The sequence below is a fragment of the Amblyomma mixtum genome, chromosome 3 (assembly GCF_055824585.1).
Source record: "Amblyomma mixtum isolate Tamu chromosome 3, ASM5582458v1, whole genome shotgun sequence".
Lineage (NCBI taxonomy): Eukaryota > Metazoa > Arthropoda > Arachnida > Ixodida > Ixodidae > Amblyomma > Amblyomma mixtum.
Genome location: NC_143014.1, coordinates 5,019,917 through 5,596,632, shown reverse-complemented (window position 1 = coordinate 5,596,632; position 576,716 = coordinate 5,019,917). Strand labels below are relative to the sequence as shown.

The 576,716-nt window shown below is 45.8% G+C and overlaps 7 protein-coding genes, 3 long non-coding RNA genes and 1 pseudogene across 25 annotated transcripts in view; 6 read left to right on the top strand and 5 right to left on the bottom strand.

Annotated features, from left to right (window-relative positions):
- The first annotated feature begins 56,618 nt into the window (after positions 1-56,618).
- On the top strand, positions 56,619-67,317 carry LOC149349142 (uncharacterized; annotated as a pseudogene).
- Positions 67,318-77,037: 9,720 nt separating this feature from the next.
- Positions 77,038-80,435, top strand: LOC149349141 (uncharacterized). 3 transcript variants are annotated; one of them, XR_016289965.1, is made up of 4 exons: positions 77,451-77,915; positions 78,399-78,515; positions 79,146-79,335; positions 79,390-80,435. It is a non-coding gene; the product is annotated as an uncharacterized LOC149349141 (long non-coding RNA). The 3 variants fall into 3 exon arrangements; XR_016289966.1 differs by lacking the exon at positions 77,451-77,915 and adding an exon at positions 77,038-77,277 and having other exon boundaries at positions 79,146-80,435; XR_016289967.1 differs by having other exon boundaries at positions 77,444-77,911; positions 79,146-80,435.
- An 8,526-nt stretch (positions 80,436-88,961) lies between these two features.
- Positions 88,962-95,622, bottom strand: LOC149349140 (uncharacterized). Its single transcript, XM_089578102.1, has 3 exons — positions 93,907-95,622; positions 91,630-91,746; positions 88,962-90,994 (listed from the first exon to the last, which is right to left on the bottom strand). Exon 1 carries the CDS (start codon positions 95,264-95,266, stop codon positions 94,433-94,435), a length of 834 nt encoding a protein of 277 aa, XP_089434228.1. The 5' UTR covers positions 95,267-95,622; the 3' UTR covers positions 88,962-90,994; positions 91,630-91,746; positions 93,907-94,432.
- A 17,701-nt stretch (positions 95,623-113,323) lies between these two features.
- Positions 113,324-114,358, top strand: LOC149349139 (V-type proton ATPase subunit e 1-like). Its single transcript, XM_089578103.1, has 4 exons — positions 113,324-113,563; positions 113,631-113,678; positions 113,743-113,864; positions 114,226-114,358. Exons 1-3 carry the CDS (start codon positions 113,466-113,468, stop codon positions 113,855-113,857), a joined length of 261 nt encoding a protein of 86 aa, XP_089434229.1. The 5' UTR covers positions 113,324-113,465; the 3' UTR covers positions 113,858-113,864; positions 114,226-114,358.
- On the bottom strand, positions 114,140-220,502 carry PAPLA1 (Phosphatidic Acid Phospholipase A1). Of its 3 annotated transcripts, XM_089578089.1 has the most exons (11): positions 220,219-220,501; positions 219,832-219,957; positions 196,168-197,387; positions 178,716-178,802; positions 171,831-171,937; positions 165,642-165,777; positions 165,528-165,539; positions 165,376-165,466; positions 150,429-150,602; positions 141,852-141,993; positions 114,140-114,758 (listed from the first exon to the last, which is right to left on the bottom strand). In XM_089578089.1, exons 1-11 carry the CDS (start codon positions 220,355-220,357, stop codon positions 114,590-114,592), a joined length of 2,403 nt encoding a protein of 800 aa, XP_089434215.1. In that variant the 5' UTR covers positions 220,358-220,501; the 3' UTR covers positions 114,140-114,589. The 3 variants fall into 3 exon arrangements, with proteins under 3 accessions (XP_089434215.1, XP_089434213.1, XP_089434216.1); XM_089578087.1 differs by having other exon boundaries at positions 165,528-165,777; XM_089578090.1 differs by lacking the exon at positions 150,429-150,602 and having other exon boundaries at positions 165,528-165,777; positions 220,219-220,502.
- Positions 220,503-220,818: 316 nt separating this feature from the next.
- On the top strand, positions 220,819-265,086 carry Dhpr (dihydropteridine reductase). 2 transcript variants are annotated; one of them, XM_089578100.1, is made up of 5 exons: positions 220,819-221,089; positions 221,283-221,472; positions 234,984-235,124; positions 239,558-239,750; positions 255,621-265,086. In XM_089578100.1, exons 1-5 carry the CDS (start codon positions 221,003-221,005, stop codon positions 255,886-255,888), a joined length of 879 nt encoding a protein of 292 aa, XP_089434226.1. In that variant the 5' UTR covers positions 220,819-221,002; the 3' UTR covers positions 255,889-265,086. The 2 variants fall into 2 exon arrangements, with proteins under 2 accessions (XP_089434226.1, XP_089434227.1); XM_089578101.1 differs by lacking the exon at positions 255,621-265,086 and adding an exon at positions 245,180-245,345 and having other exon boundaries at positions 220,822-221,089.
- On the bottom strand, positions 245,758-475,539 carry LOC149349136 (protein SERAC1-like). 9 transcript variants are annotated; one of them, XM_089578093.1, is made up of 14 exons: positions 474,736-475,539; positions 474,583-474,677; positions 474,382-474,522; positions 470,745-470,869; positions 297,248-297,373; positions 293,054-293,309; positions 281,680-281,833; positions 279,809-279,968; positions 279,655-279,755; positions 279,501-279,598; positions 278,583-278,759; positions 273,896-274,039; positions 251,683-251,736; positions 245,758-246,069 (listed from the first exon to the last, which is right to left on the bottom strand). In XM_089578093.1, exons 1-14 carry the CDS (start codon positions 474,783-474,785, stop codon positions 245,852-245,854), a joined length of 1,899 nt encoding a protein of 632 aa, XP_089434219.1. In that variant the 5' UTR covers positions 474,786-475,539; the 3' UTR covers positions 245,758-245,851. The 9 variants fall into 9 exon arrangements, with proteins under 9 accessions (XP_089434219.1, XP_089434218.1, XP_089434224.1 ...); XM_089578092.1 differs by having other exon boundaries at positions 279,809-280,019; positions 474,736-475,537; XM_089578097.1 differs by lacking the exon at positions 251,683-251,736 and adding an exon at positions 259,655-259,692 and having other exon boundaries at positions 245,905-246,069; positions 279,809-280,019; positions 474,736-475,536.
- A 192-nt stretch (positions 475,540-475,731) lies between these two features.
- Positions 475,732-481,613, top strand: LOC149349135 (uncharacterized). The gene is made up of 2 exons (XR_016289968.1): positions 475,732-475,926; positions 479,981-481,613. It is a non-coding gene; the product is annotated as an uncharacterized LOC149349135 (long non-coding RNA).
- Positions 481,614-490,984: 9,371 nt separating this feature from the next.
- On the bottom strand, positions 490,985-496,634 carry LOC149349134 (uncharacterized). The gene is made up of 3 exons (XR_016289969.1): positions 495,170-496,634; positions 494,461-494,625; positions 490,985-491,879 (listed from the first exon to the last, which is right to left on the bottom strand). It is a non-coding gene; the product is annotated as an uncharacterized LOC149349134 (long non-coding RNA).
- A 1,907-nt stretch (positions 496,635-498,541) lies between these two features.
- Positions 498,542-538,021, top strand: Phb1 (prohibitin 1). 3 transcript variants are annotated; one of them, XM_089578084.1, is made up of 6 exons: positions 498,542-498,695; positions 503,283-503,380; positions 527,284-527,445; positions 536,524-536,666; positions 536,733-536,849; positions 537,677-538,021. In XM_089578084.1, exons 2-6 carry the CDS (start codon positions 503,293-503,295, stop codon positions 537,983-537,985), a joined length of 819 nt encoding a protein of 272 aa, XP_089434210.1. In that variant the 5' UTR covers positions 498,542-498,695; positions 503,283-503,292; the 3' UTR covers positions 537,986-538,021. The 3 variants fall into 3 exon arrangements, with proteins under 3 accessions (XP_089434210.1, XP_089434211.1, XP_089434212.1); XM_089578085.1 differs by lacking the exon at positions 498,542-498,695 and adding an exon at positions 498,771-498,884; XM_089578086.1 differs by lacking the exons at positions 498,542-498,695; positions 503,283-503,380 and having other exon boundaries at positions 527,334-527,467.
- Positions 538,022-576,126: 38,105 nt separating this feature from the next.
- Positions 576,127-576,716, bottom strand: part of LOC149349132 (uncharacterized) — a 2,611-nt gene continuing 2,021 nt past the window's right edge. The window contains exons 1-2 of the mRNA XM_089575412.1: positions 576,199-576,716; positions 576,127-576,157 (exon numbers count right to left, since the gene is read on the bottom strand). The exon at positions 576,199-576,716 is cut by the window's right edge and continues 2,021 nt beyond it. Of these exons, the coding sequence (XP_089431538.1) occupies positions 576,127-576,157; positions 576,199-576,716 (549 nt within the window). The remainder of the gene's footprint in view (positions 576,158-576,198) is intronic.

The window sequence follows — 576,716 nt, the reverse complement described above, 5'->3', positions numbered from 1 at the left end:
GATGTGTGATGTCAGTGTTCCGTTCGGTGTTCAATAAGGAAATTCGTCAGTGTACTGAGTGCGTTGAAAGAGCTCTTTTTATGCAAATGTGTTGAAAACTGTAGAAAAAATCCTTATCCTGGTCGCGACGAAGCAAAGGAATACTCTGTACAGCTGCCTTTACATCATATGAATTCTCTCTAGGTTGCTTACATCATCAAGTCCCATACAAGGTGATAGTACGTTGCATGAGAGAAGAGCAATTTATGCGCAAGTTCCATAGATTAAACCCAGGTCGTCATCACAATGCCATCGAAAGTGCAAAAGCTATCATGAATATTTCTCACACCACTTTCAACAATCGCTGTCTTATTAGCATGCTGCTAGCTGACCTTCGCCTTGTCAGGGTATAGTTACTGTCTGAAATATAATGTATTTAGTTGCAAAGCTTCTGTGCCAAATAGAATGCCTAAACGCTTACGCGTAAACAACTACATGCGGCCAACTTCGCTGTGCACCTATGAGCTGGCTTGTTCAGACAGCGCGCGATGCGCCAAGGAACAAACGAAACCTTTTTGCAGCTGCTTTCCTTGGTGCACGATTCTCGGGCACAGTCCGCGTATATATTTGGGCCACAACTCTCGTATGCATTTGTGGCTTCGCTTGAATGCAAGCATTGTGTCTGAAACGCAGTACCTTGGATTTCATTCGTTAGCGTATGGGCGCCCGCTTCAGCACTATGAACGAGCGGGCTCTCCACTGTATATGTAAAAAAATTTTCAGGCAAATAATTGTCGCAGCACCGTCGAAGAGACCTCTACTACGTGCTTCCGCAGGCACCGCCGTGCTTGCTCTGTGCTCGGCGGTGAGCTAGATTTCTGACCGGCACGAAATTCGTTTCTAGCGAGCACAACGAACATTCATAGCAATGTGAACATACCTTCTGGATCGTATCCTACTTCGATGACGACTTCGGCCCACGCTTTTTTTCTCCGGTGCTTGTAGTCAGACCTCGAAGAGCCACAGCCCTTATCAAGCGGTCGCTGTACGCCTTGGAGGACATTGGCGCGCGAAGCTCAGCAACACACGCGAAGACAGATGGGCTGCTGGCCGCTTCTGTCGGACACCGAGCGTCGTGTTCGGGCGAAAATCTACGACTGGCCGCCACGCTCCTTGTATCCCGGGCTTTGGGGTGCACGTGAAGAACGCCACAACGAGAAAGGCTCCGGTGTATAGGAAATAGCTTTCTTGAGCAATGTGATCAGCCAAGCGGGAATTCGCCCGAACCAAGTGTTAGTAGTCTACAAGTATTGTAGAAAGTTCGGCCAGTTGGTTATACATTTGTATACTTGGAACCAGCGTAAGTAAAAGACTAAGTCACCGAAGAGGCATGTTGATGCTGAGGACAAAGGTCGGTTCATTTCTGACGCTGCTGACTTCGTTTCATGCCATCATAAAAAGAAAAGCGGAACAAGGATGTAATTTCTGCTATCGAGCATCTTCGCAATAATGACTTATCCCTGCTGGCCAGCGACAACGAAGGAGGGTTGGCAGTGATGCCCACTTATTTATAGCGGAAAGGGCAGAACAGGCTATGACAAAGAATTTTGCTTGCTTTAATTCCTTCAGGAAAAAAGCGAAGACGACGGCGTCTCGTCTATGTGAAGGTTTGACTTCAGGGAAATTGCGCAAACGCATCTCAGCAGCAAAAACAGATGGGTCGCATGTCTTTTTTTCTGCAAAAAACTACAAGAAAAAGCTGCTTTTTCGTGCCATTGTGACGGAAAGAAACTCCCGCCAATGTGTGTTATCCAGGTCTTCGCAGAAGTATCTATGCTCGCTAAATTTCAAAGATCTGTTTATGGTACGAAGATCATCGGAGGTCATAATAACCTTCCTAAAAGAAAAGGAACAAACGTCTGAGAACGTGTGTGCTTTTTTTGGATGTGGTGGATTTGGTGTATTCAATCCCACTACCATAAAATACCGCATGCTGTGGTATCGCGTGGTATCATATAGGATGTGGAGGTCCTCGGAAAACTGAGTTGTAGCGACCACACAATGGCAAGGTCTCGAATTAGCTTAGACCTGAGAAGGGAACGGAATAAATTAGTGAAGCGGAAGCCAATCAACGAGTTAGGGGTAAGAGGGAAAGCAGAGGAATCTCATGATATCGCTGCAGAACAGATATTCGTCTCTGACTGCGGAAGACGATCTTAATGTTGAAAGAATGAACGATAATCTCACAGCTATCATTACGGAGTGCGCTGTAGAAGTAAGCGGTAGGGTGGTTCGACAGGACACCGGCAAGTGATCTCAGGAGACTAAAAATATGATTAAAAACACACCAAAGCATGAAAGAGTCTAACCCTACGGAGAAAATAGAACTTGCGGAGTTATAAAAGTTAATAAATAAACGAAAGGTCGCCGACATAAGGAAGCTTAACATGTAGAAAATCGAACGTGCTCTAAAGAACGGAGGTAGCCTAAAAGCAGTGAAAACTAGGTATAGGTAAAAACCAGATGTGTGCGGTAAGAGACGAAGATGACAATGTCGTTAGCAATATGGATAAGATAAAGTAGCTGAAGAGTTTTACACAAATCTACACAGTAGCGAATGTCATCAGAACGTTAATGAGAGAAGAAGTAGAGCCGAGCAATGGAAGGAAGTAAAGAAGATCTTACGAGAAATGCAAAGGGGGAAAGCAGCTGAGGAGGATCAGGTAACAGCAGATCTGTTGAAGGACGGAGGGAGATTGTGCTAGAGGGACTAGCCACCCTGTATGCGCAATGCCTTGTGACCTCGAGTGTACCAGAAGCTTGGAAGAACGCTAACATTATTTTAATTCATAAGAAAGGAGACGTCAAGGACTTGAAAAATTGCAGGCCGATCAGCTTGCTGTCTGTTGCCTACGGTATTTACTACGGTAATCGCAGTTAAAATCAGGACAACCCTACACTTCAATCAGCCCACTGATCAGATAGGCATTAATAAAGGGTACTCGGCAATAGACCATATTCACATTGTCAATCAGGTGATAGAGAAATACGCAGAATGCAACCGACCCCTATATATGGGGTTCATTGGTTACGAGAAAGCATTTGACTTAGCTCGCACCTCAGCAGCCATGCAGGCATTGCGAAATCAGGGTCTACAGGAGTCTTATGTTAAAATACTGGATTATATCCTTAGCTACCACAGTGCTTCATAAATTCAGCAATAAAACTGCAATAAGGAAGAGTGTCAGGCAGGAAGACACGATCTCGAAAATGCTATTCACCGCCTCTTCACAGGAGGTGTTACGAGGCATGGATTGGGAACAGTTGGGATAACAGTTAATGAAGAATACCTAAGTAATTTGCGATTTTCTGACGACATCTCCTTGCTAAGTCGCTCAGGAGGTGAGCTGCAAGGCATGATCAATGAGTTAGACAGGCAGAGCAAAACGGTAGGTCTTAAAATGAACATGCAGAAGTCCAAAAAAAATATTCATCAGTCTCGCAAGGGAACAGCAGTTCGCAATTGGTAGCGAGGTGCTGGAAGTAGTAAGAGCATATGTCTACTTAGAGTAGGTAGCTACCACTGATCGGATCATGAGAGGGAAATAACTAGAAGCATAAGAATGGGGTGGAGCGCATATGGTAGCTTCTCTCAGGTCATGAGTAGCAGTTTACTAATATCCCTCAAGAGATAAGTATAAGATAGCTGTGTATTACCGGTACTTACCTACAGAGCAGAAACGTGGAGGCTAAGGAAAAGGGTTCAGCTTAAGTTAAGGACAACGCAGCGAGCTATGGAAAGAAAAATGATAAGTGTAACGTTTAGAGGCCGGAAGTGGGCAGACTGGGTGAGGAACAAACGTGGGTTGATGACATCCTAGTAGAAATCAAGAGGAAAAAAATTGGAGGCTTATCAAGGTTAAGCCTAGTGGATGCGAAGCATGTTAAGCAGCTGCCTCAATGTGGATGGGGCTAAGTAACGGAGACGTGGTTTTAGGTTAATCGTCGTACTTTATTCTTTGCAGCCCGACAAACACACTCTTATGGTCCGTAAATGCATGACTCTTCCTCCGCCGGGCGACGTCCGACGGCGCGATATGAGGCCCCATTTGCAGCCGGTGTGACGTCATCACGTGACGTCACATCATGTGATCTCACTTCAAGGTCAATGCTGGCCACCGCCGGGCGTCGCGCGAAGGCCCGAAACCTACGTTAATATGCTTCACATAAAAATGGGCTTGGGCAGGGCATGCAACGCGAAGGCATGATAACCGGTGGTACCTAAGGGTAACGAAGAAATTCCAAGAGAAGGGAGGCGTATACAGAGGGCGTTAACACTTCTTCTTGGGCGAGTTGGTGCATACTTGATTTGAAGAAAATAGCGCCAGAGCATGCAAACCACGAAAAGACAAGGACGAGACACAAAGCGCTAACTCACAACTCAGTTGTGAGTTGTGAGTTAGCGCTTTGTGTCTCGTCCTTGTCTTTTCGTGGTTTGCATGCTCTGGCGCTATTTTCTTCAAATCAAATACAGAGGGCGGCAGAAAATTATTTGGTCGTAGGAGATTAAGAAGTTTGGGGGGATACAGAGGGCCGCCGCTGGCAAAGGACAGTGCTAATTGAAGAAACATGGGAGCTGCCTTTGCCCTGCAGTGGCCATGGTAAAGCTGATGATGATGATGATGATGACGATGCAAGAGATGTTATTAAAAATTCAGGTGCAGTGGCTTTCCAAAACACCACGAGTTTAGCTATTGAAAACTTCTGAGAAGTGCTTACATTTTATCTTTCATCAACTTTTGTCATTTTAATGGACAGACCTTTCTTCAAAAAGAAATAATATGCATCGGTGCCTGCCTTGCGCCAATTTTAAGTGACGTCTTTTTTAGCCCATTGCGACAGACGCATAAGCGACGGGCTTTATAAATGCGTCGTTGATAAAGTGTTGAGGTATGTGGGCGATTACCTTGTGCTCATGAAATCGGTGGAAGGAAGTCAGGGTATTATTTATGTAAAAAAATGTGATTCAGGTGTTTGAGCCATGTGCCCATGGTCTAAAGTCCACCTGTGAAGATCTTGTCAATGGAAAGCTGCACTACCTCGATGTTTCTTTGAATCTGGAGGAAGGATTTGCTGGGTGTACCAGCCTTGAACCGAAAAAGACATTTTGAAATATGATTCGGCCCACTCTTAGATAGTAAATTGAGGATTGTCCTGAACTGCATACGAGAGGCCCTCAACAAGTCGTGTGAGCACCAGTCTCGGCTAGTGTACACATTACAGGTACAGCGCCTGAAAACAGAGGTTTTTGCCACTGGAAACCATTGCTTCTGTTGTGGAAAGCCTCGTGAAAGTGGCCAACGCCGAAACGCGCGTAGAAAAGGCTACCCAGACAAGGCGGTCATACCATCCATACACAACGTGTAGCACCGGCTTAAAAAGGTAGGCTGAAAAGTGCGGGCACCCGTCGTATTTCCAGCGCCCAATAAGCTCTCGCAAATGTAGCGAGCTATGAACGAGGCAAATGATCAGCATGGGTGCACAATGAAGCATACCGCTCGTTTCACTGCATGTGTTACACGAGTGGTTTACGAGATTTCTCTCCCGTGCAAAAAATCGTACGTCGGCGAAACAGGCAGGTGCTTAAATGGAAGGTTGTGGAAGAAAGACGTGCAGTGCAAGCTGTAGCTACGAATGGTCACGTGGCAGAACACTGTAAAACGAGAAAAAAATGCAAAGCAAGTAAGAGAGAGAGAAACCATTTAATGAAAAACAGAAAATTTAGCCGGTGTTTAAAAATCACTGGCATGCTACTCTGCATGGAGCAGGGAATTTGGGAGAAAAAGTCTGAAGGAGAGCGGTGCAGTAAAGGTAAAATAAAAGAAATAGTTAGGGGAGGAGTCAAAATTCGAATTTTATTAGTTCTTTGAGACATACAGTAGTCTCAAGTGCTGTGGCAAAAGGCAATATCTCTTGCCTGACAAAGGCCACAACACCCGAAGCATTTCTACACTTTCCAGAGAAACAAAAAGTGAATAAAGAAGGAAAGGAAACAACAGCACAGCTAGCAGCAATTTCATTCAAAAAAATGGAGAGAAAAACAGGATAAACAGCATCTGAGAACGCAGTGATATAACAATTTAAAAAAAAAGACGAAAGTCTTTGTCAAACCCTTTTATGGAAAATAAAACTACACATACGACGATATCGTGTAGAAATATTTTGCAAAAAAATAATTCTCACACATTTTTTAGAACTCGCGATAGAATGAAATGTTTCCAGCTTCTCTAGGGCGCTCGGGTCATAGTTTCGATATGGTAGGTATTTGAAAATTCAAAGCCTGTGTTCTGTAGTGAGTGCGTATTGCGAAAGTCTTGCTAAGGTGCTCTTTGGTGGTCTGTCTGAGACGAAATGCTTACAGCGATAATTTATGCAATAGGCAGTCTATAGTAAGTATTCAAAGATTATTAAAAAACGGCGTGATGTGCGCAATGAAGCTGAGGTTACAAATGGATCTTACCGTTTTTGCAGCCTAAAAAGTGACTCGAGGTTTGTTTTTGTGGTAGTGCCCGAGACCAAAAGCGAATATTGCAGACGTGAATGTATTAGACAGTAATACAGTTGCTTTTTCAGTGTCAATGGAATAAAGTGCTTCAACAGGCTTATCATTCTTATAGCTCTGCGAATATCTGTTTGGAAGAATTCAACATGACTCGACCAATAAAGATTCTCATTAAACCATACGCCCAAAATTTTAATGCAGGTAGTATTTTCAATAACATTATCCTCGAATTTCAAATCGTAGTTGCACGTCAACTGCGCTTAGGTCTAAATATAACACACTTTGTTTTATTACAGCTTAATTGCAATTTGTTTGCGTTTGACCAGCTTTTGAGGTGGCCCATCCAAGGTATTGGCTGCGTTCAAGGCATCTTTGATGTTTTGCTCAGAGAATAATGCGCTTGTGTCGTCAGCATATAACACTATGTACGGTGTATTTGGGATGTTCACTATGTCACTGATGTAAAGAAGAAATAATGTTGGACACAGAACTGACCCTTGAGGAACTCCACAGTTTAAGATGAGACACTCCGAGCGAAATCCATGCAGGGAAACGAACTGCTTTCGAGTGCCGAGGTACATTTTAATTAACGTATGCGCAACACCTCTAGTACCATACCAGAGTAGCTACTTGAGCAAGACATCGCGATCAATTGAATCAAAAGCTTTCCTAAAGTCCAAGAATGCTCTAACTGTGGTTTTCTAAATTCAGAATTATGTGGGCTTTGGCATGCAAAAGTGCCTGCTCTGTAGATTTTTGTTTCTGGAAACCAAATTGCTCGGGAACAATTGCCTTGTTCTTCGCCAGGTGTCCAACTAATCTGTTATTTACCACACGTTCAGGTATTTTATAGATTATAGGAAGGACTGAAATGGGTCTTGAGGTTGTCATCCGCACCATTCTTATGGACTGCTTCAACTTTCGCGGTTTTCATAAGCAAAGTAAACTCACCAGTACATAAAATGAGGTTTCAGATATGTGAAAGGGGGCGATATATAACTTGTGCTACATTTTTTATCGATTTTGTGCTTATCTCGTCTGCTCTGCATGCGCACCGTTAAATCCGGGCAAAAAAAAATGCGGGCGTTAAATCCGTATTCAGGTGCGTCGGCGAGTAATGATGTAACGTATGAAATGATGAAGTGCATAGTTCGACAAATGGGCTAATTTCACTGCGTGAAGAATGAGTGAAGGTAACATGCGAGGTGAAATTAGAGCTTTCAACATGTCCAATATCATTGAGATATGCAAGAAATTTCGTTGCATGTGTTTGTTGCCTAAGGCAGGCTAAGGGACCTAAAATGCTGTTCATTGTTAGAGGCACTGGGAAGAGCTTCTTCATGCAATGTTCATGGCGCGCATGCTTGTCAGCATACGCAGGACACTCAAGCAAGATATGCTCCACAGTTTCGACCGAGCCACAGTTGTCACAAAGCGGACTGTTCATTTGTCCAAAACGGTATCGCAAACCGTTTGTAAATGCAGCGTTGCGACGGCGATAAAGTGTTTCCAGATGGCGAGGAATTCTGGCTGAGAGTCTTGATCCGAGGTGTGGGCGATGGAGTAAAGAAACTGATAGTGATGTGTCGACAAGCTCCAGAGCCGACATGTTTCTTCAGGAACAAACCTTTTAGCCATTTGAGATGCATCAAATTTCATGAAGAAAGTCCGCATGTATCTACGATGTTGGTGGCATTTACAGGCGTTTCATCTTTTTCATTGGACTGAATCCCGCAGTATGCTGGTAACCACTGAAATGTTATACAGTGGCCTGCGGCAATAGCCAAATGATGTAGATACCCGATGTGAAGGGAAACGGCCTGATGATTGGTTTTGTTCGACAGGATCTGCAGAGATGCTTTGGGTTAGGTAAAGATATCCCATCTGCCGTGAGATCGGTGCAGGATATAGGAAACAGCTTCTTTAATGCCGTAAAGCTCAGCTGTCGCAGAGGGTGTCTTGCGCAGCAGTCGGTAAGAGGGGACATAAAGCACGTGAAGGATGTGGGTATGCTGCATATATTTCTCGGTTAAGTACGCCAGAGTAGCGCTGCCTGTGGCATGCGGCTCTTTGCACTCACGCCTGGAACTGCTTCACCTTTAGAGGCGAGAGTGCCCAGGGGAGAAAGGTCAGAGCTTCTGTGGCTGATTAACAGTAGAGAGGGTCAGGAGCTGCACAGCTTGGCCAAAGCCACAGTTGGCGCGGTGTAGGAAATGCTTCTTCCCTTGGCGAACATGGCGTAGATAGGTACGCATAGTTTCCTGGGCGGCAATCACGCCTAGCGGGAGACAGCCTGCTTCCGCTACTGCTCCTGATGCAGAGGAACCCTTTGGGAGGCATGTCCGCAGGCAGTTCCGCACGGCCTTGAGCATCTTTGAGGCACCGGCACACCACAGTAGCACAAGGCTCCTTCGATGTAGGCTTTTTCAAGCAGAACCATTGATTGGCCGCTGCTGCTCCACGGTGCTCCCGCCACGAACCTGAAAGCTTGCGATGCTGCAGTGATCCTCTAACAGAGTTTTTTTGGCCTGAGGTGACCACGAAATATTACTGTCTATCACAATACCTAGAAATCGCCGAGTTCGTACATAACGTAGCCACCGTCCAGCTAAGAGGAGCGGATATCGAGACATCGTTTCTGTTGTAAAAGCCATGGCAATACTTTATTCTGGCGCGTGACGAAGGCGTCGGGGAGCTAGGTACATCGAAATGTGCAGTAACGCTCTCTGAAGACGTTCCTGGGTAGTATAGCGCGAACATGACACGCTCCAGATGCAGATACCAGCTGCATAAATCGTTATGTGTATTCCTCGCGGAAGGTTTCTTGTTATATGTGTAAGGGTAATATCGAACAAAAGAAGGCTGAGCATCGCTCCCTGAGGTACGCCCCTCTCCACTGCGCGAAAGTTTCTTGGGCCGTTTGGAGTGGTGATAAAAATTTGTCATTCTTTTAAATAGTGTCCAATTCAGTTGTGCAGCTTTCCTCTGAGGCCTAGACTGGCCAAGGCTGCGAGAATTGCATGGTGAAAAACCGAGTCAAAAGCGGCCTTGATGTCAAGGAAAATGGTTGTCGGGATACACCCAGTATGAAGGTACTCTTCGAGTGGTGAGACGAGGGCTATGCATTATCCATCGCAGGCCTATTTTGACGGAACCCGTAAATTTCTTGTGGTACTCATTGCGGCTTTTGAGGAACCAAATGATGCGTTTCCAGATCATTCGCTCCATAAGTTTGCCCACGCAGCAAAAGGATGCGCAGCTTTGTCTGCTTACATGGTTTCAGAACAGGCACAACTTTCGCCAGCTTCCATTCCGTAGGGTCCTCCCCAGTCATCCAGGGAGAACTGTAATATTCCAGGAGTCGAAGACGAGATTTGTGGGGTAGCATTGCGATGGCGTCATAGGTCACTTCATCGTGACTCGGAGACACGCTTCTGTTCGATTCCGCAACAGCTGTGGATCGCTCTAATTGAGAAAGGCACGTCCAACGCCCGCACTGCCGCCTGTGGGATGCCTGATTAACCATCTGCGGAGAGTGTGGAAGGCCCTGTCCCCGCTGACAGTAGTCTGCAGTATTCTTCTGAGACTTCTTTTAGGGATTTTTGTTCATGGAGAGACAGTGCAGTGAAGGGATGAAGCTGTTGGAGTGGAGTGCGCATGCCTCTAACAATCAGCCAAATTTTGGTTACTGGTTGGGGCACATCCAACGTAGAATAAAAGTCACGCCATCTTTGCCGACTGAGTTCATCCAGGTAGCGCCTAATGTGACGATGCGCCCGTAGGCAGGCACGAAGGTCTTCAAGGTCTTTTGTGAGCAGAGCTTTTCCTTTCAGATCGCCTGCGAATAGCGCACATATTTTGAAATGCCTCATCATTTGAAGGTTTCCTATCGTTTTTAGCTGTAATTCATGTACTTCCTCTAAGGCAATGAGCCACTGACGATACTCATTCCTCATTCCGTGTTGCGGCACTAATTCCTTTGTTTGCAGCGTCCTTGCATGCATCCCACTCAGTAGATTTTATAAGCATTTTCTTTGGCGCTCTCTGCGCATGGATAGCTGATACGTTTCCAAATCGGTGCACCAGTCAAAGTGGTGGGCCACTGAACTTGTTACAAAGGTCACGTCGATGCTGCTGGCCGTCGTCAGGCCTCGCACGTAGGTTGTTCTGCCATCATTTAGTGGCTCAATTGAATGTGTTGAGAGAAGTTCTGCAAGCATGGCACCTCAGGCGCATGTTGGTGAGCTGTCCCACATTTCATTGTGAGCATTGAAGTCGCCATAAATAATATGCGGAGAGGGCGTCCTTCCTGTCAAGTTTTCAAGCCTTGGAGCGTCGAATGGCCTGCCTGGCTGAAAGTATACTTGAAGGATTGTGTATTGTTGTCGGCCGACTACTGTAACGGCGCACACGAATTCGTTGTCACTCTGAGGCGGAACATAAGCAAGGAAGCCGGGATATCCTTGCGAGAGCCTATGAGCAATCTGCTGACGTCAAGTGGTCGTTGCAAATAATGAAAATAGTATCCGTTCAGTTGAAAATTTTCCCCGACGCATGATTCAGAGATGACTATGAAAGGGAAGTGGTACGCTCGCACGAGCTGCCGGAAATCTGAGAGTTTCGAGCGCAAACCGCGAGCGTTCCACTGGAAAATGGTCCATGTGCGAAAGTGTTGTGGATGGTCAGCTGAGGTCATGCTGTCGCTCTTGAAGCCATGATTATTATGTCTGGTATTACGCCCCTCCAGAGCGTAGGGGGCCGACACCAACCGCTCCATTGCAAGGACAGCTTCTACTTCTGGGAGACCTCGGGACGAGGGGTTGACGCGCACAAGAGCTTCCGTGGCTGCTGCAAACAGCATCGCATTCAGTGGTGTCTTAGTGTCATAATAAAACATACATTCGCCAAAGATGGTTTTTAAAACATGACGTTTCGGGACCCCTACGGGTTCCTTGTTCACAATGAAAGATGGACGGAATGGCCGCTTGTTATATGCACACTTGACAGCGCAGTGAGTGGGCGCACTTATCCGGGAGATTACCCTTCGTCCTGTTAATGACATGATCCGTGGTCTGTATATAAAAAGATTCCAAAAGCAGTCGGGACGATAAGGGTTTCATGGTATCTAAGATTGTGGCGTTCTCCCAGTCAATGGTGTGGTTCATTTCAAGAGCACGCTCTGCCAGCGGGTTGGATGACTTGCGACATTTGTTGACGTCGTTCTTGTGTTCTCTTAATCTTCTTTTGAAATCGCCTGACTCGCCAATGTATGAGGCATCGCAGTTTTTGCAGGGGATTTTGTACACGACTCCGGGGTAACGTGGGCGCTCCCGGCGGTCTTTTACGTGACAGAGCTGCTGTTCCAGCTTGCTGGACGGCACGTGCGCAATGCGCACGTCGTATTTTGCAAATATTCGTGCCAGAGCCTCACTTGTCCCCCGGGCGTAAGGAACGCTCGCGCGCTTCCGTTGTCCGATGAGTCTGGGCTCGGCAGGTTGCGGAGAGCGACGTTGCCCGTTTTGCAGCAGTTGTCGAAGATAGCCATTCTTCTCGAGGTCGACGCGGACTTTTTTCTGCTCGGAACAGCGCAGACCGGGACTGGAGAAATGAGGAGCTGCGCGGTTATATAGAGCGGACGCGACGGAACTTTTGTTGCCAATGGGGCGGGCAGATTGAAAATCCAAGTACTTCCCAGTGTGCGTCGGTTTCCGGAACACAGTAGTGGCAAGACCATCGGGAGTGCGGAGAACAAGGACGTCAAGAAAAGCAATCCTTTCGGAGACTTCTTCTTTCATTGTGAATTGAACTTTCGGTTGAAAAGAATTTAGATGGTCGAGAAACGGTTTGGCGTCCTTGCGCGGAGTTACACAGACGCCAAACCAAGAACGCCAACGACGACAAACCGTATCTGGGCCATCTAAATTCTTTTCAACCGAAAGTTCAATTCACAATGGAAGAAGAAGTTTCCGAAAGTATTGCTTTTCTTGACGTCCTTGTTCTCCGCACTCACGATGATCTTGCCACTACTGTTTTCCGGAAACCGACACACACTGGGAAATACTTGCATTTTCAATCTGCCCACCCCATTGGCAACAAAAGTTCCGTCGCGTGCGCTCTATATAACCGCGCAGCTCCTCTTTTCTCCAGTCCCGGTCTGCGCTGTTCCGAGCAGAAAAACGTTCGCGTCGACCTCGAGAAGAATGGCTATCCTCGACAACTGCTGCAAAACGGACAACGTCGCTCTCCGCAACCTGCCGAGCCCAGACTCATCGGACAACGGAAGCGCGCGAGCGTTCCTTACGCCCGGGGGACAAGTGAGGCTCTGGCACAGATATTTGCAAAATATGACGTGTGCATTGCGCACGTGCCGTCCAGCAAGCTGGAACAGCAGCACTGTCACGTAAAAGACCGCCGGGAGCGCCCACGTTACCCCGGAGTCGTGTACAAAATCCCCTGCAAAAACTACGATGCCTCATACATTGGCGAGTCCGACGATTTCAAAAGAAGATTAAGAGAACACAAGAACGACGTCAACAAACGTCGCACGTTTTCCAACCCGCTGGCAGAGCATGCTCAAGAAATGAACCACACCATTGACTGGAAGAACGCCACAATCTTAGATACCATGAAACCCTTATCGTCACGACTGCTTTTAGAATCTTTTTATATAGAGACCACGGATCATGTCATTAACAGGATGAAGGGTAATCTCCCGGATAAGTACGCCCACTCACTGCGCTGTGAAGTGCGCATATAACAAGCGGCCCATTCCGTCCATCTTTCATTGTGAACAAGGAACCCGTAGGGGTCCCGAAACGTCATGTGTTAAAAACCATCGAGTGTATGTTTTATTTTGACGCTATGCTTCCCCCTCGCCAGACAGGATTCTGTCGAACCCTTGACTTCAGTGATGTCTTGTTCGGTGCTTTCGTTTTGTCGCCTTTCGCTGATCGCCCTGTCCCGTTGCGGCGCCTTAAACTGAGAGCAAAAGAGGCTGTTTGCAGGATCTTGTGCGAAGTGTTGCGGTAGCTTTGAAGGAGAAGAACCGATGGACCTTCCTCACTTCTTTTTGACCGCAGCTGCATGTGTGTCATGAGCTGTTTTTTCGCGCTGCGTTGACTTAATTTGGGTGAGTTCTGACGTATTCGTGAAAACCACGTCGGTGTTAGGTGGGGAATCATGGCGCTTGGGTGGTTTTCCTTGTGCTTGCTCCATCGTGCGAGCAAGTGTAGCAGCTTTCTTTTTAAAACACCCTCCATGTGAAGCAGGGTGTGAGCCACCGCACTTTTCGCATTTAGGTTGCGCTCTCGAGGTGCATTCTTTGTGCGAATGGGGGCCAGCACACACTTTGCATCGGGCGGGGCCGGTATGATTTCTAGATATACGGCCATATGTGTCGCTGCTCCGACGTATTCAGTTACAGCAAAATACAGAACCCAAGTGTAACTCGTTTGGGCAATGGTGCGTCTTTGGCGAATTCCAAAATAACAGAGCGACAACAGACGTCTTTGACTTTACCTGACCTGACCTGATCCGACTTGAATTTGACTGGCGAAAAATGAAATGAACGGCGGCGCAACAAGAAGAGCACAACAAGAGAGGGGACACCACATGCGCACACTACCAACTGTTTATTGCATGGAAAGGTGGCATATTTAAACATACAGCTCAGGCATGACACTCATCGCATTATCGCACAGACCCAACACGTGGAAAAGAAACAGCAACATCAGGATAAAAGACAAGAACCCTTAACCTCTGCAGAAAAAACTAAAAGATTTTGATAACAGAACTTTAAGCAGGCCATCTCGTAGCAAAAGCAGAGTCAACAATCGTAGCAAAAGCAGAGTCAAACAAGAGAAGCAAAAACAGTAAAAAAAAATACAATCGTAGCAAAGGCAGCGTCAAACGTATAAAGCAAAAGCAGTCAGAACCCGAGAAACAACAAAACGAAAAAAAACAGTAACAAAGTTAACAACCCGCCTAAAACAAACAACAGACGGCCGCTAGAAATGCAGGGCTGAAAAGATGCACAGCACATGGCGTTACAAAAAACTGTCAAGAAAGGACACTTCATTTCTACGGAGGGATACAGAAGAGTCGCTAACACAAGTGCTTCCCTTCTTATTGATCATAAAAGCCTCAAGAATTTCGCGTGCCACCTGATCGCGACTCCTGCCGAGAATCCTTATTCCGTTAAGCACTGGCTCACACTTGCAATCTTTACAATGTAGGGGCAAATTCGACCCTCCTCCGTTTTCTAACGACTTTTCGTGTTCCCGTGTTCTGTCGTTAATGCAGCGACCTGTCTGGCCTATATAGACCCCCCCGCAGGTCAGTGGGATTTCGTACACCACTCCGACGGCACAAGAAACGAAATGCTTGCCGTGCCTCTTTCCGCACATGGCTTTCTTCTCTTCGCTGATCCGCGAGCATAACCCGCTCAGCTTTCTTGGCGCAGAGAAAACGACAGGAACGTCGTACCGGCCAGCAACTTTCTTCAAGTTGTGCGCCACACGGTGTATATAAGGGACCACTTGTGGTCGCTTTGATCCCGGCTTAGCATGGAATTTTTTCTTCTTTCCTTTCATTTTTTGAAGGAGGGTCTCCGCTACGCTACAAACAACAGAACACGGGAAGCCAGCCATTTGAAGCCTTTCGATCTGATTATTAAAGCTAGCCTCAGCCATGTGAGCACAGGACTTAAGCAATGCGGACTCGAGGCAAAGTGAAGCGATCGCCCTTTTTACTGTCTTAGAGTGCGCTGATCCGTACGGAAGAAGTTCCTTTTTTGCTCGTGGGGAATACATCCAACAAACACGTCCTTCTAAAAACTTGATATTAATATCTAAAAACTGCAAGCTGTTGTTGTCAGGAAGTTCGTGAGTAAAAGCCAGCCCTTTTCCCTGTTGTCTGAAAACGGATAAGATTCTTTCCACTGTGCTGGGGAGCGTCAATGCAGAGTTAGTACTTTTTAGTATTACCAAGAAGTCGTCCACGTATCTAAAAATTCGCAGGACTGGGCCACTGTCAAGGGAAGAAGCTAAAGCACGGTCAATAGTTGATAAAAATATATTACACAATGCAGGGGCGACACAGGAACCGATGCAGATGCCCCTTCTCTGCAAGTACATTTCAGTTTCAAAGGAAACAAACGTAGACCTTAGGTAAAATTCTAGAAGTGATAAAAAATTGTCAACACTTAGTCCAGCTGAGTTCTGAAATGCGATGGCCCCATTAGATTCAATGCACTCCCGTACGGATTTGAAAAGGTCACTATGAGGAACTGAGTAAAATAAATCTTCCACATCAACAGAAAACAAGTATCCAATAGAAGACTGGTCTTTTAAAAAAGCTGTCACATCTGCAGAATTCTTGGCAGCGAAGGGATCGTCTACTGCATTTCCTGTTGACTGGCGCATCGCTGACGCAAATAACGCCTGACTATGTTACTTTAAAACCTTCCAAGATTTCACGTTCAATCAGCGGTTTGCCTCGGCTGATGATGTTCACATTGCTGAGCAAGGAAGTACATGGTCACAAAATTGCGCTTTTGAAAAAGGCTTGGAACAACACAGGGACGACACTAACACTGGTGCGCAAACTGTCAACTGAAGGTTTTATTGCGATGAGCACACATATATCAGCTTCACATGTCATAACATAAATCACCAAAAAACGCAGTTAAGCCGCCATTTTGCAGTCATGTCAACAAGCATCAAAAAAAGATTTTATCACAGCTGATTGGATAACATTTGTTAATACTCATCCAAGAGTTGCATTTCCTGTTTGGAAAGCAAAACTGAGGGGTCACTTTCCCGATTTCCTTTTTCCCGATTCCATGCAGTAAGCTTTCCACAGCTCCCTGGTTACCTTATCTCTGGAGTTAAGAAGAACTGTAGTCTGTTGGAAGTGGGGTTTTCAGCTATCGCACCTGGCGCAATGTGCCGCCAGATTTCCAGGTGAGTTAATCTGGCGACAGTTGCGGTTATGCTCTCTTAGTCTTTCATTTAGAAATCTGCCCGTCTGACCCACATATGCTCGGCCGCAAGATAGCGGAATCTTGTAAACCACCCCTTCACAGCACTCGACGAACCTGTTTGTGTGCCTGACGCCACAAGATTGCTCTTCTCTAGAACTGGTTTCTTCGTTCACCTTCACGCACATTCCTTTTAATTTTCTCGGTGCGGAAAAAGCAAGAAAACAAAAGCCCTGTGGTACTTCCGTACATTCATGCCCTTTCCCACAAATTGAAAAAAGTTGCTCAAAGGCATGAGGTACAAGTAGTTTTTTCCGCACTGAGAAAATTAAAAGGAATGTGCGCGAAGGGGAACGAAGGAACTAGTTCTAGAGAAGAGCAATCTTGGGGCGTCAGGCACACAAACAGGTCCGTCGAGTGCTGTGAAGGGGTGGTTTACAAGATACCGCTTTCTTGCGGCCGAGCATATGTGGGCCAGACGGGCAGATGCCTAAATGAAAGACTAAGGGAGCACAACCGCAACTGTCGCCAGATTAACTCACCTGGAAATCTGGCGGCGCACTGCGCCAGGTGCGATAGCTGAAAACCCCACTTCCAACAGACCACAGTTCTGCTGAAATCCAGAGATAAGTTGTATGTACGAATTGCGCACAAAAGACAAACACAGGAAGAAACACGAGGGAGACTGAAAGAGCGCAAACTATCAACTGGTGTTTATTCGATTTAGTGCCGCTTTATAGGCAGTGTGCACACGTGCCGACAAAGAGCGGATAGAGAGAATAAGGAGGCAAATCAAACCCTGCGTGACAATCCATCAAAAACGCTCAAAAAATTCTTTTCCGCGTTGTACAATGAAACGTAGGTGTCACTCACACAGTTATCGCATCTTGCCTTGATGTGGTATGCTTCTAAAAGTTCACGGGAAACTTTCTCATTGCTCCTGCCCAGAATTCTGATATTTTTACGCAGTGGCTCACAACGTCAGCTCAACTTGTCGCGCCAGGTATCTTGCCTTTCGCCTGCGCAAGGGACTCATACCCGAAGATGTAAGTTCTATGTTCGGCATCCTCAAACCGCGAGTGGGCCTTTTAAAACGCATATGCAGGTACTTCAGATCAGATCAGAACTCTGGCGTCAAGTGCACAGGTTCCAAGATCTTTTGGGAACGCTTTGCTGTGCCCTAGACCAGGCCTGGCTAGCTGAAATCAAGCTAAGCGCTGCCAGAAGATTTGCTTCTCAGTTGACTGAATTTAGGTGGGCTCAGTGTCTTCCCCAAGTCCGGGCTCATGATAGAACTTCGTCCAAGTCAATCCAGGGAAGAGGTCTTCAAGTCCTGTCACGACTTCAAGTCACAACTTGCTAGCACTTAACCGGCGTGTCTCAAGCAAGGTTGAACAAGAAGATCGTGAAAGGTGCCTCCTGGAAGGAGTAGAAGCTCTAGCAAGAACAGTGAACACCAAACACACCAAAGACCCGACCAGAAGTGTTGTTTCTTTCTTCAGGAAAAACAATCTGCGGTTGCTACAGGCTGATAAGACTGGAGAGTTCGTCGTTTTACGAGAAGAAGCTTTCAACGAAAAGGCTAGCCAAGCGATCGCTAAGAACTTTGTACGCGTGAAGCCCAGTGCAACAAGAATCAAGAGCAGGGCCGCGGCTCTGTGCAGTGATCTTGATTTAACTAAGCTGGCAAGATCGATAACTGATTGCAGAAAGAGAGCGCTATCGGTTTCCTTCACCGCAAAGACCCACAAGGACTCAGTGCCGTTCAGAACGATTGTTAGTGAGAAGGGAGCGTGGCAGTTCCTAATAAGCCAGTATTTGCAGAAGCATCTGAGTGCGTTACAAGTTGAGGACCCATTTGCCACAAAAACCTCCGGTGATGTTGTGCGTTTCTTGAAATCCAACGCTCCTATTGGCTACGCTTTCTCTGTAGATGTGGAGGATTTGCTTTATTCAGTGCCTCATGATGAATTGTTCGTCGCCGTCAGACAATGTATCGAAAGGAAACTCAGCCGGTGTGGCAGCAGACAGCTTCATTTCCTTGCAAGAATTTTATTTGCAAGCCACTTTTATTTCTTTTAACGATGAGTTTTACATTCAATGACAAGGCATTTGCATTGGATCCTGTGTCGCACCGACCCTTTGCAATATATCTTTAGCCGCTATTGACCGATCCCTGAATCACGTGTTTAGTAACCAGGGTGTACTTAAGGCATTTAGATACGTTGACGATTTTCTAATTGTTTTATTTAAACAAAAACTTGACCCCCACTCGTTCAGTGGATAGCATTTTAACTCTTTTTAAACGTTATGGGAGGGGTTTGAATTTTACGCACGAACTTCCGACCAACGGTTCGCTGCAATTTTTAGACCTCAACTTAGAGTTTGGTTTGCATCACATCTGCTGGCACTACGCACCACGAGCGCAGAAAGGGCTTCTTCCCTATGATTCTGCCCATTAGAAGATAGTTAAGAGAGCCATAGTTAGCTCGTGCTTGGAATCTTCTCTGACGAAGTCATGCCCACATGCAATGCACACCAGCTTTCATAATCACATAAACAGGCTGCTTTCAGCCGGCTTCCCCTGCGAGGTCATCTCAGCTGTGGCCGAGAACCTTCTTAAGAAGGTAAAAAAAGGAAACCGCGCCAACAACAAGGAGCGATTGCCGCGAAGAAAGACGACGGTCGTCCCGTATATGCACAAGGTGGCCCACAACATTAAAAAAAATGGCTGAGGCTTAACTTGGTTAAGCCTGGAGAATGCGAAGCATCATCGTGTCGCGTAATTTGGAGGCGCACAACCACAGCGACGGCGCGAGGTGGGCCCCCGTTTCTCCACTGTCATGACGTCATCAAGTCACGTGGTGTGACGTCATGTATCACGTGATTTGGAGGCGCACAACCACAGCGACGGCGCGAGGTGGGCCCCCGTTTCTCCACTGTCGTGACTTCATCGTGTCACGTGGTGTGACGTCATGTATCACGTGATTTGGAGGCGCACAACCACAGCGACGGCGCGAGGTGGGCCCCCGTTTCTCCACTGTCATGACGTCATCGTGTCACGTGGTGTGGCATCATCGTGTCACGTGATTTCGAGGCGCACAACCACAGCGACGGCGTGAGGTGGGCCCCCGTTTCTCCACTGTCGTGACGTCATCGTGTCACGTGGTGTGACGTCATGTATCACGTGATTTGGAGGCGCACAACCACAGCGACGGCGCGAGGTGGGCCCCCGTTTCTCTACGGTCGTGACGTCATCGTGTCACGTGGTGTGACGTCATGTATCACGTGATTTGGAGGCGCATAACCACGGTGAAGGGCTGAAGTGGTAGCTAAAGTAGTATGCTTCGCATAAAAAGTGGCAAATAGGCATGGCATTCCTGTGGTGTTTTCGGCGCCACGCAAGCTCGCCGGGTCGTGCCCAAGGATCAGCGAGGAAGGCGCTCGACGAAGAGCATGCGAGTTAAAGCATGCGGAAAAATTTGTCAAATGTGCCACGGGCGTTGTATATCTGATTCCACTCAAGTGTGGTCGCGTTTATGTGGGCCAGACAGGACGCTGAGTGAATGAATGCGCAGGGAGCATCAGCGTTCAATTAGGAACAGATAAGGAGCAAATTTGCCTGCTCATTGCGTTGCATGCACCGGTTGTGAGCCACTGCTAAATAATATCAGAATTCTGGGCTGGAGCAATGAAAAAGTTTCCCGTGAACTTTTAGAAGCATACCACATCAAGGCAAGAGGCGATAACTGTGCGAGTGACACCTCCGTTTCATTGTACAACGCGGAAAAGAATTTTTTGAGCGTTTTTGGTGGATTGTCACGCAGGGTTTGATTTGCCTCCTTATTCTCTCTGTCCCCTCTTTGTAGGCACGTGTGCACACTGCCTATAAAGCGGCACTGAATCTAATAAACACCAGTTGATAGTTTGCGCTCTTTCAGTCTCCCTCGTGTTTCTTCCTGTGTTTGTCTTTTGTGCGCAATTCGTACCTACAACAGTATGCACCAACTCGCCCAACAAGAGGTTCTTCTTAACTCCAGAGATAAGGCAATCAGGGAGCTGTGGGAAGCTTGCTGCATGGAATCGGGAAACGGAACTTGTGTAAGTGACCCCTCAGTCTTGCTTTCCAAACAGGAAATGCAATTCTTGGATCAGTATATACAAATGTTATCCAATCAGCTGTGATAAAATCTTTTTTTGATGCTTGTTGGCGTGATTGCAGAATTGCTGCTTAACTGCGTTTTTTGGTGATTTCTGTTATGACATGTGAAGCTGATATATGTGTGCTCATCGCAATAAAAACTTCAGTCGACAGTTTGCGCACCAGAGTTGGTGTCGTCCCTGTGTTGTTCCAAGACTTTTTCAAAAGCGCCATTATGTGGGACCATGTTAACTACGAACTAGCCCATTGAAGAAGGATGGATAGCTGGGCGAGTTTGTAATAATATATCGTGGGAGGGAATAGCGCGAACAAAACGACAGACGAAGCAAGAGGACACAAAGACGAGCGCTGACTCGAAACTGAATTTTTTTTTGAAAAAAAAGTATATATGTTTTCTTTTTTCAATAAAAAATTCAGTTTCGAGTCAGCGCTCGTCTTTGTGTCCTCTTGCTTCGTCTGTCGTTTTGTTCGCGCTGTTCCCTCCCACGAACTAGCCCAACTTGAAACCCTCTGAAGGGAGTATAGTTTTAACAATTTTTGCAATGTTTTGGGAGGTTGGCCGTATTATAAACGTTGGTTTTACATTTGGTAAACATCGTTTGGCGCTCGACTTGACAGTCTTTTTGGGATCTTCGCAAAAATACGGGCAAATAATGAGGGAAGTTTCGTGGGTGCTGAAAACTCAACGTCCACACCGTATTTCATTGCCACCTTTTTAATACTATGCGAGACTTTCTGCACATAGAGAATAACAGCAGGCCTCAATTCCTGACGCGACGCTTCTTCGTTGGGAGGTGCGTGCTGTAACCAAAGCTTACGTGACGTAATTCAGCAACTGAGGCTAAGGCCCGTTCGGGGTAACCGGCTGACCGCAGATGACCAGCTTGTTCAAAGAAACTTTCTGCATGATGTGAGGGCAGCTTTTTACAGCGCCAGCGTCATTCGTGTGAATGTCTTATCTTGTGTACGCGTCCTGTTTTGCTGGTTTATCTACTCAGACTCAGAGATTCGTGGTTCTTTGGGAATTTTGTAATCGCATTCCTACTTGCGAGACTGGGCAGTGGCAGCGATACCTGAATTTCATTTCTTGCTCTTTTCTACCTTACCAGAGCTTTGTTTTCAGTAAGAGTAGTCTTTTTGTGGTTAGGAGAAAGTATGAAATCGATAAAACCTAACTCCCATTTACCCTTAGTTTCCCTTTAAAAGAGCCGCAGGGCCACCTCTGTATCCAATTCACTTTCTACCGCAGTCTCTTGAGCAGCCACAATGTGTAGCCGACCGCTCGAAAACAATCTGGACAAGTGTACCTTCTTCTGCCCAGACCCGAGCCCAGAGATGCTGAGCGTGGCGAGGATCACCTGCTTTACGTTCGCCATGGTGAACAACGTGCATATGAGTCATGCATCCGAGATGTCTGGCCCCAATCCGAAAGACTCCCCTAGAGCTGGAACCCTTTCTCCTCGAACTGGAGTGCCGAGATTTCTTGCTCTTTGACTTTCTACGGCGGGACCTGCTGTTCTTGGAGGGCGCGCTGTCCTTTTGAGAGGAGGCAGAACTCGGCGATACGTGAAGTGACATTTCGACTTGACTCATTCGCACCACAGTTGCCGCCAGGGAGTGAAATTTCAGGCTAACGACTAGGTGCCCGTACGGCACGTCCGGCAATGTTGTCAGTCAGCGACACCACCACTCTTTTCTTCCTCCGACCCGCGCACTGCGCAGGCACGCTGTATTACCGGTGTGCGTTCCGCCAGGCAATGACGCTCGACATCTGGAGACAGCTGATCCATACGGGTGCACGCTCATGCTGCACATCAGGGGCCAGTAGTCGCTGATTCAATGTGTGCAACGGCTCACACATCCAAAACCTCTGTTGCATCCATCAAATGCTGCCGCGAATCGCCCATGGCACAGGTGCCGTTGCGGCGCTTATCAGCATACGCACTCCTGTGTAGCATGGCTGAAATGCCGACAGTCATCACACCGCGGAGTACTGCAGTGACGACGTATGCGCCACATGTGTCACATGTATATTCCCAACCTTGTGGCAACTGAGGCACAAGGGTGGCCTTACTGGAACTAAAACCAGGCGGTGTAGACGAGGAACTCAAATGAGGGGGCACGTCGTTGGCAGTGACGCCATCAGCAAAGGTCAAGGCAATGTCTCGATTCAAAGTACGCATCCGCTCCATTTCCGAAACATTCAGTGTTGCGCTGTGACGTAAATTACGCCAGTCGTAGTGCCGCTGTCTTTGATTGGCAATCTCGATTGGCAAAATTCCAGAGTAGCACAAAAATTCACAAACACATTAAATACACTGAGTCAGAAGAAAGGAGAATAAAAATCTAGAATATACGTTTTATGCGTTATTTTCTTCGAAATTGGTATTAAACGATACAGACCTCAGCATACTAAAATTTCTAAGCAGTTGAAAAACCCGGTTGCTTGCGTAGAGTGCTTAAGACACTGCTGGTGGCTAGGAATCGTCCAGGACATGTCCGGTACGCTCGGACCACAACGAATGGCCTTGGCAATGGCAGAAACGAAGCTTACAGACGGGCGCCTGTCGATAGTATGAGCTTAGCGGAGAATTCATCCTTGTTTGAAATAAATTTAAACAAACGCAAACGGAAATCATCTTTTCACACAAAGCTGTCTTTTGCATCGACAAATTCGAGTGGCAATGCCTCGGAACTGCGAGAATATCGCCATTGCTGAGCAAGGCCACTGCGAGACAAAGCTGCCACCTTGGATTGCCAATGATTGCTCTGAGTTGACTGCATTTGCGGGAAGTTTAAAAATAGTTCTTCATAAAATAGTTCTTCAATAGTTCTTCCAGGCTTGACTACGCCCACTGCAGGGCAAAGGCCTCTCCCATGTCTCTCCAATTAACTCTTTCCTTGCGCTCGTATCCCCGCAAACTTAAGCTGCCGCCCCCTTCCACGCTTGTCTTGTCTCGGAATCCACTCCGTTACCCTTGAGGACCAGCGGTTATCTTGCATTCGCATTACATATGCCCTGCCCAAGTACATTTCTCCCTCTTGGTTTCGACTAGGATTCATTAACCCGCGTTTGTTCCCTCACCCACTCTGCCCCGGTCTCTTAGCGTTACACCTCTCTTTTTCTTTCCATAGCTCGCTGCGTTGTCCTTAAGTTAACTTAAACCCTTTTCGTCAGCCTCCACGTTTCTGCCCCATAGTTGAGTGCCGGTAAGATACATCTATTTTATACTTTTTTTCCTGAGAGATAACGGTAAACTGGCATTCATGATCTGAGAGAACGTGCCATATGCGCTCCATCGCATTCTTATCCTTCTAGTTATTTCCCTGTCAAGGCCCGGACCAGTGGTCACTACCTGCCCTAAGTAGACGTATTTCTTTACTTTTCATACGCCCTTTACCCTTAGCCTCCATACGGCTGACAAAAAATCTGATTGCGAAACTGAAGTAAGCTCTTTTGCAACATACCGCATGGCATTAGTTGTCTGATGTGGCCTTGGCCAATCTGAGTAGGGTGTAGCATTTCACAGTAAGTAGTGAGGTTTGGGAAGATGTCAGTCCGTATGTTTAAGCCGAGTTGTTAGAAAAGAACAAGCAGTTATATAGAAGCAAATAAAGAGAATAAAAATGGGTTTCAACCCTTTTGGAAGGCAGTGTAAAGCTGCCAACACCAGCTTACGGATACACTCCCCAGACAAAAATGCGCAACACTTTAACCTTGCAAGAGCTAACTTCTAGGCTGAGAGGCTAAGAAGAAGCATGAAATTTCACTCAGAACAGCACACAGTGAGCTCTGCGGAGAAAAACAGTAACGCCTAAATGGCTCAGAAAGCAATCGTAACTGACAGTAAGACGAAAAACTCAAGTTGGCCGTATTAGGAGAGCAGACAGCCGGCGGTCCCTGATGGCAACCGAGCGGTTTTCAAGGCGATGGAAGTGTAACGGGGAGCAGCACTGGAATATTCCGGTCGGTGATCCGGAGCACCTTTTCTTGGTCTGCAAACCGAAAAGCGCATTTAAATGGGCGATTTGGATTCGGATCGTGAGTTTTTATCGCCTGACACGGATTGTGTTCCCCTTCCCGGATTCAGGACTGTGCCGATTGAAATGCACCGTAGGATACTTGCTGCTGTGGCTGGTGCAGAACGGGGGCGCGCAGCCTTGGGAAAGGAACGCCAGGCAACTGCTTGCGACAAGATTCGGTTACCAGATATGGCCATGGAAGAACTAGATTGGCAGGCTGCACATGCAAAAGAGAATGCAACAAACAACTCACAGGCGTTGCGCGCCCATACGGCTGGCCACAGGACGAGCAGCAGCAACGAGAGGCGGGAGGGCGGCATCGGAGAGGCTGCGTCGTCCCGAAGCTGTCTGTCCGCCACTCGACACCGGACGCTGCCTGCTGCCACCGCCGTAGGCGCGGCGCTCAGTCCTGACGGAAGGAGACACGTGCGCAAGGTGAATGGAATTACATCTCTCTCTTTCTTTCTTTGTACCTTCGTCAATCTGCAGGGCGCGGGGAATGAGAGCTGCCGAGACGCCACATGGCACAGAAAGACGTCAAGCGCCCCGGCCACTCGGTCGGGATTAAAAGCCGACTCCACAATTCGGACTCCTTGAGGCTGCAACAAGGGCGACGCAACCTCGGTCTTCCCATGGCAACTGAGACCGGGCTCGGTCAGGGGAGAAAGAAACCCCGGAGAGTGCCCAGCCTTGTGTGTGTCGCTGCCCTCTCCACCTAGCCAAAGAAATGACGTCAGCGTGCGTCGTCGATTGTTCGAGAAATTCTCTTCAATGCTGACTCAAAGGGCGTAGCCTTGAGTGGTGCCATGGACACCCCTGTCGTTTAATTCATGGCGACGTGTTCGAGGTCGCCGAGGATTGGCTCGAGATCTTCGAGCGTATTGCCCGTTACAACGGCTGGAGCGAGCGAATTACCAGTAATTAACGCACACGATATCACCTGGTGATACCACAATAGGTGAAAGGCCCTAAATAGTTCATTTTTAAATTTCCTTGCTTATTTGAGATATATTGTGCACGCAGTGTTCAGTAGGCAGAGAGTGAATTTCGTTTTGAGAATGCAAATATTTGAGGAGAAAAAACTACGAAAGATGTGGCAGAGGCAGCGTTCTCGTGCACAATATAGTTTAGCAACTTTTCGACGATATACGAATTGACATTATGCTAAAAGTAAAGGCAAGAAAGAGTACTAGTCAGGCTTGTTTCCGCCATTATGACGAAGGTATAGCTTCCTAGAAACTTTTTTTAAAGCGACAAGTGTGAATTGAAGCCGGAAACGGCCAATTTGAAGGTGGTGTGCATAAAAAATTTACTTATACATTTCAAAAATCAAATTTTGCTTTTTTGCAGCACAACACGATGTAGCTAAAATAGCTCTTTTTAATGACGTAAAGAAAGTAGCAGGATCTGTATGCGTATGGAAAAAAAAGAGTTGGTAAAATTTGAGACTCACACAAAACTTCTCAATATTAAATATACTCAGTCTGTAATTGGGAGAATAAAAAATCTAGAATATACGTTTTATGCGTTACTGTGTCAAAAAAAGAGTATTCAAAGTTACAAAAGCCTTCTTGCTAAACTTTCCAATCAGACAAAAAAAAAAGCAGTTGATTATGCAAAGCACTTTAGGCTTCTCTACAGTGCATTGCCAAGCTCGATTCCGGGCTGCCTTGAAGAAAACTTGACGAACACGCTCGATACCTTCAGAGAAGCTTGGCAAACAATGAATCTCCTCGGAAACAGCGAAAATGAAAGTTACAGACGTGCACCTGTCGATAGTCCAAGCTGGGTGGGGTAGTAATCTTAGTCTGAACTAAAACCAGATGAACCGACATCATTTCAAACAAAGCTGTCACTGGCATCTACAAAGTAAAGCGTCAATGCTGTGGAATCGCGAGAACACCACTGTTTTTTAGCAGCTTCGGCGTGTACCGAGGATGCCACCTTGAGCAGTGCTTGCTGTCACATTTCAGTAGAAGTTAAAAAATACTCCGCTGACAAAAAAACCTTATCCAAAATAAAATACAGTTCTTTTGCAACAAACTGGACAGCGTTACTTGCTCAAAAGCGGCCAGAATCACGTAGAATGGGCCATTTTGTGCCATAGTTGAAATTGAACACTATGAATATGGATGGTAAGGAAAGAGTTCAGGATTTCTTTCCCTGTGACTGTAAGGCGCACGTCTGAGTGATAAAAAAAGTTTGCAGGCTTTCATTGTTACATAAGAAAGAACACAAAAATATTGCACCAAATCTGCCATTTTTAAATACAGTAGTCCTTTTCAAAAATCAAAGAAAAAAAACGCATCCTTAATTTTTCCTAAAGGTGCTCGAACGAGTCTCCAGCAGATGGAAAAGAATGCGTAAGAACAGTTCGCATTATTGTCATGAAAGCTCGCAGCTCTCACTTATGAAGCATGGGCGAATGCTCCTAAATGAAGGTTTGAAAGCTGTAAGTATGCCATCCGCTGCTCAAATTTTTCCTGAATGTCAATTTCGAGACACTTCCGGTCACCTTGGTGGACAGCCTAAATGTGAAATATTTTTCAAAATACAAAGCCAGAGTTACGACCTCCAAAACAAAATAGCAGGAATTGAAACACGAAACCATGAACATAAGTATCCAGCAGAAGACCCAGATCTTCACATGGGTGATTTGTCCTTTCAACCAACCCGTGTAATAATTGCACCTGATTTGTTTCCAATCAGCAGTTTCTGAATTTTGATTATCTTCTCTTTTCCATAGCTTACAGTTAACACCTGCCGTGTGACATAAACTGACAAAGATTTGTTGCATTTTCTCCTGCTGCACAAACAGTCAAGTAGGCTTGAAAGGAATTTAAAATGGTTTCATTTTTTCAGGTGTGGTCGCAGCCGTTTTGGTTACAGACAAAACCTTATTGGCACCTGTCGTGCCTTATGCATGCAGCTATACCTTCCTTGAGTGGACTCCCATTACCCTTTGCAAGTCTTTTTCCCGCTAGTTCTGGATTTCATTTGCAGGTGCGGGGCAACTTCTGCGTTTCTCACCCTTCCTGATAGCCGCCGCGGTGGCCCAGTGGTTATGGTGCTCGGCTGCTGACCCGAAATACGCGGGTTCGATCCCGGCCGCGGCGGCTAGAATTTCTTTGGAGGAGAAATTCTAGAGGCCCGTGTACTGTGCGATGTCAGTGCACGTTAAAGAACCCCAGGTGGTCGAAATTTCCGGAGCCCTCCACTACGGCGTCTCTCATAGCCTTAGTCGCTTTGGGACGTTAAACCCTATAAACCAAACCAAACCCTTCCTGATAGGTGCGAAACCATTTCTTTTAAAGCGAAAAGCTTCACTAGGCTCGTCAACACCGCGCTTCGCGTGAGCCACCCCCGGGCGCCGCCGTGGCGCGCCCTTTCTCCTCCTCGCCACCCCCTTCCGTTCTCCTCCTCGCCACCGGTTTACCCTTCGCCGCTGCCGCGCGGTCTCCGCCGCCGTCCGATGAGGAGAAGGTTCTTTCGCAAGGCGTTGCGATAACGCGTGAGCGGCGACGGCGGCGGCCATAAAAGACGCCGCGCGCCGCGGCGCACGCTCCATCGCCACTTCTCCTCCTCGCCACCGATTTACCCCTTGCCGCTGCTGCGCGGTCTCCGCCACCGTCCCAAGAGAAGGTTCCTTTGCAGGGCGTTGCGAGAACGCACGTGTGAGCGGCGGCGGCGGCCGTAGAAGAGGCGCAGGCATTCGCGATGGAAGGAAGAAGACCCAGAAGTGGTAGCGAGGGAGTTGGCTCATAATCTACACAGCTATCGTGGTGCTCCCAGGGCATTGTGCGCGAAATGCGACAGCCATGACGTCAAACAAAGCATAACTGCAGCTTTTCGCTTGTATATCCAGGCTTAACCAGAGCTAAGCCACTGCCAATTTTTTTAATGTATTTTCCCTTCCTACTCCTGTTTGGGTCTAAATAATTTAAGGTCTGCACTAATGTGGAATTAATAAAATAAATAAAACTGCACATGCTTACATTATCACAGCCGTGCTGTCTACACCAAGATCCTTACGGGATGTCTGGTGTTTTACCAAACCCCCTAGTACTGTTGCAGGAGTTTTTCCTATGCCCTGTAGCAGAGAACAGCTGATGTATGCATCCACAGTTCTTGTGCACAGTCCGTTAAGTTTATAGCAGTTCTTGAAATAACTTGGCCACCCCGCCACTTACACACATGACGTCATTTTGGAAAGCTCTTGGTTCGGTGGTGAATATTGCCTATGCGAAGGATGCATGTGCTGCGTCATGGTTCATGCTATCTGATCACAGCAAAACTTTGTGCTGAATTTTTTGCAGTGACAACACAGATGAAAACAGACACCTGCTTTCTGTGCCAATGATATGACTGTACCTCGTTGTGCAATATTGCAGTCCAGCTTTCTGCAAATGTTACAGTGCAACACGAGGTATCTATGCTTTTCCGACTGTTTTGAGCCGTGCATAGCGCGGACATCAGCCTTACTTAGGGATATATTCGTGGGAAATTGAATTGGTGATCAACCTGCACAGCTCTTGTACAAAGGCAGCCGACTGTGCCACCTTTCTGACAGTCTCCATCTTACCATGCCTCATGCATGACCTCGATTTCTTCAGATACTCCCAAAGTTGTGACGATAAACCTTATTCCTTTGGGCGCAAGTTTCAATCACCAGACCAGAATCTTGCTGGTGGCGAGCTGCATAGACCTATTTCAACACATCAAGTGTGTAGGCATCATCATCATCAGCTTTACTGCGGCCATTGCACGATAAAGGCATAGGTTCGGCAAAAAGAGCTGGTGGTGAAGTTTTACGTCAACTTCACGACGAACAGTGAATTTACATACTCGCAAGTGAATTTAGACGAGCGCCCCTCCTCCAGTCGGTATGCGGACGGTTCATGCCTCGGCAGTTCTTTTCAGCTCCAAAATCATAACACAGCTGTCCCTGCTTAGCCAGCTGCCTGATTTTGGTGTAGTTACTGATAGCAAAGCCATGCTCCTTTTCCCCATATTGCTCCATGTATATCTTGGACTGAACTTACTTCTGCGTCAGCCGCTGGCGCAAATTCTTCATTGGATCTGTGGAGAAGCACCGATTTGGGAGGCCAATTATGTTTCTTTTTCAAGGCTGCTAACCACGAAGTGGCCTGGCTGGTAAGATTTCTGTCCCATAGCATGCAGCGTACAGCGTGCCCAAATAGTTGACTACGACTATGCGCAGGTCATGTCATCTACTTCGTGGTCGGCTGGACACACCCTGGTAAGGCACTCGGCAAGTAAAGAGGTTTTGTTTTACACTATGTTTCGATCAGCTACTTGCCTGCACAGGTGAGAATTTATTGAAAGTCTGCATTATATGCAGTTATGTCGGACCTAGGCAGGTGGTTTCACAACAGCTGTGCCTGCAGTGCTATCTCTTCCCCAAAAGGTTGGGGAGCGCTCCTTATTTTACGTCTCACGTTTATCTTGTCACTGCAGCTTCTTTGATTTTCTCTGAACAATGCGATGCTTGATATTAGCTAAGTCCACCTTTGGTCATCTGCTACTCTATAGGTGTCACTGTGAAGTGTCGCTCATAGGGAGCTTGACCTAAAGGCTCCATGACACCTATGGCTACATTAGAAGCGAAAAGCTTCACTAGGCTCGTCACCACCACGCTTCGCGTGAGCCACCCCCGGGCGCCGCCGCGGCGCGCCCTTCCTCCTCCTCGCCACCCCCTCCCTTCTCATCCAAAGCCACCTAGACACTTCTCATCCTCGCCACCGGTTTACCCTTCGCCGCTGCCGCGCGGTCTCCGCCGCCGTCCCAAGAGGAGAAGGTTCTTGCGCGATAACGCGTGAGCGGCGACGGCGGCGGCCATAAAAGAGGCCGCGCGCCGCGGCGCACGCTCCATCGCCACTTCTCCTCCTCGCCACCGATTTACCCCTTGCTGCTGCTGCGCGGTCTCCGCCACCGTCCCAAGAGAAGGTTCTTTCGCAATGCGTTGCGAGAACGAACGCGTGAGCGGCGGCGGCGGCCGTAGAAGAGGCGTAGACATTCGCCATGGAAGGAAGTAAAGAAGACCCAGAAGTGGTAGTGAGGGAGTTGGCTCATAATCTACACAGCTATCGTGGTGCTCCCAGTGCATTGTGCGCGAAATGCGACAGCCATGACGTCAAACAAAGCATAACTGCAGCTTTTCGCTTGTATATCCAGGCTTAACCAGAGCTAAGCCACTGCCAATTTTTTTGTTAGGCCATGGCATGGATTCAAACCTGAGTTGACGAGTGATTGTTCCCGGTTGGTGCTCAGTGGAAGTGAACTGACGCCTTGACGGTTGATAGTTCAGTGCCTAGCAGTAGCATGTTGCAGGAACAAAGGAAGCATTGTTCTTGAGACAGTGTGTGCAGTACATTTACAGAACCTAAAAATCGCCCACGGCAGCTCCTACTCTGCCACAGTAGAGCTCACATATAAAGAGCCCCTGTTTACTCTACTATATGAGCTCAGCTCAGCTGTTTACTCACCGATTGGACCACAGTTAGTGTCAAGCCCAGAACGCCCAGTGACTGTCATTCTTCTCTTAACTAGGTTCTCACTCATTCCCTTTTTGGGAAAGTATGCAATGAAATCGTTTCCGTGCGAACCTTGCATGTTGGGCGCGCCATGTGTTCCAGTGTTTGGGTTGCTGAGTTAAGCAAGGCTTCATGGGAAATAGGAGAAGGAAAATACAAAGGAAACAAACATGCTGCACTGGTGGCACACTGCCTCTGAGCAGGCTTTTCCCAATGCATACAGTTGCTGTTTCGTGAAACTTAAACAATTTTGCAAAAAAAAAACTACTGACAGCTCATCAAAGAGGTCGATGTTGTTCTAAGCCTTCATGGGCTACAGGTGCAGTATTTGCAGGCTGACTGTGAACATCAGCAGAGATGGCATCAACGACTATTCCTAGACACTGCTACTAATGGATGAAGTGACAGACTTAGCACGGTCATAATGCGAAAGCGTTGCTGCCTCATTACAAGATTACAAGAGAAGCTGGCGGCGGATGTGTGTGTACTCACGCATATAGCAGAAAGCAAGAAAAATACATGAAAAATAGGGTGACGTCATTAAGCGGCTATATGATCCAGTCGGGCACCGCCACTTCAGACAATCCTATACATGCCAATCGTCTACATATACTCGCCCCTGGCCGACCTCCATGCGGTGCCAGTTTTTCCAGACATTTGTACCAAAATTACGATGCAACCGTTTGTCTGCATTCTGGGTTGTGCCATGCGTGTGTGTGTGTGCAGGTGGCGTTATACTTGGAAAAATAAAAAAACATCGCCTGAAATAAACTCAGTTCGCAAACTGCAAGCAAACGTTTACATCTTGCGTCCAAAATATGCTTTCACATTACCACATGTAAGCAGTCTGAAGTGTCACTGCCGAATTTTTTAAGATGCTCGCCGCTGTCTTGTTTGATGAGCGTTCTTGAGCAAATTTGCTTCTGTGCAACAATGTTGCTGCCTAAGTGGATGAAATTAATTACCCAAATGTTCACTATGCAATTGGCAGTAATAATCACACTGCGCACGTCATTCCACTCTATATAGATATTGTTAAAATTTTGAATCTGAACAAGTGATGAGATGCCAAGTTTCTGCAATTTCCGCACTATGCCAGCGTTATAACCAGAGTTCTCACTGAATTTGTTGGAAGTGTCCCTACTGGTGATGCCATCACAGCAGTGAGTGGTTACTCCTACCTAAGGTCCTCGTAGCGTTGCTTCAGTGCCAACTGAGCAAAGAGAATGTGCCGAGTAGCCAGAGATTGCAAACCACAACGTTTAATTTGAAACGGTCTCTTACGTGTGCTCAACGAAATAGAGCAACGAAATAGCTTGTTCATCTACAACAAATTCTGCTTCTGCTCTAGTTCCGTAAGGCAGATCTGATAGGCTAAGAGGACAATGCAGAGTAAACTGACTTTCCATGCACTTGTGATGTGTTATTCACCTTATGTCAAGCACTGCTGTGCCATGTGTCTGTAACCTGCCACAGTAGAATTGGCATTCGTCTGCTTATCCCCAGGTCACGGGTTCAGCCCCCCCCCGGCCACAGCCATGGTGGCCGCATTTTGATGGAGTGTTGTCAGCACCGGTACTCACCTATGGGGCAGAAACGTGGAGGCTAACAAAGAGGGTTCAGCTGAAGTTAAAAACAACGCAGCGAGCTATGGAAAGGAAAATGATAGGTGTAACGTTAAGAGATCGGAAGAGGGCGGAGTGGGTGAGGGAACAAACGCGGGTTAATGAAATCCTATTTGAAATCAAGAGGAAGAAATAGGCTTGGGAAGGGCATGTAATGCGAAGGCAAGATAACCGCTGGTCCTTAAGGGTAACGGAGTGGATTCCAAGAGAAAGCAAGCGTAGCAGGGGACGGCAGAAAGGTGGGCGGATGAGATTAAGAAGTTTGCGGGGATACAGTGGCGGCAACTGACAAAGGACAGGGTTAATTGGAGAGACATGGGAGAGGCCTTCGCCCTGCAGTGGGTGTAGTCAGGCTGATGATGATGATGATGATGATGATGATGTCAGCACACGTTAAAAACCCAATTATTCCACAGCCCCTCACTAGAATGCCCTTCACAGTTCGTGTTGCTTCGGGATGTTAAACGCCAGAAATTGCAATTTACAAATGTACAGCGTCGTCCACTCTAAGTACAAACACGGCGCAGCGTGGCTGCGCTCCGCGGGGCGCGAGCGCATCCGGCGCGGTCGCGCATCGAAGCTCTGCGGCGCAGGCGCACACGGGCCTGGAGGCGGTGCTTCGCGTCGTCTGCTACACCGCCGGTGCGCGCAGTGCTTGCTCTGCGGTGAAGCGCACCTAACTTTCTGCATGACTACAGCGCTCGTGTGCACCGAGAGAGCACTGCAGGAAAGCCCAATAACTACAGCGCGTTGTCAATGGTTGCGCGTACGGCAACTCAGCAGCCTCTCTTCTCAATGCCACAATCTCGATGAAATGCAAGTATTGCTGCAGCGGCCCCGTTTCAGTGAAGGCGAAACGCAAGGCACCCGTGTACTGTGGGATGTCAGCGCAAGTTAAAAACCACCATGTGGTCAACAATTATCTGAGGTCCTCGACTATGACGTCCCTTGTAGTCTGTCGCTTTGGGACATTAAATCCCATAAACCAAATCAATTCAAACCTGAAATGACAAGTTTGCAGCAATACATGCATATCACCGAGATCGTGGCACCGCGACGAGAGGCCGCTGAGTTGTCGTACGTGCAACCAGCGACAACGCGCTGTAGTTAGTGTGTTTTCCCGCAGTGGTGTCTCGGTGCCCACAAGCGCTGCAGTCATGCAGAAAGTTAGGCGCGCTTCACCGCAGAGCAAGCACTGTGCGCACCCGCGCTGTAGCAGACGACACTAAGCGCCGCCTCCAGGCCCGTGTGCGCCTGCAAGCAGAGCTTCGATGCGCGACCGCGCCGGATGCGCTCGCGCCCCGCGGCCACGCTGCGCCGTGTTCGTACTTAGAGTGGACGACACTGTACATGTTAGCCAACACTATCCCTCTATTCCCAAAGTACAGTGCTGTAAGCTGTGCTTGCCGCACCTATTTAATGCTGATGTTCACCAACTTTTAGAGTTACCTCTGCCATTACAATCTGCCCCCACTAACAATTCTTTCACATAAGCTTCATGTTTGTTTCCGTAGTGACCCAATGTTGTCACAATGCAATATAAGTAAAAAAACAGACTGTCATCTTTTCTCTCAATATCCCGAAATTTGTCTTCATCAGCAGTATACAAGATAAGATTTGGCCATATAAAACAGAAGTTCGAAAATATTTAAAATTTGTATTGCATTGCTTTCCCCTGACTGGATGCCTCTTGTACGGTCCCCAGTTTGTCTGTTTGATACTCACATTTCTCTGAGACACATCGCACCCATGCCTTCTTTGCTTCACTAATCTTTTGTTCTGCTGGGTGCCATGGTGTGTTGTGCACTGTAGCCTTTGTAGACGCTAGCTTGTGATGGTGGGAGTCCAGCTTGTAGGGATCTCCACCTGGTACGAGCCAACAAAGTGGGCCGAGTCTGCAACAAAGGGGTGCTGCAAGTTCAGGGTTCTAACACACCATTGCACAATGCCTCTGTAGACTTCATAGGCAGCTCGGAATATTCTAATTTACCACCGTGCATTTTCCACATGGAAACCTGTATGAGGCATGCACAATGCCGACAAACATTTTTTGAATATGACATAAAAAGCGATCATATGCAACATGGCTTACGAAATAATGACTGGGATGCAGTTTGAACAGTGATCAAATATGCAATCGATGACAGGTACACTAACCGAGATAACAGCAAATCTGAATGAGCAATTCTTTTAATAAGTTCTACTATATGTTGGAGACTGAGAAGAGAACGAAGAGGATGGAAGAGGCCTGTGGCAAAGAGCTTAGTGGTAGAGGTAGTGATAGGGAGGTTGAGAGCTGCCTTGTAGAGGCCCACAAGGGCAGTCTCGAGAGCGTTAAGTTGAGTCTGAGTGAAGGAAGCGTAGGGTGCAAAGTACAAGACCTTGTTGAGGGCCAGCGCGTGGGCAACTCGGCACGCGTGAGCCTCGTGGAGACCTGAGCGTCGAGTGACCACGCGCCGCAGGAGGTGAGTTACAGAGTGGCAGGTGGTGACAGCGCGGTGAAGGGATTGCACATTCTTAGCCGCATGCAAAGGGAAGCCAAGAACTTTGCAATGTGTGACGACAGGAATGGGAGAGCCAGAAAGGTGGAGAGAGACGAAGTGGTTGTGTGAGCGCTGGTAGGAGGAATGATTGAGAAGGAGAAGCTCGGATTTCTCAGGAGCAGGAGAGAGGCCAGCGGCGGTGAGAAAGGAGTCGATGAGATCTAGGCCACGTTGCAGGGTGTCCTGTACGTGACTGGGAGAGCCAGATGAACACCAGAGAGTGATGTCATCGGCGTAAAATATATGATGCAGGTCGGGAATTTCAGCTAGCTGGGAGGCGAGAGGGGCCATAGCGAGATTGAAAAGGGTAGGAGAGAGAACAGCACCTTGAGGAGTGCCATGGGTGAGGTGGTGTGGGTTAGACAAGTGGGTATCTACTCGAAAGCGAGCCACACGTTTAGAGAGGAATGAGCGGATATAGGAGTACATGCGGGAGCCACAATCCAAAGAGGCGAGTTGAGAAAGGATGTGATCGTGGCAAACACCGTCAAAGGCCTTGCGAACATCGACGGTCACAAGTGCGTAAATTTGACTAGGTGTAGGGAACAGGAACGTTTGCTGGAGAATCAGAAACATGTCCTGTGCACAGACGCGGCGTCGGAAGCCAATGAGAGAATGGGGGAAGAACTCCCGTGCCTCAAGAAAATCAGAGAGGCGAGTCAGAGCCATTCGCTCAAGGGTCTTACCAACGCACGACGTCAGGGTGACTCGCAGCTTGCCCGGCTTTCCCTTACCCGTCAGGGTCAGTGGTTATTGACTCAAGCGGGTATCTCGCCCATTCCAATCTCCCCGTTAACCTCTTCTATTCCCACCCCCGCTCCCAATCTTCGTATCCTTCCCCTCCCGACCAACATGTCCCCCGTCCTGCACGCCGGACGTCGTCATGCGGCCGCACAGCACCATTCCCCTCTCTTTGATACCCAGGGTGTAGCTTACACGGATGCCTCCTTCGTGGCTCCTCGAGGTTCCTGCGGCTACGCCCTGTACCATCCACACCTCCCTGCTCCTGAAACCCACACCAGCGGGCCGTATCTACACCCTCCAGACGCATTGTCCCTCGAGGTCCTCGCCATTGCGCATGCCCTCCAGTCATTTTCCCTCCTTCCCTCTCTCCAAGAGTACACAGTCTATTCGGACTCACAAGCCGGTATACACCACATACAGAAACGCACCCTGACCCCTTCTCTCCAACAGGAGGTCGAACGAGCGGTCTCCGCACTGCAGCCTTCCATCGTTTTCCTCCGCTGGGTCCCTGGGCATTCAGGGATTGACGGCAATGAGCTGGCCCATCAGCTCGCCCGCGACACACTTTTCCGGGCAGGAGAGCTTTCAAGGGAAAACAAACCTTGCAAGGAAGGTGGCTTGCAGATTTCCCCAAGTGGTTCATAACATCTGCAGTAGTAGTGTCTTTGCAAGATGCGATGCAGTTCTGTTCCAACCTCCCCATGACGATGCAGGAAAGAAGATGGAAAAAATAGCTAGACAGGAAGGAGTGGGAGCTGGCACATGGGACAATTCACGAAGTAACTTAGTACAAACCTAATGATGGCATGCTGCATCTAGTTTATACTGCTTTCAGGTTGGGCTGATCATCGATTCTGAGCAACCATGGCTGTGTTGCAGTCCCGACGGCAGTGTGACATCGGGCGGCACATTTCAACTTATTAAAATTAAGTGCCCTTACAGTCAAAGAAACAAGTGCCTGATTGACCCAGACAAATCAGCTATGTGACTTTCATTATGCGAATGGGCACTTACAATTTCGTAAAACCCATTCGTACTACACGCAGATAATGATAATGCTGTATGTCATGAGAATTGACACTGCTTTACTTTATGTGTATTCTCCTCAGAGGAGCATAGCTCTAACAATCACCCCGCCGAGGTGGCTCAGTAGTTACGGCGCTCGGCTGCTGAGCCAAAAGACGCGAGTTCGATCCCGGCCGCGGCGGCTGAATTTCGATGAAGGCGAAATTATAGAGGCCCGTGTACTGTGCGATGTCAGTGCACGTTAAAGAACCCCAGGTGGTCGTGATTCCCGGAGCCCTTCACTACGGCGTCCTTCATAGCCTGAGTTGCTCGGGGACGTTAAACCCCAATAAAACCAAAAACCAAGCTCTAACAATCAAAAAGGACGAAGCATTTCTTGACGAGTATATACCAAAGTTAGAGGACTTTTATTTCAGCTATTTCCTGAAAGCACTGATTAAATGAATGCCTAGCGGCATTTTGCAAATAATGCACAAAGCTCCCCCTGTCCTTTCATGCTATCGCTACCGCTGACTATCGCCGTCTGCAAACTGAACGAGAGTTGCATCCACCTTTTGCCCCACGGCCACCCTGGATCGAGCGCGTGGCGCGCGCGCGTGATCGAGCCGGCCGTGTTTGCCCCCACCTTTCGCCCCCGCTGTTAACAAGATGGCGCCACGCGCTCTCCCCAAACTGCAGCTCCTTTCAAATGTGCACTGCGCACGGCTGCGGCGATAGGTTAAACAGCTGCTCGCTTAGCTCTGGCGTTTTCATTCTCTCTTCGAAACCGCTCGACGTCTCCCGAAGTACCATCGGGGACAAAATTTTGCGAGACGCCGGAGCGCCGTTCCGAAGCTGCCTCTGGGACACTAGAGGGCGCGGTGCGTGCGTCGAGGCTGCGCTGTGCCGTGGCTAGGCGCATGCGCGTCCTATATGCGTCCGCTTGCCGTCTTCCGCGCTTCGGCGCCGGTAGTCGCTTTTCACCGTGCTTTCCACTGCTCGCGCTGCTCGAGTCTTGCGGCTGACGTGCTCCGCGCGCAGCTAGTCGACAGCGATAACAGCACGTATTGATAGCGAGGCAGCCGTATTTATAACACATTTTTTAGAAAAGAGGAGCACAGCTTCCTTTCTCTAATCTCATCTCTCTTCTGACATGCAACGGAGGCCTTTTTCCTCCAAACTACCCGTTGCGATGAAAACTTCTCGACGAAGGCTCGTATCCTTCAACCTCGAGAGTCTGCGTGCATCGCAACTAAATCATATTTATCGTGCCGTCCGGCTCAAAGTAAAAAACAGGCAAAGAATCCTTAGGCAACATATTTATTGTCTCGAAACTCAAAACTGAGAACAACAACCCAGGCATCACTGTCAAAGGAGCAATTCCTAATACTTGGAGAAATTACCATCAGCAGCGATAACGCTAGCCAAACGGCGCGGCATGGATTCGTACAGTGAACGGATCACGTCTGTGTCGGCGCGGAGCCTTTCTCATTCTGCTTTTATGGCTTCCCACAGCTTGTCTGCGTTGGCATTTATTTTATTTATTTATTTATTTATTTATTTATTTATTTATTTATTTATTTATTTATTTATTTATTTATTTGAAAATACTGTTGGCCGTGGGGCCGTTACAGTGGTGGGGCGTGACACTTGAAAAGCAAAAAGGTTTCGTCGTTTATACAAAAATAGAAAGTGAATCTTCATCTATACAATCATTTCTTACCGCGTAATGTTTCACTTTTTATACAGAAGCAGTGTTATAAATATTAACTTGAAAAACAGTTATTTCACACAGAAAAGAAAAAAATAACAAAAATTTCTACATTCCCGGCCTTCACCTTGGTGAGTTGATTAGGCGTATGACACACACACAAAAAAAAGGAAAAAAACTTTTAGTGCGAAGTTGAGATAGCTTTTTCGAAAGTTGTTAATGTACTGGACTGTAAGAGAGATGCTGGTAAATTATTCCATTCTGCTATCGTCTTCGGAAAATAAGAATTAGTGTGAGACCTCATTAAATTGACTTTCATTAGGCCCCAGACATTTTCAATGGGGTTCATGTCAGCTCCCATTGGAGGCCATGGCAGCTGCCGCACGCCACGAGCATCTAGAAGAGCGCTCACTCTTCTAGATGTGTGTACAGGACTCCTATCCTGTTGGAAGAAGTAGAACCCATCCGGGAAGGGTTCGTGAAAGACGTATGGAAGGAAGACATTCTCGATGATGTCGACATAGGAGTTCGAGGTGAACGATCCGTCGATTCTCACCAAAGGACCTAATCCATTCCTTGACATGGCGCCCTAGACAGCCACGGAGCAGCGACCGCTCGAGAACACGCTCTGCACGTATGATGGGACATACCTGTATAAGAGAGGAAATCGGTAAGAGATCATAATTTGGGTCTTATGGATCAGCTGTAGCGCGAATGAAAACTATCCTTTCAGTGTACCAAGGTTTAGTCACAAGTGTGAAATATTTCATAATATTACTAATTACGCCACTAAGATACAAAAGTCGTCTCTAAAGAGCAATAATCTTCAAGGACTTGCGGCTTCGGCACGATGAAGGATGAGGTTGTGGGGCCCTTCTAGGAGGGGCGGTTCTATCAGAATGATGAGTTTCTTTTGCAGTATTTGTCGTTTGGAACCACGCAGGTTGCCCGTTCCGACAAATCCCAGCCTTCTTCGTGTTCTTCATACAGAATGATAAGGATTTACATATACCCCCCCCCCCCCCCCGCCTTAAAAAAAAAGTTATCCATACCTGCAATTCACTGGTCTCCAAACACGGCACTTCTGGTCCCACCGGGTTGAAAATGTGGACTCGTCCGAGAATATAACCTCGGACCACTCGCCCACAGTCCACTCTTTCAGAGAGTTGGCGAACTCTAGCCGTTCTTAGCTCTGTTTGGCAGTAAGGTGGGGCTTCTGTGCAGCCATGCAGGATTGGAGGCCAATTTCCTTCAGGCGTCGCTTGACAGTCTTTGTAGATATCTTTAGCGTGAGTTCCTTGCGGATTTGTCGAGCAGTCATGAAGGGGTCGGCCAACGATGCAGCTATGATGAGGAGGTCATCACTTTCACGTGTGACTCTCGGTCGACCTGAGCGCTTGGAATCAGCCAGGCTGCCTCCATTGCGGAAAACGCGAATGGTGCGGGCCACAGCCGATTTCGAACGGCCAGTCCGACGAGCTATTTCCCTCTGGAGAACCCCTTCCACGAACAGGCGCACAATTAGTCTCCTGTCGTCGATCGGCACCCTCGGAGGCATTTTGCATCAGGAAAAATTTGGGCTGAAGTTATATAGCTTTTCCTCGATACCACTAGCCAATCATAAACCGAGTGACATCGACAACTAAGCAGAAAATAGAGGCGTTCTGCGGAAACAGTGCTCGCGCTGTCTCCCTTATCTGTGATCAAGCTACGCAAGCGCGTGCTCGTCAGCACGCCGGCGACCGAAGGCGTAAAGAGCACTGTCATACTTGGTAGTGTAATATTTCAGCTGTTTTGGTTTTGTAGCAGTGCTTGAGTTATGACGGAAATCAGAGGCGGGACCAGGAGCTTCCACGCGCAAAACGTGTTCGACAGCGGGCACTTGCTGTTTCGTCACTGTGTGGGGCGCCATATCTAGGAACAGGCCTGGGCCTCTGGTGAGAATCCACGGGCCTTTCGTCGAGAAGTTTTACGCCGGTATCGTCGAGAACATGTTCTTGTCATACGTCCTTAATGAACCATTACCGGACGGATTCTACCTGATTCAACACAATAGGGGTCCCGTACTCACATCTCGAAGAGTGAGCGCCTTTTCCGACGCTCACAGGGGTGCGGCAGCTTCCATGGCCTCCAAAGCGAGCCGACAGGAACCTCATTGAAAATGTGTGGGGCCTAATAAAAGCTAATCTGTTGAGCTCCCACTTTGGGAACGCCAGGGCATACACACTGCAGGAAACCATCAAAGGGCTTCGCGCCGACACAGATGTGCTCTGTTCTCTGTACGGATAGATATCACGTCATTTGGCAAGCGTTATCGCTGCTAATGGAGATTTCTTCTAGTGCTAAGAATTGTCCCTTGACAGTGATGCCTGGATCGTGGTTTTTTCTTACTCTCAGTTTCATATTTCGAAACAAGAAATGCGTTGCTTAAGGATTCTTTCTCTCTTTTTCGATTTGAATCTGTCGGCACGATAGTATGAATGGGCTGCGATGCACTCAAAAGCTCGAAGTTGAAGCACACGGGCCGAGTTTCTTTGTCGAGAAGACGTATAAATCGCAACGGGCAGTTTGCAGAAACTCGGCCTCGTTCGCATGCAAGAAAATAGAAATGATTAGCCAAAGAAAAAAAAACTGTCCGTGCTCATGTGCACTTGTTTTTCTAAAAAAACGCGATTTAGATGCGGTGCGCCCCGCCGACGCGCTCTGTTATCGCTGTCGACTGGCTGCGCGCGGAGCACGACAGCCGCATGACTCGAGCAGCGCGAGCAGTGGAAAGCACGGTGAAAAGCGACTATCGGCGCCCAAGCGTGGAATAAGCAGCGCTCCACGCAAATCGAATTGCTAAGGAATAAGACCTTTCCAAAAAGGGCTCCCTGGGCGCTGCCATATTGTTCCCTGGACTGCAGTGGGCACCTCGCGCTAGCACGGTGGAAGCAAGGTAGATATAGCATGGTAGCGAAGGCTCCATAGACGCCCATTGGTCCAAACAATGGCGGCTCATGGGAGCACCCCAGCGCCACTATTTTGGGGGGCAACCTACGTATGAATGACGTTGAATGACGTCACGCATACGTATCTTTTGGCGCGAATTATAAAGTGGCCTTTCTATAGAACCCGCATTTTCGAGCCGGTATCACTTCAAGGTTGCCTTTCAGTGCGCACCAACCTTTGCCAGTCAAATGTGCTCGAGTTCCTGCTAGTTATGGCCTTGTTAATGTGCAATTGGGAACCCAATGAAAGTGACTGGCAAAGAAGGTAGCATAGAAAGGCTGCAACACTTTCAGACGGTGGCTAAGCATGCATGATTCGTAGTGGAAACCTTGGTGAAAATACTGGTGCTAGTACCGTTGAGTATATCAAGGTACGATGCACAAAGCACAGGCTCAAGTGCACAGTTTGCAATACAGTGTACAGCAATGGTTTTCATATTCATGGTTTATTACAGCAACCAAAGAAATACAGTGATAAAGCACACCAACGAAAAAGGCGCGTCACAGGCAGCTGAAGCAGTAGTTTTTTTAAGCTGGCTATTTATCTCAATGGTCACAGTGCGGATAGGAAAAAGCCCTGAAGTTCCACGAACGTTGCCAGGTAGGAAATTGAAAAGTATAGAAAACAATGCTACGACAGCTTCCATTGCGGCAAACATGACATGACATAAGTAGGAGCATCAACACATTGACCATGCAGCACACAGGGATTACTCTTCACATTTCATTTCTTCAACTGAAAGAATATAGCAGCTATGTATACACCTGCATGACAATATTAAAAACAAGTTTTAGCATCAACAAATCTGCTCAACGCTAGAGCATTACACCATACATAGGGCCTGCGCACAACCTCGAGACCTCCTTGTCGCTAACCGAAGAAATTTGAAGCAATTCTAATCAAACTAAAATATACATGAAGTGCAGTTTAAAGAGAAGTGCAAGGACATTCAATACAGCCACTCCTTCCTCGAGTAGGCACAGCATCGAGACGCAGCCATCCTGGCCGCAGATACAGAAACAGGTCGAAGTGCTTGGAAGAAACCCTCAGGTCTCGCAGCTGGCACGGCGTCTTCTGCAGGCTGAGGTTGCGGCGGACTGCACCCACGTTTTGCACCTGGACATGAAGCAGCGTCCACGTTATACAACTGCACCCAAATGAATACCATATACTCCAAACGTCAATACGCCAAGATTCCTTTAACTTAAATGCAGTACGTTATAACTATGCCAGAAAATGCTCGCGCCAAGCCTCCGCGCCTCAGAGTGCGGTTACGCTCGCCTGATACTACGCGGCTAGCTGCTTTTCTATGCTCAAAGAGTGACGAGAGCGATGCAGCGAAATGAGTTTAAAACTACATTGACGGTCATGTATACGTAGAACGGCAATAACTATTGCTGGCCGAATTCAGTTAAGGCACAGTCAATGCGGCGCACATACACATGGTTGAGTTTCGATACTGTCAGTTGCGAGGGGATCCTCAAATTGGCTTCAGGGTGCTGCAAAACCCATTAATGTCATGCTCAGAGCTGTTAGGCAGCGCAGTTGGTTTTAAATTGACCATGCGGCAAGTAGAGGGCACGTGGTTGCTCATGAGAGCCCGGTATCAATTTCACGTTGGTGAGAGTTGGCTGCACGAAACTAGCTATAAATAAGACAAATGATTTGTATCTTTTGCACATCTGATGACTGCAAGTGCGTGCCCTGCAATTTACTAAAATATCCCGATAACATGAAGCCAAGTGCGTATGAAACAGTTACAGCTACAATAGGCGCGGAAAGCCCGACAAAAGCATATCTAGAGCAGACGACAAAGGCAAAAGCTCACCTGCGAAAGTCCAGAGGGAAGCGGTGTAGACTTGGTAAGACACCCACTGTACAACCCACGCTGTCAGAATGTGCCACGGAGCAAGGCTTCTTCACATGCCGCAACCTCATCTTGAAATGCAGAGCTAAGCGCTTGAAACGATGAGCGCGAAGCCTCGGGAAAAGGTTTCGCACTGGCCGTACACCGAAGGAAACGCTGCAGCGGTGCAGCGGGGTGCAGATCCTGCCTAACGGCGACAGAGAAGCGACGAGAAAGGACGACAAAAACTTCTTAAAGGGGCCATTTTGAGACCAGCGAGCTTAATTTCCACGCTTTCCAAGGCGCGCCGTAGCAAGCAGCTGGAGATAAGAAATCGCTTCGTAAGCTGCGGCCGGGTACCGTAACAAGGCCTGCAAAGTCGCGCTGCAAATGCACCGCATACTCATCAACGGAGGGCGCAACAAGAGCGTTGCAAAAAATTACAAAATTCAGCGTAATGTTTTGCAGAAATAGTTTACCTATTTTATAAACGTGGCAATAAAATATTCATTTCTTTTGGTTGTTTTGTAGCATTTTATCTGTGCTTTTGAATTTCATGTTTCGGCCGCCCAAAGTGGCTGTGCTGCAGTCGCGCTAAACCGTTTTTGGGCCCAGCCTTCGCCACCATTCTACACCCACCTTGGTGGAAGCGGCGAAACGCCTCCTCTCTGGACTGCTAGAAACCGGTTCCGCCACCGGAAACAATATGGCAGCGCCCAGGTTGGAAAGAGCGAAGCCTCGACTAGGGTGCCTCGATGCCAGCGCCGCCGTCCAGGGTGGTGACACGCTTTGGCATGCATCGCGCCGCCGTTTTCTCCGCGCTCGCCATCTTGGGGCAAGTCGCTCTTTGTGCCGCTGCTGGGGAGGGTTCGAAGCTGTGTTTTGCGCTGGATTCTGAGCTGATGAACTGCTTTAATTCACGAAAAATAGCATGCCAGGGTGTTGTGTTCCATTGTGTGCCGGCTCGGCGAAGAAAGGAGCGCGACGTTTTCTTTTTCCACGGGATGAGGGACGGAGAAAAATATGGGAAGCGAAAGTGAAGCGTGAGAACTGGAAGGCGAATGACAACGCGAAGATCTGCGCGGCAAGCCACAATATCTGTGCTGTTTTTATGCATCATTAAAACTTCTTTTTTTGGCTAGTTTGTTCATATAGATAATGTAAAAAATTTAGCGCGAGCATACACAGACCACGAGGAAGATGAGAGACACACACACACACAAGCGCTTGTGTTTGTGTACCGTCTTTCTCTTGGTCGTTGTCTGCGCTAAAGATTTTAGAACTTTTTCTAAATTTCGCTAGCAGTTATGTGCTTTCAGTAGGAATAACATTATACCACACCGCTCCGCCCATCCGCTTGTAAGCACTGACTTTGTGCGGTTTGAATATATGTTTTTGCCTTGTTCGCCAAACTCGCACTGTGCGCAACAAGAATTTTTGTGTGCCTTCAAAGCTGCAGCTCGAAGCCTAGTTAGAAACGTGAGTACACCACGTGTTGCATCGTATTGCCTGGCATTGGAAGTAGCGCGCTTTGTTTTTGAGGCGGAACATTTTGAATTACCAGTTATGTGAAGGCTTACAAGCTAAATATATTAATCATTGCGTCTTTTCACTTTCAGTGAGCTACACTCATTCCGTATCATTCACAGAGTGTCTCACGATGATCTTTACTCTCTCGCGATCGCACATTTTTTTTGTTCAGAGCCGCGGTGAAAACACGTGAAGCAGGTGGAGCCCGGTATTTGTCGAAGGAATGCGCCATTGTACTCTTTCAACAGCTGCCCTTTACACTCGATCTTGCGAGGCTTCCGGTTCACGCAGATTAAGGAGCATTCCCCTCTCTCCTTTTCAAAAAAGAATATAATAGAGGCTGACGGGTGAACCTCCCACGTGCTACCTACCCACTTTTCTGGCCAGAGTAGGAAGTGAAAATGCAGTCTATGAACAGGGAGTTTTGGTTGCAAAAACCTGCCTACGAGTCAGCCGTCCTGGAATTTTGCAAGTGGTCTTTTCGCAAGTGCTAAATTCTGCGCAGCACAAATAATAAGCCCCTTCACCTTCCTTTTCTCAAATTATTCGCGGGAATAATTTTTCTAGGTATTTGCGATTCGCAACGAACGCAAACGTTAGGCCCTCGCAAAAATTAAGTCGGTTACAGTATATGGCTGGCAATCCGACAAGTCGCGAAGAAACTTCTATTGTGAACTGGCCGTCGCTTTAAGAAAGCGGTCGCGAGGAAGCAAGGTGCCCGCGCAGTACAGAAGTTCATCCCGAATACAGCTCTTTCTTCTCCATGTAATGACACATCGCGAGGCGAAGTGCACCGTTGTCAAACGCGGAAATACCGGTCCGAGGTTAAGCCAAATTTAAGTGAAGTTAAATTTGCCCGTCCGACACCCGAATTAGTGCTGTCGCTTGGTTGGCGTCCACAGAAATACTTCGTGATCCTGTGCTTATAATATCGCACAGCTTCCTTAACGCTTTTTTATTATCTAATTTGTTTGCGTGCACACGACCAGAGGCGCGAAATGACAGTTTCATCGTCTCTCTCATTTTAGCGCCACTTCGAGGAAGATCAGTTTGAGAGAAACAATGGATGCACGGCGGCTCCTCAAGTCAACGGCTGTCCCGACGTTGTTTGATTTTAGACGTGTTTGCCCACATTCGGCTTGCTAGCCTAGTATCCGCATCAGATAATCTGAGGAGCACTAGAGCCTCGGATATGTTTGGGTACTGATGAATTAATTTCTTTCTTGCGCAAACAGCGCAGCCGAAGCGAAGCCAGCCGCCTGCACCGCGGCTTTTTCCTGGTAGTTCAACACCTGACGCCACAAAAGGCTCTTCGCCAACCCCTGAGACGCCACCTGACCAGGAAGAGACCCGAGCCGACTGCGATGCAAAATATTTTTGATATGCGCGGCTGACTAAAACGTCAACTAGTTGTTCATCTGCATCAACAGACGCAGTTAAAGCCTTTTGCATGTCATGCACCTTATAAACTCCGTCATGCTCTGGCAGTACAAAACGCATTGCTCTGTAAAGCAGTCACTGCAGTTAAAATAACCGCTTTGAGCATCTGAGACGGCCAAAAAGTAAGTGCTGTCCTAGCTGCACAGTGGTCATTTGCTCTAAAAGCTGCGCTTGTAAGCACAGGCTAGCTCTTTTCTCATTTATATCACTAAGCAAAAAGTGCTCAGAACTGTGAGCATATATGAGAAACCTTATACAGCTCAGCCTGCTAGCGAAAGCACGTTCTAAAGAAGGATACCGGCCGACGCTCCGTAGGCCCGCATTTCAGCGCTTGCCCCAAGATGGCGCCCACGAAGGTCGTGTCTCCACCCTGTACGGCGCAGCGCTGGGCATCGAGGCACCCTAGCCTCGACGCACGCACCGCGCCGTCTAGTGTCCCAGAGGCAGCTTCGGAACGGCGCTCCGGCGTCTCGCAAAATTTTGTCCCCGATGGTACAGACTTCGCTCACCTGGCCACTCTCAGTTGACGCAGCCAAACGCCGCAATTCAGCGTCCCTTTGCGGCCGTTTAGCAGGGCGTGCCTCTCGTGCTTCTGGTGTTTCAGCCGCTTGTCGAGCCTTGCACTTTTCATATGCTCGCTGCTTTTCAGCCAGCTCCCTCGCTATCACTTCTGGGTCTTCTTTTCTTCCTTCCATGGCGAAGGTCTGCGCCTCTTCTACGGCCGCTGCCGCCGCTCACGCGTTCTCGCAACGCCTTGGAAAAGAACCTTCTCTTGGAACGGCGGCGTTGACTGCGCGGCAGCGGCGAGGGGTAAGCCGGTAGCGAGAAGTGGCGACGTAGCGCGCGCCGCGACGGCGCCCAGGGTGGCTCACGCGAAGCGCGGTGTCGACGAGGCGTCTTTCCGTTTGCCCGAAAGTGCAGCAGCGGAAGTTCCGGTTACGTCACTTCAAACATAAATAGTAAGAAAACAAAAGTTACATCCTATATGTTTGTTAAAACGTATTGAAATTATGTTAAAACGTGTTGTAATTATATATAAACCAAAAAAATTTCGTTTAGAAAATGTTCTTGCTGCAATAAAACTTGCTCCCAGCAATCGACTTCCCACATCGGCTGCGTTTGTCGCGCCGCCTTTACTGCGTTGAAAAATAAAAGAAAAGCAGCAAGCAACTCGCGCGCGTTGTGGTGTGATTCACAAGGTTGGACCTTCTGTTGACAAAAAAGTTACTTTTACTATTCCTAGGGCATTTTCAGAATAAAGGTGGGAACAGCAGGCAGTGTTTGCAAACATCATAGGGGGCGTTCTAGAGTTGTCACTCTGTCGTCTGCTGCGGTACGCGTTTCGCTTTCGACCGCGCCATTTGTGAACTTTTCGCGTATAGCTGTGTAGGTTGTCTAATTTGAATGATTGCATTAGCGAGTAAACCTGGCATACGCGGCAGCACTGGCAGCACGTCGGACTTTGAGAAGTTTGTGCAACACCCTGCAGGTGGAGGCGCCTGTTGGGAGCATGCCCGCAATCGCCACACATTCATCGTGACGTTTTAAAAAAAGATAGCTTCTAAATTTATTTATGTATTTATTTATTTATTTATTTATTTATTTATTTATTTATTATACCTCAAATGCCTCAGTTGGGGTATTACATGAGGGATCGGCTCATTACAGGCGTTATGTTATTCTTTCGATGAATGACTTGAAGCGGTCTGGATGGATGTGGCGAACTGCTTGGGCAGGAAGGTGATTCCAGTCCTTTGCTGTCTGAACGAAAAAAGCGTTCAGATGCGCAGTGGTATGTGCTGATGGCGGGTAGACTGCTTTGCCGTGGTTAAGGCGGTGAGAGGCTCGATGTGCAGGGACGATGGCACAGCTTCCAAGTGATGAGTGGTAAAACTTGTGAAAAAGGCATAGTCTGGCTATTTTACGTCGCGAATCGAGGGATGGAAGATTAGATTGCAACTTCATATTAGTGACACTTGAATGATAGGAGTAGTTCGAATGAATGAATCTTGCTGCACGATTTTGAATGGATTCGAGGGCGAGAGAAAGATTTGTCTGATGAGGGTCCCAAACTGCACATGCGTGCTCCAATTTGGGGCGGACGAGTGTTACGTAGGTAAGCTGTTTTATAGAAGGAGGTGCTAGACGCAGGTTACGACGTAAAAAACCGAGCACGCGGTTGGCGTAATGTTAGAAATGTGGGACGCCCAGTTCAGGGAATTAGAAATGGTGACACCAAGGTATTTATAAGATTCAACAGCGGAAATTACGGAGCCAGAGATATAGTAATTTGGTGAAACAAAGGACTGCCTGCGATGAAATGTAATCAAAGATGTTTTATTAGTGTTTAAAGACATGAGCCATTTGTTGCACCAAGATTCGATGTAGTCCAGGTCTGCTTGCAATATTTCGGGATCGCTGGTGTTAGTGATAGGCCGGTAGATTACGCAGTCATCTGCAAACAATCGCATGTTAGAAGTGATACCAGTAGGCAAGTCATTAATGTAGATTAAGAAAAGCAAAGGGCCGAGTACTGTGCCTTGTGGCACACCAGAAACAATGGGGTGCAAGGGGGAGGAGTGTCCATTAGCATGTACGAACTGTTGACGGTTAGTGAGGAAGCTTCGTATCCAATCAAGAATGAGAGGGTTAAGGTTCAGTCGTGAAAGTTTAAGAAAAAGCCGTCTATGGGGAACTTTGTCGAAAGCTTTCTCAAAATCCAAAAATAATGCATCCACTGGTATGTTAAGGTCTAGGTTAGTACTAACGTCATTAATGAAGAGAGCTAGTTGAGTGTCACATGACATACCTTTTCGGAAACCGTGCTGACAAGGATGAAAGAAATTTACTGATATAAGGAAATTGACGATGTGAGAGTAAATTGCATGTTCCATTAACTTCGAACAAATGCTTGTGAGGGATATGGGACGATAGCTCTTGCATGAAGATGGCAAACCTTTTTTTGGTACTGGAATCACCTTGCCTACCTTCCATTCCTGTGGCACCACTCCAGATGATAATGATTGCTGAAATATGTACGAGAGTATTAGGCTTGTAATATTTTTTGTGTTCTTGAGTAGTTTGGAGTTGATCCCGTCGACACCGGCTGAGGATGAGACCTTAAGGTTGTCTATTAAATTCTCGATGCCAATAGCGTCAAAGGTAATGGCAGGCATGACTGGGTGATTGTATTGCGGGAAATCTGGGAGGTTATCATCAGGCTCATTAGTAAATACAGATGAAAATACGGAATTTAGAGCTTGAGGCACTGCCGGATCAGGAATAGGATTGTTGTGTTCGTCGAGAAGAGATAAGGGATTGGATTGGGTTGGGTTAATAATTTTCCAGAATTGTCTAGGATTTGTGAGTAGCATATTAGGCAATGTATTTGAATAGAAGGCGCGCTTAGTTCTAGTGATCAGTGATTGAAGCGTTTTGTCAGTGGTGTAGTATTTTTCCCAAGCGGAAGGGGTGTTTAAGCGTTTAGCTGTTCGATATTGTCTTTTCTTTTTGTTGCTTAGGCGCTTTAATGTAGTGTTGAACCAGGGGGACATTGATCTTTCGGTTACGGTTATAGTAGGAACATGTGCATCGATGAGTTCGTGCATTTTGTGCTTGAAAAGCGACCAGTTGGTTTCAATGGAACGAGTGGTGAAATCTGCTAGATACGACGTGCTAAACTCAGATAACTTATCATTTAATTTTGCGTAATCCCCTTTATGATAAAGTGTTAGTTTCTTCTTAGCTTTTTTGGTATGAGGTAGCTGGCAGTAGATCGAGGCTTGTATTATATTGTGATCACTAATGCCACGTAGATACGTAAGGGAAGATATGTTGTCGGGGTGGGAAGTGAGCACTAAGTCTAGTATGTTCGCGGAATGGTTATCTTCTCTAGTAGGGATGGAAACAAGCTGGGATAACCCGAATGTAAGGCATGCATTGACGAAATCGCTTTCGGCGTTATTTTTAGCTGTTGTTAATGTGACGTCAGACCATGTGATAGCAGGAAAGTTAAAATCACCAAACAGGAAAATGGAGGCTTAACGGTATGACGATGTTAAAAAGTGAACGGCGTTGTAGAAGTGTTCAGAAAACGAGGGATCTGCGTCTGGGGCTCGATAGAAGGTTCCGATAATAATGGGTGGGTATGAGATGTTGCATATTACAAGCACGGCTTCTAAAGAAGAAGTGATGTTAATTAGAGTGCAGTGGAGGGAGTGGTGGGTAGCTATGAGTACACCACCGCCGCGCCTATTTTCCCGATCACGCGGGAAGATATTGAATTCAGGAAGAAATGAAAGAATTTCTGTGTCGTGGATGGTTGAGTTTAACCATGTTTCAGTTAATATGATAAGCTTGCTTTCCGTCGTGCCGATTAGGCTACGAAGTGTGTCAAGCTTGGGTAGTAAACTTCTTATGTTAGTGTACAGAAATGATACGGCATTCGTATTATGAGTCGTGCTGGTGTTGCGGTCTAGCTACGGGGTTATTGGGACGACTTTCTGCATAGTATGGTTAAATACGTATGCTTTGTTGTTGATAATGAGTTTGTTATGACGCAGCTTAAATGTTTTCGGTTGTGCCTTTCCATATTCGACGAGATGTTTCCGTGCGGTACGGGTTTTCAGTGAGTAGTCCTGGCTTATACGGTAGTCCGTGTTCTTCAGCTTGTTTGCGTTTGAAAGTATCTGTTCTTTAGTCTTGAAGCGTGCGAATTTTACTACAATAGGCCTAGTTTTGTTAGAATCAAATTTTCCCAGCCGGTGCGCCCGTTCGATGTCCGTAGGTGTAATTTCAATGTTCAGTTTAGTACTACAGAAATTTACGACTGAGTCCTCAGACTCCGACCACGTTTCTTGTTCTTCATCGGTTAGTACAAAGAACAAAAGGTTAGAACGACGTGCCCTGTCCTCCTGATCGTCAAGCCTGCTTGTTATGGATGATATTTCATGCGCGTTCTCCTCAACGAGCGCCTGGATGTTTTCGACTTGAGATTTTAGTGCTGGTATTGAAGAAAACTCGCTTTCAATTTTGGATAGCCTCTGCCTGATTTCGTCAAGTACTTCATCGTTCCGGGAGAGTTTAGTTTTCATCGATTTCATTTCGTTTAGTATAGAGGTTTGCCCTTCTCGGATTTGATTGAGTGCCGCCATTATGTCATCAGACGCTTCAGTTGAGGATGTACGCGTGTTAGGGCCGGGATTCAGTTCTACGTCGCCAGCTAGTGCTAGCAATTCGAACAATACATGTGCACAGTCGCGAACAATATCAATGCAACAACAGGGGCTCGGCAGCACTAACAAAGCAGAATAGCGGGTACGCCGTGCGTACAGAGAATGCTGGTTAATTACCTGAAAGGTGAGAAGATTGCCGGTGTAAGACGACCGCATTGCAGTTGTGCTGCCGAGCCCACTGAAGGGTGCGATGTTGTTGTTGTTGTGACTGAGAGAAGGATGAAGAGGAAATTGCATGGGCCTGCTACTGGCTCGAGCCAAGCCACCACCGCTGCCACGTGCAGATAGAGCAGAGTTAAAAGATCAGAGAAAAGAGAAAGAGAAAAGAAAAGACGCGCGTCGCAGCAACAACTGCGTCCGCCGGAGCGGACGCTGCTCAAAAAGAAGCGGCCGAAGCCGCGCTCGCCGAAGCGAGAACAGATACTCCTTTCATCTCCTATGACAAGCTGAAGGGTGCGATGGAATGGGGGGCGTTTTTAAAGGGTCTGGGTGATGTCGCTCTCGATGCGGAGGCCGGGTTGTGACAGGCGGATGGCGACAAGCTCGGCGTCGATGTGTCCAAGAGCGCCACGGGGCAGCGGTGCAAGGAACTCTGTCCGCTGGATGGTTCGAATGAGGGACTGCATGACGAGGCAAGAACTTCCGCACGGGTAGCGCACCGATCAGTCCATGGCGCAGAAGCAGCAACACCGAAACTGCCGGTATCGCTCGGTGATGGCGATAGGGCCAGAAAAAGCACCTGAAAGGTGAGAAGATTGCCGGTGTAAGACGACCGCATTGCAGTTGTGCTGCCGAGCCCAAATGACGTTACATACTCCGTAAAACTTTTCTCCAAAGCACTCGCCAACTGCTAACGAACGAGCGCCTTGATAGGTAGGGTGTGAAATGAGAAAAATATCCCTGCAAGTTTTGTCTAAATGCGTCGCACTCCCGCCCGGTACCTCCTGCCAAAGCTGACTGCCGGGTACCGCTGTTTTAAAAATACATGCCAATGAAAATGAAGTTTCATCCCAAGCAACCACAGATATCCGTCGGACGTACGAGCTAGATCCGAACGTCCTTTGCCGAGATCGGACGTCCATCGGACGTACGAACACAATCCGATTTCGGATATCCGTATTCGTACATCCGCCGGACGTACGGACAGTGTCCACTTTTGTATATCCGCATGAAAGACGAGGTGGACGTCCGAAGGATGTAAGGTCGAGTATTTTCCCAGGCCATGAGTATGGACGTTTTTTATTTCACAGAAAATTCGAGTCTTTCGTGTATGTATACTGTTTTATTTGCATCAGTTGGAGGGTTTGACGCGAAGACGTTTGTAAATTGGTACGATTCCACTCCTACCTGCAGTGCAAGAGCCGCCAACGAGCTAAATTTATCTAAGAGGAGAAGCAGGTGTTGCAGAATTTTGCAAGAACTCAATATTTATAAAACTTCTTCAAATTAAAGGAGTTGCGCGACATGTCCACTGTATTGCTAGCTAAGCTTGCCATTGAAACCATTCGTAAGCATCAAAACTCCCGTGCATTCTGCTATCACCATCATCATAGATGTCAGTTCGCGGTCAGACCAATCCAATCCATTAGTACGGCTCCGTAGCGCTGTTGTTGATATGTCGCGTAGTGTTGTCGCGCAGATCTTTATAGCTCTGTTATTATAAAATGTGGCTTTGTTCGGTCTGTGGACGAAAGTTGTATGTAACTTAAGCAATTCGAAAGATACGGGAAGCGCCTGAAGCTCTTCTGGAACACCGGAATCCCGTACTGCGTCGACCTTGGGTGTAAAGAAGGCTTAGTGCACATGTGATTGCCTACGAAGGTATGTATCCAGTGAACTTCTTGGAACTTTGCTTCTAGGACAATGCAGCATGCTCATATAACATCCGTTCACAGGACAGTGGGAGCAGTAAGCGCGAGGAGATGGCTTCCCCAAATGTGTGCTGTTCTCACACTTTCGGGAGCCTACATCACACAGCTGCGGGAGCCCTCAACTCGCGCGACTAATTCCCACTCCTCTTCAAAGTTGCGGGACGGAGTGTTTTCGCATCTTGTTAATTTTTAAGGCATCGCTATGTTCACTGTGCCTATATAAAGAGTGACAACGCGCGAAAGGCAGACCATAGGAAGCACGTGAGGTCGCAGTGGTTCGCAACGGAAGTTTTGCGGCTTTCTGTGCACAGTCGCGTACAGTGCTGCGCAGGTTAGTGCCCTAAGGCCCACGAAAATAAAGAACAGATACATTGTCAAATATGGTGTGGAAAAGTGAGAGCTGTTATTGCCTGATATTTATTGTGGTGTTTGATAAAGTGCATTGTCTGTTATACTTGCAGCATTAAACACTTCTATTAATTGGTTCCAATGTTTTTACTTGGGCTACTGCATTGTGCCATTTGTTTCACATGACTGATGTTTGCCGCGTTCTTTTTTATTTCAGAAATCCTGTGGGTGGGAACATATTACGGATGTGTGTCCCAAGCTTGCCACATTTGAAGAGTCACATTTAAGAAATTTTCCGAATGTAACCCATTGCTCTGCTGATGTATCATCAACCACAATAAAATATGCGTGCTATGCATCAAATTGTTTTTGGTTTTATTGCATTGCGCGGAGTGAAAAAAGCACGCATGCACCATATATGCGAATATTCGAGAAAGATCCGCCAATGGACGTACTCAACTGGACGTCCGTCGGCGGGCGAACCGTATACCTTTGGCCACCTTTCGGACGGCCGACGGACGTCTACCGGCTGTTTGCGGATGTTCAGCGGACGTACAGAACATCCGAAATAGACCTCTGTCGGCCGTCCGAAGGATATCGGTGGTTGCTTGGGATATTTTCACGTTCATGTGCACTCGGGAGCGCTGTAAACATTTCTGAAAGCAGTACGTACCTTGTTGCATGTTTTCGATGCACTCGTGCAGGCAGGGCGCATGCATCGCCCATAACATTATTTTTCTGTGTCAATGTGATCACAGAATCGCTCAGGTATAGCCTACCTGACAAATGATAATTTCCAACCATGCTAGAAATTTAGCATAAGTAACCGCTGTGTTTTGCGTTGCAATAAGCCAACCACTGTGTTCCTATACATATGCACAAAACGAAATTTTTCTTTTTAGGCAGAGGAGGAGGAGGATTTATTGACGGGAAAGGCAGAGAGGTTGGCCGGAAAAATGAATATCTGGCCTGCTACTCAAGATGAATGAATGAATGAATGAATGAATGAATGAATGAATGAATGAATGAATGAATGAATGAATGAATTCCAGAAGAGGGCAAATAAGGGGTTGGTTGGTACATGTTTTACGAATTGGAAAAACAGCGCAATCAAAGACGAGACACAAGAGAACGACAATCAATCGTCTTTGATTGCGCTGTTTTTCCAATTCGTAAAAATGAATGAATGAATGAATGCTCCCGATGAAGACCTATAGCTTCGGTTGACAATGCCTCCGGGATGTTTCTGCTTCGACAACGGCCACTGTCGTTTTGCGAAGCGACATTCCCAGCGAAGAAGGGGCCTCGGAGTGGGTGAAATGTTACAGCGGTGCTACGAACACATCATGGATCATCTGCAGCGCCCAAAAGGAGGGAAAATGTCAAAAGTAGGTCTGCATTGTTTACTCCGCGCTTTCTGCAGTTTGGCACATATTTAAAAAAAAAAATCTCTTTAGGAGTTCATGAAAATCCTCTAAGGTAACAAACTGCCAGGCAATTTAATTATTGCTCTCTGCAAATTATTTTAGTCAACGTTAACTGTCCAATCCAAACATAGAGTTTCTTACTATTACCTAGAGGGAAAGCTGGCGGCGCTGCCCTTCAGCCACCATGGACGCTCAAAGCATCATGGGGCGGTGAGCTACTTGTTGCGGAACAGTCGTAGTTTTTCGGGAACACGGAGTGGCACTACTAAGATGTTTCATTCCGAAAACGCTGTTCGTGTGTGCGCAGACGACTTTCGCGCGAACGCAGTGTGCAAAAACCATAGTAGTAAAAACGCATAGACACACGACGCCAATAAAGGTTTCACTTTTTCGAAATGTCATTAAAAAACTTCCTGAAGTATCTAAGCAACAACATTTTTTTTAAAAACATATTTACTTTTAAAAATGGGCCTGTTAATTACGAAATATTAGTTTTTATAGTGTTCATTACTTGGCCAATAGGAGAGCGAGTCGTCTCTTATTTTGGGCAAACTTTGCACTTAAATGCTTTTCTGCTCGTTTGTTGCAATCATTAGACAAGATATTGAATGTTATGACGTTTGTAGTTATCAAACAGCTTTATTTTTCTATCATTTTTTGGCCAAAAGTTGCAGTTCCGCAACAAGTAGCTCACCGCCCCATGATGCTTTGAGCGCCCATGGTGGCTGAAGTGGTCTCGAGGGGTCGCCATGCAAACTCCCATAGACGGGCTGCCAGCTTTCCCTCTAGGTAATAGTAAGAAACTCTATGAATCCAAACCTGAACAGTTAGCTAGAATCTAAATGTGCTACCTTGCCCCCCCCCCCCTCCCAAGGTGGGGGGCATCGAACCGCAAGGTAGTTTGTATACACACTGCACATTTGTGGGCGAGCTGCAGCTTTGCAGGAAAACAAGCTTGAAGTGACGAAATATGGTCTAAACAGCAGTAGTTCACGAGCACGAGCTACCTTTCCCACAATTATTTCCCCATCTTGGTCGAATAGCATCTCAAGAGGTGCATTCCATAACTTCAAGGTACTTTTTGTTCAAAGTAAGTTCTCGCGACACGAAATCACGGTTAACATGCGATGCAGGAAAGCTACCTTATCTGGAACGAAAGTGCTGTTCAGAAAGAGGTTAATTATAACGTGGCCATTAGCATAAATTTGTTGCAGGCTAGACTTCAAACATGATTAATGATTTGTAGTTATATTCTTTTGACTAGTTTTTTGTGTACTATAATTTAAGTTTGGAGAAAGTCACATGCATTGCCAGAGCGGTGTGGCAGGATACATACAAAAATAGCTTACACGATGCAGTTTTCAACAATGCTAGTGAAATATGCACACCTAACGTTAGTTTAGTCCACTGTATATCAATGTGCAGATTAGAAAATTGAAGAAAGCGGTGTGTTATAGGATGAACATGTGTCCTTTGCAGAATGGTGTGTCACAAAGTTTGGAGGTGCCACCTCCATCACCTCAACAAGAAAAAATCCTCCAAGCGAACAACAAACCGCAGGGCAATGATCGACATAAAGATAAAAAAAGTCAACTATAACACGCAGAAGAATGATGCATATCTGTGAAGAGACCTCCCGTTGTGTGCAGTGATCAAGTTGCACACTCTGCACAATTACGCAACACCAAGTGCAGCTGCTCTTCGCCTTCTGCGATGCAGTGAAGGCAACAAACAACTTTTCCATCAGTACTTCGCCGATGGACTTACCCCGGCTGATGCGATACGCCTTCACGAAGCATCTCTGTGTGTTGAAGGTGACACTGGAAGCCTGCTGAAACTTGCCAGTGGTGCACTTAACCAACCAAAAGGGTTCTTTACCGTATGTACGAGAGCTGGCGACAGGAGCATTACGGCACAGTTTCCGAACCACTGGGGAGGCTGCAGGAGAAAATTCCCGAGTATGCTGAACAAGGTAAGCGAAAACAGGAGGAGGTCCTGATAATAGATATCTCAGTACAAACCTTTGTACAAGGTGTTAAAGGAAACCCTTTCCTTGGAGGCCACTTGCCGGTGGGAATAAAATGCTGCTGCTTCGGGAAGTTTACTTCTGACCCTCCACAAGGGTTCCTTTCTGTATATCACCCTGTGGCTAACAAGCAGCCATGTCAGTATGAAGGCTGAACTGATTTTGTAAGTTTCCAGTTTTGTTGCTTTGCTCAGTGACCACACCACAGCACGGGAGCATCCATGCACGATGCTGCTAAACTAGCAATACAGCAGGACCTCTTGACTCTCATCACTAAAAGCAGGCTGAGTTGTGATGTCCTCCAGCAGTCTCTTATTCTGTGCCACTTCAACACAAACTGGCGCACTCAGCACAAGTGCAGAGCTGAACTGAGAATCAATAATTATGGACACAACATTAGACCATATGAGAACAAGAGAGAAGGTCGTCACTTTTGCCAGGTTGTGTTGTTGTAAGCAGACACATACTTAAAGCTAAATGCATTATTACTGCCCTGGAAGAAGTGAAACAAGTTCAAATATGTGTCTCATTAGCCTACTGAATGTACTGATGAGAGTGGACAATTAACAGCAACAATGTAGTAAGCATGATCGCTTTCTCGATTGCGACACATAGATACTGCTTAGCAATACCCCAGCTGGGAATTAAAAGCACCTATTAATAAATAAGAGAAAAATTTTCCAGCTCTTACCTTGTTTACACAAAGATGCCAAAAATGTTGCCTACCATAGTGCACCTTTAGCAATCTATTTAATGCCAAAAATTTATTCAGGCCTGTAATGTCAGGAGATAGCTTTCTTTAACACAAGTTAGAGACAAATATTTGTTCTGTGCACTACAAAAGCAATATGCCCTAAACTTTTGCAGCCAATTATTGTGCTTAGAGAAAACTACAATGTAGCACATCCACCTAGCAGGCAGTGAGCATAAATATGTGAACAAGCATATCTGGCTTGCATGGCTGAAGGCCCGACTGAAAACGAGTCCTTTCATAAAATGCTAGGATGACCTAATACAGCATGAAAATTTTGTTAGGGAAGTGGCCAGAAAATTTTAATACATGAGGAATGTTTTTGATGCCAAAAATGCAGTCTTGATTATAGGTGATACAGCCATCACTTGAGCAGAGGCCACGGAAATGGCAACTTTAAAAAATATTTGCGCTGGAAAGGAATATTGCACGGCCACCAAACTTAGAGAACATACAGTACAAGTATGTTTTTTGTAAAAAAAAAAATTAGGAGTTAACAGTGGAGTATTTTTTGAGCATTTTGACAAAAACTTGCATCGGTGCTGATGACAATGTGTTGAGGGTTCTTTTAGTTTTATTTTGCACATTCAGCTGTCTTATTTTCCAGGTGAGATGAAAGTGGACAGCTAGTAGCGATACAAAAAATTAGATTATTCAGGCACCTAACCCTTTGTTCTACAGAACAAAAAATCTCACCAGACAATACCCATCTCTCATTTTATTGTCCTTCCTACCACATACCTATTTTGTTTTCATTGAAAATATGCTCTACGTCCACATAAGAGTAATCCATTGATGCAGGAAAACTTCAATTTTCTCTCAGTGTCTCAAAAAGGTGATAATTTGTTTCGCAACACCAACTATGCTTTCATGTTATGCCATACTAACCGTCAAAACCCGCTTTTTATGCAGGAGTTGGTGTGAAGGTGCACTCAGAGGGAGGGGCAGGAAGCTGGGCAGTTCTCCTGGTAACTGCAATCATGAGGCGTGCCCAGCTGCTTGAATCATCCTCTGAAGTCATCTTCATTGATTCCACGGCGTCATGCGACTCAACAAGCAGCAGCGTGACAGTTATGCTGACAGCGACATCAGCTGGTGCTGTACCCATAGCGGTCATTGTGCACAGCAGCCAGACTACTGAGGGCTACTCAGCTGGCTTCGAGCTCCTGAAGCACAATTACCCCTTTTGCTTTGGAGGCTGCGAGGTGGGCACAGGAAAATTGCAAATTATACTTACTGCATGTTGTTTGAAAGAATGCCAGGTAATGGTAGATTACATGAGTTAGGCAACATTGGTTCAAAATATGGGTCTGCTCCAGCCTGTACTTTCTGCAAGCTCCAAGAGGCACTGCTTAACAATATCAGCATTGGCTACAAGCCATGCCTACAACTTTTAAGCTTCAACAGTTTGCTGCAAGAGGCGGTGTGACACTCTGCAAACCTTAAAATCTTGGACTTTTCATCTTGTTTGATAAAACAGCCCATACCAATGCTGCCTAAACTCCTGCTTGCCCAACCTGTCAGGTCAGTAGCATGTCAGCTGAAGTGTCTGACATGTGAACTACACTGTGTAAATGTCACCTCTGCATTTAAATATCAAGCTGGATATAGATTATGCATGCACAGAGTTAGGACCCTTTCAGTAATGCCATCAAAACCGAAGTGAAAAATATCATCATAGCAACACAGGGTAATGTAGCAAGGTTATCTGGTTATCAACTTATCCGGCACACGCATATATCTGTCATGGGAATGACTTAGCTGTTGCACAGCTGTCAGTATGTGGCTATTTCTTGTCTGCAGGCACCAGAGACTTTCATGACTGACAACAGTGCTGCTGAGAAAGCAGCAATTCTTGACAACTGGCCAGAAGCCAGGCAGCTCCTATGCCACTTTCATGTGGCACAGGCTGAGTGGCGGTAGCTGACGCTTGCCACGCATGGTGTCAGCCCAAGTGAAAGGAAGTCATTGATGGCCATTTTTCAAAAGGTATGGAATTTATTCATAATCAGTGATATAAAATTTGAAGGCATACAGAAACAGCAGTGAGTGACTGATTCAGAAGAAAAAGTTTTATGGTTTTATGGGGGTTTAATGTCCCAAAGTGACTCAGACTATAAGGGACGACACAGTGAAAGGCTCTGAAAATTTCGGCCACCTGGGGTTCTTTAACATGCACTGACATTGAACAGCACACGGGCCTCTAGAATTTTGCCTCCATCTAAATTCGGCCACCGCGGACGGGATCGAACCCACATCTGATGGTTGGGTCAGCAGCCGAGCACCGTAACCGGTGAGCCACAGCGGTGGCAAGGCCAGGTACTGTGCCACTGATACTACGTCACCGGACGATGTCTCACAGTCGCATAGTGCATGCATGCTGTGCAGGCCTATGGTATTTGGTTGAAGAATGGGTGCTATAGCATGTCCAGCCAATGCATTGACCACTTGTGTTTCAGTTTGTAGGCATCATACACACACTAAGTAATTGCAAAAGGTACAGCCAAACACAGCAGAGCTTTTGCCTCTCAATTCAGCATATGAAAGATGCAATAAAAAAATTGTAGGGCTACTTATGCAGCACAGTAGCGGCAGCATAAGTATCAGTGACAAGCAAGCATAACAGGGACCATTTGCAGCTGTGGCGAGAGACAATACTGGTCAGGTAAGGAGCTGCACTACACAACCTCATGATCGTAGACAGCGGTATACAGTCGAGCCCACTTATAATGAACTTGATGGTCATGTGGATTGGGTTCATTGTATCCAAAGTTTGTAGTCAGTGGACTTACCCCATTACAGCGCAAAAATACAGCCAGAGAAAAGTGATGGTTATTTCTTTAAAAGGTCTGCTGTGCATGCCTGTTTCTTCGAAGCAGACCCCATCAAACCGCTTTCTAAGCTCTCCAGAACGGTCATGTGCTCGTGGCCAAGCCCTAAGCAGCAGACGAGCTGTTTCAACGACGTGGTAATACCGTTAGTAAATGAGGCGCTCATGGCAATTGGTGAAAGCCCTCGTCTTCAATCCTCAAAAACGTTGTCAGGGTGCAGCGACAAAGCTACTGCAGCGCATGAGCACTCATAATGTACAGTATACATGACCCTTCTGTAAAGCTCTCAAGTAACGCATAGAGCTCCAAATAAAGCTATAGCTTGCCGTGACTACTAGGGTCTTGAAGCAATCTTTCCACCAGAATACAGTCGAATAGGCCTATAAACCAGATGGGAAATAACACCTTACCAAAAAACAATCGCTACTACTTTCAATCATACGGTGCACATTGTTCGAAAGCTCTAAACAAGGGTGACACAAGCTATCTGCTGTCTATGAATTGCCTGGACTCGGCAGCCGCGCAGAGAGCAAAAATCCAACTGGATAGGTGATGAATCACATGACTGGGCGGGCCTGCAAGGCATACCTCGTGACTGGTATTCAAGCTTCTCAAATCGCTGTCATTGACTAGGCACCGGCTGTGTGCAGCAGTTTGCTTCCAACACTGCCCCTGTCTAGAGCTTACCATGCTTCTGTTTCCACTTTAAATGCTTTACCCAACAGGCGTGCACGCAAGCACTGACTGACCCTGTAGCCTGTTGGAGCACACCTGGCCGGTAGTTTAAGTTTCAAATCCACTTTTTTTATTTATTTATTTGGGGGGGGGGAGAGACAGCTACATTTTCTTTGGGAGATCACAATAGCTGGGAGGCTGTGGGAGTAGTGAGCTTACAGTGCCTCCTTGTTAGTTATAACAGAGTTATATAGCCAAGGTTGTTCGTTTTATCTAAGATGCAATGTCATAGCCCTAATGGATTTTTTGACGGTAGCTCTACCTCATTTGTAATAACTGTTAGTTATAAGTGGACTAGATTGTATTCATGATTTGTGAATTAATAGAAAACTTGAACAGATGGCTGCCATCAAATTATCCATAAAAACCAGTAAATTTGGAAAAGGGAGCCTTGAAATGATTCAGTAGGCCTGTTAGGGTTATGTCTCCAGGTGCTGCAAAATGGCACAGTAGCAGGTGGAACTGATACTTTGTCCTTCTGGTGTCAGCTTTTTTTTTACACAATCCCACCGATGCCAAGGAAAGTCCTGAACATGCACTTGACTTTACACTTGTCTTACCATTCTTGGCAAGTATGGACTCTGCCCAGAGAAGATGGCTGGTTTCTCTCAGGGTCATAAATGTAACACCAGGTAGCCCCAGCAGTGACCTGGAACAAAAAGTTTGTACATTTATGACAACCCTATGTAGCTCCATGCAGATGTCAATGCACTCCCTCCCAGTTCTGAAGAGTGGCCAGAATCTGGATCACAAATATGGCAATAAATGACCCATAACAAGAGTTAAAATCTGCTGCCGTGCTTGCAACCAATTCAAGAAGTTGAATTTTGGTAACAGCGTTTCGTAGAGGTCTTGCAATCCCGCATGAATGCTTGCTCAATCATTGCCAAGGCCTTCATGAAACTTTTCCTAATGTGTGCCCAAAATTAACGCACCTGCTCGTTCTTCCTGGGATCTGTAGGCCAAATTGACAAACTCAACATACGTTTGAATAATTGTAGTGTAAGATGGGTACTGGGATGGTTAGAGGTGCTGGGCGCCGGCGGTAGACACAGGCCTCGTAGACACAGAGGTCGAGCACCGAGAGCACACACACAAAGCGATGGCAATGCCGCTCAACACAACGGTCAGAAGTTCGTCGTCGTCTTCGCCTGAACAGGAACTTCCTTGTCGTTACAACTGCCCCCCGGGGAGGAGAGGAGCCATCCTGGCGACTTACGGCGTAGGTGAGATGGCCGGGTCATAATACAGCTTTAGGCGCTGCACGTGAACAGTCTTGCGTCCACGCCGGCAAAGATCAGGAGACGGCATCAGCGGTTCCACCACGTAATTAACAGGCGAGGTGCGTTCCACAACTCGGTAGGGGCCGTGAAACTTTGCAAGAAGTTTCGAGGAGAGGCCCGCAGTACTGGACGGAATCCAGAGCCACACGAGGCTACCAGAAGAAAAGTGCGGGGCGTGTGATGGCTGTCGTGGCGGGATTTCCGACGGTATTGGGCCTCAGTTGTGAGAGAACGGGCAATTTGGCGACACTCTTCTGCGTGTCGTGCAGCTTGCGAAATAGGAGTACACTCAGATGCGTCAGGCTGGTATGGGAGAATGGTATCGAGTGGAGCAGAAGGGTGACGGCCGTAAAGAAGATAGAACGGGGAGAAGCCGGTAGCCGACTGCGTTGCGGTGTTGTTGGCGTATGTCACATACGGAAGGACGAGATCCCAATTTGAATGGTCTGATGAGACGTATATAGAGAGCATACCGCCGAGGGTACGGTTAAATCTTTCTGTAAGGCCGTTAGTTTGCGGGTGATATACAGAGCTTGTTCAGTGAATGATGTTGCACCTGCGGAGCAAGGCTTTGACAACTTCCGATAAGAAAACGCGGCCTCTGTCACTCAGCAGTTCGCGCGGTGCGCCGTGGTGACGAATGAACCGTCGCAAAATGAAGGAGGCTACGTCAGACGCTGAGGCGGATAGAAGGACGGCGGTTTCTGCATACCTCGTCAAGTAGTCAACTGCGACGATAGCCCAACGGTTACCGGCTGCAGTGTGGGGAAGAGTGTAGGGAAGAGGTAGGTGACCACTGTGAAAAGTCGGAGCTGCTGGATAGGAGTTGTGTTAAAGGGGCAGCAATCGATGCAAAGTTTCGAATAAATCTTCGAAAGTAGGAACACAGGCCAAGGAAGCTGCGCAGTTCTTTGACAGATGTAGGCTTGGGAAAAGCAGCGACCGCACGAAGTTTGGCTGGGTCTGGAGAAACGCCTTCCTTGGAGACAACGTGCCCTAAGATAGTGAGTGTACGAGCGGCAAAACGGCATTTCTTCAAGTTTAGCTGCAAACCGGCGTCAGAAAGGCAGGTCAAGATGTGCCTCAGGCGATGGAGGTGGGTGTCAAAATCCGCAGAAAAGACGACGATGTCGTCGAGGTAGCAGAGGCATACCTTCCATTTTAATCCCCGCAAAATGGTGTCCATCATCCTCTCAAATGTTGCAGGCGCATTACAAAGGCCGAATGGCATAGCTGTAAATTCGTATACGCCGTCGGGGGTTACAAAAGTGGTTTTGGGGCTATCGGCCGCTTCCATGGGGACCTGCCAATATCCGGAACGAAGATCGAGGGAAGAAAATAGTTCGGCCCCTTGCAAACAGTCCAAAGCGTCATCGATGCGCGGAAGAGGGTAGACATCCTTCGGCGTAATCTTATTAAGGCGGCGGTAGTCGACACAAAATCGTATGGAGCCGTCTTTCTTCTTGACCAGCACAACAGGCGAAGCCCAAGGGCTACTGGAGGGCCGGATCACGCCGTCTTGGAGCATTTTATCAACTTGCTCTTCGATAGCATGACGCTCGGTGGCAGATACACGATAGGGGCGCTGCCGCACTGGTGCGTGGTTGCCGGTGTCGACACGATGGGTGACCGTGGAAGTTTGGCCCAAGGAACTCCGATGACAGTCGAAGGAGGAGCAGAACTGGTGAAGGAGGTTAAGAAGCTGCGTCCGTTGCGGGGAAGGAAGATCGGTGTCGATAGAGCGAAGGAAGAGGTCTGTAGCGGATGAATCAGGCGCAGAAGATGGAGGGCTGAGCGCAGTCATGGCTAGATGAGGCGAATCGGTGGGGTCCTCACAGGTGAGAATGGACGCAACAGATTGTATACTGTCGAGACAGGAGGCCAAAGACACGTCCACAAAGACACGAGGCCACAACACCAACAACTATTCAGAGGCCTCGATTAGGGTCCTGAAAGACATAATCCTGCATAGAACTAAAGCATTTAATGTTGTGGCCCTAGCTGAGTTCCTCTCTGTTGTGTGGGAAAAGTATTTCTTGCACAGAATACTTGACCATGCACATGCTGCAATATGAGAGGCTTCTGAAGAAACTGCCAGAAGGTACCAAAAACAACATCAGGTGTGACGGAGATGGGCATTATGTCGTCCCAAGTGGCAGTCCAGAGAGCAAGTTTTACACGGTGTACTCTGACATCGGCCTGTGCACCTGCCGCTCTGGACAGCAGGGTGCATTTTGTAAACACCAGGCACTCGTGCACAAAGTGACTGGTGTGATCTTCCCAAATGCACCTCTGCTGACTAGAGAAGGTCGCTACAACCTTGGAAAGCTTGCGCTCGGAGACAACTGCCCCGGCCTTGATTTCTTCGAAGGCCTCCATGAGAAGACACAAGCGCTGCAAAATGCTGTGTGCGGCGAGGCTCCCACCGATGTTCTTGGAACACTCCCTCCACCTCAACAGCTGCAACTACCCAGTACAGCCCTCCAGAAAGTAGGGAAACCTCCAGTGCTCAACCACTGAACCAGGTTTGCTATGGCGCTATGCATTTGCAAGACAAATTACGGCAACTCTATGATAGCCGGAGTCATTATAAACCATAGTCATTGATGACAAGTGACTACATTTTTTGTGGTGGAGAATTTAAAATTCTGTGAACTCATAAAGAAAAATGTGTAACATTTTGCCAGGAACATAACACACAAAATAAATGCACGCTTATTTCTGAAACAACCCTCGTACTTCAAATGTACCTTCAGTAAAATAGCATGTGCTGGTTGTAGTTCACCATCAACCTGGTATTCCCTCCACTTGAAGAATGGTGCTTGTTTGACAAAACGTCTCCCAGTGACTGATTTACTTCTCTGCCATGGTGCACAATCCTACACATGCTGTTGTGGCCTCGGACTTCCCTCACTCATCAATGTACAGCCTGGTACCACAGAAGATAAAAAAAAAAACAAGAATGGATGTTGAGTCGAAACTGGAAACTTTTTGCCACCACCATTAATGCTTCTTTCGAGAGATGACAGTATCATGACTTTTCCTATACAGGACTGTGAACGCGTTGCCACTACAGCCGCCAAGCTTGACACGTTCACTTCCTTATGTATATGCAGAGGTCTAGCATGTCACAGCATCATCAAACTGTGCAACAATATGCCGGCTTTCACGGGAATTAAAAAAAAACAGTCACATTTTTATTATTCTCTCGCTCCGATTGGTGTCTGCAATAACAAAAACGAAATTGTGGTTACTAACAAGAATTCTGCAGAAATTCTCAATTATGAAATTTTCCCCCCAAAGCAAGCGGACCTAACAACAGTTCATGCCCATGGAGGAAGCAAATTTAAATTTAGTGGAGAGGCCCAGATGCCACTGTTTGTGAAGCCACCCCACGATCAGACGATGTGCTTGCACCATCTGCATGGCACATCATTCCCCTCTCACATGCCTCTCTGTTGCCCACAGCAGCAACAGCCTGCAAACGCCGAATGGCATGCTGCCTCTTAGCAACCATGATTCTGTTGCTACTGGCACCATAAAGAAGGTTTATGAATAATACGTTACTTCTACCACATATGCATCACAGAACTTCGCTCATTTTTCAATGGAAGAAAGCTTAACAAACCGTGTCATGCCAGTATCTTTGACAAGTATCAGAATCACACAGCTCAGCTTCCTCTTTGCATGCAAAAGATTATAACAATCAGCCCATTGGTAGGCAAACAGCAGCCTTTAAGCAAAAAATGTTTGGTTTTTTTGTGTGTGTTTCAGGAACTGGAGGAAGACCCTTTTGAAGCCCTCATAGAAGCCTTTCGGCACCTAAAGGCTGAAGTTAACAACGACCCGACATGCATGAAGCACACAGCCAGACTTGCGAAAAAACTGAAAAGCCTTCCAAACAAGCAGAGCTTTGTCACAGCACTAATAAACATGTCAGCTGCAGTCTGCAGGGTTTCAAGGTGCCGAGGCAAGATAAGTGTGCAGCCAACAAGCATCGCAAGGAGACGACCTGGCCTGCACAAAGGCTCGAAACGTGTCCCACCAGGCAGGCCATCAAAGAAGGCCAAGCGCTGTCATTCGCTGTGTCGCAGACAACGTCCCAGCTGCAAAGTGACTGTCGACTGCTACGTCCGTCTGAGTGTGCCTGTGCGTGTGTCACATATATTAGGAAATTGGAAATAGAAGTATGAACTAAAATCTGGAAAAGAAGAATGGGATGACGATAAGCATGACGTGTATTAATCCAAGAATAAAGAAGATGAAGAAGAAGTACTCGGTGAGGTGGGAAGAGTTGATTGGTGGAGAAGATTTGATTTGATTTATTGGGGTTTAACGTCGCAAAGCGACTGAGGCTATGAGAGACGCCGTAGTGAAGGGCTCCGGAAATTTCGACCACCTGGGGTTCTTTAACGTGCACTGACATCGCACAGCACGCGGGCCTCTAGAATTTTGCCTCCATCGAGATTCGACCGCCGCAGCCAGGATCGAACCCACGTCTTTCGGGTCAGCAGCCGAGCGCCGTAACCACTGAGACATCGCGGCAGGTATTGGTGGAGAAGAGAAGATGATGACGTGTACCAACGACAAGGCTATAAAAGCGCGAGGGATAGCGTGGCACGGGAGGGAAGAACAGAGAAGTGGAGGCTCCAGCGGGTCAGGAACACCTTAGCTGGAAGAGAGCAACACCGGCTACTGCTCCGGTGATCTCGACTTCTACGGCGTAGACTTCCTGCCATTCCTAAGCTCACTTCGGGGAGTCAACGGCTGACGGAACAGAGTGCCTCCAGCACTGTTGCCACCCATCCGGGTGGTGCCCTCCATCGCTAGCAATGCCTCCATGGGCACTTCGACCGGGAGCTCGTACGACGCCACCAACGCCGCCAGCTTGAGCACTTCGAACGCTGCCTCGACGCCAGCTATCTAGATGCCACTGACTGGACCCATGCAACGCATCAGCAGCACCAAACCGTGAGCACATACGCCAAACACTAGTAGACTGGCTGTTCCCGGGTCATGTGTAGTGGTAGTCTTTATGTTTTGTGTTAGCTTTGATAGTTAGGTTTGGTTTGGTTTATGGGGTTTAACGTCCCAAAGCGACTAAGGCTATGAGAGACGCCGTAGTGGAGGGCTCCGCAAATTTCGACCACCTGGGGTTCTATAACGTGCACTGTATGGGGTCACCCGCGAGCAGCCGGCCGGGAAGGCGCGCTTCCGTGCCAGCTATGCGCGGGCGTTCTCGTGTCCCCAACCCGTGGCGCAGAGTCACAGCCACGGCGGGTTCGGACGAAGTAGGCAACGAACAGAGTACGCTAGGAAACCGTTTATTAACCTAGCGCAAGGCAAAGCACACTGCGGAAGAATGTTCTATCCGATAATAGATGGTTCAGCAGCTTACCAGGTCGTCGTCGACCGGCGTTGAATAATCCGGGAGGGCACGGGCAGGACGGGGGTCGGCAGGGTCAGAGCGGCAGTAACACCGCGGCGAGAAGAGAGGGCGAGTCCCCTCTTCCCGCGCGAACTTCGCCTTTTAACCCCTACGACATTACCTCCCTCTTGAGCAACTTGTTGCAATCAAGAGGGGTCGTTCACCCGTCCCTAAGACGCCAGAGCGTAGGCGTGACGTCACGTCCGAGCTGAGGGTGAGGAGAGTTGCCGGGTGCCCTCCTCTCCCCATTCCCTGTGGCGGGCGCTCTCGTCTCGTGACTCGGCGCGGGGCGGCGAGGGATATCTTATATCCCACATCCTCCCCTCCTTAAGAAGCCTCCCGGACAGAGAAGCGGGCGCAACGTTACTTAATCTTCTCCGTCATCCAGGGATCGAAGTTCTTCGGCTCCCGCTGGTACACTTGTTGATGTCCGCGCCACGCCCGCACCGATCAGCTGGTCCGAAGGCTTGACCACCCGCGAGATGCCGACGTCGAAAGGTGGCTTGTTACCGGTCGCCGTCTTCCGAGTACGCGCGGCTGCGCCGCTCCGGTGAATATGGTCGACCGCCTCCTTGGCCCCGGCTTCCGATTGCTTGGAGGCCAGGTTCGTGGCTGCGCCACCCTCAGAGACAGGGTCAGGTGGCTTCAGAGGCGAGGGCCGCGGCGCTTCCAACGTAGATGCCGGGCGGTTGGGCTGCCCTGGCATGCCCGGTTAGCTGGCGAGGGCCCAGGGTTGAGGTGGTAAAGGGGGCCGCGGCTGCTCTTTCTTCGTTTGGACAGCTTGCTCTTGGGTAGGCGGGTGCGGCGGCGTACAGTCGGCAGGCGTTAGGCAGGCGGTTGGCTCCGATGCGGCGTGGCAGGTAGCAGGGGCGCCTGGCTGCTGCAGGGAGGCGGCTTCAGGTCGCGGGCTGGGCGTAGCGGCGGGCCATGGGCGCGGCGCGTTGCCGAAGCTGGATGGTGGCTCTAGTTGGTAGTGGCGAACGATGTCGTTCTGATGCGCCCTGCTTCTTTTCCATCTGCGCTGAAAAGGTCAACACAGAAGTAACCAACTCCCGCAGCGCGTGCTGCGTAGCTGTTCGGCCCTCACGAGAGTCATGAGGGCTAATGCAAGTAAGTCTCACGTAACATTGATCGGCATGAGCGGCCCGTACGTTCATGCATTCAACGAGACTGCTTGTCGGCCTGCGCCCTCGCTCTAGTCCGCGCAGGCAGATTTTATTTCTGCCTACGGCGCAAGTTATAGCGGGACGCGGAGGTCGCCGGCTGATCGCAGCGCTCGTTCTCCGACTGCGGCGCGGGTCGGGCTGTGTCCTGAACCCACTCATCTCGCTGCACGTAACGTTTCAGGTCGCATACGTGCACCGGTCCGCCTGTCGGTTTCGACTGCAAGTCCTCGAGCCTGAAAACGAGCGAGGAAAGCTTCTCTCGCACGCGAAACGGCCCGATCCATTTCGGCGCCAACGAGGCCGCGAACTGTCTGCTAGCATCGCTGAGAACGTGTTGGCGCCGAAGCACCAGATCGCCCACTTCGTAGTGAACATCCCGGTGCGAGCGGTCGTACTGTGCTTTCTGCTGCGCCCTAGCGGTGCTCAGGTTTCGGCGAGCCTTGTGTAAGGCCTCCGTCATCTTAGCGCGCAGCTGCGTCGCGTATTCAGCTCGTGCTGACGAAGCGACTGGCGTCTTCCTTTAGAACCCGGTCCATCGGATTTAGCAGCTCTCTACCCAGATTGAGAGAAGACGGCGCATACCCAGTCGAGCGGTTAACGGTCGAACGCAAAGCGAACGCGATCTCTGGCAGATAGGAGTCCCAATCTTTGTGCCTCTCAGAGTACGCGACAAGCATGTGCTTGATGTTGCGGTTGACTCGTTCCGTGGGGTTCGACTGAGCATGATAGGTGGTCGTTTTCTTGTGCTTAATGCCGAGTGCAGCGCACGAATCTACGAACACCTTCGCAGTGAAGTAGGACGCGTTGTCCGTTATCAGCTGCTCTGGGAAACCGAACCTGGTGAATACGTCCATCAGCTTCTCCGTGATCACTCGTGCCGTCAGCTTTCTAAGGGGGAAAAGTTCAACCCACTTGCTGAAGTGATCCGTGACCACCAACAAGAATTTGTTCCGGCTTGGTGTCGTGGGATACGGTCCCATGATGTCACACGCCGCGATTTGCCAGGGAGTCTGGCTGTTAATCGGCTGCATGAGGCCGGGCGGTCGTCCACCCCGGGGCTTCACACTTTGGCACACATGACATGAGCGGGCGTAGCGTGTTACGTCCCTTTTCATGCCAAGCCAGGTAGCAAAGCGACACAACTTAATGTAAGTCTTGGGGCCGCTTGCATGCCCAGCGATGCACGAGTCGTGAAAGTAACGTAACAGTGCCGCTCTCAACACTCGCGGTATCACCACCTTGAACGCCTCACTTGTGTCGTTCTCGGAGGGGATATACCTCAGCAGGACGCCGTCGGAATCCAGCAGATAAGAATCCAGCGCGCTCACAGCATTACCAGCTGTTTCCAAGCGCTCCGCACCGACAGCAAAACCAGCTGTCCCCGTGTGCGCGGCGGCCCGGCCGCCCGGCTGCCTGAGCCCGTCGAACACTTTTCGACAAAATGAATCCATCTGCTGAGCTTCGAGCAGCTCCTTTCTGCTGAACGCGATCCCCACGGAACTCGCGTAGTCCACGTGGTTCACGCTCTCGCCTGGGGTCAACGGTCGGTCCGCGTCCCTTACATCGGCTACGGCTGGGGACAAACCCTCACTCTCTCTCTCTGTCGGGTGGTCGGTCGCGTGACCTTCCTCGCTCTGGACAGGCGCTCGCGAGAGTGCGTCAGCCACGGCGTTGTTCTTCCCTTTTCGGTAGCGTACGGTAAAGTCGTAACGCTGCAGCAACAGGGCCCAACGCGCCAGGCGGCCGCTCGGCTCGCTGAGTCGTCTCAGCCAGGTGAGCGCCATGTGATCCGTCTCGATCACAAATGCCACCCCGTCGACGTAGTAGTCGAACTTCCGCAGAGCAAAAACTATCGCGAGACATTCCTTCTCTGTCACCGAGTAGTTCCTCTCTGCCGGCGTCAGTGAGCGGCTCGCGAACGCTACCGGTCGGAGGACGCCTTCATGCTCCTGAAGCAACACTGCTCCTAAGCCCAGGTCGCTTGCGTCGGTTTGAATCACAAACTCCCTGTTTAGGTCGGGTAGCTGCAACTCAGCCGTGTCCGCGAGCACCTTAACGAGGTTGCGCAGTGCAGCCTCTTGCTCGGGACCCCAACTCCAGCGCTCTCCCTTCTTCAAAAGCTTTGTCAAAGGTGCCTGCAGCGCTGCGCAATCTGGGATGAACTGGCGATAAAAGTTCGCCATTCCCAAAAAGCGTCTGAGACCAGCTAGATCTGACGGCGACGGAAACTTAAGCAAAGCCTCGAGTTTATCCTCGCACGGCAGAATGCGGCCTTTGTCGATCGTGAACCCCAACAGTGTTATTCGGGTCGCGGCGATCTGCGCCTTCTTCGGGTTCAAAGTGATTCCCGCGGACCTCAGCCTCTCTAGGATGTCCCTCAAGTGGCGCAGGTGTTCCTCGAACGTTTTCGAGTACACCACGATGTCGTCTAGGTATGCGAGCGCGTGGTGCCACTTCGCATCTCCCAGAACACGGTCCATTAGGCGCTGATAAGTAGCGGGTGCTCCTACCAAGCCAAAAGACATTCTCTTGAATTGGAAAAGACCTCTGTGACAAGTGAAAGCAGTCTTCTCCTTATCACGCTCATCCATTTCAACCTGAAAGTATCCGCGGCTAGCATCGAGCGTAGTAAAGTACTTCGCCCCACCTAGGTTGGACACTAGAGAAGAAATGGTTGGTAGAGGGTACGCATCCTTCCTCGTAACCTCATTCAGTCTGCGGTAGTCCACGCAAAGCCGATATGTATCGTCTTTCTTTGGGACTAAGACTACCGGGAAGCCCCAAGGGCTGTCAGACCTCTCAACAACGCCAGTATCGATAAGTTCGTCTAAGGCGCCGTCCAGTGCTTTTCTCTTAGCCAAGCTGATTGGTCTAGGATTGCACTTCCAAGGCAATGCATCACCCGTGTCTATTCTGTGCCTTACTAGTGTAGTCAGGCCAGGCCGGTCTGTGAATGTCGCGTTGAATTCGTAGAGGAGAGATGACAAACGTGCCTTCTCCCTTTCCGATACGCTGTTCACCTCCGACAACAAAGGGTGCATTGCCCTCACTGGCACGGTAGAACAGCTTTCTACCGCGACAACATTCTCTGTGGGCCCTCTCTCAGCGGCGACTGTCCGCCCGCATGCTTGTTTCCGGGCCGGCGGGGGTGATTTTCCACGGTCACTCCCCGCTAGCTCCGCGTTCGGAGCCGTAATTGACTGCGAGGCCGCGGGCGCTTTTGCAAAAAGCTTCAAGGCGCCGGTGGTGCGCTCTCGATAGCCTCCGCTGGCTATGTCTATCACAATACCTGTCTTGGCTAGGAAGTCTCGCCCAAGAATTACAGGAACGGATAAACAGGGAAGATGAACGAGGCGTTGTCGCCGCACGCGTCTTTCCCAGCGAACCACTATCCTAGCTGCACCGCTGGATTGCGCTGTGCCGCTCGCGAGGCGAAAAGTGGTATCGCACTCTCTCAACCGGATTTTGTTCTGGCGGAGATGGTTTAGCACTTCGTCACCGAACAAAGAAGCGCTTGCCCCTGTGTCGAGCAACGCGGTGAATTTCTTTCGAGCTATCGTTAGCTCGATGAACGGCGCTGGCAAGTCAACAGAACTTCCTACGCGACATGCCAAAGGCGCTAATAAACCGGGGTTCTCTGTGTAAGCCGCGCGGGATCGAAGGTCGATCACCGGCGGCTGTAGCCGTTTCCCGACTGTGTTTGGTCACGGGCGGGGAGGCGGCCACAGTCGCGGGCGAAGTGGCCCGGTTGGTCACACCTGTAGCAGCGGTTGCTCGGGCTCCGACGGGCTAGGCGCTGGTCGCCACGTTCCGGTCGGTCGTTTCGATCTCGATCTCGCGGTGCGGACGGTGGGGGCCGCTCGTGCGGCCGCGTGTAGGCCTCGCGATCTCGGCTACAGGTGTTCCGCTCTGCGGCAGCGTGTGCTGTTCGCAGCGCGTAGCTGAATGGGTCCAAAGCGCGGTCGGACAATTCCCAACCCCTCGGGACACTCTCGTCAGCAAACTGTGCTGTCGCTTCAGCTCTAGACGGACTACGCGCTGAGCTGCCATTCCACGCGCAGCGAGGCTCAAGTGACTGCGATGCAGGTGGCGGCGGCCGATACGCTCGCGCAGAGAGGATGTCTCCCTGAATGCGCTTCGCCTCAGCTGCTAGCTCGTCCAGGTCTCTAAACCTGCCTCCTCTCAGGTAGGCCGCGAAAGTCGGGTGCGCTTGTCGTGTGACACGCTCAACTTTCTCCGTGTTTGTGGCGCGAGGGTCAGCGAGGCGATACAGTTCGTCCATCGCTCGGACGTACTCTAACAAAGACTCGTCAGGGTGCTGGGTGCGGAGTTCCAGCTCTCTCCTCAAACGCCACTCGTAGTTTGCGGGGAGGAATTCGTCGCGGAAGCTTGCGCTAAACTCCTCCATTGTCCTCGCTCGGTTACCGGTTAGTCGGTACCAGCGGGCCGCTTGCTCCGTCAAAGAGACAGGCACAACACGCGCGAGCAGTTCGGCGTCTGCAATTCCTGTCGCTTGCTGATAATGCAGCAGACGGTCGAGGTACTCATTAGCCCCTGTTCTGTCGTGGTACCCCGTGTAGGTAGGTACGTCTATCCTAAGACGGGGTGCCTGGGCCGGGGCTTGCAAATTGTTTTGCAACATACCCGCTAAGCTCTGCATAACTTGCATCGCGTTCTGCAAGAGTACCTCGGATGACTGCGGACTAACGCCCCCGGAGTTGGGCGCAGCCGCTGATGGCGTCGAACAATGAGGCGTAGGTGCCCTATTGTTTGCACCACGGAGCGGCGAGGTGCCCGATGTGGTGCCCTCCGTACCAGGCCTAAGTCCTCCCGACGCGCCCGGGAATGCAACTCGGCTATTCCGCGTGGAACACTCAAGATTTACGCCTTCCAAAGGCAAGTCAAGTAGGGAGCCCTGGCTCTGTGCCGCTAGCTCTGACAGCATGAACAAAGACTGGAAGTCAGGCCTATCAGCTGCCATCCTTTGTTAGCGCGTCGAAAGTCGTTCGCTCCAACAAAGTACACTGCTCACTGCCTAGTTCGCCCCACGTTCGGGTGCCAAGATATGGGGTCACCCGCGAGCAGCCGGCCGGGAAGGCGCGCTTCCGTGCCAGCTATGCGCGGGCGTTCTCGTGTCCCCAACCCGTGGCGCAGAGTCACAGCCACGGCGGGTTCGGACGAAGTAGGCAACGAACAGAGTACGCTAGGAAACCGTTTATTAACCTAGCGCAAGGCAAAGCACACTGCGGAAGAATGTTCTATCCGATAATAGATGGTTCAGCAGCTTACCAGGTCGTCGTCGACCGGCGTTGAATAATCCGGGAGGGCACGGGCAGGACGGGGGTCGGCAGGGTCAGAGCGGCAGTAACACCGCGGCGAGAAGAGAGGGCGAGTCCCCTCTTCCCGCGCGAACTTCGCCTTTTAACCCCTACGACATTACCTCCCTCTTGAGCAACTTGTTGCAATCAAGAGGGGTCGTTCACCCGTCCCTAAGACGCCAGAGCGTAGGCGTGACGTCACGTCCGAGCTGAGGGTGAGGAGAGTTGCCGGGTGCCCTCCTCTCCCCATTCCCTGTGGCGGGCGCTCTCGTCTCGTGACTCGGTGCGGGGCGGCGAGGGATATCTTATATCCCACAACTGACATCGCACAGTACACAGGCCTCGAATTTCTCCTCCAAAGAAATTCAACCGCCGCGGCCGGGATCGAACCCGCGTCTTTCGGGACAGCAGCCGAGCACCATAGCCACTGAGCCACCGCGGCGGCTAGCTTTGATAGTTAGTTTTGTGTGCTACGGTTTGTGTTGCGTAGGGTGTATTAAATGTGCGTCTGTGTAGGTAACCTGTCGCCTAGTCCATTCTTTCGGCCCGAGCGTTCTCGGGGAGATCCGTGACAGTGTGCCCATGGCAGAATCGTGTATACTGAAACCATACGACACAATATATATACGAGCGGGAAACAACAAACAACCTGCAGCGCGAGCTATATCTTGATCACGGATTAATCAAACCATCAAGCACATCCACAGTAGCAAGCAACAGTGCCCTTCCGTGGTGGCGAAAGCTACCGCCCGGTACAAAGGCTGGCAATTTCCTCGCTGGCGTCCCAGAACCCTCCTCGCAGTGCCGCCCCTCCTCCTCCTTTTTTTCTCCCTTCTCTTTTTTTCTTTCACGGCTGTTGCGCTCTTCGGTCTATTGATAGTATTTCTAGGGACCCTACTATTGACTCTATTCCTCAGGCGAGTCTGCCTCCGCGCACCGCCGCCGCGAATCTGCGCGTCTTCTGGACCACGCGGTCTGTGTTCTTTAATATTTTTCATGTTTTATAGTTTAATTTCTTTAATATTTTGTTTCTTTTCATATTTGCATTTTTTATTTGTTTTATTTCACTCACGAAACCCGTGCGTTCACTAGATGTGCCTTTTCGCGTTTTATGATCTAATTTCATATATTTTTGTTTATTTTCATACTCTCAATTTTTTTCATTTGTTTTATTTCACTCACGAAACCCGCGTGTTCATTAGATCTGCCTTTATTCTTGCTCAAACCGTGTTCGTGGCGGAATGGCAGCGACTACGCTTGAAGTGCCAAACGCCCCAGCTGGTTCGATTCCCAGTCTCAATAAAGTTTTTTTTTCTTCGCCGGAACTCGAACACACTTGCTAGCATTCCCTGCTCACGACAGTATGAGGCATTAAAGGCTTTCGCCTTAATAAAGCGATTCTGCTCGTATTTTCTTTCACACCTGTTCTGCTGCTGGCGAGCTTCTAGGGCGGCCGGCTCGCGGAGCCATTTGTGTGGCCGGCACGTTCCTCGCGCAAAGAAGGCGACTGCGCACGTACTTAAAATGGCGTTAAAGGGCGATTCACACGACGGTCCGTTAGCCCGCGGCCCGCGCACTCTCCTTCCGTGATATTCTCTCGTATTACCGAGACAAACGAAGGGAATACGCACCCCCCGCTCCGTCCCTCACCATAGCGCATGCTGCACATTGGCGACAACTACAAACCCGGGGCCCTATTCTCGATATTCACATTCGCCTGTCGGCGCCATATTGCCTCTCTGATTGGCTGTCAGAAGTGTCAATCGCCGTCAATGGGCGTGTCAATCAGGGTCGGTTACGCGAGCACTTTTCGCGGTGACGTCGATTTGACGTGGCATTGAAAATGCATTTTCGTAGCGCTATTCTTGGTGCCCGGCTGGTACATATATGTGATTGTGAAGGGAAAAGAAACTACAAGCGGTCCGTGCGAGAGCACTTGCGCTCGACTTGCCAATTCGGAGAAAATAGCTGCACACCGGAAATGGCAACTTCCTAAAATCTGATTGGTTGGAACAATATCACGTAAATCACGTGATAGGCACACATTTTGGAGTGATGTCAGAATGACGTTTCATCACGTTTACGTTGTGCCGCCATTGCAAAAAATGGCTGAAATTCGCCGCCATCATTTCGCCCGGCGAAAGGTACCCGAATCATGCAAATGAGTTAGTGAAATGCTGATTTATACGGCGTTAGGTAGCCGCATTTTAACGGGTATTTATTTCAAGACAAAACTAAGCTTACAAAAGTCTTGTTTTGATTGCACAATGTAATGATATCGCGTTGTAAGAGCTCATCTGAAAAAAGCAACCCTCGAGAGCGTTAATAGTGAAGGCTTAAGCGTACAGCCGCATGGGGGCGCTAACTGCTCTCCCGTTGCAAACCCTTCGCTCGCGGTGAGAAATCATCCGTCCGTGCGGTTAGTGAAGCGCGAAAATTGCTCGAATGGCGGTGCCGGCGCTGCGATTTGCTGCTCCTTGCATTCATTCGTCGTTTGTTAAACCCTAGAAGTGGGTAAGGTGAGCGACTTTCGAGGTCACCGCGATGCTTTCGAGTTGTCTCTGACTAGACAGCTCGTCTGTGCAATCATCTGACGAGGCATATATGTGGTGGCTATGCAAGGATGCATTGCGGCGAGAAGCAGTGCCGAACTGTCGAGCTCTGAGGGACGATCGCCAGCTGTGAAACGTCGCTGAACGGATGGGCTTTGCCTCGCGTGATGAGCGGATGACACGAGAGGTGTTCGCGCGGCCGAGCAACAAACTCCAGGAATGTGTCGGGCTTCTTGACGAGACATCCGTGTGTGTGTAGCATCATTCTCATTCCTTTCGCATCCATGCTGGAGATGACTTTAAAACAAGAATCCGAAATTTGTATTCGGCACTTCGCGTTGCTTTTTTCATACTGTGTTTCAGTTTTTGCACACAGCGCCAAGTTGAGAAAACAAAGCCTAGCATGCTAGTACGTTGATCGATTTCTTTGTGTTTGGTGTTGATGAATGTGAAAGGCAGCATCGGTGAAATCAGCTGAAAGGCGTCGTTTCCTTAAGTGTGAAAAAAAAAAAAAAATGCGTGACATTGTAAAAGAATACTATAACCTGTCTTAAGCATTATTAATGAAGCACACTAAAGTGATTTCGCTATTCAAGCTGAAATTTTCATAACAGTGTTACATCATCAGTTACGCAGCAGTCACGTGGAAATTACCGTAGGAGGGTGGAAAAAATTATTTCTCTAAGGGCACACGGAAAACAAATATATATGAGTCTTGTACATTTTATTTACAGGTGTGGTGTTCCTGCCGGTGAAGGTTCCAGCTCACAAGAATCTGTGCGGGATCCATCCATGACCCATTTATGTGCAGTCTCTCTCCATGTGCTGCCCGCATGGAAATCGTTAAACTGGTGAGCACGTGCTTAGTGTGTTGTGGCAGGCATGAAGGGATAGCATGTTTGCCTGCAGTAAGATTGCGTGCGGCTAATGATATCTGTCTGCATTTATATATAGTTTATTGAGCAAGGAAGTGTAAATAGAACCACATGTAAATTAATCATGTCTGTACTTTTCAGGTGACAGTGGAGATAGGTGTAGGTGACACGCAGTGTTGTTCTCTGGCTTTGGATTTCTCTTAGTGACCGCAATGTCAAGGTAGCCTCATTTCAATTGGTGCAAAATGAAAAAGCATGCATATACTAAAAAACTCATGGTAGTCATAAACAGTTGAACTTGTGCCCTTCCTTGCAGTGCATTCTGTGGTGGTTTTCTTGAGTATAAAAAGTGTGTATTAATTATTTGTATCCGTCAGTTTGGGAAATGTGTCATCAAGTACCTCTAGCTATATGGCAACACTTCGTTTTGATACTAATGATTGATTTTGCAGTCAGCGTATTTTACATTTGTGCGTAAAACTAGACAATAGTTGAACTTGAGGCTTCAACAATTTCTCATATTTGGAAACGCAATGTCTAGCTCGTTGGAAGATTTCAGTGCACAGCGTTGATTAATGTGCAGGTGATGGTTTGCATCTTATGCAGATGTGGTGGACTACTCTCACCGTGGGGTCTCGTGTGCTCGGGAGCCATGATGCCAGATTCATCTTCGCTCACCCCTCGGCTGGACTGGCTGCCTAGCTGGGTGGTGATACCGGGTTCCTGAACGATTACATGAGGTGTCTGCAAAGGTGTCATGGTCATGGTACGCCATGGTCAAGAGTTCTCTGCAAAGGTCAGCGGAGCTTGCACTGTGCAACACAACATATTCATCCACACTCAGCTGCAGGACCATGACACCACTGGCAGGTGGTGATAACAGAAGGAGCACCAACATCTACAGCAGGGAGGAGGACACAGCACCATTTGGATTCTACCTGACAGACAGGAAGTGCATGATCAGCAGCTGCTTTCGAGAATTGCACTCACTGCCGTGATTGTCATGTGTAGCTATGCCACAAGTAATCAGCATACATTTGCTCTGCTTCAAGTTTGATAGCATACTGCCAGGAAGCTGATGAAGTCTTCATCATTTTGGTGCTGTTCTTTGAATAGGACCATATTGGTGATATCCATGACAGTAGAAATCATTTTTGTCTGGTGCTGCAGTTTTGTGTGAGTCAGGAAGTGCCCCAAGTGTTTTCAGCCTACCGTCTGCCAACTTGCTGAGTGCATGCTTCAACACATGCTTTGGTGATTGTGAAGAAGTGCCATCCCTTCGTGTTGTGCCTCCCTACGTGTTCTGCTTGTACACAACGCACATTTTATTTGGTGCTTAAGTTCAGTGAAGGACAGGAAAGCACCAAAATGTTTTCCTTCCAGCACCTGGGTGTTGACTGGACATGCTTTCACCAATGCATTGTTTGCTTTGGTGTTTGTTGAGAGCCAGCAGTCCACAACATGCTCAACATACAGCATGGTCGCTGTGTCTCTAGTCATTTACAACATCTGTTCTTCAGGGTGCAATACGTCTTGTGTGGCACTGTTTGTGTGATGAGATCACAACATGCTTTGCCTCATGGCATTTGGTTGCCTCTGTCTGCTTGCTTTTGACTGCTTCTTTCACATGCTGCACGTAGTTATACAGCAGTGAACTATTTTTCCTGAAGGAAAAGTCATGTAATTGTTTCACGGTCAATTTCCCAGATGAAAATGCAAGGCCTGGCCAGCGTTCTGACACGTGTACCCATTCCCATCTTCTAGCTGAAATTTGTACCCCTGACGAAAACCTACAAATTGTACATTAATTCAGTTGAAGGTAACTGGAAGTATAAATTATGCAGCTGGACATAATTTGTGTTTCAATAATAAAGCTCTAAGCGCTGGCATTTTGTCCTTCTTTTGTGTTGTCTTTCACTGCGCTGTTTTTCCAATTCGTAAAACATGTATCAACCAGCCCATATTTGCCCTCTTCTGGAACTCCAAATGGCATTTTGTAGCTCGAAGGGCATGATTCGGTTCAATAAGTTAGCTGGAAATGGATCATAATAGTAGTAGTAGTAGTAAACGCTATTGATTTTTCTGGGTTACACAGCCGGTCTTCCCAGGTTCGGGATCTTTTTGTCTTTCCAGGATTTGAGGTCCAAGATCTTTTTCTGTGCTGGGCTATCAACCTTGAATGCAACCTTGAATGGAAGGTCACTGCCCACCTGTCCTCCCAGTGAAACTGTGTTAGATCCCATTTTCATTGACTCATCCCCTTGCACTTTTCACTCATATAAGTTGGGGTTGCTGTTTGGTCATTTTAAGACAAATCCTAGACAACCTGTTTACCCTCTGCACCCTTAGTGTGACTGGACCGTATCAGTGTCCGTGCTGCCATTTTTCTGTTTAGCAAAGGTGACTACTTCAGCTGGCTACTTAAGTTTGCAAACTAGGCAACACTAATGTGCATGTACACCACTGTCAAACGGTTATGAAAGATGAGTCTGTCCCAAAAAAATTCTTATCTTTGTAGACGAGACATATTCGTCAATGTGTATTGTTGCACTAGGTAATGATTCGCAGTTAGGCTGCATAATGATTTCTAGGATGCATGAAGTTCAGTGATGGAAATAAATTATTTTGCCAATAATGGCTTCCACAAACTTCTCACTCTGCATGTAAAAGACACCTCACTTTTTTTGAGCAAATTGCAACACCTAAGAGGCAATGCAACTTGTCTCGCTCCCCAAAAATGTAGGGGCACACTTAAGCTCAGCATTCATGGGTATCACACAACAGTGTTCATGGCTCCCTGCAGCGGTTTCTCTTCACACACACAGTCACTGTTCTTCATTCATGTTCACACATTTATCAGAGTTGCCTCAGCACAGGTTCCCAATTCTTGTCTTTGAACTCTTCCACACTGCAGTTCACCTATGTAATGTTATTGTAATTAGTTTCTCACTAATTGGCACATCTCTAGTTCACTGCAGTAATTACATTGCTAGGCTTCAAATTAAGCCAACAGCACCCACACATCACTCCCCCCCCTTTGTACCTCAGCAAAGTCAATGTGCCTACACGGTCTAGTTGGTAGCGTGCCTGGCTGGCGATCCAGGGGTCATGGGTTTCAAGGCAGAAAGAAATTTATTAATTTTCTGTACGTAAAATCTATTATTTTATAAAGTGAAGTAGTTTCAGACGTGTGCTGACGTTTGATTCAGATTACAAATCCTCTTTTCAGTGACTTTCACTGTGGACATCCACGCGTGAAGCTTGTCTTTTGACGCAATGCCGGCTGGATAACACTGGGTTTTCTGCTGAATGGCAGCCTCTCTTCTTGACAGTGGTGTGTGCAGGCTTTCCGTACCTTTCTTTTCTGGCTGCACATGGCACCCAATAACTTCTTAGCACTAATTGCGATGCCATCACACACCATACAGCACTAATAATATTACCTGGTGGTAGTCGGAAAAAATAATTATTCTTATAGTGTGAAAAAAGAATAGCAGCCTGTTTCCACCTGACTTGGTTTGGTTTCATACTTCTGCTAGAACTTTCAGAGAAATTAGCCAGCAAAGCTGTACAAGACGGTAATTTTTCAGGGAGCTTAAATTTTATGCACAGGCACTTGCAATGACTCCAATTTTATCAACATTTTGCAACCTGTTCTATCATTATATTGGTGGTGAATAGCTTCTGTTCATTTATTTAACACTCTCCTCGTGGAAACTCTGAATCAGACTTGCTTACCATTTTTCAAGCTGCCTTAATCATGCTCAGAAAAACAATTTACCCTCCATGTGCACACACCACTAGGCATTTTAAGTGTTCTGTTTTTTTTTTTCATGCAGTGGAGTGTAATACATACATAGAGGGGAGAAATCTCCAACCTGTCACTTATGCTCGAGCACCAGAGCGGATTTTAAACGCTCATATCAGGCTTGCCCAAACAAACCGAAACCTCCTTTCCAAGGGGTGGAATCACAGGAGTGATGGGAGGCTTCTCTGCGCAGCTCACAGGCAGAGCTTCAGCTTTGCATCATGGCCTGGGCCTTGAAGGTTGCTGCAGCCAAACAGTGCCTGGTCACCTAAAGTGGCCTGAGGGCCGTCGCCGACCTCTTCAACAACCCTTCACTAACCCTCACCTGATCCACTGAAGTGGGACTAATAAAGTTATTACCAACCAAGGGCTGTAATAGCCTTCCTGCCAACGCACTTCACCATGGTAATTTTGAACTGCTTCTTTGAACAAATAATCTCTGAGCTGTACACAAGCTTTGTTCTCAGTACAGGTAGGCCCTTTGTTATTGGAATGTGGTAATCTACTGTTGCAGAGCAACTTCGATTAGTCCTCAGTGTCCTTTCAGACATTTGCCGACATTTCAGCACCTACATCTGGTATGGTGCCCTTCACTGAACTGTAGATATCATATTTTGAGTGTACATAGAGGGTTGTCTATTTTAGTTCACAGTAAAGGAAGGTACTTTGAGAGTGAACGCATTTCATTGAGCATTACTCTCCTGCAGTGCGCAATAGTGGCATCACAGGGTCTTTATTGCATCAGTGTATGGTGTAAATGTTGCCTAACGGCATTGTGATCCACCCCTCAAAGAAAACCAACAATGGCCCTGATATGTATGTGGTCAGGAGTGTGCACAGAGGGAAAGTCATGCACTTGCACATCAGGCTAGAAACATGACTGAGGCCTCTTGTAGATTGCTCGTGGCGTGCACAGGGCTTGCCAAAACCAATCCACATCATCCAATGTTATCATGCTGCATTAAGAGACCTTTTGCTAGAATACCACTGCTTGTCTGTGATGCTGCCTCCCTCAAATACTGTGGGTCATGTTAGCCTTGCATTTATTGCCCCCTTTGTGTGTTATCTTGCTGCTGTGCATGCTTGTGCTTTTCTTGTTGTGTTGCTGTTCTTCCTTCTTAACTCACCGTTGTTTTTATTATCCTTCAGCTCCTTGACCTGACCCAGAGCCATGTTCAGGCTTAATATGACATGCGCACTAGATAATACGCGTGTATGTGCATGATATGATAATAACTTGCATGCACGTTAAAGAACCCCAGGTGGTCGAAATTTCCGGAGCCCTTCACAACGGCGTCTCTCATAGCCTAGGCTGAGTCGCTTTGGGACGTTAAACCCCAATAAACCAAACCGATAACTTGCATGAAGCAAATAAAGCAAGTGTCTTGCACACTGCATTACCTGTTTGTGATGTGGCATCACACTCCACCTTCATTATCCCCCTCTATATTCGTCCCGTTCCCCAATGTTGAGTAGCATATGTGAAGATATCTTTTTCCAGCCGACTTCACCTTTCTTGACATCACACATTGCCCTCTTACAAGGAATCTTGCTGCATTGAAAGGAGCTGCCTGGTGCTGCTGTGGATGCATTACTGTTGTCCTACAGCAAAGGAATTGTAGGGATGGGCATGACAAATTTTGTTTCACCTCTCACATTTTGGTGCGTACTTGCATCACACGAGTGGTGTACCTGCCTATATGCCCTTGGTAAGTGCTGTGTGCTCATTGTTAGACAGAATTAACGAGATTGAGGGCCTTTTCAAACATTGAAATCAAATAGCATTATTGAAAGCCTTTTTTTATTTGAATGAAATTATGTACCTGCCACTCTATGCCATGCATTCGTGAGGTGCTTTTATATAAAGTCCGTGAAGTCTGCTTGCAGGCAGGCTTAGTTAATGTTCACAAAGCAAAAGATGAGTGCCATGTCCTATTGAGATTAAGTGAAACGCCAACACTGTGAAATACATGCTTCTGTTGACAGTGGACTTTTAGCTTTGTCTGTTTTTCTTTAAGTACTGGCGGGAAACAATATCTCCCTATTTTGCTTTCGCATTTGATGCTTTTGATAATAAGACGTACGCGCTCATAGCGTTGCACTTGACGCGATTCGCAGTCGCGTTTCGTGCGCGGCCGCTTGCAAACGTAACCAAGGGTAGCTAGTGTTAAGGTCTATGCACCTGAAGAAGTGACACGGTGAGGTAAAGCTTTCCAACGCCACTGACGCGTTGAGATTACGATCGAGAGCCAGCCGTTTCTCCGCCAATTCCTCTCCCCGTGACGCTGATCGCATCTCACAAGTACGGAGACGCGACACGCTACGCGATGGCTTCGGGCAATAAGCGTTCGCTTCATGCAGCACAATTACCGCTAAACTCTTATTTCCGTGACGACCGGCCACAGGGTCTTTAGCGTCGCATTCAGCACCATCACTGTGCGGCGAGTACGCCGAGACCGCCGCCGCAACGCAATTCACCGTCCATCTCTACGGCGCTACTTTGCTAACTCACCTTCGCCCCTTCGCGCCGCAACTCAGCGGTGTTTTTTGTACTTGGCGCCAAGTAGCAGACGACACCGTTTATTTTTTTGTCATACTTTTTTCTTTATTCTTCAATGTCGTCATTACATTCTGCTGTTACGCATTTTCGGACCGCCCCGATTCACACGTCACGGGTACGCCCCGCTCATGGCGGATTGGCGAATATCGAGAATCGGGCGCCTGGGGTTCTTCAGGGGCCCGATTCTCGATATTCGCCAATCCGCCATGAGCGGGGCGTACCCGTGACGTGTAAATCGGGGCGGTCCGAAAATGCGTAACAGCAGAATGTAATGACGACATTGAAGAATAAAGAAAAAAGTATGACAAAAAAATAAACGGTGTCGTCTGCTACTTGGCGCCAAGTACAAAAAACACCGCCGAGTTGCGGCGCGAAGGGGAGTTAGCAAAGTAGCGCCGTAGAGATGGACGGTGAATTGCGTTGCGGCGGCGGTCTCGGCGTACTCGCCGCACAGTGATGGTGCTGAATGCGACGCTAAAGACCCTGTGGCCGGTCGTCACGGAAATAAGAGTTTAGCCGTAATTGTGCTGCATGAAGCGAACGCTTATTGCCCGAAGCCATCGCGTAGCGTGTCGCGTCTCCGTACTTGTGAGATGCGATCAGCGTCACGGGGAGAGGAATTGGCGGAGAAACGGCTGGCTCTCGATCGTAATCTCAACGCGTCAGTGGCGTTGGAAAGCTTTACCTCACCGTGTCACTTCTTCAGGTGCATAGACCTTAACACTACCCTTGGTTACGTTTGCAAGCGGCCGCGCACGAAACGCGACTGCGAATCGCGTCAAGTGCAACGCTATGAGCGCGTACGTCTTATTATCAAAAGCGTCAAATGCGAAAGCAAAATAGGGAGATATTGTTTCCCGCCAGTACTTAAAGAAAAACAGACAAAGCTAAAAGTCCACTGTCAACAGAAGCATGTATTTCACAGTGTTGGCGTTTCACTTAATCTCAATAGGACATGGCACTCATCTTTTGCTTTGTGGACATTAACTAAGCCTGCCTGCAAGCAGACTTCACGGACTTTATATAAAAGCACCTCACGAATGCATGGCATAGAGTGCCAGGTACATAATTTCATTCAAATAAAAAAAGGCTTTCAATAATGCTATTTGATTTCAATGTTTGAAAAGGCCCTCAATCTCGTTAATTCTGTCTAACAATGAGCACACAGCACTTACCAAGGGCATATAGGCAGGTACACCACTCGTGTGATGCAAGTACGCACCAAAATGTGAGAGGTGAAACAAAATTTGTCATGCCCATCCCTACAATTCCTTTGCTGTAGGACAACAGTAATGCATCCACAGCAGCACCAGGCAGCTCCTTTCAATGCAGCAAGATTCCTTGTAAGAGGGCAACGTGTGATGTCAAGAAAGGTGAAGTCGGCTGGAAAAAGATATCTTCACATATGCTACTCAACATTGGGGAACGGGACGAATATAGAGGGGGATAATGAAGGTGGAGTGTGATGCCACATCACAAACAGGTAATGCAGTGTGCAAGACACTTGCTTTATTTGCTTCATGCAAGTTATCGGTTTGGTTTATTGGGGTTTAACGTCCCAAAGCGACTCAGCCTAGGCTATGAGAGACGCCGTTGTGAAGGGCTCCGGAAATTTCGACCACCTGGGGTTCTTTAACGTGCATGCAAGTTATTATCATATCATGCACATACACGCATATTATCTAGTGCGCATGTCATATTAAGCCTGAACATGGCTCTGGGTCAGGTCAAGGAGCTGAAGGATAATAAAAACAACGGTGAGTTAAGAAGGAAGAACAGCAACACAACAAGAAAAGCACAAGCATGCACAGCAGCAAGATAACACACAAAGGGGGCAATAAATGCAAGGCTAACATGACCCACAGTATTTGAGGGAGGCAGCATCACAGACAAGCAGTGGTATTCTAGCAAAAGGTCTCTTAATGCAGCATGATAACATTGGATGATGTGGATTGGTTTTGGCAAGCCCTGTGCACGCCACGAGCAATCTACAAGAGGCCTCAGTCATGTTTCTAGCCTGATGTGCAAGTGCATGACTTTCCCTCTGTGCACACTCCTGACCACATACATATCAGGGCCATTGTTGGTTTTCTTTGAGGGGTGGATCACAATGCCGTTAGGCAACATTTACACCATACACTGATGCAATAAAGACCCTGTGATGCCACTATTGCGCACTGCAGGAGAGTAATGCTCAATGAAATGCGTTCACTCTCAAAGTACCTTCCTTTACTGTGAACTAAAAAAGACAACCCTCTATGTACACTCAAAATATGATATCTACAGTTCAGTTAAGGGCACCATACCAGATGTAGGTGCTGAAATGTCGGCAAATGTCTGAAAGGACACTGAGGACTAATCGAAGTTGCTCTGCAACAGTAGATTACCACATTCCAATAACAAAGGGCCTACCTGTACTGAGAACAAAGCTTGTGTACAGCTCAGAGATTATTTGTTCAAAGAAGCAGTTCAAAATTACCATGGTGAAGTGCGTTGGCAGGAAGGCTATTACAGCCCTTGGTTGGTAATAACTTTATTAGTCCCACTTCAGTGGATCAGGTGAGGGTTAGTGAAGGGGTGTTGAAGAGGTCGGCGACGGCCCTCAGGCCACTTTAGGTGACCAGGCACTGTTTGGCTGCAGCAACCTTCAAGGCCCAGGCCATGATGCAAAGCTGAAGCTCTGCCTGTGAGCTGCGCAGAGAAGCCTCCCATCGCTCCTGTGATTCCACCCCTTGGAAAGGAGGTTTCGGTTTGTTTGGGCAAGCCTGATATGAGCGTTTAAAATCCGCTCTGGTGCTCGAGCATAAGTGACAGGTTGGAGATTTCTCCCCTCTATGTATGTATTACACTCCACTGCATGAAAAAAAAAAAACAGAACACTTAAAATGCCTAGTGGTGTGTGCACATGGAGGGTAAATTGTTTTTTTGAGCATGATTAAGGCAGCTTGAAAAATGGTAAGCAAGTCTGATTCAGAGTTTCCACGAGGAGAGTGTTAAATAAATGAACACAAGCTATTCACCACCAATATAATGATAGAACAGGTTGCAAAATGTTGATGAAATTGGAGTCATTGCAAGTGCCTGTGCATAAAATTTAAGCTCCCTGAAAAATTACCGTCTTGTACAGCTTTGCTGGCTAATTTCTCTGAAAGTTCTAGCAGAAGTATGAAACCAAACCAAGTCAGGTGGAAACAGGCTGCTATTCTTTTTTCACACTATAAGAATAATTTTTTTTTCCGACTACCACCAGGTAATATTATTAGTGCTGTATGGTATGTGATGGCATCGCAATTAGTGCTAAGAAGTTATTGGGTGCCATGTGCAGCCAGAAAAGAAAGGTACGGAAAGCCTGCACACACCACTGTCAAGGAGAGAGGCTGCCATTCAGCAGAAAACCCAGTGTTATCCAGCCGGCATTGCGTCAAAAGACAAGCTTCACGCGTGGATGTCCACAGTGAAAGTCACTGAAAAGAGGATTTGTAATCTGAATCAAACGTCAGCACACGTCTGAAACTACTTCACTTTATAAAATAATAGATTTTACGTACAGAAAATTAATAAATTTCTTTCTGCCTTGAAACCCATGACCCCTGGATCGCCAGCCAGGCACGCTACCAACTAGACCGTGTACGCACATTGACTTTGCTGAGGTACAAAGGGGGGGGAGTGATGTGTGGGTGCTGTTGGCTTAATTTGAAGCCTAGCAATGTAATTACTGCAGTGAACTAGAGATGTGCCAATTAGTGAGAAACTAATTACAATAACATTACATAGGTGAACTGCAGTGTGGAAGAGTTCAAAGACAAGAATTGGGAACCTGTGCTAAGGCAACTCTGATAAATGTGTGAACATGAATGAAGAACAGTGACTGTGTGTGTGAAGAGAAACCGCTGCAGGGAGCCATGAACACTGTTGTGTGATACCCATGAATGCTGAGCTTAAGTGTGCCCCTACATTTTTGGGGAGCGAGACAAGTTGCATTGCCTCTTAGGTGTTGCAATTTGCTCAAAAAAAGTGAGGTGTCTTTTACATGCAGAGTGAAAAGTTTGTGGAAGCCATTATTGGCAAAATAATTTATTTCCATCACTGAACTTCATGCATCCTAGAATTCATTATGCAGCCTAACTGCGAATCATTACCTAGTGCAACAATACACATTGACGAATATGTCTCGTCTACAAAGATAAGAATTTTTTTGGGACAGACTCATCTTTCATAACCGTTTGACAGTGGTGTACATGCACATTAGTGTTGCCTAGTTTGCAAACTTAAGTAGCCAGCTGAAGTAGCCACCTTTGCTAAACAGAAAAATGGCAGCACGGACACTGATACGGTCCAGTCACACTAAGGGTGCAGAGGGTAAACAGGTTGTCTAGGATTTGTCTTAAAATGACCAAACAGCAACCCCAACTTATATGAATGAAAAGTGCAAGGGGATGAGTCAATGAAAATGGGATCTAACACAGTTTCACTGGGAGGACAGGTGGGCAGTGACCTTCCATTCAAGGTTGCATTCAAGGTTAATAGCCCAGCACAGAAAAAGATCTTGGACCTCAAATCCTGGAAAGAGAAAAAGATCCCGAACCTGGGAAGACCGGCTGTGTAACCCAGAAAAATCAATAGCGTTTACTACTACTACTACTATTATGATCCATTTCCAGCTAACTTATTGAACCGAATCATGCCCTTCCAGCTACAAAATGCCATTTGGAGTTCCAGAAGAGGGCAAATATGGGCTGGTTGATACATGTTTTACGAATTGGAAAAACAGCGCAGTGAAAGACAACACAAAAGAAGGACAAAATGCCAGCGCTTAGAGCTTTATTATTGAAACACAAATTATGTCCAGCTGCATAATTTATACTTCCAGTTACCTTCAACTGAATTAATGTACAATTTGTAGGTTTTCGTCAGGGGTACAAATTTCAGCTAGAAGATGGGAATGGGTACACGTGTCAGAACGCTGGCCAGGCCTTGCATTTTCATCTGGGAAATTGACCGTGAAACAATTACATGACTTTTCCTTCAGGCAAAATAGTTCACTGCTGTATAACTACGTGCAGCATGTGAAAGAAGCAGTCAAAAGCAAGCAGACAGAGGCAACCAAATACCATGAGGCAAAGCATGTTGTGATCTCATCACACAAACAGTGCCACACAAGACGTATTGCACCCTGAAGAACAGATGTTGTAAATGACTAGAGACACAGCGACCATGCTGTATGTTGAGCATGTTGTGGACTGCTGGCTCTCAACAAACACCAAAGCAAACAATGCATTGGTGAAAGCATGTCCAGTCAACACCCAGGTGCTGGAAGGAAAACATTTTGGTGCTTTCCTGTCCTTCACTGAACTTAAGCACCAAATAAAATGTGCGTTGTGTACAAGCAGAACACGTAGGGAGGCACAACACGAAGGGATGGCACTTCTTCACAATCACCAAAGCATGTGTTGAAGCATGCACTCAGCAAGTTGGCAGACGGTAGGCTGAAAACACTTGGGGCACTTCCTGACTCACACAAAACTGCAGCACCAGACAAAAATGATTTCTACTGTCATGGATATCACCAATATGGTCCTATTCAAAGAACAGCACCAAAATGATGAAGACTTCATCAGCTTCCTGGCAGTATGCTATCAAACTTGAAGCAGAGCAAATGTATGCTGATTACTTGTGGCATAGCTACACATGACAATCACGGCAGTGAGTGCAATTCTCGAAAGCAGCTGCTGATCATGCACTTCCTGTCTGTCAGGTAGAATCCAAATGGTGCTTTGTCCTCCTCCCTGCTGTAGATGTTGGTGCTCCTTCTGTTATCACCACCTGCCAGTGGTGTCATGGTCCTGCAGCTGAGTGTGGATGAATATGTTGTGTTGCACAGTGCAAGCTCCGCTGACCTTTGCAGAGAACTCTTGACCATGGCGTACCATGACCATGACACCTTTGCAGACACCTCATGTAATCGTTCAGGAACCCGGTATCACCACCCAGCTAGGCAGCCAGTCCAGCCGAGGGGTGAGCGAAGATGAATCTGGCATCATGGCTCCCGAGCACACGAGACCCCACGGTGAGAGTAGTCCACCACATCTGCATAAGATGCAAACCATCACCTGCACATTAATCAACGCTGTGCACTGAAATCTTCCAACGAGCTAGACATTGCGTTTCCAAATATGAGAAATTGTTGAAGCCTCAAGTTCAACTATTGTCTAGTTTTACGCACAAATGTAAAATACGCTGACTGCAAAATCAATCATTAGTATCAAAACGAAGTGTTGCCATATAGCTAGAGGTACTTGATGACACATTTCCCAAACTGATGGATACAAATAATTAATACACACTTTTTATACTCAAGAAAACCACCACAGAATGCACTGCTAGGAAGGGCACAAGTTCAACTGTTTATGACTACCATGAGTTTTTTAGTATATGCATGCTTTTTCATTTTGCACCAATTGAAATGAGGCTACCTTGACATTGCGGTCACTAAGAGAAATCCAAAGCCAGAGAACAACACTGCGTGTCACCCACACCTATCTCCACTGTCACCTGAAAAGTACAGACATGATTAATTTACATGTGGTTCTATTTACACTGTTCTTCCTTGCTCAATAAACTATATATAAATGCAGACAGATATCATTAGCCGCATGCAATCTTACTGCAGGCAAACATGCTATCCCTTCATGCCTGCCACAACACACTAAGCACGTGCTCACCAGTTTAACGATTTCCATGCGGGCAGCACATGGAGAGAGACTGCACATAAATGGGTCATGGATGGATCCCGCACAGATTCTTGTGAGCTGGAACCTTCACCGGCAGGAACACCACACCTGTAAATAAAATGTACAAGACTCATATATATTTGTTTTCCGTGTGCCCTTAGAGAAATAATTTTTTCCACCCTCCTACGGTAATTTCCACGTGACTGCTGCGTAACTGATGATGTAACACTGTTATGAAAATTTCAGCTTGAATAGCGAAATCACTTTAGTGTGCTTCATTAATAATGCTTAAGACAGGTTATAGTATTCTTTTACAATGTCACGCATTTTTTTTTTTTTCACACTTAAGGAAACGACGCCTTTCAGCTGATTTCACCGATGCTGCCTTTCACATTCATCAACACCAAACACAAAGAAATCGATCAACGTACTAGCATGCTAGGCTTTGTTTTCTCAACTTGGCGCTGTGTGCAAAAACTGAAACACAGTATGAAAAAAGCAACGCGAAGTGCCGAATACAAATTTCGGATTCTTGTTTTAAAGTCATCTCCAGCATGGATGCGAAAGGAATGAGAATGATGCTACACACACACGGATGTCTCGTCAAGAAGCCCGACACATTCCTGGAGTTTGTTGCTCGGCCGCGCGAACACCTCTCGTGTCATCCGCTCATCACGCGAGGCAAAGCCCATCCGTTCAGCGACGTTTCACAGCTGGCGATCGTCCCTCAGAGCTCGACAGTTCGGCACTCCTTCTCGCCGCAATGCATCCTTGCATAGCCACCACATATATGCTTCGTCAGATGATTGCACAGACGAGCTGTCTAGTCAGAGACAACTCGAAAGCATCGCGGTGACCTCGAAAGTCGCTCACCTTTCCCACTTCTAGGGTTTAACAAACGACGAATGAATGCAAGGAGCAGCAAATCGCAGCGCCGGCACCGCCATTCGAGCAATTTTCGCGCTTCACTAACCGCACGGACGGATGATTTCTCACCGCGAGCGAAGGGTTTGCAACGGGAGAGCAGGTAGCGCCCCCATGCGGCTGTACGCTTAAGCCTTCACTATTAACGCTCTCGAGGGTTGCTTATTTCAGATGAGCTCTTACAACGCGATATCATTACATTGTGCAATCAAAACAAGACTTTTGTAAGCTTAGTTTTGTCTTGAAATAAATACCCATTAAAATGCGGCTACCTAACGCCGTATAAATCAGCATTTCACTAACTCATTTGCATGATTCGGGTACCTTCGCCGGGCGAAATGATGGCGGCGAATTTCAGCCATTTTTTGCAATGGCGGCACAACGTAAACGTGATGAAACGTCATTCTGACATCACTCCAAAATGTGTGCCTATCACGTGATTTACGTGATATTGTTCCAACCAATCAGATTTTAGGAAGTTGCCATTTCCGGTGTGCAGCTATTTTCTCCGAATTGGCAAGTCGAGCGCAAGTGCTCTCGCACGGACCGCTTGTAGCTTCTTTTCCCTTCACAATCACATATATGTACCAGCCGGGCACCAAGAATAGCGCTACGAAAATGCATTTTCAATGCCACGTCAAATCGACGTCACCGCGAAAAGTGCTCGCGTAACCGACCCTGATTGACACGCCCATTGACGGCGATTGACACTTCTGACAGCCAATCAGAGAGGCAATATGGCGCCGACAGGCGAATGTGAATATCGAGAATAGGGCCCCAGGCCGCGGTCCAGAAGACGCGCAGATTCGCGGCGGCGGTGCGCGGAGGCAGACTCGCCGGAGGAATAGACCGAAGAGCACAACAGCCGTGAAAGAAAAAAAGAGAACAAGGAAGAAAGAGAACAGGAGGAGGGGAGCGGAGGAGGAAGGGCGGCGCTGCGAGGAGGGTTCTGGGACGCCAGCGAGGAAATTGCCCAAAGGCTAAAGCCATTATCATCCATCCATCCATGTGCCCAGTGTCGAAGGTACTGCTACGCCCCGTTTCTATCGTTGTTCCAATGAGAACGAAGCTCCCAACATCTCAACCTTTAAATTAGCTCATTTAAGGCCAGTGCTTCCACTCTTTCGTTTCCATCCTATCCGCGACCAAACGACTGCCACAGCTAGTGCTTCGACATCGTATTTGTGGCGTGCAAGTTCAGACTGTCGCACTTAGTTGGCACCCATAGTTGAAGAGACACCGTATATTTTAAGCGTTTAACATCATAAGAAACGCTGCCCAGTTTGCAGGAAATTCAATGCTTTAGATTTTCACACGGCTGTGTTGGGTTTTCTGACAGGCTACCTTTTCGCTGGTTGGTTATCGCCGTACCCTTGTCCCCAGACGCGTACACTTGAGTTGGACATGAACTGTGGTTTGAGGAAGCTGTCGTGGCGTCCCGGCGATGACGCTCACATGTCGTTCGAAGCGAAAAACTACGCTTCGTTCCGGGCATCTCTTGTGGTGGCGGGGCTCTTCGCTGCACGGAGGATGGAGTCCTCTGTGTGGGGCACATCGAGCCTACGTAGCTCGACTCGCTGATCGCAGTCGCCGAGGGTCAAACCGTGGTAAGCGTAAGTGTTTCATTAACTTACACAGCGTAACTTTGAAACAATAAAGACGGAAATAAATTAATTTTGCAGCGAACTTAAACTGACACTGCAAAACGCCAATACAATTCCACGATCGGATCGGATTGGATTGAATACATTCGATTGGATTGGATTGGACTTGGGGCTTATCCCTTTGTAACGGGCGGACATTACACGAACGTCCTAGCCAACTTTGTGACGCTACGGCGAAGACTGTCCCGCCGTGTTATCACCACCACCTAACGCTTCAATCCACTCCAATTTTCAAGGCGGCGCTTTGTTGTTTCGACCGCCCTGGTCTTGGTAATGGCTTCCTGGTTGTTCATTTCACTGTCGCCCGCACCGCCCTCTGCCGGTTGCCCTGTGTCAAAACCTAGCGCCTGCGGAAGGGTACATCCACTCGGTTGGCAGGGGTGGAGCGATCGACATGACAGCACCACATGCTCGATCGTCTCCTCTTCCTGTCCACACATCGTGCACAAGAAGACCGCATTGTCCTGGCCGGCAATCCGGGCTTGCCACTTCTTAGTGCGCAGCACTCCCGCCCGAGCCTCGAAGAGTAGGGCACTGCCAAGGGAGTTGTCGTAGAAGCGCTCCTGCGCAATCTCTCGCTTGTGCGCAGAATACAATCCGAGAGCTGGCTTGGCTTCTGCATTGGTCTGCCACAGCGCTGTCTCCGTCGCCACTACACGTTGCCGCACCTTCCCTTTTCTCCAGCAGGTGCCCTCGGTGTCTGTGATCGTAGGTAGTGGCACACCGTATTTGCTCCCCAACGCTCGTACCCTCCTCTTCCAGCGCGTGCACATACCAGAGTACAGCAGACACCGCTGTACTTTATGGGCCCAGCGTTCTTCCCCAAGCGTCCACGAGCGCATCTCGAAATTGAGCTTCGCCGTCGCCTCCCGTGCCTCGAAGGTGGACCACCCCACGTCTCCCTGCACGGCCTCGTTTGGGGACGTACGGTGGGCACCCAGAGCCCGCCGTCCCACCTCTCTCTGTCGTCGCTCCAGAAATTCACGGGTCCCCGATGAGACACATAGCACCGCGTTCGCATAAGTCAGTCCCGGCACCATCACCGCCTTCCAAATGGTGCGCAGTATTTCCAGTCTGTTGAGTGACCATAGCGCCTTGGCTCTCAGGACACATTGGTTCCGAAGCGCCTTCGCGCGGAGGCCACTCTCATACAGCTCCAGGTACGCCCGCTGTGTCGTGAGCTCTATTCCAAGGTATCTGTAGGAATGCGCCCACGGTAGCTCACGTCCCTGTAGCAACAGCTTCGGCTCCACGCCCGTCGGGGCACGGGACCAGCACAGCACTGCGCTCTCCCGTGCACTGAATTGGAGACCCAGCTGCCCTGCATGTGCGGTGCAGATATCCAGCAGCTTCTGGAGGCCTGGTTCCGAGCCCGCCACCAGCACGATGTCGTCAGCGTACAACAGGCCTGGGAGGACCTGTCGCACCACAAGCGTTTGCGGGACGGCAGGCTGGAAACGCTGATTGGTCAAAAAAATATGACGTCATACGCGTGACGTCATAGGTCACGTGACATTTAATGACGTCATGTCCGGTTGGGGACAGGCATGTTTTCCCTAGATTTTCCCCCGCCACCGCTCGTCAGCGGACGGGGCTGCTCGCGAGGAGCCGAGAGGCGAGGAGGCAGCGTGCACTGCAGCGTTGCCTCCTCGGCGTGTCCCCGTCATGTCTTTCGACCCGCCGCGGTGGCTCAGTGGCTATGGCGCTCGGCCGCTGATCCGAAAGACGCGGGTTCGATCCCGGTCGGGGTGGTCGAATTACGATGGAGGCTAAATTCTAGAGGCCCGTGTACTGTGCGATGTCAGTGCACGTTAAAGAACCCCAGGTGGTCGAAATTTCCGAACCCCTTTCACTACGGCGTCCCTCATAGCCTGACTCGTTTTGCGACGTTAAAACCCCAATAAACCATAAACCCATGTTCTTCAGTGCGCGCGCGAGATTAAAAAGCGCACCTGTCGCGCTGCGCTGTCACACTGCATGCCTGCTTCCGTGCATTTCTTGCGGACTCCTTTCAGTCATACTTAGCTATACTTTGACCAAAAGGCTTCTTAAACAGTTATTTCAAGTTTTATTGCTATGTATAAAGAATATGTTTGTAGCAGGTGCGTGAGCCCGAACAAAAGAAAACTGTTTTTATTCCCCTTCAGTATTCCTGCTTATCGAGACTTAAGTATTTATATGTTGCAGTACATCTTTTTTCAGGCATCACAACTGATGTTTCGATGTGTTTGGTAATTGACTTCATTGTAGCTTCATACTTGCACCATTTAAACTCTGCACATAGCTCTTTTTTCACAAAAGGAAATGTGATTAGGTTTCTGAATAGAGCTGTGCACGGGCCGCAATTTCGAACCCGCGCCCGGCCCGGGACTTAACCTACCGACAGGAAGCCCGGCCCGACACTGAAGGACCCTGAGCACGCTCGTGCTCGGCCCGACCTGCAAAGCGGCGACGACACAAAAAGAGAATTTCAGGAAAATGAGTTTATTTCAATGACATTCAAATTTTGACCTCGCATTCCAGATCACAGTTTGGGATTATACACAAGACACAACGCATAAAGGTATAGATTTATCACTCTAAATATGCAAGTTGTTCATTGATGATGGCTTGATCGAAACAAGAGCGGCGCTCTTTCATTACGAATCCTGCGGCGCTGAAATTTTTCTCGCTGCTTGAATTGGTGGCCGCAACGGCTAATACTTCCATAGCAAGAGAAACGCTTGAAGTATGAAGGGGAATGACAGACGTGGTGTCGTAAGCCATGGATGGTGTGCCACAACAGGAAGACTTTTTGACTTGTTAGAGGATAAGCGAGCAAATAAGCGACAGGGCGGCGCTATACTGCGAATGCCGATGTGGCCGCGACGTCCCTGCTTGTACTATTCACGGGAAGGCACGGCGCTGTGTTCACTTTGCTGACAAGCGATTACGGCGAAACGCAGCACTGCGCCAGAATAGTACAAGCTGAGCCGTAGTGGAGGCGCCAGTGACATTCTTCTAATGCCCTTCATGTGGTGGCCCCCCCCCCCCCCCCTCCTTCGCTCTCGCCCGCGACTATTGTCCGTCTCCCCGGCCGGAACCTGCCGGGTAGGCGGACAAGAGAGAAGGCTGCCGGCTCTGCGGTGCGCTGCGAGTGGCGAGTGGAAGAATTTAACCTTTTCCCGATGTGCTGCTGCAGCGCTACTCCGTGACCCCGCGACCTCGCGTGCGCCGTACGCAGCCCTGCCTCCGCTTCCCAGAACCATCCTTTCTTCTTACAAGGCGCCCAAAACTGGTTGCTTTGCCCCAACGTTGGTACTTGCTAGAACGAAAAATGCGTTTCTAGCCCCAGCTAGCTTTTTTTTTTTTAGCGTTTGTACTATCCTCCCGTCCTTGTACATGCCCTCCTGGATGGTCTAGACACAAATCACTTCCTGCTGTGCATGCAAGACGCCCAGCGCACCACAGCCATATTCGCACTTCCACATATATGATACATGCTTTGCCCAACTTAGAGACTTGGGCGTTTGGTTGTGAGTAACACCGTATGGCGCGTAATGCATTCCCATCAGGCAGAATTAAAATATGAGAAAATTCATCGCAAGATATATTTCCTTGTATTCTCCAAGTAAATTACTTCTATACTAACTCCTCCCTTCTGAAGTGACCAAAAGATAAAACAACTCAGCGTGTAAAAAAGGTGAATGCAAAAATACACTACTTTTGTGCAAAATTCACAGGAAGTGCACTTAAATTGCCACAAGTGCATGGCCAATTAAGGAAAAAAAAAACAAGGGCAAAGGACGGAGACGCACAACAGGAACACAGGACGACGCTGTGTTCTGTGTTCCTGTATTCTGTGTTCCGAGTTCTGTGTCCCCGTCTTTTGCGCTGGTTTTCTTTCTACAATCGTGAACCAATTAACTCGCCCAGCTCTCCACTCTACTGGACCAATAAGGCATCAAGCTTCACAGTGCATTAGTGTTATATCTTACGCTACATATTTTCGAATTGTTTTTGCTCGGCATACACGTCTTTCATTTGCTTAGGAAGAAAGCAGCGCAGTCAAGAAAGTTACTCTCTCCTGCCAGCGAAAATTAAAAAAATGCGGGTTTTTCAGCGCCAGTATAAAATCTTTGCATGCTGACGGCATGTTGAAATTTTCGTTAATGCACCGTAATAATTATCTCATGAAGCCCCAGCTCTTGTGGCCCAGGACGAAGAGTACGATGATTTATGGCAATATTTGAGGTGCATTTATGAGCCAAGTTCTTATTGCTCTAACGTTCTCCTAAGCAAATAAAACTGAAAATTGTGATAATTTTGATAATGCTTTATGGAGCTAACACTACCAGGACGTGGTAAATAAACAAAAAATAAATTGTTTGATAAAGGCATGTACGCTGCACTTGTGCTGCTCATTTATTTCATGCTGTCCATTTTCTCAGTGCAGTGTCTTCTTTGATATGCATATTTCTGGGTCATTACATACTTTGCTTCGGTTCACAATTCTTCTTTTAGCTATATTTCATCCACTTTCCTGCCATAATCTCTATTCAAACGTAATTTGTGTAATTTTGCTTTGTCCGGGCTCCTGCAATGTTCTAGTATATATGAATGATGTGAAGACCTGTTTCAAGCTGTTGCACTATAATTCAGTCTAACCTCCTCGATCACGATCACCTAAGCCTTTCCTTATCTGTTGCCATACTTTTTTATGGAAACACTTAAAAACAAAGCACCATGATCTATTTCAGTATTGTTTTATTTGCCGATCTAATTTTTTCGAAGATAACATGGGATACCAACTCCCCTTTAATGTCCCCGTTCTCGTCTCGAAGTCGCGAATTTTTAGATGTGCGCTCAGTATTCTTGTTAGTGCATTTGTGCTCACAAGGGACTATAACAGCCAACGCGGCTAATACGCTAGATTTAATCCTGACAAATCGATCTGACATAGTCTCACCTATTACATACCTGCCAGGCATCAGCGACCACTTGCTAATGCACTATGACATTAATCTAGCCACTCCGAACACTAACAAAAAGAAAAAAAATAATAATACGAGACTACAATGGAGCAAATTTTCAGGCGATAAATAATGAACTATTTTTTTTTATCGATGCTTTCCCATAGCTTTGGTGTCCGCAGCATTCAAACCAACTGGAGCATGTTCACAGCTATAATCACCCAACTCACAGAACAATACACTCCTGAACGCACTGCTACCACCCACTCAATAGCTCCCTAGTGTAATAATCACATTAAACGTTTATCTAACAAAAAGAAAGCCTCTACCGCATCGCAAAGTTCTCGCCAACTAGTGAGCGATCGGACTTCGTATTCAGCGGCTTCCAACATGTATGTTCAGGCGCTCAAAAGCGCTAAAAGCACTTCCACTCACATGTAACCACCAATGTCAAAAATTCTGGCGGGTCATTAATCCTTCCACCGACGATAGTTTTGCGTTATCTGACCCGTTAGGCGACCTCATCCCTTCCGACGTTCGCGTCACGATTCTTAACCGCGTAATCACTGACAACTTTACACCCATATCTGATGTATACATATGCCTACAACTCACCACTTCAACTATGTTTTCATGCCACCTATAACTGTTGCTCCTACTGGTGTGAATAAGCTTATTGATGGACTCAGTGTTCATTCCGCTCCGGGTTATGACTGCGTTACTTAAAAAGCACTGCAGCTTATTCGCCCATTATACTAACCAAACTTTTCCAGCATTGACCAGTCAACGCTGCTACTGAGTGGAAGATCGGAAAGGTGGTTACAGTCTACAAATCCGGCAGCAAAGCATCCCCTATTAATTATCGTCCCATATCCCTTACCAATACTTGACCCAAAATGTTCAAACATATAATATTCACCAACCTTGTTAACTTCCTTTCATTGAACAACTTTTTATGTCAGCGCAACATTGTTTTCGAAAACTTTACTCTTGCGAAACACAGTTAATATAGTTTACACATGCATTGCACTGTATTCTAGACCTATCATCACTAACTGGCTGTATATTTCTGAATTTTTCCAAAGGCTTTCGACGATGTATGTCACAACCTTTTGGCTCACAAACTAAAACATCTTAATATTGACTGTAACTTATTGAAATGGATTGAATGTCTACTTAATCGCTCACAATTAGTTATTGCTTACGGTTATAACACCTGTTTTACAGAGGTGTCTTCCGGAGTTCCACAAGGTTCAGTTCTTGGACCCTAGCTACTGTTCCTGATCTAACATTAATGATCCCCGCTCTCTTATGGATTCTCATATTCACCTATTCGCTGATGTTTGCGTCATTTTTAGAGAAATAACCAACACTAACAACCTTACATTACTTCAGTCAGTGGCGGTCACAGAGAGTGGTTTTAGGGGGAGCGGACAGACTGCTGTATATAAAAAAAGAAAAAAATAGAAACAACGATTTTTCATTTTATTTGCACAAAATTTTTTTTGCGCTTTGTTATTGAAAAATAAATGGCGAAAGGTATAGACGTTATACCATTACTCAATCTTTGAATGTTAACGTTTACGCGAGCAATATTCATTTCGATACCAGGGGAAACGAGTCGACGTCTGAGATAATTGCCACGACATGTCCACTAAGGTCAAAGCACCTGCCCGGACATTTCACCAATGGGGTTAGCGGCCTTCATTTATCAGTTCTGAGAAGTGGCTTAATTTGTTCTGCCCTCAGTCCCCAAGGCGGCTGGTCGGCGCTCCTTGTCAAGCCAGAAAGGGATGGTCCCCTCGCTTGCGTCGCTGTGTCCCTGGTGGGATAAAGACATGAATGGGTGGCTCCCCCCCCCCCTCCCGCCGACGAGGTTGTTGGCCACCGCAACCGCAGGTAAATGGCACCGCCGTCGCCGCCGCGCCGGCGGCATGGCAAGACAACGGTGGCGGGAACTTGATTACTTTTGTATTTTGTAAATAGTGTACAAAGCTCTCCCCTGTCCTTTCTTGCTGTCGCTCCCCTCTATACTTCTCCTTACTATCCTCTCCCTTTCCCTGTCGTTTCCGCCGGCTGCAGCTCGGGTGCTTAAGATATTAGATAGCAATTGCCGCAGCCGGCAACACTCTTTTGCTTCCTTTTTTTTTAAAAAATAAACCACTACCGCCAAGGCAGGAACACGATACCTATCAACGTGTAGAACGTGGAATTGTGTGAAATAAGACAGCCGCTAACAAGGTGAACGTACAAAGCAGGGGACTACTTGACGAGACCGCCACTGACTTCAGTGCGAAGAATGGTGAATGCAGCTATATATGAACAAATGCAAAGTCATGCGTGTATCTAGAAAAACTTCCGTCCCACCTCACTACTACATAGGTAACATTTCGTTGGAATCAGCCTCATCATATAAGTGCATCGGCGTCCACATTACTTATTATCTTAACTGGTCTCTTCATACCGAGAACATAATTGAAAATGCTAATCGCATGCTTTGCTACTTACGTCGCAACTTCTTTAACGTTCCTTCCAATTTGAAACTACTGCTTTATCAAACACTAATACGATAAAAACTCGAGCATGCAACACGTGTATGGCACCCTGCTCATGACTTCATTAATGATCTTGAGCTGGTGCAAAATAACTCTGTGCGTTTAATCCTTGTTAACTACAACCGCACAGCTATGAAGTCTAATATCTGCCTCCCATAACTGACATCGCGTAGAAAAGTGTTTCGTATCACCCTGTTCCACAAGCTGTACCATCATCCCGCTCTTCGTGATCACCTCATCTCCCGTAAAATTTCTGTATCCCGCCGCATTGATCATGATCACAAAGTTGGAAGTATGTCATGCAACAGAAAATGCTGCTCGCAGTCATTCCTGCCGCGAACCTCATGCGACTGGAACCACCTTACCGCAGAAGTTGCCGGCACTGAAAATTACGAGCAGTTCCGCGTAGCACTAGCTAACATTGTATATTCAGGCGCTGTTTAATGTTCATGTAATCAACTGTATTTTTCTCTCAGTTTTAGTATATTTACCATTCCCCCTGTGTAATGCCACTAGCCCGTTGTGCTCTAAGCGGTGCGGGCCGGGCTCTATTATTTTACTTTCCTTTTAGACTAGCCCACCCTAACATCTGTGTAATGCCACTGGCCTTGAGGGGTAAATAAATAAATAAACAAACAGAGTAATATGCAAGCCTCTCACACAACATTCACTAATATTTCTTTCTTTCTGTAATAACAATTTGTAGACAGCCTAAAGGCTCATATTTCACTGACGTGAAGGTTCATTTTTCAGTCACAGTTCCATACTGTAGAGCGCAGGATAGCGCTTGTGCTGCATAGTTATTCTTCTGTGTGTGTCATTGTAGGCGCTATTGTTTGTTTTCTCAAGTACTATGCACCGTGTATCCCAAACTGAAGTTCTTCTAAATCTTCTTTGATATTAGCAGTTGCAAATTCAAGCCTTCTGCAGGATTTGAAGGAGGCCCAAGGAGACGAGGACTAATTTTATGCATATGCAAATGTAAACAGCTAATCTATCTGTACTATTGTAACTTGCATTCTCTTTTTTGCTTTATGTGCTGTTCTTATATTTCGTGCCATAATGCTGAATGTCGTGATTTTTGTATGTATTATAGTGTAAATTGATACTGTATGTCTGCTGTCAAAGTGTTTTCTTTTTCTTTACTGTAATGCGCGATTGTAATGTTTATCTCTTATATTGTTTGGTGTACTTTCCATGTTCTTTTAAAGTACCAACTTGTTTTTTCTACGTTCAAAACTGTCATCTAATGGTCCCCTGGGCCTTGTCAAGCTGTGTGCACAGCTTTTAGCCCAGGTTGACCAGCCAGATTTTTCTGGTAAATAAAGTGCATTGACTGATTTATTAATTCATTGATATGCAACTTACAAATGATTGGAAATGAGGGGAACATGTGCACAAGGCGGAAAGCGCGTGGTCTGCCAGGAAACACTGAGGTGGCCCCGAGAAGGGCCTTTAGTAAGGACGACATCCGTTTTGTGCCTCTTCACTAAGCAGCGACGACACGGCGTGCGCAGTCCTCGTTTTGCACGAGCTGTCGAAGCAATCCTTGGTAAAAAAAAAACACGAGGGAACAAAGTCGTGCTGTGTATGCAGATGCGATCGCCTCGTGGTTCCATTCACGGCGAACAACCATCCGGCAAGCCTGGCTCTTTCGACGGATTCAGGAAACGACTGAAAAGAACAAAAGTAAGGAGCGAAGAAAGGTGCACTGCTTACAGGTTAGAACACAAAAACAAAGCTAGGCGCTGCACTCGGTTAACCCATTCAACGAGGCGTGGCGTGAGCTTTAAATCCGATTTCGACAAGGCGTGAGAAGTCGCTAAAGAAGCAAAGGCACACTGCACTGAATGAATGATATAGATAGACTAAGCGCAAGTCATAACTTCTCTAAAGCCACACTGCACTCGTTTAACCCTGCAACGAGGCCTAGCGCGGGTTCTGATGTCTGGCGCCGATTTCGACAAAGAGAGGGAACACGGCCGCGAGATTGATGCCCGCAATCTTCCAGGAAGCAATGAAGCGGCCCTGAAAAGGGCCGTTTGGAGCAGCTCTTCAACGTCAACCTACAGCGGCGTGGCGGCGAGCAGTAGGCCCAGCGTCCGCGGCGAACAATGACATCGGCTTCCGAGAAGCATATCCAGGGAACGACGCTGCAAAAAAAAAAAAAAGTTTCGTTACAAGCACCGCAATTTGGTGAGTCCTCAATGCACGAGGAAACTTGCGACAATGTAGTTCAGTCCTTACCTCAGGGTTGAGAATGCGCACCCCCGACAAGCGCGTCAGCGTAGCTGTCAAACGGCGGTCCTCAAAGCGCGCCTGATGCGGATCCTTGTAGTGCCGCGGCAAAAACTTTAAATACGAGCACGACACTAGCCACGTGCTCCTGGGGAAACGGCGAAAGCCGCAAGCAAAAACTGCACAGAAATTTCAGCTGGCTGTCGCCGCCGAGCGCACCACGCACGAACGCCATAGCTGCACACGCCTCGAAACGAGCGCGCCGAGGATCACGAAACGAATGCGGCATGCCCGCTCACCACGCACGCGCGGCGCGGCGGGTGCACCTAGCGATTCCCCAGGCGCTCTAGGGAGAGGTCGAGAAAGGCGCGCTGACGCCACGTCCGGTTGAGAACGAGGGCGAAGTCAAAAAACGTCACGGAGAAGCGCATCCCATCGACCAATCAGCGTTTCCAGCCTGCCGTCCCGCAAACGCTTCTGTCGCACCACCCGCCCATCGCTCATGTAGAATTCTGACTTGATGGCAATCACGATGTTGCTGCCTCGCCAATTCCGTGATCGACGGAAAACTGGCACTAATCGTAATCCTATTTGTTCTACAGTTTTGCGAACTACTTTATTTTATACTTATTTTACAAGATGCACTAGTTTGCGTGCATTTTTTGAAAAAAATTGTTCCAAAACTGCTTGTGTTATTACAGACCTTGCTTTGTTGGTTGGCCTGTTGGTGGAAGATGGCTGCCTCCGGGGTGGAAGATGCATTATGCACATTGCTCAATGGCACATTGCTTGGCTGCACCTTCGCAGTCTTTCAGCAGCGATTTCTAGCAGTTCCCTTTGTAATATGACGAGGCGTTTCTTCTTAATGTGTGAAGTCAGCCCCCGCAAATGCTTTCGTTGTGCAGGCGCTTCATCGCATAGATTTTGTGTATTTCTGGAGGCATTGCGATTTCAGCGATACAGTCCGCCGCTGCTGGTCTGTCATTGCTTTATTTTTTACCCTCCAGTAGCAAACCTATTGTGTGCTCTACTTCTGGTATTTGGCGACTTCTCATCACGACCTACTCTTCTCTGTATCCCTCATTAGATATCCACTGCAAAACACTACCGTCGTGATGTGGTGGCACGTAGTGGAAGCTGTGACGCCAAATAAGGTTTAGTGGACCATTGTCGAGGTGGATTAAATTTTGGTGTTGTTACATTGTCAGGACATGCTCAAGTGCCTAGCACGTGCATTGTGGTGAGATATTGGTACCGACTTCAAATTGGAGAACCGCAAAATGCTTTGGTCACCTTGTGCTGAAGAACGTGCTGTTTGGCTTGGTCGGATTTTTGCTGTGCTGTGGGCACGCAGTATGCAATACAAACGTCTTCTGGTTGTTTATCGCCAATTTATAAGCGTGTATGCTTTGAAATCTATGCCACTCAGTAAACAAGTTGAAATGAGTTACCTGTCTGTGTTGCATATGTGCCTTCCCACTGTAGTTTTTCCTAACACTGGCACACTATGCATTCGACCAAATAAATGTTAGTGTACCAACCTCAAGAATGCGCACTTCACGAGAATCAAGTGTGTGTTAACTAAACACACACTTGATTCTCGTGAAGTGCACATTCTTCATGAACAGTATTATTTCGTGACTAAACTATGAACACTACAGATAGCAAAAACTTTCCTTGTTAAAGGGCATATGGGGTACTCATGCAAGCTGTCATCCAAAAAGCTGTGGCTATCCCATCTTTCAGCACAAGTTATAGGAAACACACAAAACTGCAATATTTCAGCATTGCGAGCTCAAAATAAAATTTTGGCTCATAACAGCATGAACAGCTCATGACAAATGCAATAACAGGAGGACTGACATGTCCAGATGTGAGTTGCAGGTAGTGTAAGGTCTGCCGAGGGGTGTGTTCAGAGTTCACTTTGAAGCTCAGTAGTTGCATTATATTTCAATTCCTAACAGGCAACCTGTGATGAAGCCTACTGCGTTGATTGCAGTGCCGCAACACAGCCTAGCGAGAGGGGCAAGCATTTTGTAGGTGCACCTGTGGTGCTTTTATAGGCATGTGTGCTCTGTTGAAGCCACATGCAATGTATGCCAGCTGACTGCGCTAAGATGAGAGCATCTAGGCAAGGGATGTTTTCAGCCAAACATACATATCTAATCATTCATAATGTGGTTGCTGCCAAAGCAGCTGACAGCAGCAGGCTTTAGATGCACATTTAAACAATCTTCCTTTTTCATGAGATGTGTCACCTTACAGGGAGGGCGTCGTCTGCCACCCATAAAAATTTGTTGAAAACAAATGCACGTAGGTGCATTTGATTCCACAAGGTGCCAACTATGCCTGCGCCTGTCTAACACCGCTGGAGGTTTGTTTCCAACCTGTGAAGCAGCTCAAGATGCACGTGCGCAGAGCGGCCATGAACACAACGTTGACGCTGAATGCACCCATTTCACCGAAGCGGTGGCCTTGTGGTAAAGCATCCGCGTCACATTCGGGAGTTGCGGGGTTCGATCCCCAGTGCCGCCGGGTACCCACCGGTTTCTTTGACGAGTACAAGATTTCCCCTGGCCTGGTGCTCAGCGCATGTGGGGTAAGATGCGTGGAAAAAGGGTCTAGGCCACAGCTGCCTTGACGGATCAGAGATAAGTTCCCCCGTCAAGCAACCCTAAATCCGCCTCGTGTGGTAGAAGCCCGACTTGTGGCCCTTTTCTCATGAATGTGACCAAGTTCTCTGCCTTTGACAAAGTTTGCTTTGTACCTGTCTTCAAGCCCACAGTGACGGGATCTGAAGGCGCAGGCTCCTTTCCCAAGCAATGCAACCCTAGGAAGCCGAGCACCAGGCCGGGGCATGACTTGCACCCATTTTGAGAAAACTGGTGGGTACCCAGCCGGCAGCAGGGGTTGAACCTACCACCTCCCAAAGCCGAGGCGGGTGCTATGCCACGAGGCCATGGCCGCATCAACCACAAAATAATGCTAGCTAAGCTCAAGCACTGGGGTTTCCGTGGGCAGTTTCTTGGCATAATTCAGTCTTACTTGAGTAAAAATAAACAATGACTTATCTGATACTAGGCACATCGTTTCAGGTGTACCGCAAAGTAGTATCTTGGGGCCATTGCTGTTTATTCTCTATGTTAATGACATTGTCTGTATTAGTAGACTTCCAATTTTCGTCATTTATGCTGACGACACCACTTTATTCTTTAGAGCTTCACAGTTGCCGTATCTCGAAAAACAAGGCACAAAGTGTTTGCAGTTGCTCCTAGAATGGTCTGAAAATAATTTATTAAATATAAACACTGCCAAAACGAAGGCTGTGCTTTTCAGGCCTTGTAATAAGTTGACAAATATGCCACCACTCAAGATTGGTTAGTCACTTTATAGAAACAGTCCCTGCGGTAAAAAGCTTTGGTGCTATTTTTAATGAAAACTTGAACTGGAATGATCACGTTGACGTGGTGGTGAACAAGCTTTCAAATGTTGTCGGTATTTTGTGTCGACTGAAATCTTTCATGCCGAAGATTAAGAAAATGTTGTACAGTGCGTTGTTTTCTTCTGTTGTAAATTATTGCTTTTTGGTATGGGGTGCCACGTCTTTTACGAATATTAACCGCTTGTACCTCCTTCAAAAGAAAGCTTTTCGAAATGTAATGAATGCTCCTCGGCTAGAACACTCCGAACCGATTTTCAATGAACTTAGACTTACACGTTTGCCACAGCTGTATGAAACTTTACTTCTACGGCAGTATAAAGCCAGTGTTGATAAAACTAATTGTCCAACGCTAAAGCTGTCAGCCTTGCAATGCGGAAAACAAAAATACCCTACGTGAGCGACATTAAAATGGTACGTACCAAGGATACCAATAAATTATGGTTGTCAAATGTTGAGCTGCACTCTCCCATGGAATTTAAGTAAGGAGTCCAAAATTATTAACACCTAATACCAGATTTGTTATTTCTGTTTCTTTTGTTTTCCAAAAGTGCCATGTTATGTACGACTGCAATGCCTCTGTAGGGCGTGTCGGCCTCATCAAGCTTTTCCATTGGCTTTTTGTCGGCACACCCAACATCGTCATGATGTTAAATAAAATAATTCTGATTTCAAGTGTTTGCCAATGCAACTTTCAAGTCACCTCCAAAAGTAAATTATTGAGGTCGCTTAATTATTTTCATAAAGCAGTTAAAAGTATAAGAATAATTGCAGTATAGGTATTTGGAAGAAATTCCTCACCAATATTAATTACGATGATTTTTATGCATCAACGCAGCATCATGAAGAGTGCTTCACTGTTTCACGCTTTGTGCTCAGCGTTGGTATGCAATGACACACTACTTCATAGTGGTGCAAGTAGCTTCTTTACACAGTCATTGCTATATGGACATCAAACGCTCTCCTAGTTACCTTCTCTGTCATTGGTCTCCTTGCCATGTCCGCTTCGTTTAATGAAACGTGAATGGGCCTGTGTGGTAATGCAGTGGCAAAACCATTCTGTTGCACGAACCAGGATATAGGTTTGATTCCTGGTCTCACATACATATTTGCATACATTTTTGCCCCCATCCTTTTTTGATATCTCTGTTTCAGCAAATATTCCCTATCCTTTCTATTTCCGCTGGTCACAGCCAAGCCATAGCTGAAGATAGCACATATAGCAATTGCTGCTGCAGGCATACATATTTTCCTGCACTTTAACAACAACAGACTTGACTCCATTTTAGGGTGCTACATTAGGGACTGGGATCGACAAGATATAGGACATTGCAGCAGGCACAAAAGTGTGATGGGCAGAATATGGCGGCAATATGGTATGGCTATGATAGTGGTACGGATTTCTCTTGCAGACTAAGTACGAAAATCCCAGTCTGCACATAATTTTAAAGCACACCGAACAACTCCAGGTGAGAACATTGAGAGCAGCATAAACTGCATTGACTCTCTAAGCGTGCTGAAAGCACTCCACTCCAAAAAATTCAGTAAAATTGTTATTAGAAGATACCAAGCACCACACAGCAACAGCCACAACACATGGAAAACAATAAAATTATGCTGAGTCCCGAGCCAAGTCAGCATATGCAGTAGCAAAAGAGCTGAAGGGAGTGCTGCATGAGCATATGACGAGAAACTAGAAAAAGTAAATATTCCGCATAGATTGCTTGAAGCTGGTGGATAGTAAGCTACAAAAGAAATAGCGGACCACTTCAGATAATGCAATCAACAATAAGGTACACCTGGTAAAGCAGAACCTCGGGCAAATCAAAGTCACGTCGAAACCAAAGAATGCTTTATTGAACTTATGCCACCTCACATCAGACGTATGCGCCTTACACATAACTTCAGGCCACCGTGGTGGCTCAGTGGCTATGGTGCTCGGCTGCTGACCCGAAAGACGCAGTTTCCATACTGGTCGCAGCGGTTGCATTTCGATGGAGGCTAAATTCTAGAGGCCTGTGTACTGTCCTATGTCAGTGCACGTTAAAGATCCCCAGGTGGTCGAAATTATTCCTGATACCTCCACTACGGCGCCCCTCATAGCGTGAGTCGCTTTGGGATGTTAAACCCCATGAACCACAACCCACATAACTTCATGCTAATAAAACAAGGAAAACCTGTTTGTGAATTAAATGCAAAATTGGTTACGGTAAGACATATTTTTTTATGCAGAAAGCCCGAAGAAGTAAAAAAAAGCATTTTACAATTTCTACATAAAAATATCTGTTTGAATCATAATTTACTGTTAGCAAAGATTGCCACAGCAGATTTACAGTGAGTTAAGTTCCTAAAAGAAGGAAATATCATAAACAAACTGCAGCACATTAAAAGCTAATGGTCTCTGACCGAAGCAACCACTTTTCAACCCTGTGCTTGGCACATGGATAGCCTTAGTTTCTAATGCTCCATAAATCCGAAAACACACATTAACACGAATCCAAGGTGCTGCGCTGCACCATGCCTCATTGCCTGCTCTGCACTGGCATGTTTCACCCCATAATTTCAATATATGCCAGACTCTGCATACATTTTGAGTGTATGTGTCTGTTAAGATATTTTTAATTAAAAAAACATATTCTGTGTGTGTGTGTGTGTGTGCGTGCGTGCGTGCGCGTAAACAGCTCTTGTCAGAGCTGCCTGTCGATGAGGGCACCGGGGTGAAAGCAGTTCGCTTTTTAACTCCGCGCTGAATATTAGGGAAGTTCTCGCAGTTTTTTCAGTACACCGTACACCGACAATGGTGCTGCAGAGTTTCGTTGCCATACATTGCAGATGTAATATGCGGTATTATTTGGTGGGTTTACAAGACTGTTAGGGAGCGTGTAGTATGCTTTTCAATAGAGAGTCTGCTATCATCTTTGTATGCAGGCTTCATGAGGTGGAAAACTGAGTGTAGTACTCCCAGAACAGTGCCTTCACTTCACTGCTGTGTGCAGCTAGGGCATCAGCACTTTAAACTGGGCAATTGTGCTCGTGCTCGGTGCCTCGGCTCTTGACATCATAAAGAGAATGAGGCTAAGCAAACGAAAGTGTCATTCATTTTTGGTGCTTTTGTTCATCTTCTTGGCCTCAACTTGCACTTAGTGTTGCGTCAGCTCACCACCTTGTTCGAGTCAGCAAGGTGACATCGCTTTCACGGCACAGCAACCTGCCCGAGAGAAGCAAAAGAAAAATTTAAGATCTCACTTACATTTTGTACCACCTCTATAAGAAAACTAGCTGTGCTCACCGTTGACGCCGGTTTTGTGGCCGCGATACTCGGCCGAAGAAATCTCGAGCCTTCGGGTACTCCGGACGTGCGCGCCGGGTTTCGACAAGCGCGCCCAGCCAAGGAGCGCCGGCGGCTGGCGTAGAGATGGCGCTACGCACGCAGGCGATTTATACCGTGTTCTGCAACTTTATCGGCACAGGTTTGAAAAATTCTCCCGCCACAACCGTTGGCTCGTTTGTGGTGAAACCGCGCACAAAGCTTCCTTATTGTTGTCCGTTGTAAGGCATAGTAAGTATAAAAGTGTTACTTACTAGGTTTGGTCACGCGAGATGCGAAACAAGAAGCACCCGTGTTGAGATCGAGCCGCCGTCATCGAATTTCTGCCGAAAGATACTTGTGGCGTCATCTGGCATCGCTGAAGGAAAGCGCCGCGAAAGCAGACGGCAGAAATACGACGAGACAATGGAGAACATATCTTTTATTGGTAAATCACCGTCAAGTCATTTAATTTGTTTACGATAGTTTTCAAAATGCGTTGGCCGAAAAATATTTCACGCGCTTAAGCAGACGACATGGCCCGAACGACGCATTCAAAGCAAGCCGCCGCGCTCGTTGCAGCGCTCGCCTCGGCGCTTCCGTCGCGGCGCTTTCCTTCAGCGATGCCAGATGGCGCCACAAGTATCTTTCGGCAGAAATTCGATGACGGCGGCTCGATCTCAACACGGGTGCTTCTTGTTTCGCATCTCGCGTGACCAAACCTAGCAAGTTCCACTTTTATACTTACTATGCCTTAAAACGGACAACAATAAGGAAGCTTTGTGCGCGGTTTCACCACAAACGAGCCAACGGTTGCGGCGGGAGAATTTTTCAAACCTGTGCCGATAAAGTTGCAGAACACGGTATAGTGCATTGCTCGGAGTAAGCGTTCATGAAGAAAAATATTTTAATAGCGAAGCGTTTTAGTTTATACACTACACTACATACTCTAAGAAACATAAGCGCGTAGTGCGTTTTGTTTTCTTACTATTTTTGTTTAGAGTGACGTAACCAGAACTTCCGCTGCTGCACTTTCGGGTGTTCGGAACACTCATGGAGGAAAAAAACTAAGGAGGGAGCATGACGTCACGCGGCCAGCGTTCGCAAGCCGAGTGTTTTGAAGTCGTTTTCTCCCTCAGTTTTTCGCTCTCCGAGCCGGTCCTTTATGTTTTGATTCCGGTATGTTTTAGTGCGCGCGTATGCGCGATCGGCGGCGCGAGCGTCTAAAGCAAGGAAGTTGATCTACAGTTAGTCTGCCGCGCCAACCGGCGCATGCGCGCGCGCAGCGGGGCTAGACTTTACCGCACGCTATCACGTGCTGCGATCACGGGGGGACACACTCTCTTTTTTTTGCTATGTCTTTACTTGTTAAGACTAGGCTTCAAGGTTGTCGCCGGACGCTCCCTCCTCAGTTTTTTTTCCTCCATGGGAACACTGATCTCCACTAGGTGGCTGGATGCCGCATTCCCGCTTTCCGAGACGAGCGCGAGTGAAGCCACCGGAAGTTGGACCGCTTGTCCCGGAAGTCGGGTGTCTGCTGTGTATTTCAATGGAAAAAGTCGTGTCTTTCGCCCGTTCGTTCTCAGTTTTTTGCGTTGTTTTCGTGTGATGTCTGCTGTTTTATGAAAGGAACAAGCAAGCTGAACGCGAGAAATGTGAGCATTGTGTGCAGAACCCTGTAATTTCTGCGAAAGCGAAGAAAACAGGCATACAGGTCTCACCCTGCCTCGGCAAAGGGGTACGTGCATTAAACACTATGTTCTTGCCTGGTTCTTGTATTCCGAGCGTAAAGGAGAAGTAGTGGAATGACGATGACCTTAAAACCGAATTTTCGTGCAGTAAAGAAAAGGCACAGCGCGAGAGGAACGACTGACAAGAAAGGCGAATGGTGCAGTGCGCGTGAGAAGCGCTGTTAGAAGTCAACTGCACCAAGCACCACGAATTAAAGACCATTCAGGCTTAACTTGCAACAACACGAAACAGTACATGACACGCTCCGTCGAAAAAGCAGTACCATACCTTTTGGAGGCGCTAATATGAACCAACCGAACACCGTCGACACCTCACAAGATAGTAACCTAGCCCTCGCTCCGCTTCGGTCTAAATATAATTCGGTAAAATGGTCGCTGCAAAGTAAGCTGCCTGGGGAATGTTTCAACCTATTCTTTCTTATATTTATCCCCCATTGATAGCATAACTTGGGCTTGAGCGTGGGAACAAGCATCGCAGTAAAGAGCAGAGTTGGCGAAGCTAGGCAAACGAGACGACACCGAGCCGAGTAGACGAGGCTCCATACTTGCTGTGTGTAGCGACGTCCTGTCGTCTGCTAGTGTCGCCCCATTGAAATGCAATGGGCCCTTATTTTTGAAACGTCCTTCCCGAAGACTTCGCTGGTCTCCTCGCTCGGTTGGCGGCGCAAATGGTGGGCATTGTCATGGAAAAAGACGAGAAGGGCGAAAAAACGAAATGCTAAGTGGGAAAACAAAACTGGAACTGAAAAACCGTGCTGAGGTCCGATTTCATGCACTGCCAAAGGCTGACTTCCGGGACAAGGCCGCTTACTTCCGGTGGCTTCACTTTCGGGCGTCCGATGCGGCATCCAGCTCCCCTAGTGGAGATCAGTGGTTCGGAAGGACGCCACCCGGTCACAGGTCAGTTTCCGGCCGGCTCTCCGGCGGGCACGGGCGCCGCAAACTGGGCGCACGGGCGGTGGAGACAGAGGAGCAGCTCTCACCACAAGGCTCAAGGATGGGAGCAGACGTAGCCGCCGTCTCCATTGTAAGCGTCTTCTGGGTGGTCGTTGGCGCTGTCGTGCCATGGTTCGTCCGGAAAGGCTCGCATCGCAGGTGAGTTGCAGGCTCGGCTCGGCGGTTTATGTCCGTATGACGCCCATAATATCGTTTTTCTTCGCAGCCTTATCCAGGCCATGATAGTCACCACGTCAATATGCTGCTACCTCTTGTAAGTCCAGTCGCCGGCCCCAGTCATGTGACTGGCGTCGTAAAGCGGCGCGCTCCTCTCGCAGCTGGCTGTGCACCTACATGTCCCAGATGTACCCCATGGTGGGCCCGACGCTGAGCAACAGCACCGTGGTGCTCGTGGACGCCTACTGGGCACGCGGCAACGCGTCCAGGGTGTGACCACACGGTACGAGTTTCAAATACAGCATTTTAATGAAAGCGTTATGTGCCAAGCAGCTTTTTTCTCCAGTAGATATTTATTTTCAAACGGCGCACCAGAAATGATGCATATTAGCTCAGTGTCTTCTCGTCTAATTGTACAAACACATGCAAATTTCGTTGAGCTCTACTTCGTAGTTAAGCGTAACCGCCAAAACGTGACCCGGCAGTATGGTACTGTGTCACCAGGCCTCCACGGATAGTTTTTTTTCTTTCAACAAACTTGACACAAGTAGGCAGGTCTAACAAAAGTATTGTTTTATGCATTGCACTAATACCAACAGTGCACACCATTGAATTGTAAATGCATCCACCTCTTATGCTTGCAGACCCAGGCGACTCAAGATGGTCATTCAGACAAGAACAAGTGCAGCGTGCTCTTCCATTTACATGGCGACCTTTAAAGTGCCTTGTTTACCTTGTTAGAATAGTGAAGTGGCAAATAAACACATGTGCAGTTTATTGATTGACTGCAGCCTTGCTTACAGCAACACACCCTATTTAAAAACTTTTCACAGTGCTATGTTGAAAATGCCATTGCAAACACCACATATATGTACAAGCCATAAGAATAACCTTGCATGCAGGCCCCCTACGCTGTACCATTCACAAATGCCACTTGACATAGCATTGGCAATAGCTGGCAGCACTATACAGGAGCAGACAGTCCTTGGATAACACCGGCTTCTATCTTTACACTCCCTGTGGAGGACCTCCATCAGAGTCACTGAGTGGTGGCGGCACAAACCCCTGCAAGGGGGGTGCAGCACCGTTCTCCTGCGTCCTGGTGGGCAGCTGCGGGGCAATGCCCTGCAGGGCATACAGTTCCTTCAGCATCAGCAGCACCGTGTCCTCAGACTCCCTGCGAGGTGGTGAGAAATGAAAAACATCACCTCAAGTTTGTGTGATCAAAAAATGCACTCACAAAAGTTTATTTTTTGGCTGAAGAAAACTGAAATTCGGGCGTGGTGTGCATTTTCCAAACATTTCCAAAACTAAGCCCACCGCTCGATGCTCAGAGTGGTTTTGTGCAGACCCTACAGAGCTTGCTGCCGCCAAAATCCCAGCAGTTGTGGGCGATGATGAATGCAGGCACTATAATAATAGAGCAGTGCGTAACAGCGCTATTACTGTCAACTGTTCATTTCTTGCCACAGGAACCACAGCATGAAATGGGAAAGAAAGAGCGATCAAGTCAGCTGATACAAGCCTTTCACTGGTTGCCATTGATTTAGAAAAGCGAGCTCTTCTGCTGATAGTGCCAGTGACTTGCTGCGTGAAATGATCAGAGCCTCAATAGTCTCTCTAACATGCTCGTCATTGTGGCGGTTTGGCTCCTTCCAAACAGGGGCATGCACAGCTTTGGACGGCCCCGTTCCTTAGAATGGATCTTGCAGTGGCGGCTGAGGTGGCCCAATTAGCTCTCATCCCTGTCTGTCCAGTACACTCATGGCCACAAGACACGACACCTTCTTCACAGCAGACAAATTTTTCTCTTGGTTACCGCACGGATTTGTCTTTTTGCAAAGCATAAACAGTTTTATGGGCGCTGAAAATATAACTTCAACACCTGCTCGTTTTCCTATTCTCTTCAGGTTGTGAGAGGTCTCATGAATATAAGGGATGACAGCTACTTTCTTGCGATCCTGTTCATTGCTACCGTCATGCTTTTTTAAATTTTTGGAACAGGACTTCAGCCACAGAAACCAATAGTGGCCCAGGATACCCAGAATCGGAGAGCCGTCTAATCTTCACCAAGCATTCTTGCATCATGTGCTTGCATGAGCTTTGTAGTGCCTTTATCAGGCAGTACTTGATAATGCCTCTCTTTACCAGCTTCGAATACACTGATACCGCTGGTAGTAGGCCTTTTTTTTGCACCAGGTTCATAACCCCAACAGATACGGTTAGTCTGAGATCTAAAACTTGACAGATTCTTGTCAGGAAGCTCACGCATCAGAATTAATGGGGTTAAAGGTGTCAAGCACATTCGCAGCGTCCGCATAAAAATCTCCCTTAGAGCTGTCAATGATGTTAAAAAAAAATCGTCCACAAATCTAAAAATTTTCACAACTTTGGAGCCACTTTCTCTAGGATCCCATCATGCTTTGCAAGAAAGAGGTCACTGAGAAGAGGCGCACACCCTTGTCCCAGGTAGCCATCATCCAGCAGTGCTAAACACCCACTCACACTACAGAACTGTTCTGCAAGGAAACAGCTCCAAGTGCGTCTAGACTAGCCTGTCCAACACACAACAGCAATTGATGCTGTGGCAAGGAGTCTTTGATGTCTATTGAAAAAGCCAATACATTTGCATTTTTATGCTGGCACAGATAGTCGACAAGCCATGCACAAGTTTTTACAGAGTAGGGGTCATCAATTTCGAGCAACACTAAGTTCCTTTGCAAGAACCTAGCTAAACATTTTTGCCATGTCTCTCTCTCTCAGATTATTGCACGCAGCGGGCACTGTTCTTTGTGTGTTTTAGAAGAAAAGAACACGTCTAAGGAAAATTTGACTGTCCTGAATTTGCTTGGCAAGACTATGCAGGCCTAACCGTAACCAAGAGAAAAAAAGATGTGTAATTAACCATCAGGAAGGATTTGTCTACTGTGAAGAGGGTGTCGTCTACCGTGTACCGTTGTCTTGTGGCCATGAGTATACTGGACAGACAGGGAGATGTTAATGAGAGCAAATTGGGCCACCTCGGCTGCCACTGCAAGATCCATTCTAAGGAACGGGGCCGTCCAAAGCTGTGCATGCCCCTGTTTGGAAGGAGCCAAACCGCCACAATGACGAGCATGTTAGAGAGATTATTGAGGCTCTGATCATTTCACGCAGCAAGTCACTGGCACTATCAGCAGAAGAGCTCGCTTTTCTAAATCAATGGCAACCAGTGAAAGGCTTGTATCAGCTGACTTGATCGCTCTTTCTTTCCCATTTCATGCTGTGGTTCCTGTGGCAAGAAATGAACAGTTGACAGTAATAGCGCTCGTGGCATTCCTCCTTTGGTCCTGCTCTATTATTATGGACCACCAACGCTGCAGGCACTATGTTTTGTTTCCACATATAGACAGCAAAGAAATCTCTATGCTGCCACCCAGTGATCTGTGGCGACTTTAAATGAAACCACCAGCCATGTGCACACAGACATAAAAACTCTGGCTGTCCTCCTCCCACTTCTGTCATGGAGTGGCTGCATCTGTCCTTTCTTCACGGCCATTTTTATGGTGTCTACGCTTACACTATCTCATAACGAACAAAGCAACCAACCCAGGCAGATGGGACTGGGCAGTACACGAGAAGACTCATGGGAGGGTGTGAACCACAGTAGAGTATAGCGCACAGTTTTCGAAGAAATGTACAGCTTGTGCTGAAGTGACACCAGTTCGCTCTCTAGTAAGCTTTGCAAAGCTTGAGGATCTTTGTAGTGAATGAAGCACAGGAGAGCGTGGAGACCATCTGCTGGGCACAGCAGAGTGGTTGGAGGCAACAAGAGCGGCACCCCTTCCACAAAAGGTGACAGTGCCACTCCTCCCACACAGGGGAGTTGGTCCTTCCTTGCCATGCAACAAAGGAAAAAGTGGGCAGCTGGTGGATGAGCGTTTGACAGGGCTGAAGGGAGCATGGGCTGAAAACAGAGCAGGTTTTCTCATTTTTACACCTTTCGATTTAAAGAATCTATGCTCTAGTGGAATAGCCAGGTCTGTGGAAATGAGCCGGGAACGCCTCTTTCCAGAGCACGCACTGAGCATCCCGGCCCTTGTTGGTAGAGTCGTTCTTCGCTCTTTCTAATTCACATGTTTGCCAAGAGCAGACTAGGAAAAAGAACCCTGAGCAAAAGGTCAGCAGGTTATGAAAGGAGGCAGACCCCATTCTGGCCTAGCCTTGCACACAGCTCCCAAACTGGGGCAGGAACAACAGTGGATCCACTGAGACCGACTACAGAGTGGAACTGCACAGCCCACTGCTGCAGGCATTTCCTACACTATCACTTTGATAACTTTTGCCCAAATGAACAAAAAGCTGGAAAATTTGACAGAGATGTGCATTAAAAGCCAAGTAATTGCACAAAAGAAGTTTCAGCAAAATCACACCAGCACTTCGAATGCTGCCTTTTTTACGGGGGGTTGCGGCTTTCGCAATTTTTTTGTGTGTTGATGTATTTACATCAAATTTTTTTAGCATATAGAAATAATTTTATGACTACTCTGGCAAAATTTTGCTCCAGAAATGAACACATTTCGAGCTAGTTGGTCGTTTACCTAGGATGGAAGACCACTCGGAGGGCACAAAATAGCAAGATGAGACACAGAGCCTAACTAAAAACTCAGGTTTATCGTTGTGAAGGTGTTTTACCCAAGACAATTTTTACAATTGAAAAAAAAAAAAGGCTCTTTGAGTTAGCACTTTTTTCGGCATAGCATTGTCAGCGGTGTAGCACATCACAGTTCAGCTAAGACGTGCTGACTGGCAGGCTGGTTAACTAATGCTCAACAGTTAACTTTTTAACCATCACTGGTAGGCTCCTTAATTACTGAGAGGCATGCAGCCCACCGTAAGCAATGCCCACATCAGCTGTTAGAACTTTGACAATGCAGTTACCCTCGTGGCCCCAATGGGTTTCAATGAGTGAGGTGCACTGGAGGGGTTGCTTTGCCTGCAAGCTTCTCGAAAGCGCATGTGGTATCTCCACAGAGGGCTGCGCAACGGGCGACAGTGGTGGCTGGAATCAAGACAGCCAGTGCACAAACCAGACGGGTCGAAGAGACCATTCCTAATGAGAGATTTCAGGTTGCATAGACGCAGCACAGGGAGCACTCGTCTCGCCTTCCCGAGTCCTCCTCTGTGTGGTTTTCGCTGTTTTCCATCCCAGAAAATTGTTTTCAAATATATATTTTTCCTCTGAACCTTATGAAAAAGCTGCAGAGTTAAAGGAGTATGGGCACCTGATTTTTGTGCGTAAGGCATGATGAGAATGCATGGATTACAACGTGGCACCTGTCTATGATTTACAATCGGACTTATCTCTCGTGCTGTTTCAGTTGACCAATGGCAGTGACATCTCATCTGCGCACAGGTCGTGCATGAAGAAACTGCGATATAATTGCATCTTCGTCGTTTTCATTTACTACAACGCTAAAGCCAGCCCGCATCAAGAGCCAGAATTATAACAAATTAATAATCGATTGCATATTGCAATTTTTCCACATCTCATGAGAACTACACGAAACTTTGACGTCATAGAGCTGTTGAAACTGAAACAGCACGAGAGAAAAATTTGATAACTTATTCAGTGGTTGTAGGTGAATACCACATGATGACCCATGTATATAATATCTTACAAATCACTGCAAAGAATAGAACATTCCAATAAAATTAGGTGTCTATACTCCTTTAAGAAAATATGTCAGAAGGCTGGTGTCCTACAGGTCAACACAGTCTTTAATTTTGGCTTTCAATTTTTCCGATGCAATGTCCGTTGACCTGGCTAGAGTGAGAAAAAAAATTCCATACAAGAAATTTAAAATTCGCACATTTGAAAAACGAAGAATGGTTTGACCTGCAGTGTGGTAGTAGTGAAGAAATCTGCTTCACAAGGTGGGTACCTGGGCAGAAAACTGAAATGCAGAGCCACCGTGGGTCTCCATTTCAGCAATGAAACTTCGGTACAGCATAAGAATGAGAGGAATACAACAATCATTAAAATACTGCACTAAACTTTAGGTGATGTAGTTTTGTGCACCAATGAAAAATGGCGTTCTTAAGTCGGCCGAAACTTGACCAAAGCTAGTGGAAAGCACTTTTCCCTTCTGGGAGTTCCCTGAAAGCCCAGCCACCCTCTGCAGCGGCACATTCCTCTCTGAAAGGTGCCAAATATGGGCACAGGCTTCATGACTGAGGCCATTTTGTTGATGGCAACTAGAAAAAAAATCCTCATTTGAAATGACTGCCCTCACAAGAAGTAGCAAAGCAAATAAAGGACGGTGTCGAGGCTGTTCATACAGTGCTAAAAAAAACAACAACCGCATAACTCGAAGCACACCACAAAGTGGCTAACAAAAAACAATTGCAGACTTTCATTAGCTGACAAGACAGGGGAATTCACTGTCATAACAAAGGAAGACTACGGAACCAAAGCCACGTGAAAGAATTTTCAGGAGGACAAAAGAGGCAAAGAGCCTGTAGTCAGGCCCTAACGGAGTTGGCCAAGAAGTGGATGAGGAGCAAGCTAACACCATTCTTCAGTGCACAGAAATGGACTGCAAAAGGAACTGTACCTGCAAAGCCACTGTGGTGTTCTGCCCACTGAAGACCCGTACCCGGTTCACAATACTTGGTCAAAAAGAAGTGTCCAAAAGGCAGCATCTTACTGGACGTGTTAAGGAGTAGCAACAGCATCGATTCATGCAGGATTCCAGAATGAAGCCCAGCCAGTTTTCTTGACAGCACGATGGGAAAGCGTGCACCAGCCCAAAGGCCATGCCTGGCCAGAGGAGGGAACTGAGCCAGGACGATGTCAGCAAGGCGCTTCCAAGGAGCTCAGCCCAACAGCTTCTCACTACCGGAAAGAACAACCTCAGTTAACAGCATCCACAAAACCCAAGGGAACAAAGCCCTCAAAAGAAGACAGTAGCCAAGTATATGTCCGATAGACGGGCCGATGCGTAAGCGAAAAGAAACAACAGCACATGGGATACGATCGGCACAAGAAAAAGGAAAGCCTAACACACGGCATCTAGTGCGTGCACTGGTGGCCCTCAGCATGGCATGATTAGTGCAGATACTGCATGCAGCTTCTGTACACCACCCTTCAAGATGACTATTCGTTTCAAGTGGCCACGTCTACCTTTCTGAAATAAGCCAGTTGTTAGTCTGCACGTTTTTCCTAATCCTTTTTGCCCTGTACAGTGATACTACCGGTAAAATGCAACTGGGAGCAATTTTTGCAGCATTTGGAGCAAAATAACATCCGACTTAGAAGCACTTTTCAGCTTTTAGTTTTAGGTAGGGAAACAATACTGGAAAACGATGTAAAGTGTGAGTAGGTTAGTCATTATTGGCATGCAGAAGTACCAGACAGGTCGCCAATTCTAAGCTTTATGCCGTACATTTGAAGAGGAGGCCATACAATGTTCACTGAGCATATACTCAATGTGTGGCACTTGATTCAGTCTCCTCCAAATTATTCATTTATGTCACCCACTTCTATCATATTTTCTTCCAATCAGACTCGGCCTCCTCCATATCCTTGTGAGCTAGGCCAGTCTTGATCGTTGTTACTGGCTTGCACATAGGCTGCACAATCTTCATTTTTTTAAACGAATGGTGGAGTCCCCATGTTGCACAAATGCAAAGTGCAAACACAGCTCATTTATAAGAGTACGAAGGAGACTGATGCGGCAGATATCCTCAGACAGTGGAGGCCGTGCTCAGCTGCATCAGAAGCCCGGGAAAGTGCTGTATCTTCAACGCAAACATACTACCACGATGAACCGTTTATGGGACGCAAGTGTGCGGGGAAAAAAATTTATTTCGGCGCAGTAACGGAATCCAGACGCTTGAAATATGTCAAGGTATAAAGGGAGCTCTACCTGCTGGTAACAATACCATGTGACTGAGTCACGAGGCAGAGCTACAGTAAACTTTTTTCCAAGAACACGTGCCGTGTAAAATTTTGACCACAATATATGCACGTATGTGACAAAAGGCAGGAAAACAGCATTGATACGGAGTGAAGCTTCTTGTACTTCCCCACCCGCAGAGCAGAACAAGTGACACCCTGTGCTAGGGGCACACAGCTGAGAGTGCCCCTGACTGAGGGGTGGCTACTATGCCCCAAGGGTAGAATGGGAGGGTAGAATGCGAAGGTGCATCCGTTAAGGCCATCAGGGTTGGTTGCAGCCAAAAAGGCGAAACGGAGGAGCTCTTGGCGACCTATAAGATCAGCCTGGGCACAGTAACTAGTCATGGTTGAGTCACGTTTCTTTACTGAAGGTTTGCATTAATCAGTGCAAAACAGAACAAACTAGCAGATCGTCTCCTTGTATCTCCAAACAAGCAGAACCGCACACGATCGCTGCCTGCCTCCAGGATGATTGATCGAGATTTGATTACTAGGGAGGATGGTGAATTAGATGGCTGGGAGCCCCCACTTCAACGCCTCCATGGTGTGGGTAGGGGTGGCCTCCAGGCAGAGTGTTGTGGCCCGCCGGGTAAGTTTTTTTTATCTATGTCAAGACTGCCAGTGCTAAGTGTTTGTCACACTATTGTGGGCGGCTTGATGTTCGGTTGGCGCCGAAATTATAATTAACCGGGCCAACCTGCCCACCACTGGACTCTCCGTAAGTTTGGAGGGGGAGGAGCGACAAACTTCTCCACCCCGCGTGCAAAAGATGAGGATCGACTGCTGACCGGCGATAGGGGCCACGCCTGATTAGCCGTTGACCGGAGGCATGAGGAGGCATAGGCAAGTTTCTTTAGAGACCCCTCTTTACTTCGGTAAACAACGACGATAAAAGGTTACAAAACAAGCCCAACAAAATAGCGTCAATACACGAATAAACACAATGAGAACACAATCAACTATAAACAAGAAGAGGTAAACATAAGGGCGAGAACTATCGAACAATGTTACACGATTAAAGCAATGTACAAAAGAACAGGACGAGAAAGAACGACAGGACAAAGGAAAGAGTAAAAGAAACGATGGCTTAGATGCGTAGTGGCACGGTCCGGTCGCAGGGAGCGTCAGGGCTGATGGGGGGTTGCGGATACGGGCGAACCTGGGCCACGCATCTTCGGGGCCGCCGTCGTCGCGCCCTACGCGTCAGACACGTGCCTTAGCTCGCTTGCTGACCACTTCCCTGGCTGACCTCACACACGTCCGTACGCACCGAAATCTCCAAGCCAACTGCCCGCCACCACGTTCTCGTGACAAACAACAACAACAAAAAAAAAAAACAAAAAACAAATTTTCAAGGCCCAGTGCGCCAACGATTCGCAGATGTGGAAAACGGGGGGCAAGAAACGCGAGGAAACTGAAGGGGACGCGAGGGAAATGTACGGTCCTAACGAGGAGCGATGCTAACTTGCCAAGGTCAGGGAACGGGGTGCCTTAAACCCTTCCCGGCGATAATCCCGGGGAGGGGGCGGCGTAGCCTTGACCGCCCCCCAGCGTCGCGAGCGGTCAACTGCCCCCACGAGGGGGTGCAAAATCGTTGCCGCCGCATTGCGACCTGGTCTGCAAAACTGAGGCGCCTTGCCTCACAAAAGAAAAAAGAAAGACAAGGCATGTGACATGGAGGGAAAGTCAGAAAAATGAATGCATGTTGCAATGCTAAGGTAAGCAGGGCTTTGCCAAATGCCAAAAGCTGGGATGGTTCACGACGGTCTCACTTTTGACCACCAATTTCAATTCAGCAAGCTGAGCCCCAGCAGTGCTGGAGCACATCAAATCACAGAGCTGTGTTGAGGGCGTTCCTTGCTCGGGCTGTCAGACATGGTGCCCAACTTCACACTGTTTGCTTGGCAGAGGACCACCTGAGTGCTCACGTCTGTATGTTGCGGCGTGAACCCGATACCATCGGCGCGGGTCTTTATTTTGCGGACCATGAAAAATGAGTGTTTAAAATGAACAGACACCAATACGAATATATAAAACTCAGAGATGAAAAATAAAATGGAGGCGCTTTATTTCAAGCTTAGGAAGAGGAATAATTTCGCGAGCATTGCGGCAGCAGTTATCACCCTAGTTGTTCAATTAAAACCAAAGCGCCACCGAGTCGCTACCTGGAAGAAAGCAGTTGTCTCCCTGAAAATGCACACGACCATCGATGCTTTCTGCCATGATGTTCCGGGGACAACATGTGAGTCAGATGGGAGGTCCCGAAAAGGAGCAAACAAATGCTTCCACGCACCATCGATGCCAGTCCGTGGCGTGGCTTTGATTTTGTGAACGAAACGTGCAAGGTGGGAGGAGGCACACCTTGGGGACAGGAATTGGGGCATTAATTCATAAAAGTACGAATTGGCAGAGGGCCAAGCAAGAATGCAAGGAACACTTATGGCCAAAAGCAAACACTCTTGGGCTTTGCATACCTGCGCTCATGCCAAAGAGGACCCCGGAGGAGAGATGGGTGCACAGATATCGGAAGCATGTTTTAGCTGTATGCGACAGCAGTGCACTCGGCGATCTACTATGTCACATAGGATGCACGATAGGCTAGGGGTAATGGCTTCAGGCGTCAAGGCAGTGATCACGAACGTATCAATCTGAGCTTCAGAAGAGAAGCCAATACAGGAACGAGGCAGGATGAACAAATCCTTTACTCAGAAAAGGAATTGGAAGCAGCAACCAAACTGAGGAAATAATTTCTGAGGATACTAAAACAGAATAGACTTATACAAATTTAACTTGACTGTTTGAGGTAGAGTTTGCTATTTTTCTTTTTTGAGTGAAATAACAGTGCTGAAAAAAGGCACTCGCAAAAAGGCCTAAAAAGATAAGGACACGTGCTAACTCTCATCTGTCTTTATTTCCAGCCAGGCCAGCAAATATGTAAGGAAAACTTGAACACAAGGTATATGCAGTACTCCATAACAAACAATGGCAAGCCACGAAAAATTAATTCATTCAAAAAATTTGATTTCCACCTTCACTAGCTTGACGGACGCAACTATCTCTCGGGATGTGACAAGAAGCTTCCAACAGCTCACGTGCCAATTTATTGCGACCTCTGCCCGGGACCCTTATCTCATTCAGCCGTGGCTCACACACTCTGCAAAATTTGTGCCTCCACCCCTTAACACCCGCAAATGCACGGTCATTTCCACTTCTTTCCCGCCAACCTCTTCTTCCCTAACATGGCATTCTTGGTCTTATGAAGAAGGTGCTTCTAAAGCACCTAATAGCGAATGCTATTGTTGACGCTAGGTGCTATGATATTACTATGTTTTTCACGGCAAAAACCCATAAGGTCAGTGGTTAATGAAAAGGTTACTTGGCAGCATGTTCTGAGCAAGTACCTTCAGAAGCACCTCAATTCACTGCAGGTTCAAGACTCATTCTCAACCAAGAACTCGAAATATGTGGTGGGTTTCCTCGAGGGTAATTCTTCTGTTGGATATATGTTCTCTGTAGATGTGGAGGATTTGTTTTATGATAGTTTTATGATAGCCCCATGATAGTCTGTTTGTTGCAGTTAGGGATGCAATCGAGAAAAACGGGGTTTTAAATTTTCACAACTCATGCGGTCTATCAGTCTGCGATTTTATGCGTGTTCTTGAGTTTTATCGTCATCTCTTGATTTTATCATCAGAAACAAGGGGTCTGCAATGGATCCTGCTTGGCCCTGTCCTTTGTTTTTAGCCTTTTTTAGACTGCACCCTTGAACAAAGTTTCAATGGGAAGGCTGTGCTGAAAGTTGATGATTGTTGTTAACGATTTGACGTACACTGGTTTGGTGGTTTAGAGAGCTTTGAGCAGAACGGGTTTACAGACGAACTGCCTTCACAGGGTTCGTTGCAGTTTTTAGATATTAACATTACGTCTGTTGCGAGTACTCTTCTCCGTGGAGCTCTTGCCCTATACAACTAAGCATTGGGCAGCATGCTCATCGGCCAAACAAACGGTTACTAGAGCATAAAGCTAAGGATAAAAGGCCCGGTAATTTGTCCATCCACTGCTGCGACTGCCGACGCGTCTCCCCGAAGGACACAGAAATTCTGGCAAAGAGTCAACTGACCCAAAAGATCATTGAGAAAGAGTGTTCATTCCTCTCTGCCGCCTAGAAGAGTGCAGTGAGGGGCTAGTTGGTACGACATTATGCCTCTGCCTCTATGCGCATTCTTTTGGTTTTAACCTGTGATGTTTTGTTCGCGTCCACTTTTAACAATGTTTCCCATCTTAAAATTTTCTGCAAAAACTTCTCTGTTATCTCATCATAGGTTTTATCGCCATCATGTTTTCATACTTCATTGCTCCCTTTTAGGATCTGTTGTCTGTTCAATTTCATTTACGTGACCAGCGTTCCCTTCTTGTCTTCATTCTCACTGGCTTCTCCAGTTTTTTGTCTTTATCAGTTTTAATACTTTTAATTCCATTATCTTTTAGCCGTGCCATTTTTTTTTTACTTATTCCACAGGCTTTTCCTGCGCCTCTTCTTCGGCCTGCCATATGCGCTCCACCCCATTCTTATTCTTCTATAGTTATTTCCCTCTCACGATCCAGATCAGCGGTCACTACTTCCAGCACCTCGCTACCAATTGCTAACTGCTGCTCTCTTGTTAGAATGTTGAATATTAATTTGGTTTTTTGCATGTTAATCTTCAGCCCCACCGTTCTGCTCTGCCTGTCCAACTCATTGATCATGCTTTGCAGTTCTTGTCCTGAGTGGCTTAGCAAGGCAATGTCATCAGCGAATCGAAAATTACTCAGGTATTCTCCACTAACTCTTATCCCCAACTGTTCCCATTTTAGGCCCCGGAATACCTCCTGTAAACAGGCAGTGAAGAGCACTGGCGAGATCGAGTCTCCCTGCGTGACAACTTTCCGTAATAGAATTTTATTGCTGACTTTATGGAGCACTATGGTAGCTGTGCAGTCATTATAAATATCTTCCAATATTTTCACATAACACGCCCTGATTCCGCAATGCCTGCATGACAGCTGAGGTTTCCACTGAGTCATATGCTTTCTAGTAATCAATGAAGGCTATATACAGGGTGTCTCAGCTAACTTGGACCACAATTTTAAAAAAACCTAAGTGTTCTTCAGAACTGAAATTGTATGGATGTTGTTAGGATTTATCTAAAGTTACAGCACCATTTTTTTGCTTGACCTACTTGAATAATTATTCGAGATAAATTGATTAACTTTTTAAGTATAGCTTGAAACGTTCAGACGTCAATAGGAAAGTTGTGGAGCTCCACAAATATTGTCCAACGCAGGCACTTCCAACGAGACAGACTTAGCGTGGTCGTTTTTATTCGAGAAAAATGAAAGCCTGCGGAGTTTAAAAAATACCACGCGACAGCGCATTCTATGCGCCCGAATGCGCCGCATTTACAGCACCCCCATTCGTGCTTTGTGAAAAACATTGTTCGCTCCGCTCCTTTCGTGGCGCCCAAGACAGGGCTTGGCGTAGCGCTTGGTTCCAAGATAAGCGCCAGTTGAAAGAAAGCGTGGCTCCTGTTTCTGCGGCGATAATTGCACTCTTCAGCGACATTGGCTGCTGACCATCACCACCCGCTGTCAGAGCCAAGCAAAGGTCGAAGCCCTTTCTCGTAAGCGAAGAGAAGGCACAGCGCGGGCGATGTTTTCAAAAAGCACAGGCGCTGTAAATGCGGCGCAATCGGACACACAAAGCGAGCTGTCACGTGGTATTTTTTAACTGCGCTCGTTTTTCCCGAATAAAAACGACCACGCTAAGTCTATCTCGTTGGAAGTGCCCGGGCTGCACAATATTTGTGGAGCTCCACAACTTTCCTGTTGGTGCCTGAACGTTTCAAGCTATATTTAAAAAGTTAATTAATTTATCTCGAGCAATTATTTAAGTAGGTCAAGCAAAAAATTGTACTGCAACTTTAGATAACCCCTAACAACATCCACGCAATTTCAGTTCTGAAGAACAATTAAGTTAAAATCTTGGTCCAAGTTAGCTGGGACACCCTGTATAGGGGTTGGTTATATTCTGCTAATTTCTCTGTCACCTGATTGATAGTATGAATATGGTATATTGTCAAGTATCCTTTACGAAAGCCTGCCTGAGCATTTGATTGACTGAAGTCTAAGGTTGTCCTGACCCTATTAGCGATTACCTTAGTAAATACCTTGTAGGCAACAGACAATGAGCTGATCGGTCTGTAATTCTCCAAGTCCTTGACGTCTCCTTTCTTACGAATTAAGACAAGGCTAGCGTCCTTCCAAGCTTCTGGTACGCTCGAGGTCACAAGGCATTGCGTATACAGGGTGGCTAGCTTTTGTAGCACAATCTCTCCTCCGTCCTTCAGCAAATCTGCTGTTACGTGATCCCCACCAGCTGCTTTCCCTTTTTGCATTGCTCCTAAGGCTTTCTTTACTTCCTCCTTCGTTACTGGCAGGATGTCCCATTGCTGTGCTCGACTGCCTCTCTCAGTAACATTCTGATTGCAATCGCTACTGCATAGATTTGTGCGTTACGTTTTCTTGAAAGACACTGCCTTTTGTACAATTTGCTGTCGCAGTTTTGTGACGCTCTGGCAACACTGATACCATTGGCATTTCTGTCTTCTGTGATGGAGAGTATAAAATTAATGCGCCTTTAAACCAGAGCGATACAATTCTAATTGCTGCAAAAACTAATATTTTACTGCTTGCATTAAAGCCGTTGTGGTGGCTCAGTGGTTGTGGTGCTCGGCTGCTGACCCAGAGAGGCGTGGGTTCGATCCCGGCCATGGCGGCCGAAATTCTAGAGGCGATGTCAGTGCACGCTAAAGAACCCCAGGTGGTCGAAACTTCCGGAGCCCTTCACTACGGTGTCCCTCATAGCGGGAAAAAATAATGCCTGAAACGTACCAAAAACTAATTTTTTCGGTGGTAACGAAAGGTGCTCTTCACTAGTGCTTTAAATAGTCCGGTTCTCGTTCAAATGACATAGTAAGGCTTTACGACGGGTTATTTGGTACACTATCTAAATAGCCTGCGCTGAAAATGACCAACACAGGAAGAAACAAGAGAGACAATAGCGCTTCTGCCCTGTCGTCTCTTCCTGTGTTCCTCATTTCAACACATGCTGTTTATTGAAAGGTCATTCAATGACATGACGCTTCCCAGCTGAAACGCAACCCACGCTTGTCAGCCCCACAGATGTCCTACACCTCTGCTAACAAGACTATGTTGTCTGCATCCAGAGCAAATTTTGCTCGCTGCACGAAAGTCCCCCCATAATTACTCGGCCGCCGTTTCCGGTTTGACACACTGCTCCGTCTACTAGCAAGCTGCGCTGTACAGAAAACATGGCTGTGAGGAGGCATTTCAAGGAGGCAACAGTCTGCAGGGCCAGAGCCAACTCTGCTGGTGCACATTTGGCTAGCTCTTTTTCTCACGCAGCTTCAGCCGGGCACACTCGTAACCAGTGGTGTAGCCAGAAAATTTTTCGGGGGGTGTTATCCGCTACCAGTAAAAAAATAAAAAGAAAGAAAACCTGCGCCCAAAATATCGTAGTCACTTTTTCTGCTGTAACCAAGCTGGAGAGTTAGTTGTTTCGTTCACTGTAATATCTAGATAATACAAGTGCACACACTACTCCGAGGACTTGATTCGTAAGGAACATTTATTTTCTCACAAAAATATATTCGTACAAAAAAATCGCGGACATTTGAAATATTTCCACACAGTATACAACAACACAAAAGCTTCTGCTCTACAACAAAGCCAGCAACTGCGAATGAATGGCATTTGTCAAAACTTCTACCCCATGCCTGTCAACCTGCGCCCGTGCACAGAGGCACTTTAAAAGAAATTCACTTTTTATTTTCACGACAGTTTACGGTCATTTGAGGACAGTGCAAAGGAAGAAAAAGTAGGCTGACATGAAAAGCTATGCTTTACTGGGTGAACGGTGCCTACAGTTTAAAAGGAGTGCCATACGTTGTGCAATAACAAAGCAGGCTGGCTGTCTTCTGCAATAACTTCCGCTTCCCAGGAACTATTTCTCTCAACAAACCGACACTTGTCTTGTTTACATTTGTACAGCTTAATATATTGATGCGGCGTGAACAGCACGGGCAAAACAAAGGCCGAAAGGAGGGGGAATGCAGAAAATTTTGGGGGGTGTTCTGACCCCCCCCGCTGCTCGTAACCATCCTTGCATAAAACCTTGCATACCTGACCTTCACGGCCGGTGTTCAGCATGTTCTCACCGCAATTTGCCGGGCAATCACGCCATGACACAGCACACAAAGTAAACGATGCTAAACACCTGCAATGCGCACGTGCCTGACTACATGCTTCTGTTGATGACGGACGGGCGGACGTATGATATGAAATTTCAACTCTGCCCCAAAAAATTGTTGACACTTTTTTTCTCACGTAATGAACCTTCTCCTCAAATTGATGTCAACTTTTCTGGAAAAAAAAAAATCTCTGCCTCTCCCGTAACCGAGAGTAGAGTAAGCATGAAAAGTTTACGGGCCTCCTTCAGGCGCTGTTCTTCTAGCTGGGCAGTGCGCCGTGTCTCTCTGGCGTCTTTTGCTGCCTGTCGTGCTGCCGCCTTGAACCGCTTTTCTTCTTCCAACAGGGCAGCGCGCTCAGCGTCTTCATGGCGTTGTCGGCAGGGGCGAGCATTCTTCTGCTGTGGCGTATCAGTCGCAAAGCGATCGCTTTCCGCAAGGCGCTTCGTACCTCTCCTTTCGTCAGGCTCCATTGCTCGGCTTAAGCAGCTGTGTACGCGGGCACGACGAGACGCAGGCCTGACAAGAATGTACAGGGTGGTCCACTCTAAGTGCGAACACAGCTCCGCGGAGCGCCAGCGGATCCGGCTCGTTTGCGCATCGAAGCAAAGCCGCGCAGGCGCACAGGGGCCCGGGGCAGGAGCTTCGTGTTGTCTGCTACAGCGCTGCGTGCACCTCAAGCGAGGTGCAAGCGAGGTGCGCACCAGCGCGGTAGCAGACGACACGAAGCTCCTCCCCCGGGCCCCTGTGCGCCTTTGCTTCGATGCGCGAAGCCCCTAACAGATCACGTATGACAATGAAGTGTATCATGGCATTTATGTGCTTTTCGCACGCGTTATTAGAAATCGGAAATTATAATTCCGTGCATTATCAAATGCACAGCTCGAGTGATATCTTGATGAACACTGAGAAGACACTGGCAGCAGTTATTTTTTGTGACTCGTTTGGAGAGCAACCGGCGCTTGTATGCCGGTCCCGTAGGAGGGCTTAGAGAGTCTCGTTGAAACTCGTTAAATCTCGTACGGTGCCCGGATGTTCTCGTTTCAGAGCCCGGATGAGTGGGATTCAGTGCCCGGATGAGTGGGATTCAGTGCCCGGATGAGTGGGATTCAGTGCCCAGATGAGTGGGATTCAGTGCCCAGATGAGTGGGATTCAGTGCCCAGATGAGTGGGATTCAGTGCCCGGATGAGTGGGATTCAGTGCCCGGATGAGTGGGATTCAGTGCCCGGATTCAGTGCCCGGATGAGTGGGATTCAGTGCCCGGATGAGTGGAATTCAGTGCCCGGATGAGTGGAATTCAGCGCCCGGATGAGTGGAATTCAGTGCCCGGATGAGTGGAATTCAGCGCCCGGATGAGTGGAATTCAGCGCCCGGATGAGTGGAATTCAGCGCCCGGATGAGTGAAATTCATTGCCCGGATGAGTGGAATTCAGTGCCCGGATGAGTGGGATTCAGTGCCCGGATGAGTGGGATTCAGTGCCCGGATGAGTGGAATTCAGTGCCCGGATGAGTGGGATTCAGTGCCCGGATGAGTGGAATTCAGTGCCCAGATGAGTGGAATTCAGTGCCCGGATGAGTGGGATTCAGTGCCCGGATGAGTGGAATTCAGTGCCCGGATGAGTGGAATTCAGTGCCCGGATGAGTGGAATTCATTGCCCGGATGAGTGGAATTCAGTGCCCGGATGAGTGGAATTCAGTGCCCGGATGAGTGGAATTCAGTGCCCCGATGAGTGGAATTCAGCGCCCGGATGAGTGGAATTCAGTGCCCGGATGAGTGGAATTCAGTGCCTGGATGAGTGGAATTCAGTGCCCGGATGAGTGGAATTCAGCGCCCGGATGAGTGGAATTCAGTGCCCGGATGAGTGGAATTCAGTGCCCGGATGAGTGGAATTCAGTGCCCGGATGAGTGGAATTCAGCGCCCGGATGAGTGGAATTCAGTGCCCGGATGAGTGGAATTCAGTGCCCGGATGAGTGGAATTCAGCGCCCGGATGAGTGGAATTCAGCGCCCGGATGAGTGGAATTCAGTGCCCGGATGAGTGGAATTCAGTGCCCCGATGAGTGGAATTCAGCGCCCGGATGAGTGGAATTCAGTGCCCGGATGAGTGGAATTCAGTGCCTGGATGAGTGGAATTCAGTGCCCGGATGAGTGGAATTCAGCGCCCGGATGAGTGGAATTCAGTGCCCGGATGAGTGGAATTCAGTGCCCCGATGAGTGGAATTCAGCGCCCGGATGAGTGGAATTCAGTGCCCGGATGAGTGGAATTCAGTGCCTGGATGAGTGGAATTCAGTGCCCGGATGAGTGGAATTCAGCGCCCGGATGAGTGGAATTCAGTGCCCGGATGAGTGGAATTCAGTGCCCGGATGAGTGGGATTCAGAGCCCGGATGTTGGCTCTCGGTCTCGGCGTGACCTCACCACACTGCCGACAAGGGGAGCTAAGAGCATTTCATGCTTAAAAATGTGGTTTCATTATGCAAGTATACAGGGTAATTTCCCGGTATCAAGGCAATTGTGCACAACTGATTTCTGAGGTATGCTGCACAAGGAAGCATCAGTTCTCTATGACAGGTGTGTATGCCACTGTACTTCGCAAAGGTCTACACGCCGCCAGATGATGGCTAGCTAATGAATGATTCATTTTTTTGACATCCCTTCCTTACTGCGTGATGCTTTCTTCTTTTTTTGTTTCGGGATATACAGTTAAACATGTATATAATGAAGTTGAAAAAAGTCAGGAATTTTTCATTACACCCAGGTTTTCGTTACATGCAGTTTTCGCGAGAACGGAAACCAAAATAAGAAATAAATGTAGGTGAAATCAGCTTGAAAATGTTTACAGGAAACCCCATTATTCGATGTCTCATAGCATGGCTGTCACCTCTGCCGCGGCTTGCGTATGTTCGGAATGTATGGAGTGTTTTTACGCCTGCAAGTCGCCAGAGGGTGAAGCGGTGGCTGAAGTGCAGAAAGCCTGCCACCATGGCCGAGTGACTGGGCCACGGAAGTGTTGAAAACAAACACTACCATGAAAAGCGAATGTGTCCAGGACAACTGCAGCCGGTGGCGTCCGCGGCTGCTGAGCAGGCGTCCAAAGGTACGTGGTGGCATGCATTCAAGCACGCAAATCTTTATAGATACTTCTGCGCGCATGCTAAAGCAAGTACATTGGTGCTGAGGTGAACACTTTCGTGATTTTAACAGAAGAGTCAGCGCACAGACCTAATTCCTCAGTGGTATTTGCCACCTGTTGATTGTAACTGCTTTCGCATCGAGGGATACGCGGCAGCACGCCGCCGCTTCTTCGCTCCGTGTATATCTCCAGCCGTGCGTCACACCGCCACGATGTTTTCTCCCACGCAAATGTCATAGAAAAAAACACCTGGCAACCTCTGCGTGTAGCCACATAGTACTGTTGTGTGAGCTACACTGCCCACAGTCTCGCCGTTCTTGCACAACCGCATGCACGAGGAGCGAGCGGTGTGCAACTTGGCGCAAATATGACATTCCTCTGCTCATTGGAGTCATGCGTTTTATTTTCAGCTATACCTGGTAAAGTTCTAGGGTAATTATAATTAACACCCTCGTCAAGTCACCCTTGGTCTTGAAAGTGCGGAAATTGTTTATGCCAGCATGTTCCCAAAGCCCTGTTCTCTATGATGGTGATATTACTTTTTTTTTTTTAGATTCTCAGTACTTATGCATGCATAGTCACATGAAAATTTTTCTTATAAAAATAACTAACATATACTACTGCTCCTGTAGGAAAAAAATGGAGAGATTTATTGCACTCCTCAACGTCTCTGGAATCGTTGGCGACAAATAGAATCATTCTATTTCCATTCGTTCCAAATTTACGAAGGGGGGAATGGCCTCTTCGCTTTGGCCAAAGAAATGCGGCAGCGCAATCAACGAAACCTCTGATCCCTCTTCGCAGTGATGTCGCCGGAAACCCACAGAGTTCGCGACGTGCCAGGACCAACGAAACCCCTCACAATTTTTGACGAACAATGATGTAAAAACTGTAACTTTATGAATTTCTACTGAACATTTTGCTGCAATTTTTCGTCACCAAACAGAAGACCCAGCTGGGGCTAGGAAAGAATTTCAGGAATCCAAACGTTTCACCAAATTGACCAGTTTAAGAAGGGGAGAAGTCAGCCTGGCTGGTGCCTGATATGACGGCTAAAAACAACGGTTACGCGAGACAGATGAGATCGGGGACACGATCGACGCTGTCCCCACTTTTCGCACTGCGCGACACGTGTCAACAGACGGTGAGTGCACATCGGCTGTGCCGAAAAAACGCCAGTGCTTCCCTCACTACTGTCCCGAGGTAAAATCGTTCTGCCCAGTGCAGAGTGTCAAAAACTTCTTTTATTCAATGCCTACGGTAGAAACCAACGGGAGAAACGCTTTCTAGCCATAATACAATACACTGTGGCAAAATACGCCGTACATGGCCAACGCGAGCCCGTGTACTTCGAGCAATACTAAGTTGAAAGCATCAACCATTGCTACGATTCTCAGAAACTCAAAACGCGCCTACAAGCCGGATAATCTACCAAATGCTTTTTTACGTATGTATGCGGAACAGATACAGTAGAACCTCGTTAATTCGAAGTCCGTCGGACCGCGAAAAATCATCGAATTAACCGGGTTTTCGAATTATCAAAAATCGACGAAAAATTAGAAAATAAACGTACGAAACATGGCTGCATCAACACTGCACCTTTATTTTGCCTGAAAAACGGTCACTTGAAGTAGTCATCGATGCACGACTGCTCGGCGCAGGGTGCGTACATACTCCGATGTTCTCGGCGCGCGGGCGAGAGCCAGTTGTGGTCGGATACGTCAGATCGGCGACGCTACGCCAGGCGCTCCGACGCGACTGCTACTTGTGGCTACGGGTACGCTCGCTCTTCTGCCAACCTTTGATTGGGGGCACTGCTTGGAGCGGAGCTCCAGCGAGCGCAGAACGTTCTTCATTCGACACGCCGCCTGGGAGAGGAGGCGAAGGGAGTAGAGGGGAGGAGTGGCGCGGGAGGCGTGCGCAGTGCATTCAGGGTGGGCGGCTTCGGCGCGCTCGGCGCGAAATAGAGACATGCTCCACGGTGCGGTCAGAGTGCGCCGAAGCCGCCGGACACGTCCGCGGTCATAGCCGTGGCGTGCGAGCGCTCGCTACGTCGGAGTATAAACGCGCCTGACCACAGAACACGTTTGATCGCAGCACCGAACAATCAAAACACTACGAACAGCGTCTGCCACTAGCTAGACAAACAACGGAAACGGAGCCAGAAAAATTGTGACCTAGCGGCACTTGGTTGTTGCTTTGTCAACTAAAGCTAGCCTCCGAGACTGGTAGTCGACTGTGCAGATCGCTGAGGCACAACAAACCACCGGAAACCGAAAATTGATTTACAGTGCCGCCTGGCTGCCACTCTGGCAACTCAACTATACTGGCCTCAGAGACTGGCAACGCATTTTTCTTTTCGCGAATCACGGAGGCCATGGTTTAAACCTACGTATTATCCGGAGAGGGGCGCGCTGGCTGTTCAAATTATCCGGCAAATTTTGCATGGAAACTGTTGGGACCGCCGAAAACCTTCGAATTACACGGGATTTCGAATAAACCGAGTTCGAATTAACGAGGTATTACTGTATGCGTTTTTTAACTGACTTTTTTAAATTATCATTTCAATTAGGAGAAATGCCATCTAACTGGCATACCGCAAGAGTTGTTCCAATTCATAAAAATGGTGACCATCTGACAGTATCCAATTATCGTCCCATTTCTATAACAAACACTTGCAGTAAATTATTAGAGCACATTGTCGCAGGCTTTATTCGTCAGTTTTTGACAGACCATAATGTCCTCTCTCCATGACAACATGGGTTTCGAAAGGGACAATCAACAACAACCCAACTTGAGTCAGTTGTTCATGAAATCTCTCAGATGCTTGACGCGTCCGGGCAAGTCGATATGCTCTTTTTTGATTTTAGTAAAGCGTTCAATAAGGTTCCCCATGGAAAATTACTTCACAAACTGGAGCGCATTGGTCTTCCTACAAAAATTCAGGGGGGCACTTTTAAAGTGTGGTGAAGCGGAAGCCTTAAGCGCTGTGTTGCTGCTTGTGTCACTCATGTGATTAAAACGTTAAGCTTCGCCTCTAAGAGTGGAATGTGACAGCGTCTTGTGCCAGGGAGTCCACAGAACGTCATCGCCCGTTCGGCTCTACACCTTGCTCGTCGGCAAATTAGTTTTTGAGGAAAGGAAATGTATCTGTCTCGCATATCTCGGTGGACACCTGAACCTCGCCGTAAGAGAAGGAAGGAAGACGGGAGTGAACGAACACACCGTATTCACTAGACGCGCCTTTGTTCATTCCAAACCATCGAGCTGGCATGGCGGAGTGGATAGCGTGCTCGTCTCGCACTCCGGAGACCCTGGTTCGATTCCCCAACTCGACACATTTCCTACTCTGTTTTATTTATCCTTCTGGTCCGACTAGAAAGGTTAATTAGGTTAATTGGTTAATGGGTAAATGGGACTAATGCAGTCCCACTTACTTGGAGTATCACTACACCATCCCTTTAATTGGTTGCATGGTTACTAGCCAACATACAATTGGCCGCGTTTGAAATTCGCGCACTCTGACATCATGACCATTTCGACCAATTGAAAAGCGTGACATTTCTGTCCCCATTAGGTTAATTGGTTAATTGAAGTAAGTGGGACTAACACAGTCCCACTTACTTAGAGCATCACTATACCATCCCTTTATTTGGTTGCATGGTTACTAGCCAACGTACAATTGGCCGCGTTTGAAATTCGCGCACTCTGACGTCATGACCATTTCGACCAATTGAAAAGCGCGACATTTCTGTCCTCATTAGGTTAATTGGTTAATTGAAGTAAGTGGGACTAACACAGTCCCATTTACTTAGAGCATCACTATACCATACCTTTAATTGGTTGCATGGCTACTAGCCAAAGTACAATTGGCCGCGTTTGAAATTCGCACACTGTGACGTCATGACCATTTTGACCAATTGAAAAGTGTGACATTTCTGTCGACAACTCCTGCTTACAACGATGAGGCATTAAAGGCTTCCGCCTTAATATTATAACATGGATCCAGGCCTATCTCCGTCACAGGCAGCAATTCGTAGAAATAAACAAATGTTCTTCCAATATCCGTCAGGTAACTTCTGGTGTATCGCAAGGCAGCGTATTAGGACCACTTTTATTTTTCATCTGTATTAATGATATATAGTCGACGTAATTCCTGATGATGTCCATGTTAATTTATTTGCAGATGACTGTGTCATTTTTAGAAAAATTGTTTCCAGGAACGACAAAAAATACTTACATTTGTGACGGAACAGTGCAAAACACCGGGACAAGAGACAAGCGCTGTCTCTTGTCCCGGTGTTTTGCGCTGTTCCGTCACAAATGAGTAACCAACATGCCCAAGCTGCAGTCCTGGCTGAAATACTTACAGCAATCAGTTAATGTTATCCGTGATTGGTGTGAACTTTGGAGCATGGAAATCAATGTAAACAAAACAGTTTGGTTGCGAGTCACACGGAAAAAAGAACCTAGTGTATTTTCTTATGTACTTAACAACACAATAATATCTGAGGTTGAAAAATACAAGTACTTGGGTGTCACATTCAATAATAAACTCTCTAGGTCAAACCATATTTCCATTACATGTTCAGCAGCGTTGCGCAAGTTGTGGTTCCTGAAAAGGAAACTTGCGTTGAATTCCAATGGCATAGCGCTCGGCCGGATCACAAACCCCACTCCGGCGGAGTACACTGCCTCCTAGTTTGCAAATGGAAGCGCTTAGTGCAGGAAAAGCTCTTCCGGGGGATACAGACGACCTGAGCGTTTTGTGCTGAAATGGACCACCCAGCCATGGCTACCCGATGATCCCCTGCAGACGGGAAGCGCCCAGTCCTGAGAGGAAGTAGACGCAAGCACCCGTCACGCGGTTACCTAATCGGCCAATTTCGGTGGAGCAAATCTTGATCGCCACTGGAATAGATTTGCTCCCACCAGAGCAGAAAAACTTGATCTGGATCTGCCATCGGAATTCAACATTAGACACGCACCTGTAAATACCAAAATGTTAGCATAGAACACATTTGTCCGTTCCAAATTGGAGTATGCAGCAGTTGTATGGGATCCTCATACTAAAAAGAATACAGTGGAACCTCGATTATACGAAACCGCGCGAAACCGTCGTATAATCCGGGTGTCGTATAATCGAAAATCAAAGAATGCGGCCAGTGGCGCTCGGCCTTTCGCCGAAAACTGTTGACCGACTTCAAGCCCGCGGCAAGTACGGCAATCAGATTAAAAAAGACAAAACCCAGCATTTGTTTGAAACAGATTTGCAAAAAAATCTTTATTACCGTTTAAAAAAAATCGGTAATTTTTTTTTTTTTGCACCTTTGCCCAACCTCGGCGCATCAACTTTCTTTCAAGGGCTGCCACGTCCCCGGCAGTAGGTCGCCAACATCGTCGCGCGCAAGCAAAGCGCCGGATGTTGTCCACGCTCTGCAACACGTCCGCGTAACTAGGAATGGGAGCGAGCGCAAACCTCTGCATCGTTGTCCACTTCCTCTTCGTCGGAAGTTTTATCGTGGGGCACAAGCATCCATTACTTCCATTACAAAAAGCGCCGTGGACGCCGCTGTCCTCGCTTGGGCGAGCGCGGCCTCGTCCGCTTATCTGTTTTTTCATCAGCGTCGGCTCCTGCGGACGCATCTGTTGCTGCCACGCGCGTCTTATCTTTTCTCTTTATCTTTCCTCTGATCTTTTAACTCTCCTCGGCAGCGGTGGTGGCTTGGCTCACGCCAGTAGGCGGGCCCGTGCGCTTTCCTTTTCATCCTTCTCTCAGTCGCAACAACAACACGCAGGCCGCGCCTCCTTGGGACTCCGACTGCACAGGCTCGACGAAAAAGAGAGCAATTGCACTTGGCGGCCTCGGCAACGCTCTCTTCCGCGCAAAAACGGGGGTGCTTAGATTCGCATGCAAAGTTTTTTTTTTCAGAAATTTTTTTCCGAAAATAGGGGGGGGTGCTTAGAATCGTGAAAATACGGTACATCCCGGCCTGCGTTTGCTGACGACCTTTTTTGACGGACGGTACGAGCCAGCCGTCGTACGAAGCGGGGTCCTTCTAAAATTTGCGTCGTATAACCGAGGTTTTTAATGCATTGTCTCTATGGCGGTTTTGCCGGGACCGCACAAATTCGTCGTAAAATGCGGGTCGTCACATGACCGGGGGACGTATAATCGAGGTTCCACTGTATAATGAATTTAGAGCGTGTTCAAAGAAAGGCTATCAGATTCATCTTTGGTAAATATAAAAGACAGGATTCCCCGTCTTTAATAATGCTTATAAATAAAATCAGTACGCTGGAAAACACAATTTTTACACAACATTATAAATGGAAAAAGCGCACTTCAGCGGCCTCACTGCTTAAAACCTCTATGTTCACGCCAGACAAGACATAACCTTTCACTGATGCAAATATTTTCTAAAACAAAATCCCAAGTGAATAGTTTTTTTCCATGTACTATACACGAATGGAATTCCATACCTGACAAGGTATTGCAATCACAAAACTTTGCAGAAGAGCTGGAAAAACATTTTTCTTCTATAAACTAATACCCGTGACACACGCGCAAAAGAAATGACAGTAAATGCTTAAGGCCTTAAGTTTGTTAATGCCATTATTTTCGGAGTTGGTGCTACACGTCCACTTTTAATGCCATTATCGAAAGTGACGATGACGATAACGCTTGCAAGGTAGTCAAAAGTTTCATCTTAATATAAACATTCCTAATGAGCAGAATATATCGGGAATGGTGTTCAAATGTAATGTAAAAACGATTTTGCAGAAAATACGGCTGTTCCTGCTTTACAAGTCGAAAAAGTAGCCATAAACTCGCATGTCAGCACATAAGTCGAGAGTACCAGTCAATAAGGCTGGTTAAAATGGCGCTCTTCGCATCGAAAATGCGGTTTAGGTGCCTCATCTGGCTGAAAGTTAAGAATTAACCATTCTATAGTGGGCTAGGCAGTTGTAACTGACAAAGCTGCATGCTTTTCTGCGTGTCGAATGGGAACGAGAGTACACATTGCACGGGCAAATGAGTTGTGGCGAACTCAGTAGGTCGCGAATGGCAGTAAGGCTAATGCCATTAAATTTATGCATGTGGCACCACACGAATGCCATTAAAACTTAAGGCAGTAAGCACTTAACGGCATTAAATCTGTCCGTGTGGCACGGGTATAAAGCAGTGTTTGCAACCTACTATGTTTTCCTAATTTCTTCACCCGTGATGCCTTTTTTTTCCCCAAAGACAGCTCTGTTGTTTTGAGTAAAAACTGCCCGCCTGTTTGTAATTTCACCTGTGCGGCTCTTCATGTTTTGTTAGTTATTGTGCTGGTGCCAGAATGTACTTGTTTGAGTAACACTGTTACACCCAGCATTATTTCTCGTTAGTGTTTATTGTTGTTTTGCATTGTCACACCTTTTACTGTATTGCCCCTCCTGCTAGGGCCAGTTTTTTGGCCTGCAGTATCAATAAATAAATAAATAAATAAAGCCTTGAAAACCGGCGCTGCACCACCTCAACTGGACGCCACTCCCTGGCCTCTTGCCTACCGTGAGCCCGCTAGCGACTGCAGCGCCACCTCGCTTGTTTGCAAACATGGAGGAGGTCTATAAGCACGAGCCCGCTGACCCAGGGAGCCATTATGCGCACTTCCTTTCCTTAAAATGATCGGAGTGCCAAACGTTGTCAAAGCCAACGCCAGTGAATGCAACGAACGCCGGCGGCCTTCAGCGCCTGGCTGTCAGTGCCTCCCCTCTCGTTCAGGTGTGTGGACACCTGCCAATTTTATGTGCACCACAAACCACACATCAGGAGAGAGACGGGGTGTGACGTCACCCGCTTCCCAGAGCTCCGCAACCCGGCTTGTCAAGCAACAGAGATGCGCTCTTGTCAGTTCGTGCTTTACTTTTCAGCCAAATTACGCAACTCAGCACAAGCTTACAGACAGTCGGCCTAGCGAGTTCATTACAGCAAGGCCAACCGCCGCTAGGCGTTCGTTACATGGAGGTCTCAAATACACGCGCTACAATAGGGAAGTGGAAAACCTTGTTATATCGTGGAATTCACTATATGGAGGTTCATTACATACAGGTTTAAATGTATCACATATGTGAAAAAAATCAACAACTAAACTCTATGCAAGATGAAAGCTGTGTAAAAAATGCTTGAGATCAGTTCAAAAACTGGGCTCATCCAAACGACTCCTGTTTGATTAAAGGGCAGGCTAGTTTCAGATACGACGTGTGTGCGTGCAAGTACCTTGTTCACTTGTACATCTGTATTTGATGCACTATGAAAAGCAAGAAGCATTCGACCAAATGAGCACACTGCAAGCAAGTTTTTCTACGGATAATGACAAAACAAAACAGCTCTCAGCTTGCCAATAAAACCATCAGTGGATGCATGTGGACGCACATCAAATCTAGCAGAATCTCCTCCTCCATGCCAATGTCTTGTGAGCGAGCAACACACAGGAGGCGCTTACCCGCCGCTGTGCGTGCCTTTCGCGGACCTCATTATCTGTAATGAAGGTGTTACAAGCAAGTGCATAAAGTAGCACAGGTGAATGATTGTCACAGTAATGCGCATGGTCCAAGACTGAGCCTGGTGGTACCATGCAGAGAAGACCCCTGCACACTCTATGGGGCAAAGTACAAGAAGAGCTGCATCTGCACCTTGCAGCAAGAGATTCTCAATGCATAAAATAATTGCTGCAGCACGAAAAAAATATATGAAACAATGTGTCACCGTGTTGCTGCAAATTTGGTTTTCTTTTCAGCGCTTGGCTAACAGGTTTCCCCTAGGCTGGCTTTGTTCCTTGCCTTCACTGCCATAGACTGGTTGAGCAACTGTCGCAGGAAACAGGCGTTCCGAGAGTGACTCACCAGTAGCAGGCATGACTGGCCAGAGCGAACAGGTACTCGTTGAAGCTCTCGATGGGCTTCTCCTGGAGGACATAGTCAATGCGCCGCCCTCCGTTCAGCCGGCCCACCCCAATGTCGTCCACGCCCGGCAAGTCCGACGACCCTGAACACAAACAGCAGCGACATCATTAACTTGCCTGCAAACGATAATGCCACACCATGATGCGCTTGCGGCATGCTTGCAGTTTACTAAAAGCTCTCAAATCTGACCAGGCAGGCAATTCGGCCAAAATGTTGTTTTCAAATCTACCGTACACTACCGATTATAAGTCGACATTTTTTTCCAAAAAATGACCTTCCAAAGGCGGGGGGTCGACTTATAGACTGACTTGTACAGTCGACCTATGTGCAGGGTCAAAAGTAGTTTTGATCGAGCCGCAGATATCACGCCTCATGCACGCATAATTACGTAATAGTAGTGTCGTGACCGTACTTCTAGCCACGTGGGCCCGACCAGCAGCAACTGTGAACAATCGACGAGGCCGACAACCTCGCGACGGCGGTGGTGAAGTGGGGTGCTTGGAATGCCGCCCTCCGAGCCTAAATGGATTAGTGTAGCGGAGTGCAGGTGACCGCGGCAGCAGCGGTGAAGGCAGGAGCCAATGTCAGCAGCAACCTCAGTGGAAGCGGAGTGCAGGTGACTGTGGCAGCAGTGACGAAGGCAGGAGATGCGCAGGGGCTATTGTCAGAGCAACCACAGCGAAGCGGAGGCGACGTGGCGGCGCCAGTCACGCTGGCTGTTAATTGAAGTCTGCTGTGTTCCCGACTCGAGTTCTGGACAACAGGCGGGGAGGCAGGTTCATTCACCTGCTGGAAGACTGCGGGAGATTCCTTTCCAGCCGGACTGGATGAGTCAGCATCTCCCCCTTCCCATCGACCCAGCTGCGAGAGAGCCCAGCACCGCCCCCGGCTGTGGGTGGTAACACCAGCCTCTACTTCGGTCCATCTGATTGGACAGTGCTCTTCGAACATTGTTCCCCAGCCAGGGATCTGGGGAATCCGAACCATATTTAACTCGGCTGTGAGTGTGGCCGGGAGAGGCCTGCTAGCTCCAGTCAACTACGGTTGACGAAGACGTTCCCCTTCCACTGAGAGCCATTCTCAGTTTCGCTCTATGTGAATAATGTAAATAAGTGTATAAAGTTTTTCGTTACCTTCCTCCTCTAAACCCTATCTCCCATCCTCCTCGTTCCATCACCGGTCTCCGGCCATGCTACCCGGGTCGCAACAGTAGTCAGACACGGTGTAAAAGCGAGCCTGCTTGAAAAAAATTGACAATTTGAACAGGAATGTGCAGCTCAAAGCAATAAATGCGGAAAGCCAGCAGTCGGAGACCACCAGGAGATGTGAGCCGGCTGACTGGCAGCAAACAGAAGGGTCTTCCCAATCCTCTGGGTGGTCTGACACAGCCCAGCATTTTGTTTTCTCTCTAAAATTAGTGCACGAGCAAAGACCAGCCACACGCAGTGCTTTTGCACGCCTTTCTGCATCTCACTCTGCCGAGGTGCCAAGAATGCAGGGCAGCTTTCAAGCGATCCTCCACCAAAAGTGCACGAGGGAATGTGTGTGTACACGACTACGGCGAACACTGCCCAGGGGTGAAGCGAACTGACGGCAGGACACGGCAATGGCGTGTGGTTTAGCTCGCTTTGAGCGCGCGCTGTTTAATTTCACTCGTACCATGCTGTTAAGTAGTGACAGCAGTGAGCAGGAACTTTGTTGACAGGGAATTTGACGAAGCTATGGCGATAAGAAGAACTGATTCCCACTGTTTTGCGCCAGGCTGCCGCACCGGCTATCCGGGCGCGCCGAAAGCATCGTTGTTTGCCGCACCAATATATGTCGGATAGCTTCTGTTGAGCATCATTGCATTGGGCAAATTTAAGTCTTAATTAGCTGCCAATAAAAAGTTACTTGTGATTCGGTACTGAACTTCATGCTGCAGTTTCAAGACACATATCGATGGATAGCTTATTTCGAGTACGATTGAGCTATGCTAATTGCAGGTCCTAATTAAGTTCCATTAGTTAATTATGACTAAAACAAATCCGCGATACAGCAGCAACTCATATCGTTTAAAAGGCTCAACGGGTAGAATCCAAAAACAAACGATAAACCATGCAAAACCGAGCTATCTCGGTTGAACCATGATTAAACCTCTGCCACTTTGTTGTTCAGCTAAATCTTGTATTAACGTGAACGGTTCTTAGCTGTACATGCATCTCATTGTAAGATTGCTCTTGCAGGATTCATGGTGTTATTCAAGTCATGACATCACGCTTTCCAGCTGAAGCATTGCCTCCTCTGCATCAGCCGAGAAGTCAGAGTGGGAGCGCCGCACAAATGGGCAGCGGGGCTTTCGAAGTCAGTGCGCAGTAACTGGACTGCGTGTAACACTATGCAGTACCTGTTGAAGTAGTCAAGTAGACAAGCCAAGACCCCGTGGAACATCTTTTTGCAGGCAGTCATCAGGATGCAATACTCATCCTACACTTCAGCAACCTTGCGCACTCTGTGTCAAGAGGAAACTGCGAGCCCGCTAAGTTCACTCTTGAATGCAGATGCTGCAGTGAGCAGGACACTTGCTCTGGGAGGGAGAAACTGACTGACAGATTTCTCGATGCCAAAGCTCTCACAAAAGCTGTGCCTGACCATTCTTCCGTTGTTGTGGCATCAAGCGACAGCAGGCTAACCTTTTAAATTGCTGGTTACGTCACGCGAAGTTCGTTGCTTGGATGCCCCGAGCACGCTCAAACCATAGCTGCAGAAATAACTCGTCTGCATTTCTTCACGAAGAGCATTAACGGAGCCAGCGACACACACCGCGTCAAAGCACCTTAAATTGAGTAGGTGCTGAACAAGTCAATGGCAGGGAAGTTGTGGATTTTCGCAAACAAGATTTTTTTCTTATCATTTCTGCACTGAAGTCAGTTGCAAATAAAAGATTCATATGGTGTTCATGTGTACATAGCTGTGACATCAATTTTATAATTATTACTAAATCAACAACACCACCAACCAAAACTCACATCATAGCAGTAAATAGATCATATCTACAAGCGCATTGACTTCTCTAAAACATATATGAGCTCAAAATGCAGCATAAAATTTAGCTTAAACGGTTTACTTCTGAAAGTGTGTGAGCAATAAATGACGGTTGGTACACACTCTAAATGGCATTGCTTTCGGGTTTTGATCTTCAAACCTCAGTAATGGTCGCGCAAATAATCTGCTCCGCATGTGATGCTGAGCGCTTGGCATTCTGCGATAGCGTTTTGCGCCAGAAAATCACTCCTCGCTTAATTACGTGGTTTTCGGACACGCGTTTTAATCCTTACCAAGGCTAGTCATTGTAACTAACAGGTGGAGAACAGCAAGAAAGAATAAATGAGCGATTCTAATAAGTAAATGAGCTGAAAAACGCAAGATAACAGACAAACTTTTCAACGCTCCGCGAATTCCCGTGCCTAGGAAAAGTCGCGGTGGCGCCATCTGATGGCGTCTGTTGGAAAATGGCTTGCCTGCGCCTCGCCACTAGAGAGTATTCTAGTACACTATACACACGACCCAAGTCTGTTGAGGGGGCAGTTGGAAACTGGGTTCACGACCAAAGGAGCCTATGACTGTCATGGAGAAGAAGATGTGCATCCTGCACACTGAAATGGGCGACAAATATCATGACATGGAACAGCCTGAGCCTAAGGCGATGCACAACCGTCTGTTTCTACGCTGCGTGATTAACCTGAGGGCAAAACATTATTGCTGTTATAACACCATTGGTCCCAAGGAAAGATGTAGGTGACAGGTAGGTCTTCTGTCGCCACCTTCTTAGGTTGAGCCCTAATTACAGGGCCCCAGTCCACACAAGTGTCGAGCCAAGCCACCATCTTCTGCCATGGCGGCTACAGTCTGCACTTGGTTGATGTGCAAATGGAAGGGACTTATTCCACGATGCAGCTGAACCTGACCAATCTGCCGTTGATCATTTTCCATTTTTGCTCTGTCTTCAGGTGCCCCGCTCACGGTCCTGGCAGAGGAGGGGTACAATAGTACTCACCCGACAGGAAATTCCACCAAGCGCATACCGATAGCAGCAGAGAAAAACAAACAAACGCAAAGAAACGAATTCAGTTCGATGTTATGTGGCTTTAGGCTAGGAGGGACACACCGTAGTGAAGCGCTCCAAGGAAATGATGTTGCAACATTACCTCACTGCGAGAAGGTAAGGCATTCCATTCGGATGCAGTTCGGCAAGCTATTATATCTGTGCCAGTGAGTGTTCCTGTCCGGCCTGTACAATGAGCAGGCCGTTTTGTTCTGTGTGTGCCCTTCCTGTCTGGTGGACGTCCATGGCATTCCCTCATGGCATTAAGACTCAGGGCAAAGAATCGTGAATGCTACGCCGACTTTACTTGCAGACAAAATTGGTCGACCAGCAGTGCACTTTCCTGCAGAGAGGCCCCGCTTCAACAAGTGAAGCTCTGCACACATTCAGGGCAACTAAACAGAATTCATCCGCAACAAAAAAAAAAAAAGAAAATATAGTACATTGCTCAAGACTTTCAAGTCCCTTTAACAAGAAGCAAATCACAAGGCAAAATTACTCTGGATTTTTCTTTTACGTAGTGCCTCGATGGGGTAGAGACACAGCTCCAGCTGGCTATATGTTGGGTCCTGGTGGCTGGAGACAGATTGCAGTTAACAGACAGTGTGGTTGTTCAAACAGCTCTTTTCCTTGGTTCCAACCAGCTTTGGCGGAAGTGAGGAAGGCACCTTTGATAGCAAACCCTGTTGACTGAATGACCAAAGGATAGCACTTCCTATTGGGACAAACGCAGCATTGGCTACGGTGCTGCTCAGGGTGTTCTTGTGTGGATAACAAATGCTGCGTGACAAGTCTCTGGCGGCTGACAGATAACGAGTTTGGCTAGGAATGGCTTTGCTCCAAGTGAGATTAAATACCCCTGCTGAGTCCGCAAACATTTTTGCCACATGGGACTCTCTAAGGAATGGAAAGGAAGATGGCAGGGATTCCAAAACCTCCAAGAAGTACTTCACCAGTTTGAAGCCAGTGCTTTCCTTTCCGCAATCACTGCCCAAGTTCTGAGACTGAAGTGAGCCCATGGTTGGATACAGAAAGCCAACTTTGTCAGATTTCTCAGGGAATCAGTCATTTTTTCTCCTTCCTTGCTTCTTTGGCTCGTGTTGAAAAAAAAAAAATCTTCTGACGAATTTTGTCCCCAAATAACATGACTTGCCGACTACAAATCAGCCATCGCATTGCATAATCAACCTACCCCTATTTAACATTATGCAGAAGAAAACCCAACTATGTGCATGATTTTTGTGCTGAACAAGCCACTAAAGCCGGTATCACAATGCGGAAACACAACAGTGACATCAACCAAATACCGTATAAATGCGTGTAAGGGCCGCACCCCGTTTTCCCGAAGGAAATGTTAACAAAAAAATTAATTCGTGTAAGGGCCACACCCGAACTTTCCATGACAGGAATAGCCTTCTAAATGCACGCATGCGCACATGAGCTTCCACGTGCTGTTCATGGATGGCACCCGATCATCGTCAACTTTTTTCTCCGCTGCAACCTCCCGTTATCCACATCGGCATCACTATCACCAGCTCCTGCCTTTTCTGGCGTGCTGCACCGTGCATTCACCGTAGTAGTTGTGGCATTCGCGTGCTGCCGCCGAGTGTTGCAGTTTTAGCACGATGGGCTTAATAGCCACACGGCTGGGATGCAAAAAGCGCGCTTTCCGAGGCAAGCCGTGTGAGTTTCCCAAACTGGAAGAAGGAGAGCTGCTCTGCTATGTGATGGATGTGCGGAACAATGGCTACGCACTGACAATGCTGCGTGGATTCCTTTGGGATGAGCGTGCACACCAGAGCAGAGCACCAGCTCAAGACAACTGAACATAGAAAAAATGTCGCTCATTCCCCGATTAGTGTGTTTTTACTTTTTTCTTTTCATAGATTGCATGCATGCGCCGCACCAAAAAAATTGGCCCTCGAATCTGGAAAAAAAAGTGCGGCTCTTACACGCGTTCATACGGTACGTTCACCAGTGAGCCGTCAACAAGTTGCCGAGCCAACTCATTCCACTACATCTTGTCACACTGCACAAATAGCAGAGACACAAAACAAGCTGCTGTGGTGTTGCCTTGGTATGACAGCTTTCGGGAACCAGAATTATAAACAAACAGTGTTCCTCAACAGGGTGTGGCCTGTTCGCCAGCCGGGCGAATTTCTTGGCAAAAACACACACATGCACTTTGTGGTGTCGTGCCTTTCCTGATTGCAAACATCGTTTCCTTTCTTGCAGGTGGCTGCCTTGGTCCCACCTCCGCGGAGGAGCACCGTCTTGTGCACAAATCAGCGTACACTCCTCATGACTTTCACAGGGCGCAGTGCCAACGGGAGAGCGACTCTGCCGGCCGACAAGGTGCCCAAGAAAGTGAGTGTTGGTCATGTGGGACATAACAGAGGAGGCACAAAAATAGATCATTACAAGAGATCACTAAAAAGTTGTGATCACATTTCACAGGTGAGCACAAGTTATTTGTCCGGGTGTCTTGAAAACTGAGTTGTTTCTTTGAGGGGATTTTGTTTGGAAGTGAGACAGTGCAGACGCAGTTTCTGTCATATCTATCAATGGCGCAAAGACTACTGCTGCAGCATCTTTGCTGCTGTCAAATGCACGGGCAGCGGAGAGGCACGTGATCTCTGATACTACGTGTTGCTGGGCATGTCTCCAATGGGTTCGTGTTTATGTGCTGTGACAGGGTTGGCAACACCAACATTGCATTGGCAAACCAAGTTTGCAGTCTGACTAGGCCTTAAGAACAAATCGACAAAATTAACCGCACAAAACATTAAAGGTGCACTGAAGAGAAATCTGAACTCGTCTTTTTGCCGCGGGAACTCGATCTACACATTCCGAGCATTCGTAGAAACTTCGATTTATTGCCCTGTGTGGCCGATTTCCCCAATTAAATCGAATTAACGTCCGGTTCCTGCCTTTTTTTTTTAAAATTCTCCCCGTACGGTGGGCAGAGTCGACCAACGCGTGGAGTGCCTTTCAGCAAGCTCCGTGGAGGCTTTGCTTTCGCTTTATTTTGTTTTTTAGGTTTCCGTGAATAAAGTTTCATTCGCGGACAATATAGCTGCAAAATAAGCCCGTAGAAATAAAAATATGTGCGGACTATTTGCTTCTACGGATTGCTACGTATTACTTCACCGATGCCAGAGCGGCAAGCCGCCACGGGACTGGGTGAAAGGCACTCCACGCTTTGGTCGACTCCGCCCACCATATGGGGGAGAATTAAATAAAAAAAGGCGGGAGCCGGACGTTAATTTGATTTAATTAGGGGAATCGGCCACACAGGGCAATAAATCCAAGTTTCTATGGATGCCAGGAACGTGTAGATGGAGTCCCCGCGGCAAAAAGACGAGTTCAGATTCCTCTTCACGGCACCTTTAACTGCGCAGAGACAGAACTGGCCTTGTGAACAGTCATTACGTTTGGACAACAAGGGCTGTATAATCCTGCGCAACTCTTTATAGAGCGAATACGAAGGCCAGCAGCAGCAGCAGCACACAGTATTTCAGTCACACAGAACGAGACCTGGGCTGCCACAAGGAGAAAATGGCAGCATGGGGTGGTACTCCTCACCATGGGTTGGCTCTTGTTTTGATTTTAGCTTCGCTTGGTTATTTCTACCCGCTTAAAATCTACTTTTCCCTCACTGTCTCTAGTGCTCTGAATAAGTCAGCCCCGCTGCTTTCAACAGTAGGGTGAAGCCCCAAACAGGAAAGTATCAAGTGTTGAGCCGTTTGCTCCTCCTCCACACACACCGCATAACGTGTCCATCTCACGGTACCTGACTCAATATCCGCAATACTCCTGTCCTGGTCTCAAACAACAAAGAGCTTCCCCTATGCTTATTGTAGATATTTTCTTTGGCAATTTCTTGCTTGAACATTCGGTATGTTGCCAGAGCATCCCTGTTTTCCATAGAGCCCCATTTACTGTAGCAAAGCAGACATTTGGGCTAGTTTTTTCCCACCATGAGCCGCCCTGTTTTCTTGACCGACAATTCTTGCACTTCCCCCAACTGCTGCACAGATATTTGCTCGTCAGTTCTCCATTCCTCATGCACAAACTTTCCTAGCCTGCTGCTTGTCCCCCGTTTCTCTCCTCAAATTCTGGCTACTAGCTTCTCGGCTCCTGGACGAGAGCAGAGAGCCTATCTCTCAGACTGTTTTGTTAATGCATCTGATTCACTCATTTTGTAGCTAGGCAGTTGTGCGATTCCTAGACACCCAACCCTTTTCCGACGGAAGTATCAGAGGCCCCTGATAATCCTGCCTCCTCAATTCTCCTTGTGTTGCCCACTTCTTCTCCTAAGCAGCCCCAGCGGTCAGTGAGTGGAGGCACCTGCAACGCCTAGTGTTTTTGCTCAGCCTGCGCTGCTGGCATCTCAGCATGTAGCAGGTCAGCCCTGCAAATGCCACACTTGCCCTCCAGCTGGCGGCTGATCTCTTCCTGGAGGACGCGGTCCACCTCGGCCTCCACTTGCACGGGGGAGCGGTGGGCACGGGCAAACTCATGGAGCGAATTCCAGGTGTACCGGAGTGAATCCATAAACCGCTGCTTCAGATCTGAGCCCATACGGCTCAGGCTCTCCTTGAGCTCTGCAAGGCATCGGAAACAGAGCACTAAATACGCATGCATGCTGTCCAGGAAAAACGCTCTTTCCATGTCTTGAACCTGCTACCAAAAATGAACAAGCATCCAGTATGCTTCTTCTACAGCGCACACCACCCCACCACCCCTCTCGCCCTCTGACGTGAACTCTGACCACCAGACGTAGTTCAATCGTGGTGCTGCTGCTTCTTTTCTTAAGAGCAGCAGTCGCATTTCAGCTCATCTCAGGGGCCAATCATGTTGCATTTTATGGAGCGGTTTCATTTGGTGCTTCAAGGTAGCGTACTGCCAAGATATTTTACCATATGTGCCAGGAAATTTTTGATTATGATGATGTCAAGGAAGCCCACGCCCCCCATAGAACCAACCCATTCACGACCAACCGGGAAAAAAAATGGAAAAGTAGAAACTACAAGCTCTGCTATAAAAAAAACAACAACACAACAGTGAGAAAGTGTCCAACTTGAAACTGCCCAACTTGAAACACCACAGAAAGTGCAGTGTATTACGTAAGTCCGCAGCTGAAAATCGCAGAGAACATGTGCAACATTTTGTATATTATATAGTTTTTTGTAATCGATTTCTGGCTGGAGCAGCTTATTTTTGTTTGGCTTGTATTTTTTTGTGTGTTACCAGCATATTTAACCAATAAATTTTTAAAAACTTTTCCACACACAACTCTGGCATTTCTTTCGTTTGCAACTATAATCAGTAAGCTACAGTTTGATGCATTACAATGTGCATTGCATTTAGCACTTCTCAAAGCAATAATTTTTACTTTAAAGCACTCAAAATCAGCCATTTAAGCATAGTAAGGAAAGAGTTAAGCATACATGAAACCACCACACCATGGCACGAGTTAATGCATACAGTCAAAACAGACTATAGCTAACTCAGATCAAATTATCCTTTATATCGAATAATTTCTGAACACCGCAAAGATGCAACGTGAATGTATAGAAAATAATATGCCTACATCACACAAAAATTAGCTGTCCCATCCAATCAACTTTGGGCAACACCAGGCCACAGCTTTCCCGCATGGACTGTGGGTGCTACTGGTGCTATGATGCATACCCAGCCGAAACACCTCCCCTTTTCTATGGCAGCGAGGTGAAAAGCGTTCTCAGAAGCATGCTGAGCCCCTCTTCAAGGCACAACCAAGAAGATGCTGGCAGAATGACCTGCAAACTCTCTGCCAATGGCTGGTGACAGTGGTTCCGACTGAGCCACTCCTGCAGCACTGGAAGAGACCTAGAAATCCACTCGTGGAACAGCATCCACAACTGCCACTTTCTTGGAGAAGATGAGTGCTTCGATGTGTGCTCAGCATGGTGCGTCGCTATTGCACATCGATAACACTGAAAAGATGATCCACCCAGTAACCTGCGCACAGTTAGTGGGATGCACATTTTTTCCCCGTCTCAATGTGTTTGTATGCTGCTAAATTTACTGCTACTTTTATATCAAACTCGTAGGCTAGGAGAGGTTGGAGGTTTCCCAGGTTTAAGAAATGGTGCAATATTGGCTTTTCTCCAGGCCTCGGGTATCTTCCCCAATACCTAAACTTTGTTAAAGAATCTTAGAACTGCCTCTGTGGCAGGCTGGGAAAGATTTGCTAGCACTGCATAGTGTATATGTTTGGGTCCTGGAACAGTTTTTTGGCCGGCAGACTGATTTCTTGGAGGGACTATTGCATTTTTCATTTTGCTTTTCAGCTGAAAATGACAGTGTGAAGAACTTGAAACTGCAGCGAAGTTGTGCTGTTGAAAGGGGGCTTGCGAAGGGTGAGTAGCTGCCAGTTAATTTTCTTACCCGGCTGCTTATGGATGAGACATAACTTTGCCTCTCGGCACTACGACGGATATACCGAGCTTTTGCTGTCACCTTTTTAATGTTCTCATGAGTTGGATATCTACGAAAAATGCCCCAGGCTTTGTTTTGTTTCTTTTTGCATCTTTACATTCTTTTGTGTACCAGTAGTTGCGATTTTGTTTGACTATTCCAGAGGATTGAGGAATAGCTAAATGTGCAGCAGCTAAGATACAATTTGTGAATTTTTCATTGATCTCATTGATGTCAAGGTTTTCTATAACTATTTTTTCTAATGTGGCTTCTGCTCTAAAAAGTTGCCAGTCAGCTAAATGCAGCTTCCAACGCCATGGTTTTGTGGGAACGACTGTTGGTGAGGATGAGAAACTTATTATGACACGGAGATGATCGCTTCCATATGGATTGTCTAAAACACTCCAGTTAAAATCGCTAAAAACAGAGGGTGAAGTAAAACACTCATTCCACGAGGTTGGGGAGCAGTACGTGGGTTTACCCGAGTTCAGTAAACAGACGTTATTGCATAAAATAAAATCCTCTATAAGATGGCCTCTAGAGTCAGTTTTCTCGCTTCCCCAAAAACATGAATGTGCATTAAAGTCTCAAACTACCAGGTATGGCTCTGGTAGTTGGTCTAAAAGAACCTCTAAGTCATGAAGTGTTAACTTAAAGGGATACTGAGGCGGTTTTCGAATACGCTAATTTTTTAGGGTTTTGAAGTAGTGTCATTGCTGATCACGTCTATGAAATTTTTTTTTTCGATGTTGGCTAAAACAGTGGCGCAATCACCAATTAAAAATGTGATGTTTAAATCTCCCGCGCTGGGGAGGAGAACAGCGGAGAGGGAAACCTCGTCCGTGTCGGCCAACGGGACGTCACATTGAGGAGCCGGGGATACTTCGGCGCACCCGAGCGAGCTTTCAGCGCGCGTTGTTTCTCGTGCTGCATGCGTTGTTCCTCGTACTGCGTGCGTTGTGACGTACAAAGCGTGCCAGCCGACCTTGAAAATCAGATTCAACACGAGGTACTACTCTGTGGTCATATCCACGAACAACTACGGCCGCGACTGTGTCGTCTTCCACTGTTTTCCGCAAGATCATAAGCTCGCAGCGCAAGCGCTTGCTGCTGCGACGATGAATTCAAGCCGCCCAAAGCAAGCCTACTCTGCTCGAAGCACTTTCGTAAGAGCGGCTACATGCCGAGCTTGTCCCTAATGTGATCTCTGGAGATTTCTGTCGAAAAGGCGCGGCTGGACTATGACACAGTTCCTTCGATTTTCTCGTGCATGAGAGGCGTCACCATTCCCAAGAAGCGCCTCTTCTAAAAGTAGAAACATGCCCACTTAGCCCCTGCAGAAACCTTATAGAGGCTCAAGCATGTATCGCTCTCCTCAGCTTAGGTGCGGCCAGACCACCTGAGGCGTGCTCAGCAAGGCTTGGTTAGTGATTTTATACTCGGTTCGACTTGTCCCAGCAAGCAAGCAAGCAAGCAATGAAAAGCACAATAAAGCAAAGCAAGCAAGCATCGAAGTTCTTCATATGCGGCATCTCGTTTAATCGTAGCTAAGCGATTAAAATGAAAGCGTTCTACGTTCTGATTTCTGATGCAAATTTAAGAGAGAAATGAATGCCAACCAAGTTTTTGCCAAAAAAACACCATGTTTTGCAACCTTACTCGGTTTCTTCATCAAGCTGTGGCAGCGGGCCAGTTGCAGCTAGCTTGGCTTTTTAAACACACATGTAGTTGGCCGGTACTTCACTGAACATAAACTGCAAATCTAGGAAGGGCGAACGTTTCCGAGGCAGCGATTAATATTTTCTGGCATCTGCTGAACGCGGCACGAGTGAAGCAGCAGCCTTGTACGCGTATTTGGCTTGGTTTCCAGCGCACAATGATTGCGTCACTATCCTGTGGTCACATTCCTCGCAACGCTTGGCCACTGCGCTTCGCTCATTTTGACATCAACTTGGTGCTGCTTCATCGTTTCTTTGAAATACTTTCTTGCCCCAACCTACAACGCCGGGTACTGAGAACAGGATTTTTTGTACACAGCGCTTTGGGCCTTTTCTTTAGGATGACGCTCGTTCGGGCGAGCCAGGCGGCGTCCGGTGGTGGTAATTGACTCGAGTATTGTTCGCACCCCTTTCCTTCCGAGAATACGAGCCGAGGTCGTGCTGGCACCCTTTACGCATGGTCTGCATACGCGTCTTTCACGCTGGCGTATGCTTGTGCTAGGCGTAGATTTTTTTGCTTGTGTGTTTTTTGCTTTCAGGTGACACGTGGAATGAACAAACTGTAGTACCCTTTTCTTTGGAGGTCAGTAAAAAAAAAAAAAAAAAATAGACCCCACATTCGCTTTTACGACACGGAAAGCTGCGATCTGCATTCAACGCAGCGCCGGATCCGCATCGGCTGCTTCTCAAAGTGACGTCACGACCTCTCTCGACCAATCACAGGCGCCGCCGCGGTGGCTCAGTAGCTATGGTGCTCGGCTGCTGGCCCAAAAGACGCGGGTTCGATCCCGGCCGCGGCGGCTAGAATTTCTTTGGAGGAGAAATTCTAGAGGCCCGTGTGCTGTGCGATGCCAGTGCACGTTAAAGAACCCCAGGTGGTCGAAATTTCCGGAGCCCTTCACTACGGCGTCTCTCATAGCCTTAGTCGCTTTGGGACGTTAAACCCCACAAAACCAAACCACTCACAGGCGGCGGCGCATCGCACGGCGTGTTCCGCGGCACAGGCCGCATATTTCTGCTAAAAAAGGCAATTCGCGCTTGTTTTTGCCTTATTTGGATGCGATATTCCAGTATACAGCATGAAAAACTATAGGACGATGCTGCCAGCCTGATTTTCAAATAAAGTGTTCAGTCTCCCTTTAAGGTGCAGATCGATACCGTATTTACTCGCATAATAGGCGCACTTTTTTTCCAGAAAATCCGGCTCAAAGTTCGGGGTTACGCGGGGTAAAATTTCCGGAAATTTTTCGACTCTCAAAATTGAACACACCGCGTAAACGCACTCGTGTACGGGCCGCACCCCGTTTTCCCGAAGAAAATATAAAAAAAAAAAGATCCGTGTAAAGGCCGCACCGAAACTTTCCACGACCCACGCAGGAATAGACCTTATGCAAAATTGCTGCCATCTATCGGAGAAAAGAAGAATCAGTGGAAAGCCACCATGTTGGAGGATGGCAGAAGCTCGCTCCGCCTCTGCTGTCTGGATTTAGGCGTGCCCTGCGTAGCTTCCTTACTGCCGTGCTGGCTCGAAAATCTTATTTACTGTCACTTGAGCCTGTAAGCATGACTGAATGGTCAGTCGACGTGTTTCTGCTGCCCATGTTTTTAAGTGGCTTCGCAGACACTTACTACGCGTCCAAACTACTTTCCGAACGCCACCGAGTACGAAGCTACAAGTTTTTCACGGAGTCCTACGTCAGTTTACCAACGCTGAACAGCAAGAAATGTACGAAGCAAGTGTAATTTTCGTTTATGGCTAAAAATGTGCGCATTTCGGTCTAGTCTGAGTCAGTTTTTATTTGGTTCGATACTTTTTGCGGACGGGCGTGCCGCTTGAATTGCTGTTGTTGTGGTTGCGTTTTCTGTGTGTTGCGTCGGCGCCGAAAGCAAACGATAGTAAACTTCACGCTCATGTTGGTAGTGTCGAAAAAAGTGGCCTCTCAACATGCGACGCTTTTCATTTTCCTTGAAAAATTCATACAGCATTTGTTTGTTTGCCCTAGTGCTCTAGAGTCCCTAGTTTGCCCTGGTGCCCTAGACAGAGAGAGAAAACATATTATTAGCGGGCACATAGACCCCTAGGTCCCCGCACGACCCCACTGCCCAAGTGCTTACCATTCTTGGACTATCGCCGTTAAAACACGTAGCCCGTGAATGCAGCAGTGTCTATGGTTTTACCACGACGAGCAAGCAGTTGTGCACTGATATTTTTGGAGGATTCTACACGCGTTATGCATTCCCGCTACTAGTTGGAACTATGGTACCGCTTGAGCGACTTCCCGTATGGTCTTTTTTTTTTTTTTTTTGCGCAACACATGGTTTCGTGGAAACCGGCCGGTTAAGTGAAATCACTACACGCATACAAGCCATTGCTCCACAAAATAGGCACCTTTCCCTGGTCTAACAGAAACGATTGACTGACTTGCAGAGCGCAAACGTTCCGTGCCGCGGGCACTTGACCCTTGCTAGTGTTTCCGTTGAAACAAATATTCGCACTAAAAACTAACACGTGTAACCGCTGCGGCGGATAACGCTAGAAGCGACGGTTCTCACAAAGCGCGACCCGTACCACTGAACAGCTGATCACGATTACTCTCTTGCGAGACCGATAATCGCAGCACTTCACGGGCAAACGCAGGAGAAAAACAGCTTTTGTATGATATTTTCTTCGTGCCTACAAAGCTTATTTATAATTTCATTCGCTACATGGCGATAACGAAATGTGTTGCACGATGCCTCGACATGTAGCGACGGTTCTGCAACATTTGTGTCACGGATGTCGGCGATCGCAGTTTAAAAATAGAAATGCGCTCAAATCAAGCGCTCTTGCCCCTTTTCCCTGGGCGTCTTCGTGACCCTTCTGCGTACAGCAAGGCACTGAGAAATATGTGGGCATATTGAAGACGGTGAAACTCGAGCGCGCGCGACGAGCATGTACCAGTACGTACTGTTAATCCGACGGCTATCCTCCAACATGGCGGATCGCGCGCGGCGACCGCTAGATGGCAGTGCATTTCGCATAAGGTCTATAGCCTTCGGAATGCACGCGCCGAGGCCTCTGCGATCGGCTCCGGCTGCGCGCAACGGGCGCTTGATCGTGAAGGCCACACACGCGCACAGGAGCTTCCAGACGCCACCCACGGAGGGCGCCCGAGGTAGAGTTTATCATCATCATCAACGTTTTCCTCCGCCGCGAGCTTTCGCTATCCATATCGCCATCAGCATCTCCAGCTCGTTTTTTTTTTTGTTTTTTTTTGTTGCTGTCGAGTGCCGGGATCTGCGGTAGTGCGATAGTTCATCGTGGTTTCTGGCTTTGCCGCGGAGTGTTGCTGTTTTAGCTCGACGGCCAAGCACCTTAACAGCTACACGGCTGGGAGTTTGCTCTCGAACACGGCTAGCGTGCGGCAGGTCGGAAAATACGACGCGGCCGAGAAATGGGGCAGTTGCGACCGCGGCGTCCCTAAATTTTCGTACGCGACTCCAAGCGCCGAGGTTTTCGTGGGCCTAAGTCGGGAACGTTTCAGGCTGGAGATGAAGCTTTCCAAACAGACGTTTAAAGTGAGCATCCATGAAACTGTGTGCGGCTGTTCTACGCGATGTCGTTGTACGTGCTGTGGGTCCGCAGCAGCACTAGTGAGGACTAGTAGTCAGTTCAGCAAAAACTTTGTTAAAATAAAGATTGGGGAGCGGGGGGTGGCGAGGTGTCGGCTTGCAATCGTGTAAATACAGTATTGATCACAGTGCCAAGTTCGGGGTGTGCCTTTTATGCGCGGAAATAAAAAAAATCTGATTTTTCGCGCCCGAACTAGGGGTGCGCCTATTATGCGAGTAAATACGGTATATAGAGAGCCCACTGTAATGGTTTTATGTGCAACCAGAGTGGCTGCGACAGCTCCGAGTCTTGTTTTTAGCTTAAGCTCTAGAGCCGGGACACCGTTTTTCACTATGATGGCTACGCCTCCAGACAGTCTGCTAGCCCGCTCGCCTGCTCTCGATCGCGGTGGAAAACAGTAGAATTCTTAAGTTATTTTTTTGGGAACCTAAATTATTTTTCTTGTAGACATAAGGCAACAGGAGCATGTGCTCCTAGTATGTCTTTTATGTCACTGTAGCTGTTTAGAAGTCCTCGGGGCCTGTCTTTTTTTTGACCGATCCAGGGAGCTCTGCCGACGTGGACGGCACGGGGCTGCCCTGGGTCGTGTCCTCTGCAGAGGCGCTGGACGACCGTGCAGAGACCAGGGTCTGCTTTGGAGTTGCTGGAACAGCGTTGGCTACTCCACCTGGGGAGGACAGGCCCCAGAGCCTGGTGTGGTGCACCACAAGTTGGGTTTTGTCATGAAGGAGAATGAGTTGGTGAAATTTGTCCCATTATGTTGTTTGTATGTGCAACAGTATATGCAATGTGTTTGTGTTCGTTTTTTTAATCTTTTGTGATTACAGCTGGGAGGCACACACTTTGTTCTTTTGTTTCTAAGGTTCATATTGTATCTGTACCACTGTGGGCTGTGTAGGGTCAGAGGCCTCGTCAGGCACCATTAGCCTTTAGCTTCTGTCCCTGCATCAGGCTCTGTGTTTCGTCTGAAGCTGAAATAAAGAAAGAAATAGTAAATGAAATGTTTTCCTTAGTCTTTATGGTGATTATCTCTTTTTCTTTCTTCCAGGACGGACACGCCCTAGAGTATGCTGCATGGTCTCCTTCACAGTTTGCACAGCGCGAGCCTGCGTCACATTCATCAGAAGGGTGATCCTTCTTAGGCGCATTTCGCACAAGTTTTGCGACCGTGGCAACTTTGTGAGCCATGGCCGAACCTTTGACAATTGAAACATCGCCGAGTGTTGTGGGTATGTATGATCTTACATTAACTTTCAGATATCCCACTTGGATGGTGTCGGGCAGTGTGCTGGTGCTGAATGTGAGGATCATGAGTTTTGTGTCTGTTGCCTTATTATCCTTCCGAATCTTGATTCGGTGAATGTCTATGACGTCTTGGTCACTCAGACCTTCGAGCATCTCCTTTTCAGTGATGTGGACAAAATAATTTTTGGATATTACGCCTCAGACAGTGTTTAGAGATCGATGTGATGTAACGGAGACAGGAATCTCCCCTATGGACACGAGGTTTGGGAGTTTAGAGTACTGGACGCTGACACTCAGTTCGAGCAGTAAGTCACCACTGGCCATTTTTGATACGTTGTAGCCAATGCCCAAGGCTTCTGCCAAACACTTTGATACTAGGAAGGGTGATAGGATTCTTGCTTGCTTATCCTGTACTTCACTATGGATGACGTGGTATTTAGGAAAAGTGACTTTTCTTTTTTGGAAAAAATCCTCTGCATCTCTTGAGACACGTTTGGAAAGAGCCCAACAAGGGGGCGAGCAAGTCCCGCCCACAGCTGTAACCAAATATGGGGCAACTCAGGGTGGTTGGCCACACCAGGCCGCCTGTGAAAAGAGCCGGAGGTGCCGTCCACCTACAGGAAACTGGGGCCAAAGTGGTGTGTTGCCTCCGCTGAGGGGCCTTAAAGGGTCAGTCTACTCACGGAGATGAGTGTATAAATAATGGCATATTCTGGTAGTTGGCACCCTACAACGTCAATAACGAGGGAACTGCTCCCGGTTTAGGCAGGAATTTATATTTTAATTTGGCGTTAAAAGTCGCATAAAAATGCACGGTGGCGGCTCCAAACCTTCTTTTTGTTGCAGCAGGTGGTAGACTTTTTTTTTGTAGAAGCATAAGTGAATGTACTACATACCGTTAGCATGCCCCAATGTCACAGAAACGTACGTTTTCTTCCAGTAAACTGTAGAAGGCGTACTGCTCGCTTTTTCTGTAAATCACGAGTATTTATAGTTATACAAGCGCTAAACGCACGCGCATTCCTACTTTTAGTATGCTAGCAGAAACGCAAAAATAAACTCAGCCTATAGTGGCAACATCTGGTTGTCAGGACAGGAACCATTACTGTAAACAAACGACTCTCCTGTTAACTAGAAGCGGCAGAATCGTCACTCTAATCTAAAAAATAAAGCAAATTTATCACTTATACGTTTTCTTATAGGTGAGGTGAGACGAAGCGAAAGACCGGTGCCCCATTCATGGCCAGTGAACGCACTGAAAAAGGCAGCAACAACGGGAATTCTGTCCGAAGCGAGAGGTCCGGCTTCGAAGGGCACCACCATGTTTGTCGCCGCGCAGCGGAAATCATCAGGATCGTCGCTACTCTCGTCATCCCTTCGGCTGTTGACCAAGGTTTGGAAGAATACCTTCCACATAAATAACCAATGTCCTTTCAGTGCCAATAGCTTTTAATCATCTCAGCACTTGAAAATTGCACTTCATAAATTGCTATGACGTTTGTATTTTCATGGTTGCCAGATAAGTCTACCATCTCATACAGGTGTGTTCCCACATCAATAAATTCTATTTTAAAATGTTCTACTGCACTTCCTGGCACCACACCTGGCTAAACTGTAATTTGGGTAAAGAGCTATCGATTGCAGCAAAGAGAATATGGCCGATAAAATTCAGTAGACTGACCCTTTAAAGGTCCCAACGCTCGGCATTGGCTCAACCACCAGGATCCCCTTTCCCCGGGTGACGCACTGCTCACCATCATCCCCCTGCGGGGATGCTCGGGTTAACCCCGTGGTGTCCCAACATCTGCATGAATCAGCCGCCCCTGCAGGGAGTTTATGAACTTGCTCCCACATTTATTTGGATGAACTGTTTATGGATGATATACAGCTTTGCCATGAACTTTCCTCTTCACTGCGACGAATATGTCACACTTTTGCTCTCGCCTTTTTAAAACTGGCGTGGCGAACCAATGATGGCATTCCACTGCTGACGTAAAGAGTGCCACATGACGCAATGCGCATGGATTCGGGCGAAAGCTCGGCACCGCTGGTCGCCGCGAGACACGGACGCGGGAGTTCTTAAAAATGTATTGTAAATTATCAGCTCGCTTTTGAGGTCTGGTACGTGGCATTAACGCTCGGTGGCCTACACTCTACATAACGCATACCCTTTGAGGATCGGTGCGCAGTGACTGAGATGGGTTTCCCCAAACAACACTATGCTGAACAGTCTGGAATACTGGGCAAGACCTTTCAGTTCTAGTAAGAAGTCACCCCCAGGCATTTTTTTTAGCTTGCAGCCCGTGCCAAAAGCATCGGTCAAACTTTTTCCTACCAAGAATGACGATATTGTTCGGGCAGTCTATTCGCTGTGCAGAACATGCAATTTTGGGAAAGTTTCTTTCAATTTCTGGAAGTATTGAAAAGTCACCTCAGTCCACCCTCTTTTGTGAGGGCGATCATTTTGTGCACGAGATGGAGCCATAAATATGTGTACTGTTCAGCCAGGGAAATAAGCGATGACGTAGAGGTAGAGCATCCGCCCCGCGTGCAAGAGATCCAGGGTTCGAATCCCGGTGCCACGCAATTCTCCTCCGGATTAAAAAAAAAAAAACTCCACGTGTTGATGGAATTGCATAACCAGGCCCAGAGTACGGCCTGATTTCCGTGACCAGAACCGGCAACGCACCTCACCAGAACAGGATTTGGACACCCTGGTGTAGTAGTTGGCCGCAACCTTCTATGAACAAACCAATTAACCCTCGGCCCCCAGCAGCTGCGGAGCAACTCACCAAGGCGGCGGTCTGATCTGCGACGCAGCGAAGGGTGCTAAGAGTCTCTGGCTCTGGACAGGCCGCCATTGGAAACTGAAGCAGGCAACGTTTAACGCTAGAACCTTATCAAGTGAGGCTAGCTTAGCACTGCTATTGGAGGAATTAGCCGGTATTAAATGGGATGTCATAGGGCTTAGTGAGGTTAGGAGGACAGATGAGGCGTATACAGTACTAAAGGGCGGGCAAGTACTGTGTTGTCGTGGATTAGCAGACAGATTAGGTGTGGGGTTACTCATCAATCAGGATTTAGCTGGCAACATAGAGGAGTTTTATAGTGTTAACGAGAGGGTGGCAGCTATCGTAATTAGGCTTAATAAGAGGTACAAGCTGAAGGTGGTGCAGGCCTACGCGCCTGCACCAAGCCATGATGACCAGATAGTTGAAAGCTTCTATGAGGATGTGGAATCGGCAATGACCAAAGTAAAATCACAGTACACTGTTCTGATGGGCGACTTCAATGCGAAGGCAGGCAAGAAGCAGGCTGGAGACCAGGCAGTAGGTGACTATGGCATAGGTTCTAGGAATGGCAGGGGAGAGTTATTAGTAGAGTTCGCAGATAGAAATAATTTACGGATCATGAATACCTTCTTCCGCAAACGAGCAAACAGGAAGTGGACGTGGAAGAGCCCCAATGGTGAGACTAAAAATGAAATAGACTTCATACTGTGTGCACACCCTGGCATCGTAGAGGATGTGGAGGTCCTCGGTAAGGTCCGTTGTAGCGACCACAGAATGGTAAGGTCTCGTGTTAGCTTAGATTTGAAGAGGGAACGGAAGAAACTAGTGAAGCGGAAGGCTATTAACGAGTTAGCATTAAGAGGGAAGGTAGAGGAATTCAGAATGTCGCTGCAGAACAGGTTTTCCACTTTAACTGAAGAAGACGACCGTAGTGTTGAAACAATGAATGATAATCTCACAGCTATCGTTACAGAGCGCGCCGCAGAAGTAGGTGGTAGGATGGTTCGACAGGACACCGGAAACCTATCTCAGGAGACTAAAAGATCTGATTAAGAAACTCCAAAGCATGAGGACGTCCAACTCCACAGACAGGATAGAACTAGCAGAGTTGTCGAAGGTAATAAACTTGCGCAAGGTAGCCGACATAAGGAAGTTTAACACGGAGAAAATTGAGCATGCTCTAAACAACCGAGGTAGCCTAAAAGCAGTGAAAAGAAAGCAAGGTATAGGTAAAAACCAGATGTATGCGCTAAGAGACAAAGAGGGCAGTTTCATTAGCAATATTGATAAGATAGCTAAAGTAGCTGAAGAGTTTTACACAAATCTATAGAGTAGCGAATGTAATCAGAACGTTACTGAAGGAGGCAGTCGAGCACAGCAATGGACATTCCGCCAGTAACGAAGGATGAAGTAAAGAAAGCCTTAGGTGCAATGCAAAAAGGGAAAGCAGCTGGTGAGGATCAGATAACAGCAGATTTGTTGAACGACGCAGGAGAGACTGTGCTAGAAAAACTAGCCACCCTGTATACGCAATGCCTTGTGACCTTAAGCGTACCAGGAGCTTGGAATAGTGCTGACATTATCTTAATTCACAAGAAAGGAGATGTCAAGGACTTGAAGAATTACAGACTGATTAGCTACTGTCAGTTGCCTACAAGGTATTTACTAAGGTAATCGCTAATAGAGTCAGGACAACCCTAGACTTCAATCAACCAAATGATCAAGCAGGCTTTCGTAAAGGATATTCGACAATAGATCACATTTATGCTATCAATCAGGTGGTAAGAGAAATGCGCAGAATATAACCAGCCCCTATATATAGCGTTCACTGATCACAAGAAAGCATTTTACTCAGTGGAAACCTCAGCTGTCATGCAGGCATTGCGGAATCAGGGTGCAGAATAGTGTTATGTGAAAATATTGAAAGGTATTTATAACAACTGCACAGCTACCATAGTCCTCCATAAAGTCAGCAATAAGATTCCAATAAGGAGAAGTGTCAGGCAGGGAGACACGATCTTGCTAATGCTATTCACCGCCTCTTTGCAGGAGGTATTCTGAGGCCTGAAATGGGAACAGCTGGGGATAAGAATTAATGGAGAATACCCAAGTAATTTGTGATTCGCTGATGACACTGCCTTGCTAAGTCACTCAGGACATGAACTGCAAAGCATGATCAATGAGCTAGGCAGGCAGAGCAGAACGGTGGGGTTAAAAATTAACATGCAAAAAACCAAAGTAATGTTCAATAGTCTAGCAAGGGAACAGCAGTTCGCAATTGGTAGTGAGGTGCTGGAAGTAGTAAGAGAATATGTCTACTTAGGGCAGGTAGTGACCGCTGATCTGGATCATGAGAGGGAAATAACTAGAAGAATAAGAATGAGGTGGAACGCATATGGCAGGTTCTCTCAGATCATGAATGGCAGTTTGCCAATATCCCTCTAGACAAAAGTCTACAACGGCTGTATCTTACCGGTATTCATCTATGGGGGGCAGATAACAAAGAGGGTTCAGGTTAATTTAAGGACAATGCAGATGAAGGACAAGAGAAGAATGATAGGTCGGAAGTGGGTGAGGGAACAAACGCAGGTTAATGACAGCCTAGTCGAAATCAAGAGCTTGGGCAGGGCATGTAATGCAAAGGCAAGATAACCAGTGGTTCTTAAGGGTAACCGAATGGATTCCAAGAGAAGGCAAATGTAGCAGGGGGCAGCAGAAAGTTAGGTGGGCAGATGAGATCAAGAAGTTTGCAGGGATATGGTGGCCGCAACTGGCAAAGGACAGGGTGCACAGCAGAGACATGGGAGAGGCCTTTGGCCTGCAGTGGGCGTAGTCAGGCTGATGATGATGATGATGACTGTTCAGCCGCCCGCCACGGAGCCCAACGAGGGGACGGGACAGGAACTTGAAAGGAAGTCCTGCCCACGCGAGCTGTACACCACTGCTATATGGTGTCACTCAGGGTAGTTCACCAGACACCCTAGCTGCCAGGAACAAAAGGAAGAACCTAGAAGGAGGCAGTACAGTTGTGAGAAAAAGATAGGAAAGACAGAGAAAACGGCCTGCATTGGCTCAACCACCATCCCCCTGCAGACGGTGCTCGGGATACCCCTGGTGGTGGTGTCACATGACCCCCTGCGGGGATGTGTGAGGCGCTTCCCTTTCCCAGGGAAACCTGGTGGCTGTACAAGCCACGCCAAGGCAACAAATCTGCGTCCTTTTCTTGTGTCGTCCATGTTGCTACTGCACTGCAGTATGCACAATCAACTGGCTAGCCAATGTTAGCCACTAGTTAGCCTATATTTAGCACTAGTCCTGTGTGGTCCTCTCTTGTGCATGTCTTGGTTGTGCTACAGTTCTTTTCTTACAACATGCACCATGTAGCCCAACAAAAAAAGTTCTTCTAAAGCCATTATGTAATACAAACATTTTGTCGCCTATTTAAGAAAGTTGCAAAGTTGAAATTTTCCCACTGTGCTATATATAAGATATGCTAGTTGAACCGTGCCCACAACCAAGGCGCTGGATTCGCCAGACAGCCACTCACCCAGGTGCATTCGCTTGCGGCCCTTGTGGTGTGGAATCAAGACGGGAGGGGCCGCAAAGTGGGGATCAATGAGGCTCTCCATGCGGTAGGCCTGAGAGAGAGAGAGCGAGCTGTGACGGCGGTGGCACCGGCGGCGAGAAAGGGCCACTTACCACGGGGTCAAACTGCACCCGGTCCGGAGGAGGGGGAGGACGCATGAAAGAGAAGAAGAAGAGAGCACCTGCAGCCTCCCCCGTGAAACAGAGAGAGAGAGAAGTGACCTTTACCGGGTGGAAGATGTTGAAGAAAGCCGGGCAGGTGGGCAGCCTGAAGTCCTCGCCCAGGGCCTCGTTGCCCCGCACCACAAGAAACATGGCAATGGGAGATCCCAGGGCGAAGAAGCAGCTGGGGTGGAAGCTGATTCTGCAGCAACAAACACACTTTCTTCCATGCCTTTCAGCTGACGATTTATTAAAAGGTCTGGAGCGCTCGCACTGGTGCCACTGCTTTCCATGCTCTGTACTGAATTAATTATGGGGGTCTGACGTCCCAAAAGGCTATGAGGGATGCCATAGTGAAGGGCTCCGGAAATTTCGGCCTGTTATTTTTTGTTCGTTTCTTTGCTCAACCCTCCAAAATTTCAAGCCAAAATGGACTATAAACATCCTGTGAAACAAAATCTGCTGCATAAATTTCTATATTTTTTGTTCAATAGACTCTCCGTTGTATTTTTTTAGGTACTGGATTCACATTCATATCCATATTCATATTTGATAAATTGATATTCAAGAATTTTTTAATACATTCAAGATCCAATTATTCAAACATTTTTTAATGTTCGGCAGCGATCGAATACAATGGGGACTTTCAAAGATGGAGTGTGCGCTAAAATCTCCGACCATCAAGACCGGTCCTGGTAGTTGGTCTAAAAGATCTTCTAAGTCATAGATGGTTATTTTAACATGTGAGTCGTGACATACACAGCACACTGTAATCGTTTTAAATGCGTGCAGGATGGCCGCTGCGGCTTCCAATCTAGTTTTAAGCTTGTGTTCGCGAGCTGCGACTCCATTTTTAACTACCATGGCAATGCCACCGGAAAGCCGGCTCGCCTGCTCTCGGTCGCGGCGGAAGACCTGATAGTGTTTGAGAATGCTTTTGTGCGGCTAGTATGTCACTCAGGTTGTGTCCCCTGCAATGTGCCCTTCGGGTGCCCTGATTCAGGGCTTCTCTGTCCACCTAAGGAGGGCTCCTGCACCAACGAGTGCTGATGTTTCCTTTGACTTTGAGCAGTTGGGTTCAGCCTCACACTTTTCAGGGGGATGGTCGTGAGAAGCACATTTGGCACTTGAAGCATCAGGATGGATTGGGTATATATTGTCTGAGTTTTACCTTTACGTAACCTACCTTCACAGAATCTGGAAGTATACTAGAGGCAAAGGCGAAAACAAGCGTGTTTTTTAGGTGTTTCCATGCTGTCGCATCTTATCTTTATCCTGTAGACATTAGTAACATTTTGGTCTTTCACTCCTTCTAGTAGTTCAGACTCGCTTAGGTATTTAAGGTCATTAACGAAGGTCAAGATTAACGAAAATAAAACAAAAGCAGTTGTCTTCCGGCCGAAAAATAAACCTGTTCCTCCTCATGCTGATATTGTTTTAAACTCTCATCCTGTTGACATTGTTGACCATTTCAAATGTCTTGGTGTGATATTCACTGCCAATATGTCCTGGGAATCTCATGTGAATTTTGTATTAGTGAAACTTGCTCGAATAACCGGTGTAGTTGGTCGTCTCCGATATATGCTTTCTACTAAAACAAAAATATTGGTCTATAATTCTCTTTTCTGTTCACACGTCAACTACTGCCAGCTTGTGTGGGGCACAACTACATTCTCTAACACACAAAAAATATTCCATATGCAAAAACGGTATCTACGTCACGTGTACAATGCTGGCTACAATGCAACTACTGCAGAATTTTTTCACAGTGCTCATGTTATCACAGCCCACAAGCTATACCGTTACCGTTTGAGTGCTCGGTTTAAATATGAAGTGAAAAAAAATATTCACAGCCTGGATGCCTTGGCACATTTAGAAGGAAATGCTAAATGTTATCAGACTAGACATGGAGAAAACTGGAAGGTTGCTGTACCACGCTTGAATTCTGGTATGGAGCGATTGTGTTATTCTTTGCCATCTCTGTTAAACTACTATCAGTCACTGAATTTTGATTTATTTAGTTGTTCCACTCTTAAACTTAGAGACATGTTTGCCGATTGACTAACCTGATTTTATCTATTCTGATGTTTGTTTTACCTAGCTCAGGACTTTTTTCCTTTGTTCTGCACTGATGAAGTGTCTTGATATGTTTATTGTTTTTTCATTATCTGGTGCTGTCTACACGCTGCCTTATATTTGGGGCTGCGGACTCGTCAAGTTGCCAAGTGGCAGCTTTTTTTCCGTAGCCCTCCATCTGTAGCCCCGATGGAAATAAAGATTTGATTTGATTTGATCATCTGAGATCACTCCATGAACAGTGTTGAGTGATTGGTGTGGGCTGATTGTTAATGAAATTTCTCAAAATGATGTCGTACCTGACAGTTTTTGATGCTGGTGCTTATACAGAATTTCCAAAAGCAGATCTCCAATTGCTAGCTTTTTGATTTTGTAACCTTGCCCTATGACGTCAGTTAGGGTTCTTGAAACGAGACAGGGTGAGACACGTCTAGCAGTTTTTTCAGGGTCTTCGCTGAGCACTACATGGTAGTTGTCTTGCTGCCAAAGAACTGAGCAGTCACTTCGGTGCGCCCTCTTTTTGGAGGACGATCGGTGGAAAGTAAGAAATGAGCCATGAAATAGATTGGAGCCACGGTGCCAGCCGCCCACCATGGAGCCCAACTAGGGACAGGCACTAAGTCCTGGCCACACACCACCAGGGAGAGAGGACAGGGAAAGGTTTCCCCCGGTCGGGTCAGGCCGTCCACCTAGAGGAAGCTGGGGCCAAAGTGGTGTGTTGCCTCTGCCATTGGCTCAACCACCAGGATCCCCTTTTCCCCGGACACGGCGATGCCATGCACGGCTAAGCGCGGGTGCTCGGCTCACCATCATCCCCTGCGGGGAGGAACTGTGACCTCGGGTGGTTGAGCTTTTGCTCTAAAAATGTCCGCCACAATCGTTCTAAACGGCGTGCAGCTTGGCTGGCTGACTAATAAGCGCAGCCGATAGCCGCTAAGGCATGGTGGAGAAGCTTTGAAAACGAAACTACCCGGCCAGACTCTCTATCGCCAGGGGCCTATAGATCATCAAAACGCAGCTGCGCACGTCAGAGGGTCAGCGGAAGCATTGTAGCATGCAGTTCAGCCTGGGGCAGAATATTTGGGCAATCAGTTTGTAGCGGGAGAGCGTGTCCGTATCGATCGATGCCAGCACCTGAGCATCCAAATAAACAAGCTCCTGAGATGGGCGTTGGACGGGAGTTGATGAGTAGCAATCACTTAGTTTGGCCGAATTAACAACTGTTACACAACGTGTGAAGACAGGTCACACGATACTCTGCACACCAAATTATTTCCACCTGATCTGTGCATGCGTCAAGGAACGCACTCCGCCGGACACTCTTTTTGTGCAAGTGCCCCCGCCTTACACGATCTTCATCAATAAGGTTTATGCTGATTCGGCACATAGCCCGACATCACCATGGCACTGTGCTTGCACTGCAGTGCCTCCAGCACCGTCATGCTCACGGGAGCGGCCGGATGATCGCCACAGCACAATGTTCTTTCCCTATTTCCCCCAGCAGCGGCCTTGTGCCTTCCTCAATAAATCAGCACAAGCACTGCAAAAGTCTTCCCGCGCTGTTTAACAATGAATCAGAACCAACTCACCCAAATCGCGGCCTTAATTAATAATGTTTCCATGTATAATGTTCCAGCTACTAGAGCTAATTTCACTGTATTCCTTTCTCGTGCCGTCGCAAGGTACTACCAACAGTGGTGTGGGTTTTTTTCTTTATAAAATTTCAAACATTTTTCGCAAATAAAATTAATTTTCCGTAAAATCATAATGTACTGTGCCATGGCATGTTCCTACGCACTACGACATGCAGATGTCCTGTGCACAATTCTGTGAATGATAACCTCTAAAGGTAAATTTAGTGAAGCAAGAAACCTCACAGTGTCTGCCTGCAGCAATACTTTTGGCCACAGAGGACCATAGTCGGACACAACCCTCAAGTCTACAGCGAAGCTCCACCCACATTCAGGACTGCCGCACAGAATTTCTCCACGACAAAAAACTAGTCCGAAGTGAAAAATTTTCTAGTTGGCTAAAAAATGAAGGCAATGACAGGAAAAAAATTTTAAGCTCTAGAATTTTGATATCTGGCTTGTTTAATATAGTCAAACATCAAAAATCTGAATTCGCGTACTTGTGGTGGTTGGCCAGCAGAATAATACAGGACGCCGCAGACCATGGCGAAGTGTTAACAACTGCTGTTTTTTAAAGTTGTATCCTATGATAATTTCAAAATATAGTGTTCTCGTTTTGTTTGTTTCTTGTTCTGTGTTTATTCTTTTAGTAAGGAAGAGTGGTATAAATATATGTGAGGTGTAATATCCCGAAACCACACGTGGACTGTGAGGGATGCTGTAGCGAAAGGAATTGGAACATCCAAAGTTCTTAACGTGCACACTGCGAGAATGCTTTTGCATTTCGCTTGCGTCGAAATGAGGCTGAATTTGATCCCACAACTTTAGCACTCTGGGATCAGTGCCCATGGGCGCCTGTTTGTGCTGTGTCCGGGGGCTTTGGAAGCTGTGTGTTGGCGCTTCTGTTGAAGGGGGCGTGCCACCCTCTCTGTTCCGTGTGGTGAAAGCCACCAAGAGGGTCATTTCCGCAAGTCCCCGAGTGCACAACAAAAAAGAGCGAGACCTAGCATTGTCTAACTGGGAAGAAACCGAACATCAACCACTCAGTGCAGTTGCCACTTTTTTTATGCCCAATGACAAAGGCTGGATAAAACAGCGCAATGGAAGACGAGACAAGAAACAGCGCTGGTGTTTGTCCTTCTCTTGTCTCGTCTGCAAAAATGTACCAGCCAGGCCGTATTGGCCCTCTTCTGACAAAGGCTACAAAGCATATATTGCGTCGACATTACCTGCAGTGCAGTAGTTTGAAAAGTTAGCATCTAATAGTGATGGTTCAACAGCGCAAACACACACAGACCAAGAAGGAGACAAGACACACACAGCGCTGAACTTACAACTGATTTTTTATTAGGAAGAAGCATGTCATAATATACACACACGAAAACAACACACATGAAAAAAAAACAGCGCACATGCGCAATGTCAGCAATCTCATAGTACTAAAAAGGTAAAAACCGCTTTACAAGCAGAGATGCTTGCAACATCAATCATGTGACAAGATATGTTCCCTGTAAGACTGGCATAGTTTATCAGATCCCCTTGTCCTGCGGCTTAACCTACATCGGCCAGACTGGCCGCTGTATTAACGTGCGGCTCATGGAGCACGCTAATTCTTTAAAAAACAAGGAAACAAACTTAGCAAAGCATTGTTTCGCATGCAAATGCACGCCGTTTTTTGGTGATACTGATGTGTTGTTTCGTCATTCTGACCAGCGCACTAGAGAAATTGCTGAAGCCTTTCACATTAACAGGAAGGATAAAGGGTGCGTGAGTGCGCCATCTGTAACATTATCTGTAAGGGAAATGAAAATGCTACACAGTGGGTAGTGGATCTGTGGATACACACGTGCTTGTAAAGCGGTTTTTACCTTTTTAGTACTATGAGATTGCTGACTTTGCGCATGTGCGCTGTTTTTTCATGTGTGTTGTTTTCGTGTGTGTATATTATGACATGCTTCTTCCTAATAAAAAATCAGTTGTAAGTTCAGCGCTGTGTGTGTCTTGTCTCCTTCTTGGTCTGTGTGTGTTTGCGCTGTTGAACCATCACTATGAATCTACACCAACTAGCCCAATCTGCAGTTCTTCTTAGCATCTAAAACTGTACATTTTTTAAAACCTATGTCTCATTAACATGAGTTTATTCTCGATATTGTTGTCTTACTGCTAGTGTGGCAATCAAGTGAAAACAAACGCTATAGCTGCTTTGCAAAGTGTTGGACAGTGATGCTATTATACACTACGTTTATGCCACATCACAGTGCTTCCAAAACGAGAGAGCTGGAGGCGATCATTTCCTTCCCACCCTGTTGCTCAGGCTGTGGTAATAATTTCATACCGTTTTGTCCCAACCCTTGAGGCTTCTGCACTGGCATGGCAAGAACTGCTATCAGCAGCACAACATGCATAGCTGGTGCTCCGTGGCACACGGTGGTTGGGAGTATTCGACACTGGCCTGACAGCACATGCAGCACATATGCGCTGTTGGGAAGCCTGAGAGACTGCAATCAACTGTGCTTGGGGGGGTTCAACGCCCCAAAGCGAAGCCCACCTGGGGTAGCCCACCGACAGCTGGCCAGTGCCGGCCTCCTCGCCCAGGGCGTAGCTGACCACGCTCTCCCTGCGCCCCCGGCCCAGCTGGGGTGCCCGGGCTGCCTCCTGCAAGGGGGAACAACACTTCACTCAACGGGAGATGCCCCTCATTTACGCAACTGCTAAAATACCACACAGGTCTAACTTAACGATACTGGACATACTAAGGTCTGCTCATGACCTGGAAATTTTTTCCAATGTGGACACCAAAACAGAGAAAGATGTGCATTCAATATGTGCGCACGAAGCATCGTAGTGCTCAAATGTAAGAAACCGAAACTTGAAAGAAGGCAGCTGCAGCCATAGTCCCTCAATTCATGAAACTTCTCCGTCACGCTATGGGAGAGCTGCATATGTTGGCCACTCCTTCCGCAAGGGTCCTGTGGGGGCAACGACGCGAGGAAGTGAGCGTCTCTACGGCCGCGAGTCTACTGGCGGTGCGGCAGCAGCTGTTTTCTCTTTTCACTTTGCCTTCGTTCACAAAATAAGTACACTGCATGACGGGTTGCAGCTCCGGAGGTACGCAGGAAAAGGCCTCGCTGTTCTGTCTGCTGAGCAATGCCGAACAGCACAAAACATGGAAGCGGGCGATACCCCGACAGGAAAGCAGTGGCTTTAGCTTCGACTCCAAGCATGTCCGTGTCTGCGGGAGGCATTTTGCCCAACGGATTTAAATCATCCTCACGAGTTCGTGATCAACGGAGAAGCAGTGTTGCCGCAACGCAACAAGTCAGGCCCGCCGCCGTCCCACGGATATTCTAAGGCCTACCAGCGTACCTGAGCATGAACCTGTGACGATGTTGCATTTAAGACAGCTGTACTCTTCAATGTGCTCATGGCTTTTGGTGTGGAAGCACTGCTTCTCGGGGTCAAACCCAACCAAGAATCCTGGGGCGTCCCTGACTTTGAGGGTGCAGAAATAAAATAAATATTGCCGCAAGTGCACATCGCACCCCCAGCGGCCACTGTGCGAGAGCACTGTGCTATAGCAGCAGCCGATCATGCCTCGTGTTGTTGTTGCCTCAAAAACGATGGCACATACCCACGGTGGGAGATTGGCCAGGGTTTCGTGCAGACCCAAACAGGAAAAAACTAAACTGCAACACACTCTCACGCGCTGCGCCCGCTTTGTACACTACCATCTTCATCAGTGTCCACCTTCGGAACGAACACATCAGACCAGCTTAACCTTGATCAGAGCTTAAAGGGTCAGTCTACTGGATTTTATCCTCCATATTTTCATTGCTGCAACCAATATAGCTCTTTACTCAAATTACCATTTAGCCAGCTGTGGTGCCAAGGAGTGCGGTAGAACATTTTAAAATAGAATTTATTAATGTGGGAACACATCTGTATGAGATGGTAGTCTCATCTGGCAACCATCTAGATTTCCGCCGCGCGGCGACAAACATGGCGGCGCCCATTGAAGCCGGACCTCTCGCTTCGGACTGAATTCTCGTTGTTGCTGCCTTTTGGGGCGCCTGTCTTTCGCTTCGTCTCATCTCGCCTATAAGAAAACATGTAAGAGATAAATTTGCTTTATTTTAATAATTACAGTGACGATTCTGCCGCTCCCAGGCTTAAGTGGAGAGTCTGTTTGTTTACAGCAATGGTTCCCGTCCTGACGACCAGATGGCGCCACTATAGGCTGAGTTTATTTTTGAGTCTCTGCTAGCATACGCTGAACTAAAAGTGGGAATGTGCCTGCATTTTGCGTACGTGTAACTATAAATATTCATGTGATTTACAGAAAAAGTGAGCGGTATGCCTTCTACAGTTTACTAGAACAAAAAATGCGTTTAACATTGGGGCATACAAATGGTACGTAGCATATTCACATATGCTTCTACAAAAAAAGACTACCACTTTCTTGAACAAAATGAACGTTTGGAGTCGCCACCACGTTTTTTTACACGACTTTTAATGCCGAAATAAAATATAAATTCCTGCCTAAACCGGGCGCAGACCCCTCGTTATTGATGTTATAGGGTGCCAACTACCAGAATATGTCATTATTTATACACTCATGTCAGTGAGTAGACTGACCCTTTAACTTTGTCTAATATCGTCGCCAGATGCGCCAACGACCCAACAAAGCAAAACCATGAGCCAAAAAGGCTAAAAACATGCGTTAGCATATCTGCTCGATTTAACCACGTTAAACCCCTAGCGCTTTTTTATTTCATTGCTCATTTACTGCGTGGCTGCTCTCTTATTTTGGTGGCCAGCGCGTGAGCAATGAAGCTCACCTTGCACTCGCCTCCGTAGTCACAGCGTGACAAAGTGCAAATAAGTGGCTTATGTAGCCTTCAGCAGCTGGCTTTGCCACCTCCGAAAGTGCCACCAAACGGCCGGTGCATTCGTCATGTGATCACTTTTGTAGCCCGCACTCCACTTCTCAAAATGCCGCCATAACGTCTTGTTTTCAGCACTAGCGAGCTTGCAGTATTTCTCACAAGGTAAACGCCAGCTGTAAGCAGTATTATGCACTTAGATGAAAGCGAGGACTCGGCCGAGACAGCTGCAACCCAGACACATCTGGATGTGTTACTGATCGCTACACTAGATCTTCCAGAATGACGTTGTAGGCAAGTTGCGGTAAAAATTGTAGGCAAGTTGTGGTAAAAATTGATGCGAAGGCTGGACCAATGTACAAAAATCGCTTTTTTGTCAAAAGCAATGAGAGAAAGTAAGCGCGTTAATTGTTTCCTAGAAAACAGCCGCTAACAAGGTTTACTAGTCGCGATCGCACAGGGTTTTTAGTGTCTCAATGCTGGCGCCAAGCTTTCAGGTGATAACCATTAAAGTAGCGTCCATCCTAAGCCCGAATGCCGATCCCCAGAAGGCACAAATACCAAGTGATTATGAGCCCATTGGCCGGAAAACAGTCGCACCACTAGCGACGCACGCTGTCCCTATATGAAACTTTGGCCGGAGTTTCGTGACGAGAAAAACATTGAAAGACTATGGCTGCGCTTATCAGGCAGCCAGCTGAGCTACACACAATTTAGAACGGCAATTGTGTTCTCGGTGACTTTTTTTTTAACTGCTGCTCCACCAATGCTCTGAAACGAATGCGTGCTTACCTCGATTTCAGTCAGCCAGCCAAGCTACACGCTGTTTAGAACGACGATTGCATTGTGGCGGACATTTTTAGCTCTACCACCCGAGGTCATAGTTCCTCCCCGCAGGGACATGAGACAAACGTTCCTGTACGCAGCTTTACCGCGAGCGGTTGAGGAGGAAAAGGTTTTCACAGGTCTTCACGATAAAGATGCACATTCTTTTTCCATGTGGCTTTCACAAAGGCCACAGGTATTTTTCAAGCTACTTTTTTTAGCTTTTGGCCTGTGGCCTATTTTGAACATGTACGCACATTTGGAAATAAAGCGGCATGGTCTTCGTAAAGCAAGGTGAGTTTTGAAGCATTATTTGCACTTCACGGAATTTAAAATGTTTCGCAGCAGAAAGTTAGGGGCCTTAATTACCAATACTAAAAAAATTGGCACATTTGGTATGTTTTTTGAGAATTATGTGATGGTTAAATAGTTAAAGGGGCCCAGCAACACAAATCAAGCATGTGGTTTTCATTATTTGTATGCATAGAATGGGCAATGTGATGTCTGAAAGCCCCAAGAGATCGCTCAAACCTTAAAGGAGCCGCGAAACACATTCTCAGTGCATTGTTTTGCCAGTTGGTTGCATAGAATGAGTTATAGTGATGTTATTAGCATTGGTGGTACTGTGCATATTCCGGTTATTAATATTTTAGTTAGCTCGAAAAAACAAATTCATGGCGCTGATGGTGTCACAACACAGTGGTGGTTTTAAGCAGTCAATGTGACATCACTGGGCGGGAGCTTGATGATTGGACAAACAGTGAATATGCTGCAAACTGTGTTCATAAATGAATATATATTATGCCATGTTTTGGGGTTTTGTATTAGATCAACAAAACCAACCCGTTTGCCTCACGCAAGAACACTTCAAAGGAAGCAAAACAAAAGAAAAAAAACACCACCAGAGGCTCTGGCTATTGTTCTGCATCAAAGTACTTTGCAGCACCTCTCTGTACACATCTATAAAATCTGAGAACAGCTTGGCGCAATCGACCTGATTGAACCATGCCATTCTACAAGCGTTTGTTTCGGTCCGAAGGAAGGATACAAAGAAAAGAGACATTCGTTTCTCCTCTGCCAGTGCGCATCACAAGCCTGAGGAGGATCACCGGGCGTGGGATGGCGCCACGTCACCAGTGGCTGGGCCAGCTGGGCCAGTTGTAACCACGGAAACGACACTGGCACAAGAAGAGAGCTTGTTTTGATTGGGCCACTCCAATATCGAGTTGATGGCAGCACTTTGAAATTCCTTCTTTGAATAACTCCCGTTCCTATGCATCGATTCCTGCAATTCTATTTGAGCCAGCACCTGTGTGACATAATGAATACACCTCAAGTATAGCCGGCATTCCTCCAAGCAGTGTTTTGCAGCCCCCTTAAAGGGCCACTAAGAAGAAACTAATGGTGGCTTGTATCGACAGAATACCAGCTCTTGTAAGGTATAAAATGAGGGTATTGCCACCACAGACCACTCTCGCAAGAGCAAGTGTGATGACGAAATAGGAGAAAAACACCATACATCTCTGAGGATGACAAACATGTATGAAGATTACGCGAGGTATATATATTTTGTTTTGAAACCACTAGTGCACTTTTATCAAGACAAAAAAAAATGTGTGACTGGCAGCGCAATAGGGCTATGCATTTTGGTTTCATTATGTGCCTCCAAGTCCTCCGTGGACGAAGTTCGCGCAACAGCATGATGAGGAAAAAGAGCTGTGCACGTTGCGCTTCGTCAACGAACCAATACGCTGGGCTGCATAACCAGCCCTACAAGGACTACTAAAACAGAAGTGTCCCAGTCTCTACACATCAGTCGTGAGAGTGCAGCACCGGTGCCAGGACTGCCACCTCAAAAGCACTGCACGCCATGTGGAACTCAAGTGCAGTTCATTGATTTGCTGTCGGAATAGGGATCCATCACAGCATTGGCGCAAACATAAATCAAGTGACAATGGCTGACCTTCATCATCTGGCCTGCAGTAGTTTTCCCTTCAGCTGCTGCTAGGCGCAAGAGGAGCTCTAGCCACAAGCAATCATGGAGTCCCCGCCATTTTACATCACTTTTCTCCTATTTCGTCAGCAGAGAGTTTAAATCAGAGCGGTGGGAAAAAGATTTGACAGCTTGGAATCTGTCACAGACCAGTGGAACGTGTCTCGTCAGGAATTCTCTCGGGGCTCGGCCATCGGAGGAGTGGAAAGTTCTAGAGCGGTGGTACGGGTGCGCTGTTTTTTTTAAAAGTGGAGAGTGCAGGCATAGCCGACTCGGCGACGCCTGCCACGGAAGACCTTTTGCGTTCCTCCTGCTCTCTCGAGGGAACTTCGCGGGTTAATGCGTCCCCTCTGCCCCGATTATGAGGGAAGAAGTATGCTATCTGCCGGCCCGTCCAGGTTGCAGCGAGCGGTTGGGACAGTCGGGACGAAATAGGCAGCGGAAGAGGTTGGGTGCTGTGTCTGCAGGCGTGGAGGGCTGATTTACCGCGCCGAGGCACGCGTTCCATCTCGCAAGGCCCGCCGCCGTCGAGCCATCGTCGCATCCACAACCACCCGAACCAGAGTCATCGGCGCGGCCCCCGTATGTGAATTGTCCGTCGGACTTTCTCCTTTTTCTAGCTCTAACTTTTTTGTATATTACTTCCTTTCATGCCCTGTACGCCTTCTTGTTCTCTGTAGTTGGATTTGTGTGTTTTTTGTATTGTCTGTCTCCTACTTGTCGCGTTTCGTGTTTTGTACAGTTTTTCGGATACTCCTCTGTTCGTTTTTACCTGTTTTTTGTGTTCTCCTGCATGCGAGTAAATATTTGTTTTAACCCATCAACCCCTTGAGTTCCTTTGGAGGACCGACGCACGTGCACCACGCACGGGCTAACCGACCTCCACAAATAAATGTTGCACAACGCTCGCTTTCAGGCCACAGGGGAGCGTAAAGCGGCCCCTCAGCACCAGGCAGCCGGTTGACGGGCGACAGTTGAGACAGAATCTCTTAGCCCCGTTAATATTTTGATCTCCTCCAGAGGGGGCGAAGACTGCCCCAGTGGGTCAGCGGTGGTGTGTCTGCCACCACTGTCAGAATGCGTGGCTGCCCTGGCAACAAGTTTCAGCTGCAGTTGTCACTGGAAGAGTGATCTGCATTTTTATTTTGGGTGGAATAACTTCTGTTTGCATGTTCCAATTTAATCATTATCTTTGCAGTGATGCCTGGAACAGGAATCCCTGCCACAGCGCGGCTTTAAAAACAACAAACACTAAGGCAGGAGCACATCACATCATGAGGCAGGTCACGATGCCAGACACGATCACCTCGTAACTTCACCTAGACATGTTCAAGAGCACCGCTGATTTTGCCTGAGCTGGCTGAACCCAAGTGGACTGGATTGTGGCAGATTTTGTGCACAGGGGTGAATTACAACTGCCACAACATCACAAGTGGCAGCACACATCCTACTATGCACTGTTTTCTCGAAATATTTTATTACTCTTAGAAAGGCAGCAAATGCAACCACAAAACATTCCGACTGCCAGAAAACGAAACAATTTTTTTAGTGATGTGCAATTACTGACGTTGTTAGATATCCACCATCATATGCATTGACAACAGCTAGAGAAAAATAAACAAACGAAACATATGTGCCACATGGCTGCTTGTAGACAGGGACAAACGTGTCCCTCTTCCCATCAGCTCAGCAGAGCATCAGTACTAGCCTAATCCATGCCAACACCACTTGCCTGTTTCTCATGGAGGTAGGCGAGCAGCTTCTTGCGTGGTCCCATGGGCAGTCCCATTTCTCGCAGGTCCCCCTCAGAGCACATTTTCTGGACAAAAATTCACGGTAAGCCACAGCACATGCATTCAGGCAAGTAAAAAACAGCAAAGCCACGTTCACCCCAGACAGATGCACTAACAACAAATTATGGTTGTATATGCGACCAACATGTGCATATATACAAGCGGGCCGAATATGGGAGCATGAGCTGGAATGTACTGGTAGCCACCTGCCACAGTGGCTTCCCTGCGGTGGTGTGCTGCAAGAGGGCAAAGCACGGAAACGCCAGTGGGGATACCAGGAGAAACATACTGGCTTTTACACAGAGCCTACGCACTAGAAGTTCATTCCGTGCTTAAGACAAATGCGGACCCAATTCTGTGAGCACTAGATAAGGAGCTGTTCAGATCTCTAAGAAGTGAAATTATCACAGTGCTGGAAATGGCCAACAGGGTGGTTCCACGTAAGATCGAACAAAGAGTGGCTGGTCACCTTCTTCAATTTATTTGAAATTTTCATATATTGTTGCCTAATCATTGCAAAGAAGCGATCCGCAATTAGATCCCCCCCCCCCCCCCCTGCCCCCCTAATTTTTTCAAATCATGCGAATTTATTAACGACTGAGAAGACGAATTCCACACTTCAGTGCTTGCTGTTCTGGCCAACTGTGGTTATGAATTACATAAAATATATTAAAGTACCTGAAAATCGTTTGAGTAAATATATGGATGTTTTTATTCGTGCTCCGTTATTTTTGGCGGTCTGCAAGCTATAGATGTTTTCATAAAATTTGTCAAAATCCGCACAAAGAACGTTTTTGTATCTAGTTTGCAGGTCGTTATATCAAAAATGGCTAGCAGCAGAGTAGCAGTAATTGTGCATTATCATCTATGCAAACAGATCTATCAAACTACTGAAGTTCATGTTTGTATGTCTTTTCTATACAGATGTGATGGAGCTAACTTCAAGAAAACAGAACAATGAAAACTAACGGCAATTTAAAACAAAAAAAAACATTTTCATATGTTTTAAACTGTGTCCACATATTCTCCTTTATGTCAGATTTCACAATCAATAAAAATATGTTGCATAATTTTGTTTCTCTAGTAGTTACGCCCCCTTCAATGAGACCCTTGAGTGGCAAATTATGTATATTTGACTTCTTGCCAGCCATGTGTATAGAATGCAGGAAGGAATGGCTTGGTTTGGCTTAACGTCGTCCCAAAGCAACTCAGGCCATGAGGGACGCCGTAGTGGAGGGCTCCGTAAACTTGGACCACCTGGGGTTTATCTTTGACGTGCACTGACATCGCACAGCACATGGGCCTCTGGAATTTCGACTCCATCGAAATTCAACCGCCACGGCCGGGTGCAGGAAGGATTGGATCTCGGTGATCTCAACAGATCACCAAGGGCGTCAGTAGTGACGAGAGGGCTCTGCCATGAGAGCGGGGCTACTGTGCAACCCTCGTTTTCGTGTCCTTGGGCAGGGAAAACCGGCAGAAACTGGTCCTTAGTCCCCACACATGGGGATAATGCATGCTCACCCGCCACCGAACCAAGGCCTTTTATGCTCAATGGTCAGTGCGACATCCTTTTTGGTTGACAATGGCCACACTGTGACACGGCCCAGCACTATGATAGGAGCGGGTCCTCTCCAGGAGGTCCATTAAGGCAGACCTTGGGAGCAATGTTCATCAAGCTGGCAGAGCGTGCACCAGCCACGCTGTGCTGGCTGATTCCAGAGGAGACTTGCTGGCGCCACAGTGGCTAAGCTGAACGCGTTCTAATGCCCTTGGGTGGAGGGGCATAGCACTCCCTGTCGGTTTTCGGGTGTTCACTTCCCCTGCAGATGAGCGAGAGGCGTTTTTCTCTTCAGCGTACGCTGCTCACGTGCGTCTCATGGTCACAGTTCTGACCGACTGTTTTGTGCAGATTACCTTTCCAAGCACAAGAAGCTCATTCCGAAAAAGCAAAATTTTCGCAGCGTCACTGATCTACACATCACCGTTTTGAAGCAACTTCCAATATCCGAAAGACCTGTGAATGTCAGTGAGACGGACTACTTGTGCTACCCGTGCCTTCACTACTTGTGCAATGAAATATGGAAATGAAAATTTGGAGACAGTGATTGTCCCAATACCCAATGGATATTCTCAGCAACCAGACACGGGAAAAACGCGTGCGACGGTGTTGGAGGTCCCGTCAAGCACCAAGCAACTCTCAGCAACCTGAGAACAAACCCCGAAAGCGCCATTCAGGCAGCCGGAGACTTTGTAAGTGTTTTATCGAAGAAACTGAGAGGTGTGCATCTAATACATCTGGAAGTAAAAGAGGTTGTTGCCTTCTGCGTGTGGAAATAAGGAAGAGTGGATGACAGTGCGCGCCTTCCATGGCATTCAGTCGGGGCATGCGTGGCAGCTATCCAGGTCGCCCACAGAAGCATCCCCTGACTTGTACGTGGCACACACAGCCGGGTCTGCATGGAAGAAACTAAGGGTACCAGAGTGAAGACACTGGGCGTTGTCGAATAAACAACCACAGCCCAGAAACACATTGTTTTTACTGTGAAATATGCTGCTCGCTTATTTGACTTTAACCTCTCTGTGTGCACACCGAATCCTGAATGCATTTTGGTGGAGGCCGCAGCACATCAGCCCCTCATCTGAGACATAAATCCCACCACCAATAGGCTCTCCAGACCTGCATGGTGTGCTCAACCTTGCACAAGGGTCTCACTGGAAGGGCCACGAACAAAATTATGCACAAAGTTTTTTAATGATTCCAAAATCTGATATAAAGGAGAACATGTGGACAAAGTTTAAAAAATACGTTGTTTTTTTTAATTGTCACAAGTTTCCACTGTTCTGCGTATTCTTGAAGTTAGCGCCATCATATCTCTTTATAATGATAGACTATATATAGACTAGACAAACTGCACGTTGGAAAAAAGTGTTTTACTTACAACCCCACCACTGACATGGTGATGGAATGTATGGCATGTGATAGCAAATGACGCGCAACAAATCATGCTCCTAACAGACGTCATAACTCGACACCCATATTGCATTCACCAACATAAGGAGCGTAATTCCAAAGCGTGACCAGCTGCTTAGCTTCATCAACGACATTGACGCGCACATTATCATTCTAACTTAAACCTGGTTAACTGAGGATATCCTCGATAACCAAGTGCTTCCCGCAAATCGCAGCAATCGTAGAGGGGGTGGTGTTCTAATAGCTGTAAAAAATACTTTGTCGTCATCCTTAGTGTACCACGACAATGTACTCGAATTATCAGGGGTTTGCGTTCATGCCTCAACTGTGAACGCTATAATTGGCATTTGTTACCGGCCACCCGATTATGGTCCATCTTTCAGCAACCCACTCTACCGTAGTTTAGCATATATTACAGATAACTTCCCCAACTCACCTATTTTTCTATATTTCCCCTTAGCATACCTGGTAAATCGTGAGCCCAAGCAATTCCTCAATCTAACCCTTGATTTCAGTCTTCACTTGCAACGTCCCTTGACCTCCTGCTGACATGCAGCCCTGAAGACAGGCTTCCCCTGGAGACAGTGTCCTTCTACACATTTCCATACCACTACTGCTGAAGGTTAGAAAAGATAATCTTCAGTTACAATAAAGCGAACTTCAATGCCATCAACGTGGAACTTACACGGCTTTATGAGCATTTTTGCGAGTGTTATCTATCAAGAACAGTTAATCATAACTGAGAATTATACAAAACAACAATGATAAACCTCAGAAACAAATACATCCCAAAAATAAATATTAGGTCCGATCATAACAACGAGTGGTTTACCATAAGCCTGAAATGCCTCCTAAACAGGAAAAAGCACCCCTATCAATCAGCAAAGAAATCTAACTCCCCTACTACATGGGACCGATATTATCAGTGTACAAAAACATATATTGAAAGCCTAGCTTTTCCATCAATCTAGTTAGAATCCTATAGTCGAACCCCAACAAATTCTGGCGCATCCTATACCCCAGGTCTCGCCTGAACCAAATAGCGCTAAATTCAAACCAGATCAGTGTGCCAGCGTTTTGAACCGCTATTTCGTCTCGGTCCATAACTTGACCAGAATCCTGCCCCGTTATGATGCCTATGATCCAGGTTGATGCCAATGGCATCAGTAACCTCTAAATTTGTGTTTGTGAGCAGGCTGTGACCATATCAATATTAAACTACTAAAAAACACATCAGAGACCTTAGCTCAGATACAACAATCAGTCTTTACAATCAGAGAAAGTTCTGGATGATTGGAAAAATACCCAAATCATCCCAGTCTTTAAACCCGGTGAGCGCAAATCAACCTCTAACTACCGTCCTATTTCTCTAACCAGTGTGCGATCAAAACTACTTAAACACCTAATGACACATCTTCCATATAACGACTTCTTTTATCCACACCAGCATGGTTGTAGGAAACACCTTTCATGTGAAACCCAGCTTGCCGAGTTCATAAATGATTTGCTATATTCCTCGATTACTCCAAAGCATTTGATCGGGTCCCCCACAATCATTTACTTCAAAAGCTTTCATCACTAGGAATTCCCGCCAACCCTTTTCTTTCAGGGCGCAAGGCCCATGAATGATAGCCGCTCTCCTCTTTCCAGTGTAACATCGGGAGTCCTGTCACCACTACTATTCCCAATTTACATTAATCACCATATAAAACCAGAATTACGGCTTTTTGCATCATATACAGATTAGGGTGACCACCGCTCTCCTCTTGGTGTGAAAAATCCCTCCTCTCCTTAAACAAATGCAAATCCCTGTCGTTCACAGAAAACACACAATCAATCAGCATCAATACAGTATTGGCTCATTTTCCATTGACCCCACATTATCCTACAGATATCTTGGCCTCCATCCAACACCATCACTATCATGGGCATCTTGAAGGCCGCATCCCCTGACATACTAGAATATGCGTCACCCATTTGGCACCATCACAAGCATACCTCACCACTGACCTTGACAGAATCGCGCCATCCAATTTATAACATGTTACTATTCAAGAAACCGTCCCTTTCCATTCCACCACACGAGTCACGCCACATCATATCTCACCTCTGCCTTCTTCTTCATTTCTATTATCACCCACGCACAGGACGTCTAGCCACCTAAGCCATGTCCATAGCATTGCACGCATCAACTATCGCACCTTAGAACTAAACTCGTCATTTTTTCCAGGACGCGATAGCACTATTGAATGGCCTACCAAATCCCATCGCACCATGCACTAACCGCAAATCATTGCGGGAAAAACTAAACGACCATTTTTCATGAGGGCAAAAAGTTCCCGCCATATTCACTTCGGCACTTTGAACAGAACAGCTGTTTGCTCTAGCTTTTCTATATCATGCCTTTTGCACTGTATTTTTCTCTTGTACTGATTGAGCGTTACATATATATATTTTCTTCTTGTTTCAGTTTGGTTGGTTTTGTGGGGTTTAACGTCCCAAAGCGACTAAGGCTATGAGAGACGCCGTAGTGGAGGGCTCCGGAAATTTCTACCACCTGGGGTTCTTTAACGTGCACTGACATCGCACAGTACACGGGCCTCTAGAATTTCTCCTCCAAAGAAATTCTAGCCGCCGCGGCCGGAATCGAACCCGCATCTTTTGGGTCAGCAGCCGAGCACCATAGCCGCTGAGCCACCGCGGCGGCTTTCTTGTTTCGATGCCGTGCATGCCACTTAGCACTGTATATGCGTCACAATATCATTTAAAGGCCTACTTGACCGAAATTTTTCAAACCGTAAAAAGGTTACTTTTTCATAGTACACATCCGTATTATGCTACCCACAAAACATTACGTTCCAGTTTCAAGCATTTAGGGTGCCAACGGCACGCAAAAGTCAGAGTTTTCAATACCAAAACTGGAAAAACGGGCGCCATTGCCGCCCGCCGGAAGTGACGCATGTTTGAGACAGGAGTCCGGACAGGTTCGGAGCGTCTGCTCATTGCGGCTCGAGCAAAGCGCTGGTACCGGTAGCGCGTGCAGCAATTTGCGCAATAAATACTGGTTATATATGAAAACACACATCTTAAATCGGATGAAACGCCCCAGAAAGTTTTAAACTTGTTTTATTTGCTGTAGAAGACGAGACAACTCCTCGCTCAACCTCAGCGAAGATGATCGCGCCGCAATGCTAGTGACCGTTGTTTGCCTGGCAGTAATCGATTACAGCTTTTGCAAAGTTCGGACATCTCGAAGGAATGAAGCATATTCAAATAAAGGCCCAGTAAAAAAAATCTTTTATTATCAAGTCGGCTTTTATGAGCGGGCAAGCGCGTGCCAACAGCACATGTGGGCTCTGTTGTGCGTGCAATATGGTTACTGTCTTGATAAAAAAAAATGACCTGCCTTCTCCTTTGCCTTCTCATTTTTCTCCCCCGTCGAAAGATATTCCTGCCTGTGCATAGGAATTTGGAACCGGTCCCGTGAACGCGAGGTAAATCAATAAAAACAGCTGGGTGTCAAAAAAGGAAGCTCTAGACAATTAAGCGCTGTGTTAAGTGAAAGAATATACCAGAAGCAAAATAGTTGTTGCAAAATAAATATATATCTTTCTCTTCGAGGACCGTGGCATCAATGCGGTGCCGATGGTGGGCTGGTTCATCTTTGCGCGCCTCGGTCGGGCAAACCACTGCGCGTTGCACAATAGATGCCGGTTCAAATGAACAAAGACATGCGCTGCGTTCATTACTGTATTTAAATAGAACCACTTAAAACCCGTGTACTGCAGGGACAGAAAAGTTTTTCTAATCTTTTCAAACCACACAGTTGGACAGAACGACGTGGTTGCAGGACCCCAGTCAGCCGTATACGCCTACCAGGCAGATTGCCGGAAGGCAGTGTATCTGTATCGACTGAGTAATAATGCAGAACATGTAATCAAAATTATGTACGTGTTGCCTTGCTTTACCGGCATTATTCAAACAACATGCGTTCAGGTCCCTGAGGTCTTGGAGAAGCGCCTGGGATGGTAATGCTGAAGCTTCCTGTAATCGACCTCAAGTATGAACGGCGTGAAGCAGTAAGAAACTCGACGTTTTCAATAACGCACGTGTGACCTTCCAGGATTCTCAGCCCGGCCTGCAAGTCTTCGCGGCAGCAGATACACTCGGTGCATGACGACATTATTGCGCATTGGGCAGAACTGTACCTGTAATAAGCGCATGCATGTTGATTCCTTTTCAGACGAAGCAGACCTCTCCTCTGCCTCGTGTAAACAATGTGACGTCAAAAGGGCGTTGCTCGATAAGCAAAGCCGCCTACTTCAGCTTCTGAACCGCATAAGCTAGCTTGTGACGAGCATCCCCCGTCCTCTTTATTCTCCCATTAGAGACGTCTCAAAGCCCTTCGTCTACCAGTTATAACCCTCTCGGTTCGTGGCATGCTTTGCCGATCGGGCCAGAAACACGTACGTAGACCGGGAGAGGACAAAGCCCAACCCACAAAAGGGGTTAGCGTAGCGCGAGGGAGAAGCGTCAGTGGGAATTGACGTCAAAACCTGAGCTCCAGACACCAGCTTTCGAGATCGGGTGTGAAGGGCAGTGGTGCTTTCCGCATTCCTCGTATTCCTTTTTCCGGCCACGCATTCCCTCAACATGATGCCAGCAGTTAATTTTACTCGGAGACCATCGAGCTTCGCGGTGAAAACAGCCAGAAACACGCCAGAAGAAGAGCTCACAAGGGGGCGCGCACTCACTTCCGAACGGCTGAAACTGGCCATGCCGATGTCTCAATGGTGCGTCATTCCGGGTCAGGTTTGTTAGTTGTCCAACACACCTCTAGGGGACTGCATCATCTGCTGCAGAGGTTTTTGAACGCTTCTAAAATACTGGACGCTAAACAGCCCTAATATTAAAAATAAACACTGTTCAAAACATGCACACTATATAGAGCGTAAAATTAGCCGTAGTAAACTTTCGGTCAAGTAGGCCTTTAACTGCTGCATACTGTTTTTTTCTCTCTTTTTTTTTTGTTGTTCTCTTTTATCCAATTATTCTTCCTCTGTTTTGACATGTTCTTGTCACAAAAATCTTGATTTTACTCCCCCTTAAGCAATGCCTTCGGGCCTTTAAGGAACAAAATAAATGAAATGAAAAAGACATATAAATATGAACTTAAGCAGTTTGACATGTCTGTTCACATAGATTATAATGCACAATTACTGCCCCTCTGCTACAAGCCGTTTTTGATATAACAACCTGCAAACTAGATGGAACATTGTTCTTAGTGTGGATTTTAACAAATTTTATAAAAACATCTATAGCTCGTAGACAGATATAAGTAACAAAGCACAAATAAAAACATCCATATATTTACTCAAGTGATATTCAGGTACCTAACTTTAATATATTTTAAGTAATTCATAACCAAAGTTGGCCAAAACAGCAGAGCACTTGGGTGCGTAACTCCCCTTCTCCGTCACTAATAATTTGGGGGGCCAATTGCGGATGGCTTCTGTCGCGAGGCAAAAGACACCCTCAGCTGCAGTCGGCACTCTGGAGCAGCAGCAGCATGCTACGGATTAAAAAATGACTAAAACCTGAGTGGTGCAGGAAGCCTTCTTGGTCAGCTCTGTATGTATTGTTCTGAAATGAAGTGCAACAAATGAAAATGCGCAAAATTTGTGTTCTCAGCAATAGTTGTTCTGCACAGGAAAAGCACCCATTTCAGTTGTTTTCTGTAATACCACAGTATTACCCCACAGTTAGGCGGTCACAAGGGAGATGTTCTTCCTCCACTTGTGAGCTGTATCTTTTTCAAAACTTGGAAAGAAAAAAAAGAACCTGCAAGTTGAGCAGCTGCGATCCCAGAGGAGGGAGGCCTCTCATGTTTATGACACGTACCTCCTCACACAACAACTGTGTGTTGACACCGTTCTGCTCAAAAGCCCCACAATGTTTTCTGTGCATTGGGATCCACCTTTCTCGACACACATCAGGGGAAAGAGCGGCTGTTGGGGTGGCCCCCCTCTTGGTTACTGGAATAGTATTTTGGCACAAATAATTTGTAGCAGCATGGAGGCGCCTTCCTAAAATTCACGTCTGTTTTGTTTTTTGTCCCTTCACACCCTCGGCAAAGGAGGCAGGTGCCTTCTGGCTCACACCAACCTGCCTCACATAGTATTATTCAGCAAACGACGCCGTAGCAGGGACAGCGTTTTCGCACACAGCTCAATTTAGAAACTTTGCAATGGCGAAAGAATCGAGATATTACTAAGAGAAAGCATATCTCAGGCTTATTTCCGCCGCTGTGAGGAAGTCCTACAAGAAATTTACAAAATGGCACAAGAACCAATTTTTTTTTCCCTCAAATGTAGCGAACATCTTCAAATCTGCCCAATAGATAAGCCGCCAAGTGCTATTTTATTCTTACATAAAATAGGGAAGAAACATCAAAGGAGGAGGAGGAGAGAAAGGACAGGGAAGCATTACATTGTTTCCACCAAGCACCAGCAGGGGAGCCAACACTGTCATCAAGAGAGGATCACATTTTTATGGACTGATCTGTGCCTTGAGCAGGATTCAGTTTCAGTTAGTTGAGGGTGATAAAAGCATCTGGGCCCTTAGCAAGCTGCTCGTTGTGGCCCATGCAATAACCAGGCGTCAGCATAAGAAAGTGTACATTTTATATGCATATAAGATGTTACACAAAACTACAATCAACTGAAGCAAGCATATGCAACCTATGAAATGAAGGAAAAGACAACAGAGGACATCCATTACAAACAATGAATAATACATAAATACAGATTCAAGAGTATTAGATGATTCTATACAAACCAAGTAATACACTTTTTAGTAGACTACATTTCTGCTAGAGATTGAAAGTTATTGTTATAGATAATGTCCTTTACCAAGAGAGAGAAATTTGGGCTTTTTTAACCATTACTGGAAGAGCGCTCCAGATTTTTGTACCAGTATATGTTAATAATCGCCTGCTGTATGTGTTGTAAATGGCGGGTAAGTTAAAATTATAATGATCCTCGCTTCGTGTGTGCCTTTTTGGAGGTATAAAGATGGTGGGAGAAATTTTATGCACAGCACAAGCTGTTTTGTAATCACGTGCGACTGTGAATGGCATAATCTGCAGTTCAGAAAATAGTGCTGCATTGTGTTCTTTGTAACCTGAAAAGGTTAGAATGCGCAGAGCACGTTTCTGCAGAATGGTGAGAGTTTCTAGATATGAAGGATAGGTATAGCCCCATGATTCAATACAGTATGTGAGATGAGAGTGAAAAATTGCCAAGTATATTGCTCTGAGTGTTTTGAGGGGAAAGTATTGTCGTGCTTGAAAAAGTACAAAACATCCATGGCTTAGTTTCTTGCAGACGTTACTGATGTGCTCCTTAAAATGCAATGACAAATCCAGCGTGACACCTAGGTATCGGCATGATTCAACTTGATCAATGTCTTTCTGACCAATCCTTAGGTTAATAGAACCTTTGTTTTTGCCGCCTGAAGATGTGAAAATTACGTACTTTGTTTTTGTGTAGTTCACCGTTAATTTATCAGCAGTAAACCATTCAGCTATATTATTTAATTCTTTATTAGCAATTTCTTCTAGTCTATTAATATCTTTACCGGAAATGAGTACAGCTGTATCATCGGCGTATATTACGGCACCACCACCTTTAAAGCAGTTGAGGAAATCATTTATGTGTAAGGAAAACAGAATTGGCCCTCATAGCGATCCTTGTGGTACCCCATGTGAGACTGGCAAAAAGTCGGACGTGTCTGCTTCTGTGCATGCTCTTTGCTGTCGGTTGTTTGTGAGATAGCTTCGAAAGAAGTTTAACGCTACGTCGCGGAACCCATAGAAAGCTAATTTCATCAGTAATAATTCATGATCAACTGTATCGAAAGCTTTCTTTAAGTCCAGAAATATGCCAATAACTGTTTCTCTATAATGTAAACTATTATATATATTTACAATGGCTGTAACGGCTGTGCTTGTTGATTTGTTGGGTCGGAATCCGTGCTGATTAGATACAATGAGATTGTATTTTAATAAAAAGCTTAACACTCGTTTTGTCATAAGTTTCTCAAATAATGTATTAATTGTAGATAGGACTGATACAGGCCGGTAGTTTTCTAACAGATTCCCCCACTTGAACGCAGGACACACCCTTGCCTTTTTAAGAATATCAGGGCCAGAGTGAAAGGCGGTGGTATTAAATATCTCTTCTGGGAATGCATAAAGTATGTCTATAGTATTCGATTTTACAAACTGTGCGGTTATAGCATCACAACCGGTACCAGTGGGTAGTTACAACAACAAGGACCTTATTTCGGTGGATGTTATATCAAAAAATACAAAGGACTGAACAGAGCCGGCAGGCAATCGGAAAAAAATAATTTGAGGGATTTGTAGAGCTAGGTTACGACCAACATTAGTGAAATATTCATTAAAGCTACTTGCCAGCTTCAGCTTTGAAAATTCATACAGGGAGCTTCAGTAGGTCCACTTGCCCCTTGATAACCGAGTTAATTACCTGCCATAGCTTTTTTGAGTTTTCTTGGTTTTCCAAAATAATTCGACTGTAGTATGCTTTCTTGCAACCGCGTAACATTCCAACCAGCTTGAAGCAGTTTTCTTTGTGCTGCCTATGCTTTTTGTACCAGCAAACTTTGCTGCAGGAAAGTTCCAAAGCATTGCGTGTTATCCATGGCTGAACCGGTTGCTCAAAACACTTCTTTCCAATGGGTGTAGTTATTACAGATAGTCAAAGCAAGCGTACATTCTGTTCACGTCACTGCCGCACAGAATCTTATCTCCAACTGCAGTGATATTTTCGAGCAGTAAGTTGCTGTCAAAACGGGGATTTGGGTACGTTAGACGGGAAAGAGGCTAGCAGGAACGTAGGAAAATGATTGGTGATGATTCGGTAGCGACACTATCACCAGGTGTGGGTAACAACTAAGGGTGCTGCCAATAGGAACGCATGTAAACAAAAGCTTTCAATGCACCTTTCTCAATACCACATCGACACTGGTGGCCATGCCCTTCTGCGTCAGCGCCCATATCGTGTCTCCGCCACTCAGCATCAAATTATTCAAGCATAGGTTAGCACCATGCTTCATGATTCAGGCCTCACACAATCCATGGTCAAGAAGAAAGATCGCTCTATTCATTTTTTGCATTGACTACCACACAAAAGGATGTTTGCACTCTTCCCCATGCTGATGATACTGCCTACAAGGAGTGGAACTCTTCTCTCGATTTACGCTACGGACACTGGCAGGTCCCCATGGCAGCCAAAGATCCCCCTGATGGATGGAAATGGCTTCTCATCATTCCCCGACATGTACGGCCTCAAATATGCACCTGTTTCCACACTGACCCACAATGCGGCCACACGGGAGTCTCCCGTACTACTGGCACGGCATGTATAGCATAATTCTCAGGTCCTTCTGCTCCTGCCCGGCCTGCCACTGCACCACAGCCGTGTTGGCATCAATTTTTACAGCCCTCTGCCGCACACTACTACTGCTGGCTGCTACAGCGTCCTTCATTTTGCAGCGCTTCACCATGGTGCTCCTCGTGAACCCCTCAGTGACAGAGCACTGGTCTTCTTGTCTGACAACGTTAAAGCTCTACTCGCCAAGTGCAGTATAATTCATCGGACAGCCTACCATCCGCAAACAAATCGTCTAATCGAACAATTTAACCGCACTCTGGGCGAGATGTCGGCCATGTACGTTGCTGCCAACCCCATGAACTGGGGCCCCGTTCTACCCCGTATGCCTACCACACAGCCTGCTCCCACTGGCTCCCCTGCCTCATGCCCACGACAGGCAGGTGTGCCAAAAACACCGCCCTGCTGGATCCCCTCCGGCCGAGAGACCCCGTGGTGCCCAGCTGCATCCCCCCCCCCCCTGTTCAGGGAGTGAGTTTGAACCCAGGCACACAGCGGTCAGGATCCCAAACCTCCAGATGGTCTCGTATGCCTTCTCCATATCACAGACACAGTGTTGTTTGCATATTAACGCTTCTCGTACCGTATTTTCAAGGCAGACAAGATGATCAATAGTTGAGGATCCTTTTTAAAATCCACACTGGTGGATGTCAACAAGTTCATGGGATTTTACGATTAGCCTATTATTTAACACATTTTCTAAGGATGTGGAGAGGCAACTCGTGAGTACTATGAGCCTGTAACTACCAGGGGAAGTTGGCGGCTTCTCAGGTTTCACTGATGGCACAATAATTGCTTTTTCCATGCCTCCAACGGATACACCTTGCTTTGGCTCTCACCTTTTAGAAATTTATAAGGTTTTCATGTGTGGGGTACCTGCAAAATTGCTTCTTTAAATTCTAGTGAGCATGACGTCTTATGACTTTGTCGTACCACTCCTGAAGACCGAGGAATTGCTAGGTGTGCAACAGTATAATTATACAGGTTTCCGCCAGACTGGCTTTTTCTTCATGGCACAGCGCCCAGGCGTAACTTCCACTGACAAATGAATGATCACTTCCATGTGGGTCGTCCAAAAATGCATCCCATTTTCCCGCTTAGGGAGCAGCTTTCCTGCATTCAGACATTGCTGGACAAAATGAAATCTTCTAACCCCAAAAAGACGAGTGGGCATTGAAATCTCTGACCAAAAAAAGATATGGCTCTGGTAGTTGTCTTAAAAATGCTTCCACACTCAAGTGTTACTGTGGGATGTGGTTCAATATCATTCAGCGAACACTTTCAAAAATTTTCAAAACTAGTTCAACTAGGCTTTTCAGGGTAAAAATATGGCTTTTGCGGCATAATATTACCAGTGTTGGTGGACACCAGAAAACCGGTGAATCGTCTTAAGTAGTAAGCTGGTTAACTAATTTTTAATAATTAACTTTTTACCTGACAGAGTTAGGCACCTAGTTGCAATTAGTGATTTGTAGCCACATCAGCTTTTAGAGTTTCGAAAATGCAATTACCCTCGTCGATGTCGCCCGACAAAACCTGGCTGCATCGTGCGAAAATGCATGTGCTTTTGAAAGCATGCAGGCAAAGCGTAGGCAAGTGTACTCGAAAAAGCCAAATTTTGTTGAGGCACAGCACCAAGGGTAATCGTGTTTTCGAAATTCTAAAAACTACTGGATATATTACCAAAAGCCGGCTACGAATATGTAATTGCAACTACGCGCCTAACTCTACTAGTTAAAAAGTTAATTATTAAGAATTAGTTAACCAGCTTACTACTTGAGATGATTCACCTGTTTTCTGGTGTCTGCCAACACTGCTAATACTATGCCGCAAAACGCATATTTTTACCCCAAAAAGCCTATTTCTGAAAAATTTTGAAAGATTCGCTGAAACACCCGGTATATGGAAGATATTGCAATAGTTTTAAAATGAACAAAGTGAATGCAACAGTGTAACATTCAGCCTGTAGTTTGACGCTGCAATCCCACTCTGAATAACAATAGCAGCACTTCCAGAGCTCCAACAAAAGACTTTGTATTTCTTTAAAATGTTCTTGTGTTGAGGCCCCAGGTTTACTTCATTTAAGCATAAAGCCACCGGGGAAAGTGAATTTAAAGTTAAAGGTGCACTGAAGAGGAATCTGAACTCGTCTTTTTGCCGCAGGAACTCAATCTACACGTTCTGAATATTCTCAGAAACCTCGATTTATTGCCCTGTGTGGCTGATTTTCCTAATTAAATCGAATTAACGTCCGGCTCCCGCCTTTTTTTTTTAATTCTCCCTCGTACGATGGGCGGAGTCGACAACGCGTGGAACGCCTTGCAGCCAGCTCCGTGGAGGCTTTGCTTTCACTTTATTTTGTTTTTTAAGTTTCCATGAATAAATAGTTTCATTCGCAGATAATATAGCCCCAAAATAAGCCCGCAGAAATAAAAATATGCGCGGACTATTTGCATCTACGGACTACTACGTATTACTCCGCCGATGGCAGAGCGGCAAGCCGCCGCGGGACTGGCTGAAAGGCACTCCACGCGTTGGTCGACTCCGCCCACCGTACGAGGGAGAATTAAAAAAAAAAGGCGGGAGCCGGACGTTAATTCGATTTAAATAGGAAAATCAGCCACACAGGGCAATAAATCGAAGTTTCTAAGAATGCTAGGAACGTGTAGATCGAGTTCCCGTGGCAAAAAGACAAGTTCAGAATCCTCTTCAGTGCACCTTTAACGACCGATTTTACGGACCCTCCAGGGACCGTGAAAACGACGGAAAACATCGGGCAGTCCGGAAAATAAAATTTACAGAAAAAAAATCTTGAACTTACTGCCAATATGGCGGAGAAAAGGGAGGAAGTTCTGTACGCAATCTGAAGCTCCTCATGACTAAATTTCGCCGCGCATCATGTGCACAGATGATGGATGGTGAGAGCTTTCACGAGCTTGGCTTAGCATGTCGCCGATGAACGCAACCAAGTCTAGACAAGAAAGCGAACACGCTGCTGCGGGAAATGTGCTGCGTCCGCAGTACGAAGGGCCTGGAACAAGAACACGAATGTAGCAAAACGATAAGATAAACGGCCGAAGCAAGCGCTCCTTTGGCCTCCGTAATTAGGCCCAGTGACTAGTGCCAAAATCGGCATTTTATCCGGCGATATGCACTCTGCGGTGGCTAATGAGAGGCATCTCATTGAAGCTCCACTTGTTTACAGTTGTACCATAGAAAAGCTTTGAAATGCACCACCATTTTCTTCCGTGAGGCCTCCTCCAGATGCCCACTGTTTGTGCAGCGTTCAAGAACAGCACTAATTCGCCTTCATTTTGGTTGATTAAGTCGTGCGTTTTGAATGAATGAGGTTCCACTGTGCACATTATATGGCGGCCTGAGCATGGGCAGCAAGTGTGAACAAGGTACACTCTATGGGCCATGTCGCGGTGCTGCAAACAAGTCCGAATAATCAAGCACGTCTGAAAAAATCAGGCATCCCAATTTTCGGTCGTCAACTAATAGATCTGTCATATCAGAGTAGTTTTTTAAAAGCCCTGGCAGTTTCAATGAACTGGATGTTAAAAGGGTGCCATTACCAGAGCCTTTTTCGCTCAAGTGAGCTGTGGCGCCACAGCAGCTCAGAACTGCGTCCATGGCTTGTAGGCCTCTCCCGACTGGGCAGGCACCCAAGTCCAGTGCAACGCCCCGTCGCGCCCCCGGATGAATCACTGACAAGCTTCTTGGAAACTGTCTTTGTGGCCTCCTTTCCTTCTCCAGGTCGTACAGAAGTAGGCAGGATGGTTAGTTTGTGCACAGTGGTGCAGCGTTGCCGTTCTCGAATTCATGATCATGTTATGAACATTTGGCACAGGTCTTGTGGCCGTGACAACTCTAGGAGCCACGGCCAAATTTTTGGCAGTTGAAGCAGTGTCCACAATTTGGGATGAAGTGTCCTACAGTTATTTTCATATACTATCCTACTTCTATGGATTCTGGGAGCTGGCTCGAGGCAAAAGGAAGGACTCGGGTGAGAGTGAGGAAATCATCTTCAGCCTTTGGCAGTGTCGAGGGATGTCACGCATCTAGAGGAGTAGGTGTCGCTGTTGGCTGTCTCAGAGACAAGGCATCAGACAGAGAACTATGACAGGAGATATTTTCCTGGCTGGTTTGTGAGCGTCTTTACAGTGCACCACATGACATTTTGGGAATACTTTTCCTGTTTTCTGCAAGAACTGAGCAGTTGCTTCGGTCCTTCAGAACGCGATCATTTTGCACAGGAGATGGAGCCATAGAATATGTTTTATGTTCGATCACAGTGCCCACCACGGAGCCCAACGAGGGGACGAGACAGGAACTCACAAGCAAGTCCTGCCCACGGCATCTGTACAACCTAACTATATCCAAATATGACAAAATGCAGGGTAGTTGGCCACTCCAGCTGCCTGGAAAAAAGAAAAAAACCAAGAAGGGAGACAGGAGAGTTGTAAGAAAGAGATAGAAAAGTGAAAGATAGAAGGGAGGATAGGCAACTGCCAATTTCCCCCAGTCGGGTCAGGCCAGAGGTGCCTCCAATGAGGGGGGTTTCAATGCTCAGCATCAGTTCAGCCATCAGGATCCCCTTTTCCCCGGACGGCTAAGCTTGGGTGCACTGCTCACCAACATCTCCCTGCGCATGCTCAGGAAGTAAAATCGCTTTAGTATTTTATAAACTCCGGTAATAAATTAGGGATGCGCAAGTCTACATGGCAGCACTATGCGAGCAGAGATGGTGGCAGCTGCTCGTGTGATTGCAAAATGTTTCTGTGTCAATGACTTGAAGTAACGGGGTTTATTGTGAATATTTCCAATGAAATTTCACACAAATTTGTTTTTGCTTCCGCGGTGCATTTTCCCTCTGAGCAATCACACAAAAACTGTACGTGATGAAACCGGGTTTCACTCTTGCGAGAGAGAGAAGCTCACCAGGGTTTCCATGTCGATCTGCTCCTCCCTGATTTTGGAGAGGTAGTCGCCCAGCATGAGCTCCCTGAACAGGGACTCCACCGAGGGATCCTCGGCGGGGCTCTGCTGCTCCTGTCCCTGGTGGGAGAGGATGTCGTACAGGATGAGGGAGCCCAGGCTGTGGCCGGCCAGGGCAATGGTGCCGCTGAAGCCCGGGTTGCGCTCCATGAACCGGCTGTGCAGCCGGTTCATCTCGGAGCCCACCGTGTCCACAATGGTCTGGCAGTAGACGGGGCTGGTGTAGAAGAGGATGTCCAGCAGGGTGTCGTTGGTGAAGTGGCGCAGCTTGGGGATGCTGCGCAGGGTGATGTGCCGCAGGGCCTGGTCGATGCCCGTGGCGTCACTGTGCAGCGTCGAGTGCCACGAGACGGGCAGGAACTCCACGCGGCCCAGGCGGCCCTCCCGCAGGGGTCCCCCAAAGTGGCTGCGGATGAGCCCCAGGGCAATGTGCCGGATGTCGTCCAGGCACTCTTCGACCGAGCGGAAGCGAAAGTCACACACGGAGCCCACGCCGTGCACGACAAAGACCAGGTGGTCGATCTGGCTGGGCTCCCCTTCCTCGATGGTGTCCACCTCGGTGACGCCACGCTTGACCACCCGGGGCCGGCTCTGGCCCTCACTGACGTTGCCCCACTCGTCTGGGTGGCTGGACGGGAGGAAGTGCACCATCACGCTCGAGTTGTGCATCACCACTGTCTGGCTGCCCGGGAGCTCCAGCCTCTGGTGCCAGCTGCCCGTGGCCATCGACTGGCGGTAGTGGTCCTCGAGGAGAGAGGCCACCTGCTCCTCGTAGGGCACAAAGCGGTTCTGCCCTTCCAGCTTGTAGAACCAGGTGCAGCGGCGCACCTGGCTGGGCGGTTCCTCCCAGTAGACGGGGCGGCGCAGGCGGGCGCCCACCTGCACGTCATACCTGCCGCCATCGGTGGTCACCACCGAGTCGGCCGAGGCCTCCTCCAGGCGGGCCGAGTCCAGCAGCGAGAAGGGCATCCAGACCAGCTTGTGCTCAACCTCCCGGCTGTAGAACCAGTGGGGCTGCACCGGAGCGTACTCACCGGGGGCAGACAGCTGGGGGGGCTGCTCAAACATCAGAGGAGGGTGCGGCTGGTCGGGGCCCGGCAGGGCCTGGCGCAGGAGGGATGCGTGCGTCAGTGGGCTCTGCCGACGGAAGTTGATGGGCGGACCTGCAGGCAACAGGGTCCCCTCTTTCACAAGCAACGCCTTTGGCTTTCTTTACGCAGCTAATCAAAACATTTGCTACCACAAAGGTGGTTGTGTCCAAATTTTATTCCACTGAAAAGCTAGACTGCACGGTACATGGTAGCCACCACAGTGCCTAGACTATCAGACCCCCTAGTTTCAGGTGGGCCCATGCTGCCCCTGGCTGCATTTCCCTCCATTACATTTTCGATGCACATACTTCTCAATGAGAGGAAAGGTGCAGCAATTAATCCAGACACGAATACTGCCCAGCAGAGGAAGGCCTTCCACGACTCCTGCGAGCCCTCTTTCAACAATAATCCAGCTCCCCTAGCACATCGGAGGTTACTCCAGTTTTCTCCGTCCCAACCTCCTGTGGTGAAGAACTGCCTAGTTATACAACCTAACTAAAGATATCAGGCACACTTCCTGCCATGACCCTATTGGGCAACGTCAGCAACTCCTTTTTCTTCCTTACCAACAGCAATTAAATGAACAAGTGGCATTACAGGGCCCCTCCAGTGATCTCGCAGAATTTCTGTTACATAACGCTTAACCCATCCTGAAAGGAGTCGAGACATCAAATTTCTTTTTTTTTCTTTCGAGTGATGCACTGGATAATGGTGTACATAAGTCATGATATGAAGTTGACCTACAGCAGCTGAAAATTTTATTACTGAATTTTTTTCGCACATCGCTTCACCTACAGCAGCTGTGACATGCATTAAGGTCGCGTGAGGTATGCAAAATACCGAGATGTAATTGCTGCTTGTTCACTTTTTGTCATTTCAACCCTTCAGCAGGCTTGCGTAAGAGTTGATGTGAAAAAAAAAAAAACAAGAAAGCAGCAACCATACTAGAGTTTTTGTATTTCTCATATGACCTGAATGTCTCGTATGCGTCACAGCCACTATTTGGCGGTTAAAAGCAAACCCGAAACAGCATGAGAGAAAAAAGTCCAACAATAAATTATTTATTGCTTGCTGGAGCATTCCATGTGGCCTTCTATATTTTCTAATGTGATGCACATCGTTCCAAAGAGAGAAAAAAACCACAAAAATTTGGTGTGTCTAGTCCACGGTGCAAGAAAATATTTAGGTGCCGACACTGCGCCCAGCAGCGCGACCAGATTGTGTTTGCTCCTCCTTGCGCTTCTCTCGAATGCGAACAGATGGCGCCAGGCTATGGGGTCTTGTCTGGCCATAATGCAGCTGTTGCGCTTTGTTAAGTTTGCCAAGGAGCAGGAGGATTGACGCCGACAGTGAATAATTTGAAGCTATTTCGTGTTTAACCTGATGGGACTGCATGAATGGGTGGAACAGAAGCGAGGATGCGGCGCTGTGATCCTCAGGAATATAGAAGCCGCGCTCTTGTGGTACGTCGCGCAATGCCTCCAGCATTATACGAATGAGCGCAGGGACTGAAAGGAAACCAAGTGTGCATTTACAAAGTTTTAATGGCTAGTGCAGTGCACTTTTAGCTATGCAACACCAATGATGCTGAGGTGTTCTCTCCCTCAAGGAAAGACCGGTGTGCACGCGCAGTGCAAAATATTTACAAGACTCTAAACTGGGATTGGCGGATGTCAGTTGAGAACAACTGCAGCAACTTGTTGACCTCATTAATACTGGGCCACGAAAATCTCCATCGAGTGTTCAAGGGTACTGCAAATTATGCAGCTGCATATTTGTTATAAACATTACCGGCATGTCTTCATTACCGGCGTGTCTTCTGCCTTCATGCGGGTGGAAACTCGCCACAAGATCACCGAAGGAAATTAAATGCTCCGCTGCCACGGCATGTCACATCTAGTGTGTCTCTGTAGATGCTTCTTCAAAAAGTGGCTTCCTCCACAAAGAAACAGAGAGACCGCCATTAGTAGCTTCAATTATTTCATTCGCTTACCTCGTGACCTCCAGAATTTTAGGCCCGAGGATACCTGAACGACCAGGAAGCTTGACTACTGAGCCGGAGAACTAGGGTTGAATGTCGGCTGTCGCGGCAGCAAAACAACGCAAAAGGTTCCCATGTGCCGTGTGATGTGAAGAATCCGATGTGGTCTAAATTTGGAGCCCTCCAATGCGACATCCATTAATAGCCATGTGTCGCTTCCGGAAGTTAAACAGTTGGCATTATTAGTTCAATTGAGGCCTGAATAGCCATTCTGTGGAACAAATTTATTACTACAAGTATGTCCTTTCTGAGAGATATGATTGCGTATTTTCACTAGATTATGCACAAAACACAACCACAACTTGCTGGGCTACTTTTGTGTATTCTAGAGGCAAGACCATGACAGCAATCTTGATCACTGCAACCGTCTGTTTGGACGATGCATTGAGTCATGGAACCTCCACCATCTAGGTTGAACACAGCTTGGCCTGTTTCTTCTTTCCTTCGTGCATTCGTGTGCTTGCAGTGCTGCCCCATACGGACGTAATAGTGGTGAAGATGTGCGGCTACTTCTTCCTTGTACATGGGGAAGTCAGCGTGTATGTATCAATCACTGCGTCTATGGTGTCCCAGTACACTATGTGGACCGCCGCCGCGGTGGCTCAGCGGTTATGGTGCTCGGCTGCTGACCCAAAAGACGCGGGTTCGATCCCGGCCGCGGCGGCTAGAATTTCTTTGGAGGAGAAATTCTAGAGGCCCGTGTACTGTGCGATGTCAGTGCACGTTAAAGAACCCCAGGTGGTCGAAATTTCCGGAGCCCTCCACTACGGCGTCTCTCATAGCCTTAGTCGCTTTGGGACGTTAAACCCTATAAAACCAAACCAAGTACACTATGTGGCAGTCTGCATATTCAACAGAAAGCCTCTCTGTTTGCTTCAGAAGATAAAATATGTTGAAGTTAGGATGAGTAAGACCTCCTCTGGTCTTCACATTTGTGAGAGCTGCTTCAGCAAAAGAATCAATTTTTACGCTGATGGCCAATAACAAAGTAGAGCAACTTTTCGCATTTTGTTGCCAAGGCAACACTCCGAAATCCAAAGCGATGGTTACGCTTGCCTTGTTTCAATTGGTCGAAATGGTGGTGGCCTCGCAGTGGTGGTGGTGTAAAACATTTATTTCTACTATATACAAGAGAGGTATTGCTTGGACCATGCCTGAAGGGCCCAGCCCTCACAATCACTAGGAGGGATCCCTAGTCCGGGACCCCTGTGGCCTCCGCGGCGGCCCGGGCTCTTGTCACCAGGGCTCGTTGGTCCTGGAGAGTTGAGCAGCCGAGCAGGGCAGCCTCCCAGTCCTCTCGGGTGGGGTGGGAAAGCAGGATTGGCAGGGCATGCCCACACCATGTGATACGTGTCTGCAAACACTTCCCCACAGTGTGGACACTCGCCGGAAAAGGCCGAAATGAAATGTTTGAGCACTGCCGGGCACAGTACCGTGTTGGTGTAGAGGCGAAGTAGCCAACGCTCCTCTGCCTTCTTGAGGCCTTTGCAGGGGGGTGGGTATCGGCCGTGAGCGTTTTGATACAGGAGAGAGATCTCCCGAAAAGTAATCGCCGGATTAAAATCAGTAGCCGGATCAGGCGGCGAGAGAGGCGATGCCCGGTGGTTAAGCGCGCGGGCGGTAGTGTCCGCTATGTGCGCGAATTTCAAACGGGGCCAATTGGACTTAGGCCAGTAACCATGCAACCAATTAAAGGGATCGTATAGTGATGCTCCAAGTGGGACTCAGTTTAGTCAATTGCTTAATTAACCAGCTAACCTAATTAACCTTTCTAGTCAGACCAGATAAATAAATAAAACCGAGTAGGAAATTGATCGAGTTGGGGAATCTAACCAGGGACTCCGGAGTGCGAGACGAGCACGCTAACAACTCCGCCATGCCAGCTCGATGGTTTGGAACGAACAAAGGCGCGTGTAGTGAATACGGTGTCTTCGTTCACTACCATCTTCCTCCCTTCCCGTTACAGCGAGGTTCAGGTGTCCACCGAGATATGTGAGACAGATACATTTCCTTTCCTCAAAAACCAATTTACCGACGAGCAAGGCGTAGAGCCAAACGAGCGATGGCGTTCTGTGGACTCCCTGGCACCGTTGCAAGACGCTGTCATGTTCCACCCTACAGGAGGCGAAGCTTAACATCTTAACCACACATAAGTGACAAGCAGCAACATCGCGCTTAATGCTTTCACCTCAGTGCACTTTAGGTCAACAAAGCGCGCCCCCCCCCCCCCCCCTGCATTTTTTTTTGCACAAAAAAAAAAAAAAAACGGTGACATAGTAAAGAGTGCAGTCCCTAACTTGCCCCCTGTCCGATTCGGAACGGAAAACACTGAAAAACACAGTCTAAAACGGCACCGAAAGCTGCGTCGGCCGCTCCGCAAGCAAATGAACCCTGCTCTGCAGCGCCCCCGCAGGCGGTCAGTGTCAACACCTAAACTATTCTTACACCATGGTCTAGTCCTTCAAGATGACAGCATCAGAGATGCTCCCACGTGCAAGTACTCCTTCTCTGTCACCTAGGTTCTCCCTACATGCCCACATATGCGGTCTTTCTCAACTTTACATTCATAGACCACTGGGAGTCCTCGTTCCACTCCTGGCACAGCAGTCAAACACAGCCATTGGTGGTGTCTGTGAGACCTAAGCAACAGCTGCCTGCCACACGGTGGGCAGTACAATCCAGTGGCCAGGTTGTGATGACACCACTGGGTCACATTATCTAGGTGCGCCACTTGCTTTTCCGTTTACAACACCACCACCGGCAGAACGGACGCCTTAAAGGGGCCATGACAGCCTCTTTTCACGTATACCCTGCTTATTGCACATAATTCCCAACACGTTAAACTACAATTCACCCAAGTTTCAGTTGATCCTGCGTGGTAGGTGTTTTAAAATGAATTTTTTTCGTTTCTCTAGCGAGCTGCTAGCTGGCCTGGCAACAACACAAGTAAGCTAAACTGGGCTAGTCGGAGCAGTTGCATCTTCGAAATACGCAGCGCGAAAAACAAGACACAGGCAAGGTGAAGACAGGACACGAGCGCTTCTCACGACTGAGAAGCGCTTCAGTCGTGAGAAGCGCTCGTGTCCTGTCTTCACCTTGCCTGTGTCTTGCTTTTCGCGCTACGTATTTCGAAAATGGTCTGGCAACCTCTGATCGCTGACGTCACAAGGGCTGCCGGCTGCCGACCTTCAACACACTTGTTCTGCAGACCGGGTCACATCGGCACTTCTCCCTTAATGTACGGGCGTCCTGCGATGTAGGCAGTCGTCGCTTTGAAGTCACTGTAGCCAAAACTATGCTCGACGGCTATTTGCATGCGCTAAGAGCTGTGAATTCACTCTCCGCAATCGCCGAAATCGCACACACGAATTGTGCAGACTCGCTAGACCTAGTCACAAAATAGGCAAGGGGCCGGCGGTCTGCAGTCCACCGAAATTTAAGAATCTGGGAAAAGTTCACCAAAGCTCATTCTTTACACTACTACGATATGCAGTCGTTGGTCGTACTGGTGTCGTTGTCGGTTCTAGCGTGACATACCGATGCGTCAGCGACGGCATCTGCATACCGTCCAGCCGTCAATCGGCGTCGAATCGGCCTAGTGTGACCGGACCCTACAGGCAAATTACCATTTTTGCGCCACTAGTCACTCACATATGAGGGACAGCTGCTACTGCGATCGCCCGTGAAAGTACAGGGGACAACTGAGACCACGCTGCCCGCATTGCGTCAATGACAGCAGACGATGTTGCTCCGTGTATGCCCTAGTGACATCACTAGAGCATTCAATATGGTGGCCGCTGCCGGTGGGAGGAGCTTCCTGGTCTCAATTTCGATCACATTTTTTCAAATATAGTGCACCCTGGGCAGCCAAATTTTGGAAATTGAGTCAGAGGCTCTTGTATTAACTGCTGAAGTACAAAATTGCACTATGAAGAACAACCCTGTCATGGCCCCTTTACGGTTCATGATCATCAGCCTGACTACACCCACTGAAAGGCCTCTCCCATGTCTCTCCAACTGACCCTTTCCTGTGCCAGCTCTGAAACACCTTCCACCATCAACTCACTCAATCCCTGCATTGTGTTGCCATAATAACAGCTGAGCCAAATGCATGCAGCAGGGACGGCATCTGTTTCACGCTCACACACACGCTGAGAGGTGGGGCCGGCAGGGGAGCAGCGCAAGAACTGACGAGAGGAAAGGGCAAGGTGCGTTAAAACTTTGCTTCTACAAAGCACAAAATTCTACCTGGACAATGTCCATGACGCGGCGTGCTCTAACATACCAAGCACATCGCAACTTTAGTAGAGCCCCTTTAATTTCATCCGCCCACCTAACTTTCTGTCGCTATGCTTGCCTTCTCTTGAAATAGACTCCGTTACCCTTAAGGACCAGCAGTTATCCTGCCTTCGCATTACATGCCCTGCCCAAGCCCATTTCTTCTTCATTTCAACTAGGATGTCCTTAACCCACGTTTGTTCCCTCACCCACTCCGCCCTCTTCCGATCTCTTAACATTACACACCTATCATTTTTCTTTCCGTACCTCGCTGCGTTGTCCTTAACTTAAACTGAACCCTCTTTGTTAGCCTCCACGTTTCTGCCCCATAGGTGAGTACCGGTAAGATACAACTGTTGCATACTTTTCTCTTGAGGGATATTGGTAAACTACCATTCATGATCTGAGAGAACCTACCATATACCCTCCACCCCATTCTTATCCCTCTAGTTCTTTCCCTCTCATGATCTGGACTGGTGGTCACTACCTGCCCTAAGTAGACATATTCCCTTACTATGTCCAGCCCCTCACTACCAATAGCAAACTGCTGTTCCCTTGCTCGACTACTGAACATCACTTTGGTTTTCTGCATATTAATTTTTAGACCCACTGTTCTGCTATGCCTCTCTAACTCACTCATCATGCTTTGCAGTTCATCTTTTGAATTACTCAGCAAGGCAATGTCATCAGCAAATCGCAGATTATTTATGTATTCTCCATTAACTCTTATCCACAACAGTTTCCAATCCAGATCTTGGAATACCCCCTGTAAGCAGGCAGTGAATAGCATTGGCGAGATCGTGTCTTCCTGCCCGACACCCTTCCTTATTGGAATTTTATTGCCGACTTTATGGAGGACTATGGTAGCTGTGCAGTCGCTATAGATATCTTCCATCATTTTCACCTAAGGCTCCTCTACACCCTGATTCTGTAATGCCTGCATGACTGCTGAGGTTTCCGCTGAGTCAAATGCTTTCTCGTAATTGATGAAGGCTATATATAGGGGTTGGTTATATTATGCGCGTTTCTCTATCACCTGATTGATAGTGTGAATATGATCTATTGTGGAATATCCTTTACGAAAGCCTGCCTGAGCATTTGATTGATTAAAGTCAAAGGTTGCCCCGACTCTATTAGCGATTACCTTAGTAAATACCTTGTAGGCAACTGACAGTAAGCTGATCAGTCTGTAATTCTTCAAGTCCTTGACATCTCCTTTCTTGTGAATTAAGATAATGCTAGCGTCCTTCCAAGCTTCTGGTACCCTTGAGGTCACAAGGCATTGCATATACAGGGTGGCTAGTTTTTGTAGCACAATCTCTCCTCCGTCCTTCAACAGATCTGCTGTTATCTGATCCTCACCAGCTGCTTTTCCCCTTTGCATTGCTCCTCAGGCTTTCTTTACTTCCTCTTTCGTTACTGACGGGATGACTCATTGCTGTGTGCTAATGTCGCTCTCATTAACGTTCGGATTACAATGACTACTGTATAGATTTGTGCAGAACTCTTCGGCTACTTTAACTATCTTATCTATATTACTAATGGCACTGCCCTCCTTGTCTCTTAACGCATGCACCAAGTTTTTACCTATACCTAGTTTCCTCTCACCACTTTTAGGCTACCTCCATTCTTTAGAGCATGCTTGATTCTCTCCATGTTGAACTTCCTTATGTCGGCTACCTTGCACTTATTTATTAACTTGGATAGCTCTGCTAGCTCTATTCTGTACATAGGGTTAGACGCCCTCATGCTTCACTGCTTCTCAATCAGATCTTTCGTATGATGAGATACCTTGCTGGTATCCTGTCGAATCATCCTACCACCTACTTCTGCGGCGCACTCTGTAGCGATAGCTGTGAGATTATCATTCATTGTTTAAACACTACGGTCGTCTTCTTCAGTTAAAGCGGAAAATCTGTTCTACAGCGGGATAGTGAATTCCTCTACTTACCCTTTTATCGCTAATTAGTTAATGGGCTTCACTTCACTAGTTTCTTCCGTTCCCTCTTCAAATGTAAGCTAATACGAGACCTTACCATTCTGTGGTTGCTACAACGCTCCTTTCCAAGGACCTTCACATCCTGCATGACGCCACAGCAAGCGCGTAGTATATGGATGGGAAAACTTTATTTTCGTCAGAGAGCATGTGTGGACAGATGGCCATCAACCCATGGCTGACGGTGACCTGGGTGGCCCACTCCCTGGTCTGGACGACCGGGTCTGAGCTGGCCTCCCACTGCTCGAGGGAAGGATCAGTGGCGGTGCTATGCTGCAGCTCCATAATATGTGGTCATAGGTTGCCAATTCCTGACACCGTTTGCACTTCGGCTGAATGTCCGGGTAGATTTTACTCAACATGTATGGGTTGAAGAAGCATCTAGTCTGCAATCGTCGCCAGACGCATTCCTGTGCCTTCACCAATTGCTTGTCCGGGAGTGGGTAAATCCTCCACTCAAGTCTGAAATGGTTAATAATGTCATGAAAGGATACCAGCCCATCTCTCGTGGACCTTCCCGGGACGTCCGGCTCACCTACTCGGCTGACGAAACCTCGAGCATTACTGTGAGCCGTCTCGTTCCCAGGGTTCCCAGAGTGTGCAGGTACCCAGACAATTTCCACCTCCGTAGTCCCTCGCCCCGTGGCCCGATTCAGCAATCGCGCCGCTGTGACAGATATTCTGCCCCTCACCAAATTTCGGATGGCTGTTTTTGAATCGCTGAAGATCAGGTCAGCATTACTACTGTTATAGCTAGTGCTATTGCCGCTTCCTCTGCAGTTTCTGGGGAGCGGGTTTGGACTGATCCAGAGGCGATCAAGCGTCCCCGACCATCCACCACCGCAATGGCAAATGCGTCCTTGTCCTTATACTCGGCGACATCTACATAGACTGCCCCGTTGTACTTCCCGTACTTAGCATGTAAAGCTTTGGCTCTTGCCTTCCTGCGGTCCTCGTGATGTATTGGATGCATGTTCTCGGGCAAAGGTTTTATGTACGAGCCCTTGTGCATTTCCCGCCTCATCTGAATTTTCGTGTCACCGGCTGGAACGTCAACTCCAATGCCGATCCTTTCCAATATGTCCCTTCCTGCTTTTGTTTTTGAAAGCCTACCGAGCTGCATCACCAAGTGTGCCTCCCGTAGTTCTTCGAGGGTGTTGTGCACCCCTAATCTCAGCAGCCTTTCGGTAGACGCATTCTGAGGCAACCCAAGGGCCGCTTTGTACGCCTGCCTAATCATAGCCTCCACCTTGCCTTTTTCCGTCGCGTCCAACTTCAAATAAGGCGTCGCATACCCAATTCTACTGAGCACAAACGCCTGCATTAGCTTACACAAGTCCTTTTCCTTAACACCTCTCTTACGATTGGCGATTCTCCTGATTAGCCGCACACGGTAGCATTGACCGTGTTTTTAAGCCTTTGCAAGGACTCGGTATTCTTCCTGTTAGTCTGCAGATACATACCCAGGATCCTGATCGTTTGGACCTCAGCGACCGGTACTCCCCCCACTTTCACCTCTAAAAGTGGTGGCGGCATGTAGTGCCTCGCATGTATCCCTCTTGGTTTATCCCTCAGCACAAAAAGCTCGGACTTGGGCTGAGAGCACGAGAGTCCTGCTTCCCCTGCTAGCTCCTCCACAATATCCACCGCCTGCTGTAGACTTTCTTCCAATTGTGCGTCACTGCCTCTTGTTACCATAGAGTAATGTCATCCGCATAAAATGTATGTTTATGTCCCGATATCCCTTGCAGCCTGGGTGGTATCTTGATCAAGGAGAGATTAAATAGGAAGGGCGATAATACCGACCCTTGCGGTGTCCCCCTGCCCCCCAATGGGAAGGGATCCGATTTCATTTCTCCGACTACAATCTCCGCAGTCCTACCCTCCAGAAACGATCTGATGTACCGGAAGGTTCTACCCCCCGGTCCCATGTCCGATAGGTTCCTCAATATTGCCTCATGGGTAACATTGTCAAAGGCCTTAGTTAGCTCGAGCCCCAAGATAGCCTTGGCGCCCGTGCCGTACCCAGGATCAACCACGTCTTTTTTTAGCTCTATCATGACGTCCTGCGTTGATAAATTAGCCCTGAAGCCAATCATTGTTTCAGGTATCAGCTCCTTGTCCTCTACATAACCCTGAAGTAATGTAGAAGAACTTCTTGCTGGGCGAGTTGGTGCATGGCTTTCTTGGGATGGCGTTGCGCACACGAACAAACGTACACAGGAAGAGGCAGAAGACAGAAAGAGCGCAAACTATCAACTAGATTTATTGCTTTCGCAACAGAATATATATGCAGCATACACACGTGCAAAACAGAATAGGGAGAGGGAAAAAAAAGGACAAGGGGGAAGGGGATATCAAGTCAGGCCTGCATAGGTCAGCGAAAGCTACGGATAAAATTCCTTTCCCTATCATATAAGGTGACCGAGGTATCACTAATACAATTTCCGCCTTTTTCTCTGATGTGGAAAGCTTCTAAAAGTGATGTGGAAAGCTATCGCTAAGAACTTCGTACGCGTCAAGCCAAGTGCCACTAGGATCAAAAGCAAGGCTTCAGCGCTGTGCAAAGATCTAGATTTGTGTAAGCTTGCAAGCTCGATTATCAACTGCAAAAAGAAAGCGCTGTCAGTTTTCTTCACGGCAAAAACACACAAGGACTCTGTGCCGTTTAGGACTATTGTAAGCGAGAAGGGTTCTTGGCAGATGTTAATTAGCCAGTTTCTGCAAAAACATCTTTGTGCTTTACAGATTGTTGACCCTTTTTCGACAAAAAACTCCGGTGAATTAGTAGGTTTCTTGGATTCCACTGCCAATATTGGCTACGCCTTTTCCATTGATGTGGAAGATTTATTTTAATCAGTGCCTCACAATGAATTGTTCGCGGCTGTCAAAGAATGCATTGAGTGTTCTGGTGAAATAGGGTTCCAAAAATCAGCTGGGGTTTCTGTAGATAGCTTCATGTCCCTGTTGGAATTTTATTTGCAAGCCACCTTTACCTCTTTTAAAGACAGTTTTTACATTCAAAGACAAGGCATTTGCATTGGATCCTGTGTCGCCCCGATCCTCTGCGAAATATTTTTAGCTGCTATTGACCGTTCCTTGAATGTAGAGCTTACTAACCACGGTATTCTTAAGTGTTTTAGATATGTTGACGATTTTTTAATTGTTTTTTCGAAACAAAAAACGCTGACCTACACTGATTCAGTTAGCAGTGTTTTAACTCTTTTTGGACAACATGGCAAAGGCTTGGTTTTCACGCACGAACTCCCAACCAACGGTTCATTGCAGTTTTTAGACATAAAAATGCAGGTTGGCTCGCATCATGTCTGTTGGAAATATGCTCCTCGAGCACAGAAAGCACTACTTCCATTTGATTCTGCACATTCAAAGATTGTGAAAAGAGCAATTGCAAACTCGTGCCTAGAATCATCCTTAACCAAATCATGCGAGCATGAAATGCATTCCAGCTTCCATAATCAGATCACCAGGCTGCTTTCAGCCGGAAATCCCCTGCTCGCTCATCACAGCGGTAGCCGAGAACCTTCTCCAGAAGACAAAGAAAGGCAAGCATAGCTGTGACCTTGAGCGCTTGCGGATTGCTAAGCCGACGGTGCTTCCTTACATGCACTAAGTCGCCCACAATTTAAAGAAAGTGGCAAACAGGCATGGTGTTCCGGTGGTTTTTTCGGCTCCAAAAAAGCTTGCTGGGTTATGCCCCAGGATCGCCGAGGAAGGAGCCCCACGGAGCGCATGTACAATAAAACATGCGGAACAATATGTCAAATGTGCCACGGGCGTGATGTATCAAATCCCGCTCAAGTGTGGACGCGTGTACGTCGGCCAAACTGGACGCTGCATAAATGAGCGCGCAGGGGAGCATGCTCTATCTGTAAGAAAAAGAGACGGGGCTAACTTGCCTGCCCATTGCATTTCATGCTCTGGTTGTGAGCCGATGCTCAATTACATCAAGATTCTGGGCAAGAGCAAAAGCAAAATAGCCCGCGAACTTTTAGAAGCTTTCCACATCAGAGAAAAAGGCGGAAATTGTATTAGCGATACCTCGGTCACCTTATATGATAGGGAAAGGAATTTTATCCGTAGCTTTCGCTGACCTATGCAGGCCTGACTTGATATCCCCTTCCCCCTTGTCCTTTTTTTTCCCTCTCCCTATTCTGTTTTGCACGTGTGTATGCTGCATATATATTCTGTTGCGAAAGCAATAAATCTAGTTGATAGTTTGCGCTCTTTCTGTCTTCTGCCTCTTCCTGTGTACGTTTGTTCGTGTGCGCAACGCCATCCCAAGAAAGATAACCCTGAAGCCTGTTCAGGACCACATGCTCCATCAATTTGGCCAAGCACGACGTTAGCAAGATGGGACGCAGATTCTCAATGCAGAGCTTCTTCCCTGCTTTAGGAATAAATGTAATCCTAGCATGCTTCCACTCTGGCGGAATCTCCCCAGTTGCCCAATATTCATTCATCAAAGTGCCCCCACTGACTTGAAATCCAGGTTCCTCAGCATTTTATTAGTAACCCCGTCCGGACCCGCTGCTGACGTGGTACGAAGCTGGCCCACTGCAAACTCCACCTCCGTAAAGTCTGCATCCAATTCAAGGTTTTCCTCTCCCGAGTAATCCGGCAAGCAACCGGCCGCCTCTCTGTTTATGTAACGACTTCGGAGTTCATGTATAAATTCCCCAATCGTGCCCAGATACCGATGCACTAACCTAGCCATTTGCCCCTTCTGCACAGATTTGGTTGCCGCCGGGTCTGAAAGGTGCCTCAACAACTGCCATGTTTTTTTGCATCCGAATTGCCCATTCATCCGGTCACAAATCTGCCCCCACTGTTTGCACTGCAACTCCAATGTGTAGGTTTTGATTTCTCGTTCTAGCTTGGCCATCTTCCTACAGAGGACACCATTGTGCCTTTGTTTCCTCCACCGCCGAAGGATCCCACATGTGTAACAATCTAGAGTCAGCCGTAAAGCCCTCCTCCTCCGTCGTGAGTGTCTCAACCCAGGCTCCCAAGTCCTCGATTTTCCCATTCACTGTGTCATTCCTGAATTTCCGAAATCGGTCCCAGTCCGTCACTCGAGTTCTTTTCACCGTGTCTTTGTGCTTAGCAGCACTAAATATCGTGGAAAGGATATAGTGATCACTTCCCACTGGCGTAGTATAAAATCTATTTCATTTTTAGTCTCACCATTGGGGCTCTTCCACGTCCACTTCCTGTTCTCTCATTTGCAGAAGACAGTATTCATGATCTGTAAATTATTTCTATCTGCTAACTCTTCCAATCACTCTCCCCTGCTATCTCTAAAACCTATGCCATTGTCACCTACCGCCTGGTCTCCAGGCCGCTTCTTGCCTACCTTCGCATTGAAGTTGCCCATCAGTAGAGTGCACAGTGATTTTACTTTCTTAATTACCGATTCTGCGTCTTCACAGAAGATTTCAACGATCGGGTCATCATGGCTCGATGTAGGTGGGTAGTCCTGCACCACCTTCAGCTTTTACCTCTTATTAAGCCTAACTATGACAGCTGCCACCCTCTTGTTAATACTATAAATCTCCTATATGTTGCCAGGTATCTCCTAATTGGCGAGCAATCCGACGCCTAGTTCTCTTCTGTCCGTTAATCCACGACAGACAGTATGTGCCTGTCCTTCAGTGCTGTATGCGCCTCATCTGTCCTCCTAACCTCACTAAGCCCTGTGACATCCCATTTAACACCCGCTAGTTCCTCGAACAGCACTGCTAACCTAGCCTCAATGAATAAGGTTCTACTGTTAAACGTTGCCAGGTTCAGTTTGCAATAGAGCAACTCACCTGACCGCCGCCATGGTGAGTTGCTCCGCAGCCACTGGGGCCTGAGGGCCGAGGGTTAATTGATTTGTTCATAGAAGGTTGCGGCCAAGTACGACACCAGGGTGGCCAAATCCTGTTCTAGTGAGGGAGTGCGTTGTCGGTTCTGGTGACCGAGATCAGACCGCACCCCAGGCCTGGTAATGCAATTTGATCGATACATGGAGGGTTTTTTTTTAAAGCCTGCAGTTGCGCGGCACCAGGATTGGAACCAAGGTCCTCTTGCACACGAGGTGGATGCTCTACCTCTACACCGTCGCCGATAAGGTTGATTGGTTTGTTCATAGAAGGTTGTGGCCAAGTACTGCACCAGGGTGGCCAAATCCTGTTCTAGTGAGGGAGTGCGTTGTCGGTTCTCGTCACCGAGATCAGGCCGCACCCCAGGCCTGGTTACTGATTTGATTTATTGGCATTTAACGTCCTAAAGTGACTAAGGCTATGAGGGACGCTGCAGTGAAGAACTGCGGAAATTTCGACCACCTGGGGTTCTTTAACGTGCCCTGACATCGCACAGTACACGGGCCTCTAGAATTTCGCCTCCATCGAAATTCACATGCCGTGACCGGGACCCATCCTGGTTATGTAATTTGATCGATACATGGAGGACTTTTTTTTAAGCCCACTATTGTGCAGCACCAGGATTCGAACCAAGGTCCTCTTAAACACGAGGTGGATGCTCTACCTCTAAGCCATCGCCGATAAGGTTGATTGATTTGTTCATAGAAGGTTGCGGCCAAGTACTGCACCAGGGTGGCCAAATACTGTTCTAGTGAGGGAGTGCGTTGTCGGTTCTGGTGACCAAGATCTGACCGCACCTCAGGCATGGTTGTGCAATTTGATCGATACATGGAGGATTTTTTTTTTAAAGCCTGCAGTTGCGCGGCACCAGCATTCGAACCAAGGTCCTCTTGCACACGAGGTGGATGCTCTACCTCTACGCCATCGCCAACAAGGTTGATTGGTTTGTTCATAGAAGGTTGTAGCCAAGTACTGCACCAGGGTGTCCAAATCCTGTTCTAGTGAGGGAGTACGTTGTCGGTTCTCGTCACCGAGATCGGACCGCACCTCAGGCCTGGTTACTGATTTGATTTATTGGGGTTTAACGTCCCAAAGCGACTAAGGCTATGAGGGACGCCGTAGTGAAGAACTGTGGAAATTTCGACCACCTGGGGTTCTTTAAAAGGGCCCCGCGATGATTTCCTCAGTACCAGTTAATATCATTAAATAGATTCGTCACGCTTTTCAGAGATCAGAGCAAAAAGAATTATTGAAATCGGAGCATGCGAACGAAAGTTATTCCACTCTGAAAATTCGAAATGAAAAGCTCAGACTAAAACGCACTTCACTCGCCCATTTCACTCACCCAGTACCGAGATTGGGCGCTACCAATCAGAACCGTACCTAGCGCACACGCAGCGGAAGCGTGCATGCAGTTGTTGCTTTGTCGGGGCTGCAGACAGCCGCGCATTTTGACGGCGTCTTCTCCCTGTGTACGCGGCGCCGTAGTCAGGGCAGGGGTGACTAACAACAAAGGAAGCTCCCCGAAGTTTCTTTTTTAGTCGGACTGGAAGGCTGTGAACAGTAGCCCCCCTCCCCCCCAAACTCGACTCCCGTGTCCTGTCCGGCCTTTCTCTTCCCAATTCTGGGCGAGGTGTGTCGACTGGCTTTTTTTTTTTTGCTGCCGTCTTGGTATGGTCACGGCCGGTCTCGACGCGCGCGCTTTCCTGTTTTGAGCCAACGTTTTTTGAACAGCGCTGGCCGCCACGAAGGTTTGAAGCGGAATGGAAAGTGTCGCCCCTAGCTGTATTCTAGTTAGTTTTCGTTTGCTTTCCCTGCTTCTTTCCAGTTTTTGTGGCATGCGAAAAGCTTTGAGTGCTCAGAGGCATAATATTTTGGATTCATTTCGCAAGTATAAAGGAACAATATGCAAACTGGACGCCCAACCAATGAGAAATGCAGCGCCCTATCTGGATGCCACCTCATTTCCGCTGCCGCAAATGGCCGCCGCGTTGCTACACCATCGGCTCGAAACAAGCATTTCTAGTGAAGATTAAAATATCAAATATTATGATTTCGGTGACCTCATTGCGCATTCGGGACTCACAATGTCCCTTACTCTGCATACAAAGAATAAAGACCCCATGCTTTATCTACGTCGCAGGGCACCTTTAACGTGCTCCCACATCGCACAGTATATGGGCCTCTAGAATTTTGCCTCCATTGAAATTCACATGCCATGACCGGGACCAGGCCTGGTTATGTAATTTGATCGATACATGGAGGGTTTTTTTTTTTAAGCCCGCTGTTGCGCGGCACCAGGATTCGAACCAAGGTCCTCTTGCACACGAAGTGGATGCTCTACCTCTACGCCATCACCGACAAGGTTGATTGGTTTGTTCATAGAAGGTTGTGGCCAAGTACTGCACCAGGGTGGCCAAATCCTGTTCTAGTGAGGGAGTGCATTGTCGGTTCTCGTCACCGAGATCAGGCTGCAGCCAAGGCCTGGTTTGCAAACCTTAAGCCTATGACATTGATACTACGCTATGTACAGCACGCTGCTGGCAGCATATTTATATAGTAAGTGCACTGTTAAAATGTTAAGAATGCCAACTGTCAGAACAATGTTTGGCTGCATGAGCCCTTTTGATATACTTCCAAGAAGGGATGCATGAAAAAGGCACTGGGAAGACACCCAAGGTGGCCATGTTGATTACCACCATCTAGCAGTGGCCGGCGGACCTGCTCGATTCTGCCTCTCATGAAAGCTCTCTGTTCAGTGAACATGTTAGCACAGTAGTCCAGTGATACAAGCCAACCTCATTTGTCCAGTTATACTTCCTGAAGGAAACAAGCAGCACATACCCGGACAAGCACATTCACTCTGAACTGAAAACAACCAGTACAATGGGACTACTGGTTCATTATTAACTGAACTGGGGCCGTGCTAAAGATGGGAAGCACACTGCTGAAGCTCTACATAATTGACTCTCTGGGGACTGTGCTTTCTTGGATTTCCAGAAGGCATCTGACCACATGTTTTATTAAAGGTGCACTAAAGAGGAATCTGAACTCGTCTTTTCACCGCGGGAACTTGATCTACATGTTCCAAGCATCCTTAGAAACTTCGAATTATTGTCCTGTGCGGCCAATTTCCCTAATTTAAATCGGGCTGCCATGGTGGCTCAGTGGTTATGGTGCTCAACAGCTGACCCAAAATGCGCGGGTTCGATCCCGGAGGCGGCGGTTGAATTTTGATGGAGGCAAAATTCTAGAGGCCCGTGTACTGTACGATGTCAGTGCACATTAAAGAACTCCAGGTGGTCGAAATTTCCAGAGCCCTTGACTGTAGAATTCCTTATAGCCTGAGTCGCTTTGGGACGTTAAACGCCCATAAACCAACCAATTTAAATCGGATTAAGTGTCCTTTTTTTGAACTTGATGCAGACAGTAGGACGAGTCACCTAACGCGTGGAGTGCCTTTCAGGCAGTCGCGTGGCGGCTTCGCTTTCGATTTTATTTTGGTTTTCAGGTTTCCGTGAATAAATAGGTCCAGTCAGGGACTACATGGTTGCAAATTAGGCCCACGGAGATAAAAATATACGTGGACTCTTTGCTTTCGCCAATCACTACATATCACTCCGCCGATGGCAGAGCAGCAATCCGCCACAGGACTGGATGAAAGGTTGGCTGACTCCTCCTACCGTCTGCGGCGAGTTCAAAAAAAGGTGGGAGCCAGGACGTTTAATCCGATTTAAATTAGGGAAATCGGTCACACAGGACAATAATTAAAAGTTTCCAAGAATGCCTGGAACGTGTAGATCGAAAGCATAGCTTTTTGGACTTGTTGGTGCATGATCATAGCGAGAGAATATAGCACAGAGTAGGACAGGACACAAGAAGACACGAACAACACAAGCGCTAACTTCAAACAAATTTTATTTCACACGCGCAACATATTTGTACACCAAAAACCCGTCCTCACTTGTGCTAACAGTAACGTTGCTTGAGAAACGTGAGTTCTTCATCACATAAAACGATAGAGGGAGTGCTTACACGTCTCTCCCGAAGAATTTATCCTTTCAGCTTCAATTATTAATCGCGTGGTCATGTCCCTACTTTTTGCAAGCACAGCAGTTTTTTCAAAAAATGGTTTGCACGTTTTAGATTCGCGTGAACGAATGTGGTCAACAAGTGATTTCTCTTCTTGGAAGAGCTGCTGTGCTGCACATGGCAGAAAACTTTTTTCATGTGAAAAAAGTTCCCAGAAAAGTTGAACCTTTTAGGGTATGACGATTCTTCTGCTGTTAAGAATTCTGGTGAAATCATAGAGTTTGTCCGGAACTGGCGTGGTGACAATATTAACGCGTTTTCAGTGGATATTAAGGATCTATATTATTCGCTGCCAAATGACAAGGAACGTTGCTGTGTTGAGGATTACATTGAAGATTTCGGGTACATTTCCTTCCAAAACTCGGCAGGTATATCAGTGGGCAACTTCCTAGAGCTTTTAGCATTTTACTTGAAATCAATGTTTATAAACTGGAAAGGAAAACCGCACCTTCAAAAGGATGGAATATGTATCGCATCATGCTTCGCCTCGGTTTTAAGTAACCTGTTTTTATCCCAACTTGACAAGACTGTCATTAGTAGCCTTGGTGGTATGAATGTTGTGAAAACCTTCAGATTTGTTGAAGATTTCCTAATCCTTGTTAGCAGTGATTCTGGCTCACTAAAGTCAAAAGCCGTATACATTTTAACTATCATGAAGGATTGTTTTGACCCACCTGTTTTAACCACTGAATTGCCAGTACATGACTCTATCAGGTTTTTAGACCTCAACTTCACCTTTCACCCTATGAGGATCCATAGCGCACAAAATTGAAGGGACACAACACAAGCGCTAAACTTCCACTGAACGATCTTTATTAAGATCACATAAGGTACAGGTACAGATGACTAACAACAATTAATTATCTTGTCAAGTTCATGACGTGTCAGGAATGAGAAAAAGAACACAATGCAAGCCACCAATCAGTGAGCACGTTTCGCACTATCGCCCGCTGCCTTGAATCTAAGAAAGCTAAGTCTTTCCTTGATCATAACACCGAAGGATCACTAACGCAATTTTCCAATCCCTCTTTTTCCATCGCCGCAGCTTCAGTTATCGCCCTCATTTTTTGATCACTATTTTTCCCTACCACTCATCGAACTTAGGCGCGCACTTGTGACCCCGGCAGTGATGAGCCAAATTACCTGGCCCCTCATCTCTGACGTTTCTGTAGTGCTCGCTGAGTCTCTCATTCAGGCACCGGCCTGTCTGTCCAATATACAACTTGCAAGTGGCAACCTGTGTACAACGTTATCGGTGCAACTACAGAAACGTCAGAGATGAAGGGCCAGGTACTTTGGCTCGTCACTGCCGGGGTCACAAGTTCGAGGAGTGCTCAGTGGTAGGAAAAAATAGTGATGAAAAAACGAGGGAGATAATTGAAGCTGCGGCGATGGAAAAAGAGGGATTGGAAAATTGCATTCGTGATCCTTCAGTGTCATGATCAAAAAAGGACTCAGCTTTCTGGGATTCAAGGCAGCGGGCGATAGTGTGAAACGTGCTCACTGATTGGTGGCTTGCATTGTGTTCTTTTTCTCATTCCTGACACGTCATGAACTTGACAAGATAATCGTTGTTAGTCATCTATACCTGCACCTTACATGATCTTTATACATGTTGACTACCCACTAGCCCAAACCCTGACCCTTCTAAGTTATCTTTCACCCTAATCACATTTGTTGGGCCTACAAGCCTTGTAGTAACAAGCGTGCATTACCATATCATTCTGCACATTCCAAACTCGTAAAAAGAACCATCGTCATTGTGTGTTTTCAGAACTCCCCGAGAAAATCTTGTACACACAGGATGCATGAAAGTTTTAAGGAGCAGACCAAAAGGCAGACTGATGCTGGGTACCCCGGCGATGTCCAGGTGTCCATTGCCGAGAAGCTTTAAGAAAACTGAATGAAGATCAATGTCAACAGCCCCCCATGCAAGGTGAAAGGAAGCGTTTTAATCTATTGCCATATCTGCACAAGATTTCTCATAACCTGAAAAGAATTGGACAGCGGGCAAACGCAACTGTCGTATTTTCGGCACCAAAGAAACTTGCTTCGTTGTGCAAGATTGGGAAAACCAACAGCAACAGAACACGTGGATCCACGACTCGTCATCGGAAACCGTACGTGCCATGCATTGAAGGTGTCGTATATAAAATACTGTTATCATGCGGGGGCCATTACATCGGCCAGACGGGGAGATGCCTCAATCAGCGATTGATGGAACACGCACGCGACGTCAAAAACGGGAAAGAGAAATCACTTATTGACCACATTCGTTCATGAGAATCTAAAACGTGCAAACCATTTTTTGAAAAAACTACTGTGCTTGCAAAAAGTAGGGACATGACCCCGCGATTAATAATTGAAGCGGAAAGGATAAATTCAGGAGAGACATATGTAAGCACTCCATCTATCTTTTTATGTGATAAAGAACTCTCGTTTCTCAGGCAGCGTTACTGTTAGCACAAGTGATGACGGGTTTTTGGTGTATAAATATGTTGCATGTGTGAAATAAAATTTGTTGGAAGTTAGCGCTCGTGTTGTTCGTGTCTTCTTGTGTCCTGTCCTACTCTGCGCTATATTGTCTCGCTGTGTAGATCGAGTTCCCGTGGTAAAAATACGAGTTCAGATTCCTCTTTAGTGTACCCTCAAATGCAGAACTTGCAGCGAGTTGGATAACATCATATCTCACATCACAAATGCAGTCTGTCATTGTTAACGGGGCTCAATCTCGAATCACAAGTGTCACGTCTAGTGTACCTCAAGGATCTGTATTGGGTTGACAAATATTTTTATTATGCATATCAGTGATATAACTGATGGCATCCAATCTCAAATGCGTTTATGTCCTGATGTTTGAATACTATACAGGGATATAAAAGGCGCAGATGATGTGCACATTCTTCAACAAAACCTATACAGAATCAGCGAATGGTGCTAAAAATGCTATACGAGCTGAAATTTAAATAAAAGAGGTTTCATGACATTTACCACGAAGAAGAATCCACACGAGTAGCTATAATCTGAATACAGTGAAAGCTCGTTAATTCAACCACCGCTAATTCCGAAATCCGGATAATTTGAATTGCCTGCTTGCTCTCAGCCAATGCCCATGTAAATCTGTGGCTTCGCACCCTTGCTAATTCGGGATTCCGCACCAGTTAATTTGAACAGGCTCCCGAAGGGAGGGCGTATCCAGGTATGACCAGCGCGGTAAGAGATCACTACAATAACCCTACTTAGAACCTGAATTCCATGGTGCAGAGTCACCTCTGGCAACGGCAGACGACAAGTGGACGGCCCCATCTCCTAGAACAGTTCTACGACTTAGTTGTGGTTTCACTTTTCAGAGTTCCGTGCAATGGCTGTTCAACCGCCAGCATCAGCCATCAGCATCATTGGCACATCACTAGCATTTCCTCCATGTCTACCCCTTAGATTCTTCGCCGAGCGTTCCCTTCGCTTCCATCCGCATGGCTCCGTTCTTCCAGTGCACTGAAACTGCACGCTTGTCACAAGCCAGTTCATACAGCCTCCTCACACACCATGGCCCCAGTCGCGAGGGGTGTGAAGCTCCACAGTGAAGGATGCCCTTACAATTCTGCACCAGTTCTGCTTCAACGACAGTATAAAATAGCACTGATGGAAACGTCACTGCCGTGCCTCAAAAGCAGGCACCCACTTTCACCAAATAAACTTACTGTGATGCAAGACAATTTTTGGGGGGCGTCATTTTCGGATAACTCTAACTTTTTTTCAGTCCCTTGAATTTTGAGTTAACAAGCTTTTACTATAGTATAAATTTAAAACAAGTTTAAAGTCCAAATACCCAGGACATGAGCTAAGGTGGCAGAGGCCTATGCTGCAGCGAGAGCTGGGAAAGCTTCGGGCTTTCTGCGTCACTTTTGCTTTACCTACCAAAGAAGCACTGTATACAACCAATCTTAGTCCATTCTTGAACAGTTTGGGACCCTCCAGTGAGACAAAGAGAAATCGTCCAGAATTTAGCTCCTTGGTTTGTGTTAGGGATTTACAGCAGAGATATTGATATATGAAAAGACTGCACTCTGAGCACTTGGAAAACTAGTGACGTAAGTTGAGTTATTTCATGTGGTTCGTGATATCGGTACTGAAAAGTCAAATTATTTACTCACACCGCACAGGCCACACATGCAAGGCATTTCAATCCACGAAACGATGTTTTCTTTCTATCAGAACGCTCACCCACGGGTGGAGGCGCAAGCACCGGCTGCTGTGGCGGAGGGCCCTCCAAAGGGGCTAGTGGCGGCCGCAGCGGCTGTTGCAGCTGAGAGAAGGGCCCTTCGGGAGGTTGGCTCGGCTCCTGGCCTCCTGCAGAGCAGGTGGAACCACTCAGTGCGAGCAGGTCTGCCGAATACGCGCCAACGTATCTGCACATGTGGCAGCAACTTCAAAAGGCACATTTCACGCCGGTGCCCACGGTTTTTCGCCTCCCTCCACACACTTCAAAAGAGAACATCTGGATGTCACGAAGGCTGCTTCCACTAAACATCTGCAATGTGGTCAGACATCCACAAATCGGCTCAGACATTACAAACTGCCCCAAAGCGTCGTCAATATGTTAGATCATACCTTCGGTGACAGGTTCTGTTTGAGACACTGGCATCAGAATATTCCCACTGGGCGCATCGTTCCACGAGAAGCTTGAGTTGGGTGGCTGCAGTAAAAGAGAAGTCAGCTTGTTTGGATCGTTTCTTCCTAGGCCAGCCATGTTGACAAGTTTATCCTGAACATCTATCGACACGGAAAACAGCAGAAAGCCGGTGGCGACAGCACGCGATCAGAGCTAGCTAGGCTACGGCATCATGTTATCGTGTACCGCTGAGCCAGGGTTGCCGTTGGAGACATTTTGAAAGGAGCCAAAAGTTGAGCTGAATGTAGCCAAAAGTAGCCATACCATTCAATCTTGGCGCCAAATTTGATAGAACGGAAGTCATAAAATACAAATGCCGTGTCTTCTGACACACGTGTGTCAGAAGCGAGGCAGAAAGGGGAGGGGAGGGGGGGTTAGATCACGTGATCGGACACAACTAACACCAACAAATTGAATTGACATAGAAACAAAAACAGAACAGGTTTTTATAAAATTCATAAGCTCTGTATTGCAATCTTATCAAGAATCTTTATTTAAAGTGTACAAACAACACAAACAAATGCTCAGAGACGGGACCGGAGCTGACAAAAAAAAAGACGGGTTCGTTGCTTTCCCTAGACGCTTCGCGCCGCAATTGCTGCAATCAAGGTCTTTCCATCGGCCGTCCAGTCGCGGGCAGTCGTCCGGAGAGTACGGCAAGTGTGTGCACGTCCTCGCCTGCATCGTGCACTGAGCAATTAACTCGACATTCCTGACGAAACGATGGCAACGGCAGGGCGAGTGGTTGTCTACGGTGGGAAAGGAGCGCTTGGAAGCGCAATTGTCTCTTTTTTCAGGCAGAAGCAGTGGGTGAGCAATGCATAGTTGTTTCAGCCTTTGCTAAGTATCGCATTTCTTTCGCCGGTCGGTCTTATCAGCTGCGTCTAGACATTGCAAGGCCTTTTTCAGGTCGCCTGTGTGAGGCATTTAGTGACTGCTTAAGAGAGATTTTGCAGCAACAGGTGTCTTGGAAAGTTACTAATGTTCTCGAGTGGTCTTCCAGTGGGTTGCATCTGTGGACCATTTCCCCAACGAAGAAGCCGACGCCAATGTGGTGGTGCAGTCGTGCGACACGTGGGCCAGTCAGCACGAGCTCGTCCTCGAGGGGGTCGACAAAGTTCTCCAGGATGGCAAGATCGATGCGCTCATCTGCGTGGCTGGCGGATGGGCTGGGGGCAACGCAGCCTCTGTCGGTGAGCTCTGCTAACCTGCGAGAGCAATGCTAAAGCAGCGCATCGGGAGAAACATTGTAGTTGCAAAAAAAGAAAAAACTTCGACGCTAGGTGCTCAGAAGACGTCCGGCGTTGGACAGCTCCGAGCGCCGCCTCCCGCTGCTCGAAAATTGGCGGAGGAAATGCGATAACTCCAGTTCGCGTTTTTGAGCTGTATGTGAGAAACAGCCTGAGGATTCCATTCAATCACTTTTTACGGGACACTCGCGTTATGGGCCTCTTCGATTTACCATGCTCTGGCCTGCAGGTGCATCATGCAAGGTAGATAAGCTGGTAGAGAAAGTCCCTACCAGCATTTCATTTATTTTATCCTTAGGGGCCCGAGGGCATTACATAAGGAGGGGCTACAGTTGGTGTAAATACAAGCATGATGAAGGCATTCAGCAAAGCGGAAAGTTGGGCAAGTTGGATAACGTTCATGATGTAAAAAATAGCGCACAGGGAACACACGGGACGGAAAGTAAACGACGCAGACAAGTGCTAACTCGCAACTGAGGTTTATTGCTGATGCGCGCAATATAAGGTAGTCACTTTAAAAACATAAAACAAAAACAACCACAAACAGTCCCTCCTGGAAAGACCAAGTCAGAGGAAAAAATTGAAATTGAAGCATCAGGCGCCACTCATCGCTGTGGAAGATCAGTTAAAAAAACCGTTATCAAAAAAGGAATTCAATGCAGCGCTGAGGCTAAAAAATCGATTTCACAGTCTGCCAAGTTAACAGAGGGCTCACTGATACACGGATTCCGACATTTCCTAATATGGTATGCCTCCATTATCTCGCGTACACGCTGATCTCGATGTCTGAAAAGTATGACGGTACTAGAAAAAATCGGTTTACAAGTTTTCCCCTTCTGCTCTTCTTTTTTGCTACATTCCCGGCAATGCTCAGGAAGATTGCCATAATGATCTTTTAGGGAGTTACGGTGTTCACCAAGCCTAATGTTGAGGCATCGCCCCGTTTGTCCTACATAGACAGCTCCGCAGGACAACGGTAGTTTGTACACTACACCCAAGCTGCAGGGAACAAACGGGGCGCGGTGCCTAACGGTGCATCCGCGCTTTTTTCGCTTATCTCCAACACCTTCTTGCCTGTTCCGTATCTGAGAGCATAAACTGCTCAGCTTGCTTGGCCCGGAAAAAACCACCTGGACGCCGTAGCGGCTCCCTACCTTCTTTAACCCATGTGCCATTCTATGCACGTAGGGCACCACGCCGACTTTTTGCCGCTCCCTTCCAACGTCTTGGGATTTTTGTGCCCTTTTAATCCAGCGCACTAGTTTGCTGCACGTCATCGAGATGACATGCATGGGATACCCTGATTCCTTGAGCCTGTTCACCTGTGCAGAGACGCTCTTTTGGAAGGAGTGAATGCACGATTTGGTGATGGCTGCCTTAATGCAGGACGTCACGCTGTGGGTTTCTACGTGGACACAGGCCACCACCCACCGCGGGTTCGAGCTTCGCGCGAGCCAAGGGCCCCGATCAGCCGTCACCACACACACACTGGGACGCCGATGCGGTGCACTCAACCTCCGCTGGGAGGAGAGCGATTCGCCGCAAAGAAATTGGCCTCCAAGTTCACAAAGGAGACGTTTATTCACGTCGTCCTTCAGCAGTACACAAACACTCAATAGTCACCCCGTCCCGGGGGCGCGCGAGGAGCAAGGCTCCGCTGCGCGCACGAAGCGACTCGAGTAATGCGCGCCGCTAGCACGCCGCTGCAGGAGAATGTCCCCGCGGCAGTGCTGTGATCTCCCTCTCGTGTCGACCGTTGGGCCGGTTGCGAGAGAGAGTGGGCAATCAACGCAAGGTACGCCTGTCTGAGGTCGCTGGACCCCGCTGGACAGGCTCGAGCCGCTGCAGGTCAGAGGACACGTGCGGGCGAGCTCGAGTAAGCACTGGTCCGAGCAGCAAAGGCCGGCAGGGACAAAACAGTAACGTACGCACCTTACGCTGTCTCGGAGGGATCTCTCTCTGGGCCCCGTTCGGACGGTCGCGCGGTGCGCGGCCGCCCCAAAGCGGGTCCCGTATTCCCGCCAAAAGGCGCCAATGGCAAAGGCCCTTGGGGAGCCGGGGCGGAGCTGTGGCTAAATGACAGTGATTAGTCACCCAGCCGCCTCTCCACCGCCTGAGGCGGGAGCAAGGGAAAGAGGAGAAACAACGCAGGAAGCCGGCACAGCCGCGCAAAGGCAACGGCGGAAAGCCAGGATTCCCACAACGCGATATTTAGATCAAGGCCGGTGGTTGGTGACAGAAGATAGTACCTGCGCTTCTTCGCGTGCTGGTTGCCGAGTTGGTGTTTTCTATCACGCTTTCAGTGGTCGGGTCATAAATATAGCATTTATTGCCTACGTAAAGCTTGTCAAAAGCCAGTTTGGAAATGCCAGGTTGGAAATTCAAAATTTTCCCTTATTGCGCAGTTTGTCCCTGTAAGTTTCCGCCCACAGGACAGAATGCTGCGTGAATTTTGCAGGCGCTTGTTGTCGTGGCAGTGACTTCCAATGCTGTTTTGGTCAAGACGAAGGTCGAGGTGATTGGCACAAAGTGCCACAATTGTGTTTTCTGGTTCAGACCATGATTCCGTGCTTGTGTCATCGAGGCCTAAAGAAAGCAAGTTGTTTCAGCGCATTCGGTTCTTTGTATCAATGCTGGCAGCTTTTAAGACTGCTATTTCGCGCTGGATGTTGTCTGTTTCGTTGGGGGGTGTATCGGTGTTAGGTTTTGGCTCTGATGACTCTAATTTGGCTATACGATTACTTAAGGACTGTATTTGTTTTTCCTGTGAAGCTTGAGTGAGGGTGAGGTGGTCTATTTCAGCACGCAGTGGTTCAGGACCTTCTTCTGGCCGCTGCACGCGCGTTTCAACGGGTTGAGTTCAACAGCAGCAGTTGCGACAGGCAGTTGAATGCTAGCACGTCAGTTAGTGCACGAAGAGAACTACGACACCTCTAACAGAAAAGCAATGGTTTAGGTAGCTGACCTGAAACATGAGGAGTGCGTTGACCGGTCCATGTGGACCTAGTGGCTTGGCTGGTTAAATGGGGGAGCGTTGCCAGACGGTGACCATTGTCGCTGAGACCGGCCTTCGGGTTCCAGGCGGGTGCAGTTGACATTATGGGCACTAAAATTCCCAATCTGCTATGGCTCTGATAGCTGTTGTGTTAGGTGTGGCTCAAGGTATACCGAACATATTGTGATTGTTTTATAATGAAGGATGGCGACTGCAACACCTCCGGAGAGCTTACTCGCTTGCTCTCGGTCAGCCCAAAAGACTTTATAGTACTAAGCTGGTTTGCTGTAGGCATAAAGCCGCAGGGGAAAGTGTGTTTAAAAGTAATAGTCCACGACAGGGAATGTCATGCTGGATGGTATTAGGGAGCGTAGTTGCTTTTGGGGAAGTGTACAAACTGATACTAGAGGTCGGTGCCGCTGCGGTGGCTCAGTAGTTATGGTGCTCGGCTGCTGACCCAAAAGACGTGGGTTCGATCCCGGCCGCGGCGGCTAGAATTTCTGTGGAGGAGAAATTCTAGAGGCCTGTGTACTGTGCGATGTCAGTGCACGTTAAAGAACCCCAGGTGGTCGAAATTTCCGGAGCCCTCCACTACGGCGTCTCTCATAGCCTGAGTTGCTTTGGGACGTTAAACCCCATAGACTAACTGAACTAGAGGTCGTATTTTAGATTTTATTCTAAGCAATAATATCTGCCCCCTCATTACAGGCAAGAACACATACTCCTCTCCAAGCTCGGGAAAAATGAGCTGCATAGACTTGTGTTTTAGCTCACCCTCTGTTTTTAACGATTTTAAGTGGGAAACGTTGGGGGTCTGATAGAACCTGCCTCCTGCATTGCTTTGGTATGCTCATCCTATAGGCTATGGATGCGTTGGCTTAGCAAGACAAGTTGGATCCAGTGCACATCTCCCCTGGTCTGTGCAGAAACAACCGCTCTCACTTCATTTGCTATCCAGTTGTAACAAAGTGTCCTTCCAGAATAATATTCAACAACAGACCTCCAGCTACCAGGCTCTTGCGGGGTGAAAAGATGTGCCAGAATCTCAGCGTACTGGATACATTACCTGGCATTGCACTAAGACTGGATCCGCTACCTCCATGGTTCAGTTTTCCTGCGATCTGGGATTTCACTCTTGCAACAACATTTCCAACAACTTATCAGCCAATGTCAAACACGAAGAAGGCATATCGGATCATAAACTGCTACTGATAAGTTACTAGCGCGAATACAGTCGAACCTCGTTATAACGAACACGGATACAACGAATTATCGGATATAACCAAGTGAAAGAAAAGTTTGGTTGGACATGCTTTATTTCTAAGGGAGTTCTATCTGTATAACGAAACGAAAAATTCAAAATTTGACACTGTATTGGTTATAACGAAGCAGTTTTTGTATTCACGGGGCTCAAAATGCTCAAACAAGTAGGAAAAAATCTCAAAACACACCTAAAATGTGTTTGAATCACCCGCGCTTCCGCACGCAACGCCATCTAGGGAGAGCGAATAGAACCTAGCATCAACGGCTGCCTAGCACGTGACTGGCACGTGATCGAACCGACGCCCGCTCCCCGGCCACCCCCGCCGTCGCAATTTCCGACCCGCGCCCCGCGCGTGCTATCTCTGCAGTTCAATCTGTAGACGCCGTAGCGGAACGCGTCTTAAAGGGACACTGAGGAGAGCACTATTAATATTTTTTTTATTGTAAAATCCGATAGTTCGGCATGCCATGGCTTTGTTGCCACTTGGCCGGCAGCGAAAGATGCATTTATTTCTAAGAAATTTGGATTCGAAGTTGAAAAAGTTTTTCCCGCCGCTCTGATTCAAACTTGGGATTCGTCTATGACGACAGAGGACTAAGAGACGTGAAACATGACGTGCACATGACGTAACGCAGACTCCGTGATTTCTGACTGCCAGCAGTGCGGCCTAGCAGCAGCCGAAAAGAAAGCTACCGCCGGCCGCACGTTGAAGGCATCTATCGGCTATTGCGGCCGTCGCTACAGTCGCTTCGATTACGTTTGCACTGGCGTTTTGCCAGCGTTACGATGGATCTCATTCTCGAAGTCGTCAACGAAGTTCTCGCAAATAGACACCTTTAGCATACCGTGTACCTTGTTACCGCTAGCGGAATACCGGGAGCCCGCCTACCGCCGGAAAACAGGCGCTGATTTGTCCCGATGCTTCAGGAGCGCGCGTAGCAGCCGGGCACGTGGCGCCATCTGGCGACGTCAAGGAGATTTGCGCATGCATTGGCTGCGCCTCAGTGATGCATGGTTTCTCGGTTCCTGGTGTTGCTAGAACCATTCGTTCTAGCAACACTGTTTTGTTCTATGATCTCATCACGCTTGTACTTGCGAGTTTGGCCTGTGGCGGCGATACCTGTATTTTGGTTCTTGCTCTTTTCTACGTCAGTATGAGTGGCGTTTTTGTAATCAGGAGCTGGTATTCTGTCGATACAAGCCAACTTCAATTTCTCCTCAGTGTCCCTTTAACAAACAGCAGTTTCGCTTGAAACGAAGATAAAGATGTTCAGGGCAGTTGACAGCGGGCGCAAGCCCCGCCGTCGCAATTTCCGACCCGCGCCCCGCGCGCGCTATCTCTGCAGTTCAATCTGTAGACGCCGTAGCGGAACGCGTCTTAACAAACAGCAGTTTCGCTTGAAACGAAGATAAAGATGTTCAGGGCAGTTGACAGCGGGCGCAAGGAAAAGTCATTGCCGCAGACTTCGGTGTTGCGCCTAGCACTCTTATCTATCTAGATAAGATGGTTATCTTGAGCGCAAGGCAGAAGATTGCAAACGCCCACTCTGCTGGCGCTGTGAAGAATGACAGCAAGACAGGATGTTGAAGATGCCTTGTTAACCTGCCTGTGTCTGGTGCCGCCCTTCAAATGAAGGCAAGAAGTCTCACTTCCGTCTGAGGCCACAATGACTTTCATGCAAGCAGTGGCTGGCTGCAGCGATTTAATGACCGCCATCGGATTGTTTGCCACGTCTTGTCTGGCGAAGAAGCAGCCGTTGGCGCCGAGAACTGCGAGAAGTAGGCTGAAAGCTTCCGCATGCAACTGGGAGGCAAGCGGACAATTTCGGCAAGACGACATGGCGTCAGCTGGCGGTTCCGAACGTTACGTTCGAGGAATTCATCTGTGCAGATGACAACTTGGCTGTGGCGCCCAAACTGACCGACCAAGAAATTGCTGATCAGGTGGTTTCTGCAGATGATGCTAGAAACAGCGATGGATGGCGAAGTGCGAGCTCTCAGCAGCGGCGAGGCCGCTGACATGGCCAGGAAGTTCAGGGGGTACCTCGGGAACCTACCTGTGGCCAAATCAGCTGGCATCGGGAAAGCGCTGCTCTGTGTTGATTTCGTCGAGAACTATAACCTGTCAAACAGTGTGAAGTGCCGCCAAACGAAGATTACGTCGTTTTTTAAATAACATAGTTTTCGCACCTGGCCAGCATCCTGATTTGTGAGTTTCCTCTTGCTTTCCAGTACAAAATGCAAGGCGAGGTTTCATATGCTTATACCACGCGTTAAATTCAAAGATAGTGCATTTTTTCAACCCTGTGCTGTCCATCTTAAAGTACTCTTTACTTGGGTTTATTAGCGACCTGTTCTGCGGGAATTTTAGTGCATACTTTTATAACGAATATTGGATATAACGAACGAATTTCCGCGCAAAATGCGACTTCGTTATAACGAGGTTGGACTGTACTGATTTTAGAGGCCCAGCTCCCGAATCACGTCTTGCTGTTAAAGGTTATCATAGAGCTGATGATGTCAGCATTATTGATTACCTTGAAACATCTTTGAAAGTCTTCTCTCTTGAAACGTATGCGGCACAGTGAATAACCTATGGCTGAAAATAAGAGATATAATAGCACACTGCAGAAGAAAGTTCGTTCCCAATAGACTGAAACGTACAAAACGTAGAAACCCATGGGCTACGTGTAGTGTGATTCACCTAAAAAGAAAGCTACAAAGGATGCGAAAAAAAAAAAATGTAATCCTGAAGGTACTCAAGTAACACTTGTTGCTGGGCTAGTTGGTGCATTATTCTTCGTACAAAAGCTAGCGCAAAACACGACACTCACAAGAAAGGTAGACAGGACAACGCGCTGTATTGGAAAGAAACTCAAGTAACACTTGTTGCTGGGCTAGTTGGTGCATTATTCTTCGTACAAAAGCTAGCGCAAAACACGACACACACAAGAAAGGTAGACAGGACAACGCGCTGTATTGGAAAGATACTCAAGTAACACTTGTTGCTGGGCTAGTTGGTGCATTATTCTTTGTACAAAAGCTAGCGCAAAACACGACACTCACAAGAAAGGTGGACAGGACAACGCGCTGTATTGGAAAGATACTCAAGTAACACTTGTTGCTGGGCTAGTTGGTGCATTATTCTTCGTACAAAAGCTAGCGCAAAACACGACACTCACAAGAAAGGTAGACAGGACAACGCGCTGTATTGGAAAGATACTCAAGTAACACTTGTTGCTGGGCTAGTTGGTGCATTATTCTTCGTACAAAAGCTAGCGCAAAACACGACACTCACAAGAAAGGTAGACAGGACAACGCGCTGTATTGGAAAGATACTCAAGTAACACTTGTTGCTGGGCTAGTTGGTGCATTATTCTTCGTACAAAAGCTAGCGCAAAACACTACACTCACAAGAAAGGTGGACAGAATTACGTGTTTCTTTCCAATAAAGGATCAGTTGTCAGTAGCGCGTTGTCCTGTCCACCTTTCTTGTGAGTGTCGTGTTTTGCACTAACTTTTGTACGAAGAATCCTGAAGGTATTCGCCAAATTTCTAAAAAGCTAAAAGCTGCTATCCGCCATGCAAGAGACGTTATCTTTTCTACGACACTTAACTTTTATGTCGCAGAACCCACAAAAATTATGGCGCTACCTGTCCAGGTCTGAAAACCAAGTGACACAGATTGAAGCCAATGGAGCTGTAATCGATGAAGTACGCACTGTCGCCAACATATTTAATAGATACTTCCAATCCATTTTTGCGCGTACACCAGCACTTGCAGAACGTCAACCTGTGACAGATCCCACGGTATCGATGTCTAAAGTAGTAATAACCAGGGGTACTTAACTTATTGCTACAACCCGATGTTAAAAAATCCCGAGGCACTGACAACATTTCAAATGCTTTCCTTAGGTGTTACGCACACCATATAAGTCCTTTTCTACACAATTTGTTACACCATCACTCCAGACGGCCACGTTGCCAACCGACTGGCTCCATGCAAATGTCCTTCCTATTCACAAAGGAGGTAACAAACTACTGGTAAACAATTACAGGCCGATTTCGCTTACTAGTTGCATTTGTAAAATGATGGAGCATATAATCAGCAAGGCAGTTACCACGTGCTTAGAAGATAATCTACTTTACTCCGAACAACATGGATTTCGCAAAGGTAATTCTATGGTAACTCGACTTCTCGAAACAACACGATTTTGCTGCGGTTAACTTCAAGCTCGCGCAATATTCATAGACTTCTCTGAAGCCTTTAGCAGGTTACAGGCTGAAGACTATTGGTATCGACAATAGCATAGTAGACTGGATAGCTGCGTATCTTTCAAACCCCAGGCAGTGCATTAAAATAAGTGAAGTTAGATGTCTACTCTGGTGTTCCTGTGGAGTGCTGGGCCCTGTTCTATTCTTGATATTAGTTTATGAAATTCACTACACTCATGTTGAGCCTAATATAACGGTAAGGCTGTTTGCAGATGACGTCTACACCACAGTGCGCACAATTATCGACCAGGTCTCCTAGACTAACATTCTGGCTAGCTGGTGCCAGGAATGGAAATAAACATGAAAACCCATCTATGACCATAACTCGAAAATGGGTGCCCCTAAAGTTTGCCTACCGTCTAATAGGAGTGCAGCTACCAGAAGCTGACACAGTTAAATCGGTGAAATGTGCACAAAAGCGTTTAGACAGCTCGGAGGAAACTTGCACGTGCGCCAGCTAAAGTGAAGCTAGGAAGTTAAACGTCGTTCGTACAACCAGTCCTTGAATACAGCAGTGTCATCTGGAATCCACACCAAGCATACCTTAGCAGTCAATTAGAATGGTCCACCGTGGTGGTTATGGCACTCGGCTGCTGGCCCGAAGGACGCGGGTTCGATCCCGGCCGTGTTGGTCGAATTTCGATGAAGGCGGAATTGTAGAGGCCCGTGTGCTGTGCGATGTCAGTGCACGTCAAAGAACCCCAGGTGGTCGAAATCTCCGAAGCCCTTCCCTGCGGCGTCCCTCATGGCCCGAGTCGCTTTGGGACGACGTTAAGCCCCAAAAACCAAACCAATTAGAAGTGATCCAAAATAAAGCCCTTCGGTTTGTTTTTTCACAGTATTCGCGGCACGTCCACACAACCACTGTGCACAACAGGAGCCGGCGACAAGTTGCTTCTTTAAAGTTTCTTTACCCTCTCTATCATGACTGCATTAATATCAACAAACACGAGTACCTAAAACCACCACATCAGCACTCAGCCAGAACAAACCATGACAAGACAGTCGGGCCACTTATCACGCTTTCTTTCTGTCCAGCATATGGAATAAGCTGCCACGTGATATTGTAACCTCGATGTCTGCAGATTAATTTGCTGCAAAGGTGGAGATATTTTTTGGCCAGCAAACTGCAACATTGTGAGCAGCCACACTTATGATTAGTGGCTGTAAAGCGCCAGTTCATGTGCATGCGCTCGTTGGTCTTTCCGAAATAGCTGCACAGTGCCCCAGTGTTCTTTGTTATTCTTTTTTTGTTTTCTTTTTTTTTGTTCACTAGGATATATTATAGATTGTCTACAGTTGGGATTTTCTACCCACTCCTGTATGAGCCTGTGAAGGCTTACAGTATTAATAAATGAATAACAAATAAACATAACTTACAACATAAACAACATATCGTACAAGAATTCCTTCCACTCAAAAAAAAACAATGGCCTCATGGATTTTTATACTGGTGGTTCGAAAACAAAAAAAAAGGAAAACAGAAAAACTTGGAGAGAAACAATAAGACTTCCACAGTGTGCATCCATCTTTACTGCCTATTGTAACGTCATTTGTGTAGCCTTAGAAAAATAGTAAATGAGAACCTCGCAAACAGTATTATTTACACACACTCGCTAAGTTTGCTTACAGCCCTTCACTCTAGAAATGCAATCACTCTGCTGCTTGGTGGCATCATACTGCTGTGAATTTTTGTAGTGTTTGTTTTTTCATTCTTCAAAGCTGCTGGCCTGCTGCTTTACCACTTTATTTGTGACGCAAGAAGCAACCAGATTTCTCTCGATTGATCACATCTCGGCGGAGCCACTTCTACATTGTTTCAAAGTTCAGCACGGCCGAGAGTTGGACGACCACCGAGCTGTCTTGTTGAGAAGCTGCCCTCTGGACTGTAGCCACCAGTGTACTACGTGGCAGTACACCACAAGACAACTGCTCCAAGGTGCTCGGTACCGAGTCATGTCGGCATAAAGGCAACGAAAGAGCAGATTTGTGCGCTTCAAGCTTGTGGCAAGCAAATTAAAAAAGTGAATATGCCCTTTAAAGACTGTGTGAACTTAGTACATGTTAAAGCAAGAAAAAAAAAAAAAACGGAAATCTGTTGGAATAATGATACAAATCACAAACTACACTTGTTAAAGCCAGTTTTAGGTGAATGGAAGTCATGTCCACCAGGAACGTTTCAGGGAACTCATCATCTGCTGTCTCCATAAATGCCACAGACACACACCTTACACGCAACTTTCTCCTGACAAAACGAGACAAACTGGTTTGTAAACTTACATAGATCGCATTTTATTTTCATGTGCAAAACTCTAAAAGCTAAGAAAAAGTGCTTTTCTCAGTGGTTGAGCCTGGCATGGGCTCCACCTTGGGAAGAAGGAAAATACCTTTGGCCGCAGATGCCTTTGCACCACAAAAATAGTGAACTATCATCGCTGCGCTCACTTTTATGACATCCCTTTTCACCCAGTGGTGCTTGTAATGCAATGGTGGACATGTCTTGTGCGTTCAGATTTTTAACAGAAGCTAGTTTTCTTCAACAAATGTAACTCATCACCCCCGTGATGCACCTCAGCCACCTTCTCATTCCTGAGGCCTTTGTAGCTGAGGTTACCCGACCCTCTTTAGAGCTTTTGGTAGTACCAGCTTTTTCAGCAAATTTCCCCTTCTCAAGCTTGGTGGCCTTTGTGCCATAATACCCAACACTTTCCTTTTCCTTGGTCCCTGTCCTCATGGAATGTGCATGCGGACGCTTACAGTGCGGAGCTAATTCTTCTCTCCAAACCTGGCGAAGTCGTGTGAAATTTGTGCGGCAGTTTTACGGAGAAAAGCATTCTCTCTGTGGGCGACAGTGTTTACATTCAGGGCTGCCCCACAGAATTCCTCCCCGACAAAATTGGTTCTCTTTTACCTAAACAAGAAATTTTAAAAATTTGTGCTAGAATTTTTTATATCTGGCTTGTTTATTTAATGAAGTCGAAAGAAAGTGCTGTAGAACAGGAGGCTGCGCTAAACACCCACACCACGTGTGCATCAATGGAGAGTGTTAGCTGAGCGGGTTTGTGCATGCGCGAAATGCTCAGGCGGGAGCGGCTCCGATCCCGCGCGAGCCAAGCCTTCTGGGCTAACCGAACCAAACAACAAACATCCAACATGGCAGCCGCCAGTGTGTGACAACAGGAGCGGGTCTTGCAGGCATGGCAAACAGGCGGTGTCGGATAACTTGCAAACACAACTCGATCGCAGGCATAGAGGATGAATACACATGCGTACACGCTCACGCTGCGAGGGATGGCTTGGCTCTCGCAGTGGCAGACTTTTCGTATTACGAAAACTTGACTCCAAAGCACTGCTGTTACCAAAAAGCATACAGCAAATGTAAACAGCTATTTATTCATTCAGACATAAATCGGAGAGAACCATTTTCTGGCAAGTCCAGTTACCACCAATTGAGCGGAAGGGGTCTCTACTCTTGCGCGACGCTCCACTACAGTAAACCCACTCTGCTAATACGGAATCTGATGCTTGGAGCCTTTCCCTCCGTAGTGTGGTGAAATCGCCTCGCGCTCAAAAGCGTTTCCTTTCTCTCATGCTGGTGCCGGGAACGATTATTTCCAGCCTCAAGCAGTGTGACAGCAGTAAGGAGCCTTTTCGTGAAGGTGTATGGTTCCACCTTCCAGCTGGCCTCGGTAGCTCTTGCAAGCTCAGTCCTGCTTTTCAGTCTCAAGTGCACAGAGATCATTTCAGTGTTCCCAGCATGGGGGGCCTTGTTCACTCTGGTGACGTCACCAAAATGGTTTGTTTTAAATAGACTTCAATAATCGCTGCAAGGAGCCGTGTGTTTATCAGGTTTAGATTTCAGTTCACCGTGTGTGATGTGATGTGTATAATCGGGGATTCCTGATGTAGCCGTGATGCTGTCAATTTTTCGGCCTCAACGATTCTTGCCTTGCCTCAGTCCATTTACGAGTGCATGCTCTGCTGTTGCTGTGGTTGCAGTGGTTATTCAGTCCTATTCAAAGTGAACCATTTTTGGTGAGGTCTTCATTGTGAACAAGGGAGCCAAAACAATCTCCTTTACTGGTTGATGTCACTGTTTGCATCCCCCGGCCAGACAGGGTTCCTCTCAACTCGAGAAGTTACCAGTGTCGTTGTCCTAATTGGGAGAAATTGTGACTTCCACCATTCAGGACTTGTGCACCTTAAATTCCAACTTTATCTCTCAAATAACTTCATTCCCTAATACTTTGGAGCAGTTATTCTGGGTAAATCGTATTAAGTATGAAAAAAAAATGTGTGTAGAATTCTATTAGTAATTCTTTACAGGGCATATGTCATAAAGAAGTGGTTGCTGGGGAACAGATGCTTTGCTTCTTGTCACTTGAGGGCACACTTTATCCTATGCTGGTGTTCATAACCTTTGTATTTGATGTGCAGAGACACATTATTCGCACACTAGAAACATAAGCGTTGCATATGAAATGTATGCCACAGAGTCGTTATCACAGAAGAAAGGAGTGAGCACGTACAGGGTCGAGCACACTTAGCGGGAACACGGCATGCGGAGCGCCATTACGGCCAAGCCTGTAGCAAACTCGTGACGAAGCACCATGTCAAGGTCCTCCCTCATCTCGTGTGCCACTCTGCATTGATTCATGACCGCGTTAGAAGCAGTGGCATTCCGCGCAGAGCTGTGTTCCCACTAAGTGTGATTGACCCTGTACATGCATCTAATGCATGTAACAAAGGAGAATGGGGGAAAAAAACGTTATCTAGAGTGTCCTATAGCAGCAAGCTCAGCAGGATGGAAATACCACTCAAGAAGTAGTGACGCATACTCGCGACAGTATATTTTGCAGAAGCACACTGCTCTGCATCCTTTTCTCGTGTCACAGTGGTTTTCTTCTTTCTGGATGCCAGATTACGTGAAGAACTGCGACTCCCTGTGGAAATCCAGTGTGTGGACATCCGTGATTGCCTCCAGCCTGGCATCCAAGTACCTGAAAGAAGGTGGCCTGCTGGCACTCACTGGAGCCAAGGCAGCACTTGAGCCCACGCCCGGTTGGTGCTTCCTCCTTCTGTCATACCTCCCCTTAGGAGTACAATGCGTCCTCACCTCGGGAAAAACAACCTGCAAATTTTTCGCTTGCGCCACCGGGTTTTCCGTTGTTCTCGCTTTAAAGGGATGAAAATTGCATTCACAAGGTGCGATTGCCTAAAGTTTATTTGGAAGCTACACTAACTGATCTCATAGGTGCCATTGTTCCAGAGTCAGAGTGCGCACAGATACTGAAGCATGCTTTTTCGTCTGTATTCACCCGCGAGGACGTCTCTTCATGCCCAAACATATAGGTACACTTTCAGATATGATCATGCAGCTGATTACTATCAGCGAGTCCGGTATCATGTCACCACTTAATAATCGCAAATGGTTGTCTGCATCTCACCATGCTGGCTTCAACAACAAGTTGTTAAAAAGCACATCACAAAGCATTTCGGGAATCTTTTTCAGTCATCTGGCCACAGAATCCGGCCGGTTTCCTAATGACTGGCGCACAGCCAAGGTCATACTAATTTTTAAAGCTGGCGATCGCACATCTCCTCTTAACTACCGACCCATTTCTTTAAAGGGTAACTCCGGCTATTTTTCAATTCATCGATCGAAATGAAATTTTAAGTCTGTACTATTCTTTATGATAGTCTGATGCCTCATGTAATATTTCGCACCTGAAACCGGCGTAGTTTTTCTGCAAGTGAATTTTGAAGACAAGTGCTCCGCGACGCGAGCAGCACCCACTGATCGAGCAACTTCTACAGGCCTCCCTGTACTGTGATCTCACTGGTGTGTCAGTCTGGTCGGGCAGTGCAGGGGAAAACTGAAAATTGGTTTTGAGGAAAGTAAGACGCAGTAACGGACACCCGAACCGCAGCGTAAGTGAGGAGTGAAAGAAGAAAGGAAGAAAGAGGTGCTGTAGTGGAGGTCTCCGGAATTATTTCAACCGCCTGTGCAATTTCGCACCATCTCAACGTGCCTGATGTGATGTGTACGCCAGAATGGTGGGTCACGGCAGTGTAGCTGTGGGGTGCACAAATTCTTCTTATGTGACAACGGGCGTGATCTACCATAGGTTTCCTAGCGATAAGAACGTTCGCGACAAGTGGGTGAGAGCTGTCCGCCGTGTCAACTGGTCTCCGAGGAAGCATTCCCGCTTGTGCTCGGAACATTTTGCGCCAGATTGCTATGAAAAGAGCGTGTACCTCAGAGAGAGCTTTGGACTCGCTAAGGCTTCGTTCAAGTGCCACTTGAGGGCAGATTCTGTGCCAACGTTATTCGAGTACAACCGCCCATCGCAGCGGCCAGCTGAACGAAGCGCGGCCGTCAAGAGGAAGCGGACCACGGTCAGCGTGTTCAAAGTATGTTGAATTGTAGAGGTGTAGCTGGCGTGAATTCACTTCCAAAAGCTCACCGTCGAGACAAGGCTTTGCAAAGAGAGGACTGTTGGTGATGCATGCCCCTGTAAGGATGTTGTGCACCGTGGCAACGTTCCGGCAGCAGATTCTTTCATCAGGCTGGGTCGGCCGGCACTCACCACATGAACAGCGGGGAGCATCGCATTAACTTTTGTTCCGACGACTGTGTCACAAATGCATGCACGAGAAATGACACATGTACTTACTTCTCAGAGTTCAGACCGTCTCTGTGCTGCAGGTAACACGGCCTGTGGTGCGACTCTGCTGCCTCACGCGGCAGTGTATCATACCTGAAAGACGACTCGTCTAGTCCAAAATTGTCGAATGAGTCTTCTTGTAAGACTCGCTGGTCTCGGCAAAGCTGTTCCCCGTGCTTTCAGTCATGTCGACAACGCGACTTATTGTAGTTGCGATATCTTCGGGGACTTCACGGCGCGGCGAACACGTCAGTGACGTCACAATCAATACCGCACGAAGGCACCTCCCCGGTTTCGGTTTCAAGTTTTGCGTTTTTTTGCTGTTTAAATATTATTTTAGGGTTGCTTTTGAAATCCTTGTATCGTAAACATTACAGGAGGTTCTTAGGAACACAAAACAGCCATTAACTTAAATGGCTGAAAAATTGCCGGAGTTCCCCTTTAACTAGTACCGTCTGCAAACTACTGGAGCACATCATACATTCACAAATCATAACATACCTAGACGAGCATAACATAATCTTCAAATACCAGCACAGCTTTCTCAACGGATATTCATGCGATGCGGGATTTACTAATGACTTGATATCCTCTATTGACGTCGGCAACCAGGTGGATACCACATTCCTGGATTTTCCATATTCCTGGCGTTCCGCACCACAGGCTACGAACGAAGCTAAAGCATTTTAACAGTAATACACAAGTCATCTTATGGATAAGATTTTTTGTCATTCAAACACAGTTCACAAATAAAACCACTGCAATTCCTCTTTTATTCCAGTCAGATCCGGCGTTCCACAAAGGAGCATGCTTGGTCCACTGCTTTTTCTAATATACATCACTGATTTGCCTAACTGCATCTCGTCCCGAGTAAGACTATTTGCCGATGACTGTGTTGTTTGCCATAAAATTACTACGGAAGCTGACCAACAAGCGTTGCAATCAGACCTAAACGCGATTACTGACTGGCCAATGACCCTAAATCATACCAAAACTACTAGGTGCATGTCACTTGCGCGTTCCTGTTCCCGCATTCTAACCTCATAACAATATTGTCGAGCTTACTACCACGTAGGAGTTAATTTTTCAGCATGGCATCATCACATCAACGTTACTCTTGTCAATCGGAATCATGGAACTAAGGCCCTCCCACTTAAAAAAGCTTCCATACACCACCTTAATCATCTGGGACCTGAGCCAGGATTACATCATACGTAACATTGAATTCCTGCAAAGCCGTGCTACATCCTTAAAAAATCGTGCCGAATTAGATCCCCTGTCAGTATGGCGAAAACAACACTCTCGCCTATCTCTGTTTCACAAGCTGACGACTTCTTTCAGCCCCATTTTCCCTCGCCGTGATCATCCCTGGGGAGTCAGTCATTCATCCACTGGAATGGTGTTGCTGCCAAGGTTCACCCAGACCTGGAGCACCCAAAGTGCTGCTTGCATCTGAACGCGACGTCCCTCTGCACCACTGTATTTTTACCGAGTTAATGATCCTTCTTTGTGCAATGCCACTACCTTCGTTCATTCTTAATCTCAGCTGCTTGAATTTTTACGCTTTTCTATTTTGGTTTTTTTACTGTTCTTCATAAAATGGTGTCTGTATTTTTTGTTTCTCTCTTTTCTGCGCCTTCGATACCTTTCCCGGAGGGCTTGCAGGGTATTTGAGTAAAGAAATATTTGATGGCTTGAGAGAGGTGTCGTGTTATACTTGAATGCAGTGGTGCATAACGAAGCGAGTGGCTCTATTCTGTATGGATTCAAGCATGCTAGCCAAGTATAGTTTTGGTATGGGAACCATTCTGATGATGCGGATTCCAGTAGCAAGCACACAAGTACTAGCTAAGCAAGTTTTCCAATATTCTAAGACGAGTTCCAAAGTTCAGGCGCTGGTACTGTAGCAGCCTGGATGGCATTATTAATATGCATCGCCCATGGAAGATTGATGAGAATGCCTAAATACTTTTGAGCTACAAGAAGTTAAAATTAGCAAAGTAACCGCTGAAAGAAATAACCTTGCATTTACTTGAGCCAAGTATCATTTGCAGTTTATTAAGCAATCTCATGGATATTATCCACTCGTAGGGTGTCAAGCCATTCATGCATGTTGGAAATGATAACTGGCCCCCCTGAGGCACACCCCATGCCACAAAAGAGAAATTATCGAGCTGGAATGGCGAAGTGGATAGCATGCTCGTCTGGCTAGAATTTCTTTGGAGGAGAAATTCTAGAGACCCGTGTACTGTGCGATGTCAGTGCACGTTAAAGAACCCCAGGTGGTCGAAATTTCCGGAGCCCTCCACTACGGCGTCTCTCATAGCCTTAGTCGCTTTGGGACGTTAAACCCCATAAACCAACCAAACCAACAAAAGAGAAATTGCCAACTGGCCATGGTAGCTTTGAAGGAAAAGTGCAGAGATTAGCCTGTTCCCAGTGTCGATTTCTAGCAGTTGCCTGTCACATTGAAATGCTGGTTGGGAAGGAAGGGACTACGTTTGAGGCGACAGGAACTGCGAGAAGCGATAATATGCTCAAGTAACTTGTAGCAGATGCATGTTTGTAAAGTGGGGCAGTAGTTTCACAGTGAACTGTTTTTAAACACAAGGATGATCTTCAGTAAAACATGGTGCTGGGCGAGTTGGTCATTCATACTTGGTGGGAAGACAGCGCTGTCTTCCCACCAAGTAAGGATGATCTTGGCCATTTTCCAGTCGGTAGGGATCGAGCCTGTTGCCTAAAGACAAGGTGTTTTGCTGGCGATGGTGCCAACACTTTAAGGTTTTGAGGTCCTGCAGAGTGGGGCCACCTTTCGTCTTCCAGGCATGATCGGCTACGGCCTGGCCAAGTCGGCCGTACACCACCTCGTGCAGAGCCTGGCCGGGGCCAAGAGTGGGCTGCCCCCGGGGGCGACGGTGGTGGCCATCCTGCCGGTGACCCTGGACACCCCCATGAACCGCCGCTTCATGCCCAGGGCCGACTTCTCCTCCTGGACCCCGCTCAGCTTTGTGGCCGAGTAAGGACCCCTCTCTAAAGGAATGTCGGCATGAAATATTAGGGGTGTGCAAATATTGCTTTATGCGGTTTCGGTTCCGAGTATTGCCGCATAGATGGCTTTTTTTTTATCGCGCTTTCAACGCTCGGGGGTCAGTCAATACGCAAATCACGATCAGGCCGGGGTGCGAACCCAGCGACAAACGAAAGAAAGGTGAGGGCGACGCGCTCTTGCGAAAGATCCTGCGTTCTGGCCATCTTCGAACCTCCGCACTAAGGCCGCCACAAGCCGCGTCGCTGCCACTATTCAAATGCAGGCATCGCTTGGCCGCATTCATCCCCCCCCCCCGCTTTCTTTTTTTTTTTATTCCAATAGAGCTGCGGAAAAGATTGTCTGATAGGACAGATGCAAGGATAAACACGCAGCCCTATCGCTTCACCCAATGAGGTGACGAATCATGCGTACCGAACATGGGCGACCGTTCTCGGCAGCATTGAAGCAAGCCATCATATTACCGGCGGAGGCGAGAAAAATTCAGCGGCAGCGCGGGGACTCGATGTCGCCGAAGTATATACTTCAATGGGAAGGGCACATTTAGCGTGTGATAACGCCAAGCTTATTGTGCACCCGTGGAGGATTACTGCCATTAACGCTCGGCATCGGGGAGGCTGCGGACGTATACGTGACTGCCGAACTTTAGTAGAACGAAGTGATCGCATCCATCTATGACTGGCGTCTTTTCTTGCTATTCTGACTGCTTGCGCATTGGTGGGAACGGAACATCGTCGTAATCGGGGCATTGCGCCGTCTTCGGTGGTGTGCCGCACTCCGTCGGGCACAAGGCTCAGAGCATTCTTGGAAGCGCAATGCTAAGTGCTGCTCGGAGGTACTACTGAGGACAATTTTGCCAGGAGGTGCGAGTGGTGCAAATGACGTTTCGCTTGCGGCGCTAGAGTTTTGTACAGCCGCTTCCATTCTTGCTAGTCTGGGAATGTAACCGGAACGATGTTCCGATCCTTCAGCTTGATAAGCGAAGCAACGCTCCGGCAAACAGCAGCTGCGAGTTGCTAGTGAAATGAAAAAAAAAAAAATGCATCGTGCGACACGCCTTGTCAGAGTGGCGGCATAGGCCAGAAAGAGCGCCAGTTTGCCGCACTAAACCTGAGAGAGACAGAGCAGAGCCGACGTCTCCATACGAGCACCCCTCGGATAGCGAAATAGGCGCGTCCTGAACGCTCTGTCCCCGACAGTACGGCCAACCTATCGGTGCTGTGGGAGCTTTTAATACGCGATGCTGCCAGTGCTGTTAGGAGGTCCGGTCAGCTTATGTTCCATTTTAACATCTTTGGATGCAGCAGTCCCATCAGCATAACCGAAAAGGAGGCGCAATCCAAGCCAAGAAGTGAGGATCCTAAACTATAGAAACGCAAGTGCCAAGTCGGTGCACCGAACGTGATTGCCTAGCTCAGTGTTGGACATTCGACCCGTTCGACCACTGGTCACCGGTAGTGCAGAATGTCCTTTTTTTTTCATTATTGTTCTTAGTGCTCTTGCTGCAGTGTAGTGCAGTTACTCCTATGGTTTCAGTTATTGGTTGTACTACTGGCACTGTTCTGTTATGTCATTTTTTGTATTTTATCTCTAATTTCTTACTAGAAAGCAGGTGCTAATTTTATGTTATAACTTTTTATTACCAAACCGGTAAAAATTGTTCTTAACTTACTTTAGGTGCTCCCTTAAAATTTTGAAGCATGGTTTTAAATAAAGCCTCAGTGCAGTATGTAATGGCATCGTGTGTTAGGAAAATAAATGGTTTTGGAAATGCCTACTATCATTGAGCCTTTTTTTAGTGCCAGAAGTACTATCCGAACTATTCGCTTCGAAAGTATTCGAAGAAAATTGCTATTCGCTTCGAATCACAAAACCACTATTTGCACACCGCTATGAAATATTATATGTTCCGACGAAAACCTGACAGCATGGTGAAGTAATACCAACATTTGAGGTAGTTTGTACAGCATCTTGGAAGAAATGGCGTAATTAAATAAACGACAGGTGCAAAAAGAATACACCATCCTTTCTGCTTCCATCGTGCTGTGGCAACTAGGTCAAATGGCGAAGGGCATTTCAAGCACTAGCGCCCTTCTCTCCAGTCATCTTCTTGTACTATTTTTCTTTTTTTACCCCCAAAATGTCTAAATGGAGGCAACTTTTATTAAACTGACCTTCCTCTAAGTCGTAGGAATCGGACGACTCTGGCCGCATTGAAGTACCCACCTCGTTCGGTCGGGCGTATAGCTGACATGTCTGAATGCTGCAGCTTGGCGATATGGACCACAATGGCTCTAGTTGCGATTTATTTCTGACTGTGTGGTGACCACATGCAGTCGATACAATTGGGCGTTGGCAGAGTTGAGTGGAATATGCCCCCCCTCTCCCAACCCACATCTTTGCTGTCCCATATGTCTGGATTTCATGGACCTCATTCAGGCAGTGGTGGAGCTCCTTCCATGATTGTGCCACAGATAGCAGGGGCACGGAAATATTTGAAATTTTGATTTGAGCTGTACCGCGCATTTTCATTCCAGGCACCAAAAGAATATCCGAAAATCACGCTTGTTGCATACATTGATCCTGCACTTTCCTCGTGGCAAAAGCGCACCTTATCTTTCATCGCCGTCCATCACAAGGTCCACTGCTGCTGCTGCTGCTCGAGTGCTGGCTTCAGGGGACCTTGTCACAAAGCACTCTGAGAAAACGGAGGGCCTTTCTCTGCTGCCATCGCTGTTTCTTGGTCCTCCTGTGTTGTCTCTGCTGTTCCATGGCCATGGATCACCAGTAGACGCAAAGACCGGCGTTTGCCCAATGCATGTATACAGCCTTCGCTGCTGATGTACCCATGGCGGTGGTGAAAAACTTTATTTATGAAGGCCTAAAAAAAATTATGCAGCAGCACTGTGGGCGGCCCTCAGGCTGTGGCGTCCAGGCCGTGCCTAGTCGCGACGTCCTCTGCCCCGGCCGAAGTTGGAGATTCCCATCGCTCCGCGTCCCGCTGCTGCCCGAAATGGGTGTGCCCTTTTCGTTTGGCGCGTGTTATAGCTTTTTTCTGTGCTGCTGCTGTTGACATCAGACAGCTTGGTCTTGCACTGATCGCTCGCAACTGCGTATGCGTGGAAGATTGCTGCCATTTGTTCGGAATGCAATAGTAGGCCTTTTCCAACGCGAACAAGTGTCTGCGCGACAGCAGGGCTGTTTCGCCACCAACGCTTCAGCGAGTGTGATGTGATGTTGCGTAAGATCACGTTCATATGCATGTTAGTATGTACGATGAAAAGGGAAAGTTGGTCAAGCATTAGCAGCAGATAGCCGTCTCCTCTCGGAAGCGATAGCGATGAAATGTTCATGTCCTTTCTCGTGTTGTTACTACAGCCGGGCACGCAGCACGTTTGACCGCCGCCGTGATTCTCCTTTGCAGACATGTCGAATGTCTAAAAAAGTCCCCACAGAATTGCAGAAAGACTAACAGATACAGTCAAACCCGGATATATCGAATTCAAAGGGGATTGGAAAATGGTTCGATATAGCGAAAATTCGATATACAGATATAGGCTAAAACTGCACTCGCGATCATAACAAATTGTGGCTTATCGTCTGGAACAGCCGCAAATCATATAGTATGGGCACACAGTGTGAAAGCGCTTTATTTCGCAGAAAAAAAATCTCTAATTTTGGGCTGCTTTTTCCTCTGCGAAACGAAGTTCATAACACTGGTCTCGACCTTCTCGAGACTGTCCAGGTGCGAGAGCCCAGTGCCTTCCATTTCGCCACAACAGCGCCGAATCAGGCTGAACGCTGACGGCAGTTCAGTGGCTGTGCACGGACACGTTTCTTCGACAACACAGTTGTCCTCGTCGTCGCTAGAATCAGCGTCTTGAATGCCAGCTATTCCAGCCACAATGTCCTTATCAGCGAGGTCGGCTACCGCTTGAACTTTGCTGTCAGCGTTAATAAAGTCCTCAACAGTCACTTTGGACGGAACGGCACCAGGAAAATTGGACAAGTCGTGAAATGACAAGCACTTGTCATCTAAATCTTTTGGACATTCATCTCCGGCCACTTCAAGGCCTGCCTTGCCAAAACAGTTGGCTACTGTGGTCTGCTTCACGTCGCGCGTTGAAACACAGGCACACACAAGAAAAACACGCGAGACACAGATGGAGCGGTCCGAGCGAAGCCTATGTGCGAGCAGCAGTCAACGTGGCAGCGAAGGAACGACAGAGGGAAAAGAAAGAGCAGGGAGGAAGATCGGCGGAATGTGCTGTCGAGGGCGCTCTGGGCTTCGCTTTTTTTTTTGAGCGCGCTCTTCTCCCCGGACCCATGAGTGACCGTTTTCTCTCTTCCATTCCCCAGGAAGCGTGGCTTGGAAACATCGCCGTGCGTCTCCATGCTGAGCTCCAATGACCTTGCCCAAGCACACGCCGGCGGTACAGGAGGAGCGGGAAAGCTTGCGCCGGTGGGGTACAAAAACGGGGGAACAAAAAAAAAGGGGGGGGGGGGGGGGGGGGGCCTGCGCCTGCTGTATGACTGCGGAAATGTTCTCCGCTGAGGACCGGACAGGAATGTCTTTGGGGAAAGCGCACCTTCCAGGGGCGTGGCGTTCGATGTATCCAATGTCCGGCGAAAATGGAATTCGATATACAACGCAGCTGTCCTATAATTGTAGTAGTATTTTCAAGGGGGTAATCTGTGTGTTCGAAATATGCGGGTTCGACTGTATCCACCACAGCAGTGCGCTGCAACATTTTGCTAAGAGGCAACCAACAACACAGCCGGCGATCGCTCCCGTCAGGCTTTGTGCGGATCTGCTGGGGGATTTGTGGAAAGGTAGCTTGGCTTGTGATGGCTAGTTGGTGGAAACAGTGCAGATAAGCTGCTTGCAAGGTACTCAAAAGTGCAATAAAGGTTTGTAAGCTCAACACTTACGCGCATACTAAAATAGTTTATCTGTGCCACCTTTTGTTCATCGCAATAGTTATCACTTGCATATATCATTAGTTTTGCCCACGTTGCAGCGCCATTAAACTGACGCAATAGCATTCGATGAGGATTGGTGGCAGGGTTATAAGACAGAACTGAAAAACAGCAGGCATTTTAAAGGTTTGTAAAGTGAGGTAGAGAGCCACAAAATGGCGCATTGGAGCTACTGTATGCAATGTGCTCTGCAAGTAAACGTTGTGCGAAATATTTTGCGGAGGAGTTGCACAATGGTGTAGCGCACTTAAATCGCACCAAAACTTTTCCAGCGTTGTTTTCCAATCCAAGAGATTTCGATACTCATTTCACTGCTCCACAAATCGCTTCAAGTTGCGAGTAGCATGCCGTTGGTATTTCCCGATATTGCAAAACTAACATCCTGCACCCATTTTAGATGCTCTGACTGTGTCTCCCAGGCTGTTCTTCAAGTGGACTGCTGGCCAGGAGAGGCCTGCCAACGGAAGCCTTGTCAAGTTGGTCACCGAAGGAGGAAGGACCAGCGTTTCTCCATAGTGTGTGGTGGGAAACACGCATCTCTTCTTGTGCTTGCAGTGCAAAGAAATAAATGTCAGCTAAGCTGGAGTCCCTCATCTTTTTGGTGGTCATAGCATTGCCCTGCTCCTGTGCTCGTATTACATGCAGGGCCACTAAGTGCCACCGTGTACCTCACGGGAAGAACGGGCTTTTCCGTTTAACCCCCCCAAACTTTCAGAGAAAAAAGTGTGCTCATTATGAGAGTGAATACAGTAGGCTCTGATTAAGGTGGCTTTTGTGGTGACGGACACAGAAGACAGGCGAGTTGTGAGCAGGCTCCTCAACCAAATTTTAGGTTACCTTCTATGATTTGTAGCTGCGAATATCAGTTTTTAAACCTTTGAAAATGTGAATTCTTGCACGTGACCGCTTTGGCCCCCCAGGTCAGGAAACTTCAGTTCACTCACCTTTCCTAGGTACATCTTATGAATAACTGCTGGATGCAGTCCAACCACCGTAGTAAGTGAACCACCATCTTTTATTTGCTACCGTCACACATAGCAAGACAAAAAGTCTAAAATAAAGGCCCATCTCCTGCCTGAGTGGAGAGGGGCTCAGAACTGAAACACTCCCGTCTCAAAGTAGAGCTCCAGCTGACGGAGCCGAGACAGGGTTGGGTTGTGTGCTGCCCAGTAGGCATCCTGGCTGATGGATGAGAACGCATGGTCCAAGAAGTCCAAGAGCAGCTGGTAGCTGAACGATGACCACCGATGCGGCTTGCAGATCTCCAAGTGACTGGTGTTCACCACAAAGAAATCTCCAAACCCAGGGTCTGAAAAAGCAACACAGCGGGCTATTTGAGCTAGGGGGTGTATTTCATTTCAAAAGCTCCCTTTTCTCAGCCCATGCATATATACTGTACACTAGTTCCACACATAGAGTGCAATAAAACACTCGCTAAATAATTGTGATCACACATGCTATCTACAGTGGTGCTTTTTATTATGCTACTACAAAAATGACCTGCTGCCACGGTGGCTCAGTGGTTGTGGTGCTCGGCTGCTGACCCAGAGAGGTGTGGGTTCGATCCCGGCCATGGCGGCCGAAATTCTAGAGGCGATGTCAGTGCACGTTAAAGAACCCCAGGTGGTCGAAACTTCCGGAGCCCTTCACTACGGTGTCCCTCATAGCGGGAAAAAATAATGCCTGAAACGTACCAAAAACTAATTTTTTCGGTGGTAACGAAAGGTGCTCTTCACTAGTGCTTTAAATAGTCCGGTTCTCGTTCAAATGACATAGTAAGGCTTTACGACGGGTTATTTGGTACACTAAATAGCCTGCGCTGAAAATGACCAACACAGGAAGAAACGAGAGACAATAGCGCTTCTGCCCTGTCGTCTCTTCCTGTGTTCCTCATTTCAACACATGCTGTTTATTGAAAGGTCATTCAATGACATGACGCTTCCCAGCTGAAACGCAACCCACTCTTGTCAGCCCCACAGATGTCCTACACCTCTGCTAACAAGACTATGTTGTCTGCATCCAGAGCAAATTTTGCTCGCTGCACGAAAGTCCCCCCATAATTACTCGGCCGCCGTTTCCGGTTTGACACACTGCTCCGTCTACTAGCAAGCTGCGCTGTACAGAAAACATGGCTGTGAGGAGGCATTTCAAGGAGGCAACAGTCTGCAGGGCCAGAGCCAACTCTGCTGGTGCACATTTGGCTAGCTCTTTTTCTCACGCAGCTTCAGCCTCTGCTCAACTCTCGTTCAGCCATGCAATGTGCGCCATCCTTCTGTGCTCCCTGTCTACATTGGCATAGGCTGACATGAACCTAGTGAAATTCCTGTGCAGTGACAAAAAGGTTATCTTCCAACTAAATGTTTTATCGGCTCCATTTTGATCACCCGGTGGCAGTGGGTCTGTCGTAGGCATCTCAACGGCCATTGAAATTGTTTTGAGCCCAGCCTGTGTGCGCTACTTTCGATTTTTTTAAAATTAACTGTTAAAGTCGTAGGATATCTTTCATCATCATCATCAGCCTGACTACGCCCACTGCAGGCCAAAGGCCTCTCCCATGTCTCTGCTGTGCACCCTGTCCTTTGCCAGTTGCGGCCACCATATCCCTGCAAACTTCTTGATCTCATCTGCCCACCTAACTTTCTGCTGCCCCCTGCTACATTTGCCTTCTCTTGGAATCCATTCGGTTACCCTTAAGAACCACTGGTTATCTTGCCTTTGCATTACATGCCCTGCCCAAGCTCTTGATTTCGACTAGGCTGTCATTAACCTGCGTTTGTTCCCTCACCCACTTCCGACCTATCATTCTTCTCTTGTCCTTCATCTGCATTGTCCTTAAATTAACCTGAACCCTCTTTGTTATCTGCCCCCCATAGATGAATACCGGTAAGATACAGCCGTTGTAGACTTTTGTCTAGAGGGATATTGGCAAACTGCCATTCATGATCTGAGAGAACCTGCCATATGCGTTCCACCTCATTCTTATTCTTCTAGTTATTTCCCTCTCATGATCCAGATCAGCGGTCACTACCTGCCCTAAGTAGACATATTCTCTTACTACTTCCAGCACCTCACTACCAATTGCGAACTGCTGTTCCCTTGCTAGACTATTGAACATTACTTTGGTTTTTTGCATGTTAATTTTTAACCCCACCGTTCTGCTCTGCCTGCCTAGCTCATTGATCATGCTTTGCAGTTCATGTCCTGAGTGACTTAGCAAGGCAGTGTCATCAGCGAATCACAAATTACTTGGGTATTCTCCATTAATTCTTATCCCCAGCTGTTCCCATTTCAGGCCTCAGAATACCTCCTGCAAAGAGGCGGTGAATAGCATTAGCAAGATCGTGTCTCCCTGCCTGACACTTCTCCTTATTGGAATCTTATTGCTGACTTTATGGAGGACTATGGTAGCTGTGCAGTTGTTATAAATATCTTTCAATATTTTCACATAACACTATTCTGCACCCTGATTCCGCAATGCCTGCATGACAGCTGAGGTTTCCACTGAGTAAAATGCTTTCTTGTGATCAGTGAACGCTATATATAGGGGCTGGTTATATTCTGCGCATTTCTCTTACCACCTGATTGATAGCATAAATGTGATCTATTGTCGAATATCCTTTACGAAAGCCTGCTTGATCATTTGGTTGATTGAAGTCTAGGGTTGTCCCGACTCTATTAGTGATTACCTTAGTAAATACCTTGTAGGCAACTGACAGTAAGCTAATCGGTCTGTAATTCTTCAAGTCCTTGACATCTCCTTTGTTGTGAATTAAGATAATGTTAGCGTTATTCCAAGCTCCTGGTACGCTCGAGGTCACAAGGCGTTGCGTATACAGGGTGGCTAGTTTTTCTAGCACAGTCTCTCCTCCGTCCTTCAACAAATCTGCTGTTACCTGATCCTCACCAGCTGCTTTCCCTTTTTGCATTGCTCCTAAGGCTTTCTTTACTGGTGGGATGTCCCATTGCTGTGCTCGGCTGCCTCTCTCAGTAACATTCTGATTGCAATCGCTACTGCATAGATTTGTGCGTTACGTTGTCTTGAAAGACACTGCCTTTTGTACAATTTGCTGTCGCAGTTTTGTGACGCTCTGGCAACACTGATACCATTGGCATTTCTGTCTTCTGTGATGGAGAGTATTTAAACCAGGGCGATACAATTTTAATTATCATAAAAACTAATATTTTACTGCTTGCATTAAAGCCGTTGCGGTGGCTCAGTAGTCATGGAGCTTGGCTGCTGATCCGAAAAACGTGTGTTCAATCCCAGGTGGAATTTCGATGGAGGCGAAATTCCAGAGGCCCGTGTACTGTGCAATGTCAGTGCACGTTAAACAGCCCCAGGTGGTCGAAATTTCCGGAGCCCTCCACTACGGCGTCCCTCATTGCCTGAGTCGCTTTGGGACATAAACTATACACCAAGCCATAAAGTTTAGGAAAATATTGTTTGTTTGTGCTTTTCTGTCATGAACGTATCGTGCAGAAAGGCATTGGCACCGCTCAAAGCAACACTCAAAGGCCGTCGGAACTGACCATGTAGCAATGCGCCTTTGAGTGGATAGACTATCAGTTCAGGGGCTTTCAAATATTCAAAGGGTTCAGCCTCGCCATCCATCTGTCTTAGGATTGCACTTGGCACCAGAAAGACTGCGTTCTTTCCTTTAATAGTTCGGTGTTTAGCCTACTTCGGTTAGGTGCAGAATTTACTTTTCTACCGGCGAGGTTCTTCAGTGTGTCATTTGATGTAAAACAAAACAAAAATTCGTCAACGAAAGTTAGTTATTGCCTTTCCAGGTGGTCAGTTTTCGCAGTAAACAATGTATCTGAACACGTGTCTGCACGCAGTTTATTTTTATTTGTGTTTTATTTCAAAATACTGCAAGCCAATATATTGGCCCATGCAGGAGGGGCTATACAAGGCATTTAAAAATGGCAAATGCGAAAGGGTATACATGGGGTCGCAAGCAACGAGCAAACAGCGAATCATGGGCAGGATCGGAGAAAAAAATTGTGACCCTGTGTGCTGATCACCTCGATCTTCATCTCGACAGCAACAGCATTGAACGTGCTCACCGAATAGGAAGTCACTCCGATGACAAGAAACGCCCCATCGTTGTAAAATTCGCACAGTTCAAAACCAAAGAGACCATACTGTCCTCCTGCGGGCAAAAACTTAAGGGGACAAACTACGCCATCAGAGAAGACTTTGAATTTCCTACTCGCCAGGCACGTGCAAGCTACTGCAGTTCATCCGACCACAAAAGTGCGCGTTTAAACTTGCTTTTGACAAGCTTTATGTTGGCAATAGATGCTATTTTTACGACCCTGCCACTGCTAGCGTATTGGAAACCCCTAACTCAGCAGCTAGCGCGCGACGTAACATAGGACCACCCACCGAGAGCGCTTCAGAAACCACGACATGACCCACTAAAAAACAGGTACTATCATCCGTCCCCATCCGGCGTCCTTTGCTATGCCTTGATCTTAATATTGCATTCACGAATATTCGGAGCGTCATCCCAAAACGTGACGAACTTGAGAGCTTCATTACTGATATCGACACTGATACTGTGCTCCTAACAGAAACCTGGCTGAAAGAGGACGGCGAAATCTTTTCCCCTAATCTTCACTACACAATATACCGGCACGATAGGAAAAGCAGAAAAGGTGGTGGCGTCCTCATAGCTATTAGGAACATATTATCATCAGCACTGACGACACCCTCGAACTCGTGTGGGCATGCCTGAACGACAAGACAAGGAAAATTTTCCTGGGCATTTGCTACAGGCCACCGGATAGCGACACCCCTATCTTTTTATTTGGCGATTTCAACTTCCCGAACATTAGCTGGCCCCTACTCTCAGTGCTCAATGGGTCATCTTCCAACGATTCCAAACAATTCCTTGATTCAACACTTGACCTCAACCTACACCAAGTCATTACATGCCCAACAAGGCAAGTCTTCTCCTCTGCTGCTAGCAGTCCGAATATTTCTCCTGCCACCTCAACAATGCCCATGCCTCAAGTCACAGTCACCGCGACGGGAATAGAAAATCTAATCAGTTCTCTTCTTCATCATCTGGCTGTGATAGTCTAAGTCTCAAGCCAGATACTGCACCTAATATTTACACAATCATTAGAATCCGGAGAAATCCCAGACGACTGGAAGATAGCCGAAATCATACCAATCTTTAAGAAAGCTGACCGCTTCTAACTATCGCCCTATTTCTTTAACGAGCATTCCTTCGAAATTATTTGAACAAGTTATAGTGTCCAATCTAATGAACCATCTGGATTCAGTTAACTTTTTTTATCCTCACCAACACGGTTTCTGTAAACACTACTCCTGTGAAACGCAATTGGCTGAATTCACACATGACATCCTTCGCTTAATGGACGACAACCTTCAAATCGACGCCATCTTTTTAGATTTTTCAAAGGCCTGCTCACTAAACTTTCTTCCCTAGGCATTCCTGACAACCTTATCACCTGGATTGAGACTTTTCTTAACGGACGCATGCAATTTACCTCAAGCAATGGTTACCACTCACCCTTCACTAATGTTACATCAGGCGTCCCCCAGGGCGCAGGCTTATCACCATTGCTATTCCTAATTTACATAAACGATCTTCCAGTTAACATAAACGCCAAGCTACGACTATTTGCAGACGACTGTGTCATATACAGCCCCATTGGTCATCCCACCGACAGTCACCTCCTGCAAAAAGACATTGATGCAATAGCTACATGGTGCAACCGATGGCTCATGCCCTTAAACCTTGAAAAATGTCAACTCTTGTCATTCTCTCGCAAGCGCACTGTAATCCAGCACACTTACAGCATTAACACGGTTCCGATGGCTCCAACAACATCCTACAAGTACCTTGGTTTGCATCTGACATCGACACTCTCTTGGGTAACTCACGTCCAAACGACATGGTCCGATGCCTCTCGTGTCCTAGGTTATCTCCGGCGAAACCTGAAATCAGCATCTCCAGATGTTAAAAAACTGGCTTATCAAACATTCGTCCGCCCCAAACTTGAATTCGCATCATCTATCTGGCATCCATCCCAAGCATACCTTTCCGCCGAAATCGAGGCCATCCAAAATCGCCTCTGAATATTCCAAAGAAGTTAGTATCACTGCTCTCTTTCCCTCCCATCCCTTGAATCATCTCACGTCTTTGCCTGCTTCATCACTTCTTCCACCATCCAGCTTCAAGACACCCCCACTTCTAAAATCCCCGATAAGAACTTCAAGTCGCCTCAGCCATAGCCACCCCATAGCTGGTATCAAGACCCGTACATTAGCAATGGATAGTTCATTTTTCCCCAATGCAATAACACTCTGGAATGCCCTACCTAACGACATAGTTTTATGCAACGATTCAAAATCTTTTCCTACAGAACTGGCCCGTCATCTTCAGAATAAGTGGATTCCTTGTCATTTTTACCACGTATTGATCACTGACTTTCATCTGTGCTCGCTCCCGCAAGCATATTTTTTTTTTCCTTTGTATGCTTTCACTGCTCATGTAAACCCTTTATCCTTTTTCTTTATTTTTTCTCTGTTTAGATTTTGAAGTTTGTTGTGTGTGTTCATTGTGCGTGTGTTTTTTATGCTTCTTTTATATGAATTGTAGCCCCCTCCTTATGTAATGCCCCCTTTAAGGATGAAATGAAATACTACGCTCTCTCATTCACTGAAGAAACTGCTTCTCGAGAGCTTTACTGAAATTGGAGGACGACTGCAAAATGGCCTCGGGAAGAGAGTTGCAGCCGGAAACAGTCCGTGGGAAAAAAAACTGTGCTTGAAAGAATCAGTCCTTGCAAAAATGGGTTCGAGCAAATGATGAATACGTGAATGGTATGTTCGGCGCGACAATTGCGGGGCGGGGTATGTTTAATTTATGTGTTAAAGGGTTATGCATAAACAATAGACGGGAAATTTTTCTGCGTACTTCAAGTAGTGGAAAATGGTTGGTTTTCATTAATGTTGTAGGCGAGTCTAACCTAACCGCTTTCCTTTGCACCATCTCTATCTGGTCTTTCCTTATGAATGGATCCCATAAAACCTTTGCGAACTTGGACCTAATAAATGTTGAGTGTGCAAGGAGTTTGACTTTACTTGGGGCATCTTCACGCTTCCGCCTTAAGTAGCAAAGCTTAGAAAAAGATGAGCAAATGTCTGCAATGTGGAAAGACCATGTAAGTCATATGCTAGCGTTACCCCTAAATATTTATAATGTGTAACCTCATGGATTAAATGATTAAGCAGGGTGTAAGAGAAAGGACAAAATGTTTTTTATGCAAAATTCTCAAGAGAACAGTTTTATCAAATTGCATATCCCATTTTACACACCACTGATGAACAGCTAAAAGTGCATTTTGCAAGATGTAGTGATCATTCTGATTATTTATGGTCTTAAAAGTATGCAATCATCTGCAAAAAGCTTTAACGAGACATTCTCGGGGATAGAAACTGACAGATCATTTATATAGATTAGGAAAAGCAGCGGCCCAAACACGCTCCCTTGGGGTACACCTGAAGTAACTGATGCAGCCATTGACCTATGGTTTCCTGTGTTTAAGATAAGCATGAATCCAACTGACAATGTAGCCTCTTCTGAAGGTCGAGAGGGGTTCAAGAGGAGGTGGAAGGCGCGTATTAAGTGCACGATCCAGAAACGGATGGAAGCGTTGGCTCAGAAAGCACAACGGCAGCAGCGCGAGCCCTGTGGATGGGGATTCCAAGCTCGTCTTTTTACCACCGCAACTCCATCTACACTCTCCGAGCATTCTTAGAAACTTGTCCTGTTCGGCCGATTTCGGTATCAAATCGAATTAAACGTCCTGGCCCTTTTTTTTTAACTCACTGTCGAAAAGAGGAGGAGTCATCCAACACTTGGGAGTTCCTTTCAACCAGTCATGTGGCGGCTTCGCTTTTGTTTCTTAGGTTTCCATGAATAAATAGTTCCAGTCGCAGACTACATAGCTGCAAATAAAAATACGCGTGGACACTCTGCCGATGGCAAGCCACCACCCAGGCTGCTGAGCAGGTGAAGATGGTTTCAACCTGGGCTGTCACATCCTGTGGGCACAAGGTTGGCCGGGGTAGGTTGTCTAAACTATCGACATGAAACAGGACATACATTGGATTTTATTAATGAACTTAATAAGCAATATGCGAAAAGTCAATATCACCTAAGCTGTCTGGTGGTTTTCTGCTACTGCATAAAAAATATCCGAAATTCCAGAGGGCCCCCTCGCTCCGAACGCCCATGGTTGCAGCCTAGGAAAAAATTGGCTGTGGTTTAACTACTGTTGAACCTGGTCAGAGAGCGAAAGTGTATCGGGCAACTAGACGTGGCTGCGTTCCGGACAACTGCCAGCACCGCAATTTGTCCAAGTGACTGCGCTTCATTCCCGTCCCTGTCGCCGCTGTCTGTGGCAATCGGCCTCGGTAGGCGCCTTTTATTGCGAAAGCAATACTACTCGCACTTTCAAGCCTTCGCGTGACCCGGCCGCAGTTACGTTTGACCTTTAGCGGAGTGAATATGGGCGACAACTCGCTCCCTCAGATAGCCCGGCTGCAGTCACGCCGCGCACCGGTGGCGCTACTGCCGCTGTGACGTCATACCAGCTGTAGATTATGGGCGACCAACAGAATCGTGCTGTAAGATTCATTCACCCTGACTGCTCTTTCAATACAAGCGTAACAGCATTACAACCTCAGTCCAAACTTTTGAACCTTAGCACTTGCCATTGCATCACAAGCCTCTGCTAAAGCTATTTCAGTTCGACATAACACCACCTTCACGCATATCCACTGCACTGCACATCCATTTCATGTTGCTCAACCACTTCCTCGAACAGCCGCCGACTGGAATGGCCTTCACTGCTGCCATCTTCTGCCCATTGATGTTTGCGTCCTTTCTCTTCACCTGTGATATGCAATCCCACCCCTAACATAATACCCTGAAAGGGGTCTTTAATACCCCTGTCACACGGCCAATTTCAATCGCCATCGAACTTGAGGGAGTTGTGGTGCTGCTACACGGCAAATCTCAATGGCCATTGAAATCGTTCTCACATCTTACGTGAAGCTCGTGTGGCGCCACAATTGCTACGTTCGGTTTCGCGCAAATAACAAAAATATATTGACGAAACTTAACTAAATGTTGAAATACACTTTTTTGCAGTCATAAGGCGCGTTCACACTTGTTCAAAAATCCGGCAAGCGAAGCGGATTCGCTCGCCGCAAAAACTAGTACCTGTTCTCATCTGTTGACACCCGGGCGAGTTGGAACGGCCGCGCCGCTGCTGCTTCTCGCTGTACGCACCACATCGCCGCTCGCGGCATACACAGATACAGTGAGAAAAGAGCATAAATTTATGCTGTCTACGTACCATGAGCGTATGCACGCTTACGTACGCTAAACGCAGGTGCATTCCCACATTTAGTTCAGCGTACGCTAGCAGAGACGCAAAAATAAACTCAGCCTCTAGTGGCGCCATCTGGTTGTCAAAACGGGAACCATTACTGTCAACAAACCGACTCTCCTCTTAGGCCTAGCAGCGGCAGAATCGTCACTCTAAATAAAAAATAAAGCAAATTTATCACTTATACGTTTTCTTATAGGCAAGATGAGACAAAGCGAAAGACCGGTGCCCCATTTATGACCAGTGAACGGACAGAAAAAGGCAGCAACGAAAATCCAGTCCGAAGCGAGGGGTCCGGCTTTGAAGGGCGCCGCCATGTTTGTTGTCGTTCAAAGCAATGCCAGCAACCTAGAATGCTAGAGAGGGCAAGGCAACAGCGGCGGCGACACGATGTTAAAGCGTTGTTTCTTCATTGTGCAGATCCTTGGATGTGTCGTCGAACCAGTATCGTGGAACTGTGCGCCGAGTGACGTCATATGCGCGCGCTTCCCCTACGAGTCATCGTTCTACGAGCAGCGCGCGTGGACCTTCGCCCGTGCATCGCCTGACTGCCCTATCGCTGTGTGCGATGGTTATGGCTTGCCAGGGGGATCAACGGTCTGGCTCCTGCGTGTTCCATGGAACTTTGGCACTTGTGAGCGCACAATTGACATCAGCAGCACCACGACGTCACCGGTCAAGGGTATAAGAACGCCATCTGAGGCTTCGATCATCAGTGGGCAAGGCAACAGCGGCGGCGACACAATGTTAAAGCGTTGTTTCCGATATTTTCCGATAAACTGCAAATTACGCCCCCCCACATTGAGCGTTGCCACAGAATCGGTCGAAAGCGGGAAGGGCATCCACGCCCAGTCATTTTTAAGTTGCTGGATTTCCGCGAAAAGTTGTTGGTGATGAAAAATGTCTCGAAACTTAAAAGAGTCTGAATATTACATTAGTGAAGATTTTTCCGCCAACGTCCATGCTATTAGAAAAAGAATTTGGGATCCTTCAGCAGTTTTCCGAAGCCAGGGTTCTGTGGTCAAGCTACGTTATGATTACGCTTTTATTGACAGAGTTCGCTACATTTGGGACGACGTGTCGAATGCTCTTATCAGAGACCCGAGGTTTTCCATTAATCGCATTTGCCGATCATCATCTCGCGATTCCTCTCCTACAGATCAATTTTCTCAGTCACCACGTTCCGCTTCCCCTCGTTGACTGCCACATAATTCCGATTGTAACCTTTCAGTTTTGAACTTAAATGCCAGAAGCATAACTAACAAGTTCGCAGACTTCCTATCTTTAATTACTGCACACTCACCTCATGTAGTTGGTATCACAGAAACTTGGTTGCATGACGACATATTAGACTCCGAATTCACGCCTCCTGGCTACGTTGCGGTTCGCACAGACCGACGTCACACTAAAGGTGGTGGCGTTGCATTGCTTTTTCGGTCTGATCTCAAGTTTTCAATAATGTCACCGCCAGGTGACATAGAATCAGTCTGGTGTAAACTTTATCTGGATAAAACACATGTCGTGATAGGCGTCTTCTACCGTCCGCCAAGTTCCTCTGTAAATGAAGTTCAATCTCTTATTCAGTATATTAACGAGCAGCATTTCAATGCGGGCAACCTTATTTGCATGGGTGACTTTAATGCCCCCGACATCCACTGGCCTACCTTTACGCTGGTAAAAGAAACCCCCATAAATAGAGAACTACTTTCCTTTTCCCTTTCATTTGACCTTATTCAGATTACCAATCAACCTACAAGATGCGACGCTCTGTTAGATTTGATTTTCGTTAGTTCTAACGTTGTCAGAAAGGGCTACGAATGTGATGTCATTGAGGGAATTGCCGACCATAAGGCCGTTCTTGCCTCCTTAAATTTTTCTATTACTAAACAGAATTACATTTTTTCCACAGTTCCCGATTTTAATCAAGCTGATGACGTTTCAGTAATTGACACCCTAGCTGATGTATTTGAAGAATTCATTGCACTGAGTTCTACATGTAATGTCAACACATTGGTGAGCTATTTCGAATCCTTAGTTACAAAATGTATTCAGTGTTTTATTCCTCAGAAAACAAAGAAGAAAAATACGAAAATTCCCTGGATTACACGAGATATACTACATGTTACACGGCGTGTACATAGCTTAGGCGTACGAAGCGCTTAGGCAATCAGGCAGCCATGACACGTTTCATCAGAGCGAAAGAAGAGCTTCGATTGAAAATGAACTCCGCTAAGGATTTTTTCTTCCGAGTACAGCTACAGGATCTACTAAAGACTAACCCGCGTAAATTTTGGTCATCTGTTTTTCCACGGGATACGACAGCTACTACAATGAGGGTTAACAATGAATCGACTAACGATCCCTTTCATATACCCAATGCATTTAATGAGTACTTCCACTCTGTATTTCCTCGTGACAATAACGTCGTCCAACCAGTCACCATTGCTCGTAGTGCCGTGCCAATCAATGATATTAATATCGGTGAAGAAGGTGTTCTGAACCAAATTATGTAACTTGACACTAAGAAATCTGCTGGACCTGATGGTATCCCGAACTTCTTTTTGGTACGCTACTCATTATGGACCTGTCGCTACCTTGCTGTCATATTTCGCGAGTCTCTTGCTTCCTGTACAGTTCCTTCATCCTGGAAAATGGCCCAAGTCGTCCCTCTATTCAAAAGTGGTGACAAGCAAATCATATCCAATTATAGACCAATCTCTTTAACCTCTCATGCATGTAAAATTTTAGAGCACATTATTTACAAACACATCATGGAATACCTCGAATCACATCATTTATTAACAAATGTTCAGCATGGCTTCAGACGCGGTTTCAGCACTTTAACACAACTTAACGAATTTACTCACAACATTTGCAGTAACCTTGATGCAGGCAATCAGATAGACGCAATATTCATTGATTTTTCGAAGGCATTCGATACTGTGATTCACTCAAAACTTATGTATAAACTTGACATGATCCTCAATAACCCCCGCCTTCTCAATTGGATTTCAAGTTTTCTTTCCAACCGTTCTCAATTTGTGTCCTTCAACCGAACTAATTCTAGGGTAGCAGACGTGCCCTCAGGAGTTCCACAGGGCCATTGCTTTTTTTGATTTTTATAAATGACTTGCCTTGTAACATCACCTGTAACCTACGTTTGTATGCTGATGACTGCGTGTTGTATCACAAAATTTCCTGCCTTGATGATCACTTATACCTTCAGAAATCATTTTCAGAATTTAGCTCTTGGTGTGCTACATGGCAAATGACTATCAACATCCGCAAAACTGTTGTTATGACTTTCACTAATAGAACGACACCTTCCGTGTTTACTTACACAATTAGCAATACCCCCATTCAGAGTGTGAGTCAATACAAATACCTTGGTCTTATTTTCACACCCAGTATGTCATGGTCCAAACATATAGATTTCATAACCTCAAAGGCACTTAAAAAGTTAGGATACCTCCGTCGCACAATAAAAGCTGCTCCTAGAGATACGAAACTTAATCCGTCCACTACTTGAATACGCCTCCCCTGTATGGAACCCGCACAAACAACGCAAAATTAACCAAATCGAGGCAGTGCAGAAGAAAGCCGTTCGCTTCATATGCCACACGTTTGGTAGAGATTTTTCGCCTTCCACACCACTTTCATCACTGGGCCTGCAACCACTCTCATTGAAGGACTGAGTCTTTAAAATTTTTGGATTGCATTATTAACTCTTCCTGCCGGACCTCTGCAAATGATTACCTAATCCCGGCTGTGCCATCTAAAACTAGAAGTCACCACAGCCTAAACATCACGCCTTATTTTGCCCGCATGGACACTTTTAAATACAGTTTTTTTCCGCGTGCAATCGAATATTGCAATTGTTTACCCGGTTCTACTCGCTCTCTTCCTTTAGAGCTGTTTTTAGCGGCTATTGAATAGTTTTTCCGTTTTTCTTGTTTTCACTTGTACTGTTTCGGACGTTTGCCATTGTTGTGCTCCATGTTTTCCTACATTGTTGTTCACACCCACCCCTGCAATAGCCCAATAGGGCTGCAGTATGTATAAATAAATAAAAACCTTGGGCAACGCTCGAAGGCCCTCGATAGCCATTCAAACTGTCCGTGTAGCAGCACTCGACCGCCTTCGAGGCGACAGACTATCGGTTCGAGGGCCTTCGAAATGCCCGTGTGACGGGTATAAGTCGACCGTTAATCAGGAGCTGGTCTACTGGGGTTACTGCGTAGTAGTGCCACGGCAGAGGTGGCCTCAGAGTAGGGCCTGTGCAGGGGCACATGCCTCTAGTGCTTGTGGAAACAAAGTGGGTAGAGGCAGTAACTATGAACAGCACCATCACTGAAGCACACGCTGGTATCTGACAACGGACCACGATTTGTGTCAGCCGTTTTCCAGCTGTTTGTGAAGACACTTGTGAAAGTAAAGGGTGACAGTATGATTACCCGTTTGGCCCGGCTCTTATGCCATTGCCGCCAGACACCTGTAAAAGGAGAGAAATCTGCTTCAGATATGTTGGTGGGATATTGACACAGTGCATTCTTCGTCTTCACTCTGCGCTGTTCTTGGGCACGCGTCTCCCCGAGGAAACTGAAGTAAACGGTTCAGCAGTTGGCGTTACGCTGTAAGACGACTTACCAAGCTCTGTGGCCCTGCATCCTTTCTGGTCCTTCCTCGTTCCATGACTACTGGTGGAGGTGCTGGATAATGCACCCCATGCTTCGGACCCTACCATCAAGCCAACCCTACTTGAGCCCGCCAAAATCTCCTACCATCGAGATTACGTCTACCCACCAGGATAGCCGAAGGCTCCGAGGTCTTCTGCCAAAGTTCGAGCCTTTCCAATTCGACCATACCACGAGGACGCAAGCTGCTAACACTTCGCCGTCCTTCGTGTTGCAGCAGCCATGGGAGCTACCGACCTTCCAAGCCTTCCCAGGTGAAGACCCGGAGGACTAGCTGGAGAAATTTAAGCGCGTTGCCCCATACCAACAGGTGGGCCGACAATTGGAAGCTCCAACATGTTTTTTCACTGAATGGTGCAGCTCACACCTGGTTTGAAAACCACCCGACCACATTAACAACATGGAGTTCCTTCGAAAACCAGTTCCTGCCAGCTTTCACCACCGTGCTCTGCAAGGAGCGAGCCAAACTGCTCCTGAAGACGCGAGTGTCCTCGTTTACTTTGAGGACAAGACAAAATTATTTCAGTAATACTTTTTTTATTTCGGTGGGCTCACCCCAAATGCATGTGGAGAAAAAATCCCGTTTGCTTATGAGGGGCATCACAGAGCCAACATTTGTTGGCTTAGTTCAAAGCCCCCCCCAAAAACCGTGCCAGAATTTGTGTTCGAGGTCACCACCTTGGAGAAGACACTCGAGCTGCGATCCAAGTACTACAAGCGTCCGTCCTCCCTGATGACTACTGCCGTCATTCACAGCTGCAACTGCCAATGTGAACATTTCATCCGACTATTCTGTTCTTAGTGGGCCATTCGCCGCAACTGATAAAGGCTTGGATGGGCCCACAGCTTCGTACTGCCGAAGGTCACTTGTTCACACCAACAGGCACATGCACGTCCCAGAAGAAACATACCTGGCAACACTCGTTGTACTCGCCCAATTAAAAGCTCATGGCGTGGTTGGTGCAACCGGATGAGCGTCCTTAAATCCCCCAAGGTTCCGCCACTCCATCAGGCGGCGGGCAATCCAACGCGAGACACATTTCCCCAAGATGGGCACCAATGAAAGTTGCACAGTGCTGTAGCAGGCGGAGTCAGCCCGAGGGAACTGGAGAGGAGAAATTGCAAGTCCGCTGCTAATTCCTTCAGTGCAACAACAGTGGTGCAAGTGGCTCCGTGAAAACACATGTGGTCCTTGTGATGCCGCGGCCCTCAACTGTGGTAAGCTCTACGGTGGGGCTGGCTCCTAATAGAAACGGGTAATTATTTCATGGCTCTGTCTCTTTATTCCCCCGTGCCCTTGGTTCCGTCCGTCACTGTCCCCGGGCGTCCTTCTCCGGGAAGGTCAGCCCCACCCCGCAAAGCGTGAGAAAATCCCGCAGGCGCTTTCTCAGCATGGCATCCTTCTTTGGGGTCGTTGGCTGGTTGCAAGCTGAGTCATAACAGCCTCCTCCCCCCCCCCCCCAAATGAGCCTCAGCGGGTAGCAGTCGCCGCTGCTGCACGAAGAGACAACTTAATTGCTTGCAGAAGTACGCCAGCAGCTCTCTGTCACTCGCAACATTGTCTTCTTTGACGTTGACCAAAGTCTTTGAGGCATCTCCGAAGCTTAAACCACATTCCCAAACAAGCACTGAACTCCCCTCTGAGTAAACGAGTTCAAAAGAGGGATCGCTAAAATTTCGTTACCATAGCTGTTGGAGAAAAGCTCACACTGAAAATTTCTCAGGTCCCACGTATGCTGAGAAACCAAACCTGCTGCAATACACATTCACACATACAAATGCACGAAAAAAGCTTAAGTAGCAATTTTGGATAAGTGAAGAGCCCCCCGGACTGCTTAGAAAGAACGGCTAAGTGCGTCCGCGTTCTGGAAAATTTCACTTGTAGTGTAGCAGCCGCGCTCGCTCACTGTGGCGAACTGTGAAGGTGAAAGACGACGAAGATCTTGAGGTGTGAAGCAGCCCGAACGTTTGGCTGCAGAGCGACCTAGGTTTTGCTACCCCCTCCTACACAGTGGCCATCCTGTGCCGGCCTTTGCCTCAGCATCAACACCTGCCCTAACATTTCTCAAAGGCTTGTCATGTTCGCCATTTTTCTTGCGTAGCGACGCTACTTGAGCTTTGCTCTCAGTGATAGGTGACGGCTCACCTGACGAACTATTGGCTTCTATTTCCTCCGAGCACGATAGCTCATTTTCCTGCGGTCTGTCACTAGCCGCTGTGATTTGGCTTTCGCTAAGCTGCTCTTTGTTTCGATGCAGCGCTGAGCCGCATTCTGCGCTTGCTATCGAATTGTCAAGGAGCGCTATATGTCGGCCACTGCCCGTCGGAAACTCAAAACAATCTGTCTGCATTCGAATTTCCACAGAGCGTAACAGTTCGCTGTCCCGAAGTCTGCAATTTGGAGCACGGCATTAATATTCTGGATTACCACAACAATCTGAGCCCTTTTCAGCTAACTCTGCCCTCTGACTTGGCGCTTCAGCGTTGCTGTACGGTGACTCTCCGTGACGCTTTTTCCCAGAACGCTGTCTTTCGGTGCGATGGCATACCAACTCGCTACAGTCTTTCTGGCACGGAACCTCTGCCTTATTGCCTGCACTTCCTAAAATACTATCCACTGTATCTTTATTACGGCTGGCAACTCTTTTTCTCTGCCTCTTAAATCGACAAGTGCTGCCCCTGCAGCTGGCATTTCTTTCTGGGCTTAGACCTGCCCTGTTGTCACCTAGCGGGGTTCCTAGGCACTTGGACCTTTGTAATTCGCCTCTACACCAAAATACCTGTAAAGAGCGCTTTTCACTGTCTCACAGCTGACAGGCGCACTAATACGCTGCCATCACTAGCTCTTCTCCTCTTCGCAAAAAATCACACAAGAGCTCTTTATGCGCCTGCACAGTTTCCTCTAGCTCAGCCCGTCTCCCACTTTTTCCCCCTTTTGTGTCAGCCTCTGTACGTCTGGGCTATTTCCAAAACAACTGTGCAGGATTTAAGCCTCTCTTAGAGCCTGGTCCACATCAGGGGAAAAGCCCACACGTGTGACCATTTCGTGAGACAGCTGCTCTCTCTTTCAGATCCCGTCGTTGCGGCTCCGTTTGGCAGCGTGTTGAGTCTCTGGGCTGAGGGAAGACTGAAGCTTCTTAGTTTGGGAAAATGAAAATAACAAGAATTAAAAGTGAATAGCGCTGAGCGACTGAATGAGCCTTTGCGACAGTGCCCAGAGCGTCCTTAAATCCCCTAAGGTTCCGCCCCTCCATCAGGCAGAGGCCAATCCAACACGAGGCACATTTCCCCGAGATGGGCACCAATCAAGTCTGCACAGCACTGTAGCACACGGAGTCATTCATTGCAGAGTCAACCCATCGGAACGGGAGAGGAGAAACTGCAAGTCCGCTGCTAATTCCTGTAATGCAAGCGGCTCCGTGTCACCGACAACACATGTGGTCCTTGCGATGCCGCGGGCCTCAACTGCGGCGAGCTGTCTACAGCTCCTGATGAAAACTTGATGGCTCTGTCCCCAGGCGTCAATCCCACCACAGGCACTCTCTCCACACGGCATACTTCTTTGCAAGCTGAGTCATGTAGATCCCCCCATCAAAGACACTACCGATGTCTAGAACACCACAGTTAGCGCAGCATGCCTCACCGAGCAGTAATCTGCCGACCCTGCACTTTGTCACAGCATGGACTTTCTGAACGGTACAAGCGTGATTGTCCAATTTATCCGCACGCACTAAGCCGTACCTCATGGCTATATTTGAAAGGTAAAAACGTAGCGCAAAGAGACAAGGACACAGAAAGACAGACAACACACGGCGCGCTAACTTCCAGCACTGGTTTATTTCAGAAAGGAAAGGTGGTTTTATATCGACATCTGTGGACATAAAAGATCTGTAGTATTCCATTCCGCATGATGCTTTGTTATCCTGTATTGAAGAATGTATAGACCAGCAAGGGCGATTGCTTTTCAAAATGCTTCTGGCATCTCGGTGAATGGATTTATACAACTTTTGAAATTATATCTCAAGTCAACGTTCATAGTATGGGATGAAAAACCTTATCTTCAGAAAGATGGCATCTGTATAGGTTCACGCATTGCACCCATCCTCAGCGATTTGTTTTTAGCCTGTTTGGACAGGTCTTTTGCTGATACTGTAAAAGATACCAATGTAATCAAGATTTTTAGCTACGTTGACGACTTTCTAATTGTACTTAACAGTAATGACAGTCCCTTTATGGATGACATTCTTAATGTTCTCACTCTTTTTCGTAACCATTTTAACACTCTTGAACCAACGTTTGAACTACCTGAAAACGGGGTTATCCAATTCCTTGACATCAGCACCACAGTGCATCATGACTGGACATGCTGGATGTTCAAACCTCGTGGCGAAAAGCCATTGTTACCTTTTCATTCAGCCCATTCCAAGCTCGTAAAAAGATCTATTGCTAGCCTTTCATTTTTTAATTGTTTGAAGTCTTGCCCGCACCTCATGCATGAAAGTTTTTCTCAGCAGTGCAAGAGGCTTGCGAATGCTGGATACCCTTCCCATGTCCTAGTGTCTGTGGCGGAAGGTGTTTTGAAGAAAGTCTGCAATAAAAAAGGCCAGGATAACCAAGAAGCCATGGGTAAGAAAGGAAAAGTTTCCGTCATTCTTTATTTTCATAAGCTTTCTCATAATCTAAAAAAAAATAGCGCAACGTTCGGGAGCCAGAGTGGTTTTTTCGGCGCCTAAGAAGTTGAGTCATCTGTGTACGAAACATTTCAAAAAATCTAAAAAGGGTGTTGGTTGTACGAAAAAACATAGGAAAAAGTTTGTCAATTGTATTGAAAATGTCATTTATCAGATTCCTCTTTCCTGTGGCAAGCAGTAGTTTAGGGCAAACCGGCAGATGCCTGAATGATAGGCTTCGAGAGCATGGGCGTGACGTAGATGATATACGTGGAAAAGGGTTGTCAGCCCACTGCCGTGGGTGTCACTGCATACCGCTTCTTGAACAATGCATGGTTTTAGAAGTGCACAATAACCGGTTGACACGAGAAATCATAGAAGCGGAATGGATATCACTTTTGAAAGATGATTGTGTTAGTACCCCCTCTGTTTCATTGCTGGCAAAAGAGCTCGCATATCTGGCTGATACGCTTTGACGGCGTGTTGGTCTTGATGTCCATATAAAACCAGTGTTGGAAGTTAGCGCCGTGTGTTGTCTGTCTTTCTGTGTCCTCGTCTCTTTGCGCTACGTTTTTACCTTTCAAATATGAACCAACAAGCCCAAGCATATACCCTTCTTATGGTTATACCTACAAATCTGTCTGATGAAATTAATACCTTCCCACGATGAGCCAACTTGTGGACATTTAGGAATCGGCCATACACCAGCATGGATTAAGGTACAGTATTACTGGCCTTGACATACTAATGTTGCCCAATACGTCAGACTGTGTCGCAAGGTGCCCCCAACAGAACCACCGTCGAGGCCATTCCAGCAGATCGGCATGGACATGCTGGGACCCTTCCCACTTTCACACTCAGGTAACAAGTGGGTCATCATTGCTACGGACTACCTCACGCAATACATGGAAACCTCAGCTCTGCCAAGCGCCACAGCTATGGAAGTTGCAAAATTCTTTGCTCATCACGTCGTTCTGTGTCATGGTACACCGGAAATTCTAATCACCGACCGAACTACTGCATTCACGGTCGAGTTGCTGCAGCAGATTTTGCTCATACAGCCCACCGGAGGCCAGTGTCGTACCCTCCTCAAATGAACGGTTTAACCTTACAACTGAACAAAATGCTCAGTGACTTGCTCTCAATGTATGCTGACATCGCGCATAAAACATGTGCTACCCTACGTCACCTTCGCGTACAATATACCACAGTATAGGAAACGACCACCATTCCACCTAGTTCACGGCCGCAAAGTACACTTAAACCTCATAGTGACGATGTAACAAAGTATTCCAGTTTTGTTATCAATTCGCGTACATAGAACACCATGTATTTTTAGCTTCAATAATACCAAGTAGATTTTGCTGCACTTTCAATGTGATGGTCAAATGTTTAGGGGAAACCCCCAAGGTGGAGTAAATTTGTAATAAGGGAGTAATTACTCGGGTGGATGCCAATGGGTAATTACTCCCTTGTTACTTTCAATGTGAGTGCTGGCTGGAAACGAACCCGAGGAAAATATATATCACGGGTGCTAGTGGTTGAGCAGAGCGCGTACGTAATATGGGCGTCGCCCGGCTTTCGCGTACAGAGCGCATAGCTAGGCAGACGCAAATACAACGCCATCTGGGATAGTCTGCCAGGCCAGCCTCGCCTGTGCTGAGTGGCAGCGCTTGGTAGAAGGACTTGAAGGGTCAGTGCCGTTGCAGGGGAGCACACGGCATGGCCCGCTGCAAAGCCGCAGCAGTAAGCTCGGGGCACTCACAAGATGATGACAGCGAAACCAAACTTAACACGGGCGCATCGTCACCCATGAAGTGGTTGCTGAGGCGGCTCATGAGCTCGCAACATAAGCAAGACGCGCATAACCCGTTGCTGCTGCCGAAAAAAGGGCAGAAGGACCACTTCAATCAAGGTTTTTGCAGTGAGCTATCCACTGCGCGTTTCTGGTGGATTCTTAGCATGCCAGGAGACGAATTTCAATGTAGCAAAATTTCAGTATTACAAAATAAACTCCCAATTTTACTGACTTGGTTAAATCGAGGTTTAACTGTAACTACGATGCTGGACGCTATGTTACCCTATCTGGATGACGACAGTCTGCATGCTGATGTTCACGCCTTTCTGCACCTCGCCGCAGAGGCCCGTCAGCTAGCCAGGGTGCGGATTCAGAATCAACAACGCTGGGATGTTTGACGCTATAACCTCTGTGGGGTTTGTAACAGGGGGATAAATAAGTCCTCCCCCGGTTAACTGCAGCTGAGACCATTCAAAATTGCCACACCCCACCCCTACCGAGCGCAGGCCGACCACTGCTCTCAGGGAAACAAAGGCATTTATTGCTACAACAATAACGCCAGCCAACCTTTCAGCGCCCTTCCTCGTCACTGAAGCGTGTGGTGCCGCTGAATTTGGACAATGCCAGTCACCCAACACTGGACCGTCCAGGGGCGTCACAGCAGTCTACCATTATGGCTCTTCATGCAGGTTGGTGGAATGCCTCCTTACAGCACCGATGCCTTTTGCTGGTTCCGCCCCATGTGATTTTTGCACAAGTGTGTTCACGCTCTTCTTTTATCGAGAATGCAAAGTACTGTCGAAGGCGACGCTATTTGTGAAAGCGTAGGGCTGTGTTTTTCATGCTGCTGCCGTTATTGTGCAGAGATGTTGAACTGAATCCAGGGCCTGATAACGACTCTGCTCTTCAACAGCTTCTGGATGGCCAGGCTGATATTAAGCAGAAATTGTTATCCATTGAGGAATACCAGGCTGAGAACAAGGCTGCCATGCAGGCTCTTAACACAAGGTTGACAAAACTAGAGATGCAGATTGGCCATCTTGATGAACTGAAGAGCACTGTTGCGAAATGCCAGGAGAATAATCAATTGCAACATGCCGAGCCTGCGGGCCAAATTAGATCAGCTAGAGAACAGGAGTCGGCGTTGCAACTTGCTTTTCTTTGGCATTAAAGATACAGATCAGCAAGAATCAAATGCAACAAGTGAAAATCATGTGAAAGAAGTCTGCAGGGAACATATGGGAACTGAAGATTTAAAATTTGAAAAAGCCCACCGAATTGGCAAATTTAGCTCCCAAGTAAAAAGCGACCCATCATTGTAAAGTTTGCGACACATAAGGAAAAGTTAGCAGTCTTTGCAAAAGCAAAAACACTCAAGGGTACTTCTGTCAGTATATCTGATGATTACTGCGATAATGTACGAAAGAAACGAAAAATTCTCTGGGAATACACGAAAGCACATTGTGATGAATCGGATCGTCCAGTCATCAGATATGATACTTTATGCCTGAAGGATGGAAAGTATATATACGATGAAAATCAAGAGTGTGTGAAGCGGGTCACGTGACTTAAAGCCGATAACTGTCGCTTGTCTTTTTTGGTAGTTAGTTGCCGTAGCATTAAAAACAAAAAAGATGAATTACTGGGTCTTGTTGAACTGACGAAGCCGTCCGTCGTTCTTGGATGTGAGTCATGGCTACATGGTGATACTGCTGATAGCGAAGTGTTTCTAAGTAATTACTGCAGCTATAGGAAAGATCGCGACACGCATGGTGGGGGTGTTTTCATCCTGGTAGACGACACAGTTAATTCCCAGAAACTTGATATTGACGTTGCAACCAGTGAGGCTGTTTGGGTCAAAATACATTTAGGAAATGGTAAATATATCGCTGTGTGTTCATTTTACCGACCACCAGGAAGTGCATCCGACACCTTAAGCGACTTTTGGAAAGCTGTCGAATCAGTTAAGCATGACTACATGGCCATCGGAGGTGACTTTAATCTACCTGAAATTAATTGGTCCCATTTAGGCATGGTATCAAGTAGCGGTAATAAGGAGACTAAAGCAATGCTTAATATTTGCGCCTCTTTCGCTTTGACGCAAATCGTGACTCAACCAACTCGTGGGAACAACGTTCTAGATCTTTTCTTGACTAACATTCCTGAGGCTGTGCACCCTCCTGTAATCTTGCCCGGGATCAGTGATCACAGTTCAGTCCTGTGCGAAATGAAGCTGGATTACGTCAGAGTTAGTGATGGCGGGCGTCGTCGCTTATATAGCTATGGTAAAGCATGTGTTAGTGATATCTGCGCTGCTCTCGAATCCTACTTCCATGTGTTTGAAACACTATCTGAAACGATGTCAGATCACGAGCTGTGGAAAATTTTCAAAGAAAAAATTTCAGAGTTACGTGAAATGTACGTTCCTAGTTGGATCTTGACGTCACGACGAAGAAAAACCAAGCCTTGGTTTAACAAAACTGTGCGCAGGTTCATATACAAAAGACAGGCTGCTTACAGGGCGTATAGAAGGAATCCTTCTGTACAGAACAATGAAAAATTAAAAATTACAACAAACGCAGCGAATGTAGCCGTTAAACAAGCAAAAGACTTATTTTTTTCTTCTTTTCATTTGCGCATAAAAGAGTGCCCTAAAGAATTTTGGCAGTTCATGAAAAGAAACGGCAAGGATCAAGTATCGATTCCATCTCTTGTACATGAAGGTTCCATTATCGACGAGAGTATCGATAAAGCTGAGTGCTTCAATGAGTTTTTTTCTTCTGTATTCTCTGCTCCTTCCAACACCTCTCACGTTGAGCTCAATTTTGGTCGAGTTAATTCTGATCACATGCGTTGTGTCGAGTTTAATCAAAGCGGAATTGAGTCGATCCTCAAAGGGCTGAATGCTGCCAGTGCTCCTGGTCCTGACGATCTACCAACTGCTCTTTTCTGTGCGTGTGAGTTGTCTGCATATCTGAGAGTCATTTACGCAAAATCCTTAGAGGAAGGTGCACTGCCTTCTGACTGGAAATTAACCAATGTAGTTCCTGTGCACAAATCTGGCCCTCGAAATGTTGTTTCTAACTATCGTCCCATCTCTTTGACGAGTATTGCTTGTAAAGTTTTGGAACATGTGTTTTTCACTAGCATTATTAATCATATGAATACGCATTCCTTATTAAGCAATCAGCAGCATGGTTTTCGTAAAGGCCTTTCTTGTGTAACACAGTTGACTGAACTAATTCATGATCTGACAAGTGAACTTGATGAAGGGTTGTCTGTAGATTGCGTCTTCTTGGATTTCAAGAACGCATTTGATGTTGTTCCTCATTCTTTTTTGCTTGAAATATTGTCTTGGTATAACATTGATGAGAGAATGATTGACTGGATACAAGATTACTTGCACTTAAAGAAACAGAGAGTAGTTATTAATGGAAAATTATCAAGCGAATGCATTGTATCTTCTGGTGTACCTCAAGGATCAGTGCTCGGACCTTTGTTATTTTTTATCTTTATGAATGACATTTGCTCTAATATCTCTTCTCATATTCATCTGTTTGCAGATGACTGCGCATTGTATAGGGTCGCTGATAGTCCGAATGACTGTGTGCAGTTACAGAATGATCTGAACAGGGTGTCTGATTGGTGTAAGAAATGGGGTATGTTTATTAACTTGCAAAAATCTGTGTATATGCGAGTCACAAAAAAGAAAAAGCCCCATGAATTCTCTTATACAATTACTGGGACACTACTTTTCTCAGTATCAGAATACAAATATCTCGGCGTATTCATAACCTCCAACCTAAGCTGGAGACGACATGTCGACTATGTAACAGGAAAGCGTGTCGCATTCTTGGTTTTTTAAGGCGTAACACCAAGCAATTCCCTTTAGAAACAAAAGAGTTACTTTTCATGACAAACGTTCGCTCGGTTCTCGAATATGCCTGTGCAGTATGGGACCCTTGGCATAAAACGGATATAGATAAACTTGAGAGGGTACAAAACTTGGGTATCCGATATGTCTTTAACAACTATACCAGGAGCTTTAGCGTTTCACGTGCAAAAAACTCGCTGGGATGGAAGACGCTTGAAAAACGTAGATATTGCTTGAGGTTAAAATTTTTTCATACTATTCCAATACTGGCATAAACCGCGACCTGTACATCCATTCACCAAACTATATTTCGCTACGCCGTGACCAACGATTAAAAGTTAAGGAAATTAACTGTAAATCAGAGATGTACTACAAATATGCTTTTTTCCCTAGGTCTATAAGAGATTGGAACCGGCTGTCTGAAGAGGTGGTATTAATTACGTCAGGTGATTTATTCTCTTCATCTCTGTGAATGCTGTTTTTAGGCTGTATTAATGTTGCATCATGGTTGCATTGTATGTGCTGCACTTTGTTACCTTTTTTTTTTCGTTTGTATGATGTGTTATTCCCCCCCACTGTAATGCTACTTGTGGCGCTGTGGGTATTACAATAAACAATAAACAAATAAACAAAAATGCACTAAGAAATTGAGGTCGTCCACCAGCAAGGTTACGAGCGTCCTCACTTGTTGTTTAAGGTAACTAACTAGGAAGACTCATTGCGGGGAAGCAAACCACAAGGTGCAAGCGGGGCAGGTCCCCACACCTACGATGCTTGGTACACAATTTGAGACCCATTCGCCGACGAGGGCTCAGCGAAAATTTACTCTGCCGATACTTTGGGCCGTACTGAGTGGCAAGGCCAGCTGGTACTACGGCTGGCCGTTAGAGTTTGGCCAGTCTTTTTTTGGTTCCAGGACGGTGCTTATTTTAGACGGGGGCTAATGGCACGTCGTCTCCCCGAGGCAAACGGTTGACGCCCAGCCTTACCAAGCTCTGTGGTACTGCGTCTTCTGGTGCTTTCACAAAGACAAGCCTGACTAAAAGGGACACTGAGGATATTGTTAGCTGCATTTATTGGTAAGGAATTCGGATTCCAAGTTGAAAAACTTTTTCCCGCCGCTACGATTCAAACTTCGGACACTATGACGACGAAATAGGAGAACAGTGATGTAAAGCGGCGGAAACGCAAACGAGCACGCCGTGATTGCTTGCCTGGCAGCAGCCGAAACAAAAACTACTGTTGTCGCTTTGTTTACATTTGCACCAACGCTACGATGGATCCCATTCCCGATTCCGACAAAGAACTGCAGCATGCATTCAGTGCGTGATGCTTTTGAGGGCTGAGGTCTGGCGAGAAAGTCCTAGCGCTGAGGAGTCTGCAGTGTCATCACCGTCACATTCGGGCATATTTAAATTCTGTGATAATAGTCCTAGCAGGGCTGGTTATGCAGCCCAGCATCTTGGTTTGTTGATGAAGTGAACATGCTGCATCTGCTAACATGGAGGCGCGCTGAGCATACACAGCTCTTCTTCCTCGTCGCCCGAGGAGAGGCCCCAAAGCACTCAGCTGGCTGCCTGTTGCAGGTCGCCGCAGGAGATAAAAGTGCACAGTGTGCAAAACTTGAATATTGAACCTTCGTCAGCCTCAGAGGTGTCTTTTCTGCCATTTCATCACGACGCTTGCACTTGCGAGAGTGGTCCGTGGCGGCAATACCCAGGGGCTGGTATTCCATCGACGACACCAGCCAACTTGAATTTCTTCTTCTCCCTTGAGAAACTGGCCACAGTCCAGGAGAACTGCGTCCCCTGGGGGCCTCCTGACGTATCGTGGCGCATCACCCCTATGTGAGCATAATAAACTTCCTCTCTTCTTGTGCCTTGCAACTCAACCAACCACACCACGGCATATTGCAAATTGTGTTCCAAGACGCACAAGCATGGCACACTGAATGCAGACGGCCCCCTCATCTCCGTGACACCTCTCCATGAGATACACCCAAGTGGTCTTTATTATTATTTTACACAAGAGCTGCATTTGTTGAAGAAATGTAAATAGCACGCATACTTGCGCCTCCATGTATGTGAACAATGGCATTCGCGCAGAACCAATGGTGTCAAAAGAGACAACCCATGCACACCACTTATTGCAGTACAAGTTAAAAAAGTGTGCATGTTGACAACAGAACGGCACATCTCCAGGTGACCTTTCCTGCTACTCCGACGGAATGATGTGAAATGAGCCACTAGCACATCCAGTCTGTGGAAAGCCAACTCTGTCTCACCAGTAGATACTGCTTTTGTCCAAAATGTGTTGCAACCCTTTCATGAACTGCTAGCAGCCAGCAAGACTCGGACTTTGGGAGCCACCTCTAATACCCGTGCCACACGCGCACAAGAAATGGCAGTAAATGCCTTAAGTTTGTTAATGTCATTAGTATTTTCGGAGTTGGTGCTACACGTCCACATTTAATGACATTATCGAAAGTGACGATGGCGGTAACGCTTGAAAGGTAGTCAAAACTTTCATCTGAACATAAACATTTCTAATGAGCACAATATATCGGGAATGTTGTTCAAATATAATGTAAAAGCGATTTTCCAGAACATACGGCTGTTCCTGCTTTACAAGTCAGAAAAGTAGCCATAAACTCGCATGTCAGCACATAAGTCGAGAGTAGTACCTGTCAATAAGGCTGGCTAAAATGGAGCTGTTCGCATCGAAAATGCGGTACAGATGCCTCATCTGACTGAAAGTTAAGACTTGACCATTTCCTACTGGTTAGGAAGTTGTGACTCATGCTTTTCTGTGTGTGGAATGGGAACGAGAGTACACATTGCACGGGCGAATGAGTTGTGGCGAACTCAGTAGGTCGCGAATGGCAGTAAGGCTAATGCCATTAAATATATGCGTGTGGCACTGCACGAATGCCGTTAAAACTTGAGGCAGTAAGCGCTTAATGGCATTAAATCTGTCCTTGTGGCACGGGTGGTTGAAATTAAAGGGAAACACGGGTCGTAAAATGGTGAAAAAAATTTGACAACTTTTATTTCACATGATGGCATATTCGGGTTCAATATATCCTAAAGTACATGGCTACAAAGGTCTAATTCAACCACCAAAAAATCGATCTAGCTGACACCTGTGAAGCACTGGAATGGAGCAAAATGTGGCGGCCACTGCTTCCTGCAACCGCATCCCCAGTGGCCATTATCTTGTTCGTAAGCTTGCGAAATTCTCTTGGCGTATTCCACCATTTTCCGAGGTTTCTGTTTTTTGCCAGGAAGTTTTCGTCATGCTTTGATGGTGCAATTTCAATGAATCTTGCACCACTGAATTCAGAAAGTGGAGCTTTTTTCTTTGTGGCCAAGTCATATGGCGCAAGGGCATCCACTGTGTGCCCCCCCCCATGGGACAAGGGGCCACCTCTCCAAGCCGATCAGGGGGGAAAGCTTGTACTATTTCGATGCAACCGATGGTGTGCCTCAAAAACAGCACAGCTCTGCGTGGCAGGTCCTTGGCTCCATTTCAACCAGAGCGAAAGCGTCTCAACGACCTAATTAGGATTCAGTTATTTTCCCAGAGGCTAATTATTTTTGAAAATAGGAGGAATTTCATTACAACAAATCTACCTGCATTAGAGAGAAAGAGGAACATACCGGCAGATTCCACAGGCACCAACACTTTGCTCATCCGGAATCCCAGGACGGTTTTCACACTTTCTCCAAAGCTGAGGCATGGGATGTTGGACATTTTTACTAGCTTCTCAAATTTCTCATGAACCTCCAGGAGGTGCGGTGAGTCTGTCAGACAAACAGGAGCAAAAAAAATCATGCTGAATGCCAAGTTCACCAAGTGTAAGGTCAGCAGCACAGAAGAAATGTGATGCCAGCGTAGCAACACACACTCAGGAAGGGGGGGGGGGGGGAGGAATGTTCCACACCTGTCCACTTGGACAAGACAAACAGAGTGGCACAAGCGAGTAAAACAGCTCTTTACTCAATGCGAAAAAGGCCAAGAAGTGAACATAAACTGACGCAAGTGCTCAAAAGTGATGAAAAACAGTAGACATGGTGGTAGGGTTGCACAGCTAATTCCTCGATGATAGGCAAGTTCTTTTTCTGACAGTGAAACTGAAGGCTTGCTTGGGTCCTTCAACAATAGTATGTTGACTGCTTCAATGATTTCATGGGGCCTCGGGTTCTGTTCCTCGCTGTTTTTTCAAATTGGGGCAAACAGCCTGCTTTACAATCCCGACACTTTTGAGCATTATAGTCAATGTCCTGCCTGACCAATGTATTGCTTTCCACAAGACAAAGGAACGGAATAGACAACACTGCACTTTTACTAGTGTTTGGTGGTATGGCCGTTATGCCCCATTTGCAAAGCTGGGAAAGTCGCTCAGGAGCACTGAATGCCAACTCGTTTCCCAACTGTGTTCATATTGTGCCTTCTTTCCAGTGGTCCTATCAGTCGTGGGTGCGAACCATGCTGTTTCGATTTCTTGCTTCTGCGAGAGAGGCCAAAAGCTTTGTTTGCACTGAAAAACTAGTTTCCATTTCATGAACACAAGATTCCGTGAAACGACATCCCCTTTTCCATGAAACTGGAGAGAGAACAAATACCGCCTTCTTTCAGTTCTGCTGGCCTGCAGGTACAATCAAAGAACATGGCCGAGGACCCAATGTGCAGACACTGCAGTTTCAGTAACAATGCGCTTCGCTTACTGTCGCCGAGAGGAAGGTGGTGAAGGTTTGTTGTTGGAATGATGATGTCAGAAACTAAACTATACAGAACTGCTTCCGACATTCTGGTCTCTGCTTTCCCGGAGAAGACGCAGCAACTTTTTTGTCAAGCGAGCATGACGAAGCCGTCGCGGGCCTTGATGATTTGTGGAACCAGCTGTCCAAATTTCCCGGTGAAATTTATGTTGGGGCAGCCTTAGGCGACTTTGCCTCCACAGACGACGATGTTGAGACCGCGGGAGAGCTTGCGGACGAAGTGGATAACCAGGACACCACTGATGCGAATTGTGACAAGGACTTGAGAGAAGCTGTGTCCACCTGCTTTGACATGCTCCGTGCACTCAGCACGTCAATGCAAAGCTGCAGTCTCAGCTGTACGGAGTCCATCAGGTACAGTACAAGTTCAAGCTTTTTGGGGTCAGTTCCAGGTTCTGCACCCGGAGCAACATTCCGTTCCGGTTTGAACTAGTTTGGACTGGATCGAACCGGTTTAAACGGGTTCAGGACAAAAAATTCTAAATGTAAACGGGTTTTAATTAACCTTGTTATGCTGTTTACTTCCCTCTGTGACAATGGTAAGAGGTTAAAAAAATGCAAAATGTGTATATTGCAAGATGTCTTCATTTTACCCACTTTAATTTACTGTCCACGACAAAAAGACAGGAATTTACGGCAAGAACCGCAAAATCGTACCAACTCAAAATTATTGCAAATCTGCTATGTATACGCTAGAACCATCTGATGAGGTGCACAAAGCGAAAAGCTTGAAGATATGGCATCTACAAAACCCATCGCAATATATCGCCCCTGAAGCTCGTGACAGTCAGGATTACGCAGGTGCATCAGGACCACCGTCCTCTACGTTGCCACACACTACTGAAGCTGTCCTATACTGGCAGCCATATACGTTGAGGCAAACAAAAAATAAATGGCAGCTACCTTTCCGTCTCCCCACTCCCACCTTCAGCCTGCAAGAACACTGGCTCTCCCTAGCAGCCAAGAGCGTGCCAAACACCTTGGTTCTCCCTGTGAAATTAAGAGTTAATCAGCCGGCCACTGCTCCACCGCTGTGACTCTGGCCGCACCCTTGTGTTGCGATATGGTAGAAATTGGCAGCACTTGGTTTGCTGCATTGTGCACTACCGAAGGTAGCCAGAGCATCATCAGAATTTGTTGCGTCCTTGGTAGAGCCTGTCGTGCGCCTTTTGTCCACCAACTTGTTTCAAGGCATTTTTTGTCAAAACGACCCCTTCCTGGCTAAGCACTCATCTGTTTATTCTGGACATGGTCGTGAGAGAATTTTTTGCTGATACATTCGGTTTCCTTACAGTACCTGTACAGCCTTTCCAGAAGGCAGATGACAACAGTTCTGATGGGTCATTACTAGGGACCGGAACTTTAGGCATTTGCCTAAACATGCCTAGAAATGCCTAAATGGGTGATTTTTGCACTTGCCTGCCTTTTTGGCATTTGTTAGGAAAAGCTCACCTATTTAACCTCACTTGTTGCCTACAAATGCCTAAATCCGGTATATCTGTCCTCGGTGACGCACAAACATTTTTCTCCAAGTGTAGGTGGCGCAACCAAAGAGGTTATATAAACTCCTCGAGTGTTACCAGACACCCGAACCAGCGCTGTCCAGCCGGGGACCATGTGCTGAATGTGTCCGGCTCTCTTTTCCTCAAGTTGTGCCCAACACAAAACAGGTGTTGCTCAAATCTCCGTCCAGAATTGCCACAGCACCCGACATTCCTCTGCCACCAAAGCCTGTTTCCACGCAACAGGGGACAGGGATATATACTAGGCACACCACTTTGCAATGGTAAAATCTATCTTTATGGAAATCAAGGATGGCGCTGCGTGTGATCAAGGCATGTTTGAAGAGGCAAGTTTTTAATGAGACCTGATCAGTGCAAACTTCAACATTAATGGAAAGGATGACAAAGTTGGAAAAGGTTGGACTCTCAACAGATGAATCTTTGAAGGCAGCACGAGCAGCACTGGAAGGAAAGGGCACTACTACCTCTAGGAAGGTGCAACAATTGGTACAAAAATAGAGGCCTAAGCAGTTTCCTTCTACGCGGAGACGATACGGCCACATCACCTGAAGGCCTGAGCCTCTATGAACTCTTATGTTTTAGGTCCGCGCCACTAACTTCATGTGACATCGAAAGAAGCTTTTCAAAGTACAAAGCTATGCTTAGCGAAAGCCGAAGGAGCTTCAAGCTCAAAAACGTGAGAACGCACTTTATTGCGGCGTGCTTCATTTGAGGACTGCGTACGCTCCGTGCTTGACTGACAAATCTTGTACTAATTATTTAAAGCACCTATTTTTGCTTTATAATGCCTATTTCAATATCTTTTGGAACCTAGATGCCTGCCTATTTCGGGGTTCTTTAGTGCTTAAATTTCCGGGCCCTAGTCATTTCTGCTTTCTTGACAACAATGCGTTAAAGCAGGTTCAGAGGATGTAGATTCAATCTGCCACAAAAACACTCCAAATGTGGCCCTTCGTGCCGCAGTCAGTGCATTGCTACCTGTGCGAGCAACAAGAGACTACTGAGCAATGGATGATTTTTTCTTTTTGGCTGTAATGTTGTGTTCTTTTAGAACATACTTTAGCAGACATTACTGTGTAAGATTTCTGCCTGTGATGTAATACTGTGGAATTCCACGCAAACTTTTCGTAGAACCGAAAACTGGGCGAGTTGGTGAACGTTCAACATTACATACAGTGCAAAAAACAGCGCTTGTTTGTTTGCGTGTTTCTTCCCCTGTCTTCGTTTCATGTTAATACTGTTTAGCTAGTGGAGAACCCGCATACTGGATACACACACAGAACCGCCGCGTTCAACAAGGCAGTGCATTTTGGCGCAGGAGGTATGTGCTGAGCAAGTTCAACCTCCTGACTGATGGCCCTTCCTTGGCGTGTGCGCCTACCACAATGTTGATGTGCTGGTGACGTGAGATCGCTGAATTCGACGTGGTCAAGTGATGAAGCATGAGGGATATTGTGTGCACACATTGATGCACTCACTGGTAAAAATGCCCCCCACCGGCCCAAGCGTTTTATGAAATCCCTCTGTGTGTACACAATTATTACTGCATGCCAGCAAGCATTTCCTCCGCAATACCCCAATTGCTATTCAGTTTTTTTTCTTTTAAGTACCTCTATCGCTGCAACAAAGAATGTTCGGGTCTTGAAAAAAAAACTGCAAATTTGTACATCCTTTATTTTGTAGTAATGATATCAACATGTCGAAGCGACACAGGGACCATCATGGACTCCAGATTAAAATAGGCTAGGAGGAGTTTTCCAGTGTGTTGACACAGCATACACGCGTTTCTTAAATTGCACCACAATCGAAATGCAGCCCCTGCGGCCTTGGGATCAGCGGCTGAGCTGAGCTATAGTGAGGAGTTTTATTTAGTACCTGCTGTCTGAGAGTAATTGTTCCACAGTGTGGTGGGGTCGTTGTGCCTATGCTTTACACAGTTTTGAAAAATAGGATCTTGGGGTTAGAAGAGCACATCAGAGTGCAGCTAAGATGTGCTAGGCTCCCCAAGTATTCAGCCACATCAGTTCTTCCCTGGGACGCACCTTTCTCCAGCTCCTGCACTTCCACCGAGGGCAGCAGGAGCAGCCTGAAGCTGAAGTCGCCCAGGTCAGCCCCACGGTGGGGCACCGCGTAGAACACCACCCCGGAGGTGTTCCGGGCCAGGGCTGCGTACTGGGGAGACTCACTGGCCACCGCCAGCATCTGCTTCACCAGGAGGCCTGGCAGAAGGGAAGCCCAACAAGATTGACTACACGTACTGGTGTGACATCCAGTCCTTTTCCCCCAGTTGATCTTGTGCTTCCCATGCAGGCAAATTAGATGCAACATTCTTTTCATTCTAGTGGTCCTTCATTATATAAGTCTGCACAGGGCAGTTCATAGCTGTCCTGAACGCATGTGGGAGCGTCCGAGGTGCATCATAACTGTGTGCACAACACACGTCGTCACTCGCACCTTGGCAAGGGGGACCAGTCAGTTCCAATGGACGAGCTCTCAGTGCTTGGGGTCTGGTGTGTGTGTGCACTTGTCACCCACGCCCCCGCATGTGGGTGGGCCAAAGAAAGGTCTGCGCCTGAGGGAGCAGAAGAAAGTTGCAATAGGAAGCACAACATCAACTGGTGAATAGGGGGGATTGCTTGACCGCAATTAAACACCGCCAGACCGCACCCTGTGATCACGGACACTACCGAGTGCTGAGGGAACAAAGGAACGACACCCTGGCTGACACAAACAGGGCAAGAAAGGCCTCGCGCCTGCTGGCGAAAAGCGGTGCCAACACATCCGTACGCAGCGAAACCCCGAGTCAAAGAGGGCCGCCTCCCCCGCGCGCACAGCATTGGGCGCCCTCCCTTGTTAGTTAAGGTAACTAAGGAGGGTGCATCGTGGGGAAGCCAACCAAAGGGGAAGAGCAAAGGCCCACGGATGTCACTGCAATACATGTAGTCCCTACAGCCACTTACCTCCCATTGAATGCGTAATCCAAATAATGGGCCTGGCTCCCACGCCAGCTCGATGAAGCCTGGCCAACATTTCAGTGGCTCTCAACACCAGTGTCCGCCTGGGAAAAAGCAATGACAGAAAAAGTGCAGCCTAGCCAGCTTCCAATGAACTCACTTGTCAGACTCCAAGGGGCAATTGGGTGACCACTGGCTCAAGTAGGTGTCATAGTCCAGAGCCAGTATCCGTGTGTTGGGTATGTCTTCAGCTAGCCAGCTCTGCGCAAGAAGCAAGCAGTGCTGCCACCGTTTCAGAGAAGAAGAAACAATACCTTGGGCCAGCACTTGGTGTACTTCTGGTGCGCTCGAGGGGACGCATGGTCCACCGTGATCCTGCAGGCACTGCTGCGCACTGCTGACACTGCCGGCTCTTCCAGCAGGCTCTCCGAGTCGTCCTGGCTGCTGTCATGCTGCCTCCACGTTTTGAACACACTGCCCAGAAGACCGTGCACAAAAATGATGTCTGCTGACACCGAGTGCTCCCTGCAGAACAACAACATGACTCGGCTGTCTCTCAAAGCACGGCCAAGGGAGGGCTCAGCCACCTTGTTGCAGAGTGGTATGCAACCCCAGCATACTGCTGGCTAACTTTGTAACTATCAATAATTAAGAGGCTTGTGTGCCACTCTTTTGAATATTCCACTGTCGTTGCAGCACACGCAATTCTGGGGCCTCAGACAGGGCTAACACCGGACCCTCTGCGCGTTAGCCCTTTCGCCCATTCCAAAAATTCATTCATCTCTGGAGCAGCAATGAGAATGACATTGTTCTAAAAACAGATATGGATATTACTTTCAGTGGGCTACAAGCCACTCAATAAATAGCAAAAGGTTCAATTTTATTTGAGCAGCCCACTAGTTAGCATATCTTAGCTGTATTCTAATGCACTACACTGCTGACAATGCTGCGAACAACAAGCACTCTTCGAACACAAACAGCTTATTTCTTAGGTGAAACACTCTGTATACAAACAAGGAAGCCCCGCAGATGAGCGTAGCAAATGGCAACCGGATTTGTTTCAACGCATTTAAGGTGACATTTGGCAGAAAACCGTTACTGGAAAATCCTGACTGGTCGACAGAGAAAAGCAGTTTCGCTGAAAAGAAAAAAGTTGCTCAACCACTGCTCTTGGGTGCTGGATGTTCCACCTCTGCATCAGCATGACTGAAAAATTCTGATTGCTCGAGGGGGTAATGATGTGGAAAAGTGATGACGCCATTATTGACACAGAACTTGGAGTTTTCCGATAGGTGGCCACACTCCGGTGCTCAACTATACGGTTTGCAGTAATTATTTTGTAGCAAGAATACTATCAAGATAGAAGTTGGATTTTTAAAGACAGTGGCCAATAGAATAATACCAAACATTTTGCATATTTCAGAAAATTTTTAATATTTTTTTCTTTTTAGATACAAGCTTGTCTCTACAGGTTTTGTTTAATTTTTACCTAAAAATAAAATTTTCTGTTACAATGTGCAATTCATTATTCAATTTTACATGCAATAGTTTTTACGTCCCATGGGAAGAGTGGATCCCACCGGCAATGCACAAGCATTGCCAGCAAGCGTGCACTACTCGCCCACTGATGCTTTCAGACCACACAGATGGCGCAGCTTGTGCAGTGGCAAAAAAGCTTTGTGTGAACTGGGAAACAACTTCGGGGAGGAACCAAAGAAATACAAGAAATCATTTCACCCTAACCACAGCTAACATTTTTCATGCAGAAAGAACAGTGCCGATCACCACCACAGCTGGAAAACAAATGCGAGCAGGGGCACCATAATGAACCGACTTGTTCGTGCATCCACTACATTAGCAGAAATGGCTGGTTAATCAAGCATTTTGGTAAAATACAAATCGCATCAGGTACCAATGAAATAAAAAATTAAGTAAATCAGAATTACAGAAGAAACGTGCGTGTATAACAGCACAATTTTCTGTATGGTTTGGCTGACCATTTGGAAGGCTGCACTTGTAATGTGACGCCGTAGACCTCAATGAAATGGATCCTTTTGCTTGAAAATGAGGGTGCACTCAATGCAAGGGGACAAAGCCAAAATATGATGGAACTGTAGCCAGGAAGTAATGGACACACAACCGACTTGGCTGATGAGGGACCCAGGCCTCCCTTTGCAGAAAGTACCTGTTCCTGTACTGGGGGTGCAACAGGTAGACCCCCTCGCAGTACTCCGCGGGTGACAGCGAATCCGTGTCCATGTTGGCCAGAGCCCGGCCGGCAGGGAACGAGAGCAGCACCTCGGGCGAGCGTAGCCAGCGAGCCAGTATGCCAACCCAGCCTGGAAAGAGGCACGACCAGGCTGCTCTTTCAACGGGCTGATCGACAGAGGGTGCTGCCATGCACAGTATTTTACCCTAACTTCATGGCAACATGTACATTTTTGGTTTCCTTTTTTCTTTCCCCCTTACATGTATTTCAACAGATCTTTCAAATAAAACTTAGCTGGAAGTAGCGCTCGTCTACCTTGGCTCGTCCTTGTTTTCTGGCCACTTTGTGCCAAGCATGGTTTACCAACTAGCCCAAGCCTCATAGTGCTTACTGAGGGAACTTCCAGTTCTAATGCCATTTTTCTGTACGTAGAAAGGACTGTGGCATGTATACGTACCACATTTCAGGCCATTTTACAAGGTCCAAAATGGACTGGAAGTTCACAAATAAAGCGTCCTTTGAGAGTGATGTCATTCAATAACTACAGTCATTCTACCATTTGCATGCATGTGAGACATACCGTACACTGCCACATACAGGTCAACCTTTTTTTTTTTTTAGAAAAACAACCATCCAAAAAGGGGGGGGGGGGGGGGGGGGCGACCTCTATACATAGTTTCACCCAAGCCATGGGTGATTTCTGGCAAGATGTGTGGTGGAGCTCCATGCATAGGAAAAAAAAAAATAGTCTTTAGTTTGTAAACTGATGTTGCAGACTGCACGCCATTCACCCGGCTCACCCCGGCATGAGTAGCGCTGGCATCCGAAACTACTTGACCTGTGGGCTACTCCGAGGTGTGATCTCCACCATTGGCGTCTACTGCCCGGAGCCACACCCATCCGGCCATCCCGCGGGGAACCACGTGCAGCAGCGGGGCAGGGTGGATAGTATTTGATGACTTGCCGTATACACTCGTGTGTAACCCGCACTTTTTTCATCAAAGTTTCTCAGGTGCGGGTTATACGCGAATCAGGCCTAAAGCTACACATTAACATACTGTGGTGCCACTGCGACTACTGTGTCAGATAATTCAAAAGTTGGCGACAGATACCAACATTATAATCAGCTCATCAGCACTTTCACCGCTGTCGGACAAGCGTGCCACGGTCCTCTGTGCCGCCCACAGCCCCAAGACTCTTTTGAGATGGTGTCCGCTGACACAGAATCCAAGCACACACCTCTGCAGGGACGCTCACTTCAGCCACCCTGTCGGACTTGCGTCCACTCTGTGTAGCACCGCTGAAATTCTGGCTTGAATGGCTGCAGCGTCAGGCCGCCAAGTCTGTTGGGCAGTCTGCCAGCCAAGGGCTTTGTGGCGTAGTCGCACTGTCTATGACCGTGGGGGAACTTCCCTCTTGGAGACCACACAGGGTGGTGCAAAGCACCTTTGCTGCCGTCTGGTGCCAGCAGTGCGCACCCTTTGGCTTGCGCCGTGCAGCAATTGGCAGGGGCATCGAACCAGACAGGAATCTGATCAGCATTGCCCATCTGCGAGAGGTCGTACTCGGGCACCCTCCAAAGTGTGTTGACAAAGTGATGAAACCGCACTATTTCGTCCCCGTATCTGGCTGGCAGCTTCTGGCGGATGGAGAGTTGGTGCCGTTTCATAAAACATTGAAGCCACGCTCGACTGGCTTGCTTTCATGCGGGTCATTTCCATATACAGCGCGAAGCCGTTGCTCCTAGTTGTGTGAACGTACTCGACGAGGTCCTCTTCAAGTTTTGGGGACTTGCATTGTTTCGCATGGAAAGCCTTCTGGGTTCGGGTAGTCTCGGCGTGGTCTTGCATTTGCATGCACCAACACACTGGCACCCGGCCTCCCATTTATACCATGTTCCTCAGCAGCGTATTTTGCCACTTGAAGCCTGCAGTGCGCTTGCCCACTGCTTTTTGTTCAGCCTGCCACATGTAGGCATGGACTGCTCTGCAAGCAGCCCACACACACTTCTCAACGAAGCAACACAGACCAAATGGCAAGGAACCAAGGACCGCCTTGCAGTTCTTTCCTTCCTCCATGCAAGGAACTGCGAAAACAGAAAGCCGCAGAAACATTGTTGCGGGAAAAACTAACTGGCGCTATCTTCTACCACTTTGTGGGACTAGGCGCAGTTTTGGCACGTTTTAGTTTTTTTTTTTTCGAAATTTTTGCGGCCGAAAGTGGGGGGTGCGGGCTTTACATGAGAGTGGCTTATACACAAGTGTGTACAGTATATTTGGAGTCCACTTATTTTTGGACCGCGAAGGGGGCATGTTGGGCAATCGACTACATTGCAGATGATGCTTCAAAATAGGGTCAACTATATTATTCATCGGAAAGGTGCAGTGTAGCAGCAACCACAGGATGGTAAGGTCTCAAATTAGCCCAGACTTGAAGAGGGAACAGACGAAACTAGCGAGGCGGAACCCCATTAACAAGTTAGCAGTAAGGGGGAAAGTAGACAGGATGTCGCTTCAGAACAGATATTTGGCTTTAACTGAGGACGACGATCTTAAACCTGCACTGAAGAGTAATCTCAACTCGCATTTTTACCGTGAGAATTCGATCTACACGTTCCGAGAAACTTCAAATTATTGCCCTGTACGGCCGATTTCCCTAATTTAAATCCGATTCAACACCCAGGCTCCCGCTTTTTTTTTTTTTTAATTCGCCGCACACGGTGGGAGGAGTGAACCGACCTTTCAACCAGTCCCGTAGCGGCTTGCCGCTCTGCCATTGGCGGAGTGATACGTAGTGATCGGCGAAAGCAAGGAGTCCACGCGTATTTTTATTTCCGTGGGCCTAGTTTGCAGCTATGTAGTCTCTGACTAGATCTATTTATTCACAGAAACCTGAAAAACAAAATAAAAGCGAAAGCAAACTCACCACGCGACTGCCTGAAAGGCACTCCATATGTTGGTCGACTCTTCCCACCGTATGCGGGGAATTCAAAAAAAAAAAAGGCGGGAGCCGGACGTTAATCCAATTCAAATTAGGGAAATTGGTGGCATAGGGCAATAATTTGCTCGGAATGTGTAGATCAAGTTCCCGCGGTGAAAAGACGAGTTCAGATTCCTCTTTAGTGCACCTTCAATGTCACAGCTATCAAAACGGAGTGCGCAGTAGAGGTAGGCAGTAGGATGGCTCAACGGGATACCAGCAGGCTCTCTCAGAAACGAAAGATCCCAGTCTCAATAAAGTTTTTAGTTAGCAGCCGTGTCGGCAGATGTGTCCGTGTTTTGACGGATGTCCATCGCTGCCTGGCAGCACTACAACACGCTGTCGCGTTCCACTCCAAAAGGCGAAGCTTAAGCGTCATTAATTAGCAGTTAATTAGTATTTTTCATTTGTTTTATTTGACTCACGATACCCGTGCGTTCACTAGATGTGCCTTTATTCATGCTCAAACCGTGTTCGTGGCGGAATGGCAGCGACTACCCTTGAAGTGCCAAACGCCCTGGTTCTATTCCCAGTCTCAATAAAGTTTTTTTTTTTCTTCGCCGGAACTCGAACACACTTGCTAGCGTTCCCTGCTCACGACAGTATGAGGCATTAAAGGCTTTCGCCTTAATAAAGCGAGTCTGCTCGTATTTTCTTTCACAGCTGTTCTGCTCCTGGCGAGCTTCTAGGGTGGCCGGCTCGCGATTTTCACGTTGCCCTTCGAGCCATTTGTGTGGCCGGCACGTTCCTCGCGCAAAGAAGGCGTCTTCGCACGTACTTAAAATGGCGTTAAAGGGCGATTCACACGACGGTCCGTTCGCCCGCGGCCCGCGCACTACCTGGTCTCCTTCCGTGATATTCTCTCGTACTACCGAGACAAACGAAGGGAATACGCACCCCCCGCTCCGTACCTCACCATAGCGCAGGCTGCACATTGGCGACAACTACAAACCCGGACTGCTCAATACCCAATACTGCTGCATGCCCGATACCCAGACCAATTCTCGTCATCATGCAAACTTTGCGGTAAACCAGGAGACTTCTTGCACACCTCCTCACATGCCCCACCTTCCCTCATCCCCCATCACCAACCGCGGCGGAGCCTTACTGGGAGTCTCTTCTGACCAGCTCGTCCGCTCAAGACCAGCGCCGGATCATCTCCAGCGCTCACAGAAGGATTGCGCTCCAGGGGCTATCCTTCACGTTGTAAGGGTGCCTCCTCCTCACATTGAGGAGGCATCCAAGTGCCATGTAGGGGGCTTCGCCCCTACGATTTACATCATTGGCAATAAACGTTTCCACCACCACCTGCGTGTTCATGGGTCAGCACATTGAGAGGCGCGCTGACCAGGCCGCGGGCCAACAGCGCGCCTCTCAATGTGCTGACGCATGAACACGTAGTGCGCAGGCCGCGGGCGAACGGACCGTCGTGTGAATCGCCCTTTAACGCCATTTTAAGTACGTGCGCAGTTGCCTTCTTTGTGCGAGGAACGCGCCGGCCACACAAATGGCTCGAAGGGCAACGCGAAAATCGCGAGCCGGCCGCCCTAGAAGCTCGCCAAGAGCAGAGCAGCTGTGAAAGAAAATACGAGCAGACTCGCTTTATTAAGGCGAAAGCCTTTAATGCCTCATACTGTCGTGAGCAGGGAACACTAGCAAGTGTGTTCGAGTTCCGGCGAAGGAAAAAAAAAACTTTATTGAGACTGGGAATCGAACCAGGGCGTTTGGCACTTCAAGGGTAGTCGCTGCCATTCCGCCACGAACACGGTTTGAGCATAAATAAAGGCACATCTAGTGAACGCATGGGTATCATGAGTCAAATAAAACAAATGAAAAATACTAATTAACTGCTAATTAATGACGCTTAAGCTTCGCCTTTAGGAGTGGAACACGACAGCGTGTTGTAGCGCTGCCAGGCAGCGGTGGACACCCGTCAAAACGCGGACACATCTGCGGACATGGCTGCTAACAACGGTATGAGGCATTAAAGGCTTTCACCTTAAAAACTTTATTGAGACTGGGAATCAAACCAGGGCATTTGGCACTTCAAGGGTAGTCGCTGCCAATCCGCCACGAACACGGTTTGAGCATGAATAAAGGCAGATCTAGTGAACGCGCGGGTTTCGTGATTCAAATACACAGCTGCTAACGACGGTATGAGGTATTAAAGGCTTTCACCTTAAAAACTTTATTGAGACTGGGAATCGAACCAGGGCCTTTGGCACTTTAAAGGGCAACTCCGGCGATTTTTCCATGTGCATCGATTGAAATGAAACTTTAAGTCTGTATTCTTTATGATAGTCTGATGCCTCATGTAATATTTCGCACCTGAAACCGGCATAGTTTTTCCGCAAGCGAATTTTGAAGACAAGCGCTCCTAGACGCGAGCGGCACCCACTGATCGAGCAACTTCTACAGGCCACCCTGTTCTGTGACGTCACTGGCGGGGCGGCGTGTCAAGCTGGTTGGGCGCGCGCTGGCAGTGCAGGGGAAAACTGAAAATTGGTTTTGAGGAAAGTAAATGACGCAGCAATGGACACCCGAACCGCGACGTAAGGGAGGAGTGAAAGAAGAAAGGAAGAAAGAGGTCCGTAGTGGAGCTCTCCGGAATTATTTCGACCACCTGTGCAATTTCGCGCCATCTCAACGTGCTTGATGTGATGTGTACGCCAGAGAGATGGGTCACGGCAACTTCTGTTGTGCTGTGGGGTGCACAAATTCTTGATCTGTGACAACGGGCGTGATCTTGCGTAGGTTTCCTAGCGATAAGAACCTTCGCGATAAGTTGGTGAGAGCTGTCCGCCGTGTAAACTGGTCTCCGAGGAAGCATACCCACTTGTGCTCGCGCCAGATTGCTATGAAGACAGCGTGTATTTCAAAGAGAGCTTTGGACTCGCTAAGGCTTCGTTCAACTGGTGCTTGAAGGCATATTCTGTGCCAACGTTATTCTAGTACAACCGTCTATCGCAGCGGCCAGCTGAACGAAGCGCGGCCGTCAAGAAGCGGTATGTTGGATTGTAGAACTGTAGCTGGCGTGAACTCACTTCGAAAAGCTCGCCGTCGAGATAAAGTTTTGCAGAGAGGACTGTTGGTGATGCATGCCCCTGTAAGGACGTTGTGCACCGTGGCAACGTTCCGGCAGCAGATTCTTTCATCAGGCTGGGTCGGCCGGCACTGGCCACACGAACAGCTGTCGGCGGGTGCATCTCATTAACTTTCGTTCTGACGACTCTGTCACAAATGCATGCACGAGAAATGACTCAAGTAGTCACTTCTCCGAGTTCAGACCGCCTCCGTGCTGCAGGTGACGCGGCCTGTGGTGTGACTCGGCTGGCTCGCTCGGCGGTGGATCATACCTGAAAGGCGACTCGTCCAGTCCAAAATCGTCGAATGAGTCGTCTTCGAAAGACTCGCTGGTCTCGGAAAAGCTGTCCTCCGCGCTTTCAGTCATGTCGACAGCGCGGCTCAGGGTAGTTGTGATATCTTCGGGGGCTTCACAGCGCGGTGAACCCGCTCGTGACGTCACAGTCAATACCGCACGAAGGCACCTCCCCGGTTTCGGTTTTGCGGTTTCGGTTTCGAGTTTTGCGTTTTTTGCTGTTTAAAAATTATTTTACGGCTGCTTTTGAAAACCTTGTATCGTACACATTACAGGAGGTTCCTAGGAACACAAAACAGCCATGGCTGAAAAATCGCCGGAGTTGCCCTGCCATTCTGCCACGAACACGGTTTGAGCATGAATAAAGGCAGATCTAGCGAACGCGCGGGTTTCGTGATTCAAATAAAACAAATGAAAAAATTGCGAGTATGAAAAGAAACAAAAATATAAAGAAATTAGATCACAAAACACGAAAAATATTAAAGAAAAGGCACATCTAGTGAACGCACAGGTTCCATGAGTGAAACGAAACAAATAAAAAAAATGCAAATATGAAAAGAAACAAAATAATAAAGAAATTAAACTATAAAACACGAAAAAAAAATTCAGGGGGCACTTTGGCTCTCCAAAGTGCTGCAAGGCGAAAGCGCTTCCTGGCCACTGTTTGTTTTTATTTACTTTTTTATTTTTCATATTTTGTTTTTTATTTATTTATTGCTCCATTTCTTAATTTTATTGATTTTTATTTTCGCATCTTATTTTCATTTTGTTTTATTTCTGTTTACTTTCTTATTTTTATTTTCTTGACTTTACTCCATTTATTTCATTTATGAAGCCTTTTATTTTATTCACTAGATGCGCCTTTATTCATGCTGGAACCTTTTAAGCAGTGACGCCGAAAGGCGGACGAGTCTGCCGACGCACCCCGAAAATTGGCCCTCGAATCTGGAAAAAAAACGTGCAGCCCTCACATGCATTTATGTGGTAATTAGGACACAAGTGAGAGGGGCAGCAATGAAAGAGGAAGGAAGAGGGGGAAGCCCTTGTGACCTTGGGCGTACCAGGAGTTTGGAAGAGCACTCCATAAGAAAAAAAGACATCCAGGACTTCAGAAATTACAAGGTTGACTAATGGTGTCTTCGGCTGACGGCACTCGTGGAGTTTCGGTTGGATGCCACTCGTGCAGTGCCGTACATTCGGGTGGGACGAGCACGACACGCGTGCACGCCACCGTGGAGACCGACGGTGGAGCGCGCGCTTGCAGATGACGCTGTTCACGCTCGTTGGTTGACGCAGCATCGACGAAGAGGAAAAAGGGAAGAAGCATTACAAGTGGGCGCATTTTAAAAAAATGTTGAATAATATAGCAGCTGCAATGCATTTATTCACGCTGCAATCGCGCAGCCACCGGCCGGCGAGCAATGTGCCTTCCGTTATGAGGAAATTAAAGGTTTGTCAATATTTTTAGTCTTGCAAGTTCTGCCTTAGCTCTTGCAGCGAACGGCATATACTGTTCATCCGGCATGCCTGCACTTTATAACATCGTACTTTTTGCCAACGTATACACAGGTTAAAGGATATCAATACAGCGACAATGTGGGGCGCTTAGTGGATTGAGACTCACCTGCCGATATTTTCGGAAGTTACTCTAGCTGAAGCTGTAAAGGCGTATGCATCGAAACCGGCAAGCATAACGCCTTTGGTGTGGCGTCTTACAAACCTGCGCCCCCATAATTAATCGCGCAGTATCTCACGAGCATGCTCGTGGGTCCCGCGTTTCCCGCCGATTCTGTCAACGCCAGTTACAAGCGCGGTACTGCACTGTTCTGAAGAGGTTGTTGCTAATTATACAAACTGTTGACTCCGCTCGTAGGAATAGCCTCCGAGATTATCGAGGGTCTCGGAGGCCTCGGTTAACAGACGGCAGAAAGAGCCACGGCACTCTGCGAGTGTTTCGCACGTTCAGCTGATGTGCAAGGAGACGTGCCACTCGTGTACCATTTGACGTCACTTCCTGCGCACGGAGGCAGTGCGTGTCAGCCGAAGACACCATAAGGCAATCGATGGCAGTCAGGACAGCCTTAGACTTAAGTCAGTCATGAAATGAGCAGCAAAACATGATCAATGAGTTAGGCAGGCAGAGCAGTATTGTGGGTCTAAAAATTAACATGCACAAAACCAAAGTAATGTTCCATAGTTCAGGAAAGTAAAAACAGCGCTAAATTCTACACAGACCACACAGAAAGACGGACAGGACGGGCGCTGACAGGACAGCGCCCGTCCTGTCCGTCTTTCTGTGTGGTCTGTGTAGAATTTAGCGCTGTTTTTACTTTCCTGAACACAATGTCACACCAACTAGCCCATCAAAAGGTACTGTTAAATGTTCAACAGCCTAGCAAGGGAACAACAGTTCACAAATGGTAGCGAGGGGCTGGAGGTAGTAAGGAAATACGTAGTGACCACAGATCCAAATCACGAGAGAGAAACGACTAGAACAAGAATGGTGTGGAGATGGAGAGCATTTGGCAGGTCCTCTCAGATCATGAATGGCAGTTTACAACATCTGTAGCTTAATGGTACTCACCTATTGGGCACAAATGTGGAGGATAACGAAAAGGCTTAAGTTAAGGATAATGCAGTGAGGTATGGAAAGGAAAATGATAGGATGATACGAATGATATGGAACCCTCACAAACTAAAAGACATTAGCAAGACTGGAAGTGTTAAAAAAAAATCAGTATCGCCACGATTTTCGCCAACTTCCGCCCATCCTCCATTGCAACTATGTTATGCCACCATTTACAATCTTTGAAATATTGTGTTACACATGCTCATTATCGACTCTCGTGTACCAGTTATATTATTCCCCACGTCTACAAGGTATTACCTCATTCCTTCTTATTATGCTCGAACTAATTCGAGGCTTGGAATATGCTCCCTGGCTCATTCTGCTCCTTAAACGAATTTATCGATGCAAAGGCCGCTTATATTCGCTTATTTGGTGTTTTCTTGCTTGTTTGAGCGGTGGCTCAGTGGTTATGGTGCTCGGCCTGAAAGACGCGGTGGCCGAATTTCGATGGGGGCCAAATTCTGGAGGCCCGTGTGGTGGAAATTTCCGGATCCCTTCACTACGCTGTCCCCCACAGCCTTTGGGACGCCCCATAAACCGAACCAATCTTGCTTCTTTGATTGTACAGTACACTTATCCTGCACTTTCCCTGTAGTACACCTGCTATAGCTACGAATGAAGCTGCAGTACAGTCAAAATGGGCAACGCAGTGAGTGGATCCCAAGAGAAGGGGACAGGAGTGGGGGGGCTCTCTCAGCATGGCTTCTGCCTCTGGACTGCTTTTAGGATATACCACCTCCGTTGTTCTTTAGAGCATATGGTTTGACCAGTTCTACTCCATCTGTGGGGATAGAGATCGTTCGTCTCCTGACAGAGCTTGCTGCTATCCTGTCAAACCACCCTACTCTGCTGCACATTCCATAATGCCGAGTTGTGTTGGGTTCACTGGTGCATAAGCGTCTCAGGCTATCATGCGCCAAGCTCAAGGTATGGAGAAATTGTTTTGTGCAGAATTTTATAACAAAGTGGTGGTGTAAAGGGCCTAAAATGTTATTTCGTACTACCTAGTTGATAAAGGACAAACATTTTAGAAACGGAAGCTTTACACGTCAGGTAACCTCCACCCTTGGCTCCCAACTACTCAGATAAAGACCTCAGCCTCCTTCCCAGGACTGAGAAAGTGGTTGAGGCGTATCACTACACACAGAGAAGCACAGGGTCAGAAAATTACAATAATTGCTCCCTGAAAAACATAAAAACATATGGCATACCGACAAGTGCATCTTCGCCTAAAATCAATGCTGGAAGAAAAGGAATGCGTTGTTTGTAAAATGTAGTAAAATATTTTTTCCTCAGTGAATCAAGTTTTGTACATGAGAACAATATGTGGTTTACTCATCATCTCTACATTCATCATCTCATCATCTACAAGATCATCTCTACACTTTTCACAAACAGGTTTGTCTTCTTTCATAAGTATGTTGTGTTGTGTTGGGTTTAGTGGCGGATAGGCATCTAAGGCTATCATGCGCCAAACACAAGGTGTAGGAAAATTGTTTTGTGCAGGATTTTATAAAAAGTGCAAAACAATGGCGGTGTAAAGGGCCTGGAAAAGCTATTTCATACCACCTAGTGAAGATACAGGGAAAAAAAATGTTTGAAATGGCTAATGGTAAAAATGTTAAAAGAAGGTCCGGTAACCTTGTTGGGCAAGGATTTTGACGCTCCCAGCCAATGACACCTTTTTCACAGGAATGAGAAAGTGGCAAAGACAACCTAGGCACTGGGCTATGATGCGCATTCTGTCACTTCTCTTGGGGGTATGTGTCAACACTGTCTGCTAGAGTAGAATACTACTTTTCCCTTGGCTTTTCTTTTGAGCATGGCAATAAAATATGGTTTAGCTTGTCTCCGCAAAGAGGTTTGTCTTGATTCGTCAGTAAGAAGTTATGTGTCAGGTGTGTGTGTGTCCCATGTGGAGACAACATAAAATTACTTCCTGGTGTGTACAGGTCTTCCATTCCCCGGGGAGAGGCTTTACAAAATGCAGCTTGTTTATTTTATTATGCCACGTTGTCTGCCATTTAGCCTTCAAATTACTATGTACTAATTTCATGCAGTCTCTACGGGGCATGTTGCATCTACTCCAATATGGCTCCGCACCCAGCAGAATTTCATCTTATGTCCCTGTCTTGTGACTTTTTCTGCATTGTGTATTCAGTTCCCTACTAACGGTTCGACTGCATTTCTGGAATGCAGTACTGCGTGAAGGCCAAGTGAATTCGTGTAGATTATGCTGTTTTCAGTGCTATTGTTTATTATCCTGCTTACATTCGGCAGTGCACAGTTTGGCAGCCTAGCTATTTCTTCCTCGAGTCACCGTACTTGTGACACAGTGTGACATGCAGTGGCACAGCCCCTACCGGCCCGGCAGAGGTGTGGGTGCAGGGCGGGGTCCAGGGCCAGGTTGGCCACCATCTGGGCCACCAGGCTGTGCAGGGCCCCGTGGGCCGGGCGCTCGAGCAGCAGCCGCTGCAGCAGGGGCAGCACGGCCAGCTCCTCGACCAGCAGGCGGCGGTGCTCGGGCAGCGCCGTGTGGCTCAGCAGGGCCTGCAGGCACAGCACCTCCGCCTGGCCCCCCGGGGGACGCCCCCACCGCACACGGTCCTCCTCCCCCTCCTGCGGCAACAGCGCTCATCACAGCTGGCTGTGCTACGGTGGTAGCACCAAGGTTAGAAAGGTTGTCCCATCTTCATTCCTGAGTAAAACACATGACAAGGCAACACCCAAGTGCAACACTGGGTGAAAAGGGATGTGGTCATTGTAGAATTGGGTAAAACATTTTTTCCCCTTGGTTTTCTGAGTTCAATGCGTGAGCATAAAATGTGGTTTACTGCAAGCTCAAGCAAGGAGTTGTGCGAAGGCACCCATGTGTATCCATCCAATGCGAGGCTGGCATAAAAACTGCTCCTGGTGTCTGAGTGACCTTCCCAAGGTGGGCACTGCGGAGTGCAGTTTGTTGTTTACTCCATTATCCCATGCATTTGTCTTTCAATTTACAGAGCATTAACATCTTTGTTCCCTTCTTGATGGTAACAGCGCAAAAGCAACACACTGTTTACCTCCTTTATTTAATCACTCCGAGCTCGCGCAGCACGTACGTCAGCTCTCTCATTACCACCTATCCTGGCGGCATGGTTTGGGATCTTCTCATTCTAGATTTGGGGATTATTTTGGCTACGAAATTCATTTCTATGCTCAACATACACCCCTGAGGATTCTCCTGAACCAAGTTCCTCAAAAGGGCACACGTGAAATGAACAGTCAGACAGGAAATAATCACCACCCTGCACCGGACATCTAGGTCTTCTAGGGTGCACGAATCCCAAGCCTCTAGGAATGTGTTGTAAGCCTTCTTCACATCAAACATGGCTAAACTTTCAAGGTGAACAAGGTGGTCACTTGTCGAGCATGCTTTTTTAAGCTCACACTGATGATGAGATTCTAGGGCAAAGGTTATCTTTGAGCTGGTAAGGACTACAGGCTGGTGGCTTTTCAGGTTTCAATAACCGCTTTTCAAGCCTCTGGTATTTTTCCTAGTACCCTTATTTTGTCAAAAAATTGCAAAAGTGTTTCTACAAAGGGTTCAGGTACATTTCATAATGAATTTCGTCTGTTTACCAGCAGTCACTACTCTATGAATTTCCTGAAGTGAATTACTAAAACGTTTGTTGGTGCTACCACTTGAAGGAAGCCTTTAGTTTTAAGAAATCACTTCTGCAGTGTGAAGAACTGGAAACCTACAACAGGAGCAGCTGCCATTCAGTTTGCAAACAACCTCCTCCCACTGGGCTCACCTGTTTGAAAATTACCAGGAGTGCCTGGGATTTAAAACACGCAAAAGTTTCATTTTCTTGTTTTTCAGCTAGCTTCCATTCTTACATCGTACACCACTGCTGTGGATCAGGGGGGGATAGCTGGTCGCACAGTGCCAGAGAAAAAAGTTGTCAAGATTTTCTCAAAATATTCTGTCTGGACTAGCTTCAATTTTTAAGAAAGCCCAGTAAGCTAAATGCAGCTTCCAGTGTTGCGGCCTGACTGAGGATGACTAGCTGAATATGCTAAGCAGGTGGTTGCCTCCGCATGGATCATCACAACTAAAAGATAACCTTGAACAAACAAGTATTACTAATATCAGTCTGGCCTCTCGTGTCGTTCCCCAAGTACCAGTGTCGTTCCCGGCGTCTCTGGCTCACTCCCAATGCAATGGGAGTAGCCTGGTTTCACTTGACGAGCTGTGACACCACTTTGCATCTGTGTGCACAAAAAGGCAGTGATGATTTCTCACAGTCCCCTACAATATCTTATCCGTGTCTTCCTTAATTCCACAGAAGCCAAACTGGGTTCTACACTCTCGTCTTGCAATGAAAGAGAAATCGACAGATTCCAAGCATGGCAGCCATTTTAAGGCTGAAAACTTCACACGATTCTGCTGCATCTGCAAGAATGATACTGCATTGTCTGATTTTGATTCTAACGAGGCAACAGCGCACCTGTCTGGCACAAGACATCTGCTCACAGGAAAATTAAAAAAAAGGTAATAAGATACTTGTAAACACTGTAGAATGCCCTGGTTTTACAAGGAGCTATTTCAGAAGATGATTTAGGACCAGTCGGAAGAGCGCTTTGGGCTGAGTGTCAATCCAAGGTCGGAGCCCTGATTTATGCTGATCCTTTTCGGCCCAGATGGAAATAAATCTTGCCCATATGATGTCAAGACACTCAGCAAACCAAAAACGTCATTCATGACATCAGTGCGGTGCGTAAACCAGCTCTAGGAATGACAGGCAAGAAGTGGAAAATGAAATTTGCGCAAGTTTTTAATATTTTTTCTTTAAAGGGTCAGTCTACTCACCGAGATGAGTTTGGTTTGGTTTGGTTTATGGGATTTAACGTCCCAAAGCGACTGAGGCTATGAGAGACGCCGTAGTGAAGGGCTCCGGAAATTTCGACCACCTGGGGTTCTTTAACGTGCACTGACATCGCACAGTACACGGGCCTCTAGAATTTCTCCTCCAAAGAAATTCCAGCCGCCGCGGCCGGGATCGAACCCGCGTCTTTCGGGTCAGCAGCCGAGCACCATAACCGCTGAGCCACTGTGGCGGCTCACCGAGATGAGTGTATAAATAATGGCATATTCTGGTAGTTGGCCCCCTATAACATCAATAACGAGGGATCTGCGCCCAGTTTAGGCAGGAATTTATATTTTATTTCGGTGTTAAAAGTCGCGTAAAAATGCATGGTGGCGACCCCAAACGTTCATTTTGTTCAAGAAAGTGGTAGTCTTTTTTTGTAGAAGCATAAGTGAATATACTACGTACCATTTGTATGCCACAATATCAGAGAAACGCATGTTTTGTTCTAGTAAGCTGTAGAAGGCGTACCGCTCGCATTTTCTGTAAATCACATGAATATTTATAGTTACACGTACGCAAAACGCAGGCACATTCCCACTTTTAGTTCAGCGTATGCTAGCAGAGACGCAAAAATAAACTCAGCCTATAGTGGCGCCATCTGGTTGTCAGGACGGGAACCATTGCTGTAAACAAACAGACTCTCCACTTAAGCCTGGGAGCGGCAGAATCGTCACTGTAATTATTAAAATAAAGCAAATTTATCTCTTATATGTTTTGTTATAGGCGAGATGAGACGAAGCGAAAGATAGGCGCCCCATTTATGGCCAGTGAACGCACTGAAAAAGGCAGCAACAACGAGAATTCAGTCCGAAGCGAGAGGTCCGGCTTCGACGGGCGCCGCCATGTTTGTCGCCGCGCGGCGGAAATCTAGATGGTTGCCAGATGAGACTACCATCTCATACAGATGTGTTCCCACATTAATAAATTCTATTTTAAAACGTTCTACCGCACTCCTTGGCACCACAGCTGGCTAAACGGTAATTTGAGTAAAGAGCTATCGGTTGCCGCAAAGAAAATATGGTCGATAAAATTCAGTAGACTGACCCTTTAAGAGATATTACATTGTCAATACAACTTACAACCTTTCTGTGTTTAAGCCGCCGCGGTGGCTCAGCGGTTATGGTACTCGGCTGCTGACCCGAAAGACGCGGGTTCGATCCCGGCCGCGGCGGCTGGAATTTCTTTGGAGGAGAAATTCTAGAGGCCCGTGTACTGTGCGATGTCAGTGCACGTTAAAGAACCCCAGGTGGTCGAAATTTCCGGAGCCCTCCACTACGGCGTCTCTCATAGCCTCAGTCGCTTTGGGACGTTAAACCCCATAAACCAAACCAAACCAAACCTTTCTGTGTTTGCTGATTTTTTTCTACAACATTCACACCAGGTATTGTTTCAGTCACACAGCAACCAGCGCTTACAGAGCACCTATCAGGCCAACAAATACTTAAGGCTATGCCAGGCAAACAAGATTTCACAAATGGTTCATGTCCAAGAAAAGAACTGTCTCATCCCCTCACTGGATGATGAGAGGCAGAATCTACCTCTGCGCACAACAGAAGGTCTCCACACAGTGACATGATAACTGCTAATTCTGCAGGTGCACTTACAATGGCAGTCCAAATAGTCTGAGGCAAACTGGCTTACATGGTGGGCATCAAAGTACTGCAGTTTTGTCTGCAGTGCATTTTTTGTGAAGAAGGTGATGCAGGACTCGGGTGCCGTCTCTGGTAGTCTTGAAAGAACAGTTCTCAAGCAGTCTTGAAGGCTATCCTGCAAAACACAAGCAAGACTGGAAAAATAAAGATTGAAATACAACACAAAAATGCACCGGACATGTGCAGGCAGTGGCCATGCGCATGGCTGACACTTCTTTTGCACAATTAGAGAAACTGATGTTGTTCCACTTCACACTGGCAGTGGTATTGCCCATGCAGCATATCTTCTACAGCCGTGAAAATGGCATAACACTCGGCAGCAGAAACTAATGCGCATTCTGGTGGTCTTATTATTTTTCATTTTTTCTTGAATTACTGCACTTCCAACATGATTTTCTGTTTTTGAGCCAGCAGTGTAAAATTCAGTGCCGGTGTCATAATTTTCTTGCAGTGCAAAGAATTCTTGTAGCATGTGCTCATGTGGCGTGTCCATTTTGTGCAAATGTGTGAGCTCCCCTACCGAAGGGAGGCTGGTGGCAAATATTCATATCTTTGTACAATATTTGGTACGGCATTATCTTCAAAGCGCAGGATGTGGTTTAGTGCTGAATAATCTTTTAGATAGGCACTTGGTGACAACGGGGCGACAGAGATGTTTAGGAAGAGAATGGGTTTTTATGATGTATGAGCATGTAAGCGTGATTCTTCGATCTAGAGCAGGCTCATTAGTGTCAGCGTAAAGGTTGGCTACCGGGGATGTTCTGTATGCTCCAGTTGATAGGTGCAGACCAAGGTTATGAACAGGGTCTAATCTTCTTAAGTAGGGTGCTCTTGCTGAGCCATATACGGCGCACCCGCAGTCAAGCTTGGAGCGCCCCAGAGAGCGCTAGATTTGCAACAGGCATGCTCTGTCGCACCCCACCTTTTCACGAGAGCACTTTTAAGACACTGAGGGCTTGGGAAGCTTTCTTTTTAAGGTTGTTAACATGTGGTAGAAATGTGACTTTCTCGTCAGAAGTGACGCCTAAAAATCTGTGCTCCTGATTAATTGGTAGTGCGGTATTCTTCAGGCATAGATTGGGACCGACCTGCAGGCCTCGTCGCAATGGGAACAGAACAGCTACTGTTTCTTTGAGGAGAGTCCCTTTCTCTCAGCCCCAGCAGCCAGTTTATTCGGTGTCTCCCACAGGCAGACATGCCGGAGGAAGTGCACGCTGTCATCTGCACACCATGGAGTTCATTTTCACTACACCCCTGGGGTTCTCTTGTGTGAAAGTCAAGGAGAGAGTTTCTCCCAGAGTGAATGTGCGGTTAGCCAGGCATCCTGCCGCTCTGCTAGGCCACGGCACGTGGTATCATAGGCCTTCTCCAGGTCGAGGAAGACCCCGATACAGCCCCGTACTGGTACAGTACGGGGCTGTGCACTCTTTTTTGAGGGCAATCATTTCTTTGGGAAGGGGGAGCAATAAAACCATAAAATATGTTTATTGTTTGTCCACGGTGCCAGCTGCCCACCATGGAGCCCAACAAGGGGACGGGACAGGAACTTGCAAGCAAGTCCTGCCCACGCCAGCTGTACACCCCAACTATAACCCAATATGACTCCACTCAGGGCAGTTGGTCACACAAGGTTAACCCTCACCAAGAAGTGAGAAAGGAGATAGGACAGTGAAAGACGGATGGGAGGACAGGAAAAGGCGACTGCCGATTTCCCCCGGTCGGGTCAGGCCGGAGCCAAACTATGCCAATGGCTAAGGAGCCAAACTATATGCAGTGGAAAATTTTAAATTCTGCAAAAACAATCAGCTGGAGATATTGAATAATGCTTCATAATCATCATTGGTGAAAACACATCAAAAAACCCTTTGGTCACAAGACAGGAAAGGCGACAAACTGTCTTCTTACTCAGAATGAACCAGCTGTGCATAACATTCTTTAGTCACAAGACAAGAAAGGTGACAAACTGCCTTCTAATCGAAAGTGAACCAATCGGTGCACAACATCAGTAGTTCAAGACACAAGAAAGATGTCCAACCGTCTTCCAACTCAAACTGAACCAATCTCTGTATAACATCAGTTGATCACAATATACGAAAGGTGTCAATCTGTCTTTTAACTCAGGTTGAACCACCTGTGCATAACATTATTTAAAGACAAGAGAGAAGAGGTGCCAAACTGTCTTCTGAATCAGAGTGAACCACCTGTGCATAACATTATTTAGAGACAAGATAGGAAAGGTGTCAACCTGTCTTTTAACTCAGGTTGAACCACCTGTGCATAACATTATTTAAAGACAAGAGAGAAGAGGTGCCAAACTGTCTTCTGAATCAGAGTGAACCACCTGTGCATAACATTATTTAGAGACAAGATAGGAAAGGTGTCAATCTGTCTTTTAACTCGGGTTGAGCCACCTGTGCATAACATTATTTAAAGACAAGAGAGAAGAGGTGCCAAACTGTCTTCTGAATCAGAGTGAACCACCTATACATAACATTATTTAGAGACAAGATAGGAAAGGTGTCAATCTGTCTTTTAACTCAGGTTGAACCACCTGTGCATAACATTATTTAAAGACAAGAGAGAAGAGGTGCCAAACTGTCTTCTGAATCAGAGTGAACCACCTGTCCATAACATTATTTAGAGACAAGATAGGAAAGGTGTCAATCTGTCTTTTAACTCAGGTTGAACCACCTGCGCATAACATTATTTAAAGACAAGAGAGAAGAGGTGCCAAACTGTCTTCTGAATCAGAGTGAACCACCTGTCCATAACATTATTTAGAGACAAGATAGGAAAGGTGTCAATCTGTCTTTTAACTCAGGTTGAACCACCTGTGCATAACATTATTTAAAGACAAGAGAGAAGAGGTGCCAAACTGTCTTCTGAATCAGAGTGAACCACCTGTGCATAACATTATTTAGAGACAAGAGAGGAAAGGTGTCAATCTGTCTTTTAACTCGGGTTGAACCACCTGTGCATAACATTATTTAAAGACAAGAGAGAAGAGGTGCCAAACTGTCTTCTGAATCAGAGTGAACCACCTGTGCATAACATTATTTAGAGACAAGATAAGAAAGGTGTCAATCTGTCTTTTAACTCAGGTTGAACCACCTGTGCATAACATTATTTAAAGACAAGAGAGAAGAGGTGCCAAACTGTCTTCTGAATCAGAGTGAACCACCTGTCCATAACATTATTCAGAGACAAGATAGGAAAGGTGTCAATCTGTCTTTTAACTCGGGTTGAACCACCTGTGCATAACATTATTTAAAGACAAGAGAGAAGAGGTGCCAAACTGTCTTCTGAATCAGAGTGAACCACCTGTGCATAACATTATTTAGAGACAATATACGAAAGGTGTCAATCTGTCTTTTAACTCAGGTTGAACCACCTGCGCATAACATTATTTAAAGACAAGAGAGAAGAGGTGCCAAACTGTCTTCTGAATCAGAGTGAACCACCTGTCCATAACATTATTTAGAGACAAGATAGGAAAGGTGTCAATCTGTCTTTTAACTCAGGTTGAACCACCTGTGCATAACATTATTTAAAGACAAGAGAGAAGAGGTGCCAAACTGTCTTCTGAATCAGAGTGAACCACCTGTGCATAACATTATTTAGAGACAAGATAGGAAAGGTGTCAATCTGTCTTTTAACTCGGGTTGAACCACCTGTGCATAACATTATTTAAAGACAAGAGAGAAGAGGTGCCAAACTGTCTTCTGAATCAGAGTGAACCACCTGTGCATAACATTATTTAGAGACAAGATAGGAAAGGTGTCAATCTGTCTTTTAACTCGGGTTGAACCACCTGTGCATAACATTATTTAAAGACAAGAGAGAAGAGGTGCCAAACTGTCTTCTGAATCAGAGTGAACCACCTGTGCATAACATTATTTAGAGACAAGATAGGAAAGGTGTCAATCTGTCTTTTAACTCGGGTTGAACCACCTGTGCATAACATTATTTAAAGACAAGAGAGAAGAGGTGCCAAACTGTCTTCTGAATCAGAGTGAACCACCTGTGCATAACATTATTTAGAGACAAGATAGGAAAGGTGTCAATCTGTCTTTTAACTCAGGTTGAACCACCTGTGCATAACATTATTTAAAGACAAGAGAGAAGAGGTGCCAAACTGTCTTCTGAATCAGAGTGAACCACCTGTGCATAACATTATTTAGAGACAAGATAGGAAAGGTGTCAATCTGTCTTTTAACTCAGGTTGAACCACCTGTGCATAACATTATTTAAAGACAAGAGAGAAGAGGTGCCAAACTGTCTTCTGAATCAGAGTGAACCACCTGTGCATAACATTATTTAGAGACAAGATAGGAAAGGTGTCAATCTGTCTTTTAACTCGGGTTGAACCACCTGTGCATAACATTATTTAAAGACAAGAGAGAAGAGGTGCCAAACTGTCTTCTGAATCAGAGTGAACCACCTGTCCATAACATTATTTAGAGACAAGATAGGAAAGGTGTCAATCTGTCTTTGAACTCGGGTTGAACCACCTGTGCATAACATTATTTAAAGACAAGAGAGAAGAGGTGCCAAACTGTCTTCTGAATCAGAGTGAACCACCTGTGCATAACATTATTTAGAGACAAGATAGGAAAGGTGTCAATCTGTCTTTTAACTCGGGTTGAACCACCTGTGCATAACATTATTTAAAGACAACAGAGAAGAGGTGCCAAACTGTCTTCTGAATCAGAGTGAACCACCTGTCCATAACATTATTTAGAGACAAGATAGGAAAGGTGTCAATCTTTCTTTTAACTCGGGTTGAACCACCTGTGCATAACATTATTTAAAGACAAGAGAGAAGAGGTGCCAAACTGTCTTCTGAATCAGAGTGAACCACCTGTGCATAACATTATTTAGAGACAAGATAGGAAAGGTGTCAATCTGTCTTTTAACTCAGGTTGAACCACCTGTGCATAACATTATTTAAAGACAAGAGAGAAGAGGTGCCAAACTGTCTTCTGAATCAGAGTGAACCACCTGTCCATAACATTATTTAGAGACAAGATAGGAAAGGTGTCAATCTGTCTTTTAACTCAGGTTGAACCACCTGTGCATAACATTATTTAAAGACAAGAGAGAAGAGGTGCCAAACTGTCTTCTGAATCAGAGTGAACCACCTGTGCATAACATTATTTAGAGACAAGATAGGAAAGGTGTCAATCTGTCTTTTAACTCGGGTTGAACCACCTGTGCATAACATTATTTAAAGACAAGAGAGAAGAGGTGCCAAACTGTCTTCTGAATCAGAGTGAACCACCTGTCCATAACATTATTTAGAGACAAGATAGGAAAGGTGTCAATCTGTCTTTTAACTCGGGTTGAACCACCTGTGCATAACATTATTTAAAGACAAGAGAGAAGAGGTGCCAAACTGTCTTCTGAATCAGAGTGAACCACTTGTGCATAACATTATTTAGAGACAAGATAGGAAAGGTGTCAATCTGTCTTTTAACTCAGGTTGAACCACCTGTGCATAACATTATTTAAAGACAAGAGAGAAGAGGTGCCAAACTGTCTTCTGAATCAGAGTGAACCACCTGTCCATAACATTATTTAGAGACAATATACGAAAGGTGTCAATCTGTCTTTTAACTCAGGTTGAACCACCTGCGCATAACATTATTTAAAGACAAGAGAGAAGAGGTGCCAAACTGTCTTCTGAATCAGGGTGAACCACCTGTCCATAACATTATTTAGAGACAAGATAGGAAAGGTGTCAATCTGTCTTTTAACTCAGGTTGAACCACCTGTGCATAACATTATTTAAAGACGAGAGAAGAGGTGCCAAACTGTCTTCTGAATCAGAGTGAACCACCTGTGCATAACATTATTTAGAGACAAGATAGGAAAGGTGTCAATCTGTCTTTTAACTCGGGTTGAACCACCTATGCATAACATTACTTAAAGACAAGAGAGAAGAGGTGCCAAACTGTCTTCTGAATCAGAGTGAACCACCTGTGCATAACATTTAGAGACAAGATAGGAAAGGTGTCAATCTGTCTTTTAACTCAGGTTGAACCACCTGTGCATAACATTATTTAAAGACAAGAGAGAAGAGGTGCCAAACTGTCTTCTGAATCAGAGTGAACCACCTGTGCATAACATTATTTAGAGACAATATACGAAAGGTGTCAATCTGTCTTTTAAATCAGGTTGAACCACCTGCGCATAACATTATTTAAAGACAAGAGAGAAGAGGTGCCAAACTGTCTTCTGAATCAGAGTGAACCACCTGTCCATAACATTATTTAGAGACAAGATAGGAAAGGTGTCAATCTGTCTTTTAACTCAGGTTGAACCACCTGTGCATAACATTATTTAAAGACAAGAGGCGCCAAACTGTCTTCTGAATCAGAGTGAACCACCTGTGCATAACATTATTTAGAGACAAGATAGGAAAGGTGTCAATCTGTCTTTTAACTCGGGTTGAACCACCTGTGCATAACATTATTTAAAGACAAGAGAGAAGAGGTGCCAAACTGTCTTCTGAATCAGAGTGAACCACCTGTGCATAACATTATTTAGAGACAAGATAGGAAAGGTGTCAATCTGTCTTTTAACTCGGGTTGAACCACCTGTGCATAACATTATTTAAAGACAAGAGAGAAGAGGTGTCAAACTGTCTTCTGAATCAGAGTGAACCACCTGTGCATAACATTATTTAGAGACAAGATAGGAAAGGTGTCAATCTGTCTTTTAACTCGGGTTGAACCACCTGTGCATAACATTATTTAAAGACAAGAGAGAAGAGGTGCCAAACTGTCTTCTGAATCAGAGTGAACCACCTGTCCATAACATTATTTAGAGACAAGATAGGAAAGGTGTCAATCTGTCTTTTAACTCGGGTTGAACCACCTGTGCATAACATTATTTATAGACAAGAGAGAAGAGGTGCCAAACTGTCTTCTGAATCAGAGTGAACCACCTGTGCATAACATTATTTAGAGACAATATACGAAAGGTGTCAATCTGTCTTTTAACTCAGGTTGAACCACCTGTGCATAACATTATTTAAAGACAAGAGAGAAGAGGTGCCAAACTGTCTTCTGAATCAGAGTGAACCACCTGTCCATAACATTATTTAGAGACAAGATACGAAAGGTGTCAATCTGTCTTTTAACTCAGGTTGAACCACCTGTGCATAACATTATTTAAAGACAAGAGAGAAGAGGTGCCAAACTGTCTTCTGAATCAGAGTGAACCACCTGTGCATAACATTATTTAGAGACAAGATAGGAAAGGTGTCAATCTGTCTTTTAACTCGGGTTGAACCACCTGTGCATAACATTATTTAAAGACAAGAGAGAAGAGGTGCCAAACTGTCTTCTGAATCAGAGTGAACCACCTGTGCATAACATTATTTAGAGACAAGATAGGAAAGGTGTCAATCTGTCTTTTAACTCGGGTTGAACCACCTGTGCATAACATTATTTAAAGACAAGAGAGAAGAGGTGCCAAACTGTCTTCTGAATCAGAGTGAACCACCTGTGCATAACATTCTTTAGAGACAAGATAGGAAAGGTGTCAATCTGTCTTTTAACTCGGGTTGAACCACCTGTGCATAACATTATTTAAAGACAAGAGAGAAGAGGTGCCAAACTGTCTTCTGAATCAGAGTGAACCACCTGTGCATAACATTATTTAGAGACAAGATAGGAAAGGTGTCAATCTGTCTTTTAACTCGGGTTGAACCACCTGTGCATAACATTATTTAAAGACAAGAGAGAAGAGGTGCCAAACTGTCTTCTGAATCAGAGTGAACCACCTGTGCATAACATTATTTAGAGACAAGATAGGAAAGGTGTCAATCTGTCTTTTAACTCAGGTTGAACCACCTGTGCATAACATTATTTAAAGACAAGAGAGAAGAGGTGCCAAACTGTCTTCTGAATCAGAGTGAACCACCTGTGCATAACATTATTTAGAGACAATATACGAAAGGTGTCAATCTGTCTTTTAACTCGGGTTGAACCACCTGTGCATAACATTATTTAAAGACAAGAGAGAAGAGGTGCCAAACTGTCTTCTGAATCAGAGTGAACCACCTGTCCATAACATTATTTAGAGACAAGATAGGAAAGGTGTCAATCTGTCTTTTAACTCGGGTTGAACCACCTGTGCATAACATTATTTAAAGACAAGAGAGAAGAGGTGCCAAACTGTCTTCTGAATCAGAGTGAACCACCTGTCCATAACATTATTTAGAGACAAGATAGGAAAGGTGTCAATCTGTCTTTTAACTCGGGTTGAACCACCTGTGCATAACATTATTTAAAGACAAGAGAGAAGAGGTGCCAAACTGTCTTCTGAATCAGAGTGAACCACCTGTCCATAACATTATTTAGAGACAAGATAGGAAAGGTGTCAACCTGTCTTCTAATTCATGGTGCACCACCTGTGCATAACATTATTTAAAGACAACAAAGGAGAGGTGCCAAACAGTCTCCTGAATCAGAGTGAACCACCTGTGCATAACATTATTTAGAGACAAGATAGGAAAGGTGTCAACCTGTCTTCTAATTCATGGTGCACCACCTGTGCATAACATTATTTAAAGACAACAAAGGAGAGGTGCCAAACAGTCTCCTGAATCAGAGTGAACCACCTGTGCATAACATTATTTAGAGACAAGATAGGAAAAGTGTCAACCTGTCTTCTAATTCATGGTGCACCACCTGTGCATAACATTATTTAAAGACAACAAAGGAGGGGTGCCAAACAGTCTCCTGAATCAGAGTGAACCACCTGTGCATAACATTATTTAGAGACAAGATAGGAAAGGTGTCAACCTGTCTTCTAATTCATGGTGAACCACCTGTGCATAACATTATTTAAAGACAACAAAGGAGAGGTGCCAAACTGTCTCCTCAATCAGAGTGAACCACCTGTGCATAACATTTATAGACAAGATAGGAAAGGTGTCAACCTGTCTTCTAATTCATGGTGCACCACCTGTGCATAACATTATTTAAAGACAACAAAGGAGAGGTGCCAAACAGTCTCCTGAATCAGAGAACCACCTGTGCATAACAATATTTAGAGACAAGATAGGAAAGGTGTCAACCTGTCTTCTAATTCATGGTGCACCACCTGTGCATAACATTATTTAAAGACAACAAAGGAGAGGTGCCAAACAGTCTCCTGAATCAGAGTGAACCACCTGTGCATAACATTATTTAAAGACAACAAAGGAGAGGTGCCAAACTTTCTCCTGAATCAGAGTGAACCACCTGTCCATAACATTATTTAGAGACAATATACGAAAGGTGTCAATCTGTCTTTTAACTCAGGTTGAACCACCTGCGCATAACATTATTTAAAGACAAGAGAGAAGAGGTGCCAAACTGTCTTCTGAATCAGAGTGAACCACCTGTCCATAACATTATTTACAGACAAGATAGGAAAGGTGTCAATCTGTCTTTTAACTCAGGTTGAACCACCTGTGCATAACATTATTTAAAGACAAGAGAGAAGAGGTGCCAAAATGTCTTCTGAGTCAGAGTGAACCACCTGTGCATAACATTATTTAGAGACAAGATAGGAAAGGTGTCAATCTGTCTTTTAACTCGGGTTGAACCACCTGTGCATAACATTATTTAAAGACAAGAGAGAAGAGGTGCCAAACTGTCTTCTGAATCAGAGTGAACCAGCTGTCCATAACATTATTTAGAGACAAGATAGGAAAGGTGTCAATCTGTCTTTTAACTCAGGTTGAACCACCTGTGCATAACATTATTTAAAGACAAGAGAGAAGAGGTGCCAAACTGTCTTCTGAATCAGAGTGAACCACCTGTGCATAACATTATTTAGAGACAAGATAGGAAAGGTGTCAATCTGTCTTTTAACTCGGGTTGAACCACGTGTGCATAACATTATTTAAAGACAAGAGAGAAGAGGTGCCAAACTGTCTTCTGAATCAGAGTGAACCACCTGTGCATAACATTATTTAGAGACAAGATAGGAAAGGTGTCAATCTGTCTTTTAACTCGGGTTGAACCACGTGTGCATAACATTATTTAAAGACAAGAGAGAAGAGGTGCCAAACTGTCTTCTGAATCAGAGTGAACCACCTGTGCATAACATTATTTAGAGACAAGATAGGAAAGGTGTCAATCTGTCTTTTAACTCGGGTTGAACCACGTGTGCATAACATTATTTAAAGACTAGAGAGAAGAGGTGCCAAACTGTCTTCTGAATCAGAGTGAACCACCTGTGCATAACATTATTTAGAGACAAGATAGGAAAGGTGTCAATCTGTCTTTTAACTCAGGTTGAACCACCTGTGCATAACATTATTTAAAGACAAGAGAGAAGAGGTGCCAAACTGTCTTCTGAATCAGAGTGAACCACCTGTCCATAACATTATTTAGAGACAAGATAGGAAAGGTGTCAATCTGTCTTTTAACTCGGGTTGAACCACGTGTGCATAACATTATTTAAAGACAAGAGAGAAGAGGTGCCAAACTGTCTTCTGAATCAGAGTGAACCACCTGTGCATAACATTATTTAGAGACAAGATAGGAAAGGTGTCAATCTGTCTTTTAACTCGGGTTGAACCACCTGTGCATAACATTATTTAAAGACAAGAGAGAAGAGGTGCCAAACTGTCTTCTGAATCAGAGTGAACCACCTGTGCATAACATTATTTAGAGACAAGATAGGAAAGGTGTCAATCTGTCTTTTAACTCAGGTTGAACCACCTGTGCATAACATTATTTAAAGACAAGAGAGAAGAGGTGCCAAACTGTCTTCTGAATCAGAGTGAACCACCTGTCCATAACATTATTTAGAGACAAGATAGGAAAGGTGTCAATCTGTCTTTTAACTCGGGTTGAACCACCTGTGCAGAACATTATTTAAAGACAAGAGAGAAGAGGTGCCAAACTGTCTTCTGAATCAGAGTGAACCACCTGTGCATAACATTATTTAGAGACAAGATAGGAAAGGTGTCAATCTGTCTTTTAACTCAGGTTGAACCACCTGTGCATAACATTATTTAAAGACAAGAGAGAAGAGGTGCCAAACTGTCTTCTGAATCAGAGTGAACCACCTGTCCATAACATTATTTAGAGACAAGATAGGAAAGGTGTCAATCTGTCTTTTAACTCAGGTTGAACCACCTGTGCATAACATTATTTAAAGACGAGAGAAGAGGTGCCAAACTGTCTTCTGAATCAGAGTGAACCACCTGTGCATAACATTATTTAGAGACAAGATAGGAAAGGTGTCAATCTGTCTTTTAACTCGGGTTGAACCACCTGTGCATAACATTATTTAAAGACAAGAGAGAAGAGGTGCCAAACTGTCTTCTGAATCAGAGTCAACCACCTGTCCATAACATTATTTAGAGACAAGATAGGAAAGGTGTCAATCTGTCTTTTAACTCAGGTTGAACCACCTGTGCATAACATTATTTAAAGACAAGAGAGAAGAGGTGCCAAACTGTCTTCTGAATCAGAGTGAACCACCTGTCCATAACATTATTTAGAGACAAGATAGGAAAGGTGTCAATCTGTCTTTTAACTCAGGTTGAACCACCTGTGCATAACATTATTTAAAGACAAGAGAGAAGAGGTGCCAAACTGTCTTCTGAATCAGAGTGAACCACCTGTGCATAACATTATTTAGAGACAAGATAGGAAAGGTGTCAATCTGTCTTTTAACTCAGGTTGAACCACCTGTGCATAACATTATTTAAAGACAAGAGAGAAGAGGTGCCAAACTGTCTTCTGAATCAGAGTGAACCACCTGTGCATAACATTATTTAGAGACAAGATAGGAAAGGTGTCAATCTGTCTTTTAACTCGGGTTGAACCACCTGTGCATAACATTATTTAAAGACAAGACAGAAGAGGTGCCAAACTGTCTTCTGAATCAGAGTGAACACCCTGTCCATAACATTATTTAGAGACAAGATAGGAAAGGTGTCAATCTGTCTTTTAACTCGGGTTGAACCACCTGTGCATAACATTATTTAAAGACAAGAGAGAAGAGGTGCCAAACTGTCTTCTGAATCAGAGTGAACCACCTGTCCATAACATTATTTAGAGACAAGATAGGAAAGGTGTCAATCTGTCTTTTAACTCAGGTTGAACCACCTGTGCATAACATTATTTAAAGACAAGAGAGAAGAGGTGCCAAACTGTCTTCTGAATCAGAGTGAACCACCTGTCCATAACATTATTTAGAGACAAGATAGGAAAGGTGTCAATCTGTCTTTTAACTCAGGTTGAACCACCTGTGCATAACATTATTTAAAGACAAGAGAGAAGAGGTACCAAACTGTCTTCTGAATCAGAGTGAACCACCTGTGCATAACATTATTTAGAGACAAGATAGGAAAGGTGTCAATCTGTCTTTTAACTCAGGTTGAACCACCTGTGCATAACATTATTTAAAGACAAGAGAGAAGAGGTGCCAAACTGTCTTCTGAATCAGAGTGAACCACCTGTGCATAACATTATTTAGAGACAAGATAGGAAAGGTGTCAATCTGTCTTTTAACTCGGGTTGAACCACCTGTGCATAACATTATTTAAAGACAAGAGAGAAGAGGTGCCAAACTGTCTTCTGAATCAGAGTGAACCACCTGTCCATAACATTATTTAGAGACAAGATAGGAAAGGTGTCAATCTGTCTTTTAACTCAGGTTGAACCACCTGTGCATAACATTATTTAAAGACGAGAGAAGAGGTGCCAAACTGTCTTCTGAATCAGAGTGAACCACCTGTGCATAACATTATTTAGAGACAAGATAGGAAAGGTGTCAATCTGTCTTTTAACTCGGGTTGAACCACCTGTGCATAACATTATTTAAAGACAAGAGAGAAGAGGTGCCAAACTGTCTTCTGAATCAGAGTCAACCACCTGTCCATAACATTATTTAGAGACAAGATAGGAAAGGTGTCAATCTGTCTTTTAACTCAGGTTGAACCACCTGTGCATAACATTATTTAAAGACAAGAGAGAAGAGGTGCCAAACTGTCTTCTGAATCAGAGTGAACCACCTGTCCATAACATTATTTAGAGACAAGATAGGAAAGGTGTCAATCTGTCTTTTAACTCAGGTTGAACCACCTGTGCATAACATTATTTAAAGACAAGAGAGAAGAGGTGCCAAACTGTCTTCTGAATCAGAGTGAACCACCTGTGCATAACATTATTTAGAGACAAGATAGGAAAGGTGTCAATCTGTCTTTTAACTCAGGTTGAACCACCTGTGCATAACATTATTTAAAGACAAGAGAGAAGAGGTGCCAAACTGTCTTCTGAATCAGAGTGAACCACCTGTGCATAACATTATTTAGAGACAAGATAGGAAAGGTGTCAATCTGTCTTTTAACTCGGGTTGAACCACCTGTGCATAACATTATTTAAAGACAAGACAGAAGAGGTGCCAAACTGTCTTCTGAATCAGAGTGAACACCCTGTCCATAACATTATTTAGAGACAAGATAGGAAAGGTGTCAATCTGTCTTTTAACTCGGGTTGAACCACCTGTGCATAACATTATTTAAAGACAAGAGAGAAGAGGTGCCAAACTGTCTTCTGAATCAGAGTGAACCACCTGTCCATAACATTATTTAGAGACAAGATAGGAAAGGTGTCAATCTGTCTTTTAACTCAGGTTGAACCACCTGTGCATAACATTATTTAAAGACAAGAGAGAAGAGGTGCCAAACTGTCTTCTGAATCAGAGTGAACCACCTGTCCATAACATTATTTAGAGACAAGATAGGAAAGGTGTCAATCTGTCTTTTAACTCAGGTTGAACCACCTGTGCATAACATTATTTAAAGACAAGAGAGAAGAGGTGCCAAACTGTCTTCTGAATCAGAGTGAACCACCTGTGCATAACATTATTTAGAGACAAGATAGGAAAGGTGTCAATCTGTCTTTTAACTCAGGTTGAACCACCTGTGCATAACATTATTTAAAGACAAGAGAGAAGAGGTGCCAAACTGTCTTCTGAATCAGAGTGAACCACCTGTGCATAACATTATTTAGAGACAAGATAGGAAAGGTGTCAATCTGTCTTTTAACTCGGGTTGAACCACCTGTGCATAACATTATTTAAAGACAAGAGAGAAGAGGTGCCAAACTGTCTTCTGAATCAGAGTGAACACCCTGTCCATAACATTATTTAGAGACAAGATAGGAAAGGTGTCAATCTGTCTTTTAACTCGGGTTGAACCACCTGTGCATAACATTATTTAAAGACAAGAGAAGAGGTGCCAAACTGTCTTCTGAATCAGAGTGAACCACCTGTGCATAACATTATTTAGAGACAAGATAGGAAAGGTGTCAATCTGTCTTTTAACTCAGGTTGAACCACCTGTGCATAACATTATTTAAAGACAAGAGAGAAGAGGTGCCAAACTGTCTTCTGAATCAGAGTGAACCACCTGTGCATAACATTATTTAGAGACAAGATAGGAAAGGTGTCAATCTGTCTTTTAACTCAGGTTGAACCACCTGTGCATAACATTATTTAAAGACAAGAGAGAAGAGGTGCCAAACTGTCTTCTGAATCAGAGTGAACCACCTGTGCATAACATTATTTAGAGACAAAATAGGAAAGGTGTCAATCTGTCTTTTAACTCAGGTTGAACCACCTGTGCATAACATTATTTAAAGACAAGAGAGAAGAGGTACCAAACTGTCTTCTGAATCAGAGTGAACCACCTGTCCATAACATTATTTAGAGACAATATACGAAAGGTGTCAATCTGTCTTAACTCAGGTTGAACCACCTGCGCATAACATTATTTAAAGACAAGAGAGAAGAGGTGCCAAACTGTCTTCTGAATCAGAGTGAACCACCTGTCCATAACATTATTTAGAGACAAGATAGGAAAGGTGTCAATCTGTCTTTTAACTCAGGTTGAACCACCTGTGCATAACATTATTTAAAGACAAGAGAGAAGAGGTGCCAAACTGTCTTCTGAATCAGAGTGAACCACCTGTGCATAACATTATTTAGAGACAAGATAGGAAAGGTGTCAATCTGTCTTTTAACTCGGGTTGAACCACCTGTGCATAACATTATTTAAAGGCAAGAGAGAAGAGGTGCCAAACTGTCTTCTGAATCAGAGTTAACCACCTGTGCATAACATTATTTAGAGACAAGATAGGAAAGGTGTCAATCTGTCTTTTAACTCAGGTTGAACCACCTGTGCATAACATTATTTAAAGACAAGAGAGAAGAGGTGCCAAACTGTCTTCTGAATCAGAGTGAACCACCTGTCCATAACATTATTTAGAGACAATATACGAAAGGTGTCAATCTGTCTTTTAACTCAGGTTGAACCACCTGCGCATAACATTATTTAAAGACAAGAGAGAAGAGGTGCCAAACTGTCTTCTGAATCAGAGTGAACCACCTGTCCATAACATTATTTAGAGACAAGATAGGAAAGGTGTCAATCTGTCTTTTAACTCAGGTTGAACCACCTGTGCATAACATTATTTAAAGACAAGAGAGAAGAGGTGCCAAACTGTCTTCTGAATCAGAGTGAACCACCTGTGCATAACATTATTTAGAGACAAGATAGGAAAGGTGTCAATCTGTCTTTTAACTCGGGTTGAACCACCTGTGCATAACATTATTTAAAGACAAGAGAGAAGAGGTGCCAAACTGTCTTCTGAATCAGAGTGAACCACCTGTGCATAACATTATTTAGAGACAAGATAGGAAAGGTGTCAATCTGTCTTTTAACTCAGGTTGAACCACCTGTGCATAACATTATTTAAAGACAAGAGAGAAGAGGTGCCAAACTGTTTTCTGAATCAGAGTGAACCACCTGTCCATAACATTATTTAGAGACAAGATAGGAAAGGTGTCAATCTGTCTTTTAACTCGGGTTGAACCACCTGTGCATAACATTATTTAAAGACAAGAGAGAAGAGGTGCCAACTGTCTTCTGAATCAGAGTGAACCACCTGTGCATAACATTATTTAGAGACAATATACGAAAGGTGTCAATCTGTCTTTTAACTCAGGTTGAACCACCTGCGCATAACATTATTTAAAGACAAGAGAGAAGAGGTGCCAAACTGTCTTCTGAATCAGAGTGAACAACCTGTCCATAACATTATTTAGAGACAAGATAGGAAAGGTGTCAATCTGTCTTTTAACTCAGGTTGAACCACCTGTGCATAACATTATTTAAAGACAAGAGAGAAGAGGTGCCAAACTGTCTTCTGAATCAGAGTGAACCACCTGTGCATAACATTATTTAGAGACAAGATAGGAAAGGTGTCAATCTGTCTTTTAACTCGGGTTGAACCACCTGTGCATAACATTATTTAAAGACAAGAGAGAAGAGGTGCCAAACTGTCTTCTGAATCAGAGTGAACCGCCTGTGCATAACATTATTTAGAGACAAGATAGGAAAGGTGTCAATCTGTCTTTTAACTCGGGTTGAACCACCTGTGCATAACATTATTTAAAGACAAGAGAGAAGAGGTGCCAAACTGTCTTCTGAATCAGAGTGAACCACCTGTGCATAACATTATTTAGAGACAAGATAGGAAAGGTGTCAATCTGTCTTTTAACTCGGGTTGAACCACCTGTGCATAACAGTATTTAAAGACAAGAGAGAAGAGGTGCCAAACTGTCTTCTGAATCAGAGTGAACCACCTGTGCATAACATTATTTAGAGACAAGATAGGAAAGGTGTCAATCTGTCTTTTAACTCAGGTTGAACCACCTGTGCATAACATTATTTAAAGACAAGAGAGAAGAGGTGCCAAACTGTCTTCTGAATCAGAGTGAACCACCTGTGCATAACATTATTTAGAGACAAGATAGGAAAGGTGTCAATCTGTCTTTTAACTCAGGTTGAACCACCTGTGCATAACATTATTTAAAGACAAGAGAGAAGAGGTGCCAAACTGTCTTCTGAATCAGAGTGAACCACCTGTGCATAACATTATTTAGAGACAAGATAGGAAAGGTGTCAATCTGTCTTTTAACTCGGGTTGAACCACCTGTGCATAACATTATTTAAAGACAAGAGAGAAGAGGTGCCAAACTGTCTTCTGAATCAGAGTGAACACCCTGTCCATAACATTATTTAGAGACAAGATAGGAAAGGTGTCAATCTGTCTTTTAACTCGGGTTGAACCACCTGTGCATAACATTATTTAAAGACAAGAGAAGAGGTGCCAAACTGTCTTCTGAATCAGAGTGAACCACCTGTGCATAACATTATTTAGAGACAAGATAGGAAAGGTGTCAATCTGTCTTTTAACTCAGGTTGAACCACCTGTGCATAACATTATTTAAAGACAAGAGAGAAGAGGTGCCAAACTGTCTTCTGAATCAGAGTGAACCACCTGTGCATAACATTATTTAGAGACAAGATAGGAAAGGTGTCAATCTGTCTTTTAACTCAGGTTGAACCACCTGTGCATAACATTATTTAAAGACAAGAGAGAAGAGGTGCCAAACTGTCTTCTGAATCAGAGTGAACCACCTGTGCATAACATTATTTAGAGACAAAATAGGAAAGGTGTCAATCTGTCTTTTAACTCAGGTTGAACCACCTGTGCATAACATTATTTAAAGACAAGAGAGAAGAGGTACCAAACTGTCTTCTGAATCAGAGTGAACCACCTGTCCATAACATTATTTAGAGACAATATACGAAAGGTGTCAATCTGTCTTAACTCAGGTTGAACCACCTGCGCATAACATTATTTAAAGACAAGAGAGAAGAGGTGCCAAACTGTCTTCTGAATCAGAGTGAACCACCTGTCCATAACATTATTTAGAGACAAGATAGGAAAGGTGTCAATCTGTCTTTTAACTCAGGTTGAACCACCTGTGCATAACATTATTTAAAGACAAGAGAGAAGAGGTGCCAAACTGTCTTCTGAATCAGAGTGAACCACCTGTGCATAACATTATTTAGAGACAAGATAGGAAAGGTGTCAATCTGTCTTTTAACTCGGGTTGAACCACCTGTGCATAACATTATTTAAAGGCAAGAGAGAAGAGGTGCCAAACTGTCTTCTGAATCAGAGTTAACCACCTGTGCATAACATTATTTAGAGACAAGATAGGAAAGGTGTCAATCTGTCTTTTAACTCAGGTTGAACCACCTGTGCATAACATTATTTAAAGACAAGAGAGAAGAGGTGCCAAACTGTCTTCTGAATCAGAGTGAACCACCTGTCCATAACATTATTTAGAGACAATATACGAAAGGTGTCAATCTGTCTTTTAACTCAGGTTGAACCACCTGCGCATAACATTATTTAAAGACAAGAGAGAAGAGGTGCCAAACTGTCTTCTGAATCAGAGTGAACCACCTGTCCATAACATTATTTAGAGACAAGATAGGAAAGGTGTCAATCTGTCTTTTAACTCAGGTTGAACCACCTGTGCATAACATTATTTAAAGACAAGAGAGAAGAGGTGCCAAACTGTCTTCTGAATCAGAGTGAACCACCTGTGCATAACATTATTTAGAGACAAGATAGGAAAGGTGTCAATCTGTCTTTTAACTCGGGTTGAACCACCTGTGCATAACATTATTTAAAGACAAGAGAGAAGAGGTGCCAAACTGTCTTCTGAATCAGAGTGAACCACCTGTGCATAACATTATTTAGAGACAAGATAGGAAAGGTGTCAATTTGTCTTTTAACTCAGGTTGAACCACCTGTGCATAACATTATTTAAAGACAAGAGAGAAGAGGTGCCAAACTGTTTTCTGAATCAGAGTGAACCACCTGTGCATAACATTATTTAGAGACAAGATAGGAAAGGTGTCAATCTGTCTTTTAACTCGGGTTGAACCACCTGTGCATAACATTATTTAAAGACAAGAGAGAAGAGGTGCCAAACTGTCTTCTGAATCAGAGTAAACCACCTGTGCATAACATTATTTAGAGACAAGATAGGAAAGGTGTCAATCTGTCTTTTAACTCACGTTGAACCACCTGTGCATAACATTATTTAAAGACAAGAGAGAAGAGGTGCCAAACTGTCTTCTGAATCAGAGTGAACCACCTGTCCATAACATTATTTAGAGACAAGATAGGAAAGGTGTCAATCTGTCTTTTAACTCGGGTTGAACCACCTGTGCATAACATTATTTAAAGACAAGAGAGAAGAGGTGCCAACTGTCTTCTGAATCAGAGTGAACCACCTGTGCATAACATTATTTAGAGACAATATACGAAAGGTGTCAATCTGTCTTTTAACTCAGGTTGAACCACCTGCGCATAACATTATTTAAAGACAAGAGAGAAGAGGTGCCAAACTGTCTTCTGAATCAGAGTGAACCACCTGTGCATAACATTATTTAGAGACAAGATAGGAAAGGTGTCAATCTGTCTTTTAACTCGGGTTGAACCACCTGTGCATAACATTATTTAAAGACAAGAGAGAAGAGGTGCCAAACTGTCTTCTGAATCAGAGTGAACCGCCTGTGCATAACATTATTTAGAGACAAGATAGGAAAGGTGTCAATCTGTCTTTTAACTCGGGTTGAACCACCTGTGCATAACATTATTTAAAGACAAGAGAGAAGAGGTGCCAAACTGTCTTCTGAATCAGAGTGAACCACCTGTGCATAACATTATTTAGAGACAAGATAGGAAAGGTGTCAATCTGTCTTTTAACTCGGGTTGAACCACCTGTGCATAACAGTATTTAAAGACAAGAGAGAAGAGGTGCCAAACTGTCTTCTGAATCAGAGTGAACCACCTGTGCATAACATTATTTAGAGACAAGATAGGAAAGGTGTCAATCTGTCTTTTAACTCAGGTTGAACCACCTGTGCATAACATTATTTAAAGACAAGAGAGAAGAGGTGCCAAACTGTCTTCTGAATCAGAGTGAACCACCTGTGCATAACATTATTTAGAGACAAGATAGGAAAGGTGTCAATCTGTCTTTTAACTCAGGTTGAACCACCTGTGCATAACATTATTTAAAGACAAGAGAGAAGAGGTGCCAAACTGTCTTCTGAATCAGAGTGAACCACCTGTGCATAACATTATTTAGAGACAATATACGAAAGGTGTCAATCTGTCTTTTAACTCGGGTTTAACCACCTGTGCATAACATTATTTAAAGACAAGAGAGAAGAGGTGCCAAACTGTCTTCTGAATCAGAGTGAACCACCTGTCCATAACATTATTTAGAGACAAGATAGGAAAGGTGTCAATCTGTCTTTTAACTCGGGTTGAACCACCTGTGCATAACATTATTTAAAGACAAGAGAGAAGAGGTGCCAAACTGTCTTCTGAATCAGAGTGAACCACCTGTCCATAACATTATTTAGAGACAAGATAGGAAAGGTGTCAATCTGTCTTTTAACTCGGGTTGAACCACCTGTGCATAACATTATTTAAAGACAAGAGAGAAGAGGTGCCAAACTGTCTTCTGAATCAGAGTGAACCACCTGTCCATAACATTATTTAGAGACAAGATAGGAAAGGTGTCAACCTGTCTTCTAATTCATGGTGCACCACCTGTGCATAACATTATTTAAAGACAACAAAGGAGAGGTGCCAAACAGTCTCCTGAATCAGAGTGAACCACCTGTGCATAAGATTATTTAGAGACAAGATAGGAAAGGTGTCAACCTGTCTTCTAATTCATGGTGCACCACCTGTGCATAACATTATTTAAAGACAACAAAGGAGAGGTGCCAAACAGTCTCCTGAATCAGAGTGAACCACCTGTGCATAACATTATTTAGAGACAAGATAGGAAAAGTGTCAACCTGTCTTCTAATTCATGGTGCACCACCTGTGCATAACATTATTTAAAGACAACAAAGGAGAGGTGCCAAACAGTCTCCTGAATCAGAGTGAACCACCTGTGCATAACATTATTTAGAGACAAGATAGGAAAGGTGTCAACCTGTCTTCTAATTCATGGTGAACCACCTGTGCATAACATTATTTAAAGACAAGAGAGAAGAGGTGCCAAACTGTCTTCTGAATCAGAGTGAACCACCTGTCCATAACATTATTTAGAGACAAGATAGGAAAGGTGTCAATCTGTCTTTTAACTCAGGTTGAACCACCTGTGCATAACATTATTTAAAGACAAGAGAGAAGAGGTGCCAAACTGTCTTCTGAATCAGAGTGAACCACCTGTCCATAACATTATTTAGAGACAAGATAGGAAAGGTGTCAATCTGTCTTTTAACTCAGGTTGAACCACCTGTGCATAACATTATTTAAAGACAAGAGAGAAGAGGTGCCAAACTGTCTTCTGAATCAGAGTGAACCACCTGTGCATAACATTATTAGAGACAAGATAGGAAAGGTGTCAATCTGTCTTTTAACTCAGGTTGAACCACCTGTGCATAACATTATTTAAAGACAAGAGAGAAGAGGTGCCAAACTGTCTTCTGAATCAGAGTGAACCACCTGTGCATAACATTATTTAGAGACAAGATAGGAAAGGTGTCAATCTGTCTTTTAACTCGGGTTGAACCACCTGTGCATAACATTATTTAAAGACAAGAGAGAAAAGGTGCCAAACTGTCTTCTGAATCAGAGTGAACCACCTGTCCATAACATTATTTACAGACAAGATAGGAAAGGTGTCAATCTGTCTTTTAACTCGGGTTGAACCACCTGTGCATAACATTATTTAAAGACAAGAGAGAAGAGGTGCCAAACTGTCTTCTGAATCAGAGTGAACCACCTGTGCATAACATTATTTAGAGACAAGATAGGAAAGGTGTCAATCTGTCTTTTAACTCAGGTTGAACCACCTGTGCATAACATTATTTAAAGACAACAAAGGAGAGGTGCCAAACAGTCTCCTGAATCAGAGTGAACCACCTGTGCATAACATTATTTAGAGACAAGATAGGAAAGGTGTCAACCTGTCTTCTAATTCATGGTGCACCACCTGTGCATAACATTATTTAAAGACAACAAAGGAGAGGTGCCAAACAGTCTCCTGAATCAGAGTGAACCACCTGTGCATAACATTATTTAGAGACAAGATAGGAAAAGTGTCAACCTGTCTTCTAATTCATGGTGCACCACCTGTGCATAACATTATTTAAAGACAACAAAGGAGGGGTGCCAAACAGTCTCCTGAATCAGAGTGAACCACCTGTGCATAACATTATTTAGAGACAAGATAGGAAAGGTGTCAACCTGTCTTCTAATTCATGGTGAACCACCTGTGCATAACATTATTTAAAGACAACAAAGGAGAGGTGCCAAACTGTCTCCTCAATCAGAGTGAACCACCTGTGCATAACATTTATAGACAAGATAGGAAAGGTGTCAACCTGTCTTCTAATTCATGGTGCACCACCTGTGCATAACATTATTTAAAGACAACAAAGGAGAGGTGCCAGACAGTCTCCTGAATCAGAGTGAACCACCTGTGCATAACATTATTTAGAGACAAGATAGGAAAGGTGTCAACCTGTCTTCTAATTCATGGTGCACCACCTGTGCATAACATTATTTAAAGACAACAAAGGAGAGGTGCCAAACAGTCTCCTGAATCAGAGTGAACCACCTGTGCATAACATTATTTAAAGACAACAAAGGAGAGGTGCCAAACTTTCTCCTGAATCAGAGTGAACCACCTGTCCATAACATTATTTAGAGACAATATACGAAAGGTGTCAATCTGTCTTTTAACTCAGGTTGAACCACCTGCACATAACATTATTTAAAGACAAGAGAGAAGAGGTGCCAAACTGTCTTCTGAATCAGAGTGAACCACCTGTCCATAACATTATTTAGAGACAAGATAGGAAAGGTGTCAATCTGTCTTTTAACTCAGGTTGAACCACCTGTGCATAACATTATTTAAAGACAAGAGAGAAGAGGTGCCAAACTGTCTTCTGAATCAGAGTGAACCACCTGTGCATAACATTATTTAGAGACAAGATAGGAAAGGTGTCAATCTGTCTTTTAACTCGGGTTGAACCACCTGTGCATAACATTATTTAAAGACAAGAGAGAAGAGGTGCCAAACTGTCTTCTGAATCAGAGTGAACCCCCTGTCCATAACATTATTTAGAGACAAGATAGGAAAGGTGTCAATCTGTCTTTTAACTCAGGTTGAACCACCTGTGCATAACATTATTTAAAGACAAGAGAGAAGAGGTGCCAAACTGTCTTCTGAATCAGAGTGAACCACCTGTGCATAACATTATTTAGAGACAAGATAGGAAAGGTGTCAATCTGTCTTTTAACTCAGGTTGAACCACCTGTGCATAACATTATTTAAAGACAAGAGAGAAGAGGTGCCAAACTGTCTTCTGAATCAGAGTGAACCACCTGTCCATAACATTATTTAGAGACAAGATAGGAAAGGTGTCAATCTGTCTTTTAACTCGGGTTGAACCACCTGTGCATAACATTATTTAAACACAAGAGAGAAGAGGTGCCAAACTGTCTTCTGAATCAGAGTGAACCACCTGTGCATAACATTATTTAGAGACAAGATAGGAAAGGTGTCAATCTGTCTTTTAACTCAGGTTGAACCACCTGTGCATAACATTATTTAAAGACAAGAGAGAAGAGGTGCCAAACTGTCTTCTGAATCAGAGTGAACCACCTGTGCATAACATTATTTAGAGACAAGATAGGAAAGGTGTCAAACTGTCTTTTAACTCGGGTTGAACCACCTGTGCATAACATTATTTAAAGACAAGAGAGAAAAGGTGCCAAACTGTCTTCTGAATCAGAGTGAACCACCTGTCCATAACATTATTTAGAGACAAGATAGGAAAGGTGTCAATCTGTCTTTTAACTCGGGTTGAACCACCTGTGCATAACATTATTTAAAGACAAGAGAGAAGAGGTGCCAAACTGTCTTCTGAATCAGAGTGAACCACCTGTGCATACATTATTTAGAGACAAGATAGGAAAGGTGTCAATCTGTCTTTTAACTCAGGTTGAACCACCTGTGCATAACATTATTTAAAGACAAGAGAGAAGAGGTGCCAAACTGTCTTCTGAATCAGAGTGAACCACCTGTGCATAACATTATTTAGAGACAAGATAGGAAAGGTGTCAATCTGTCTTTTAACTCAGGTTGAACCACCTGTGCATAACATTATTTAAAGACAAGAGAGAAGAGGTGCCAAACTGTCTTCTGAATCAGAGTGAACCACCTGTGCATAACATTATTTAGAGACAATATACGAAAGGTGTCAATCTGTCTTTTAACTCGGGTTGAACCACCTGTGCATAACATTATTTAAAGACAAGAGAGAAGAGGTGCCAAACTGTCTTCTGAATCAGAGTGAACCACCTGTCCATAACATTATTTAGAGACAAGATAGGAAAGGTGTCAATCTGTCTTTTAACTCGGGTTGAACCACCTGTGCATAACATTATTTAAAGACAAGAGAGAAGAGGTGCCAAACTGTCTTCTGAATCAGAGTGAACCACCTGTCCATAACATTATTTAGAGACAAGATAGGAAAGGTGTCAATCTGTCTTTTAACTCGGCTTGAACCACCTGTGCATAACATTATTTAAAGACAAGAGAGAAGAGGTGCCAAACTGTCTTCTGAATCAGAGTGAACCACCTGTCCATAACATTATTTAGAGACAAGATAGGAAAGGTGTCAACCTGTCTTCTAATTCATGGTGCACCACCTGTGCATAACATTATTTAAAGACAACAAAGGAGAGGTGCCAAACAGTCTCCTGAATCAGAGTGAACCACCTGTGCATAACATTATTTAGAGACAAGATAGGAAAGGTGTCAACCTGTCTTCTAATTCATGGTGCACCACCTGTGCATAACATTATTTAAAGACAACAAAGGAGAGGTGCCAAACAGTCTCCTGAATCAGAGTGAACCACCTGTGCATAACATTATTTAGAGACAAGATAGGAAAAGTGTCAACCTGTCTTCTAATTCATGGTGCACCACCTGTGCATAACATTATTTAAAGACAACAAAGGAGAGGTGCCAAACAGTTTCCTGAATCAGAGTGAACCACCTGTGCATAACATTATTTAGAGACAAGATAGGAAAGGTGTCAACCTGTCTTCTAATTCATGGTGAACCACCTGTGCATAACATTATTTAAAGACAACAAAGGAGAGGTGCCAAACTGTCTCCTCAATCAGAGTGAACCACCTGTGCATAACATTATTTATAGACAAGATAGGAAAGGTGTCAACCTGTCTTCTAATTCATGGTGCACCACCTGTGCATAACATTATTTAAAGACAACAAAGGAGAGGTGCCAGTCTCCTGAATCAGAGTGAACCACCTGTGCATAACATTATTTAGAGACAAGATAGGAAAGGTGTCAACCTGTCTTCTAATTCATGGTGCACCACCTGTGCATAACATTATTTTAAGACAACAAAGGAGAGGTGCCACACAGTCTCCTGAATCAGAGTGAACCACCTGTGCATAACATTATTTAAAGACAACAAAGGAGAGGTGCCAAACTTTCTCCTGAATCAGAGTGAACCACCTGTGCATAACATTATTTAGAGACAAGATAGGAAAGGTGTCAACCTGTCTTCTAATTCATGGTGCACCACCTGTGCATAACATTATTTAAAGACAACAAAGGAGAGGTGCCAAACAGTCTCCTGAATCAGAGTGAACCACCTGTGCATAACATTATTTAGAGACAAGATAGGAAAGGTGTCAACCTGTCTTCTAATTCATGGTGCACCACCTGTGCATAACATTATTTAAAGACAACAAAGGAGAGGTGCCAAACAGTCTCCTGAATCAGAGTGAACCACCTGTGCATAACATTATTTAGAGACAAGATATGAAAGGTGTCAACCTGTCTTCTAATTCATGGTGCACCACCTGTGCATAACATTATTTCAAGACAACAAAGGAGAGGTGCCAAACAGTCTCCTGAATCAGAGTGAACCACCTGTGCATAACATTATTTAGAGACAAGATAGGAAAGGTGTCAACCTGTCTTCTAATTCATGGTGCACCACCTGTGCATAACATTATTTAAAGACAACAAAGGAGAGGTGCCAAACAGTCTCCTGAATCAGAGTGAACCACCTGTGCATAACATTATTTAGAGACAAGATAGGAAAGGTGCCAATCTGTCTTTTAACTCAGGTTGAACCACCTGTGCATAACATTATTTAAAGACAAGAGAGAAGAGGTGCCAAACTGTCTTCTGAATCAGAGTGAACCACCTGTGCATAACATTATTTAGAGACAAGATAGGAAAGGTGTCAATCTGTCTTTTAACTCGGGTTGAACCACCTGTGCATAACATTATTTAAAGACAAGAGAGAAGAGGTGCCAAACTGTCTTCTGAATCAGAGTGAACCACCTGTGCATAACATTATTTAGAGACAAGATAGGAAAGGTGTCAATCTGTCTTTTAACTCAGGTTGAACCACCTGTGCATAACATTATTTAAAGACAAGAGAGAAGAGGTGCCAAACTGTCTTCTGAATCAGAGTGAACCACCTGTCCATAACATTATTTAGAGACAATATACGAAAGGTGTCAATCTGTCTTTTAACTCAGGTTGAACCACCTGCGCATAACATTATTTAAAGACAAGAGAGAAGAGGTGCCAAACTGTCTTCTGAATCAGAGTGAACCACCTGTCCATAACATTATTTAGAGACAAGATAGGAAAGGTGTCAATCTGTCTTTTAACTCAGGTTGAACCACCTGTGCATAACATTATTTAAAGACAAGAGAGAAGAGGTGCCAAACTGTCTTCTGAATCAGAGTGAACCACCTGTGCATAACATTATTTAGAGACAAGATAGGAAAGGTGTCAATCTGTCTTTTAACTCGGGTTGAACCACCTGTGCATAACATTATTTAAAGACAAGAGAGAAGAGGTGCCAAACTGTCTTCTGAATCAGAGTGAACCACCTGTGCATAACATTATTTAGAGACAAGATAGGAAAGGTGTCAATCTGTCTTTTAACTCAGGTTGAACCACCTGTGCATAACATTATTTAAAGACAAGAGAGAAGAGGTGCCAAACTGTCTTCTGAATCAGAGTGAACCACCTGTCCATAACATTATTTAGAGACAAGATAGGAAAGGTGTCAATCTGTCTTTTAACTCGGGTTGAACCACCTGTGCATAACATTATTTAAAGACAAGAGAGAAGAGGTGCCAAACTGTCTTCTGAATCAGAGTGAACCACCTGTGCATAACATTATTTAGAGACAATATACGAAAGGTGTCAATCTGTCTTTTAACTCAGGTTGAACCACCTGCGCATAACATTATTTAAAGACAAGAGAGAAGAGGTGCCAAACTGTCTTCTGAATCAGAGTGAACCACCTGTCCATAACATTATTTAGAGACAAGATAGGAAAGGTGTCAATCTGTCTTTTAACTCAGGTTGAACCACCTGTGCATAACATTATTTAAAGACAACAAAGGAGAGGTGCCAAACTGTCTCCTCAATCAGAGTGAACCACCTGTGCATAACATTTATAGACAAGATAGGAAAGGTGTCAACCTGTCTTCTAATTCATGGTGCACCACCTGTGCATAACATTATTTAAAGACAACAAAGGAGAGGTGCCAGACAGTCTCCTGAATCAGAGTGAACCACCTGTGCATAACATTATTTAGAGACAAGATAGGAAAGGTGTCAACCTGTCTTCTAATTCATGGTGCACCACCTGTGCATAACATTATTTAAAGACAACAAAGGAGAGGTGCCAAACAGTCTCCTGAATCAGAGTGAACCACCTGTGCATAACATTATTTAAAGACAACAAAGGAGAAGTGCCAAACTTTCTCCTGAATCAGAGTGAACCACCTGTCCATAACATTATTTAGAGACAATATACGAAAGGTGTCAATCTGTCTTTTAACTCAGGTTGAACCACCTGCACATAACATTATTTAAAGACAAGAGAGAAGAGGTGCCAAACTGTCTTCTGAATCAGAGTGAACCACCTGTCCATAACATTATTTAGAGACAAGATAGGAAAGGTGTCAATCTGTCTTTTAACTCAGGTTGAACCACCTGTGCATAACATTATTTAAAGACAAGAGAGAAGAGGTGCCAAACTGTCTTCTGAATCAGAGTGAACCACCTGTGCATAACATTATTTAGAGACAAGATAGGAAAGGTGTCAATCTGTCTTTTAACTCGGGTTGAACCACCTGTGCATAACATTATTTAAAGACAAGAGAGAAGAGGTGCCAAACTGTCTTCTGAATCAGAGTGAACCACCTGTCCATAACATTATTTAGAGACAAGATAGGAAAGGTGTCAATCTGTCTTTTAACTCAGGTTGAACCACCTGTGCATAACATTATTTAAAGACAAGAGAGAAGAGGTGCCAAACTGTCTTCTGAATCAGAGTGAACCACCTGTGCATAACATTATTTAGAGACAAGATAGGAAAGGTGTCAATCTGTCTTTTAACTCAGGTTGAACCACCTGTGCATAACATTATTTAAAGACAAGAGAGAAGAGGTGCCAAACTGTCTTCTGAATCAGAGTGAACCACCTGTCCATAACATTATTTAGAGACAAGATAGGAAAGGTGTCAATCTGTCTTTTAACTCGGGTTGAACCACCTGTGCATAACATTATTTAAACACAAGAGAGAAGAGGTGCCAAACTGTCTTCTGAATCAGAGTGAACCACCTGTGCATAACATTATTTAGAGACAAGATAGGAAAGGTGTCAATCTGTCTTTTAACTCAGGTTGAACCACCTGTGCATAACATTATTTAAAGACAAGAGAGAAGAGGTGCCAAACTGTCTTCTGAATCAGAGTGAACCACCTGTGCATAACATTATTTAGAGACAAGATAGGAAAGGTGTCAAACTGTCTTTTAACTCGGGTTGAACCACCTGTGCATAACATTATTTAAAGACAAGAGAGAAAAGGTGCCAAACTGTCTTCTGAATCAGAGTGAACCACCTGTCCATAACATTATTTAGAGACAAGATAGGAAAGGTGTCAATCTGTCTTTTAACTCGGGTTGAACCACCTGTGCATAACATTATTTAAAGACAAGAGAGAAGAGGTGCCAAACTGTCTTCTGAATCAGAGTGAACCACCTGTGCATAACATTATTTAGAGACAAGATAGGAAAGGTGTCAATCTGTCTTTTAACTCAGGTTGAACCACCTGTGCATAACATTATTTAAAGACAAGAGAGAAGAGGTGCCAAACTGTCTTCTGAATCAGAGTGAACCACCTGTGCATAACATTATTTAGAGACAAGATAGGAAAGGTGTCAATCTGTCTTTTAACTCAGGTTGAACCACCTGTGCATAACATTATTTAAAGACAAGAGAGAAGAGGTGCCAAACTGTCTTCTGAATCAGAGTGAACCACCTGTGCATAACATTATTTAGAGACAATATACGAAAGGTGTCAATCTGTCTTTTAACTCGGGTTGAACCACCTGTGCATAACATTATTTAAAGACAAGAGAGAAGAGGTGCCAAACTGTCTTCTGAATCAGAGTGAACCACCTGTCCATAACATTATTTAGAGACAAGATAGGAAAGGTGTCAATCTGTCTTTTAACTCGGGTTGAACCACCTGTGCATAACATTATTTAAAGACAAGAGAGAAGAGGTGCCAAACTGTCTTCTGAATCAGAGTGAACCACCTGTCCATAACATTATTTAGAGACAAGATAGGAAAGGTGTCAATCTGTCTTTTAACTCGGCTTGAACCACCTGTGCATAACATTATTTAAAGACAAGAGAGAAGAGGTGCCAAACTGTCTTCTGAATCAGAGTGAACCACCTGTCCATAACATTATTTAGAGACAAGATAGGAAAGGTGTCAACCTGTCTTCTAATTCATGGTGCACCACCTGTGCAGAACATTATTTAAAGACAACAAAGGAGAGGTGCCAAACAGTCTCCTGAATCAGAGTGAACCACCTGTGCATAACATTATTTAGAGACAAGATAGGAAAGGTGTCAACCTGTCTTCTAATTCATGGTGCACCACCTGTGCATAACATTATTTAAAGACAACAAAGGAGAGGTGCCAAACAGTCTCCTGAATCAGAGTGAACCACCTGTGCATAACATTATTTAGAGACAAGATAGGAAAAGTGTCAACCTGTCTTCTAATTCATGGTGCACCACCTGTGCATAACATTATTTAAAGACAACAAAGGAGAGGTGCCAAACAGTTTCCTGAATCAGAGTGAACCACCTGTGCATAACATTATTTAGAGACAAGATAGGAAAGGTGTCAACCTGTCTTCTAATTCATGGTGAACCACCTGTGCATAACATTATTTAAAGACAACAAAGGAGAGGTGCCAAACTGTCTCCTCAATCAGAGTGAACCACCTGTGCATAACATTATTTATAGACAAGATAGGAAAGGTGTCAACCTGTCTTCTAATTCATGGTGCACCACCTGTGCATAACATTATTTAAAGACAACAAAGGAGAGGTGCCAAACAGTCTCCTGAATCAGAGTGAACCACCTGTGCATAACATTATTTAGAGACAAGATAGGAAAGGTGTCAACCTGTCTTCTAATTCATGGTGCACCACCTGTGCATAACATTATTTTAAGACAACAAAGGAGAGGTGCCACACAGTCTCCTGAATCAGAGTGAACCACCTGTGCATAACATTATTTAAAGACAACAAAGGAGAGGTGCCAAACTTTCTCCTGAATCAGAGTGAACCACCTGTGCATAACATTATTTAGAGACAAGATAGGAAAGGTGTCAACCTGTCTTCTAATTCATGGTGCACCACCTGTGCATAACATTATTTAAAGACAACAAAGGAGAGGTGCCAAACAGTCTCCTGAATCAGAGTGAACCACCTGTGCATAACATTATTTAGAGACAAGATAGGAAAGGTGTCAACCTGTCTTCTAATTCATGGTGCACCACCTGTGCATAACATTATTTAAAGACAACAAAGGAGAGGTGCCAAACAGTCTCCTGAATCAGAGTGAACCACCTGTGCATAACATTATTTAGAGACAAGATATGAAAGGTGTCAACCTGTCTTCTAATTCATGGTGCACCACCTGTGCATAACATTATTTCAAGACAACAAAGGAGAGGTGCCAAACAGTCTCCTGAATCAGAGTGAACCACCTGTGCATAACATTATTTAGAGACAAGATAGGAAAGGTGTCAACCTGTCTTCTAATTCATGGTGCACCACCTGTGCATAACATTATTTAAAGACAACAAAGGAGAGGTGCCAAACAGTCTCCTGAATCAGAGTGAACCACCTGTGCATAACATTATTTAGAGACAAGATAGGAAAGGTGTCAATCTGTCTTTTAACTCAGGTTGAACCACCTGTGCATAACATTATTTAAAGACAAGAGAGAAGAGGTGCCAAACTGTCTTCTGAATCAGAGTGAACCACCTGTGCATAACATTATTTAGAGACAAGATAGGAAAGGTGTCAATCTGTCTTTTAACTCGGGTTGAACCACCTGTGCATAACATTATTTAAAGACAAGAGAGAAGAGGTGCCAAACTGTCTTCTGAATCAGAGTGAACCACCTGTGCATAACATTATTTAGAGACAAGATAGGAAAGGTGTCAATCTGTCTTTTAACTCAGGTTGAACCACCTGTGCATAACATTATTTAAAGACAAGAGAGAAGAGGTGCCAAACTGTCTTCTGAATCAGAGTGAACCACCTGTCCATAACATTATTTAGAGACAATATACGAAAGGTGTCAATCTGTCTTTTAACTCAGGTTGAACCACCTGCGCATAACATTATTTAAAGACAAGAGAGAAGAGGTGCCAAACTGTCTTCTGAATCAGAGTGAACCACCTGTCCATAACATTATTTAGAGACAAGATAGGAAAGGTGTCAATCTGTCTTTTAACTCAGGTTGAACCACCTGTGCATAACATTATTTAAAGACAAGAGAGAAGAGGTGCCAAACTGTCTTCTGAATCAGAGTGAACCACCTGTGCATAACATTATTTAGAGACAAGATAGGAAAGGTGTCAATCTGTCTTTTAACTCGGGTTGAACCACCTGTGCATAACATTATTTAAAGACAAGAGAGAAGAGGTGCCAAACTGTCTTCTGAATCAGAGTGAACGACCTGTGCATAACATTATTTAGAGACAAGATAGGAAAGGTGTCAATCTGTCTTTTAACTCAGGTTGAACCACCTGTGCATAACATTATTTAAAGACAAGAGAGAAGAGGTGCCAAACTGTCTTCTGAATCAGAGTGAACCACCTGTCCATAACATTATTTAGAGACAAGATAGGAAAGGTGTCAATCTGTCTTTTAACTCGGGTTGAACCACCTGTGCATAACATTATTTAAAGACAAGAGAGAAGAGGTGCCAAACTGTCTTCTGAATCAGAGTGAACCACCTGTGCATAACATTATTTAGAGACAATATACGAAAGGTGTCAATCTGTCTTTTAACTCAGGTTGAACCACCTGCGCATAACATTATTTAAAGACAAGAGAGAAGAGGTGCCAAACTGTCTTCTGAATCAGAGTGAACCACCTGTCCATAACATTATTTAGAGACAAGATAGGAAAGGTGTCAATCTGTCTTTTAACTCAGGTTGAACCACCTGTGCATAACATTATTTAAAGACAAGAGAGAAGAGGTGCCAAACTGTCTTCTGAATCAGAGTGAACCACCTGTGCATAACATTATTTAGAGACAAGATAGGAAAGGTGTCAATCTGTCTTTTAACTCGGGTTGAACCACCTGTGCATAACATTATTTAAAGACAAGAGAGAAGAGGTGCCAAACTGTCTTCTGAATCAGAGTGAACCACCTGTGCATAACATTATTTAGAGACAAGATAGGAAAGGTGTCAATCTGTCTTTTAACTCGGGTTGAACCACCTGTGCATAACATTATTTAAAGACAAGAGAGAAGAGGTGCCAAACTGTCTTCTGAATCAGAGTGAACCACCTGTGCATAACATTATTTAGAGACAAGATAGGAAAGGTGTCAATCTGTCTTTTAACTCAGGTTGAACCACCTGTGCATAACATTATTTAAAGACAAGAGAGAAGAGGTGCCAAACTGTCTTCTGAATCAGAGTGAACCACCTGTGCATAACATTATTTAGAGACAATATACGAAAGGTGTCAATCTGTCTTTTAACTCGGGTTGAACCACCTGTGCATAACATTATTTAAAGACAAGAGAGAAGAGGTGCCAAACTGTCTTCTGAATCAGAGTGAACCACCTGTGCATAACATTATTTAGAGACAAGATAGGAAAGGTGTCAATCTGTCTTTTAACTCAGGTTGAACCACCTGTGCATAACATTATTTAAAGACAACAAAGGAGAGGTGCCAAACAGTCTCCTGAATCAGAGTGAACCACCTGTGCATAACATTATTTAGAGACAAGATAGGAAAGGTGTCAACCTGTCTTCTAATTCATGGTGCACCACCTGTGCATAACATTATTTAAAGACAACAAAGGAGAGGTGCCAAACAGTCTCCTGAATCAGAGTGAACCACCTGTGCATAACATTATTTAGAGACAAGATAGGAAAAGTGTCAACCTGTCTTCTAATTCATGGTGCACCACCTGTGCATAACATTATTTAAAGACAACAAAGGAGGGGTGCCAAACAGTCTCCTGAATCAGAGTGAACCACCTGTGCATAACATTATTTAGAGACAAGATAGGAAAGGTGTCAACCTGTCTTCTAATTCATGGTGAACCACCTGTGCATAACATTATTTAAAGACAACAAAGGAGAGGTGCCAAACTGTCTCCTCAATCAGAGTGAACCACCTGTGCATAACATTTATAGACAAGATAGGAAAGGTGTCAACCTGTCTTCTAATTCATGGTGCACCACCTGTGCATAACATTATTTAAAGACAACAAAGGAGAGGTGCCAGACAGTCTCCTGAATCAGAGTGAACCACCTGTGCATAACATTATTTAGAGACAAGATAGGAAAGGTGTCAACCTGTCTTCTAATTCATGGTGCACCACCTGTGCATAACATTATTTAAAGACAACAAAGGAGAGGTGCCAAACAGTCTCCTGAATCAGAGTGAACCACCTGTGCATAACATTATTTAAAGACAACAAAGGAGAGGTGCCAAACTTTCTCCTGAATCAGAGTGAACCACCTGTCCATAACATTATTTAGAGACAATATACGAAAGGTGTCAATCTGTCTTTTAACTCAGGTTGAACCACCTGCACATAACATTATTTAAAGACAAGAGAGAAGAGGTGCCAAACTGTCTTCTGAATCAGAGTGAACCACCTGTCCATAACATTATTTAGAGACAAGATAGGAAAGGTGTCAATCTGTCTTTTAACTCAGGTTGAACCACCTGTGCATAACATTATTTAAAGACAAGAGAGAAGAAGTGCCAAACTGTCTTCTGAATCAGAGTGAACCACCTGTGCATAACATTATTTAGAGACAAGATAGGAAAGGTGTCAATCTGTCTTTTAACTCGGGTTGAACCACCTGTGCATAACATTATTTAAAGACAAGAGAGAAGAGGTGCCAAACTGTCTTCTGAATCAGAGTGAACCACCTGTCCATAACATTATTTAGAGACAAGATAGGAAAGGTGTCAATCTGTCTTTTAACTCAGGTTGAACCACCTGTGCATAACATTATTTAAAGACAAGAGAGAAGAGGTGCCAAACTGTCTTCTGAATCAGAGTGAACCACCTGTGCATAACATTATTTAGAGACAAGATAGGAAAGGTGTCAATCTGTCTTTTAACTCAGGTTGAACCACCTGTGCATAACATTATTTAAAGACAAGAGAGAAGAGGTGCCAAACTGTCTTCTGAATCAGAGTGAACCACCTGTCCATAACATTATTTAGAGACAAGATAGGAAAGGTGTCAATCTGTCTTTTAACTCGGGTTGAACCACCTGTGCATAACATTATTTAAACACAAGAGAGAAGAGGTGCCAAACTGTCTTCTGAATCAGAGTGAACCACCTGTGCATAACATTATTTAGAGACAAGATAGGAAAGGTGTCAATCTGTCTTTTAACTCAGGTTGAACCACCTGTGCATAACATTATTTAAAGACAAGAGAGAAGAGGTGCCAAACTGTCTTCTGAATCAGAGTGAACCACCTGTGCATAACATTATTTAGAGACAAGATAGGAAAGGTGTCAAACTGTCTTTTAACTCGGGTTGAACCACCTGTGCATAACATTATTTAAAGACAAGAGAGAAAAGGTGCCAAACTGTCTTCTGAATCAGAGTGAACCACCTGTCCATAACATTATTTAGAGACAAGATAGGAAAGGTGTCAATCTGTCTTTTAACTCGGGTTGAACCACCTGTGCATAACATTATTTAAAGACAAGAGAGAAGAGGTGCCAAACTGTCTTCTGAATCAGAGTGAACCACCTGTGCATAACATTATTTAGAGACAAGATAGGAAAGGTGTCAATCTGTCTTTTAACTCAGGTTGAACCACCTGTGCATAACATTATTTAAAGACAAGAGAGAAGAGGTGCCAAACTGTCTTCTGAATCAGAGTGAACCACCTGTGCATAACATTATTTAGAGACAAGATAGGAAAGGTGTCAATCTGTCTTTTAACTCAGGTTGAACCACCTGTGCATAACATTATTTAAAGACAAGAGAGAAGAGGTGCCAAACTGTCTTCTGAATCAGAGTGAACCACCTGTGCATAACATTATTTAGAGACAATATACGAAAGGTGTCAATCTGTCTTTTAACTCGGGTTGAACCACCTGTGCATAACATTATTTAAAGACAAGAGAGAAGAGGTGCCAAACTGTCTTCTGAATCAGAGTGAACCACCTGTCCATAACATTATTTAGAGACAAGATAGGAAAGGTGTCAATCTGTCTTTTAACTCGGGTTGAACCACCTGTGCATAACATTATTTAAAGACAAGAGAGAAGAGGTGCCAAACTGTCTTCTGAATCAGAGTGAACCACCTGTCCATAACATTATTTAGAGACAAGATAGGAAAGGTGTCAACCTGTCTTCTAATTCATGGTGCACCACCTGTGCATAACATTATTTAAAGACAACAAAGGAGAGGTGCCAAACAGTCTCCTGAATCAGAGTGAACCACCTGTGCATAACATTATTTAGAGACAAGATAGGAAAAGTGTCAACCTGTCTTCTAATTCATGGTGCACCACCTGTGCATAACATTATTTAAAGACAACAAAGGAGAGGTGCCAAACAGTCTCCTGAATCAGAGTGAACCACCTGTGCATAACATTATTTAGAGACAAGATAGGAAAGGTGTCAACCTGTCTTCTAATTCATGGTGAACCACCTGTGCATAACATTATTTAAAGACAACAAAGGAGAGGTGCCAAACTGTCTCCTCAATCAGAGTGAACCACCTGTGCATAACATTATTTATAGACAAGATAGGAAAGGTGTCAACCTGTCTTCTAATTCATGGTGCACCACCTGTGCATAACATTATTTAAAGACAACAAAGGAGAGGTGCCAAACAGTCTCCTGAATCAGAGTGAACCACCTGTGCATAACATTATTTAGAGACAAGATAGGAAAGGTGTCAACCTGTCTTCTAATTCATGGTGCACCACCTGTGTATAACATTATTTAAAGACAACAAAGGAGAGGTGCCACACAGTCTCCTGAATCAGAGTGAACAACCTGTGCATAACATTATTTAAAGACAACAAAGGAGAGGTGCCAAACTTTCTCCTGAATCAGAGTGAACCACCTGTGCATAACATTATTTAGAGACAAGATAGGAAAGGTGTCAACCTGTCTTCTAATTCATGGTGCACCACCTGTGCATAACATTATTTAAAGACAACAAAGGAGAGGTGCCAAACAGACTCCTGAATCAGAGTGAACCACCTGTGCATAACATTATTTAGAGACAAGATAGGAAAGGTGTCAACCTGTCTTCTAATTCATGGTGCACCACCTGTGCATAACATTATTTAAAGACAACAAAGGAGAGGTGCCAAACAGTCTCCTGAATCAGAGTGAACCACCTGTGCATAACATTATTTAGAGACAAGATATGAAAGGTGTCAACCTGTCTTCTAATTCATGGTGCACCACCTGTGCATAACATTATTTCAAGACAACAAAGGAGAGGTGCCAAACAGTCTCCTGAATCAGAGTGAACCACCTGTGCATAACATTATTTAGAGACAAGATAGGAAAGGTGTCAACCTGTCTTCTAATTCATGGTGCACCACCTGTGCATAACATTATTTAAAGACAACAAAGGAGAGGTGCCAAACAGTCTCCTGAATCAGAGTGAACCACCTGTGCATAACATTATTTAGAGACAAGATAGGAAAGGTGTCAATCTGTCTTTTAACTCAGGTTGAACCACCTGTGCATAACATTATTTAAAGACAAGAGAGAAGAGGTGCCAAACTGTCTTCTGAATCAGAGTGAACCACCTGTGCATAACATTATTTAGAGACAAGATAGGAAAGGTGTCAATCTGTCTTTTAACTCGGGTTGAACCACCTGTGCATAACATTATTTAAAGACAAGAGAGAAGAGGTGCCAAACTGTCTTCTGAATCAGAGTGAACCACCTGTGCATAACATTATTTAGAGACAAGATAGGAAAGGTGTCAATCTGTCTTTTAACTCAGGTTGAACCACCTGTGCATAACATTATTTAAAGACAAGAGAGAAGAGGTGCCAAACTGTCTTCTGAATCAGAGTGAACCACCTGTCCATAACATTATTTAGAGACAATATACGAAAGGTGTCAATCTGTCTTTTAACTCAGGTTGAACCACCTGCGCATAACATTATTTAAAGACAAGAGAGAAGAGGTGCCAAACTGTCTTCTGAATCAGAGTGAACCACCTGTCCATAACATTATTTAGAGACAAGATAGGAAAGGTGTCAATCTGTCTTTTAACTCAGGTTGAACCACCTGTGCATAACATTATTTAAAGACAAGAGAGGTGAGGTGCCAAACTGTCTTCTGAATCAGAGTGAACCACCTGTGCATAACATTATTTAGAGACAAGATAGGAAAGGTGTCAATCTGTCTTTTAACTCGGGTTGAACCACCAGTGCATAACATTATTTAAAGACAAGAGAGAAGAGGTGCCAAACTGTCTTCTGAATCAGAGTGAACCACCTGTGCATAACATTATTTAGAGACAAGATAGGAAAGGTGTCAATCTGTCTTTTAACTCAGGTTGAACCACCTGTGCATAACATTATTTAAAGACAAGAGAGAAGAGGTGCCAAACTGTCTTCTGAATCAGAGTGAACCACCTGTCCATAACATTATTTAGAGACAAGATAGGAAAGGTGTCAATCTGTCTTTTAACTCGGGTTGAACCACCTGTGCATAACATTATTTAAAGACAAGAGAGAAGAGGTGCCAAACTGTCTTCTGAATCAGAGTGAACCACCTGTGCATAACATTATTTAGAGACAATATACGAAAGGTGTCAATCTGTCTTTTAACTCAGGTTGAACCACCTGCGCATAACATTATTTAAAGACAAGAGAGAAGAGGTGCCAAACTGTCTTCTGAATCAGAGTGAACCACCTGTCCATAACATTATTTAGAGACAAGATAGGAAAGGTGTCAATCTGTCTTTTAACTCAGGTTGAACCACCTGTGCATAACATTATTTAAAGACAAGAGAGAAGAGGTGCCAAACTGTCTTCTGAATCAGAGTGAACCACCTGTGCATAACATTATTTAGAGACAAGATAGGAAAGGTGTCAATCTGTCTTTTAACTCGGGTTGAACCACCTGTGCATAACATTATTTAAAGACAAGAGAGAAGAGGTGCCAAACTGTCTTCTGAATCAGAGTGAACCACCTGTGCATAACATTATTTAGAGACAAGATAGGAAAGGTGTCAATCTGTCTTTTAACTCGGGTTGAACCACCTGTGCATAACATTATTTAAAGACAAGAGAGAAGAGGTGCCAAACTGTCTTCTGAATCAGAGTGAACCACCTGTGCATAACATTATTTAGAGACAAGATAGGAAAGGTGTCAATCTGTCTTTTAACTCAGGTTGAACCACCTGTGCATAACATTATTTAAAGACAAGAGAGAAGAGGTGCCAAACTGTCTTCTGAATCAGAGTGAACCACCTGTGCATAACATTATTTAGAGACAATATACGAAAGGTGTCAATCTGTCTTTTAACTCGGGTTGAACCACCTGTGCATAACATTATTTAAAGACAAGAGAGAAGAGGTGCCAAACTGTCTTCTGAATCAGAGTGAACCACCTGTCCATAACATTATTTAGAGACAAGATAGGAAAGGTGTCAATCTGTCTTTTAACTCGGGTTGAACCACCTGTGCATAACATTATTTAAAGACAAGAGAGAAGAGGTGCCAAACTGTCTTCTGAATCAGAGTGAACCACCTGTCCATAACATTATTTAGAGACAAGATAGGAAAGGTGTCAACCTGTCTTCTAATTCATGGTGCACCACCTGTGCATAACATTATTTAAAGACAACAAAGGAGAGGTGCCAAACAGTCTCCTGAATCAGAGTGAACCACTTGTGCATAACATTATTTAGAGACAAGATAGGAAAAGTGTCAACCTGTCTTCTAATTCATGGTGCACCACCTGTGCATAACATTATTTAAAGACAACAAAGGAGAGGTGCCAAACAGTCTCCTGAATCAGAGTGAACCACCTGTGCATAACATTATTTAGAGACAAGATAGGAAAGGTGTCAACCTGTCTTCTAATTCATGGTGAACCACCTGTGCATAACATTATTTAAAGACAACAAAGGAGAGGTGCCAAACTGTCTCCTCAATCAGAGTGAACCACCTGTGCATAACATTATTTATAGACAAGATAGGAAAGGTGTCAACCTGTCTTCTAATTCATGGTGCACCACCTGTGCATAACATTATTTAAAGACAACAAAGGAGAGGTGCCAAACAGTCTCCTGAATCAGAGTGAACCACCTGTGCATAACATTATTTAGAGACAAGATAGGAAAGGTGTCAACCTGTCTTCTAATTCATGGTGCACCACCTGTGCATAACATTATTTAAAGACAACAAAGGAGAGGTGCCAAACAGTCTCCTGAATCAGAGTGAACCACCTGTGCATAACATTATTTAAAGACAACAAAGGAGAGGTGCCAAACTTTCTCCTGAATCAGAGTGAACCACCTGTGCATAACATTATTTAGAGACAAGATAGGAAAGGTGTCAACCTGTCTTCTAATTCATGGTGCACCACCTGTGCATAACATTATTTAAAGACAACAAAGGAGAGGTGCCAAACAGTCTCCTGAATCAGAGTGAACCACCTGTGCATAACATTATTTAGAGACAAGATAGGAAAAGTGTCAACCTGTCTTTTAACTCGGGTTGAACCACCTGTGCATAACATTATTTAAAGACAAGAGAGAAGAGGTGCCAAACTGTCTTCTGAATCAGAGTGAACCACCTGTGCATAACATTATTTAGAGACAAGATAGGAAAGGTGTCAATCTGTCTTCTAACTCAGGTTGAACCACCTGTGCATAACATTATTTAAAGACAAGAGAGAAGAGGTGCCAAACTGTCTTCTGAATCAGAGTGAACCACCTGTGCATAACATTATTTAGAGACAAGATAGGAAAGGTGTCAATCTGTCTTTTAACTCAGGTTGAACCACCTGTGCATAACATTATTAAAAGACAAGAGAGAAGAGGTGCCAAACTGTCTTCTGAATCAGAGTGAACCACCTGTGCATAACATTATTTAGAGACAATATACGAAAGGTGTCAATCTGTCTTTTAACTCGGGTTGAACCACCTGTGCATAACATTATTTAAAGACAAGAGAGAAGAGGTGCCAAACTGTCTTCTGAATCAGAGTGAACCACCTGTCCATAACATTATTTAGAGACAAGATAGGAAAGGTGTCAATCTGTCTTTTAACTCGGGTTGAACCACCTGTGCATAACATTATTTAAAGACAAGAGAGAAGAGGTGCCAAACTGTCTTCTGAATCAGAGTGAACCACCTGTCCATAACATTACTTAGAGACAAGATAGGAAAGGTGTCAACCTGTCTTCTAATTCATGGTGCACCACCTGTGCATAACATTATTTAAAGACAACAAAGGAGAGGTGCCAAACAGTCTCCTGAATCAGAGTGAACCACCTGTGCATAACATTATTTAGAGACAAGATAGGAAAGGTGTCAACCTGTCTTCTAATTCATGGTGCACCACCTGTGCATAACATTATTTAAAGACAACAAAGGAGAGGTGCCAAACAGTCTCCTGAATCAGAGTGAACCACCTGTGCATAACATTATTTAGAGACAAGATAGGAAAAGTGTCAACCTGTCTTCTAATTCATGGTGCACCACCTGTGCATAACATTATTTAAAGACAACAAAGGAGAGGTGCCAAACAGTCTCCTGAATCAGAGTGAACCACCTGTGCATAACATTATTTAGAGACAAGATAGGAAAGGTGTCAACCTGTCTTCTAATTCATGGTGAACCACCTGTGCATAACATTATTTAAAGACAACAAAGGAGAGGTGCCAAACTGTCTCCTCAATCAGAGTGAACCACCTGTGCATAACATTATTTATAGACAAGATAGGAAAGGTGTCAACCTGTCTTCTAATTCATGGTGCACCACCTGTGCATAACATTATTTAAAGACAACAAAGGAGAGGTGCCAAACAGTCTCCTGAATCAGAGTGAACCACCTGTGCATAACATTATTTAGAGACAAGATAGGAAAGGTGTCAACCTGTCTTCTAATTCATGGTGCACCACCTGTGCATAACATTATTTAAAGACAACAAAGGAGAGGTGCCAAACAGTCTCCTGAATCAGAGTGAACCACCTGTGCATAACATTATTTAGAGACAAGATAGGAAAGGTGTCAACCTGTCTTCTAATTCATGGTGCACCACCTGTGTATAACATTATTTAAAGACAACAAAGGAGAGGTGCCACACAGTCTCCTGAATCAGAGTGAACAACCTGTGCATAACATTATTTAAAGACAACAAAGGAGAGGTGCCAAACTTTCTCCTGAATCAGAGTGAACCACCTGTGCATAACATTATTTAGAGACAAGATAGGAAAGGTGTCAACCTGTCTTCTAATTCATGGTGCACCACCTGTGCATAACATTATTTAAAGACAACAAAGGAGAGGTGCCAAACAGTCTCCTGAATCAGAGTGAACCACCTGTGCATAACATTATTTAGAGACAAGATAGGAAAGGTGTCAACCTGTCTTCTAATTCATGGTGCACCACCTGTGCATAACATTATTTAAAGACAACAAAGGAGAGGTGCCAAACAGTCTCCTGAATCAGAGTGAACCACCTGTGCATAACATTATTTAGAGACAAGATATGAAAGGTGTCAACCTGTCTTCTAATTCATGGTGCACCACCTGTGCATAACATTATTTCAAGACAACAAAGGAGAGGTGCCAAACAGTCTCCTGAATCAGAGTGAACCACCTGTGCATAACATTATTTAGAGACAATATACGAAAGGTGTCAATCTGTCTTTTAACTCAGGTTGAACCACCTGCGCATAACATTATTTAAAGACAAGAGAGAAGAGGTGCCAAACTGTCTTCTGAATCAGAGTGAACCACCTGTCCATAACATTATTTAGAGACAAGATAGGAAAGGTGTCAATCTGTCTTTTAACTCAGGTTGAACCACCTGTGCATAACATTATTTAAAGACAAGAGAGGTGAGGTGCCAAACTGTCTTCTGAATCAGAGTGAACCACCTGTGCATAACATTATTTAGAGACAAGATAGGAAAGGTGTCAATCTGTCTTTTAACTCGGGTTGAACCACCAGTGCATAACATTATTTAAAGACAAGAGAGAAGAGGTGCCAAACTGTCTTCTGAATCAGAGTGAACCACCTGTGCATAACATTATTTAGAGACAAGATAGGAAAGGTGTCAATCTGTCTTTTAACTCAGGTTGAACCACCTGTGCATAACATTATTTAAAGACAAGAGAGAAGAGGTGCCAAACTGTCTTCTGAATCAGAGTGAACCACCTGTCCATAACATTATTTAGAGACAAGAGAGGAAAGGTGTCAATCTGTCTTTTAACTCGGGTTGAACCACCTGTGCATAACATTATTTAAAGACAAGAGAGAAGAGGTGCCAAACTGTCTTCTGAATCAGAGTGAACCACCTGTGCATAACATTATTTAGAGACAATATACGAAAGGTGTCAATCTGTCTTTTAACTCAGGTTGAACCACCTGCGCATAACATTATTTAAAGACAAGAGAGAAGAGGTGCCAAACTGTCTTCTGAATCAGAGTGAACCACCTGTCCATAACATTATTTAGAGACAAGATAGGAAAGGTGTCAATCTGTCTTTTAACTCAGGTTGAACCACCTGTGCATAACATTATTTAAAGACAAGAGAGAAGAGGTGCCAAACTGTCTTCTGAATCAGAGTGAACCACCTGTGCATAACATTATTTAGAGACAAGATAGGAAAGGTGTCAATCTGTCTTTTAACTCGGGTTGAACCACCTGTGCATAACATTATTTAAAGACAAGAGAGAAGAGGTGCCAAACTGTCTTCTGAATCAGAGTGAACCACCTGTGCATAACATTATTTAGAGACAAGATAGGAAAGGTGTCAATCTGTCTTTTAACTCGGGTTGAACCACCTGTGCATAACATTATTTAAAGACAAGAGAGAAGAGGTGCCAAACTGTCTTCTGAATCAGAGTGAACCACCTGTGCATAACATTATTTAGAGACAAGATAGGAAAGGTGTCAATCTGTCTTTTAACTCAGGTTGAACCACCTGTGCATAACATTATTTAAAGACAAGAGAGAAGAGGTGCCAAACTGTCTTCTGAATCAGAGTGAACCACCTGTGCATAACATTATTTAGAGACAATATACGAAAGGTGTCAATCTGTCTTTTAACTCGGGTTGAACCACCTGTGCATAACATTATTTAAAGACAAGAGAGAAGAGGTGCCAAACTGTCTTCTGAATCAGAGTGAACCACCTGTGCATAACATTATTTAGAGACAAGATAGGAAAGGTGTCAATCTGTCTTTTAACTCGGGTTGAACCACCTGTGCATAACATTATTTAAAGACAAGAGAGAAGAGGTGCCAAACTGTCTTCTGAATCAGAGTGAACCACCTGTGCATAACATTATTTAGAGACAAGATAGGAAAGGTGTCAATCTGTCTTTTAACTCAGGTTGAACCACCTGTGCATAACATTATTTAAAGACAAGAGAGAAGAGGTGCCAAACTGTCTTCTGAATCAGAGTGAACCACCTGTGCATAACATTATTTAGAGACAATATACGAAAGGTGTCAATCTGTCTTTTAACTCGGGTTGAACCACCTGTGCATAACATTATTTAAAGACAAGAGAGAAGAGGTGCCAAACTGTCTTCTGAATCAGAGTGAACCACCTGTCCATAACATTATTTAGAGACAAGATAGGAAAGGTGTCAATCTGTCTTTTAACTCGGGTTGAACCACCTGTGCATAACATTATTAAAAGACAAGAGAGAAGAGGTGCCAAACTGTCTTCTGAATCAGAGTGAACCACCTGTGCATAACATTATTTAGAGACAATATACGAAAGGTGTCAATCTGTCTTTTAACTCGGGTTGAACCACCTGTGCATAACATTATTTAAAGACAAGAGAGAAGAGGTGCCAAACTGTCTTCTGAATCAGAGTGAACCACCTGTCCATAACATTATTTAGAGACAAGATAGGAAAGGTGTCAATCTGTCTTTTAACTCGGGTTGAACCACCTGTGCATAACATTATTTAAAGACAAGAGAGAAGAGGTGCCAAACTGTCTTCTGAATCAGAGTGAACCACCTGTCCATAACATTACTTAGAGACAAGATAGGAAAGGTGTCAACCTGTCTTCTAATTCATGGTGCACCACCTGTGCATAACATTATTTAAAGACAACAAAGGAGAGGTGCCAAACAGTCTCCTGAATCAGAGTGAACCACCTGTGCATAACATTATTTAGAGACAAGATAGGAAAGGTGTCAACCTGTCTTCTAATTCATGGTGCACCACCTGTGCATAACATTATTTAAAGACAACAAAGGAGAGGTGCCAAACAGTCTCCTGAATCAGAGTGAACCACCTGTGCATAACATTATTTAGAGACAAGATAGGAAAAGTGTCAACCTGTCTTCTAATTCATGGTGCACCACCTGTGCATAACATTATTTAAAGACAACAAAGGAGAGGTGCCAAACAGTCTCCTGAATCAGAGTGAACCACCTGTGCATAACATTATTTAGAGACAAGATAGGAAAGGTGTCAACCTGTCTTCTAATTCATGGTGAACCACCTGTGCATAACATTATTTAAAGACAACAAAGGAGAGGTGCCAAACTGTCTCCTCAATCAGAGTGAACCACCTGTGCATAACATTATTTATAGACAAGATAGGAAAGGTGTCAACCTGTCTTCTAATTCATGGTGCACCACCTGTGCATAACATTATTTAAAGACAACAAAGGAGAGGTGCCAAACAGTCTCCTGAATCAGAGTGAACCACCTGTGCATAACATTATTTAGAGACAAGATAGGAAAGGTGTCAACCTGTCTTCTAATTCATGGTGCACCACCTGTGCATAACATTATTTAAAGACAACAAAGGAGAGGTGCCAAACAGTCTCCTGAATCAGAGTGAACCACCTGTGCATAACATTATTTAGAGACAAGATAGGAAAGGTGTCAACCTGTCTTCTAATTCATGGTGCACCACCTGTGTATAACATTATTTAAAGACAACAAAGGAGAGGTGCCACACAGTCTCCTGAATCAGAGTGAACAACCTGTGCATAACATTATTTAAAGACAACAAAGGAGAGGTGCCAAACTTTCTCCTGAATCAGAGTGAACCACCTGTGCATAACATTATTTAGAGACAAGATAGGAAAGGTGTCAACCTGTCTTCTAATTCATGGTGCACCACCTGTGCATAACATTATTTAAAGACAACAAAGGAGAGGTGCCAAACAGTCTCCTGAATCAGAGTGAACCACCTGTGCATAACATTATTTAGAGACAAGATAGGAAAGGTGTCAACCTGTCTTCTAATTCATGGTGCACCACCTGTGCATAACATTATTTAAAGACAACAAAGGAGAGGTGCCAAACAGTCTCCTGAATCAGAGTGAACCACCTGTGCATAACATTATTTAGAGACAAGATATGAAAGGTGTCAACCTGTCTTCTAATTCATGGTGCACCACCTGTGCATAACATTATTTCAAGACAACAAAGGAGAGGTGCCAAACAGTCTCCTGAATCAGAGTGAACCACCTGTGCATAACATTATTTAGAGACAATATACGAAAGGTGTCAATCTGTCTTTTAACTCAGGTTGAACCACCTGCGCATAACATTATTTAAAGACAAGAGAGAAGAGGTGCCAAACTGTCTTCTGAATCAGAGTGAACCACCTGTCCATAACATTATTTAGAGACAAGATAGGAAAGGTGTCAATCTGTCTTTTAACTCAGGTTGAACCACCTGTGCATAACATTATTTAAAGACAAGAGAGGTGAGGTGCCAAACTGTCTTCTGAATCAGAGTGAACCACCTGTGCATAACATTATTTAGAGACAAGATAGGAAAGGTGTCAATCTGTCTTTTAACTCGGGTTGAACCACCAGTGCATAACATTATTTAAAGACAAGAGAGAAGAGGTGCCAAACTGTCTTCTGAATCAGAGTGAACCACCTGTGCATAACATTATTTAGAGACAAGATAGGAAAGGTGTCAATCTGTCTTTTAACTCAGGTTGAACCACCTGTGCATAACATTATTTAAAGACAAGAGAGAAGAGGTGCCAAACTGTCTTCTGAATCAGAGTGAACCACCTGTCCATAACATTATTTAGAGACAAGATAGGAAAGGTGTCAATCTGTCTTTTAACTCGGGTTGAACCACCTGTGCATAACATTATTTAAAGACAAGAGAGAAGAGGTGCCAAACTGTCTTCTGAATCAGAGTGAACCACCTGTGCATAACATTATTTAGAGACAATATACGAAAGGTGTCAATCTGTCTTTTAACTCAGGTTGAACCACCTGCGCATAACATTATTTAAAGACAAGAGAGAAGAGGTGCCAAACTGTCTTCTGAATCAGAGTGAACCACCTGTCCATAACATTATTTAGAGACAAGATAGGAAAGGTGTCAATCTGTCTTTTAACTCAGGTTGAACCACCTGTGCATAACATTATTTAAAGACAAGAGAGAAGAGGTGCCAAACTGTCTTCTGAATCAGAGTGAACCACCTGTGCATAACATTATTTAGAGACAAGATAGGAAAGGTGTCAATCTGTCTTTTAACTCGGGTTGAACCACCTGTGCATAACATTATTTAAAGACAAGAGAGAAGAGGTGCCAAACTGTCTTCTGAATCAGAGTGAACCACCTGTGCATAACATTATTTAGAGACAAGATAGGAAAGGTGTCAATCTGTCTTTTAACTCGGGTTGAACCACCTGTGCATAACATTATTTAAAGACAAGAGAGAAGAGGTGCCAAACTGTCTTCTGAATCAGAGTGAACCACCTGTGCATAACATTATTTAGAGACAAGATAGGAAAGGTGTCAATCTGTCTTTTAACTCAGGTTGAACCACCTGTGCATAACATTATTTAAAGACAAGAGAGAAGAGGTGCCAAACTGTCTTCTGAATCAGAGTGAACCACCTGTGCATAACATTATTTAGAGACAATATACGAAAGGTGTCAATCTGTCTTTTAACTCGGGTTGAACCACCTGTGCATAACATTATTTAAAGACAAGAGAGAAGAGGTGCCAAACTGTCTTCTGAATCAGAGTGAACCACCTGTCCATAACATTATTTAGAGACAAGATAGGAAAGGTGTCAATCTGTCTTTTAACTCGGGTTGAACCACCTGTGCATAACATTATTTAAAGACAAGAGAGAAGAGGTGCCAAACTGTCTTCTGAATCAGAGTGAACCACCTGTGCATAACATTATTTAGAGACAATATACGAAAGGTGTCAATCTGTCTTTTAACTCGGGTTGAACCACCTGTGCATAACATTATTTAAAGACAAGAGAGAAGAGGTGCCAAACTGTCTTCTGAATCAGAGTGAACCACCTGTCCATAACATTATTTAGAGACAAGATAGGAAAGGTGTCAATCTGTCTTTTAACTCGGGTTGAACCACCTGTGCATAACATTATTTAAAGACAAGAGAGAAGAGGTGCCAAACTGTCTTCTGAATCAGAGTGAACCACCTGTCCATAACATTATTTAGAGACAAGATAGGAAAGGTGTCAACCTGTCTTCTAATTCATGGTGCACCACCTGTGCATAACATTATTTAAAGACAACAAAGGAGAGGTGCCAAACAGTCTCCTGAATCAGAGTGAACCACTTGTGCATAACATTATTTAGAGACAAGATAGGAAAAGTGTCAACCTGTCTTCTAATTCATGGTGCACCACCTGTGCATAACATTATTTAAAGACAACAAAGGAGAGGTGCCAAACAGTCTCCTGAATCAGAGTGAACCACCTGTGCATAACATTATTTAGAGACAAGATAGGAAAGGTGTCAACCTGTCTTCTAATTCATGGTGAACCACCTGTGCATAACATTATTTAAAGACAACAAAGGAGAGGTGCCAAACTGTCTCCTCAATCAGAGTGAACCACCTGTGCATAACATTATTTATAGACAAGATAGGAAAGGTGTCAACCTGTCTTCTAATTCATGGTGCACCACCTGTGCATAACATTATTTAAAGACAACAAAGGAGAGGTGCCAAACAGTCTCCTGAATCAGAGTGAACAACCTGTGCATAACATTATTTAGAGACAAGATAGGAAAGGTGTCAACCTGTCTTCTAATTCATGGTGCACCACCTGTGCATAACATTATTTAAAGACAACAAAGGAGAGGTGCCAAACAGTCTCCTGAATCAGAGTGAACCACCTGTGCATAACATTATTTAAAGACAACAAAGGAGAGGTGCCAAACTTTCTCCTGAATCAGAGTGAACCACCTGTGCATAACATTATTTAGAGACAAGATAGGAAAGGTGTCAACCTGTCTTCTAATTCATGGTGCACCACCTGTGCATAACATTATTTAAAGACAACAAAGGAGAGGTGCCAAACAGTCTCCTGAATCAGAGTGAACCACCTGTGCATAACATTATTTAGAGACAAGATAGGAAAAGTGTCAACCTGTCTTTTAACTCGGGTTGAACCACCTGTGCATAACATTATTTAAAGACAAGAGAGAAGAGGTGCCAAACTGTCTTCTGAATCAGAGTGAACCACCTGTGCACAACATTATTTAGAGACAAGATAGGAAAGGTGTCAATCTGTCTTCTAACTCAGGTTGAACCACCTGTGCATAACATTATTTAAAGACAAGAGAGAAGAGGTGCCAAACTGTCTTCTGAATCAGAGTGAACCACCTGTGCATAACATTATTTAGAGCAAAGATAGGAAAGGTGTCAATCTGTCTTTTAACTCAGGTTGAACCACCTGTGCATAACATTATTAAAAGACAAGAGAGAAGAGGTGCCAAACTGTCTTCTGAATCAGAGTGAACCACCTGTGCATAACATTATTTAGAGACAATATACGAAAGGTGTCAATCTGTCTTTTAACTCGGGTTGAACCACCTGTGCATAACATTATTTAAAGACAAGAGAGAAGAGGTGCCAAACTGTCTTCTGAATCAGAGTGAACCACCTGTCCATAACATTATTTAGAGACAAGATAGGAAAGGTGTCAATCTGTCTTTTAACTCGGGTTGAACCACCTGTGCATAACATTATTTAAAGACAAGAGAGAAGAGGTGCCAAACTGTCTTCTGAATCAGAGTGAACCACCTGTCCATAACATTACTTAGAGACAAGATAGGAAAGGTGTCAACCTGTCTTCTAATTCATGGTGCACCACCTGTGCATAACATTATTTAAAGACAACAAAGGAGAGGTGCCAAACAGTCTCCTGAATCAGAGTGAACCACCTGTGCATAACATTATTTAGAGACAAGATAGGAAAGGTGTCAACCTGTCTTCTAATTCATGGTGCACCACCTGTGCATAACATTATTTAAAGACAACAAAGGAGAGGTGCCAAACAGTCTCCTGAATCAGAGTGAACCACCTGTGCATAACATTATTTAGAGACAAGATAGGAAAAGTGTCAACCTGTCTTCTAATTCATGGTGCACCACCTGTGCATAACATTATTTAAAGACAACAAAGGAGAGGTGCCAAACAGTCTCCTGAATCAGAGTGAACCACCTGTGCATAACATTATTTAGAGACAAGATAGGAAAGGTGTCAACCTGTCTTCTAATTCATGGTGAACCACCTGTGCATAACATTATTTAAAGACAACAAAGGAGAGGTGCCAAACTGTCTCCTCAATCAGAGTGAACCACCTGTGCATAACATTATTTATAGACAAGATAGGAAAGGTGTCAACCTGTCTTCTAATTCATGGTGCACCACCTGTGCATAACATTATTTAAAGACAACAAAGGAGAGGTGCCAAACAGTCTCCTGAATCAGAGTGAACCACCTGTGCATAACATTATTTAGAGACAAGATAGGAAAGGTGTCAACCTGTCTTCTAATTCATGGTGCACCACCTGTGCATAACATTATTTAAAGACAACAAAGGAGAGGTGCCAAACAGTCTCCTGAATCAGAGTGAACCACCTGTGCATAACATTATTTAGAGACAAGATAGGAAAGGTGTCAACCTGTCTTCTAATTCATGGTGCACCACCTGTGTATAACATTATTTAAAGACAACAAAGGAGAGGTGCCACACAGTCTCCTGAATCAGAGTGAACAACCTGTGCATAACATTATTTAAAGACAACAAAGGAGAGGTGCCAAACTTTCTCCTGAATCAGAGTGAACCACCTGTGCATAACATTATTTAGAGACAAGATAGGAAAGGTGTCAACCTGTCTTCTAATTCATGGTGCACCACCTGTGCATAACATTATTTAAAGACAACAAAGGAGAGGTGCCAAACAGTCTCCTGAATCAGAGTGAACCACCTGTGCATAACATTATTTAGAGACAAGATAGGAAAGGTGTCAACCTGTCTTCTAATTCATGGTGCACCACCTGTGCATAACATTATTTAAAGACAACAAAGGAGAGGTGCCAAACAGTCTCCTGAATCAGAGTGAACCACCTGTGCATAACATTATTTAGAGACAAGATATGAAAGGTGTCAACCTGTCTTCTAATTCATGGTGCACCACCTGTGCATAACATTATTTCAAGACAACAAAGGAGAGGTGCCAAACAGTCTCCTGAATCAGAGTGAACCACCTGTGCATAACATTATTTAGAGACAATATACGAAAGGTGTCAATCTGTCTTTTAACTCAGGTTGAACCACCTGCGCATAACATTATTTAAAGACAAGAGAGAAGAGGTGCCAAACTGTCTTCTGAATCAGAGTGAACCACCTGTCCATAACATTATTTAGAGACAAGATAGGAAAGGTGTCAATCTGTCTTTTAACTCAGGTTGAACCACCTGTGCATAACATTATTTAAAGACAAGAGAGGTGAGGTGCCAAACTGTCTTCTGAATCAGAGTGAACCACCTGTGCATAACATTATTTAGAGACAAGATAGGAAAGGTGTCAATCTGTCTTTTAACTCGGGTTGAACCACCAGTGCATAACATTATTTAAAGACAAGAGAGAAGAGGTGCCAAACTGTCTTCTGAATCAGAGTGAACCACCTGTGCATAACATTATTTAGAGACAAGATAGGAAAGGTGTCAATCTGTCTTTTAACTCAGGTTGAACCACCTGTGCATAACATTATTTAAAGACAAGAGAGAAGAGGTGCCAAACTGTCTTCTGAATCAGAGTGAACCACCTGTCCATAACATTATTTAGAGACAAGATAGGAAAGGTGTCAATCTGTCTTTTAACTCGGGTTGAACCACCTGTGCATAACATTATTTAAAGACAAGAGAGAAGAGGTGCCAAACTGTCTTCTGAATCAGAGTGAACCACCTGTGCATAACATTATTTAGAGACAATATACGAAAGGTGTCAATCTGTCTTTTAACTCAGGTTGAACCACCTGCGCATAACATTATTTAAAGACAAGAGAGAAGAGGTGCCAAACTGTCTTCTGAATCAGAGTGAACCACCTGTCCATAACATTATTTAGAGACAAGATAGGAAAGGTGTCAATCTGTCTTTTAACTCAGGTTGAACCACCTGTGCATAACATTATTTAAAGACAAGAGAGAAGAGGTGCCAAACTGTCTTCTGAATCAGAGTGAACCACCTGTGCATAACATTATTTAGAGACAAGATAGGAAAGGTGTCAATCTGTCTTTTAACTCGGGTTGAACCACCTGTGCATAACATTATTTAAAGACAAGAGAGAAGAGGTGCCAAACTGTCTTCTGAATCAGAGTGAACCACCTGTGCATAACATTATTTAGAGACAAGATAGGAAAGGTGTCAATCTGTCTTTTAACTCGGGTTGAACCACCTGTGCATAACATTATTTAAAGACAAGAGAGAAGAGGTGCCAAACTGTCTTCTGAATCAGAGTGAACCACCTGTGCATAACATTATTTAGAGACAAGATAGGAAAGGTGTCAATCTGTCTTTTAACTCAGGTTGAACCACCTGTGCATAACATTATTTAAAGACAAGAGAGAAGAGGTGCCAAACTGTCTTCTGAATCAGAGTGAACCACCTGTGCATAACATTATTTAGAGACAATATACGAAAGGTGTCAATCTGTCTTTTAACTCGGGTTGAACCACCTGTGCATAACATTATTTAAAGACAAGAGAGAAGAGGTGCCAAACTGTCTTCTGAATCAGAGTGAACCACCTGTCCATAACATTATTTAGAGACAAGATAGGAAAGGTGTCAATCTGTCTTTTAACTCGGGTTGAACCACCTGTGCATAACATTATTTAAAGACAAGAGAGAAGAGGTGCCAAACTGTCTTCTGAATCAGAGTGAACCACCTGTCCATAACATTATTTAGAGACAAGATAGGAAAGGTGTCAACCTGTCTTCTAATTCATGGTGCACCACCTGTGCATAACATTATTTAAAGACAACAAAGGAGAGGTGCCAAACAGTCTCCTGAATCAGAGTGAACCACTTGTGCATAACATTATTTAGAGACAAGATAGGAAAAGTGTCAACCTGTCTTCTAATTCATGGTGCACCACCTGTGCATAACATTATTTAAAGACAACAAAGGAGAGGTGCCAAACAGTCTCCTGAATCAGAGTGAACCACCTGTGCATAACATTATTTAGAGACAAGATAGGAAAGGTGTCAACCTGTCTTCTAATTCATGGTGAACCACCTGTGCATAACATTATTTAAAGACAACAAAGGAGAGGTGCCAAACTGTCTCCTCAATCAGAGTGAACCACCTGTGCATAACATTATTTATAGACAAGATAGGAAAGGTGTCAACCTGTCTTCTAATTCATGGTGCACCACCTGTGCATAACATTATTTAAAGACAACAAAGGAGAGGTGCCAAACAGTCTCCTGAATCAGAGTGAACCACCTGTGCATAACATTATTTAGAGACAAGATAGGAAAGGTGTCAACCTGTCTTCTAATTCATGGTGCACCACCTGTGCATAACATTATTTAAAGACAACAAAGGAGAGGTGCCAAACAGTCTCCTGAATCAGAGTGAACCACCTGTGCATAACATTATTTAAAGACAACAAAGGAGAGGTGCCAAACTTTCTCCTGAATCAGAGTGAACCACCTGTGCATAACATTATTTAGAGACAAGATAGGAAAGGTGTCAACCTGTCTTCTAATTCATGGTGCACCACCTGTGCATAACATTATTTAAAGACAACAAAGGAGAGGTGCCAAACAGTCTCCTGAATCAGAGTGAACCACCTGTGCATAACATTATTTAGAGACAAGATAGGAAAAGTGTCAACCTGTCTTTTAACTCGGGTTGAACCACCAGTGCATAACATTATTTAAAGACAAGAGAGAAGAGGTGCCAAACTGTCTTCTGAATCAGAGTGAACCACCTGTGCATAACATTATTTAGAGACAAGATAGGAAAGGTGTCAATCTGTCTTCTAACTCAGGTTGAACCACCTGTGCATAACATTATTTAAAGACAAGAGAGAAGAGGTGCCAAACTGTCTTCTGAATCAGAGTGAACCACCTGTGCATAACATTATTTAGAGACAAGATAGGAAAGGTGTCAATCTGTCTTTTAACTCAGGTTGAACCACCTGTGCATAACATTATTAAAAGACAAGAGAGAAGAGGTGCCAAACTGTCTTCTGAATCAGAGTGAACCACCTGTGCATAACATTATTTAGAGACAATATACGAAAGGTGTCAATCTGTCTTTTAACTCGGGTTGAACCACCTGTGCATAACATTATTTAAAGACAAGAGAGAAGAGGTGCCAAACTGTCTTCTGAATCAGAGTGAACCACCTGTCCATAACATTATTTAGAGACAAGATAGGAAAGGTGTCAATCTGTCTTTTAACTCGGGTTGAACCACCTGTGCATAACATTATTTAAAGACAAGAGAGAAGAGGTGCCAAACTGTCTTCTGAATCAGAGTGAACCACCTGTCCATAACATTACTTAGAGACAAGATAGGAAAGGTGTCAACCTGTCTTCTAATTCATGGTGCACCACCTGTGCATAACATTATTTAAAGACAACAAAGGAGAGGTGCCAAACAGTCTCCTGAATCAGAGTGAACCACCTGTGCATAACATTATTTAGAGACAAGATAGGAAAGGTGTCAACCTGTCTTCTAATTCATGGTGCACCACCTGTGCATAACATTATTTAAAGACAACAAAGGAGAGGTGCCAAACAGTCTCCTGAATCAGAGTGAACCACCTGTGCATAACATTATTTAGAGACAAGATAGGAAAAGTGTCAACCTGTCTTCTAATTCATGGTGCACCACCTGTGCATAACATTATTTAAAGACAACAAAGGAGAGGTGCCAAACAGTCTCCTGAATCAGAGTGAACCACCTGTGCATAACATTATTTAGAGACAAGATAGGAAAGGTGTCAACCTGTCTTCTAATTCATGGTGAACCACCTGTGCATAACATTATTTAAAGACAACAAAGGAGAGGTGCCAAACTGTCTCCTCAATCAGAGTGAACCACCTGTGCATAACATTATTTATAGACAAGATAGGAAAGGTGTCAACCTGTCTTCTAATTCATGGTGCACCACCTGTGCATAACATTATTTAAAGACAACAAAGGAGAGGTGCCAAACAGTCTCCTGAATCAGAGTGAACCACCTGTGCATAACATTATTTAGAGACAAGATAGGAAAGGTGTCAACCTGTCTTCTAATTCATGGTGCACCACCTGTGCATAACATTATTTAAAGACAACAAAGGAGAGGTGCCACACAGTCTCCTGAATCAGAGTGAACCACCTGTGCATAACATTATTTAAAGACAACAAAGGAGAGGTGCCAAACTTTCTCCTGAATCAGAGTGAACCACCTGTGCATAACATTATTTAGAGACAAGATAGGAAAGGTGTCAACCTGTCTTCTAATTCATGGTGCACCACCTGTGCATAACATTATTTAAAGACAACAAAGGAGAGGTGCCAAACAGTCTCCTGAATCAGAGTGAACCACCTGTGCATAACATTATTTAGAGACAAGATAGGAAAGGTGTCAACCTGTCTTCTAATTCATGGTGCACCACCTGTGCATAACATTATTTAAAGACAACAAAGGAGAGGTGCCAAACAGTCTCCTGAATCAGAGTGAACCACCTGTGCATAACATTATTTAGAGACAAGATATGAAAGGTGTCAACCTGTCTTCTAATTCATGGTGCACCACCTGTGCATAACATTATTTCAAGACAACAAAGGAGAGGTGCCAAACAGTCTCCTGAATCAGAGTGAACCACCTGTGCATAACATTATTTAGAGACAAGATAGGAAAGGTGTCAACCTGTCTTCTAATTCATGGTGCACCACCTGTGCATAACATTATTTAAAGACAACAAAGGAGAGGTGCCAAACAGTCTCCTGAATCAGAGTGAACCACCTGTGCATAACATTATTTAGAGACAAGATAGGAAAGGTGTCAACCTGTCTTCTAATTCATGGTGCACCACCTGTGCATAACATTATTTAAAGACAACAAAGGAGAGGTGCCAAACAGTCTCCTGAATCAGAGTGAACCACCTGTGCATAACATTATTTAGAGACAAGATAGGAAAGGTGTCAATCTGTCTTTTAACTCAGGTTGAACCACCTGTGCATAACATTATTTAAAGACAAGAGAGAAGAGGTGCCAAACTGTCTTCTGAATCAGAGTGAACCACCTGTGCATAACATTATTTAGAGACAAGATAGGAAAGGTGTCAATCTGTCTTTTAACTCGGGTTGAACCACCTGTGCATAACATTATTTAAAGACAAGAGAGAAGAGGTGCCAAACTGTCTTCTGAATCAGAGTGAACCACCTGTGCATAACATTATTTAGAGACAAGATAGGAAAGGTGTCAATCTGTCTTTTAACTCAGGTTGAACCACCTGTGCATAACATTATTTAAAGACAAGAGAGAAGAGGTGCCAAACTGTCTTCTGAATCAGAGTGAACCACCTGACCATAACATTATTAAGAGACAATATACGAAAGGTGTCAATCTGTCTTTTAACTCAGGTTGAACCACCTGCGCATAACATTATTTAAAGACAAGAGAGAAGAGGTGCCAAACTGTCTTCTGAATCAGAGTGAACCACCTGTCCATAACATTATTTAGAGACAAGATAGGAAAGGTGTCAATCTGTCTTTTAACTCAGGTTGAACCACCTGTGCATAACATTATTTAAAGACAAGAGAGAAGAGGTGCCAAACTGTCTTCTGAATCAGAGTGAACCACCTGTGCATAACATTATTTAGAGACAAGATAGGAAAGGTGTCAATCTGTCTTTTAACTCGGGTTGAACCACCTGTGCATAACATTATTTAAAGACAAGAGAGAAGAGGTGCCAAACTGTCTTCTGAATCAGAGTGAACCACCTGTGCATAACATTATTTAGAGACAAGATAGGAAAGGTGTCAATCTGTCTTTTAACTCAGGTTGAACCACCTGTGCATAACATTATTTAAAGACAAGAGAGAAGAGGTGCCAAACTGTCTTCTGAATCAGAGTGAACCACCTGTCCATAACATTATTTAGAGACAAGATAGGAAAGGTGTCAATCTGTCTTTTAACTCGGGTTGAACCACCTGTGCATAACATTATTTAAAGACAAGAGAGAAGAGGTGCCAAACTGTCTTCTGAATCAGAGTGAACCACCTGTGCATAACATTATTTAGAGACAATATACGAAAGGTGTCAATCTGTCTTTTAACTCAGGTTGAACCACCTGCGCATAACATTATTTAAAGACAAGAGAGAAGAGGTGCCAAACTGTCTTCTGAATCAGAGTGAACCACCTGTCCATAACATTATTTAGAGACAAGATAGGAAAGGTGTCAATCTGTCTTTTAACTCGGGTTGAACCACCTGTGCATAACATTATTTAAAGACAAGAGAGAAGAGGTGCCAAACTGTCTTCTGAATCAGAGTGAACCACCTGTGCATAACATTATTTAGAGACAAGATAGGAAAGGTGTCAATCTGTCTTTTAACTCGGGTTGAACCACCTGTGCATAACATTATTTAAAGACAAGAGAGAAGAGGTGCCAAACTGTCTTCTGAATCAGAGTGAACCACCTGTGCATAACATTATTTAGAGACAAGATAGGAAAGGTGTCAATCTGTCTTTTAACTCAGGTTGAACCACCTGTGCATAACATTATTTAAAGACAAGAGAGAAGAGGTGCCAAACTGTCTTCTGAATCAGAGTGAACCACCTGTGCATAACATTATTTAGAGACAATATACGAAAGGTGTCAATCTGTCTTTTAACTCGGGTTGAACCACCTGTGCATAACATTATTTAAAGACAAGAGAGAAGAGGTGCCAAACTGTCTTCTGAATCAGAGTGAACCACCTGTCCATAACATTATTTAGAGACAAGATAGGAAAGGTGTCAATCTGTCTTTTAACTCGGGTTGAACCACCTGTGCATAACATTATTTAAAGACAAGAGAGAAGAGGTGCCAAACTGTCTTCTGAATCAGAGTGAACCACCTGTCCATAACATTATTTAGAGACAAGATAGGAAAGGTGTCAACCTGTCTTCTAATTCATGGTGAACCACCTGTGCATAACATTATTTAAAGACAACAAAGGAGAGGTGCCAAACTGTCTCCTCAATCAGAGTGAACCACCTGTGCATAACATTATTTATAGACAAGATAGGAAAGGTGTCAACCTGTCTTCTAATTCATGGTGCACCACCTGTGCATAACATTATTTAAAGACAACAAAGGAGAGGTGCCAAACAGTCTCCTGAATCAGAGTGAACCACCTGTGCATAACATTATTTAGAGACAAGATAGGAAAGGTGTCAACCTGTCTTCTAATTCATGGTGCACCACCTGTGCATAACATTATTTAAAGACAACAAAGGAGAGGTGCCAAACAGTCTTCTGAATCAGAGTGAACCACCTGTGCATAACATTATTTAAAGACAACAAAGGAGAGGTGCCAAACTTTCTCCTGAATCAGAGTGAACCACCTGTGCATAACATTATTTAGAGACAAGATAGGAAAGGTGTCAACCTGTCTTCTAATTCATGGTGCACCACCTGTGCATAACATTATTTAAAGACAACAAAGGAGAGGTGCCAAACAGTCTCCTGAATCAGAGTGAACCACCTGTGCATAACATTATTTAGAGACAAGATAGGAAAAGTGTCAACCTGTCTTTTAACTCGGGTTGAACCACCTGTGCATAACATTATTTAAAGACAAGAGAGAAGAGGTGCCAAACTGTCTTCTGAATCAGAGTGAACCACCTGTGCATAACATTATTTAGAGACAAGATAGGAAAGGTGTCAATCTGTCTTCTAACTCAGGTTGAACCACCTGTGCATAACATTATTTAAAGACAAGAGAGAAGAGGTGCCAAACTGTCTTCTGAATCAGAGTGAACCACCTGTGCATAACATTATTTAGAGACAAGATAGGAAAGGTGTCAATCTGTTTTTTAACTCAGGTTGAACCACCTGTGCATAACATTATTAAAAGACAAGAGAGAAGAGGTGCCAAACTGTCTTCTGAATCAGAGTGAACCACCTGTGCATAACATTATTTAGAGACAATATACGAAAGGTGTCAATCTGTCTTTTAACTCGGGTTGAACCACCTGTGCATAACATTATTTAAAGACAAGAGAGAAGAGGTGCCAAACTGTCTTCTGAATCAGAGTGAACCACCTGTCCATAACATTATTTAGAGACAAGATAGGAAAGGTGTCAATCTGTCTTTTAACTCGGGTTGAACCACCTGTGCATAACATTATTTAAAGACAAGAGAGAAGAGGTGCCAAACTGTCTTCTGAATCAGAGTGAACCACCTGTCCATAACATTACTTAGAGACAAGATAGGAAAGGTGTCAACCTGTCTTCTAATTCATGGTGCACCACCTGTGCATAACATTATTTAAAGACAACAAAGGAGAGGTGCCAAACAGTCTCCTGAATCAGAGTGAACCACCTGTGCATAACATTATTTAGAGACAAGATAGGAAAGGTGTCAACCTGTCTTCTAATTCATGGTGCACCACCTGTGCATAACATTATTTAAAGACAACAAAGGAGAGGTGCCAAACAGTCTCCTGAATCAGAGTGAACCACCTGTGCATAACATTATTTAGAGACAAGATAGGAAAAGTGTCAACCTGTCTTCTAATTCATGGTGCACCACCTGTGCATAACATTATTTAAAGACAACAAAGGAGAGGTGCCAAACAGTCTCCTGAATCAGAGTGAACCACCTGTGCATAACATTATTTAGAGACAAGATAGGAAAGGTGTCAACCTGTCTTCTAATTCATGGTGAACCACCTGTGCATAACATTATTTAAAGACAACAAAGGAGAGGTGCCAAACTGTCTCCTCAATCAGAGTGAACCACCTGTGCATAACATTATTTATAGACAAGATAGGAAAGGTGTCAACCTGTCTTCTAATTCATGGTGCACCACCTGTGCATAACATTATTTAAAGACAACAAAGGAGAGGTGCCAAACAGTCTCCTGAATCAGAGTGAACCACCTGTGCATAACATTATTTAGAGACAAGATAGGAAAGGTGTCAACCTGTCTTCTAATTCATGGTGCACCACCTGTGCATAACATTATTTAAAGACAACAAAGGAGAGGTGCCACACAGTCTCCTGAATCAGAGTGAACCACCTGTGCATAACATTATTTAAAGACAACAAAGGAGAGGTGCCAAACTTTCTCCTGAATCAGAGTGAACCACCTGTGCATAACATTATTTAGAGACAAGATAGGAAAGGTGTCAACCTGTCTTCTAATTCATGGTGCACCACCTGTGCATAACATTATTTAAAGACAACAAAGGAGAGGTGCCAAACAGTCTCCTGAATCAGAGTGAACCACCTGTGCATAACATTATTTAGAGACAAGATAGGAAAGGTGTCAACCTGTCTTCTAATTCATGGTGCACCACCTGTGCATAACATTATTTAAAGACAACAAAGGAGAGGTGCCAAACAGTCTCCTGAATCAGAGTGAACCACCTGTGCATAACATTATTTAGAGACAAGATATGAAAGGTGTCAACCTGTCTTCTAATTCATGGTGCACCACCTGTGCATAACATTATTTCAAGACAACAAAGGAGAGGTGCCAAACAGTCTCCTGAATCAGAGTGAACCACCTGTGCATAACATTATTTAGAGACAAGATAGGAAAGGTGTCAACCTGTCTTCTAATTCATGGTGCACCACCTGTGCATAACATTATTTAAAGACAACAAAGGAGAGGTGCCAAACAGTCTCCTGAATCAGAGTGAACCACCTGTGCATAACATTATTTAGAGACAAGATAGGAAAGGTGTCAACCTGTCTTCTAATTCATGGTGCACCACCTGTGCATAACATTATTTAAAGACAACAAAGGAGAGGTGCCAAACAGTCTCCTGAATCAGAGTGAACCACCTGTGCATAACATTATTTAGAGACAAGATAGGAAAGGTGTCAATCTGTCTTTTAACTCAGGTTGAACCACCTGTGCATAACATTATTTAAAGACAAGAGAGAAGAGGTGCCAAACTGTCTTCTGAATCAGAGTGAACCACCTGTGCATAACATTATTTAGAGACAAGATAGGAAAGGTGTCAATCTGTCTTTTAACTCGGGTTGAACCACCTGTGCATAACATTATTTAAAGACAAGAGAGAAGAGGTGCCAAACTGTCTTCTGAATCAGAGTGAACCACCTGTGCATAACATTATTTAGAGACAAGATAGGAAAGGTGTCAATCTGTCTTTTAACTCAGGTTGAACCACCTGTGCATAACATTATTTAAAGACAAGAGAGAAGAGGTGCCAAACTGTCTTCTGAATCAGAGTGAACCACCTGACCATAACATTATTAAGAGACAATATACGAAAGGTGTCAATCTGTCTTTTAACTCAGGTTGAACCACCTGCGCATAACATTATTTAAAGACAAGAGAGAAGAGGTGCCAAACTGTCTTCTGAATCAGAGTGAACCACCTGTCCATAACATTATTTAGAGACAAGATAGGAAAGGTGTCAATCTGTCTTTTAACTCAGGTTGAACCACCTGTGCATAACATTATTTAAAGACAAGAGAGAAGAGGTGCCAAACTGTCTTCTGAATCAGAGTGAACCACCTGTGCATAACATTATTTAGAGACAAGATAGGAAAGGTGTCAATCTGTCTTTTAACTCGGGTTGAACCACCTGTGCATAACATTATTTAAAGACAAGAGAGAAGAGGTGCCAAACTGTCTTCTGAATCAGAGTGAACCACCTGTCCATAACATTATTTAGAGACAAGATAGGAAAGGTGTCAATCTGTCTTTTAACTCGGGTTGAACCACCTGTGCATAACATTAATTAAAGACAAGAGAGAAGAGGTGCCAAACTGTCTTCTGAATCAGAGTGAACCACCTGTCCATAACATTATTTAGACCCAAGATAGGAAAGGTGTCAATCTGTCTTTTAACTCGGGTTGAACCACCTGTGCATAACATTATTTAAAGACAAGAGAGAAGAGGTGCCAAACTGTCTTCTGAATCAGAGTGAACCACCTGTCCATAACATTATTTAGAGACAAGATAGGAAAGGTGTCAACCTGTCTTCTAATTCATGGTGCACCACCTGTGCATAACATTATTTAAAGACAACAAAGGAGAGGTGCCAAACAGTCTCCTGAATCAGAGTGAACCACCTGTGCATAACATTATTTAGAGACAAGATAGGAAAGGTGTCAACCTGTCTTCTAATTCATGGTGCACCACCTGTGCATAACATTATTTAAAGACAACAAAGGAGAGGTGCCACACAGTCTCCTGAATCAGAGTGAACCACCTGTGCATAACATTATTTAAAGACAACAAAGGAGAGGTGCCAAACTTTCTCCTGAATCAGAGTGAACCACCTGTGCATAACATTATTTAGAGACAAGATAGGAAAGGTGTCAACCTGTCTTCTAATTCATGGTGCACCACCTGTGCATAACATTATTTAAAGACAACAAAGGAGAGGTGCCAAACAGTCTCCTGAATCAGAGTGAACCACCTGTGCATAACATTATTTAGAGACAAGATAGGAAAGGTGTCAACCTGTCTTCTAATTCATGGTGCACCACCTGTGCATAACATTATTTAAAGACAACAAAGGAGAGGTGCCAAACAGTCTCCTGAATCAGAGTGAACCACCTGTGCATAACATTATTTAGAGACAAGATATGAAAGGTGTCAACCTGTCTTCTAATTCATGGTGCACCACCTGTGCATAACATTATTTCAAGACAACAAAGGAGAGGTGCCAAACAGTCTCCTGAATCAGAGTGAACCACCTGTGCATAACATTATTTAGAGACAAGATAGGAAAGGTGTCAACCTGTCTTCTAATTCATGGTGCACCACCTGTGCATAACATTATTTAAAGACAACAAAGGAGAGGTGCCAAACAGTCTCCTGAATCAGAGTGAACCACCTGTGCATAACATTATTTAGAGACAAGATAGGAAAGGTGTCAACCTGTCTTCTAATTCATGGTGCACCACCTGTGCATAACATTATTTAAAGACAACAAAGGAGAGGTGCCAAACAGTCTCCTGAATCAGAGTGAACCACCTGTGCATAACATTATTTAGAGACAAGATAGGAAAGGTGTCAATCTGTCTTTTAACTCAGGTTGAACCACCTGTGCATAACATTATTTAAAGACAAGAGAGAAGAGGTGCCAAACTGTCTTCTGAATCAGAGTGAACCACCTGTGCATAACATTATTTAGAGACAAGATAGGAAAGGTGTCAATCTGTCTTTTAACTCGGGTTGAACCACCTGTGCATAACATTATTTAAAGACAAGAGAGAAGAGGTGCCAAACTGTCTTCTGAATCAGAGTGAACCACCTGTGCATAACATTATTTAGAGACAAGATAGGAAAGGTGTCAATCTGTCTTTTAGCTCAGGTTGAACCACCTGTGCATAACATTATTTAAAGACAAGAGAGAAGAGGTGCCAAACTGTCTTCTGAATCAGAGTGAACCACCTGACCATAACATTATTAAGAGACAATATACGAAAGGTGTCAATCTGTCTTTTAACTCAGGTTGAACCACCTGCGCATAACATTATTTAAAGACAAGAGAGAAGAGGTGCCAAACTGTCTTCTGAATCAGAGTGAACCACCTGTCCATAACATTATTTAGAGACAAGATAGGAAAGGTGTCAATCTGTCTTTTAACTCAGGTTGAACCACCTGTGCATAACATTATTTAAAGACAAGAGAGAAGAGGTGCCAAACTGTCTTCTGAATCAGAGTGAACCACCTGTGCATAACATTATTTAGAGACAAGATAGGAAAGGTGTCAATCTGTCTTTTAACTCGGGTTGAACCACCTGTGCATAACATTATTTAAAGACAAGAGAGAAGAGGTGCCAAACTGTCTTCTGAATCAGAGTGAACCACCTGTGCATAACATTATTTAGAGACAAGATAGGAAAGGTGTCAATCTGTCTTTTAACTCAGGTTGAACCACCTGTGCATAACATTATTTAAAGACAAGAGAGAAGAGGTGCCAAACTGTCTTCTGAATCAGAGTGAACCACCTGTCCATAACATTATTTAGAGACAAGATAGGAAAGGTGTCAATCTGTCTTTTAACTCGGGTTGAACCACCTGTGCATAACATTATTTAAAGACAAGAGAGAAGAGGTGCCAAACTGTCTTCTGAATCAGAGTGAACCACCTGTGCATAACATTATTTAGAGACAATATACGAAAGGTGTCAATCTGTCTTTTAACTCAGGTTGAACCACCTGCGCATAACATTATTTAAAGACAAGAGAGAAGAGGTGCCAAACTGTCTTCTGAATCAGAGTGAACCACCTGTCCATAACATTATTTAGAGACAAGATAGGAAAGGTGTCAATCTGTCTTTTAACTCGGGTTGAACCACCTGTGCATAACATTATTTAAAGACAAGAGAGAAGAGGTGCCAAACTGTCTTCTGAATCAGAGTGAACCACCTGTGCATAACATTATTTAGAGACAAGATAGGAAAGGTGTCAATCTGTCTTTTAACTCGGGTTGAACCACCTGTGCATAACATTATTTAAAGACAAGAGAGAAGAGGTGCCAAACTGTCTTCTGAATCAGAGTGAACCACCTGTGCATAACATTATTTAGAGACAAGATAGGAAAGGTGTCAATCTGTCTTTTAACTCAGGTTGAACCACCTGTGCATAACATTATTTAAAGACAAGAGAGAAGAGGTGCCAAACTGTCTTCTGAATCAGAGTGAACCACCTGTGCATAACATTATTTAGAGACAATATACGAAAGGTGTCAATCTGTCTTTTAACTCGGGTTGAACCACCTGTGCATAACATTATTTAAAGACAAGAGAGAAGAGGTGCCAAACTGTCTTCTGAATCAGAGTGAACCACCTGTCCATAACATTATTTAGAGACAAGATAGGAAAGGTGTCAATCTGTCTTTTAACTCGGGTTGAACCACCTGTGCATAACATTAATTAAAGACAAGAGAGAAGAGGTGCCAAACTGTCTTCTGAATCAGAGTGAACCACCTGTCCATAACAATATTTAGAGACAAGATAGGAAAGGTGTCAATCTGTCTTTTAACTCGGGTTGAACCACCTGTGCATAACATTATTTAAAGACAAGAGAGAAGAGGTGCCAAACTGTCTTCTGAATCAGAGTGAACCACCTGTCCATAACATTATTTAGAGACAAGATAGGAAAGGTGTCAACCTGTCTTCTAATTCATGGTGCACCACCTGTGCATAACATTATTTAAAGACAACAAAGGAGAGGTGCCAAACAGTCTCCTGAATCAGAGTGAACCACCTGTGCATAACATTATTTAGAGACAAGATAGGAAAAGTGTCAACCTGTCTTCTAATTCATGGTGCACCACCTGTGCATAACATTATTTAAAGACAACAAAGGAGAGGTGCCAAACAGTCTCCTGAATCAGAGTGAACCACCTGTGCATAACATTATTTAGAGACAAGATAGGAAAGGTGTCAATCTGTCTTTTAACTCAGGTTGAACCACCTGTGCATAACATTATTAAAAGACAAGAGAGAAGAGGTGCCAAACTGTCTTCTGAATCAGAGTGAACCACCTGTGCATAACATTATTTAGAGACAATATACGAAAGGTGTCAATCTGTCTTTTAACTCGGGTTGAACCACCTGTGCATAACATTATTTAAAGACAAGAGAGAAGAGGTGCCAAACTGTCTTCTGAATCAGAGTGAACCACCTGTCCATAACATTATTTAGAGACAAGATAGGAAAGGTGTCAATCTGTCTTTTAACTCGGGTTGAACCACCTGTGCATAACATTATTTAAAGACAAGAGAGAAGAGGTGCCAAACTGTCTTCTGAATCAGAGTGAACCACCTGTCCATAACATTACTTAGAGACAAGATAGGAAAGGTGTCAACCTGTCTTCTAATTCATGGTGCACCACCTGTGCATAACATTATTTAAAGACAACAAAGGAGAGGTGCCAAACAGTCTCCTGAATCAGAGTGAACCACCTGTGCATAACATTATTAGAGACAAGATAGGAAAGGTGTCAACCTGTCTTCTAATTCATGGTGCACCACCTGTGCATAACATTATTTAAAGACAACAAAGGAGAGGTGCCAAACAGTCTCCTGAATCAGAGTGAACCACCTGTGCATAACATTATTTAGAGACAAGATAGGAAAAGTGTCAACCTGTCTTCTAATTCATGGTGCACCACCTGTGCATAACATTATTTAAAGACAACAAAGGAGAGGTGCCAAACAGTCTCCTGAATCAGAGTGAACCACCTGTGCATAACATTATTTAGAGACAAGATAGGAAAGGTGTCAACCTGTCTTCTAATTCATGGTGAACCACCTGTGCATAACATTATTTAAAGACAACAAAGGAGAGGTGCCAAACTGTCTCCTCAATCAGAGTGAACCACCTGTGCATAACATTATTTATAGACAAGATAGGAAAGGTGTCAACCTGTCTTCTAATTCATGGTGCACCACCTGTGCATAACATTATTTAAAGACAACAAAGGAGAGGTGCCAAACAGTCTCCTGAATCAGAGTGAACCACCTGTGCATAACATTATTTAGAGACAAGATAGGAAAGGTGTCAACCTGTCTTCTAATTCATGGTGCACCACCTGTGCATAACATTATTTAAAGACAACAAAGGAGAGGTGCCACACAGTCTCCTGAATCAGAGTGAACCACCTGTGCATAACATTATTTAAAGACAACAAAGGAGAGGTGCCAAACTTTCTCCTGAATCAGAGTGAACCACCTGTGCATAACATTATTTAGAGACAAGATAGGAAAGGTGTCAACCTGTCTTCTAATTCATGGTGCACCACCTGTGCATAACATTATTTAAAGACAACAAAGGAGAGGTGCCAAACAGTCTCCTGAATCAGAGTGAACCACCTGTGCATAACATTATTTAGAGACAAGATAGGAAAGGTGTCAACCTGTCTTCTAATTCATGGTGCACCACCTGTGCATAACATTATTTAAAGACAACAAAGGAGAGGTGCCAAACAGTCTCCTGAATCAGAGTGAACCACCTGTGCATAACATTATTTAGAGACAAGATATGAAAGGTGTCAACCTGTCTTCTAATTCATGGTGCACCACCTGTGCATAACATTATTTCAAGACAACAAAGGAGAGGTGCCAAACAGTCTCCTGAATCAGAGTGAACCACCTGTGCATAACATTATTTAGAGACAAGATAGGAAAGGTGTCAACCTGTCTTCTAATTCATGGTGCACCACCTGTGCATAACATTATTTAAAGACAACAAAGGAGAGGTGCCAAACAGTCTCCTGAATCAGAGTGAACCACCTGTGCATAACATTATTTAGAGACAAGATAGGAAAGGTGTCAACCTGTCTTCTAATTCATGGTGCACCACCTGTGCATAACATTATTTAAAGACAACAAAGGAGAGGTGCCAAACAGTCTCCTGAATCAGAGTGAACCACCTGTGCATAACATTATTTAGAGACAAGATAGGAAAGGTGTCAATCTGTCTTTTAACTCAGGTTGAACCACCTGTGCATAACATTATTTAAAGACAAGAGAGAAGAGGTGCCAAACTGTCTTCTGAATCAGAGTGAACCACCTGTGCATAACATTATTTAGAGACAAGATAGGAAAGGTGTCAATCTGTCTTTTAACTCAGGTTGAACCACCTGTGCATAACATTATTTAAAGACAAGAGAGAAGAGGTGCCAAACTGTCTTCTGAATCAGAGTGAACCACCTGTCCATAACATTATTTAGAGACAATATACGAAAGGTGTCAATCTGTCTTTTAACTCAGGTTGAACCACCTGCGCATAACATTATTTAAAGACAAGAGAGAAGAGGTGCCAAACTGTCTTCTGAATCAGAGTGAACCACCTGTCCATAACATTATTTAGAGACAAGATAGGAAAGGTGTCAATCTGTCTTTTAACTCAGGTTGAACCACCTGTGCATAACATTATTTAAAGACAAGAGAGAAGAGGTGCCAAACTGTCTTCTGAATCAGAGTGAACCACCTGTGCATAACATTATTTAGAGACAAGATAGGAAAGGTGTCAATCTGTCTTTTAACTCGGGTTGAACCACCTGTGCATAACATTATTTAAAGACAAGAGAGAAGAGGTGCCAAACTGTCTTCTGAATCAGAGTGAACCACCTGTGCATAACATTATTTAGAGACAAGATAGGAAAGGTGTCAATCTGTCTTTTAACTCAGGTTGAACCACCTGTGCATAACATTATTTAAAGACAAGAGAGAAGAGGTGCCAAACTGTCTTCTGAATCAGAGTGAGCCACCTGTCCATAACATTATTTAGAGACAAGATAGGAAAGGTGTCAATCTGTCTTTTAACTCGGGTTGAACCACCTGTGCATAACATTATTTAAAGACAAGAGAGAAGAGGTGCCAAACTGTCTTCTGAATCAGAGTGAACCACCTGTGCATAACATTATTTAGAGACAATATACGAAAGGTGTCAATCTGTCTTTTAACTCAGGTTGAACCACCTGCGCATAACATTATTTAAAGACAAGAGAGAAGAGGTGCCAAACTGTCTTCTGAATCAGAGTGAACCACCTGTCCATAACATTATTTAGAGACAAGATAGGAAAGGTGTCAATCTGTCTTTTAACTCGGGTTGAACCACCTGTGCATAACATTATTTAAAGACAAGAGAGAAGAGGTGCCAAACTGTCTTCTGAATCAGAGTGAACCACCTGTGCATAACATTATTTAGAGACAAGATAGGAAAGGTGTCAATCTGTCTTTTAACTCGGGTTGAACCACCTGTGCATAACATTATTTAAAGACAAGAGAGAAGAGGTGCCAAACTGTCTTCTGAATCAGAGTGAACCACCTGTGCATAACATTATTTAGAGACAAGATAGGAAAGGTGTCAATCTGTCTTTTAACTCAGGTTGAACCACCTGTGCATAACATTATTTAAAGACAAGAGAGAAGAGGTGCCAAACTGTCTTCTGAATCAGAGTGAACCACCTGTGCATAACATTATTTAGAGACAATATACGAAAGGTGTCAATTTGTCTTTTAACTCGGGTTGAACCACCTGTGCATAACATTATTTAAAGACAAGAGAGAAGAGGTGCCAAACTGTCTTCTGAATCAGAGTGAACCACCTGTCCATAACATTATTTAGAGACAAGATAGGAAAGGTGTCAATCTGTCTTTTAACTCGGGTTGAACCACCTGTGCATAACATTAATTAAAGACAAGAGAGAAGAGGTGCCAAACTGTCTTCTGAATCAGAGTGAACCACCTGTCCATAACATTATTTAGAGACAAGATAGGAAAGGTGTCAATCTGTCTTTTAACTCGGGTTGAACCACCTGTGCATAACATTATTTAAAGACAAGAGAGAAGAGGTGCCAAACTGTCTTCTGAATCAGAGTGAACCACCTGTCCATAACATTATTTAGAGACAAGATAGGAAAGGTGTCAACCTGTCTTCTAATTCATGGTGCACCACCTGTGCATAACATTATTTAAAGACAACAAAGGAGAGGTGCCAAACAGTCTCCTGAATCAGAGTGAACCACCTGTGCATAACATTATTTAGAGACAAGATAGGAAAAGTGTCAACCTGTCTTCTAATTCATGGTGCACCACCTGTGCATAACATTATTTAAAGACAACAAAGGAGAGGTGCCAAACAGTCTCCTGAATCAGAGTGAACCACCTGTGCATAACATTATTTAGAGACAAGATAGGAAAGGTGTCAACCTGTCTTCTAATTCATGGTGCACCACCTGTGCATAACATTATTTAAAGACAACAAAGGAGAGGTGCCAAACAGTCTCCTGAATCAGAGTGAACCACCTGTGCATAACATTATTTAAAGACAACAAAGGAGAGGTGCCAAACTTTCTCCTGAATCAGAGTGAACCACCTGTGCATAACATTATTTAGAGACAAGATAGGAAAGGTGTCAACCTGTCTTCTAATTCATGGTGCACCACCTGTGCATAACATTATTTAAAGACAACAAAGGAGAGGTGCCAAACAGTCTCCTGAATCAGAGTGAACCACCTGTGCATAACATTATTTAGAGACAAGATAGGAAAAGTGTCAACCTGTCTTCTAATTCATGGTGCACCACCTGTGCATAACATTATTTAAAGACAACAAAGGAGAGGTGCCAAACAGTCTCCTGAATCAGAGTGAACCACCTGTGCATAACATTATTTAGAGACAAGATAGGAAAGGTGTCAACCTGTCTTCTAATTCATGGTGCACCACCTGTGCATAACATTATTTAAAGACAACAAAGGAGAGGTGCCAAACAGTCTCCTGAATCAGAGTGAACCACCTGTGCATAACATTATTTAGAGACAAGATAGGAAAGGTGTCAATCTGTCTTTTAACTCAGGTTGAACCACCTGTGCATAACATTATTAAAAGACAAGAGAGAAGAGGTGCCAAACTGTCTTCTGAATCAGAGTGAACCACCTGTGCATAACATTATTTAGAGACAATATACGAAAGGTGTCAATCTGTCTTTTAACTCAGGTTGAACCACCTGCGCATAACATTATTTAAAGACAAGAGAGAAGAGGTGCCAAACTGTCTTCTGAATCAGAGTGAACCACCTGTCCATAACATTATTTAGAGACAAGATAGGAAAGGTGTCAATCTGTCTTTTAACTCAGGTTGAACCACCTGTGCATAACATTATTTAAAGACAACAAAGGAGAGGTGCCAAACAGTCTCCTGAATCAGAGTGAACCACCTGAGCATAACATTATTTAGAGACAAGATAGGAAAGGTGTCAACCTGTCTTCTAATTCATGGTGCACCACCTGTGCATAACATTATTTAAAGACAACAAAGGAGAGGTGCCAAACAGTCTCCTGAATCAGAGTGAACCACCTGTGCATAACATTATTTAGAGACAAGATAGGAAAAGTGTCAACCTGTCTTCTAATTCATGGTGCACCACCTGTGCATAACATTATTTAAAGACAACAAAGGAGAGGTGCCAAACAGTCTCCTGAATCAGAGTGAACCACCTGTGCATAACATTATTTAGAGACAAGATAGGAAAGGTGTCAACCTGTCTTCTAATTCATGGTGAACCACCTGTGCATAACATTATTTAAAGACAAGAGAGAAGAGGTGCCAAACTGTCTTCTGAATCAGAGTGAACCACCTGTGCATAACATTATTTAGAGACAAGATAGGAAAGGTGTCAATCTGTCTTTTAACTCGGGTTGAACCACCTGTGCATAACATTATTTAAAGACAAGAGAGAAGAGGTGCCAAACTGTCTTCTGAATCAGAGTGAACCACCTGTGCATAACATTATTTAGAGACAAGATAGGAAAGGTGTCAATCTGTCTTTTAACTCAGGTTGAACCACCTGTGCATAACATTATTTAAAGACAAGAGAGAAGAGGTGCCAAACTGTCTTCTGAATCAGAGTGAACCACCTGTCCATAACATTATTTAGAGACAATATACGAAAGGTGTCAATCTGTCTTTTAACTCAGGTTGAACCACCTGCGCATAACATTATTTAAAGACAAGAGAGAAGAGGTGCCAAACTGTCTTCTGAATCAGAGTGAACCACCTGTCCATAACATTATTTAGAGACAAGATAGGAAAGGTGTCAATCTGTCTTTTAACTCAGGTTGAACCACCTGTGCATAACATTATTTAAAGACAAGAGAGAAGAGGTGCCAAACTGTCTTCTGAATCAGAGTGAACCACCTGTGCATAATATTATTTAGAGACAAGATAGGAAAGGTGTCAATCTGTCTTTTAACTCGGGTTGAACCACCTGTGCATAACATTATTTAAAGACAAGAGAGAAGAGGTGCCAAACTGTCTTCTGAATCAGAGTGAACCACCTGTGCATAACATTATTTAGAGACAAGATAGGAAAGGTGTCAATCTGTCTTTTAACTCAGGTTGAACCACCTGTGCATAACATTATTTAAAGACAAGAGAGAAGAGGTGCCAAACTGTCTTCTGAATCAGAGTGAACCACCTGTCCATAACATTATTTAGAGACAAGACAGGAAAGATGTCAATCTGTCTTTTAACTCGGGTTGAACCACCTGTGCATAACATTATTTAAAGACAAGAGAGAAGAGGTGCCAAACTGTCTTCTGAATCAGAGTGAACCACCTGTGCATAACATTATTTAGAGACAATATACGAAAGGTCTCAATCTGTCTTTTAACTCAGGTTGAACCACCTGCGCATAACATTATTTAAAGACAAGAGAGAAGAGGTGCCAAACTGTCTTCTGAATCAGAGTGAACCACCTGTCCATAACATTATTTAGAGACAAGATAGGAAAGGTGTCAATCTGTCTTTTAACTCGGGTTGAACCACCTGTGCATAACATTATTTAAAGACAAGAGAGAAGAGGTGCCAAACTGTCTTCTGAATCAGAGTGAACCACCTGTGCATAACATTATTTAGAGACAAGATAGGAAAGGTGTCAATCTGTCTTTTAACTCGGGTTGAACCACCTGTGCATAACATTATTTAAAGACAAGAGAGAAGAGGTGCCAAACTGTCTTCTGAATCAGAGTGAACCACCTGTGCATAACATTATTTAGAGACAAGATAGGAAAGGTGTCAATCTGTCTTTTAACTCAGGTTGAACCACCTGTGCATAACATTATTTAAAGACAAGAGAGAAGAGGTGCCAAACTGTCTTCTGAATCAGAGTGAACCATCTGTGCATAACATTATTTAGAGACAATATACGAAAGGTGTCAATCTGTCTTTTAACTCGGGTTGAACCACCTGTGCATAACATTATTTAAAGACAAGAGAGAAGAGGTGCCAAACTGTCTTCTGAATCAGAGTGAACCACCTGTGCATAACATTATTTAGAGAAAATATACGTAAGGTGTCAATCTGTCTTTTAACTCGGGTTGAACCACCTGTGCATAACATTATTTAAAGACAAGAGAGAAGAGGTGCCAAACTGTCTTCTGAATCAGAGTGAACCACCTGTCCATAACATTATTTAGAGACAAGATAGGAAAGGTGTCAATCTGTCTTTTAACTCGGGTTGAACCACCTGTGCATAACATTATTTAAAGACAAGAGAGAAGAGGTGCCAAACTGTCTTCTGAATCAGAGTGAACCACCTGTCCATAACATTACTTAGAGACAAGATAGGAAAGGTGTCAACCTGTCTTCTAATTCATGGTGCACCACCTGTGCATAACATTATTTAAAGACAACAAAGGAGAGGTGCCAAACAGTCTCCTGAATCAGAGTGAACCACCTGTGCATAACATTATTTAGAGACAAGATAGGAAAGGTGTCAACCTGTCTTCTAATTCATGGTGCACCACCTGTGCATAACATTATTTAAAGACAACAAAGGAGAGGTGCCAAACAGTCTCCTGAATCAGAGTGAACCACCTGTGCATAACATTATTTAGAGACAAGATAGGAAAAGTGTCAACCTGTCTTCTAATTCATGGTGCACCACCTGTGCATAACATTATTTAAAGACAACAAAGGAGAGGTGCCAAACAGTCTCCTGAATCAGAGTGAACCACCTGTGCATAACATTATTTAGAGACAAGATAGGAAAAGTGTCAACCTGTCTTCTAATTCATGGTGCACCACCTGTGCATAACATTATTTAAAGACAACAAAGGAGAGGTGCCAAACAGTCTCCTGAATCAGAGTGAACCACCTGTGCATAACATTATTTAGAGACAAGATAGGAAAGGTGTCAACCTGTCTTCTAATTCATGGTGAACCACCTGTGCATAACATTATTTAAAGACAAGAGAGAAGAGGTGCCAAACTGTCTTCTGAATCAGAGTGAACCACCTGTGCATAACATTATTTAGAGACAAGATAGGAAAGGTGTCAATCTGTCTTTTAACTCGGGTTGAACCACCTGTGCATAACATTATTTAAAGACAAGAGAGAAGAGGTGCCAAACTGTCTTCTGAATCAGAGTGAACCACCTGTGCATAACATTATTTAGAGACAAGATAGGAAAGGTGTCAATCTGTCTTTTAACTCAGGTTGAACCACCTGTGCATAACATTATTTAAAGACAAGAGAGAAGAGGTGCCAAACTGTCTTCTGAATCAGAGTGAACCACCTGTCCATAACATTATTTAGAGACAATATACGAAAGGTGTCAATCTGTCTTTTAACTCAGGTTGAACCACCTGCGCATAACATTATTTAAAGACAAGAGAGAAGAGGTGCCAAACTGTCTTCTGAATCAGAGTGAACCACCTGTCCATAACATTATTTAGAGACAAGATAGGAAAGGTGTCAATCTGTCTTTTAACTCAGGTTGAACCACCTGTGCATAACATTATTTAAAGACAAGAGAGAAGAGGTGCCAAACTGTCTTCTGAATCAGAGTGAACCACCTGTGCATAATATTATTTAGAGACAAGATAGGAAAGGTGTCAATCTGTCTTTTAACTCGGGTTGAACCACCTGTGCATAACATTATTTAAAGACAAGAGAGAAGAGGTGCCAAACTGTCTTCTGAATCAGAGTGAACCACCTGTGCATAACATTATTTAGAGACAAGATAGGAAAGGTGTCAATCTGTCTTTTAACTCAGGTTGAACCACCTGTGCATAACATTATTTAAAGACAAGAGAGAAGAGGTGCCAAACTGTCTTCTGAATCAGAGTGAACCACCTGTCCATAACATTATTTAGAGACAAGACAGGAAAGATGTCAATCTGTCTTTTAACTCGGGTTGAACCACCTGTGCATAACATTATTTAAAGACAAGAGAGAAGAGGTGCCAAACTGTCTTCTGAATCAGAGTGAACCACCTGTGCATAACATTATTTAGAGACAATATACGAAAGGTCTCAATCTGTCTTTTAACTCAGGTTGAACCACCTGCGCATAACATTATTTAAAGACAAGAGAGAAGAGGTGCCAAACTGTCTTCTGAATCAGAGTGAACCACCTGTCCATAACATTATTTAGAGACAAGATAGGAAAGGTGTCAATCTGTCTTTTAACTCGGGTTGAACCACCTGTGCATAACATTATTTAAAGACAAGAGAGAAGAGGTGCCAAACTGTCTTCTGAATCAGAGTGAACCACCTGTGCATAACATTATTTAGAGACAAGATAGGAAAGGTGTCAATCTGTCTTTTAACTCGGGTTGAACCACCTGTGCATAACATTATTTAAAGACAAGAGAGAAGAGGTGCCAAACTGTCTTCTGAATCAGAGTGAACCACCTGTGCATAACATTATTTAGAGACAAGATAGGAAAGGTGTCAATCTGTCTTTTAACTCAGGTTGAACCACCTGTGCATAACATTATTTAAAGACAAGAGAGAAGAGGTGCCAAACTGTCTTCTGAATCAGAGTGAACCATCTGTGCATAACATTATTTAGAGACAATATACGAAAGGTGTCAATCTGTCTTTTAACTCGGGTTGAACCACCTGTGCATAACATTATTTAAAGACAAGAGAGAAGAGGTGCCAAACTGTCTTCTGAATCAGAGTGAACCACCTGTGCATAACATTATTTAGAGAAAATATACGTAAGGTGTCAATCTGTCTTTTAACTCGGGTTGAACCACCTGTGCATAACATTATTTAAAGACAAGAGAGAAGAGGTGCCAAACTGTCTTCTGAATCAGAGTGAACCACCTGTCCATAACATTATTTAGAGACAAGATAGGAAAGGTGTCAATCTGTCTTTTAACTCGGGTTGAACCACCTGTGCATAACATTATTTAAAGACAAGAGAGAAGAGGTGCCAAACTGTCTTCTGAATCAGAGTGAACCACCTGTCCATAACATTACTTAGAGACAAGATAGGAAAGGTGTCAACCTGTCTTCTAATTCATGGTGCACCACCTGTGCATAACATTATTTAAAGACAACAAAGGAGAGGTGCCAAACAGTCTCCTGAATCAGAGTGAACCACCTGTGCATAACATTATTTAGAGACAAGATAGGAAAGGTGTCAACCTGTCTTCTAATTCATGGTGCACCACCTGTGCATAACATTATTTAAAGACAACAAAGGAGAGGTGCCAAACAGTCTCCTGAATCAGAGTGAACCACCTGTGCATAACATTATTTAGAGACAAGATAGGAAAAGTGTCAACCTGTCTTCTAATTCATGGTGCACCACCTGTGCATAACATTATTTAAAGACAACAAAGGAGAGGTGCCAAACAGTCTCCTGAATCAGAGTGAACCACCTGTGCATAACATTATTTAGAGACAAGATAGGAAAGGTGTCAACCTGTCTTCTAATTCATGGTGAACCACCTGTGCATAACATTATTTAAAGACAAGAGAGAAGAGGTGCCAAACTGTCTTCTGAATCAGAGTGAACCACCTGTGCATAACATTATTTAGAGACAAGATAGGAAAGGTGTCAATCTGTCTTTTAACTCGGGTTGAACCACCTGTGCATAACATTATTTAAAGACAAGAGAGAAGAGGTGCCAAACTGTCTTCTGAATCAGAGTGAACCACCTGTGCATAACATTATTTAGAGACAAGATAGGAAAGGTGTCAATCTGTCTTTTAACTCAGGTTGAACCACCTGTGCATAACATTATTTAAAGACAAGAGAGAAGAGGTGCCAAACTGTCTTCTGAATCAGAGTGAACCACCTGTCCATAACATTATTTAGAGACAATATACGAAAGGTGTCAATCTGTCTTTTAACTCAGGTTGAACCACCTGCGCATAACATTATTTAAAGACAAGAGAGAAGAGGTGCCAAACTGTCTTCTGAATCAGAGTGAACCACCTGTCCATAACATTATTTAGAGACAAGATAGGAAAGGTGTCAATCTGTCTTTTAACTCAGGTTGAACCACCTGTGCATAACATTATTTAAAGACAAGAGAGAAGAGGTGCCAAACTGTCTTCTGAATCAGAGTGAACCACCTGTGCATAACATTATTTAGAGACAAGATAGGAAAGGTGTCAATCTGTCTTTTAACTCGGGTTGAACCACCTGTGCATAACATTAATTAAAGACAAGAGAGAAGAGGTGCCAAACTGTCTTCTGAATCAGAGTGAACCACCTGTGCATAACATTATTTAGAGACAAGATAGGAAAGGTGTCAATCTGTCTTTTAACTCAGGTTGAACCACCTGTGCATAACATTATTTAAAGACAAGAGAGAAGAGGTGCCAAACTGTCTTCTGAATCAGAGTGAACCACCTGTCCATAACATTATTTAGAGACAAGATAGGAAAGGTGTCAATCTGTCTTTTAACTCGGGTTGAACCACCTGTGCATAACATTATTTAAAGACAAGAGAGAAGAGGTGCCAAACTGTCTTCTGAATCAGAGTGAACCACCTGTGCATAACATTATTTAGAGACAATATATGAAAGGTGTCAATCTGTCTTTTAACTCAGGTTGAACCACCTGCGCATAACATTATTTAAAGACAAGAGAGAAGAGGTGCCAAACTGTCTTCTGAATCAGAGTGAACCACCTGTCCATAACATTATTTAGAGACAAGATAGGAAAGGTGTCAATCTGTCTTTTAACTCGGGTTGAACCACCTGTGCATAACATTATTTAAAGACAAGAGAGAAGAGGTGCCAAACTGTCTTCTGAATCAGAGTGAACCACCTGTGCATAACATTATTTAGAGACAAGATAGGAAAGGTGTCAATCTGTCTTTTAACTCGGGTTGAACCACCTGTGCATAACATTATTTAAAGACAAGAGAGAAGAGGTGCCAAACTGTCTTCTGAATCAGAGTGAACCACCTGTGCATAACATTATTTAGAGACAAGATAGGAAAGGTGTCAATCTGTCTTTTAACTCAGGTTGAACCACCTGTGCATAACATTATTTAAAGACAAGAGAGAAGAGGTGCCAAACTGTCTTCTGAATCAGAGTGAACCACCTGTGCATAACATTATTTAGAGACAATATACGAAAGGTGTCAATCTGTCTTTTAACTCGGGTTGAACCACCTGTGCATAACATTATTTAAAGATAAGAGAGAAGAGGTGCCAAACTGTCTTCTGAATCAGAGTGAACCACCTGTCCATAACATTATTTAGAGACAAGATAGGAAAGGTGTCAATCTGTCTTTTAACTCGGGTTGAACCACCTGTGCATAACATTATTTAAAGACAAGAGAGAAGAGGTGCCAAACTGTCTTCTGAATCAGAGTGAACCACCTGTCCATAACATTATTTAGAGACAAGATAGGAAAGGTGTCAATCTGTCTTTTAACTCGGGTTGAACCACCTGTGCATAAAATTATTTAAAGACAAGAGAGAAGAGGTGCCAAACTGTCTTCTGAATCAGAGTGAACCACCTGTCCATAACATTATTTAGAGACAAGATAGGAAAGGTGTCAACCTGTCTTCTAATTCATGGTGCACCACCTGTGCATAACATTATTTAAAGACAACAAAGGAGAGGTGCCAAACAGTCTCCTGAATCAGAGTGAACCACCTGTGCATAACATTATTTAGAGACAAGATAGGAAAAGTGTCAACCTGTCTTCTAATTCATGGTGCACCACCTGTGCATAACATTATTTAAAGACAACAAAGGAGAGGTGCCAAACAGTCTCCTGAATCAGAGTGAACCACCTGTGCATAACATTATTTAGAGACAAGATAGGAAAGGTGTCAATCTGTCTTTTAACTCAGGTTGAACCACCTGTGCATAACATTATTTAAAGACAAGAGAGAAGAGGTGCCAAACTGTCTTCTGAATCAGAGTGAACCACCTGTGCATAACATTATTTAGAGACAAGATAGGAAAGGTGTCAATCTGTCTTTTAACTCGGGTTGAACCACCTGTGCATAACATTATTTAAAGACAAGAGAGAAGAGGTGCCAAACTGTCTTCTGAATCAGAGTGAACCACCTGTGCATAACATTATTTAGAGACAAGATAGGAAAGGTGTCAATCTGTCTTTTAACTCAGGTTGAACCACCTGTGCATAACATTATTTAAAGACAAGAGAGAAGAGGTGCCAAACTGTCTTCTGAATCAGAGTGAACCACCTGTCCATAACATTATTTAGAGACAAGATAGGAAAGGTGTCAATCTGTCTTTTAACTCGGGTTGAACCACCTGTGCATAACATTATTTAAAGACAAGAGAGAAGAGGTGCCAAACTGTCTTCTGAATCAGAGTGAACCACCTGTGCATAACATTATTTAGAGACAATATACGAAAGGTGTCAATCTGTCTTTTAACTCAGGTTGAACCACCTGCGCATAACATTATTTAAAGACAAGAGAGAAGAGGTGCCAAACTGTCTTCTGAATCAGAGTGAACCACCTGTCCATAACATTATTTAGAGACAAGATAGGAAAGGTGTCAATCTGTCTTTTAACTCGGGTTGAACCACCTGTGCATAACATTATTTAAAGACAAGAGAGAAGAGGTGCCAAACTGTCTTCTGAATCAGAGTGAACCACCTGTGCATAACATTATTTAGAGACAAGATAGGAAAGGTGTCAATCTGTCTTTTAACTCGGGTTGAACCACCTGTGCATAACATTATTTAAAGACAAGAGAGAAGAGGTGCCAAACTGTCTTCTGAATCAGAGTGAACCACCTGTGCATAACATTATTTAGAGACAAGATAGGAAAGGTGTCAATCTGTCTTTTAACTCAGGTTGAACCACCTGTGCATAACATTATTTAAAGACAAGAGAGAAGAGGTGCCAAACTGTCTTCTGAATCAGAGTGAACCACCTGTGCATAACATTATTTAGAGACAATATACGAAAGGTGTCAATCTGTCTTTTAACTCGGGTTGAACCACCTGTGCATAACATTATTTAAAGACAAGAGAGAAGAGGTGCCAAACTGTCTTCTGAATCAGAGTGAACCACCTGTCCATAACATTATTTAGAGACAAGATAGGAAAGGTGTCAATCTGTCTTTTAACTCGGGTTGAACCACCTGTGCATAACATTATTTAAAGACAAGAGAGAAGAGGTGCCAAACTGTCTTCTGAATCAGAGTGAACCACCTGTCCATAACATTATTTAGAGACAAGATAGGAAAGGTGTCAATCTGTCTTTTAACTCGGGTTGAACCACCTGTGCATAAAATTATTTAAAGACAAGAGAGAAGAGGTGCCAAACTGTCTTCTGAATCAGAGTGAACCACCTGTCCATAACATTATTTAGAGACAAGATAGGAAAGGTGTCAACCTGTCTTCTAATTCATGGTGCACCACCTGTGCATAACATTATTTAAAGACAACAAAGGAGAGGTGCCAAACAGTCTCCTGAATCAGAGTGAACCACCTGTGCATAACATTATTTAGAGACAAGATAGGAAAAGTGTCAACCTGTCTTCTAATTCATGGTGCACCACCTGTGCATAACATTATTTAAAGACAACAAAGGAGAGGTGCCAAACAGTCTCCTGAATCAGAGTGAACCACCTGTGCATAACATTATTTAGAGACAAGATAGGAAAGGTGTCAACCTGTCTTCTAATTCATGGTGAACCACCTGTGCATAACATTATTTAAAGACAACAAAGGAGAGGTGCCAAACTGTCTCCTCAATCAGAGTGAACCACCTGTGCATAACATTATTTATAGACAAGATAGGAAAGGTGTCAACCTGTCTTCTAATTCATGGTGCACCACCTGTGCATAACATTATTTAAAGACAACAAAGGAGAGGTGCCAAACAGTCTCCTGAATCAGAGTGAACCACCTGTGCATAACATTATTTAGAGACAAGATAGGAAAGGTGTCAACCTGTCTTCTAATTCATGGTGCACCACCTGTGCATAACATTATTTAAAGACAACAAAGGAGAGGTGCCAAACAGTCTCCTGAATCAGAGTGAACCACCTGTGCATAACATTATTTAAAGACAACAAAGGAGAGGTGCCAAACTTTCTCCTGAATCAGAGTGAACCACCTGTGCATAACATTATTTAGAGACAAGATAGGAAAGGTGTCAACCTGTCTTCTAATTCATGGTGCACCACCTGTGCATAACATTATTTAAAGACAACAAAGGAGAGGTGCCAAACAGTCTCCTGAATCAGAGTGAACCACCTGTGCATAACATTATTTAGAGACAAGATAGGAAAAGTGTCAACCTGTCTTCTAATTCATGGTGCACCACCTGTGCATAACATTATTTAAAGACAACAAAGGAGAGGTGCCAAACAGTCTCCTGAATCAGAGTGAACCACCTGTGCATAACATTATTTAGAGACAAGATAGGAAAGGTGTCAACCTGTCTTCTAATTCATGGTGCACCACCTGTGCATAACATTATTTAAAGACAACAAAGGAGAGGTGCCAAACAGTCTCCTGAATCAGAGTGAACCACCTGTGCATAACATTATTTAGAGACAAGATAGGAAAGGTGTCAATCTGTCTTTTAACTCAGGTTGAACCACCTGTGCATAACATTATTAAAAGACAAGAGAGAAGAGGTGCCAAACTGTCTTCTGAATCAGAGTGAACCACCTGTGCATAACATTATTTAGAGAAAATATACGAAAGGTGTCAATCTGTCTTTTAACTCGGGTTGAACCACCTGTGCATAACATTATTTAAAGACAAGAGAGAAGAGGTGCCAAACTGTCTTCTGAATCAGAGTGAACCACCTGTCCATAACATTATTTAGAGACAAGATAGGAAAGGTGTCAATCTGTCTTTTAACTCGGGTTGAACCACCTGTGGATAACATTATTTAAAGACAAGAGAGAAGAGGTGCCAAACTGTCTTCTGAATCAGAGTGAACCACCTGTCCATAACATTACTTAGAGACAAGATAGGAAAGGTGTCAACCTGTCTTCTAATTCATGGTGCACCACCTGTGCATAACATTATTTAAAGACAACAAAGGAGAGGTGCCAAAAAGTCTCCTGAATCAGAGTGAACCACCTGTGCATAACATTATTTAGAGACAAGATAGGAAAAGTGTCAACCTGTCTTCTAATTCATGGTGCACCACCTGTGCATAACATTATTTAAAGACAACAAAGGAGAGGTGCCAAACAGTCTCCTGAATCAGAGTGAACCACCTGTGCATAACATTATTTAGAGACAAGATAGGAAAGGTGTCAACCTGTCTTCTAATTCATGATGAACCACCTGTGCATAACATTATTTAAAGACAAGAGAGAAGAGGTGCCAAACTGTCTTCTGAATCAGAGTGAACCACCTGTGCATAACATTATTTAGAGACAAGATAGGAAAGGTGTCAATCTGTCTTTTAACTCGGGTTGAACCACCTGTGCATAACATTATTTAAAGACAAGAGAGAAGAGGTGCCAAACTGTCTTCTGAATCAGAGTGAACCACCTGTGCATAACATTATTTAGAGACAAGATAGGAAAGGTGTCAATCTGTCTTTTAACTCAGGTTGAACCACCTGTGCATAACATTATTTAAAGACAAGAGAGAAGAGGTGCCAAACTGTCTTCTGAATCAGAGTGAACCACCTGTCCATAACATTATTTAGAGACAATATACGAAAGGTGTCAATCTGTCTTTTAACTCAGGTTGAACCACCTGCGCATAACATTATTTAAAGACAAGAGAGAAGAGGTGCCAAACTGTCTTCTGAATCAGAGTGAACCACCTGTCCATAACATTATTTAGAGACAAGATAGGAAAGGTGTCAATCTGTCTTTTAACTCAGGTTGAACCACCTGTGCATAACATTATTTAAAGACAAGAGAGAAGAGGTGCCAAACTGTCTTCTGAATCAGAGTGAACCACCTGTGCATAACATTATTTAGAGACAAGATAGGAAAGGTGTCAATCTGTCTTTTAACTCGGGTTGAACCACCTGTGCATAACATTATTTAAAGACAAGAGAGAAGAGGTGCCAAACTGTCTTCTGAATCAGAGTGAACCACCTGTCCATAACATTACTTAGAGACAAGATAGGAAAGGTGTCAACCTGTCTTCTAATTCATGGTGCACCACCTGTGCATAACATTATTTAAAGACAACAAAGGAGAGGTGCCAAACAGTCTCCTGAATCAGAGTGAACCACCTGTGCATAACATTATTTAGAGACAAGATAGGAAAGGTGTCAACCTGTCTTCTAATTCATGGTGCACCACCTGTGCATAACATTATTTAAAGACAACAAAGGAGAGGTGCCAAACAGTCTCCTGAATCAGAGTGAACCACCTGTGCATAACATTATTTAGAGACAAGATAGGAAAAGTGTCAACCTGTCTTCTAATTCATGGTGCACCACCTGTGCATAACATTATTTAAAGACAACAAAGGAGAGGTGCCAAACAGTCTCCTGAATCAGAGTGAACCACCTGTGCATAACATTATTTAGAGACAAGATAGGAAAGGTGTCAACCTGTCTTCTAATTCATGGTGAACCACCTGTGCATAACATTATTTAAAGACAAGAGAGAAGAGGTGCCAAACTGTCTTCTGAATCAGAGTGAACCACCTGTGCATAACATTATTTAGAGACAAGATAGGAAAGGTGTCAATCTGTCTTTTAACTCGGGTTGAACCACCTGTGCATAACATTATTTAAAGACAAGAGAGAAGAGGTGCCAAACTGTCTTCTGAATCAGAGTGAACCACCTGTGCATAACATTATTTAGAGACAAGATAGGAAAGGTGTCAATCTGTCTTTTAACTCAGGTTGAACCACCTGTGCATAACATTATTTAAAGACAAGAGAGAAGAGGTGCCAAACTGTCTTCTGAATCAGAGTGAACCACCTGTCCATAACATTATTTAGAGACAATATACGAAAGGTGTCAATCTGTCTTTTAACTCAGGTTGAACCACCTGCGCATAACATTATTTAAAGACAAGAGAGAAGAGGTGCCAAAACTGTCTTCTGAATCAGAGTGAACCACCTGTCCATAACATTATTTAGAGACAAGATAGGAAAGGTGTCAATCTGTCTTTTAACTCAGGTTGAACCACCTGTGCATAACATTATTTAAAGACAAGAGAGAAGAGGTGCCAAACTGTCTTCTGAATCAGAGTGAACCACCTGTGCATAACATTATTTAGAGACAAGATAGGAAAGGTGTCAATCTGTCTTTTAACTCGGGTTGAACCACCTGTGCATAACATTATTTAAAGACAAGAGAGAAGAGGTGCCAAACTGTCTTCTGAATCAGAGTGAACCACCTGTGCATAACATTATTTAGAGACAAGATAGGAAAGGTGTCAATCTGTCTTTTAACTCAGGTTGAACCACCTGTGCATAACATTATTTAAAGACAACAAAGGAGAGGTGCCAAACAGTCTCCTGAATCAGAGTGAACCACCTGTGCATAACATTATTTAGAGACAAGATAGGAAAAGTGTCAACCTGTCTTCTAATTCATGGTGCACCACCTGTGCATAACATTATTTAAAGACAACAAAGGAGAGGTGCCAAACAGTCTCCTGAATCAGAGTGAACCACCTGTGCATAACATTATTTAGAGACAAGATAGGAAAGGTGTCAACCTGTCTTCTAATTCATGGTGAACCACCTGTGCATAACATTATTTAAAGACAACAAAGGAGAGGTGCCAAACTGTCTCCTCAATCAGAGTGAACCACCTGTGCATAACATTATTTATAGACAAGATAGGAAAGGTGTCAACCTGTCTTCTAATTCATGGTGCACCACCTGTGCATAACATTATTTAAAGACAACAAAGGAGAGGTGCCAAACAGTCTCCTGAATCAGAGTGAACCACCTGTGCATAACATTATTTAGAGACAAGATAGGAAAGGTGTCAACCTGTCTTCTAATTCATGGTGCACCACCTGTGCATAACATTATTTAAAGACAACAAAGGAGAGGTGCCAAACAGTCTCCTGAATCAGAGTGAACCACCTGTGCATAACATTATTTAAAGACAACAAAGGAGAGGTGCCAAACTTTCTCCTGAATCAGAGTGAACCACCTGTGCATAACATTATTTAGAGACAAGATAGGAAAGGTGTCAACCTGTCTTCTAATTCATGGTGCACCACCTGTGCATAACATTATTTAAAGACAACAAAGGAGAGGTGCCAAACAGTCTCCTGAATCAGAGTGAACCACCTGTGCATAACATTATTTAGAGACAAGATAGGAAAAGTGTCAACCTGTCTTCTAATTCATGGTGCACCACCTGTGCATAACATTATTTAAAGACAACAAAGGAGAGGTGCCAAACAGTCTCCTGAATCAGAGTGAACCACCTGTGCATAACATTATTTAGAGACAAGATAGGAAAGGTGTAAACCTGTCTTCTAATTCATGGTGCACCACCTGTGCATAACATTATTTAAAGACAACAAAGGAGAGGTGCCAAACAGTCTCCTGAATCAGAGTGAACCATCTGTGCATAACATTATTTAGAGACAAGATAGGAAAGGTGTCAATCTGTCTTTTAACTCAGGTTGAACCACCTGTGCATAACATTATTAAAAGACAAGAGAGAAGAGGTGCCAAACTGTCTTCTGAATCAGAGTGAACCACCTGTGCATAACATTATTTAGAGAAAATATACGAAAGGTGTCAATCTGTCTTTTAACTCGGGTTGAACCACCTGTGCATAACATTATTTAAAGACAAGAGAGAAGAGGTGCCAAACTGTCTTCTGAATCAGAGTGAACCACCTGTCCATAACATTATTTAGAGACAAGATAGGAAAGGTGTCAATCTGTCTTTTAACTCGGGTTGAACCACCTGTGCATAACATTATTTAAAGACAAGAGAGAAGAGGTGCCAAACTGTCTTCTGAATCAGAGTGAACCACCTGTCCATAACATTACTTAGAGACAAGATAGGAAAGGTGTCAACCTGTCTTCTAATTCATGGTGCACCACCTGTGCATAACATTATTTAAAGACAACAAAGGAGAGGTGCCAAACAGTCTCCTGAATCAGAGTGAACCACCTGTGCATAACATTATTTAGAGACAAGATAGGAAAGGTGTCAACCTGTCTTCTAATTCATGGTGCACCACCTGTGCATAACATTATTTAAAGACAACAAAGGAGAGGTGCCAAACAGTCTCCTGAATCAGAGTGAACCACCTGTGCATAACATTATTTAGAGACAAGATAGGAAAAGTGTCAACCTGTCTTCTAATTCATGGTGCACCACCTGTGCATAACATTATTTAAAGACAACAAAGGAGAGGTGCCAAACAGTCTCCTGAATCAGAGTGAACCACCTGTGCATAACATTATTTAGAGACAAGATAGGAAAGGTGTCAACCTGTCTTCTAATTCATGGTGAACCACCTGTGCATAACATTATTTAAAGACAACAAAGGAGAGGTGCCAAACTGTCTCCTCAATCAGAGTGAACCACCTGTGCATAACATTATTTATAGACAAGATAGGAAAGGTGTCAACCTGTCTTCTAATTCATGGTGCACCACCTGTGCATAACATTATTTAAAGACAACAAAGGAGAGGTGCCAAACAGTCTCCTGAATCAGAGTGAACCACCTGTGCATAACATTATTTAGAGACAAGATAGGAAAGGTGTCAACCTGTCTTCTAATTCATGGTGCACCACCTGTGCATAACATTATTTAAAGACAACAAAGGAGAGGTGCCACACAGTCTCCTGAATCAGAGTGAACCACCTGTGCATAACATTATTTAAAGACAACAAAGGAGAGGTGCCAAACTTTCTCCTGAATCAGAGTGAACCACCTGTGCATAACATTATTTAGAGACAAGATAGGAAAGGTGTCAACCTGTCTTCTAATTCATGGTGCACCACCTGTGCATAACATTATTTAAAGACAACAAAGGAGAGGTGCCAAACAGTCTCCTGAATCAGAGTGAACCACCTGTGCATAACATTATTTAGAGACAAGATAGGAAAGGTGTCAACCTGTCTTCTAATTCATGGTGCACCACCTGTGCATAACATTATTTAAAGACAACAAAGGAGAGGTGCCAAACTGTCTCCTCAATCAGAGTGAACCACCTGTGCATAACATTATTTAGAGACAAGATAGGAAAGGTGTCAACCTGTCTTCTAATTCATGGTGCACCACCTGTGCATAACATTATTTAAAGACAACAAAGGAGAGGTGCCAAACAGTCTCCTGAATCAGAGTGAACCACCTGTGCATAACATTATTTAGAGACAAGATAGGAAAGGTGTCAACCTGTCTTCTAATTCATGGTGCACCACCTGTGCATAACATTATTTAAAGACAACAAAGGAGAGGTGCCAAACAGTCTCCTGAATCAGAGTGAACCACCTGTGCATAACATTATTTAGAGACAAGATATGAAAGGTGTCAACCTGTCTTCTAATTCATGGTGCACCACCTGTGCATAACATTATTTCAAGACAACAAAGGAGAGGTGCCAAACAGTCTCCTGAATCAGAGTGAACCACCTGTGCATAACATTATTTAGAGACAAGATAGGAAAGGTGTCAACCTGTCTTCTAATTCATGGTGCACCACCTGTGCATAACATTATTTAAAGACAACAAAGGAGAGGTGCCAAACAGTCTCCTGAATCAGAGTGAACCACCTGTGCATAACATTATTTAGAGACAAGATAGGAAAGGTGTCAACCTGTCTTCTAATTCATGGTGCACCACCTGTGCATAACATTATTTAAAGACAACAAAGGAGAGGTGCCAAACAGTCTCCTGAATCAGAGTGAACCACCTGTGCATAACATTATTTAGAGACAAGATAGGAAAGGTGTCAATCTGTCTTTTAACTCAGGTTGAACCACCTGTGCATAACATTATTTAAAGACAAGAGAGAAGAGGTGCCAAACTGTCTTCTGAATCAGAGTGAACCACCTGTGCATAACATTATTTAGAGACAAGATAGGAAAGGTGTCAATCTGTCTTTTAACTCGGGTTGAACCACCTGTGCATAACATTATTTAAAGACAAGAGAGAAGAGGTGCCAAACTGTCTTCTGAATCAGAGTGAACCACCTGTGCATAACATTATTTAGAGACAAGATAGGAAAGGTGTCAATCTGTCTTTTAACTCAGGTTGAACCACCTGCGCATAACATTATTTAAAGACAAGAGAGAAGAGGTGCCAAACTGTCTTCTGAATCAGAGTGAACCACCTGTCCATAACATTATTTAGAGACAAGATAGGAAAGGTGTCAATCTGTCTTTTAACTCAGGTTGAACCACCTGTGCATAACATTATTTAAAGACAAGAGAGAAGAGGTGCCAAACTGTCTTCTGAATCAGAGTGAACCACCTGTGCATAACATTATTTAGAGACAAGATAGGAAAGGTGTCAATCTGTCTTTTAACTCGGGTTGAACCACCTGTGCATAAAATTATTTAAAGACAAGAGAGAAGAGGTGCCAAACTGTCTTCTGAATCAGAGTGAACCACCTGTGCATAACATTATTTAGAGACAAGATAGGAAAGGTGTCAATCTGTCTTTTAACTCAGGTTGAACCACCTGTGCATAACATTATTTAAAGACAAGAGAGAAGAGGTGCCAAACTGTCTTCTGAATCAGAGTGAACCACCTGTCCATAACATTATTTAGAGACAAGATAGGAAAGGTGTCAATCTGTCTTTTAACTCGGGTTGAACCACCTGTGCATAACATTATTTAAAGACAAGAGAGAAGAGGTGCCAAACTGTCTTCTGAATCAGAGTGAACCACCTGTGCATAACATTATTTAGAGACAATATACGAAAGGTGTCAATCTGTCTTTTAACTCAGGTTGAACCACCTGCGCATAACATTATTTAAAGACAAGAGAGAAGAGGTGCCAAACTGTCTTCTGAATCAGAGTGAACCACCTGTCCATAACATTATTTAGAGACAAGATAGGAAAGGTGTCAATCTGTCTTTTAACTCGGGTTGAACCACCTGTGCATAACATTATTTAAAGACAAGAGAGAAGAGGTGCCAAACTGTCTTCTGAATCAGAGTGAACCACCTGTGCATAACATTATTTAGAGACAAGATAGGAAAGGTGTCAATCTGTCTTTTAACTCGGGTTGAACCACCTGTGCATAACATTATTTAAAGACAAGAGAGAAGAGGTGCCAAACTGTCTTCTGAATCAGAGTGAACCACCTGTGCATAACATTATTTAGAGACAAGATAGGAAAGGTGTCAATCTGTCTTTTAACTCAGGTTGAACCACCTGTGCATAACATTATTTAAAGACAAGAGAGAAGAGGTGCCAAACTGTCTTCTGAATCAGAGTGAACCACCTGTGCATAACATTATTTAGAGACAATATACGAAAGGTGTCAATCTGTCTTAACTCGGGTTGAACCACCTGTGCATAACATTATTTAAAGACAAGAGAGAAGAGGTGCCAAACTGTCTTCTGAATCAGAGTGAACCACCTGTCCATAACATTATTTAGAGACAAGATAGGAAAGGTGTCAATCTGTCTTTTAACTCGGGTTGAACCACCTGTGCATAACATTATTTAAAGACGAGAGAAGAGGTGCCAAACTGTCTTCTGAATCAGAGTGAACCACCTGTCCATAACATTATTTAGAGACAAGATAGGAAAGGTGTCAATCTGTCTTTTAACTCGGGTTGAACCACCTGTGCATAACATTATTTAAAGACAAGAGAGAAGAGGTGCCAAACTGTCTTCTGAATCAGAGTGAACCACCTGTCCATAACATTATTTAGAGACAAGATAGGAAAGGTGTCAACCTGTCTTCTAATTCATGGTGCACCACCTGTGCATAACATTATTTAAAGACAACAAAGGAGAGGTGCCAAACAGTCTCCTGAATCAGAGTGAACCACCTGTGCATAACATTATTTAGAGACAAGATAGGAAAAGTGTCAACCTGTCTTCTAATTCATGGTGCACCACCTGTGCATAACATTATTTAAAGACAACAAAGGAGAGGTGCCAAACAGTCTCCTGAATCAGAGTGAACCACCTGTGCATAACATTATTTAGAGACAAGATAGGAAAGGTGTCAACCTGTCTTCTAATTCATGGTGAACCACCTGTGCATAACATTATTTAAAGACAACAAAGGAGAGGTGCCAAACTGTCTCCTCCATCAGAGTGAACCACCTGTGCATAACATTATTTATAGACAAGATAGGAAAGGTGTCAACCTGTCTTCTAATTCATGGTGCACCACCTGTGCATAACATTATTTAAAGACAACAAAGGAGAGGTGCCAAACAGTCTCCTGAATCAGAGTGAACCACCTGTGCATAACATTATTTAGAGACAAGATAGGAAAGGTGTCAACCTGTCTTCTAATTCATGGTGCACCACCTGTGCATAACATTATTTAAAGACAACAAAGGAGAGGTGCCAAACAGTCTCCTGAATCAGAGTGAACCACCTGTGCATAACATTATTTAAAGACAACAAAGGAGAGGTGCCAAACTTTCTCCTGAATCAGAGTGAACCACCTGTGCATAACATTATTTAGAGACAAGATAGGAAAGGTGTCAACCTGTCTTCTAATTCATGGTGCACCACCTGTGCATAACATTATTTAAAGACAACAAAGGAGAGGTGCCAAACAGTCTCCTGAATCAGAGTGAACCACCTGTGCATAACATTATTTAGAGACAAGATAGGAAAAGTGTCAACCTGTCTTCTAATTCATGGTGCACCACCTGTGCATAACATTATTTAAAGACAACAAAGGAGAGGTGCCAAACAGTCTCCTGAATCAGAGTGAACCACCTGTGCATAACATTATTTAGAGACAAGATAGGAAAGGTGTCAACCTGTCTTCTAATTCATGGTGCACCACCTGTGCATAACATTATTTAAAGACAACAAAGGAGAGGTGCCAAACAGTCTCCTGAATCAGAGTGAATCACCTGTGCATAACATTATTTAGACAAGATAGGAAAAGTGTCAACCTGTCTTCTAATTCATGGTGCACCACCTGTGCATAACATTATTTAAAGACAACAAAGGAGAGGTGCCAAACAGTCTCCTGAATCAGAGTGAACCACCTGTGCATAACATTATTTAGAGACAAGATAGGAAAGGTGTCAACCTGTCTTCTAATTCATGGTGAACCACCTGTGCATAACATTATTTCAAGACAACAAAGGAGAGGTGCCAAACAGTCTCCTGAATCAGAGTGAACCACCTGTGCATAACATTATTTAAAGACAACAAAGGAGAGGTGCCAAACTTTCTCCTGAATCAGAGTGAACCACCTGTGCATAACATTATTTAGAGACAAGATAGGAAAGGTGTCAACCTGTCTTCTAATTCATGGTGCACCACCTGTGCATAACATTATTTAAAGACAACAAAGGAGAGGTGCCAAACAGTCTCCTGAATCAGAGTGAACCACCTGTGCATAACATTATTTAGAGACAAGATAGGAAAAGTGTCAACCTGTCTTCTAATTCATGGTGCACCACCTGTGCATAACATTATTTAAAGACAACAAAGGAGAGGTGCCAAACAGTCTCCTGAATCAGAGTGAACCACCTGTGCATAACATTATTTAGAGACAAGATAGGAAAGGTGTCAACCTGTCTTCTAATTCATGGTGCACCACCTGTGCATAACATTATTTAAAGACAACAAAGGAGAGGTGCCAAACAGTCTCCTGAATCAGAGTGAACCACCTGTGCATAACATTATTTAGAGACAAGATAGGAAAGGTGTCAATCTGTCTTTTAACTCAGGTTGAACCACCTGTGCATAACATTATTTAAAGACAAGAGAGAAGAGGTGCCAAACTGTCTTCTGAATCAGAGTGAACCACCTGTCCATAACATTATTTAGAGACAATATACGAAAGGTGTCAATCTGTCTTTTAACTCAGGTTGAACCACCTGCGCATAACATTATTTAAAGACAAGAGAGAAGAGGTGCCAAACTGTCTTCTGAATCAGAGTGAACCACCTGTCCATAACATTATTTAGAGACAAGATAGGAAAGGTGTCAATCTGTCTTTTAACTCAGGTTGAACCACCTGTGCATAACATTATTTAAAGACAAGAGAGAAGAGGTGCCAACTGTCTTCTGAATCAGAGTGAACCACCTGTGCATAACATTATTTAGAGACAAGATAGGAAAGGTGTCAATCTGTCTTTTAACTCGGGTTGAACCACCTGTGCATAAAATTATTTAAAGACAAGAGAGAAGAGGTGCCAAACTGTCTTCTGAATCAGAGTGAACCACCTGTGCATAACATTATTTAGAGACAAGATAGGAAAGGTGTCAATCTGTCTTTTAACTCAGGTTGAACCACCTGTGCATAACATTATTTAAAGACAAGAGAGAAGAGGTGCCAAACTGTCTTCTGAATCAGAGTGAACCACCTGTCCATAACATTATTTAGAGACAAGATAGGAAAGGTGTCAATCTGTCTTTTAACTCGGGTTGAACCACCTGTGCATAACATTATTTAAAGACAAGAGAGAAGAGGTGCCAAACTGTCTTCTGAATCAGAGTGAACCACCTGTGCATAACATTATTTAGAGACAATATACGAAAGGTGTCAATCTGTCTTTTAACTCAGGTTGAACCACCTGCGCATAACATTATTTAAAGACAAGAGAGAAGAGGTGCCAAACTGTCTTCTGAATCAGAGTGAACCACCTGTCCATAACATTATTTAGAGACAAGATAGGAAAGGTGTCAATCTGTCTTTTAACTCGGGTTGAACCACCTGTGCATAACATTATTTAAAGACAAGAGAGAAGAGGTGCCAAACTGTCTTCTGAATCAGAGTGAACCACCTGTGCATAACATTATTTAGAGACAAGATAGGAAAGGTGTCAATCTGTCTTTTAACTCGGGTTGAACCACCTGTGCATAACATTATTTAAAGACAAGAGAGAAGAGGTGCCAAACTGTCTTCTGAATCAGAGTGAACCACCTGTGCATAACATTATTTAGAGACAAGATAGGAAAGGTGTCAATCTGTCTTTTAACTCAGGTTGAACCACCTGTGCATAACATTATTTAAAGACAAGAGAGAAGAGGTGCCAAACTGTCTTCTGAATCAGAGTGAACCACCTGTGCATAACATTATTTAGAGACAATATACGAAAGGTGTCAATCTGTCTTAACTCGGGTTGAACCACCTGTGCATAACATTATTTAAAGACAAGAGAGAAGAGGTGCCAAACTGTCTTCTGAATCAGAGTGAACCACCTGTCCATAACATTATTTAGAGACAAGATAGGAAAGGTGTCAATCTGTCTTTTAACTCGGGTTGAACCACCTGTGCATAACATTATTTAAAGACAAGAGAGAAGAGGTGCCAAACTGTCTTCTGAATCAGAGTGAACCACCTGTCCATAACATTATTTAGAGACAAGATAGGAAAGGTGTCAATCTGTCTTTTAACTCGGGTTGAACCACCTGTGCATAACATTATTTAAAGACAAGAGAGAAGAGGTGCCAAACTGTCTTCTGAATCAGAGTGAACCACCTGTCCATAACATTATTTAGAGACAAGATAGGAAAGGTGTCAACCTGTCTTCTAATTCATGGTGCACCACCTGTGCATAACATTATTTAAAGACAACAAAGGAGAGGTGCCAAACAGTCTCCTGAATCAGAGTGAACCACCTGTGCATAACATTATTTAGAGACAAGATAGGAAAAGTGTCAACCTGTCTTCTAATTCATGGTGCACCACCTGTGCATAACATTATTTAAAGACAACAAAGGAGAGGTGCCAAACAGTCTCCTGAATCAGAGTGAACCACCTGTGCATAACATTATTTAGAGACAAGATAGGAAAGGTGTCAACCTGTCTTCTAATTCATGGTGAACCACCTGTGCATAACATTATTTAAAGACAACAAAGGAGAGGTGCCAAACTGTCTCCTCAATCAGAGTGAACCACCTGTGCATAACATTATTTATAGACAAGATAGGAAAGGTGTCAACCTGTCTTCTAATTCATGGTGCACCACCTGTGCATAACATTATTTAAAGACAACAAAGGAGAGGTGCCAAACAGTCTCCTGAATCAGAGTGAACCACCTGTGCATAACATTATTTAGAGACAAGATAGGAAAGGTGTCAACCTGTCTTCTAATTCATGGTGCACCACCTGTGCATAACATTATTTAAAGACAACAAAGGAGAGGTGCCAAACAGTCTCCTGAATCAGAGTGAACCACCTGTGCATAACATTATTTAAAGACAACAAAGGAGAGGTGCCAAACTTTCTCCTGAATCAGAGTGAACCACCTGTGCATAACATTATTTAGAGACAAGATAGGAAAGGTGTCAACCTGTCTTCTAATTCATGGTGCACCACCTGTGCATAACATTATTTAAAGACAACAAAGGAGAGGTGCCAAACAGTCTCCTGAATCAGAGTGAACCACCTGTGCATAACATTATTTAGAGACAAGATAGGAAAAGTGTCAACCTGTCTTCTAATTCATGGTGCACCACCTGTGCATAACATTATTTCAAGACAACAAAGGAGAGGTGCCAAACAGTCTCCTGAATCAGAGTGAACCACCTGTGCATAACATTATTTAGAGACAAGATAGGAAAGGTGTCAACCTGTCTTCTAATTCATGGTGCACCACCTGTGCATAACATTATTTAAAGACAACAAAGGAGAGGTGCCAAACAGTCTCCTGAATCAGAGTGAACCACCTGTGCATAACATTATTTAGACAAGATAGGAAAAGTGTCAACCTGTCTTCTAATTCATGGTGCACCACCTGTGCATAACATTATTTAAAGACAACAAAGGAGAGGTGCCAAACAGTCTCCTGAATCAGAGTGAACCACCTGTGCATAACATTATTTAGAGACAAGATAGGAAAGGTGTCAACCTGTCTTCTAATTCATGGTGAACCACCTGTGCATAACATTATTTCAAGACAACAAAGGAGAGGTGCCAAACAGTCTCCTGAATCAGAGTGAACCACCTGTGCATAACATTATTTAAAGACAACAAAGGAGAGGTGCCAAACTTTCTCCTGAATCAGAGTGAACCACCTGTGCATAACATTATTTAGAGACAAGATAGGAAAGGTGTCAACCTGTCTTCTAATTCATGGTGCACCACCTGTGCATAACATTATTTAAAGACAACAAAGGAGAGGTGCCAAACAGTCTCCTGAATCAGAGTGAACCACCTGTGCATAACATTATTTAGAGACAAGATAGGAAAAGTGTCAACCTGTCTTCTAATTCATGGTGCACCACCTGTGCATAACATTATTTAAAGACAACAAAGGAGAGGTGCCAAACAGTCTCCTGAATCAGAGTGAACCACCTGTGCATAACATTATTTAGAGACAAGATAGGAAAGGTGTCAACCTGTCTTCTAATTCATGGTGCACCACCTGTGCATAACATTATTTAAAGACAACAAAGGAGAGGTGCCAAACAGTCTCCTGAATCAGAGTGAACCACCTGTGCATAACATTATTTAGAGACAAGATAGGAAAGGTGTCAATCTGTCTTTTAACTCAGGTTGAACCACCTGTGCATAACATTATTAAAAGACAAGAGAGAAGAGGTGCCAAACTGTCTTCTGAATCAGAGTGAACCACCTGTGCATAACATTATTTAGAGAAAATATACGAAAGGTGTCAATCTGTCTTTTAACTCGGGTTGAACCACCTGTGCATAACATTATTTAAAGACAAGAGAGAAGAGGTGCCAAACTGTCTTCTGAATCAGAGTGAACCACCTGTCCATAACATTATTTAGAGACAAGATAGGAAAGGTGTCAATCTGTCTTTTAACTCGGGTTGAACCACCTGTGCATAACATTATTTAAAGACAAGAGAGAAGAGGTGCCAAACTGTCTTCTGAATCAGAGTGAACCACCTGTCCATAACATTACTTAGAGACAAGATAGGAAAGGTGTCAACCTGTCTTCTAATTCATGGTGCACCACCTGTGCATAACATTATTTAAAGACAACAAAGGAGAGGTGCCAAACAGTCTCCTGAATCAGAGTGAACCACCTGTGCATAACATTATTTAGAGACAAGATAGGAAAGGTGTCAACCTGTCTTCTAATTCATGGTGCACCACCTGTGCATAACATTATTTAAAGACAACAAAGGAGAGGTGCCAAACAGTCTCCTGAATCAGAGTGAACCACCTGTGCATAACATTATTTAGAGACAAGATAGGAAAAGTGTCAACCTGTCTTCTAATTCATGGTGCACCACCTGTGCATAACATTATTTAAAGACAACAAAGGAGAGGTGCCAAACAGTCTCCTGAATCAGAGTGAACCACCTGTGCATAACATTATTTAGAGACAAGATAGGAAAGGTGTCAACCTGTCTTCTAATTCATGGTGCACCACCTGTGCATAACATTATTTAAAGACAACAAAGGAGAGGTGCCACACAGTCTCCTGAATCAGAGTGAACCACCTGTGCATAACATTATTTAAAGACAACAAAGGAGAGGTGCCAAACTTTCTCCTGAATCAGAGTGAACCACCTGTGCATAACATTATTTAGAGACAAGATAGGAAAGGTGTCAACCTGTCTTCTAATTCATGGTGCACCACCTGTGCATAACATTATTTAAAGACAACAAAGGAGAGGTGCCAAACAGTCTCCTGAATCAGAGTGAACCACCTGTGCATAACATTATTTAGAGACAAGATAGGAAAGGTGTCAACCTGTCTTCTAATTCATGGTGCACCACCTGTGCATAACATTATTTAAAGACAACAAAGGAGAGGTGCCAAACAGTCTCCTGAATCAGAGTGAACCACTTGTGCATAACATTATTTAGAGACAAGATATGAAAGGTGTCAACCTGTCTTCTAATTCATGGTGCACCACCTGTGCATAACATTATTTCAAGACAACAAAGGAGAGGTGCCAAACAGTCTCCTGAATCAGAGTGAACCACCTGTGCATAACATTATTTAGAGACAAGATAGGAAAGGTGTCAACCTGTCTTCTAATTCATGGTGCACCACCTGTGCATAACATTATTTAAAGACAACAAAGGAGAGGTGCCAAACAGTCTCCTGAATCAGAGTGAACCACCTGTGCATAACATTATTTAGAGACAAGATAGGAAAGGTGTCAACCTGTCTTCTAATTCATGGTGCACCACCTGTGCATAACATTATTTAAAGACAACAAAGGAGAGGTGCCAAACAGTCTCCTGAATCAGAGTGAACCACCTGTGCATAACATTATTTAGAGACAAGATAGGAAAGGTGTCAATCTGTCTTTTAACTCAGGTTGAACCACCTGTGCATAACATTATTTAAAGACAAGAGAGAAGAGGTGCCAAACTGTCTTCTGAATCAGAGTGAACCACCTGTGCATAACATTATTTAGAGACAAGATAGGAAAGGTGTCAATCTGTCTTTTAACTCGGGTTGAACCACCTGTGCATAACATTATTTAAAGACAAGAGAGAAGAGGTGCCAAACTGTCTTCTGAATCAGAGTGAACCACCTGTGCATAACATTATTTAGAGACAAGATAGGAAAGGTGTCAATCTGTCTTTTAACTCAGGTTGAACCACCTGTGCATAACATTATTTAAAGACAAGAGAGAAGAGGTGCCAAACTGTCTTCTGAATCAGAGTGAACCACCTGTCCATAACATTATTTAGAGACAATATACGAAAGGTGTCAATCTGTCTTTTAACTCAGGTTGAACCACCTGCGCATAACATTATTTAAAGACAAGAGAGAAGAGGTGCCAAACTGTCTTCTGAATCAGAGTGAACCACCTGTCCATAACATTATTTAGAGACAAGATAGGAAAGGTGTCAATCTGTCTTTTAACTCAGGTTGAACCACCTGTGCATAACATTATTTAAAGACAAGAGAGAAGAGGTGCCAAACTGTCTTCTGAATCAGAGTGAACCACCTGTGCATAACATTATTTAGAGACAAGATAGGAAAGGTGTCAATCTGTCTTTTAACTCGGGTTGAACCACCTGTGCATAACATTATTTAAAGACAAGAGAGAAGAGGTGCCAAACTGTCTTCTGAATCAGAGTGAACCACCTGTGCATAACATTATTTAGAGACAAGATAGGAAAGGTGTCAATCTGTCTTTTAACTCAGGTTGAACCACCTGTGCATAACATTATTTAAAGACAAGAGAGAAGAGGTGCCAAACTGTCTTCTGAATCAGAGTGAACCACCTGTCCATAACATTATTTAGAGACAAGATAGGAAAGGTGTCAATCTGTCTTTTAACTCGGGTTGAACCACCTGTGCATAACATTATTTAAAGACAAGAGAGAAGAGGTGCCAAACTGTCTTCTGAATCAGAGTGAACCACCTGTGCATAACATTATTTAGAGACAATATACGAAAGGTGTCAATCTGTCTTTTAACTCAGGTTGAACCACCTGCGCATAACATTATTTAAAGACAAGAGAGAAGAGGTGCCAAACTGTCTTCTGAATCAGAGTGAACCACCTGTCCATAACATTATTTAGAGACAAGATAGGAAAGGTGTCAATCTGTCTTTTAACTCGGGTTGAACCACCTGTGCATAACATTATTTAAAGACAAGAGAGAAGAGGTGCCAAACTGTCTTCTGAATCAGAGTGAACCACCTGTGCATGACATTATTTAGAGACAAGATAGGAAAGGTGTCAATCTGTCTTTTAACTCAGGTTGAACCACCTGTGCATAACATTATTTAAAGACAAGAGAGAAGAGGTGCCAAACTGTCTTCTGAATCAGAGTGAACCACCTGTGCATAACATTATTTAGAGACAAGATAGGAAAGGTGTCAATCTGTCTTTTAACTCGGGTTGAACCACCTGTGCATAAAATTATTTAAAGACAAGAGAGAAGAGGTGCCAAACTGTCTTCTGAATCAGAGTGAACCACCTGTGCATAACATTATTTAGAGACAAGATAGGAAAGGTGTCAATCTGTCTTTTAACTCAGGTTGAACCACCTGTGCATAACATTATTTAAAGACAAGAGAGAAGAGGTGCCAAACTGTCTTCTGAATCAGAGTGAACCACCTGTCCATAACATTATTTAGAGACAAGATAGGAAAGGTGTCAATCTGTCTTTTAACTCGGGTTGAACCACCTGTGCATAACATTATTTAAAGACAAGAGAGAAGAGGTGCCAAACTGTCTTCTGAATCAGAGTGAACCACCTGTGCATAACATTATTTAGAGACAATATACGAAAGGTGTCAATCTGTCTTTTAACTCAGGTTGAACCACCTGCGCATAACATTATTTAAAGACAAGAGAGAAGAGGTGCCAAACTGTCTTCTGAATCAGAGTGAACCACCTGTCCATAACATTATTTAGAGACAAGATAGGAAAGGTGTCAATCTGTCTTTTAACTCGGGTTGAACCACCTGTGCATAACATTATTTAAAGACAAGAGAGAAGAGGTGCCAAACTGTCTTCTGAATCAGAGTGAACCACCTGTGCATAACATTATTTAGAGACAAGATAGGAAAGGTGTCAATCTGTCTTTTAACTCGGGTTGAACCACCTGTGCATAACATTATTTAAAGACAAGAGAGAAGAGGTGCCAAACTGTCTTCTGAATCAGAGTGAACCACCTGTGCATAACATTATTTAGAGACAAGATAGGAAAGGTGTCAATCTGTCTTTTAACTCAGGTTGAACCACCTGTGCATAACATTATTTAAAGACAAGAGAGAAGAGGTGCCAAACTGTCTTCTGAATCAGAGTGAACCACCTGTGCATAACATTATTTAGAGACAATATACGAAAGGTGTCAATCTGTCTTAACTCGGGTTGAACCACCTGTGCATAACATTATTTAAAGACAAGAGAGAAGAGGTGCCAAACTGTCTTCTGAATCAGAGTGAACCACCTGTCCATAACATTATTTAGAGACAAGATAGGAAAGGTGTCAATCTGTCTTTTAACTCGGGTTGAACCACCTGTGCATAACATTATTTAAAGACGAGAGAAGAGGTGCCAAACTGTCTTCTGAATCAGAGTGAACCACCTGTCCATAACATTATTTAGAGACAAGATAGGAAAGGTGTCAATCTGTCTTTTAACTCGGGTTGAACCACCTGTGCATAACATTATTTAAAGACAAGAGAGAAGAGGTGCCAAACTGTCTTCTGAATCAGAGTGAACCACCTGTCCATAACATTATTTAGAGACAAGATAGGAAAGGTGTCAACCTGTCTTCTAATTCATGGTGCACCACCTGTGCATAACATTATTTAAAGACAACAAAGGAGAGGTGCCAAACAGTCTCCTGAATCAGAGTGAACCACCTGTGCATAACATTATTTAGAGACAAGATAGGAAAAGTGTCAACCTGTCTTCTAATTCATGGTGCACCACCTGTGCATAACATTATTTAAAGACAACAAAGGAGAGGTGCCAAACAGTCTCCTGAATCAGAGTGAACCACCTGTGCATAACATTATTTAGAGACAAGATAGGAAAGGTGTCAACCTGTCTTCTAATTCATGGTGAACCACCTGTGCATAACATTATTTAAAGACAACAAAGGAGAGGTGCCAAACTGTCTCCTCCATCAGAGTGAACCACCTGTGCATAACATTATTTATAGACAAGATAGGAAAGGTGTCAACCTGTCTTCTAATTCATGGTGCACCACCTGTGCATAACATTATTTAAAGACAACAAAGGAGAGGTGCCAAACAGTCTCCTGAATCAGAGTGAACCACCTGTGCATAACATTATTTAGAGACAAGATAGGAAAGGTGTCAACCTGTCTTCTAATTCATGGTGCACCACCTGTGCATAACATTATTTAAAGACAACAAAGGAGAGGTGCCAAACAGTCTCCTGAATCAGAGTGAACCACCTGTGCATAACATTATTTAAAGACAACAAAGGAGAGGTGCCAAACTTTCTCCTGAATCAGAGTGAACCACCTGTGCATAACATTATTTAGAGACAAGATAGGAAAGGTGTCAACCTGTCTTCTAATTCATGGTGCACCACCTGTGCATAACATTATTTAAAGACAACAAAGGAGAGGTGCCAAACAGTCTCCTGAATCAGAGTGAACCACCTGTGCATAACATTATTTAGAGACAAGATAGGAAAAGTGTCAACCTGTCTTCTAATTCATGGTGCACCACCTGTGCATAACATTATTTAAAGACAACAAAGGAGAGGTGCCAAACAGTCTCCTGAATCAGAGTGAACCACCTGTGCATAACATTATTTAGAGACAAGATAGGAAAGGTGTCAACCTGTCTTCTAATTCATGGTGCACCACCTGTGCATAACATTATTTAAAGACAACAAAGGAGAGGTGCCAAACAGTCTCCTGAATCAGAGTGAACCACCTGTGCATAACATTATTTAGACAAGATAGGAAAAGTGTCAACCTGTCTTCTAATTCATGGTGCACCACCTGTGCATAACATTATTTAAAGACAACAAAGGAGAGGTGCCAAACAGTCTCCTGAATCAGAGTGAACCACCTGTGCATAACATTATTTAGAGACAAGATAGGAAAGGTGTCAACCTGTCTTCTAATTCATGGTGAACCACCTGTGCATAACATTATTTCAAGACAACAAAGGAGAGGTGCCAAACAGTCTCCTGAATCAGAGTGAACCACCTGTGCATAACATTATTTAAAGACAACAAAGGAGAGGTGCCAAACTTTCTCCTGAATCAGAGTGAACCACCTGTGCATAACATTATTTAGAGACAAGATAGGAAAGGTGTCAACCTGTCTTCTAATTCATGGTGCACCACCTGTGCATAACATTATTTAAAGACAACAAAGGAGAGGTGCCAAACAGTCTCCTGAATCAGAGTGAACCACCTGTGCATAACATTATTTAGAGACAAGATAGGAAAAGTGTCAACCTGTCTTCTAATTCATGGTGCACCACCTGTGCATAACATTATTTAAAGACAACAAAGGAGAGGTGCCAAACAGTCTCCTGAATCAGAGTGAACCACCTGTGCATAACATTATTTAGAGACAAGATAGGAAAGGTGTCAACCTGTCTTCTAATTCATGGTGCACCACCTGTGCATAACATTATTTAAAGACAACAAAGGAGAGGTGCCAAACAGTCTCCTGAATCAGAGTGAACCACCTGTGCATAACATTATTTAGAGACAAGATAGGAAAGGTGTCAATCTGTCTTTTAACTCAGGTTGAACCACCTGTGCATAACATTATTTAAAGACAAGAGAGAAGAGGTGCCAAACTGTCTTCTGAATCAGAGTGAACCACCTGTCCATAACATTATTTAGAGACAATATACGAAAGGTGTCAATCTGTCTTTTAACTCAGGTTGAACCACCTGCGCATAACATTATTTAAAGACAAGAGAGAAGAGGTGCCAAACTGTCTTCTGAATCAGAGTGAACCACCTGTCCATAACATTATTTAGAGACAAGATAGGAAAGGTGTCAATCTGTCTTTTAACTCAGGTTGAACCACCTGTGCATAACATTATTTAAAGACAAGAGAGAAGAGGTGCCAACTGTCTTCTGAATCAGAGTGAACCACCTGTGCATAACATTATTTAGAGACAAGATAGGAAAGGTGTCAATCTGTCTTTTAACTCGGGTTGAACCACCTGTGCATAAAATTATTTAAAGACAAGAGAGAAGAGGTGCCAAACTGTCTTCTGAATCAGAGTGAACCACCTGTGCATAACATTATTTAGAGACAAGATAGGAAAGGTGTCAATCTGTCTTTTAACTCAGGTTGAACCACCTGTGCATAACATTATTTAAAGACAAGAGAGAAGAGGTGCCAAACTGTCTTCTGAATCAGAGTGAACCACCTGTCCATAACATTATTTAGAGACAAGATAGGAAAGGTGTCAATCTGTCTTTTAACTCGGGTTGAACCACCTGTGCATAACATTATTTAAAGACAAGAGAGAAGAGGTGCCAAACTGTCTTCTGAATCAGAGTGAACCACCTGTGCATAACATTATTTAGAGACAATATACGAAAGGTGTCAATCTGTCTTTTAACTCAGGTTGAACCACCTGCGCATAACATTATTTAAAGACAAGAGAGAAGAGGTGCCAAACTGTCTTCTGAATCAGAGTGAACCACCTGTCCATAACATTATTTAGAGACAAGATAGGAAAGGTGTCAATCTGTCTTAACTCGGGTTGAACCACCTGTGCATAACATTATTTAAAGACAAGAGAGAAGAGGTGCCAAACTGTCTTCTGAATCAGAGTGAACCACCTGTGCATAACATTATTTAGAGACAAGATAGGAAAGGTGTCAATCTGTCTTTTAACTCGGGTTGAACCACCTGTGCATAACATTATTTAAAGACAAGAGAGAAGAGGTGCCAAACTGTCTTCTGAATCAGAGTGAACCACCTGTGCATAACATTATTTAGAGACAAGATAGGAAAGGTGTCAATCTGTCTTTTAACTCAGGTTGAACCACCTGTGCATAACATTATTTAAAGACAAGAGAGAAGAGGTGCCAAACTGTCTTCTGAATCAGAGTGAACCACCTGTGCATAACATTATTTAGAGACAATATACGAAAGGTGTCAATCTGTCTTAACTCGGGTTGAACCACCTGTGCATAACATTATTTAAAGACAAGAGAGAAGAGGTGCCAAACTGTCTTCTGAATCAGAGTGAACCACCTGTCCATAACATTATTTAGAGACAAGATAGGAAAGGTGTCAATCTGTCTTTTAACTCGGGTTGAACCACCTGTGCATAACATTATTTAAAGACAAGAGAGAAGAGGTGCCAAACTGTCTTCTGAATCAGAGTGAACCACCTGTCCATAACATTATTTAGAGACAAGATAGGAAAGGTGTCAATCTGTCTTTTAACTCGGGTTGAACCACCTGTGCATAACATTATTTAAAGACAAGAGAGAAGAGGTGCCAAACTGTCTTCTGAATCAGAGTGAACCACCTGTCCATAACATTATTTAGAGACAAGATAGGAAAGGTGTCAACCTGTCTTCTAATTCATGGTGCACCACCTGTGCATAACATTATTTAAAGACAACAAAGGAGAGGTGCCAAACAGTCTCCTGAATCAGAGTGAACCACCTGTGCATAACATTATTTAGAGACAAGATAGGAAAAGTGTCAACCTGTCTTCTAATTCATGGTGCACCACCTGTGCATAACATTATTTAAAGACAACAAAGGAGAGGTGCCAAACAGTCTCCTGAATCAGAGTGAACCACCTGTGCATAACATTATTTAGAGACAAGATAGGAAAGGTGTCAACCTGTCTTCTAATTCATGGTGAACCACCTGTGCATAACATTATTTAAAGACAACAAAGGAGAGGTGCCAAACTGTCTCCTCAATCAGAGTGAACCACCTGTGCATAACATTATTTATAGACAAGATAGGAAAGGTGTCAACCTGTCTTCTAATTCATGGTGCACCACCTGTGCATAACATTATTTAAAGACAACAAAGGAGAGGTGCCAAACAGTCTCCTGAATCAGAGTGAACCACCTGTGCATAACATTATTTAGAGACAAGATAGGAAAGGTGTCAACCTGTCTTCTAATTCATGGTGCACCACCTGTGCATAACATTATTTAAAGACAACAAAGGAGAGGTGCCAAACAGTCTCCTGAATCAGAGTGAACCACCTGTGCATAACATTATTTAAAGACAACAAAGGAGAGGTGCCAAACTTTCTCCTGAATCAGAGTGAACCACCTGTGCATAACATTATTTAGAGACAAGATAGGAAAGGTGTCAACCTGTCTTCTAATTCATGGTGCACCACCTGTGCATAACATTATTTAAAGACAACAAAGGAGAGGTGCCAAACAGTCTCCTGAATCAGAGTGAACCACCTGTGCATAACATTATTTAGAGACAAGATAGGAAAAGTGTCAACCTGTCTTCTAATTCATGGTGCACCACCTGTGCATAACATTATTTCAAGACAACAAAGGAGAGGTGCCAAACAGTCTCCTGAATCAGAGTGAACCACCTGTGCATAACATTATTTAGAGACAAGATAGGAAAGGTGTCAACCTGTCTTCTAATTCATGGTGCACCACCTGTGCATAACATTATTTAAAGACAACAAAGGAGAGGTGCCAAACAGTCTCCTGAATCAGAGTGAACCACCTGTGCATAACATTATTTAGACAAGATAGGAAAAGTGTCAACCTGTCTTCTAATTCATGGTGCACCACCTGTGCATAACATTATTTAAAGACAACAAAGGAGAGGTGCCAAACAGTCTCCTGAATCAGAGTGAACCACCTGTGCATAACATTATTTAGAGACAAGATAGGAAAGGTGTCAACCTGTCTTCTAATTCATGGTGAACCACCTGTGCATAACATTATTTCAAGACAACAAAGGAGAGGTGCCAAACAGTCTCCTGAATCAGAGTGAACCACCTGTGCATAACATTATTTAAAGACAACAAAGGAGAGGTGCCAAACTTTCTCCTGAATCAGAGTGAACCACCTGTGCATAACATTATTTAGAGACAAGATAGGAAAGGTGTCAACCTGTCTTCTAATTCATGGTGCACCACCTGTGCATAACATTATTTAAAGACAACAAAGGAGAGGTGCCAAACAGTCTCCTGAATCAGAGTGAACCACCTGTGCATAACATTATTTAGAGACAAGATAGGAAAAGTGTCAACCTGTCTTCTAATTCATGGTGCACCACCTGTGCATAACATTATTTAAAGACAAAAAAGGAGAGGTGCCAAACAGTCTCCTGAATCAGAGTGAACCACCTGTGCATAACATTATTTAGAGACAAGATAGGAAAGGTGTCAACCTGTCTTCTAATTCATGGTGCACCACCTGTGCATAACATTATTTAAAGACAACAAAGGAGAGGTGCCAAACAGTCTCCTGAATCAGAGTGAACCACCTGTGCATAACATTATTTAGAGACAAGATAGGAAAGGTGTCAATCTGTCTTTTAACTCAGGTTGAACCACCTGTGCATAACATTATTAAAAGACAAGAGAGAAGAGGTGCCAAACTGTCTTCTGAATCAGAGTGAACCACCTGTGCATAACATTATTTAGAGAAAATATACGAAAGGTGTCAATCTGTCTTTTAACTCGGGTTGAACCACCTGTGCATAACATTATTTAAAGACAAGAGAGAAGAGGTGCCAAACTGTCTTCTGAATCAGAGTGAACCACCTGTCCATAACATTATTTAGAGACAAGATAGGAAAGGTGTCAATCTGTCTTTTAACTCGGGTTGAACCACCTGTGCATAACATTATTTAAAGACAAGAGAGAAGAGGTGCCAAACTGTCTTCTGAATCAGAGTGAACCACCTGTCCATAACATTACTTAGAGACAAGATAGGAAAGGTGTCAACCTGTCTTCTAATTCATGGTGCACCACCTGTGCATAACATTATTTAAAGACAACAAAGGAGAGGTGCCAAACAGTCTCCTGAATCAGAGTGAACCACCTGTGCATAACATTATTTAGAGACAAGATAGGAAAGGTGTCAACCTGTCTTCTAATTCATGGTGCACCACCTGTGCATAACATTATTTAAAGACAACAAAGGAGAGGTGCCAAACAGTCTCCTGAATCAGAGTGAACCACCTGTGCATAACATTATTTAGAGACAAGATAGGAAAAGTGTCAACCTGTCTTCTAATTCATGGTGCACCACCTGTGCATAACATTATTTAAAGACAACAAAGGAGAGGTGCCAAACAGTCTCCTGAATCAGAGTGAACCACCTGTGCATAACATTATTTAGAGACAAGATAGGAAAGGTGTCAACCTGTCTTCTAATTCATGGTGCACCACCTGTGCATAACATTATTTAAAGACAACAAAGGAGAGGTGCCACACAGTCTCCTGAATCAGAGTGAACCACCTGTGCATAACATTATTTAAAGACAACAAAGGAGAGGTGCCAAACTTTCTCCTGAATCAGAGTGAACCACCTGTGCATAACATTATTTAGAGACAAGATAGGAAAGGTGTCAACCTGTCTTCTAATTCATGGTGCACCACCTGTGCATAACATTATTTAAAGACAACAAAGGAGAGGTGCCAAACAGTCTCCTGAATCAGAGTGAACCACCTGTGCATAACATTATTTAGAGACAAGATAGGAAAGGTGTCAACCTGTCTTCTAATTCATGGTGCACCACCTGTGCATAACATTATTTAAAGACAACAAAGGAGAGGTGCCAAACAGTCTCCTGAATCAGAGTGAACCACCTGTGCATAACATTATTTAGAGACAAGATATGAAAGGTGTCAACCTGTCTTCTAATTCATGGTGCACCACCTGTGCATAACATTATTTCAAGACAACAAAGGAGAGGTGCCAAACAGTCTCCTGAATCAGAGTGAACCACCTGTGCATAACATTATTTAGAGACAAGATAGGAAAGGTGTCAACCTGTCTTCTAATTCATGGTGCACCACCTGTGCATAACATTATTTAAAGACAACAAAGGAGAGGTGCCAAACAGTCTCCTGAATCAGAGTGAACCACCTGTGCATAACATTATTTAGAGACAAGATAGGAAAGGTGTCAACCTGTCTTCTAATTCATGGTGCACCACCTGTGCATAACATTATTTAAAGACAACAAAGGAGAGGTGCCAAACAGTCTCCTGAATCAGAGTGAACCACCTGTGCATAACATTATTTAGAGACAAGATAGGAAAGGTGTCAATCTGTCTTTTAACTCAGGTTGAACCACCTGTGCATAACATTATTTAAAGACAAGAGAGAAGAGGTGCCAAACTGTCTTCTGAATCAGAGTGAACCACCTGTGCATAACATTATTTAGAGACAAGATAGGAAAGGTGTCAATCTGTCTTTTAACTCGGGTTGAACCACCTGTGCATAACATTATTTAAAGACAAGAGAGAAGAGGTGCCAAACTGTCTTCTGAATCAGAGTGAACCACCTGTGCATAACATTATTTAGAGACAAGATAGGAAAGGTGTCAATCTGTCTTTTAACTCAGGTTGAACCACCTGTGCATAACATTATTTAAAGACAAGAGAGAAGAGGTGCCAAACTGTCTTCTGAATCAGAGTGAACCACCTGTCCATAACATTATTTAGAGACAATATACGAAAGGTGTCAATCTGTCTTTTAACTCAGGTTGAACCACCTGCGCATAACATTATTTAAAGACAAGAGAGAAGAGGTGCCAAACTGTCTTCTGAATCAGAGTGAACCACCTGTCCATAACATTATTTAGAGACAAGATAGGAAAGGTGTCAATCTGTCTTTTAACTCAGGTTGAACCACCTGTGCATAACATTATTTAAAGACAAGAGAGAAGAGGTGCCAAACTGTCTTCTGAATCAGAGTGAACCACCTGTGCATAACATTATTTAGAGACAAGATAGGAAAGGTGTCAATCTGTCTTTTAACTCGGGTTGAACCACCTGTGCATAACATTATTTAAAGACAAGAGAGAAGAGGTGCCAAACTGTCTTCTGAATCAGAGTGAACCACCTGTGCATAACATTATTTAGAGACAAGATAGGAAAGGTGTCAATCTGTCTTTTAACTCAGGTTGAACCACCTGTGCATAACATTATTTAAAGACAAGAGAGAAGAGGTGCCAAACTGTCTTCTGAATCAGAGTGAACCACCTGTCCATAACATTATTTAGAGACAAGATAGGAAAGGTGTCAATCTGTCTTTTAACTCGGGTTGAACCACCTGTGCATAACATTATTTAAAGACAAGAGAGAAGAGGTGCCAAACTGTCTTCTGAATCAGAGTGAACCACCTGTGCATAACATTATTTAGAGACAATATACGAAAGGTGTCAATCTGTCTTTTAACTCAGGTTGAACCACCTGCGCATAACATTATTTAAAGACAAGAGAGAAGAGGTGCCAAACTGTCTTCTGAATCAGAGTGAACCACCTGTCCATAACATTATTTAGAGACAAGATAGGAAAGGTGTCAATCTGTCTTTTAACTCGGGTTGAACCACCTGTGCATAACATTATTTAAAGACAAGAGAGAAGAGGTGCCAAACTGTCTTCTGAATCAGAGTGAACCACCTGTGCATGACATTATTTAGAGACAAGATAGGAAAGGTGTCAATCTGTCTTTTAACTCGGGTTGAACCACCTGTGCATAACATTATTTAAAGACAAGAGAGAAGAGGTGCCAAACTGTCTTCTGAATCAGAGTGAACCACCTGTGCATAACATTATTTAGAGACAAGATAGGAAAGGTGTCAATCTGTCTTTTAACTCAGGTTGAACCACCTGTGCATAACATTATTTAAAGACAAGAGAGAAGAGGTGCCAAACTGTCTTCTGAATCAGAGTGAACCACCTGTGCATAACATTATTTAGAGACAATATACGAAAGGTGTCAATCTGTCTTAACTCGGGTTGAACCACCTGTGCATAACATTATTTAAAGACAAGAGAGAAGAGGTGCCAAACTGTCTTCTGAATCAGAGTGAACCACCTGTCCATAACATTATTTAGAGACAAGATAGGAAAGGTGTCAATCTGTCTTTTAACTCGGGTTGAACCACCTGTGCATAACATTATTTAAAGACAAGAGAGAAGAGGTGCCAAACTGTCTTCTGAATCAGAGTGAGCCACCTGTCCATAACATTATTTAGAGACAAGATAGGAAAGGTGTCAACCTGTCTTCTAATTCATGGTGCACCACCTGTGCATAACATTATTTAAAGACAACAAAGGAGAGGTGCCAAACAGTCTCCTGAATCAGAGTGAACCACCTGTGCATAACATTATTTAGAGACAAGATAGGAAAAGTGTCAACCTGTCTTCTAATTCATGGTGCACCACCTGTGCATAACATTATTTAAAGACAACAAAGGAGAGGTGCCAAACAGTCTCCTGAATCAGAGTGAACCACCTGTGCATAACATTATTTAGAGACAAGATAGGAAAGGTGTCAACCTGTCTTCTAATTCATGGTGAACCACCTGTGCATAACATTATTTAAAGACAACAAAGGAGAGGTGCCAAACTGTCTCCTCAATCAGAGTGAACCACCTGTGCATAACATTATTTATAGACAAGATAGGAAAGGTGTCAACCTGTCTTCTAATTCATGGTGCACCACCTGTGCATAACATTATTTAAAGACAACAAAGGAGAGGTGCCAAACAGTCTCCTGAATCAGAGTGAACCACCTGTGCATAACATTATTTAGAGACAAGATAGGAAAGGTGTCAACCTGTCTTCTAATTCATGGTGCACCACCTGTGCATAACATTATTTAAAGACAACAAAGGAGAGGTGCCAAACAGTCTCCTGAATCAGAGTGAACCACCTGTGCATAACATTATTTAAAGACAACAAAGGAGAGGTGCCAAACTTTCTCCTGAATCAGAGTGAACCACCTGTGCATAACATTATTTAGAGACAAGATAGGAAAGGTGTCAACCTGTCTTCTAATTCATGGTGCACCACCTGTGCATAACATTATTTAAAGACAACAAAGGAGAGGTGCCAAACTGTCTCCTCAATCAGAGTGAACCACCTGTGCATAACATTATTTATAGACAAGATAGGAAAGGTGTCAACCTGTCTTCTAATTCATGGTGCACCACCTGTGCATAACATTATTTAAAGACAACAAAGGAGAGGTGCCAAACAGTCTCCTGAATCAGAGTGAACCACCTGTGCATAACATTATTTAGAGACAAGATAGGAAAGGTGTCAACCTGTCTTCTAATTCATGGTGCACCACCTGTGCATAACATTATTTAAAGACAACAAAGGAGAGGTGCCAAACAGTCTCCTGAATCAGAGTGAACCACCTGTGCATAACATTATTTAAAGACAACAAAGGAGAGGTGCCAAACTTTCTCCTGAATCAGAGTGAACCACCTGTGCATAACATTATTTAGAGACAAGATAGGAAAGGTGTCAACCTGTCTTCTAATTCATGGTGCACCACCTGTGCATAACATTATTTAAAGACAACAAAGGAGAGGTGCCAAACAGTCTCCTGAATCAGAGTGAACCACCTGTGCATAACATTATTTAGAGACAAGATAGGAAAAGTGTCAACCTGTCTTCTAATTCATGGTGCACCACCTGTGCATAACATTATTTCAAGACAACAAAGGAGAGGTGCCAAACAGTCTCCTGAATCAGAGTGAACCACCTGTGCATAACATTATTTAGAGACAAGATAGGAAAGGTGTCAACCTGTCTTCTAATTCATGGTGCACCACCTGTGCATAACATTATTTAAAGACAACAAAGGAGAGGTGCCAAACAGTCTCCTGAATCAGAGTGAACCACCTGTGCATAACATTATTTAGACAAGATAGGAAAAGTGTCAACCTGTCTTCTAATTCATGGTGCACCACCTGTGCATAACATTATTTAAAGACAACAAAGGAGAGGTGCCAAACAGTCTCCTGAATCAGAGTGAACCACCTGTGCATAACATTATTTAGAGACAAGATAGGAAAGGTGTCAACCTGTCTTCTAATTCATGGTGAACCACCTGTGCATAACATTATTTCAAGACAACAAAGGAGAGGTGCCAAACAGTCTCCTGAATCAGAGTGAACCACCTGTGCATAACATTATTTAAAGACAACAAAGGAGAGGTGCCAAACTTTCTCCTGAATCAGAGTGAACCACCTGTGCATAACATTATTTAGAGACAAGATAGGAAAGGTGTCAACCTGTCTTCTAATTCATGGTGCACCACCTGTGCATAACATTATTTAAAGACAACAAAGGAGAGGTGCCAAACAGTCTCCTGAATCAGAGTGAACCACCTGTGCATAACATTATTTAGAGACAAGATAGGAAAAGTGTCAACCTGTCTTCTAATTCATGGTGCACCACCTGTGCATAACATTATTTAAAGACAAAAAAGGAGAGGTGCCAAACAGTCTCCTGAATCAGAGTGAACCACCTGTGCATAACATTATTTAGAGACAAGATAGGAAAGGTGTCAACCTGTCTTCTAATTCATGGTGCACCACCTGTGCATAACATTATTTAAAGACAACAAAGGAGAGGTGCCAAACAGTCTCCTGAATCAGAGTGAACCACCTGTGCATAACATTATTTAGAGACAAGATAGGAAAGGTGTCAATCTGTCTTTTAACTCAGGTTGAACCACCTGTGCATAACATTATTAAAAGACAAGAGAGAAGAGGTGCCAAACTGTCTTCTGAATCAGAGTGAACCACCTGTGCATAACATTATTTAGAGAAAATATACGAAAGGTGTCAATCTGTCTTTTAACTCGGGTTGAACCACCTGTGCATAACATTATTTAAAGACAAGAGAGAAGAGGTGCCAAACTGTCTTCTGAATCAGAGTGAACCACCTGTCCATAACATTATTTAGAGACAAGATAGGAAAGGTGTCAATCTGTCTTTTAACTCGGGTTGAACCACCTGTGCATAACATTATTTAAAGACAAGAGAGAAGAGGTGCCAAACTGTCTTCTGAATCAGAGTGAACCACCTGTCCATAACATTACTTAGAGACAAGATAGGAAAGGTGTCAACCTGTCTTCTAATTCATGGTGCACCACCTGTGCATAACATTATTTAAAGACAACAAAGGAGAGGTGCCAAACAGTCTCCTGAATCAGAGTGAACCACCTGTGCATAACATTATTTAGAGACAAGATAGGAAAGGTGTCAACCTGTCTTCTAATTCATGGTGCACCACCTGTGCATAACATTATTTAAAGACAACAAAGGAGAGGTGCCAAACAGTCTCCTGAATCAGAGTGAACCACCTGTGCATAACATTATTTAGAGACAAGATAGGAAAAGTGTCAACCTGTCTTCTAATTCATGGTGCACCACCTGTGCATAACATTATTTAAAGACAACAAAGGAGAGGTGCCAAACAGTCTCCTGAATCAGAGTGAACCACCTGTGCATAACATTATTTAGAGACAAGATAGGAAAGGTGTCAACCTGTCTTCTAATTCATGGTGCACCACCTGTGCATAACATTATTTAAAGACAACAAAGGAGAGGTGCCACACAGTCTCCTGAATCAGAGTGAACCACCTGTGCATAACATTATTTAAAGACAACAAAGGAGAGGTGCCAAACTTTCTCCTGAATCAGAGTGAACCACCTGTGCATAACATTATTTAGAGACAAGATAGGAAAGGTGTCAACCTGTCTTCTAATTCATGGTGCACCACCTGTGCATAACATTATTTAAAGACAACAAAGGAGAGGTGCCAAACAGTCTCCTGAATCAGAGTGAACCACCTGTGCATAACATTATTTAGAGACAAGATAGGAAAGGTGTCAACCTGTCTTCTAATTCATGGTGCACCACCTGTGCATAACATTATTTAAAGACAACAAAGGAGAGGTGCCAAACAGTCTCCTGAATCAGAGTGAACCACCTGTGCATAACATTATTTAGAGACAAGATATGAAAGGTGTCAACCTGTCTTCTAATTCATGGTGCACCACCTGTGCATAACATTATTTCAAGACAACAAAGGAGAGGTGCCAAACAGTCTCCTGAATCAGAGTGAACCACCTGTGCATAACATTATTTAGAGACAAGATAGGAAAGGTGTCAACCTGTCTTCTAATTCATGGTGCACCACCTGTGCATAACATTATTTAAAGACAACAAAGGAGAGGTGCCAAACAGTCTCCTGAATCAGAGTGAACCACCTGTGCATAACATTATTTAGAGACAAGATAGGAAAGGTGTCAACCTGTCTTCTAATTCATGGTGCACCACCTGTGCATAACATTATTTAAAGACAACAAAGGAGAGGTGCCAAACAGTCTCCTGAATCAGAGTGAACCACCTGTGCATAACATTATTTAGAGACAAGATAGGAAAGGTGTCAATCTGTCTTTTAACTCAGGTTGAACCACCTGTGCATAACATTATTTAAAGACAAGAGAGAAGAGGTGCCAAACTGTCTTCTGAATCAGAGTGAACCACCTGTGCATAACATTATTTAGAGACAAGATAGGAAAGGTGTCAATCTGTCTTTTAACTCGGGTTGAACCACCTGTGCATAACATTATTTAAAGACAAGAGAGAAGAGGTGCCAAACTGTCTTCTGAATCAGAGTGAACCACCTGTGCATAACATTATTTAGAGACAAGATAGGAAAGGTGTCAATCTGTCTTTTAACTCAGGTTGAACCACCTGTGCATAACATTATTTAAAGACAAGAGAGAAGAGGTGCCAAACTGTCTTCTGAATCAGAGTGAACCACCTGTCCATAACATTATTTAGAGACAATATACGAAAGGTGTCAATCTGTCTTTTAACTCAGGTTGAACCACCTGCGCATAACATTATTTAAAGACAAGAGAGAAGAGGTGCCAAACTGTCTTCTGAATCAGAGTGAACCACCTGTCCATAACATTATTTAGAGACAAGATAGGAAAGGTGTCAATCTGTCTTTTAACTCAGGTTGAACCACCTGTGCATAACATTATTTAAAGACAAGAGAGAAGAGGTGCCAAACTGTCTTCTGAATCAGAGTGAACCACCTGTGCATAACATTATTTAGAGACAAGATAGGAAAGGTGTCAATCTGTCTTTTAACTCGGGTTGAACCACCTGTGCATAACATTATTTAAAGACAAGAGAGAAGAGGTGCCAAACTGTCTTCTGAATCAGAGTGAACCACCTGTGCATAACATTATTTAGAGACAAGATAGGAAAGGTGTCAATCTGTCTTTTAACTCAGGTTGAACCACCTGTGCATAACATTATTTAAAGACAAGAGAGAAGAGGTGCCAAACTGTCTTCTGAATCAGAGTGAACCACCTGTCCATAACATTATTTAGAGACAAGATAGGAAAGGTGTCAATCTGTCTTTTAACTCGGGTTGAACCACCTGTGCATAACATTATTTAAAGACAAGAGAGAAGAGGTGCCAAACTGTCTTCTGAATCAGAGTGAACCACCTGTGCATAACATTATTTAGAGACAATATACGAAAGGTGTCAATCTGTCTTTTAACTCAGGTTGAACCACCTGCGCATAACATTATTTAAAGACAAGAGAGAAGAGGTGCCAAACTGTCTTCTGAATCAGAGTGAACCACCTGTCCATAACATTATTTAGAGACAAGATAGGAAAGGTGTCAATCTGTCTTTTAACTCGGGTTGAACCACCTGTGCATAACATTATTTAAAGACAAGAGAGAAGAGGTGCCAAACTGTCTTCTGAATCAGAGTGAACCACCTGTGCATGACATTATTTAGAGACAAGATAGGAAAGGTGTCAATCTGTCTTTTAACTCGGGTTGAACCACCTGTGCATAACATTATTTAAAGACAAGAGAGAAGAGGTGCCAAACTGTCTTCTGAATCAGAGTGAACCACCTGTGCATAACATTATTTAGAGACAAGATAGGAAAGGTGTCAATCTGTCTTTTAACTCAGGTTGAACCACCTGTGCATAACATTATTTAAAGACAAGAGAGAAGAGGTGCCAAACTGTCTTCTGAATCAGAGTGAACCACCTGTGCATAACATTATTTAGAGACAATATACGAAAGGTGTCAATCTGTCTTAACTCGGGTTGAACCACCTGTGCATAACATTATTTAAAGACAAGAGAGAAGAGGTGCCAAACTGTCTTCTGAATCAGAGTGAACCACCTGTCCATAACATTATTTAGAGACAAGATAGGAAAGGTGTCAATCTGTCTTTTAACTCGGGTTGAACCACCTGTGCATAACATTATTTAAAGACAAGAGAGAAGAGGTGCCAAACTGTCTTCTGAATCAGAGTGAGCCACCTGTCCATAACATTATTTAGAGACAAGATAGGAAAGGTGTCAACCTGTCTTCTAATTCATGGTGCACCACCTGTGCATAACATTATTTAAAGACAACAAAGGAGAGGTGCCAAACAGTCTCCTGAATCAGAGTGAACCACCTGTGCATAACATTATTTAGAGACAAGATAGGAAAAGTGTCAACCTGTCTTCTAATTCATGGTGCACCACCTGTGCATAACATTATTTAAAGACAACAAAGGAGAGGTGCCAAACAGTCTCCTGAATCAGAGTGAACCACCTGTGCATAACATTATTTAGAGACAAGATAGGAAAGGTGTCAACCTGTCTTCTAATTCATGGTGAACCACCTGTGCATAACATTATTTAAAGACAACAAAGGAGAGGTGCCAAACTGTCTCCTCAATCAGAGTGAACCACCTGTGCATAACATTATTTATAGACAAGATAGGAAAGGTGTCAACCTGTCTTCTAATTCATGGTGCACCACCTGTGCATAACATTATTTAAAGACAACAAAGGAGAGGTGCCAAACAGTCTCCTGAATCAGAGTGAACCACCTGTGCATAACATTATTTAGAGACAAGATAGGAAAGGTGTCAACCTGTCTTCTAATTCATGGTGCACCACCTGTGCATAACATTATTTAAAGACAACAAAGGAGAGGTGCCAAACAGTCTCCTGAATCAGAGTGAACCACCTGTGCATAACATTATTTAAAGACAACAAAGGAGAGGTGCCAAACTTTCTCCTGAATCAGAGTGAACCACCTGTGCATAACATTATTTAGAGACAAGATAGGAAAGGTGTCAACCTGTCTTCTAATTCATGGTGCACCACCTGTGCATAACATTATTTAAAGACAACAAAGGAGAGGTGCCAAACAGTCTCCTGAATCAGAGTGAACCACCTGTGCATAACATTATTTAGAGACAAGATAGGAAAAGTGTCAACCTGTCTTCTAATTCATGGTGCACCACCTGTGCATAACATTATTTAAAGACAACAAAGGAGAGGTGCCAAACAGTCTCCTGAATCAGAGTGAACCACCTGTGCATAACATTATTTAGAGACAAGATAGGAAAGGTGTCAACCTGTCTTCTAATTCATGGTGCACCACCTGTGCATAACATTATTTAAAGACAACAAAGGAGAGGTGCCAAACAGTCTCCTGAATCAGAGTGAACCACCTGTGCATAACATTATTTAGACAAGATAGGAAAAGTGTCAACCTGTCTTCTAATTCATGGTGCACCACCTGTGCATAACATTATTTAAAGACAACAAAGGAGAGGTGCCAAACAGTCTCCTGAATCAGAGTGAACCACCTGTGCATAACATTATTTAGAGACAAGATAGGAAAGGTGTCAACCTGTCTTCTAATTCATGGTGAACCACCTGTGCATAACATTATTTAAAGACAACAAAGGAGAGGTGCCAAACTGTCTCCTCAATCAGAGTGAACCACCTGTGCATAACATTATTTATAGACAAGATAGGAAAGGTGTCAACCTGTCTTCTAATTCATGGTGCACCACCTGTGCATAACATTATTTAAAGACAACAAAGGAGAGGTGCCAAACAGTCTCCTGAATCAGAGTGAACCACCTGTGCATAACATTATTTAGAGACAAGATAGGAAAGGTGTCAACCTGTCTTCTAATTCATGGTGCACCACCTGTGCATAACATTATTTAAAGACAACAAAGGAGAGGTGCCAAACAGTCTCCTGAATCAGAGTGAACCACCTGTGCATAACATTATTTAAAGACAACAAAGGAGAGGTGCCAAACTTTCTCCTGAATCAGACTGAACCACCTGTGCATAACATTATTTAGAGACAAGATAGGAAAGGTGTCAACCTGTCTTCTAATTCATGGTGCACCACCTGTGCATAACATTATTTAAAGACAACAAAGGAGAGGTGCCAAACAGTCTCCTGAATCAGAGTGAACCACCTGTGCATAACATTATTTAGAGACAAGATAGGAAAGGTGTCAACCTGTCTTCTAATTCATGGTGCACGACCTGTGCATAACATTATTTAAAGACAACAAAGGAGAGGTGCCAAACAGTCTCCTGAATCAGAGTGAACCACCTGTGCATAACATTATTTAGAGACAAGATAGGAAAGGTGTCAACCTGTGTTCTAATTCATGGTGCACCACCTGTGCATAACATTATTTCAAGACAACAAAGGAGAGGTGCCAAACAGTCTCCTGAATCAGAGTGAACCACCTGTGCATAACATTATTTAGAGACAAGATAGGAAAGGTGTCAACCTGTCTTCTAATTCATGGTGCACCACCTGTGCATAACATTATTTAAAGACAACAAAGGAGAGGTGCCAAACTGCCTCCTGAATCAGAGTGAACCACCTGTGCATAACATTATTTAGAGACAAGATAGGAAAGGTGTCAACCTGTCTTCTAATTCATGGTGCACCACCTGTGCATAACATTATTTAAAGACAACAAAGGAGAGGTGCCAAACTGTCTCCTGAATCAGAGTGAACCACCTGTGCATAACATTATTTATAGACAAGATAGGAAAGGTGTCAACCTGTCTTCTAATTCATGGTGAACCACCTGTGCATAACATTATTTAAAGACAACAAAGGAGAGGTGCCAAACTGTCTCCTGAATCAGAGTGAACCACCTGTGCATAACATTATTTAGAGACAAGATAGGAAAGGTGTCAACCTGTCTTCTAATTCATGGTGCACCACCTGTGCATAACATTATTTAAAGACAACAAAGGAGAGGTGCCAAACAGTCTCCTGAATCAGAGTGAACCACCTGTGCATAACATTATTTAGAGACAAGATAGGAAAGGTGTCAACCTGTCTTCTAATTCATGGTGCACCACCTGTGCATAACATTATTTAAAGACAACAAAGGAGAGGTGCCAAACAGTCTCCTGAATCAGAGTGAACCACCTGTGCATAACATTATTTAGAGACAAGATAGGAAAGGTGTGAACCTGTCTTCTAACTCAGGGTCAACCACGTGTGCATATTATTTATAGCCAAGAGAGGAGAGGTGCCAAACTGTCTTCTGAATCAGTGTGAACCACCTGTGCAAGATAGGAAAGGTGTGAACCTGTCTTCTAACTCAGGGTGAACCACCTGTGCATAATATTATTTATAGCCAAGAGAGGAGAGGTGCCAAACTGTCTTCTAAATCAGGGTGAACCACCTGTGCAAGATAGGAAAGGTGTGAACCTGTCTTCTAACTCAGGGTGAACTACCTGTGCATAATATTATTTATAGCCAAGAGAGGAGAGGTGCCAAACTGTCTTCTGAATCAGTGTGAACCACCTGTGCAAGATAGGAAAGGTGTGAACCTGTCTTCTAACTCAGGATGAACCTCCTGTGCATAATATTATTTATAGCCAAGAGAGGAGAGGTGCCAAACTGTCTTCTAAATCAGGGTGAACCACCTGTGCAAGATAGGAAAGGTGTCAACCTGTCTTCTAACTCAGGGTGAACCACCTGTGCATAATATTATTTATAGCCAAGAGAGGAGAGGTGCCAAACTGTCTTCTAAATCAGGGTGAACCACCTGTGCAAGATAGGAAAGGTGTCAACCTGTCTTTTAACTCAGGGTGAACCACCTGTGCATAATATTATTTATAGCCAAGAGAGGAGAGGTGCCAAACTGTCTTCTCAATCAGGGTGAACCACCTGTGCAAGATAGGAAAGGTGTGAACCTGTCTTCTAACTCAGGGTGAACCACCTGTGCATAATATTATTTATAGCCAAGAGAGGAGAGGTGCCAAACTGTCTTCTGAATCAGTGTGAACTACCTGTGCATAACATTATTTAGAGACAAGATAGGAAAGGTGTCAATCTGTCTTTTAACTCGGGTTGAACCACCTGTGCATAACATTATTTAAAGACAAGAGAGAAGAGGTGCCAAACTGTCTTCTGAATCAGAGTGAACCACCTGTGCATAACATTATTTAGAGACAAGATAGGAAAGGTGTCAATCTGTCTTTTAACTCAGGTTGAACCACCTGTGCATAACATTATTTAAAGACAAGAGAGAAGAGGTGCCAAACTGTCTTCTGAATCAGAGTGAACCACCTGTGCATAACATTATTTAGAGACAATATACGAAAGGTGTCAATCTGTCTTAACTCGGGTTGAACCACCTGTGCATAACATTATTTAAAGACAAGAGAGAAGAGGTGCCAAACTGTCTTCTGAATCAGAGTGAACCACCTGTCCATAACATTATTTAGAGACAAGATAGGAAAGGTGTCAATCTGTCTTTTAACTCGGGTTGAACCACCTGTGCATAACATTATTTAAAGACAAGAGAGAAGAGGTGCCAAACTGTCTTCTGAATCAGAGTGAACCACCTGTCCATAACATTATTTAGAGACAAGATAGGAAAGGTGTCAATCTGTCTTTTAACTCGGGTTGAACCACCTGTGCATAACATTATTTAAAGACAAGAGAGAAGAGGTGCCAAACTGTCTTCTGAATCAGAGTGAACCACCTGTCCATAACATTATTTAGAGACAAGATAGGAAAGGTGTCAACCTGTCTTCTAATTCATGGTGCACCACCTGTGCATAACATTATTTAAAGACAACAAAGGAGAGGTGCCAAACAGTCTCCTGAATCAGAGTGAACCACCTGTGCATAACATTATTTAGAGACAAGATAGGAAAAGTGTCAACCTGTCTTCTAATTCATGGTGCACCACCTGTGCATAACATTATTTAAAGACAACAAAGGAGAGGTGCCAAACAGTCTCCTGAATCAGAGTGAACCACCTGTGCATAACATTATTTAAAGACAACAAAGGAGAGGTGCCAAACTTTCTCCTGAATCAGAGTGAACCACCTGTGCATAACATTATTTAGAGACAAGATAGGAAAGGTGTCAACCTGTCTTCTAATTCATGGTGCACCACCTGTGCATAACATTATTTAAAGACAACAAAGGAGAGGTGCCAAACAGTCTCCTGAATCAGAGTGAACCACCTGTGCATAACATTATTTAGAGACAAGATAGGAAAAGTGTCAACCTGTCTTCTAATTCATGGTGCACCACCTGTGCATAACATTATTTCAAGACAACAAAGGAGAGGTGCCAAACAGTCTCCTGAATCAGAGTGAACCACCTGTGCATAACATTATTTAGAGACAAGATAGGAAAGGTGTCAACCTGTCTTCTAATTCATGGTGCACCACCTGTGCATAACATTATTTAAAGACAACAAAGGAGAGGTGCCAAACAGTCTCCTGAATCAGAGTGAACCACCTGTGCATAACATTATTTAGACAAGATAGGAAAAGTGTCAACCTGTCTTCTAATTCATGGTGCACCACCTGTGCATAACATTATTTAAAGACAACAAAGGAGAGGTGCCAAACAGTCTCCTGAATCAGAGTGAACCACCTGTGCATAACATTATTTAGAGACAAGATAGGAAAGGTGTCAACCTGTCTTCTAATTCATGGTGAACCACCTGTGCATAACATTATTTCAAGACAACAAAGGAGAGGTGCCAAACAGTCTCCTGAATCAGAGTGAACCACCTGTGCATAACATTATTTAAAGACAACAAAGGAGAGGTGCCAAACTTTCTCCTGAATCAGAGTGAACCACCTGTGCATAACATTATTTAGAGACAAGATAGGAAAGGTGTCAACCTGTCTTCTAATTCATGGTGCACCACCTGTGCATAACATTATTTAAAGACAACAAAGGAGAGGTGCCAAACAGTCTCCTGAATCAGAGTGAACCACCTGTGCATAACATTATTTAGAGACAAGATAGGAAAAGTGTCAACCTGTCTTCTAATTCATGGTGCACCACCTGTGCATAACATTATTTAAAGACAACAAAGGAGAGGTGCCAAACAGTCTCCTGAATCAGAGTGAACCACCTGTGCATAACATTATTTAGAGACAAGATAGGAAAGGTGTCAACCTGTCTTCTAATTCATGGTGCACCACCTGTGCATAACATTATCTAAAGACAACAAAGGAGAGGTGCCAAACAGTCTCCTGAATCAGAGTGAACCACCTGTGCATAACATTATTTAGAGACAAGATAGGAAAGGTGTCAATCTGTCTTTTAACTCAGGTTGAACCACCTGTGCATAACATTATTAAAAGACAAGAGAGAAGAGGTGCCAAACTGTCTTCTGAATCAGAGTGAACCACCTGTGCATAACATTATTTAGAGAAAATATACGAAAGGTGTCAATCTGTCTTTTAACTCGGGTTGAACCACCTGTGCATAACATTATTTAAAGACAAGAGAGAAGAGGTGCCAAACTGTCTTCTGAATCAGAGTGAACCACCTGTCCATAACATTATTTAGAGACAAGATAGGAAAGGTGTCAATCTGTCTTTTAACTCGGGTTGAACCACCTGTGCATAACATTATTTAAAGACAAGAGAGAAGAGGTGCCAAACTGTCTTCTGAATCAGAGTGAACCACCTGTCCATAACATTACTTAGAGACAAGATAGGAAAGGTGTCAACCTGTCTTCTAATTCATGGTGCACCACCTGTGCATAACATTATTTAAAGACAACAAAGGAGAGGTGCCAAACAGTCTCCTGAATCAGAGTGAACCACCTGTGCATAACATTATTTAGAGACAAGATAGGAAAGGTGTCAACCTGTCTTCTAATTCATGGTGCACCACCTGTGCATAACATTATTTAAAGACAACAAAGGAGAGGTGCCAAACAGTCTCCTGAATCAGAGTGAACCACCTGTGCATAACATTATTTAGAGACAAGATAGGAAAAGTGTCAACCTGTCTTCTAATTCATGGTGCACCACCTGTGCATAACATTATTTAAAGACAACAAAGGAGAGGTGCCAAACAGTCTCCTGAATCAGAGTGAACCACCTGTGCATAACATTATTTAGAGACAAGATAGGAAAGGTGTCAACCTGTCTTCTAATTCATGGTGCACCACCTGTGCATAACATTATTTAAAGACAACAAAGGAGAGGTGCCACACAGTCTCCTGAATCAGAGTGAACCACCTGTGCATAACATTATTTAAAGACAACAAAGGAGAGGTGCCAAACTTTCTCCTGAATCAGAGTGAACCACCTGTGCATAACATTATTTAGAGACAAGATAGGAAAGGTGTCAACCTGTCTTCTAATTCATGGTGCACCACCTGTGCATAACATTATTTAAAGACAACAAAGGAGAGGTGCCAAACAGTCTCCTGAATCAGAGTGAACCACCTGTGCATAACATTATTTAGAGACAAGATAGGAAAGGTGTCAACCTGTCTTCTAATTCATGGTGCACCACCTGTGCATAACATTATTTAAAGACAACAAAGGAGAGGTGCCAAACAGTCTCCTGAATCAGAGTGAACCACCTGTGCATAACATTATTTAGAGACAAGATATGAAAGGTGTCAACCTGTCTTCTAATTCATGGTGCACCACCTGTGCATAACATTATTTCAAGACAACAAAGGAGAGGTGCCAAACAGTCTCCTGAATCAGAGTGAACCACCTGTGCATAACATTATTTAGAGACAAGATAGGAAAGGTGTCAACCTGTCTTCTAATTCATGGTGCACCACCTGTGCATAACATTATTTAAAGACAACAAAGGAGAGGTGCCAAACAGTCTCCTGAATCAGAGTGAACCACCTGTGCATAACATTATTTAGAGACAAGATAGGAAAGGTGTCAACCTGTCTTCTAATTCATGGTGCACCACCTGTGCATAACATTATTTAAAGACAACAAAGGAGAGGTGCCAAACAGTCTCCTGAATCAGAGTGAACCACCTGTGCATAACATTATTTAGAGACAAGATAGGAAAGGTGTCAATCTGTCTTTTAACTCAGGTTGAACCACCTGTGCATAACATTATTTAAAGACAAGAGAGAAGAGGTGCCAAACTGTCTTCTGAATCAGAGTGAACCACCTGTGCATAACATTATTTAGAGACAAGATAGGAAAGGTGTCAATCTGTCTTTTAACTCGGGTTGAACCACCTGTGCATAACATTATTTAAAGACAAGAGAGAAGAGGTGCCAAACTGTCTTCTGAATCAGAGTGAACCACCTGTGCATAACATTATTTAGAGACAAGATAGGAAAGGTGTCAATCTGTCTTTTAACTCAGGTTGAACCACCTGTGCATAACATTATTTAAAGACAAGAGAGAAGAGGTGCCAAACTGTCTTCTGAATCAGAGTGAACCACCTGTCCATAACATTATTTAGAGACAATATACGAAAGGTGTCAATCTGTCTTTTAACTCAGGTTGAACCACCTGCGCATAACATTATTTAAAGACAAGAGAGAAGAGGTGCCAAACTGTCTTCTGAATCAGAGTGAACCACCTGTCCATAACATTATTTAGAGACAAGATAGGAAAGGTGTCAATCTGTCTTTTAACTCAGGTTGAACCACCTGTGCATAACATTATTTAAAGACAAGAGAGAAGAGGTGCCAAACTGTCTTCTGAATCAGAGTGAACCACCTGTGCATAACATTATTTAGAGACAAGATAGGAAAGGTGTCAATCTGTCTTTTAACTCGGGTTGAACCACCTGTGCATAACATTATTTAAAGACAAGAGAGAAGAGGTGCCAAACTGTCTTCTGAATCAGAGTGAACCACCTGTGCATAACATTATTTAGAGACAAGATAGGAAAGGTGTCAATCTGTCTTTTAACTCAGGTTGAACCACCTGTGCATAACATTATTTAAAGACAAGAGAGAAGAGGTGCCAAACTGTCTTCTGAATCAGAGTGAACCACCTGTCCATAACATTATTTAGAGACAAGATAGGAAAGGTGTCAATCTGTCTTTTAACTCGGGTTGAACCACCTGTGCATAACATTATTTAAAGACAAGAGAGAAGAGGTGCCAAACTGTCTTCTGAATCAGAGTGAACCACCTGTGCATAACATTATTTAGAGACAATATACGAAAGGTGTCAATCTGTCTTTTAACTCAGGTTGAACCACCTGCGCATAACATTATTTAAAGACAAGAGAGAAGAGGTGCCAAACTGTCTTCTGAATCAGAGTGAACCACCTGTCCATAACATTATTTAGAGACAAGATAGGAAAGGTGTCAATCTGTCTTTTAACTCGGGTTGAACCACCTGTGCATAACATTATTTAAAGACAAGAGAGAAGAGGTGCCAAACTGTCTTCTGAATCAGAGTGAACCACCTGTGCATGACATTATTTAGAGACAAGATAGGAAAGGTGTCAATCTGTCTTTTAACTCGGGTTGAACCACCTGTGCATAACATTATTTAAAGACAAGAGAGAAGAGGTGCCAAACTGTCTTCTGAATCAGAGTGAACCACCTGTGCATAACATTATTTAGAGACAAGATAGGAAAGGTGTCAATCTGTCTTTTAACTCAGGTTGAACCACCTGTGCATAACATTATTTAAAGACAAGAGAGAAGAGGTGCCAAACTGTCTTCTGAATCAGAGTGAACCACCTGTGCATAACATTATTTAGAGACAATATACGAAAGGTGTCAATCTGTCTTAACTCGGGTTGAACCACCTGTGCATAACATTATTTAAAGACAAGAGAGAAGAGGTGCCAAACTGTCTTCTGAATCAGAGTGAACCACCTGTCCATAACATTATTTAGAGACAAGATAGGAAAGGTGTCAATCTGTCTTTTAACTCGGGTTGAACCACCTGTGCATAACATTATTTAAAGACAAGAGAGAAGAGGTGCCAAACTGTCTTCTGAATCAGAGTGAACCACCTGTCCATAACATTATTTAGAGACAAGATAGGAAAGGTGTCAACCTGTCTTCTAATTCATGGTGCACCACCTGTGCATAACATTATTTAAAGACAACAAAGGAGAGGTGCCAAACAGTCTCCTGAATCAGAGTGAACCACCTGTGCATAACATTATTTAGAGACAAGATAGGAAAAGTGTCAACCTGTCTTCTAATTCATGGTGCACCACCTGTGCATAACATTATTTAAAGACAACAAAGGAGAGGTGCCAAACAGTCTCCTGAATCAGAGTGAACCACCTGTGCATAACATTATTTAGAGACAAGATAGGAAAGGTGTCAACCTGTCTTCTAATTCATGGTGAACCACCTGTGCATAACATTATTTAAAGACAACAAAGGAGAGGTGCCAAACTGTCTCCTCAATCAGAGTGAACCACCTGTGCATAACATTATTTATAGACAAGATAGGAAAGGTGTCAACCTGTCTTCTAATTCATGGTGCACCACCTGTGCATAACATTATTTAAAGACAACAAAGGAGAGGTGCCAAACAGTCTCCTGAATCAGAGTGAACCACCTGTGCATAACATTATTTAGAGACAAGATAGGAAAGGTGTCAACCTGTCTTCTAATTCATGGTGCACCACCTGTGCATAACATTATTTAAAGACAACAAAGGAGAGGTGCCAAACAGTCTCCTGAATCAGAGTGAACCACCTGTGCATAACATTATTTAAAGACAACAAAGGAGAGGTGCCAAACTTTCTCCTGAATCAGAGTGAACCACCTGTGCATAACATTATTTAGAGACAAGATAGGAAAGGTGTCAACCTGTCTTCTAATTCATGGTGCACCACCTGTGCATAACATTATTTAAAGACAACAAAGGAGAGGTGCCAAACAGTCTCCTGAATCAGAGTGAACCACCTGTGCATAACATTATTTAGAGACAAGATAGGAAAAGTGTCAACCTGTCTTCTAATTCATGGTGCACCACCTGTGCATAACATTATTTAAAGACAACAAAGGAGAGGTGCCAAACAGTCTCCTGAATCAGAGTGAACCACCTGTGCATAACATTATTTAGAGACAAGATAGGAAAGGTGTCAACCTGTCTTCTAATTCATGGTGCACCACCTGTGCATAACATTATTTAAAGACAACAAAGGAGAGGTGCCAAACAGTCTCCTGAATCAGAGTGAACCACCTGTGCATAACATTATTTAGACAAGATAGGAAAAGTGTCAACCTGTCTTCTAATTCATGGTGCACCACCTGTGCATAACATTATTTAAAGACAACAAAGGAGAGGTGCCAAACAGTCTCCTGAATCAGAGTGAACCACCTGTGCATAACATTATTTAGAGACAAGATAGGAAAGGTGTCAACCTGTCTTCTAATTCATGGTGAACCACCTGTGCATAACATTATTTAAAGACAACAAAGGAGAGGTGCCAAACTGTCTCCTCAATCAGAGTGAACCACCTGTGCATAACATTATTTATAGACAAGATAGGAAAGGTGTCAACCTGTCTTCTAATTCATGGTGCACCACCTGTGCATAACATTATTTAAAGACAACAAAGGAGAGGTGCCAAACAGTCTCCTGAATCAGAGTGAACCACCTGTGCATAACATTATTTAGAGACAAGATAGGAAAGGTGTCAACCTGTCTTCTAATTCATGGTGCACCACCTGTGCATAACATTATTTAAAGACAACAAAGGAGAGGTGCCAAACAGTCTCCTGAATCAGAGTGAACCACCTGTGCATAACATTATTTAAAGACAACAAAGGAGAGGTGCCAAACTTTCTCCTGAATCAGACTGAACCACCTGTGCATAACATTATTTAGAGACAAGATAGGAAAGGTGTCAACCTGTCTTCTAATTCATGGTGCACCACCTGTGCATAACATTATTTAAAGACAACAAAGGAGAGGTGCCAAACAGTCTCCTGAATCAGAGTGAACCACCTGTGCATAACATTATTTAGAGACAAGATAGGAAAGGTGTCAACCTGTCTTCTAATTCATGGTGCACGACCTGTGCATAACATTATTTAAAGACAACAAAGGAGAGGTGCCAAACAGTCTCCTGAATCAGAGTGAACCACCTGTGCATAACATTATTTAGAGACAAGATAGGAAAGGTGTCAACCTGTGTTCTAATTCATGGTGCACCACCTGTGCATAACATTATTTCAAGACAACAAAGGAGAGGTGCCAAACAGTCTCCTGAATCAGAGTGAACCACCTGTGCATAACATTATTTAGAGACAAGATAGGAAAGGTGTCAACCTGTCTTCTAATTCATGGTGCACCACCTGTGCATAACATTATTTAAAGACAACAAAGGAGAGGTGCCAAACTGCCTCCTGAATCAGAGTGAACCACCTGTGCATAACATTATTTAGAGACAAGATAGGAAAGGTGTCAACCTGTCTTCTAATTCATGGTGCACCACCTGTGCATAACATTATTTAAAGACAACAAAGGAGAGGTGCCAAACTGTCTCCTGAATCAGAGTGAACCACCTGTGCATAACATTATTTATAGACAAGATAGGAAAGGTGTCAACCTGTCTTCTAATTCATGGTGAACCACCTGTGCATAACATTATTTAAAGACAACAAAGGAGAGGTGCCAAACTGTCTCCTGAATCAGAGTGAACCACCTGTGCATAACATTATTTAGAGACAAGATAGGAAAGGTGTCAACCTGTCTTCTAATTCATGGTGCACCACCTGTGCATAACATTATTTAAAGACAACAAAGGAGAGGTGCCAAACAGTCTCCTGAATCAGAGTGAACCACCTGTGCATAACATTATTTAGAGACAAGATAGGAAAGGTGTCAACCTGTCTTCTAATTCATGGTGCACCACCTGTGCATAACATTATTTAAAGACAACAAAGGAGAGGTGCCAAACAGTCTCCTGAATCAGAGTGAACCACCTGTGCATAACATTATTTAGAGACAAGATAGGAAAGGTGTGAACCTGTCTTCTAACTCAGGGTCAACCACGTGTGCATAATATTATTTATAGCCAAGAGAGGAGAGGTGCCAAACTGTCTTCTGAATCAGTGTGAACCACCTGTGCAAGATAGGAAAGGTGTGAACCTGTCTTCTAACTCAGGGTGAACCACCTGTGCATAATATTATTTATAGCCAAGAGAGGAGAGGTGCCAAACTGTCTTCTAAATCAGGGTGAACCACCTGTGCAAGATAGGAAAGGTGTGAACCTGTCTTCTAACTCAGGGTGAACTACCTGTGCATAATATTATTTATAGCCAAGAGAGGAGAGGTGCCAAACTGTCTTCTGAATCAGTGTGAACCACCTGTGCAAGATAGGAAAGGTGTGAACCTGTCTTCTAACTCAGGATGAACCTCCTGTGCATAATATTATTTATAGCCAAGAGAGGAGAGGTGCCAAACTGTCTTCTAAATCAGGGTGAACCACCTGTGCAAGATAGGAAAGGTGTCAACCTGTCTTCTAACTCAGGGTGAACCACCTGTGCATAATATTATTTATAGCCAAGAGAGGAGAGGTGCCAAACTGTCTTCTAAATCAGGGTGAACCACCTGTGCAAGATAGGAAAGGTGTCAACCTGTCTTTTAACTCAGGGTGAACCACCTGTGCATAATATTATTTATAGCCAAGAGAGGAGAGGTGCCAAACTGTCTTCTCAATCAGGGTGAACCACCTGTGCAAGATAGGAAAGGTGTGAACCTGTCTTCTAACTCAGGGTGAACCACCTGTGCATAATATTATTTATAGCCAAGAGAGGAGAGGTGCCAAACTGTCTTCTGAATCAGTGTGAACTACCTGTGCATAACATTATTTAGAGACAAGATAGGAAAGGTGTCAATCTGTCTTTTAACTCGGGTTGAACCACCTGTGCATAACATTATTTAAAGACAAGAGAGAAGAGGTGCCAAACTGTCTTCTGAATCAGAGTGAACCACCTGTGCATAACATTATTTAGAGACAAGATAGGAAAGGTGTCAATCTGTCTTTTAACTCAGGTTGAACCACCTGTGCATAACATTATTTAAAGACAAGAGAGAAGAGGTGCCAAACTGTCTTCTGAATCAGAGTGAACCACCTGTGCATAACATTATTTAGAGACAATATACGAAAGGTGTCAATCTGTCTTAACTCGGGTTGAACCACCTGTGCATAACATTATTTAAAGACAAGAGAGAAGAGGTGCCAAACTGTCTTCTGAATCAGAGTGAACCACCTGTCCATAACATTATTTAGAGACAAGATAGGAAAGGTGTCAATCTGTCTTTTAACTCGGGTTGAACCACCTGTGCATAACATTATTTAAAGACAAGAGAGAAGAGGTGCCAAACTGTCTTCTGAATCAGAGTGAACCACCTGTCCATAACATTATTTAGAGACAAGATAGGAAAGGTGTCAATCTGTCTTTTAACTCGGGTTGAACCACCTGTGCATAACATTATTTAAAGACAAGAGAGAAGAGGTGCCAAACTGTCTTCTGAATCAGAGTGAACCACCTGTCCATAACATTATTTAGAGACAAGATAGGAAAGGTGTCAACCTGTCTTCTAATTCATGGTGCACCACCTGTGCATAACATTATTTAAAGACAACAAAGGAGAGGTGCCAAACAGTCTCCTGAATCAGAGTGAACCACCTGTGCATAACATTATTTAGAGACAAGATAGGAAAAGTGTCAACCTGTCTTCTAATTCATGGTGCACCACCTGTGCATAACATTATTTAAAGACAACAAAGGAGAGGTGCCAAACAGTCTCCTGAATCAGAGTGAACCACCTGTGCATAACATTATTTAGAGACAAGATAGGAAAGGTGTCAACCTGTCTTCTAATTCATGGTGAACCACCTGTGCATAACATTATTTAAAGACAACAAAGGAGAGGTGCCAAACTGTCTCCTCAATCAGAGTGAACCACCTGTGCATAACATTATTTATAGACAAGATAGGAAAGGTGTCAACCTGTCTTCTAATTCATGGTGCACCACCTGTGCATAACATTATTTAAAGACAACAAAGGAGAGGTGCCAAACAGTCTCCTGAATCAGAGTGAACCACCTGTGCATAACATTATTTAGAGACAAGATAGGAAAGGTGTCAACCTGTCTTCTAATTCATGGTGCACCACCTGTGCATAACATTATTTAAAGACAACAGAGGAGAGGTGCCAAACAGTCTCCTGAATCAGAGTGAACCACCTGTGCATAACATTATTTAAAGACAACAAAGGAGAGGTGCCAAACTTTCTCCTGAATCAGAGTGAACCACCTGTGCATAACATTATTTAGAGACAAGATAGGAAAGGTGTCAACCTGTCTTCTAATTCATGGTGCACCACCTGTGCATAACATTATTTAAAGACAACAAAGGAGAGGTGCCAAACAGTCTCCTGAATCAGAGTGAACCACCTGTGCATAACATTATTTAGAGACAAGATAGGAAAAGTGTCAACCTGTCTTCTAATTCATGGTGCACCACCTGTGCATAACATTATTTAAAGACAACAAAGGAGAGGTGCCAAACAGTCTCCTGAATCAGAGTGAACCACCTGTGCATAACATTATTTAGAGACAAGATAGGAAAGGTGTCAACCTGTCTTCTAATTCATGGTGCACCACCTGTGCATAACATTATTTAAAGACAACAAAGGAGAGGTGCCAAACAGTCTCCTGAATCAGAGTGAACCACCTGTGCATAACATTATTTAGACAAGATAGGAAAAGTGTCAACCTGTCTTCTAATTCATGGTGCACCACCTGTGCATAACATTATTTAAAGACAACAAAGGAGAGGTGCCAAACAGTCTCCTGAATCAGAGTGAACCACCTGTGCATAACATTATTTAGAGACAAGATAGGAAAGGTGTCAACCTGTCTTCTAATTCATGGTGAACCACCTGTGCATAACATTATTTCAAGACAACAAAGGAGAGGTGCCAAACAGTCTCCTGAATCAGAGTGAACCACCTGTGCATAACATTATTTAAAGACAACAAAGGAGAGGTGCCAAACTTTCTCCTGAATCAGAGTGAACCACCTGTGCATAACATTATTTAGAGACAAGATAGGAAAGGTGTCAACCTGTCTTCTAATTCATGGTGCACCACCTGTGCATAACATTATTTAAAGACAACAAAGGAGAGGTGCCAAACAGTCTCCTGAATCAGAGTGAACCACCTGTGCATAACATTATTTAGAGACAAGATAGGAAAAGTGTCAACCTGTCTTCTAATTCATGGTGCACCACCTGTGCATAACATTATTTAAAGACAACAAAGGAGAGGTGCCAAACAGTCTCCTGAATCAGAGTGAACCACCTGTGCATAACATTATTTAGAGACAAGATAGGAAAGGTGTCAACCTGTCTTCTAATTCATGGTGCACCACCTGTGCATAACATTATTTAAAGACAACAAAGGAGAGGTGCCAAACAGTCTCCTGAATCAGAGTGAACCACCTGTGCATAACATTATTTAGAGACAAGATAGGAAAGGTGTCAATCTGTCTTTTAACTCAGGTTGAACCACCTGTGCATAACATTATTAAAAGACAAGAGAGAAGAGGTGCCAAACTGTCTTCTGAATCAGAGTGAACCACCTGTGCATAACATTATTTAGAGAAAATATACGAAAGGTGTCAATCTGTCTTTTAACTCGGGTTGAACCACCTGTGCATAACATTATTTAAAGACAAGAGAGAAGAGGTGCCAAACTGTCTTCTGAATCAGAGTGAACCACCTGTCCATAACATTATTTAGAGACAAGATAGGAAAGGTGTCAATCTGTCTTTTAACTCGGGTTGAACCACCTGTGCATAACATTATTTAAAGACAAGAGAGAAGAGGTGCCAAACTGTCTTCTGAATCAGAGTGAACCACCTGTCCATAACATTACTTAGAGACAAGATAGGAAAGGTGTCAACCTGTCTTCTAATTCATGGTGCACCACCTGTGCATAACATTATTTAAAGACAACAAAGGAGAGGTGCCAAACAGTCTCCTGAATCAGAGTGAACCACCTGTGCATAACATTATTTAGAGACAAGATAGGAAAGGTGTCAACCTGTCTTCTAATTCATGGTGCACCACCTGTGCATAACATTATTTAAAGACAACAAAGGAGAGGTGCCAAACAGTCTCCTGAATCAGAGTGAACCACCTGTGCATAACATTATTTAGAGACAAGATAGGAAAAGTGTCAACCTGTCTTCTAATTCATGGTGCACCACCTGTGCATAACATTATTTAAAGACAACAAAGGAGAGGTGCCAAACAGTCTCCTGAATCAGAGTGAACCACCTGTGCATAACATTATTTAGAGACAAGATAGGAAAGGTGTCAACCTGTCTTCTAATTCATGGTGCACCACCTGTGCATAACATTATTTAAAGACAACAAAGGAGAGGTGCCACACAGTCTCCTGAATCAGAGTGAACCACCTGTGCATAACATTATTTAAAGACAACAAAGGAGAGGTGCCAAACTTTCTCCTGAATCAGAGTGAACCACCTGTGCATAACATTATTTAGAGACAAGATAGGAAAGGTGTCAACCTGTCTTCTAATTCATGGTGCACCACCTGTGCATAACATTATTTAAAGACAACAAAGGAGAGGTGCCAAACAGTCTCCTGAATCAGAGTGAACCACCTGTGCATAACATTATTTAGAGACAAGATAGGAAAGGTGTCAACCTGTCTTCTAATTCATGGTGCACCACCTGTGCATAACATTATTTAAAGACAACAAAGGAGAGGTGCCAAACAGTCTCCTGAATCAGAGTGAACCACCTGTGCATAACATTATTTAGAGACAAGATATGAAAGGTGTCAACCTGTCTTCTAATTCATGGTGCACCACCTGTGCATAACATTATTTCAAGACAACAAAGGAGAGGTGCCAAACAGTCTCCTGAATCAGAGTGAACCACCTGTGCATAACATTATTTAGAGACAAGATAGGAAAGGTGTCAACCTGTCTTCTAATTCATGGTGCACCACCTGTGCATAACATTATTTAAAGACAACAAAGGAGAGGTGCCAAACAGTCTCCTGAATCAGAGTGAACCACCTGTGCATAACATTATTTAGAGACAAGATAGGAAAGGTGTCAACCTGTCTTCTAATTCATGGTGCACCACCTGTGCATAACATTATTTAAAGACAACAAAGGAGAGGTGCCAAACAGTCTCCTGAATCAGAGTGAACCACCTGTGCATAACATTATTTAGAGACAAGATAGGAAAGGTGTCAATCTGTCTTTTAACTCAGGTTGAACCACCTGTGCATAACATTATTTAAAGACAAGAGAGAAGAGGTGCCAAACTGTCTTCTGAATCAGAGTGAACCACCTGTGCATAACATTATTTAGAGACAAGATAGGAAAGGTGTCAATCTGTCTTTTAACTCGGGTTGAACCACCTGTGCATAACATTATTTAAAGACAAGAGAGAAGAGGTGCCAAACTGTCTTCTGAATCAGAGTGAACCACCTGTGCATAACATTATTTAGAGACAAGATAGGAAAGGTGTCAATCTGTCTTTTAACTCAGGTTGAACCACCTGTGCATAACATTATTTAAAGACAAGAGAGAAGAGGTGCCAAACTGTCTTCTGAATCAGAGTGAACCACCTGTCCATAACATTATTTAGAGACAATATACGAAAGGTGTCAATCTGTCTTTTAACTCAGGTTGAACCACCTGCGCATAACATTATTTAAAGACAAGAGAGAAGAGGTGCCAAACTGTCTTCTGAATCAGAGTGAACCACCTGTCCATAACATTATTTAGAGACAAGATAGGAAAGGTGTCAATCTGTCTTTTAACTCAGGTTGAACCACCTGTGCATAACATTATTTAAAGACAAGAGAGAAGAGGTGCCAAACTGTCTTCTGAATCAGAGTGAACCACCTGTGCATAACATTATTTAGAGACAAGATAGGAAAGGTGTCAATCTGTCTTTTAACTCGGGTTGAACCACCTGTGCATAACATTATTTAAAGACAAGAGAGAAGAGGTGCCAAACTGTCTTCTGAATCAGAGTGAACCACCTGTGCATAACATTATTTAGAGACAAGATAGGAAAGGTGTCAATCTGTCTTTTAACTCAGGTTGAACCACCTGTGCATAACATTATTTAAAGACAAGAGAGAAGAGGTGCCAAACTGTCTTCTGAATCAGAGTGAACCACCTGTCCATAACATTATTTAGAGACAAGATAGGAAAGGTGTCAATCTGTCTTTTAACTCGGGTTGAACCACCTGTGCATAACATTATTTAAAGACAAGAGAGAAGAGGTGCCAAACTGTCTTCTGAATCAGAGTGAACCACCTGTGCATAACATTATTTAGAGACAATATACGAAAGGTGTCAATCTGTCTTTTAACTCAGGTTGAACCACCTGCGCATAACATTATTTAAAGACAAGAGAGAAGAGGTGCCAAACTGTCTTCTGAATCAGAGTGAACCACCTGTCCATAACATTATTTAGAGACAAGATAGGAAAGGTGTCAATCTGTCTTTTAACTCGGGTTGAACCACCTGTGCATAACATTATTTAAAGACAAGAGAGAAGAGGTGCCAAACTGTCTTCTGAATCAGAGTGAACCACCTGTGCATGACATTATTTAGAGACAAGATAGGAAAGGTGTCAATCTGTCTTTTAACTCGGGTTGAACCACCTGTGCATAACATTATTTAAAGACAAGAGAGAAGAGGTGCCAAACTGTCTTCTGAATCAGAGTGAACCACCTGTGCATAACATTATTTAGAGACAAGATAGGAAAGGTGTCAATCTGTCTTTTAACTCAGGTTGAACCACCTGTGCATAACATTATTTAAAGACAAGAGAGAAGAGGTGCCAAACTGTCTTCTGAATCAGAGTGAACCACCTGTGCATAACATTATTTAGAGACAATATACGAAAGGTGTCAATCTGTCTTAACTCGGGTTGAACCACCTGTGCATAACATTATTTAAAGACAAGAGAGAAGAGGTGCCAAACTGTCTTCTGAATCAGAGTGAACCACCTGTCCATAACATTATTTAGAGACAAGATAGGAAAGGTGTCAATCTGTCTTTTAACTCGGGTTGAACCACCTGTGCATAACATTATTTAAAGACAAGAGAGAAGAGGTGCCAAACTGTCTTCTGAATCAGAGTGAACCACCTGTCCATAACATTATTTAGAGACAAGATAGGAAAGGTGTCAACCTGTCTTCTAATTCATGGTGCACCACCTGTGCATAACATTATTTAAAGACAACAAAGGAGAGGTGCCAAACAGTCTCCTGAATCAGAGTGAACCACCTGTGCATAACATTATTTAGAGACAAGATAGGAAAAGTGTCAACCTGTCTTCTAATTCATGGTGCACCACCTGTGCATAACATTATTTAAAGACAACAAAGGAGAGGTGCCAAACAGTCTCCTGAATCAGAGTGAACCACCTGTGCATAACATTATTTAGAGACAAGATAGGAAAGGTGTCAACCTGTCTTCTAATTCATGGTGAACCACCTGTGCATAACATTATTTAAAGACAACAAAGGAGAGGTGCCAAACTGTCTCCTCAATCAGAGTGAACCACCTGTGCATAACATTATTTATAGACAAGATAGGAAAGGTGTCAACCTGTCTTCTAATTCATGGTGCACCACCTGTGCATAACATTATTTAAAGACAACAAAGGAGAGGTGCCAAACAGTCTCCTGAATCAGAGTGAACCACCTGTGCATAACATTATTTAGAGACAAGATAGGAAAGGTGTCAACCTGTCTTCTAATTCATGGTGCACCACCTGTGCATAACATTATTTAAAGACAACAAAGGAGAGGTGCCAAACAGTCTCCTGAATCAGAGTGAACCACCTGTGCATAACATTATTTAAAGACAACAAAGGAGAGGTGCCAAACTTTCTCCTGAATCAGAGTGAACCACCTGTGCATAACATTATTTAGAGACAAGATAGGAAAGGTGTCAACCTGTCTTCTAATTCATGGTGCACCACCTGTGCATAACATTATTTAAAGACAACAAAGGAGAGGTGCCAAACAGTCTCCTGAATCAGAGTGAACCACCTGTGCATAACATTATTTAGAGACAAGATAGGAAAAGTGTCAACCTGTCTTCTAATTCATGGTGCACCACCTGTGCATAACATTATTTAAAGACAACAAAGGAGAGGTGCCAAACAGTCTCCTGAATCAGAGTGAACCACCTGTGCATAACATTATTTAGAGACAAGATAGGAAAGGTGTCAACCTGTCTTCTAATTCATGGTGCACCACCTGTGCATAACATTATTTAAAGACAACAAAGGAGAGGTGCCAAACAGTCTCCTGAATCAGAGTGAACCACCTGTGCATAACATTATTTAGACAAGATAGGAAAAGTGTCAACCTGTCTTCTAATTCATGGTGCACCACCTGTGCATAACATTATTTAAAGACAACAAAGGAGAGGTGCCAAACAGTCTCCTGAATCAGAGTGAACCACCTGTGCATAACATTATTTAGAGACAAGATAGGAAAGGTGTCAACCTGTCTTCTAATTCATGGTGAACCACCTGTGCATAACATTATTTAAAGACAACAAAGGAGAGGTGCCAAACTGTCTCCTCAATCAGAGTGAACCACCTGTGCATAACATTATTTATAGACAAGATAGGAAAGGTGTCAACCTGTCTTCTAATTCATGGTGCACCACCTGTGCATAACATTATTTAAAGACAACAAAGGAGAGGTGCCAAACAGTCTCCTGAATCAGAGTGAACCACCTGTGCATAACATTATTTAGAGACAAGATAGGAAAGGTGTCAACCTGTCTTCTAATTCATGGTGCACCACCTGTGCATAACATTATTTAAAGACAACAAAGGAGAGGTGCCAAACAGTCTCCTGAATCAGAGTGAACCACCTGTGCATAACATTATTTAAAGACAACAAAGGAGAGGTGCCAAACTTTCTCCTGAATCAGACTGAACCACCTGTGCATAACATTATTTAGAGACAAGATAGGAAAGGTGTCAACCTGTCTTCTAATTCATGGTGCACCACCTGTGCATAACATTATTTAAAGACAACAAAGGAGAGGTGCCAAACAGTCTCCTGAATCAGAGTGAACCACCTGTGCATAACATTATTTAGAGACAAGATAGGAAAGGTGTCAACCTGTCTTCTAATTCATGGTGCACGACCTGTGCATAACATTATTTAAAGACAACAAAGGAGAGGTGCCAAACAGTCTCCTGAATCAGAGTGAACCACCTGTGCATAACATTATTTAGAGACAAGATAGGAAAGGTGTCAACCTGTGTTCTAATTCATGGTGCACCACCTGTGCATAACATTATTTCAAGACAACAAAGGAGAGGTGCCAAACAGTCTCCTGAATCAGAGTGAACCACCTGTGCATAACATTATTTAGAGACAAGATAGGAAAGGTGTCAACCTGTCTTCTAATTCATGGTGCACCACCTGTGCATAACATTATTTAAAGACAACAAAGGAGAGGTGCCAAACTGCCTCCTGAATCAGAGTGAACCACCTGTGCATAACATTATTTAGAGACAAGATAGGAAAGGTGTCAACCTGTCTTCTAATTCATGGTGCACCACCTGTGCATAACATTATTTAAAGACAACAAAGGAGAGGTGCCAAACTGTCTCCTGAATCAGAGTGAACCACCTGTGCATAACATTATTTATAGACAAGATAGGAAAGGTGTCAACCTGTCTTCTAATTCATGGTGAACCACCTGTGCATAACATTATTTAAAGACAACAAAGGAGAGGTGCCAAACTGTCTCCTGAATCAGAGTGAACCACCTGTGCATAACATTATTTAGAGACAAGATAGGAAAGGTGTCAACCTGTCTTCTAATTCATGGTGCACCACCTGTGCATAACATTATTTAAAGACAACAAAGGAGAGGTGCCAAACAGTCTCCTGAATCAGAGTGAACCACCTGTGCATAACATTATTTAGAGACAAGATAGGAAAGGTGTCAACCTGTCTTCTAATTCATGGTGCACCACCTGTGCATAACATTATTTAAAGACAACAAAGGAGAGGTGCCAAACAGTCTCCTGAATCAGAGTGAACCACCTGTGCATAACATTATTTAGAGACAAGATAGGAAAGGTGTGAACCTGTCTTCTAACTCAGGGTCAACCACGTGTGCATAATATTATTTATAGCCAAGAGAGGAGAGGTGCCAAACTGTCTTCTGAATCAGTGTGAACCACCTGTGCAAGATAGGAAAGGTGTGAACCTGTCTTCTAACTCAGGGTGAACCACCTGTGCATAATATTATTTATAGCCAAGAGAGGAGAGGTGCCAAACTGTCTTCTAAATCAGGGTGAACCACCTGTGCAAGATAGGAAAGGTGTGAACCTGTCTTCTAACTCAGGGTGAACTACCTGTGCATAATATTATTTATAGCCAAGAGAGGAGAGGTGCCAAACTGTCTTCTGAATCAGTGTGAACCACCTGTGCAAGATAGGAAAGGTGTGAACCTGTCTTCTAACTCAGGATGAACCTCCTGTGCATAATATTATTTATAGCCAAGAGAGGAGAGGTGCCAAACTGTCTTCTAAATCAGGGTGAACCACCTGTGCAAGATAGGAAAGGTGTCAACCTGTCTTCTAACTCAGGGTGAACCACCTGTGCATAATATTATTTATAGCCAAGAGAGGAGAGGTGCCAAACTGTCTTCTAAATCAGGGTGAACCACCTGTGCAAGATAGGAAAGGTGTCAACCTGTCTTTTAACTCAGGGTGAACCACCTGTGCATAATATTATTTATAGCCAAGAGAGGAGAGGTGCCAAACTGTCTTCTCAATCAGTGTGAACCACCTGTGCAAGATAGGAAAGGTGTGAACCTGTCTTCTAACTCAGGGTGAACCACCTGTGCATAATATTATTTATAGCCAAGAGAGGAGAGGTGCCAAACTGTCTTCTGAATCAGTGTGAACTACCTGTGCAAGATAGCAAAGGTGTGAACCTGTCTTCTAACTCAGGGTGAACCACCTGTGCATAATATTATTTATAGCCAAGAGAGGAGAGGTGCCAAACTGTCCACTAACTCAAGGTGAACTACCTGTGCAAGATAGCAAAGGTGTGAACCTGTCTTCTAACTCAGGGTGAACCACCTGTGCATAATATTATTTATAGCCAAGAGAGGAGAGGTGCCAAACTGTCTTCTAACTCAAGGTGAACTACCTGTGCAAGATAGCAAAGGTGTGAACCTGTCTTCTAACTCAGGGTGAACCACCTGTGCATAATATTATTTATAGCCAAGAGAGGAGAGGTGCCAAACTGTCTTCTAAATCAGGGTGAACCACCTGTGCATGATAGGAAAGGTGTCAACCTGTCTTCTAACTCAGGGTGAACCACCTGTGCATAATATAATTTATAGCCAAGAGAGGAGAGGTGCCAAACTGCCTTCTGAATCAGGGTGAACCACCTGTGCAAGATAGGAAAGGTGTGAACCTGTCTTCTAACTCAGGGTGAACCACCTGTGCATAATATTATTTATAGCCAAGAGAGGAGAGGTGCCAAACTGTCCTCTAACTCAAGGTGAACTACCTGTGCAAGATAGCAAAGGTGTGAACCTGTCTTCTAACTCAGGGTGAACCACCTGTGCATAATATTATTTATAGCCAAAAGAGGAGAGGTGCCAAACTGTCTTCTGAATGAGGGTGAACCACCTGTGCAAGATAGGAAAGGTGTCAACCTGTCTTCTAACTAAGGGTGAACCACCTGTGCATAATATTATTTATAGCCAAGAGAGGAGAGGTGCCAAACTGTCTTCTGAATCAGGGTGAACCACATGTGCAAGATAGGAAAGGTGTGAACCTGTCTTCTAACTCAGGGTGAACCACCTGTGCATAATATTATTTATACCCAAGAGAGGAGAGGTGCCAAACTGTCTTCTGAATCAGGGTGAACCACCTGTGCAAGATAGGAAAAACGTCAAACTGTCTTCTAACTCAGGGTGAACCACCTGTGCATAATATTTATAGCCAAGAGAGGAGAGGTGCCAAACTGTCTTCTGAATCAGAGTGAACCACCTGTGCATAACATTATTTAGAGACAAGATAGGAAAGGTGTCAATCTGTCTTTTAACTCGGGTTGAACCACCTGTGCATAACATTATTTAAAGACAAGAGAGAAGAGGTGCCAAACTGTCTAATGAATCAGAGTGAACCACCTGTGCATAACATTATTTAGAGACAAGATAGGAAAGGTGTCAATCTGTCTTTTAACTCGGGTTGAACCACCTGTGCATAACATTATTTAAAGACAAGAGAGAAGAGGTGCCAAACTGTCTTCTGAATCAGAGTGAACCACCTGTGCATAACATTATTTAGAGACAATATACGAAAGGTGTCAATCTGTCTTTTAACTCGGGTTGAACCACCTGTGCATAACATTATTTAAAGACAAGAGAGAAGAGGTGCCAAACTGTCTTCTGAATCAGAGTGAACCACCTGTCCATAACATTATTTAGAGACAAGATAGGAAAGGTGTCAATCTGTCTTTTAACTCGGGTTGAACCACCTGTGCATAACATTATTTAAAGACAAGAGAGAAGAGGTGCCAAACTGTCTTCTGAATCAGAGTGAACCACCTGTCCATAACATTATTTAGAGACAAGATAGGAAAGGTGTCAACCTGTCTTCTAATTCATGGTGCACCACCTGTGCATAACATTATTTAAAGACAACAAAGGAGAGGTGCCAAACAGTCTCCTGAATCAGAGTGAACCACCTGTGCATAACATTATTTAGAGACAAGATAGGAAAAGTGTCAACCTGTCTTCTAATTCATGGTGCACCACCTGTGCATAACATTATTTAAAGACAACAAAGGAGAGGTGCCAAACAGTCTCCTGAATCAGAGTGAACCACCTGTGCATAACATTATTTAGAGACAAGATAGGAAAGGTGTCAACCTGTCTTCTAATTCATGGTGAACCACCTGTGCATAACATTATTTAAAGACAACAAAGGAGAGGTGCCAAACTGTCTCCTCAATCAGAGTGAACCACCTGTGCATAACATTATTTATAGACAAGATAGGAAAGGTGTCAACCTGTCTTCTAATTCATGGTGCACCACCTGTGCATAACATTATTTAAAGACAACAAAGGAGAGGTGCCAAACAGTCTCCTGAATCAGAGTGAACCACCTGTGCATAACATTATTTAGAGACAAGATAGGAAAGGTGTCAACCTGTCTTCTAATTCATGGTGCACCACCTGTGCATAACATTATTTAAAGACAACAAAGGAGAGGTGCCAAACAGTCTCCTGAATCAGAGTGAACCACCTGTGCATAACATTATTTAAAGACAACAAAGGAGAGGTGCCAAACAGTCTCCTGAATCAGAGTGAACCACCTGTGCATAACATTATTTAGAGACAAGATAGGAAAGGTGTCAACCTGTCTTCTAATTCATGGTGCACCACCTGTGCATAACATTATTTAAAGACAACAAAGGAGAGGTGCCAAACAGTCTCCTGAATCAGAGTGAACCACCTGTGCATAACATTATTTAGAGACAAGATAGGAAAGGTGTCAACCTGTCTTCTAATTCATGGTGCACCACCTGTGCATAACATTATTTAAAGACAACAAAGGAGAGGTGCCAAACAGTCTCCTGAATCAGAGTGAACCACCTGTGCATAACATTATTTAGAGACAAGATAGGAAAGGTGTCAACCTGTCTTCTAATTCATGGTGCACCACCTGTGCATAACATTATTTAAAGACAACAAAGGAGAGGTGCCAAACAGTCTCCTGAATCAGAGTGAACCACCTGTGCATAACATTATTTAGAGACAAGATAGGAAAGGTGTCAACCTGTCTTCTAATTCATGGTGCACCACCTGTGCATAACATTATTTAAAGACAACAAAGGAGAGGTGCCAAACAGTCTCCTGAATCAGAGTGAACCACCTGTGCATAACATTATTTAGAGACAAGATAGGAAAAGTGTCAACCTGTCTTTTAACTCGGGTTGAACCACCTGTGCATAACATTATTTAAAGACAAGAGAGAAGAGGTGCCAAACTGTCTTCTGAATCAGAGTGAACCACCTGTGCATAACATTATTTAGAGACAAGATAGGAAAGGTGTCAATCTGTCTTTTAACTCAGGTTGAACCACCTGTGCATAACATTATTTAAAGACAAGAGAGAAGAGGTGCCAAACTGTCTTCTGAATCAGAGTGAACCACCTGTGCATAACATTATTTAGAGACAAGATAGGAAAGGTGTCAATCTGTCTTTTAACTCAGGTTGAACCACCTGTGCATAACATTATTAAAAGACAAGAGAGAAGAGGTGCCAAACTGTCTTCTGAATCAGAGTGAACCACCTGTGCATAACATTATTTAGAGACAATATACGAAAGGTGTCAATCTGTCTTTTAACTCGGGTTGAACCACCTGTGCATAACATTATTTAAAGACAAGAGAGAAGAGGTGCCAAACTGTCTTCTGAATCAGAGTGAACCACCTGTCCATAACATTATTTAGAGACAAGATAGGAAAGGTGTCAATCTGTCTTTTAACTCGGGTTGAACCACCTGTGCATAACATTATTTAAAGACAAGAGAGAAGAGGTGCCAAACTGTCTTCTGAATCAGAGTGAACCACCTGTCCATAACATTACTTAGAGACAAGATAGGAAAGGTGTCAACCTGTCTTCTAATTCATGGTGCACCACCTGTGCATAACATTATTTAAAGACAACAAAGGAGAGGTGCCAAACAGTCTCCTGAATCAGAGTGAACCACCTGTGCATAACATTATTTAGAGACAAGATAGGAAAGGTGTCAACCTGTCTTCTAATTCATGGTGCACCACCTGTGCATAACATTATTTAAAGACAACAAAGGAGAGGTGCCAAACAGTCTCCTGAATCAGAGTGAACCACCTGTGCATAACATTATTTAGAGACAAGATAGGAAAAGTGTCAACCTGTCTTCTAATTCATGGTGCACCACCTGTGCATAACATTATTTAAAGACAACAAAGGAGAGGTGCCAAACAGTCTCCTGAATCAGAGTGAACCACCTGTGCATAACATTATTTAGAGACAAGATAGGAAAGGTGTCAACCTGTCTTCTAATTCATGGTGAACCACCTGTGCATAACATTATTTAAAGACAACAAAGGAGAGGTGCCAAACTGTCTCCTCAATCAGAGTGAACCACCTGTGCATAACATTATTTATAGACAAGATAGGAAAGGTGTCAACCTGTCTTCTAATTCATGGTGCACCACCTGTGCATAACATTATTTAAAGACAACAAAGGAGAGGTGCCAAACAGTCTCCTGAATCAGAGTGAACCACCTGTGCATAACATTATTTAGAGACAAGATAGGAAAGGTGTCAACCTGTCTTCTAATTCATGGTGCACCACCTGTGCATAACATTATTTAAAGACAACAAAGGAGAGGTGCCACACAGTCTCCTGAATCAGAGTGAACCACCTGTGCATAACATTATTTAAAGACAACAAAGGAGAGGTGCCAAACTTTCTCCTGAATCAGAGTGAACCACCTGTGCATAACATTATTTAGAGACAAGATAGGAAAGGTGTCAACCTGTCCTAATTCATGGTGCACCACCTGTGCATAACATTATTTACAGACAACAAAGGAGAGGTGCCAAACAGTCTCCTGAATCAGAGTGAACCACCTGTGCATAACATTATTTAGAGACAAGATAGGAAAGGTGTCAACCTGTCTTCTAATTCATGGTGCACCACCTGTGCATAACATTATTTAAAGACAACAAAGGAGAGGTGCCAAACAGTCTCCTGAATCAGAGTGAACCACCTGTGCATAACATTATTTAGAGACAAGATATGAAAGGTGTCAACCTGTCTTCTAATTCATGGTGCACCACCTGTGCATAACATTATTTCAAGACAACAAAGGAGAGGTGCCAAACAGTCTCCTGAATCAGAGTGAACCACCTGTGCATAACATTATTTAGAGACAAGATAGGAAAGGTGTCAACCTGTCTTCTAATTCATGGTGCACCACCTGTGCATAACATTATTTAAAGACAACAAAGGAGAGGTGCCAAACAGTCTCCTGAATCAGAGTGAACCACCTGTGCATAACATTATTTAGAGACAAGATAGGAAAGGTGTCAACCTGTCTTCTAATTCATGGTGCACCACCTGTGCATAACATTATTTAAAGACAACAAAGGAGAGGTGCCAAACAGTCTCCTGAATCAGAGTGAACCACCTGTGCATAACATTATTTAGAGACAAGATAGGAAAGGTGTCAATCTGTCTTTTAACTCAGGTTGAACCACCTGTGCATAACATTATTTAAAGACAAGAGAGAAGAGGTGCCAAACTGTCTTCTGAATCAGAGTGAACCACCTGTGCATAACATTATTTAGAGACAAGATAGGAAAGGTGTCAATCTGTCTTTTAACTCGGGTTGAACCACCTGTGCATAACATTATTTAAAGACAAGAGAGAAGAGGTGCCAAACTGTCTTCTGAATCAGAGTGAACCACCTGTGCATAACATTATTTAGAGACAAGATAGGAAAGGTGTCAATCTGTCTTTTAACTCAGGTTGAACCACCTGTGCATAACATTATTTAAAGACAAGAGAGAAGAGGTGCCAAACTGTCTTCTGAATCAGAGTGAACCACCTGTCCATAACATTATTTAGAGACAATATACGAAAGGTGTCAATCTGTCTTTTAACTCAGGTTGAACCACCTGCGCATAACATTATTTAAAGACAAGAGAGAAGAGGTGCCAAACTGTCTTCTGAATCAGAGTGAACCACCTGTCCATAACATTATTTAGAGACAAGATAGGAAAGGTGTCAATCTGTCTTTTAACTCAGGTTGAACCACCTGTGCATAACATTATTTAAAGACAAGAGAGAAGAGGTGCCAAACTGTCTTCTGAATCAGAGTGAACCACCTGTGCATAACATTATTTAGAGACAAGATAGGAAAGGTGTCAATCTGTCTTTTAACTCGGGTTGAACCACCTGTGCATAACATTATTTAAAGACAAGAGAGAAGAGGTGCCAAACTGTCTTCTGAATCAGAGTGAACCACCTGTGCATAACATTATTTAGAGACAAGATAGGAAAGGTGTCAATCTGTCTTTTAACTCAGGTTGAACCACCTGTGCATAACATTATTTAAAGACAAGAGAGAAGAGGTGCCAAACTGTCTTCTGAATCAGAGTGAACCACCTGTCCATAACATTATTTAGAGACAAGATAGGAAAGGTGTCAATCTGTCTTTTAACTCGGGTTGAACCACCTGTGCATAACATTATTTAAAGACAAGAGAGAAGAGGTGCCAAACTGTCTTCTGAATCAGAGTGAACCACCTGTGCATAACATTATTTAGAGACAATATACGAAAGGTGTCAATCTGTCTTTTAACTCAGGTTGAACCACCTGCGCATAACATTATTTAAAGACAAGAGAGAAGAGGTGCCAAACTGTCTTCTGAATCAGAGTGAACCACCTGTCCATAACATTATTTAGAGACAAGATAGGAAAGGTGTCAATCTGTCTTTTAACTCAGGTTGAACCACCTGTGCATAACATTATTTAAAGACAAGAGAGAAGAGGTGCCAAACTGTCTTCTGAATCAGAGTGAACCACCTGTGCATAACATTATTTAGAGACAAGATAGGAAAGGTGTCAATCTGTCTTTTAACTCGGGTTGAACCACCTGTGCATAACATTATTTAAAGACAAGAGAGAAGAGGTGCCAAACTGTCTTCTGAATCAGAGTGAACCACCTGTGCATAACATTATTTAGAGACAAGATAGGAAAGGTGTCAATCTGTCTTTTAACTCGGGTTGAACCACCTGTGCATAACATTATTTAAAGACAAGAGAGAAGAGGTGCCAAACTGTCTTCTGAATCAGAGTGAACCACCTGTGCATAACATTATTTAGAGACAAGATAGGAAAGGTGTCAATCTGTCTTTTAACTCAGGTTGAACCACCTGTGCATAACATTATTTAAAGACAAGAGAGAAGAGGTGCCAAACTGTCTTCTGAATCAGAGTGAACCACCTGTGCATAACATTATTTAGAGGCAATATACGAAAGGTGTCAATCTGTCTTTTAACTCGGGTTGAACCACCTGTGCATAACATTATTTAAAGACAAGAGAGAAGAGGTGCCAAACTGTCTTCTGAATCAGAGTGAACCACCTGTCCATAACATTATTTAGAGACAAGATAGGAAAGGTGTCAATCTGTCTTTTAACTCGGGTTGAACCACCTGTGCATAACATTATGTAAAGACAAGAGAGAAGAGGTGCCAAACTGTCTTCTGAATCAGAGTGAACCACCAGTCCATAACATTATTTAGAGACAAGATAGGAAAGGTGTCAATCTGTCTTTTAACTCGGGTTGAACCACCTGTGCATAACATTATTTAAAGACAAGAGAGAAGAGGTGCCAAACTGTCTTCTGAATCAGAGTGAACCACCTGTCCATAACATTATTTAGAGACAAGATAGGAAAGGTGTCAACCTGTCTTCTAATTCATGGTGCACCACCTGTGCATAACATTATTTAAAGACAACAAAGGAGAGGTGCCAAACAGTCTCCTGAATCAGAGTGAACCACCTGTGCATAACATTATTTAGAGACAAGATAGGAAAAGTGTCAACCTGTCTTCTAATTCATGGTGCACCACCTGTGCATAACATTATTTAAAGACAACAAAGGAGAGGTGCCAAACAGTCTCCTGAATCAGAGTGAACCACCTGTGCATAACATTATTTAGAGACAAGATAGGAAAGGTGTCAACCTGTCTTCTAATTCATGGTGAACCACCTGTGCATAACATTATTTAAAGACAACAAAGGAGAGGTGCCAAACTGTCTCCTCAATCAGAGTGAACCACCTGTGCATAACATTATTTATAGACAAGATAGGAAAGGTGTCAACCTGTCTTCTAATTCATGGTGCACCACCTGTGCTTAACATTATTTAAAGACAACAAAGGAGAGGTGCCAAACAGTCTCCTGAATCAGAGTGAACCACCTGTGCATAACATTATTTAGAGACAAGATAGGAAAGGTGTCAACCTGTCTTCTAATTCATGGTGCACCACCTGTGCATAACATTATTTAAAGACAACAAAGGAGAGGTGCCAAACAGTCTCCTGAATCAGAGTGAACCACCTGTGCATAACATTATTTAAAGACAACAAAGGAGAGGTGCCAAACTTTCTCCTGAATCAGAGTGAACCACCTGTGCATAACATTATTTAGAGACAAGATAGGAAAGGTGTCAACCTGTCTTCTAATTCATGGTGCACCACCTGTGCATAACATTATTTAAAGACAACAAAGGAGAGGTGCCATACAGTCTCCTGAATCAGAGTGAACCACCTGTGCATAACATTATTTAGAGACAAGATAGGAAAAGTGTCAACCTGTCTTTTAACTCGGGTTGAACCACCTGTGCATAACATTATTTAAAGACAAGAGAGAAGAGGTGCCAAACTGTCTTCTGAATCAGAGTGAACCACCTGTGCATAACATTATTTAGAGACAAGATAGGAAAGGTGTCAATCTGTCTTTTAACTCAGGTTGAACCACCTGTGCATAACATTATTTAAAGACAAGAGAGAAGAGGTGCCAAACTGTCTTCTGAATCAGAGTGAACCACCTGTGCATAACATTATTTAGAGACAAGATAGGAAAGGTGTCAATCTGTCTTTTAACTCAGGTTGAACCACCTGTGCATAACATTATTAAAAGACAAGAGAGAAGAGGTGCCAAACTGTCTTCTGAATCAGAGTGAACCACCTGTGCATAACATTATTTAGAGACAATATACGAAAGGTGTCAATCTGTCTTTTAACTCGGGTTGAACCACCTGTGCATAACATTATTTAAAGACAAGAGAGAAGAGGTGCCAAACTGTCTTCTGAATCAGAGTGAACCACCTGTCCATAACATTATTTAGAGACAAGATAGGAAAGGTGTCAATCTGTCTTTTAACTCGGGTTGAACCACCTGTGCATAACATTATTTAAAGACAAGAGAGAAGAGGTGCCAAACTGTCTTCTGAATCAGAGTGAACCACCTGTCCATAACATTACTTAGAGACAAGATAGGAAAGGTGTCAACCTGTCTTCTAATTCATGGTGCACCACCTGTGCATAACATTATTTAAAGACAACAAAGGAGAGGTGCCAAACAGTCTCCTGAATCAGAGTGAACCACCTGTGCATAACATTATTTAGAGACAAGATAGGAAAGGTGTCAACCTGTCTTCTAATTCATGGTGCACCACCTGTGCATAACATTATTTAAAGACAACAAAGGAGAGGTGCCAAACAGTCTCCTGAATCAGAGTGAACCACCTGTGCATAACATTATTTAGAGACAAGATAGGAAAAGTGTCAACCTGTCTTCTAATTCATGGTGCACCACCTGTGCATAACATTATTTAAAGACAACAAAGGAGAGGTGCCAAACAGTCTCCTGAATCAGAGTGAACCACCTGTGCAAAACATTATTTAGAGACAAGATAGGAAAGGTGTCAACCTGTCTTCTAATTCATGGTGAACCACCTGTGCATAACATTATTTAAAGACAACAAAGGAGAGGTGCCAAACTGTCTCCTCAATCAGAGTGAACCACCTGTGCATAACATTATTTATAGACAAGATAGGAAAGGTGTCAACCTGTCTTCTAATTCATGGTGCACCACCTGTGCATAACATTATTTAAAGACAACAAAGGAGAGGTGCCAAACAGTCTCCTGAATCAGAGTGAACCACCTGTGCATAACATTATTTAGAGACAAGATAGGAAAGGTGTCAACCTGTCTTCTAATTCATGGTGCACCACCTGTGCATAACATTATTTAAAGACAACAAAGGAGAGGTGCCACACAGTCTCCTGAATCAGAGTGAACCACCTGTGCATAACATTATTTAAAGACAACAAAGGAGAGGTGCCAAACTTTCTCCTGAATCAGAGTGAACCACCTGTGCATAACATTATTTAGAGACAAGATAGGAAAGGTGTCAACCTGTCTTCTAATTCATGGTGCACCACCTGTGCATAACATTATTTAAAGACAACAAAGGAGAGGTGCCAAACAGTCTCCTGAATCAGAGTGAACCACCTGTGCATAACATTATTTAGAGACAAGATAGGAAAGGTGTCAACCTGTCTTCTAATTCATGGTGCACCACCTGTGCATAACATTATTTAAAGACAACAAAGGAGAGGTGCCAAACAGTCTCCTGAATCAGAGTGAACCACCTGTGCATAACATTATTTAGAGACAAGATATGAAAGGTGTCAACCTGTCTTCTAATTCATGGTGCACCACCTGTGCATAACATTATTTCAAGACAACAAAGGAGAGGTGCCAAACAGTCTCCTGAATCAGAGTGAACCACCTGTGCATAACATTATTTAGAGACAAGATAGGAAAGGTGTCAACCTGTCTTCTAATTCATGGTGCACCACCTGTGCATAACATTATTTAAAGACAACAAAGGAGAGGTGCCAAACAGTCTCCTGAATCAGAGTGAACCACCTGTGCATAACATTATTTAGAGACAAGATAGGAAAGGTGTCAACCTGTCTTCTAATTCATGGTGCACCACCTGTGCATAACATTATTTAAAGACAACAAAGGAGAGGTGCCAAACAGTCTCCTGAATCAGAGTGAACCACCTGTGCATAACATTATTTAGAGACAAGATAGGAAAGGTGTCAATCTGTCTTTTAACTCAGGTTGAACCACCTGTGCATAACATTATTTAAAGACAAGAGAGAAGAGGTGCCAAACTGTCTTCTGAATCAGAGTGAACCACCTGTGCATAACATTATTTAGAGACAAGATAGGAAAGGTGTCAATCTGTCTTTTAACTCGGGTTGAACCACCTGTGCATAACATTATTTAAAGACAAGAGAGAAGAGGTGCCAAACTGTCTTCTGAATCAGAGTGAACCACCTGTGCATAACATTATTTAGAGACAAGATAGGAAAGGTGTCAATCTGTCTTTTAACTCAGGTTGAACCACCTGTGCATAACATTATTTAAAGACAAGAGAGAAGAGGTGCCAAACTGTCTTCTGAATCAGAGTGAACCACCTGTCCATAACATTATTTAGAGACAATATACGAAAGGTGTCAATCTGTCTTTTAACTCAGGTTGAACCACCTGCGCATAACATTATTTAAAGACAAGAGAGAAGAGGTGCCAAACTGTCTTCTGAATCAGAGTGAACCACCTGTCCATAACATTATTTAGAGACAAGATAGGAAAGGTGTCAATCTGTCTTTTAACTCAGGTTGAACCACCTGTGCATAACATTATTTAAAGACAAGAGAGAAGAGGTGCCAAACTGTCTTCTGAATCAGAGTGAACCACCTGTGCATAACATTATTTAGAGACAAGATAGGAAAGGTGTCAATCTGTCTTTTAACTCGGGTTGAACCACCTGTGCATAACATTATTTAAAGACAAGAGAGAAGAGGTGCCAAACTGTCTTCTGAATCAGAGTGAACCACCTGTGCATAACATTATTTAGAGACAAGATAGGAAAGGTGTCAATCTGTCTTTTAACTCAGGTTGAACCACCTGTGCATAACATTATTTAAAGACAAGAGAGAAGAGGTGCCAAACTGTCTTCTGAATCAGAGTGAACCACCTGTCCATAACATTATTTAGAGACAAGATAGGAAAGGTGTCAATCTGTCTTTTAACTCGGGTTGAACCACCTGTGCATAACATTATTTAAAGACAAGAGAGAAGAGGTGCCAAACTGTCTTCTGAATCAGAGTGAACCACCTGTGCATAACATTATTTAGAGACAATATACGAAAGGTGTCAATCTGTCTTTTAACTCAGGTTGAACCACCTGCGCATAACATTATTTAAAGACAAGAGAGAAGAGGTGCCAAACTGTCTTCTGAATCAGAGTGAACCACCTGTCCATAACATTATTTAGAGACAAGATAGGAAAGGTGTCAATCTGTCTTTTAACTCAGGTTGAACCACCTGTGCATAACATTATTTAAAGACAAGAGAGAAGAGGTGCCAAACTGTCTTCTGAATCAGAGTGAACCACCTGTGCATAACATTATTTAGAGACAAGATAGGAAAGGTGTCAATCTGTCTTTTAACTCGGGTTGAACCACCTGTGCATAACATTATTTAAAGACAAGAGAGAAGAGGTGCCAAACTGTCTTCTGAATCAGAGTGAACCACCTGTGCATAACATTATTTAGAGACAAGATAGGAAAGGTGTCAATCTGTCTTTTAACTCGGGTTGAACCACCTGTGCATAACATTATTTAAAGACAAGAGAGAAGAGGTGCCAAACTGTCTTCTGAATCAGAGTGAACCACCTGTGCATAACATTATTTAGAGACAAGATAGGAAAGGTGTCAATCTGTCTTTTAACTCAGGTTGAACCACCTGTGCATAACATTATTTAAAGACAAGAGAGAAGAGGTGCCAAACTGTCTTCTGAATCAGAGTGAACCACCTGTGCATAACATTATTTAGAGGCAATATACGAAAGGTGTCAATCTGTCTTTTAACTCGGGTTGAACCACCTGTGCATAACATTATTTAAAGACAAGAGAGAAGAGGTGCCAAACTGTCTTCTGAATCAGAGTGAACCACCTGTCCATAACATTATTTAGAGACAAGATAGGAAAGGTGTCAATCTGTCTTTTAACTCGGGTTGAACCACCTGTGCATAACATTATTTAAAGACAAGAGAGAAGAGGTGCCAAACTGTCTTCTGAATCAGAGTGAACCACCAGTCCATAACATTATTTAGAGACAAGATAGGAAAGGTGTCAATCTGTCTTTTAACTCGGGTTGAACCACCTGTGCATAACATTATTTAAAGACAAGAGAGAAGAGGTGCCAAACTGTCTTCTGAATCAGAGTGAACCACCTGTCCATAACATTATTTAGAGACAAGATAGGAAAGGTGTCAGCCTGTCTTCTAATTCATGGTGCACCACCTGTGCATAACATTATTTAAAGACAACAAAGGAGAGGTGCCAAACAGTCTCCTGAATCAGAGTGAACCACCTGTGCATAACATTATTTAGAGACAAGATAGGAAAAGTGTCAACCTGTCTTCTAATTCATGGTGCACCACCTGTGCATAACATTATTTAAAGACAACAAAGGAGAGGTGCCAAACAGTCTCCTGAATCAGAGTGAACCACCTGTGCATAACATTATTTAGAGACAAGATAGGAAAGGTGTCAACCTGTCTTCTAATTCATGGTGAACCACCTGTGCATAACATTATTTAAAGACAACAAAGGAGAGGTGCCAAACTGTCTCCTCAATCAGAGTGAACCACCTGTGCATAACATTATTTATAGACAAGATAGGAAAGGTGTCAACCTGTCTTCTAATTCATGGTGCACCACCTGTGCTTAACATTATTTAAAGACAACAAAGGAGAGGTGCCAAACAGTCTCCTGAATCAGAGTGAACCACCTGTGCATAACATTATTTAGAGACAAGATAGGAAAGGTGTCAACCTGTCTTCTAATTCATGGTGCACCACCTGTGCATAACATTATTTAAAGACAACAAAGGAGAGGTGCCAAACAGTCTCCTGAATCAGAGTGAACCACCTGTGCATAACATTATTTAAAGACAACAAAGGAGAGGTGCCAAACTTTCTCCTGAATCAGAGTGAACCACCTGTGCATAACATTATTTAGAGACAAGATAGGAAAGGTGTCAACCTGTCTTCTAATTCATGGTGCACCACCTGTGCATAACATTATTTAAAGACAACAAAGGAGAGGTGCCAAACAGTCTCCTGAATCAGAGTGAACCACCTGTGCATAACATTATTTAGAGACAAGATAGGAAAAGTGTCAACCTGTCTTCTAATTCATGGTGCACCACCTGTGCATAACATTATTTAAAGACAACAAAGGAGAGGTGCCAAACAGTCTCCTGAATCAGAGTGAACCACCTGTGCATAACATTATTTAGAGACAAGATAGGAAAGGTGTCAACCTGTCTTCTAATTCATGGTGCACCACCTGTGCATAACATTATTTAAAGACAACAAAGGAGAGGTGCCAAACAGTCTCCTGAATCAGAGTGAACCACCTGTGCATAACATTATTTAGAGACAAGATAGGAAAAGTGTCAACGTGTCTTCTAATTCATGGTGCACCACCTGTGCATAACATTATTTAAAGACAACAAAGGAGAGGTGCCAAACAGTCTCCTGTATCAGAGTGAACCACCTGTGCATAACATTATTTAGAGACAAGATAGGAAAGGTGTCAACCTGTCTTCTAATTCATGGTGAACCACCTGTGCATAACATTATTTAAAGACAACAAAGGAGAGGTGCCAAACTGTCTCCTCAATCAGAGTGAACCACCTGTGCATAACATTATTTATAAACAAGATAGGAAAGGTGTCAACCTGTCTTCTAATTCATGGTGCACCACCTGTGCATAACATTATTTAAAGACAACAAAGGAGAGGTGCCAAACAGTCTCCTGAATCAGAGTGAACCACCTGTGCATAACATTATTTAGAGACAAGATAGGAAAGGTGCCAACCTGTCTTCTAATTCATGGTGCACCACCTGTGCATAACATTATTTAAAGACAACAAAGGAGAGGTGCCAAACAGTCTCCTGAATCAGAGTGAACCACCTGTGCATAACATTATTTAAAGACAACAAAGGAGAGGTGCCAAACTTTCTCCTGAATCAGAGTGAACCACCTGTGCATAACATTATTTAGAGACAAGATAGGAAAGGTGTCAACCTGTCTTCTAATTCATGGTGCACCACCTGTGCATAACATTATTTAAAGACAACAAAGGAGAGGTGCCAAACAGTCTCCTGAATCAGAGTGAACCACCTGTGCATAACATTATTTAGAGACAAGATAGGAAAGGTGTCAACCTGTCTTCTAATTCATGGTGCACGACCTGTGCATAACATTATTTAAAGACAACAAAGGAGAGGTGCCAAACAGTCTCCTGAATCAGAGTGAACCACCTGTGCATAACATTATTTAGAGACAAGATAGGAAAGGTGTCAACCTGTGTTCTAATTCATGGTGCACCACCTGTGCATAACATTATTTCAAGACAACAAAGGAGAGGTGCCAAACAGTCTCCTGAATCAGAGTGAACCACCTGTGCATAACATTATTTAGAGACAAGATAGGAAAGGTGTCAACCTGTCTTCTAATTCATGGTGCACCACCTGTGCATAACATTATTTAAAGACAACAAAGGAGAGGTGCCAAACTGCCTCCTGAATCAGAGTGAACCACCTGTGCATAACATTATTTAGAGACAAGATAGGAAAGGTGTCAACCTGTCATCTAATTCATGGTGCACCACCTGTGCATAACATTATTTAAAGACAACAAAGGAGAGGTGCCAAACTGTCTCCTGAATCAGAGTGAACCACCTGTGCATAACATTATTTATAGACAAGATAGGAAAGGTGTCAACCTGTCTTCTAATTCATGGTGAACCACCTGTGCATAACATTATTTAAAGACAACAAAGGAGAGGTGCCAAACTGTCTCCTGAATCAGAGTGAACCACCTGTGCATAACATTATTTAGAGACAAGATAGGAAAGGTGTCAACCTGTCTTCTAATTCATGGTGCACCACCTGTGCATAACATTATTTAAAGACAACAAAGGAGAGGTGCCAAACAGTCTCCTGAATCAGAGTGAACCACCTGTGCATAACATTATTTAGAGACAAGATAGGAAAGGTGTGAACCTGTCTTCTAACTCAGGGTGAACCACCTGTGCATATTATTATTTATAGCCAAGAGAGGAGAGGTGCCAAACTGTCTTCTGAATCAGGGTGAACCACCTGTGCAAGATAGGAAAGGTGTGCACCTGTCTTCTAACTCAGGGTGAACCACCTGTGCATAATATTATTTATAAGCAAGAGAGGAGAGGTGCCAAACTGTCTTCTGAATCAGTGTGAACTACCTGTGCAAGATAGCAAAGGTGTGAACCTGTCTTCTAACTCAGGGTGAACCACCTGTGCATAATATTATTTATAGCCAAGAGAGGAGAGGTGCCAAACTGTCCTCTAACTCAAGGTGAACTACCTGTGCAAGATAGCAAAGGTGTGAACCTGTCTTCTAACTCAGGGTGAACCACCTGTGCATAATATTATTTATAGCCAAGAGAGGAGAGGTGCCAAACTGTCTTCTAACTCAAGGTGAACTACCTGTGCAAGATAGCAAAGGTGTGAACCTGTCTTCTAACTCAGGGTGAACCACCTGTGCATAATATTATTTATAGCCAAGAGAGGAGAGGTGCCAAACTGTCTTCTAAATCAGGGTGAACCACCTGTGCATGATAGGAAAGGTGTCAACCTGTCTTCTAACTCAGGGTGAACCACCTGTGCATAATATTATTTATAGCCAAGAGAGGAGAGGTGCCAAACTGTCTTCTGAATCAGGGTGAACCACCTGTGCAAGATAGGAAAGGTGTGAACCTGTCTTCTAACTCAGGGTGAACCACCTGTGCATAATATTATTTATAGCCAAGAGAGGAGAGGTGCCAAACTGTCCTCTAACTCAAGGTGAACTACCTGTGCAAGATAGCAAAGGTGTGAACCTGTCTTCTAACTCAGGGTGAACCACCTGTGCATAATATTATTTATAGCCAAAAGAGGAGAGGTGCCAAACTGTCTTCTGAATGAGGGTGAACCACCTGTGCAAGATAGGAAAGGTGTCAACCTGTCTTCTAACTAAGGGTGAACCACCTGTGCATAATATTATTTATAGCCAAGAGAGGAGAGGTGCCAAACTGTCTTCTGAATCAGGGTGAACCACATGTGCAAGATAGGAAAGGTGTGAACCTGTCTTCTAACTCAGGGTGAACCACCTGTGCATATTATTTATACCCAAGAGAGGAGAGGTGCCAAACTGTCTTCTGAATCAGGGTGAACCACCTGTGCAAGATAGGAAAGGTGTCAAACTGTCTTCTAACTCAGGGTGAACCACCTGTGCATAATATTTATAGCCAAGAGAGGAGAGGTGCCAAACTGTCTTCTGAATCAGGGTGAACCACCTGTCCAAGATAGGAAAGGTGTGAACCTGTCTTCTAACTCAGGGTGAACCACCTGTGCGTAATATTATTTATAGCCAAGAGAGGAGAGGTGCCAAACTGTCTTCTGAATCAGGGTGAACCACCTGTGCAAGATAGGAAAAGTGTCAAACTGTCTTCTAACTCAGGGTGAACCACCTGTGCATAATATTATTTATAGCCAAGAGAGGAGAGGTGCCAAACTGTCTTCTGAATCAGGGTGAACCACCTGTGCAAGATAGGAAAGGTGTCAAACTGTCTTCTAACTCAAGGTGAACCACCTGTGCAAGATAGGAAAGGTGTGAACCTGTCTTCTAACTCAGGGTGAACCACCTGTGCATAATATTATTTATAGCAAAGAGAGGAGAGGTGCCAAACTGTCTTCTGAATCAGGGTGAACCACCTGTGCAAGATAGGAAAGGTGTCAAACTGTCTTCTAACTCAAGGTGAACCACCTGTGCAAGATAGGAAAGGTGTGAACCTGTCTTCTAACTCAGGGTGAACCACCTGTGCATAATATTATTTATAGCCAAGAGAGGACAGGTGCCAAACTGTCTTCTGAATCAGGGTGAACCACCTGTGCAAGATAGGAAAGGTGTCAAACTGTCTTCTAACTCAGGGTGAACCACCTGTGCATAATATTATTTATAGCCAAGAGAGGAGAGGTGCCAAATTGTCTTCTGAATCAGGGTGAACCACCTGTGCAAGATAGGAAAGGTGTCAACCTGTCTTCTAACTCAGGGGTGAACCACCTGTGCATAATATTATTTATAGCCAAGAGAGGAGAGGTGCCAAACTGTCTTCTAAATCAGGGTGAACCACCTGTGCAAGATAGGAAAGGTGTCAACCTGTCTTCTAACTCAGGGTGAACCACCTGTGCATAATATTATTTATAGCCAAGAGAGGAGAGGTGCCAAACTGTCTTCTGAATCAGGGTGAACCACCTGTGCAAGATAGGAAAGGTGTGAACCTGTCTTCTAACTCAGGGTGAACCACCTGTGCATAATATTATTTATAGCCAAGAGAGGAGAGGTGCCAAACTGTCTTCTAAATCAGGGTGAACCACCTGTGCAAGATAGGAAAGGTGTCAACCTGTCTTCTAACTCAGGGTGAACCACCTGTGCATATTATTTATAGCCAAGAGAGGAGAGGTGCCAAACTGTCTTCTGAATCAGGGTGAACCACCTGTGCAAGATAGGAAAGGTGTGAACCTGTCTTCTAACTCAGGGTGAACCACCTGTGCATATTATTATTTATAGCCAAGAGAGGAGAGGTGCCAAACTGTCTTCTGAATCAGGGTGAACCACCTGTGCAAGATAGGAAAGGTGTCAAACTGTCTTCTAACTCAAGGTGAACCACCTGTGCAAGATAGGAAAGGTGTGAACCTGTCTTCTAACTCAGGGTGAACCACCTGTGCATAATATTATTTATAGCCAAGAGAGGACAGGTGCCAAACTGTCTTCTGAATCAGGGTGAACCACCTGTGCAAGATAGGAAAGGTGTCAAACTGTCTTCTAACTCAGGGTGAACCACCTGTGCATAATATTATTTATAGCCAAGAGAGGAGAGGTGCCAAATTGTCTTCTGAATCAGGGTGAACCACCTGTGCAAGATAGGAAAGGTGTCAACCTGTCTTCTAACTCAGGGGTGAACCACCTGTGCATAATATTATTTATAGCCAAGAGAGGAGAGGTGCCAAACTGTCTTCTGAATCAGTGTGAACCACCTGTGCAAGATAGGAAAGGTGTGAACCTGTCTTCTAACTCAGGGTGAACCACCTGTGCATAATATTATTTATAGTCAAGAGAGGAGGTGCCAAACTGTCTTCTAAATCAGGGTGAACCACCTGTGCAAGATAGGAAAGGTGTCAACCTGTCTTCTAACTCAGGGTGAACCACCTGTGCATAATATTATTTATAGCCAAGAGAGGAGAGGTGCCAAACTGTCTTCTGAATCAGGGTGAACCACCTGTGCAAGATAGGAAAGGTGTGAACCTGTCTTCTAACTCAGGGTGAACCACCTGTGCATATTATTTATAGCCAAGAGAGGAGAGGTGCCAAACTGTCTTCTAAATCAGTGTGAACCACCTGTGCAAGATAGGAAAGGTGTGAACCTGTCTTCTAACTCAGGGTGAACCACCTGTGCATAATATTATTTATAGCCAAGAGAGGAGAGGTGCCAAACTGTCTTCTAAATCAGTGTGAACCACCTGTGCAAGATAGGAAAGGTGTCAACCTGTCTTCTAACTCAGGGGTGAACCACCTGTGCATAATATTATTTATAGCCAAGAGAGGAGAGGTGCCAAACTGTCTTCTGAATCAGTGTGAACCACGTGTGCAAGATAGGAAAGGTGTGAACCTGTCTTCTAACTCAGGGTGAACCACCTGTGCATAATATTATTTATAGCCAAGAGAGGAGAGGTGCCAAACTGTCTTCTAAATCAGGGTGAACCACCTGTGCAAGATAGGAAAGGTGTCAACCTGTCTTCTAACTCAGGGTGAACCACCTGTGCATAATATTATTTATAGCCAAGAGAGGAGAGGTGCCAAACTGTCTTCTGAATCAGGGTGAACCACCTGTGCAAGATAGGAAAGGTGTGAACCTGTCTTCTAACTCAGGGTGAACCACCTGTGCATAATATTATTTATAGCCAAGAGAGGAGAGGTGCCAAACTGTCTTCTAAATCAGGGTGAACCACCTGTGCAAGATAGGAAAGGTGTCAACCTGTCTTCTAACTCAGGGTGAACCACCTGTGCATATTATTTATAGCCAAGAGAGGAGAGGTGCCAAACTGTCTTCTGAATCAGGGTGAACCACCTGTGCAAGATAGGAAAGGTGTGAACCTGTCTTCTAACTCAGGGTGAACCACCTGTGCATAATATTATTTATAGCCAAGAGAGGAGAGGTGCCAAACTGTCTTCTGAATCAGTGTGAACCACCTGTGCAAGATAGGAAAGGTGTCAACCTGTCTTCTAACTCAGGGGTGAACCACCTGTGCATAATATTATTTAGACAAAATAGGAAAGGTGTCAAACTGTCTTCTAACTCAGGGTCAACCACCTGTGCATAACATTTTTATTTCAAGATACTCCTAAAGGCCCTCTTCACGAGGGTATTACATAGGGGGTGGTAAAAATTTCAACTTGAATACATAGAAGGAACACTAACATGAGTAACAGGGCAAAAAAAAAGAAGCAAGAAAAGAGCAATAACTGGTAGTCAGCAAGAATCGAAATGTGGCGGAACAAAACACAAAAAAAAATAAAAAAACAAAAAACACAAAGATAAAAACAACGGAATAAACAGAACGAAAAGCAAAACTCGAACACATTGCGGTGAGCAGAACACAACTAGAAGAAAACTTACACATGGCTTTGATTTTTTAAAAGTTCATGAAATTATGTCGCATTCGTTTCAGTTGCGAGTTGTGATAAGGCAGCTGGTTCCAATCGATAATGGTTTTGGGTATGAATTGCTGCGCTATGAAACATAATTTAGCACAGCACAATCCCAGGCACACCTACCATTGTAGTGGTCGCCTTTGTGCATATATCATCTGAGCTCCTCTACCAAGATTTGGGAACTGATAAATGCTGTCTATTAGTGCCAATTTTGGGCAAGACCTGGCCTTGAGTACTAACCCAGGTGGTGTAACAGCTGGCCCATTCGCGATCCCATTTCCACCTGCCTACGCGCTTGCACTCTACCTTTCACCCGTGTGCATGCTCCAGTGCCAACTTCTCTACACACTCCACTCACAAACTCGAGCCCACGGTACAATTTTTCATTGGGTTTGTATCAAGCCAGTAGTGAAATTTCATTATGTCAAACGTATAGTAAAATTTACTTTCTTATATTGAAGCAGGAAACACATGGCACTCTATAAGTGCCAAGTTATGAAAACTAAAGAACTTCGTTGCATCAATGTTTAATTGTAGTAGTAGTAGTAGTAGTAGTAGTAGTAGTACAAGACCTTTATTCTGCCATAATTTACAGGCCGAGCATGTCGACCGCCTGGGCGACCAGAAGTCGCTGTTCTTCCTCCCCTTCAGCGCCAAGCCAGTCGAGCCAGGTGGTGATGGATAAAGAAGGTGGGGGGTAGGAACCCGACTGCTGAGCAGCCGGGCAATAGAAGAGGCAATGGGCCAGGTCCGCATAGGTACAGGGGCAGTTGGGACAGGAAGGGTCCGATCGATAGTGATAGAGAAAGAGGCGGGACGGGGTGTGATAACTGCATTCATTTCGATGTGCTGAAGAAGTCGAGCCTCCAGCAACGTGAGTGATGGATGAGGGGGAGGGTAAAGGCATTTGTCTAGGCGGAGCTCGAGGTAGACCTCTTTTATGGTGCGACGAAGGGTGAGTCTCCCACCGTCCTCCGAGAGCTTGGGCCAGGGGATCAACGGTGCCCGGAAAAGTGTGTCTCGGGCGAGCTGATGGGCCAGCTCATTGCCGTCAATCCCTGAATGCCCAGGGACCCAGCGGAGGAAAACGATGGACGGCTGCAATGCGGAGACCGCTCATTCGACCTCCTGTTGGAGAGAAGGGGTTAGGGTGCGTTTATGTATGTGGTGTATAGCAGCTTGTGAGTCTGAATAGACTCACAAGGAGGGCAGGAGGGCAAGGAGGGCAAATGACTGGAGGGCATGTGTAATGGCGAGGACCTCGAGGGACAATGCATCCGGAGGGCGTAGATACGGCCCACTGGTGTGGATTTCAGAAGCAGAGAGGAGGGAATGGTCCAGGGTGTAGCCGCAGGAACCTCGAGGAGCCACGAAGGAGGCATCCTTGTAGGCTACACCCTGGGTATCAAAAAGAGGGGAATGGTGCTGCGCGGCCGCATGACGACGGCAGGCGTGCAGGACGGGGAACATGTTGGTCGGGAGGGGAAGGATACGAAGATTGGGAGCGGGGGTGGGAATAGGAGAGGTAAAAGGGGCGATGGGAATGGGCAAGATACCCGCTTGAGTCAGTAACCACTGACCCTGATGGGTAAGGGAAAGCCGGGCAAGCTGCGAGTCACGATGGAGAAAGAGAAGAGAATGGAGAGGATGAAAGAGGCCTGTGGCAAAGATCTTAGTGGTAGAGGTAGTGATAGGGAGGTTGAGAGCTGCCTAGTAGAGGCCCACAAGGGCAGTCTCGAGACTGTTAAGTTGAGTCTGATTGAAGGAAATGTAGGGTGCAAAGTAGAAGACGTAGTTGAGGGCCAGTGCGTGGGCAACTCGGCATGCATGAGCCTCGTGGAGACCTTAGCGTCGAGTGACCACGCGCCGCAGGAGGTGAGTTAACGAGTGGCAAGTGGTGACAGCGTGGTGGGGGGCTTGCATGCTCTTGGCCGCATGCAAAGGAAATCCAAGAACTTTGCACTGCGTGACGACAGGAATGGGAGAGCCAGAAAGGTGGAGAGAGACGAAGTGGTTGTGTGAGCGCTGGTAGGAGGAATGGTTGAGAAAGAGAAGCTCGGATTTTTCAGAGCAGGAGAGAGGCCAGCGGTGGTGAGAAAGGAGTTGTTGAGGATTTGCGGGGTCGCAGCGGAGCACCAGAGCAAGATGACCAGCGTGGCAGGCTTCTAGTTCTGAACAGCCCGTGCCGGGCGTGCGCTCCGAGCACGCGCTGTCCATCTTTATTTTCCTCTGTCTCGGGAACGCCGATCTCAGCGCCGGCGCTTTACAGCGTCGCCGGGCGCTATAGGGCCCCCCGCCTAGACGAAACGGCGAAATGTACACGCCGACGGGGCAGAGATGGAGTAGCCACGGCGGCAAGCAGGTCTGCAGTGTAGGTTGGTAGTCCAAGAAGGCAGTCAGGCTGGAGAACCAAGCTCAGGTGGTCGAGCCTGGCTGCTGCGCAACGGGCGAGGGATGCACGGTGCCGAGCTGACGATGGACATGGGGGCAGGGGAGGCCATGGTCACCGGCTGTGGTGCTGCCCACTGACACAAGTGTCATCGGTGTTGGAACGTTGCGGCTGATGCCCATGGGGACCTGACGCGCCGTGTACGCGGTCACAAGCACAGGAGGGGCCGAAACGGCTCCATGGACAGACAGCAGCTGTGGTGTGACCGTCGACACAACGGTGACAGCAGTGACGATGCGGGACGAAGTTGCTGGGCTCAATGCCAGGTGCTTGGGTGAAGCGGGAGTGACAGGCCAGAGAGACTGGCCAGTGCTGACGCTTGTGTGTGGGCATGGTTGGCTATGGGTGGCTGCAAGAAGGTTGTGGCAGTGACAGGCCGTGGAGCTGAGACTGCTACATCACACGGCTGGCTGACAGCAAGACACAGCTGGTGGATAAATAGTTGCTGCACTACTCGGTGTGGGTAGCTCTACTATTCGTTGCTGAAGGTTGCTCAAGTCAGGCACCAAAGCAGGTGCTTGATGCGACAGTGTCGAGCTGCCAGGGTCAGACTCCGACAAGCGGTTGACAGTACTCAGAGCTTGGGGTCTGGCCCCTTGGGCAGGCGGTGTGGCTGCCTGGGTAATGGCGCTGGTATCTGACAGATGCTGCGGTGCCAGCAATCTCACTTCGCCCTTAGCACGATCGCTCAGGTCAGTGACTGACGACTTTAGCGGAATGAGCGATGAGGCGGCAGGTGAGCGTTCGGCTGACAGCGATGCTACGCAGTAGGGTACAGACGTTGGCGGAGTCGGACACTCGTCGAGGAAGAGCTCGACTGACGACAGCACTATTGGAGAGGAGAGAAGTTGCTCACCGGGCTGTGCCGTGGACACTGTATCGTCCTTATGGGAGGCAGTAATGCCGGAGGCGCTGAACAGTGTGGCGCGAGGACCATCTGTCGCTGAGTTCGCTGACGTGGCATACCGCGGCGGGCCAGGCACCTCACCGAGCTGCTGAGGGAATGACTGCGGACTTGGGGCCGTGGAGTCGTTGCAGTGCTGCTAGCGTGTCCAGAGTAGCAGGATGTGCTGCCGGAAGCAATGCGGCAGTGTCTGGTGCGGTCGGTGCTAAAGAAGCTGGGCCGGAGACGCTGGACTGGAGTGGCGGCGAGGCGGCAAGGGGCTGCTGAGGCGGGCCGGGTTCTGATGAAGGCTGCGTGGGCGCAGGCAAGGCCTGTGCAGGGCCAGAAGCTGGCGGCGGCGAAAACGGGTCCGCTGCGTCGTAGAGCGGCGGCGGAACATAGTAGGCGCCAAAGTCAGCCAAGACGGCCGCACGCAGCTCATCGTATGGCCGGCCGCCGAAGGCAGAGTAGGTGAGCCGACACAGGAGGTCGGGCGGCAGGATGTCGCAAAGGACTGCGTGTTTAAACGGCTGGATGGTAATGCCGTTCAGGTACATCGCAGCCTCCAGTTGGGCGAACCGCCCGCCGACGCCTGCAGGCCGGAACGCTGGGAGCGGCGGGAAGAAACTTGGGTGCTGCCAGTACGCCATGCTAGGACGCCGCTGGGATAGAAGGCACGGTTCGCCGGGTCACCACTGCTGAGGATTTGCGGGGTCGCAGCGGAGCACCAGAGCAAGATGACCAGCGTGGCAGGCTTCTAGTTCTGAACAGCCCGTGCCGGGCGTGCGCTCCGAACACGCGCTGTCCATCTTTATTTTCCTCTGTCTCGGGAACGCCGATCTCAGCGCCGGCGCTTTATAGCGTCGCCGGGCGCTATAGAGTCAATGAGATCTAGGCCACGTTGCAGGGTGTCCTGTACGTGACCGGGAGAGCCCGACAAACACCACAGAGTGATGTCATCGGCGTAAAATATATGATGCAGGTCGGGAATTTCAGCTAGCTGGGAGGCGAGAGGGGCCATAGTAAGATTGAAAAGAGTAGGAGAGAGAACAGCACCTTGAGGAGTGCCATGGGTGAGGTGGTGGGGATCGGACAGATGGGTGTCTACTCGAAAGCGAGCCACACGTTTAGAGAGGAATGAACGAATATAAGAGTACATGCGGGGGCCGCAGTCTAGGGAGTCTAGTTGGGAAAGGATGTGGTCGTGGCAAACACTGTCGAAGGCCTTGCGAACATCGACGGTCACAAGTGCGTGAATTTGAGTGGGGGTAGGTGACAGAAAGGTGTGCTGGAGAATCAGAAACAAGTCCTGTGCACAGATGCGGCGTCAGAAGCCGATGAGAGAATGGGGGAAGAACTCCTAGCCTCGAGAAAATTAGAGAGGCGAGTCAGGGCCATTCGCTCAAGGGTCTTACCAACACACGATGTCAGGGAGATTGGGCGGAGGTTAGAGAGAGAGGGAGGTTTGCCCGGCTTTGGAATCACAGAAATGAGGGAGGAGGTCCAGGAGCTCGGCCGGCAGCCGCTGCACCAGGCCTCATTGTAGGTTTGAAGGAGGAATTCTTTGGCGCAGTCAGGAAGGTTGCGAAGTGTGGTGTATGTAATGGTATTCTCACCGGGAGCTGAGCGTGTAGCACTAGCAGCCAGAGCCGATTCGAGCTCTCGGAGAGTGAAGGAGTGGTCCAGATCGGGGTTAGGTCTGCCTGAGTACATCGGGTAGGAGGGTGCCAGAGGGGGAGGGAGGTAGGCAGAGAGGCGAGCTGATCAAAAACATCAGAGGGAGTGCCCTGAGTGAGGGCTTTAGCTAGAGTGGCAGCAAGGGCAGGCTTAGTGCCAAGGAGGGATTTGAAGAGAGACCATGTGGATCGCGAATGCAAAGCAGAGTCAAGACGGTCACATAGAGCACTCCAACGAGAGTGCTCGAGTGAGGTGCAGTGGGTGACGATCTCGGCCCGCAGAGCAGTGATCCGGGAGGATAGCTCGGCATTGTGGGGTTGGGAGCGAAACGAGCGTTGAAGATGTTTACGGCGACGCCATAAACGGAGAAGATGAGGATCTGGGTCTCGGACTGTGTGACGAGTGCGAACGCGACGGCTACTGGACGTGAGCGCTGCAGTGATGCGCGACGTCCAGTCGTCGTAGGATTGAAAGGAGTCGGAGGCGAGATTAGTGCGGAAGGCGTGCCAGTCAGTGTGAATGACCGGATGACATCGAGGGATGCGGGAAAGAGAGGTGGGAATACGGACGAGAAAGTGGTCACTGAGAAGAGTTTCGGCTGTCACCTGCCAGTGAAAGGAAAGTGAACCCCGAGAGAAAGTGAGGTCAGGTGTCGTGGGGCGCTGTGAGGCAGTGCCCGCTCGAGTAGGGGAGCCACGAGTATTAAGAAAGGTGAGGTGGCGTTCCTGGGTCAGACAGTGGAGGAGGCGGCCGGGTTTGAGGGCAGCCCCAGAGTGTGTGAGGGGCACTGAAGTCACCACTAAAGAGGAGATGGGAGTGAGAAGGAAGAGAGTGAAGGAACTTGCCCAGGGCGGAGAATAAAGAGGTGACGGGTGGGTTGTAGAAAGACAAAAGGACGGGAAGAAGGGTGGTAATAGACCACACCAACTAAATATTTAAGGAGGGTGGAGGGGATGTCAAGTGCTGTGGACGTAGTGGCATGGTAGGCCTGGGACAGTGCGGGCCGTCCGAGTCTCCTGGAGAAGGAGAAAATGGGGCAGGGAGGGGCGGGCGAGGAGATACTGGTGGAGGGGGGGTCTTATGATGGCACAGATTTCGGCAGTTCCACTGCACAATCTCGAGGTCCTCGCCAAAAGCCATTATGATAGTGTAAAGGTAGAGGCTCGTGAGGGTATGCGTTCCTTCTTTTTGGCCGAGGGCAGTGACTCACGCAGGGAGTGGAGCATAGTAGTGAAGGATTCCAATTGCTTTGATTGTGCTTGGAGGGTGGTAAGAATCTAGAGAACCGATGTCTCTAGCTGAACCAAGTGAGTGTGGCGTGCGTGTGTGGTGGTTTCGACAAGATCAGCCAGAGGGGCGACCTGGGCGGTGGAGGAGGGAGTAGTGAGGGCTCATTTACCTTTGTAAGCTGGGCGGTGGTTGTCTAGAGGGTTTGGGTCAAGGCATCGATCTGCTGGTGGGAAATGCGCTGCAGCTCTCACTGCTGGCGTTCGAGCATAGCGAGCCGGAGGTCGAACGAGCGGCTCTCATCAGTCAGGGATAGAGAGGGTGGTGTAGGGGAAGAGAGGGACGCTGGAACCGAGGATCTTGTAACTATGGCGGCATAGGAGCCTGGTGGTGACGTGACCGGAGCTGATGGAGGTTCATGAGTAGAGGAGGAGGAGGGGGTGGGTTGAGTGGCCCAGCGCAAAGCTAGGCGTCGGAGGTACGCAGCTTTGGCACACTCGCATTGTTTAGCGAGGAGGAAGGGGCAAGTGGGGTCGAGGGAGGGGTGGCTGTTTACCTGGCAATGAACGCACCAGGGCTGGGCACACACGAGCGGAAGGGTCGGCGGGTAGAGGAGCAGCACAGCGACGGCACTGGGCCGGAACGCTGTGCTGGGGGCACTGGTGGGCACGGTGTCCAAGAGCGAGACAACGGGTGCAGCTGGGAGGCTTAGGCTTATGGGGGCGGCACCGGAAGGCAACACGTTTAAAATACACAATGTGGGGGATGACGGTTCCAGCGAAAGTTATGAGCACTGACTGAGTGGTGCCCATCATGCGAGCAGCAAGAATATCGGTAGTTTTTAAAAACACAAGGCTTTAGGCTGGCTTGGCCTGAAGGGCGATGTCGGCACTGTTCTTGGAGGAAAGTTGTGCAGTGGAGGTGACTGCGGCGAGTACGTCGTAGAGAGGTAGCTTGGGGGTGAGGGTCCCAGGGTGAAGCTGGATGGCAACTGTGATGAGCTCGGCGCGGGGTCGGGTAGCGGAGGCAGGCTTACGGTTGGCACCGACGGTGCTCCAGCCGATTTCCGGGGATGGAGTGTCGTCTGCCGGGGACGTCGTAAGGTCCAAGTCTGAGACCTCAGTCTCGACGCGGGTGCCGGGCTGCAGGTCTTGGTGTCAGTGGGACCTTTGGCTGGAGTAGGTGCAGTGGCTCCAGCGGCGGCGACGAACGCTGCCGGCTGCGAGGCGTCTATGGCCCCGGAGCTCTTGGCGTCCCTTAAAGCGTGGAGTTGGCTAGCAGTGGATGCTGCGCAGACAACGAACGCTGCCGGCTGCGAGGTGTCTATGGCCCCGGAGCTCTTGGCGTCCCTTAGAGCGTGGAGTTGGCTAGCAGTGGATGCTGCGGCGACGACAAACGCTGCCGGCTGCGAGGCGTCTATGGAACCGGAGCTCTTGGCGTCCCTTAGAGCGTGGAGTTGGCTAGCAGTGGATGCTGCGCCGACAACGAATGCTGCCGGCTGCGAGGCGTCTATGGCCCCGGAGCTCTTGGCGTCCCTTAGAGCGTGGAGTTGGCTAGCAGTGGATGCTGCGCCGACAACGAACGCTGCCGGCTGCGAGGCGTCTATGGCCCCGGAGCTCTTGGCGTCCCTTAGAGCGTGGAGTTGGCTAGCAGTGGATGCTGCGCAGACAACTGTGAGGACTCTGTGAGATTGCAGGTCTTATTTTCAACAAACACCAAAGTACAAACAATAAACGAGGCGGCTTTTAACGGAAAGGAAATCAATTACAATATGAGCGAGAAGAAAGGAAAGGAACAAGAGAACAACGCAACAATACACGGGAAAAACACACGGGGGAACAGAACAAAGTGCTTATGATAAATGCAGGAAAAAGAGACAAAGAGGAAAGTTCACACTACTTGTCTTATTCGAGCAACGAGCGGGGAGGACTGGCTGGGTGTCGGGCAGTCAAGGAGTCTCTTGGCGTTCCAACGTCGATGAAACGCTACCGCAGCGTCAGCGTTCGTGGGCTCCCGGCACGGTTTCCAGGTCTGCTATCCCGGAAAAGTCACGTAGGCGCCCGAAGCGGCCTATGTAGAGCAGCTGACGGATGGACGGAGAAGAGTGGCGCCTGGGCCTGGTGGTTGAGGTTCTCGACGATGGATGTCCAGGTCTGGTGGCCCGGACGTCTGCGGCTAAGGCCCAAGCCCGGAACTCGGGGAGCCAGCAGAACTCGTCCACGTCCGTCGCCCACCGCGCTCTTCTCTTCTCTCCCCGTAATCCTCTTCGACCTGCCCCGCGTTCCCCTCCGCACGCGCTCCTCGTGCTTTGTCTTCTCCACACGAACGCCGCTGGGTGGCGCTATCTCCTTACAGAAGGCCCCCTCTTCGGAAGTTTTTTCCAAGGGAAAGAACTCGACTTCAGGAGAGCGACACCAGACGCGTTCGACGATCGCAACACAGAACACCGCACCACAGCGCGCACACTACACACCACACACAATACGACGGTCGTCAATGTTCGAAGCGTTCACAGACATTCGCACACACAGCACAGAGAGCACATGGAAAGTCAACGTGAAGCGTCCATAGAAGGCGAAGAAACACGGAAAGCATAAAAAGTAGATAGCCGACATTCAAAAACAAGCATGAACAAACAAAAACAATTCCAACAACAGGTGTGGGCTACATTCTTCCGTATTCCATTGTTCACATCAAACCACTTCACCGTCGCGAGAACTTTTTCGGCTAGTACGTCCGTTTTCCTTTGTGAAACCGTTTTCTCCAAACCGACCTCGGTTTCCACCCTGATTTTACATGTTCCCGTCCTACGATGTTATTCACTCTGTTCTCCCTTGCCTTCGACACAGTCTGCTGACACATATCACACGATCTGACATAACTCTTAATGTCAGCCTGTACACCGGGCCAGTAAAACTCACTGAGCACCCTAGCTATTGTTTGCCGTATTCCATGATGGCCGGATAATGCACTCTTATGTGCCAACTTAAGAACTTGCGTGCGTAAGCCCTTCGGTACCACCGCTTGCTCAACGACTTGGCCGGGACACACTTGGTACGACCGGAAAAGAACACCGTCATCTGTATCAAAGGAGTGGGCGGTCTGTCCCTTGCCATGAAATATTTGCCCCAACTTCCTGCGACACACTTCTAAGGTCGGGTCTTCTTCCTGTTTGAGGCGAAACTCCGGCCGTGACAAGTGGAGTGTGTTCAGAGTGGGGCTTTTACTACTCTCTGAAACCTTTGCTGTCACCATACGGGAAGGAACATCGACCGCACCCGTCATGGCAAGGGAAACTGCCTGATCAGTGAGAACTGGCGGGTCAACCGGGAATGGAGGTTTAGCCCCGGGGACATTGCCTATTATAATGTCGTATAAGGGTGTAGACAAGCAGCGCGCGATGGCCTTACCCGAGAAGTATGGAGAAGAAATCATCACCTCCGCTTCCGGAACTTCTACACGGGTCCCATTGGCCAAGAATAATGTAGCCTTTTTCCCTGTTAGTGCTGCTGGCGGTACAAGAGACTCACGCACAACAATACCGGTGCTGCCCGTATCCCGTAATACCGAACCAGGCTGGCCGAACACCTCACCGTGCGCCACGGGCATAGCAGTTTCCACCGGGTTGGAAGGACAGACCATCTCCCCCAACTGGCCCTCTACGCGCGTTACCACTGCAGTGCTATCGGGATGTGAATATCGAGGTGTCATGCAACAGGCGGACTCCTCACGGTCTCCTGGCCTCTTAGCTTTGCATGACTGGGCATCATGTCCTACCTCGCGGCACCAGGTGCAATACGATTGCTTCGGCTTCGTCCGACAATCCGCCGCCTTGTGCCCAGTCTTCTCGCAAAGAAAACACCGCAGGCGAGATTGTGAACCTGAAACCTCGTCCTTGGCTTTATTCATCGTATGCTCCCCCTGTTCTTTGAAGAACAAGTTATTTTGCCGCTGTGCTTCAAGAAAATGATCGGCAGCCTCCGCCAGCTTGGCAACTGTCTTGCCCTCCCGCTCACGTAAGAAAAGGGCTAAACGAGAATGACAGTTGTTCAGAAATTGTTCGCTCACGACCATCTCGCGAACCACCTCAAAAGTGCGGCCTTCTCCCCGCATCTCGACCCAACGGTCAAAGAAGCTAAACAACCTGGCAGCATATTGCGAGGCCGTTTCTCCATCCTGGGGCTTGCTCTGGCGAAACTTCTCTCGGTATCCTTCCGCGGTGAACCTAAACCTCTGAAGCAAGGCAAGCTTCGCTTTGTCATAATCCACGGAATCCTCAGGCGAGAGCCGACCGAAGACCCTAAGTGCTTCGCCGCCAAGGCACAAGCTCAACGCCGTTGCCCACTTTTCTTTTGGCCAACCCTGCCCCGTGGCCACATGCTCAAACCTCTTTAAGTAGGCATCGAGGTCATCCCGCGCCTCATTGAACTGTGGTATGAGGCTGTGCGGGTTAATGGAGCCGGTCGATGAGACGCTACGCTCTCCACGGTCACTCGGAGGATTTGCGCCACCCTCCTTGAGCTTTATTTGTAGCTGCAAGTTCTGCGCCTCTAACTCCAAACGTTCCTTCGCAGCTTCATGCCCCGTCTCCAAATTCCGTGCCTCTAACTCCAAATTCCGTGCCTCTAACTCCAGCTTCTGCTTCGCAGCTTCACGCTCAGCGGCTCTCTCTTCCCGTGCCTTACGAAGCTCGTCCTCCACCCATGCTCGTAACTCCGCGCCGCACAAGCCCATGCGCTCGCCTAAAGTAACCAAATCTGAAGCGCTCATATTGTTCCTAAATTAACACAACAGGCAAATAAATAAAAACCGACCCTGTCCTGTCGTAGTGGACGCCAAATTTGTGAGGACTCTGTGAGATTGCAGGTCTTATTTTCAACAAACACCAAAGTACAAACAATAAACGAGGCGGCTTTTAACAGAAAGGAAATCAATTACAATATGAGCGAGAAGAAAGGAAAGGAACAAGAGAACAACGCAACAATACACGGGAAAAACACACGGGGGAACAGAACAAAGTGCTTATGATAAATGCAGGAAAAAGAGACAAAGAGGAAAGTTCACACTACTTGTCTTATTCGAGCAACGAGCGGGGAGGACTGGCTGGGTGTCGGGCAGTCAAGGAGTCTCTTGGCGTTCCAACGTCGATGAAACGCTACCGCAGCGTCAGCGTTCGTGGGCTCCCGGCACGGTTTCCAGGTCTGCTATCCCGGAAAAGTCACGTAGGCGCCCGAAGCGGCCTATGTAGAGCAGCTGACGGATGGACGGAGAAGAGTGGCGCCTGGGCCTGGTGGTTGAGGTTCTCGACGATGGATGTCCAGGTCTGGTGGCCCGGACGTCTGCGGCTAAGGCCCAAGCCCGGAACTCGGGGAGCCAGCAGAACTCGTCCACGTCCGTCGCCCACCGCGCTCTTCTCTTCTCTCCCCGTAATCCTCTTCGACCTGCCCCGCGTTCCCCTCCGCACGCGCTCCTCGTGCTTTGTCTTCTCCACACGAACGCCGCTGGGTGGCGCTATCTCCTTACAACAACGAACGCTGCCGGCTGCGAGGCGTCTATGGCCCCGGAGCTCTTGGCGTCCCTTAGAGCGTGGAGTTGGCTAGCAGTGGATGCTGCGGCGACGACGAACGCTGCCGGCTGCGAGGCGTCTATGGCCCCGGAGCTCTTGGCGTCCCTTAGAGCGTGGAGTTGGCTAGCAGTGGATGCTGCGCCGACAACGAACGCTGCCGGCTGCGAGGCGTCTATGGCCCCGGAGCTCTTGGCGTCCCTTAGAGCGTGGAGTTGGCTAGCAGTGGATGCTGCGCCGACAACGAACGCTGCCGGCTGCGCCGCGGCAGTCACTCCCAGCGTCGCTCAAGGCGTTCAATGCGGCAGGAATGTGCTCGGTGGAGTGGGCAGCATGGTTGGAGCAGGCCCCGCGGTGGCGGCATCGGTGCAGACGCTGCATTGTGGCGGTGCAGGCGCAGCGCGTTAGGGTTAGCGAGGTTTCACAGTTTTGGAGGCGCTTGGAGGGCCAGTTGGGTTTCCACGGAGGCCTTCCTGAAGCGGTGGAGTCCAGGGGCCCTGGACTAGGCCAGGGGCAGGTGAAAACAGAGCACGATAGGCAGCCAGCTAACCAGGGCGGCGCCACCTCACTGTAGTACATTCAACGTTTAACTGCAGTACATTACTTCAGGATGATAGTACAGCACTAACAAAGAGGCACATTCAAGAAGGAAGCTTCATATGCTGGTGTATATTACAGAGAAAGAAAGATTTGGTCTGTCAGCAGTGAATTTTAGTTTCCTAGGATTCATCAGCAAACACAAGAAGGTGTTCCTGGGCATTTCTAACTGGACAAGAAAAATTCTCATTTGTGTCCTTCAGCTGGTGCCCATTCAAGAGAACGGCTTTTTTAGTCTTGACAATTATTGGGCAAGGTCATTCATCATCGTGAGCAGGGTCAACAGTAATGTGCATTTTCACAGAACAGAGATGGATAACGCAAAAGTTTCAGAGGGGTTGGTGTCAGGGGTCCATAGATTATTCGATTATTAAGTCATGCACAGTTTTCAGAGTAGTCCATTCAGGCTTCCAAAGCCTCTAAAGAGCGAAATGCTTGGATGGTGCTAGTCTGTATGTTTCAATGTCTGTTTTCAGCATTAGAAGATCTTTGTGTTAGGTGTCTAGGTCCGCTAGTCGTTTGGCTAGGCCGGAAATGGTATTACCTATAATCATTGGTAACTTCTAAATGCTTCCTAAAAGGTTCCACATCCGACAGTATTGCTGCCTGACCAGGAGTCAGCCAGGATAGGGTTGAGTCCTGGATTTGTTTCGATATCACCTGACAGGGCATGAATAGCACTCACTGTGGGCCAGGCAGCAGCACCACAAAGCAGTTGCTAGTTATTCAGTGTAAGAGCAAACTCATCAGCAATCCATGCACAGGTAGAGCCGCAAAACCCACAGAGGGCAACGTGGAAGCTAATGAAAAGGGTGGAGCTTGGGTCAAAAGAAGACCAGGAAAGAGCACAGTGAAGGGCAGGAGAGTCACAAGGCAGACGACACTGCATGGCCACTCGTGTCCGTGCACAGAGAGCGAATGCCTTCATGCAGACCACATGCGAGCTGTGAGGGTTGGCTCACAAGTGCACGCCCCAGCAGAGCTCACCTTTGCAATGTGATCTGGCACTGGAGGAGGCGACAGGAAGCACCGCAAGTCAGCCCCTGCTGTTCTCGCCAGTCCCACACTGGTCGGACAGTCACACGCCTGAGCTATCTCACAGAGCTCTGAATCTACGGAGAGAGGACAAGTGCGCACTGCATGCAGTGATTCAAAACAAACATGCCTTGTGCTTTCTGCTGTGGGAGACTAAAGAAGCCTGACAGCAACAAGGTAGCCAAAGAAAAATCCCAAAGGAAAAAATGGTACGCATTGTCTCACAATCTTAGAAAAATTGCTCAGAGGGTTCTCTCAGCCCCTCATAAACTAGGCAGCCCTTGTAAACTGATGAGGATGTGGGCCCTCAGGTGTGTTGAATTTGAAGAGGACAGTGTCTATAGATTAAATGCAACACTGGCCAGAGTAAATGATGTTTAAATGCCTGTGAGCGGACGCCAAACAATGAGCCTGGCAGCGATCGAATGTCGAGTGCTAACACACCTAATATAGGCTGCCAGTTGGAATCTCTGCCACGAGCTAGACTAACTTAACTAGTAAGTTTATGCTGCATGAAACATGAAATCGTATGCCCCCACCCCAAACACTCTGCGGCAAACGGTTGAGACATGATGTTCATATGAGGATTCATAAAGATGTGGAATTGGGAATACATAGGTCACCGGTTCGAATCCCTGCCACAAGCTAGGCTCTAACTTAACTAGTAAGTTTATGCTGCATGAAACAGTGAATCGAATGACACCATCCAGAACACTCTGTGGCAAACGGTTTTACATGAATGTCGGGGCTAAGAGGCCCCACTTTGACGCCTGCCAGATAGGAAGATATATATATTGGATCGACAGAGTTCACTTTTGAGTTGTGGTGCTTGGGCATCACTCTGCCGCCTGTTATTTTATTCCATTGTGTAACCATCTTGGTTACCATGGCAACCACTGGGTTACGATTTGCATATTAACGCCGAGACCTGAAAAGCGAGAAGTAGAGCTTAACGCTCTAACATGTACATGAAACTTGCGATTCACTGTGACTTCCAAGGTGGCAACCACGATCGAGAGATCTGTGGTTACTGACAGCCATCCCACGCAGATCACAAGTGAGATACGCTGCAGACAGACAGTGTGTGCCCCAATGGTGTTCCTGCATATTTTGACCGAATAAGCTTTAGGTGGAAACAGTACCTGCCCGTCATCTTTCTGTGGTTTACCAACTGGCTCAGACTGCACTTTTACTAAATATGTTTCACAGGGGTGTTTGCATGAAAAGGTTTATGGTCAAAGTCTCTGAGGGACGCCACAGAGGATAACTGCGACCACCTAGGGTTCTTCAATGTGCACTGACAGCATTGCACCTCCATCGAAATGCGACCGCTGTGGCCAAGGTCAAGCCCATGTCTTTCAGGTCAGCAGCCGAGCTGCACAGCGGCTGCATGAAAAGGGCATCCACGAAGAGTGCAGTTTTAGTGAACCTGCATTTTCCCCACTTAGCAGTACCTGCGTAAAACTTGAGGATGTCTGCCGCAGAACACAAGATAGCCGGAACCCTGGAGAAGTTAGCGAAGCAATTCTTAACTGGGAAGAAAAATGAAAAGAACAGAAAACAAAAGCCTAATCTAATCTGTAATTACCTCACTGATAGGTTGCAAGTTGTTCGGTTTGGTGCCACATATTCTGACCCAAAACTAATCGACCGCAGTATACCACACAGATCCATTCTAGGGCCTGCCCTTTTCCATTTGTACAATGACGACTTGCCAAAAATGCCTCAACCAGTCTAGTTTCATTCTTCATGCTGATGAGACTGCCATTTTTTTTCATCCGATAGTGACATATCTCCACTAACCACGAATTTAAATGCTGATCTCTAGAATGTTTGGTGCCACAAAAATCATTTGCAAATCAGTCCAAAGAAAATTTCCATTCCCGCACCACGCAAGAAATTCCAGTGCCCCGGACGCATTTTAGCCCCCGTACTCTCTACCCATGATAATCCGTGCCTTCTCGTTCTGTGTCTTCGTTTTTTGCGCAGTTTTCAGTATGAATTCCTACCAACTAGCCCCCGTTCTTATTAAGCCCACTAAACTCGTTTAAGTCTAAACTGCTTTTGGTATTTTCGTGACTGATTACTTTCATTGCATTCGTACAAGCCACCTCACATACTGCGTAGCATCTTGAGGCACCACATGTACTAACACTCGGCCACCTTTGGCCATTTTTGAGTGCCCATCTTGGGTGTTTCTCCCATTCATCTCGGGCTGGCACCATTTACCTTTCCTACAAGTAACAATCACATCGCTCCTCTTAATAGGCTTGAGTTGTTGCAACACTAGATTTGCCCAGCCACTAAACCTACTGCTACCGAAAGTGTACACAAATTATGAAATACAAACAGCATACTTTTCAGCCATCTCTGTGTGGAATTCACTGCCGTCCCAAATAAAATCACACCACAATTTACATCCATTTCAGCACCCTGGTTTCACCAGTGCATTTCTTGCCCACTTCGCATCTTCTCTGCTGGTGTATATCCTATGGATCCATGCTTCTTTGCAGGCCCACAAGCAGACACGAGTGTGCAGAGGCCACGGTCAAACCGAAATCCATGGTGCCCCCCCACCCTGCTTCGAAGGGGATAAAACAAAGTGGGACAAAAAGTTTTTGGCTGTCTCGCCTTCACCTTAGGCTGCATGGATGTCCTACCTGTCCTGTCATTGTTTATAGAGCTGTGTCACATTGGCTACTAATAAATATCTAAACGGCATCTGCCACCAAAGCTGCGGGAATAAAAGGTTTCTGATGATACTGGCGGCGGCTGAGGATGCTGCATTCCAAGAACTGTTTACTTGCCAGGTCACTTTGAGACAATCTTTTCACGTTTTTTTACTGCAGTTAACAAAAGACAGATGTGTCATATTTTCTGTGGTTTAGTTACACTGATGCCTTAGGGACTGCCTTTCTCTGCGACAAATGAATGTGAAAACTACTGCTCAGTAATATTTTCTACATTTTGTAAAGCATTAATGTTTTACGACCATTCCTCACCTTTACACTTTGTGGTGACCGTAGGGGTCTTGGTGGGAGGAAGTTTGGCTGACCCCTAATGAAGAACCTTGTGCATGCACTACACTTCGCTTTGTTCTTTACATTTTTTGGTTTGCTCATTAGCAATGCATCGTGATGTTTTCTTGGTTTTCATTCCTGTACCATTTTATTGCCTTGTAGCTCACTGTAATTTCTCACTTTCGAACAGGAGGTTCCCTGGTCAGTTTTTACTTCGGGGCCTCCTTCTCTAGCACTAATAAACCCATGTATTGAATGTACCGCACACTGAAATAAATATGAGTGAATATAGACAAATGAACATTTTTGTTCCTCTTTTCATGTCATCTTTTTGAGGTCTACTTCGGTAACTGTTCACCAAAAGGCCATGGAGCATGGCACATCATGCAGTTGTTCCAAAGCAAGCTCCCAAGATTAATGCAAAAGGACCGTCTGCACTTGCACAAGAAAATGTGTCCCCTTGCTGACACATGTATCCCGACACAGCGTGTGACACATCAGTGCATATGGATTTTAACGTGCCCCTTCACAACCACAGGAGAACTATGCAGGAACTCGGAAGAACATACCACTCAGCTGGCTTGTCATGCTGCCCAGCGCGGCCACGGCTTCGTGGCGCATCCTCTGCACCTTGGACCGGGCCTCCGACAACAGACGCCAGTGCAGACGAGTTTCCTTGCGAAATACGCCACCCCACGACGCGTCCGGCTCTGGAAGGCAAGCCGGCCCAATCAGTGCGCAAATGATCCGCAACCGCCGGCGCGTACTACCTGAGAAGAATATGTACGGCGACTCGTTCAACGCAGCTGGGGGCCTCTCCCAGTGGCCCGCCAAACCGATGTCATGACGCAGCGCGTAGGCGCTCCTGCAAGCGAGAGGAGCAGCGCGGTCACGCACAGTCCGTCAGCAACACCACCACTCACCCGAGCGCAGCGGCAATGCAGCCGACCACGACGCCGTTCCTAAGCTTCATAACGAAAGGTCAACCGAGCAACACACACCACGAAGATTTCTTGAACCGTAGCAGCTGCCCAAAACCCAACTCAAATATGTCAATGCCGGTCAACTGGACGCCAAGATAACAAGCTCAATTATATAAAGCACGAACGAAATCGCCGAATATGAACTGTCGGAATAGACATCGCACAAACGAACATACGAGTATATTACGTGTTTCAAACACAGTTAGCGCCATATTCGAATGGTCAACATCTCTCTCCGAGGATTTTGAAAAAAAAAACTAAGGAGGGAGCATGACGTCACGCGGCCAGCGTTCGCAAGCCGAGTGTTTTGAAGTCGTTTTCACATTTGGCAGCACCAGCTGCACCAGTTCAAGGGGTGCAGCACCGTCGTCCTCGTTTTTCCGGTGCCGCGCGCGCCCTCTGCACTTTTCTCCTCGTTTTGTCAAGGTGCAGGCCTGGTTCTGCACGAGTTCTTCGCCGCCTTGCACTCGGTCTGAAGGTAGTGCTGGAAGTAGTGCAGCATGGCGCGGCTGCACTTGCACCTTCGTTTTGCCAATGGCCGGTGCGCGCTAGTGTACGGACTGTATCTGCACTTGATGAACTGGCGCTGCACCATAATGGCTGCACGCTCACGTGACCGCTTGGCACCGCTGCAGATCAGCCATAGAAGGTCTCTTCGATTTGGCTTGCACTGGCTGTGCTAGTTCTGCAGGGTAGCGGCTAAAAACCGCCCGCAATAACCTCGAGTAACCCCCAGAGAGCGCAGTGTTGCTTGGATTTTTGCACTTCAGCCGAGCTGACTCCCTAGACTTCCCTAGTTCGGATCGTCCCCATGTGTCGGTGGCGCGGGGCGGCCGCGGCAGAACGGTGGACCATGGGCGGACGGCGGCCGCATTTCACCACATAAAGGTACGCATAATTGTCCGCTCTGTCCAATGCGGTATGCTTCTAATACTGCTAAGAATTTTCGTTTGAAAGGAAAGCATCCTAACGTGTGTGGACCCTTTGTGAAAAATGCTGCTGCAACGCCGTTTTCGTGTGACGTTTGTGGAAATGCAACTTTTACTAATCGGTCCCATTTGATGCAGGACTACCAGTGCCTGCACGGTTTTGTGCCGACGTACAGCACGCACCAGTTCAGCACGACTGAAGGTGAGCACTACACGACGCATGTCAGCGCAGTCTGTGTCCCCTCTCGTTCTCCGCCCTGAAGCGCTGTTGGAAAATTATGAATACCAGCTCGCCCAGTCTGCAGTTGTTCAGCATAATTAGCTGTGCATGAAAGATTTCTGTCCTCTTTTGCGGCGCGTATTTTGTTAATTGCCTCCAGTCCTTTGTGCCTTTTTCCCCATGCTTGCAGGATGTTGTGAAATCTCGCATGCTGGCTTTGAACGCATGGCAATGCCCCACTTCAGCCGCGTGGCATGTTTGCATTCTTTCTCCTCACTCAACCTCTCATAATTAGTGAATTGGTCTAACCGCTATCTTTTTTACAGATTGCTAGTTATGTGTTTACTAGAGCAAAGTGGAATAAGCGGTAACAAACGAAACGAATTATGGAAACAGTACACTGCATTGTGTGTGACAAATAGATACAGGATGCATGCACGCTTGTGCTTCCCACCTTTGAACTGCTCATCCACTGTCCCCTTGACTGTTTTATTTGAACAGGAATCTGTTCAGTGCTTAAATGTGATAAAAAGAAACTATTTCCTGGTCTGCGCCCTTCAATGCACAAAAAAAAAGGCCATGAAGTATTCATTATGTAGCTATAGCATGCAAATGTGCAGACCAGTAGTAAGAAATATCTTGCCGGGTGCATTTTTCATTTCTTCTATCACATTAGTCGTTTTTCAGACAGGCAGACAGATTGCTCAGGTTGTAGTGTGATCCAGGTCATATATAGGGTTGCCGAAAAGGTTTCGATGACCATCGCATCCCCCAAGTAGAATATACAGCAGCTTTGCTTCCATTTCATGCGTTTCTGCTGCAGCTGTCATACTTAGTTTTCTAAGAACTGAAGTATGTGAGCAGGTGTAACACAGAAATGAATGTGGCAAAAATATAACATTGTGTGTACATTTGTTACAGCTGGCAAAATGAAATAATAAATCAAACTAATAGTGCCTTGCCTGCAAGAAGTGTGTTTGGTATGCTAAGTGTCAGTAAACAAAATATTAAAAATGGTGAAATGGTGAAGTGTAGAAGCATACCTTGGCATTCCTTTAAACGGCGTAGTAGATTGGGTTACTGCTGCTATGGGCTGCTTACAGAGATTTCAGTGCCCACTGAACATCACGCTCATTGAAATTTCAGGCGTGCATTTGTTGCATCCTTGTTCTTTTTTTTGTGTGCATGCGTGTGTGCAAATATTTTTGTGGTAAGGTGCCTCCTGTGCTTTAAGTTTCAGAAGAATATGACTTAATGTTATAACATGCCACTTGCTTGTTCTATGCATGTACCATATACACTTGACTAAGGGCCCTGCAATCGTCTATGGGCCACTATGCCCGGCTTGGGAGCCACTAATTGGGGGGGGGGGATTTGCAAAAAGCAACTGCACTTCACGCATGTGTAGCCTTCCTTGTGTGGCACACTACCCAGGGAGCTACCAGTAATGACAGCTGTCTGCTGCTATCATTGTTGTCATCTTCAAGCATGCATGTGCTCAGAGCCAATGTTAACGGCCGACCATGAAATGATGCCGACTGGACAGCTAAGTTGTCTGCTTGTAGATTTTCAATTCTTAGTATGTGGTGTCTCCAGACATTATGTTTAAAATTACAAGAATTTGAAATGCAATGAATACAACAGAAATGACTTCATCTACAAGGGTAGCAAGGATTTGGGCCCAAGCATCAGTGACAGCAGTACCGACGAAGCATAAAGGTGCCTGCGACTGGATAGCAGATGTAGCCTCTAGCTGTATAGACCTTTTTCAGTTTTAGCCTCGCTCCCAATGCGCCGAACACCGCCATGTTGCTTTCCTCCTCTCTCACTGGTTCGGAAAGGCGGTGTCCGTGCGTTCTCTGCGGTTCTCCGTGTTTACTGTATGCGGTTGCTTAGCTGTAGTAGCCCGATTTGGGTGCATGTGCGATTAAAGCTGAAACGAGGTCTTCGGCAAACCACTGCGCAGTCGTCTGCTGTTCAAACAACTACAGGAAGCGAAGGCGGCTTGAATCGGAGCAGTGTGAAGAACACAGAGAGCCACAGCGGCAGTGCAGTTGTGGGCTGTGTCAGCTACACATACCTTACACGCGAGCACCTACTGCTGATGTCGCTAAGATATGTGTCGTCTGTGACCCTTGCAAAATCAAAACATAAGCAATAATTTGAGTAAACGATGCAGCAGCATTGCGGGTTGCGTGAAACATTTCTGTTATAACTGCCGACACTGGTGACTGATTATTAATGGCACTGTAAACATAGCTACTTGACAGTACTTGAAAGCCATGATGCATTGCACAAATTCCACAGCTGTTTGCTTGCAGTAAATATCCGATAAACCAGCAGGACTTAAAAAACTGAAGGCCGCAGCTTTGACGTGTCCACCTTGCATCGTGACACCTCATCGACCAAATACTATTTTCAACTGATGCCATAATGCAAAGTGCCGATTGTTTAAAAATAAAATGTGCCTATTAGGGACGTGTAATCAGCAGGCACGCAGTGCCCACCCGATCACACGCACGCGCTTTCTCGCTCTATCGGCATTAATCAGCAGCCGCACCCGAGACGGACCAAGCAGATATGCCCCTCAAACTGTCACAGCAGGTGCACCAGCTTCAAGTGTATAAATTACATCGCGTTCGAAGGCCAGATGCCTCTCTGCTACATCTTTTTCCGAGTTTAGCGAAATATCACACGACGCGAAGCTCCAAATCCAATTTCCTCTGTTCCTCCAACACTTTGCTTCGATGTGCGACGCCGACGGATGCACTGGCACTCCGAAGAGCGCTGCCGCACACTCGCATGTTCACGCTAAGAGTGGACCACCCTACATCTGCACACTTCACCAGTTATTTTACCGTTAGTACGAAGTAATCAAGATATTTATGCAAAGCCAAAAGCTGCTACAGAACTCTGCGCTTATGCACTCCAGCGGTGCCTTCTCCATGTAGCACTACAGCAAGTACCGTTTTTTAGGACAGTGCGGAGGGAAAATGTAGTGAAAGACGCGGTCAAACGCAGTTGCAACCTGTTCGTGTCACCGGCGCAACGCAGAGCAGACAGCTTGAGCGCTTGACAGCACCACTGCTGTTAATCGGAACGGAGCGGTTTTCCTTTTATAATTATAACTACTACATAGAAGCGCTCAGCAAGTTTCGTGCTCACATTAATAAATGTCTCGATTATTGATACCAGAAAGCCGTTAAATGAATTGCGCACACTTGCGTAGAAGTGCACCTCCAATGTCGATTTTCAGCAGAACTTGCAGAGAAACATCCGCGTCGCCGCTCGCCGAAGCACGGGCCATTTTGTTCACAGTTGCTCAGTGCATACAGTGCAATACTTTGCAGGTCAAAAATCGTGCAAAAATCAACACTGGGATAAGGCTGAACAGCGCGGCGAGCACTCGCTGCCTGTATTGCAGCGGCGGCCACCCAAGCCAACATGGCGGAGAAATTGGCCAGACGCAAGACGGTGCTGCTGTCGAAAGATGGCCACGTGCACTTGAAAAAGGTCTATAGTACAGTAAAGGAGTTTTCCCGTAATATGGTTGGGAGATTGAACAATAAGTGTCGCTTTCGTGTAAGGGCCGCACCTTGCCAAAATTGTGAAATAAAAGTGCAGACTTTACTATAGTAGAGTTTATGCAGCATTTCTTTATTCGTTGTTTCTGAGGTTTTATTTTTTAATGCAAGGGTATTAAAATCCTGACTGGGGAAAAAAAAAATGTCAGTTGTAAGATTCGCCACTTGGCTGGAGGGAAGCAAGGTCACTTGTGGTAAAGGCACCAGCGGCGTCTAACGCTATTGAATTGCTAACACACGTGGTAATCGAGTGTCCCTGCAATTTTTTTTTTTTTTGTATGCATCTGTGGTTTGCCTTTCTTAGTGCAGTTTCTGTGGTTGCCTGAAGCAAACTACATCTTGAAATGTTGGCATGCCAAAACCTTAAATGGGGCACATGCATTCTGAGGCATGTATCCTTGGCAGAGTTTGTTTCGGTATGCATTCTCACTTATTATATTCTCTGTTTACAGGTTTCAGCATGAACATCATCGCGCTTCTGGTCCACCTACATTTTGCCTGCCCGCAGTTTTATCACAATGCTTGGATATTGCACCGTTGCTCTTGAGGAAACCTGCAAACTGCCTACATTGTAGCACTAGAATTCTTTGCTCATGTTTATGCTAGTGTTCCATCGCGAAGTACTGCCAGTAGTTAAAGTGTGCGCAGCAGCGCATATTTACTTTTTAAAATTGTGCATGATCCTGAGCTGCCTTGTGATGGCATGTGCACCGCTTGGGGAGCAGCGTTTTTTCTTTCCCCATCCAGCATGCTCCTTCCTTTGATATCAGTTTTGCAGACATGCCATGATCTACAATGTGAACTTCTGCATGTTTTTTGTGATTTTTTTTCTCTTGTTCCTATCTCTAGATTCCTTATGCATACTCTGAGAAGGTTGCTGGTCAGCACCGGTCAGTGATGCTAACTAAAATACAGTTAAAGGGCCCGCCGTAATGGCTCTGGCTGCTGACTGCAAGGTGGTGCAGTCAAATCCTGGCCACAGTTCGTTAAAGGTGTACAAACTCCCGTGTGCTGTGAGATGTCGGTGCATGTCAAGGAACACGTACATTCAGTCTAAATTAATCCACAGCCCTCCACTAGGGCGTTCCTTGTTGCCACTGTGCAACTTTCGGGCATGAAACCCTGCGTGCCATACCACAGCAGTATGGCTGAGGGTCCAGTTATGTCAGAACGTTGATGTTTGTTTTGAAAATATTTAAAATTGGTTACTAGCTCTATGAGTGCAGCTGTGCACAATGCCAGTGATGGCCAGTGTGCCATGCCTCTTGTTACCATGGCACTGGGCTGAGGCTACTAATATAAAAACATTTCAGCGCAGACACATCCAGCTGACAGTTTAGGACTATGGTTCTTGCATGCGATGCCTTGAAGGTGCACTAAACAGGATTTCTTGTAGTCTCACTGTACATGCTGCGAACATTCTAACAAATGCCCTGGATCCCGCATTTTTTTTTAAGTCACCATGGAGAGTTGGAGGAGTCAGCCAACATGGTTGGTATGGTAAAAAGCGTGTGGAGTGGCTTTCAGCCAATTGTGTTTCAGCTCCGCTGCGCCGTTGGCTGAGTAATATGCATGCAGCGTAATCTTGGAAAATGTGTGGGCTGCTGTTTGGACTATGTACAGCTGTAACAGACGGTCGGGCACATCACCACTGTAGCTGCAGATGAGGAAACATTGTCAAATTGCTTCGGATTTACTTCAGTGATATATTCTCTGAACAACAAATATGTACCAGTTTTATCAGATTACTACTCACACAACGTCCAAAAACAGTAGTGAAAATTACTTTGGGTATCTTAACAGATGGTAGTATTTTCATTGGCCATCGCAGATTGATGAGGTCAAGTCTCTCAAAACCAAATAGTCCATGCGTATTTTACTTCCGTGGGCTTAATTTGTGGCTATGTTCTCTGCATTTGAAAATATTCATTCAAGGAAAACATAATACCTTTATGCACCTTTATGCTCGTGTTGGTTTTTTAAAATCAATGCAGGCCTTGCTCGTCTGCCGGAAGCTGCTCGCGACTTTGCTGTAGCTCATTTGAGCATGTGCACATGCTGCTGAATAAAGAATTTTCAGATTTTTGTGTTTCGATGAGTGAGCTCCAACATGAGATTCCTCACATGCACAGCAGTGTTTGCGAGCACCTTGAACACAGAATGTTTCCAAAGAAGGGGCCATGCAGAGCACACACTGGAGGGTTTGATGTTGGTCTCGTATCGAGGTCGTTATTGCTTTTGTGGGTGCAGAGAGGAAGTTACGTGATCTAGAGCTCCTCGGCACCTCATCATGTTTGAACAAGACTAGAAATTCTTTGTCACAAACTTTATTTCAATGAAGGCATAGTCGACACATTGCTCGGAGATGCTGGCTGTTTGCTTTCACAAGGAACTAAAAGGCAGTGAACGCTAGCGTAGGCAATTTCAATGGAGCTGCAGTGCAAAAGTGCCCGTGTGTTGTGGAAGTGAATCGGATATCTGCAGGGTGTCCAATCTAACCACACAGTTCCACAATGCAGGTTCTTTTAGCTTGTGCGCAGTTTTGGGATCAAGCAGGCTTTCACTGAAACTTGGTCAGGCGAAGTACATGTGGCCAAAGCCCAGCCCTCCCGCAGCCTGTGCTGCCTCTAGGGCACACTCTAGGGTGTAGTGAAAAGTGCCTCTTTGCAACAAACATGTTAGCTGCATGTACCGGGTGTTTCAGTGAACATTTTCAAAATTTTATTTTTGAGGGAAAACTATGGCTTTTGAGGCGTAGCATTATCAGTATTGATGGACATCAGAAAATGGGTGAATCATCTTAACTAGTAGGCTGGTTCTAATTTTTAATAGACTTTCTAACTAGTAGAGCTATGTACCTAGTAGCAATTAACGATTTGTAGTTGGTCATTAGTGATAGCCATATATTTTTAGAATTTCGAAAACAATTACCCTCGGCACTGTGGCTCGACAAAATTTGGCTTTTTTTCGACTAGTTATGTACACCGGAGGGGTTGCTTTGCCTGCATGCTTTTGAAAGCACATGTATTAGGTTTTTTCGCGATGCAGCCAAATTTTGTCGAGCCACAGCAGCGAGGGTAATCGCATTTTCGAAATTCTTAAAACTTGTGTGCCGATTACAGAGCAGGCTTCAATAACTGCAACTAACTGTCTAACTCTACTAGTAATTATTAAATATTAGTTAATGAGCTTGCTAATTAAGACATTTCAGAGGTTTTCTGGCGTCCATCAACACTAGCCGCCGTGGTGGCTCAGCAGTTATGGTGCTCGGCTGCTGCCCCGAAAGATGCGGGTTTGATCCCGGCCGCGGCGGTCGAATTTCAATGGAGGCGAAATTCTACAGGCCCGTGTACTGTGCGATGTCAGTGCATGTTAAAGAACCCCAGGTGGTTGAAATTTACGGAGCCCTTCACTATGGCATCTCTCATAGCCTGAGTTGCTTTGGGACGTTAAACCCCATAAACCAAACCAAACCACCAACACTAGTAATACTATGCCAAAAAAGCTATATATTCACCCCAAAAAGCCTATTTTTGAAAATTCTTGAAAGTGTTCGCTGAAACACCCGGTATATTTGTATGCACACAGCTGGAAAAACCATCAGGTTAAGCAAAATACCACCTTGACAAATTTGCTTCGCCTTGCCGTTGCATGCAGAGAAGCCACAAAGCCCGAATTCATGTATATTGCCGAAACTAAAGTTTAGCCTGCTCGCAAAGCTGCGTGTGCAAAGAAACTGTCGTGCCTCTGCGCACAACCTTGAGGCTTTGTTTGCCTGCAGAACTTGAAAAGCACACCTTAAGTCCGGCTTGCCCACAAAACTCTGCACAAAGACGCAATTCTAGTCCAGCCCAAAATCCAGATAGCTTGCACAACCTTCATGAGCAAGCTGTTCCTGTTGAAAGCAAGATTCAGGTTTCTTGGCTTGCCTCCTAGTGAGGAATTGTAGTAATGCTTGCAACCTGTTCAATCAGCTGGGTGCCTAATCCCTAATGACTGCAGGAAACAAGACGACCTTTTTCACACTGACACTCGACAGCATCTCTGCAAACTATTTACAATGTTAATTTGAGCCAGCAGGCCAGTGTGAAGTGTGCAGCACAAAACCAATGTGTTTTACCCTGAGATTACACCTTGGCACACGCATAGAATGACACTGATGATAAAGCAGATTTGGCCTGTATGGACGGGCCAATCCCTGACCGTCGTCCTGCTCCTCCATGAACATCCAAGAGAGTGCGGCCAAGACAGCTGTGACAGGAAATCATCTTTTTAAGTGAACACAAGAAGCAACTGCAACACGAGAGTCACAGAAGCTTGCAATAATGCCAATGATGATGGTGACTTCTTTGTCTGTCCCAAAGTTCTCAAAATGAGTATTTTATTATTCAAGTTAAGTTAGGCATTGACCTAAGCGCACACATTGTGTTGGATGCTAAATGTCCAATGCATCTTATTACACCTGTCCTTGCAGAGATGCTTTCTGCATTAGGAAAAGTAACTGTTGGTCAAATGTGCAGGGAAACCCCAAGGTGGAGCAGATTTGTAATAAGGGAGGAGTTACTCATTTGCATCCACCCAAGTGCAGGCATACGGCTACAAAGGAAGGCTATACAGCTTTCTCAGAAACTTCGTAGTTAAAGAAAAATTCCTCCTGGTCCGGGGTTCGAACCCGGGACCACCGCTTCACCGGAGCAGTCACTCTACCAGTTGAGCTAACCGAGAAGGTTAGCATATGCCAAGGCTCTTAACTGGGCTAGTTGGTTGCTATAATTCGACATAATGGCTAGCACACACGGAAGGAATCCTGTCACTAACGTCACTAGACAGGACACTAGCATTTGTCCTGTCTGGATCCCTGTCTCCCTTGTGCGCTAGCCATTATGTCGAAGTTAGCATATGGTAGCGCAAGAGCGAATTGATCAATAACTTGAAATGGGAACATTGTTGGTCAAACACTTGACCAGCGATGACCCCTAAACATTTCACCAACACGAGTTATTGATCAACGACGAGCGCTATCATAGGATAGCGCTCGTCCTTGTCATGTCTTTGCTTTGCCCTCGTTTTTTCTGCGCAATTTTTTCAGTATGCATATCAACCAACTTGCCCAACTTTGCAACTGGAAGTTTACTTCTAAAAACTGGGTTGTGATGCTGCTGTTGGGCTGTTGCACTGGGCTGAGTGAAAGGGCGAGACACCGCATGGTGTGTGTGCTGATCGCAGCCATATGGAACCGCCACTGAACTGTAACAGCAGCCAGAACATGACACTCTTTGGTGACATTTATTCATAGTTTCATGTCAGTGTCCTCATATGCAGTTCAAAAATCTGCTTAACTAAGTATCTGCCCTAAGCAGGCAATGACACTCGGCAAACAGCGCTACACTAGCAGACGACATATGGCGAGGAGATGAAACCCACCAGTCTGCTTGGGGGCAGCGGGACAATGCTGCAAAAAGCAACACTGCACTACCTAATTCAAAGGTACAAGGGTACAACAGTCTCACCACGCTCCCCGCTTTCAGTATTTTCATTTTCTCCTTCCACCGAGTATGACTCCTACTCAATAGCCAGCTAGCTGTGGCACGGATTTGGTTAAAACTGAATTTAGTACAAATTTATTAGTATTTTTTTTTACACAGAAAAATCTAAACCTCAGTCAGAGTCTGTGCGTCAATTCAGGATGCTGAACTCATATACCGTACTGCAGCATACCATACCAAGTATGCTGCCACCTAGAACTCAAAGAAACTGTAAATTTTGGAAATTAGTGTCCCAAAGTGACACATGGGCTATTAAAAAACAAGCTATATCAATGTGGATCTGCGTGGCCTTAAAGACATTTCCAGTGCCCACATGGGCTGAGGCCATTGCAATGACCTCGTTATCTTGGAAAGAAACTAGAGCAACTGTTATGTTCATCTAGGGTGGGTTTAATGTGAACTGAAACCAAACGCTACAATAGCAATGCTTCTTTACGTAGGAAGCCTCGGCGTAGCTACCACAGCCTACCTTTCTCACTTTTGTTTCTATTTTTCACTGCTCAACCTACCATGCGGTTTCCACAAATAGTGCCACCAGCCAAACTCTCAAACCTTTCTCTGCTAAGGAAAAAATTTCACCAAATGAAGTAACCATACATGTGGCATCCGACGTGTTCGCTTCGACACAGTTCCTGTGTGCTGCACTACGACTGATCTGCCAAGTCCCCAGTGGAGACATACACTATATATGCTTGCTTCCTTCCAATGATTTCAACAGCAAGGCCATTACAGTTGGAGCAGACAACGATAACTGTTTTCCTTTGGCTTTTTTGGCTTTCCTTTCGAAAATTGCTATCAAGCAATGCACTTTGTCAGCTGTATTATTCAGTTATTAATGCTTCGTTCCAAATGCACAAGCAGCAAGCACTGGTGTCTGACAGCTGCTAGCAAAGGTTTGACTTTTGAGGAACTAGTTCCTGTTATTTGGGCCCCTTTCTGCATTTGAATCTGTACATCGAAAAGCTCCAATTTTGAAGAAACAACTCATGCTTAAACAGCTATGGCAGGGATTCTGGCAGCACTTTACACATTTCCGTGCACAGATATTAAAGAAACAAAACAAAAACCAACAATAGGAAAAAACACTTCGTAGCGCAATCTTTGCGCTTTTCAAAAGCGCAAGCTCTGCTCCCTGAAAGTAAGGCGACAAAAGTGCACAAGTCGCCGCCGCAGGACACTCCTTCCAGCTCACAGTGGCAATCAATGTCACAGAGAGCAAAGTACAGGCGCCGACACAAGTTTTCAGAACACGCAAATTACAACAAAATTTATTTTCTGAACAGTTTCAGCATGCATCCACGAACTGACGGATGAACTACGTGCTTTCCTTCGCGAACAACACGATGCACTTCTTAATGCCAGGCTGGGCCTCTACGTAGAGGGAAAATTGAGGCTTTTTGTGATTTCGGCATTCCGAAAACTTTCGTGGGCACATACACGTACTTTTCTTTCCACTTGGGTGCAACTTATGCCCCATCGAAGTCGCCTACGGCACTGGGACCGTGGCATGTGATGAGCATTGACCACTGACGCACTCGCCTTACCATGATTTACTGAGAAAGAAAACAGCTACAAGCATTTCAGGAGACCATGCTATGCTGCGAAAGAAAAGTGGCAGTCAAATTCCGATTCAATGTCAGGAGTCTCCATGCAGACAGAACCGCCAGCTATTTTCGGCAGAAGCTGGCGCTGCCTTTGTAAACTGCATCGCTATCCTCCTCCTGTCACTCTTGCTCTGGACGTAGTGAAAAGGTAATCTAACGGTTTCACTGCGAAAAAAGAAACTGACTGCTGCTGCTGCAAAAAAAAAAAAAAAAGGCAACAGCGAGGCGCGCTCGCTGTTCCGACCCAAACGTACTTATCTTTCCGGCCGCAAAAAGAAATGCGTTCACAGGCGTGCAGGGCACCTTATCTTGCAGTAACTACAGTCGATACTCGTCTCAGGTAAGAAGCTAGTTCGAATAAATTAAGAAATAATGCAGACAGCCACTTACGCTCCAAAGAGTGAGACGTCCATCTTGGTAACGTTGTTTATGGAAGCATTTTCTTATAAAGTCAACAGATGGCGCCAGAGTGCAAACGCATTTTGTTACAAAACCGACAGGTGGCGCCACAGGGCATCATACTGATTTTTTTAGTGATATTATGATATGTCAACGTTTTGAATTTGTTCTCAACAAAGAGCGAATTTTTCTCGGAACGTTTGAAAGCGTAAACTCCCCATACGTGCGCGCCGCGCATGAACGGGTATGAAAGGTTGTAAAGTGCATTCCATGTCGTACATAGGATAAAAATACATGTCAACATAAATTGATTTTCAGCATCATGCATCATTTCTGGCTTCCCACAAGGTATAATTGGCAAAATTAGGCTAGTATCTGGACTACACCAGGTCCTGTCTTGGCCGTATGACCGTCCAACCAGGTTTAATAAAAATGTCTTACTGAATGATGCAGCCATGTATTGCAAAATTAGGATCCCGCAGCACTGCAGCAGTGCAAAATTGCATTCTTCATAAAGTTCCTGTTACTCAGTGCAGCCATTCATTGCACTTTACAGCTGCAGGCTGAAGTGCAATGCACAGACGAGTAAAAATAATGGTAACCATTAGCAACGAACAGTGCTGTATAAGCAGCATTGTACTGCAGTCACTTTTAACACATTTCTGGAAGTATGCACTAGTTTCAGTCACAAGTTGCACAGCAATGCGCCTTTGGTAATGTATTTAACAGCAGCGCCCATGTTAACTTTTCACATTTTTACAAGTAAGTAATGCCTTTCACAACAGCTTTAAGGAACACAAAGCAGCCTTTGTCTGTAGTTGCTCACAGCTAGCACACCACTGCAGTGGCTAATCACTGATGAGTCCACAAAGTATCTCAAGATCAGAACTGTTTATTTTCCAACTCCATGTAGCCCGGTTCCCAAGCAGCTGACAGCTGTCAATAGCTCAGGGGCACCAGGAGGATTGCACGAAAATCAGAACAAAACACTGCCAGGACCTTGCACATGTGGTGAATGGATATCATTACAAATGGTAAGACCACAGCACAGAGCAGAGGAGTAAAAAAAACTGCAACAAAGCATGTAACTAGCAGTAAACTAAAATGAAAGGTACCTGGCAATAGTACTGGGAGATGTGTAGTGATGGAAAAGTCAGCAAGGACCACGGCTTCAAAACACAAAACCATACTCATGATTTCTTCACCACTACACACACTGACATTTTCCACATCTCTACCTTTCAAATTCATTAAAGGGACATTGAGGAGAGCACTTTCAATATTTTTTTTATAGCAAAATCCGATAGTTCGTCATGTCATGGCTTTGTTGCCACTTGGCCGGCAGCGAAAGATGCATTTATTTCTAAGAAATTTGGATTCGAACTTTAAAAAGTTTTTCCCGCTGCTCTGATTCAAACTTGGGATTCTCCTATGACGACACAGGACTAAGTGACGTGAAACATGATGTAACGCAGACTCCGTGATTTCTGGCGGCCAGCAGTGCGGCCTAGCAGCAGCCGAAAAAGCTACCGCCGGCAGCGCCGTCGCTACAGTCGCTTCGCTTACGTTTGCACTGCTGTTTTGCCAGCGTTACGATGGATCTCGTTCTCGAAGCCGTCAACGAAGTTCTCGCAAATAGACACCTTTAGCATACCGTGTACCTTGTTACTATAGAGGCTAGAAGGTTTGACTTCTAGCCTCTATATTGTTACCGCTAGCGGAATACCGGGAGCCCGCAACACCGGTGACCAGGCGCTGATTGGTCCCGATGCTTCAGGCGCGCGCGTAGCTGCCGGGCACGTGGCGCCATCTGGCGACGTCAAGGAGATTTGCACATGCATTGGCTGTGCCTCAGTGATTTGTGACTTCTCGGATCCTAGAGTTGCTAGAACCATTGGTTCTAGCAACACTGCTTTGTCCTATGACGTCATAACGCTTGTACTTGCGAGTTTGGCCTGTGGCGGCGATACCTGTATTTTGGTTCTTGCTCTTTTCTACGTTACAAGAGCTTTGTTGTCAGTATGAGTGGCGTTTTTGTAATCAGGAGCTGGTATTCTGTCGATACAAGCCAACTTCAATTTCTCCTCAGTGTCCCTTTAAAGCACGAAAATCTAGGGCCTTTGGGCACAATGAACATGTCATTTTGATGCTGAATTATCATACACAATAAAAGATGATGATGATAGTGAATTTTTATGGTGCAAGGGCATCTGCGGCCAAAGAGCGCCATGACGCAAGGTATTTTTCGTTTGCTCAAGGTGGGGTCAAAGACCAATTCCCAAGAATTTCACCCTGATTAAGCCGGGCACTGGGCCAGGGGATGCTTGAACCCATTGTATCACCGGTGGGTACCCGGCGGCAATGGGGATGGAACCCCGCATCTCCTGCATGCGAGGCGGGTGCTCAGACCACTAGGCCGCCTCTGCGGTACAATAAAAGAATCATCACTATGTAAATGCAGCACAAGCAGTGCAGTTACAGACATGGAAGCAAATGTATATAAGATGTGCATGGGTGTAATCCCCATGTGGCATAGGTCGAGACCCTGAAAAAGTGACCAGTTTCTCGATGTCGTTGATTCAGCTACTTTCAAAAGGCATACTTGCCAACGGCACAGGTAAAAGCGTACTAAGTGCATGCCAATTCTGATTCGGGTGCCAACATCACAGACCCAGCAAACCAAAAACCTCTCTGAGACATCTAGCTAGACGTCTCTGAGAGGTTTTTGGTTTGTTGGGAGATGTCGTAGAGGGATTTTGTTTTGAAACCGGTAGGCCTCAAGACAGCTGAAGAATTCAGGAGGAGAACAGAGGGAACAGAGGATCGGTTTATCGGGTGTAACGTCCCAAAGCGACTCAGGCTATGAGAGACGCTGTAGTGAAGGGCTCCGGAAATTTTGACCACCTGGGGTTCTTTTAACGCCCAGTCAAAAAAAACCAATTGGATTTCCAATCGGTTCCAATTGGACGAGTTCAGTTTCCAATTGGTTCCAATTGGAATGGTGTTCCAATTGGATGGTCCAAATGGACTATTTAATTGGACCGTCGGGTTTCCAATTGGTCCCAATTGGAATGGTGTTCCAATTGGATGGTCCAAATGGACTATCCAGTTGGACCATTTGGGTTTCCAATTGGTGAGCCCAATTGATCTTACCCATTGCATCCAATTGGTCCGCCGAACTGCACCCAATTTATCCAATGAATGTTTGCATGTTTGACGAAAAAGGTAGAACTAATATGGTACTTACAATAAGAGCTATCAGCAGCTTAGCCTAATAAATTGTACTCATCACCTACACCACCACTGGAGATGAAATTAAATTAAATAACTGCGCTCAGTGGGCAAGCACCACCGGCCCCAGCATGAGAGCCTAATAAATTGGGTATATAAGTTGGAGCAGAAGTGTGTTCTCTGGATGTACATATTGAGCTAATGTATGCTACTAGTGCCTGAATGTGCAGTGTTGCTTGTGTGTGATGTATGTGTGTCTGTTGGCTTTGATTTCCATAAAAGCATGTTAATTTCAATTCCGTAGAAAAATGTTGATTGGCACTACCCAGTAAAAAAAAACCATTGGGACCAATTGGTTTTCAGACACCATTGGAACCAATTGGTCTTTCCAATTGGTTCTAGCCAATTGGTTCCAATGGTGCCCAAAAATCAACTGGTTCCAATTGGAAATCTCAATGGTTTTTTTTTGACTGGGCGTGCACTGACATCGCACAGTACACGGGCCTCTAGAATTTCTCCTCCAAAGAAATTCCAGCCGCCGCGGCCGGGATCGAACCCACGTATTTTGGGTCAGCAGCCGAGTACCATAACCACTGAGCCACCGCGGCGGCTGGGAACAGAGGAAATTTGCTCTACGCGTGTAGAGCAAATTTCCTCTGTTCCCTTTGTTCTTGGCATGCCAAGACAACGTGGTGTATTCAGTCCTGTTGACGTGTGGTGGTTCATACATCAGCCAAACTGGCCGGTGTCTAAATGAAAGACTTAAAGAGCATGCAAACAATGTTAAGAACGCGGCCCGCCACATAGGTATTCACTGTTGTGACTGTTCATGTTACCCAGAATTCAAAAACAGCCAAGCAGTTACCAAACACAAGGATAAGCTTACACGAGAGATTATTGAGGCATCTGAGATCATGAAGCTGGGTGCGAATTGTATCAGCACTCCTTCCGTTGCCATCTCGATGAAAGAGCACAACTTCCTGATTTCAAATGATCGATGTACACGCGATACAGCTGCATGCGCATAGTGACTGGGATTGATACTTTCTGCTGTTCTCCGTTTCTTTGTTTTTTCTAAGGTGCAAAAGAGTATATATATGCTGTTAGCATCCGGAATAAACATTTGTTGTCAGTTCAGCGCTGTGTTCGTCCCTTTCTCCCCTTTGGCTCTGTGCCGTAGCGCTGCTTCACTAGATATGTCAGACCAACTCGCCCACCAGTTCATGTTGTTCACTTACAAGGTTCAGGTTAGGATTCAATGAACTGTTAACAGTTCAAAGAGCTGTTCTAACACTTCACTGAAGCAGTTCAAAGAACTGTTAGAACTCAAATCTGAATCCTTCACATTCTCCACGGTGGTGTTCCTTGGCCCAACATAAAATAAAAAACGGTGCTTGAAACCGGGCTGCAGCTTCCTCAGTCCTGCTACGATGCTCAGAACCAAAGAGGGCGGCCGCTCCCCGGCTCTAAACAAAAGCCAGTGCTTGTATGCCACAAACACGGCACACATGGTACCAATCCACAGCAAGCATCTCCAGGTTTGGCTCTCGCTGAGCTGTCAGGAAGAGGTGCTAGAAAAATAGGCATAATTTTGATCAGGTGGGTTGTACAGGCCATTACCATTCAACACCAGTACCTTTACATATATTTTGAACGAGCTATGTAATTTTTTAAGGAAAGAGGCATACAGAAAAATGGCAAGGTTTTTCAGGCCACTGGCATGCACCTGTCATGCATCAGTAGCCAGAGACAAAGCAGGTGCAGTTTCATCACATGCAGATGAAAAGAGGAAGTTCATTGAAACAAATATTTCAAATAGCAACTGCGTGGGTGCAAAACTAAAGGGCACAATCTTTCACCCATACAATGGCTTATAAAGACTGCTGATGTATACAGCTGCAGACATAAGACTGCGAACAGAATTGAAAAGAACACCAAGGTCAAAGTGAAGTATGCCTATATCGACTGATTACTGTGTTCTAATAACAAAACAGCAACTTTGACTGAATAGAGCTTTCATAAGCTGGAAATGGCACTGGCTGCCAACAACAGTCTCCGCCGTGACTATTTTACGCCACAAACTGCTTCACAGACTGCGTCAACTAGTATTGAGAAAGTGCAGTTTTGGGGCATCCCACGTCATTTGTATTCGACCAACCTCACACCACCGAGTTTGCTTGTTGTTTGTCCTGCTTTAAAATGTATGAGGTAATGTATGAGGTGGGACATAATGAGGTCCCACAACAGCAAAGTTCACTCAGGAATGCATGAACTGCGCTAACCGATTTGAAATAATAATTTTTCCTCACAATATATAGGCACTTGCCAAGAACTGGCAAAAAAAAACTTAAAAGAGGGCTGTGTTGAGTACTAGCAATGTAGTTATTTTAGTACCTTGATTAAACCTTCTGTACAAGAAATTTAAAAATCCAGCTCCAGCTTACCACTGAATGCACCTCATATCTGCGTGCACAAAGGAAGTGAAAGTCAGAGGTGCTCCTGGAAATGAACGTTAGGTACGCAATACTGCCGAGAAGAAGCAGAGGTATGTAAAAATGATGACATGTATGGAGACTAGAATCGAGTGGCTATCAGATGGTTGAACAACTCTGCAAAAGTCATGCAAGCTGTCCAGCTTCATTGCTGTCTGCTGGCAGTACACTGCATTGGTAGATCTGCAACACTGCTTTGAGAACAACGTGAACCATCCTAGGCTATACATAGCTTGGTCATGATGTCACGTCATTGATATCGCTGCTATGGCGGCCATGTTTACGAACCACTTGGCTGCCACGCATGCTTCAAGATGTGGATAAACAGATGCGTTTTGTGCTGCAACCAACTCTTTTGCTCTCTGTGCGTGGAAATGTCTTCTCTTCTGAATGCGCAGTCCTTTCACTAGGGCTAAAAATTGCAACTGATCGTGTCAGTGCACGTTCAGTACGAGGAAAAGGTTCGACAGTGCAAGAAAATTGGCCCCTCATGACTGGAAGCAGAGAAGAGCGCAGGCGTTTGCCTGTTTGCGGACACTGAATACACACTTTGTCAGCTACTTTGCGACCGTCAATTGAAAGTACACAAATCACTGTAATCGCACAATTCCTATGTTAGTGCATAGGTGAGAGCTCATCAGCAATGCAAGCTCAAGGAACGCGAAGTTCTACTTTAGAGGTCAGTGGAAAACTTTCTTTACTTTTAGGCTATTTGAGCTGGGTTAGCTCATCTCGAGGTGTTAATATTGCACTGCCAGTAAATGTTAGTTTCTTTTTTTGCTGCAAAAAATAGACAGTTCACAAAAACATGTATTTCTGCTGTCAGCTGTGGGCGGGATGAAAAAAGATCAGCGCATGGCTAGGGTGCCTCGATATTGTTGCGGGAAAGAATATATTGTTATTTACACAAGCGAAGGGAGCAGCTCCGAGCGGCACCGAGAACACTGCCAGAACTTCGTTGTCGTCTTCGTCTGCTTCCACTAGTTCAATCGCTCATTGTCGTCATCTACCTGCTTTGATATGGAACGATGCATCGAGGCACCCTACGCAAGGCTTAATCAGCGTCCCTGCTACGTTGGCCTTCGCATGCTGTTTTTGCATGGGCCTCAGCTTGCCTCTTCTCACTGTGTATTGTCTCACTGTGTGCTGGCACTATGCGAAATTTTCATGCTTGGCCCAAAGCATGAAGCGATGGGGCCCAGTCAAGCTTTGTCTCCTCGAGCTACTTGAGTGGTCACCATTTCAACAAAAAACATCTGGTTAACCACTGGCGCTTTCCTTGCTTCACCATTGTCACATACTCGACAGTTGAAGTTGCAAATTTACCTGTTATGAAGAATGCACCCCATACTTGATGGTAGCGGTTTTTGTGGTCAAAGTTGGCTCGTTAAATGCGTGCCACACGCAAGCTCTATCGCTCTGTTCAGTGCGCCTTCATTCGCTCACACAGCGAGAAAATTTCTGTTCGTCGGGTGTTTCCTACCACAGCTACTGCTGCGCTTGGACTGCCGAAATATAGCGTGCTGCCGTGCTGAAATGATGTGTAATGCATACTGCAGGAGCTAGTGGGTTAAGCATATCCTAGAATTTCTTTCACTGACATCAGTGCAAGCTATGAATAAGTAGTACAGGACATTTCTGGAATGTAAAACACGCTTACATCAAAGTTGAGAATTGTGGCACCTAGCCTGGAAAGGCGCCACACCAGAAGCCTGTTCAGGTGAGGGCGGTCAGCCTCCTTCTCACGCCCCAGTTCGTCCCCTCGGGGCACTATCTTGTAGACGAAAATGTGGCTTGCGTACTGCTTCACTTCTGCCAAAATCTCCTGCATAGAAAATATTGGATTATGAGCAGTGAACAACAATGCTTTGTTTTTGCAAGACCATTTTTACATCAGGAATGCAGAAGAATGCAAAGTGCAAGCACGTGTTTTCCACATCTGCCTCTTCAGCACTTCCAGCATCGATGATATGCACAGACTGACAGCTCCCAGCTTTATTTGAAAGTTCTATAAAGAACGAGACCTACAGTTTCAAAGACAACTACGACACTAAGCTGCACTTCCACAGCATTGCGAAGACAAGCTCCCGCATTGAGGGTCACCAAACAACACAAGCATACATGAAAAATAAACTGCTCCGGAAGGAGAAAAGTTAGCCCCATCTGCACACTGTAGCAACTAGTAAACCAAGTACAATAGCGGACAAAATGTGTACTTTGCTTTAAGCAATTTTATCCTCTGTCGCCGATTTCGAACAGCAAAGCAGCATGACCTTAAACACAAAACAGATCCCACACACTACCCAGTGCTTCACTTCCAGACTATAAAACGCGGCGCACCATGACGAACATCAGTAAAAGTGGCTTACCTCGAGGCGTGCAACGATCGTTGACACTGTCGTTTCCGCCCACGTAAACACAAATGAAATCTAATTGAGGCCGAAGGTGAATTCCCCGGACAAGATCCGGCAGCGTCTCCGTTGTGGCTCCACCGAAGCTAAAGGTGACGACGTTCACCGTATTCTGCAGCGGGATTCGGACTCTCTCGAGAAACTTCACCTGGGGCGCGATTACGAGTTGCTCAAAATCGTCTCAATCGGAAAGTGTCTCAAAAAGTGTCTCATTTGCCCCGTTCCTATTGGTCGGTCGTGACCAGCGGCCATATTGGTTTTTTGCGTCACCGGCCGACGTCAGAAGTGCGCCAGAAGTGGTGACGTTGCTTGCCTAATTATGCGAGCCGATTGAGACGATTTTTTGAGACTAGAACGAGTGGTCTCAAACCGCTCGAGACAGAAAATGGCGGTTGTTTACATGGCCGGTGGCCGCGCGAGCAGCGGTGTAAGAGGGTGCATGAAGACGGTTTTGACGTGCCGGACGAGTTGTTTCGACGTTTTGACATAGGAAAGAGCATAATGGCTGTGCGACGAACTCGGCGTTGAACTTGGAGGTGTGCGGGTGAGTGCGCGGTCAGTGGAGCGGCAAGTGCCTGTGCGCGCCTTCGCCGCCGGTGGGTTTCAAGACACCGTAGGAAATGAAGTAAACGTCGGCGTAGCCCAACCGACTGTGCAAGTGTTTGCGGTGAGTTGCGGAGACCACTGTCAAAGTTAAGTCGCAGAAGGTGCGCGCTTTCCGGCGAGACCCCTCAAGACAAGGCGGCGGCGAAGGTGGACTTCCTTCGCATAAACTTTCGCCACCGCAGTATCCCCGGCGGCGTCATCCGAGCATCATCCGAACGGAACGGCACCACCAACACGAATATCACGTGCTTAACCCGAAGCGGGCGGCATGAGTTGGTTACGAGGCGGAAGAGTGATTGTTGCCGCAGTGACCGGGCGTGCCGGCTCTTAATTCCCGCAGAGGTTGCAAGCTCCCATCAGCTGCACCGGTCTGCTTCCGTATGTCGGCAGTTGCTGCAGTGTGATTATTCATGGTCGCCGGGTATTTTCTGAACAAAAATAAATAGAATCACGCATCGCCCTTGGAGCACATTTGCCATCGATAGCAGCAAGGTGAGTTCACACTGGCGAGTCGCGGAGGTCGCGCGACAGGCTTAAATCGATTTATTACGCTCCCTCTCCGCTTTACATGTGCTTCGCAAACCGTAACTAATTGACCGAAATCGGTCGCCTAGAATACTAGCGCGACGATTGCAACTTGCCAGTGTGAACTTGCCTTAAAGCTGCCTTCGCCGGTTTTCGAGCCAAGCGCTCCTTGCAAATTGATCTCGGCAGGCTCGTAGCAATCACTGCCTTTAAACAGATTTTTCCGCGCACTTCAGACGTTTGCGCAGTACTTTGATTCTGCGTAATGTGTAAAAAAGGAGGACAGCCGTCGAATCAGCTGATTTTTTTTCTGGCTGCCATGTTTACGATGGGTGAATATGTGGGTGGAGGGATAAGGCTGAATGTAGCTGAATCCTTTGAATCAGGCGGCAGCTCACGCCACCTAGCCGACGCTTTTCCAGCGTCAGTGCACCCTCGCGGCAGCAAAAGTGACTGAAGAGCAAACTTAATTGCAGAACTGAGGACGCTTCTTGTTTTGCTTAATGTTGTTAGGTTTGAAACATAGTTTGTTGGGAAAATAAAACATTGTTCATTTTGTTAACGGCTTGTTTACAGCAAAACGTTTGCATACGGTCCCCTATTGCGCAACTAAATGCTTCCTGGGTGGATCCCTGCTACTAGCCGCTAAAGCCCCTAGCTAGGGACTTCACTGGCCACCGCTGATTGGTTGTCTTCGCGTTCGCATCTTGCGGTGTCGTCATTTTGACGTCAGAGTCTCAAAATTGAGACGAAAACGGCAACTCCGCGCACGCTGCCCGGCATGTTGATCTTCGCGCTGCGCTGACGACAAAGGCAAAAGTGGAAAAAGGGCAAAAGAAAAATCCTGGTGACAGGTTAGACCCAACTAGGGACATCTGTGTCTTCTTTTAGGTACTTTCAAAACACATGCAGTTCAATGCAACAGGGAAACCTAAGGACAACCTCACATTCGTATTGCGGGCGGATTTTATGGTGTCTTCGGCTGACGGCACTCGTGGAGTTTTGTACGCACTCGTGCGGTGCCCCACGTTCGGCTGGATGCCACTCGTGCAGTGCCGTACATTCGGGTGGGACGAGCACGACACGCGTGCGCTCCACTGCGCCACCGCGGAGACCGACGGTGGAGCGCGGTGCAATCCCGTCGTGCAGCGCGTGCTAGCAGACGACGCTGTTCACGCTCGTTGGTTGACGCAGCATCGGCGAAGAGGAAAAACGGACGATGCATTACAAGTGGGCACATTTTAAAGAAATGTTGAATATTATAGGCGCTGCAATGCATGTATTCGCGCTGCAATCACGCAGCCACCGGCCGGCAAGCCATGTGCCTTCCGTCATGAGGAAATTAAAGGTTTGTCAATATTTTTAGTCTTGCAAGTTCTGCCTTAGCTCTTGCAGCGAACGGCATATGCTGTTCATCCGGCATGTCTGCACTTTATAACATCATCGTACTTTTTGCCAATGTATGCACAGGTTAAAGGATATCAATAAAGCGACAACGTGGGGCGCTTAGTGGATTGAAAATCAGCTGCTGATATTTTCAAAAGTTACTCTAGCTGAAGCTCTAAAGGCGTATGCATCGAAACCGGCAAGCACCTTGGTGTGGTGTCTTACAAACCTGCGCCCCCATAATTAATCGCAGTATCTCACGAGCTGGCTCGTGGGTCCCGCGTTTCCCGCCGATTCTAACAAAGCCTGTACAAGCACGGTACTGAGCACTGTTGTGAAGAGGCTGTTGCTAGTTATACGAACTGTTGACTGCGCTCGTTGGCGTCGGTCGCTCGTTAGAATAGCCTCTGAGATTATCGATGGTCTCGGAGGCCTCGGTTAACAGACGGAAGAAAGAGCAACGGCACTCTGCGAGTGTTTCGCACGTTCAGCTGATGTGCAAGGAGACGTGCCACTCGTGTAGTATTTGACGTCATTTCCTGCGCACTGGCACGGAGGCAGTGCGTGTCAGCCGAAGACACCATAATTATTAGTCCATTAGTCTCGTGCGTCGTCGAGGGCGGAGCGCGTAGAGCGCTCTCTGCAAACACACACCGGAAGTCAGTTGTGGTCGTTTAGCTTACTTGGAGCGCACTCTGACGACTGGAGTGCGCTCGAGTCCTTTAACTTAACGCGCCCAATAACTCTGTAACTCTATGGGTTAGGGAGGCTTCTTATTTGTGTTAATTTTTTGTGCTCATTTTTTTTTTCAAGTTTATTTTGGGCTATTTTTGAGTTACATGCCATTTGTGCTACTTGGCGATTAGCGCTCGGACCCATCTGGTAACCCTGACAAGCACATGTTTGTAAGGCGAGCGAAGCCTAAGCAGCCGAAGGGCCGCTGAGATCTAGGGACCGTTGCTGAGAGGTGAGTGCTACAGGCAAGCCATGCGGCATCAGAGGTCATTGCTTTTACGCCGAGATTTTTTTTCAAACTTACAGCGTGATGAAGCATGCGGTCGACTTTTCCGCTCCGGCAGCTTGGGAGCAGCGCTTTGAACGTGTTCTCCCCGCCGTTTGACCGCTTTGCGCGACATTGGCAAAGCGGCCATTGAAGGTTTGCTGCGCTAGTTTTGCTCCCTGGACGGTAATTTTTGTCGAGAGGGGTACTACCTGCGGACACGACCGCCCTTGGGCGTGGTCTACCTACATCAACCTCTGAGGTCACATTGCTGGTTGTCTCACGATGCCGGTCGCTCCAGCTACTGGCCGCGAGATCCTCGACTGCGACTTTTTTTTTTTTGCCTTTGTATGGACCTGAACGTTTTGGAGAGGAAAGCGCATTGCTGGCATAGCCTTTAACGGCGTTGCTGGTCGTCGTCAAGCATCACAGCAATGACGAAATTTTAATCTAAAACCGTTATTTCCATGATACAGGTGGCGCGTTGCAAACCAAAGCCTGTTGCTAGAGTTGGGCTGTTCTGTCCAGCTCTCACATACTTTGTAGAGCACACTTTCGGATGGAAATCGTTGTTGGATGTGAGTGCACACCAAATAGGATGTCTGCTGCTAGAGTCGGCACGTGAAGACCGTCTCTAACAAAGTTGCGCCTGGGAGCTGGGGCACTCGATCATAGCTCGTTGTGTGCCAAACGGTAGAAGTTATTTCTGTGGCAAGAGACGGGAACCTGGTGCTCTGAAATGCTTCGGCATGAGATGTGAATTTCAGTGGAGAACAAAGTGGGTTGGAAAGTTGGTCGGCAGCGCAACACTTGTCTGCATTCTTTGCTCGTGGTAGTCAGCATTATTTATTGCCTTTGGCATGGAAGGGACATGTGCGCTTCACATGCGCACATGTCACTTCCATGCACATGCGCACAGAACTGAAGGAAATATAGACACCATTTAATACAGTGTGAAACACTTTGCTTTGTGTCATGTAATGCACGCGCACATTTCTGTCACCTTGCCTGCAGGTGCTACCAATTTTACTGATTGCAAAAGAGCCGTTGGGAATGTTTTCCAACTACAAGAATTATAAATTAATCTGAGATTTATGCTGGGCTTTAGGCTGTGTGTGGGTAGTAAACAGCTGCTGCACATTCCAAGTTTGGTCTAATGTAGGGCTTGTACCCAAGGAATTTCATTTGGATTTGCAGAGTTTGCCACCAAGACATTTCATTGTTTTTTTTTTAAATGCATTTTAAGTCTGGTGTAATAATTAACTTTAAGGGTCAACCTTACACGTCGTCATGTTGACGAAATCCAACAGCACTGTGGTGTCAGGGGCTGACATGTTGTCTCCCTGATGTTCTGCAGGGGTCACCACCCCTAGTCCACTTTGTTGGAAGGGGACAGGTGTGCCCTCCTCTTGATCTCTGCCAGCTGATATTGTTTCAGTAGACATTTAAAATTTTATGTAATGTATGAAAACAAAATAAAGAAATGTGCTTTTTATGCATACAAGTTTGAACAATGGCAGGTAGCAACTAAGTTTTATTTTCCAAAAATGATTTTTAGGTAAAATGCAAGAAAACTTGTAACGACGTGCTTGTGTCTCAAGAAATGTGGATTTTCCTGAAATAGGCAAAATGTTTGCTATTCCCCTGTGTGAAAAAACTCATACCTTGAACAGTGTTCTTGCTACCAGACCCTACAGCTGGTCGCAGGGGGCGGAACTGAATCCCGATGGCAAGGCGCAGAAAAGGAAGAGTGCATTAAAGAGGATCACGGTGCTGTTAAATCCCCTGTGGGCTTATTAGTAATAATGGTTTATTTCCACTGGAGGGCATAAAGCGGTTATCGCTTGACAAGGTTCCCTGTACAGCAAGTGGGCATACGACGGCACTTGTGATAATATCTTTTCTGAACCACAAATGTGCATCTCTTCTGGTGTGTGCAAAAATAAATTTGGGTGTCTTGGCGGATTTTTCATTGGCCATCACATAAACTTAACCATTTTCATTTCCTTAGCTCATTGCGTCGTCTTCAATTGAATGCCTAGGCATTGAAACTTCCGGGATATCATCACTGGTGGCCCCTTGAAATGTGTGAATGGAGGATTATTACTGCACAAGTGAGGGTTAGATGTTGCATGAATTGGTCGTTGCCTCCTGCGTCGTCATGTGGCGTTTTTCGTATAACCCCCAGGGCAGCGTCCCTCTTGGGGGATGTACCCTCTAGTTATTCCAATGACTTGGTGCATGGGAAGTGAGGGGTTGGTTGTTGGTCTGGTTGCATGCAGCAGCGTGAAAAGACAGGCGCCCAACACTTTATTGAGAGCAGCTTATTAAATGCCAGGTGGTCGAAATTTCCGGAGCCCTCCACTACGGCGTCTCTCATAGCCTTAGTCGCTTTGGGACGTTAAACCCCATAAACCAAACCAAACCTTATTAAATGCCTGATAGGACCCATCCATGAATAGCGAGAGTCCAGCCTGCAGCAGAGCCAAAACAGGGAGAACGGGCAAAAATTAAAAGTGCCAGCCAGAGCTGTGTTAAAAACAAAACGTAAAGTCAAAAGTGAAAGTTAACAGGAACAAAAACGTATCACAAAGGTAAAAGATAACACAAACAACCAACACTGGGCAGTTTCGAGCAAACAGGAGCAGTCTTTTCCCTAGACACCTCCCCCCCAGCTGCTCGTGCAGCCCTTTCTGGAAAGCAGCTGTGGCTGATGGACGTTAATTACCTTGGTGTATACATTGTAAGCAGAGGACGGTTTAATTTTTCAAGCCTTTACAGGACCCAATTTTTTTCAGCACAGCGGAAAGCTTGCTGTCTAATACCCGTGCCACACGCTCACAAGAAATGGCAGTAACTGCTTAAGGCCTTAAGTTTGTTAATGCCATTATTTTCGGAGTTGGTGCTACACGTCCACATTTAAGGCCGTTATCGAAAGTGACGATGACGATAACGCTTGCAAGGTAGTCAAAAGTTTCATCTGAATATAAACATTGCTAATGAGCACAATATAAGGGAAATGTTGTTCAAATGCAATATAAAAACGAGTTTTCAGAAAATACGGCTGTTCCTGCTTTACAAGACGAAAAAGTAGCCATAAACTCGCATGTCAGCACTGAAGTCGAGAGTACCTGTTAATAAGGCTGGTTAAAAAGGTGCTCTTCGCATTGAAAATGCGATATAGATGCCTCATCTGACTGAAAGTTAAGAATTAACCATTTTCTACTGGTTAGGAAGTTCTTACTAACAAAGCTGCGTGCTTTTCTGCGTGTGGAACGGGAACGAGAGTACGCATTGCACGGGCGAATGAGTTGTGGTGAACTCAGTAGGTCGCGAATGGCAGTAAGGCTAATGCCATTAAATTTATGCGTGTGGCACCGCACGAATGTCATTAAAACTTAAGGCAGTAAGCACTTAATGGCATTAAATCTGTCCGTGTGGCACGGGTATAAGATGCTGTAGTCTGCAGAGGTTTTATTGGAAACACTGTAGGAAATTTTTACAGAGAATTTTTCAATCAGTGACCTGGTGCTGGAAGCCACGATCAGTGAGCACTATGCCGAGTGGTAGGGTATTAACTGCGTATGCTTAGCCTGGTTGGCTTCCACTTTGCTGGGTCGGCAGCAGACAGCTACAGTGCACGAGTGTGTGTGCTCTCATGCACAGGCCAGGGAAGCTCATCTTTTGGCGCCGCCTCGAAACCCAATTTATTTATTTACTTTATTTAGGCTTACAAGGTGAATTAGGCTCCAGCAGTGAAACGGCTTGTGCAGCTTTCGTAGTGATGTTAGCTTTCGCTCTGTAAACTAATGCAGTCGAGCCTCGTTATAATGAAACAGTGTATAACGAAATGATGGATATAACGAAGGAATGACGATTCCCCTTGGAAGCTTGGTCAGCACAGGCTGTAACGAAGTAATGTCAGGTGCCTTCAGCTTCGTTATACGAGGTTCAACTGTGTAAGTCTCACCCACCAGACAGTAATAGCATCCATTTCAATTTCCACACTTGAGGCTGTTGCGGCCCAGTGATTTATGTCTCGTTGGTGAAAGTTTTAGTCGACCGTGTTTGTCGCTCCATCCAAGAAATTCAAAACACTGATGTCATCTAGATACAAAGCTAAAAGGTTGACAATGCAAAGGGAGCGTTGAGTGTAAACTATTATGATGAACACTCCTGAAAGAAAACAAGGAATATTTTACCGAAATGTGGTCATGTGAGCGGCTACAGTGGTAATAGCAGGGCCAAATTAAAATGATAAATCTTTGTTTTTCTTGCAATTTGAAGCACGGTCTTTTCATTTCTGCCATAATCTTGTGACACATTCGGGGCAGGGGTCTGATCCCTCCTTTTGTGATACAGTCCAGCCTGGATATATTGAATTTCTATATTTTTAATTGTTTGCTGTATTCTGTGTAAAAGTGTGGAAAAGTTGTGCAGTGTTTTAATATTTATTTTTGGCGTGCCCATCTTTGGTGCTTGGATCACTTGGCAACCTGCTGGCTGTGATGAGGCACATCATGTGGTGTGGGCACTACTGTGTTGCTCCCACAGGTGGCGAACCATGGCTGCGCAGATATTCAACACACTGGGCAAGCTGGGCATCGGTCTGGCCGTGGTGGGTGGCGTGGCCAACAGTGCCCTGTACAATGGTGAGAGGACTCTTATCGCACAGACAGGTCTTGATTCAAACCCAGGAACGGAGCATGTGGCTTCCATGACGCCATTCTAGATGGTGTGAGCAAACAGAAGGGGGAGTGATGTACACAAACTCCACCTCTGTTGCATCGGCCTCACGCTCATTGGACCAGGCCATACAAGGGGCAATGTGTTTGGAGAAAATCAAGGAGAACGGGACGGAAGCAAGGTGGCACGGACAAGCACTCTCTGAAGTGTACAGATTGTTAAATAGCAAACACATGAAAATGACAAACACGATTGAAAAACCAAGTCAGAGAAATTAACAAACAAGGGAGAAAAAGTTTGAAATTGCAATTAGGTCACTGCTGAACCCAGGTAAGTAATCTCATTCTTAGTCAATGCTATTGGTGTGTCGCTTATGCAGTCTCCACTTGTTGTCTCCCTCGTGCTCCTTCACTTTCCCAAGTTTCATCAAAGGAGGGTTGGCATTTGCATTGTGCTTAGGCCAGCTTTCAGTTGCATTAGGGCCTCAAGAATTCCTATGTTCGAAAAGGCGGATACTCAAACAACTGACCAGCATAGAACCTTTTGCAGGTAAGAGGGATCCTGTAGACTATCTGTGTTCTACAACACAGTACGATCCTGGATTTGCAATTTGCGTGACACTTTTTGGAACCTGTGTCTCTTTTGGGGGGACTGAAAACTTTCCTAAGAATTGTGCAAAATGCCATTGCCAACCCCTCTTTGATAAAACTAGACCAGAGCACGAGGGAGATAATAGAAGCTTTGTTACATCATAAAAAGTGGAGACGACTGCGTAAGTGACACATCAGTAATGTTGACTAAGAATGGGTTCAGCAGTGGCCTAGTCGCAATTTGAAGCTTTTGCTTCCCTTGAGTGTTAACTTCTCTGACTTGCTCTTTCACTCGTGTTTGTCATCTGCTGTTCACACTTCCTATCGGTGAATTGTCCGTGCTCCCTTGTGTGCGTCTTCTTTCGTGAACTTGCCCAGTGCATGTGTGTGTGTGGGTAGTGCCTGGGCACGTCTTAAACAAACGCTCCACTGGTACAAAACTATAATAGGGGAGACAGAGGTGGAGAAGATGTTTGCAGTGGTTTGAAAAATAGTGTGGTCAGAGAGCATCACTAGCGGTTGTAGGTCAGTATTCTTGGCATGCGAGGCAGTTGGGTGTGAGTGGCGTGACAGGACGGTGGTGTTGCCATCGGATTGGAGGCATTTGTACTACACTCCTCGCTGCACTGTTTGGCCACAATTGTCCTCTGTCGTCATCTTGTCCAGGCTGCCAGCCCAGAGAAGGAAGGAATTGGTTGCTTTTTTCATGGTGAGAGCCCTCTGCTGCAAGTTAAACTGCTCATGCTGACAACAGTGCAGACTCTTGACAAGGGACTTTGTCATGGATGTGGTGGGCAGAGCTTCACTGCAGACTTGATAGGTGGAGCTGGGGAGCCGCACGAAGGGCACCACCTGCTTGCCTCATCATGGCCCGAATGTGCCCGCATCAGCTGTCGTTGGTTTCTGTGGAGTTTGCTTTGGTGCTCTTAATTTGGGTGGTGTAATGTGTCTGGTGAAAGGAAGTCTAGGAAGTTGGCTGCACTAACAGCTACGTGAACTCGTGGCACACTCCTAAGTGGTTGTGGCGCTCGGCTGCTGAGACGCGGGTTCGATCCCGGCGGCCGAATTTCGATGCAGGCGAAATCCTAGAGGCCCATGTGCTGTGCGATGTCAGTGCACGTTAAAGAACCCCAGGCGGTCGAAATTTCTGGAGGCCTTCACTACGGCGTCCCTCATAGCCTGAGTCGCTTTGGGACGTTAAACCCCCACAAACCAAACTTCTAAGCCGATTCATTTTTTTTTTCCTCATTTTGGCATTGCATTTTGCGTACACACTTAAATTCAATATGTCACTTTTGCTTGCGAAATGCTGACTGATTAAAGTACAAGCTGCACTTTTTCTCCTGCAATAAAAAGTTGCAAGTATGTGCACTCCAGGTCCTCAAAAAGCTGATGCTATCCAGGAAGTCATAACACAGGGGTGGAAATGCTGCGCCAGTTTGATCTCCTGCGCCAAGCTGCGCCTAAACGGCAATTTACGCCCATTGCAGGTATACAGAGACAAATTTAGCCGAGTGTTATTGTTGGCTGGGCAACACTGGGCGCTCGCTACGAAACGGACGCAACCGCATTGGCATCGACAGCTGGGTTCGCTCTTGGAGGAAGGAAAAAAAAAAACGGCGCTAAAACGGCGTCCTCGTGATAGGCCTGGCTGACTAGCGGCAGACCGAACCGTTGCTTAGGATTCCGGACACTTTGTCCTGGAAAGCGACCGCCAGCGCGAGTGGGACGGGTAAACGGTGCGCGAATACAGTTTTATTTACCAGAGCTAATTTAACAAACGAATTACGAACTTCTTACATGTGGAGCTGCCAGGGAATGGACACTGGGCTTACTACCCGTCGTGCGAGGTACCGTCGTGCTCGTAACTCGCATGCAGTTTACGTTGCTTTGGCTTGGCCTGCCCAGTGATGGGGTTACATCTTGACAGCGGCGCGGCCGGCGTCGCTTCGCTACCCACTCCTTTCACAGCCGTGCACAGCAACATGTTCGCACCGATTTTCCACAGCCTGCCTTGCATGCACCCGCGTGCACGCTGGTGCATTTTTTTTTCCCATATAGGCTCCCAAAGCATCGCCGGGTGGCGCTGCTGCGCCTGATGTGCAGCGCCATCTATGGGAGAAAAGTAAAAACTGGGGCGCTGCTCGCGCTGCTTTCACCACGCTTCTTTGCACGCGTGCTTTCTTGCACGTGCACGCGCCCGCGCTGTCGCGATGTGTCGCCTGCATGAGCCGCAATAAGATCGGTCAGACTGACGCGCAGTTCCGCAATGCAAACTTAATTAAAGGGGGGAAACTGATCAGTCGTGTCTACTGTGTGGAGCAGACGATCGACGACGAGGAGGCCCATTTGACTGTAAAATGAGTTTCTTGAGTGAGTAATAACGTCGTACTGTATGACATGTAACTAGAGGTAAGTCCACTGTATAATTATATGCTCGAAATATGCGAAGTACTATCAGCTCTGCAAAATAAAGCAAGACACTTGTTGATCGTAGTTGTCAGTTGTTGCATGCGATGCGCAGGGCGATCCACTTACGTGCGAGTCGAAAGGACATGCGACCAGGCAACAGTTCGTCAACATTCTACTCCACCTTGGGGGATTCCCCTAAACATTTGACCACCATTGTTCACACTTGCAAGTGCAACCTGCGGGTCGCCTTCTCGCTTGAAACGAAAACTCTCCGGAATAACATTGCTTGCGCGCTTTCGAGAATTTCGTCTGCTTTGACCGCGTCTCCTGAACTCGCGCTCGGTGCGATTCGCAATGCACTATGGCGACCAGGAGGATGTCGTGACGGTATTGATGTGCACCGCAGTCGTACAAGCGTCATGATGACAGCGGCAGCGGCGCGCTTCTCGGGGCCGGCCTGTTTGCCTGCCGCCGCCGTCAGAAAAATACGCTAATCTTGTTTGTTCACGTTCATACCATTCCCTGGAGTAGAGCAACGTCAAAAATGAATCATTTTTGAGGATCGTTGGCCAATACCGAGCTGCTGGTAGAAGTGATAACTGCGATACAAGCATATTTCTTTTCCAAAGCCGCTTTGCTGATGCCCAGTGCTGCTCGCTTGTTGTCACCTGGCTCCGCTGTTAAAGGCATCACGGAAATCGATCACGTCTTTGTTTTATTGTGTGACGAGGAACATAGTAAAACGGTGACGCGAGTAGCACCTTTATTACACCGCTAGCCAGTTCCGAAGTGACCTCAGCTGCAGCATCGATGCGAAATGGTTAGGCTTAGCAACGACTACGGCAGTGAGGGAGCAGCGCAGCTCGTCGCCCGGCATGGCCGCGGGTGACGTCGTTGCGAAAAGCTCGACTATCCGCGGGCGGCGTCATTGCCAAAAGCTCGACTGTCTCGCCGATTAGTTCAGTGGCTTGCGACTCTCAGTCGCAAGGCTAGAAAATCGAGCAGCGAGCGACTTGCCTGCGCGTCGTCTGCCACTTTTTTCGTGCATGGTATACGGACAGCCTCACTGGCTCTCCGAAGAGCGCGGCCGCATACTCGCGTGTTCGCGGTAGGAGTGGATCACCGTGTACATACGCTTTGGTTTTTACATTACGGCCTTAGTACTACCTCCTTTTTGCTTTGCCGAGACCGCGTCTGTCAGCGCGAAGATTGCGCCTCGCGCGACTCCCCCGTCGCACGGACACACAAAGCTAGCAGGGCGTCTGCTCCGGCGGCGCCCAGAGTTTCCGCTGCTCACCGCTGCGGCGCTGGCGTCGTGCTCCCAAACTTGAGCTTGGGTTCCCTATACGCTTGGGTAATAAATTCTTAGGGCGCATTTACGCGAGGGCGCACCTTCTTGTTGGTTTGGCTGCGGCAATTTTCCAAATTTTGAAATCCAGCGGTTGGCAGTATGGATTTTTTTTTTTTCGGTCCTGACATGGTATATTCGAGATTCTGCTGCACACTTTTGATGGTTTTGACGAACCGTCACCATTATGTTGTTTTCTTTTTTTGTGAACTGAAATTGATAACAGCTAATTTACTGCAACTACTGTTTGTAGTAGCTGCCACATGTCTATTTTTTTATGAACTGTAGCGAATATCTTTAGAACAATTGCAGTCCTTTTAAACAATTCAGGCCTGTAGGATTGATGATCAATATTTATGCAGTTTTTGGACGAGTTGCAAACAAAATTGCTCTCAGTTGCACTTAAATGTCGCCAGTCTGCTCCAAAAGTGCTCCGGAATAACTTACAAATTGCTGCAGACCTGCTCCAGAATGGGCCTTTTGCTGCTCCAAAATAAGACTGCAAAAAGCTGGAGCCTGCTTCCACCCCTGATAATGTGAGCAGCAAAAACCATTCGGGTGTGAAACTCTGGCAAAGGAGTTGGGTGCACAGGGCCTGTCATCAGAGCAGTCAGTAAAATAGTTTATTAATTATCACACAAATAATTAGGTCGTTAAAATGGTAAATAATTCACCAACTGAAGTAATTACATGAATTAACCAATCAACAAATTTGGTAATATAATCACAGCTGTGAATTGGTTAATTACTTATTTAATTAAATAAGCAGTTCTATTACACACATTTAGGCACAAAATGGTTAACTGCGTTAAATTATTGACCAATTAATTAGCCTAATTACTCATTCACTGCCTAAATTCATTGGTACTTTAATCTGACTTGATTTAATTAGTTAATTACCTAAATGAACTAAATACTTTAGTGTGCTTACTAGACACTAGCAATGGGACCCATGTCTTCGTATGCAGTAGAACCGAAGTTAGAACAAAAACACAACTCAGAAACGGCAAAGGCATAAAATAACGAACATGCAGCAACATAATTGGCAGTAGTGAGAGAGACGCTTTCGCATTACTGCACCCAGGAACAGCCAGAGAAATTTGGCATTGCGCTTCTCTCCATCACTGCCTTTTCGCATGAAGCAAGTGTTTACTGTCAGTTGAGCGGTGTGTATTCTCGAAACGGGTGGCTATTGTTATTGAAGTTTGGTATTTCCAATATGGCCCCGGGGAGAGGCAAAAGGAGGCCTGCACCCATCAGGACAGAGGTGACTGAACACATGTGCTTTAAAAGAACAGCATACTTTAGGGTGGCAAGGCTAATCACAAAGACATACCTGAAATCATAACCAAAAACACGGCACCATTACGCCCGAACTGTTTCACCAGAAAAATACAACTAATACTAGCAAACTGAAAATCTTGTGCAAAATTGACAGCAGACACTGGAGTACAAATATGCGAGAAAGAGAAAAATTCACAACACTGATAAAACAACAAAAAACAGTGGCAACCCACTCAAATAAAATCAAAATTACAAAACAGGAAAGAGCAATTTCTTTTTAAAGGCAATAGAACTCGTAGCTTCTTGAGCTATTTCCACTAAAGCATTACATAAAGCTGCAATTGGATTATTTACACTCTGCGTTCCATAATTCGTTCTGGATCTTGTGGTCGATAGGAAGCCATGCGCAATTCGTATTTAATGTTTCCAGAAAGGTACATATCTCGGAAAGAAGGAAAATCCTCCTTAATTTTATGAAAAATGTGAATCGCTAAACTAAAGTTGTAGGAGTTAAGGAAACTGCGTGCGTGAAAAGTTTTGAAGAGATTTGTTTCATCAGTTGTACTTGGACATAAGGCACGTAAGGCTCTTTTCTGAAGAGAAAATAATTTATGTGAATCAGTTTTATTACAGGTACCCCATACTAGATTGCAATATACTAGGTGGCAGTGAATCAGAGCAAAATATAATTGTTTTTTAACCTGTTGCGGCAGAATGTGTCTAATTCGATAAATCACACATAACGAACAGGCCATTTTCAATCTGACGCTATTCACGTGATCGGTCCACCCAAGATCACTGCTGAAATACACACCAAGAAGCCGAACGCTGTGTGCTTCTTCAGTTCTTAAGTTATTAAACTGAAGTGAGATGCGGTGATCTACTGGCTTATTTTTTGCGTGGAAAAGCACAAATTTCGTTTTGTTAACATTCAATTCAAGTTGATTAACAGAGAGCCAGATCATTAACTCTTTCAGCCAGGCATTCGATTGCTGTTCAAGTGTTTGTAGATTAGTGCCTGAAAAAAACACAATTGTGTCATCGGCATACAGCACAACATTAGTAGTTAGAGGAATGTTAACAATGTCATTGATACTATATACAATGAACAAAAGGGGTCCTAGACTAGAACCATGGGGGACGGATACTCAAGTAACACTTGTTGCTGGGCTAGTTGGTGCATTATTCTTCGTACAAAAGCTAGCGCAAAACACGACACTCACAAGAAAGGTAGACAGGACAACGCGCTGTATTGGAAAGATACTCAAGTAACACTTGTTGCTGGGCCCAGCAACAAGTGTTACTTGTTTCCAATACAGCGCGTTGTCCTGTCTACCTTTCTTGTGAGTGTCGTGTTTTGCGCTAGCTTTTGTACGAAGAATAATGCACCAACTAGCCCAGCAACAAGTGTTACTTGAGTATCTTTCCAATACAGCACGTTGTCCTGTCTACCTTTCTTGTGAGTGTCGTGTTTTGCGCTAGCTTTTGTACGAAGAATAATGCACCAACTAGCCCAGCAACAAGTGTTACTTGAGTATCTTTCCAGTACAGCGCGTTGTCCTGTCTACCTTTCTTGTGAGTGTCGTGTTTTGCGCTAGCTTTTGTACGAAGAATAATGCACAAACTAGCCCAGCAACAAGTGTTACTTGAGTATCTTTCCAATACAGCGCGTTGTCCTGTCTACCTTTCTTGTGAGTGTCGTGTTTTGCGCTAGCTTTTGTACGAAGAATAATGCACAAACTAGCCCAGCAACAAGTGTTACTTGAGTATCTTTCCAATACAGCACGTTGTCCTGTCTACCTTTCTTGTGAGTGTCGTGTTTTGCGCTAGCTTTTGTACGAAGAATAATGCACAAACTAGCCCAGCAACAAGTGTTACTTGAGTATCTTTCCAATACAGCACGTTGTCCTGTCTACCTTTCTTGTGAGTGTCGTGTTTTGCGCTAGCTTTTGTACGAAGAATAATGCACAAACTAGCCCAGCAACAAGTGTTACTTGAGTATCTTTCCAATACAGCACGTTGTCCTGTCTACCTTTCTTGTGAGTGTCGTGTTTTGCGCTAGCTTTTGTACGAAGAATAATGCACCAACTAGCCCAGCAACAAGTGTTACTTGAGAATCTTTCCAATACAGCACGTTGTCCTGTCTACCTTTCTTGTGAGTGTCGTGTTTTGCGCTAGCTTTTGTACGAAGAATAATGCACAAACTAGCCCAGCAACAAGTGTTACTTGAGTATCTTTCCAATACAGCACGTTGTCCTGTCTACCTTTCTTGTGAGTGTCGTGTTTTGCGCTAGCTTTTGTACGAAGAATAATGCACAAACTAGCCCAGCAACAAGTGTTACTTGAGTATCTTTCCAATACAGCGCGTTGTCCTGTCTACCTTTCTTGTGAGTGTCGTGTTTTGCGCTAGCTTTTGTACGAAGAATAATGCACAAACTAGCCCAGCAACAAGTGTTACTTGAGTATCTTTCCAATACAGCGCGTTGTCCTGTCTACCTTTCTTGTGAGTGTCGTGTTTTGCGCTAGCTTTTGTACGAAGAATAATGCACAAACTAGCCCAGCAACAAGTGTTACTTGAGTATCTTTCCAATACAGCACGTTGTCCTGTCTACCTTTCTTGTGAGTGTCGTGTTTTGCGCTAGCTTTTGTACGAAGAATAATGCACAAACTAGCCCAGCAACAAGTGTTACTTGAGTATCTTTCCAGTACAGCGCGTTGTCCTGTCTACCTTTCTTGTGAGTGTCGTGTTTTGCGCTAGCTTTTGTACGAAGAATAATGCACAAACTAGCCCAGCAACAAGTGTTACTTGAGTATCTTTCCAATACAGCGCGTTGTCCTGTCTACCTTTCTTGTGAGTGTCGTGTTTTGCGCTAGCTTTTGTACGAAGAATAATGCACAAACTAGCCCAGCAACAAGTGTTACTTGAGTATCTTTCCAATACAGCGCGTTGTCCTGTCTACCTTTCTTGTGAGTGTCGTGTTTTGCGCTAGCTTTTGTACGAAGAATAATGCACAAACTAGCCCAGCAACAAGTGTTACTTGAGTATCTTTCCAATACAGCGCGTTGTCCTGTCTACCTTTCTTGTGAGTGTCGTGTTTTGCGCTAGCTTTTGTACGAAGAATAATGCACAAACTAGCCCAGCAACAAGTGTTACTTGAGTATCTTTCCAATACAGCGCGTTGTCCTGTCTACCTTTCTTGTGAGTGTCGTGTTTTGCGCGAGCTTTTGTACGAAGGATAATGCACAAACTAGCCCAGCAACAAGTGTTACTTGAGTATCTTTCCAATACAGCGCGTTGTCCTGTCTACCTTTCTTGTGAGTGTCGTGTTTTGCGCTAGCTTTTGTACGAAGAATAATGCACAAACTAGCCCAGCAACAAGTGTTACTTGAGTATCTTTCCAATACAACGCGTTGTCCTGTCTACCTTTCTTGTGAGTGTCGTGTTTTGCGCTAGCTTTTGTACGAAGAATAATGCACAAACTAGCCCAGCAACAAGTGTTACTTGAGTATCTTTCCAATACAGCACCTTGTCCTGTCTACCTTTCTTGTGAGTGTCGTGTTTTGCGCTAGCTTTTGTACGAAGAATAATGCACAAACTAGCCCAGCAACAAGTGTTACTTGAGTATCTTTCCAATACAGCGCGTTGTCCTGTCTACCTTTCTTGTGAGTGTCGTGTTTTGCGCTAGCTTTTGTATGAAGAATAATGCACAAACTAGCCCAGCAACAAGTGTTACTTGAGTATCTTTCCAATACAGCGCGTTGTCCTGTCTACCTTTCCTGTGAGTGTCGTGTTTTGCGCTAGCTTTTGTACGAAGGATAATGCACAAACTAGCCCAGCAACAAGTGTTACTTGAGTATCTTTCCAATACAGCGCGTTGTCCTGTCTACCTTTCTTGTGAGTGTCGTGTCTTGCGCTAGCATTTGTACGAAGAATAATGCACAAACTAGCCCAGCAACAAGTGTTACTTGAGTATCTTTCCAATACAGTGCGTTGTCCTGTCTACCTTTCTTGTGAGTGTCGTGTTTTGCGCTAGCTTTTGTACGAAGAATAATGCACAAACTAGCCCAGCAACAAGTGTTACTTGAGTATCTTTCCAATACAGCGCGTTGTCCTGTCTACCTTTCTTGTGAGTGTCGTGTTTTGCGCTAGCTTTTGTACTAAGAATAATGCACAAACTAGCCCAGCAACAAGTGTTACTTGAGTATCTTTCCAATACAGCGCGTTGTCCTGTCTACCTTTCTTGTGAGTGTCGTGTTTTGCGCTAGCTTTTGTACGAAGGATAATGCACAAACTAGCCCAGCAACAAGTGTTACTTGAGTATCTTTCCAATACAGCGCGTTGTCCTGTCTACCTTTCTTGTGAGTGTCGTGTTTTGCGCTAGCTTTTGTACGAAGAATAATGCACAAACTAGCCCAGCAACAAGTGTTACTTGAGTATCTTTCCAATACAGCGCGTTGTCCTGTCTACCTTTCTTGTGAGTGTCGTGTTTTGCGCTAGCTTTTGTACGAAGAATAATGCACAAACTAGCCCAGCAACAAGTGTTACTTGAGTATCTTTCCAATACAGCACGTCCTGTCTACCTTTCTTGTGAGTGTCGTGTTTTGCGCTAGCTTTTGTACGAAGGATAATGCACAAACTAGCCCAGCAACAAGTGTTACTTGAGTATCTTTCCAATACAGCACGTTGTCCTGTCTACCTTTCTTGTGAGTGTCGTGTTTTGCGCTAGCTTTTGTACGAAGAATAATGCACAAACTAGCCCAGCAACAAGTGTTACTTGAGTATCTTTCCAATACAGCACGTTGTCCTGTCTACCTTTCTTGTGAGTGTCGTGTTTTGCGCTAGCTTTTGTACGATGAATAATGCACCAACTAGCCCAGCAACAAGTGTTACTTGAGAATCTTTCCAATACAGCACATTGTCCTGTCTACCTTTCTTGTGAGTGTCGTGTTTTGCGCTAGCTTTTGTACGAAGAATAATGCACAAACTAGCCCAGCAACAAGTGTTACTTGAGTATCTTTCCAATACAGCGCGTTGTCCTGTCTACCTTTCTTGTGAGTGTCGTGTTTTGCGCTAGCTTTTGTACTAAGAATAATGCACAAACTAGCCCAGCAACAAGTGTTACTTGAGTATCTTTCCAATACAGCGCGTTGTCCTGTCTACCTTTCTTGTGAGTGTCGTGTTTTGCGCTAGCTTTTGTACGAAGGATAATGCACAAACTAGCCCAGCAACAAGTGTTACTTGAGTATCTTTCCAATACAGCGCGTTGTCCTGTCTACCTTTCTTGTGAGTGTCGTGTTTTGCGCTAGCTTTTGTACGAAGAATAATGCACAAACTAGCCCAGCAACAAGTGTTACTTGAGTATCTTTCCAATACAGCGCGTTGTCCTGTCTACCTTTCTTGTGAGTGTCGTGTTTTGCGCTAGCTTTTGTACGAAGAATAATGCACAAACTAGCCCAGCAACAAGTGTTACTTGAGTATCTTTCCAATACAGCACGTTGTCCTGTCTACCTTTCTTGTGAGTGTCGTGTTTTGCGCTAGCTTTTGTACGAAGAATAATGCACAAACTAGCCCAGCAACAAGTGTTACTTGAGTATCTTTCCAATACAGCGCGTTGTCCTGTCTACCTTTCTTGTGAGTGTCGTGTTTTGCGCTAGCTTTTGTACGAAGAATAATGCACAAACTAGCCCAGCAACAAGTGTTACTTGAGTATCTTTCCAATACAGCACGTTGTCCTGTCTACCTTTCTTGTGAGTGTCGTGTTTTGCGCTAGCTTTTGTACGAAGAATAATGCACCAACTAGCCCAGCAACAAGTGTTACTTGAGTTTCTTTCCAATACAGCGCGTTGTCCTGTCTACCTTTCTTGTGAGTGTCGTGTTTTGCGCTAGCTTTTGTACGAAGAATAATGCACCAACTAGCCCAGCAACAAGTGTTACTTGAGTATCTTTCCAGTACAGCGCGTTGTCCTGTCTACCTTTCTTGTGAGTGTCGTGTTTTGCGCTAGCTTTTGTACGAAGAATAATGCACCAACTAGCCCAGCAACAAGTGTTACTTGAGTACCTTCAGGATTACATTTTTTTTTTTCGCATCCTTTGTAGCTTTCTTTTTAGGTGAATCACACTACACGTAGCCCATGGGTTTCTACGTTTTGTACGTTTCAGTCTATTGGGAACGAACTTTCTTCTGCAGTGTGCTATTATATCTCTTATTTTCAGCCATAGGTTATTCACTGTGCCGCATACGTTTCAAGAGAGAAGACTTTCAAAGATGTTTCAAGGTAATCAATAATGCTGCAATAATGCTGACGAGAAAACATTTTATTCTTCACATCAATTCGTTTCAGCAGAGCGCTTGTTATCCACTCTTTCCTGGCCTTTCTATGCATTTGTATAGTCATCATGGGGAAGGCTGCATCGTGAAGTTTCAGTAGTTTTTCAATAAATACATCGTAAGGTCGTGATGGGTAATACTGTTATGGTGATAAATTCTCCGCATGCCAACAAGTTCTTTTCTCTGAAGAAAGTGAAAATATGGGCAGATGATCACTGATCTCCAATGAAAAAACACCTGATGTAGTTCTGTTGGCCGGAATACTTGTAAAACATAGATCAGTTAATGTTTCGGAGTATTTTGATATGTGCGTGGGTAAATCAGTGGTATTCTCACAACCATTAGAAAGCAATAGTTCACTTAATGTGATCTTTGAAGAAATATCTTCCATGAAGTCAGTGTTAGAATCCCCAAATAATATACTAATGCGTCACTTATTTGCGAGCTTGAGGAAGGACTCAATCCTCCGGAGAAAATGATCCAGATCACCTTGAGGTGGACGATAGTGCGCCATTATGATATTGTTATGACAAAGTATGCATACTGCTTCAAAGTCATTGTGGATCAAAAGATAAGTGGTTCTGAACATATAGAGACACACCACCACGCCTTCCGTCTCTAAAAACTGAAAGCGGTTTGTACTCTGCAAGCTGAATAACGTCTGATTTTGAATTGAACCATGTTTCTGTAAAAGCAATAAAGTCGAAATGAATGTCGAGTTTGTTTAATTCTAACTCTTTGGCTTTGTTTTTTAGGCTCTGGGAATTCAAATGATAAAAAGACAGTGTTACGCGAATTGTAGGCATTACTCTTCAACATTTCGTTAAATGACTCAGAACTGAAGTATGTCATTTTTGAGCAAGTTCACTGCGCAGCCTCACAGCTTGATGCAGTTTATCGACGTCATCCTCGCAAGCGATCCTGATAACCTGTGCGTCTGGCTGTTTCCGAGCAGACACCTTTCCTTCCCTTGGCCAGCTTTCCTTTACATTAGTTTCTTGTCGAAAGGGGTCAGGTGATCAAAAAACCTGACATCATTATCCCACTCTTTACGCTTCGAGAACCAGTCTGCCTTAGTAGACAAGACAGATGAGAACTACAGGGACCCCAAGGAAGACGATTGTCACAAGCTGCCTCACTTGTAGAGCGGAAGTTACGGGATCTGACCGCCCCTCCGAGCATCATGACTCTCCGGGGCAGCGACCGGCCAGCGCGCGTCCTTGACGATGGGGATTAAAAGGCCCTCGCCAGTGCGCTCTGGGGAGCCTCTCGGCCCACTCACGCGGCCGTTCGCTCGGGGAAAGTTTTTTTTTCTTCGCCGAGCCCGCGATCAACTCCTCGTTCATCCTCATCTGGCACGACTGCCGCTACTGAACTCTGCAACTACGACGCTCCATCGAACAAGAAATCTGGGAATTCCTTTTTTTTTTGTTTTGCAAAGGACTGTCGATTAATTGAACATTGTTTTTGCCTTTTGTTTAAACCTTGATCTGGCTTAGTATTCTACTTTTTGTTCTGTGCAACTCTTGTCCCTACTTGCCACATATCTGTAGCATTCGCTATCCTCATCTTCTGCTTTTATCGCGGTGTTTGTTCATTGTCGTTTTTTTTTTTTTTGTCTGATTATTATGCAGTGTGATTTTGACTACCAGCTATAAATATCCAATTGTTTGAAAGAATGGTGACGTTCTTGTGAACGTATTCCTGCCAAAAATCCTAACCAATAACCCCAGGAGGTTTTGGGAAATAATAAACCCCCAAGCAACATGCAACACTCGCATTACAAACCCCGCGGGTGAGGAAGCCACTGATGATGAAGGTGCTGAAATATTTAACCGCGCTTTTGCGTCCGTCTTCACAGACGAAACAAACTCATCACTACCCACTCCGCCTACTGTAGCACTGCCAACAATGCCACCCCTTGACATCACAGTGCAAGGCATAACTAACCATATTGACAGAATAAAACTTTCATCAGCTGCTGGAGTGGACGAAAACTCCATAATACTGAAAAACACCTAACACATTTCAGCCATATATCTTTCATTATTGTACAGTAAAAGCTCGTTAATTCGAGACTGACGGGACCGCGAAAAATTGTCGAATTATCCGAATGTTGAATTATCGAATGAACAACAAAAAAAATGTTTGCCGCAACAGGACGTACCTTTATTGGGCAAAGAAATCTGTTATCGTCGCCTGCTTTTTCGAGCGAATTTGAGCGACTACGATAGCTCTAACAGCTGCCAGGTGTTCCGCGGCACACGCCCGTCAGGGATTTGTTCACAGAAGTCCTCCCGCACAGACAAGGCTTCTGCGGCTTCTTTCACCGTGCACTTCGGCATTTGGAACAACTGCTCACAATCGTCAGCGCCTGTCACTTCAATTATTTCATCCTCAGTCAGCTGATGGGACACAAAGGCGAGGCGCGCAGGCACTACGCGCTACCCACTCGAAAGCAGCGCGGGGAGGAGGTGAAGCGAGCGTGGCTTCGGCCGCTTCTCTCTTTTTTCAGCCAGCGTCCGCTTCTGCGACGCCCGTCTTATCTTTTCTCTTTATCTTTCCTCTGATCTTTTAACTCTCCTCTAACTGCACGTGGCAGCGGTGGTGGCTCAGCTGAGCCAGTAGGCGAGCCCGTGCAATTTCCTTTCACCCTTCTCTCAGTCACAACAAAACAGCAACAACAAGCAGCGCAGTAAACACGCTGAGAAAGCGCGCAATTACCAAAAAAGGCGCTGCCTTATGGTTAAATAACCGCGATCGTAGCAGCAAGAACACGTGGAAACGACGACATACGCCAATACGAGACTTGCTGTCGCTTCGGCCACCTCTAACCTCTCTTCCCTCGCTCATGCTGATGACGACCATACGGATGGCCTATCAGCCGTACAGTACACTGATCTCCATTAGGGGAGCTGGATGCCGCATCGGGCGCCCGAAAGTGAAGCCACCGGAAGTAAGCGGCCTTGTCCCGGAAGTCAGCCTTTGGCAGTGCATGAAATCGGACCTCAGCACGGTTTTTCAGCTCCAGTTTTGTTTTCCCACTTAGCATTTTGTCTTTTCGCCGTTCTCGTCTTTTTACATGACAATGCCTACCTGTTGCGCCGTCAACTGAGCGAGGAGACCAGCGAAGTCTTCGGGAAGACGTTTAAAAAATAAGGGTCCATTGCATCGCAATGGGACGACACTAGCAGACGACAGGACGCCGCTACACGCAGCAAGTATGGAACCTCGTCTGCCCAGCTCTGTGTCGTCCCGTCTCCAACACCGCTCTTTACTGTGATGCACGTGCCCGCGCTCATGGCCAAGTTATGCTATCAATGGGGGATAAATTGAAGAAAGAATAGATGGAAACCTTCACCAGGCACCTGACTTTGCAGTGACCGTTTTTCCGAATTATGTTTAGACCGAACCGGAGCGAGGGCTAGGCTACTATCTGGTGAGGTGTCGACGGCGTTCGGTTGGTTCACATTAGCGCCTCCAAAAGGTATGGTACTGCTTTTTTGATGGAACGTGTCATGTACTGTTTCGTATTGGAGCAAGTTAAGCCTGAATGGGCTTTAATTCGCGGTGCTTGGTGCAGTTGACTTCTAACAGCGCTTCTCACGCGCACTGCAGCATTCGTCTTCCTTGCCAGTCGTTCCTCTCGCGCTGTGCCTTTTCTTTGCGGCACGAAAATTCGGTTTTATGATGACCTAGCCTCATCGTCACTCCACTACTTCTCCTTCACGCTCGGAAGACAAGAACCAGGCAAGAACATGGCGTTTAATGCACGTACTCCTTTGCCACGGCAGGGTGAGGCCTGCATGCCTATTTTCTTCGCTTTCGCAGAAATTGCAGGGCTCTGCACACAGTGCTGACATTTCTCGCGTTCAGCTTGCTTGTTCCTTTCATATAACAGCAGACATTACACGAGAACAGCGCAAAAAACTGAGAACGAAAGGGCGAAGGACGCGACTTTTTGCATTGAAATACACAGCAGACACTCGACTTCCGGGACAAGCCGTCCAACTTCCGGTGGCTTCACTCGCGCTCTTCTCAGAAAGCGGGAATGCGGCATCCAGCCACCTAGTGGAGATCAGTGGTACAGTAGCGCCGCTCGTGGCAGTGTTTTTTTCTTTTTGCTCTCGGCGCACCTGCTTGGCGGGCTGCGGAGAGAAGTCGAATTAACCGACGCACGGCAAAATTTGTTCGAATTAATGAGAGTTTCGTCCCATAGAATCCTATGTATAATTGTAGGGACCTCGCGTGCGCGTCGAATTATCCGATTTTTCGAATTAACGGGGGTCGAAATTAACGAGCTTTCACTGTATTCGCAATCGCTTTCAGCAGGAATGCTACCGGATGACTGGAAGGTTGGGAGGGTCATTCCGGTCCACAAATCAGGTCCAAAGGACTCTCCACTGAATTACCGCCCCATCTCTCCTTGACCAGTGTGCCTTGCAAAATCATGGAACATGTCATCTATTCCCATGTCGTAAACTTCCTAGATTCTAACAATCCAGCTCAGCACGGGTTTCGTAGGGGACTCTCCTGCGAGACCCAACTGGCAATCTTCACTTCCGATCTGCATGCTAACCTCGACCGTAACCTACAGACCGATGCATTATTTTTAGATTTCGCGAAGGCTTTTGACAAGGTGCCACATCAACGCCTATTACTTAAACTATCCTTTTTAAATTTGCACCCTAATATTCTAGACTGAATTAAAGAATTCCTAGCTAACCGTTCTCAGTTTGTTTCTATTAACAGTCACAACTCAAGCACTCTCCCTATAACATCTGGCGATCCGCAGCGATCTGTGCTCGGCCCGCTTTTATCCTTAATATATATTAACGATCTGGCGCCACAAGTATCGTGTAACATCCGCATATTCGCCGACGACTGTGTAATTTATCGTACCGTTACTAACATTTCTGATCAAGTGGCTCTTCAAAATGACCTCAACCGCGTCCATGAATGGTGTGACCTCTGGCTAATGACACTAAATGCAAAAAAATGCAAACTCGTCTCATTTCATCGTCAACGCAACCCCCTTATTTTTTCCTATACAGCGGCCAACTCATCTATAGAAAGCGTCCAATCGTTCAAGTACCTCGGTGTAACACTCTGTCTTGGCGAACACACATTACCACAATCATAACAGATCTCTAGGATTCCTGAAACGTCACCTTCGTCATGCACCACAGCACTAGCTTACAAAACCCTTATTAGACCTAAACTTGAGTACGCCAGTCCCATCTGGAATCCACACCAAATATACCTAACAAATGCACTCGAATCAGTTCAAAACCGCACCATTCGCTTCGTTCATTCTGCACATTCATATACAATCAGCGTCTCATCTCTAAAGAATAATTCTGGTCTCGAAAGCCTTGAAACTCGCCGACGCGTCGCCTGCATGTGTTTGCTCCACAAATTTTTCCATAGCACTCTGAATCAAACACCTTACATTTCTCATCCGACCCGCATATCTCACCGCACTGCACACCCGTTTCAGATCGCCCGGCCTCTGTCGCGCACTGCCACTTTTTCGGGTTCCTTTTTTCCCCGCACCATTGTTGACTGGAATGCCCTCCCCGCCGATGTAGCCGCCATCACGTGCCCATCTTCATTCTTATCCGCTGTAACCACTTGTATCATACTGCAATGACATGTATTTATTATTGTTGAATATATTAACCCACCCCTTATGTAATACCCCCTGAAGGGGGTCTTTAAGGTGAATATAGTGAAGTGAAGTGAAGACACACATGCTTCACGGGTTGACCGGCCTAACTTTTAACTGTGTGCTCAAACTTCATAGAGGGACGACGGGTAACCGTAAAGTGGATCCCGCGCCTCTGTTGACCGTAAAGGCGGGGGTTTGTGACAACGATGTAGCCCTTCAACGTCGCTTTCTTCAGTGAAGGGCAACTCAAGTTTCCCCGCAAGATCGTTAACTTTGTCTAGCAGCTTTTCACCATCAGTCAAAGGCAGTCCATGAATTTCCATATTCTGACGTCTACTGTACTGATTTAGGTCGTTCAGTTCATGGCGCAGTTTTTGAATTTCAAGCCTGTCATGGTTTTCCTCAATGTTGTCAACTCTCTTGCGAAGGGACTGGATTTCCCTTTCATGTCTCTCCGATGTTTCTAGTAGTTTGTCGTAGCTATCAGACATGTGTTGGAGGGACGTTTCAATGTTCGACACTGTTTCTTTCATGGTTGTCAAGTTGTCTACTTTTGCTGTAAGGTATGCCAGTGCTTTACTGATATCAATAAGCTGTTTGCCTGAAGCAACAGGAGTCTGATTACTCTGAGATCCGCCACCATCGTTGGTGTGAGATACTGGTGTACAGCATGTCAAGCATTTCAGAGCTTTTCTTGTTTTAGCGTCTTTGCTTTTAAAAAGCCGTTCTCCAACTCTGGCACACTTTCCAATATGATATTTCTGGCAACAATCGGCACATGCGGCATTTCACGCACAAAGTTGGTCACCAGTGCAGGGGCCGCAGCGGCACCAGCAGGTGAAAAAAAGTGGAATCAAGTAGACTACCCTGCGAAGTCAGAAACCGTTGCCTGAGCACTTTGCGGTCGACCTTGCCGCCGCCACCGCTGCCCAATGAGTGAAACAGATGACGCTCTTCCAGGCTTTATGAATGGCCTGGAGGGGGCGTATCTTTGTCAGATGCCCCCAGCGTAGCTGACGGACTGCAGATCGTACGCGTTGCAGTTATCTTCTGGTGACCTAGGGGGCAGTCTGCAAAGTCAGATTAAATTTGCTAGTGTGACAGGGGTATAAGGATATTTACCCGAAAGGAAACAGACTGTGCTCATGGGACGATGGTACGTAACCTGATTACTCATCGGGCAGCGGTGGCAGAGGCAGGGACAACCGCAAAGTGCTCAGGCAACTGTTTGGTTTTTGGTTTTTGGTTTTTATGGGGTTTAACGTCCCAAAGCGACTAAGGCTATGAGAGACGCCGTAGTGGAGGGCTCCGGAAATTTCGACCACCTGGGGTTCTTTAACTCTTTCCTTACCACGGGAAAAACGACCGTTTTTCACATGTCTCAGACAAAATTTTTTTTTAGAAAAAGTGTGATAGATAAAATTATATAAAATGCATAACAATAATTCAGATAGAATGCGCTTTATAATGAAATTTATTTGAACACATATTCTGCTTGAAATGCTGTGAAAAAAAATCAGTAAACATAACAAAAAGTAAAAAAGAAGAAAAGTTTGTGTTTATATGACGATAACTTTCCAAACACTTGTACTAAAAAATTCTAGAAATTACAAACAATTCAAATTCTTTCTAAAACATGGCATTAAAGTTTGAAAATTATAACTTGAGTAGTTTTCGAGCTAGAATTTTTTTTCTTCATGCCTCTTGAAAAGGCTCGTTTGAGAGTGCCCTTTATATGATTTTTACAGTCCAACAAAAAAAAATTGGAAGTGTAATGTTATGCGCCAAACGAAAGCTTGTTAAGCGTGGTTTAAAAAATACAAATCAAAACTTATTTAATTTACGTCAAAAATTAAAAAAAATGTATAAAACACAACAAGTATAGGTGTGATATTGCGATATATAGTATGCGATAAGTATAGCTGCGATGTAGCTGCAGAATCGAAATCCGACGTTACAACATCTTCGTCCGAGTCACTGCTGCTCGGAGGATCTTGAAAATCAGCTGCAGAGGCTGGAGAATCGCGTGCAGCGGGACTCTTCCGAGCGCGCGAAGCGCCCGACCTCGACGCGACGCCATCCTCACCGCGTATTATGTCGCAATAAGCCTATGCTCCAAGGGCACTTCAAAAATGCACGACTGGCGGGAAAATTACGAACTAGGCCGAAAATGGAACTAACCGTCTGAACAACAAACCAGATGCGCCCGCACAAGCGGACAGGAAAAAGACAGCGAAACTATCAGGCCAACGTTCCGGGATCGGTTTGCGCAGTTGCAGCGTCTGAACCAAAATCCGACAATGCAACATCGTCACCAGAGACTCTACTACTCGTAGCATAGATAATAATTGCAGTCAACGCAGTAGAATTGCGCGCAGCAAGGTTTTTCCGAGCGCGCGCCGTCTGCGCGTCCGACACCATGCACGGAGCATCCGCGCCGTACCCTCCGCTTCAAGGGTGTTTCAAAAATTCGCGCGTCGTGGGAAAATTGCTCTCTACGCAGAAACCGAAACTGTAGTCTCTGGAGAACAACTTAGATGGCGCCACATCACCGTAACGGCTACAATGAGGAGCTTCGGTTCGCACAAACAGACCGGAACGAGGAATCTGAACGCACAGGCCAGCGTTCTGGGTTCTGGTTGCCCAGTTTCGGCTTCGAAACAATACCTGACGATACAGCATCGTCGTCAGGGTCTGTGCTAATCGATACATCAAAAATATGTGATGCAAACGCAGCGGAATTGAGTGGAACGGGGTTTTTTCGAGCGAGCGCCATTCCCGATGATGACGGCATGTTCGGAGCGCCCGACGCCGCATACCCAACTTCAAGCGCGTCTCAAAAATTGCCGCTTTTTGGCAAAAATATAAACTGAACAGGAAGTTGAAGTTTAATGTGTGAACAACAAACCGAATGACTCAGCAAGTCCGTAGCGGCCGCGGTCGCACTGCCGTAGCGCTTCGAATTTTTCGATCACCGGTGTTCGAAGCACAGTGGCGTGGTAACGAAAGAGTTAACGTGCACTGACATCGCACAGAACACGGGCCTCTAGAATTTCTAGGAATGATATAAAGGATAAAAAGGAAAAAACAGGAAAAAAACGCTCAACACGTGCGCTTACAACAGCCGAAGATTACTACTGTTCTTGAGGTAGGTTAATTCAGTTCCCCCTAACATCGCCGAAGGAGAGCTGACCAGCCAAATCAGGCCCTCCCGAATCCGGAGCGCGTCGGCGCCGCACAGGCGGGCTACACGACTCCGGAGGTTCTGGCCTGGACTCAAGCATACATACTAGTTGCGCACGTTAAAGCACCCGCGCTCTTAGGCCCCCGGCAAAGGCCGAGGCACCCGGGAGCCAAACTCTACGCACCTTTCTGCTGCCCGAGTCGGTGGCGATCTCTCCGCTCATTTCCCGCTCGGGACCTCTCGCCGAAACAACGCCCCCAAACTGTCACTCGGGGTGACCCAATGGGGACGCGAGGTCGAAGCGGGAAGAACGGAAGGGAGGGTGATTTACTGCGGTTCTGGAAAGAGCTTCCCTTGCAAGGGAGGACAAACAGCGCGGCTGCCCGCATTCCGCTCGTGGACACCCCACGGGGGGTCTCTCTAACGAACAAAACGGCAGAAGCGGGCGCACACTCGGGTAGCCCAAGAAGCTCAATCCCCACATCCTTCGAGCTTAACGAACATGGCACGCCAACCAGCAAGAATCACGCATCCCAAAATGACCAATGGTCGCGGGAAAGACGCTGCTTCACGCTCGGCCGCTGCTGTAGGCTGCTGAGACCGAGAGTAATAGCTATCCACGACAGCCTCTAGTGTGAACAGAATCACACAAACATTAACTTTTTTCAGCAGAACTAAATAAATGCACTGTCTAGGTTTGGCAGTGTGCACATTATTTTTTCGCGTCGCTTGTTCCTGCTGTGTATCTGGTGTCCAGAGTACGCATTCGGTTCGAGATCGAATGCGAATGAGTTCCCCTAACTCGTTCGATGGCGAATGTCATTCGAACCTTACATGTTTGAACCTTACGACATTACATGTTCCAGTGTAGCAGTCGATTAATGACATTAGGTGCTAATATCATTCGATTCGAATGATATTAAATTTGCTAGTGTCACAGGGTTATTAGAAGGCGCGCCCCAACTTCGACTGGCGCCCATACATGACGCCGTTTCTTTATCAGCGGCGGATGCGAGTGCCACAGCACGCTTGCATCGGCCGTCCACGCCGGCTCTGCGGGAGCTCTCTGCTGCAATTATGTTCCTTCGTGTGTCCGACTGCATGCGGGCAGTAATGCAGCATGTAAAATCTGTTGTGTGTATTGCAACGAAAGAGTGAAGTGGCACTTACTTCCAGGTCCACATCGTAGCCTGGCGCATTCAGCTTCGTGGTATGCACTTAGCGAATATGTGCGTGACCACACCTTGGCACTGGTAGTACACATGGCTTGCCTCATAAGGGTACTTCCCCTTTTCGAGATGGAAAAAACTGCTTCCGATTATCGAAGCTCTGGAAGCCGCACCGCAGCCGAGCGCAGCCAGCTCCCTCCTCATTCCTCTGACGAGCGTTGTGCCATAAGCTGTTTCGCTCAGGTGACGGTGATGCCATACAACGGCCGCCCGGTTCCTACAGGCTATAACATCAAGTTGTTTGAACATCCTTTGGTTTCAGGAGTCATATCCGCATGACAGCTGTCGAAAAGGGAGAAATCTGTGGTGCCTTATTGCTGAAAATTTGGCGCAGCATTCCGTTTGCCACCAGCGTGAAACATGGTACAGACCCTGCCATGTGGCCTAGTCCTTTCAGGCATTTCAGGTACCGTGCTGTGTGGCTGATTTTGGATCAGCAGCAGCCCAAAGAACCTGACGGCATTCACTAGGCGCTGCTGTTGTACTCGGCCAGCTTGCGTTTTCCCCTAAGAGCCCCTGCTGTTCCTGAGAAAGAATGTATTTCAGTGCAGCAGTGTGCATGCTGCTTTATGGCTGCGTTGTTCACTGCTTATGGCACAAGATGCTCCTACCGGTAGTGCGTAAAAAATCGTCTTCATTTTTGAAGGAATTAATTAACATGAAATGAACGAGTGAGTGCGAACGTCTAATGCAGTGGTGTTGAAATTCAAAATACTTTGATTCTTGAATTGGAAGGTTTCAGAGCTGCGTGAACAGTTTGCACAGTCATGGTCATTAACATCTAAGTGTTGTAAAAGCAAGCCATGGTTCACGAAGGAAGTGTGCTCAGGAGAAGGCATGCTTTAATAGCTTATAAATGGGGCCTCGTTTTTAATAGTAAAATATATCTTAACGAAATTGGATGTGCTGTGTTTCTTCTTCCTGTTTTCAAAAATATAATTACTTTCAGAATATTCCAGTAAGTTCTCATAATATATGAAAATAACAAGAGTAATTAGCTAAATTCTTACAGCTTGTTAAGACACTTTCTTTCAACGTTTTTAATTTCGATTGAAATGGAGCCGTAGTCAAAGACTTCCCATCTGGAGCTATGGTAGTTATACTGTTTTTGAGGTATGTCATCATATAATCATCATCATCATGTTCAAACACCATAATTTTGAAATGTAGTTAGGTGACAGTCAGCATCATCATCATCAAATTGTATTTTCGATACATTTACAAGATAAAGAACTGAAATTGATTTCCGATACAGATACTCGGTACTATATCGTCGACACTTTATGCACCACTGAAATTGTGAATATTACCGTATATACTCGTGTAAGGGGCGCACTTTTATTCTGAGTTTTTTTTCTGCTGTCGTCAATGAATGTTCTCCGAATATGTGGCACTGACAAGAAAAGAGATTAAATATCTTGAATAACCTTTGACGACATGATGCGACAGGAGGATATCTCCTCGCCTTCCTTTGGTTGTTTTTTGTTTTCCTTTCCGGTATTTATTGCGAGCAATGCAATAAACCATGCAGTTGTAAGTTCAGCGCTGTGTGTGTGCGTGTCTTCTTTCTTCGTCCCGTGTAAGCGCGCTGTTTTACGGTGTGATCATGTACCAACTGGCCCGGCAACTATCCTTAATGTTCTAAGTAGTTAGGCCCTGTGATTTCATTGCTTCCCTCTTGGTTTGAGTGCTCTTGTAAAAATCTCGCCTGAATTTTTCCTTTATCTTCTGTAATGCTATATTGGTGGTGTTGCGGTATATTGTATGAAAGCGCCTCCCACATTCACCTTCCAAAATAAAAGCCCTGTTTTTGTCTATGCAGTGGACGGGGGCCACCGGGCGGTGATCTTTGACCGCTTCACGGGTGTCAAGAACTATGTGGTGGGTGAAGGCACGCACTTCCTCATACCCTGGGTCCAGCGGCCCATCATCTACGACGTGCGCTCGCGGCCACGCAATGTGCCGGTCGTCACGGGCAGCAAAGGTGGGCCGGCACAAGGAAAACGGTCCGCATGTCCACACTTTGCCTTTTCTGCACAAAAAACTGGCTGTGAACTCCATTTACAAGTAGTGTCCTCACGTCATGATACCAGACAGTGTGAAGCATCCGCAGGAACAGTCTGTGTGCATGGGCATGCCACCAGTGTCAGGGCCCTTTGGAAGCCTTAACTTACTCGCATAATAGGCGCACCCCGAACTTGGCACTGAGATCAATACTGTATTTACACGATTGCAGGCCGATGCCTGTATGCCACCCCCCATCTTTACTTTTTTGCTGAACTGACTACTAGTCCTCACTAGTGTGGCTGACATCGCGGCTGCTGTGGACCGACAGCACGTACAACGACATCGCGTTGAACAGCCTCACGCAGTTGTCAGGGATGCTCCCTTCTGTTTGGAAACCTTCCTGACTTAGGCCTACAAAAACCTAGGAGTCACATACGAAAATTTAGGCACGCCACACTTTTTGGCCACGGCAAATTTCCGGCCTGCCGCACGCTTGCCGTGTTCGAGAGCGAACTCCAAGCCATGTAGCTTGGCAGCAGCGCATGAAAGCCACAACTACGATGAACTAGCATGCTACCACAGATCCTGGGCTCCCGGGCCTTTGGCAGCCACAAAAATTAGGCGTGGTTTAGCTCTGACTAAGCCTGGTCAGTTGCGTTAGCAACAGCTACATGGCTACGCTTGTAGTTTCGGCTTGTGGTGTAACTAGGTATTTGGCCGTATAGTAAAGACATGGCAGGATACAATGTTTAGACAACGACTATGCTTTTGTTGTTTTTATCCCGCTGAATACGCTACGGTGATCTGTAAAGTAGTGAGACTTTGTTTCGACCTGGCCAATGACGTACTCGGTTTCCGCCGAGGCTCTGTCTAGCACAAGGTCTAAACTACTTTCCCATTGAGTAGTTCTTGGTTGAAACTGGCTCAACTCGAGCAGAAACCTCTTCTCAGCCGCTTGGACGAGTCTCTCTTCGTTTCTCTGTTAAGTGACCCGTCACCACTACTAGTTCTTTCTCGGCTCGGCTGGGCATTCCGGTAGCCAACAGCGTGGAACGTCCTTGGCCCAAAGGTGACGTCGCAGCGGCAAATAAACAGGTCGAATTCGGCTCTGAGCATGTCCGTTCTTCGAGCTTTCTTGTACGTTTTTCATCCGTTTCCCGAGCACGTCGTTTGCGCTTGGTTTCATTCCGATGATCTTGGGAACTCATCCCGGAATCTTCCGTAGGCATCAGCCTGGAGTCACTCTGAGAAGTAGAGCGACTTCTTCTAGCTGCATCTTGGTTACGACGCCTTTCGAGTCGATCTTGGGAACTCATCCCAGAATCTTCCCTAGGCGTCAGCCTGGAGTCACTCTGAGAAGTAGAGCGACTTCTTCTAGCTGCATCTTGGTTAGACGCCTTTCGAGTCGATCTTGGGAACTCATCCCAGCATCTTCCGTAGGTGTCAGCCTAGTGTCACTCTGAGAAGTAGAGCGACTTCTTCTAGCTGCATCTTGGTTAGACGCCTTTCGAGTCGATCTTGGGAACTCATCCCAGAATCTTTCCTAAGCGTCAGCCTAGTGTCACTCTGAGAAGTAGAGCGACTTCTTCTAGCTGCATCTTGGTTAGACGCCTTTCGAGTCGATCTTGGGAACTCATCCCAGAATCTTTCCTAAGCGTCAGCCTAGTGTCACTCTGAGAAGTAGAGCGACTTCTTCTAGCTGCATCTTGGTTACGACGCCTTTCGAGTCGATCTTGGGAACTCATCCCAGCATCTTCCGTAGGTGTCAGCCTAGTGTCACTCTGAGAAGTAGGGCGACTTCTAGCTGCATCTTGGTTACGACGCCTTTCGAGTCGATCTTGGGAACTCATCCCAGAATCTTCTCTAGGCGTCAGCCTGGAGTCACTCTGAGAAGTAGGGCGACTTCTAGCTGCATCTTGGTTACGACGCCTTTCGAGTCGATCTTGAGAACTCATCCCGGAATCTTCCGTAGGCGTCAGCCTGGAGTCACTCTGAGAAGTAGGGCGACTTCTTCTAGCTGCATCTTGGTTATGACGCCTTTCGAGTCGATCTTGGGAACTCATCCCGGAATCTTCCGTAGGCGTCAGCCTGGAGTCACTCTGAGAAGTAGGACGACTTCTTCTAGCTGCATCTTGGTTATGATGCCTTTCGAGTTGATCTTGGGAACTCATCCCGGAATCTTCCGTAGGCGTCAGCCTGGAGTCACTCTGAGAAGTAGGGCGACTTCTAGCTGCATCTTGGTTACGACGCCTTTCGAGTCGATCTTGGGAACTCATCCCAGAATCTTCTCTAGGCGTCAGCCTGGAGTCACTCTGAGAAGTAGGGCGACTTCTAGCTGCATCTTGGTTACGACGCCTTTCGAGTCGATCTTGGGAACTCATCCCAGAATCTTCTCTAGGCGTCAGCCTGGAGTCGCTCTGAGAAGTAGGGCGACTTCTAGCTGCATCTTGGTTACGATGCCTTTCGAGTCGATCTTGGGAACTCATCCCAGAATCTTCTCTAGGCGTCAGCCTGGAGTCATTCTGAGAAGTAGGGCGACTTCTAGCTGCATCTTGGTTACGATGCCTTTCGAGTCGATCTTGGGAACTCATCCCAGAATCTTCTCTAGGCGTCAGCCTGGAGTCACTCTGAGAAGTAGGGCGACTTCTAGCTGCATCTTGGTTACGATGCCTTTCGAGTCGATCTTGGGAACTCATTCCGGAATCTTCCGTAGGCGTCAGCCTGGAGTCACTCTGAGAAGTAGGGCGACTTCTAGCTGCATCTTGGTTACGATGCCTTTCGAGTCGATCTTGGGAACTCATCCCGGAATCTTCCGTAGGCGTCAGCCTGGAGTCACTCTGAGAAGTAGGGTGACTTCTAGCTGCATCTTGGTTACGATGCCTTTCGAGTCGATCTTGGGAACTCATCCCAGAATCTTCTCTAGGCGTCAGCCTGGAGTCACTCTGAGAAGTAGGGCGACTTCTAGCTGCATCTTGGTTACGACGCCTTTTGAGTCGATCTTGGGAACTCATCCCAGAATCTTCTCTAGGCGTCAGCCTGGAGTCACTCTGAGAAGTAGGGCGACTTCTAGCTGCATCTTGGTTACGACGCCTTTCGAGTCGATCTTGGGAACTGATCCCAGAATCTTCTCTAGGCGTCAGCCTGGAGTCACTCTGAGAAGTAGGGCGACTTCTAGCTGCATCTTGGTTACGACGCCCTTCGAGTCGATCTTGGGAACTCATCCCAGAATCTTCTCTAGGCGTCAGCCTGGAGTCACTCTGAGAAGTAGGGCGACTTCTAGCTGCATCTTGGTTACGACGCCTTTCGAGTCGATCTTGGGAACTCATCCCGGAATCTTCCGTAGGCGTCAGCCTGGAGTCACTCTGAGAAGTAGAGCAACTCATTCTAGCCGGGTTATGACGCCTTTCGAGTCTTCTGCTGTCTCTCGAGTGGGTTGGCCCTTTCCAGCTTCGTCCTGTTTCTCTTCAGTGCTCTCCATAACAACAAGATTCCTCCGAGGTGAAGCGCGCATGTACCCTCGTGAAGGGCCACCCCGTCACCCTCTACCTCGGTGGAGAGCACGCATCTGGCGGGAGCGCGCGGCAGCTGCACGGCGCCGACGGCAACGCCATCTGGCGGAGCTCGGCTGAAACGGTTGCTAGGGGAGGGCTGTTCAAGGCTATTCGTGCCTACCGGCTGGCCACTGGCTACACGATGAGGCGAAAACCTGGCGTAGTGTTGCTAACGCAGCTAAAACTGCTGCCGATATGAAAACTCGTGGCGAAGGTGTTATAACGTCAGGACCAAGGCATGCCAGGGAAATGGCATTGCTTTATTCCAAGCAGGCGTACATATATACTGATAGGTGACGTCACACAGTTCACGCTCAGCGATGGTCGCGCCAGATACACATGTGGCGTGTGGGCGTGTCAGCCGACTTGCTGCGTTATCACAGAAGGAAAGTTGATGATGATGAACTTGGCCTCGGGCGCCATCCGTGGGCGGCACCTGGAAGCTCCTGTGTGCGTGTGTGGCCTCCGCAATCAAGCGCCCGTTGCTCGCAGCCGGAGTTGATCGCGGATGCCACGGCGCGTGCATTCCGAAGGCTATTCCCGCATGGATCGTGGATAGTTTGGGTGCGGCCCTTACACGGATCTTTTTTTGTAGCGAGATCTCCACTACGCCATCTCTTCGAGCCTTGAGCCGGTTGGTCACGTGGTGCGGAGCAGCTGCCGAGCTGCAACAGCTGTGCGCATGCGCCTTGTCGAGTGGGGAGGGGGAGAGGTGTTGCAGCTCTATAAGTAGGCGGCTAGGCAGAGCTCCAGGTTTAACCAGAGCTAAACCACAGCCAATTTTTAAAAATATTTCCTTCGGGAAAACAGCTAGGTGCAACCCATAAATGGGTGCGTTTATGCGGTATGTTCAGTTTTGCGAGTCGAAAAATTTCCGGAAATTTTACCCCGTGTAATAGGTGCACCTGGAACTTTGAGCCGGATTTTCTTAAAAAAAAAAGTGCGCCTATTGTGTGAGGAAATATGGTATCCACATTTTGTTGTAGGGTACCACCAAGGCAGTTCTCTCCTCCACAATCGTGGAGTAAGGAAGGGGTATAAGAGAGGATTTGGCTGGCGTTTGAAGAAAAACAGAGGAAATAAGTGCAGAATACGGCGCCTTTCAAAGGCTGGTTCTGATGCCTGCTTGAGTCTTTGTTGGGCCAAAAAACAAAATTTTGGTTTAAAAACAACTTCCACAGTATTGCTGTTGTGTATTTTAGTCTGAAAAAATACACACTATCGTGTAAGCCCAAAAAATCGGTCACCTGTTACATTCTAACTAGTGGACATATACGGGCAACGTAAAATCAGTGTATTGAGGAAGGAAACTTGGGGAAACAAATGAGTGATTTTGTGGAGGGACTCGACTGGTGGAATGTTTGGGCTGGATTTTGTGGTTATACAGTAGCCGACCGATATTTGGGACTCCAGTAATTTGGACTAGCGTGATATTTTGGACTTCGCTGAGGAACCGTTGCGCACCTCATAGGAACATGTACATTTTCACGACTGATATTTTGGACTTTGCGGAGTCTAAAAGTTGGAATTTTCGGACACGCCAACAGTATTGCGGCAAAAGTTTATTTCTGCCTAATATAGATGCAAGCGGGCATCTCTGTCACTATAACCAACCCGTTTGCCACCACCATGAAAGGTGCCATCTTGGATTTAAACGGAATCAGCTCGGTGGGCGCGATCGGACTGGCTTGGATAGGTTTGTCTATTTGTTCTCCATTGTTGCCATTCGAGATAATGAGATGCTTTCCATTGCTATCGAGGTGGCCTACAAAGGGCATGCGATTGCATTGAAAACAGTACAGCGGGACAGCTGCAGCGTCCGCTGCGCCTTGGACGACGCACCCTGCGGTGCGGGGCAGCAGACGTGGTAGACTGGGGAAGGAGGGGGGACTGCATTCGGGGTTTTCCTGTGGGTTACCTCTTGGTCTTCGTGAACGTCATTGCCCCATGCAAACTGACTGTTCTTTCTTCGCGCAGCGAGTGCATTCATTTGCAGCATGACCGCGGCAGCGTCGCACTATCTGGTATCATGATGTGATAAGGTGTGGGCATGAAAAGCATGTCTATGACTCAGATAGTCTAATATTATTGCTTGCAGGCGGAACATGGGGAGTGGCAATTTTCGCGATTTTGAAGGCTGGTTTTTCGCAGAAACTTTATTTTTTTAAGTTGATGGATTTTTCGGGCTGTTCGATTATTGGGACCATTTTTTGGGTCCCGCCGAGTCCGAAAAATCGGTCAGCGACTGTAGTTACTTTGGCTGTTGTGTAGTGAAGTTGAGCCACATGGCTGAGGCCCCAAATTGGTGTCGCATGTCTAGATTTGGAGTGTGATGTACAATGCACTAATGGTTTGGTGCTTTAGAAAAGGTGCTGGGTTCACCTGTTCATAGCGAAGTGCATTTTCAGCAGCTCAAGATTGCTTAAGGGGTTATATCACTTGGGCCTAATTGAAGTATCTGGGGCAGAATTTTCAGTGCTCTTTGAGAAGCACTCCTCATACAAGGCAGGGCTGGTGAAGAGGAGGAGCGGAAGAGAGGTCTATCATTCCCTTCTCCTCTTGTTCAGGCAGAAATTGGGTCAAGTTGTGAGCATTGAAAGAGCAGGCACTCATAGTGGGGTAGAACAGAGAACAACAGGTTGTGCCATGCAATGTCAGACATGGTGTCAGGGACGCTATTCTGGCCATGCATGTGTGACACATGTGGATATGCTCTGTTTTGCATATGTCGCGTTCATTTAGTGAATAAGTATTTCAGCAAGGTTTGTAAGAGGTGTAGACATCCTTCAGTTAAATTTTCACCCTTAGCATTTATTAACCACAGTGCATTTGTGTGTCTGGCGCAATGGATGCACAGCATGATGTGCAGCTCAGGGGGGAAATGAAAGAGTGCTATGCAATGCTGCTCGTGTCGTAGCCTTACTTGGTGGGGTTAAACATTTTGGCCGCATTGCTTCTGCAGAGGTATGTGTCACTACATTTAAACGTCCATGTAACCAAGTACAGTGAAACCTCGTTAAACCGTAGTTGGCCGGAGCTCGGAAAAAGTACGTACTAAACGGTAGTACCGCTTAACAGGAGTAGCATAAAATCGCCCACTTACCTGTCTTGCACTGCAAAAGTTGGCCATCTTTGTTTGACGCTGCCGCGGTGTTCTGGCAGCGCCAGTAGCAGCCTCCAACTCATTCAGGCCAGTCCCCTTTTTTCGGCCGCTGTTGGGCCCCAACACTTTCTATGTCGTGCTCATCACTGTCCGTTCGGCCACAATGGCTTCGTCGGCCCACTTCACTGTGAAATATGAGAAGGCAATGTCTTCTGAAGCTGTCAAGAGCAGGCCATCACAAGCTTGGTCGTCCCTCGGTTCACTAAAACCTGCACGCGTGAAGCAGTTCTGCAGACTCTGCTTGTCGCCCAGCAGGTCACCTTGTCACATTCGAGTGCTAGCGGCATCCTGTGCAGCAGGTTTTTTCTGTACAGCTGCCTAACAGCTCGAATGATCCCTTGGTCCAAGGGCTGGGCGATCGCTGTAGTGTTCGGCGGCAAAAACACTAACTTCACAGCCTTCAGATCATCCAGTGCGACGTGTGCCGATGCGTTGTAACAATGCTTCTTCCTTTCGCCTCAAAACGGCAGTCAATGAGGCGCACATACTCTTCAAAAAGTTTCCGGTCATCCACGCTTTAGTGTTGTTTCTGTAGAAGACTCTTGATGGCGGTCGGGCGCTCTTGAAACACCTCGGCTTCGCTCACTTGCCAATGACAAGAAGCGGCAGTTTCTTGCTTCCTGACATATTAACTCCGAATGCTACCGAAATCACATGCTTGCCGCCGGTGCACAATTCACCCTTGAACACAAACGTTCTATTTGGCAGCAGCTTGAAAAACAACGCGGACTCGTCCGTGTTAAAAATATCATCAGGCGCGTAGTCCTTCAAGATTTGTCCCAGCTGGCCATTCCTCCAATCTTCTGCGTCATCCACGTCAGCTGCGGCACCTTCTCCAGCTATGGTCTGTGTGCTGATGCCATGCCTCACTTTAAACCTCGCCAGCCAGCCATTACTGCACACAAAGTCATCGTGGTTCAGCTGCGGGCCTTCTCAATGAGGAGAGGTCCGCTAACAGGCAGATTTTTTTGCCTGAGCTGCTTTCAGCCACATCCGGAAACGTTGAGCCTATCTTTTCCCAGTAGCGGCAGCACTGCCGAGCAGCTTTTCCCCAATGCCACAAACTGCGGTAGGTCTCTCTCGCGTGCCAACCTCTTGGCTCGATAGGATGGACTGTCTCTGATGCTGAGCAGCTTCTGTCCAAGCTTCGGCAAGATGGGAACTGCGAAATCTCGACCTCTCGGCGCACTCTGCTCAAGGAAACGTCGCATGTGCGAAAGCTGACTGGGCGGACGCTAGTGCGGCCGTTGTTCAGGAATTTACAAACGCTAGCGCCAAATCCTCCTCCAGTTACGTTCGTAGCGGGCGGAGGCAAAATAAGGTCTTAACCATTGAGGTGCGCGGGGGGGGGGGGGGGGGGGGGGTGTTCGCGTGGACTGGCCCAAAACCAAGGTCGCTAGGGGAGGTGGGTGGATGTGCCACTGCCCTGCCACTGCGGTAGTTTGTGGCCTCCGCGATCGGCTGCGGCGGCGCGCTGTCGCGGGGGCCAAGGGTAGTTATTGCTGCTGCTGCAGGAAAACCCCCAAAGATGGCGCTAGCTGTATCATCATCATCGGTTACTGTGGTTGAACTCTGTTAACTTTGGCACCGATTTGTCATTGGCTGTGTGACTTGCTATCCCTTCAGCGGTATTTATGGAAGATTGTTGCGTCGCTAGCCAAACCGTCCTTTGAGTTGGTGCTACCATCGTGAATTCGTTGCGCGCGAGTGCGACGAAAAGTGAAAATGGTACGTGCTAACCGATACGACCGCGATAAGCTGGTACAATTTATGCGGATGCAAAATGCATTATGTTCAATGGTCTCTGAGTCGGGGGCTTGACTTTACTACTTTTAAAACAGAAGTAGTGGGTGTGTTTTAACGAGGTTTTACTGTATATCAGGTTTCGTAACTTTGCGCCCAGAAATATATTTTTAGCTTCAGTATAACAAAGTAGATTTTGCCGCGCTTTGAGTGTTACTGAAATTTCATTGCTGGCTGGAAACGAACTTGAGGAAAAATTGGCTGATTGGAGCACGTGCAGAGATGTAAATGCGATGGTGGTAAGGCTGGCACGAGCATCTGTAGTGCGCCACCCAAAGCTTGATGGAAGGGTGAGTGCCATTGGCACTGGGGTGGGCTCATTGGTTGGTGGGAGGACATGGCGAAAGAAAGGTGATTAAGGACACATCCTAGGCGTAGAGGCAGTATCTGTGTGCGTCGCTGCTGCTGAAGGTTTTAATTGCAATTACGTTTCTGGTGGATTCTTAGTAGGCCAGGAGGGGTGTGCAGAAAAATGCCAGTATTAAATGGAGCTTCACTATACTGCCTTGTGCAGCGTAAGGCGTTTGCATGATTTCAGACTTGCAGAATGTCAACATCACGTTGCGGATCTTGTTTCGGCCCGTGCAAGAGCAGCTGCCCCGCATGTACACGACACTGGGTGTCGACTACGATGAGCGTGTGCTGCCATCCATCACCAACGAAGTGCTCAAGGCAGTTGTGGTGAGTGACACAGCTGCTGTTGAGGGGGTGATGAACTACTCATGTTGTGTGTTTCAACTGATGCAGGCCCAGTTTGACGCCAGTGAAATGATTACTCAGCGAGAGGTGGTTTCACAGAAGGTGTGCGATGAGCTGACTGAGCGGGCCTCGCAGTTTGGCGTCATCCTGGATGACATCTCCATTGTGAGTGCAACTTTTTGTGCCTAGTGGGAGGAAGGGCCATGTCACACATTGAGCTATCGAATGAAAGTGATTAGTTAAATTGTGAATGAGTTCATACAATTCAGCCAGACTTTTTGGAAACTGTGTCCTTATGCCAGCTCACTTCGTTTCTCACTGTTTTAAACATAATAAAGCATTCTGCGCATCTGAATGCCTTCTTCACCCAGACAGACCCTTATGTGATACCCCAGTAGGGGAATTTGAGGTATGAATAAATGTTATTATGACATGCAAGGATGTAAAGTAAATCAGTTGCGCTGAACTAGGCTGGGAATGGAACCCCTAGGCCATTGAGGCATGCTCGTTCAACGTGGTTAAAATGTGTGTGCCTTTGGCATATCACATGGTCTAGTATGCCTACTGATGTATGCCAATGAGTGTAATTAAAAAGAGGCACTAATTAAGAAAGAAAGAAGCCTAGTAAACATAAACACTGCCTTCTCATACCCATAATTTTTTTAGTATGCTTGGTGACACTATCTTTGCATATGTGTTGTTGAGCCTGCCTGTGCTCATCTCTAATATTTCAGATTGACTAGCTATGGTAAACGAGTCTTTAGAACTTTAGACTCAACAGAGGCCTAGATATTGGTCGTGAATGTGTGCATTTCTATGCGGTGTATGAGAGTTGCGCAATAAAGTATGAAATGTTGTACAGATATGAATTATTCGAGTCCGGAAAATTGCTCTGTTACCACGGTAACATTGAAGGTTAAGTTACAAAGAATACATGTGACCATCTTCCGAATTCGTGATAGAAAAGCTACAAGGGGAGTGCTCTTGTGCAGACGCACCTGACGTTCGGCAAGGAGTTCACCCAGGCGGTGGAGATGAAGCAGGTGGCCCAGCAGGAGGCCGAGCGGGCCCGCTTCCTGGTGGAGAAGGCGGAGCAGCACAAGAAGGCAGCCGTCATCACGGCCGAGGGCGACTCCCAGGCGGCCGCGCTGCTGGCCAAGGCCTTCGGGGAGGCCGGGGACGCCCTGGTCGAGCTGCGCCGCCTGGAGGCCGCTGAGGACATCTCCTTCCAGCTGTCGCGCGCGCGCAACGTGGTCTACCTGCCCCCTGGCCAGAGCACGCTGCTCAGCCTGCCTCAGTGAAGCTGTGTGTGTAAATAAACTAGTTGTCTATCAGAAGCAGTGGTCATGGTGCTTGGCTGCTGACCTGAAAGACGCAGGTTCGGTACCCATTTCAATGGAGGCGAAATGCCCATGTACTGTGCGATGTCAGAGCACGTTATAGAACCCCAGGTGGTCGAGTCAAAATTATCTCCTAGCCTGAGTTGCTTTGGGATGGTGGACCCCATAAATCAAACCAAACCAATCCCGGTTGATAGCCAATTTAGGGATAAGAACTTGTGTAATTCCTTTCCAGAGAGTATCGTGGGATGTTCCGACACTCCCGTGCTGCTGCGGATGGTGCGAATGCACGAGCAGCAACTGCACCCTCCACGTCGCGATATTTTTTTGCGTGGTACGCAAATTATTCCTGTCAGCTGTAAACAGGTCGGCGTAAATGCATTTCCAGTGCTTCTGCGTAGTGTTTCTGCATATGGATTTTGCTAGCTTTGGATGATGCGAATATTTTTCACAACTCCAAGAGATGCGTATCGTCAAGAAGATTCTTCTGTATTGGCACTTTAGTGTGGCATTTTCTCTGAATTGGTTCAAAGGAATGTTGATCCGCTTAAAGGCCATGTGAGTGTGATTTTACACTGTCTACAATGCCTCTTAATGTTGGCGAAGTCGACAGAGAGGGTTGACACCATGTGGAGATACTTCACGCATTGTGGAGATCCTTCACGCATTGTGAAGTGGCGTGCCCAAGGTAGAACACAGCCTGCACTTCTGCGAACCACACAGCGTGGTTCTGAGGCCAAAATGGCGGCAGCCGAATGTAGACACTGGCAATGTCCTTTGTAGCCTGTGCAGGAGCTGGGACCTGGGTGCCAATTCCATGGCGGTGTTGTCCGCACCTGGGTTCACCATACTGTAAAGCATAGGTTCTCAAACTTTTTCGCCGCAGGGAACACAAGCGTCATAGTTGGTCAGTGTTTGCTTGTTCACTTTTGTTAGTTTTCTAGCTTTCAGCAATCAGTTTTTTATTCAGTGCCCATCTGTCACTCGTGCTCAGACTTCTACCCCCCCCCCCCCCCCACAAGACAAGAATGCAGATAACTAATTCAAAAAGTTTGCTATCTCGGAAGTTGAGACACTACCTTGGAACGAGCAGACAACTCTGCTCCTGTTATTAGACACTTTTAGTTGCTGCGTACGTAGCGACAATGCGTACGCAACGCTCACTACGTTCCGTACGCTGTAAAGGACACCCCCGTCACACTTATAGTTGGCCGTACCGCCGCAGAGCAGTGCGTAGCGCGTTGTGTTGTGTCGCCATCTAGTAACAAACACTGAAAGCGCTGTAGCGCTCGGCTCAACATTTTTCAGTTTCTGACAATATGAATAGTATATTACTGTTTTTAATGGAGGAAAAAATGTATAATGTTTAATGAAGTGCAAAAGTAGGCACATGGCTGAAAAAAATTATTCGACAGGTGCGGTTGCTATGACGATAAACGTACACAACGTTAGTTAGGCTTAAAAGGTTAAAAATCTGCTCATTATCTGAAAAACAAGTGGCATTTGTCCCTAATATTTTGGCGTGTGGGTGAGAGTAGACAAAATAAAAGCTAACAGCACAGTTTAGAGCGAGCCATCGCATTGAAGAAAGCAGCGGCGAAGTGAAATCGGTCCGAAGCGGGCGAGATGGTCGCCGCCATGTTCTCTACGCAGCACGTAGCGTCCCGCGTTGCGTACGCTACGTTATGCTTTACAGCGGGCGGGCGTACGCAACGCGCGGCTAGATACGTTGCGTTCTGCGCATGCGCATTCGTTACCCGCGGTGTCGTTGCGTACGCAAGCTCACTGCGTACGTCCAACTAAAAGTGTCTATTCACGCCGTGTGCCCGCACATTATGCTCTGCTGGCTTCTTTCCGTTATAGTTGATGAGCACTATCGTCGAACAATTGTCAAAAAGTCCTGTGCAAAAACGCACCTCAAATGCACTCGCCAGACAAAATTTATTCTCAATTTCCCTGACTTGCCATAACATCACATTCTGTCTAACATGACAGTCACTACACATGTGAGAGGGATCTAAGCTTTTGACAAACTAACCTTACTTTTCACTCTTGTCTGCCTTTCTTGCTAAGGGAAATTCATAAACAACAACTAAAAAGAAGTCTTGGTCCGGACAATTTATTTTCCAGGACCCAGCAGAAGCTTTCACTGAGCTGGAGCCTCTCATCCGGTGTTCAATCAACACAATCAACTTGTTCGAGAAACTCACAAAGAAAGATGATGGATAAGCACAAGTTCCCTCTCTTTTGTGTTCAGGGATTAAAATTTAAGCCGTGCCCTTCGGGGTCGCGTCCCTCTAGCTGCTGAAGCGTGACGAATGAAGCCGCCCCTGTCTCTTGTGCTCTGTCGGCCTCGGTAGCGCGTGCAGTGCCGAACCGAACCGTATGCGAGCAAGACCCCTGCGCACTTCGAGCTGGCTGCACTGTCCCCCTTCTTAAGGCCGGTTCACATGCAAGCGACTGAGCGATTGAGCGACGCGTCGCAGCGAAAATTTCCAACTTGTTGAAACCTCGCCGCTCGTCGCAGCGACGACTCAAAAACAGGTTTTTCCGCCGCGGCGACAGGATTCGCTAGCATTTTCGCTGTCATGTGAAACAGGCTTTACCCGTCTGTTGACGCGGCAGACGCAAACGAGTTTTCCGTAGCCTGGCTCCACAAACTTGCCTTGATAGCTTTGGACGTCGTTTTTTTCGCCTGGGGATCGTCCCACACATTTTAAAGGATGTTCAGTGCTTCCACAGTCCGAGTGCTTGACCTCTATTCTTCGCCCTTTTCGAGAGCTGACTGCACGTGTTTTAAGACAACACGACGCTGCTATTCTTGCGCGTCGCGGCCTTTTTGTGGGCTTACTGTCACTTTCACCTTTAGACGACAACTTCCTGGCATTTTGGGGGGGGTTCTCCAACCTATCCGCACGCGTCGCGTGATCACAATCTACACACAATGCGGTTCCTTTCTTTAGGCTTTGGAACAACCTCATCGCTCTTTGCATCAGTGCCAGTTAGCACTGCTAACTCTAGATAACAGCTTTTCATTTCTTTCTGCACCGGCAGTGGTGTGCTCTTTTCTCCTTGCTGCGAGCCTCCCGCGTGTACCTCGGGATCAACAACAGACTCCTTAGGTTAAGCATACACACTAATTGCACACTTCTCTTCGGGTTGACAAACAACTGTCTCGGCGTCGCAGCAACGCACCAACTCCACGCAATCGACCGGTGGACATTTCACTGCCTCTGGGTTATGCGACCCATACCTCTGAGGATTGTCCTGTCGCGTTTGCGCGCCTTCTTGACTGCTTTCGAACTCGCCTGGCTCACCTTTGTCATCCACCCTGTGGTGGAACCGTTCTGCACTGTTTTGTGCACTTTTCAAGGCTACCCTCAATTTCACTTTCGGAACCTGTAGACTGGGGCGCCTCTACTTTTTCCTTTTCACGCCCGTGCCGCTTGGACGCCCGAACAAACTTGTTTCTCGTGGCGTCGCGCTTATCCAACTCGGCCACGTTCCCCTTTTCCAGCTTTACCTCTTAGCCGGTCGCACGCTTGCACTGACTCCCGTTTCATGTCAACGCGGTGACCCGGCTCGTGTCAGGTGCTCCCCCTTTCCTCTGTCCAGCTCGGAGTTGCCGCGTCTCGTTCCCACTCGGTCCGATTGCGCGCCTGTTTCGTATCGCGACAGCGGGTTTTCTCTGGGCCACAAAAGCAGCCTCGCACCCAAATGGCTCACTCTACCATTCGAGTGCATCCGGCCGCTTAGGCACTGTATCCTCGTCGGACAGGCTCAGTACGACATTAGCGGGTTGAGGCGGCAACACAAGCATGTAGCTCCAAATCTCATTGTCTAATTTAGACTTCTCACAGCTACTTTCAAATTTGTCAAGAAATTTTGAAATGCTTTCTCTTTTCTTGAATACTCGCAGATGAGATCGCGTCACATCCCAGTCTCCCTTGCCAATGCTCTGGTCGACTTTTGCCAATACACACTTGAGCTCTGCCTGTTGAGCCTTTTGGCAAAGTTTGACTACCTTTTTCTTCTGCATGATCTTGGCACTCTTCTTTCTCCCTCTCCGCTTTTGGCGAAGCTACGCATACTTCATTCTTGACTGCGCCTCGTAGCATCTCAACTCTTAAGCTGCAACCTTTTCAACTCCCGCTCCTGTTCCTCTATTTCCCGCTTCTCTTGGTTTGCCTTTAGCCGTTGCTCTTCTACTCTTTTACGCTTATCTTCTGCTTTCTTTAGCTCGGGTTTCAGTAGTTCCCACGTAAACCTCATTGTTTCCTCGTCGGCAGTTTCTAAAAGCGATTTACAAATATCAGCTTTCTCCATCTCCTCCTGTACTGGCCATGTCACGAGATCTATGCTTGCTGCTCCTAGCCCCGGCTTTGCTGTTCAACTGTTGTCGTGAGGTTAACAAACACACGCCTCATCGAACACCTTCCCTCAGTTCCCAGCAGTTCAAAGTTATAACCCAAACATTTGAAGCCTGGAAAATCTCAAGCAAAGTCCGAGCACTCGCCCAAAGGAGCAGCACCACGAAGCATGGTCGATCCCACCGCTGCCACCACTTGTTGCGGACGGAGTGGCACTTGAGTTGGGTGGGTCGTTCAGCACCGCAGGTCCCGGCTCCGAAGGACGATGGCGAACTCCATTAAGTAGGAAACTGTACAGAAGGGTTTATTTTACATATTTACAGTCGAGATGGGAGTGCTCCGGTCACAAACAAACATCCCGTTAAATACGGTTCGTATTCCCCAGATCCCTGACTGGGGAATTGAGTTCGAAGAACGCTGTCCAATCGGATGGGCAGTTGACGCTGGTGGTAACATCCACGGCAGGAGCGGTGCTGGGCTCTCTCGCTCTCTCATAGCTCGGGGGATGGGAAGGGGTAGATCAACAAACACTAACGTGTCCCCTTGATCACTGCGGCAAGTCCTCTGCTCGTTTCCTCCCAGCAGGTAAACGACCGTCCTCGCATCGCCCCGCCGTATGTCCGAAGCACGAGACCTCTGTCGAGGACACAGCCGTCTTTCAATTAGCAGCACCACTCCGTCGTCCGGCGACCCGAGGGTAGACTCGGACACTGGGCGCCGCCGCCGTCGCCGCTGCTTAGCCTTCACAGCATCTTTGCTTAACGACGACCCACGTATGGTAGCAATTTCTCCCAGGCCCGTATGACACAGCGTCTTTTGATCAACATGCAACAGCTTGATTTTGTGAGCACCGCTCCGTCGTCCGGCGACCCGAGGGTAGACTCGGCCACTCGACGCCGCCGTAGCCGCTGCTTAGCCTTCGCAGCATCTTTGCTTAACGACGACCCACGTCTGGTAGCAATTTCTCCCAGGCCCGTGGGACACAGCGTCTTTTGATCAACATGCAACAGCTTGATTTTGTGAGCACCGCTCCGTCGTCCGGCGACCCGAGGGTTGACTCGGCCACTCGACGCCGCCGTCGCCGCTGATATATTTGTCGATGCTAGAGGCGTGTCCCACCAGGCATCGGATCCAGGAGCACCGCCGCAGTGCCGAAAGAGGAAGGAAACGTGGGCCGGAGACGGGGAGTAGGGGAAGTGAAGGAAAAACTGTATTCACATATTTACATTATTTACAAGAGCGGGACTGAGAATGGCTCTCAGTGGAAGGGCAACGTCTTCGTCAACCGTAGTCGACTGGAGCTAGCAGGCTTCTTTCGGCCACACTCACGGCCGAGTTAAATATCGTTCGGTTTTCCCCAGATCCCTGGCTGGGGAATAATGGTCGACGAACACTGTCCAATCGGAAGGACCGAAGGGGACGTTCTTGTTACCGCCCACAGCTGGGCAGGTGCGGGTTTTTTCACTCTCTCGCAGCTGGTTGATGAGAGGAGGAGATGCTGACCCATCCAGCGCTGTGGGATAGGAATCTCCCGAAGTCCTCCAGCAGGTGAATAAACTTGCTTCCCCGCCGAATGCCCAGAACGCGAGTCAGGGCCACAGAATTCTTCAATTATCCGCCAGCGTGACCGGCGCCGGCTCGTCGCCTTGGTGTAGTCGCTCGAACAATACCTCCTGCATTCCTGCTACACTAATCCGCTGAGGCTCGGAGGGGCATTCCAAGCATCCCACCTCCCACCGCCGTCGCGGGGTTGTCGGCCTCGATGAATGTTCACGGTAGCTGCATGATCGGGCCCACGTGGTCCGAAGTGGACACAGGTGTGACGGGAACACACAAAGAGAGTTAAGGGGGGGGGGGGGGGTAGAAACACAACAGCACGTCCGCCGCCCGAAGAGGTCTCGTAGTGGTTGCAGCCAACGCTGCTGCGCGCAGAGACCTGGAGTTGTGTCCGTTCGGCTTTTGGTCACAGCTGGGCCCAAAGGTTCTTCTTGCTTCGTTGACAACTGTAACGGTCTCAACCAGCAAGGTACACAGCCCAACAAGCAGAAAGCGCCAAACCGACTTCAAGAACTGCCAAGCTGTTTTCGGTCAACAAAACCTCTTTAGAGAAAATGAGCTGTAGCGTGAAATTTACGTCCTCCTTCGAAAGTTGACATGTTTGACCAAACCAGAATACACAGAGCTTGTTTAGCCAAAAGGGAGGAAAATTTCCTAAAATTTTGGGGGGGTGCCGTAGCACGGTTTATGTCACAGAAAGCCACCGCCCTTGAGAGCACAAAGGGAAGGTGGAGCTGCTGAACACACATACAAAACAGACAAAAATGATTCCCGCTAAAGCAAAAAAACAAAATACAAATTTGCATAGCGGAATAACGTCTGGGGAGTCAGGAAAGGGCATTACACGGGAAAGCTTCGGCTGAGGCCATCAGCGTTGCCATTATCTCTTACGTTTCTGCAACGCATGTGAACAGAGTCCCGCAACGCCAAGCTCCAAAGTTTCGCTCTCATCCTTGTACAGGAGAGATATATGAGCAAAAGACAAAAAAAACAAGCATTAAACTCAATATGAGATTATGCGTCATATCCGCCCCTTGCGCGGCCGCGGTCCGACAGCTGCTTTAGCAGATGAGACATTACATAATGCTAGGAATTTCAGCTTGCATTTCTGTACAGGAGAGTTAAATGAACAAAAAAAGAAACAAACAATAAACTGAATAGGATTATTCCTCGAAACCGTCCAGAAACAACGTTACGATTAGAGGAATTTACTGGTTCCTATTCTTCAGCCGCCCCCTGCGCGGCCGCGGTCGGATTGCTGCTCTAGCAGGTGCAACAGGACACAAGGCTAGGGATTTCAGCTTCGGACCCTTAACTGTTCCTCGTCCAAGTCTCGCGGTTCTGAAGTTTGGCTGACGCTCAGAAAGCAGAATGCGAGAAGGGAACGGACGAGTGCGAATGCCGTGCCAGCGTATCCGTCTCTCTCGGATTGGGTTCGCGCGTGGCGTTCTCTTGGCTTGTGTTCCCACGGGGCGGGTGCGAACTCTTGAGCACCGAGGTGCCAAATTGGGGTGGCTACGCGGTTTGGATTTCAGTCGAGCAGTCAACAAGAGCCGCACTTTCCCCTTCATTAACTCTTCCCGTTTGGCCACCTCTATACGCTGCCGCTCCGTGGAAACCCTCGCTGTTGATTTGCGTGGCGCGTCACTAGCCATCGCGGAACCGTCACAGGTTAAGTCGTCGGCGTTCGCCTCATTGTCAGTTTGTGATCCAGCCTGCTCTGGCTCACTACCGTGAGAGTTTATAAGGGTTACAGGGTCACGTTTGCCCTCTTCACCCGCGTGCTCTGCTGGCGCTGCGAATCCTGGAGCCTTCGAAATGGTAAGGACCTGCGCAGCATCATCTCCAAAACAAAGGCCTTTTTCTTTGGGCAGCATATCCAAGCGTTTTGAGAAAATCGAGGGATACTGCAAAGGCAGGTTTTGGGAGACGGCTGCCTTGGTCAGACGCAGCTCGAGGGGGCTCTCGATCGCGACGCGGGCAGTAAGTTGGTCGTGTTCGATACCTTTCCTATCCTTATACTGGCGGTACAGCAGGCCAGAACGGAGCTGGAAAGGTATTTTCTCCCGTGACGCACCTATGTCACTTTGGGGACTCAACTTGCGTAGAGACTGGTCTTTCTCTTGCTCAGCGGTGAACGTTTCTCTGTCCACACGAAGGAGTTCGAGAAAGCCATCTGAGTGGGGCAACACTAGATTGGAATTCAATTCCTCACCTAGCTCCAGGTCATCACTTGCGCCTGATTCGGAAGACTCACTATAGCTTGCACTACTTTCGGTGCTCTTAACCCCTGTGCTAGAAGTGAGTAAGTCCTGGGCTGGCTCGCCGTTAGGTAACGCGGAGCCGTCACAGTTTAAGTCGCCGGCGTCCGTTTCATCGCCTGTCTTTACTAGAGCCGGCTCTGGCTCACCACTGTGAGAATTTATAGGCTTCGGGCTTACAGGTTCAGGTTTGCCCTCTTCAACCACGTGCTCTGCTGGCGCCGCGACCTCACGAGCCTTCGAAATGGTAAGGACCTTCGCAGCGTTATCTCCAAAACAAAGGCCTTTTTCTTGGGGCAGCATATCCAAGCGATTAGGGAAAATCGAGGGATGCTGCTTAGGCAGGTTTTGGGATACGGCTGCCTCGGTCAGACGCACCCCGAGCGGGCTCTCGATCGCGACGCAGGCAATTGGCAAAGACACGCAGTTTTCATTGACGCATAACTCGTTTGCGGGTGTTCGGTCGCGAGCGGCTGTCGTTCCCTTATCGCTGAACTGATCTTTGTTTCCAAGCAGCGATGAGGCGCATTCCTCGCTTACAGTAGAACTTGCAGTTGCCGCTGTCAGCGCGCGACTGCTTTCTGGAGGACTACCTTTTTGCGCTGCGCCTACGCCTTTCTGGGTTGAAAGGGAAATCTGCGCGGCATCGCGCTTTTCAGCTAACGCCGCGCTCTGGCTTGGAGCTCCACAGTCGCTGTCAGGTGACTGACAACGACGCTCTGTGCCGTAGATTATTGCGTCAACTTCCCGACTGCCACTGTTCTTCTGAGCAACTACATTGTGCGTAGCTGACCAAGCGAGGCTCTTTGGCTGGTCACTGACGCACTGACGGGAGCGCGGCCCGCTGCTATCAATTCGGCTTTTAGACTCGGTCTGTACGCGAATTCCGAAGTAACGGAAGAGGGCACTTTTGGCTTTGTCGTAGTTTCTGGCATCCTCATCGGACAGTCGCGCTAATACGGCGCTGACATCGCAAGGAAGGATGGCCAGCAACATCATTGACCATTCGCCCTGATCTAGTTCTTCCTCCGCACATACCTGTTCAAAATTCGCGAGGAATGTTCTGAAGCTCTCGCCTCTCTGAAAAGTCCGCAACCGATCTCGGGCCCTTCGCTGTCTGAGAAACTGAGTCGTACGTATGAGCTCCTGCTGTTCTTGTTTACGTAGTTCCTCGAGCTCAGCGAGTCTCTTACGGCATTGCTCCTGCCATTCTTTTTCAACCCTCTCGACCTTCTCCTTGCGCTCTTTTTCAATTCTGTCAGCCTCCTTCTTAGCGGCTTCCTTGCGGTAAAGGCGTTCTTTTTCAACCCTGTCAGCCTCCTCCTTAGCGGTCCTGATTCCCTCCTGAATGACTTCCCAGGTCTCCAAAATTTTGTCTCCCTCCTCCTTAGCACCACATTCCTTAATAGCCTCAATCAGCTGCGGCTTTCTGTGACTCTTCCTGGCCTCAATACCCAGCTTTTCACACAGCAACATCAACTCTGGCTTCTTTAGCTTGCTCAAATCCATGGCAACTTCCGAACGAGGACTTTCAAAAATAAGCTGCTACGTGAAATGCTTAAGCGAGCACGTGCAGAAAAACAATCTACAGGTAGTAATAAATTTCCAGAGTTATCAAGCCTGGCAGATTCTTAAAGAAAGTCAAGCGCTCACCACTGCTGAAGCCAGGACCAAGCGTGGAAGATCCCGCCGCTGCCAACCAGTTGATATATTTGTCGATGCTAGAGGCGTGTCCCACCAGGCATCGGATCCAGGAGCACCGCCGCAGTGCCGAAAGAGGAAGGAAACGTGGGCCGGAGACGGGGAGTAGGGGAAGTGAAGGAAAAACTGTATTCACATATTTACATTATTTACAAGAGCGGGACTGAGAATGGCTCTCAGTGGAAGGGCAACGTCTTCGTCAACCGTAGTCGACTGGAGCTAGCAGGCTTCTTTCGGCCACACTCACGGCCGAGTTAAATATCGTTCGGTTTTCCCCAGATCCCTGGCTGGGGAATAATGGTCGACGAACACTGTCCAATCGGAAGGACCGAAGGGGACGTTCTTGTTACCGCCCACAGCTGGGCAGGTGCGGGTTTTTTCACTCTCTCGCAGCTGGTTGATGAGAGGAGGAGATGCTGACCCATCCAGCGCTGTGGGATAGGAATCTCCCGAAGTCCTCCAGCAGGTGAATAAACTTGCTTCCCCGCCGAATGCCCAGAACGCGAGTCAGGGCCACAGAATTCTTCAATTATCCGCCAGCGTGACCGGCGCCGGCTCGTCGCCTTGGTGTAGTCGCTCGAACAATACCTCCTGCATTCCTGCTACACTAATCCGCTGAGGCTCGGAGGGGCATTCCAAGCATCCCACCTCCCACCGCCGTCGCGGGGTTGTCGGCCTCGATGAATGTTCACGGTAGCTGCATGATCGGGCCCACGTGGTCCGAAGTGGACACAGGTGTGACGGGAACACACAAAGAGAGTTAAGGGGGGGGGGGGGGGGTAGAAACACAACACCGCTGCTTAGCCTTCGCAGCATCTTTACTTAGCGACGACCCACGTCTGGTAGCAATTTCTCCCAGGCCCGTGGGACACAGCGTCTTTTGATCAACATGAAACAGCTTGATTTTGTGAGCACCGCTCCGTCGTCCGGCGACCCGAGGATAGACTCGGCCACTTGACGCCGCCGCCGCTGCTTCCGCTGGTGCTTAGCCTTCACCGCATCTTTTTTCACGATGACTCGCGTCTGGAAGTAATTCTTCCCAGGCCTGCGTACCCCGATCTTAAAGGGCCACTGACCAGGGTCCGGACATTTTTGAAAAACAAGCCCACTGCACAGATGAGGCATCGAAGATAACCTCTGCAAAATACTAGAGCCATGCGCGGCCCGAAAAGCTGCGAAAATTCAAATCAAAGCCCGCTCGTTCTTTCCTTCAACAAAAACGGCCCGCCCCACTACTCTGAACCCCGTTGACGTCATGGGGGGTTACTTTCGCTAAAGGCGAAATTGGTGCACCGTTCTGACCGACGGGAGAAGGTTGGGCGTAGCCTTGGCGTCGCGTCGTCTGCACAACGCTTTCCGCAGCGCCTTCTGTTCTGGTTCATGCCTACAAACCCGCATGAAGGAACAAAAAAAAAACTGCGGAGGGAGCGTGCGGCGACAGCCTTGAACCCTAGCCATAAAAAGTAAAAAATAGTAAAACGGGAAATTGGTCCATTAAGTGTTTTCTAATAGAAGGTATTTGCAACGTAGTCCGCTCATTTGCATTTCTCGTTTGTGTCATCACAGAATCACAACTGCATGAAATAATTGCTTCCACATAACTGCAGCGTAAAAAATGACGAGCACAAAGGAGGAAACAGCTGCGACACGGACAAACGCTGCACTCACAACTGATTTCATTTCGCTAGCAATGGGAAATATAAAGGTTCCACCCGGAATGCGCGCGCGGGAAAGTACACGTGCCACCATCAACAACAACAAAAAAAACGTTATCATACCGTGAGACACATCTTATCGTGTGGCAGAAGAGAAATATATAGTGTCTCACGGTGTGATAACGTTTTTTTGTTTTTTTTTGTTGATGGTGGCACGTGTACTTTCCTGCGCGCGCATTGCCGGCGGAACCTTTATATTTCCCATTGCTGGCGAAATGAAATCAGTTGTGAGTGCAGCGTTTGTCCGTGTCGTAGGTGTTTCTTCCTTTGTGCTCGTCATTTTTTTACGCTGCAGTTATGTGGAAGGAAAGTAACCAACTTTCCCAAAAGCTCGTTTTACTGATGTATGAAGCAATATTGCTTAACTAGCGAGAGTCACTGGATACAACAGCAGGGTCTTAGATTTGGGGCGTAAGCTCGTGAAAATTCTTCGCTTCGGTGGATGTTGGTGTTGAGTATGCGCAGCATATTTATATAGTGTTTCTGTAACTTGATTTGCGTGTCGAATCTGCTCGTCGTTACGCATTGGCTGTCATGACAGCGTGATAATATTGCTATTCAGACTCCGCCATTAAGTATGTCGGCATTGGACCAAGCTGCAGACCTTTCTTTTTCATGTCTAAATTACAGAAAGTGCAAATTAGGCTTTGCGAATACTTTTCGCGTATTTTGTACAGCTGTAATTTTAGTGTATGTACTGTCTAGCATAAAAGGTACTTTATCGTCCGGCCGTCGTAGGGCTGAGCATGGCCCGGCGTCGGCTAGCGCTGATCGGCTCGTGCAAGGCCAATGTCAATCCCCAACCACGGCCCGAGCTGGTTTGCCGGGCTCGGGCCATGGACGGCCTGGTTGGCTGCCGGCGATGGGCCATCGACGGGTCATGCAAGTTTTTTCAGCGCTCGGGGAGAGAGTGTTCGCCCCGGGCCGGATGGATCCGGATCACGGCGCCGCCGGGTCTGAGTCAGCGACGCTTGCCATGAACATGACCGCTGGTTCGACACGTGCGCGTCTTCGGAACCTTCCTTCTTTCCCTCTGATGCTCCCGCCGCTAGGTCGCCGTCGAGACACCTGCTGTGTGGGCGTGTCAGATCTCTCAGGGGCTAGCTTCTCTTGCCATTCGAACGAGATGCAGTATTAAACCTTGTTCTTGTTAGACGATGCCATCGTCATTTGCCGGAACCTGCCGATGCTCTCCGCGGGACAGCACCCATAACAGCGGAGGTAGAACTAGCTGCAAGCATGGTTGTGGCTTCGCGACCATGCACTAAACGAAATGGAGTGAAGCGCGTGGTTTCCTGGATCGCAGTATTATAGGCAAATGTGGCGTAAGGGAGTATGGAGTCCCAGTTCCTGTGGTCCGCGTCGTCATACGTGGAAATCATGTCGGTGATCGTCTTGTTTAGCCGTTCGTTTGAGGGCGGTAAGCGGTTGTTTTGCGGTGACTGGCACCGCTCACGCGCATAACCTCCTGCGTAAGGGCCGTGGTGAACGCTGCTCCCCTTTCAGTTAGAACGATGGTGGGTGCACTGTTTTGAATGAAAAAGTTAGCAATTTCGTCACCGGTATCACTGGGAAGAACTTTAGTCTTACAGTATCGGCTGATGTAGTCGGTGGCGACCACAATGTAGCGGTTTCTCAGCGAGAACTCCGGATATAGGCCGAGTAATTTCATGGCAACTTGGTAGAAGGCCACCTGTGGCGGATTCATAGGCTGCAATAGGCCGGCTGGCTTAGTCGGCGGCGTCTTGCGCCGTTCGCACTCGCGGCCAGTTCTGACGTAACGCTTCACAACTGCAGCAACCCTGGGCCGGTATTATTTTTGCCATATTCGTGCCGAAGTTCGGCAAAAACCCAGGTGACCAGAAGGGTCATTATGGCACACCTGCATAACTTCGTCGCAAAAGGCACGACGAGTAGATAGCTTTCGTCGGGCTGTAGTTTTTTAATGCCGTCGCTAAACCGAACGACGACAGCCAGCGCGACAAGATTTGCGGGGGAGTCCTTCCAGATACTCAATGAGGGGCCGTAGTTCACTGTCGTCTATGGACGTGGTGATGGTGCCCTTCTTCGAGGTCAGCTCGGGTGTCCTCAATAGGCGCACGAGAAAGACAGTCGGCGTCTCTCTGCTTCCTACCGGAGACGATGGTGACATCGAATTCCTCAAGTCGAAGGCTCCAGCGCGCAAGCCGTCCCGAGGGATCTTTGATGTTTGCCAGCCAATAGGTCACTGCCCGCATAACTGCCAGGCGTTCTTTTTCGGTGGTGGAATAGTTCGCCTCGGATTGTGACAAGGTGAGGCTTGCGTATGCGATTACACGCTCGAGACCAACCTGTCAATGCACAAGCAGCGCACCGAGGCCGATGTAGCTGGCGTCGGCGTGCAGTTCGGTGTCGGCTGACTCGTCCAAGTGTCCAAGGATGGGCGTTCTTTGTAGACGAGTTCGGAAGTCATCAAAGGCCTGCTGTTGTTCCAGTCCCTAGAAGAAGGTTCGGCATCTTTCATGAGGCGGGTGAGGGGCTCGGCGATCTGCACAGAACGCCGATAATAGACCCAGAAAGCGGCGCACACTTCGCTTATCGGTGGCCACAGGAAAAGCAGCGACGGCGGCCTTCTTATAGTATGTTATTGGCGTGTTAATAACTTAATACTGTTAAGGTTAATCATTCCTTATGCCTTACAGAGCAGCGAGTAGAAGTTTAATGGTGCCCTTGATGTTGCAATGTGGTGGAGTTTGCAGCATATCACCCGACAAGTGAGACATAGTTATTTTACAGTAGGCGCTCTGGAACCATAGCTGTTGCACTTTTATTTAGCGCAAATTAAAGCAAGGGGACTGCTAAAAACATAGCATAAAACATGTGCGTGCTTGAATGCGCTATCGGGAGAAAGTCGAAAAAAAAAACACCCAGACGAGCGGACAAATCAAGAGCAAGCAAACGACTGAGTAAACGAATGGTATAATAAGCAAGTGCATGGGAGTACGAATGAGCTGCGCGCACGAAAGCAAATGCTACAATTATTTAAAGAACGAACTAACGAGCTAACTAGCGAAACAGCGAGCAGAGCGCGGAGCAAGCGACCGAATGAACGGGCCAACCAACGCACAAACCTACGAGCCAAATTCAAGAGAACAAAACAGACGAGAGATGGTTACATGCTCGGTTATCAGGGCGCCGGCAATTATTCTTGTAGTAGGTTCAGAAAACCCGCCAGAACTCATCACCTACTTCGCCTTCAACTAAACTAGCGCGAAGCCGCTGCTTCGTAAAAATGCAGTTGGCAATGAAGTGGTACAGAAACAAAGCGGCAAAAGTGGTTTCTTCTTTTTATGGCCAACAGGTTTCGGGAAATGGCATTCACAAAACGCTCATTCCCCATAGAAAAGCATTGCCTCCCACAACGGCCCGGGCCGCTGAGCGAACAGCCATCTCGTGGCACTTCTTGAAACTAGGGGACTTTATCTGAGAGCGGCGCGGGCCGCTGTGTCCTCACCTATATACCTTCCACCGTGCTTTGAACACAGCGCGCAGGCGTCTCAGGTACTCATCGAACGTGTCGGAGAAGATGACAACGTCATCCACGAGACAGGACTGCCATTACAGACACGCAGCTGCTTTCTCGTTGCCGCCGCGCCGCCTATTGGCCAGTTGCGATCACGTGGTTAGGCGCCGCCATAGATGGTCCACTCGCTCTAGGAGCCAACGGGGCGCAGTGCTTCCGAGGTGGTTGGACGGCGTGTTTTACGAAGTAGCACGTTCAGCATCGCGTCTGTGTGCGTGTGTGTTTGTCTGTGGGCGCGCTTGTGTGCGTGCGTTTGTCTGTGCGTGTGCGCGCGCCTGTCTCTGTGTGCTGTGCGCGTCTGTGTATGCGTGTGTCTCTCAGTGCGGTGTCTGCGCGAGTGTCTGTGCACCGCGTCTGCGTGTCTTTGTGTGTCGTGTGTTTGTGTGCGTGTGAGAGCTATAAATGTCTTCGGAGACATGGCTTTGCGAGATTTTTTTTCCCTACTGGTCATCGATATTGGCTAATGAGGCTTAAATTAAAAATAATAATTTGCGGAGTTTAACGTCCCGAAGTGACACGTTAGCTATGAGGGGTGCCGAAGTGCAGCGCAGTGCGGGAATTTATGCCACTTGGAGTTATTTAACGCGTACTTACATCGCACTGCACACGGGCATCGCACTGCCCAATGTTGCCCGCGCGCCGCCCGCTGGTTGCGGTACTTACAGAGTTCCAGTGACTTTAGCGCCGCTCGCTGGCAGCCAGAGTGCCCCGAGTGACGTCAAACTTCGCCCCCGCCCTCGCGCGGGGGCTTGTCGCGCTTGATAAATATCTAGTGTTGCGTTCAGCTGCTCTGCTGTTGACGGTCCCGACGAAGGGGAGCGCGCATCGCCTATTCATCGAGCACATCGGGCTGTGGCAGATCAATTGGACAGCAGCAGTCCGTCAAACCGCGGCTGTGTGAAGAAACGAGTCGGAGTTTTGTTAAGCATGAAATGCTTTTAGCTCCCGTTATCGGCAATGTGGTGACGTCACGCCGAGACCGAGAGCCAACATCCGGGCACTGAATTCCACTCATCCGGGCATTGAATTCCACTCATCCGGGCACTGAATTCCACTCATCCGGGCTTTAAGAGATGGATTGGATTGGAGAAAATTTTATTTGTGCCTGCAGTTGGGCGCTCGCGCGCCCCGACGAGGGCCTACGTCGTCTACGAGGCTGCCGTTACTCGGCGCGGGTCTCCGCCCGCCGTTGCCGGCTCGCTGGGTCCCTGCCTTTCGAGCGCCCCGAGGACCTGCTGGACGGCCCATAGCTGTTGGTCATGGTCGTTGCTCTTCGCGGCTGCCTCCAGCCGCGGCGGGATTGTTCCTGATCTTGCTTCGTTTGGATGTCTGATGCAGTCCCACAGAAGTTTATTGAACCCTCGATCAAAAAGGGACGTCCGTCCCTCTACAAAAACAAAGGTACATTACGGCGACTGACGTCGCCCGGTGCTAACACACACACGCAGGGAACTTAAGTGTCCAAAACCACAAGATGTCCAGGAAAGTTCAGAGGTCCATACGCGCGGGGGAAGCACGCCGGATGGAAAAATCGCGCACAAAAGCCCGCGCACAAACGCAAAGCGCGAACAACGCGCACAAACCTCGCGCACGAACAGAACGCGCGAACATAACGCGCGAACATAACGCGCGAACAGAACGGGCACCACACAGGCGCGCCACACTTAATATGGCAGGAGCCGCACCGACACACGGCCCCTGCCTGCGACGATGAAGCGGGTGGACCAGCGCCGAAGGAACTGGTGCTCCTCCAGCGACACGAGGTCCACGCAGGCTTGGGCCAACATGCGTGCACGTACCCGCTGTAAAATGGGGTACATGGCCCTCTGTGGTCGTGTTTGCAGAGCCGCCACACCTCTCTGGCGCCACAGCACGAATGCCCCGACGCAAAATAGCAGGCGTACGAAAGGATCGCGAAACTTGGAGTTGGAGCCGAGGGTCGCTCCGAACATTCGAGACATGAGGACCCAAAATGTCCTGGCTACAGAACACTCAAAGAGCGCGTGCGGCAAGGTTTCTACGAGGCCACATTGCGGACGTCGGTTGGAGGGGGCCACGCCCCAAGCCGCCAGGCGATCTGCCGTAGGCAGGGCCCGCCAGCCCCGCAGCCAGCCAAAGTCTCGCACGTCTGCGGGAAGGGATGACAACGTCAGGTCCCGCCATCGCACCTCTCTGCTAAGCGCCAATTTCTCCTGTGGGGCTTCTTTTATGGCCAAGAGCTCGCATACCCGAGAGGCGGGAGTTGAAATAAGCTCCACCTCTGGCAGCGCTGCGGTGAGGGACCTGAGCGTCTGGCAGACTCGCTGGAAAAACCGAGGCTGCTGGAAGGCTGTCGGGCCGACACTTTGCTCGGGGAGGACCGAGTAAGTATGACAGGAGCGCCCTGCCCGGGTAGCCGGCCTGGTTAGCCAGCTCGCTGGTCGCCCGCAACGCAAGCACGTTGCAGAATGTGGGCAGGTGGGGAATGCTGAATCCCCCTATGTTAGTAGGAAGCCGGAGGAGCGCGCGCGCTACAGACTCCGTCTTTCCTGCCCAAAAGAACGAGCTACATAAAGTGGCCAAACGGCGCGTGAAGGTGCGGGGTGGGTGGGCGACGCAAGCGACATAGTAGAGTGGGGCGCACACCGACGCGCGGATGATGAATGCGCGCTCCGCGAGGGAGAGACGGAAACGCGCCGCCACTGACAACAGTTTCTCAGCGGTCTCTCTAAGCCGGGTCCACGTCTCGCGAGCCGGCTCGCCGGACGCGAGGAAATAAACCCCTAGAACCTTCACGGCCGAAACCCACTCTACGTCGCGCAACAGGTCTGAGGAGAACGCGCCAAAACGCAACGCTCTACTCTTGCCCCTGTTCAGCAGGGCGCCGGACAGCTCGCTGTACACTTCAAACAGCCGCAAAAACGCTACGTAGCTGTCCTCGTCCCGCAGGAACACATCGTCGGCGTATGCCGAGACGTTAACCTGGCCGTGGACCGGCGGCGGGAAACCGCGCACGGACGGGCCCGCGGCGATGCGACGCAGCAGTAGGTCGAGGCATAGAACGAACAACATGGGCGACAAGGGGCAGCCCTGCCTAATCCCTCTGGAAACACAAAAAGGAGCGCTGATCGCTCCGTTAACGGTCAGGCGGGCCGTAAGCCCCGAGTAGAGGAGCCCGACTCTATCTACGAAGGCTGATGGAAAGCTAAAAGCCTCGAGCACACCCAGCAGGTACCGGTGCTCGATACGGTCAAAAGCTTTGGACTGGTCAAGCGAGACAAAGCAGCCCGGGATCCCCGCTCTCGAGGTGAATGTGAACAAGTCACGAGTAAGTGCGAGAGCGGAAAACACCGAACGGCCCGGCACGCTGCACGTTTGCGCTGGGCTGACCACCGAGGCCAGAATCGCGCTCAACCTGTTCGCCAGCAGTGACGCCACGATCTTGTAGTCTGCGTTGAGCAGAGTGATCGGACGCCACGCCTGCGGGTCAGATGGGCACCCGCCCGGCTTCAGAATGAGCGTGACTCGGCTCTCTCTGAAAGACTCTGGTCGAGCTACGTCCGTCAGAAAGCTGTTGACCATATCGAGCAGAGGACCCTCTAAAACATCGTACAGCTTCGCATAGAAACTGACTGGGATACCGTCAGGTCCGGGGGCCGAGGCAGCATTCATTCTAGCTAATGTGGCGCGGTGCTCGTCTGGCGTCGCCGCCGCGCAGAGCTGCTGCGAGAGCTCGTCCTGGACTGCGGGGAGACCCTCGCAAAAATCGCGGAGTGCGTCGCGGAACGCGGGGTCGCCTGCCCGCTCGACACTGGATGCGAAAAGCTGGGACACGTGGCGTGTGAGGACTTCGCGTATCTCCGTGGCGCTGCTGCTCGTGGCCCCGTTGGGCAGCGCGATCTCCGCAATGAATGCGGGCGCATCCTCGTCGAGGGCACCTGCGCGAACCTGCCGCAAGACCGAGGGATCGGCTACGGGCCTACCCTGAACGAGGGTTCGGCTGGCAGCGCGCGACGATTGCCTCAGCAGCGTCTCGTAGCGAGCGAATGTAAGCGGCGCGCCTCTCTTGACTATGCGGATGCGAGCCAGCGCCTCGTTTAGTTCGCGGGTGATGCGTGCTCTTCGCCGGCGGCCTTCCGCGATAAGAAGTGCGCGCCACTGGCCCTATTAATGCGCGCGCGCCCGGAGCACTCAGCGCACGCTGCAACGATGTGAGACTCGACCAATCTGTCAGTAGGCTGGCGTCCATTCGCCACAAGTCTACTCGTGGGGCGCACCCGCCAAAAATCCAGCACTACTGACAGGGGTCGATGGTCGGTGATGCGCGGAGTGCCCGCGGGAAACGCGAGTACCTCGCACGAAGCTACATGACGCGCGAGGACGGGCGGGAGCAAAAACTTGTCGAGCCGACTGGCCGACCTCCCTCTCTCCCACGTGGCCCCGAAGTTATCGCCATGCGACGAGACCCATGCGTCGGTAAGTCGGAACTGCGCGCATAGGTCACGCAGGGAGCGCGCGCCGGCGTAAGGCCGACCCTGACCTGGGCCGCGTACATCACGTGAGGGGTCCAGCACACAATTAAAGTCGCCCACTATGAAAGTGGGGTAGGAGTCTAGCATAAAGCAATCGAGCGACTCGAAAAACGACGAAGAATCGCCTCGTTGCGCCGGCGCGTACACAACCAATGCCCTCACCCGTCGGCCGTTAAGGGAAAAATCGACGGCCAAAGTGCGACCGTCGATGCCGTACGTGCAATGTGCGCCTGAACGGAGAGAACTATTGATAAATACGACACCGACACCGCATGACATTGCGTCGGTAAGCGAAAAGAATGCTGGCACGAGGAAGCGATTCTTAAAGCTGGTAACATCAAGCGCGGTGCGGAAGTTGCACTCCTAAAGGAAGAGAATGTGGACGCCCTGCGCGCGAGCGAAGTGCATCACCTCGCTCTGCTTATCCAGCGACCGAAATCCCTGAACGTTCAGGGAGAGGAGATGCACCTTCGCCATGATGAAAAAGCAGGGCGCCGACATTCCGCCGACAATTTAGGGGGCCCTGCCATTGGCGGAGTCGCTCGCGCGCGCCAGCTTTTTGGGGACGGACGGATCGGCTGAGCCGTCCGAGTCCGCGGACTGCGACAATGCGTGCTTCCCCGAGACCCTACTCAAGTCCATGGGTTCTGCGGAGGGTAGAGAGTCGGTGGCATCTCTCACCGCACCCTGCGAGGCATGGTCAAAAGGTGTCGTGCACGGGTTGCGGTCGGTGGAGTCCTGGGCCTTCCCCTCCGCGGCCTCCGGGGATGGTCGGCGCCGTGGACCTCGAGGCGGGCCGGCGGCGCTCGGCAGGTCGGTCGCTCCGGGCTGTTCGCAGGGGACGTCCCCGGTGAGGCGGAGCGTCGCGCCACGTGAGGGCGCTCCGTCGCTCTCGTCCTATCACCGTAGGCAAAGGTGATGGAGAATCTTAATGAGAATTGCCAACACAGTAAACAAAAAAAAAATAATGAAGAAAGAAAAGCTGAGCATGGTGGCAATTGCCACCACCCCGTTTCAAAGGGGGCGCTCCTATCCATCCATCCATCCATCCATCCATCCATCCATCCATCCATCCATCCATCCATCCATCCATCCATCCATCCATCCATCCATCCATCCATCCATCCGCTGTGGTGGAAGAGTCGTCCTTGCCAGAGGAGGACGAGTCTAACGAGCTCGTCAGGGAGATCGACGGGAGGTCGCCGATGTACGGGAACGTGAGCGAGTCCGTCGACGCCGTGTCCGCGGTGTTCTCCGGCTGCTCCTGCGATGAGGCTGCAGGCTCTGGGCAGGCCGGGGTTTCCGACACGTGAGTGGCGGGCGTGTCGTCGTCCTGGCGTGGCGCGGTCTCCGCAGGGGGCGCCGTCGCTGGAGCAGGAACCGTGTCCTGCGGCGGTTGCGCCTCTGGCGATGCCGGCTTCTTCTGAGGGCCGCCGGAAGCGGCCGCCGCCGCGTAGGAGCGCGGCTGCAGGCAGTCGGCCGTGGCGTGGGCTCCGGAGCAGCGCCGGAACGCCGCCTCGCATCCGGCCGTTTCGTGCCCGAACTCGTCGCAGCGGGCGCACCGCGGTGTGCGGCAGGCCACGTCGACATGTCCGTCCTGGCCACAGCGTGAGCAGACCTTTCGTACGCTCCTGTAGTCGAACATGACGCGGTGACCCTGCACGGACATGAAGTTAGGTACCGCGTGCTTCATCTCCATCCTGACGAGTCGCTGGCCGTTGCTCACGTGGCGTCGCCCCTTCAATGTCGGATGAGAGATCTCGAGCACCTTGCCGTAGGGGCTGAGTGCCGAGGCCAGCGCCGCGTCCCCGACGAACAGCGGCACCCGGAATGCCGTTACGTGGACCACGGAGGGGCCCACGCAAGACACTGGGACAGAGGTCCCGTTCACTGGGAACGATCCCTCCGCTAGGAGCTTTTGTGCCGCCGCAGCCGAGGTCACGGCGATACAAAACTTGAACCCTCCTTGATGTTGGAGGCTTTCGAGCCCTTTCGGGCTGACGATGCTTTCAATGCCGTCGGCCGTGGCGTCCGCGTTCATCGTGAACGTGAAGCAGTGCGCCTTGGGTGGAGGCGCCCGGAACTCCGGACCAGCAGGACCGGAAGCTGGCATGGTGGCAGCAGGGGGCCTTGGAACAGCAGGACCAGTCCAGGAAGGGGCTCCCGGGCAGCCGGCGGGCAGCGCGGCGCCGGGACGGCGATCCTCCAGGGGGGCGGCGCTTGCTGCTGGGGGCGGGGTCCAGGGGTCCGATCCCAGCCGAGCCGGGGCCCTTTTCTTCTACAGAGGGTGTGACGGCACTCGTACCGCAGCGCCTCTAGTGGGAAAGCGAGAGGCTCACCGCCCGCCGTGTCTACCGCCGCTCTACACTGACGAGCCGAGCTGGGGCCCTGGTTTTTCGCAGCTAGTATGACGTCACGTCTAAGGTCACGCTAAAGGTCAAACGTGTCCACCGCCGCGCTACGATGAATGGCTCAAACTGTGAGCAGTATTGCTTTCGCAATTAAAAGCCGGTTGACTGCAATCCCCTTTTCTGTGCTGTACCATTGTACTCTTTCGACGGCTCTCTTGGAGCCATCGTGAAGTAAACTGGCGACATTCCTGTGTTTACTCAGAAGAGGGAACTGCTTTCACCAAGAATGCGAGAGTGTCGCCTGGGAAGGAGACCTTTTGGTTGGAAAACAAGCGTACGCAGAAACTGACCTATAGATTTCGGCAAATGGCACATTGGTGGCTCGGCATGCGTCTACTGGTTTCGGGGTGAAGACAAGTGTGTGACTGCGTGTTGGTGCTTTTTTTTTCGGTTGAGTGCGTCATCAAGGGCAGGTGTTTTTTGGCATGCATGCGAGCCGCAACAAGGGTCGTCGAGAACACCGGTAGATTTTGTTCATTTGCAACATCATTTTCGGCATTTTTTTTCGAAAAGAGGCGGAGGGGGACAATTGAAATAAAAAGTAACTAATAACGTGACACCTCACGTTACCGAAAAATGTTAACGCAAGTACGTTACCCGTTACAGTTCCGAAATGGTAACGAGTACGTTACTAAGTTACCGAAAAAAGTAACGCGTTACCAGTAACGCCGTTACTTGTAACGCGTTACCGACAACACTGGTGGCTGCTACCGGAAGATCCCGGAGGATGGCTAGCACACGCCACCTGTGGCGGCGCGTGTGTGGGCATAGGTGCAGAGGTGGTGTGTGTGTGTGCATAGGTACATAGGTGTGTCACGTCGGTGTAAAGACGCGCTAACGCACTAGGCAGTTGGGAAGGCTCCCAAGAACGTCCGGGGCCGGCACCGACGGAGGACACCTTCGTTCGATGTTAAAAGGAAACCAGCGTCAGAATGAGTGTCACGGTGTCATTGCGTGATACGGTTTCAGGCGAACGACGTGGACCACCTCGGGGCGCGCGTCGCGTCGTGAGTGTGGGGTTTCATCAGGAATGACTTCATAGTTGAGATCGCCGATGCGCCGCAGGACTTGGTAGGGGCCGAAGTAACGACGTAAGAGCTTGTCGCTGAGTCCGCGGCGTCGGATTGGGGACTAAACCCAGACAAGGTAGCCAGAGAAGTATATTCGACCCCCCCCCCCCCCCCCCCCCCCGTCTCCGCAGTTTGTACCGTCGGGCATCTTGGTCCTGCCGAGTGCAAATTCGCACCCGTGCTAGTTGACGAGCATCCTCGGCGCGCTGTATAAAGTGGGCAACTTCGGAATTTGGATGGTCGTCTACGTGGGGGAGCATGGCGTCGAGTGTAGTGGTCACCTGTCGTCCATCGACGAGGCTAAATGGTGTCATGTTGGCTGTTTCCTGGACGGCGGTATTATAGGCGAACGTGACATAAGGCAGGACTTCATCCCACGTTTCGTGCTCCACGTCCATGTACAGGGTCCGTCAAAAGTTCCCAGGCCACATGGTCCGCTTTTCATCGGTATATCCTGGCATTTAAGATTCCGATAGAGCTATCGAGGATCTCAGATGGTAGAACGATCCTTCTTCTATTCTCTACAGATATTTTGAGCTTCGAGGGTATCTCAACAGCCCGACTATGCTGCTCAAAAGCAAACCCTGTGGCCTTGGAACTTTTGACGGACCCTGTACATCGAAAGCATGTCCACGAGAGTCCTCTTCAGACGTTCAGTCAGGCCGTTCGTCTGGGGATGGTATGAGGTTGTCCTGCGGTGGCTCGTGTGGCTGAAGGCAAGAATATGCTGCATGAGCTCAGCAGTAAAGGCAGCTCCTCTGTCAGTAATGGATGGATGGATGGATGGATGGATAGGAGCGCCCCCTTTGAAACGGGGTGGTGGCAATTGCCACCATGCTCAGCTTTTCTTTCTTTACTATTTTTTTTGTTTACTGTGTTGGCAATTCTCATTAAGATTCGCCATCATCTCTACCTACGGTTTCCTACAATTCTAACCTTATGCCACATCTCTGCTTTTCAGCCGCCAATCCTCCAATCGCTTTTTGCTAATTTCCACTGCAGATCTATTTACATGACCATTGTTATCTTTAAACCCTAGGGCCTCAGGAAGAGTGACTGTGCCTGCATCGACATCCGGATGGATACCATCTCATTTGATTATGAGGTGTTCAATTGTTTCCACAGATCTACCACACACTGCACATGTGTCATCTTCTTCGTTTAATTTCTTTTTGTAGCTGCGCGTTCTAAGACACCCTGACCTAGCTTCAAAAAGTAGGGCACTGCCTCTTGAGTTATCATAGAAAAATTCTTTCCTGATCTGCCTTTTCCAGTATCGATATAGTTCTACACTATGTTTCTTTTCCATTCAATTCATCCAATTTTAACTTCCGCGTTTTTAACCTGTCGTTTAATGCTCTTTCTTTCTCCGTCCTCATGACCGGCATACTTACTGGTTAGTTTTCTAGTTCTGTTCCGCCACTGTGAGTCAACGCTCTTTCTGTATAAATATTTAAATACCTTAGCTGCCCACCTGTTATCGTCCAATTTCCTCAGGCGTTCTTCATACAGTATCTTACTCTTAGCTTCCCGTGCTTCGAACGATGCCCAGCCCATATCCCGTGGTGCGCCGTGGCGCAGGACAATTTGAAGCACAAAAAATTTGGCCACATCGATAGCGGTTCCACTCGAAAGAGCGGCTGTCTCCGCGTAACGCGTGAGATAGTCTGTGGCGACTATTATCCACCGCTTTCCGGAGTTTGATATGGGGAACGGGCCGAACAAGTACATACCGATTTGTTGGAATGGTCGGGACGGCGGGTCAGTGGGCTTGAGGAAGCCGGCGGGCTTGGCAGGAGGAACCTTGCGGCGCTGACAGTCACGGCAAGAGCGAATGTAATGCGTAACGTCATGTCCAAGGCGAGGACACTAGTATTTTTCGCGAATCTTGGCTTGCGCTCTAGTGTCGCCAAGGAGGCCGGAAGCAGGTTCGTCGTGGCAGGCAGTCAAAATTTCGACACGTAGGTTCTCGGGCACGACGAGCAAGTACTCGCGGCTGTGACAAGTTCTTTTTAAGAGCACGCCGTCACGCAGGCTGAGGGTGGTGGTGTTACACTTTTATTAAAACAGCCGCGCGCGTTGCAGTCGCAGATCCAGGGAGGCAAGCCAAATGGGCCACGGGGGGGGGGAGGGGGAGGATAGGCGGGGTACTGGAAGGCTACGTGGCACTGTGTAAGGCAGTGTTCTATGTCTGCATATGTGTGTGGACAGTTTGGGCACTGAGGTGTGGAAGTGTACCGGCAGATAAAGTTTGGCTGGTGCACGTAGGAGATTAAACTGCATTCGGCAAAGAATGCGAGCTTCAGGGATCGATAAGCATGGGTGTGGTGGTGGTAAATCAGTGAAGTCCAATTTTTGCTGCGTGTAGTATTCGTCGGCAGTGTGTTTGTAAGCCCTGACCGCCTGCTCCGTCGGTGGGCTCGTCCATGGGATCCCCGGCGCCCGGTGTATAGTATCGCAGGCCAGCTCATTGCCGGTGATGCCCATGTGACCAGGGATCCACCGAAGAGTCACCTGTCGTGGGCTTAATGCTAAGAGGGCGGCATCTAAGGCCGATCGGGTAGGGAAAGGGAGGCACGTAGAGCTGCCTGCAACGTATGCGGGAGGTAGGGTGGCAAAGTGTGTGATGGGGCAGAGGGAGGATAAAAGCGCGCCGGAAGCCGGCAGGTACTCTGCCACTGGCACCTTGAAGATAATCAATGACGTCTCGAAGGTCCGGGTAGGCGCGTTGTTGGTCAGCAAAGTCGGTAGAGTTTCGAGCGGTCACAAAGGCGTCGTCCGCAGCGTCGTCGGGAGCTGGTTGTGCAGGGACACGGGAAAGGCAGTCGGCGTCCAAATGTTTGTGGCCGGATTTGTAGGTTACAGAAACGTCGTATTCCTGCAGTCGGAGACTCCACCGTGCAAGGCGCCCTGAAGGATCCTTTATATGTGCCAACCAACAAAGTGCGTGATGGTATGTCACTACTTTGAAAGGTCGACCGTAAAGGTATGGTCGAAACTTGATAATTGCCCACATGATGGCGAGGCATTCTTTTTCGGTGGCACAGTAATCTGCCTCGGCCTTAGACAGTGCACGACTTGCGTAGGCAATGACACGATGTTGATTTTTCTGGACCTGAACTAGGACTGCACCCAAACCAACATTGCTGGCGTGTGTGTGTACCTCGGTGTCAGCACATTCATCATAGTGAGCCAGAATGGGTGGTGACTGTAGGCGGTGTGCTTCGGAAACAAGGAAAAGGCGCATAACAGGCCCCCTGGTGGAGTGGACCCCTTTAATCGCGCTTTAAGTTACCAAACCGATGAAGAGCGGCAGCTTCGGAAAGAAAGGAAAGGCGCATAACCTGCTCTCTGGGCAAGTGGACCCCTTTAGTAGCGCTTTAAGCTTGAGGAGCGGCAGCTTCGGAAGCAAAGGAAAGGCGCATAACTGGCCCCCTGGGCCACTGGACACTTTTCTCGCGCTTTAAGCTACGAAACCGATGAAGAGCGGCAGCTTCGGAAACAATGAAAAGGCGCATAACAGGCCCCCTGGTGGAGTGGACCCCTTTAATCACGCTTTAAGTTACCAAACCGATGAAGAGCGGCAGCTTGGGAAAGAAAGGAAAGGCGCATAACCTTCTCTCTGGGCAAATGGACCCCTTTAGTAGCGCTTTAAGTTACCAAACCGATGAAGAGCGGCAGCTTCAGAAACAAGGAAAAGGTGCATAACAGGCCCCCCGGTGGAGTGGACCCCTTTAATCGCGCTTTAAGTTACCAAACCGACGAAGAGCGGCAGCTTCAGAAACAAGGAAAAGGTGCATAACAGGCCCCCTGGTGGAGTGGACCCCTTTAGTAGCGCTTTAAGTTACCAAACCGATGAAGAGCGGCAGCTTCAGAAACAAGGAAAAGGTGCATAACAGGCCCCCTGGTGGAGTGGACCCCTTTAGTAGCGCTTTAAGTTACCAAACCGATGAAGAGCGGCAGCTTCAGAAACAAGGAAAAGGTGCATAACAGGCCCCCTGGAGGAGTGGACCCCTTTAGTAGCGCTTTAAGTTACCAAACCGATGAAGAGCGGCAGCTTCAGAAACAAGGAAAAGGTGCATAACGGGCCCCCTGGTGGAGTGGACCCCTTTAATCGCGCTTTAAGTTACCAAACCGATGAAGAGCGGCAGCTTCGGAAAGAAAGGAAAGGCGCATAACCTGCTCTCTGGGCAAGTGGACCCCTTTAGTAGCGCTTTAAGTTACCAAACCGATGAAGAGCGGCAGCTTCGGAAACAAGGAAAAGGCGCATAACAGGCCCCCTGGTGGAGTGGACCCCTTTAATCGCGCTTTAAGTTACCAAACCGATGAAGAGCGGCAGCTTGGGAAAGAAAGGAAAGGCGCATAACCTTCTCTCTGGGCAAGTGGACCCCTTTAGTAGCGCTTTAAGTTACCAAACCGATGAAGAGCGGCAGCTTCAGAAACAAGGAAAAGGTGCATAACAGGCCCCCCGGTGGAGTGGACCCCTTTAATCGCGCTTTACCAAACCGATGAAGAGCGGCAGCTTCAGAAACAAGGAAAAGGTGCATAACAGGCCCCCTGGTGGAGTGGACCCCTTTAGTAGCGCTTTAAGTTACCAAACCGATGAAGAGCGGCAGCTTCAGAAACAAGGAAAAGGTGCATAACAGGCCCCCTGGTGGAGTGGACCCCTTTAGTAGCGCTTTAAGTTACCAAACCGATGAAGAGCGGCAGCTTCAGAAACAAGGAAAAGGTGCATAACAGGCCCCCTGGTGGAGTGGACCCCTTTAGTAGCGCTTTAAGTTACCAAAACGATGAAGAGCGGCAGCTTCAGAAACAAGGAAAAGGTGCATAACGGGCCCCCTGGTGGAGTGGACCCCTTTAATCGCGCTTTAAGTTACCAAACCGATGAAGAGCGGCAGCTTCGGAAAGAAAGGAAAGGCGCATAACCTGCTCTCTGGGCAAGTGGACCCCTTTAGTAGCGCTTTAAGTTACCAAACCGATGAAGAGCGGCAGCTTCGGAAACAAGGAAAAGGCGCATAACAGGCCCCCTGGTGGAGTGGACCCCTTTAATCGCGCTTTAAGTTACCAAACCGATGAAGAGCGGCAGCTTGGGAAAGAAAGGAAAGGCGCTTAACCTTCTCTCTGGGCAAGTGGACCCCTTTAGTAGCGCTTTAAGTTACCAAACCGATTAAGAGCGGCAGCTTGGGAAAGAAAGGAAAGGCGCATAACCTTCTCTCTGGGCAAGTGGACCCCTTTAATCGCGCTTTAAGTTACCAAACCGATTAAGAGCGGCAGCTTGGGAAAGAAAGGAAAGGCGCATAACCTGCTCTCTGGGCAAGTGGACCCCTTTAGTAGCGCTTTTAAGCTTGAGGAGCGGCAGCTTCGGAAGCAAAGGAAAGGCGCATAACTGGCCCCCTGGTGGAGTGGACCCCTTTAATCGCGCTTTAATTTACCAAACCGATGAAGGGCGGCAGCTTCGGAAAGAAAGGAAAGGCGCATAACCTGCTCTCTGGGCAAGTGGACCCCTTTAGTAGCGCTTTAAGTTACCAAACCGATGAAGAGCGGCAGCTTCGGAAACAAGGAAAAGGCGCATAACAGGCCCCCTGGTGGAGTGGACCCCTTTAATCGCGCTTTAGGTTACCAAACCGATGAAGAGCGGCAGCTTGGGAAAGAAAGGAAAGGCGCTTAACCTTCTCTCTGGACAAGTGGACCCCTTTAGTAGCGCTTTAAGTTACCAAACCGATTAAGAGCGGCAGCTTGGAAAAGAAAGGAAAGGCGCATAACCTTCTCTCTGGGCAAGTGGACCCCTTTAATCGCGCTTTAAGTTACCAAACTGATTAAGAGCGGCAGCTTGGGAAAGAAAGGAAAGGCGCATAACCTGCTCTCTGGGCAAGTGGACCCCTTTAGTAGCGCTTTAAGCTTGAGGAGCGGCAGCTTCGGAAGCAAAGGAAAGGCGCATAACTGGCCCCCTGGTGGAGTGGACCCCTTTAATCGCGCTTTAATTTACCAAACCGATGAAGGGCGGCAGCTTCGGAAAGAAAGGAAAGGCGCATAACCTGCTCTCTGGGCAAGTGGACCCCTTTAGTAGCGCTTTAAGCTTGAGGAGCGGCAGCTTCGGAAGCAAAGGAAAGGCGCATAACAGGCCCCCTGGTGGAGTGGACCCCTTTAATCGCGCTTTAATTTACCAAACCGATGAAGGGCGGCAGCTTCGGAAAGAAAGGAAAGGCGCATAACCTGCTCTCTGGGCAAGTGGACCCCTTTAGTAGCGCTTTAAGCTTGAGGAGCGGCAGCTTCGGAAGCAAAGGAAAGGCGCATAACTGGCCCCCTGGTGGAGTGGACCCCTTTAATCGCGCTTTAATTTACCAAACCGATGAAGGGCGGCAGCTTCGGAAAGAAAGGAAAGGCGCATAACCTGCTCTCTGGGCAAGTGGACCCCTTTAGTAGCGCTTTAAGCTTGAGGAGCGGCAGCTTCGGAAGCAAAGGAAAGGCGCATAACTGGCGCCCTGGTGGAGTGGACCCCTTTAATCGCGCTTTAATTTACCAAACCGATGAAATGCGGCAGCTTCGGAAAGAAAGGAAAGGCGCATAACCTGCTCTCTGGGCAAGTGGACCCCTTTAGTAGCGCTTTAAGCTTGAGGAGCGGCAGCTTCGGAAGCAAAGGAAAGGCGCATAACTGGCCCCCTGGGCCACTGGACACTTTCCTCGCGCTTTAAGCTACGAAACCGATGAAGAGCGGCAGCTTCGGAAACAATGAAAAGGCGCATAACAGGCCCCCTGGTGGAGTGGACCCCTTTAATCGCGCTTTAATTTACCAAACCGATGAAGGGCGGCAGCTTCGGAAAGAAAGGAAAGGCGCATAACCTGCTCTCTGGGCAAGTGGACCCCTTTAGTAGCGCTTTAAGCTTGAGGAGCGGCAGCTTCGGAAGCAAAGGAAAGGCGCATAACTGGCCCCCTGGGCCACTGGACACCTTTCTCGCGCTTTAAGCTACGAAACCGATGAAGAGCGGCAGCTTCGGAAACAATGAAAAGGCGCATAACAGGCCCCCTGGTGGAGTGGACCCCTTTAATCGCGCTTTAATTTACCAAACCGATGAAGGGCGGCAGCTTCGGAAAGAAAGGAAAGGCGCATAACCTGCTGTCACGGGTTCGGGGACTAGTCGACATCATCACCGAGTCCGGACAATGAGGGGGTGGCCGTTTGATGCCCGGCGTAGCCGGTAAGCAAACGTAGTGACTGAGACCGAGGCGTGTTAAGAGGTAACAACAACAAAACAAAGTTTATAGCTTCGATTGAACGATGCGGCAGCTTTCACAGACACGTAATTTACATTCTACAAAACAATTGCGGAAAGGACATAACAGTAAACACACTGAATTAAGTTATACATTGAATATTTCTACACAGGTCAGAACACAAGTGAGAGGCCAATTAGATACAGTCGATCAAAACTCAGGAGGTGAACAAACATACAGTAAACCGGGAAGCGCGGCTGCAGTCCATCCCAAACACGCAGTCAGTGCGGCCCCCGAAGGCGACGTCCGCCCAGGGCAGCTTGCGGTTTCGAGGATGCGGTGCGGCGGCTCGGAGACCCGGGAGTTCGCGGCGGCAGCGTTTCCACCGACGAGCGGACTCAAGTTCGTTTCCATACGGCCCCCTTTTAAAGCCCTCGAGCGCTAGCGAGCGAGCACTCGCGGCGCCACAGCGTCGGCGTCGAAAAAACAAAACACCAAAAAGCGCAACGAGAGCACGTAGGCACCTACACTTTGACTCTGCATGGCCGACATCTTGGAGGAGGAAAAAATTAACGCACAACTAAAAAGAAGCCCCAGGCTTCGACTCTCGATTCGGTGACCTTGGAAACGCAAAAAAGTAAAACACAACCAAAAAGCCAGTCACGTAGGCCGCAACTTCTTTCCCGCTAATGGTCAGCTCTAGGCTTCGGCAGTATCGGGGACGAGTTTGAGCCGCCTCCGCTTTCGCAACGCGAGGGGTGGTCTACATAACTGAAAAAAAGCATGCATGCATTCTTGCTCTTCCCGAGACACATAAAAAGAAACGCGGACGCATTAGTTTTATACAAACAAAAGTAATTTACAGGTTGCCGCTACTTCTGTGACACGGCCCCCCACTTTCGGAATATTATCCGATAATATTCTAGACCCACAGAAGTCGGCGAGCAGACCTGTGCACAGATATACAGCGCGTAACAGAACCTCTTATATAAATCTAGCACACACACACTACAAGTCACCGTGTATACATGCACCATAACACTTGAATAAATTAATAGCGAAAATTAATAGCGCGCGACAAATCTACAGCCTGCTAAGAAAATCGGCACCGACATTGTCCTTGCCCTTTATATGCTCGACGGTAAACTGATATTCTTGGAGCAGCAAGCTCCAGCGCAGGACTCTGCTGTTTAGCTGTTTGGCTCTCTGGATGTAGCTCAGTGGTTGGTGGTCTGTCTGAACTAAAAACGGGACCCCATAGAGGTAGGTGGAAAACTTCTGTATTCCCCAAACTAATGCTAAGCACTCCCTCTCGATTGTGCTGTATGCTGCTTCCCTGGGGAGCAATTTCCTGCTCGCGTATGCCACCTGGTGAAGCGTTCCGTCATGCCGCTGCATTAGTACCGCGCCAAGGCTGGTATCAGAGGCGTCCGTGCGCAGCACAAACTGTTTGGAGAAGTCTGGCAGCCGTAGTATCGGAGGGCTTGAGACTCGTCGCTTGAGCTCTTCGAAGGCTTCCTGATGGGCCGGCGTCCACCTTACGACGTTCCTCTCTCCTTTTCTCGTCAGCTGGGTGAGGGGCTCGCTTATTCTTGCGTAGTCGGGGATGAAGTTGCGGTAATACCCCGACAAGCCAAGGAAAGCGCGTACCTGACGCTTTGTTCGAGGAGTTGGCGCCGCCTGTATCTTGTCGAGCGTTTTACCGAGTGGTGCCAGCTCACCTCTGCCAATGCGATGCCCGAGGAACTCGATGCTTTCCATCCCGAATTCGCATTTGCTTGGTCGTACTGTCAGGCCGGCCATCTCGATTCTCGCAAACAGCTGCCTCAGCGAAGAAAGATGCTCCTCCCACGTAGCACTGGCAACGAGGACATCATCATAATAGTGCTGCACTCCGGGAATTCCCTCCACCACTCGTTGCATCAATCTTGAAAATACTGCCGGGGCAGTTTTTATGCCGAACGGCATAAAACGGAATTGAAAGAGACCCGATGTCGTTGAAAACGCCGTTTTGGGCTTGGACTCCTCAGTCAATGGGATTTGCCAATATCCTTTGGCAAAGTCTACCTTTGAGAAGTATTTCTTCTCTCCAGCTGCAGCGAAGACCGCGTCCGCTCTGGGCATTGACTCCGAATCGGCAACCAGGACGTCGTTAAGGCGTCGGAAATCAATGCAAAGCCGGTTCGTGCCGTCTGGTTTCTTCACCAAGAGGACCGGTGAATTGTAGGGTGACTGGGACTTCTCGATTATTCCCAGTCGCTCCATCTGCTGCATCTCTCTTTCTACGGCTTCTCTCGTCGCAAACGGAAGTGAGTACTGTTTTATGTGGACCGGAGTGCGGTTAGTGAGCTCTAACTGGCACTCGGCCCAGTCCGTCTTGCCTGGGACGTCGGAGAAGATGCGAGAGTGCTCTGATATCACTTCTCGGAGCTGTCTCCGTTGATCCGCCGTCAAATCATTAGAAAGCTTCACATCTCGCTCGCCCTCCGACTGTTCAAGCGCCGGAACAGGAATGGCTCCCTCGCTGTCCGATTCGGTAACGCCGCAGATCGCGTGGCACACGCGTTCTATTGGCTGGCTTTCCCGCTCTTCGTACTTTTTAAGTAGGTTGGCGTGAAAAATCTTCCTCCCTCCGGCTGTCTCGATAACGTAGTCGGCCTCTCCTTTCTTCTCTTTGATCTCGAAGGGCCCCTTCCACTGAAGCAGCAGCTTGTTGTTGTCCGTAGGCAGCAAAATCAGGACCTTGTCTCCCGGATCAAACATCCTCTCTTTGGTTTTCCGGTTGTACAGTTTGTGGGAATCCCGGCTTTCCGCCGTCGCCTTTGCGCGGCTGTGCCGGCCGCCCGCGTTGTTTCTCCTCTTTCCCTTGCTCCCGCCTCAGGCGGTGGAGAGGCGGCTGGGTGACTAATCACTGTCATTTAGCCACAGCTCCGCCCCGGCTCCCCAAGGGCCTTTGCCATTGGCGCCTTTTGGCGGGAATTCGGGACCCCGCTTTGGGCGGCCGCGCGCCGCGCGACCGTCCGAGCGGGGCCCCGAGAGAGAGAGATCCCTCCGAGACAGCGTAAGGTGCGTACGTTACTGTTTGTCCCTGCCGGCTTTGCCGCTCGGACCAGTGCTTACTCGAGCTCGCCCGCACGTGTCCTCTGACCTGCAGCGGCTCGAGCCTGTCCAGCGGGGTCCAGCGACCTCCGACAGGCGGACCTTGTGTTGATTGCCCACTCTCTCTCGCAACCGGCCCAACGGTCGACACGAGAGAGAGATCACAGCACTGCCGCGGGGACATTCTCCTGCAGCGGCGTGTTAGCGGCGCGCATTACTCGAGTCGCTTCGTGCGCGCATCGGAGCCTTGCTCCTCGCGCGCCCCCGGGACGGGGTGACGATTGAGTGTGTGTGTACTGCTGAAGGACGACGTGAATAAACGTCTCCTTTGTGAACTTGGAGGCCTATTTCTTTGCGGCGAATCGCTCTCCTCCCAGCGGAGGTTGAGTGCGCTGCAACGGTGTCCCAGTGTGTGTGTGGTGACGGCTGATCGGGGCCCTTGGCTCGCGCGAAGCTCGAACCCGCGGTGGGTGGTGGCCTGTGTCCACGTAGAAACCCACAACTGGCGACCAACGTGATAAGTCATTGGCGCTTACGCCTTTGATGACACATTAGCCGAGCAGGTCGCCTTGCCGATCACGCTTGCGCACCATGTCTACCCCCAGCGGGGCACTCGGTAGCTACATGTCGGCTCCCTACGGAGTTGTAGCGTCGTTTGATCCGCTGGCTGCTGTTCCTTCGAATAGCCAGACACCGTGGTTGGCCGCGGCCCCCGTTGGGGTTCACGGCGAGACAACCCAAAATGTCGACCACGCGGCTCCCATTGGAGCTGTATCGGAAGCACCCTGCGGTGCATCCGCTGGTCGCATGCCTCAGCTGTGCAAGCTTTCCGCCCAGTGCGAAAGCAGTTCGTGTCACGCTGCCGCAACCGGCAGATTCGAACAGCAGCAGCCGTGCCCCGCGAGCAGTCAATTCTGCTCTGGGAACGGCGAGGCGCTGGCCCGGTTCCCTGTGGAAACCACGCCGCTCATCGAACTAGGAGCCTTGCCTCCCTCGTTCGTGTAGCCCGCCCAAGCCTCCACTGAGGCAGGGGTGCAGTGCGCTCAGTTGGCTGATGCGGCTCCGCGAGCCTGCGGGTCGGCTGGCGCGCTGGGCTCTCCTGATACAGCATTACGACTTTTCCGTGCAGTGTCGAAAGGGGAGCACAAACGTGGTAGCTGACGCGCTATCCCGTGCCCCACTCGCCAGCGGCGCCTTGACGCCTGTAGGCGGAGGGGGCGAAACAGCGGACGAGCCGCCGGGCGGCAAGGAGGGGGAACCCGCAAACGGGTTAACCCATTCCGCTAACCAGGCAAGCAGCGCTTCGCAAAGCGGTCGAGAGGCAAAGCTCTTCGTGAGCGCCTCGGAGGTGCCGACGCGAACGGAAATTTTGGCTGCAAACCTGAGTGGGGACGAGACCATGTTCCCCTCTGGGATGACTGGAATCGTTTTCAGCCGTAAGAGCTACTGAAAGCCCAGCAAAATGACCCCTTTTGTCGCGAGGTGAGCGACGGTCTCAGGGAGACGGAGCGCCGTGACGCTACTTGTATTGTAGCGGGCGCAGGGGGGCAGAAGCCAGCGTGTGTCGCGGCGAACCCCGGGGATTCATATTTGCTGGACCATGACGGGCTCGTGCTGAAATACATAGCCACCGATGACGAGTCCATCGACCCGTTCTAGGTGGTTATCCCCAAAAGTCTGAGAGGCGCACTGTTGAGATTCTCTCATGACGAACCACTGGCCAGTCATTTGAGTGGCTCCAAAGTTTTGCAAAACTGAGCCATTCGGTGACGTGGCCCGGCATGAAGCGTGACATTTTCCGCTATTGCCGTTCCTGCCATGTCTGTCAAGCGGTGAAGTCACGGGGCGGCAAGCCGCCTGGAATGATGAAACCGATTGACAGTGTGCGTCCGTGGCAGATGGCCACCTGCGATTTGATGGGGCCTTTCCCCAGGAGCAAGCAGGGGTTCATAGACCTGAAGGCCTACGCGTCACGGTCTGACGAGCTTGCGCCGGTACCCATTGGTATCAAAGGCAAGCGCAAAGGCACAACTGGTGCTGCGGAACGCAAGCGTACGGAGCACCGGTACAATCTGAGGCGACGGTCACCGGTGTGATTGATGCCGGACGGCGGACTTTTCCGCAACCGAAGGCACGCAGCCTCAGCTAGCTGGCGAGCTTTCTCGTCAGGCCCTACCCAGGCGAAGCACGGTGTGTTATTTTTTTTTGTTTTTGCAGCATGGTCAGTTCCAGCCTTGCGTGTTTATCTATTTATTTATTTGTTTTGTTTGAGTCAGTTTCTAGCCACTTTCGTTTCCAGCTGGTTCGTCTGTTTTTTGTTCTAACGTGCCGAGATGTACATAGGCAAACTTCAGCCCGCTCGTGCTTGCTCTTATCTTCTAGAAGGAATAGATTGGATTAGGTGTCGTTTGTACAGCGAGCCTTTTCTCATTTCCGGCCCGACTGTGGGTGGTGGGCTCGTTAAGGAGCCGTGTGTCGCGGTGCGAGTTTTGTGCGGCCCGTATGGAGGGGAAGTTGGCGGGGCGTTTGGGGCGATGGGGGGCGGAAAGTGCACTCTTTGACCCTCGCCGCGGCGCCTCTGGACGCTTCTGATGAGGGGATCGTTGTCGCCGACCAGAGTCCGCGCACTTGCCGGTGTATGCGTGGTTGTGGCTGTGACTGTGTGCGCGCGTAACCATGAGCCAAGGCGACGCCTGTGAGTTGTGCCGTGGTGTCCTTCTGCGTGAGCGCGAGGATGAGAAGGACCCCTCGCTGTGGACAAGGTTACACATCTGGACGCCGCCGAACGTCCTCGCCCGTTTCAGCCGGCGTGAAAGGGGTGCACTAACTTTCTTGTGCCCGAACGTGATGTCGTGTCCAAGGGCGCGAGGTCAGTGCTCTGCCGCGGCCCCGTCGTCATCAACGCACCCTACATCAACGGAAAGAAGACCGCCATCAGTCGTCGGCCCTCCCAACCCGTTCAACTTGAAGTCTGCGAGCGGTGAGTCGCCGACCGGCCCATTGGGCCGCGCCACCGAACTTTGAGGCTGGCATCCACCTGTAACATAGTTGTACAGTTGTATTCACATCTTCTTGTGTACCGTGTATATAATCTGCAAGCTGTTTTGATTTACTGAAGCGTATGCCAGTGTTTGTTTGTTTGCCTTGTTTTTCCTTCGTTTTTTTACGTTGTTCTGGCTGGAACTGAAGTGTAGCTAGTTTTTTTTGTGTGTATTCATTTCTTTATTTTGGAACTGAAGTGTAGCTCAGTTTTTTTTGTGTATTGATTTCTTTATTTTGGCCGCGTGCTTTGCCGATGGGTAGGAGGGCATTTAAGGAGAGGGGGATGTGGGAATCTGGCTTTCCGCCGTCGCCTTTGCGCGGCTGTGCCGGCCTACCGCGTTGTTTCTCCTCTTTCCCTTGCTCCCGCCTCAGGCGGTGGAGAGGCGGCTGGGTGACTAATCACTGTCATTTAGCCACAGCTCCGCCCCGGCTCCCCAAGGGCCTTTGCCATTGGCGCCTTTTGGCGGGAATTCGGGACCCCGCTTTGGGCGGCCGCGCGCCGCGCGACCGTCCGAGCGGGGCCCCGAGAGAGAGAGATCCCTCCGAGACAGCGTAAGGTGCGTACGTTACTGTTTGTCCCTGCCGGCTTTTGCCGTTCGGACCAGTGCTTACTCGAGCTCGCCCGCACGTGTCCTCTGACCTGCAGCGGCTCGAGCCTGTCCAGCGGGGTCCAGCGACCTCTGACAGGCGTACCTTGCGTTGAATGCCCACTCTCTCTCGCAACCGGCCCAACGGTCGACACGAGAGAGAGATCACAGCACTGCCGCGGGGACATTCTCCTGCAGCGGCGTGCTAGCGGTGCGCATTACTCGAGTCGCTTCGTGCGCGCAGCGGAGCCTTGCTCCTCGCGCGCCCCCGGGACGGGGTGACTATTGAGTGTGTGTGTATCAGCTGGAGGACGATGTGAATAAACGTCTCCTTTGTGAACTTGGAGGCTTATTTCTTTGCGGCGAATCGCTCTCCTCCCAGCGGAGGTTGAGTGCGCTGCAACGGTGTCCCAGTGTGTGTGTGGTGACGGCTGATCGGGGCCCTTGGCTCGCGCGAAGCTCGAACCCGCGGTGGGTGGTGGCCTGTGTCCACGTAGAAACCCACAAGTTTTGCGTAGCGCGCCCCGGCCTTTTCGAGCTCCTCGTGCGCTAGCTTGCACGTGTCTTCCAGTCGATTACGGAGGTCAAAGACGTGCTGGTATGTGGTCTTCGCCTCCTCGTCGAGGTGATGGTTTGTCCAGAGCTCCTTCAAAATGGCCAGGGGTCCCCTCACATGCCGCCCATACAAAAGCTCGAAGGGCGAAAAGCCCAAACTTGCCTGTGGGACCTCCCTGTATGCGAAGAGCAACGGCGCCAGATAGCGGTCCCAGTCTCGCGGCTTTTCGGCGCACATTCTCTTCAACATAAATTTCAGGGTGCCGTTGAATTTTTCGACCATCCCGTTCGCCATGGGGTGGTACGGCGTGGTATGCAGCTGGCGTATGGAGAGAAGTCGGGCCACCTCCTTCATTAAGTCGGAAGTGAAATTGGTGCCTCGGTCGCTTAGGACTTCATTAGGGACTCCAAATCGAGAAAACATTTCGACCAGTGCCTCAGCGACCCTCTCAGTTTCCACGCTCGGCAGCGCTACGGCCTCTGGGTACCGGGTAGCATAATCCATTAAGGTCAGGATGTACCGGTTGCCATGTTTGGAAGGGGGCTGGATTGGGCCCACAATGTCTATGGCCACTCTTTTGAATGGTGTTTCGATGAGCGGCGTCCTCCCCAGCGGCACCCGGGCGACCCGGCCCTTCGGGATTGTCCTCTGGCAGATGTCACAGGAGGCGACAAATCGCTTCACGTCCGCGGTGATACCCGGCCAGAAAAAATCTTCCAAAATCCGGTCCTTCGTCTTTTGGGCGCCTAAATGTCCGGCCATTATTCCGTCGTGCGCAGTTTTCAGCACCGCCTCTCGATGACACTTTGGAACGACGAGCTGGCGCACGATCCGCCCAGTTTTCTCGGTGTAGATTCGGTACAGTACTTCATTCTCTTTCTGGAATTCTATTTTTCCTTGCGAATCCCTACACGTCACTTTCTTGCCAATTTGGGAGAAGCAGTGCTTGAGCGACTGGTCCTCTGCTTGCTCCTCTGCATAACTCTTCCTGCTTGGCTCCACTGCGACGCCGGGGGTTTTAAGCGCTTGGAACTTCTT

What these genes read in the sequence shown, in the direction of transcription:
- Dhpr (XM_089578100.1), top strand. Translation starts at nt 221,003, where the DNA reads ATGGCAACGGCAGGGCGAGTGGTTGTCTACGGTGGGAAAGGAGCGCTT. An exon ending in TTTTCAGGCAGAAGCAGTGG is followed by an intron (nt 221,090 to 221,282) that starts GTGAGCAATGCA and finishes GTGGTCTTCCAG; the next exon opens with TGGGTTGCATCTGTGGACCA. An exon ending in GGGCAACGCAGCCTCTGTCG is followed by an intron (nt 221,473 to 234,983) that starts GTGAGCTCTGCT and finishes TCTGGATGCCAG; the next exon opens with ATTACGTGAAGAACTGCGAC.
- LOC149349139 (XM_089578103.1), top strand. Translation starts at nt 113,466, where the DNA reads ATGGGAGCAGACGTAGCCGCCGTCTCCATTGTAAGCGTCTTCTGGGTG. An exon ending in CGGAAAGGCTCGCATCGCAG is followed by an intron (nt 113,564 to 113,630) that starts GTGAGTTGCAGG and finishes TTTTCTTCGCAG; the next exon opens with CCTTATCCAGGCCATGATAG. An exon ending in TCAATATGCTGCTACCTCTT is followed by an intron (nt 113,679 to 113,742) that starts GTAAGTCCAGTC and finishes CTCCTCTCGCAG; the next exon opens with CTGGCTGTGCACCTACATGT.
- LOC149349136 (XM_089578091.1), bottom strand. Translation starts at nt 474,785, where the DNA reads ATGAAGCTTAGGAACGGCGTCGTGGTCGGCTGCATTGCCGCTGCGCTC. An exon ending in CACCCCCAGTACAGGAACAG is followed by an intron (nt 280,020 to 281,679) that starts GTACTTTCTGCA and finishes GTTGTTCTGCAG; the next exon opens with GGAGCACTCGGTGTCAGCAG. An exon ending in TGCCCCTTGGAGTCTGACAA is followed by an intron (nt 279,599 to 279,654) that starts GTGAGTTCATTG and finishes GCTTTTTCCCAG; the next exon opens with GCGGACACTGGTGTTGAGAG.
- PAPLA1 (XM_089578087.1), bottom strand. Translation starts at nt 220,357, where the DNA reads ATGGCTGGCCTAGGAAGAAACGATCCAAACAAGCTGACTTCTCTTTTA. An exon ending in AACAGAACCTGTCACCGAAG is followed by an intron (nt 219,958 to 220,218) that starts GTATGATCTAAC and finishes CCTGCTCTGCAG; the next exon opens with GAGGCCAGGAGCCGAGCCAA. An exon ending in GGGTGCAGTTTGACCCCGTG is followed by an intron (nt 165,467 to 165,527) that starts GTAAGTGGCCCT and finishes TCTCTCTCTCAG; the next exon opens with GCCTACCGCATGGAGAGCCT.
- Phb1 (XM_089578084.1), top strand. Translation starts at nt 503,293, where the DNA reads ATGGCTGCGCAGATATTCAACACACTGGGCAAGCTGGGCATCGGTCTG. An exon ending in CAACAGTGCCCTGTACAATG is followed by an intron (nt 503,381 to 527,283) that starts GTGAGAGGACTC and finishes TTGTCTATGCAG; the next exon opens with TGGACGGGGGCCACCGGGCG. An exon ending in TCCTGGATGACATCTCCATT is followed by an intron (nt 536,850 to 537,676) that starts GTGAGTGCAACT and finishes GCTCTTGTGCAG; the next exon opens with ACGCACCTGACGTTCGGCAA.
- LOC149349140 (XM_089578102.1), bottom strand. Translation starts at nt 95,266, where the DNA reads ATGGTGCCGGGACTGACTTATGCGAACGCGGTGCTATGTGTCTCATCG.